At 42.5% G+C, this 543,645-nt stretch overlaps 3 protein-coding genes and 1 long non-coding RNA gene across 11 annotated transcripts; 2 read left to right on the plus strand and 2 right to left on the minus strand.

Moving 5' to 3' along the window:
• Positions 1-1,827: 1,827 nt before the first annotated feature.
• Positions 1,828-72,605, minus strand: LOC134337359 (uncharacterized). Its single transcript, XR_010015973.1, has 3 exons — positions 72,591-72,605; positions 41,845-41,907; positions 1,828-1,912 (listed from the first exon to the last, which is right to left on the minus strand). It is a non-coding gene; the product is annotated as an uncharacterized LOC134337359 (long non-coding RNA).
• Positions 52,800-87,537, plus strand: LOC134337357 (cortexin-1-like). Of its 6 annotated transcripts, none has more exons than XM_063032284.1 (3): positions 52,800-53,411; positions 55,944-56,052; positions 80,166-87,537. In XM_063032284.1, the coding sequence occupies exon 3, from the start codon at positions 80,279-80,281 to the stop codon at positions 80,558-80,560; it is 282 nt and encodes a 93-aa protein (XP_062888354.1). In that variant the 5' UTR covers positions 52,800-53,411; positions 55,944-56,052; positions 80,166-80,278; the 3' UTR covers positions 80,561-87,537. The 6 variants fall into 6 exon arrangements, with proteins under 6 accessions (XP_062888354.1, XP_062888355.1, XP_062888356.1 ...); XM_063032285.1 differs by lacking the exon at positions 52,800-53,411 and adding an exon at positions 53,625-53,814; XM_063032286.1 differs by lacking the exon at positions 52,800-53,411 and adding an exon at positions 53,851-53,950.
• Positions 87,538-109,286: 21,749 nt separating this feature from the next.
• Positions 109,287-190,016, plus strand: LOC134337186 (solute carrier family 12 member 2-like). Its single transcript, XM_063032016.1, has 26 exons — positions 109,287-109,604; positions 121,754-121,879; positions 127,310-127,385; positions 129,403-129,498; positions 134,997-135,136; positions 136,382-136,492; positions 137,370-137,481; positions 146,168-146,295; positions 147,693-147,777; positions 150,039-150,193; positions 156,437-156,544; positions 157,146-157,269; positions 157,895-157,996; positions 159,474-159,629; positions 168,469-168,568; positions 170,310-170,421; positions 170,536-170,676; positions 171,493-171,599; positions 172,277-172,356; positions 173,917-173,976; positions 175,155-175,271; positions 176,367-176,478; positions 187,244-187,330; positions 187,825-187,954; positions 188,046-188,113; positions 189,720-190,016. Exons 1-26 carry the CDS (start codon positions 109,287-109,289, stop codon positions 189,853-189,855), a joined length of 3,087 nt encoding a protein of 1,028 aa, XP_062888086.1. The 3' UTR covers positions 189,856-190,016.
• Positions 190,017-194,392: 4,376 nt separating this feature from the next.
• On the minus strand, positions 194,393-482,288 carry fbn2b (fibrillin 2b). 3 transcript variants are annotated; one of them, XM_063032677.1, is made up of 66 exons: positions 482,165-482,288; positions 481,782-482,013; positions 446,559-446,641; positions 444,534-444,632; positions 429,829-429,924; positions 428,481-428,576; positions 365,667-365,864; positions 364,432-364,557; positions 342,530-342,655; positions 318,224-318,376; positions 301,216-301,464; positions 289,864-290,007; positions 283,172-283,291; positions 276,681-276,806; positions 274,195-274,317; positions 271,410-271,532; positions 269,192-269,344; positions 266,978-267,031; positions 266,405-266,530; positions 265,349-265,474; positions 264,347-264,466; positions 263,602-263,739; positions 261,185-261,235; positions 260,208-260,333; positions 256,627-256,854; positions 255,848-255,973; positions 255,392-255,520; positions 253,145-253,270; positions 252,628-252,753; positions 251,463-251,585; positions 250,765-250,890; positions 249,659-249,784; positions 246,117-246,239; positions 245,202-245,324; positions 241,605-241,730; positions 240,988-241,110; positions 238,868-238,990; positions 237,589-237,750; positions 235,795-235,863; positions 235,583-235,708; positions 233,729-233,854; positions 230,439-230,588; positions 229,996-230,067; positions 228,499-228,624; positions 228,280-228,405; positions 226,427-226,552; positions 226,112-226,228; positions 224,978-225,106; positions 223,616-223,735; positions 222,710-222,835; positions 221,222-221,374; positions 220,324-220,389; positions 218,896-219,021; positions 215,276-215,395; positions 215,014-215,136; positions 213,223-213,354; positions 210,779-210,904; positions 209,397-209,603; positions 206,780-206,905; positions 204,936-205,058; positions 203,640-203,756; positions 202,308-202,436; positions 201,047-201,166; positions 199,800-200,031; positions 198,839-199,010; positions 194,393-197,994 (listed from the first exon to the last, which is right to left on the minus strand). In XM_063032677.1, the coding sequence occupies exons 2-66, from the start codon at positions 481,955-481,957 to the stop codon at positions 197,620-197,622; spliced, it is 8,682 nt and encodes a 2,893-aa protein (XP_062888747.1). In that variant the 5' UTR covers positions 481,958-482,013; positions 482,165-482,288; the 3' UTR covers positions 194,393-197,619. The 3 variants fall into 3 exon arrangements, with proteins under 3 accessions (XP_062888747.1, XP_062888748.1, XP_062888749.1); XM_063032678.1 differs by lacking the exon at positions 482,165-482,288 and having other exon boundaries at positions 481,782-482,075; XM_063032679.1 differs by lacking the exons at positions 428,481-428,576; positions 429,829-429,924; positions 444,534-444,632; ... (1 more) ...; positions 481,782-482,013; positions 482,165-482,288 and adding an exon at positions 411,525-411,607.
• Positions 482,289-543,645: the final 61,357 nt, after the last annotated feature.

A 543,645-nucleotide genomic window follows, 5' to 3' on the forward strand; every position in this document is an offset into this window, starting at 1 on the left:
AGCATGTTTTACAAACAGTAGATGAGAGGTTTAATGTCAAGCCCCTGTGGACTGGGAGCATGCAGCAAAGAGTTTGCAATGCTTGCAGAAAGGACAGCATATCTTTGGCTAAATTCAGGGGTGCATCCAGAAGATGGGCAGAGAGCAGGGGAAATGTGCCCGGACTGCATTCAGAAGGTATGCGCAGTTTGATAACAGCAGGGGCAGAACGATGGCAGTGTGGGAGAGAGGGAAGCTTAGAGATTTCAGGTCCGTAATCACTGGAGTTTAGAAGAATGAGCAATAATTCTGTTGAAACATAAGATTGCTCAGGGGTCTGCCAAAGAGGATTTTTCCACCCATTTGAAGGGTGTAGAGCTGGAGGCCACAGTCTCACTATCAGGAGGCACCTGTTAAAGACGGAGACGAGGGAGAACTAGTTCATTCTAATGGCTTGTGAGTCTTTGGAATTCTTTGTCCCAGAAAACTGTGGAGACTGAATCTGTGACATCTGTCAGGAAATCCAGGGTGGTGGCGGAAGAGAATGAGGAAAGCTGGATCTGCTATGCTTTATTAAACGGTGGGGCAGCTTCAGGGCTTCTCCCCCTAATTCTTACCGTCCTATGACCAGAGCATGTGGTCAGATCAGAGGCCAGACTGGGACAGCACATGGACCGAGTGCATTCCAAGCACAGACAGAGGGTGGGCGGTGTGTTCGCTGTGTGCAGTGAGGGGTGAGTGCATTCAGAGCACAAGCGTGTGCGTTTAGCCTACTGGTGCATTGCTCACCATTACAGCTGGCTCTAGGACAGCTGAAAGACTTATCTGACTACCTGGTTGGTTCTGTGCTGCTGTCTGGTCTACGAAGGGGAAGCAAACTGAAGTACCGAATAACTATTTTCCGGTTTATTTCTGCTCGTCAGTTTAATTTTTAATTCGATTCAATTAACCCAATCTGATATTCGATTGCATATTAATCAGCAATTATTCGTCTCTTTCAATTATTAATAAATGACTCATTAAGGTATTGCAACATTCAACGGGAGGACACTTAACACGTCATACAATCCTCCAGATTGTCCAAGCTTCTGTGACTGTAGTGGTTAATTCCGTCTTGTCAGTGTCTGTCCTATTGTTTGTTTGTTTTCAGTATATTCGAGGGAACTGTGCATTCACTCTCTGTGCTGTCTTCGCATTGATAAGGGGGAGCTGTTGCTCAGTCTGTGTCTGTGACCGGCAGGGCTGGGTCTTCCCATTCAGTAACAAGGTCTGGCTGCGAGCTGTTTGTGTTAAATAGCCAGGGTCGAAACTGACACTGCAGCAGATTGCAAGCAACTTTAGCATTTCAATATTTGGAATTTGAATTCTGTCCCACTTCCTGCCCTGCAGGAGCTCTGTGTTGCTAGGATACAGAAGTATTTATTTGCATCTTTAATTAAGTACACTAAAATGATAACGTACTTAGGAACTTAGTGAAGAAGTGTAGCAATAGTTTCAGGGTGGACAGATTACAAACATATTTTAATTAGCATTCTCTGATTTAATTAACATAATATGTTTCATGATGCATAAATCAATGCAAGGACTGAGACCATTAAATGAATATTGGCAATGATTTAATGTTTAAAAGAAAGGACATTAAGTTTTTGCACCTGGGATTCAGTTCACAAACCTCTAAACCAATTAATAGAGAAAATAAGATTTGGATCACTTTCCCAAAATGCACCATTAAATATAAATTGTAGACAGAAGCTAATGTTTGAGTTAACTCAATGAGCTGCTGTTCAAGAGTTTTTTTTCATGCTGTTTTTCTCCATAACTGTGTTGAAGATGAGTTAATACTGGTTTGTTTATAGCAGCTGGAGGAGATTTAGTTTCCAGGGTTGTTCCATTCAGGTATTTCTCTCAGGCCCTGTGCATTCTGCTGCTTGACCTTGGTGGGATGGGAGATAATCAGGATTAGTAGACGTGTGGGTTAATAGAGTCATGGAGTTGCGCAGTACAGAAATGAGCCCTTCGGACTCTTGTGAAGAGTTCAAAGTTCAAAGTACATATGCCACCATATACAACCCCGAGATACATTTTCTTTTGGGCATACTCAATGACTCCATAATAAAATCACTAGCACAATAGAATCAGTGAAAGACGGCACTGACTGAGTGTGCAAAGGACAGCAATCTGTGCAAATACAAAAATAAATAATAATTATTATTATTAAATAAGTAATAAATATTGAAACCATGAGATGAAGAGTCTTTGAAAGTGAGTCGCTAGGTTGTGGGAATTTTTCAGTGATGGGGTGAGAAAAGTTCTGTGAAGTTATCCCCTTAGGTTCAAGAGCCTGATGGCTGGGGGTAATAGCTGTTCCTGAACTTGGTACTGTGAGTCCTGAGGTTTCTGTAGCCTCTTCCTGATGGCAGCAGCGAGAAGAGAGCCTGGCTTGAGTGGTGGGGGTCTCTGATGATGGATGCTGCTTTCCTGTGACAACACTCCATGTAGATGTGCTCAATGGTGGGGAGACCTTTACCCCTGATGGACTGGACCATGTCCACTACTTTTTGTAGGATGTTCTGTTAAGGGTATTGGTGTTTCCATATCAGGTTGTGATGCAGCCAGTCAATATACTCTCCACTACACATCTATAGAAATTTGTCAAAGTTTTAGACGTCATGCCAAATCTTTGCAAATCTTCTAAGGAAGTAGAGGTGCTGCCATGCTTTCTTTATCATTGCACTTACATGCTGAGCACAGGACAGACCCTCTGAAATGATAACACTGAGGAATTTAAAGTTGTTGATCCTCTCCACCTCTGTTTCCCCCGTGAGGATGGGCTCATTGTCCTCTGGTTTATTCCTCCTGAAGTCAATAATCAGCTCCTTGGTCTTGCTGACATTGAGTAGGAGGTTGTTGTTGTGGCACAACCCAGCCAGATTAACCGGACTTGCACTTGTTCCTCAATCACACTTTCTATTCTTGTGCACAAAGACAGCAGCCTGGGCCCTGTCGCCAAACTGTTCTGAATGTGCTGAAGCTTGAACAAAGAAATGCCATTTTTGCGCAGAGATCGACTTCATGGATACAAATATTGATCCAATAGAAATCTGTGCACTTCTGAGTTCCATAATTTCAATCATAATATATATTTCAAGTATTAATAACCAATTAAATCTATATGTTAAAGGCCAATAATACTTGAGAGTCAGCAAAAACAACAGTCCGATAGTACTGTTGCTCCAGAATTCTTGTTTGCAGCTTCATGTTGCCTTGGTGTGCCTGAACAGAAAGGCTGTACAAAGGGGAACTGGATTTCCAGGGGCCATGATCAGATAGATGGCTGCACTATTTCTGAACACTGACTCTGTCGACTTCTCATCTTGACCCTTGTTTTTACTGAACTTCCACGCATGGTAAAGACTATACAAAATGTCCGCACTCCGTTCTATCAGCGCACCATTTGAGCTCTTGCCTTGCTGCAGCTTCCACACCTTCTCATTCACAATGGCCACTTTGTCCGCTTACACTAATCTCATTTGTCTACGACAGGACTATATCCCCCAGTGCAGTGTTTATTGAAGCATCTGAACAAATGCCTCTTAAACGTGATTTGTATCTGAGTTCATCACCTCCTCTGGTTCCAAATATCAACTTGAGCCCTCAGATCCTCTTTAAAAGCCCAGCCCCTTCAACATGAAACATTGACCATTCGTTTCCCTCCGGTGATGTCCTCTGATCTGCTGTGTTCCTCCAGACCTTGCTTCTTGCTCCAGAGTCTGCCACCTGCGGTCTTTGTGTCTCCATTTAAAATTTCTTCCTTTTTTTTTGATAGCCATGACGTTGTGAACAGATTTGGACTATCTACCCCGTTGTGCCTCTCATAATCTTATCTATCTCCATCAGGTATGTTCTCCTGCTGTGTGATCCTCAAAGCTTCCTCGCTGATAGCACAGTGGAATGGGGTGAGTCAGATGAAAGTTTTCCCTGCAGTGAATCGGGGAAGATCAGGCACGGCTCCTGCGGCCAAAAGGTAACCGTGTCGACTGGCTTGTGGGTGGCAGAGTGGTGTGATTAGTAACCCGGCTTCAGTCATCAACTCCGGTGCTGAGTCTGTGAAGTTCCCTCCCACATCCCAAAGGTGTGTGGGCTGGTTGATTAACTTTTCCACTGTAAATTGCCCCTAATGTGTTGGTGAGTGGGCAGAATCTGGGGAAGTTGATGAGAATTTGAAAAATGGAGTCATTGTAGGATTAATGTAATTGGGTGTGGACTCTGGGCTGAAAGGGCCTGTTTTTTGTGCTCTATGCACATTGGCAAGAACTATTGAACACAACAGTGAATCTCCTCGTGGTCAAGTGCCATGACAAGACACTATGGTCTTGAAATTCAATCACAATGTTGTGATGGCTCTGATGCTGTTTGCAAGGATTTACCTGTGGCCAATTCTGGCAAAGATTCTTATGTTTGAATAGTACCAAATGTGTTCTTCCCTGCCTTGCCCTTACTTCAGGCCAAGTGCAAATAGTTCCTGGAGTCAGGTGTGACAGTGCGACAGCCAAACAGTGTGAATTCACGTTGACCCTGTGCCTTGGGAAGTGACTTACCGTACCCAGTGCTGGAAGCCATTGTATGTCTGGTGAGGGTTGGGACGCTGGTTTGGGAAACCCCAGCGGTTTCAGATGCTGAACCAATGGGAGAAGGTAAACTTGTGGAGTGTTGCCTCCAGGACTTGGAAACTTCTGGGACCTTTGCTGAGGAAATGTGGAGGAGGCTGGACTCAAAAGCAGAGCAGGGGAGGTGATATAGCAGTACGTCAACAGTTCAAAGGTTCATTTCATTATCAAAATATGTATGCAGAATACAACTCTGAGATCTGTCTTCTCCAGATAGCCATGAAATGCAGAAAATCAAAGTAGCTGAAAGACACCAATACCTCCCCCCGCATGAGAAAGAAAAGAAATAAAAACTTGCAACCCACAAATTGCCCCCCAACCCCTCCCTCGCACAAAAACTAACAGATCACCCAAACCACCAGCCCGCCAATCAGCAACAAGAAAGATTGCGTGAGAGCACAAAATAAGCATAAAAATGAAAGAGGCTGATACAAACTGCAGTCCAATCATAAATCTCAGAAATTTGATAGCATCTCCAAGAGCATTGGGACTCCAACGGCAGCGACACGAAATAGTGACCCCTCTGAGGACAGCGACGTGAACCAGCGGCCCTCTGAGGGAAGCTACACAAACCAGTGGCTCCTCTGAGGACAGTGACATGAACCAGTCGCCTCTCCGAGAAACAGTCGCTCTCCTCTGCATTTGCCTAAAATGTTTCAATCTTCCTTGATGCTTTACTCGGCGAGAAGTGTAATCGATCACGGCTCCTCATTTCGTCTCAGGGCTTCTCCTTGGTATCTCGTGCTCGCATTTCTCTTCTGGAGTTTTCTCAGGTCAGCAGAGCGCTAACTCACTTGATCAAACTACAGAGTGTAACTCATAGGCTCCAACAGTTTCAAAAACAAAATTAAGATAAAAAGAATAAGTAGAAGACATAGAAAAACTGAAATGATTGACTAACTTGTTCGCTGGCACCATCTTGAATGATATTTTACAAATAGACTATAAAATAACAAGCCACAAGGGACCACAGAGCAAGAGAGAACAGATACTTAACACGACAAGGCAACGAGGTAACTGAGGGCTAGGAGCAACTGGTTGAGGCTGGCTGGTTCGATGGGGGAGCAAAGGACAGTCGATGAGAGCTGGGTTTAAATAGGCTGCAGGTGATCAGTTGGAAACAAGTGGCAGGAGCCTCTTATTGGCTGGGTAGAGACTGGGAGGTGCCGGCGTGTGCAGGCCTGACATCCTTATACATGTGGACAAAATTAGTGATCTTTTCAACAAGACAATCTGCTAAGGCCTGACAGCTGCAGGCAGGCTCAGCCATCACTCACTGAGACCATCCTTTTTTAAACAGCGCATTAGCTTTGGATGGTCATGTGCTCGTCACCATAGTTACATGTTCATACGCTTGTTATGCACCTCTCCAGCGGTTCAATATGATGGCACCTATAACCCTCCCTTTCCCTGGCAGGAGAGGCTGACACCGCTGCCCCTTCGGTGGGCGGGAGGAGCCCAGAGTGTGGATTGTCGCTGGTGGAAGCTCCAAAGCAAGCTTCGCTCCAGAGAAAGAGATAAATTCTCACCCCTTGAGTAGCCTCCTTCAATTTTTGCGCTTGCAGGTCTGAGCTGCGACCTAGGCGGCTTTTCTGTTGCCGGAATAATCTGGATTTCAGGATGAAAGTCACCTCTTCCAGCAGAGTGACCAAGGCTGAGGTGCCAGGCTGGACAAGAAGCCACAGCTTCTGGATCAATTGCTTTGCACAGGGTGCCTCGGGAACTACGTCACTGGCAGGGTTTTGATGGTAAGGTCATCCCCACTAGAACTCTTTCATTCCCCCTCCTTAGACCTTTAATCTCTTTCGTTGTTACCCAGCAGCCGAGATGGTTTACTGCTAAAGGCTGCCGTTTGCTTTTATTTATACAAGAGCAGGGATGTGACACTGAGGCTTGATAAGACACTGGTGAGGCCTCACCTTGAGTATTGTGAACAGTTTTGGGCTCCTCACCTTAGAAAAGATGTGCTGGCATTGGAGAGGGTCCAGAGGAGGTTCACAAGGATGATTCTGGGAATGAAAGGGTTATCATACGAAGAATGGGGGGGGATCTCATTGAAACCTTTCAAATGTTGAAAGGCCTAGACAAAGTAGATGTGGAAAGGATGTTTCCCACGGTGAGGGAGTCTAGGACTCAGGCACAGCCTCAGGATAGATGGGCGTCCATTTGAAACAGAGATGCGGAGGGTGGATGATTGAGGAATTTGTTACCTCAGGCAGCTGTGGAGGCCAGGTCGTTGGGTGTATTTAAGGCAGAGATTGACATAGCATCAAAGGTTATGAGGAGGAGTGGGGCTGAGGAGGGGAAAAAAGGATCAGCCATGATTGAGTGGTGGAGCAGACTCGATGGGCCAAATGGCCTAATTTTGCTCCTCGGTCCTATGGTTTTATGGAAATAGATTTCAAAAATACTCAAGGGGCAAAAACTGAGCTCTCATCCAACTGTCTCTCCAATATATTTGTAAGTAATTGATGGTCGCTTTAAATAGCTCAGGTGCAGAGCTCTGCCTGCTGTTCACATTTGATCTCTTGTGTGTGCTGCACGCTGTGGTAATTGCATATGAAAGAATCAGTCTGACAGGAGAGGCTTCAAATGCGCATTGCATGACGATCAGTATCACCTCTGCTCTGGGGTTGTACGGCAGGCTCGGCCAAATCTTCCAGCGTGCCTAAAATGTGAGAATCACATCTGAGGGCCACAGGGTGTGGTCAAGCTTCCTTGAAATTATACCCCAGGAGTAAGGGAGCAAATATTGAAGGGTAATCAGTCTACATAGAAGGTGAAGAGAGGAACAAGGAGAGGGAATAGAGACAATGGGGAGTAGTAACAGAGATCAGGGATCAGGAATTGTGAAGGTGGGTGGGGATGGGGGGTGATCTATTGTAGAGTGGTGGTGTAAGGAGAGTTAATCTGAGTTGGGGAGGTTTCAGAGGAAGAGAGTGTGAGGAGCAGTTTGTAAAGAGGGGCGTACTGTGTGATTGAGAGGGTGTGGGAGTGAGGGGGATGGATGTGGAAGTGAGGAATTGGCTGTGTGATTGAGGGGAATGGATGAGGGAGTGAGGGATGGCTGTGGGAGTAAGGGATTGGGCATGGGAGTGAGAGGGATATATGTGGGAGTGAGGGAACGGTGTGAGACTGAGGGATTGGGTGAGGGTGTGAGGGATTGTGTGGGTGTGTGTGAGGGTGTGAGGGATTGTGTGGGTGTGTGAGGGTGTGAGGGATTGTATGGGTGTGTGTGAGGGTTTGGATGTGGGAGTAAGGGAGGGTTTGGGGTTTGGAGTGAGGGAACTTGGTATGGGAATGAGGGATTGTCAAGAATTGAATGGGAGTGATGGGATTGGGAGTGGGAGTGAGGGATTGGGTGTGGGAGTGAGTGATTGGGTGTGGGAGTGAGGGGACGGTAGCAGGAGTGAGGTATTAGGTGTGGGAGTGAAGGTTTGTGTGTGCTAGTGAGGGTTTGAGTTTGGGAGTGGGTGATTGGGTGTGGGAGTGAAGGTTTGTGTGTGCTAGTGAGGGTTTGAGTTTGGGAGTGAGGGATTGGGTGTGGGTTTGAGGGTTTGGGTGTGGGAGTGTGGGATTGGGTGTGGGAGTGATGGATTGGGTATGGGTGTGAGTGATTGGGTGTGGGAGTGTGGGTGTGGTTTTGAGAGTCAGGGTTTGGGTGTGGGCTGAGGGAGATGAGTGTGGGAGTGAGGGATTGGTTGTGGGCATGAGGGAGATGTGTGTGCGAGTGAGGGATTGGGTGTGGGAGAGAAGGATTTTGTGTGGGTGTGAAGGATTGAGTGTTGGGGTGAGGCGGTTGGGTATGGGAGTGAGGGGTTGGGTGTGGGAGAGAAGGATTTTGTGTGGGTGTGAAGGATTGAGTGTTGAGGTGAGGCAGTTGAGTATGGGAATGAGGGGTTGGGTCTTGGGTGAGGTTTGGGATTGGGTGTGGGAGCTGATCTGACCCTGACTTCCCTTCACTGGTGTGGGCTTGCAGAGGTTGGATCCAGCCAGACTGATGTTGGTGGTGCTCTGGGGTTATGTGATTCTGGACTTTGACAGACTTCTTCAGATATTCACCTGCTGAAAATAAAATAAACCTTGAGGCTGAGCAGCAGGTTTGCTCCTTTTTAATTGGTTCGGTCTGCTTCACTCCCCAGAAGACTGTCAGCCTGGTTCCTGTTGTGGAGTCTGTTGTATCCTATGTGACAGCGACAGATGGTGACCCTCTGCCTTAAACTTATTGCTCCCAGCAAGGATACCCCTTCTTAATCAGCACCGGCATGCTGTTGGAACGTAAAAAAATTCTCTGACACCATCTGGTCAGAAGGAAAACATGTTTTCCCAGCAGAAGTCCACTTTGACAATGCGTGCTTGTGTAGAGATGCCGTGAGTGCTAATCTCTACTGTTGGCCTCCTGCTGTTGAGGGAACAAGGTCCTGCAGCACATAGTGCAAGGTTACACATTTCAACTCTGTCAGCTCCTAACAGTGCTTACTGGCTCTTTCCAACGAGTTATTTGAGGCTCTTCTCTCTCTCCCCATTAGGACAATCATGTCCCCCTCTCCTCAGCCAGTCCTTTGTGGACAGTGTTTTGAGGTTTCCTGTCTGGTTTCTGTTACCTCCAGGCTGTCTTCCATGGAGTGGCTGACTTCTGGTAAATGGATACTTGGAGGACAGAGCAGGAATCTGTGCCCCTCAGAGCGTAAGGGTAGAGAGCTATGACGAGGCAGAAAGCTGAGAATATGAGTTATTATGTAGTCACCAGGAGTATGGAATTGAGATTGGTATGTGTCATAGTGGTCAGTGTGTGTCACAGTGGTCAGTGTGTGTCACAGTGGTTAGTGTGTGTCACAGTGATCAGTGTGTGTCACAGTGGTCAGTGTGTGTCACAGTGATCAGTGTGTGACATAGTGGTCAGTGTGTGTCACAGTGGTCAGTGTGTGACATAGTGGTCAGTGTGTGTCACAGTGGTTAGTGTGTGTCACAGTGATTAGTGTGTGACATAGTGGTCAGTGTGTGTCACAGTGGTCAGTGTGTGACATAGTGGTCAGTGTGTGTCACAGTGGTCAGTGTGTGACATAGTGGTCAGTGTGTGACATAGTGGTCACTATGTGTGTCACAGTGGTCAGTGCGTGTCATAGTGGTCAGTGTGTGTCACAGTGGTCAGTGTGTGACATAGTGGTCAGTGTGTGTCACAGTGGTCAGTGTGTGACATAGTGGTCAGTGTGTGACATAGTGGTCACTATGTGTGTCACAGTGGTCAGTGCGTGTCATAGTGGTCAGTGTGTGTCACAGTGGTCAGTGTGTGACATAGTGGTCAGTGTGTGTCACAGTGGTCAGTGTGTGACATAGTGGTCAGTGTGTGACATAGTGGTCACTATGTGTGTCACAGTGGTCAGTGCGTGTCATAGTGGTCAGTGTGTGTCACAGTGGTTAGTGTGTGACATAGTGGTCACTATGTGTGTCATAGTGGTCAGTGTGTGTCACAGTGGTCACTGTGTGTCACAGTGGTCAGTGCGTGTCATAGTGGTCAGTGTGTGTCATCATCATCATCAGGTGCCGTGCCCAGTTTGAGCTTTGAATGCCATGGCCCACACACTCGGGTCAAGTGGATCAATTCATTGGTATTCATTTCCAGTTCTCTGGCTGCTGTCTCCATCATCATTTGTCTTTGTCTTCCTCTTGCTTTCTTCCCTTCAATCTTTCCCATAATTACCGTGCATTCTAACTCCTCTTTCCTAATCACATGTCCAAAGAAGTTACGTTGCCTTTTCATTATTTCTCTTTTTGTGTTTGCTCTGTTCATGACATCCTCGTTAGATATTCATTTCATCCATGATATTCTTTGCAACCTCCTCAAAAACCACATCTCTGCTGCTTCAATTCGTTTCCTCATATTCCTAGATATTGTCTAACATCCTGAGCCATATAACGTAACTGGATAAAGTAACATTTCAATACTCTGAGGCGGGTTGTCATGCCTAGTTTAGTATTGGTCAGTATACTCTTCATTCTCGTAAAGGTGTCTTTTGCCATCCCTAGTCTTCTTTTGATGTCCAAGTCGCACCTGCCATCTGATGTCACCCAGCTTCCTAAGTAGCAAAAGTTCTGTACTTGTTTTATGTCTTCCCCATTTATTCTCAGCCTGCAGATAGGATTCTCCTTCTTTTCGGATATCACCATACATTCTGTCTTTTTGCAATTGAAAGATAGACCCATTTTTGCACTTTCTTCAACAATTATATCAATTAAGTTTTATAGTTCTTCCTCTGTACTTGCAATTAACACAGTGTCATCTTCATATCTGAAATTATTGATGTTTTCACCGCCAACTTTGATTCCCAAGATGCCTCTTATTTTTTGTAATATTGTTTCACATTAAATAAATTAGGGGAGAAAACACACCCTTGTCTAACGCCTCTCATGATTTTCATAAACTGACTCCCTTCTTCATCTATTCTTACAGCGGCAGTTCATTCTCAGTACAGATTTCTGATTAGGTGGAGGTCTTTCGAATCTAGATCTAGAGTTTTTTGTAATATTTCAAATAACTTATTGCGCTTCACTTTATCAAATGCTTTTGTGTAGTCAATAAAACAAACAAATGTTTTTGCACTTGAATAGCTCATTCTGATAGTATCCTTAACATCAATATTGCATTTCTTGTACCTTTGTCTTTCACAAAACCACATTGTTCTTTACCTATTTCAGCTTGTATCTCACTTTTAGCTCTTGTCATCAAAATTCTTAGAAGTACCTTGGTGATATGACTCATTAAGCTTATGGTCCTATGTAATTCACATTCTATTGCTCCAGGTTTCTTAGGAAGAGTGATAAATACTGATTTCTTTCATCTCTTCTGGTATTATTCCAGTCTCATAAATGTCATTGATTAAATCAGTAAGTTTTTCAATTCCATAATCTTCAAGGGTGATAATTTGTTCTATTACTAATTCATCAGGACCTGCTGCCTTTCCTTTCTTCATCTTATTTATTGCATGATGAACTTCAGATTTTAAAATACTTGGACCTTCAATGTTTTTCTTAATTTCTGGTTTTTCACCTCGATCATCTTCAAACAATTCCTGACTATACTCAGTCCAGTTATTCATAATCTCATCTTTTTCCATGATAATGGTACTGTCCTTTGCTTTCAAACATCCACTCCACCTGAAGAACAGAGGAGCTTTTTACCAGTGATATTCTTGATTTGTTGATGTAACCTTTTTGGATCAGTAATAGGGATTCTTTCTATTTGCTCACAATCCTGGTTTAACCATTCTTCTTTGGCTCTTTGACATAAGCTTTTAACTTTTTTATCTAAGGACTTATATTCTATAGGATTTGCTTTCTTCCATTTCCTTTCTTCCATTAGATTTTTGATTTCATCTGTCATCCATTTATTCTTTGTGCTTTTTCTTTTTTAAGAATCACTGACTTTGCTGTTTCTACCAAGGCATCCTTTAGAGAGTTAAATTTCATTTCTACATGATTGCTATCATCTTCAACAGATTCTATTTCTAGACTTTGAAATCTATTCCTTACTTCAATTGTAAATTTTTGTATTAAGTTTTCTTCTTTAGTTTTTTAAGTTTTACTTTTACATGACATACCACTGGGTTATGGTCACTATTACAGTCTGCACCTGGATATGTTTTGCATTGAGTCACTGAGTTTCTAAATCTTTGGTTTATAGTAATAAAGTCAATTTGATTTCTAGTGTTATCACCTGGACTTTTCCAGGTCCACAAGCATCTTGGATGGTTTTTAAAGTAGGTATTCATAATGACCTGATTATTCACCTTGCACCATTCTACCCATTTCTCACCTCTTTCATTTCTTTCCCCTGGTCCCAATTTTCCTACGATATTTCCACCAGCACCTTGTCCTACTTTAGCATTTAGATCTCTCATGACAATAACAATATCTTGAGATTCGCATCCATTCTTTGCTTGTTCAAGCTCTTCATAGAATTTATCTATATCCTCATTTGTTCCATCTGTTGTTGGTGCATATACCTGTATAATTGCTAAATCAAATGGTTGTCCTCTGAATCTAACAAGGAGCATTCTTTCTGATATTGCCCAATGTCCTAAAACACTTTTTGCCATGTTTTCATCCATAAGAATTCCTACTCCATTAGTATGGGATGTTCCACAAAAATAAATTAGTATTTTATTTCTATTCTGACATGTTCCAGCACCTATCCAACGAACTTTGCTAATTCCCATGATGTTAATCTTTAGTCGTTCCATTTCATTTATCACATTATATCAAGCAGGAAGATTAGATAGAGTTCTCACATTGCAAGTGGCAATAATTTTCTTTTGTGCTACTTGAAGTTTATGAGCAGTAGCTTGATGACGGTCAGGGATTTCCTGCTGACCAGATCAACCCTACCCAGCGAAGTGTCTTCAGAATTGTTTTGAAGATCCTCTTGACGCTGTTGTTGTGTGATACATTTTGTGAGTTTGACCATGGTTTTCTTAGCAAATAGCAATGGTGGTTTGCTATTGCCTACCGTTGGGCGAACTAAAGAAATCGCCATTTCTCTTCCCAAATGCTCATCCACCTATACTATAGCCGTTGACATTTGAGGTTGTAGCTCATCCGCCTTCTCCGTCATAAGTTCAGTTACTGAAGCTGCCGGATCTGCCGTTGGCCTTCGCTCGTATCCTGAGCAGGAACCCTTGCAGGTGCTACCGTTCCAGGTTAGGGTGGCCCTAGGAGCAATGAATGACTAAGGGGTAACTCCACTTTCCCCAAAGCTCTGAAATTCCCCAATCAGTGTGTGTCATAGTGATCAGTGTGTGTCACAGTGGTCAGTGTGTGACATAGTGGTCGGTGTGTGATATAGTGGTCAGCTTGTGACAGTGGTCAGTGTGTGATAGTGGTCAGCTTGTGACAGTGGTCAGTGTGTGATAGTGGTCAGTGTGTGTCACAGTGATCAGTGTGTGACATAGTGGTCAGTGTGTGTCACAGTGATCAGTGTGTGACATAGTGGTCAGTTTGTGACATAGTGGTCAGTGTGTGTCACAGTGGTCAGTGTGTGATAGTGGTCAGTGTGTGTCACAGTAATCAGTTTGTGACATAGTGGTCAGTTTGTGACATAGTGGTCAGTGTGTGTCATAGTGATCAGTTTGTGACATAGTGGTCAGTGTGTGACGTAGTGGTCAGTGTGTGTCATAGTGATCAGTTTGTGATAGTGGTCAGTGTGTGACGTAGTGATCAGTTTGTGACATAGTGGTCAGTGTGTGACATAGTGGTTAGAGTGTGTCATAGTGGTCAGTTTGTGATGTAGTGGTCAGTGTGTGACATAGTGGTCAGTGTGTGACATAGAGGTTAGTGTGTGTCATAGTGATCAGTTTGTGACGTAGTGGTCAGTGTGTGACATAGTGGTCAGTGTGTGACATAGAGGTTAGTGTGTGTCATAGTGGTCAGTTTGTGACATAGTGGTCAGTGTGTGACGTAGTGATCAGTGTGTGACATAGTGGTCAGTGTGTGACATAGTGGTCAGTGTGTGTCATAGTGGTCAGTGTGTGACGTAGTGGTCAGTGTGTGACATAGTGGTCAGTGTGTGACATAGTGGTCAGTGTGTGACGTAGTGGTTAGTGTGTGTCATAGTGGTCAGTTTGTGACATAGTGGTCAGTGTGTGACGTAGTGGTCAGTTTGTGACGTAGTGGTCAGTGTGTGACGTAGTGATCAGTGTGTGTCATAGTGGTCAGTGTGTGTCATAGTGGTCAGTGTGTGACATAGTGATCAGTGTGTGTCATAGTGGTCAGTGTGTGACATAGTGATCAGTGTGTGTCATAGTGGTCAGTGTGTGACGTAGTGGTTAGTGTGTGTCATAGTGGTCAGTTTGTGACGTAGTAGTCAGTGTGTGACATAGTGGTCAGTGTGTGACATAGTGATCAGTGTGTGTCATAGTGGTCAGTGTGTGACATAGTGATCAGTGTGTGTCATAGTGGTCAGTGTGTGACGTAATGGTCAGTGTGTGTCATAGTGGTCAGTTTGTGACGTAGTGGTCAGTGTGTGACATAGTGGTCAGTGTGTGTCATAGTGGTCAGTGTGTGACATAGTGGTCAGTGTGTGACGTAGTGGTTAGTGTGTGACATAGTGGTCAGTGTGTGTCATAGTGGTCAGTGTGTGACGTAGTGGTTAGTGTGTGTCATAGTGGTCAGTTTGTGACGTAGTGGTCAGTGTGTGACGTAGTGGTTAGTGTGTGTCATAGTGGTCAGTGTGTGTCATAGTGGTCAGTGTGTGTCATAGTGGTCAGTGTGTGACGTAGTGGTTAGTGTGTGTCATAGTGGTCAGTTTGTGACGTAGTGGTCAGTGTGTGACGTAGTGGTTAGTGTGTGTCATAGTGGTCAGTGTGTGTCATAGTGGTCAGTGTGTGACGTAGTGGTCAGTGTGTGTCATAGTGGTCAGTTTGTGACGTAGTGGTCAGTGTGTGACGTAGTGGTCAGTGTGTGACGTAGTGGTTAGTGTGTGTCATAGTGGTCAGTGTGTGACGTAGTGGTCAGTGTGTGTCATAGTGGTCAGTTTGTGACGTAGTGGTCAGTGTGTGACGTAGTGGTTAGTGTGTGTCATAGTGGTCAGTTTGTGACGTAGTGGTCAGTGTGTGACATAGTGGTTAGTGTGTGTCATAGTGGTCAGTTTGTGACGTAGTGGTCAGTGTGTGACATAGTGGTCAGTGTGTGACGTAGTGGTCAGTGTGTGTCGTAGTGGTCAGTTTGTGACGTAGTGGTCAGTGTGTGACGTAGTGGTTAGTGTGTGACGTAGTGGTCAGTTTGTGACGTAGTGGTCAGTGTGTGAAATGGGGATCACAGGGGTCTCCCTACCGTCCATTGGGGACATTTATCAGGAGTGCTGCATACGCAGGGCCCTTAGTGTTATCCAGTATCCTCAGATTTTCTCTCATCAGGAAGATGGCTCCGATGCATAAAAACAAGAACAGTCAGGATGAGAAAGCAAGCTTCTTCCCTCAGGCCATTAGGCTTCTGAACTCCCAGCCGCATCACATTCAAAGTGTAACCCGATAATTTGAACAGTACCCTACAATATTTAATTTATGCACTTTAATTTTATTTATCTCTGTGGTAATTCATTTGTAGATTTAATTCTTACTTTCCTAAGTTATTGTGTGTTATGTGTACTGCTGTGCTCTAGTTGGAGAAATGTCAAACTTGGCAGTATACATGTACATAGTTAAATGGCAATGAACTTAACTTGACTAGTGATCAGTGTGTGACGTAGTGATTGGTGGGTGATGTCGTGATCAGTCTAACGCTCTGAATCAGAAACTTACACCACAGATGGATGTGACTTGGCTCATCAAGTGTGCACCAGCAAAAACCTATCCAGCCAGAAATAGTTTTCCTTCTCCTGCTTTCTGTCTTTGCTGCTTCCAGCCCTCCAGACTCACATCTAAATGCTTATTAACTGGCAGAAATGTTTTTGTCTGAGCTTTCAGACAGAGTTCCAGCCTCTCGCTAGCCTCTGGGAGAAAACGTTTCTCCTTATTCCCCATTAATCATTCTACTAATTATTTTAAATTTATGTCTCTAGTCATTGAACCCTTTGCCAAGGAAAATAGCTTCTTCTAATCCACTCTATCTATTCCCTTTATAATGCACACCAAATTTACAGTCCTACTCCATCTACTGTCTCCTCATTGATACGTTTCCCGAGCAGTGACAGCACCTTCTGAAATCTCCCATGTGCTCTTTATTAGTCACATCACATCCTATCTGTTGTGTGGGGACCAGAATGATACACAGTTTTAGCTGTGGCCTGACCATATACTTTGCAGGGTTCTTAGAGAGCCCGTTGAGCCTGTGCCCACAATCTAACACCTGCTCGACATTAATCCTATCAATCCCACTTTTTATTCTATGAATATCATATAACAGCTTCTCCTCACCCTTACCTGCACATTAAATGACAATTTACGGCGATCAATTAACGTAACGACCTGCATGTCTGTGGGATGTAGGAAGAGACCGGAGCTTCCAGAGGAAAGATCCACAAGGCCATAGGGCCAAACTCCGCATGGACATCACCCAAGGTCAGGACCTCTTGTTCTGTGAGGCAGCAGCAACACCAGCTGCAACTCTTGACCTTGTCCAAAAAAAAAAGGCAACTAATTCAAAAGTCTTCTGGTTCATTTTACCTATTTGTGCTGCACCCTTAAGGCTTCTGGGAATAGATGGTGCAAATCAACCATGATAAAATGGTGGAGCAGACTCAATGGGCCAAGTGGCCTAATTCTGCTCCTATATCTTATGATCTTGTGATCTAACCCTTTGTTCTATGCTTGTTAGATTTGCTGTGTATTCCCTTGCCTTTTATCCCACCCCACACTTTTCCACTAATCCCACGAATTTCTGGATTGAAACCCATTTGGCCACTTTTCTGCCCACCTCACCTATCTGTTGATGTGCTCGTAGGGTCTGCAGCTTTCTTCCTCACGATCAACCATACCACCTCAGATACCTTATCCTTGACCTCTACAGATAAGCCACAAGGATGGTCCATGTAGGTTTTCCATTTCTTGGTTTACTACGTTAGACTTCAGATTTACGTTCCTTTAATATCAGGGAACGCAACGTGAAACTCGTACTCTTCACAGACATCCACAAAACGAGAGACCCCATGGAATGAATGATAGAACATTGAAGCCCTGAAACCTCACTTCCCACCCTTCACATAAGCATCAGCCCCCTCCCGACCCGTGATAGTAAAAGCACTGACATGTGCCCCCCCCGCCCACCATGCAAGCAACAGCAAAACCCCTCAAAGAGACCTTGATCCAAAACCCATCAAAACCACAGCCCATGTCCAAGCACTTCGGTATCTCCACCGAGGGCGAAAGAGAGAGCGCTCTTGCAATAACGAGAGCGGACATCAGCAGCTCCCTGTCCCGATGTTACAATCCTTCGTGTCACTTCTCTTAAGTCTGTCATGAAAGGTCCCATTTTATCCTGTTATTCCCACAGCTTTTGTAATAAAAAACTTTAGTGTTATCTGTTGTGAATTCTGCCTCATCCCCCCCCCCTTAGACTTCTGACCTGATCCTTCATGCCTTTGTAATTCTTTCCACCTTTCTCGATGTTTGAAATCCTTCGTTTGATTTTGTATTACCCACCACTCCTGGTGTTGATAAAAGCTGCATCATTGCCAACGTCTGGTTGCAGAGACATGGAGAGCATTCTCTCAGGATAAGGGATTGAGGATTCGGGTCAGAACTGAGGAGAAATTTCTTGACGCACGAGCTGTGAATCATTAAGGTTATTACCTTAAGGGGGGGTCAGGACGATCAGCTGCAAGAACACGATGCAGGAGGAATTCAGCGGGTCTTACAGATGCTGCCTGGCCTACTGAGTTCCTGTCAGTTCCAGGTCACGTCTATTGACTCTTCTGTCTCCAGGGTGACCAGCTATTGAATATGTTTTTGGCCAAGCGATTTGGGGATTAAATGGGAAATTGATGCAGGATTGGCCATGACCTTATTAAATGGCACGGCAGGCTTGAGGAACAATTTAAAAGCATTAGGTGCTTGAAATACTCAGTAGGTCAGGCAGCACCTGTGGAAAGAGAAACAGTTAATGTTTCAGGTCCAACATGGAGAAAACAGGTTGGTTTTAGGTTGCAGAGAGGGTGGGGGAGGAATAGACAGAACAAGGAAAATTCACCTACCATTCCCCCACAGTCTCGGCATGTTGCCCCCATTTTAATCATTCTACAACTGGCAGATACTGAATGTTTTCAGTTAAAAAGTTCCTAAGCTCTTGAACTCCTACTGTGATTCTTTATATACATCTTTCTCCTCTTTGAGGATGCTCTTTGAAGCCTCCCACTTTATCCAGACTTTTGCATATCTGGCTGAATTTCCCCACATGTGGCTCAGTAGCATGTTCTGTCTGATATTGATCTTTAAAGCATTATGGGATATTTTTATTTTGTTAAATCTTCAGTGTGTCATTGGGAGTTGTATTTATTTTTATTGAGATGGTGATGCATGCATAAAATAGTGAATATTTCGTAACACAACTAGTATTTCTAAAAGTTTTGGATAACTTACTGAAGCCTCTCCTTAAATCTGTCCTACAGTGGTGAGAACACAGGACTGAGCAGATGATTTGATTCATGTACTGTACTGCAGATGAGGTGCGCATGTGTGAGTGAGTGAATGATTGAACATGAGTGTAAGTGATGGCAAGTGTGCGTGTGTGTGAGAGAGAGAGGTTGCACTAATATCTGTGTGTATAAGGCATGAGTCACACCTGTTAGTGAGCAACATGAGTATCTGTGTGTGTGAGGTACTTTGTTTGTGTGTGAGATCCATCTGTGTATGAGGTCTTGTGCCTTGTGTGTGAAGTGTGTGTAAAGTATATCTGTGTGAGTGTGTGTGTGAAGTTCTGTGTCTGTGCGAGGTGTGTATGAATGTGTGTCAGGTGTCTATGTGTGTTTGTATGTGAGGTGTGAACTTTTGTGTGTATGTATGATGCAGTATGTATCTGCGTATTAGAGTTTGCCTGAAATGCTCTTTGTACAGTGTGTCTCTGCGAGAGTGTGGTGAGGTAATGCGTGTGTGTGTGTGTATGTGTGTTGTGGCCATCTGTAAGTAGGAGCAGTGCGTGTGGGGGAAACAATGTGGAGATGCAATTTAGAAATGAGTGAACAGTGAAAAAAGAAGAAAATAGGAACTGCATCTGAAGCAAGGGGAGACTGAAGTATCTGGGTTGCGAAGTGGGAGTCTGAGGCTGAGAAGTCAGAATTCCAGGGCCAGTGAGCAGAGAGGGAGGCAGAAGATTGTGGTACAAAGGGAGCTTAAACTGAGAAAATACAATCTTGTTTGTTTTCCATGTTGTCCTTTCTCTTGCTATGCAGACTGCATTGAATAAGGATAGCTTGTTATCGGTCTTCTGGTGGGAGGAACAGAGAGCACAGGGGCCCTTTCATCTCCAAGCCTCTGGTACCTGCTGCTGAGCCAAAACTGCAGCTGTTTCAAGCCTTACTGAGTTTTAAGATCCACTAACTTTATGGAATAGCAACCACAATAGCTTGCAATTATATAGTACCTGTGCTGTGGTTACACCTCCCTGGGAGATTTTCGGGAGTAAAAATTAATGCTATCCAAGGGCGATATGAAGTATTCCACAGTCATCTGCTTGGCATGCTGACTATAATCAGGAGCTACTCCAATAAGACCATAAGACAGTGGAGTAGAATTAGGTCATTTGGCCTATCAAGTCTGCTCCACCGTTTGATCATGGCTGTTCCATTTCCCTCTCAAACACATTCTCCCGCCTTCTCCCACTAAGCTTTCACGCACTGACTTATCAAGAATCCATCGTCCTCTGCTTTAAACATACTCAATAACTTGGCTTCCACAGCTGCTTGTGGCAACAAATTCCATAGATTCACCACCCTCTGGCCATAGAAATTCCTCCTCCTCTCTGTACTAAATGGACGTCCCTCTATTCTCAGGTTGTGTCCTCTGGTCTAGACTCCCCCGCTATAGGAAACATCCTCTCCACTTCCACTCTGTCAAGGCCTTTCAACTTTCGATAGAATTCAGTGAGATCCCTCCTCATTCTTCTAAATTCCAGCGAGTGCAGGCCCAGAGCCATCAAACGCTCCTCATAAGCCTTTCGATCCCAGAATCATTGTAGTGAACCTCCTTTTCAACCCTCTCCAATATCAGCACACCTTTCTTAGAATAGGGGCCCAAAGGGGAGGGAACGTCGACTCAGACCATGAGAGGCCTGTGTTGGGTATTTTATGCCTTACAAGGCGCAGATTGGAAGTCTGTGTGGGGTGCCACTCCTCGCACAGACTAGAGCAATGTGTGGTTAAGTGCCTTGCTGAAGGACACAAACACGCTACCACAGCTGAGGCTCGAACTAGCGACCTTCAGATCGCTAGACGAACATCTTAACCACTTGGCCACGTGCCCAACTGCTCACAATACTCCAATTGAAACCTCGCCAGTGCCTTATAAGGCCTCAGCATTACGTCCTTGTTTTCATATCCTAGTCATCTCAAAATGAATACAAACATTGCATTTGCCTTCCTCATTGCCGACTCAACCTAACAATAATTGTAACTAAAGTTCACTCTAGTTTACTGTAAACGGTTACCGCACACTGAGATTTACTCCAGTTAACTGTAACTGCGGTTCAGTCCAGCTAACTGTGAGTGAAATCCAGTCCTGTATATTGTAACCAGCATTCACTGCAGATAATTGTGGAATTTAGTACCACAGGCACTGTGGAGGCCAGGTCATTGGGTGTACTTAAGGCAGAGATTGATAGGCTCTTGATTGGACATGGCATCAAAGCTTCTGGGGAGAAGGCTGGAGGATGGTGTTGAGGAGGGGATAAAAGGATCAGCCATGATTGAATGGCAGAGCAGACTCGATGGACCAAATGGCCTAATTCTGCTCCTACGTCTGATGGTCTTATAATGTGACTGGGGCAATGCACAGTACACTGGATAGTCAGTTGACATTTCCAGTTGAGACCCTTCATCTGGATTGAAAGATAGAGAGAAGATAGGCAGTGTATAAAGCTAGAGGGAAGGGATGGAGCTAGAGCTGGGAGGAGACGTATGGAGCACATGATCAAGGAGGAGCAGGGCAGCAGAGAACACCAAAGTGGAGTAATGAGAGAGGGTTTCTCAGAAATCCCATTGAAGAGAGGAGAAAACCTTCTTCAAAGACAGCAGACTCTGAAGAGACGTCACAGTGGAGCAACCAACTGGCGACTGCAAATGTTGAAACCTGGGTCCATTAGACTATGAGTGACTGGCTGGAATAGGGTGGAGGTTATTTCCTCATCAGCAACTCACTGAAACAACTCACCCCAGCTTTGAGTACTTGGTTCTTTATTTCAGTCTATTGGCCCTGAGTCCCTTGGGTCTGAACTTAACTCGCCTGCCGAGAGCTCCTACCTGTGGCTGTACATTGGAAATGCTGGACGCTACATCCTGAAGGAGCCCAAATTTGGGAAAAGATGCCTCAACAATAGGACCTGCTCTTCGTTGTTCCTTTCTCGACTGTCTTTTCACGCCTGCTTTCCTTTGAAAGCTTCTCAAGCCCTGAGTGTGAGGAGTTTGACCAGAAATGCGATTAATGTAAGTTTAGAATAAGTGGTTGAAGGCTGGATGGACTGAAGGAGCTCTCTCTGTGCCTATCACCCAAAACTTCCGCCCATTTCCAGTCTCATAAACACCAGCAGGTTCCAGGTACTTAGGTGATAGTACAAAGCAGGCGAGGTTGAATAAGGGACTTGTTATCCATCTCTCTCAAAGCAGCCTTCAGGAGAGATAGATAACAGAGAGGTCTACTATGCATTCAGATTTTTTCTGATCAGAGTTGATAAACTGAGCTCAAACAGGAGAAAATCTGCAGATGCTGGAATCCCCGAAGGATCTGGGCCCGAAACATCGACTGTACTCTTTTCCATTGATGCTGCCGGGTCTGCTGAGTTGCTCCAGCATTTTGTGTGTTGATGAACTTTAGTCTCTCAAGCAAATATATGGCACAGTCCTTTGAGTTTACTCTGATCACGAGCCACCATTTGCACTAATTCTACGTTAATTCAAGAGATAACCTAGACAGGAAAGACATTTGAATTGAAGAAAATGTACTTCTTTCTCCTCAGTCCTATTGCTTCTTGTAGATTGGTCCTTTCGGGATGGAACACAAGAAGATGTGATGGACGGGGAGGAATACACTGGCTGATTCTTCCATATGCTTTCAGAGATGCATCCAAATAGTCTGAGAACCTCTTGTCACTTTGTTGGCATAGAATCTCCTGTCTGTAACATTTTTAGTGTGCTGGTTAGTATGCTGATCTCAAATGTGCTTCACTTGAGAAACGTTGCTAATCTGCCGAGGTGTTAATGGCATTAGTAAATTGGCATGTCCAGGAACACATTAGCAAATGTGCTTAAAATAGAACAGAGAAAAGGAGGAAACATCACAGACAGCACAACATCAACGAAACAATTAGAAAGTGAAACTGTCCTTCCCTTCTATGTCTGCCCAATGTTTACATATAATAAATACAAAAATTTATATGGTGGGAGAGTCTAAGATCAGGGGACACAGCCTCAGAATCGAGTGGCGTCCTTTTAGAACAGAGAGGAGAAGGAATTTCTTTAGCCAGAGAGTGGTGAATCTGTGGAATTCTCTGAGGAGGCCAAGTCTTCATGTATATTTAAGAGAGGGGTTGATAGATTTTTGATTGTCCAGGGCTTGAAGGGACATGGGGAGAAGCAGGAAATTGGGTCTGGAAGAAAATTTGATCAGCCATGATGAAATGGTGGAGTAGACTCGATGGGCCAATGACCTAATTCTGCTCCTATACCTTATGGTGTTATGGTCTTATAATTCTGGTTCAATTTATAAATATACGTGGTATAGAACATGGAATGCTGCTGAAATGACAGGTCCGTCCTACAAGAAGGGATTGAATAGACCAGGCCTCTGTCTTTTAAGAGTTAAGAAGAATGAAGTGATCTTGTAGAGGCGTGACAGGCGGGTGCGGGGAGAGTGTCTCCCCAGATGTACACGTAGGAGATGTGTGTTGAAATAAGAGTAGACCATCCCAGGACTGGAATGAGCAGACACCTCTTCAGTTAAAGAGTGTGAATCTTTGAAATCCTCTTTTCCAGGGACTAGGACAATGAGCATGTTTGAACGGAGATCTGGATGTTAATCGAGGCCCTTTGTTGGTTGGAGCCGACCATGTATATTGTGTGCCAGCTGTCTACGTGAATGGCAAGCCAGGGAGAGCAAGCTGTTGCCCGTGCAGCAGGCTCCCCATCTCCATTCAGCTGATGAATCCAAAGGAGCGGCAGAGACCAATACAACTTGGCACCAGCGACGTTACAGTAGCTACCAGTCAGCGCTGAACTCAATGTGGGACTGCCTTACGGACTCCAGCTCCGTAGTTTTCCTTAGGGTTTACCCCCGAAGCCTTCCTCATGAGTGGGTAAAGCCGCAAGATAGCAGAGATTTGAGATCAGAGATTTCCTTCTCCTAGATGAGCTGCCAACTGCTATTAATAGATATTATTAGAAGCAGGCATTATGGAGATTGGGCGGGGAAATTTTGCTTGAGGTGCCATGAAATTGCTGAATGAAGCTGCAGCCCCAAGGGGTCAAACAGCCCTCTCCTGCTCCCTACTTCTCCTGGTCGCAATTTCATACTCAGAACTTTACACAGCATGTTGACTATAAATGGCAGGAGTCGAGAGCTTTTAATTGTTTGAGAAATGCTTTCCTGTCTGAGTGATATTCTTTTATTCCTTTGCTCTATTTTAAGCACACTTGTTAACACGTTCTTGTTAACGCATGCAGTTCTTGGAAGTGCTAATCCACTGATGTCAAAGAACAGAGAAGAGGTATGATGACATCAGGTGCAAATAACTTTAATAATAAAACACTACCCTGCAGGAAACTGCTTCATTGTACCTTTGCTGGTTCCCCTGACTTGAATAGGTAACTTAAATTTAGTGAAGGCAAATGGGATTAGTGTAGATGGGCTGAAGGCTGACACTGTCAAAGGGTGTGCTTCTGTGCTCTACGGCAGCAGTGGCTGGAGTTTATGCGAGAAGTGAGGAAGGTGCAAGACAGATATATTCCAAAAAAGAAGAAATTTTCGAATGGAAAGAGGATGCAACCGTGGCTGACAAGAGAAGTCAAAGCCAAAGTTAAAGCAAGGGAGAGGGCATACAAGGAAGCAAAAATTAGTGGGAAGACAGAGGATTGGGAAGTTTTTAAAAGCTTACAAAAAGAAACTAAGAAGGTCATTAAGAGGGAAAAGATGAACTATGAAAGGAAGCTAGCAAATAATATCAAAGAGGATACTAAAAGCTTTTTCAAGTATATAAAGAGTAAAAGACAGATGAGAGTAGATATAGGACCGATAGAAAATGATGCTAGAGAAATTGTAATGGGAGATAAGGAGATAGCGGAGGAACTGAATGAGTATTTGCATCAGTCTTCACTGAGGAAGACATCAGCAGTATACCGGACACTCAAGGGTGGCAGGGAAGAGAAGTGTGCACAGTCACAATTACGACAGAGAAAGTACTCAGGAAGCTGAATAGGCTAAAGGTAGATAAATCTCCTGGACCAGATGAAATGCATCCTCGTGTTCTGAAGGAAGTAGCTGTGGAGATTGCGGAGGCATTAGCAATGATCTTTCAAAAGTCAATAGATTCTGGCATGGTTCCGGAGGACTGGAAGATTGCAAATGTCACTCCGCTATTTAAGAAGGGGACAAGGAAGCAAAAAGGAAATTATAGACCTGTTAGCTTGACATCGGTGGTTGGGAAGTTGTTGGAGTCGATTGTCAAGGATGAGTTTACGGAGTACCTGGAGGCATATGACAAGATAGGCAGAACTCAGCATGGTTTCCTTAAAGGAAAATCCTGCCTGACAAACCTATTGCAATTTTTTGAGGAAATTACAAGTAGGGTAGACAAGGGAGATGCAGTGGATGTTGTGTACTGTATTTGGATTTTCAGAAGGCCTTTGACAAGGTGCCGCACATGATGCTGCTAAACAAGATAAGAACCCATAGAATTACGGGAAAGTTACGTACATGGAAAGAGCATTGGATGATTGGCAGGAAACAGAGAGTAGGAATAAAGGGATCCCATTCTGGTTGGCTGCCGGTTACCAGAAGTGTTCTACAGGGGTCCGTGTTGGGGCCGCTTCTTTTTACGTAGTACATCAATTATTTGGGTTATGAAATAGATGGCTTTGTGGCTAAGTTTGCTGATGATACAAAGATAGGTGGAGGGGCCGTTAGTGCTGAGGAAACAGAGAGTCTGCAGAGAGACTTGGATAGATTGGGAGAATGGGCAAAGAAGTGGCAAATGAAATACAATGTTGGAAAGTGTATGGTTATGCACTTTGGTAGAAGAAATAAACAGGCAGAATATTATTTAAATGGGGAGAAAATTCAAAGTTCTGAGATGCAATGGGACTTGGGAGTCCTCGTGCAGGATAGCCTTAAGGTTAACCTCCAGGTTGAGTTGGTGGTGAAGAAGGCGAATGCAATGTTGGCATTCATTTCTAGAGGAATAGAGTATAGGAGCAGGGATGTGATGTTGAGGCTCTATAAGGCACTGGTAAGATTTCACTTGGAGTACTGTGTGCAGTTTTGGGCTCCTTATTTAAGAAAGGATGTGCTGACATTGGAGAGGGTTTAGAGAATATTCACTAGAATTATTCCGGGAATGAGAGGGTTAACGTATGAGGGAGTTTGACCGCTCTTGGACTGTACTCATTCTTCTAAACTCCAAGGAGTACAGTCCAAGGGGGGACCTCATAGAAACATTTTGAATGTTAAAAGGCATGGACAGAGTGGATGTGGCAAAGTTGTTTCCCATGGTGGGGGAGTCGAGCACGAGAGGCCATGATTTAAGGATTGAAGGGCACCCATTCAGAAAAGAGATGCGAAGAAATTTTTTTAGTCAGAGGGTGGTGAATCGGTGGAATTTGTTGCCACAGGTGGCAGTGGAGGCCAAGTCTTTGGGTGTATTTAAGGCAGAGATTGATAGGTATCTGAGTAGCCAGGGCATCAAAGGTTATGGTGAGAAGGCCGGGGAGTGGGACTAAATGGGAGAATGGATCAGCTCATGATAAAATGGCGGAGCAGACTCGATGGGCTGAATGGCTGACTTCTGCTCCTTTGTCTTATGGTCTTATAGCCCAAGGACTCTAATTCTCCCCCAGTACATTAAAAAAGAAGCAACACACACACCATGCTGGAGGAACTCAGCAGACCAGGCAGCATCTATGGAAAAAATATCGGCCCAAAACATCGACTGTAATTTTCTCCATTGAGGCTGCCTGGCCTGCTGAGTTCCTCCAGCATTTTGTGCATGTTGCTCAGATTTCCGGCATCTGGAGGTTTTCTCTTGTTTGTGGCATTAAAAAACAAACTTGCTTAGATCGTAGTGTCGGGGGCCTGCTGCTGGAATCCTGGGTGTTGGGAAGCTGTCACGCACTTTTGGCCTCTCTGCAGCCCAGCGCGCAGAGGCTGCCCGTGAGGCCTGATGGTGGTTAGGTGGGCAGCCAGTCAGTGCTGCCATGTAAGGCTCGGTGCCATACCCCAGCGGGCATGTTGAATGTGTGTGCCTTTGCTGGGACTCTTCAGATAAGATGGAGTTCATTGTCTCTCGCTCTCCTTGTACAACTACTCCCAGCTCAGAGATTTCCCCGTTGTAATAATCCCAACGGGGGTGCAGCAGGGAAGTCTCTGAGGTAAAGACAACCACACAGCTAAGTACTGAGAAGGGTGGCGATGAGAGAGACCGTAATGTCTGGTGGTATGTCTGGCTGGCAGATTGGCACAGCCGGTAGAGTCGCTGCCTCACTACTCCAACGACCTGGGTTCGATCTTGACCTCCAGTGATGTTGGTGTGGGGTTGGCATGTTCTCTCTGTGGCTGTGGGTGCCCCAGTTTCTGTCCACATCCCAGAGACGTGCTGGCTGGTAGGTGACTTGGTCACAGTGGGTTGCCTCTGGCTTGCAGATGTGTGGTAGGGGTGGAGACAGGAATTGGGTGGGATGGGAGGGGCAGAGGAATAAAATGGGTTAGCGGAGGAATAGTATCAGTGGGTGCTGGATGGTGAGCAGGAACCCAATGGGCCGAAGGGCCCGTGTACATGGAGCCGGTCCTGCCAGTCCCAGCAATGGTACACACACTGACAGTACCACCAGGCTGTAGCCCTGACCTCTGCATCACAGTGCCAAGTCTCAGCCCACGCAACCACAGGCAACCCCCTCCACACCGGCACAGTAGGTGACTCGCTGCATATAATGGTTTATGAGCCAGGAGTCCGTTAGTGCTCCTGTTCTTGGGAGTACGTCCCGTGGGAGGGTTACAAAGTCACTGCTTGCTGTTTAGTGTTTGCTTTGCATTCACAGGAGACTGCAGGTGCTGGGACTTGAAGCAGTAAAGAAGATTCCTGAGGAAAGCAGCAGGTCAGGCAGCATCCGTGGCAGAAGAATGGAGAGTGGATGTTTCGGGTCAGGGCTCCTTGCGTCACCTGCACACTCCTTCTGCTCTTTCCCCTCCCCTCACTGTTTCCACCTCCCTCCCTCACTCGGTTCTGTGCTCCGTCTTCCTATCCGTCATCCGCAGCCCTTTGTAGTTTATCACCTCCCAGCTTCTACTCCATTTCCACTCTCCCTTTCTCCATTGGCCCCTCACCCCTCTGCACCCGTCACATGCCAGCTCTTGCTCCACCTCTTAATCTCATCTCTTCATAGTAGCTGTCTCCCCCGTATCACTCAGCCCGTATGAAGGTTCTCAACCCGAAACATGGGCTGATAGTTTCCCTCCAAAGAAGCTGTCTGACCCACTGGGCCCAAATGGTCAACTGTTTATTCACTTCCATCGATGCTGCCTGACCTGCTGAGTCCCTCCAGCATTTCTGTCTGTGTTTTCTTGTTTGTTGTGAGATTTGCAGAGGCTGGCTGTGAATTGAAGTATCACCCAGACTTTCTTCCCCCCCCCCTTACTCACAGACATCCTTCATCTGGAAACAATCAAGGAATTCAGTAAAGCGAAGCACAATAACAAGCTAGTTAAACTCCAAAGGATGGAGGGGGGCAGAGAAGCGAGGGGTTGGTTCATGAGCTGAATTCACTTGGTTTTACTGCTCCGCTTACAATTAAAATAATGGAAGTAAAATCAACCACGACATCATTAAAGTCAAAACAGAAAATATTGTGACATATGTGTCTGGATGGGAAAGGTCATGGGAGTCTGAGAAAGTTCCAGACCTTATTAGCACTTAATTTATAAAAGGATAAATAATATAACAGATGCAAGATGGAACTCTGCTGAGTGAGGTGATAGGTGGTCAGTGTTTTCGGTTGCTAGGCAGCCTAATAAGAAATCTGCTCTTTGCGTGTCTACCACAGAGGTAGTACAACTGTTGTCAGTCCTTAGAAGCAAGCAAGCCACATGGGACCTGGAGGCTAAAGACAGCCCCGTCTGTTTTTTTTAATGAATAGATTAACAGAGAGAAAAATATTTTCAGAATGCTTTGCACGGTCAGCAGGATAGAGTCATCTTATTGTTAGCCTCCCAAAATATTGCAATGTGAGGGAATCCACTTAAAATATTGCAATGTGAGGGAATCCACTTAATTTATCATCGTATGCAAAGCATTCTGACAGCTGTTTCCCCTTCTGCAATAGAGAATATACTGTAAAAGTTTTAAAATTTCTTCCCATGTACATTATGATATTTTACAGGTACTCTATGTTACTATCATCAAATGTACATTGTAAAATAATGTAATACGCATGTGATAATCTGCATTGATGGGTTTAATCCTATAGATATGTGGCTGTTATTACTGTCATTCTATGTAATATGTATATGTAAAATGTATATGTAATATGTATGTGTAAAATGTATAGGACAGCAGGAGATGACTGTTGCTCTGTGCAGCACGTTTCTTTGTAGTGTTTAAAAGAGAATGTGCAGATAATTGTACTTTTATACAGTACATGCTGTGGGTGACCTGGAGTGGGTCACCTGGTCCCTCAACACCAGCTCCATAGCAAAGAAAGCCCAGCAGGGTCTCTTTACTTTCTGTGAAGGCCGAGAAAAGTCCATCTCCCACCCCCCACCCTCACCACATTCTACAGAGGTTGTATTGAGAGCATCCTGAGCAGCTGCATCACTGCCTGGTTCGGAAATTGCACCATCTCGGATCGCAAGACCCTGCAGTGGATAGTGAGGTCAGCTGAGAAGATCATCGGGGTCTCTCTTCCCGCCATTAGAGATATTTACACCACATGCTGCATCCGCAAAGCAAACAGCATTATGAAGGACCCCACGCACCCCTTATACAAACTCTTCTCCCTCCTGCCATCTGGAAAAAGGCACCGAAGTATTCGGGTTCTCACAATCATACTGTGTAAAGTTTTCTTCCCCCAAGCCGTCAGACTCCTCAATACCCAGAGCCTGGACTGACACCAACCTACTGCCCTCTACTGTGCCTAATGTCTTGTTTATTATTTATTGTAATGCCTGCACTGTTTTGTGCACTTTATGCAGTCCTGGGTAGGTCCGTAGTCTAGTGTAGTTTTTGTGTTGTTTTACGTAGTTCAGTGTAGTTTTTGTATTGTTCATGTAGCACCATGGTCCTGAAAAACATTGTCTCGTTTTTATTGTGTACTCTACCAGAAGTTATGTTCAAAATGACAATAAAAAGTGACTTGACTTGGTTGACTTGCAAAGTTTGGGACTGTATATCATTATGCTCAATGACTGATAGTGGGTGGGAATCCACTAATGCTATTATGCTATCCCTCCCTGTGCCCTGTGGCACACCAGGTGGCAACCTTGCCATTTTGTGAGCACTTTGTCTGCTTTATACGAGACCAAGTCAACCCAGCACAGAAGGAAAGTGTGCAAGGAGCCAGCCGGATTTGAACCCAGGACCATATGTATACACTTGATATCCATGTTTATTTACTAATAATGCTGATCCAAGTGATCGATTTGTTAAAGTATTCTGATACCTCACGTCTCTTACCCCTGTAAAAACATTAACAGCTTCCTTCTTCCCAGTCCCAAAATTAATGTTCTTCCCAGTTCCAGAATTATTGTGCTCTGTCCCATCCTAGCACTAACATTCCAATCTCACCATACTCAGCCTGATAGTTTCCGAACTTAAGGTAAAATTAAACTGACTGTGTTAAGCCATTTTACTTTTCCATCCTTCTTAAAATTTATAATGCAAACAAAGTCAAGCTCAATTGCATGAGACCGAGTACCTGTGGGTTGGAAATGCATAGCAACATTTGGATTAAAGAGTGGTGAGGAGCACCAGCTGGTGTAAACAAATTGATTGTCTCACTGGGTATCTCCCTGTTTAGCTAATCGAAGCAGTGGGACTCACTTTTAATTGGAGTATCGCACACCACAGTAAGCGAGGCACTTGCAGAATGTTACACAATTAGAGCTGTCTGCTGTGAGATGGTAACACTCTCAACTCTGTGTCACGAGTTTGTGCGTTCAGCCTGCACTCCAATGTCTAAACTCAAGACTGACAGCACAGGGAACGCTGCCTTGTTGCTATCTTTCAAAAGGACTTTAAATTATTTGATAATTGGTTTATTGGTGTCCCATGTACTGAGATACAATGAAATGCTTCGTATGCTGTCCAAATAAATCATTCTATACACAAGTACCTTGAGGAAGTACGGAAGGAAAAAACGATACCGAAGTGCAGAATATTCAGTCAGTGGCCACTTTATTCGGCACAGGAGTGGAACCTGGTGGTCTTCTGTTGCCCGTAGCCCATCCACTTCAAGGGCTGAGGTTTTGTGCATTCAGAGATGCTCTTTTGCACACCGCTGTTGTAACAGGTGATTGTTTGAGTTACTGTCGCCTTCCTGTCAGCCAGGCCATTCTCCTCTGACCTCACTCATTAACAAACACACATCAAAGTTGCTGGTGAACGCAGCAGGCCAGGCAGCATCTCTAGGAAGAGGTACAGTTGATGTTTCAGGCTGAGACCCTTTGTCAGGACTAACTGAAGGAAGAGTTATTAAGAGATTTGAAAGTGGGAAGGGGAGGGGGAGATCCAAAATGATAGGAGAAGACAGGAGGGTGAGGGATGGAGCCAAGAGCTGGACAGGTGATTGGCAAAAGGGATATGAAAGGATCATGGGACAGGAGGCCCAGGGAGAAAGACAAGGGGGGGGGAAACCCAGAGGATGGGCAAGGGGTATAGTGGGAGGGACAGAGGGAGAAAAAGGAGAGTGAGAGAAAGAATGTGTGTATAAAAATAAATAACGGATGGGGTACGAGGGGGAGGTGGGGCATTAACGGAAGTTAGAGAAGTCAACATTCGTGCCATCAGGTTGGAGACTACCCAGACGGAATATAAGGTGTTGTTCCTCCAACCTGAGCAGGTACGCTCTGTCCGCCAGAGAAAGCAGGATCTCCCAGTGGCCACACATTTTAATTCCACATCCCATTCCCATTCTGACATGTCTATCCATGGCCTCCTCTACTGTAAAGATGAAGCCACACTCAGGTTGGAGGAACAACACCTTATATTCCGTCTGGGTAGTCTCCAACCTGATGGCATGAACATCGACTTCTCTAACTTCCGCTAATGCCCCACCTCCCCCTCATACCCCATCCGTTATTTATTTTTATACACACATTCTTTCTCTCACTCTCCTTTTTCTCCCTCTGTCCCTCTGACTATACCCCTTGCCCATCCTCTGGTTCCCCCCCTCCCCCTTGTCTTTCTCCCCGGACCTCCTGTCCCATGATCCTCTCATATCGCCTTTGCCAATCACTTGTCCAGCTCTTGGCTCCATCCCTCACCCTCCTGTCTTCTCCTATCATTTTGGATCTCCCCCTCCCCCTCCCACTTTCAAATCTCTTACTAACTCTTCCTTCAGTTCGTCCTGACGAAGGGTCTCAGCCTGAAACGTCGACTGTACCTCTTCCTAGAGATGCTGCCTGGCCTGCTGCGTTCACCAGCAACTTTGATGTGTGTTGCTTGAATTTCCAGCATCTGCAGAATTCCTGTTGTTCACTCATTAATGAGGCGTTGTCACCCACGGAACTGCCGCTCGCCAGATGTTTTCTCGTTTTTCTCACCATTCTCTGTAAATTGTTGCACGAAAATCCCCAGAGACCAGCAGCTTCTGAGATATTTAAACCACTCCATCTTGCACCAACAATCGTTCCATGGTCAAAGTCACTTAGATCACATTTCTTCCCCATTCTGATGTTCGGTCTGAGCAACAGCTGAATCTCTTGACCATGGAGATTTACAAGGATGCTGCTTGGATTGGGGAGCATGCCTTATGAGAATAGGTTGAGTGAACTCGGCCTTTTCTCCTTGGAGCGACGGAGGATGAGAGGTGACCTGATAGAGGTGTATAAGATGATGAGAGGCATTGATCTTGTGGATAGTCAGAGGCTTTTTCCCAGGGCGAAAATGGCTAGCACAAGAGGGCACAGTTTTAAGGTGCTTGGAAGTAGGTACAGAGGAGATATCAGGGGTATGTTTTTTTACACAGAGAGTGGTGAGTACGTGGAATGGGCTGCCGGCGATGGTGGTGGAGGCGGATACGATAGGGTCTTTTAAGAGACTCCTGGATGGATACTTGGAGCTTAGAAAAATAGAGGACTATGGGTAACTCTAGGTAATTTCAAAGGTAAGGACATGTTTGGCACAGCTTTGTGGGACAAAGGGCGTGTACTGTGCTGTAACTTTTCTATGTTTCTATGTCTGCATGCTTTTATGCATTGAGTTGCTGCCACATGATTGGCTGATTAGACACTGTGGTAAACTGTATATATATGTTGTAACTGGGTTACCTGTCTGGACAGGACCCTCTGCTGACTGCTCCTGTAGCTCCTCCCACAGAGCCCTGAATAAAGGCGATTGCGCCATTGCTCCTCCTCTCAGTCCAGGGGCAGACACTCAGCATGGTGGAGGTCATATTTTACTGCTAATAAAAGACTTTCAGTATTTACTCTACTTCCAGTCTTTTGGAGTTATTGATGGTGCATCAATTTTATTAGCAGTAATTTTAAAGCATGGAACACGTCCTGAGACCTGACAAACATAGAAACATAGAAACATAGAAGATAGGTGCAGGAGTAGGCCATTTGGCCCTTCGAACCTGCACTGCCATTCAGTATGATCACGGTTGATCATCCAACTCAGAACCCTGTACCTGCCTTCCCTCCATACCCCCTGATCCCTTTAGCCACAAGGGCCATATCTAACTCCCTCTTAAATATAGCCAATGAACTGGCCTCAACTGTTTCCTGTGGCAGAGAATTCCACAGATTCACCACTCTCTGTGTGAAGAAGTTTTTCCTAATCTCGATCCTAAAAGGCTTCCCCTTTATCCTCAGACTGTGACCCCTCGTTCTGGACTTCCCCAACATCGAGAATAATCTTCCTGCATCTAGCCTGTCCAATCCCTTTAGGATTTTATATGTTTCAATAAGATCCCCCCTCAATCTTCTAAATTCCAACGAGTATAAGCCTAGTCGATCCAGTCTTTCATCATATGAAAGTCCTGCCATCCCAGGAATCAATCTGGTGAACCTTCTTTGTACTCCCTCTATGGCAGGAATGTCTTTCCTCAGATCAGGGGACCAAAACTGCACACAATACTCCAGGTGTGGTCTCATCAAGGCCTTGTACAACTGCAGTAGTACCTCCCTGCTCCTGTACTCGAATCCTCTTGCTATGAATGCCAGCATACCATTCGCCTTTTTCACCGCCTGCTGTACCTGCATGCCCACTTTCAATGACTGGTGTTTAATGACACCCAGGTCTCGTTGCACCTCCTCTTTTCCTAATCTGCCACCATTCAGATAATAATCTGTTTTCCTGTTTTTGCCACCAAAGTGGATAACGTCACATTTATCCACATTAGATTGCATCTACTATGAATTTGCCCACTCACCTAACCTATCCAAGTCACCCTGCATCCTATTAACATCCTCCTCACAGCTAACACTGCCACCCAGCTTCGTGTCATCTGCAAACTTGGAGATGCTGCATTTAATTCCCTCATCTAAGTCATTAATATATATTGTAAACAACTGGGGTCCCAGCACTGAGCCTTGCGGTACCCCACTAGTCACTGCCTGCCATTCTGAAAAGGTCCCCTCCTCACTGATGCTGTTGGATGATCAGCCATGATCATACTGAATGGCGGTGCAGGCTCGAAGGGCCGAATGGTTACTCCTGCACCTATTTTTCTATGTTTCTATGTTTCTATGTCCCATTTATTCCCACTCTTTGCTTCCTGTCTGCCAACCAATTTTCTATCCACATAAATACCTTACCCCCAATACCATGTGCTTTAAGGTTGCACACTAATCTCCTGTGTGGGACCTTGTCAAAAGCCTTTTGAAAATCCAAATATACCACATCTACTGGTTCTCCCCTATCCACTCTACTAGTTACGTCCTCAAAAAATTCTATGAGATTCGTCAGACATGATTTTCCTTTCACAAATCCATGCTGATTTTGTCCGATGATTTCACCGCTTTCCAAATGTGCTGTTATCACATCTTTGATAACTGACTCTAGGATTTTCTCCACCACCGATGTTAGGCTAACCGGTCTATAATTCCCTGGTTTCTCTCTCCCTCCTTTTTTAAAAAGCGGGATTACATTAGCCACACCCCAATCCTCAGGAACTAGTCCAGAATCTAAAGAATTTTGAAAAATTATCACTAATGCATCCACTATTTCTTGGGCTACTTCCTTAAGCACTCCGGGATGCAGACCATTTGGCCCTGGGGATTTATCTGCCTTTAATCCCTTCAATTTACCTAATACCACTTCCCTACTAACATGTATTTCCCTCAGTTCCTCCATCTCACTGGACCGTCTGTCCCCTACTATTTCTGGAAGATTATTTATGTCCTCCTTAGTGAAGACAGAACCAAAGTAGTTATTCAATTGGTATGCCATGTCCTTGTTCCCCATAATCAATTCCCCTGTTTCTGTCTGTAGGGGACCTATATTTGTGTTAACCAATCTTTTTCTGTTCACATATCTATAAAAGGTTTTACAGTTAGTTTTTATGTTCCCTGCCAGTTTTCTCTCATAATCTTTTTTCCCTTTCCTAATTAAGTCCTTTGTCTTCCTCTGCTGGCCTCTGAATTTCTCCCAGTCCTCAGGTGAGCTGCTTTTTCTGGCTAATTTGTATGCTTCTTCTTTGGAATTGATACTATCCCTAATTTCCCTTGTCAGCCACGGGTGCACTACATTCCCTGATTTATTCTTTTGCCAAACTGGGATGAACAATTGTTGTAGTTCATCCATGCGATCTTTAAATGCTTGCCATTGCATATCCACCGTCAACCCTTTAAGTATCATTTGCCAGTCTATCTTAGCTAATTCACTTCTCATACCTTCAAAGTTACCCTTCTTTAAGTTCAGAACCTTTGTTTCTGAATTAACTATGTCACTCTCCATCTTAATGAAGAATTCCACCATATTATGGTCACTCTTACCCAAGGGGCCTCTCACGACAAGATTGCTAATTAACCCTTCCTCATTGCTCAATACCCAGTCTAGAATAGCCTGCTCTCTAGTTGGTTCCTCGACATGTTGGTTCAAAAAACCATCCTGCATACATTCCAAGAAATCATCTTCCTCAGCACCCTTACCAATTTGGTTCACCCAATCTATATGAAGATTGAAGTCACCCATTATAACTGCTGTTCCTTTATTGCACGCATTTCTAATTTCCTGTTTAATGACATCCCCAACCTCACTACTACTATTAGGTGGCCTGTACACAACTCCCAGCAGCGTTTTCTGCCCCTTATTGTTATGCAGCTCTACCCATATTGATTCCACATCCTCCCGGCTAATGTCCTTCCTTTCTATTGCATTAATCTCCTCTCTAACCAGCAATGCTACCCCACCTCCTTTTCTTTCATGTCTATCCCTCCTGAATATTGAATGTTGAGCTCCCATCCTTGGTCACCCTGGAGCCATGTCTCTGTGATCCCAACTATATCATATTCATTAATAACAATCTGCACTTTTAATTCATCCACCTTGTTATGAATGCTCCTTGCATTGACACACAAAACCTTCAGGCTTGCTTTTACAACACTCTTTGCCCTTGTACAATTATGTTGAAAAGTGGCCCTTTTTGATTTTTGCCCTGGATTTGCCGGCCTGCCACTTTTACTTTTCACCTTACTACTTTTTGCTTCTACCCTCATTTTACACCCATTCTGTCTCTCTGCACTGGTTCCCATCCCCCTGTTGTGAACTAACCTCCTCTCTCCTAGTCTCTTTAATTTGATTCCCACCCCCCCCAACCATTCTAGTTTAAAGTCACCTCAGTAGCCCTCGCAAATCTCCCAGCCAGGATATTGGTTCCCCTCGGATTCAAGTGTAACCCGTCCTTTATGTACAGGTCACACCTGTGCCAAAAGGGGTCCCAATGATCCAAAAACTTGAATCCCTGCCCCCTGCTCCAATCCCTCAGCCACACATTTATCCTCCACCTCATTGCATTCCTACTCTCACTGTCGCGTAGCACAGGCAGTAATCCCGAGATTATTACCTTTGCAGTCCTTCTTGTCAACTCCCTTCCTAACTCCCTATATTCTCCTTTCAGGACCTATTCCCTTTTCCTACCTATGTCATTGGTACCTATACGTACCACAACCTCTGGCTCCTCACTCTCCCACTTCAGGATATCTTGGACACGATCAGAAATATCCCAGACCCTGGCACCAGGGAGGCAAACTACCATCCGGGTCTCTGGACTGCGTCCACAGAATCGCCTATCTGACCCCCTTACTATTGAGTCCCCTATTACTACTGCCCTCCTCTTCCTTTCCCCGCCCTTCTGAGCTACAAGTTAGACCTCGACCCGCAAACACCTGAAGCTGGAAACGCTTTCGAACTCTGGCTGGCCGGCTTCGAATCATACCTGGAGGAGATTGAAGTGACCGACTCCACAGCGAAGCACAGAGTTCTCCTTTCCAGGGTCAGTCCACGGGTCTACTTGATGATCAGAGACCAGCCGAGCTACGACGGCGCGATGAGCGCCCTCAAAGGACAATACCTGTGGCCGGTAAACACCGTCTACACGTGACATTGCTTAACGACACAGCACCAGTGGCCCGGGGAGTCGAGCGCTGAGTTTGTCCGGGCACTACAGACACTCGTGCGGACCTGCGCCTGCCGAGAACTGACGGCAGGACAGCATGCGGAACTCCTTGTGAGACACGCCTTCGTCATGAGGACCAGGTCAGTGTATGTGCGCCAGTGGCTGCTGGAACAAGCTGATCTTACCTTACGTTCGGCGATCGAGCTGGCCGACATGCTGGAGGCCACTCTGCACAACTCCAAGGCTCTCCAGGCATGCGATCCCCCGATGGCCTCGTGGGCGCCACAGACCCCGCAACCCGCTGGCAAATTGACCGCAGCTGCTGCCAGTCGCGAGTCCACGAAGTGCTATTTCTGCGGACTCGAGAAGCACCCCCCGAAACGCTGCGCGGCCCGACAAGCTACCTGTTCCAGCTGCGGAAGGAAGGGCCACTTTGCCAAGGTCTGTGAGTCCAAACCGCGAGTGGGATCGAGGAGCGCCGCGTGTGAGACATGGGGGTCGCCATCCTGCCTGCCACCATCTTCCCTGCACGCCGCCACCACGTGCGAGACATGGGGGCGGTCATCTTGGTCGGCGCCACCTCCCACCGCCTACGACCAACGGGTGCTCACGGGGCACCCCACCGCGCCGGACCAGGACAGTGACTCAACCCTGGCCTCCGTGACTCTTGACCAAAGCGCTCCCCACCAGCTCGCAAGGTCAATGATGGACATCCTGGTGGAGGGGTGCAGGACAAGCTGCCTGTTTGACACAGGCAGCATGGAGAGTTTTATCCACCCGGACACGGTGCAGCATTGCGGACTCGCGATACGGCCGGTAAGCCAGAGGGTCGCCATGGCTTCTGGGTCGCATACAACAGACATCCGGGGGGGTTGTGTAGCGACACTAGTGGTGCAGGGCACAGAATATCGGGACTTTACGTTACTGGTCTTGCCTCAACTGTGTGCCCCTGTGCTATTGGGGCTCGACTTCCAGAGCCACATGAAAAGTGTGACAATGGAGTATGGTGGGCCCCTCCCACCAATCACTGTCGGAAATCCTCAATTTTGTAGGAATACGTCACATACCCCGCTACTGACCACCCCCACACACACCGACCCGCACATCCCACCTAACACCATGCCAATAGCTGCACTACTGACACCACTTGCGGCCTCTCCACCCTCAAGATCCCTCCCCAACCGCTGTTCGCCAACCTGACCCCCGACTGTAAACCTGTGGCAACTAAAAGCAGGAGGTACAGCGCGGGGGACAGAGCCTTCATTAAGTCGGAGGTGCAGCGGCTGCTCAGGGAGGGGGTCATTGAGGTAAGCACAAGTCCTTGGAGGGCGCAGGTGGTCGTTGTTCGGAACGGGGAGAAGAATAGGATGGTCGTGGACTATAGCCAGGCCATCAATAGGTTCACGCAGCTCAACGCGTACCCTCTACCCCGCATCGCGGATATAGTCAATCAGATAGCACAGTACAAGGTGTACTCGACCATAGACCTAAAATCGGCTTACCATCAGCTCCCCATCCGCCGGGAGGACCGCCCTTACTCCGCCTTCGAGGCGGACGGCAGGCTTTATCACTTCCTGCGCGTCCCCTTTGGTGTCACGAATAGTGTATCTGTCTTCCAGAGGGCAATGGACCGGATGGTGGACCAGTGCCAACTGAAGGCCACGTTCCCATATCTGGATAACATCACCATCTGTGGTCATGACCGGCAGGATCACGACAACAACCTCCAAAAATTTCTCCAAGCAGCCAAAGCTTTCAATCTCACCTATAGCAAGGACAAGAGTGTGTTCGGAACCACCCGACTTGCTATCCTTGGGTGTGTCGTGGAGAACGGAGTCATTGGCCCTGACCCGACCGTATGCGCCCCCTGTTGGAACTCCCTCTTCCCAATACCCTCAGAGCCCTCAAGAGGTGCCTGGGCTTCTTTTCATATTACGCCCAATGGGTCTCTAACTACGCAGACAAAGCCCGCCCCCTGGTCAAGTCCACCACATTCCCCCTCTCTGCCGAGGCCTGCGCGGCCTTCACCCGCATAAAAGGGAACATTGCCAAAGCAGCAATGCATGCGGTGGACGAGGCCATTCCCTTCCAAGTAGAGAGTGACACCTCTGACTTCACACTGGCTGCTACCCTCAACCAGGCAGGAAGACCGGTGGCGTTCTTCTCCCGTACCCTTCAAGGCCCTGAAATTCAGCACTCTGCGGTAGAGAAAGAGGCCCAGGCCATAGTGGAAGCTATTAAGCACTGGAGGCACTATCTCACCGGCAAAAAGTTCACCCTGCTGACTGACCAGCGCTCAGTCGCATTCATGTTTAATAATCAGCAGCGGGGCAAAATCAAAAAATGATAAAATTCTGAGGTGGAGAATCAAACTCTCCACCTTCAACTATGACATCATATACAGGCCTGGGAAGCTCAATGAGCCCTCCGATGCCCTATCCCGGGGAACGTTGTAGATCTTTGCCACCCGGGGGTCACCCGGCTTTTCTACTTCGTGAAAGCCCGGAACCTGCCTTACTCCCTTGAGGAGATCAGGACGATGACCAGGGACTGCCAAGTCTGCGCAGAGTGCAAACCTCACTTCTACTGACCCGGAAAGGCTCAACTCATCAAGGCCACCCGCCCCTTTGAGCGACTGAGTGTTGACTTTAAGGGCCCCCTTCCCTCCACCGACTGCAATGTGTACTTTCTTAACGTTATCGATGAGTACTCGCGGTTCCCCTTCGCCATCCCCTGCCCCGACACCACTACCATGTCAATTATAAAAGCCCTGCACAAGCTCTTCACTCTGTTCGGCTACCCATGCTATATCCACAGTGTCAGAGGGTCCTCGTTTATGAGTGATGAGCTGTGCCAATATCTACTGGCTAGGAGAATTGCAACCAATAGGACCACGAGCTATAATCCCCGGGGGAATGGACAGCTGGAGAAGGAGAATGCCACGGTGTGGAAAGCCACACTCTTAGCCCTCAGGTCAAAGGGACTGCTGGTCTCCCGCTGGCAGGAGGTCCTTCCCGAGGCACTCCACTCCATCCGCTCCCTGTAATGCACGTCCACCAATGCCGCCCCTCATGAGCGACTCTTTTCTTTTCCCAGAAAGTTGACCACTGGAACCACCCTACCAACTTGGCTGATGTCCCTGGGGCCAGGGCTGCTCTGGAAACATGCGAGGAGCAATAAATACTCCCCGATAGTCGAGAAGGTTCACTTACTTCATGCGAACCCCCAGTATGCCTATGTGGTTTTACCTGATAGGTGGGAGGACACAGTCTCCATCCGCGACCTGGCGCTCGCAGGAGCACCGGGCCCCTACCCTGAACACTCCGTGGTGACTATTGACCCCGTATCCACCGATATGTTTACCCACGAGACACCACACACTCCAAGCCCTACACAGACACCACACAACACTCCCATACTGGGCGTGACGCACACGCACGAGGGATTACCAACGCCTAACGTGCTGACACCTCAAGTCAGGCCGGAGCCAGCACAACCGCCATCGCCGGTGCAATCACCGCCGGTGCTACGTAGATCATAGCGACGGACTCGACCGCCTGATAGACTTGACCTGTAAATATACTTCTTGTAAATATTGTCAGTCACTTCACCCCGCGGGACTCTTTTTAAAAAAAGGAGGGGTGAATGTGGTAAACCGTGTATATATGTTGTAACTGGGTTAACTGTCTGGACACACACCTCTGCTGACTGCCCCTGTGGCTCCTCCCACAGAACCCTGAATAAAGGCGATTGTGCCATTGCTCCTCCTCTCAGTCCAGGGGTAGACACTCAGCATGGTGGAGGTCATATTTTACTGCTAATAAAAGCCTTTCAGTATTTACTCTACTTCCAGTCTTTTGGAGTTATTGATGGTGCATCAGACACATGCATTAACAAGCAGGTGTTCAGGTGTATCAAATAAAGTGGCCACGGACTGCAATGTTATGGTTACTGGTAGCGTGATGCTATTACAGCTTGACGCATCAGACTTTGGAGTTCAATTCTGATGTCATCCTGTAAGGAGTTTGTACGTTCCTCCCTGTGAACTGCGGGGGTTTCCCCCGGGTGCGCCAGTTTCCTCCCACTGTCCAAAAACGTACCAGTTAGTAGGTTAATTGGTCATTGTAGATTGTCCTGTGATTAGGATAGGGTTGAATAAGTGGGTTGCTGGCAGGCAGGTTGGGCCGCAAGGCCACACTGTATCTCGAAGTAAATAAGTCAGTGAGGTGCAGGCAGGGAAATAAAATGCTAGAGCCGTGGTGGGGTAGACCGAAAGATCACAAGTTCACCTCTTAGGAAGCCGTGCTGACTTTGGTCTATTTTTTCATGCTTCCACCTACCCCGAAATCTCATCCTTATTAATGGACTTTAAAACCTTGCCAACTACTGGAGTCAGGCCTACAATTTCCTGTCTCTTTTTCCTTTTAAAGAGTGGAGTGACATTTGCTTAAAGAATGGAGACCATGGCCTTGAGGGGCATCAGAGTTGAGCATGGTCATGACGTTACTTGCATAAACTTACTGATTGCAGTCTGTCGGTCAGGAAGTCAACAATCCTCTTGCAGCTGGAGGTGCTGGGGTAAGCCTGTTAGTGTAAATTGACAAGACATTATTTCAAAGCAAGAAAAAGACCCCCTTGCATTTTGGACAATATTTATTCCTCACCTCACAGCACTAAACAGTTATCAGGATGTGGGGAAGTTGACAGAAGGATTGGTTTCGTGGTCATTAAAATAAATCTTCAGAAAGTCATCAGATTCTTCCTGTGTTGTTTGTGGGAGCTTACTCTGATCATTTTGTGTTTGTGAAAAATAGTATTTAAAAAATTCTTATCTTCTCCACTATCTGTCAGCTTCTGGCTGCAATCTGCTCAAATGTACTTTCACTTTCTATTTTTAGCTGATGATGATTTCCACTGTATTTCCGAAAGCAAGGCCCGTGCTTGTGAACAGGGCAAATATTTGCTTGGTGGAGTGTGCATGAAATTCTTCTGGTGGCTGTTTGAGTCTAACAGTCCAGTTCGACAACTGATGGGATTCAGCAGAACAGTAAATTTATCCCACACAACCCACGATAAATACTGGAGGAACTCAGCAGGCCAGGCAGCATCTATGGAAATGAATAAACAGTCTACATTTCGGGCCAAGACCCTTCTCCGTACCGGAAGGGAAGGGGGAAGGTGTTCCTCATTCCTCATTTGTCACAGGTTTGTTGAGTATCCAAACCAGGGAACTGACTGCCTATAACAGAAGTAGTTTTGGCTTAGTGATAGGGTGAATGAAGGTGAGTTAAATCACAGTCAATTTTTCTTGGCAGCTATTGAATTTGTGTTCGAGCTAATGAAGGTTTTCAGCCCACTATCAAGCTGCATCTGGATCTGCCTTCTACCATTTTATTTACTCCAGTCCTTCTAACGGGGAGTTAACCAACCTGGGGCGGGTTGATGACATCAACTAAAGGAATGTAGGAATTCATAAATGCTACTCATTTCTTTAGATATCTTCAAATTAGACATTTCATTAACCCTTTGATATCAAACTTTCCTGAGATGCCTGAGAAAAATGTTCTGGACTTGTTTCTTTGTATCAATCCATTGGGTAAAGGTTTAATATCTGCTATTCGGGATAAGTTAGTGATTTTGAGGTGTGCACCTTTCGATAAAATTAGAACTGTCTGGGAACAAGACCTAAATATCTCCTTATCTGATGCAGTTTGGGATTTAATTCTTAAGTCAGTCAACTCAATCTCTCTATGTGCTCATCACTGCCTTTTGCAGTTTAAGGTTATACACAGGACTCACATGTCCAAAACTAAATTATCACGGCTTTATCCTGACATTAGCCCTGTCTGTGATAAGTGTAAAGGGGCTGAGGCTACCCTTATTCATATGTACTGGGCCTGTCCTAGTCTAGAGAAATTCTGGAGAGAAGTTTCTTCAGCCCTTTCTCATGTTCTTAATTGCAGTTTAGAACCTAACTCTCTGGTTGCTCTTTTTGGCACCTTGGGTGAAGTAAATATGCACTTGAGTCTGACTAAATGTCGGACATTATCTTTTGCCTCTCTCTTGGCTAGACGGTTGGTTCTTCTTAAATGGAAAGATGCTGCCCCACCCACTCATGCTGAATGGCTTAGTGATATCATGGCCTGTTTAGACCTTGAAAATTATTCATTTCTTAATTTGGACATAAAGTTTCATAAGGTGTGGGGACCTTTTCTTGAATATTTTCATAATTCTTCTTTAGGGTAAGTTTATCCTTTTTTTTGTATGCTACAATCCCCTACTTTCAGCTTTTTTTTGTAAGTTATATGGTTTTTTGTTGTGAACTACATTATACTTTTGGTAGTCGGCATTATACTTGCTTTACTCCTATATATATTTACAGTTCTCTGGGGTTGAATGCTCCGATTGATTTTTTTTCTTTTATAGAAACATAGAAACATAGAAAATAGGTGCAGGAGTAGGCCATTCGGCCCTTCGAGCCTGCACCGCCATTTATTATGATCATGACTGATCATCCAACTCAGAACCCCGCCCCAGCCTTCCCTCCATACCCCCTGACCCCCGTAGCCACAAGGGCCATATCTAACTCCCTCTTAAATATAGCCAATGAACTGGCCTCAACTGTTTCCTGTGGCAGAGAATTCCACAGATTCACCACTCTCTGTGTGAAGAAGTTTTTCCTAATCTCGGTCCTAAAAGGCTTCCCCTCTAACCTCAAACTGTGACCCCTCGTTCTGGACTTCCCCAACATCGGGAACAATCTTCCTGCATCCAGCCTGTCCAATCCCTTTAGGATCTTATACGTTTCAATCAGTTCCCCCTCAATCTTCTAAATTCCAACGAGTACAAGCCCAATTCATCCAGTCTTTCTTCATATGAAAGTCCTGCCATCCCAGGAATCAATCTGGTGAACCTTCTTTGTACTCCCTCTATGGCAAAGATGTCTTTCCTCAGATTAGGGGACCAAAACTGCACACAATACTCCAGGTGTGGTCTCACCAAGGCCTTGTACAACTGCAGTAGTACCTCCCTGCTCCTGTACTCGAATCCTCTCGCTATAAATGCCAGCATACCATTCGCCTTTTTCACCGCCTGCTGTACCTGCATGCCCACTTTCAATGACTGGTGTATAATGACACCCAGGTCTCGTTGCACCTCCCCTTTTCCTAATCGGCCACCATTCAGATAATAATCTGTTTTCCTATTTTTGCCACCAAAGTGGATAACTTCACATTTATCCACATTAAATTGTATCTGCCATGAATTTGCCCACTCACCCAACCTATCCAAGTCACCCTGCATCCTCTTAGCATCCTCCTCACTGCTAACACTGCCACCCAGCTTTGTGTCATCCGCAAACTTGGAGATGCTGCATTTAATTCCCTCATCCAAGTCATTAATATATATTGTAAACAACTGGAGTCCCAGCACTGAGCCTTGCGGTACCCCACTAGTCACCGCCTGCCATTCTGAAAAGGTCCCGTTTATTCCCACACTTTGCTTCCTGTCTGCTAACCAATTCTCCACCCACACCAATACCTTACCCCCAATACCGTGTGCTTTAAGTTTGCACACTAATCTCCTGTGTGGGACCTTGTCAAAAGCCTTTTGAAAATCCAAATATACCACATCCACTGGTTCTCCCCTATCCACTCTACTAGTTACATCCTCAAAAAATTCTATGTGATTCGTCAGACATGATTTTCTATGCAGAAATTTTCTATGCAGATTTTATATGCAGAAATGGTTGGCCTGGGTTTTTCTTTTTCAGTGGGGTGGATACTAATTTTACATAATTCTCTTTTGGGTGCTTTTTCATATTGTTATGAATTACATATTGGGTTTGTTTTTTTCACACTGTATAAATCTCCATTTTGTTGTTGGGTTTTCTCCCTGTAGTTTCACTGTAGAAATGCATTAAAAAATTAATTAAAAAATAAAATAAAATAAATACTTCAGGTAGTTGAAGACCGGTGCACTGTCTAGTGGTGGAGCTGGCTCCTCATGCTGGGCTAGAGGTGTGGGAGGACAAATCTTATTCTAGTGGCCCAGTTTTATAAAAGCATCCTTAGAAATTACTCAGTTGTGAGGAGCTTACCAAGCTTAATTTCAGCACTAGGCATTCGAGATTCAAGTACATTTATTATCGAAGAAATTATACAACCTTGAGACTTGCTTGCTCACATGTAGCCACAAAGCAAGAAACTTGAAAGAACCCAATTAAAGAAAAAAAAAAGAATAGAAATAAAAATAAAAGACCAACACTTGATGTGCAGGAGAAAGAAAAAAATACAAGTCATGCAGTCAATGAAGTGAATGACAGCATTCCGAATCAAAGATGAGTTCTCAGATCTGAACCCTGGAGCAGATTCATCATATTATTAGACATGAAGCACAGCAGCCGGGGCAGTCTTCAGAGCCTCAGGCCCATGGAGATGACCATCGCGGAGAATGAGCAAAATCAGCTCTCATCCTGAACCTGTCTTTTCAGTCTATCTGTTTGGGAGAAAACTCTCTGTTTCCACGAGCAGAGAGTTGCGAACAAAGGGGTATGGCTACAAAATAAGGGGCTGGTCATCTAAAAGTGAGGCGAGTGAAAATTTCTTCACCCAGAGGATGATGGATCTCTCGAATTCTCAGCCTCTGGGTTGGGTGGAAGCCAGGCCGTTTGACATATTTTGAAAGATCAAGGAACTAAGGGCCATGGGGAACCAGCACTGAAGAGAGTGGAGGCCAGCACCGATCACATTGAATGATGGGGCAGGCTTGAGAGACCTGGAGGCCTTCTCCACTCCTATTTTCTGTGTTCTTGTGATTCCCCCTCCCTTTTAACCCTGCTCATGTAGCTACCTGATAAAGGCTCTGTGTAAATGCAGCAAGGATTTATTGTGAATCATTATTTACATTTTGTGAGGTTCTTTTATTGTCTTGCTTATGCTTATTGTGTTTTTTAATGTTGCATCAGATCCAGAGTAAACAATCATTTTGTTCTCCATAACACTCGTGTACTGATGAATAACAATAAATAATCTTGAAACTTGAAGTTGCATGTTCAATTCAGCAAATCTTGGTACAAAAGTCACAGAGTCTAACAGTCTGATGAGGGATATATAGGCCAACTCCAACTAGCTCAGATTATTGCTGAGCTGGGGACAGCCTTCCTGAACCTGATGACCACCAAGAAGAATATAGGGAGTTTGGAAGGAAGCAGAGAAGCAGGACCTCAAGGGTAGTAATCTCAGGGTTGCTGGCTGTGCCAAGAGACAGTGAGGATAGGAATAGAATGAGGTGGCAGGTAAATGCGTGGCTGAAGGATTGGAGCAGGGGGCAGGGATTCAGATTTCTGGATGATTGGGATCTCTTCTGGGGCAGGTGGGACCTGTACCAAAGGGATGGGTGGCACTTGAATCCGAGGGGGACCAATATTCTTGCGCAGATTTACTAGTGCTGTTGGGAGTGGTTTAAACTAATATGGCAGAGGGATGGGAACCAGGATGATAGAGCTGAGGATGAGCCAGTAGGTTTACAAGTAGATGATGGGTGTAACATGAATGTAAGGAAGGACAAGCCAAAGATTGGGTACCAATGCAGACAGAGCAAAGAGTTAAATTGGGACCGCTGCTTTTTGCATTGTTTGTCAGTGGTTTAGACAATGGAATTGGTGGCTTTGTGGGAAAGTTTGCGGATGATACAAAAATAGGCGGAGGGGTAGGTAGTTCTGAGGAAGCAAGGCGATTGCGGCAGGACTTAGACACATTGGAAGAATGGGCAAAAAAGTGGCAGATGGCATACAGTGTTGGGAATTGTATGATAATGCATTTTGGTAAAAGGAATAATAGTCTGGACTATTATCTGAATGGGAGGAAGGTTCAAACATCACTCCCAGAAGATTAATTTACAGGTTGAGTCTGTGGTAAAGAAGACAAATGCAATATTGGCACTTATTTCAAGGGGAATAGAATATAAAAGCAAGGAGAAAATGCTGAACCTTTATAAGACACTAGTCAGGCCGCACTTGGAGTATTGTCAACAGTTTTGGGCCCCCTTTCATGCAGGCCTTTCATGGTCTGAGTCGACATTCCCCTGCCCCCCTCCCCTCCCCTTTGGGCCCCGTATTTCAGAATGGCTGTGTTGTCATTGGAGAGAGTCCAGAGGAGGTTCTCAAGGATGATCTGGGAATGAAGGTTAACAAATGAGGAGCATTTGGTAGCTTTGGGTCTACACTCACTGGAATTTAGAAGAATGCATGGGGATCTCATTGAAACCTACCGAATGTGGAAAGGACCAGATAGGTGGATGTGGAGAGGATGTTTCCTATGGTGGTAGTGTCCAGAACTAGAGGGCACAACCTCAAAATTGAGGAGCAACTCTTTAGAACAGGGGTAAGGAGGAATTTTTTTTAGCCAGTGAGTGGTGAATTTTTAGAATGCTGTTCCACAGACTGCAGTGGAGGCCACGTCTGTGTGAATATTTAAGGCAGAAGTTGATGGTTCCGGAGTGGTCAGGGCATCAAAGGATATGGCGAGAAGGCAGGTGTATGGGGTTGAGTCAGGTCTGGGATCAGCCATGATGGAATGGCGGAGCAGACTCAATGGGCTGAATGGCCTAATTCTGCTCCTATGTGTTATGGTCTTAACATGAAATAATCCATATTTACTCTTTAGAGCATATTTGTAGGATTACTTCAGACACAGTTGTGATGATGACTTTCCAGTGAATTAACACTCCAAATGTCTTTTACACCTGGCGTGATTATTGCATCACAGCTCAATGTCAGAGTGGTTCTTTGTTCTCAGTTCCCCATCCAGCAAAGAGTATCTGAGGAGCCTGTTGCATTAAATTCAGGAATTGTACTTGCATTCAAAATGATACCCAAAGCCGAAGAGATAAGGTTTGGGTCTGTTTGGAATGTTTCAGATATCAGACTGCCTGTGCTTTCATATAAATGTCAACCTTTGTTAAGAGGGAAGGTATTCTTGATAAATAAGACTCTGAATAGTGTCTACTAAATGAAAAAATATAGCAGCCAGAGCAGGTAATTTGACACTGCTTCAAAGATAGGTGACTTCTATCAAATCAAAGTTTAGTCGAGTTTATTGTCATATGCACAAGTAGATAGTTGCAGCACCTAGCATCATTCACAAGAAAAACATAAACATAGCTACGTACAAATTTTTACAAGAAAAATTACACTTAGAAAAAAAGTCATTTTTAGTGTTAATTAGTAATCTAATACTACTGATCTATTGGAGAAATAAAGATGGAATGTGCTGAGGTGACTAGTGCACATCTGATTAGAATGGGGTGTCCTTGTTTGTGAACGATGCTTATTCAATCCCTGGTGGACTATGAGATATATCAGAGGAGAATATATAACTATATTACCTGCTGGGTGCTCATTCAATCCACTAAACAAAAGCTTGCATATCACAGGCATCTTCATCCGAAGAAAGAGGAAGTAGGTAGAACAGGCAAAACCAGGCAACCCCCCACTAACCAAATCATGAAAGAGTTGGACGTCCTGATGGAGAGGCTGTGGAGGATTTTCTTTGGATGAGGAGAGATGTGTTGCTAAGCCTCCATCAACCATGTTCACCTTGTCGCTGTTGCCTGATTTGTGTGGCATGTTTGGTAGATTAATCCAGGAACACAGATCTGAATCCTCTGCCAATCTTACAATCCACCAGTCATTCAGCTCAAAGATAAAGATCTCATGTAATGTATGAAAAACACACAGAACAGTGAAATTGTTCAAAATAAGCTGATAACTGCAACCAGTGCTAAATATCTGTCACCCACCTCAAAAAATATATGCTGTCTATATATTTCAGGTATTATAAAATGCACCATCTTATCACAACCCTCAGGTACATGGCAAAACACATTTCTTACAATGCATCAGTGAAGCACAGAAATAGATGACTAGGTATTGGAGAGGGCTCAGAAAAGATTAACTAGACTGGCTCTAGGAGGACAGAGTTATGATAATGTGGACAGGTTACAGCAGCTGGAGTTAAGGTTAAAAAGTGGTAAATGATAAGAGGAGGTTTTGTAGTACCTCTCACAATTACAAAGGGCTTAGCTGGAGTAAAATAAAAAGAAACTTCTTCCAGTGGCTGATGATTTGAATAATCAGAGGGCACAGGATGAAAATGACTGAAAACAGAACCAAAATGACATGAGGGAAAACCTCCTTATGCAAGAAGCAGGTAAGACTCCAAGGGCACTAGTTAATTGGCTGGGAGTTATTGATTCAATTGTATTCTTCATTGAAGAACTGTATAATTGTATGATGGTTAAAAGTAGTATAGGGAGATGTGAAAAGAACAGAAGCAGTGGGATCCACAAGATTAACCATTGAAAGCATCATTGTAGAATTAATAGGACAAATGGCTTCTTTTTGTGGTAAATATTTATTTAACTCTCCAACTGATGTTATCTAGCCAAATGTATCTTTTTAAACCTATAACAGTCCAATGTCTCCTACACACCTTGCACTATTCATCTTGTTTTGGTTACCTAAACTAATAAAAGTTTGGCAGTATTTGATTGAAAATGTTCCTGTGAAGCATTTCGCAGCATTTTATCATTTTAAAGTTTCTGCACAACTAAAGCTTATTTTTGTTCCTGTCAAGCATCCCGTTTCCAGAGGGTTTGTGCTAATATTGTGTGAAAGTAAAAGTCAGAGAGCAGGAAATCCCTGCAGAAATTGAATACTGCTTCTATTTATACTGTTATATGCCACTTTGAGCGTCACCAGTCATATAATATTGTCAAGATCTATTGTCTGATCTTGACTTATTTTTAATAATGTGCATTCATGTTGCCTTGCATTGTGCAATATTCAATCAGTCCAAAAGATTGTGATCTGATGAGTACCGTACAATAAGTCTGGCCCATAATTCAATCTTTCTCTATTGATTTGGGTCAGGAATGTTGTATTTTCCAAGCAGGTACAGACCTTACATTTATAATTTAGGATTAAGAGAACAGGATGATGGTTGGGTTCAAAAATGACTGATTACATATCTACCTGGGCTGATCTACTTGTATTTAACCTAGGTTACACTCCAGTGTGGTGCTGTGGGAATGTTGCACTGTCTGAAATGTTTCTTCCAACTAACTGACACCCTGTTTGCTCTGTCTGACAATGTGGCACCTTAAAGTGTAGGTATTATGGCCAATATTTATCCTTTAGTCAGTACGACTAAAATCAATCACTTAGCTATTATTAACTTACTGTGCATGGACACTTGCTATGTCCCAGTTGGCTGCTGATTTTCCTGCATTACCACAGTGGCTTATTACAATGTTGCCTCCACTCTAGAATTGAGGTCACCCAGTCTTAATACTTGAACTTCAGAATGCAGAGTACACTTGCATAAGAGCACATTAGTGGTGGAGATCCAAGATACTGTTTGTTTGATGAGCCTCATTGGACATCCACAAAACAGAAGTCATTTCCCAAGCTGCCTCCTATGTACAACTCCATCCAATCAAAATCCATGAGTAGACCCTGGAGAACATGGACCGCACTGAAGGGCTGCTTCTCAGTCAAGGTAGAGATTGACGTCGAAATGCACTACCACCAGCAATGCACATGCAGAGTCTGTGGAAAAAGGATCTTTGAAGATCTCAAATGCAGGATAAAGCTTGTGGTCTAGTGAGCAGTAGTGATCTCTTCCGCCCTATACACTTCTGAGACATTGACTACCTATGGAAGGCACCTCAAACATTGCTGAGATTCCACTGATGCTATCTCGACAACATCCTTCAGATTCACAGGCAGGATACATAAGCTATGATCAGCGTCCTCTCCCAGACCAATATCCTTAGCTCTGAGGCTCTATTGACACTCCTTCAACTCTGACGGGCAAACCACATTGCTTGCATTCCCAGCACCAGACTCCGGAAACACAGATTTGGAAAAAAGACGCCTTTGATGCAAAGGGGCTGCTGATGAAAAAGAAGAAGGCAATTGTGACTACGCTTCAAAAGTTCTTCCTGGTCTCTCTAAAAATTTTGGAATGTATTGATAGGTAGTTGAAAGCTGCTACAGGAATGTGTGCATTTCTGTTGTTGATCCGTTGCAACATTATGAGCCCCATTTCCCCAATGTATCACAATGCTTAAGATAAGATGACAGTTGTTTCTCAAGCAAGAACTGCACTGGGAAAAATGCCAGACTCTGCATAGAAGAACGTGGGCTTTGGCAATCACCATGGATACACCGGGGACTACTGATGCTGGAATCGGGAGAAGTAAAATGGACCCAGTGCAACATTTCAACACAAAACATCATTGATCTATGGAAAGGGTGGAGCAGTATTCTGGGTACACAAATTACTGTTGAGCTCATCAGTAGCATCAATGAATCTAGAGCAATGTTGAGGAAATGGTATTGATCAAACATGATTCACTTGAGTGGCTCAAGAAGCTGATTAATTCTTCAGTTTCTTTGAGGTGCAGGAAGGTAAGACACAGTGATGCCTCCACCTCCCAAATCTGGTGAAAATCGAAGAGCTGCTGGGAAGCCCCTGCCACCTTTCTGTAAACTGTGGGCAGCCGGCTGATGTAATGGCTGGTGGTATGAAGTGGCAGTATTATCACGTTGTAAATGTTAACCATCCATCCCTGTTAGTGTGCAGGTCAGATCTGAAGAAATCTCAAGGCACAAAACTTGAGATTGTACTTGGTTTCCATTCACGAATGTCATTCACACATTTCTCTAAAACATCAGAGAAAAGATGAACATTATCAAAGATTCCACCCATCCATCCAGCAGGCTTTTTGACTTTGTGCCATCAGGCTGGAGACTCGGATGCATAAAGACAAGAACGGTCAGGGTGGGGAACAGTGTCTTTCCCCAGGCTACCAGGCTTCTGAACTCCCTGCCGCATCACATTCGAAGTGTCACTGGTTAACCTGTTCCGTACCTTACAGTGTTTAATTTATGCACTTCAGTTTGTTACTTATGTGTGATTCATCTGTAGATTTTATTCTTACCTTCATAAGTTGTCGTGTGTTATGAGCACTACTGTGTTCGGAGAAACGTTATCTCGTTTCTATATACTTTTCTATATGGTTATATACGTTATATACATGTGCATAGTTAAATGACAGTAAACTTGACTTGATGAAACATTATGGATGTGAAGTTTGAACATTACTTTTCCTCTACAGCTGCTGACTGACCTGCTGACTATTTTAAAGCGAGAGTAACTAACAGATTGTGGATAGTGTTTGCTGGTCAGATAATTGCTTAATAATCAATGACTTTCAATGCATTTTAGCACTTTACCTAACTGTGTGGCGAAAAGAAACTGATGTAATCCTTCAATGAGTAATAAACTATTCACAAATAATCCTTCGAACGCTATTTTTTTTTCGATAAATAACTTCACTGTTCTTAGCTATCCGTCGTGTGAAAATGTAACCGAAGGGTGCAAGTGAATTTTCTGTTTTTCGATCCACAGCATCGAGACATTTGTGATGTAAAAACTGACATGTTGGTCGGCTCGCCAGCCATCGCTCAGTGCTCCCTCTTTCGCTGTCATGGTCCGCCCGCTTTCCAGGCACGGTGGTCGAATTTGGTCCGAATAGAGTGGAACCGGGACGTGGTCTGAAAGGCACAAAGAGGCCGGCGCGGGCTGACTGTGACTAGAAGCAGAGCCGGACACAGAACCTGTAGAGTTTGCTTGGATGTGCGGGCGCTGCTGCTCCGGCTGCCGGGGCTGCCAACGCTTTGCGGATCTCCGTGTGTGAAAGCACAGAGTCTGAGCCGGAGCCGCGGGAATCAACAGTTCCCAGCATGGAACTACCAGGAAAAAGCCGCCGGAATCCCATGCAATGACTGGGTTAAAACCAACAGCCTCGGGATCCGGCGGGACTGGAGCGTGGATGTAATCGCCTGTTTTTTTCATATATATATATATATATATATATATATATATATATCTAGAACTGGCTGGAGCTGTATTCGCTCAGGCTGTTGGTAGGCGGTGTCTTCTCCCCACACTGTTGCCATCTGGCGATTCCTGGATTTCTCTTCTCATCAAACTTAGTGGCGAAGTATAAAGACGATTAAGGTGAGATTTTCATATCTAACTTCCTTTATGCGGATTATTTTCCAGTTCAGGAAAAAACAGTCCACGTTATCTTATACTTTAAACCTTTGCGAGAACGGTGACAGTCTCCAATCACCTTGCCTTTGTACAACATCACTGTGGGGTTGGGTTCAGATGGGAACTGAGTAGGTTTTCTAATAGTAACCTGCTTCCCTACCAGGGAACTGCCACAGATCTTTGCTGGGGCTGGTAGCTGAGTGAATACAGTTATTAAACTAATAGACCAGAGGATGCCGGGGGGAGAATGGGGAATGTCACTCAGGGATATAATTGGTATCATAAGTGGTCAGTCTGAAGTCTGAGTGGGTGATCATTGTGGTCTGATGCCCAGGATTACTGCTTTCTCATCACTGTCGGGTGTCTGGTGAGTGTGTGTGTGTGTTTTTTTAACACTACGCCTGAATTTATCAGACCTTTTTACCCATACTGTGTGCCACAGTACTGACTGGGCAAGACTTTGCTCACTGCCACTGAAGGAATAACGGCTGCGTTAAAACCAGGTGGGTTTAGGGAATAATACTCCCCGGTCTATTATCATGTTATCTTTCTTCATTGGCTTTAAGTGTAGAAAGCTTCAACCTGGATACTTCCAGTTCATAGGTTTTTATAATTTTAATTTGGGCGTGCAATTTCCTAATTTTCTGAAGTGCTTTTACGTGAAAAGTGTGGGGGAAATTTAACCCTAATATCGTTCTGAATGAATCCGGGGAAATAAGTGGCGTCAGAATGATGTTTGGTGATTAAAAATACTTCTGTGAACGGAATGTGTGCTTGCTTTGTGACCAGGAACTCAGGCAGTATCAGCTTGGCTCAAGATCTCAGGTGCGTTGATTTGCGGTCAACGAATGCTAACCTCTTAGCTGTTTCATGCTCATTTTAAATCTGAAACAAAGTCCTGTGTTGTTAGCTAGAACCCATTAACTCATTGCGTTGAATCTGCCTTTGTAACTGGAATTAACCTCTTTATCAATAAGCAGAAAATGTCTAAAGACAGTGGCAGGCGATGTGGGCCAGCGAGGCTGGTCACAGGGTGGGAGTAAACATCTACAAATTTAGAAGAGACCGATGTCTAGGTTGGCAATTGGTATTTTTGTAAGTATATTTCCTCCCACATCGAGAAGCCATTTGGTTGCCGTGATGCGTTGCTATAACACACATTTCTGCATGGCCAGCTATTGTTCCTTTCCTCCATGAGTGGATGGTCTGATTGGAATAGTGTTGTTTAACCCTTGACCTCGCTGTTACAGCTTGAATTTGAACTTGGTTGATATAAGCAAGTGGGCTGAGGAGTTGAGCATCATGGTGGGATTTTGTACATGAAAAGCCAGGTCGCTTGGGTCTAACTCACGGATTCTCCAAACTCAAACCTGTCGAATGACAGCTTTGTCAGGGGTACCCTTTGATGGGGACTAAGTCTACCCCCAGTAGATCTTGAGTTAGCTAATTCCTAGCAGAGCACTCGGGAATGACTTGATGGAAGGATTCTTGCTTCTGATTTCTATCCACCGGTGTGTTTCTGTGGAGCTCAACTGAGAAAGTGGTGGCTCTTCATGGCCAAATAATTATAATAATTAACCTAAAAAGTACCCCCCAAAAAATGAAAACAAACTTGCAGATGCTGGAAATCTGAAATAAAATTATTTAGAGCTGGAAGATTTTCTGTGGAATGAGAAACTCTCTCAGACCTGAAATGTTAACTCTGTTTCTCTTTCCAGAGATGCTGCCAAGCCTGCTGAGTGTTTTCCACGTTTCCTTTTTTTTTATTAAACAGTAAAAATGTTGAGTAATAGCATTTTGGGTTTCTTAAAAACATGGAATGTTGACAAACTGAATCTGAAAGATACTTGGCTTGTGGACCAGAATATCATGATGTCCCTTACATTATTAATACTTAGTGAAATGATTTGTTCCCCTTCCTTTGACTTCAGATGGTAGTTGTAGAGCTTATTCATCATATGGGAAAATGCCGATATTTAATATCATTTTAAAGCTGACGGGTCTGTTGAGATCAGCACAGCACATACTGTCCCTAGGACTGCTGGCTGAGGTTATCCTGCTACTTGGTGCTCTGAGATTTAAACATCTTGGAGTGATTGAAGATCCTGGACTTCCATTGCAGTGGGAGTGGACAGTGACGCTTAAATACATGGCTTGGTCCAGTAAAACCAATTACAAAAGCCAGCCTTCAAATGCCATCTGTTGCATCAACACATTGAGCAGTGATTTAATCTCCAGGTTTGGTGCATGGGATTGTTAACTCTAATGTCAGTTGAGATAAGTGGAGAAGAAAGTATTTGCCTTTGTGCTAACTCTGCTTGCAATTAGAAATACTGCGTAATACAAAATACTTCTATCAATTAGGCAGCATGGAATGAATATTGCAATATGTTTTCAAATCCTTTATCAGGGTTAGAATCAATTGAGTGCTTTGTAGGATTAGACCAGTTTTGAACTCATTCCCCTCTCTCTGTTATTTATACCATCTTCCACAAGGCTTCATTTTCCTGTCAAGTCCTGCTTGTGGTGTTGCAGCCAGAAGCTCGTGGAGCTGGGGAGCGTGCGGTCTATCTCAGCAAGTTGTGGTGGTACCTACACTCCGCAGGCAAGTACCCAAATCTTGTACAGACCGAAACGTGAGATAAGTGGGTAGATTTGCAACCAATTACAAGTGAGTAACGTACATACGCCGCTGTTCCAAACAAAATCTAGCACTTTCTGTTTTGGAGAGCATGAAGATTTTCTTTTTGTTTTGCTAGTTGCCTCTTGTCTCCAATTATGCAGTATTTGGTGAGAGGGTTGGCACTTCACCAAAGCTGCCTTGCAGTTGGCAAAGCAAAGTCATTATACAGTCTAAAAGACCAGTCTGATTTTAATGGGAAACACGGCGCAACTTCATTCGGCAGATGAGGGTTTCGAACCAGTGCTCTTGTTCGGAAGCCAGCTGCTGACTGAGTGCGCACGTAAAACTTCCAGGTGCAAGGTATATGACCATATTAATAGCGAAATGTTTGCAATGCAGAACACAGAGGATAAGATTAAAAAGTAATTGGAAAGATATGAAAAGTCACATGGGTGGGGATCTTCGATGCTTTGATTTTGGCTAACTGATGCGTATATGCTGGTGAGTTAAGATATGAGGGAACAGCATTGAAATTTACTTCCAATTCCAAAATGGGTGAAACTTCGTGATAAATGTTACTTTAAAATAGACTGAGGAGGCATTGATGGGCCAGCAAGTGACAGGTACAATTGTGATGTACTGGAATGAAATGACATAGTGTGCAAAAGTAGCCGTAATCGGAGACACAAGAGATTCTGCTGCTGGTCCTTATTTACTGTAGCGTCCTCCAACCTGACAGGCCTTTGAGATATCCTCGCTCCTCAAATTTTGGCATCTTGTGCATTGCAGATTTTAATTGCGCCATCAGTTTTGCTGTATTTTCAGCGGCCCTGACTCTCTGCATTTTTTCCTGAACTTTTCTGCTCCTTTACTTTTCCTTCCGAATTGATAAAGCTTTGGTTACCACTCCCGATATCACCTTCTGTGGCTTGGTGTCAAATTCCGATCGATGAAACTCTTTAGGAATGGGCAGTTCTGCTATGGTAATGATGCCTTATAAGTACAATTTGTTTTCATATGGGTTAATGGTGATGACTTAGGGATTAGAAGAAGGTTAATGAAATTTACTGGCCACTCCAAATTGAGGAGTTCAGCAGTTTTCAGAGGATTAAGAGGAAAACAAAAATAATAGGGGCTGCATAGTGATGTAGCGGTGAAGCTGCTGCCTCATAGCTCCAGTGCTCAAGTGACCTGTGTTCGATCCTCCAACGCTGTCCGTGTGTGTGTGGAGTTTGCATATTCTCCCTGTGGCCGTGTAGATTGTCCTTAGAACTCCAATTTCCTCTTAAATCCCAGAAGGAATGCAAATCGGTGGACTCTTAGCCTCTGTAAATTAGCCCCAGTATTCAGGTGTGAATCTAGAGGCAGATGGGAGCGTGTGGAAAATAAAGTGTGATTAGCGTAGGATCAGTGAAAATGGGCGTGATGGTTGCCATGGTTACGCTCAGCCAGAGAACCTGTTCGAGTGCTGAATTACTCTAAAGCTTGGTAAATGAAAAGATTTTAAAATGGAGTAAAGGAGCACTGGGCTCGTGTTCTCTAGATTCAGTGGCAATTAGGGGGAATCATCCCAAGGAGATGGGGCCGTTAAAGGCAAGTTAAAAACTTGGTTTCAAGAAGGTAAATTGGAATTCCACTTGTGAATGTGGCAAAGTATTTGAGGAGCTTACAGTAACAAAACTTAAGAAATGGTCAGCATCAAAGGAACTGGATGAAAATTGTATGGTCATTTATTTCGATGGATAGATGCTTTATTGATTCCAAAGGAAATCACTGTCACAGTAGCATTGCAAGTGCACAGATATACAACTATTAGACGAGAAGTAAAAAAGAATAAAAATAAGTTACCTTAAAAATAAGGTGTACAAAAATTACAAGTCAAAGATTACAAGATCACTTCCCCGGCAGTAGGTTGACTCATTATAGAGCCTGATGGCTGTGGGTAAGAATGACCTCATACAGCCCTCTTTACAGCAGCGCAGATGTCTTAGTCTATTACTGAAAGTGCTCCTCTGTTCAGCCAAGGTGGCATGTAGAGGGTGAGAAACATTGTCCAGAACTGCCAGGATTTTCCAGAGCATCCTTTGATTGATTTATTTAGCAACTTGCCTTCAGTTTATATACATACGAGTGAAATCCATCCACTGGAAAACAAAACCAAACCTATTTTAAAACTGAAACAGAAGTATTCTCTACTTAGACCAAAATGGGACAGGCCCATTTCCCAAACTCTCAAATTGCAGCCATTTGAGTTGTGCTTTCCTCATAGCTAGCTCCTTTTAATGCTGGCCATCACAATAATTTATGAATTTAAATGCGTTGGTCTGAAAATAATTATTCTAGCCTCCAAATTACTTTGTGGCTTTTTTTAAAGATTAGCTTTGTTTGTCACATGTATATTGAAACATCAAAACATATAGTGAAATGTGTCAATTAGGTGAAATCAAATCAACAATGACTGTGCTGGGCAGCCTGCAAGGATCACGAGACTTCTGGCACCAAACATAGCACGCCCACAACTCACTAACCCTAACCGTATGTCTTTGGAATGTGGGAGGAAACCGGAGCACCTGGTGGAAACCCACGCGGTCACGGGGAGAAGGTATATGCTCCTTATAGATAGTGGCGGGAATCGAACCCCGATCGGTAATTACAGGCTCTGCAAAGCAATTGCTGATCTGCTACGCTGCCATGTTGCCCTCAGCATTTGCCTTTCTGCATGAGGAAGAATATTTAACTTCAAAGGCATCTTCTTTTTAGGCAGACCCTTGGGACTGAGCTTGACCTGTTTCCACGGCAGTGCGTGTGAATACTTTCAATATGAGCCCTCCAGCTCTCCATCTACCTCACAGAGACATCACACTGAACACGATGGCATATCACCTCATTCACATATACTTTCTGCAGGGAGTGACCAGCAGCTAAGCTAAGATGTTGAGGATAATTATCAACTAAGCTCACCAAACTTAACACAAACTCCACCCTGAGCCAGACCTTCCACATCTTGTTCACAGTTCTGGGGCACCACTCTGCAAAACTCTTTTCTGCATTCCAAACTAAGGCATTCTCCCTCCTCCATTTCCTTAACTCTGATTTCAGCGACTCCTCATTTTCAAATGACTAGTATTCTTAAGCCCTTCTCCAAGGATTTGATCACAGTCTAGTTTCCATTCAATTTTGTCCTTGAGAGGAGCTCTTCAATGTTCAAGGATATCACTGGGCGTTTGAATCTCTGATAAGATCATCGCATGAAAGCATTCATAGAAGTGATCATCACACAGTCTTGTGGAGAACAAAGTCCTGTGTTCATATCTAAGACATGCTCCATTATGCAGCATGTCACCAGGAGCTAGGTGTCAAGGTCAAAGTCAAAGTAAATTTGTAATCAATCTACCTATAAGTTACTATGGACTGCTTAGAGATTCATTTGCTTGCAGGCATTTACTGGAAAATAAAGAAATGCAATGGAATTTATGAAAACTATGCACAAATAAAGACTGACAAACAACCAATGTGCAAAAGAACTCTGGCAGCTCGTAACAGAGATACTGTAGAACGTCAGCCGAAATGTACATCAGTGCAAACTGTAAGGTCATGGTCAGGCATACAGATAGAACCATAGAACACAACAGCACAGAAAACAGGCCATTCAGCCCTTCTAGTCTGTGCTGAAACATTATTCCACTAGTCCCATTGACCCGCACCCAGTCCATAACCCTCCAGACCTCTCCTATCCATGTATCTATCCAATTTGTTCTTAAAACTTAAGAGTGAGCCCACATTTATCACGTCAGATGGCAGCTCATTCCACACTCCCACCACTCTCTGAGTGAAGAAGTTCCCCCTAAATCTTTTCCTTTTCACCCTAAAGCCATGTCCTCTCGTGTTTATCTCTCCTAATCTAAGTAGAAAGAGTCTACTTGCATTTACTCTGTCTATATATACCCCTCATAATTTTGTAAACCTCTATCAGATCTCACTGTAACATTTCTGTCAAGCTAGGGAATCAACCTGGTTCAACGAGGAGTGCCTAAGGACTTGCCAGCCATACTCAGCAAACGCTGTTGGACTACAGGATTACATCATGCTAAACAGCATGTATTAGTCAGAGTTAAGTAACACAACTAATACATCAGGTCAAATCTCTGCAGTCCTGCTGCATCTTGTCGTGAAGGAGTATGAAACAGGTTCCAAGAACATTCCCGTCCTCAAAGGTGGGTGTGCCCAGCACGTGAGTCCCTCAATGTTCACAACTATGTTTAGTCAGAAGTCTGAAGCTGATGCAGCACCTCAGCTTCCTCCTGGGAACTCCACTATCGTACCATCTTTGGACAGTTTGGTCCATGTTATATCAAAACAACTGATGAAAGCTGTGCATGAAACAAGACAGCAAGTGAGCCCGTGTTCCAGAATTTACTGTTACAGAGATGAGCTTTTTCAGTATAACTATTTTATTTTTTTTCTCTTTTAAATCTTTTGATTAATTATTATTGAAAATCAGCAACAAAAAATAATACATTGAAGTAATAAAGTCAACATATCAATATGTACAATAAGAGATAAACTATCAACCAAGTTAAACAATATATCAATAATAATAATAAAAAACAAAATGTTAAAGCTATTTTTTTTGGAAAAAAGAAAGAAGGAAAAAGAATCCCTACTAACTAAAACAAAAAAAAACCCTAACAAAAAAAAACGAAAAAAAAAACACAACATTTGGAGCACAAACCTGGAGCTATACACCATACAAGCTTCCATAAAAGAAAGACGTCAATCCGCCAACCAAATCCATTTACCCCAAGGATCAGAAGGGGACCATCTTAATTAACTCAGATCAAATGATAGTAGCAGGCAAAAGAGCCCCACCTTTTCTCAAAGTCAAATCAAGGATCAAAAGTTCGACTTCTGATTTTCTCCAAACTAAGACATAACGTCACCTGGGAAAACCATTATATCAAAGTGGGAGCAGAAACATCTTTCCATTTTAATAAAATAATTATTTAATATAATTATAACACTGGCATTCACCCAGCACTGTGGAAAAATGCCCAGGTATTCACTGAAAAAATTCTCAAGTGATAGAAGGTGAAAAAGGATCTAGAAGATGAATGGTTGCCTCCCGTTCCTGGACATTCTAATACGACGGAAATGGGACGGTAGTCTTGTGCATGGTATCCGTCAGAACCCCACTCACACTGACTTGTACCTCAACAATAGCAGCCACCATCACGCCTCCCAACACAGAGCATTTCTGTCTACTTTGATATACCGCCAAAAACCATCTTGGATCCAAAGAGTCTCCATGAGAAAATAAAATGATTATGCTGCGACATTCCTACAGAATGGCTACAAGGTGAGGGAACTCAATCGGGCCCTTTAAAGGGCTGATGGAAAAACCAGTAAATCTAATAATGAGGAGGAATTGTGGCTGCTGTCTGACTTCCCTATATTTCCATGGTTTTGTGTAGCAGTGTATATTGGGCTGTTGCTTATGTTGTTTTCTTGTGACTACCTGTGCCACTTCTGATGTTGGTGATATTGTTGGTTTTGTATTTGGTGCTGGTGTTGATGTGGATGCAGTTGGTATTAGTGTTGGCACTGCTGCTCGTTTGTGTGTTAGCATTGGTGTTGGGGCTTTTGTTGGTGCAGAAGCTGGTATCTTTGTTGGCACTGGCAATGATTTCATTAGCCTCCCTAGTTACTTGCTGAACCTGCATGCTAATATTCTGTATTCATGTACCTAGACCTCCAAATCCCTTTGTACCATAACATTTTGTACTTGCTTTAAATAATAATTTTCTCTTTCATTTGTTCTTTCTCAGAGAATAATCACAGATTGTTCCCCATTATATTCTATTTGCCAACTTATTGACTGCTCTTTTGGTGATGGTGCTGGCACTGGTGAAGGTGTTGTTACTGATGAAGGTGTTAGTGCTTGTGAGGGTATGTGGCTGGTACAGGTATTGTTTCTGGTGAAGATGCTGGCACTAGTGCAAGTGTTAATATTGGTAAAGCTGCTGTTTTCTTTCTAGTTACAAGCACTCCTTCTGTTACAGGTTGCCATCCCAGAAATAACCCTTTCATCTGACTCTGTTTTCTGTTAACCAACACTCCACTATTCTTGCTAATATGACATACCCAATATCATGCACTCTTAGTTTATGTAGAAAGCTTTAATGTGATTCCTTATCAAATGCCTTCTAGAAATTAATATATATTGGACCCACCTGTTCCCCATTATCAACAGGGACAGGTAGCTCCCAGATATTATTGTGCAGGTATAGGTGTTGGTGGAGATGTTAATGCATCCTTTTAGATCTGTGCTGGACTGGTTAAATACAACTTTCCCCGCGTTTTTGATCTTGAGCTGAGTTGGTGCTGACATTAATGGTTGTTCTGGGGTTGATGTTGGTGATGGGTTGATGCTGTTGATTATGTTGGCATTGCTCATGGTGTGGAGGCTGATACATTGCCGTTTCTGCTGGTGTTAATCTGGTTTTTGTATGTGTTGGCATTGGAGTTGGTGTTGGTGTTTTTGTGGGTGCTGGTATTGAAATTGGTGCAGGTGATTTTGCAAGTGTTGTGAATGCCATTGTTTTGGTGCTGGTTTTGGTACAAGTGTAGGTGTTGCCGTTGGTTTAAAAGCAAAATGCAGCAAAGACTCAGCATGTCAAGCTGCATCTGTATGGGAGGAACAGAGTCAATGTTAAACACTAGAAATTCTACAGATGCTGGAAATCCAAAGTGACACGCACAAAATGCTGGAGAAACACAGCGGGTTAAGCAGCATCCATGGAAATGAATGAACAGTTGACGTTTCGGGCTGAGACTGTGCGGAAGATGCCAGAATAAAATGGTGCAGGGAGGGGAAGAAGGACAGGTGGAAGGTGATAGGAAAAGCCAGGTGTGTGGGAAAGGTAAAGGGCTGGAGGTGAAGGAATCTGATAGGAGAGGAGAGTGGACCACAGGAGAAAGGGAAGGAGGAGGGGCACTAGGGGGAGGTGATAGGCAGGTGAGAAGAAGTAAGAGGCCAGAGTGGGGAATAGAACAAGAGGGGAAAGGGAGGGAAATCCTTTTTTACCGGAAGGAAAAATCGATATTCATGCTATCAGGTTGGAAGCTACCGAGACGGAGTATACGGTGTTGTTTCTCCCCTCTGAGGGTGGCCTCATCATGGCACAAGAGGAGGCTGTGGACTGGGAATGGGAATTAAAATGTTGGCCAACCAGGTAGTTCCGCTTTTGGTGGATGGAGCAGAGGTGCGCAATGAATCGGTTTCCCAATTTATGACGGGTCTCACAGAGTCAATATTGCCAGTCCGAGACCCTTCATCAGAACTGAGAAAGAGAAAACACAAGTTAGTTGTTTCAGCCACACCCTAGTCCACTAGCTACTAAAAACTAACTTTCTTCATCTCTTTGCTCGTTCCAATGCAGTATCTCAGACCGGAAGTGTTAATTGTTTGTCTTTCTGCATTTGCTGCCTGACTTGCTGAGTGTTTCCGCATTTTTCTTTTGTTTCTATTTCAGATTTCCAATATCTGCAGTGTATTTTTATTTTCATCTTGTGTTGCTGCTGTGCTGAGTAAACTGATAATGATGAAAATTTGCTGCCTGAATTTGTCATATCTTTTTTTTAGTTACAGATACACCTGCTGTGCGGAGCCTGCATTTGCATAAATTGCTTTATGTGAAAAGAGACATTCTAAGTTCCTGAGACAGAAACGTTTTTGTTCAGGGTTGCTGGAAATCCCACGCCCATTCTGTTAACCGCAATGAGGAGATAAATATGCACTTCCTTTACCGGCAATGTTGTTGTCAGAACCCCAACTCCAGTCACCCTGTGAGCTTAAGGCTCCATCAATAGTGTTTGACACAGGCACGCAGTCTGCGGAGCTTTGGTGTGATTGCTGAAGCAGTATTAGCTCTCCACAGGATAATAATTCTCCTCTTGACATCAGTGTCTCAGTTGCACAGCATCACCACACCATGAGAATGTATTTGACAGCTTGGTGTGGTTCTTGGCAAACAGCTGAAGGACAGACAGGCGTTCCTTGACCTCTTCCAAATGATGAAATCCCCTGGCTGGATTGTGATCTTGGACCCTTATCTCAACTTTCCATTTCATTTCTGTAATGATTCAATTACTTCTCGTATCTGTAATGGAATTAAAGTGTTCTCTTCCCCAGGTGCACATCAGCCACGGCGGGCCTTGGAAAGTCATATGTAATATTGATTGCTAAATGGCAGCACTTACCCTGTGCCCAGTACCCTTGCTGCCAGTGCAGAAACAGTCTGAGTGGGGGAACTGAGTCGAAAGGAATTAAGGACAAAAGACTGGTGCCTCAGGGCTAAGCCGGCATTCGGTATGGCCATTTTTGATCTTCAATCTTGGGGTCACCTTCCTACCCTAACCTTTGATTCCTTAAAATCTGTTCAACTTCTCGAATGTTACAGGATGTCCAGCTGGTAAAATTAAGAATGGGAATCTGTCACCGATGTGGCAATAATGTCCCTGGTCCTGTAGCACTGTCTGGCCAGAAGGAAGAGTGCAAAGAACAAGGAAGATGTTGATTGCGATCAGTAGCACAGGACAGCACTGTGGGAAGACCGGCTGAAGAGGAAGAGGCTCATAATGGTGCAGTTAAATGATGCCTAATTTTACTCACGTCTTGTTCACAGGCAAAGCACGTACAGTTTATCCAGTGCCAGCCTTTCAAAGGGTTATGCATTTATAATACAAATTTCTTCTCTCAGGGTGGAATTCTCTGTCCCAGAGGGCTGTGGTAGCTAAATAAATTCAAGTCAGTTACAGACTTTGTTTTAGCCTTAACAGCACTGAAAGATTATAGGGATGAGTTACTGTAGCTCACGATGCTGAAGCCTAGATCAACAGCAATTGTATTGATCGGCAGAGTAAGAGTAGTTCAAAGTTCAAAGTAAATTTTATTATCAAAGTACAAATATATGACCATATACAACCCTGAGATTCATTTTCCTGTGGGCATACTCAGCAAATATATAGAACAGTAACAATAATAGGATCAATGAAAGATCAACCAGAGTGCAGAAGACAACAAACTGTGCAAATGTAAAAATGAATAAATAGCAATAAATAACAAGAACATGAGATAATGAGATAAAAATACTTAAAGTGCAATCATTGCTTGTGGGAACATCTCAATGATGGGGGCAAGTGAATGTAATTATCCCCTTTTATTCAAGAGTCTGGTGGTTGAGGGGTAGTGACTGTTCTTGTTCCTAGTGGCGTGAGCCCTGAGGCTCTTGTACCTTCCTCCTGATAGCAGTCACGAGAAGAGAGTATGACCTAGGTGATGGGGATCTCTGATGATGAAGATAAGATAAGATAAAACTTTATTTAGCCCAAAGGAAATTATTGTTGCAAGGTTGTTCAGTCGGAAATATACACTTTAAAATACAAAACGTAAGCATTGAGATATGAAACAAAATACAAAATATGCATTAAAAAGTAATAGAGCAAAATACAGGCGTGCAATGAAACCATATACTTATATAGTTAAGGAGGAGGAGCTGTAGATCTTATAGCCACAGGGAGAAAGGATCTCCTGTGGCGTTCAATGGTACACCTCAGAGGAATCATTCTGTTACTTTATTTATCCAGGGGGTGAGAGGGATTGTCCATAATGCTCCGTAGTTTCTGCAGTGTCCTCCCCTCAGACACAACCACTAAGGAATCCGGTTCCACCCCCAGAACAGAACCAGCTTTCCTAACAAGCTTATCAGTCTTCTTGGCATCAGCTGCTCGCACCCTGAATGCTGCTTTCCTGCGACAACGTTTCATGTAGATGTGCTCAATGGTGGGGAGGGCTTTACCCGTGATGGACTGGGCCGTAACCACTACCTTTTGTAGGATTTTTCCGTTCAAGGGCATTGGTGTTTCCATACCACGCCATGATGTAGCCAGTCAGTACACTCTTCACCACACATCTGTAGAAGTCTGTCGAAGTTCTAGATGTCCTGCTGAATCTCCGCAGACTACTGAGGAAGTGAAGGCACTGCCATGCTTTCTTCACGATTGTACTTAGGTGCTGGACCCAGGACAGACCCTCTGAAATAGTAACGCTGAGGAATTTAGAGTTACTGACTGTCTCCACCTCTGATCCTCCGATGATTACTGGCTCATGGACCTCTGGTTTCCCTCTCCTGAAGTCTACAATCGGTTCTTTGGTCTTGCTGACATTGAGGGAGAGGTTGTTATTATGACACCACTCAGCCAAATTTTCAATATCTCTCCTGTACGCTGACTGATCGCCACCTTCGATTCTGCCCACGATGGTGGTGTCATCAGCAAACTTGATTATGGTGTTGGAGCTGTGCTTAGCCACACAGTCGTAGGTGTGTCACACTTCCACTGCTTTATCCTGCGATCTATATTCTCCCGTCTGCTGTCAGTCATAAGGATGGTTGTCACCACTGCTCGTTCCCCAATAGCTGACTGACACCCAGTTTGGGCTTTGCCAGGACCGCTCCGTTTCAGAGCTCATTGCAGCCTTGCTCCAAATATAAACATTGTGCTGTATTCTAGGGGTGGTCTTTGAAATCAAGTCAATATTTCACCCGGCAAACCTGAATTTGTGGAAATTGGGAGAAATTTCGCCACTGACAGGTGGTACACCGAACAGATTTGTGCGGAGGGCAGGCATCATGGACCCATGCCATTGCAATGGCAAGAGGCAGATCATTTGGAAATCTGGACAGAGAAATAGCAGGTGGAGTTTAATCTGGACAAATGTGAGGTGTTGCATTTTGAGAGCTCAAACGTAAGAGGGAAGTATAAAATAAATGACAGGAACCTTCCAAAATTGATATATAGAGGGACCCTGGGTCGCAAGTTCATAGCTCCCAAAAGCAGGCTACACAAATATGTGACATAAATGCCAAAATCAGCTGGAGCAACAAATATAAAATATCGCAGCAGATTCCAACATCTGCAGTCTCTTGTATCTTTTAGTCAAAATTTGGTTAGGCCATGTTCAGAACATCGCATGCATTTCTGGTCAATACAAGGTTGTAGAGGCTGTGGGGATGCTGTAGAAAAGGTTCAGCAAGGATATTGCTTGGATCAGACGGTATTAGTTATAAGGAGAGATTGGACAAACCTGGATTGTTTCGTCTGGAGTGCGCAGAGCCGGATGGGCAACCTGATGGAAGTATATTAAATTATCAGAGGCAGAGATAGTGTAGATTGTCAGTCTTTTTCCAAGGGTGGGCATATCAAATGCTGCAGGGCATAACTTTAAGGTGAAAGGGAGAATATTTAAAGGAGGTCTGTGAGGCTGTTTTTTTTTAAACACAGAGAGTGATAAGTGCCTGGAATGTGATGCCAAGGGAGGTGGCAGATCCTGATGTGACAACAACATTTAAGAGGCATTTAATAGCCTGTGAGCAGATAGGAGATGGAGGATATGGACCATGTGTAGGCAAATAAGATTAGTTTAGATCAGGGCTGGCACAGCCACTGAAGGCTGAATGTCCTTTCCCTGTGCTGTTCTGTTTCCTGTGTCACTTATGGAGCACAATGTGTAAGCCTGTCATTGGAGCTGCTGATTATTTATGGAATGATCAGACTCACTGATGCACCTTTCTTTTCCCAATACCCATTCATTGCAGTTGTCTGAACTTTATGTTAGGCGGTGATCTTGGCTTCCATGCAACATCTCCCTGTGGGTGCAGCCGCAGTGACCTTGGCTGAGGGTTTCACTTTACTTCAGCGCACTGACTCAGAGAAGACAATAATGTGCCACTTCACAAAACAAGCTAACTCTGGCACTTCATCATCTGTAAATCAGTCAGTTTTAAACACAAATGCATCTTTACTTTTATTACGTCTTTTTTCTTCTCCATTTCTGATAGCGAAACAGCTGCGCGATTAAAAGTGATTTCCTAATTGACAATAATAAACAAAATCTACTTTTATGTTGTCTCAATAAGGTAGTAAAGAGCTGTCTCAAACTCGTGCCACTAGAGTAGGAAATGGGTTTGGGATGTATTTTTCTTTTAAGATCATTTTGTTAACTTGATTAACTTATTAACTTGTGGTAGGAAGTAACTGCAAATAACCTCATTCACGTCAATCATGGAAAACCATGGCGTGGCCTATACAATATAATCAAGAGGAACTGATGGATTGAAACTCTCTGAGTTTGGATTGCTTACTGACAGGTTGTTGAATGCTGCCTGCTACAGTGTTTGAGAATGAATACAGCAAATTTTAAGTTTACCAATGACTAAATGTCAGAAGTGGAACTGGAAGATTTGTAAAAGGGTTTAGGGTTTGCTCTTAACAACTTTATTGCTCAGTCAACTCTCTGTAATGTATAAACCAAAAATAAAACATCACAGATCCTGGAAATCTGGAATAAAATGGCAGGATGGAAATCTGTAGTGGGTTAGACAGCATCTGCTCAAAGAGAAACAGGGCTATAATGTTTTTAGATCAGTGACTTTTCATTAAAATGGTTGAACATAGATAATTAAAGTATGAGTGTGGTTAAGCATGATAATTAAGAGGATGTGTGTTACCTGAAGTTGGAAAATTCACAGTTTATATTATTGCATTGTAAGCTATCCAAGCAGAACATGAGATATTGTTCTTCCAATTTGTGTTTGGCCTCGCCATGGCAACGGAATTTCAGTGCACTCCTCCCCCGCACCCAACCTGTCACCTAGCTTTCTTCTTCCTTTGTTCATTCCTCCCATCCCCTCCGCATCTGACCCCACCTATCACCTCCCTACCTCTCCAGCCTCTGTATCACCAACTCACACCCCCCCCCCCACCCAAAGACATTCATCTCCTCCCTTTTCCCTTTCCAAGCTCCTCCAATACATTGTCATTTACAGTCTGGCAGCTCTCCTGATTTGAAAGGGTTTTACTCCTTGCTCCAACCTGAAACATGGAAGTTAGGAACAGCAGAGGGCTACTTGGCTCCTTGCATCTGCCCTGCCCTGCCCTTCAGCAAGACCAAGATTAATCTTCTACTTCTGCAACACTTTCCTGTACCTGACCCATATCCCTTGATCTTCTTAATGTCAAAAAATGTAAAGTTATCACTGACCAAAACAGCAATCGCATCCACTGTAATGTGACCCTGCTAAGCTATTCCTCCTACCCCTCTCAATCAATCTTCAACCTTCGATGCACCCAAAGTTCCTTTTCCATCACCTAGCTGTGTCAGTCTGCCTTCGCCGAATTCAATTCCATCACTCATAGCCAATCAATCATTCGACATATTTTCTCATTCTGTTTGTGTACGTCTCCTACTGGAATTTCCTCATTCTTCCCCTCTTATGCTAGTTCCTTATGTTATCTGGACACCTATCTAGTCTCATCCAGCATCTCTCCTCAAACCTTCCATCTCGTATTCCACCTACAACCCAATGGCACGAACATCGAAGTCTCTAATTTCAGATAACCTGCACCCCCTCTGTCCCTTTCTCTCTCCTCCTGGTCTACTCAGTTCCTTTAATACACACACCATTGGCATCCGGCCGCCATCTTTATTTCCCCTCTTCCACCTACTCCATCAGCCCCACATACATACCCCGCCCACTGGGTCTCCTCCCCCACCCACCCAGTGTAGCTATCTGCCCACTCCATGCCCCAGTCTTTGTTATTAGAATAATTTGCTGCCCTTTGTTGCTTCTACCTATCTCCTGTCCCTTTCCCCTCATCTAATTATAATGGTTATCTCCCCTCCTCTCCTCCAGTCAAGATGAAGGATCTCACCTGGAACATTTCCCTCCGCGGATGCTGCCTGATCTGCTGAATTCCTTAAGCATTTTGCTTCTCTTTTGTTCTTTCCAGTGCATTATGTTGCTTTTCCAACATCCAGAACTGAATGAAAAGAACTTTCACCCAACGACGTAATTGTCCTTGGCCAGCAGCATCACCTCCATTGTCCATCTGCTGACTTCATCGCTCTTCCTGCCCACCGTCCATAGTTGAAACAGACCACTCACAGTTTCATCCCATCCTATTTAGCCATGAACTAAGGTGATAGGGAATCAATGCAGTCAAAGAGAGTGGAAATATGCCCTTTAGCCTACAGAATCCAGGTCAACCATTAAGCCCCCATTTATCTATTCATGAGTAGCCATGAACCAATTAACCAATTACCATTATGGACCCCCATCGCTCAGGACATGCTCTTTTCCTATTACTAGCATCAGGGCGGAGGTATGGGAGCTTGAAGACACACACTCAAGGTTTTAGGAGCATTTCCTTCCTCTCTGCCATCAGACTTCTCAATGGACAATGAACCAACCCATGAACACAATCTCACTATTCAATCAATACACAGACAATGCTGGAGGAACTCAGCAGGTCAGGCAGCATCTATGGAAAAGAATAAACAGTCAACACTTCAGGCCAAGAATTGAATTGACTTTATTACTTACATCCTTCATATAAATGAGGAGTAAAAATCTTTAAGTTACGTCTCTGTCTAAATTCGTAATGTGCAATTTATAGTAATTTATAATAAATAGTATGTACAACAGAACAGTCAATATACCACAGAAATACAGTTGTGTCATCATGATTTAATCAGTCTGATGCCTGGTGGAAGAAGCTGTCCCGGAGCCTGCTGGTCCTGGCTTTTATGCTGCGGTACCGTTTCCCAGATGGTAGCAGCTGGAACAGATTGTGGTCGGGGTGACTTGGGTCGCCAATGATCCTTTGGTCCCTTTTTTATATACTTGTCTTTGTAGATGTCCTGAGTAGTGGGAAGTTCACATCTACAGATGCACTGGGCTGTCTGCACCACTCTCTGCAAAGTCCTGCGATTGAGGGAAGTACGGTTCCCATACCAGGCAGTGATGCAGCCAGTCAGGATGCTCTCAATTGTGCCACTGTTGTGCCTTTTTCACCACACAGCCTGTATGTACAGACCACGTGAGGTCCTCGATGATGTGTATGCTGAGGAACTTAAAGCTGTTCATCTTCTCAACCCTGGATCCATTGACATCAATAGGGGTTATCCTGTCTCCATTCCTTCTGTAGTCCACAACCAGCTCCTTTGCTTTTGCGACATTGAGAGAGAGGTTGTTTTCTTGACACCACTGTGTCAAGACGCTTCATTCATGAGTCCTGATGAAAGCTCTTGGCCCGAAACAGCAACTGTTTACTTGTTTCCATAGATGCTGCCTGGCCTGCTGAGTTCCTCCAGCATTTTGTGCGTCTTGCTTGGACTTCCAGCACCTGCAGACTTTCTCTTGTTTGTACTACCTCACTATTTCTGCACTACTCATTTAATTTAATTTTTGATATTTCTTTTTGTAATGTAAAGCACTTTTTATGTACTGCACTGTGCTCTGCCACAAAACGACAAATCTCACGACCTATGTCAGTGAGAATCAACCCAGTTCTGATTCTGATCTATTCCCACGCTAATTTCGGTTTATTCTCCCTACATTCTAACCAACTTCCCCCAGATTCTAGCAGTTAGCTACACACTCGTGGTAATTTACAGCTGCCAATTAACTCATCTACTATGTTTCAGGTCCTATATTTGCTGTTATCAAAGCTAATATTTCCAGTTCTGCTCTGCTCCCTGACTCCTGGTCATAGAGTACAGTAACAGTCTCTTCATCCATGCTGACCGAGGTGCCATTTGCCTGAATTTGGCCCACTTCACTCTGAACCTTTCCTTTCCATGAACCTTTACACTCAGTAATTGTAACTGTCTCTACCTCTTCCTTTAGCAGCTCGTTCTACTTACCCACCACTCTTTGTGTGAAAAACATCCTCCCCCCACCTTCCCCTTAAAACCTATGCCCTCTAATTTTGGACTCCCCTACCCTGAGAAAAAGACTGACCATCTGCCTTCTATATGCTGCTGTTATAAACCTCAGTAGGGCCACCCCCCCTCTCTGCTTACCTCATCTGATGACACACTGTGGATTCATCTCTACCAAAGTAGCTGTAAGGCACTCCTTCCCTCCGCTAACCTGCAGGTCACCCTTGGGCAAGGTGTAGCTCCCCCTGATCAGGGTCACAGGGAACCCATGGGAGCAGGTGGTGGATGGGCGTATGAGCAGCTGGTGCATAACACAAGTTTGGTTATGTGAATGCTGACGCCAGGCAGACAATCTCGGAAGATTATTGATAATGGATGGGGTCACCTGTCTTGTAAAGACTCTGCCCAGAAGAAGGCCACTTCTGTAGAAAATTTTGCCAAGATCATGGAAAGGCCATGATCGCTATGTATGACACGGCACATAGCGAATGAGGGAATGATGACACCCTCATCCATATAATTCCTGTAGTCATTGTTCAGTTTCCAGTATTCCACACTTCATACATTGGAATTTACACTACACTTTGCTTTTCCAATACTAATGATGTTCACTTACAATCCTTGTGCTCACTGGTCAATGTCAATTGCCACTCACTTTGCCTCCTTCCAGCCAGTCAGGAATGTGATGGAAGGAATTGTTGCCAGTGCTAAGAGGTACCATTACCAGTAATGTACTCACCGATGGCCATTTTGGGATCTGCCAGCACCATTTTCTTCCAGTCTTCCTCCAAACATTGGTGAAAGGACAAAGTTCTGTAGATGAGGCTGACAATTAGATAACCTGTAAATCTCTATTTTTTAATATACTGATCGTTATGTTCAAGTCATCCAGAGCTTAAAATATCCAAACTCTTCCTAAATGATCTCCCAAGTCTTAATCAATTCTTTTGGGTTATCATTTGCTTTATCAAAGAGTTTGAAAAGCTTCTCATTAAATCTCTCTGCTATATATCCCCTTTAAAATGTCCCTCTTCAGCTATGTTTTGGCACATGTCTCTTTTTCTTTTTATGTGACGGGATGTCAGATTCTGCTTGATAATATTCCTGTGAACATCTTGGTTTGTTATATTAAAAGTGCTACTGTGACAACAGAAAGTTGGCTACAATACGCTTTGGGAGATTTTAAGTTTCTAAAACGTCATGTAAATTAAACTCTTTTAAAAAAAAAGATAATTAGATGCCTTGCTGCTTTGCTTTATTTATATTCAAGTGCTAAAAATATCCCTTTAAATAAAAGGGGGTTGCAACAGCTAGAATAGAAAATTGCCTGACAAATAGAACTCAGAGTGTAGTGGTGAAGGTTATTGGAAGTGTACAGTGGAGTTCTCCAGGGGCTGATACTCGAACAATTGCTTTTCCTGATGTATATTAATGATCTGAACTTTGCTGTAGAGAACATAGTTTCAAAATTTGAACTTAATACAGAGCCTGGAGTCATAGTGAACTATGAAAGGGATAGTAACAGTCCTCAGGCAGATAAAGACAGGCTGGTGGGACCAGTGGATATACAGTACGGGAGATGAAGTTCAATAGTGAGTGATGTGAAAATACAAGAAGAGGCAATTTATACCAGAGAACAGAATTCTAAGAGGAGTACAGAAATAGAGATATCTTGAGGTAAATGTCACTAAAACGATCAAAATAAGTTGTGAAAGTTGCTAAAATACATTGAGAATCTTGGGCTTCATAAATAGAGTACAATAGAGTACAAAATCAAGGAAGTTATAATGAACACAAGAAATCTGCAGATGCTGGAAATCCAGAGTAACACACACAAAATGCTGGAGGAACTAGCAGCAGGAAATGGAAGTTATTGATGAATCTATCTAAATCACTGGTTCAACATGCACCTTGTGCCCAGCTCTCGATATCACCCATTAAGAAAGATGTGAAGACTTTGGAGAGGGTGCCACTAGGTAGATATACGGGAGAAAATGGAGCTGTTCTTGGCACCGAGAAGTTTGCAGGGGGATCTGATAGAGACATGTATAATCATGAAAGATGTAGTATCTGTTGAGGTGAGACTGTTCTCATTGGAGGGATGATCAGGATCAATGGGAAAGAGAATGGAGGTGATCAGCAAAAGAAACAATTCCATTATGAGATTTTTTTTTGCACAGCAAATGCGAGAGTCTGAATTGCACAGCTGGGTGCAGTATTGGGCGATTCAGTAGGAGTGATGGAAAGATGCTGATAAGTGTCTGGAAGGAGTGAGTGTGTAGCTGGTGGGGGAAAGAAATAGATGGATGACTTTACATAGGGCTACCATGGACCTGATGGGCCAAATAGACTTCTGCCAAGCAGGACCCACTCTGTGCTCCTTCAGTTCAGGTCCATACTGTTTTCCTTTCAGGATACAGCAGTTTACCAGTTTTTACAAGTAATTTCCAAAATATCCAGTTCAGTTCGGTAAAGGCAATATCCACAGCTTAGCAGTTCCTGCCATAGCCATTTCCCCACCTGTTCTGTGTGCTTGGCGTGAGATAACAGGAAGATCCCGGTGAAGGGGGGCAGCTAACATTCCCAATCAGGCCTCATTAGTGGCCCGCCTGCTGGGTCCCGGACGGACTGTGTCACGGAGAGTGCGTTTTCAGTCCCGGCTCCTCCAGGTGATCCCGTTTATCTCATCCATCCAAGTTTGATCCTGAAATCCCTGCCCCTGTCTCTCTTTATTCCTTCCTCTGGGAAACCAAGTGTATTACTTTGACAAAGGTCAGTTAATACAGGCAGGCAGGCAATTAATGCACTGTTTAATGTATCGGTCTAGGTTCAGTTAATTGCTTTCCCCAAAGATTCCTTAGGAGGATTGGCAAGCTACACGATGTCCTCTCGTTCTTGGTGACAGTTGCCTTTGAGGGTGCTTTCCTGGCACATGACCAATAAAGAAGCAACAGTGTGAATACAGATGCAGTATATGGAGCATACAACAGTGTCACACCACACAGGTCCTGCAGCCTACAATGTTGTGCTGACCTTTTACCCTGCTCCAAAATTAACCTAACCCTTTAATCCCCACCGCATAGCCATCCATTTTTCTTTCATGTGCCTAAGAGTCTCTTAAATGTCCCTAATGTATCTTGCCTCTACCACCACAGTGCATACCATGCATCCACTAATCTATGTGTAAAAAAAACCCTGCTCTGACATCCCTACAATAACTTTTCTCCAATCACCTTAAATTAAATGTAATTAGTGAACCTTGACGACACATTTTTTTCCTTACACCTACCTGTTCCTGGCAAAGCTGAGGCCCACTACTGGTCGGGGTCAGCCACGAATGCTGCATCCCAGCTGTCTATGTGATACGCAAGCCAGGGCAGTACGATACGGAGGGCAAGCTGTTGCCTGTGCAGCAGGCTCCCCTCTCCACGCAGCTGATGAATCCAAAGGAACGGCAAAGACCAACACAGTTTGCGCACCAGCGGTGTCGCAAGAGTTCCTAGTCTGTGTTGAACTCAATGCATGACTGCTTTAGGGACTCCAGCTCTGGATTTTTCCTTGGGTTTGCTCCCAAAGCCCTCTCCATGAGTGGGTATAGCCGCAAGGCAGTGGAAGTTCGAGATCAGAGTTTTCCTTCTCAGAGTTTGCAGGGCAGATTCAATGGGCCGAATGGCCTACCTCCACTCCTATAACTTATATCTTATAGATGATCTGCCAACCATGGCTGACGAACTCCATCTGCCTGAAGCAACTGGTCTTAAGGCGCCAGTAACCCACCTTTCACCCTCCTCCTGTCAGTAGAACCAATTCCACCAGGCTTAATGGCTAAGGCACGTGACGGCCAGGAGCTGGACTTGGTTGTCAGATGCTATTTGAAAAACATACCTTTGGGAGTAGGTAATAGGTAGTGGGAGCTTGTCCCCAATACCTCCCCTGGCTTTAATAATCTTAAAGGAACCTGAAGTAACACTTTGACCACTTCAACCATGGTAGACTTTGTTTCATTCAAATTGTATTCTTTCTTGTTTAATTTTGTATAATTTTATGTTTATTTTATGTAATTCTTCTGAAAGCTGTGTATCAGAAGTGGTGTTGCTGTAAGTAAGTTTTTCATTGCATACACGTACCTGTGCAGGTGACAATAAGCATGACTTTGCCTACCAACTCCACACGATACAGGGGCACAGCTGGAGTTCAATCCTGATTTCTGGTGCTCTATGTGTGGAGAATGCATGGGATTCTAGGTTGCTCCTACATCCCAAAGAAGTGTGGATGGGTGGATTAGTTGCCCCTGTGTGTGTAGGTGAGTGTTAGAACATGCAGGAGTTAATGAAGCTGTGGGAAGAATAAAAATGGGATTAATATAGGATTGGTGTAAATGAGTAATTGATGGCTGATATGAGCTAAGGAATCTGTTTCTATCTCTCTCTCTATGACTTGACGTAAGCTTTGTTCTTTATGGAAGATGGCCCATGAACTGTGCATGCTGCTGGGTGGATGGTGAGGACAAAGAGAGCTGCATCCTTGCTCTAGACGTGACAAAATGTTACTGTTAAATTAAAGGTTTAGATTGGGTCAATCTGCAGCAACAGTTGGGTAGCTTGAGTTAATCCAATGGACGAGACGTTGTAAGGGCGCTGTTGTGTGCTTGGTGTGAAGTAGGTTTTCAGAATATTGGAGACTCAGTGCAGTTGGTCGGTGATTGGATTATTGATGTGCTTTATAAGCTATTAATAGGTTTATGGAGTCTTAACAAGGTGAATGACAGAAAACTGAGGTTTCATTGAGGAGATGGTCTGTGATGTCGGATGTTGACGGAACAAATACTAACAGTGCTGTGATGTATAATGTGGACTAGAGAATTCTGAGCAGGTATATGTGTTTTCCACCGTGCAATAAAAGTCACGCAATAATTTGAGTTTCGTGGTGAACACAATGTAATATTGTGTTCCCAACAACATTGTACCCCTGTTGATGGCTGGCTTTGTTTCCATAAAATTCTTTGCTCCCAAAAAAGTCAGCCTGGTCACATATTGGTGTAGTATTTTTATGGTGCGGGAATGTTAACATTAACTGCATTGTGGAAGCCCTGAAACAGAGAGAGAGGATTGAGGGATGATAGAATAGTACAGTTGAGCCTAGGAGTTGTTAGTATCCAGAGCTTGGGAGGAACTGCCTGATATTAGGTAAGGATGAAGTGGTGGTGCTGGTAAGGGATATTGAGAGTTGGCTAGAAGGGTAATAAAAGAATTCACACTGTATTCATGTTTCAGCATGTGCAAATACCACGAATCCTTGAGAGGCTGGGACCATCTTGCAGTACCTACACCCATCTGCCATTCTACTGAGTTTTGTTTAGACAACTGAACCAGACCAATTCAAGAATGGCTTGGAAGACTATATGGTGAGGATTGGAATTACCTTCATGTGAAGTGGCAGGTTGGAATATGATGAGTAAAGGATGAAGAAGTAGACCAGCAATGGAGATAAGTAGGGGGATGATGGTTCCCATGTGTTGAAGGGCCAATACAGAGCATGCTGTTGGTTGTGACAGGTTAGAGTGCTGGATGGGATTGAGTCTGAGGGTTTGACATAACAGGAGCAAAAATTTATCTTGGAGGTTTGTACAAAGTGGACAGTTTCAGAGTGTTTGCCCATAAACTCAAATCCTAGCATTTACTTCCATTATAACCTAATTTATTCATTTCTTTATTTAGAGATACAGTGTGGAGTAAGCCCATCAGTCTCTGCCACCCAGCAGCACCCAACAACCACAATTTATCCCCAACCTAATCATGGGACAATCTACAATGATCAATTAACTTACCTGGTATGTCTTTGGACTGTGGGAGGAAATTGGAGACAACCCATGCCCTCCCCGGGGAGGGTGTACAGAAACTCCTTACAGAGGGCACTGGGATTGTACTCCAAACTCCGATGCCCCTAGCTGCAATAGTGTTCCAATAACCACTATACCACCTTGGTGCTTATAATGAATATTGGATGGTATATACAGTAAATGTAGCTGCAATACAAACTAGCCTATCCAGTCCATTGTGTTAGAAAGACAAAAGTTTGTCAGATGACATTGACCGGAATTTTTTAAAAAAGTAATTTAAAAAATGGGATCAAAGTATCTTAGCTAGCCATTTGCAAACAGGATGAGCTGGGCTAAACTCCAGCTGTGAATCATGAATCAGGAAAATTTCCTTGACCCTTAATGCAAACTATACCCTTATGTTAGATTAAACAACATCCTGAGCATGTTTTTTTTAACAAAAGTGACACCACATTCTTAAAATTTATTTACATTATTGACATTTATTAACTTTCCTACTAAGCAGTAAGAGTATTAATTTAAATTCTTTCTTACTTGGCTCCCTTAAAGACAACTAATATTTAAAGGCTTTCATGTACTGTTTGCACTGAGCAGCTGTCTCACTCTCGGAAGAGTGATCATATCTTGATGAAAATAAAAATAAAACAAAGAAGGCTTCTACATATTTCCTTACAATCAGTGGCTGGAATCCTTCACTCTATTGCAAGACAAGTACATCACTGTAAGATATTGATCTTGTGATCATTTGCTTGATCAGAGAAATAGGGGGTGATCATTCAATTGCTGTTCCCTTTAATCATGGCTAATTTGAGCACACGGTCTCACTACTGTTAGTGCTTTAGAAAAGTGCAAGTGTGCAAATTTCCGCTCTGGACTGGCCAGGATTAAATGTGATGGTGCCTGCATTTGAAACTTGCTTGGTATTGTCTGAGTTCTTGCGATGGATTCTTGACGGTGCTGTTGACATGGTTTTCAGCATCAGTATGTTGGCACCACAAAAGTACAAAAGAATGAAAGTTGATAGAATGAGTGTAAGCCTACAGATAATTAAGAAGCAAGGCCTTGTGCCAGAACTTAAAATTGATGGCTTTTGATAGGCCTCTTGCATAGTGCTTAACATTATAGGGTGAAGGTGTGTGTAAGTAGCAAGAAGCTGCTTGTGCTGACTTTGGAGGGAGTTCAAAGGAAACTGATTCAGGGATTGAAAGTCTTGTCATAAGAGGAGCGTTTGATGGCTCTGGTACTCAACTTACTGGAAGTCAGAAGAATGAGCGGAGACCTGATTAAAACCGATCGAATGTTGAAAGGCTTCGACAGAGTGGTGTGCAGAGGATTGGAGAGGATGTTTCCTATGGTGGGGGAGTCTAACACCAGAGGACGCAGCCTCAGAAAAGAGGGGCATCCTTTTAGAACAGAGATGAGGAGGAATTTCTTTAGCCAGAGAGTGGTGAATCTGTGGAATTCTTTGCCACAGGCAGCCGTGGAGGCCACGTCATTGGGTTTATTTAAGGCAGGGGTTAGTAGATTCCTGATTAGTCAGGGCATGAAGGCATGCAGAGAGAAGGCAGGAAACTGGTACTGAGAGGAAAAATGGATCAGCCATGATTAAATGGCAGAGCAGACACGTTGGGCCAAATGGCCTAATTCAGCAACTATATCAAAATTCAAAGTTCAAAGTAAAATTTATTACTAGAGTACGTACGTACCACCACACCCAACCCTGAGATTCTTTTTCCTACGGGCATACTGAGCAGATCTATAGAACAGTAACTATAAACAGGATCAATGAAAGAGCAAGTAGAGCATAAAAGACAACAATCTGATATAAATAAATAGCAATAAATAACAAGAGCATGAAATAGCAAGCTAAAGAGTCCTTAAAGTGAGACCATTGGTTGTGGGAACATCTCAATAGATGAGTGTAGTTATCCCCTTTTGTTCAAGAGCTTGAGGTGTATCTTATGGTCTTGTGGTATATGCTTCTGTTTGCCCCATCATGTACACATTGACCTTAAACTTGGTAACAGAATTTCATTTCATTTGACTGTGCTGATTCTTTCCTTTACCGGGAAGGGGAGGGAACGTCGACTCCGACCATGACAGGCCTGCGCCGGGCATTTTCATGCCTTACAAGGCGCAGATTGGAAGTCTGTGTGGGGCGCCACTCCTCTCACAGACACTAGGGCAATGTGTGATTAAGTGCCTTGCTCAAGGACACAAACACGCTGCCACAGCTGAGGCTCGAACTGGCGACCTTGAGGTAACTAGACGAACACCTTGACCACTTGGCCACGTGCCCAACAAACAGGAAGACTCATGGTTATAAGTGACAGTTTTTTCGCAGTGCTCCATAATCTGATAACTTAGTGTCCGACTGTAAGCTGCAAATTAATTTGGAGACTTCATATAAGGCACCTTGTCACAGGCACCGCAGCAATCCTCAAAGAGTTAACTGTTTTGTTTGTTGTTTTGCAGAGGGTGTAACAGCTTGATCGTTGTCGCGACCTTGGCAGTGTGATGAAAAGAACAGGATCTCCTCTTAACATTTTGAAGAGCTAATTAGTAATCCGGCACAAAAAGACCAGGCGATGAATAATGCTGCCACAATGAATGACATGTCTACAGTAGATGATGAGCTGCTGGCTTCAACGTCCATGTATCTCAGTGGGGACTCCACTTACTCAGTTCCAATGGGGGCTGAACAAAAAACCGTGTTTGCATTTGTAATTTTCTTATTGGTTTTCCTGATAATCCTGGTGGTCCGATGTTTTCGGATATTATTGGACCCCTATAGCAGGATGCCTGCTTCGTCGTGGTCTGATGGTAAAGATGGGCTGGAGAGGGGACAGTTTGACTATGCCTTGGTGTGAAGTCAAATGCCGCAAACCTTGCTCTGCTCTGCTGCTGATCTTCTCTTGTGTTTTATTTTAACGAATAATTTTCCTCTTTGTAATTTTAAGGGGTAACCTTCTAGGACGTACAGTCTCTGAGCTTGCTAACGGTGTCTCAGGACACTGTAGATGTGCTGCCTGCTACTCAGTGAGTTACATTGTTATATCAGCTTGTGACTTAACAGCGGAGTCACTGTCTCCCAGTTCCTGGATGTGGAGCTGTCGGGGCTGCCTGGCAGACCGACGCCCGTGACCCCCTTAATTAGCTGTAGTCCAAAATCCTGTCGTTGTTCCCATAGCTCACATCAGTCTCAATCGACTCTCCTGATCACAAGGGAGAATTGCGTTGACAAGGAGCAGGGCACAGTTTGTGGCAACTGAAAAGCCGGGATGGTGTTTCTGATTGTCAAACGAGAGGGACCGAGAGGTACACTGGAAAGTGAGAGTGTGCAAGGGAGAGAGTGGGACCCAGACAGCGGCTTCATTTCGGTTCTGAGCTCCAAGATCTGGACAGTTATGGCAAGTTCCTTAAACACATGGGTGGTCTAAAAGGTTTACAAGACCTCCACTGGATTTCACAGTTAATGCAATTAGTGTTACTTGAGCAGGCTGTTGCTTTTCCACCTTTTAAAAGCTCTTTTCATTTCTCTGTTGTGGCATATATTGGTTCCTCTATGTGCTACAAAACATGAACAGACAATCCTAGAATTTCCAGGCAGGGGGATCGAATTTCTATGATTACCCAACCTTCCTGAGAAAAACTTGGTCGTTAATTGGGGACATTTCTAGTTAAAATGGAAAAAACTAGGATTAATATATGTACATACAACTAATCTTCCTAAATTACACCCTTATGATTCTCAGTACTGACTTGAAGTATATTGTCCTTGTGTGAGTTGGTATGAATCACAAAGGCTTGTATAGGTCACCCGTTATAATAAAGCCTCAGAGACAAAAAGCAAACTACATTATGAGTGTATGCAACCTCTTTCAAAAAATAACTTGAATTTCATCAGATATTTTATTTACATCCTGAGCTTTAAAGAACAGAAATCAAATAAATTTTAAAAATTCACCAAGGCCATAACAAGGATCAATCACTCAGGCAAACTATGGCTTCCCTCAGATAGCCTTGAAGGGAACGTTTAAATGAACAAAATGAGTACTTGTGGCTGGAGTGATTGTTCCTTACATGCTATTTGCAGTATGTTGGGTTCTCATTGATCCCAACATGACCTCCAACGTGTGGACAAAGGTTTGTGGTCTAAGAAACACCAAATGGGTCCAATTTATCACAAAAGGCAGCATATAAATACATTTCTTTTGGTTGGCTGAGACTAAGTCTATAATTACAACACAAAATCCTCCACAACTCAATCTTTCTGAAGAATAGTTAGTCCCAATTCCAGATGTGAGACTAACCCCTTGCTAAAGAGTAGGGTTTCTGTTCTTGACGCTGGGATACAATCATTTAGTTATATAGCAAGGGAACAGGCCCTCAACCTAACTTGTCCTTGCTGACTAAGGTGCCTTCCTGAGCTAGTCTCATTTGCCTGCATTTGGTCCTTATTCCTTGAAACTTTTCTTATCTATGTACCTGTCCACCTCTACTACTTCCTCCAGCAGTTTCTGGATCCCGATATCGGTTAGAATGCAGTGTTGATTTGCAGGTTCCTTCTTAAACTGGAGTACAGCAACACTCTGATACTCCAGCACCCCGGGACTTCGGTAGTGCCAGACCACTAGATTTCATATTAATACCCAAACACACTTTTATTTCTCTTTTTTTTTCCAGAGGTTACGTGTAGTATAGTATAATAAATTTCCCAGTGAACCTTGGGAGAGGGGGGTATACGAACACTTAGGATATAGCTCCCTACCTTCCCACCCCTTGGTGTTCTAGACATTAGCCCTAGATCAGGCCCACATACCCAACTCCGGGCTCTCACCTCATACCCTGCTTGTACCCTGGACTCCCCGACTTACGTACCAGCTGAAAAACTGACTCAGATGCGGGGCTGTCGGGAATTCCGGACAATTGAACGCCATAAAATATAACTGGAGAAGTGTTCAGTAGCAAGAATGTGCTATGTGTAGTGTCAATCTATGGACAATAATTGTTGCTTTAATACTGTTAGGCCTTTAAGGACAGTATGGTGTAACTGACTGTTTTTTGGTGTTGCTACAGTGTTAGTATAGAAAGTTTTAGCAGCAGTCTGTTTCAAAGAAGGCCAACTGGCAATATATACATGCTGTCTAGCAATGATCGCTCCTTTGTTAATAAGGTACCTTCTTTGATATTCTAAATTGTTAACTGTTTGCATTATCTTAGGGACTGAATAAGGGAGACACTGAGACATGGTACCGGAAGGGCCGGTTGGTAGAATTATGAAATTTATATGCGTGTTCAAATCGGAATATTGGATGAGCAGAATGTGCATATATTGACCCCCTCCCAATTGAGATAGTGTTGGCACATTCTGAAAGACAAGGTTGTATCACTAAATAGAGCTCTCTGAACCTCTGGATGAACAAGGCATGTAATTTGTCTCAACGATGATCTATTGAATTGGCTGCAGTAAATAAACCAGGACTGACAAGAGCTGTTGTTGTTGTTACTCAATGGTCTTGTGCGGAGAAAATTGCACTGTATCGTAAAGTCCGCAAATAAGATTCAGAAGAATGCATTAGGAATGCTACAAGCACAGTGCAAATTGCCTAGAAATGAAACTGTTGACTGTTACGAGATTTTGCCTCCAGGAGCAGCTTTGGCATTTTCAACACGGAGGAAAGATAAATAGCAGATCGTTTGCTATTTTGCAGATTGGAAAGGCTCACTCACAAGAGATAAGATTATTTATGGAATCCAGGATTAATCCTTGAGGGAACAGTTGTTATGTGTGATAGAGTTCATTTCGGAAAATTATATGCAGATATCCAAAAGGAAGGCTAGAAATGATGTTTGGGCAACAGCAGGGCATATACGCAATTAATGGAGAGATGAAATCTGGAGGTCACCGTTGACTCAAGCTAAAAGCCTTGATATTGAGGTGCAGGTTAAAGAAACTAAACTTGAAAAGGCAAAAATTGAGTTCTTTTACTTAATGGATTATTTGACCACCAGAGATGGTCTGAGGTTAGATCCAGCAAAAAGACAAGTGAAGGAGATGCTGAGCCCAACATTATGGCTTTCTGAACAGGTTATCCCTGAGCAGATGTTAGAACTAAAAGCAACCATCTTTTAATCAGAGATTCAATCTAAATTCTGGGGAAAAGTGAAGGACGTCAGAGGATATAGCATAATACAGATCAGTTGGAAACTTGGGTGGAGAAAAAGCAGATGCAGTTAAATCCATTCAAGTGTAGATGATGCATCTGAGGAGGGAAAATGCAAGAGGAAAATATACGGTAAATGGCAGCACCGTTAGAAGCATTGATGTACAGATGAATCTCGGGGTGCAAGTCCATAACTCCCTGAAAAGGCATCATAGGGGTACGGGCATGCTTGCTTTCAACAGTTGGGGCATTGAGTATAAAAGTTGGGAAACCATATTACAGCCCTATAAAACTTTAGTTAGGCCGCATTTGGAGTGTTGTGTGCTAATCTGGTTGTCGCATATAGAATGTGGAGGGTTTTGAGAGCGTGCCCAAGAAGTTTACTGGAGTGTTGCCTGGATTAGAGAGTATTAATGATAAGCAGAGGTTAGCAAACTTGCATTGCTTTTTCTGGAGCATCGGAGGTTGAGGGGGTGACCTGATTGATGGAGGCATATAAAATTATGAGAAGCATAGATAGGAAAAGTAGTCAGTATTCCCCCCCCCCATATAAAATACTAAAGATGAGAGGGAGAAAGTTTAAAAGAGATGTTTGGACAATTTTATTTTACACAGAGAATGTTGGGTACCTGGAACACACTGGCAGGGGAGGTGGTGAAAGCCAATACTACAGCAATGTTTAAGACAAGTTTAGACAGATGCACGAACCAGCAGGAATAGAGGGATACAGATCATGTGACGGCAGCTGAGATTAGTTAGACTGGCATTGTGACCGGCACAGACGTGGCGGATCAAAAAGCCCGTTCTTGTGTTGTTCTGTTCTACGATGCCCACATCAGACCAACTACAGATACAGCAGAAAGCACGAGTGACTTGACACAAACTGACTTGACACCTGGATCAGATTACATCATAAGGAGTTACCAAGTCTCCTATTGGGGAACAGGTGCCATCTTAAAGAGACCATGGAAGAGGTTTGTTGGACTAAAGCAGATAGAGAGACACAAGGATGCACTACTGGTGCTCATAGTGAGAACAGTACCACAATCAGTTCGGACAAAAGTGGGTAGGATGCAGAAAACTTACGTACCGTGCTAAGGTCAGTTAGATGTTTTGATTCCTTTCCCTTTCTGTTGTTAAAGGAAGGGTGTAAAATATGTGAAATATGTGTAGTATGGTGCATGGAGTAAAAATGTAGCTTTAATGCTGTTACCCTTTTAAGGATTATATCATGTGACCTGTTGCTCTGATGGTCCAGTAGTGTTCGGTGTAGAAAGTTCCAGAGGTAGTATGTTAGATCATGTTGGATTTTCGTTTATGAAGTACCTCTGTTCATGTTTTAAATGACCATTTTCCAGTATCTGAGAGACCAAGGAAAAAACAGAAGCAAGAGAAGCTCCACCAGTCCTGACCCAGCCATCATCAACCACTTGCAGTTTGCTGTAATTCTGCAAACATTGGCTGCTTCCTGGAGTAGGTAAAGTTGTCAGTGTCTGCAGGACATGCTGATCAGTGAGGTAAAGTTCTTTGCCAGCTCTGTGGGTACAGACAGACAGTCCCACTGGAGATGGCATGGCTGGGAGAATGAGGAGAGCAGGGCAAATAGCTGGGAAAGGCTGAAGGAACCTCCATTTCCCAGGGTGTTCTGGAAACAGTCCCAATAACCAATCCTCAATGAGGATTAGCGTGCAAGATATCTTCACTGAAACTTCCCCTGTTCCAGTTACAATTCCAGTCTCAAAACCGGGCGAGGACTGTGGCTAGTACATTGACTATAGCCATTATGTTTGCAGGCTGGAACTGGAGCCATAAGACTTAGGAGCAGACTTAGACCATTTGGCCATCGAGTCTGCTCTGGCATTCCATCATGGCTGATTTGTTATCCCTCAACTCCATTCTCCTGCCTTCTCCCCTTAACGTTTGACACCCTAATTAATCAAGAATCTTTGCCTCAAGTATACCTAATATCTTGGCCATCTGTGGCAATGAATTCTACAAATTTACCACCATCTGGCTAACGAAATTTTCCTCATCACTGTTCTAAATGGACATCCCCGTATTCTGAAGCTGTGCCCTCTGGTCCTAGATTTACCCACCATAGGAAACATCCTCTCCACAGCCACTCTATCTAGGTCCTTCAACATTCGATAAGTTTCAATGAGATCTCCCCCCCCCCAATTCTTCTATACTCCAGCGAATACATCAAATACCTCTCATACATTACCCCTTTCATTCCCAGAATCATTCTTGTGAACCTCCTCTGGTCTCTCCAATGCCAGCACATCCTTTCTTAGATAAAGGGCCCAAAACTGCTCACAATACTCCAAGTGCGATCTGACCAATGCCTAATAAAAGCCTTAGCATTACATCCTTGCTTTTGTATTCTAGTCCTCTTGAAATGAGTGCTAACATGGCCTTCCTAAGTGGCCTTCCTTACCACTGACTCAACCTGCAAGTTGATCTTTAGGGAACCCTGCATGAGGCACAGACCAGGTCTCACAGTTTGCTGTTTTCTGTCTCACAGGAAGGTCACTTATGCTCATTAGAGAAACATTCTGCTTCCTTTCCAGTGACCTGATACCTGTGTAGATTGTGGGTTTCCCAGGTGCAGAAAGCATGGAAGTTGGTTAGCAAGGCCATCTGGCTGGTGTTTGACCACAGGAATGAGTCTTGGATGCCATTGCCCATCATTGCCTTCACATCCAACACTGGCCACTAAACGACCTCCAACAGCTACCTTTTTTTCTTCTTTAATATGACTTTCTTAATCCCGTGTTCTTTAATTTCATCATCAAGTTTCCTGCGGGGTAGACAGATGGACTGAAAATCTCCTCTGCTTCTGGGAGTGATGTTTTGTGGATCAGAGACAGGTTCCTCACTCCAGATCAATGTGGTCTATTGATTAAAACACACAGCTGCATGGAAAAAAATGACAGCAAGAACCTAATGATCTCTTCGGAATATCCCACATATCTGAGATCCCTTGAACGTATCCTCCCTTCCAACTTGGAGTCATTGGGGAAGAGAATAGTTGGAAAAACAACTAAGGTCATTTTGGGGGAATATATCAGACATTTTGCTCATTGAGAAAGGATCGAGTGCTTTCCTGGCATATATGATGATTAAACTCTTCTCGGGCTTCTAGCCGAGTACAGGTATAACTGATGTTTCGATGACAAACTCTGCCATTTTCATCAGGGATGATGCCTGGGCATGTCTAGTCTGGTGGTATATTTACCCCTGTATTCTGTCCCACTTGATTGGTTGATCCTCATCCAATCAGGTTTCTGTTGTCCCACCTTGTTTTAAAATCAAATTCCAGTTCTTACTTAGAGTGAGATCTTCATCTTTGCTAAAATCCTTTCTCCCTAGTTTCATTTTAATGGCTGCCTTTACGGTCCCAAAAGTCATTGGCATGGCACAACAGTTTTGTTCTATCAAAGTCAATCATATGGCCATTGCAAATGTAATGTTCTGCTACCGCCAATTTCTCCGGGTAACCCAAATGGATACATCTTGATGCGGGTTTCCATTGTGCACCCCGTCTGGCCGATATATACGCTGCTCCATATTCACAGGCAATCCTGTAAACACCAGCCATCCTGAGTCCCAGGTCATCTTTGAATTTTAACCAAGATGAAGGTCTCACTCTAAGTAAGAACTGAAATTCGATTGTAAACAAGGGGGGAGAGTGGAACCCTGGTTGGATGAGGACTAACCAATCAGGAGGGACGGAATACAGGGGTATAAATACCACTGGACTAGACATGCACAGGAATAATCCCTGATGAAGATGGCAGAGTTTGTCATTGAAAGTTGGTAAAAATCGATACCTGTACCTGGCTGGAAGCCCTAGAATAGCTTATTTGTCATTAGGCTATTAAAAATGAGACCACAAAACACAGGTCTAGAATTAGGCTATTCAGCTCATGGAATGCTCTGCCATTCCATCATAGCTGATTTATTATACCTCTCAACCCCATTCTCCTGCCTTCTCCCCGTAGCCTTTGACACCCGGACTAATCAAGAATCTATCAGCTTCCACTTTAAATGTACCCAACTTACTTGACCTCCACAGCAGTTCTGGCAATGAAGTCCACAGATTCACCACCCTCTGACTAAAGAAATTCCTCCTCATCTCTTTAGTAAAGGGACAGCTTTCTATTCTGGCCTTCCAGTCCAAGACTCCCCCACTGTAGGAAACATCCTATCCTTATCCATATCCACTAGCTGATAATCGCAGTGCTACTTTCTGTAAAGCTAAGATTCCAATAATCTCTAGGCTGGACTTGAGGATTGAGAACAATATTAACATAATGCACAATGTTGAATTGCTTCAGTCTACACTGGAACATGCCTTGTAGCCATTAGTCTAGTCAAGTCAAGTCAAGTCATTTTTTATTGTCATTTCGCCCATAACTGCTGGTACAGTACACAGTAAAAACGAGACAACGTTTTTCATTAGTAAATGATTGAGCTTTCAAATTCATTTCTGGATTGAGCAGACTTATTAAAATACTGCTTGGGATCTGTTCTAGGCTGTTACTGTGCATTAATGTCTGTTTCTGGGCAATTGGATTCCTTGATTTGAATTTATTGATTTCATTTTGTACCGAAGCAATTGAGATGCATGAGATCAATAAGCATTAGATGCTTCTGAAAAGGGAAATTGTTCATGTAGTTAAACTAATTGAGAGCAGAAAGGAGAGTATCCAGCCTCTCTTCCCTGCAGGAAAGTCCATTCTGCAGGTGTGGTCAGGTGTGGTCAGGTGTGGTGGCAAAGATGGGATTGTCAACGAGGTTCAGGGATACTTTCTGATAATTGAGTCTAAGATTGACATGGGTCCCAGCTGAGAAATGACAGGATTCTTGTCAAATGTGTAATTTTCTCAAATCCCCTTTGCCTCATTAACATTGCTTGCAAACTACCCTTTAAAGATTTATGGGCTACTTTGGGCAAAATGGGTGCCACACTAAACCTGTTTCAGGGCCTGGATCCAGCTCACAGCTTTGGTCCTCACTGCTGATTTTTGTGATCTGAAAGTTGGAAGGGTTCATTGGATGCAAGTTTTGAAGAGCGGTGTGCATGGGCTCCCGTTCCATGCAATGTGCTGTATGTAGTGTGCACATGGTGCAAGATGGCACAGGAAGAGCATACGTGTCCTTAGGCAGGGCAGTGGACGAGGCCCAGAAGAGGGGGACACTGGGGACTCTCTCCTCCTCCTCCTCTTGTCCATCTCTCTTGGAGCAGTTGCTGTTGATCTGTATGTCCTCATGTGCTTCATGGAGGAACTCAAGATGCTGATGATCTAGCATGCCCATTTCACCCAGTGACCAATGAGATGATGCAACACAGAGCTTTCTGTTTTAGGTGAGTTCTCAGAGAACTTACAGAATATTGCTTCAAGTATTGACGAGATGGCCAAGAAGGTCACCCAATGTGTTTCATCTTCCCCTTCTGAACTTGTGAAGGTGAAATGAGGAACATTAGGTCAATGATTTGGTTCCAAAACACTGTGTGGCCTTCTTAATGAATATTTGCAGACAATTTGAATGAGTCCCTTAGTGAGCCTTTGGGTGGCTCTTCCTTGTACAATGTTCAATTGATTTCCCTTCTTGGGGTCTTGGGTTAAGTGTGGGATAAGCCAATTTGATGAGTTGTTGATGTTCAGGCAAGCTTTTGTTGCCTGAGCACACTGCCAAGTTGTCTGCTTGATGTACGTTGCTGGAACAGTCTGTTAATCGTAAACACGGATCGTTCAGGAAATAAATAATGTCATGGTAGTGCATGATGCTTGGTAAGAATAAAAGGTTATCAGTCAGTGACAATGTTAATTTGGTATTTAGCTGATGTAATAAATTTCTTCATCTTTAAAAGCCTGTGATTTGAAAGTGAACTTTCTTCTGTAATACCCCATACATAATACAACACCAATTCTAATTCCTGCAACAGCCTAAGCTTTAGTCATAACCAAACTGTATGCTTGATCTCATGCCTAGCCGCAATGAAAACCTCATTAATAATCCCAACAACACACACACACACACACACACACACACACACACACACACACACACACATAATTTTGTTGCTTGGATTTCCAGCATCTACAGATTTTCTCATTTCCTGATAATCCCAATCCTGTTTCCAGTCTAACCTTATCTGTAGTTCAGCTCATATTCTCACTCACCCTTTTACCTTGCCTCAGCCTGAGTGCAAACTTGATCTACATTTTTAACCTAAGTCCCAGGACCAAGACCAACTCTAAGTTTAACTCTTCTGGGCCTAATCCTGGCACTTACTCTTATCCTAATTCACCTGTTCATCAATATGCTTTGGTCAGCTGAACATGTTTTGGCTTAAGCAAGTGCTAGGTCATGTTCTAAATGAGATGTTGGGGCATCTATAGATACGCATTTGGATATTCTATGTTACAGTGTTGACTAGTTATATTGAAGGATGCATGTTTAAAATGAGTATGCTTGGCTCATGGTGGGAGATGATAAGACAATTTGAGATTTTTGCAGGTTAGAAAGAAGACATGTTGGGTTTCTTCACCTGGCAAACTCCACATTCCTCTTCTTATCCTTCTTACCCAACGATCCACCAGTTTGAACTCTCTAAGCCTACCAGAACAATTCTCTCTCACTCACTGGCACCTGGACTTTCATCTTTGATTTTTTTTTTGGTGCCTTCATGTGTTAGGGAGTGCTGACCATGATAATGTGAAACATCTGGGTCCTAGGAACAGTATGGCCTAGAAATGGCTTGTTAAACTCTAATTGTGTGTTTGGATTGAGCTGTTCCTGTATGTAGCATCCATTATGATCTTGGAATTCCAAGTACCATGTAGTCCACTCTGACTGGCTTCTTCATTTTACAGATACTGATACTGCAGCATAACATATCATCTTGCCTCTAATAGTGCCTAAGGGATATGCTTATCTGACATGATGCAGACTTTGCCAGATTCTATAATACACGTGAATTCTAGTAACAGACTTTGACAAGTGGTATAGCTGCAGAAGGCAAGCTGCACCCAATGTTTTCTTTGTCTGCCGTGTGTGTTAGAGTAGGAAAGACAACACTGTATATTCCTCACATAGAGAACAAAATACATGTTTAAAATGAGCAGAGTATTGAATCGCATTTCCACCATTGGGTTAGATGTGTTAATGGAAAGTCCAACCTATCAGATATCTGAACCTGCCCAGGTGGAACAGAAAAATGGGCTCGAGCAGGCCAGCGGCTGATTTTGATCTGTCTCAATTATTTGGTGGGTCAGAGGATGACCATCAAGCCTACTACAACTGCGCTCCTTTATTCTGACAGGAGAAACTGAAGTGTGTATGAAATATTCCACATATTATTCCCAAATGGATAACCAGGAAAGAATATAAATGCACAATGGTTTGATCTCCAGCCTTGATATCATATTGGAGAGAATGGGTCAATACTTCCACAAAACTGAAAGAGAAATGTCACATTGTTAAATTTAAGGCCAACGCACAATTGTACTATCTGTACAGTTCTGATTTTAAAAATCTGTGGCAAATGTAAACTGAGTGAAATTTAAGCTGAATGAATTCAACTGGAGATCACAGTTTCATGTTATGAATACCAGACTCAGAAGAAAGAGTCTTATATGAATTTAGTTTAATAAATATTGGACTCGTTGTGGAACGTGTATAAGGTTTGCATGTATAACTTGGTAGTTTAGACAGTATTTAGCATTATATTCAGGTATTTAATAGCGAAGAGCTTCACAAGTTCTGCACATCATATTAGGGAGAAAAGTTATTTTTGACTCTCCTCAAAATCAGGTAAAGCTTACTTTAAAATAAGCTGTAGGAATGGGTTTTCCCAAAAATTGACAAAGTTTCATTTTGAATTTAATGAATCTCCAGTTTGTATTTGATGTTCTGGGAGCTGCTTTTTAAGGTTCCTGTGATGGTGCTGCATGTGATATTTAATCATTTAGAGTGTCCCATTAAAAGTTCTTAAAATTTCCTTATATCTTTCTAAATATTAGTTAGGGCAGTTCAACAGGGTATCCCTTGGTATTTCAACAATAATATTTTTACAGAAGTGGCTGATTATAGGAAAGGTACATTATTTTTCTATTGTAAATGTTATTGAACTGATGGAATAAAATTTCTTTATATTAACCAGATGTGGCCCAAGCCAGGGACTTTGCTTGGCTTGAAAGAACTGTGAGCCCTGTTGTTACAGTGATTTCAATTTAAAATAAAAACAGAACATCCTTGAAAAACCCAGCATCTGTAGCGCTCTTGCTGTCTGATGTGCTGAGTTTTTCCAACATTTTCTGTTTTCATTTCAGGTATCCAACATCTGCAGTTTTATTGATTTTCAATGACCAATTTTACACACCCATCTTCAAGCCATGTTGGAAAGAACTTGTTGCACATCACAGTGTGACAGGGAGACTGTGAGCCACTCAATGCAATCTCAAACAGTAGAAGTCATCATCTCCTTCAGTCTTGGCTTCGTCCCACCAGTAACAACGCTCAGCACCATCTAATTTCCACCTTTTGATTTGATGTGTCCTCTCTGCAAGTTCCTCCCGTCGATCACAACATTATCAGATTAAAATGGCAAATAATGCACATTTGCTAATTACATTTGAAAGTCTGAAGAGGGTCATTCAGGATAAGGAGCAGAATCAGGACAAGACGTATGCATCCGGTGATCAGCCTCAGCTAGATGTAGTAGGTACACACAGAGATTTATCTCATCTCAGACGCAAAGCACCCAAGGTCATTTTCAGCCCATACACATTACACACGGAAACCAGCTGGAGACCAGATACATCCCCAGTGACCTGCATGCATCCAGTCTTAAATGAGCTGAATTATTCTGTCAATTTATTTCAAGTGGTGATGCCATCTCACATGTGGCAACGAGCAGCTTGGTTAAGTTACTGTTGGTGATGCTATTTGTGATTTAATTCACTGAATAAATAACATCAGCTGATCATAAATGACACTTATTGCAGTGTCTGTGTTGGGATCACAGCATGAGAAGTAGTCAGAATCCCAGAAATACCAGAGCGTTAATTTTTCCACACATGCAGCATCAGCAACGGGCTGTTGTTATTTTTACAGGGAAAGGAGGTGCAGTTCGAGAAGTGTTCACATGGCAACCAATGCAGAAATAATTGAGAGTGTGGGTGGTTTGAAGTGGGCACGCATATAAGGAGATGATGTGTCTTAATGAACAATGAAATGAAAAGGTTCTCAGTCCCATGTAGTCACCCCTGTGAAATCTCGGTAAAGTGGAGGATTCATTACATATTGCTTTCTGATTCAAAGCCTCAGCAGTGTAACGCTGCGTTCTTTGCAAAGTTTCTGATATTGTGACATCAGAAGGTCATTGATCTTTAGCACTGGATGATCTTGTGATAGTTATATGGTTAATAACCAATATGGTGAAAGTGCAAATGTGGATGTAAGTGTTGTATAGATTTAAGTGTTTCTTACCTGGTTGATGTATGTGTGCACATGGGAAATGGTTGCTGTGTTGTATTTCTTAACCAAACCTTAAATAAAGTTGAATATATTTAAATAAATATGTAGCTGTTCATTAATAACATTTTTACATGATTAATTAAATAAAATTGTCATAGTCCATTATGATAGGTTTTAGTCTGATATAATTAATATAAAAGAAAGGAGAAATGCTGGCAAGTTATTCCTGATCACACGGTTGATATTTATTCTTTAATCAGTATCATTAAAACAAATTATCTGGTCATTATCATAACACAAAATACTGGAGGAACTCAGCAGGCCAGGCAGCATCTATTGAAAAAAGTACAGTTGACATTTTGGGCCGAAACTCTTCGGCAGGACTGGAGAGAAAATGCTGAAGAGTAGATTTAAAAGGTATCTACTCCTCAGCTTTTTTTTCTCCAGTCCTGCCAAAGGGATTCAGCCCAAAACGTCGACTGTACTTTCTTCCATAGATGCTGCCTGGCCTGCTGAGTTCCTCCAGCATTTTGTGTGTGTTGCTCAGATTTCCAGCATCTGCAGATTTTCTCTTGTTGGTCATTGTCATTTTGCTTTTTGTAGAGTTTTGCCTGTTAAGTTTTCTACATCACAGCAGTTTCAAAAATGCTAAGCTTCAAAGTGTTTTGTTATGTCTCAAGGTCGTAGAGTCAGAGAAAAGTACAGCACAGAAACAGGCCCTTTGGCCCATCTAGTCCATGCCAAAACCATTTAAACTGCCTACACCCATTGACCTGTACCGGGACCGTAGCCATCTATACCCCTACCATCCAGGTATCTATCCAAACTTCTCTTAAATGTTGATATTGAGCAAGCATGCATCAGTTGTGCTGGCGGCTCATTTCACAGATGAAAGGCTTTTCTGGGAGAGCCCTTCCTAAACCCGGACCTCATCCTGTGGATGGAAACACCAGGACTTACTGGCCACCAGCTTCCCTTCCCGATCACAAAATACTCACATGAAAATATATTGCTTGTCTTTTTTGCTGCCAGGTCCAAATCCTGGCACTCTTTGTCCAACGGTACATGGAAGTACTTTCACCTGAAGGATTGCTGAGGCTCACCACCTTTTTCCGAGGGCGATTAGGGAAGGAAGATAAATGCTGGCTTTGCCAGCAGTGTCCACCTCCTGAAATAAAATGACTAAAAAGAGTTTGCTTCAATGCTGATGTGTTATTGCGGCAGTACCTGGAGATGCGAAACTTAATTGGGGATTGGAAAACAAATCTATGGTAACACTGAAAATATCAAAATTTGTGCTGCAAGGAGCAGCAGGAGGGTGCTGAGTGAAGCAACGCAAAATACTCATTCCCACCTAAAGCACTTTTGAAATGTGATCTCTTATAATAAAAAATATATGAAATGGGAGCTAGAGTATTTTCTGCCTTTCAACAAGATCATGACCAAGGCACCAAACACAAATATGCAATTTGCAGTCAGCAATTCCCCCTACAAACAACTGTGATATGAAGATCAGTTGATTTGGTGGTTTGAGCTTATGAATTTGAAGATATTTTCAATCACACTTTTAAATTAGAATTCTTTGCATGTTTACCTCAGGAAGGAAGACAGGCAGAAGGACAGTGAGGAGGAGGTGAGACAGAAGACCAAAGACTGAACGAGAGAGACAGACAGCCTTAATCTCCACTACTGTAGCTGTAGAGGCCTCTTATATCCCAGTTGATGGGATAATCAATGCATTTGCAATGTATAGTGTTGCACACTCCGCCACTCCCTCCAGGTAATGGCATCTCCTGTGCTTCCAAAGCCTACTACTGACAAACCCGGGTATCTCCCCTGGTTTACCACTGTAAAATAAATTATCCTCCAATTGATGTCAGGTTTGCCAGACATTTGAAAATTTCAGTTTAGGGCCACTAGGTGGCAGAAAGAACCAACATTTTGTGCAATTGTGCTTAAACCACTGAAATCCGAAAACACCATGAGAAAGCAATCAACAGAAGATCCTCATGTAAGGGAGTTTACGGGAGAGTGATTTACAACAAAATGGGAAATTTCTGGCCTGGTAGGTGTGTCAGGTGTGCTACACTTCTCCATTCCACGGAAGCATCAGCTCTGCTAGCGAGCAGTCTCATCCCATCTTCCTATTAAACAGACTGGATTACTGCAATGCACTTTTTCTGGCCTTACAAAGAAATCTAATATCAAACTTTAGCTCATTTAGAGCCCTGATGCTAGAGCCAGAAGCATGATGAGAGAACATATCACCCTTGTCCTAGCTACTCAGCTCTGGCTTCCTATCTTTTAGAATTGATTTTAAAATCAAAGTATTGAGTATAAGAGCTGGAATGTTATGATGAGGTTGTATAAGGTATTGGTGAGGCCAAATCTGGTGTTCAGTTTTGGTCACCAAATTACAGGAAGGATATTAATAAGGTTGAAAGAGTGCAGAGAAGGTTTACAAGGATGTTGCCGGGACTTGAGAAACTCAGTTACAGAGTAAGGTTGAATAGGTTAGGACTTTATTCCCCGGAGCGTAGAAGAATGAGGGGAGATTTGATCGAGGTATACAAAATTATGATGGGTATTGATAGAGTGAATGCAAGCAGGCTTTTTCCACTGAGGCAAGGGGAGAAAAAAACCAGAGGACATGGATTAAGGGTGAGGGGGGAAAAGTTTAAAGGGAACATTAGGGGGGGCTTCTTCACACAGAGAGTGGTGGGAGTATGGAATGAGTTGCCAGACGAGGTGGTAAATGCGAGTTCTTTTTTAATATTTAAGAATAAATTGGACAGATACATGGATGGGAGGTGTATGGAGGGATATGGTCCGTGTGCTGGTCAGTGGGACGAGGCAGAAAATGGTTCGGCACAGCCAAGAAGGGCCAAAAGCCCTGTTTCTGTGCTGTAGTTTTTCTATGGTTTCCATGGTTCTAAAGTTCTCTTACTTGTTTTTAAAGCTCTTAATGGTCTGGGACAGGAGTACATCATAGGATCATTTTCTTTTTATAATCCTGCCCAGGCTCTCAGGTCTTCTTCCCCAGTCTCTCAAATTTAAAAAATATCCCTGAAAAGATAATTGACAGATCAACTTTTTTTGAACTACGCTCCTAAACTGTAGTATTCAATACCTAAAGCTATAAGGAACACAGATTCAGTTGACACTTAAACACCAGCTCAAAATCTATTTATTTAACCTTGTTTTTAACTTGAATCATTTTGTCTTTTATTTTCATGTTTTTTAAATTTTATTTTCATGTTTGTACTATCATTCCATTGTAAAGCACTTTGGGGTGTGTGGGGTGTCAGGCAGGGGTAGCACCTCTGGTGGGGGGACATGTCGCGTTAGTCCACCTTTGGTCCCCACCCGGCACTCAGCTCTCACCTGTGGCTCCACGTAACTGTTTGCATGTGACATCGGCCACACCCTGGGCAAGGGCTTCGACAAGCCAGCTAAACCAGGTGAGAGTAGCTGACAGGTCTCAAACCCTTGGTGAGATAGGGAGTTGTCTATCCCAGCATGTGAGGACAGACTCGGGCGGATTGAGCGGACGAGACCAATGGAAGGTCCAACGGTCAAGAAGGCGGTCTCTGCAAGCGTCGTGGAACGTGTAGAGCAGGACAAGACACAAAAGGCGTCCTGGTCATCCACTGCGCCTAGTCCCATCTCCAGCCGTCTCGATCCTGTCTTGCCACTGGATCCAGATGGGAATTGGGAAGAGAAAGTGAGGCTGATGCTGTGAAACTCTCCCTCACTTAAATCCAAATCACGTGCTAGTCTCGACACCATCATAATGGTGTTGAGGTCCTCATCGACGTCAACAATGGACGAACTCAAAGCACTTTGAACGACATTATCTGTATGAAAAGTGCTTTATAAATAAAGTTATTATTATTATCCCATACTCCAAAACCTCAGCACCACCATTCCCCTCACAATCTCACCATCCACTTCCTTCCTTCCAGCCTACCGACTATAAAATGGTTGTACCTCAGAAAGAGGCCACTCAGTCCATGAGGCATAGGAGCAGAATTGGGTCATTCTGCCTATCATGTCCAATCTGTCTGTCTCCCAGAACAATTCTTCTTCTCCACCCACTGGCCTTTTCTCTGAAGCCTTGTTAATTCTTTTCCACTGATCATCCCTTTGAAGCCTTCAGTGGAACTTGCCTTGTGTGCAGGCAAAGTACTGCTGATTCCAACAGTGCTGCAGAAAAAATTCCTCAGGTCACTTACTTTTTCCTTCATACCTATAATCTCTTGCCCTCATCTCCAACAGCAACCCCATCACATTATGCATTCTGTCCAGAGCCATCTTCATTTCCTATCAAATCTCCCCTTAGCCTTCTATGGAAAGAAGACATTCTCGATCTTCCTGATCTTCTCCTGTATCTGTAATCCCTCATCTCATGAACTATTTTCATATATTCTTTCTGGACCTTGTCCAATGCCTTCACACCCTTCCAAAGTTCAAAGTAAATTTATTATCAAAGTACATATAAGATTCATTTTCTTGCAGACATCCACAGTAAAAGCAAAGAAACACAATAGAATCAGTGAAAAACTCCACCCAACGAAAACAAGCAAACAGCCGATGTGCAAAAGACAACTAATTGTGCAAATACAGAAAGGAAATAAAAAATACAAAATCATAATCTGGACAGCATGGTAGCGCTTACAGCACCAGCGGACAGCATTCAATTCCCATTGCTGTCCAGAAGGAGTTTACGTGTTCTTCCTGTGACCACTTGGGTTTCCTTCAGGTGATCTGGTTTCCTCCCAAATTTGAAAGACGTATGAGTTAGTAGGTTAGTTGGTCACATGGTACAATTGGGCAGTGCAGGCTCGTTTGGCTGGAGAGGCCTGTTACCGTGCTGTACCTCTATAAAATAAACAATAAATAAGTAAGTAATAAATGCTGAGAACATGAGTTGTAGAGTTCTTGAAAGTGAGTCCACAGGTGAACCTGATGGTGTGGGACACGAGGCTCCTGCATCTCTTTCCCGATGATACGCCTGGATGGTGGTGGTCCTTGATAATGGATGCTGCTTTCCTGTGACAGCATGACTTGTGATGGTGTGGACGGCTTTACCTGTCATGGACTGGCTGAATCTACTACGTTTTATATGAGTTTTCATTCAAGGGCATTGGTGTTTCCGTACTAGGCCATGATGCAAGCAGATAGTGTTGCATCACCACATGTCTATAGACACTTGTCAAAGTTTCCTATAAGATGGCAAGCAGAATTGAACATAATACATCAATTTAGCTGGGGGAGGTGTTTTATGATGGGTAAGCATGAGTTTCCTTTTATTCTTAGTCCCCCTATTGATTAAGCCCAAAATTGTGTATATATTATAACATATTATTAACAGCTTTCACAACTTGTCCCACCACTTTCAATGATTTGCCCCTCTGCTCCTGTGCTCCTGTGCTCTTTTTAAAACAGTATCCTTCTCTCTATTCTTCCTACTAGAATGCATCACCTCATATATTTCTGCATTAACCTTCATTTGCCGCTCACCTGCCCATTCCACCAGCCAGTTTATATGCTGCTGCAAACTATCAATATCTGCTTCACAGTTTCATAATACTTTCATTTACAAAGAAACTGTGGCTTGCATCATTACTGGAGGTTATTAAAGTAAGTCAAAAAGGCAATGGCCCTAACTCCAGTTCTGGGCGATGTCACTATCATTTTCTTCCAGTCTGAAAAACAACCCTGACTTTCAGATTTCTGTTATTTAGCCAACTTGCCTTTTCTTACATTAATTTTCATTTTGCCTCTGGTTCACTTGTGATCGGTTGGTTCCCGTTGATATTTACAAGGTGACTCTTGACATATGCAGTTTAATCTTTTGGTTTACTTTCCCCAGTATAACTTTACATCATCCATGTACACTTAAAACACATTCCAATCTGCAGTATTTGTTTATTCTTCCTTTCTCCCTTATGGGAACGTGCTCAAACTGTACCTGAACCATTCTCTTCTTTAAAGACAACTCATTTCATTTTAATTCTACCTGAGCCAGATCTACTCTCATTTCATTGAAATTGCCCATCATTCAATTCATTGTTTCTGCAGAAGATTTCTCCCGCTCCTTTTCTACAACTAACCTACATATTATGATTTGATCACTATTTCCTAGATGCTCCCCTAACTGAAACAATGCCTTTAATCAACCTAATTCCCCAGAACCAGACTAGAAATATATTGCTATAGAAATTTTAAACCATAAGACCATAACATTTAGGAGCAGAATTAGGCCATTTGGCCCATCGAATCTGCTCTGCCATTTTATCATGGCTGATCCATTTTTCCTCTCAGCCCCAATCTCTTCTCTTCTACCCATATCCCTTCATGCCCTGACTAATCAAGAGTCTATCAACCTCTTCCTTAAATATATGTAAAGATGGCCTCCGCAGCCACCTATGGCAATGAATTCCACAGATTCACCAGTCTCCGGATAAAGAAATGCCTTCTTATCTCCGTTATAAAAGGATACTCCTTTATTCTGAGGCCATGTCCTTTGGTTCTAGACTGTCCCACCATAGGAAACACGTATACTTGATATACAGTATATTAGAAGTTTTTCACCTTCTCTGTGCTTAATAATATTACTATCCTTCCAAATAACTACTCCACAGTTTTTAATATATTTTGCTCCAATCTTTCTCCATTTTTGATGCTTTATATTCTCCCATTCAATGGCTACATATAAAACACACCCAGTAGTAAAACGTACACTTTACTGTTTCTTAGTTTAAAATGAATTGATTCTTTGACTGCCACCCCGCTATTCAATCATGTAATATTCATTTCTATCAATACTGCTACCCTTCCTCTTTTCTTTCTTTCCTGAACATTTTTTTATCCAGGAATATTTAGTATGTATTTGGTCTGAGTTGACGTTCCCTTCCCTCCCCCTCACATCAAATTCCTGACAGTGCTCACTGTTCACCAACTTTTTCCCACACTCTGCGCATTCACGTAGGCGGACAGTAAAATACATTCAGTTATTTTATTTCCGTGTTCACTAATCTCAGTAAAGATTAAAGATTAGCATGATTTGTTGCAGATACATCAAAATGTACAGTGAAATGCATCGTTTTTTGCCGACGACCAACACAGTCTGGAGATTTGCAGGGGCAGTCCACACGTGTTGCCAGTTTAGCATGCTCACAACCTACTACCCCTAACCTGTACGTCTTTGGGATGTGGGAGGAAACCAGAGCACCCGGAGGAAACCCACGTGGTCACAGGGAGAACAAGCAAACTCCTTATAGACAGGGGCGGGAATTGAACCTCCACCGATTTTCCAGTTGGTGCTGTAAAGTGTTGTGCTACCAGCTATGCTACAGTGTCGCCAGCAAAGTCCTTCTGCTGAGCTGAACAACGGTGAACTGTTCATTCTTTCTGGTTTGCTGTTAATTTTACATTTTTATTTTTCCCACTCTGACTTTACTTGCTGGTGCACTCTTAATTCTGCGTGTGCCGTGGCACGCTGGCTATCTTTACCCCCGTCGTCCCCTTTCTCCTTCCTTTTCCCCTTCCTAAATACTTTAACCCTCTACTTTCAGTTTGGCTTTCTTCCTTCCAATTTTACCTTCAGGGTTCACCCTCTGCCCCACCTTGACTAACTCCTCCCTAACAGCAGTATTGCACCCTCTTGTCACAATGCTGGTCACCTTCCTGTTGAGGTGTGGTCCACTTTGCCTTCTCCCCCCAGAAACGGCTGGACCTGCTCATCTGACTACAACCCCACATCCTACACCATCCAACAGGAATTCTGCAGATGCTGGAAATTCAAGCAACATACATCAAAGTTGCTGGTGAACGCAGCAGGCCAAGCAGCATCTATAGGAAGAGGTGCAGTCGACGTTTCAGGCCGAGACCCTTCGTCAGGACTAACTGAAGGAAGAGTGAGTAAGAGATTTGAAAGTTGGAGGGGGAGGGGGAGATCCAAAATGATAGGAGAAGACAGGAGGGGGAGGGATAGAGCCGAGAGCTGGACAGGTGATTGGCAAAAGGGGATACGAGAGGATCATGGGACAGGAGGTCCGGGAAGAAAGACAAGGGGGGGGGTGACCTAGAGGATGGGCAAGAGGTATATTCAGAGGGACAGAGGGAGAAAAAGGAGAGTGAGAGAAAGAATGTGTGCATAAAAATGAGTAACAGATGGGGTACGAGGGGGAGGTGGGGCCTTAGCAGAAGTTAGAGAAGTCGATGTTCATGCCATCAGGTTGGAGGCTACCCAGATGGAATATAAGGTGTTGTTCCTCCAACCTGAGTGTGGCTTCATCTTTACAGTAGAGGAGGCCGTGGATAGACATGTCAGAATGGGAATGGGATGTGGAATTAAAATGTGTGGCCACTGGGAGATCCTGCTTTCTCTGGCGGACAGAGCGTAGATGTTCAGCAAAGCGGTCTCCCAGTCTGTGTCAGGTCTCGCCAATATATAAAAGGCCACATCGGGAGCACCGGACGCAGTATATCACCCCAGTCGACTCACAGGTGAAGTGATGCCTCACCTGGAAGGACTGTTTGGGGCCCTTTTATATAATGCCTCTTTAATTGGGAGAACTGACTTGTGTTGTATTCTTGAAGTTAGGTCTAAGTCCTTTAAGTGCACTGCTGTGGATTTAGTATCACGGAAACTCATCCACGAAAACCATCATGTAGCAATCTACACTAATGCCATTTGCTGGTACTTGGACTGTACAAGGTTCAAAGTTTAAAATAACTTTTATTATTAAAGTACATATGCAGCACGTCACCATATACAATACAGAGATTCATTTTCTCGTGGGCATACTCAGCAAATCTATAGAGTAGTAACAATCCTGGCAATTTTCTACAATGCTTCTCACCCTCTGCATGCGAGCTTGGCTGAACAGAGGAACACTTTTAGTAATAGACCAAGACAACGGCACTGCTCCAACGAAGCCATTCTTACCCTCGGCCACGAGGCTCTAAAATGTGTCAGCCTGTAGCCATGGAGGTGATGACTCCTCCCAGTAGCCTGTTTGAGATAACTTTTTTTTATTCTTTCTTACCACTCTTCCAATATTTGTAAATTCGTATATCTGTGCACCTGTAATGCTACTGAGCCACTGCAATTTCCTTTGGGATTGATAAAGTATCTATCTATAACGGGATCAATAAAAGATGAACTAGAGTGCAGAAGACAACAAACTGTGCAAATGCAAATATAAATAAATAGCAATAAATAAAGGGAACATGAGATAACAAGATAAAGAATCCTTAATGAAGCAGGAATATAGGGAGGTAGGAAAGAAGATAAAAAGCTGGACCTTAAGGGCAGTAATCTCGGGATTGCTGCCTGTGCCACGAGACAGAGAGGGTAGGAACAGGAAGCTATGCTGAAGAGTTGGTGCAAGGGGCAGGGGTTCAGATTTCTGGATCATTGGGATCTCTCCTGGGAAGGTCTGACCTGTACGAAAAGGACGGGCTGCACCTGAACTGGAAAGGGACCAATATCCTGGCAGGCGGGTTTGCAAGAGCTGTTGGGGAGGGTTTAAACTAGTTTGGCAGGGGGGTGGGAATCAGAATGTGAGTGCAGAGATTAGGGTAAAAGGACAAGGGCATGATGCTACGTGTTCTGAGTTGGTGAGGAAGGACAGGCAGGGGACAAAACATAAATGTAGCCAGTTAGAGGGGTTGAAATGTGTCTATTTCAATGCTAGGAGTATTAGGAATAAAGGGGATGAACTTAGAGCATGGATCAGTACGTGGAACTACGATGTTGTGGCCGTTACTGAAACTTGGCTGGAGGAAGGGCAGGATTGGCTGATGCAGGTACCGGGGTTTAGGTGTTTTAAAAGGAATAGGATGGGAGGTAGAGAAGGTGGGGGGGAGTAGCATTACTGGTCAGGGATAGTATCACGGCTATAGAAAGGGAGAACACTGCAGAGGGAATGTCCACTGGGTCAGTGTGGGTGGAAGTCAGAAATAGGAAGGGATCGATCACCATGTTGGGAGTAGTCTATAGGCCCATAAATAGCCTTCGGGACACCGAGGAGCAGATAAGCAGGCAGATTTTAGAATGGTGCAGGAAATACAGGGTTGTAGTTATGGGTGATTTCAACTTCTGTCATATTGACTGGCACCTCCTGACTTCAAGGGGCTGAATTTGTCAGGTGTGTTCAAGAAGGTTTCCTGACACAGTATGTGGACCGGCCGACGAGAAGAGAGGCCATACTGGATCTAGTTCTGGGTAATGAACCTGGTCAGGTGGCAGACCTCTTGACGGGGGAGCATTTTGGTGAGAATGACCACAACTCCCTTAGCTTCAGCATAGCTATGGAAAAGGATAAAAACAGACACAATGGGAAAGTGCTTAACTGGGGAAGGGCTAATTATGAAGGGATGAGGCAGGAACTAGCGAGAGATGCTCAAGGGTGAAAGCACAGAAGTAATGTGGAGGAAGTTTAGGGACCACTTGTGGTGGGTTCAGAATAGGTTTGTCCCACTGAGACAAGGAAAAAATGGTAGGAAAAGGGAACCGTGGCTGACGTAACACGTGAGGCAACTCGTCAAGAGGAAGAAGGAAACATATGTTAGATATAAGAAGCAGGAAGCAGGTGGGGCTCATAAGAAATATAGGGTAGCCAGGAAGGAGCTTAAGAAAGGACTTAGGAGAGCTCAAAGAGGCATGAGAAGGCCTTGGCATGTAGGATTAAGGAGAACCCCAAGATGTTCTATGCGCATGTGAAGAATGTGATGATGTGATGACAAGAATGAAGGTGGGGCCACTAAAGGATAAAGAAGGCAACATGTGCTTGGAGGTGGAGGAGTGAAAAGGACTTTGATCAGGGTGAGGTCGAAATAGAACAAGCCTGTGTGCTGGACAATGTGGAGATTAAGGAAGAAGAAGTGTTGGATCTTCTTAAAAACATCAAAATTGATAAGTCCCCAGGGCCGGACGTGATATACCCCAGGTTGCTGTGGGAAATGAGAGAAGAGATCGCTGGAGCAGTAGCTATGATCTTTGAATCCTCTTTGGCTGCGGGGGAGGTGCCAGAGGATTGGAGAATGGCAAATGTAGTTCCCTTGTTTAAAAAAGGTAATAGGGAGAATACTTGGAACTATAGACCGGTGAGTCTTACATCAGTGGTCTGCAAACTATTGGAAAAGATTCTTAAGGATAGGATCTACAAGCATTTGGAGAAGTACAGTCTACTCAAGGATAGTCAACATGGCTTTGTGAAGGGAAGGTCATGCCTCACAAGCCTAATTCAGCTTTTTGAAGAGGTAACAAAAGAAATTGATGAGGGTAGGGTGGTAGATGTGGTCTACATGGATTTTAGCAAGGCATTTGACAAGGTCCCCCACGAGAGACTCATCCAGAAAGTCATGAGGCATGAGATCAGTGGAACCTTGGCTGTTTGGATAAAAAAGTTGGCTTACAGGAAGAAAGCAGAGGGTAGTAGTGGAAGGAAAGTATTCTGCCTGGAGGTCGGTGACTAGTGGAGTAACCATAGAAACCATAGATAACTACAGCACAGAAACAGGCCTTTTGGCCATTCTTGGCTGTGCCGAACCATTTTCTGCCTAGTCCCATTGACCTGCACACGGACCATATCCCTCCATACATCTCCCATCCATGTATCTGTCCAATTTATTCTTAAATGTTAAAAAAGAACCCGCATTTACCACCTCATCTGGCAGCTCATTCCATACTCCCATCACTCTCTGTGTGAAGAAGCCCTTCCTAATGTTCCCTTTAAACTTTTCCCCCCTCACCCTTAACCCATGTCCTCTGGTTTCTTTCTCCCCTTGCCTCAGTGGAAAAAGCCTGCTTGCATTCACTCTATCTATACCCATCATAATTTTATATACCTCTATCAAATCTCCCCTCATTCTTCTACGCTCCAGGGAATAAAGTCCTAACCTATTCAACCTTTCTCTGTAACTGAGTTTCTCAAGTCCCGGCAACATCCTTGTAAACCTTCTCTGCACTCTTTCAACCTTATTTATATCCTTCCTGTAATTTGGTGACCAAAACTGAACACAATACTCCAGATTCAGCCTCACCAATGCCTTATACAATCTCATAATAACATTCCAGCTCTTATACTCAATACTTTGATTAATAAAGGCCAATGTACCAAAAGCTCTCTTTACGACCCTATCTACCTGTGACGCCACTTTTAGGGAATTTTGTATCTGCATTCCCAACTCCCTCTGTTCTACTGCACTCCTCAGTGCCTTACCATTAACCCTGTATGTTCTACCTTGGTTTGTCCTTCCAACGTGCAATACCTCACACTTGTCTGTATTAAACTCCATCTGCCATTTTTCAGCCCATTTTTCCAGCCGGTCCAAGTCCCTCTGCTGGCTCTGAAAACCTTCCTCACTGTCTACTACACCTCCAATCTTTGTATCATCAGCAAATTTGCTGATCCAATTTACCACATTATCATCCAGATCATTGATATAGATGACAAATAACAATGGACCCAGCACTGATCCCTGTGGGACACCACTAGTCACAGACCTCCACTCGGAGAAGCAATTCTATACTACCACTCTTTGGCTTCTTCCATTGAGCCAATGTCGAATCCAATTTACCACCTCTCCATTTATACCTAGCGACTGAATTTTCCTAACTAACCTCCCATGCAGGACCTTGTCAAAGGCCTTACTGAAGTCCATGTAGATAATATCCACTGCCTTCCCTTCATCCACTTTCCTGGTAACCTCCTCGAAAAACTCCAATAGATTGGTCAAACATGACCTACCACGCACAAAGCCATGTTGACTCTCCCTAATAAGTCCCTGTCTATCCAAATGCTTGTAGATTCTGTCTCTTAGTACTCTCTCCAATAACTTACCTACTACCGACGTTAAATTTACTGGCCTATAATTTCCCGGATTACTTTTCAATCCTTTTTTAAACAACGGAAGAACATGAGCTACTCTCCAATCCGCCGGCACCTCACCCGTAGACAGCGACATTTTAAATATTTCTGCCAGGGCCCCCGCAATTTCAACACTAGTCTCCTTCAAGGTCCTAGGGAACACCCTGTCAGGTCCCGGGGATTTATCCACTTTAATTTTCCTCAAGACAGCAAGCACCTCCTCCTTTTCAATCTGTACAGTTTCCATGATCTCACTACTTGATTCCCTCAATTCCATAGACTTCATGCCAGTTTCCTTAGTAAATACAGACGCAAAAAACCTATTTAAGATCTCCCCCACTTCCTTTGGTTCCGCACATAGCCGACCACTCTGACCTTCAAGACCAATTTTATCCCTTACAATCCTTTTGCTCTTAATATACCTGTAAAAAGCTCTTCGGATTATCCTTCACTTTGACTGCCAAGGCAACCTCATGTCTTCTTTTAGCCCTCCTGATTACTTTCTTAAGTATTTTCTTGCACTTCTTATACTCCTCAAGCACCTGATTTACTCCCTGTTTCCTATACATTTCATACAACTCCCTCTTCTTCTTTATCAGAGTTGCAATATCCCTTGAGAACCAAGGTTCCTTATTCCTATTCACTTTGCCTTTAATCCTGACAGGAACATACAAACTCTGAATTCTCAAAATTTCTCCTTTGAAGGTTTCCCACCTACTGATCACATCTTTGCCAGAGAACAACCTGTCCCAATCCACGCTTTTTAGATCCTTTTTCATTTCTTCAAATTTGTCCTTCTTCCAGTTCAGAACCTCAACCCCAGGACCAGATCTATCCTTGTCCATGATCAAATTGAAACTAATGGTGTTATGATCACTGGAACCAAAGTGCTCCCCTACATAGACTTCCGTCACTTGTCCTAACTCGTTTCCTAACAGGAGATCCAATATTGCATCCCCTCTAGTTGGTCCCTCTATATATTGATTTAGAAAACTTTCCTGATCACATTTTACAAACTCTAAACCATCTAGACCCTTAACAGTATGGGAGTCCCAATCAATATATGGAAAATTAAAATCCCCTACCACCACAACTTTATGTTTCCTGCAGTTGCCACAAGGATCTGTCCTGGGACCCCTGCTCTTTGAGATTTTTATAAATGACCTGGATGAAGAGGCGGAAGGATGGGTGAGTAAGTTTGCAGACGACATGCAGATTGGAGGAGTTGTGGCTGGAGCTGTAGGTTGTCGAAGGTTACAAGAGGATATAGATGGGATGGAGAGTTGGGCAGAAAAGTGGCAGATGGAGTTCAATCCGGATAAGTGTGAGGTTATGCATTTTGGAAGGACAAACCAGAAGGCTGAGTACAGGGTTAATGGTCGGTTACTTAAGAGTGTGGATGAACAGAGGGACCTTGGGTTTCAAATTCATACATCCCTCAAGGTCGCTGCACAGGTTGATAGGATAGTTAAGAAGGCCTATGGGATGCTAGGCTTCATTAATAGGGGGATTGAGTTCAAGAATAGAGAGGTCATGTTGTAACTCTACAAATCTCTGGTGAGACCACACTTAGAGTATTGTGTTCAGTTCTGGGTCACCTCATTATAGGAAGGATGTGGAAGCTATGGAGAGGGTGCAGAGGAGATTTACCAGGATGTTGCCTGGATTGGAAAACAAGTCTTATGAGGCAAGGTTAGCAGAGCTGGGACTTTTCTCTTTGGAGCGTAGAAGGATGAGAGGGGACAAGATTATGAGAGGCATAGATAGGGTGGATAGACAGTACCTGTTTCCCAGGGCACGAATAGCAAACACCAGAGGGCATATGTACAAAGTTAAGGGAGGAAAGTTCAGGAGAGACATCAGGGGTAAATTTTTTTACACAGAGGGTTGTGGGTGCCTGGAATGACTTGCCAGGGATGGTGGTGGAGGCTAAAACATTAGGGGTATTTAAGAGCCTCATGGACAGGCACATGGATGAAAGAAAAATAGAGGGTTACGGGGTAGTGTGGGTTTAGTACGTTTTTTTAAAGGAATATATGGGTCGGCACAACATCGAGGGCTGAAGGGCCTGTACTGTGCTGTAGTATTCTAGTGTCTAGTGTCTAAAGTCAGATAATTGGTTGTGGGAACATCTCAATGGATGAGCAAGAGAGTGTAGTTACCCCCTTTGCTCAGGAGCCTAATGGCTGTGGGGTAGTAGCTGTTCTTGAGCCTGGTGGTGCCTAGTCTACCTTGGTAATTCAAATGCTCAGCTAATTACCTACTAAATGTTGGGAGAGTACAACTTTCACCACCTTCCCAGGCAGCATATTATACATTGCTACTGCTCTCTTAGTGAGAAATATAATTTCTCAGATCCCCTTTAACCTTCTCACCTTAAATCTATGCCTTCGGGCTTTAGACATCTCGTGTGTGGGAAAATTTTTTCTCATCACCCACCCTATCTATGAACCTCATAATTTTGAATACTTTTGTCAGATCACCCTCAGCCTCTCTGCTTCAAGCTGTTAAATAAACAGTTATGCACATGCTGGGCTGGAATTTCAATTAAGCAACGTTGTCATTGGCATATCACAGCAATATCTGCCCTGTGGGAGATTAGGGGCTGGTCATCTCCCAAGTTTGATGCAATCTCTTTATCCAATAAGATCAGGTGTGGAGGATTTGACCTACAATTAGCTACGTAACCTGTCACTTAATACCAACCAACCAACAAGAATTTGGTTTGAGATTTATCCACTCCCTTTACAACTAATTGAACCCATCTGGCATTTAAGAATAGAAGAGATGGAGAGAGGAATTGTGTTAATGGTTTGTTTGAAATGCCATTCAGCAGGGAGCTTTGAAACCCTGCTGGTGCAGCTTGACATTAGTTACTGTGTGAGGGTTCATATCCAAGGCAGAGGCAGCAGGGAGGCTGGACAGCTGAAACTCTGTGAGATGGAAACTGATCCCTTTGCTGGGGGCTTCGAGCGGTGATGCAGCGTGAGAGACTGGCTGATGTGTAAGCTGGAGCAGAGATCAGTGGAATAATGCTGAGCAGGTTCCAGGTAGACATGGTGAAGGAAACCGCTGTTTCCCAGGACTATCCTAACGCCTTCCCGAATGTGGGATCTAAGGATAGGTTTGGTGCAAATTTCCTGAGTTCTAGTGACCAGAGTCAGGATGGCATCTGGCCAAATGGAGACACCTTGCACAGTGATGGGAGTTCAGGGCACCTCAATACCCATTCCAGCACCAGCTACAGCAGGACCTTTGGCCACAACACTATCGACGTGGTGCCAAGGATAGACTTCTACTGCAATACGGTTACTGGCGTCGGCGAGAAGCTGCTTAGACCCAGCTTGGCCCAACTGCACGATGAACTGGAGAAGGTAAGCAGTGTATCTTAGATTCATGGAAGAGATTTAGCACAGAAACAGGCCCTCAGAACCTCTGGCTCTGCACCAATTACCAACAACCCCTCTGAACTAATCCCATGCTCATCCCATGTTTCATTCTCCCATATTCTCATCAACATTTCCAAATTCTTCCACTCACCTGCATGCCAAGGTTAATTTATGGTAGCCAATTGATCTACCAGTCTGTATGCCTTTGGGATGTGGGAGGAAATTGCAGCACCTGGATGACACACATGCAGCTACAGGAAGAATGTACAGACCTCACCCAGACAGCCCCTGAGCTCAGGATTGAACCTGGGTCTCTGGCACCGTGAGCAGGAAACCAGTGCAGAGCAAGATCCCATGGACTGGGGCTTAGGGACTCGGCCTTCCACAGCCTTTTGGATTGGAGTCAGTCTTCCTTCGTTAAATTGTCCAGCCCCAGCTCCTCATAGTCACCACTTGGGGAGCAACCAGCGCGAACTTTTCTTCTGGGGACAAATCACTGTACAGTTTCATACGAGCATGGTGTTCCGTGTTTGCTGAACAGAAGCGAGCAGCTTAGTCTGTCTGAATGGAGGTGTCCAGATGTACAATCGTACGAAACAGGAGGAGGGGGAGGCCAATTGTAAACCACGTCTGGGGAGGGCAGAGGGAGGGAAAACGGCATGGAGTCATACAGCACGGAAACGGGCCCTTTGGACTAACTGGTCCATGCCAACCAAGATGCCCATCCAAGCTAATCCAATTTGCCTGCATCTGGCCCATAACCTTCTGGACCTTTCAAACCCATGAACATGTTGACTGTCTTTTGGAACTTGTTATTATACTTGCCTCAACCAGTTCTTCTGGCAGCTCATTTCCACAGATACCCCATTTGTGTTTTTAAAAAGAAGTTGTCCCTTGACTAAAACATTCCCCTCTCACCTGATGGAAAGAGGGTTACCATTGAACCACACAGGAATCTAATCCCTGGTTTCATCATTGACCTTAATTTGGTGATCTTGGCTAGAACACTTTAACTAATTTAATTTCTACTGGCTGGGAATAGGATGTTTTCACTTCTGGTCTCTTTGCAAGGATTCCTTGTGGGAAGTGTTTTGGTCTGGACAGGAGAAGCTTAAGGGTGGGATCCTGCTGGCCCTCTCCAGCCCCTTTCCACTGTCAACCCCAGTCTGAAACAAGTTGCATCTCACTGCCTCTGCTCATCTGTCAGGGGCAAGGGTGGTGAGGCCAGGCAGGCACCTCGTCTGCATCATGCCCTATCCCGGTGAAAGTCAACATCTGTACAAGAAGAAAAAGTGTATTGGAATGGGGAGCTAGTCCTGCAAGGAAAGGTTAAATAGGCTGGGATCTAGGAGCTTAGAAGAATGAAGTAATCTCATTGAAACAGTTGTTATTGTCGTTGGCATCCATCTGTCTCGAAGGATCATCATCACAAGCCTGGTCGGAAGGTATGGAGATCCTGAGATGCTCAGTCGTCAAGATCTCCCTCTCTTCCTCACCAGTGTAGTCCAAAGGAAAGCTTATGAAGCAATACGTTTGGCACCAGCTTGGCTGCAGGAGCTGCCGGAAGGATGTTCAATGACGTCCAGCCGCCTTAGAGCCTTCACTCCGGATTTGCTGTCTGTGTTTACTCCCGTCGCCTTCGTCTCTCCCGAGGCTGCCCACAAGGCAGGTGGGCTAGTTACCCATAGCTGGGGACCTGGTTCATGAGCACCAGGGCCTGTCCACACGCTGGTAGGCCTGCGTGCTACGTGTGCAGGGGCCAGACCTCCTCCCCATCCTCTGTAGTTCAGCCTGAGTCCGAGAGGAGTTCAGTTGCCATGTGTTGCCAGCGACGAGGCACTACCTGAGGCTGCTGTTGGAGAGGCTACCCACTGGCAGAAAGAGACTTGCACATTCAGCTCTCCCTTTCGTAAGACTGCTAGGTAACGGTGGAAGCTGAAAGTGAGAATGACAAGCGCTACCGCACTGAACGTGTCACAACCACCATTTTGAGACCATTGAAACAGTATATGTTCCCAGATTGTATGACTATGGAATTCTTGGTGGTTATCTTTTATCAATGGCCCACGAATGGACACACTAAATCCCTACAGAATTTACAAACTCTTTTGGGTCTCCTTCCCTCATTGTGAGAATTGGCCAACCAAGAACCAGGTCACAGATGTGGAGTGGAGGAGAGATTTGAGGAAAATAATTTTTACCTGGGGGCATTGAATCCTCTGTAGAAAGGATGGAAATAGAATCAATCAGCACCTTGAAAGGGGAAGTAGATGAGCACCCTCTTTCCTGAAGATATTTCAGCCAAATGTGGGCAAATGGGACGAGCTTGGTGAGCGACAGGGGTAACTTGGCCCGGTTCAGAATCAGGTTTATGATCACTGACGTATGTTGTGAAATTTGTCGTTTTGTGGCAGCAGTGTGGTGCAAGACATCTGAAATCACAATAAGTTACAATTAACAAGTGAGCAAATTAGTGCAAAAGAGAAATAGCGAGGGAGTGTTGGTGGACCGTTCAGAAATCTGATGCTAGTGGGGAATAAGCTGTTCCTTAATCATTGAGTGTGGGTCTTCAGGCTCCAGTACCTCCTCCCTGGTGGATTAGTGACAATAGGGATGGTGATGAACCTTCATAATGGATGCTCCCTTCTTGAGGCACTGCCCAATGAAGATGTTGTCAATGGTTGGGAGGGTTGTGCCCGTGATGGAACTAGCTAAAGAGCCCCGGCAGCCTCTTTCAATCTGCTGTATTAGTCTGACCTGGCAGGGTAGACGCGGGAATATGTTTTATCTGGCTGGGGTATTTGGAACCACAAAGCACAATTTAAAGTTAAGTCTTTGCCTATTCTGGACAGAATGAGGAGGGCTTTTCACCCTACAGGCAATGAATGTGTGGAGTTTTAGGCCTGAGGGGGCTGTGAAGACCCAATTGGCCCTATATTCAAGACAGATATTGGCAGAATTTTGGTTAAGCTGAATAGTCTAGCCCTTCTTAATGTTTTAAGAGCACTGGTCTACAATCTGAATACTCCATATTCCTTTCAATACAGTTTAGAGATCTTTGAGTTTTTTTTATGTTCAAACTTTATCTATTGCAATGGGAAATCTGCCTGTTGCTAGGTTACGGCGCGATAAATACCACAATGTTTTAAGGCCTTTCTTAAAAGGCTATGGGGTTGGGTAAGTGTTGCTGCTAAATTATGACATTCCCTTTAGACTCTGCTAGGCTGCAACACTGTAAGAGGGAAAGACTAATTTCCTGCTAATTGGCCTACATCCTAGAGAATATGTCATACAGAAGATTTTTTTCTTGTTTGTGGGGCTTAACGTCACTGGCAAAGCCAGCATCTGTTGCCTATCCCTTGAGAAAGGGGGAGAGCTTTCTTAAACTGTTGCATTATTTCTCGTGAAGATGCTCCCACAGTGCTGTTGAGTGTGAAACTTCAGGATTTACATCCACAGATGTTGAAAGAACACCACTCTGAACATTTACCCTCTCCACCTCCAGCAGCTACAATGTGAACCAACCACAAAACCTACTGCAGCTACTGTATTCACCTGGGCCATTCTGACAGTACATCCCAAGCTCACAACCTCGCACATCAGGAACGATGAGGAATCTGACTATGGGAATGTAGCCACCTTTGGCCTCCCTCTATGCTGCCTACTATCTTGCAAACATGTCCCTGTCCCTCCATGTCTAAGTTGTGGAACTCCTTTCTCAATAGCATCACGGCAGTACTCTCAGCTGGATTCAAGAAAGCCAAAGTCATGTCAAATTTATTGTCATATGTACAAGCAGTTGCCTGCACAGACACAATGTAAAATATACCTGCAGCAGTATCACAGACAGGGATGTAGCATCAAACACATAATATTCACAACAAAACAACTACGTACAATTTTTACAAGAAAGAACATGATATGAACGGAATATAAATAAAGTCCATTGTAGTTCACAGTGGTCATAGAGTTGCTGTACTGAGATAGTGATTAGAGTTGTGAAAGTTGGTTTTAGAATCGAATAGCTGAAGCGAAGTAATTGTTCTTGAACCCAGTGTAGATGGTGGCCAGGGAAGGACATGGTATTTACTGTATGTCAGTGATAATCTGATGGATATTGTTGGCAGAAACCTTGACAGTGGTAATGCTGAGATCCCTTTGGACACCAAGGCATGAGGTCAGATTCCCTCTCACTGGAGATAATAGATGCTTGGCATATTTGATCTAAGGATGTTTCTGCAATGTTGAACCCGTGCTTCCCATGTTTAATGTAGCTGTACGCAGGCAAAGGCTGCTTCATTATCTAAAGATCTGCAAATGGAGTTACATTGTGCATCTGTCAGTGAATGCCCCCATTTCTGATATTCTGATCGACGACTATTCATAAAATCATGGAAGTGTTCGGACCTCAGACACTGTCCTGAGGAACTTCTATAAATATATCCTGGGATTGAGATGATTGCCCTCCAATAACCATAAAGTATTCCTTTGTGTGAGGTATAACTCAACTGCAGAACCCGCTCCTTAATTCCTGTTGAAGTTAGTTTTGCCAGGGCTCCTGGAAATCTCACTCCATCAAATTCTGCCTTGATACAAAAGAAGTCATTTTCACCTTACCTCTGGAATTCTACTCCTTTGTCCACATTTGGACCAAGAATGAGATGAAGTCTGGAGCTGAGTGGCCGTAACGAAACTCGAATTGTGACACCAGTGCAGTTTGATATTATTGATGCTGATGATGAAGATGATGATGATGATGCCTTCCATCATTTTGCTGATAAATAAGGTTAGAGTGAGATGAGTGGTAATAGACCATAAAGGATGCATTCCTGCTTTATGTGACCAGGACATGCACGGACAATTTTTCTTCTTTGTCAGTTAGATCCCACTGTTGTACCGTACAAGAGCTGTTTGCCAGAGCTTTGGCTGAAGGTGAAGAACATATCAATTGGAAGCACCGCAGCCGGGATGTAGCTGGGTCCTGCAGACTTTGCTACACCTATTTCTTGTTTTGATATATTGCAGGGTGAATCAAGGTAATTGAATCCAGGTCTCTATGATGGCGAGTAACTTAATAGCTGAACGAGATTGATGACTGATTTGTCATAAATGGGGAATAGTTACAAGTGGTTCATCTTATTCTTTAGCACTCAAAGTTCTGCTCAACACTAACCCTGAGGAATGGGCTTGTTGTTAGTGCAGCATCTTCCTCTTTGATTATTCACAGTTGAATGTAAAGGATTGCAGAGCTTTGATCTAATCGATTGGTTGTGGGCTAAAAAGAACATAAAAGATAGAAGTAGTTCTTTTGGCTCTCAAGCTTGCTCCACTATACAGTGAGATAATTGGTCTCAAATCCACTTTTTTCATGGTTCTCATGACCTTTGATCCCTTCTCCCTCTGAACTGAATTTGTCTACTTTAGCCTTGAACCTATGCAATGGCTTGCCCCACACAGTTTTCAAGCTTCCATTATGATGTTCTCAATATCCTGCTGGTTCCCCTTGGGAGCTTTGGATGATCATAAGCAATGCATCCATTATCCACACAACCACTTCTTTCAAGATCTTAGAAAGCTGGCCTTTACTCCCATTAGTTTGCCTTGCACTGTTTAGATTCTTCAATTCTTCCTCTCCCCCCGGTTAGGATGCTCTTTGTGTTTTCTACCATGAAGGCAAATACAGAGTACTTGTTCAGACCTCTTCCATTTCCCATTATTACTTCCCCCATTCCCATTCTCCCAGAGCAGGGGTTTCTACCCTGGGGTCCATGGACCCTTTGCTGAATGATATTTGTCCACGGCATAAAAAAGGTTGGGAACCCCTGCCCTAGAGGCTATTGCTTGTTTTGGTTTCACTTTTTCTATCTACTTGCTGAAGCTTCTAGGATCTGACTTGTACTTGTTGCTTGTTTCTATTGCCACAGTCTATCTTCCCTTTTTATGTTCCTTTTTGTTGCCCATGTTTTAAATCTTCAGGAAATGTAGATGATAAAACAATAAGAGATTCTGAAACTGTGGATGATAAAGGATAAAACAGGAGGAGGTTAATGAGAGTACAAATGGCGTGGATGTTATGGATCAATGGTTTAATCAGATGAGGAGTAAAACAGAAGGGGTCAGGAGGGTCTGATAGCATTGGGGAGAGGTGATGGAAATAATGATGTGGTGGGGGGGGGCTATAGAAAGTTTTAGCCCCAGACGCTTCAAGACATTGTTATGCTTGTGAATAACATTACACTCCTTGCCACTTGATCAGAAGTTGGAATGTGTAGTGCGAAAGGAACTGTGGACGAGGAATCGAAGAGCTGACATAAATAAGAAATAAAAGATCAGAATGTGAGACTATGGGTGCTGGGGCCTTTAATGTTAACACAAACGTGTGAATGTGGCAAGATGTGAAAGAGAAGGACAGTGAAGGCGGAGATGGTGGGGGCTGTTTGGAATCTCTCTGGATCTTCAGAGGGCTGTAAATCTTTAGGTTTTACTCTCATATCGGTATCAGGCTTACTATGACTGACATATGTCATGGAATTTGTTGTTTTAGAGTCATAGAGACCTGCAACTGAAAAGGCTATTTAGTCCATTTAGTCCGTGCTAAACCACTCTCCCACTTAGTCTCATTGATCTGCACCTGGACCATAGCCTTCCCTGCCCCTGCCATCCAGGTTTGCCAAGCATCCCTCATCATGCACCCAGCACTTCTGCTGGCATCTCACTCCACACTCATGCCACCCTCTGAGTGAAGAAGTTCTCCCTCAGCTTCCTCTGAACCCTTAACTTATAACCTCTAGTTTTAGCTTAACTCAACTTCAGCGGGAAAAGCCTGCTTGCATTTAGCCCATCTATATCCCTCATAATTTTGTATCCCTCCATCAAAACTCCCCTCATTTTTCTACACTCCAGGGAATGAAGTCCTAACCTACTCAACTTCTCTCAGTAGCTCAGTCCTCAAGTCCCAGCAATATCCTTGTAAATTTTCTCTGTGCTCTTTCAATCTTATTGATATCCTTCCTGCACGTGAGTGACCAGAAATGCACACAGTACTCCACATTTGATCTCACCAACACAGAACATAGAATAGTACAGCGCAGTACAGGCCCTTCGGCCCACAATGTTGTGCCAACCCTTAACCCTGCCTTCCATATAACACCCCCATCTTATACGTTCAACATATCATTCCAACTCCTGTATTCAATACTTTCATTTATGAAGGCCAATGTACCAAAAGCTCTCTTGACAACCCTATCTACCTGTGATGCTACCTTCATGAAATTATGGATCAGTATTCCCAGATTCCTCTGATCTACCACACTCCTCAGTGCCCAATGTTCACTGTGTATGTCTTACCCTAGTTTGTCCTCCCAAAGTGCAACACCTCACACTTGTCTGCACTAAATTTTGTCTGCTAATTTCAGCCCATCTTTCCAGCAAGTCCAGGTCGTGTTGCAAGCTTTGATAGCCTTCCAGCAGTGTAATGCAATGAATAAAAAGCACTATAAATTACGATTAAATATACGCAAAAGACAGTGCTAAAGAGAGAGGAAAAAGTGAGGTAGTGTTCATGGACTGTTCAGAAATTGATGGCAGAGGGAAAGAAGCCATTCTTAAAATGCTGTATGTGTGTCTTCGGGCTCCTAAACTCCTCCATCCTGATCAAAAAGGCGCAGCAGAGCCTTTATTTCCTGTGGAGCATCAAGAAAGCTCACTTCTGTCCCAGGATATTGACGGACTTTTACTGCTGTACCATTGAGAGCATACTCACCAACTGCATCTCAGTGTGGTATGGCAATTGTCCCGTATCGGACCGCAAAGCACTCCAGAGTGTGGTGAAAACTGCCCAGCGGATTATCAGCCCACCATTGAGAACACCTATTATAAATGCTGCCTGGGCAGGGCGAAAAGCATTATCAGGGATGCATCTCACCCTAACCATGGACTTTTTACTCTCTTCCCATCCGGTAGGCACTACAGGCGCTGCTCCCGCACCAGCAGGCACAGGAAGAGCTTCTTCCCTAAGGCTGTGACCCTGCTGAACCTCACATCACAGTGCTAAGCAGTATTGCATCCGTATTGTACTGTCTCAGTACTTTTATATTTGTGTGCTGTAGCACTTGTTTTATTCGCAGTTCTTTTGTAAATAACACTATTCTTTGCATTTCTGGTCAGATGCTAAATGCATTTCATTGGCTTTGTATCTGTACTCGGCACAATGACAATGAAGTTGAATCTAATCTAAAATCTAATCTAAAATCTAATCTAATCTTACCTCCTCCCTGATGGTAGTAATGAGAAGAGGGCATGTCCTGAGTGGTGGGGTCCTAAATAATGCCCTCACTGCTGGGGAGGCTAGTGTCCATGATGGAGATGGTTCAGTTTACAACCCTGTAGCTTTTTCCGAACTCGTGCAGATGGTGATGCAACCAGTTAGAATGCTCTCCACGGTACATCTGGAGAAATTTGCAAGAGACTTTGGTGACATACCAAACCTCCTCAAACTCCTTATGAAATATAGCCACTGGCGTGCCTCCTTCATAATTGCATCAGCATGTTGGGCCTGGGATAGATCTTCTGAGATGTTGACACCCAGGAAGCTGGAACTGCTCACCGTTTCTGCTGCCAACCCCCTGCTGAGGACTGGTGTGTGTTCCCTTGACTTCCCCCTTCCTGAAATCCACAATCAATTCCTTAGTCTTACTGGCATTGAGTGCAAGGTTGCTGTTTGGTATCACACTCCATTGAGATCATTCATGGACTGTTCTTCTCCAGTTCCAGTAGTAATCTGATCATCAATGTCCAGACCGTGTCTTAACCTTGTCACTCCTTGGTGATGAAGTTGGTAAGGAAAGTTGGTAAGGATTAAATTCACATAGTAATTCTGGCTCTAACTAAAACTAATTTCTTTCTCATAAAATTGTTCAGCAAAACCCTGATGTATTGCACAATGCAGGAAGAATGATCTGGTCACTTTCATGAATTCCTTCCTGTTTCCAGCCCATTACTAACGCTGATCTCCACAAAGAGCTGGAAGCCAGTTTAAGTGGAAGTTGTTGATGTGATTACCTTCTCTCTTGAGGTTTGTTCACGTTGTGAGCTGCAAATTGTCCCATTCCCTCCCCCAACCCTCCTCATAGTCTGTGCAGTCTCCAAGGCTGGTTTAATTCAGATGGATGGTTCCCTTGTTTCTCACTAATTAGCACGAAGCAGGATAAGTGCTGCATAAATGGAGAGCCTGCATGTAATTAGATGCACTGGCACCACCAGCTGCTTTGGTCTAAATGTCTTAAGAAGGAAAATACATATGAATATTCGGACTGTCAAACACCAGGGCCCAGTGCCACTCACTACTACCAAGAATGTGGTGCCAGTGAATGGGGATCTTCAATCTAAATTCAGAATCTTAAAAGCATTTTGGAGAATTCTGATGACTTCATATTTACTGTGCTAAGAGGGAGAAGGAAACGAACCCTTATGAAGCATTTTGAAAATGAGGGGACTGTGTTTCAGGCAGATGGAGAATTATCCATTCTAGGACTGGCACGGTGAGTCAGGCACTTGCGTTTGCAGGGGAATGTGCAGTGGGAGTGAGGAGCAGGAGGTATACTGGCTTGCTTAATAAGCATTAAACATGTATGTGTATAAAGTGCTTAATATGTCCCTTCCAACAGTCAAGGTTTATTTCCTGTGCACACCTCTTAAATAAGGTTCAAAAGGTTCAATTATTATCAAAGTATGTATGCAGTATACAACTCTGAGATCTGTCTTCTCCAGATAGCCACGAAACAAAGAAAACCATCAAAGTTCAAAGAAAAGGATCAACCCCCCCCATGCACAAAGAAGCACTTACAAATCAGCCCAATTGATGTCATGCAACAAGAGCATCAACCACCCCCACCCCCCGCCATTCAGAAAAACAAATTGGGTGAACTGCGAGACACCATATTCCAACCCAAACCGTGCCAAATTTTTAATTAATTTTTTTATGAGTTTCTACAATGCAACAATAAAAGAAGGTTTAAAAAAAGAGGCTTACACAGTGCAAAACAAATATATCAAATGTACACTTCATAATAGTTAAGGAAAAGCATCCATAGTTGAATTGTATGAAGTTAGTTACCACCCCACTCTCCCACTACCCAACTCCAAGCCAACCTTAGGATATATAGAAAAGTTAATCAGAACTTTTATCAACACAGAGCTGTATTTATAAAAAGAAGGTATATTGCCTACCACCTGAGCTATAATATGTTTACACATCAAAAAAAACTGTAAGTCTTAACTGAAAGAAGCTGGAATTTAAATGCAGAAGAAAAAAAAGGAGGGATAAACCCTTAATCTAAACGGGAATTATGAAAATATTCAAGAAAAGGTCCCCACACCTTTTGGAACTTTATGTCCGACTTAAGAAGTGAATAATGAATCTTTTCAAGGTCTAAGCAGGACATAATATCTCTGAGCCATTGAGCATGAGTGGGTGGGGCAACATCTCTCCACCTAAGAAGGACTGCATGTCTGGCCAAAAGAGAGGCAAAAGACAATGTACAGCGTTTAGCCGGACTCAGATGCGTGTCAACTTCTCCCGCAGTGCCGAAAAGAGCAATCAGAGGGTTAGGTTCCAAATAGCAATTAAGTACATGGGATAAAGTTAAAAAGACATCTCTCCAGAATTTCTCCAAGCTAGGACAAGCCCAGTACATATGAATAAGGGAAGCCTCACCCCCTTTACACTTGTCGCAATAGGGACTAATATCAGGATAGAACGGCGATAATTTAGTTTTAGACATGCGAGCTCTGTGTACAACCTTGAACTGTAAAAGGCAGTGACGAGCACATTAAGAAGTTGAATTAATTGACTTGAGAATTGAATCCCAAACCTCATCGGACAGAGGAAAATTTAAATCATGCTCCCAGGTAGTTTTAATTTTGTCAGAGGGGGCTCGCCTCAAAATCGCTAATATATCTCGAATAGTGGATATTAAACCTTTACCCAGTGGGTTTATACGAAGAAACAAGTCCACAACATTTTTATAGGGGACCGCAGGAAAGTTTGGTATTAAAGGGTTGATAAAATTCTAATTTGGAGATATCTGAAGAAATGGATGTTGGGTAGGTTGAACTTTACAGACGGTTGTTCAAAAGTTGCAAAGCTATTGTCTATGAAAAGATCTTCAAAGCACCTAATGCCCTTTCTGTGCCAGTCTTGAAATGTGAAATCCTGCATAGAAGGCTGAAAAAGATGATTATGTAGAATAGGACTAGAGAGAGAGAAACCGTGAAGAACATCATATTTTCTGAACTGAGCCCATATTCTCAGAGTGTGTCTGATGACAGGATTAACAATTGATTTAGGCAGATGGCAAGGAAGTGCGGGAATGGAGAGATTCTTATAAAAGTTCAACTCCATTGCCACCCATATTGGGCAGTTAGACTGATTATAAAAGTAAGACCAAAAGATAAGACAACGTATGTTGGCTGCCCTTTTAGGTTTTTGAAGGTGAGGTTTATTTAGTCTGGAACGTTTGCCCTTCCATAGATAGGATGAAATAATAGAATCTAACGAGGCAAAAAAAGCTTTAGAAATAAAAATCGGTAAAGATTGAAATAAGTATAAAAATTTAGGAAGGATATACATTTTAACAAAATTAATTTGACCTATCAGAGACATAGACAGGGGTGACCACTGTACTAGACTCTGTTTTGTATGGTTTAAAAGATTAGTGAAATTTTCTCCAAAAAGATGCTTATAATTCCTTGTTACTGTAATGCCAAGGTAAATAAATTGATTATTTATTACTTTAAAAGGGAGGTTACAAAATTCCAATATTTGTGCTTCTCTTTATTGGAAAAAGTTTGCTCTTATGTAAATTAGGTTTATATCTAGAAAGCTGTGCCAAATTTAAATCTGCCCCTATACTTCCCTTTAATTTGGTCTGTGGGAGGGGTGGTTGGCAAAACCTAATAAACGTTTCGATGTCTGAGTTCAAACATTAAAAATGACTCGTAAAACCCCAGTTCAGCTCCAGGACGTTAAAACTGACTTGTGAAACTATAGATCATCACCAGGTTCACGTGGAATTCAATGATTTTTAAAATCAACACATGTATGTACAAAATGATGCTTTTCTTGTGGTTCACAGGAACTGTTCAATGAAGGGTCTGCCAACAGAGGAGAAGGAGAAGGAAGTCCACCCACAGGGGAGCCGATTATTCCAGCAGCAGACGGCAGTGGGGCAGTGAAGTTTGACTGGATAAAGGGAGTCCTGGTAGGTAGCATTATAGAGTGTCTTCTGATAGCAGGGCCCGAACACAATGCTGTGTAACTGAGGGAGAAACATATGGGTAGTGGTGTTCTCCATATACTGAAAAAATATCTTTGTAATGTTGAATCAGGTTCATGCGTCCAGCAAGTGAGGCAGGAAATGCACTGACTTCGAAAAGGTATATTAATCATTTATTTACAAACAGTAAAAATTTGACCAAACATTCATGTTCCCTGAGGTACAGACACTACAAAGCTGAATATTCAACAAATATATGTACATTCAACAAACGTACTTAGTTAAAAGTGTGTACAGAGCATACCTTCCCAGTGGCTATGTGCACCCTTGCCTTAAACAAAGGAAGAGAGACAGAGGCTCCCACATGTGTTTCCTATATACCCAGGATGTTTGAAACTGGACATCAGGCAGCTCTCCAATGGAAAAAGCAGCTGCAGTTTCTAAACTAACCAATCACAACGGAAACGACTTCCTACAATCAGAATAAGACACGCCTCCCACAGGACAATCTTGCTGTTAGGTTTTCTTTGCTACTTTGCCCTCATAATTAATTTTCTCCTTTTTAATATATTCTTTGCTGGATTCTGAGATTGTCCCAATATTTGGGTCCACCACTAAGTTTAGCTACCTATGTATGTGTCACTTTCAGCATAATGCCCTCTTTAAGCTCCTTGGATCAATATGATTGGTTCCATGCATTCCCACCTCTCCACAGAGTCTGTCTTCCTTATTGGAGTATGTTTTCACTGGGAGTTATGAATTATCTCCCTAAGTGTTAGTCACTACTGGTCTATTATCTTAATCACCAATCTATTTGCCAAGCCAAAGTTGTTGCAGATCCAAAGATTTTATTTTCATGTTGAATGATAAATTCTGCAATACTGTGACCTCTTCTGCTGAAGGCCTAGTTTTTCTCTGAGTTGGCACAACTCTAGGAAATCAAATTGAATTAGTTGTTGTGTCCCCATTCCCACTCTGGTTTATAGAAGTATTAATGTCACACATAACAAATGACTTGCTCCCCTTACATGAACCAGTGATGGCATGGAGCTGAGATGCCCAACTTCCAACAACAACGGCATGTTATTGTGCTAATAATGATTTCAGCCAATGGGGAATTTTCTCCTTCATCGTATGTCCCACCTACACTGTAGAGACCACCTGATTCACCAAATCAGACTCTCCAAGCTCCTCAGAGCCCACAAAACTAGAGTAGAAGCAGGATATCCACGGCATAAGGGAGATCCTGTGAAGAAAAACCATCCGCAGCATTGATGCTGTGGCAGGCACTGAATGCAGAAGGTAGGTCAGAGTCTCCTTGCTCACCTGCTGGAACTTGCTGTCAAATGAAAATTAATCTGGATCAAGAAAAACACCATTCAGTACATACAGTAATTGCCGCTCCTTCTCAGGGTTGCCCAGCAGTCAACCTTCTCCCACAGGCTGCGTGCTCTCAAACTCTCCTTGCGCAATCCAGGCAGTGGCCAATTAACTGTTCACCACAACCCATCCCTTCAACTCCCGATTTAATCTCTTCCCCAGGCAATGCACATTCCAATCCTTTTGGTTAAATTCCTCCACATTACTTGTGGTCCCTAACCCACCCATTTAACTTCTTTCCACAGCCCATGCACATTTTGATTTTTCCTTTAATTTGCTAATCAAGAATGAGATTAGAATGGAAACAGGAGAACTGTTTCCATTTCAGAGGCTCCCTATTGAACATGCCTGATGCAGAGATAATGCTCATTTGTACAAACAGCTTAAATGGGGTGCATATAAAGGTGGAAGGTGTGCACTGAATTCGAGTGAATAGATATGGGAGGACAATGCCCAAATGGGTATAGGCAGTACCTGATGAAACAGAATGTAAGTGTTGGGTTGGGTGTATGATCAGATGAGAGCTTGGCTTGCTACTATATTCAAGCCACTATGATTTTCTAAGTATTACTGTTTGTATTTTCTGTTCTTGAACAATGTTTGGTGTTTGTTATGCCAATAAAAAAGCCGAGATACCCAAAAGGTGAGAGAGAACCAGCAAGTTAAACCCAAGCTGGGTCCACAGAAAGCAAGTCACCACTAAACTCGGTGATAGGGTGGAGTGATACTAATCTTTAGTAAACACTGTCAATTTAACCCATGCAATCCCAGGCATATAGATGCCAGGTAATGAGGTTTCTAATATCATTACCCTCAGAACTGCATGCCTCCCATTATTTTGGTCTATGGGATAAACACAAGCCGGTGATCAATCCTGGCTGGGTCGCCTTGGAGAGGGTGTCTAATGATTAAAGGCCTGAAAGGTTGCATTACTGATGGTGTGTCCCAGTGCACACCCAGTTCATTAAGCCAAGTGGTGTTGGATCATGATAATGAAAGGCATGGGCCAGATTAAAGTGCCTTCATTACGCTACCATATGCGCCATAGCACCTCATACCTCACCACACAACCATATCTCTCCCAGGCCCACATATACAGTCCTACCATCAAACCTAATCCTAAGGTCCAAGGGGACACTCACCCCCATTAACTCGAGGCACACCCCGATTTACCCTAGGCACATCCTCACAAACCTGCAGCCACTACTCTAACCTATCCAGCAGAGCCCCACAAACCTCACCACACAAAACTCTACAACCTTAACTCTCCCAACCCCACATGTACATCCACCGGCCCTACCCTCAATCCTAAGGTCCAAGGGGACACAGCCCCCTACTAACCCTAGGTATACCCCATTTAACCTGATGACTTGGGTAAGGATGAGCAAGATCTAATAAAGGCAAGTGTTGGACCTGGTTACTGAAGGCGTGGGCCAGATCAAAGTGGTAGGGTTGTGTGACGCTGAATCTCAAGCGACAAGACCAATAGGCACAAGAGGGTTGATTCGCCCACTGACCGGAATCGCTTAGCACTTCAGCGCAAGGGTGTTTATTAGATGCCTCAAAAATCAAACCTACAAAATTCAGCAAAAATAATGCAAAGCAAACTGCCAATATTGACACTCAGTGCAATGACAGCAGTTTGCGTGTGCGAGTAAGGAGTTGCGTCTTTGAGTGCTCTCTGTCACAATGTTCTATCCTCGAAAGATCGATTGCAGGTTAATCATTGGCTTACTCTAATGGGTATGGAAGATATTGTTAGTGCTGGGCTGAGGTTTGTGTTGGGCCTAGCTGGGTTCAAATCTGGTTATGTATTGAAGCAGGAGCAAGCTCGGGGGCCTATGTCCATTTTTTCCCACATCATCTCTTTCTTTATCTCATGTGCAATGTGTCTTCTGTTCATTCAAAGCAATCCATTGGTCTGAGGACTATTCTACATTTATTCTCATTAATTTTCAAATAAAATTGTATAAAAAAGTAATTAATTGCTCTATTTCATTCTGCATACACCCACTTCCATCTCAATTTCGCCAAGACAGTAACCAGCATTCCCAGAGCCACAGGGTGGTGAGAGACCATAAGACCATAAGACCGAGGAGCAGAATTAGGCCATTTGGCCCATTGAGTCTGTGCTGCCATTCAATTATGGCTGATCCTTTTTCCCCCTCCTCAGACCCACTGCCCGGCTTTCTCCTCATAACCTTTGATGTCATGTCCAATCAAGAACCTGCCAATCTCTGCCTTAAATACACCCAATGACTTGGCCCCCACATCTGCCTGAGGTAACAAATTCCTCAAATTCACCACCTTTTGGCTGAAGAAATTTCTCCGCAACTCTGTTTTAAATGGACGCCCTTCTATCCTGAAGCTCTGCCCTCTTGTCCTAGACTACCCCACCACAGGAAACATCCTCTCCACATCTACTCTATCTAGGCTGTTCAAAATTTGAAAGGTTTCAATGAGATTCCCCCTCATCTTTCTAAATTCTAGCATATAGAGACACAGAGCCATCAAACGTTCCTCGTATGATAACCCTTTCATTCCTTGAATCATCCTTGTGAACCGCCTCCAGACTCTCTCCAATGCCAGCACATCTTTTCTTAGATGAGGAGCCCAAAACTGTTCACAATACTCAAGGTGAGGCCTCACCAGTGCCTTACAAAGCCTCAGCATCACGTCCCTGCTCTTGTATTCAAGACCTCTTGAAATGAATGCTAACATTGCATTTGCCTTCCTCACCACTGACTCAACCTGCAAGTTAACCTTCAGGGTGTTCTGCACAAGGACTCCCAAGTACCTTTGCATCTCAGAATTTTGGATTTTCTTCCCCCTTAGAAAATCGTCTGCACATTTATTTCTACTACCAAAGTGCATAGCCACGTATTTTCCAACATTGTATTTCATTTGCCACTTTCTTTCCCGTTCTTCTAATCTGTCTAAGTCCTTCTGCAGCCTGCTGGTTTCCTCAATACTACCTTCCTCTCCACCAATCTTTGTATCATCTGCAAACTTGGCATCATCTATATCATTGATATACAGCATAAAAAGAAGCAGTCCCAACACTGACCCATGCAGAACATCACTGGTCATTGGCAGCCAATCAGAGAAAGATTCTTTTATTCCCACTCGTTGCCTCCTACCAATCAGCCAATGTTCTAACCATGTTAAAAACTTTCCTGCAATACCATGGGCTCTTAAGTTCGTAAGTAGCCTCATGTGTGGTACCTTGTCAAATGCCTTCTGAAAGTCCAGATATACACCATCTACTACATCCCCTTTATCTATCCTACTTATAATCTCCTCAAAGAATTCCAACAGGTTTGTCAAGCAAGATTTTCCCTTAAGGAAACCATGCTGACTTTGTCTTATCTTATCCTGTGTCACCAAGTACTCTGTAACCTCATCCTTAACAATTGACTCCAATATCTTCCCAACCACAGAGGTCAGGCTAACTGGTCTATAATTTCCTTTCTGCTACCTCCCCCCTTTCTTAAAGAGTGGAGTAACATTTGCACGATAAAAATGAGAGCATGATGAAAAGCCATTTGGGCCTTTGAGTTCATACTATCCCCCTGTAAGAGCAATCCATCTTGAATCATTTCCTTGTTCTATTCCCATCAACCAAGTTTTTTTTTTCCCTTTCAGATGCTATAAGCTCCCTTCTGAACACAATTGAACCTGCCTTGACAACAATTAGCATTGAGTTCTAGACTGCATGAAAGAGTTCTACTCATTGTACTTTTGATTATTTTGCCAATTGGGACCTTGAATCTATGACCCCAATTCTTAACTGTTTTCCCAGTGGGAGTAGTTTCTCTCAGGACACTCTTGATAAAATTCATAATCTTAAATACCTTCATATCCCATTGAAACCTTTACCAAAACATTCGATTAAATATAAAGTGGTAATTAATTATTTTAGGCTTCTCAATATGCAGAATAAAATAACATTCTCTCAAAAGTCATTCAGGAAAATACATACATTAATAAATGGTCTTGTTGAAAACAGTACAGCCTATTCTTTGTTTTCCACAGGTCCGATGTCTCCTCAACATCTGGGGTGTGATGCTGTTCATGAGAATTACCTGGATAGTTGGACAAGCTGGCATAGGTGATGCTTCCCGGGACCGCGGGGGTTCTGGACTGGCCTATGTGTGGATCATCTCAATGAGGGAGGGCTGCATCATGCGGTGGGATGTTAGTGACAGGGATTTACAGTGATCCGCAGGGTGTTGCTATTAGGAGGTATCGTGGCTGATGTGTTGTAGAAGACAGTGGGCTTGTGATGTCCAATGCATGAAAAGAGAGATCTTGAAACTGGGGTTGGTGGAAAGTGGGGGAGTCCACACAAAACAAGGAGAACTGCCACTACTGAGTCGACACACTGTGAACCGCACACGTTTGCAGTGCTGTGTGTGCCCTGCACACTGATCATCATCGCAAGTGAGCCTGCTCCTCTCCGTTCATGTAGGGTGGGGATCCTGGACTGGTTTTGTTCCCTTCCTGTCAGAAAACTCATCTACCACATGGACTGAGATCTTCTGACTCAGGCTGTGCACATTCCTTTCTCTTGGTTAAATCCTCCCCAATACATGTGGTCCCTAACCCCACATGTTTAACTTCTTTCCACAACCTATGAACAGTTTGATTTTTCATTTAACTTGCTAATTAAAGGATGGGATTAGAATAGAGGACAGGAGGACTGTTCTATTGCGAGGAAGCTTTCCTGATTATGGTTCCCATTTGAACATGCTGAATTATTACGCATGCTTACTCTGTACATGCATTTGTGTACGAAGGTGTGTCTGTGTGCTGGTTGTGCTTCCCTGTGTGGGCAGACAAATTCTCATCAGTAAATAATGCTTATTGATCATGAGCCAGATTGTCAGTTAAACAGCATTGGTGCTATTTCTTACCAACCTACTCAGAAATTCTAAGTTAAGATATTGAGAAGGAGAATGTGTTTATTGATCTGACCATGCAGAAAATAGATTAATGAAGATTAAGAACAGTGTGCCTGATAGTGGGATGGAGATATTTTTGAGGATTAGATGTAAGTTTCTGTTGTAGCTGTGTGTATGAATCTTGCGTCAAAGCTGGATGGAAAACCCGACCTGGATTCTCACAATTTTGGAGGAGGATTTGATTGCCTGTGGTGTTTCCATAATTAAATACTTGCCAAGAAGTGGGCCGCTGAACGGATCAGCACACACCCTAAGTCTACAGTAAAGGAAAGGGAGAGCGGTTGGCGGGGGGGCGGGGGGTGGGGGAAGAAAATGCAAAGAGGGGATTAAAGAAGAGCAAGCATTTTAAGTTCCTGGGTGTCAAAATCTCTGAGAATCTAACCTGGTCCCAACATATCAATGCAGTTGTAAAGAAGGTAAGACAGTGACTATACTTCAATAGGAGTTTGAAGGGATTTGGTATGATAACAAAAACACTCAAAACTTCTATAGATGTACTGTGGAGAGCATTCTGACAGGCTGCATCACTGTCTGGTATGGGGGGGGGGGGTGGCTACTGCACAGGACCGAAAGGAGCTGCAGAGGGTTGTAAATTTAGTTGGCTCCATCTTGGGTACTAGCCTACAAAGTACTCAGGACACCTTCAAGGAGTGGTGTCTCAAAAAGGCGGCGTCCAATATTAAGGACCCCCAGCACCCAGGGCATGCCCTTTTCTCACTGTTACCATCAGGTAGGAGGTACAGAAGCCTGAAGGCACACACTCAGCAATTCAGGAACAGCTTCTTCCCCTCTGCCATCCGATTCCTAAATGGACATTGAAACCTTGAACACTACCTCATGTTTTTAATATATATTATTTCTGCTTTTTGCATGATTTTTAATCTATTCAATATATATATACTGTAATTGATTGATAAATTTCTTTTTTCTATATTATGTATTGCTGCTGCTAAGTTAACAAGTTTCACGACACATGCTGGTGTCATGAAACCTGATTCTGATTCTGATTCTGACAATAAACTGTTCCCATGTATTCTGGAAACAAGGTTGTATTGAAACTGAGGACGTTTGGTGGCCCCATAGCTTCAGGATGGCCCTCACCACATGGGACATGGGAGTGGTTCGTCCCTATTTTAATGTGTGTGCTTCTGTGCATTTTCCCAGGCCTGACCACACTAATTATCCTCATGGCCACTGTGGTGACCTTTGTTACTGCGTTATCCACATCTGCCATAGCAACCAATGGATTTGTGCGAGGAGGTAAGCAAGATACAATTCAACGAGAATAATGTTTTTGAATCCTCTCCATGTTAGAACCGCCGTGCATAACACTGTTCTGCTCTGCATACACCCATCATGTTTTTAAACATCTTTATCAGAACGTCTGATAATCTCCTCTGTTCCATAGCGAACAGCCCTAGTCTATTCAAACTATCCACTTAGCAAAAGCTCATCATCCCTGGAATCATTTTACTAAACTTCCCTTTATTACATCCCTAAAATGTGACACTCTGATCTGGACATAATGACCCAATAGTGACAAAATCAGCGATTAACACTCAGTGGCCACTTTATTAGGTACACTGAGTGTATGGTCCTGTTCTTCTGCAGTACTTTAAGGTTTGTTGTGCTGTAATGCATGATTATTTGAATTACTGTCATCTTCCTGACAGGTTGAACCAGTCTGCCATTAACAAGGCATTTTCACTCACAGAACTGCCACCCACTTGATTTTTTTTATCACACCACTCTTTGTAAACTCTCGAGACTGTTGTGCTTAAAGATTCCAGGAGAGCAGCAGTTTCTGAGATACCCAAATCACACCATCTGACACCAACAATTGTTCCATATTCAGGCCATTTAAATCATATTTCATTGCCATTCTGATGTTTAGTCTGAACAGCAACCGAACCACTTGACCATGTCTGCATGCTTTTATGCATTGAGTTACTGCCACATGATTGAATGATTAAACATCTAAGGGATAAGTGCTGGAAATGGGATTAAATGCCATTATGAAAAAAATCACTGGAGCGCATCTACTTCCTCAAGAGTTTGCGAAGATTTGGCATGACATCTAAAACTTTGAAAACTTCTACTGATGTGTGGTGGAGAGTATCTTGACTGGTTGCATCATGGCCTGGCATGGAAACTTTAGTGTCCTTGAAAGAAAGATCATACAAAAACTTGTGGATATGGCCCAGTCCATCACATATAAAATCCTCCCCACCATTGAACACATCTACATGAAGCATTATTGTGGGAAAGTTGTATCCATTATTAAGAAGCCTCACCGCCCAGGCCATGCTCTCTTCTCGCTGCTGCTATCAGGAAGAAGGTACAGGAGCCTTAGGACCCACACCACCAGGTTCAGGAACCCTTCAAACATCAGGCTGTTGAACCAAAGGGAATAACTTTACTCACCCCATCACTGAATAGTTCCCACAATCTATGGACTTACTTTGAAGGACTCTTCACCTTATATTCTCAATAATTATTGCTCATTTATTTATCTGTTCATTTTTGTGCTTGCATAGTTTGTTTCTTTTGCACATTGGTTGTTTGTCCTTCCTGCTGGATGCAGTCTTTTATTGATTCTACTGTGTTCTTGCATTTACTGTGTTTGCCCGCAAGAAAATGAACCTCAGGGTTGTATATGGTGATATATATGTACTTTGATGAAATGTTTACTTTGAACTTTTGAACGTTGTTTAGATATTTGCATTCATGAGCATGTGTGCAGGTTTAGCTAATAAAGTGGCCACTGAGTGTATGAAGATTTGTTGTGACTTATTCCTCTTGTATACAATGATCCCATTATAAAACAATCTAGCCACTTTCTTAACCTCTTGCACAACTTTCAATGAACTCTGCACTTATCCATGTAGCCCTCTCTACTTTTATACCTCACCTAGTTTAGAATGCCTCTTCTCGGTCTTTCCTACCCTAGTGTGCCATGGAATCATACAGCATGGAAACAGGTCATTTGGCCTATCATACCTACAGTGAGCAGTGGGCACCCATCTCGATAAATCCCATATTCCAGAACTTATCCCATAGCTTTCCAAGCTTTGGCTGACACTTGTTAAAAGCTGTCAGTGAACCTGCCTCCAGCATACTCTCCGGCCTTGTATTCCAGGTACTCGCAAATCTCTGGGTGAAAAAGATTCCTTATCAGAGGTATTTTATCTGTCTCTGATGTGGGGAGAGGTTTCCTCCAGTCTATCCATTTGTACTCCTTGCATGCCTCAATCAGGACCCTTTGCAACTTCTTGTGCTGCAGAGAGTACAGTCCTGGCCTCTACAGTAACTCATAACTGAAACACTTCATCCAGGCGGCATCCCGGTCAATCTTTTCTGCATCCTGTCCAGCACGATTACAGCATTCCTACAGTGTGGTGACCAGCTGACCTCTGACCAATGTTTTATGAAATTGAAGTATAACCTCCCTGCTCTTGTATTCAATGCCCTACCTAATGAAGGGTGGTCTCTCATTTGCCTTCCTAGCCATATTAGATTAGATTGGATTAGATTAGATTATGAGGACACGCAATCCTCTTTTATTGTCATTTAGTAATGAATGCATTAAGAAATGATACAATGTTTTTCCAGAATGATATCACAGAAACACATGACAAACCGACTTAAAAACTGACAAAAACCACATAATTATAACATATAGTTACTACAGTGCAAAACAATACTGTAATTTGATAAGAACAGACCATGGCACGGTAAAAGTCTCAAAGTCTCTCGAAAGTCCCATCATCTCACGCAGACGGTAAATCTCCAGTGCCACCAACCTACTGATGCAGCATCCTGGAAGCATCCGACCACAGTCCGACTCCGAGTCCGTCCGAAAACTTCGAGCCTCTGATCAGCCCTCCGACACCAAGCACCATCTCTGCCGAGTGCTTTGACCCCGGCCCCAGCAACAGGCAATAGGCTAAGCCAAGGATTTGGGGCCTTCCCCTCCGGAGATTCTCGATCGCACAGTAGCAGCGGTAGCGAAGCAGGCATTTCAGAAGTTTCTCCAGGTGTTCCTCCGTGCTTCTCACGGCTGTCTCCATCAAATCCGGATTGTGGATGGCCCCCTAGTTAACACATACGATATTATTCGGAACGGCCGCGCCGCAATCTTCTCCTCCCTCCTCCTTAATATTATTGATGTATTCTGCCATTATCAAGGATCTTTCGACCTGTTCACCAAAGGTACCTCTGTTCCTCAAGAATACCTTGAAACCTACTTTTTGTTGTTTATATCCTATTCTCAGTGAGTGAGTGAGGGTCTCTGTCAGTCAGAGTTGACCATAGATATTGCACCCTAGCTGTCTAGAAACACAAGCCTGGGCAGTACGATATGGAGAGCAAGCTGTTGCCCATGTAGCAAGCCCCCTCTCTCCATTCCTCTGATGAACCCAAAGGAACGACAGAAACCAATACAGTTTGGTACCAGCAGCATCGCAGGAGTTGCCAGTCAGCGTTGAACCTAATGTACGACTGCCTTAGGGGCTTCAGCTCTGGAATTTGCCCTCGGGATTTACTCCCAAAGCCTTCCTCATGAGTGGGCATAGCCGCAAGGCAGCGGAGGTTTGAGATCAGAGTTTTTCTTCTCCGAGATGAGCTGCCAACTACGGCTGAAGAGCCCCGTCTACCTGAAGCAACTGGTGTTAAGGTGCCAGTAACCCACCTTTGCCCTTCCTCTTGTTTGTAGAAACGGTTCCACCAGGCTTAGTTGCTAAGCCACACGTGAAGGCCAGGAGCTGGACTTGGATGTCATAGGGTATTTGAGTCACACGCCATTGGGAGCATTTAATAGGTGGTGGAAGCTTGGCCTCATTACCAGCCCAGGCTTTAACAACCTTAAGGAACTGGTAATTCTCAGTAGTATTCACAAAATCCATCACCTCACATTTATAGGATTAAACCATCTCTCCTCTTCGTTTCACCGCCTCTGATGGTCCTGAATTACCTAATAATCTAAGTCTCCGCTCCACACCTAGCATGATGTTTTAGCAGCTTGGGGTATCAGAGTTCAGAGTTTGATGCCTGTAAGGTGTTTGTACGTTCTCCCTGTGACTGTGTGGGTTTCCTCCGGGTGCTCCGGTTTCCTCCCACAGTCCAAAAGTACTGGTTCGTAGGTTAACTGGCCAGTGTAAATTGTCCTGTGATTAGGCCAGGGTTAAATAGCTGGGTTGCTGCACTGAGCAGCTCGTTGGGCTGGAAGGGCCTGTTCCTCACTGTATCTCTAAATAAATAGATAATCAATTCCATCAATTTATGTATCATCTGACCATTCCTCATATAGCCACACCCAAGTCATTCACATATATTACAAAGAACAAGGCTCCCAGCACCAATCCTTGTGGAACATCACTAATCACAGGCATCAAATCACAAAAACAGTTCCCTATCTTCACCCTCTTTCTCTTACTGCCAAGCCAGTTCTGGATCCAGTTTATAAACTTGCTCTGAGTCTTATTTTTTTGGACCAGTCTCCCACATGAAATCTTGTCTAAGACCTTACTGAAGTCTTAGTAGACCACATTTACTGCTTGGACCTCATCAATAGACCTTGCTACATCTTCAAAAAGGATCTGGTGTTGTCAAATCATTTAATGATCTCTGATTAGTCCTTGCCTATCCAAGTAGTCATTATTACTGTCACTCAGAATATTTTCCAATTGATGTTAGGCTCACAGGTTTGTAATTACCAGACTTTTCCCTCCTGCTCCCTGCTCCTTTTAACCACATAATACTTCACCTGCCCCCTATGTCCCAGTTCTGTAAGCCTCTGTGAGATGTATTGCCATTCTCCCCACACTCTGAGGAGGAGAAGATGGCGGCACAATGCAGCGCGCACGGCCACTCCGGTGATGATATCTGTCAAGTAGGATGCCATGCATAATTCTGATTTGATGGAGGCAGACGTGAGAGCACGGAGGAACATCTGGTGAAACTTCTGAAATGCCTTTTTCGCTGCCGCTGCTACTGTGTGATCCGAAATCTCCGGAGGGGAAGGCCCCGAATTCTCGGCTTTGCTTGTTGCTCAGCAGCCGGGGTGGGGTCGAAGCGCTCGGTAGAGATGGTGCTTGGTGTCGGAGGGCTGGTCGGAGGCTCGAAACTTTCGGACGGACTCAGAGTCGGACTGTGGTTGGGTGCTTCCAGGATGCTGCATCGGCAAGTTTGCGGCGCTGGAAGCTCATGGCAGGGAGAGTTTCTCCCTTCTACCATCTGCGTGAGATGTTGGGGCTATTGGGACTTCGAGACTTTTTTTTACTGTGCCCATGGTCTGCTCTTATCAAATTATGGTATTGCTTTGCACTGTTGTAACTATATGTTATAATTATATGGTTTTTGTCAGTTTTAGTCTTGGTCTGTTCTGTGTTTCTGTGATATCATACTGGAGGAACATTGTATCATTTTTTAATGCATGCATTTCTAAATGACAATAAACGAGGACTGAGTGTCCTCATAATCTAATCTAATCTAATCTAACCATGCCTCCAAATTTTGTGTCATCTGTAGATATGGAAGTTATGGCTTGTACATCCAAGACAAATTCATAGCAAGCAAAGAAATGGTCATGGACTGATCCTAGGAGAATTTTACTCTTTACCTCTTACTTGCCTGCTCTTTCCAACTTCAAATATTCATATTTAATTATGGTCTATCTATTTTATTGTGAGTTGCAAATGATTTTGTATTTGGTATCTGAAATCTCCGTGTGTTTTCACTCTCTCTCACTTGTCCTGTAGGTGGTGCTTACTACTTGATCTCTCGCAGTTTAGGACCAGAGTTTGGTGGCTCCATTGGCCTCATCTTTGCATTTGCCAATGCAGTGGCAGTGGCAATGTATGTGGTGGGCTTTGCTGAAACTCTTGAAGATCTGCTGTCGGTGAGTTCCAGCTTGTCATCTCCCTTTCTCCAATAGTAATGAACACCTACTGATCTCTTCAGTTGCTTTTATACATTGTGTTTACAGAATGCTGGGTGGGTTCTGTCGTCTGCCTGGTCACTTGCAGGTGGGAATGGAAGCATAAGCCAAAGACTTTCTTCTCCTAGCCCCTTTCTAAGCTGTATGTGAGTGCAGCTCAAGGTATCATCAACTGTTGAAATGAAACCATCGCTGGCAGAAAGACCTGCTAGTACACACTTGGGTAGATTTGCATTTGATTATTTGTGGAACCTAGATATTAATTAATTGAAGACCATAAGGCATAGGAGCAGAATTAGGCCATTTGGCCCATCAAATCTGATCCACCATTCAATGATGGCTGATCCTTTTTCCCCTCCTCAGCCCCACTCCCTGGCCTTCTCCCCATAACCTTTGATGCCATGTCCAATCAAGAATCTATCAAGCTCTGCCTTAGATACACCCAATGGTCTGGCCTCCACAGCTGCCTGTGGTAACAAATTCCACAAATTTACCCTTTGGCTAAAGAAATTTCTCCACAACTCTGTTTTAAATGGATCCCTTTCTATTCTGAGGCTGCGCCCTCTTGTCCTAGACTTCTCCCACCATGGGAAACATCCTTTCCACATCTACTCTGTTTAGGCCGTTCAACATTCGAAAGGTTTCAATAAGATCCCCCCGATCCTTCAAAATTCCAGTGAGTACAGACCCAGAGCCATCAAAAGTTCCTCTTCTGATTCCTACAGATGGCAGTGGCTGTCTGCGTACTGAGGTTTGGCAAAGCTCCCAGTAAAGGGCAAAGAGGTTGGTGGTGAATTCTCATTGGAATTTCCTATTTGCTAATATGATAGATGTTCAGAGGGGTATTGGGGATGGGATGTAGACAGTTGGCAACAAACATAATAATTTAAGAAATATGAAAGGTTTGGTGAAGAAAAATTACATTTATTGGCATAAAGATTGATAACCAAATGATAAAGATTCAGATAGTTGCTAAGTATTCTAATTTGATAGGGGAGAATTATTTTTATGCACCTATGCACTGATTGAAGGAACAGAGTGAGAAGGAATCATCTGTATATTTGTAAGGATTAGATACTTGGGGTTATGGGGACAGAGCAGAGGAGATGGGACAGCCCTTTTAGGACCAGTGAACAGAATGGTCTCCCTGAATGTGGTTGATTCTATGACTTAATGTGTTCCTTCTGATTTGATCACTTCTGAAAGGAGCATGGAATAATCATGGTCGATAAAATTAACAATGTTCGCATTATTGGCACCATTACCGTGACCCTTCTCCTGGGGATCTCGGCAGCTGGGATGGAATGGGAGGCAAAGGTAAGTTTTTCAAAGGCAGCACTGCTTAATGGTAATGATCTGGTTCCCTTCCTGCTTCTCCTCATTCTTCAACACCTGGAGGGAGCTTGTTTATATTTAAACACCAACTTTTCTCTATGATATATCCTATTATGGTGATCAGTTCCACAAAGTTAAAGCAGCATATTCAGGTTTTTAAGCCAAGTTATAATTTTAAATATTATCAGATAATTCATTAGGAAACTGCTGGCAAGTTTTTGACCTGAACAAGAGCTTATGATAGGATCCAGTGTCAGAGTTTAGAGTCTCTATTGGAAGGCATTTGATATTCCAGTGGTGTGGATGTAATCATTTATTCAATGGACTGTCTGCGATCAATAGATGGTTACTGATATTCTCCTCACCAGTTCCTATCCTTTGGGTCAATGTTGAGCTGTTTGTTGGGGACACAGTCGTATACAAACCCTTCTATGAGACCTCACTGCTAAATATTGGTGGGTCAGTGGTGTAGATGCAGCTTTCAGGAGTTTGTTTATTAATGTCAAGGTTGCATTAGGTTGAGGGTTTTGTGTCTGTGCAGGTTTTTACACAAATGTATGCCTTTATTTGGTCTGTTTGAGGTCACCACAGACCTAAGAGATGCAATGAACCACATTCAAGTTTCAGCAGCTGCTAAGCACTGAGTCACTGATGCCCCCCTAACCTCCTTGTGCTCTTTGCTTCCACAAATTCCCTTCCATCATCAATCTCCTTATTCTCAGTAGACTGTGCTTCGTCCTTTCTTTTAGACTTTTCTCTTCTGTTACCCTGTGATTATTGAAGAGTTGAATCCAAGCCTCAGACTGCTGTTTAAAACCATGAAAATGTATGTAATCTGTTGCTTGCCTTCTGAATTTAGACCCAGGTTGTTCTTCTTGCAATCTTACTCGTTGCTATTGGCAACTTCGTCATTGGTACTTTCCTGCCAAGTGACCAGGAGAAAAACTCCAAAGGATTCTTTAATTACCGAGGTTGGTATATGTTGTAATTATCTTTATTTGTTAGATATGCAGCTGTAGGCAAGGTGGAAGGGAGTTCACATCATGGAACTTGATTGTATTTTGATGCTGTGTAAATACCCTTCCCTAAAACAAGCTCTGGGAGCTGTATAGCCACTAAAATACAATAATCCAAATCATTCCTGCATTGCATTCCCATGCCTGGAGCTGGTGTAAAAACACAACATGTAAAGATACCCAATATTCATTCAATATGCAGGACAGTCCTAAAATGTTTTGGGAGTACATTAGGAGCAAACTTATGCTCTGAGGTCTTTTAGTAGAGTAGAATTAGAATATTTTGCAATTCACAGTTAGGCTAGCTGACTCTAGTTGGATTTATTCCTGGAGGTTTCATTTATGAACAGATGTCCTGGCTTGCAGTCTTCCTACTGATGTCCATTGTTACCATGCTGTGCTTTCATACACCAACTGGGAGATGATTAGGTTCCTTCATTGCCCAGTCAGATGATTATGCACTGTTGAACATCTTTATATAATCTTTTCTTTATAACCAATTACTTCATTAGAAAAGGTAGCCAATTGCTCCTCAATCCTTTCCCCCCGAATTACTTTTGGGAGATCAAACTCAAAGCTACAGAAATACAAGAAAATATAAGGTCCACACAAAATATAATCAACCTCACAAAAGCACTATTGAATTTATAAATACACTAAAACAAAAGGTTGGTGCATACAAATCCAGACTAAATAGATACATGAAATGTGCAAGAAAACAGAATTATCGGTTCAGGAACAATGAAAAGGCTTTATACAGGACATTGAAACTATGTTTGACACACTGAAATATCACCAACCCTAGCACAGAATTACCAACAAACACAGGGATAATGAACTTCTAGTTTAATATCTGGTCAAACGCACAACCAAGAAGCAAGCTGGATTAGGGAGGCAAATGAATGCACTCTCACAATTGAAGATTTGCAAACACCTGAAGTTACAACGGATATAATAAAAGCAGTAATTTAAAAAAATACTCACAACTGGAAAAATACCAGCAGTGGTAATATTCCAGAGCAACTCTCCAAGCTCACTTTGGTTTTGTCTAGCTTTAAACCCACTCTCTACTGAATCGGTTGAAAATAGGGCATCAAACCAGAAACAACCAAATGAATTATACCTTGACACACCTTCTATACATGGACAATTTGAAATTATATGCTCTTTCATCAGTAAAGCTAAAGCAATTAATTTAAATAGCAGAACTATTTTCTAAAGATATAAGCATGAACTAGATAAGTGCAGAACATTAAACATAAAGAAAGGTGCAATAGAGCTAGTAGAATATAAAACAGAGCAGCAGGATACAATACAACCAATGTATTCTTTTGACATAATATCTTGGTCTGAAACCAATTTGGAAAATTTACAAAGAAAAATAAGAACTGAGATGACAAATTTTATAAAAACATTATGTACACTCGAACACACTCAGATTAACACCATCTAGTAGGCAGCTGTTGGTCCCAGGGGATCATGGGTTTGTGCCTCTGGTGGACTGTGTCCTCTCCAGGGTGCAAGCCTGGGCGGGAAGATTTGAAGAACCGGCTGCCGCCCATGCAGCAGGTTCCTCCTCTGCACGTCACTGATGTAGTCCAAGGAAAGGGCAAGTGCTGATACAGCTTGGCACCAGTGCTATCGCAGAGGTTGCCAGAATGAAGTTGTAAATGACATTAAACTTCCTCAGGGACCCCGGCTCCGGATTTCTTCCTCGTGGTTTACTCCCGAAGCCTTTCCCATAGTTGGGTATGGCTGTAAAGCAGCGCAGGTTTAAAATCAGAGTTTTCCTTCTCCTAGGCAGGCGGCAGCTGACGAAGCTGACGAGCCCCACCTGGCTGAAGCAACTGGTTTTGAGGTGCCAGTTGCCCGCCTTTGCCTCTCCTCTTGACAGTAGAAATAGTCTGCCAGGCCTAGTAGCTAAGCCACACGTGAAGGCCAAGAGTTGGACTTGGTTGTCAGAGTCTGTTAGAGACGCACACCATTAGGAGCACTTTATAGGTAGTGGGAGCTTATCCCCACTACCTCCACTGGCTATGACAACCTTAGGAACCAAACAATCTAGGACAGAAGAAAGAAGAGGAATAACAGAAAAAAAAATTACACAAGAGCCAGATAGAACTTTTTTTTTGTAATTTATTTTTTATTGAATTTCATCATCAAACATACATTTCCATAAGATGTATTTCAGATACTATACATATACATCATATAATCATATTTGTCACAAATCTCCACATAATATTTATCTGAGGAATACACTTATAGAAAGGACAATCAAAAGAAGAAAACTATGTACATAGTAGGGAGTGATTTTTTTTTACAACATATTCATTGACTTGTGAGAATAAAATCAGGCCTATGAGGTGTTATGTAGTTAAACCATTTTTCCCAGTATGAATAAAATTGTTCCAATTTAGGATTAACAGATGCTGTTATCTTCTCCGGTTTGTAAATGTCCATTGTAATTTCCATCCATACATTTAAAATTGGGCTCTCCTGAGATAACCATTTCCTAATAAGGGTCTTTTTACCAGCCACCAGCAGTACATTCATTAAATACTTATCTCTTTTCAACCATTCTTGAGGTATATACCCAAAATATATGGTCTTACTCTCGAAGGGTGTTTCACATTTAAAGATGTCTTGTAGGGAATTATGTATCCCACTCCAATAGTCTTTGATAACGGGCATTCCTAGAAAATATGATAATGGTTTGCATTCTGATTTCCACAATTTCTCCAGCAAGCAGTGGGGGTTACTATCATAACGGGATTTCTGAGAGGGTGTAATAAAATATCTTATTAAGTTTTTCCACCCGAACTCCCTCCATTTCTGTGAGCTGGTATACTTCCATTGATACCTCCATATTATTGTCCAGTCTTCCTCAGATATTATTATCCCTCCTTCCTTCTCCCATTTGGTTTTAATGTATGAAGTCGAATGTGTTTTAAGATTTGACAAACCCTTATAAGCGCTTGAAATTATTCTACTACCATTGTCTGAGTTATATGCTTTTCTAAATAGCTCTATCAGACATGTACTTGCCTTGGTTACATTTTTAACCATCCTATTAACATACTGTCACATCTGTAAATGCCGGTAAAAGTCTTGTTTTTCTAATAAGTGTTTCTCTTTGAGCTTTTCAAAACTGAACAGTGTTCCTTCTTTCATTATATAGCAAATAGCTGTTATTCCTTTAGCTGTCCAGTCCTTTAAACTGGATGCTAGATTTTTCGACGTAAAATCCGAGTCGTATGCACACCATTTAAGAATTGCAATGTCTCTCTCTAGTTTATATTCTTTTATAGTTGTTTTCCATATTTTAAGAGTCCGTTTCACCCAAGGGTTGTCAATATTATTTATATAACTTTGTAGGTTGTTATCAGCCAAAATTGCCTGTATGGGGATGGAAAGTATCCTCTCCTCAATGTTTTTTCATTGAGCGCCATATGATGGGTTGCACCAGCATATCATGGTTCTCAACTGTGCTGAAAAATAAAAATCTCTAAGAGAAGGTAGGCCCCATCCCCCCTTTTTCTTGGCTAATTGCAAAGTTTTGAGACAAACCCTAGGCCTTTTACCTTACCATATATATCTTGATAGCATCTTGTTCATTCATTGAATTGATTTTGGTTAATCTCTATTGGTAGGGTCTGAAAGAGATATAGTAGTCTGGGCAATATATTCATTTTAATAGATTCAATACTTGAACTGAGACCAAGAAAAGGAATTAGGTTCCATCTTGTTATATCTTCCTTAATTTTCTTATATATAGGCTGATAATAGCATTCTGATAACTTTGCCAAATCTTTTGGCATAATGATGCCCAAATATTTGACGGACTCTGTTTGCCATGCCCAAGGGTATGTACTTTCAATTTCTCTTGGTGGGCTATAGTTATATGAAAGTAGTTGGGTTTTATCTATGTTGATCTTGTATCCTGATAATTGGCCATATTGTTCAAAGGATTGCATCAATTTAGGTAAAGAGTATGTTGGTTGCCCTAGATAGATCAAAATGTCATCCGCGTAACAGGCCAATTTATGCTCTGTTCCTTTAATAGTAATTCCCCTGATACCTTCATTTTGTCTGATGTATTGAGCTAATGGTTCCAGATATAATGCGAAGAGTAGCAGTGACCATGCACAACCCTGTCTCCTGCCCCTTTCTAGGTTAAAACTATAACACGTATTTCTCGAGATAGGTATGTCACTGTCTATTTTTGCGTCCGTTTAGTTTTTCAGCACTTTTAAAGTTAGCCAAACCTTATGGCTCTTCTGGAGGAGGTGAGGGCTGCCCTCGGAGAACTGACAGTCTCTTCCTAATATCCTTCTCTCGTCCTGTTCCCGTCTCCTGCTTTCTAGGTTCTCTTACTACTTCCCAAGCAGTTCGGGATAACTGCTCAGCCAGACTTTCCCTCAGTTTGACCACGCTAATGGACAGTCCTCTGTTGTTCATGTCTGTAGTCGCCTCTTCCACCGTCTGGTATAGTCATATCTCTTCTTGGTAAAATACCCTGAGTTTAGCAGGGTATGGGGTTTGGAATTTAATCTTTTCTTGCTTTAATATTTGTTTTGCTTTGGAATATTCCTTCCACTTCTGTAGGACTGTCGGGGGGGGGGGGGGTGGCAGTAATCATGATCGAAATATATTAACCTCCAGTTCCAAAAAACCCTCTTCTTACCCCAGGCCCTTCGTAGAATCTCCGCCTTGCTCTTGAATCGAAAGAATTTAAGTACTATTGACAGACATCCCACCTCTCCTGGAAGTTCCGGGAGTCTCCCGCAAATTAATAGCAGCTCCCTGATGCCCGCAAATTATATACAATACCCTGGAAATGGATTTTTTTGAGAGCAAGCGAGAGAGAGAGTGAGAGAGCGAGCACAAGAGCAAGAAAGCAAGCGCGTGAGCGAGACAGCGAGAAAGAAAACGCGAGAGCGAGCGCGAGTGAGAGCGACCACGAGAGCGCGCGCCCAAGAGAGCAAGAGTACGAGCAAGAAAGCAAGCGCGAGCGCGACCACGAGAGACAGAGCGCGTGAGAGTGACCATGAGCGAGAGAGAAAGAGCAAGAGCGAGAGAGTTCCAAAAAAAGTCAGAGTGGCAGAGTGTTCCGAAGAAAATATAAAATGTACGTCACCCCAGACTACACTAAAGTGTACCCCTGCCTAATAGGGGTCAACATAATGACAGTGTTGCTCGCTGCACTGTTTGCAACAGTGACTTTTCTATTGCCCATGGTGGGTTAAGACTGTAAAGACGTGTTGAGGTGAGTTTAACAGGTGTCATTCGTTCATTAGCATAGCTAACATTATTTAAACTCGCTGGCTAGCTGCTAAGGAGCTACTCTATTGCAGACATCCCACCTCTCCCAGAAGTCTCCTGCAAATTGATGGTGCTACCTCCCTGAAATGGGTTTTTGCAGGGTGGGATGCCTGTATTGAGCGCAGTTTATTTTGTCTGTCTCCGGGAGGCAGCTGGACGAGCGAACGATGCGCCCTCTCAATTTCAATCTCCATAGTCTGGGGACTTTCCAGCGCTTCCCACAGCAATTTGTCTACAAAGTCCATCGTCGATAATCCCTCGCTCCTTCGGGAACATTATAAATCCTGATATTTTTCCGTCGCGATCTTCCCTCCTGGTCAAGCAATTTACTTTCCTGTTGATTTAATATTTTTATCTTCTTACTTAGTATTTGTTCCACGTTTTGCACGCGATCTTCCACCTTCTCAATTCGAGTCTCTGCCACCGCTATTTTCTGATTGATGTTGGCGAGCTCTGACTTTATATCATTGAGTTGCGGCTTTCTATCTTTTTGGACTTCCCTAATCTCTTCCAGAATCTTCATGGTATTTGCCGCTTCGCCCGCACGAGGCCCCACGTCAGCCTCGCCGCCCCGCGCACGTGTAGGAGAGCCGTGCGCCACACCTCTCTCTTCCATAGGCTCCGCAGTGGTGCTTTATTTATCTCCATTCTTTTTCCCCATTCTTGCCCCCCTTATCAATTCAGATATTTTCGAAAGATCTTGTATTTGATGGATTAACGGGGCAAAATATGCGTTTCCGGAGGAGCTGTTGATTTAAGCTGCCATTCTGAACGATGACATCACCAGAACCCAGAGAGAACTTCTAAGGATATATTTACATCAAGGAAAATAGGACTCTGTACTCCATACAAGCATGTGCAATTCTAATAAAGAATGCACACCATAAAACTTAATGAAAGCACAACCCAGAAAAATGAAGAAATTATCACTACAGAAGGAGAAGTTAACCAATGGAGGAGCATGACCCTCCACAGAAGACAACCCCACTATCTGAGCAGACTAGATGTTGACAAGGATGCATCAAACTCCTGGCTCAGAGTTGCCAACCCCTTCCCAGAAATGTGCTGAATTAAATGAGGAAATTGAAACACTATGCTGTCACGAGATGGCAGCCAGCCAGGTTGCTCTCTGTTTTTACAGGTTTTCTGAGCAACCTTGCAAAAATAATTTCCTTCGGGATAAATATTTATCTTATCTTATGAACAGGGCATGCATCATCCTGATAGTAATATCTACAACTGGTACCTTCCCAAAGTCACTACGGAATAGCATTAAACAGTTAGGCCTACACAGCAATATTTATGTAAATCTCCAGAAAGGCACAATACTAAACACCAGAACAGTCCGAAAGTTCCTAGCAACTGACAAATGAGCGTGCTTGTTTATGCTTATACCTCAGGATTTACCAGCTTGAGATGAGAAAAAAAATAAAAGTAATAAATAAATAAATGAATTAATTAACTAATATTGAGATCATGAGTTCAGTTGTGGAGTCCTTGAAAGGTGGTCAGTCCATAGGCTGTGTGCAGTGCTGTGCTGAGGGAAGTTGTCCACGCTGGTTCAGGAATCGGATGGTTGTAGGGTAATAATTGTTCCTCAACCTGGTGGTATAGGATCTAAGTCTCCTGTGTCTCCTACATGGAGGTAGTAGTGAGAAGAGAGCATGGCCTGGATGGCGAGGTTCCTTGCAATCTGGTTGCATCACAGACTGGTATGGAAACACCAATGTCCTAAAATGGACAATCCTACAAAAAGTAGTGGATATGGCCCAGTCCATAACAGGTAAAGCCCTCCCGACTATTGGGCACATCTACATGGAGTGCTGTTGTAGGAAAGCAGCATCCATCCTCAAGGACCCCCCACACCTTGGCCTTGCTGCCTTCTCACTACTGCCATCAGGAAGGTGGTACAGGAACCTCAGGAGCCACACCACCAGGTTCAGGAACAGTTATTACCCCTCAACCATCAGGCTCTCGAACCAGAGGGGATAACTTCACACGTCTCATCATTGAACTGTTCCCACAACCTATGGACACACTTTCAAGGACTTTACAACTTATCTTCTCTGTATTTATTTCTTTTTTTTTATTATAATGATTGTATTTTTCCTGTTTTGTATTGGTGCAGTTTGTTGTCTTTTATGCACTGGTTGTCCATCCTGTGGGGGACACAGTCTGTCACTGAATCCATCATGCTTCTTGGATTTATTGTGAATGCCCACAGGAAAATGAATCTCAGGGCTGTGTATGGTGACGTATACTGTATGTACTTTAGTAATAAATTTACTTTGAACTTGGATGATGACTGCTGCTTTCTCATGGCAGCGCTCTTTGTAGATGTGCTCAGTGGCAGGGGGAGCCTGTGATGAACCGGGCCGCACCCACCAGTTTTCGTCGGATTTTCCAGTCTTGGGCATTGGTGTTTCCATACCAGACCATGATGCAACCAGTCAGGATACCCTCCACTGTGCAACTATAGAAGTTTGTCAAAGTTTTAGATGGCATGCCGAATCTGTACAAACTTTTAAGAAAGCAAAGGAGCTGCTGAGCTTTTTTTGAAGTGGACTTGCGTGCTGGTCCCAGGACAGATCCTCTGATATGATAATGCAAAGGAATTTAAAATCACTAACTCTCTCCACCTCTGATCCCCTAATGAGGCCGCCAATGTGTAGCCCAGTTTCAGGTCCTCCTTAGGGTACAGTGAGCATTACCATCTCATTTTGAAAAAAAAAAATTACAATTTCAAAAAGACTTCATATTGAATGGGTGTAACACCATGTCAGACCCTGAACCTAAAGTCTAAGAAAGCCCCTGTTTCCACCTCTGGTGTTTGCTGAATTGGCAGATCACTACAATTAGTTTTGATGTTACTGAACTGGAGCGGAAGATCGGTCTGTGATGACATATCATCTCCAGAATAAACTGACATTAGATTGGATTTGTTTATTGTTAAATGCACCAGAGTGTAGTAAAATTCATTCTTTGCATCAAGACCACAGTATACTGTACATGGTATTAATAAATACAATAAATATATAACAACAGGTACAAAGGTTGTAGTACAATTTGAGTATTGCAAAAAGGCCAAAGGGACGATGGAATAACCAAGAGAATTAGGGTGACATCTTCACTGGGAAGGAGCTATGAAAGAGCCAATTGGTTAAACTAACTGCAAATAAGCTACTGCCCAGAGTCATGAAGGGAGGGGAAGAAGAGCAGCTAGGTTATTATGATATTCAGTGACTCTTGAACTAGTATTTGTTGCTTGTTCATTCCACTTCTGTGTCACTAAAACTTCTCCATTGTTTTCATATAGCTGAGATTTTTCTGGAGAACCTTCGACCCAGTTTCCAGGCTGAGGAGAATTTCTTCTCCATTTTTTCCATCTTCTTCCCTGCAGCGACTGGTATCCTTGCAGGAGTCAACATTTCTGGAGATTTACAAGTAGGCATCTAATGAATGGAATGAGCTGGAATAATTGGGATTTGTAAATGCAGGGAACAGTGAGATGGAACTCCTGCTCAGTGCACTGGCTCATCAACAGAGCCAACAGCCAGGAAGCTAGGAGAACAATTGATATATCTCTGGGGTCAGGAATCGTATCCAGCCTACACTGAAATGTTAAAGGTTTCCACGCTGTTGACTTTCCTTTCCTGTCTGACTGGCAGGTGGTAGGGTGGATGGCCTGAGTCAAATCAGTCTTACCACTGTGGTAGGCGGGTTCCTCTTTGGGGGAAATTACTTATCCCTAAACTCTGGTTGGGACGTGTATCGAGAGGCTTCCCCTGCACTTGTAGCTCTTCGCTGCCTGGGCACTGTATACATGGGCAGAGAGTTCTGACCAGAAATGGGTAAAACACTAGTGAGGCCACAGCCGGACCACTGCCTACAGTTTTGATCACCACGTTACAGGGGGGAGACGAAGGCATCGGGGTTGAGGGTGGGGTGTAGAGGAGATTTACTAGGATGTTACCCAGGACTGGAGAATATTGATTGTGATGACACATTGGTAGGGATTTTAATCAATACGTATAAAATTATGAGAAGCTAAGGGTGAAACTGAAAGGTTTATTTCCTTTACCAACCAGCGAGATCTGTAAGTTATGGAAGAAGAGGCTAAGTGAAGAAGAAAGTTTTTATTTCACTCAGAATAATGAGCAGAGTACACCACACTGGGTATTGATGTGTAGATTTCCTGTCTCTGTGCACACCACACTGGGTATTGATGTGTAGATTTCCTGTCTCTGTACACACCACACTGGGTATTTATGTAGATTTCCTGTCTCTGTGCACACCACACTGGGTATTGATGTGTAGATTTCCTGTCTCTGTACACACCACACTAGGTATTTATGTAGATTTCCTGTCTCTGTGCACACCACACTGGGTATTGATGTGTAGATTTCCTGTCTCTGTACAAACCACACTGGGTATTTATGTAGATTTCCTGTCTCTGTGCACACCATACTGGGTATTGATGTGTACAGTTTGCTCCCCCTATCTGAAGTGAGGGGACTTTTATTACAGTGTCAGTGTTGATCCCAGTTATGTTTTAAAAAGTTGCTGAAATGCAGCATGATTGAACTGTCAACTGACAATAGCAGTCCCATGGGAGTACCGCAGTTTCTTACAGACTGGAGGGGAAGCCAAGACTGCTGGTGTCGGAATTTCCACAGCCAGTCACGGTGAACCCTTGGTCTGTCCTGATGCCAGGTGATACTGCTGCAAAACGATGCATTATTGCCACAGAGTTCCAACAGGAATAGGCGTCCAATTATCCATAAGCAGTGCTCTGTACTGGCTTTCATCCCATTTTCTTTCCTACGGCTCTTTGCTTCCAGGATCCACAAGCTGCTATTCCGAAGGGGACGATCCTGGCAATTCTGATTACATCTTCTACTTACCTGGGAGTGGCCATTTCTGCAGGTGTGTTTTCTGTGTCCAACTCGCTTGCTCATTTCACATCGCCAACCCCTCCCGTAATGACCTTCCCTGTGACTGTATCTCGCACCCTGTTCTTTACCGAGCATCACACACAATGCCGGAGGAACTCAGCAGACCAGGGAACATCTATGGATAAGAGTAAACAGTTGATATTTCAGGCTGAGACCCTTCATCAGGACTGGGGGAGAAAAAACAAGAGAAGTCAGTGCAAGAAGGTGGGGGGAGGGGAAGAAGAAGAATAAGGTGGTAGGTGATAGGTGATTCCGGCAGAGGGGGAAGGGTGAAGAGCTGGGAATGGATTGGTGAAAGAGATAAAGGGCTGGAGAAGGTGGGAGAAGGCAGAAGACCATGAAAGAAAGGGAGGAGGGAGGTGATGGGAGGGAGGTGATGGTGGGTGGGGAGAAAAGGCGAGAGAGGGAAACAGGAATGGGGAATGGTGAAGTGGTGGGCCATCACCAGAAGTTTGAGAAATCGATGTTCATGCCACCAGGTTGTGGCTACCCAGACGGAATATAAGGAGTTGCTCCTCCTGAGCCATGTGGCCCATCAGGCCAGTGCTTTTGCCGGTTTCTGTGGCATGAAGCAACTGAGAGTACAAGACTACCCCCCTGAGAGGACACCAGTCTATCGTGAGGTTAACCTCCAGCATTTTTGTGGTACCTATTCTCAGCTGGGTAGACTGGAGCATTGTGTGGTTAAGTGCCTTGCTCAAGGACACACATGCTGCCCCGGCCGAGGCTCGAACCCACGACCTTCAGATCGCTAGTCCAACACCCTAACCACTTGGCCACGCGCCACACACCTCCAACCTGAGTGTTGGCTCATCACAGCAGTAGAGGAGGCCATGGACTGACATGTTGGAATAGGAAATGGAATTAACATGGGTGGCCACTGGGAGATCCTGCATTTTATGGTGGACGGAATGTAGGTGCTTGGTGAAGCGGTCTCCCGATCTATGTTGGGTATCACTGATATACAGGAGGCCACACTGGCATCACCGGATACAGACCCTAACCCTAGTCAACAGACCCACAGATGAAATGTCGTTTCACCTGGAAGGACTGTTTGGGGCCCTGAATGGCAGTGAAAGAGGAGGTGTAGGGGCAGATGTGGCTCTTATTCCGTTTGCAAGGATAAGTACCAAGAGGGAGATTAGGGACGAATGGATAAGGGAGTCGTGTAGGGAGCGATCCCTGTGGAAAGCAGAAAAGTAGTGGCCCCGCCCCCTCACTATTCCCCCATTTCTCTCACCTTATCTCCTTTCCTCCCGTCACCTCCCTGTGCTGCACCTCCCTGTCTCTTTCTTCCATGGCCTTCTACTCTCTCTTATCAGATTTCCCCTTCTCCAGCCCTTTATCTCATTCACCAATCGACTTCACAGTTCTTTACTTCACCCCTCCCCCGCCAGTTTCAGCTATCACCTACCACCCTATACTTCTTCCTCCCCTCCCCCCACCTTCTCTAACTTCTCATCTTTTTTTCCCAGTCCTGATGAAGGGTCTCGGGCCAAAACGTCGACTGGGTACTCTTTTCCATAGATGCTGAGTTCCTCCAGCATTTTGTGTGTGTTGCTTTGGATTTCCAGCATCTTCAGTTTTCCCCATCTCTGTTCTTTACCTAACTGAGTGGAATCTCAGATGACAGAATTCACAAGAACCTTTGGTGGTGCCAGACCTGACGAACACAAGGACCTGGGGGTTTGCAGTGACTGGAGGACAAAACTCACCATCATTGACTTTCGAGTTAGTTGTAACTTTCCTTGGAACAAGAAGCTGAACTATTGGAATCTTTTTCTACAAAGTTGAGTAAAATCAGCCTCCAAGAAGCTTTCCTCACCACGTCTCTCTCACTCTTGCACAGTAGACAAAGAATATGTTGGCCTTTATTGGAAGAGGATTTCAATATTAGAGCAGAGACGCATTGTTCCAATTAAATAGGGTCTTGATAGAATGTTAAATATCAGCCATTCAGAATGAATTGGGGAAAAACAGAAGGTAGAGGATCTCTGGAATTTTCTACTCAAGGAAAATGGAGGCCCAGTATTCAAAACAAAGATCAAAACTGTTTGGTTCATAGAGGATCCAGGAATATGGGATTACTGGAGGGAAGTGGCTGTGAAGTGAAGGATTGACCACAGCCTCACTGAAATAGGAGATGATGGGCAGCTCCTGCTTCTAATTCATTTGCTATATTTATTTATTATTTATTCTTCTCTTTCACAATTTGTTTTTTTTTTAAACCAGCTTCCTGCATTGTACGCTTTGCTACAGGGAACATGACTGACATGTTGACTCCTGGTGCAGTGACTAACTGTTCTACCACAGCCTGTACCCTGGGGTTTAACTTTTCTTCCTGCACAGAGAGCAGGTGTGAATATGGCCTGATGAACAACTTTCAGGTGAGGAACCAAATAGACATTGCATCCTTTAAAAGGTTAGAGGTGCCTGTGTGTTTATATATCTGCACAAGGACCTGGGATTTTGCAGTGACTATTGGACACAACTCGCCACCATTGACTTTTAAGTTAGTTGAAACTTTTCTTGGAACAAGAATCTGAACCGCTGGACTCTTTTTCTACAAAGTTGTGTCTGTTTCCTAATTAATCCATGTGCCTCCCAAGCATTATAGACCATCTCTGTGCAACAAACAAGCTAACTAATTGACGAGAAGGGGAAGGAAATAAGAACAACAAAAGCAAAAATTGTCAAGACAACCCGCTGTATTCATACTCACCATCAATGAGCCTATCTACACTCAGAGGCTCCTTTGTGGGGTACCTCCTGTTTTTAATATCGTGGACACTGGGTGTATGTTTGAGGTCTTCTTCTGTGGTAGCTCACCTACTTCTAGGCTTGATATCTTGCGCATTCAAAGATGTTCTTCTGCATGCATACCACTGCTGTAACACATGGTTATTTGAGCTACTGTCGCCTTCCTGTCATGTCATTCTCCTCTGACCTCTCACTAACAAGGCGTTTTCCCCCACAGAACTGCTGCACCATTCTCTGTAAACTCTAGAGACTGCTGTGCTTGAAAATCCCAGGAGATCCACAGCTTCTGTGATAATTAAATCACACTGTCTGGCACCAACAATCATTCCACAGTCAAAGTCACTAAGATCACATTACTTCCCCATTCTGATGAACAACAATTAATCCTCTTGACCATGTCTGCATGCTTTTACGCACTGAGTTGCTGCTGCATGATTGGCTGATTAAATATTTGCATTAACAAGCAGGTGTACCTAATAAAGTGGCCACTGAGTGTATATTAATCCCATTTCCCAGCTCTTGGTCTGTAGCCTTTGTGCATTATCTATTCAAGTGTGTATCTAACTACTGCTTAAATGTTGTAGGTATACTTGACCCCCCCTCCCCCCCCAAGTCATTCAGGCAGTGCTCCTGATTCCAGTCACCCTCTCGATGGAAATTCATTTCACCTAACTTCATCCGAGCTTCATGTGCCTTACCTTGTACCTAGACCCTCTATATTAGGGTACCTCTGCTATAGGTGAAAGTTTCCAACCCATCTACACAATCTATGCCCCTCATAAAATTGTACGGCTATCGCTTTACCCCCTGTCATCCTCCTGTGTTCCCAGGAATATAAATCCTTGTAATGGAAATGCTCCATCCCAAGCAACATCCTGGAAAATCTCCACTGTGAACTCTTCAGTGCTTTCATAACCTTTCTGTAGTGTGAGAACCAGAATTGTACGGAGAATTCTTGCTGTGTCCTAATCAATGTTCATATAGTTTAGTATGACTTCTCTAGTTTTTATATACTAAATGCTCTTTTTCACCAGCTTTATCTACTTGTACAGTCGCCCTCAGGGATCATTGGGCTTGCATTCTAAGGCCCCTCTGTTCCCCACCACTCCTTGGTGACCTACCATTCGTTGCGTTTACCCCACCCTTATTGGTCCTCCAATAGTGTATCACCTCAAACTCATCAGGGTTAAAGTTCATCTGTTGTTGCCCTGCCTATCTTACCAACTGATCAATATCATCCAACAGCCTATTGTTATCCTTCTCACTATCAGTAACAAAACCAAATGTTCTGTCTTTGGTAAACTTACTAATCATAGTCCCACCATTCATGTCCAAATTAGTCATGTGTACAACATACAGCAATGGTCCAATTTTGCTCCCTGTGGTATCACTGGTCACAGGCTTCCAATCTCAAAACAACTCTGCACCTTTACCCTCTGTCTTCTATTACCAAGACATTTTTAGACCCAGTGCGCCAACTTGTTTTGGATCCCACTGGCCCTAACCCTTCAGATCAATTTCCCATGAGGAATCTTTTTAAAAGTCTTAATGAAGTCTCTGTAGATTAGATTAACCACACTTCCCTCAGTAATGCATTTTTGTTCTTTTGAAAAGTTCATTCAAATCATTCACCTAATTAAGTCACGTTGATTATCTTTGATTAGTTCCTGTCTTTCCAAGTGTGATTAATCCTATCTCAGAATTTTATTCCATTAACATCCCTACCACCAATATCATACTCGCAGGATTGTGACTGGTTTATTCCTGCTGCCCTTGAATAAAGTGACTGTATTTGCTGTCCTTTAGTAATCTGGTACTTTCCCTGTGCCCAGTGAGATTTTAAAATCTGTCGGGACCTCGATAATCCTATTCCTTATCTTTCATAGGAGCTTGAGAAATATCTCATCAATCAGCTTTAACTTTTATCAAACTTCCAAAGTTCAAAGTATATTTATTATCAAGCTATGTATATGTCAGCAAACACTTCCCTGAGATTCAATTCCTTGCAGGCATTCAGAATAGAATAAAGGAGTACAATAGGATCAATGAAAAACTACACACAAAAAGACTGTCAGACTGTGCAAATAGAAAAAGAAGCAAGCAAAAACAATAACACCATACTTGACTATAAGTACAAGCGTGATCTCATTTTAGAGTCCAAGTCCTACAAATTATATTATGACTGATCTATTATTACAGGTAGGACAATCCATAACAACCATCCAAATATAATATTACAGGATAAACAAGTAAGAAAAACTTGTTTCCTAGATATAGCCATTCCAAACACACATAGCACAGAAATCAATAAGTGAAAACCACCAGTAATATGCTGAATTAAATGAGGAAATTGATAAACTATGGAACATGAACAGGTTATATATTGTTCCTGTAGTAATAACTACAGACTGGTATCATCCCAAAATCACTACTCAAAAGCATTAAACAATTAGGCCTACACAACAGTATTTATATAAATCTCCAGAAAGGCACAATACTAAACACCATTAGAATAGCCTGAAAGTTCCTAGCAAATGAGAAGTGACTGTGCTTGGCTATGCCCATACCTCAGGTTTTACCAGCTTGAGCTGTGAAAAAATAAAAATAAAACAATAATAATAATAATAATAATAATAATGAACATGTAAATAAATAAAACTGAGAACTTGAGTCCTTGAAAATGAGTCCAAAGATTGTGTTCAATGATTAGTTTGGTGTTGTGGTGAGTGAAGATGTCCATGCTGGTTAAGGAACCTGATGGTTGAAGGGTAATAACTGTTCCTGAACCTGCTGATATGGGACCTAAGGCTCCTGATGCTGGCAATGAGAAGAGCACCTGAATGGTGGGGGTCCTTGATGGATGTTGGTTGCTTGTGGCAGAGCTCTTTGTATATGTGATGAAGTGGGCATATCCACCATTAGTTTTGGACTTTTCCATTCTTGGGTGTTAGCTTTTCCATACCACACCGTAATGATAACAGTCAGGATACTTTTCATTGTGCATCTATAGAAGATTGCCAGAGTTTTAGATGATATGCTAATCAGCAGGAACTTCTATGAGGGGCACTGGCGTGCTTTCTTTGAAGTGGCACTTACGTGATGATCCCACGGCAGATCCTCCGACATGATAATGCCCAATAATTTAAAATTACTGACGCTCTCTGCTCCCGATCCCATAACGAGCACTAGCACGTGGACCCCCAAATTCTTTGTCTTGTGGTCAATAATCAGCTCTTTGGTTTTCCTGACATTGAGCGAGAGCTTGTTGTTGTGGGCACCACTCAATCAGATTTTAAATCTTCCTCCCGTTTGCCAATTCGTCACCACCTTTGATTCAGCCAACAGCAGTGGGTCATCAGTGAACTTGAACATGGTATTGAATTCGCAGTCTTAAGTATAAAGCGAGTAAAGCAGGGGGCTAAGCACATAGCTTTGTGGTGCTCCTGTGCTGATGATGACTGTGGATGAGCTGTTGTTGCCAATCTGAACTGAGTGAGGTCTGCAAGTGAGGAAATAAAGGATTCAGTTGCACAAGGAGGTATTGAGGCCTAGGTCTTGGAGCTTGTTGATTAGTTTTGTGGGGACGATGATGTTGAATACTGAGCTGTAGTCAGCGAAGAGCACTCTGATGTGTGTACGTTGGCTGTCCAGATGTTCCAGGGTTGAGTGAAGAGCCAATGAAATGGCATCTGCTGTTGACCTTTTGTGACAGTAGACAAATTGGAGTGGATCCAAGTTGCTCCTCAAGCGGGAGTCAATATGTTTCATCACCAACCTCTCAAAGCACTTCATGGAGACTTCCGGTAGCGCTCATGGAGTGAAGTCGCGTTCTTGACTCGCTCCATTACCTCTGAGTTTTTTCTCTCTATGGTCAGCTATACTTTAATTAACTATTAAGGCATCAATTTTTACAATACTTTGAATTAAACTGAATTCTCTGACAATTGGATGATACTGAGATCGGCTATGTCTAAGAACGGGAAAGACGGCAAGGATGGTAAACCTCCGGTTAAACCGAAAGCTACGGATCTCCCTCCGACTGAATCACCGGTGACTTTGAAAGCGATATCGGAGTTAATTCAGAGGGAAATTTCAACCTCTGTTAGGGAGATGATTCGTACAGAAATTGTGGGCTTTGTTAAAGACCTGATTCATACGGAAATCTCAACTAAGTTCCAGAAAATTGCCGATTTAATTGATAAGATGCAAACATGTATTGCGGAACATCAGTCGGCTATATCTGATCTTCAAAAATCCGCGCAACAAAGTGAGCTTAAGATGGGGAAAATCAAAGCACTTCATCATAGTGGATGTAAGTGCTACTGGACGATAATCATTGAGACAGGTTACCATGTTCTGGGCACCAATATGATTGAAGCTTGAAGCAAGTGGTACATCAGATTGCTGAAGAGAAAGGTTAAACATGTCAGTGAACACTCCAGCCAGTTCATCAGCACAGGTATTTAGTACTTGTCTGGGTCAGTTACTTTTTGTGCGTTCACCCTACTGAAGGACGGTCTCGTGTCGGCCTCAGAGACTGAAATCACAGAGTCATTGGGGACTGTGCAAGTCCGTGAAGGTACCTCCATGTTTTGTGGCTCAAAGTGAGCATAAAAGGCATTGAGTTTATCTGGGAAGGAAATCTTATGGTCATTTGCACCACTCGGTTTTGCTTTGTAGAAGGTTATGGCATTCAAATCCCACAGCTGCCGAGCGTTGTTCTGAGTTTCAAGTTTGCATGTGAGATGGTTTATCTGGAGATCATACCTGGAACTCTTGTACTTTCCTGGGTCACCAGATTTGGATGACAATGTACAAGCCCCCAGCAGATTGAAGATCTCTTGGTTCATTCAAGAGCTTCTGGTTGGGGAAGACTCTGGATGATTTTGTGGGTTCACAACTCATCAATAAATGCTTCTATGAAGTCCGTGACAACCGTGAAGATGTTCCCAGACATCTAGTACCTCCTTTCTACCAAGCACATGCTCTAGAACTTCATGGAACCCTTGCCCAAGTTCTCCAATTACAATTCACTTAAGACCTTTTTACATTCTTTAGCTCCATGCTAAATCTTTCTTTACCTCCACCCTCCTCCCTCCTTGGTTACTTATAAAAAGCACTTATAAAATGCTTTAGGGATATGCCAAATAAATGTTTTAATCTTCTGATTTCTAATAATGTGGTCAGGAAACCTCCATGCTGATTCTCCCCAGGTTGAAGGAACGAAGTTAAACGATTCATGTATTCCTTACCTTGATCTTCTAGATCGAGGATGACTTATTGCATCATATATTGAGTGTACTGCAGGGGTATTGGATGGTGAAATGAATTGTGTGGTGACAGGCCATTTAGAAACAACTTCAAATTCAGGTCTGCCTGGAAGACCGAGTACAGTTCCAATGATATGGATCTACTGATGCAGAAGGGCTGCTGTGGGAAATCACAGCCAATGTTCTGATTACGGAGGGATGTCCTGGTCTAAGTTTAGAACCAAGGTACACTGGGTAGAGAAGAGACAGATTTACACTGTAGCTTTCCCATGCTACGTCTAATCTGGGACAATGTAAAAGGAGCTTTACTCTGCAACTATTGTATTTTATTTGATGTAGTATGTTTGACGTGAATATTCTGTAGTACACGTAGCTTTCACCCGAGTGAGCATCAAATTCAGCAACAAAAAAAAGATTGAAATCCCTCAGTTAAGTTGCTGCTGTGTTGTATCCTGAAGTTTGTGCATGCATTTAATTAATATGTCAAATGTTGCTGTGGTTTGTGTTTGAGTTTTGACACAATCTCAGTGAACGGTGACAACTTCAGACGCTGACATGTCACTTACTCCAATTTGTTTTCTCCGCTTTGTTTCACTTGAGGTTATGACCATGTTTTCAGCGTTTGGGCCCCTCATTACTGCAGGGATTTTCTCAGCCACCCTTTCATCGGCACTGGCTTCTCTTGTTAGTGCACCAAAGATTTTTCAGGTGAGCAAAATAGATGCTGGCTGATGGCTTTTTGCCAAATGTGCAGTGACAACACATAATACATTCTTATAACCGACGATGTGCTCAGATTGAAGGAGATGGTCACAATGAATGCCAAGATGTAAAAAATGTAGATATTTGTATGAAGAAATATGTAATTTGATCTTTTTTTTCAAACTATAGAAAGTAAACTATTCTTTTCAATTTACACTGCACTAAATCATTTAGTATCCATTGGGTTTGCACTCATGCGTAGCCTTTGTTGTCTTTCATCAATCAAAATTCAGAGAATACAGCCCTTCTCTCTGAAATTTCAGAAGGATTGGTTGACAGTAGAAATTCACAAATGATTGTGGCCACTGAACCATTGAGTGATCTGATATACGGCTATTGAAACGGAGAACCCAAGTAGATTTTGGGAATGAAGACATTCATTAGGAAGCAAATCACTTTCCTCCACTGATTAAGACTCTTTAATGCAAGAAACTATCTAACAGGGTAAGGAGCAGGTTGTAGGTTGGTTGGTTCAGAAGGGAGCACACTAGTAAATGTTTCTGAAAGTTTGAAGGGCATTGTTTAAACTAGTACCTTCTTCTCCTAGGCGCTGTGTAAGGACAAGATTTACCCTGGATTCCATTTCTTTTCAGTTGGTTACGGGAAGAATAAGGAGCCTTTGAGAGGCTACATTCTAACATACTTTATTGCATTGGCATTCATCCTGATTGGTTAGTCGGCCTACATTTTTTATATTAATTGGATTTTACTGCTGTGGACACAAGGAGTTACCATGAATGTTAAATGGGTGTTGCTACTAGAAGTGATGTTACCTCTAATCCCATTCCTGCACTAATTATTGATAACAAACTATTTTGGGACAAGCTTCAGATTGATAATTTAGAGATGAGTCTATTAAAAGAAGGAGCAACATTAAGCTTCAGATCCATTTCTGGTTGACTCGATTTGCCAAAATATCTGATCAGGACCCTGGTGCCACAGGATTGTGATGATTAGATGACAATAAATTTGGTTAGCCTAGAGATAATCCATGCCTACCAAAGTAACAAGAGGTGAATTCTACATTTCAAGGTCTGGGTGTATGGGGATCAAGTGATATGGAACAGATTTGGAAAGAGAAGGAAAATGCATGTTGCATCATTTCCTGAAGCAAATTATAATCTACCTATAGTTTGGATTGCATGAAGAGAATTAATTAGTACAACAGGCTTGGATTGCTCATTAACTGATTATTCATTAACCTTTATCCGGTTTTTAATTACCTCTGTGTCCTGTAGGAGATTTGATGCTGCTTACTGACAAAAGGTGCTAACCATTTCTTTCCTTTGTTTTCAGCTGAACTGAACACAATTGCTCCCATAATTTCCAACTTTTTCCTGGCATCTTATGCTCTGATTAACTTCTCTTGTTTTCACGAGTCATTGGCTAAATCTCCAGGTATGGAATAATGGATAAACTTGTAGTGATTACTGTTTCTGCAGGTTGTCTATTTCTTGTGGATTCTATAATAATGTATGATCATTGTAAAAAGTTCTTGACAGACTTTAGATACTTGTCCAGACTTATCCATGCTTGGGACAAGAGGGGGCAGGTCACTCCCAATCTATATGTAAGGAGCGTATTGTGCTGTGGATGTGATCTACATGGATTTTAGTAAGGCATTTGACAAGGTTCCACACGGTAGGCTTATTCAGAAAGTCAGAAGGCATGAGATTTAGGGAAGTTTGGCCAGGTGGATTCAGAATTGGCTTGCCTGCAGAAAGCAGAGGGTCATGGCGAAGGGAGTACATTTGGATTGGAGGTTTGTGACTAGTGGTGTCCCACAAGGATCAGTTCTGCGACCTCTGCTTCTCGTGATTTTTATTAACGACCTGGATGTGGGGGTAGAAGGGTGGGTTGGCAAGTTTGCAGATGACACAAAAGTTGGTGGTGTTGTGGATAGTGTAGGGGATTATCGCAGATTGCAGAGAGACATTGATAAGATGCAGAAGTGAGTTGAGATGTGGCAGATGGAGTTCAACCCGGAGAAGTGTGAGGTGGTACACTTTGGAAGGACAAACTCCAAGGCGGAGTACAAAGTAAATGGCAGAATACTTGGTAGTGTGGAGGAGCAGAGGGATCTGGGGGTACATGTCCACAGATCCCTGAAAGTTGCCTCAGAGGTAGATAGGGTAGTTAAGAAAGCATATGGGGTGTTCGCTTTCATAAGTCGAGGGATAGAGTTTAAGAGTCGCGCTGTAATGATGCAGCTCTATAAAACTCTGGTTAGGCCACACTTGGAGTACTGTGTCCATTTCTGGTCACCTCACTATAGGAAGGATGTGGAAGCATTGGAAAGGGTACAGAGGAGATTTACCAGGATGCTGCCTGGTTTAGAGAGTAAGCATTATGATCAGAGATTGAGGGAGCTAGGGCTTTACTCTCTGGAGGAGAGAAGGAGAATGAGAGGAGACCTGACAGAGGTATACAAGATATTAACAGGAATAGATAGACTGGACAGCCAGCGCCTCTTCCCCAGGGCACCACTGCTCAGTACAAGAGGACAGGGCTTTAAGGTAAGGGGTGGGAAGTTCAAGGGGATATTAGAGGAAGGTTTTTTACTCAGAAAGTGGTTGGTGCATGAAATGCACTGCCTGAGTCAGTGGTGGAGGCAGATACACTAGTGAAGTTTAAGAGACTACTATTCAGGTATCTGGAGGAATTTAAGGTGGGGGGTTATATGGGAGGCAGGGTTTGAGGGTCAGCACAACATTGTGGGCCAGAGGGCCTGTACTGTGCTGTACTGTTCTGTGTTCTATGTTCTACACATTAGTACATGCTCCATTAAAGAAACTGGTGCCCAGACCTATGGAACTTTACCAAAGCTGTTCACTATAATTAGGTGGTTATTTTGTCTCTTCGCTCTATTGTACAGGCTGGCGCCCTGCGTTTAAATATTACAATCCGTGGGTATCCCTCTTTGGAGCAGGGCTGTGCTGTGGAGTGATGTTCCTCATTAACTGGCAGGCTGCACTGCTCACCTGTGCCCTCATCCTGAGCCTTTACATTTACGTTACCTACAAGAAGCCAGGTAAGAGGCTGCAAGGCAAGGTACACCAGAGGCATAGTATGTCCGGTATTTCTAAAGCTCTCCATTTGCTCAAAGGAGAGCCGCAGAAATACCACCTAAATAGAATCATAAATAGCATCCTCCTGGTTAAAGAGGAGAGCCCGATGAGTTGAATAACTTGGCTATAGTGTGGAACGGTCTCAGTAAATTATTTTACGGTGATTGTCTCATTCCCTGTGTTTTCCTATTTCTCAGATGTTTAGAATCCATGTTTGATTAATCTAATGAACTATCTATAGCTGATGCATTGTGTGCATAAGGCTTAACAATCTGTCTGTCACTGTTGAATGAACTTTTTCCTCAGTTGCATTATGGCAACCCTGAGACTGGTATCAGATCAACAGAATAACGGGGGTCAGTTGAGTCACCTCTCCACATCTTACTGCATTCCCACCAGTGTCCTAACTCTCCCACTGAAGGGGTTGTCACACTCTGGGTCCCTTCTGGACTGCAAACTTATCCCAAATATATATTGCCCTGTCATTTAAATGAGCCAGTTCACTGGATTCTTAGCTGTGATAACATTTCCCATGTGATCTGTCTGAATGTATACTGTTACAATATGGATTCAGAGTGCAGAGTAGGTGAGAAAAATATTTCAGGTAAAGGAGGCTTGGGACCGTGAGAAGAATACCAGAGCTGGGAGGAATTACAAGTAGCAAGATTTCAGAGCAGTCATTGAAAATTGATGTACGGGCAAACATCAGCAGACAAACCTGTTCTCAATAAACCTGGTCACTGCATTTTTTAAAAATGTTGTTCATTTAGCATGCTACCCTTTGGAATAATTCTGAAAGCAGTGAGAAGGAGCCGGAGATGTGACACTACTCAAGTTCTCCAAGAGAGTGTGCATTAATTTTGATTAGCTTTCTGTTAGTTTATTATTGTCACATATACCAAGATACAGTGGAACATTTGCCTTGCATACTGTCTATACAAATCAAATCATTACACGGTGCTTTGAGCTAGAATAATGTAAAACAATAACAATATAGAATAATGTGTCAAAGCCACTGCAAAAGTGCAGTGCAGGTAAATGAGAAAGTGCAGGATCATAACGAGGTAGATTGAGGCTCAGAGTCCCTCTTATTGTACAGGAGGTTCACTCAGGTGTGATAGAAGCTATTCTTGAGCCTGCTGGTATAGGCTTTCAGGCTTTTCGTATCTCCTGCCCGATGGGAGAGGGCAGAAGAGAGAATGTCTGGGGTGGGTGGGGTCTTTCAGTAAAGCAGCTAGCGTAATCAGAGTCCAGGGAGGGGAGGTTGGTCCCTGTGATGTGCTGAGCTGATCCCACAACTCTCTGCAGTTTCTTGTGGTCCCGTGCAGAGCGGTTGTTATACCGAGCCGTGATGCATCGATTAAAATCAGTACGAGTGGACGGGGAAATGCCCAATGTCTTTAGTTTTCTGAGGAAGCTGAGGGTTTGTGGGCTTTCTTGGCTCTGACTAGTTGGACTGGGAAAGGCTGTAGATGACGTTCACTCCTAGGAACTTGAGACTCTCAACCTCAACACCTTTGATGTAGACAGGAGCACGCCCGCCACCCTTCACCTTTCTGAAGTTGATGACCAGCTCTTTCAATGACATTAAGCTCTCTCTCTCCTTCCTGCACTCTGGCTCATCGTTATTTGAGATACAGTCCTCTACACTGGTATCATCTGCAAACTTTTAGGTGGAATTAGAGCAGAATCTGGCCATGCGGTCATGAGTAGGGGGCTGAGGGCACAACCCTGTGGCGCACCATGGTGGAGGTGTTGCTGTCTATTCTTATTGAGTGCAGGCTGTGGGTCAGATGCTCAAGGATCCAGTTGTGGAGCGAGGCATTAACTCCCGGGGTCTGGAATTGGTGATGAGTTTGCTTGGAATAGTAACATTGAAGGCAGAACTATAGTCAATAAACAATACTGCTGTATGATGTAAGTGTCTTTACTGTCCAAATGCTCCAGAGATGAGTAAGGCCAGGAAGATAGCGCCTGCCATAGTTCTGTTTCAGTGGTAGACAAGTAGCAGGGGTTGAGATTGTTTGGAAAGCTGGAGCTGATGGGGGGGTGGGATGGAAGAAACCACAGCCTGAAGCAGGTAGATGTTAAAAATAGGGCATAAGATATACGAGGGGTGATGGATAAGTTTGTGGCCAAAGGTAGAAGGAGTCAATTTTAGGAAACCTAGCACATCTATTTTTCAACATAGTCCCCTCCTACATGTACACACTCAGTCCAGCGGTCGTGGAGCTTACGGATCCCTCCTTTGTAGAAGTGATCCACAGCAGGGGTGATTGATAAGTTCGTGGCCGAAGGCAGAAGGATTTGAGGTATATAGCTCTTGTTACATGCTCATGCAGTTCAACTCTGAGTGAAAATGCAGAAAGTTTGAAGTTAATGACTCATTTCCTTCTACCTTAGGCCATAAACTTATCAATCACCCCTGCTGTGGAGCACTCCTGGGGGTCCAAGACGCCGACTTCTACAAAGAAGGGATCTTTATGCTCCACGGCTGTTGGACTGAGTGTGTACATGTAGGAAAAACAAATGTGCTAGGTTTTCTAAAATTGACTCCTCCTACCTTTGGCCACGAACTTATCAATCACCTCGTAGGAGCAGAATTAGACCAGTCAGCCCATTGAGTCTGTTCCACCATTCCATCATAACTTTTTAATTTTCCCTCTCAATCCAGTTCTTATACCTTCTCCCATAAACTTTGACACCCTCACCAAACAAGTTTGGTGCCCTTGCTGATCAAAAATGTCTGCAAATAGCCCCAGCAGCTGATCGGCACATGACCAGGGACACCATCTGGGTCCAATGCTTTCCAAAGGTTCACACTCCAAAAGACTGATCTCACGTCCACAACAATAACTGTAGATTCTGGTGCACCTGGGATTGCCCAGGTGGGTAGTGACATACCCGTCCCCCTGTCTTCAAACGTGCATAGAATGTGTTAAGCTCCTCAGGAAGGGACGTGCTGTTGTGGGTGATACTGCCTGATGCAGTTTTGTAACCCTCTGTGGTATGTAAGCCCTGCCACAGCTGTCGTCTGGACGTCTTGTTAAAACATATTGACTCCACACGTTCTCAGTCAGGTGCATGTACCCTCACACACTAATTTCATAGACATGCTGCACTGTATTGGCACAGCTATTAGAGCTGCTGTCTTGCAATGCCAGCGTCCCTGGTTCAGTCCTATCCTCCAGTACGCTCTCCCCGTTGCTGCTGAATTTACCCCGGGTTCTTGGTTTTCCTCCCAGATCCCAAAGACATGTAGGTTGGTAGTTTAGTTGGCTACTGTAAATTGCTCTTGTTGTGTGGGGGTGGGGGTTGGGGGAGAGGTGGAAGAATCTGGACGGTCTAGATGGGACTGTCTGGAGAATATAAAACAAAAGTGGGATTTGTATAAATGGTTGGTGCTGACTGCGTGTCTCCAGATGATCTCTCTCTATGACCTGTACTCTGTCAGTCCAGCTACGTTTTCTTGCTGTCAGTTGAGTACATCCTACACACCTGTCATAAGGGGGCATTGGTGGGAATGGGCCCAAATGCAAGACACAGACACTGAAGTACCAGGAACAGGACAGCACTAGACACTAGAGTTAGGGATGTGACTGGATGCAGACTAGGAGCTGGGTCAAGAACACATACTTGGGCTAGGACATTGGCTAGGCAAGCAGGACCAGGTGTAGGAACTAGGAACTGGGAACTTGGACAAGGACTCGGAGCCAGAGACTGGACAAGGACCCGAAACCTGGGTCTTGACTAGGGCTCGGACCCTGGATCTAGGCGAGGACATGATGTGGCTACCAGACTGGATGTGGCTTGGGTTCCTCCAGGTGAGGACTGCGTTCCTCAAGGTGAGGACTGCATTCGGACTCCGAGCCAGAGACTGGACAAGGAGCCAGAACCTGGGTCTTGACTCGGGCTCGGACTCTGGAACTAGGCGAAGATGTGACGTGGTCTTGGGAGACAGGAACTGCGGAACCTTGGATGAGGTCTGGATGCTAGGAGCCTTAGACGAGGATGACAGGAACACAGAACAGAGAGCCTTGGTCTTGGGAGATACAGGAACACAGGGACATGGAACACATAGCCAGGACCCCTCCTTGGGAACAGGACTTGGGGCCAGGGTTCTACACAGAACACTCAGACAGTTCTCCACTCAAGGCAGTGGCAAACAGCTGGACCTACCTAGTGAAGGCATGGACACAGACGATTCTCAACACAAGGGTGTGGCAAACGGCCGGACCTACCTAGCGAAGGCATGGACACAGAGATGGTGCCCAACACTAGGTAGCGGCAAATATCCAGACCTACCTAGTGAAGGTGTGGACACAGAGACAGTTCAAAACAACAATAGATACTTCCTTATCTTGCTCTGGTGGTTGAACTTGACAGTGGTGCAGACGAAGTTTGCAGGCGAGGCTCCAGGCAAGGCAAGGCTCCAGGCACTGATTGCAGGGCAAGACTTCAGGAGGAAGGGGCAGAGAAGGGATTCAGACAGAGGGTTTGGACAGGAACAATCCAGCAACTGAAGCTGAACCAAGGAGCTATTTATGTAGCCAGCCCAAAATGTGAATTAGCTGCCTCAATTAGAGCACCCAACAGAAAAAGGGAAAACCAGAAAACCTGGAATAAGGAACAATGGACTGGACCGTGAACTGGAATCCGGACTTCATGGACAGAACCATGACAGTAACCCCCCTCTATGGGAGCCTCCTGGCAAACCAAAAGGCTTCCCGGACTATGGACAACACGGGTGGGTTGGGGGGGGGGGCATTCAACTGGAGAGAACCCAGGATAGCGAGAGTTAAATGTCGCTGGGTCCATGTCTGGCTGGACTGTTCTGTCATAAGGGGACATTGGCGGGAACGGACCTAACTGCAAGACACAGACACTGAAGTACTAAGAACAGGACAGGACTAGAGAATAGAGTCAGGGACGTGACTGGATGCAGACTAGGAGCTGGGTCAAGAACACATACTTGGGCTAGGACATTGGCTAGGCAAGCAGGACCAGGACTTGGAACTAGGAACTTGGAACCTGGACAAGGACTCTGAGCCAGAGACAAGGACCCGAAACCTGGATCTTGACTTGGGCTCGGACCCTGGATCTAGGCGAGGACATGACGTAGCTACAAGACATGACGAGGCTTGGGTTCCTCTCGAGGCGGGGACATGACAAGGCTTGGGTTCCCCTTGAGGCGGGGACATGACGAGGCTTGGGTTCCTCTCGAGGCGGGGACATGACGAGGCTTGGGTTTGGACTCAGGCTCTGGAACTAGGTGAAGACATGACATGATCTTGGGAGACAGGAACCTCAGAGCCTTGGTCTTGGGAGCGACAGGGACATGGAGCCTTGGTCTTGGGAGAGACAGGACTCCTCCTTGGGAACAGGACTTGGGGCCATGGCTCTACACAGAGTCAGGACCCCTCCTAGGGAGCAGGACATAGGGCAGGGACTCATACACAGAACACTGCAACAGTTCTCCACTCAAGGTAATGGCAAATGGCCAGACCTACCTAGCGAAGGCATGGACACAGAGACGGATCCCAACACTAGGTAGCGGCAAACAGCCAGACCAACCTAGTGAAGGCATGGACACATAGACAGTTCAAAACAATGATAGACACTTCCTTATCATGCTCCAGCAGTTGAACTTGACAGCGGTGCAGAGGAAGGTTGCAGGCAAGGCGATGGCAAGGCAAGGCTTCAGACACTGGTTGCAGGGCAAGACTTCAGGAGGAAGGGGCAGGGAAGAGATTCAGACAGAGGGTTTGGACAGGAACAATCCAGCAACTGAAGCTTCTTCTTCTTCTTTTTTGAGTTTTTATGGCAGTTGGCATCCACACTGTTGCATTACTGCCATCTTCAGGATTTATTGTCCTTCATTGCCCCTTCACTTTAAAGCCGTCTTTCCAGTCCTGTCGCCCTTAAAAAAACTAAACAACCATTTCCTCCCCTGATCACTCTCCCCACATTCCAATAAACCTTTAACTCTGTTCTCTACCAGTCCTATTTTGCGTAATTGTAACATTTGTTGTCTTTCCTGTGCAAATTGCCGGCATGAAATAAGGATATGCTCTACTGTTTCGGTCTCCTGACATAGATAGCAAAAACCTGTTGGATGCTTATTTATGATGGCCAGAGTGCCACTAAGGTTGCTGTGCCCAATTCTCAGTCTACTTATAATTACTTGATCCTTCTGCTTTACTCCCCTACTTCTTCCCATATCTACTCTGTTCTGAATTGTGCAAACTTAAAGCACACGGTATTGGGGGTAAGGTATTGATGTGGATAGAGAACTGGTTTGCAGACAGGAAGCAAAGAGTGGGAATAAATGGGACCTTTTCAGAATGGCAGGCAGTGACTAGTGGGGTACCGCAAGGCTCAGTGCTGGGACCGCAGTTGTTCACAATATATATTAATGACTTAGATGAGGGAATTAAATGCAGCATCTCCAAGTTTGCGGATGACACGAAGCTGGGCGGCAGTGTTAGCTGTGAGGAGGATGCTAAGAGGATGCAGGGTGACTTGGATGGGTTAGGTGAGTGGGCAAATTCATGGCAGATGCAATTTAATGTGGATAAATGTAAGGTTATCCACTTTGGTGGCAAAAACAGGAAAACAGATTATCTGAATGGTTACGGATTAGGAAAAGGGGAGGTGCAACGAGACCTGGGTGTCATTATACACCAGTCATTGAAAGTGGGCATGCAGGTACAGCAGGCAGTGAAAAAGGCGAATGGTATGCTGGCATTTATAGCAAGAGGATTCGAGTACAGGAGCAGGGAGGTACTACTGCAGTTGTACAAGGCCTTGGTGAGACCACACCTGGAGTATTGTGTGCAGTTTTGGTCCCCTAATCTGAGGAAAGACATTCTTGCCATAGAGGGAGTACAAAGAAGGTTCACCAGATTGATTCCTGGGATGGCAGACTTTCATATGATGAAAGACTGGATCAACTAGGCTTTTACTTGTTGGAATTTAGAAGATTGAGGGGGGATCTTATTGAAATGTATAAAATCCTAAAGGGATTGGACAGGCTAGATGCAGGAAGATTGTTCCCAATATTGGGGAAGTCCAGAACGAGGGGTCACAGTTTGAGGATAAAGGGGAAGCCTTTTAGGACCGAGATTAGGAAAAACTTCTTCACACAGAGAGTGGCGAATCTGTGGAATTCTCTGCCACAGGAAACAGTTGAGGCCAGTTCATTGGCTATATTTAAGAGGGAGTTAGATATAGCCCTTGTGGCTAAAGGGATTGGGGGTATGGAGAGAAGGCAGGTACAGGGTTCTCAGTTGGATGATCAGCCATGATCATACTGAATGGTGGTGCAGGCTCAAAGGGCCGAATGGCCTGATCCTGCACCTATTTTCTAGGTTTCTATGTTTCTATGAATGTAAATGTCTTCCTTTTATTGCTCTATCCTGATGCTGCTGCCACTGTTGATTTATCCTTCTCCACACTGTGCTCTTCTCCTCTGATTTTGATAGTTTAATATTGACTTCTATAGATCCTTTTTTGACTGCTGCTTTTGCCAGCCTATCTGCTGTCCCAATTCCCATAATACCCAAATGTGCTGGAACCCAAATGAATACGATATTTTTGCCTTGTCTAGCCAGTCTTGAATTTGCAAACAGGATTTCATAAAGCAGATCCTGGTGACCTCTAGCTGTACCTGCCTTAATGCTTGCAAAGGCCGATACAGAATCGCTACATATCACAATATTATTAGAATCAACCTGCTCACTCTATTCTAGTGCTAACAATATGGCAAACATTTCAACTGCATATACACTCAAGCAATCAGGTGTTCTCTTGCTAATTTCCACTCGATAACTTGGTACAACAATTGCAGACCCTGTTGCAGCTGCTTGATCCATCCGTAAAAATCTGTATGCCTTTATACTTACATTCCCTATAACTATGATATTCACTGAGTATATCAGCCATCTTATTACTGTGCTTAATCTTAAGCAATTCCAAATCTATGGAGGTATTTTCTAATACCCAGAAAGGTCTGACAGGCCACACCACACTTGGACAAAACTCTTCATCGTATACACCCATATCTTTTGCTGTTTGCTCTCCTGTCCAGCCAAAACTTCTTTTTGTGTCCTCTCCTTCTCCCAGCATGTCTGCAACACCCTTTTTGTAGGATGGCTATCATCATGCCCCCTTGAATTAATCCAGTAATTGGCCTCCAGCTGTTTACGCCGCAGCCCCAATGGCATTTCATTTGCTTCAACTTGGAGTGCACACACTGGGGAAGTTCTAACCGCTCCCAAGCACACCCTTAGAACCCGAGTTTGCACGATATCCAGTTCTGCCAGCACAGATTTTGCTGCTGACCTGTATACAATACTTCCATAGTCTAATCTTGATCTTATTAATGCTACATAAATATACTTCAGTGATGCAAAATCAGCACCCCATTCCAATCCAGCAAGACACCTCATGACATTTATCAGCAACTGAACCTGAACCTGAACCAAGGAGCTATCTATGTAGCCAGCCCAAAATGAGAATCAGCTGCCTCAATTAGAGCACCCAACAGAAAAAGGAAAAACCAGAAAACCTGGAACAAGGAGTAATGGACTGGATCGTGAACCGAAATACGGACTTCACGGAGTGGACCATGACAACACCCCACTTCTGATATGAGAGCTCTAACTGGTTGTGGGTCAGCAGGAGGTGGGTTGAAATGTTGGAATGAGCGTTTCCGCAGTCAGTTTCCCTGAAGATTTGAATTTTGTTCAGTTCTGACACTCTGAGAAGGAGGAGCTCATTCTGACTCTCTGATCTACACAGATGTGAACTGGGGCTCATCCACACAGGCCATGACTTACCTGAAGGCCTTGCAGCACTCCCTGTCCCTGTATGGAGTCGAAGACCACATAAAGAACTTCAGGTAAACACATCTATTAAGGGAGCATCTGAAGGAATGAGCTTGCTCACATCTCTCAGGTATATCTTGTTACTGTGTTAATCAAAGTGCAGAATTACCAGGGCTGGTGAACTTGGCCCCTCCTGCTTCCACTCTGCTTTAAAGTTGGTTTTAGTTCATCCCTGAAATCACACAACTTTATGTTGTACAGCCAGTGGAGCCGCTGCCTCACATCTCCATTGACCCAGGTTCATCGGGACCTCAAGTGATGCCTGTGTGAGTTTAGTCATTTTTACCTGTAATGTGGGTTTTCCTGTGGTGCTCGTTTCCTCTCATATCCCAAAGATATGGTGCTGGGTCAGTTAATTTGATGCTGTAACTTACCGCTGGTGAGTATGTGAGTGGTAGTATCTGTAAGGTGTTATGGGGTTTGTGTAAGACCAATGTACATGGGCTCGTGATGCTCAGCACAGACTCAGTGGGCTGAAGGGCCGATTTTCATGCTGTTTAAAATAGAATAGCATCATTGGATATAATGTTAAGCAGAACTGCAAGATCTTACAGCCATGTTGTCTGTCAACTTTTACTGAGCTCTGCTTTCTTCCTGCAGATTTTGTACCTTTTTTCTTCCGGTTCTTTCCAGCTTTCCTTTGGTCTTGGCCTCATTCACCACATGGAAGCACTTTCCTTCCTCCAGTGCCCTGTATTTGCCAGAGGCCATTTCTCCTTCTCGCAGTGAACCCCTACCACTGACTGCCCACCCAGAGAAAGTTGTGCTTACTCTTCATCAAAAAGTCTATCACATATTTTTCTTTTTTTGGTCCAGTGGGAATGGCATCTGCAGCTCAAGTTTCTCTTTTCAAATGCAGTTTCCAACGCAGACATTATTCTGGTGAATCTCCACTGGACACTCACTGGATTGGAGCTCGTTTCTAAAACGGGGCTTGAAATTGCAGACTAATTGCTGCAACTTCACTTTAACATTCCATTCTCCTGTTCACAGAAGCAAACTTATTCACATTCTGTGGCTTCATCTACCTTCCCTTTACGTTCATGGGATATACTTGAACCTTTGGGTCTCTGTTCATTGACATCTTTCGTAATGCCTAATAATGCAATTACTAAAATAATTGTCTGCATATGAAATGACCATGTAACCAACATATTTTACTTTTATGCAAAATACCTCTTTTTATTGAATTAATCCTTATCAATTTGAATTCGATTCTTTTCACCCACAAAATCCATTGCTCCATGTTGATAAGGTGCAGGCTGGTGAGTCACGGAGGCCATTCACCTCTCTGCAGGATTTCCTCTCTGCTTCTCTCCCCATAGATGCTGTCTGACCTGCTGAGGATTTAAAAACAAAATCCCCTTTCTTTTTAAAAACAATGCTTTCCACTCTTGAAGTGCTGTATTGTGGAGAATTTTGGTTTTCTTTGCTAAGAAAGAATATATTTACTAGAGATGGGAATCAGCAAGGACACTGCAGACTGATTCCTGGGATTGTGAAACTTGGAAGTTTGAGAGGGGTGTCTAATTGAAGCTCATAAAGTTCTGACTGTGCTCAACAAACTAGAAGACGTTGACTTTGAGTAGATAAGGTACAGTGAGGTTAAAAAAGAAGTTGATGAGTCTGTGATGCAGGAGTGCTTCTTGGATGCTGTTTTCTGCCCCCACCTGGTTTCAGAGTACAGTAGACGTAGAATCTAAAGTTAAGTGAATTGCTCTGAGATGGACATCTCCATGCCTTTTGCCAACCCAGGCCACAGTGTCTTGTCCTGACTGGACCACCATCATCACGCCCAGCCCTGGTGGACATCACACATGCTTTCACACGAAATGTTGGCCTCATGATCTGTGGACATGTTCATATGGTATGTGTAAACTTTCCTACCCCTCATTTACCACAACACCCATTTAGTACCATATATATTGAAAAACTATGGCGTGCTGAAGCAAGGATTTGATACAGTTCTTTCACCCAGTAGGAATCCCAGAGGCAGGCACTGAAGGAAATACCTGGGAATCAGGTGAAATACCAGAGGTGGTTGGCACAATACAAGAAGAAGGGATTTTATTCTGCAGTGTATGCTGGAGACCTTCGGCAGGGTGCACTGTGTCTGCTCCAGGTAACCAAACTCTCCAACTCTTCAAAAATAAAAGCAGAAAATGCTGGGGACTTCCAAAAGCTCAAGAAGTATCTGACAAGGGGTCTTTGATCTGAAACTCCAATTTTGCATCTGCCTGCCCTTTTAAATATTTCAAGCATTTTCTTTTTTATTTCCGATTACTTGTATTTAAAGTATTTTTGATTTTTGCACTTCCACTTTTCCATGTTAATATCCTCAGATGCTTTAGCTCCTTATTATGACTCTTACATCCTGCTTAAACCTTTCTATTCCCACCCTGAGCCATATTGCATACCTTTGTACACTAACTCAACACCTAGCTTAACACACAATACCATCTCAAATTCTCCACTCTCCGCTCCTCACTATAGATTTCCTACTTTGAAGAGTAGGTTTCCCGAGTGCTTACTGAACTTGGGCACTTCAGCTTTGTATGTGCCCTGAGAATAGGCACTGATAAGATGTACAACAGTAAAAGATGTTACAGTAAGCCTGCTTCTGTCTTTCAGCACTCTCGTATGTCCCAGGGACACTTTCCAATAGCAGTCACTGGAAATCTGTATGGTTTCCTGATACAAAAGTACAGATGCTAATCACTAAAGTCCTTCCATAGTTTTGCTGTATCAGGAATGGACCAAACATGCTTTCTGGCTTAGCACTGGACTGTGTGGAATCATTTATCTGTAGAAGGTTGGAGCGCCCATGATGATTGCGTCTTCTACAGTTGGCAGTTGCAAAGATTATGGGGAGTGGAAGACAGGGACAAAATGACCTATGATTGTATCATTGGAGCTGGATCTATTCTCTGTTCCACAGGCCGTGGGCCTTGGCAGGATGAGACCTAATACTCTGGTCCTAGGCTTCAAGACAAATTGGACCTTGACCAGCATTAAAGAAGTGGACTGTTACATCAACATTATCCAGTGAGTACTGTCAGTCGCTGAGATTAATCTCAAATATTTGTCTCCTGTAACCCTTCCCGACAGAGAGACCCTAACAGAATATCAAACAGCTGCCCGTTCGGTGAGTCTGATGACTGAATGCGAGTCAGTCAGTGAAACCGATGGATCACAATGATGGGAAAATGCAAGAGGAGCAAATGAGAATGACTTGTGTACAGTGAGAAACCAATCAATGTTGGCAAACAGGCCTTCCTGGAGAGCGGGTTCATGAGCCACAGAGAGTAAATGCTCACCAATTCCTGCTTTGAATTCTGAGTCATGCGGATTTTATAAACACAAGGAGATGGAGATCTGCACCCGGTTTATCAGCCAACTGCCCACACTGCACACATGCATTTAATGCACTACACTGCCTTCTCACTTTTTAAAAAAAGAATAATTTACAACTAGACACTATTTTCAGATTTAACTATTCACAAGTTTTGAGTCACTTCCATCTTCTCAGAACTTCTGTCATTGATGTTGTGAGCAGCCCTTGGCCTGAAGGTGATTAAAATCAATGCCTCAGTTCGAAAGAATCTTGTGTTGCTCCTGTGAATAAATTTTATGATAACATTATTTCATTGAAATAAAGAAAGTGCTTTTATTTACCACGTGGTACTGCTTGTAGTTTTAAGTGACATTATTCTCTTCCTCAGTGACGCCTTTGACTTTCAGTATGGAGTAGTGATTTTTAGGCTTCCAGGAGGACTGGATATCTCTCAGTCTCTGGAGCAAGGTAACAACAGAATACTGGATGCCTTGGGTGAACAATGTAGTCTTTGGGGTAACTGCAAGTCTGTGTCTTTGCTATTGCTTTGCTCACACTTGAGTGCTGGTAGCAGGTGCACTTTATTTTTGCCGGTGGGTGGCGGGGGATTGTTGCTCGCTGTCGTTCACACGTGGGAGGGAGGGGGAGCTGGGGAGGGGGCGCTTTGGGTTCTAATATTTAACTGTCATTCATTCTTTGGGGCACTCCTCTGTTTCTCGTGGATGGTTGCGAAGATAAAACATTTCAGGATGTATATTGTATACATTTCTCTGACATTAAATTATACCTTTGAAGGTGGTGGTTCTTGGGAGCCAGACCAACAGGCACCCAAGGGCTAAAGGTCATACTGAAAATCTAGGAGAATAGAAAACCAGATGAGTAAGAAAGAGCGACAAAATGCAGGCAGAGGTAATTGCAGGATGTAACAGGATCTGTGACTGTTGTGCCAGGGTATTCGTGCCTGAGGCGTGTGTGTCATTGTAGGGAGGTACTTGCCGAGGAGTATTGATGGCTCTCATTGTATGGGGGTATTTATGGGTGATGACTAGCATCCCTCATTATATAGGGATATTTGTGGGGGGTGCACTTATTCCTCTCATTCTTGGGCTGGAGTGTGATATTTGTGGGGGTGTGGAGGTGAAGTGTTCTCTGTTGAGAGATGTATTGATGGAAATGGACTCTGCTCCTTTACTAAGTTTATCTCTATGTCGGATATAAGCAATAGTTGGAACCCCCTATAAAACATTATCAGTGACGTGATGAGTAAATTCAGTTTAAAACTGGAAGCTTCTTAAAGTATCAATGGATTTGAAATGAAGTAACCTTAGCAACACACATACAATGCCAGAGGAACTCAGCAGGCCAGGCAGCATTAATGGAAAGAGCAAGCAGTCGACACTTCAGTCTGAGACCCTTCACCAGGACTGGAGAGGAGGGGGAAATGCTCCTTTCCAGTCCTGACGAAGGGGCTTGACCCAGAAGTGTTGACTGTTTACTTTTTCTCGTAGATGCTGCCTGGCCTGCTGAGTTCCTCCAGCATTTTGTGTGCATTGCTTTGGATTTCCAGCATCTGCAGATTTTCTCATGTTTGTGAAGCAACCTTAAGTTCTTTGTCTTTGGAGACATTTGTGTCTTTTAAGAAGTTGTTAATAAAATTAAACTTGGGTTTATTAAAAGAACCTCTAATTCCTCTATACCACATGTGAGAATTGGGTTTCAGATCTCCCTGTGTGGTAAAGGGAATTTCATGGTAGATCTGAATTTTTTTTCTCTTTCCATAGATGCTGTGTTTTTTTTCATTCTCATACTCCCAGTCTGCCGCTCTGGAAGATGGGGTTGGGGTGAAAGGAGGAATACTATTAATTAAAGAGGACACACTTTAAGTCCACAATTGCAATTCCAACACTAATCTTTCAATTACAGTGAATGAAATTGCAATACCTTACCATTTATTTTATGCTTGCAAGTGGGTTGTAAACTGTTAACATGAACTTTGCTACACATTATCGTTCTGTTTTTCATTCTTAGAAAATCAGAAGGAAGCGGAATCTATGAGTAGACCTCAGGCACAGCCACTCTTCAGCCCAGGTACCAAAGATCAAAAAATGTTTTCCTGAAGTCATGTTGATATTCTCAAATACTCTCAAAGTATGTGAGTTAAGAGAAAATATAAGTAGTTTCAAAAGTTTATAAACCTAATTAGCGATGAGAAAACACTTCACTTTCTAGTCGGAAAGGATTACTGTTGGCTTTAACTGTCTCTTCCTGCTTCCTCTGCTGGGTATCATCACCATCCCTTTCTCATTCTCTTTAAGCACTGTACCCAGCAGATATTGTGCTGTGTGTGCAGATATTGTGTGGTACAAGCTGTATCTGGGAAATCCTCACTGTAAGTAGTGGCTGGTGTTTGGAGAAAGGATAGAGGTAATCCACCATTGAGCCTGTACATGCCTTTATGAAGATAATTATTAGTCCAGCATCTCCTCAACAGTTCCAAGATTAGAAATGGACCAGGGAATGAGCGAGCTCATGGTGATTTAACTTGGACTTTATTTCATCTGGGGCTTGTTGATGGGGTAAATCAACTTCTATTGAACCGTGGTTTCACTTGCATGAGGAAAATCTGCAGATGCTGGAAATCCAAAGCAACACACACACAATGCTGGAGGAACTCAGCAGGCTGGGCAGCATCCATGGAAAAGGGTAAACAATTGACATTCAGGCCAAGACCCTTCATCGGGACTGATGATTGATCTTGTCTGAAAAATCGACTGTTTACTCTTTTCCATAAATGCTGCCTGGCCTGCTGTGTTCCTCCAGCATTTTGTGTGTGTTGTCTAGGTTTCACTTGACCTGGGGAAACTTCCACTGGCTCTGATAATAGCAGTTCTCCCAAACAGCACTAAGGTGATTTCATCCAATTTAATTTTTCATTCTGTTTCAATCATTTTCAAAGCCAGATTTGAAAAAAAAAGAGATCAATGGTGTTTTAAATCAAATGTTTTTGTGTATTTAACTTTCACACTCTCAGCTCATTGGGATTGCTGTGGGATAGATTTTTATATTAGATCAAACTCCAGGTTGTCTGTACACATCTGTTAGATTATGCCGAGTGTCCCCAGTGTCAAACTGGCAGCAAGTAGGGAACGCACTGCAGGAAGCCGAGGGTTTGTTTGACTGCCTTTAGCTTAGCCTGTGTATGTCAGTGTGAGTTGACAGGACATTGGAAGTATGATGTAATCCCTCCCTTTACCTTCTCATGACAGAAACTGAACTTCAGTACTTCAAAAGTCACCCTCAAACTTTACCAAGGATTGAATCAGTATTTCAAAAGAAACAGGGCAAAGGAATCATTGACGTTTGGTGGCTTTTTGATGACGGAGGTAAGATTTAATGTACACGTGATATCTTTTGATAAGTCCCTCCTAAATTCAATTTTTTTTGCATGAATTTAGAAGGTTGTCACTTGTACATCGAAACATACAGTGAAATGCATTGTTTTGCGTCAGTGACCAATGCAGTCCAAAGATTGGGCTGGGTGGAGGCCACACTTTCAGCTCCAATGTAGTATGCCCTTGACTCACTAACCCTGACCGTACGTCTTTGGAATGTGGGAGAAAACCAGAGAACCCGCAGGAAGCCCATGCAGTCATGGGGAGAATATACAAACTCCTTACAGACAGCAGTGGAATCGAACCCCAGTCAGAGATGCTGTAAATTGATTGCACTAAGCACTAGTCTACTGTGCCACGGTGCTGTGGTTTGGAGCTGACTGAAGCTCCTGGTACAAAAAAGCCAAAATGGAAGGCACCGTTTAAGGGACTAAAACATAACGTGCTGGAGGAACTCAACACGTCAAGCAGCAGCAGTTGGAGAGGAATGGACAGTCAACTTTTCGGGTGGAGACCAGTGTGGTTTGAGTTTAAAGAAAGGAGATGAACTTGGAGGATGGATACAGAGGTAATCCAGCACTAAACCTGTTGGCACCAGTCCAGGCGAAGGGTCTTGATGAAAACAACGACTGTCTACTTACTTCCACAGATGCTGCCCGACTTGCAGATCTCCTCCAGTATCTTGTATGTTATTCCAGATTCTGCACTGTCTTGCTATATGGGACTGACGGGGAGTTTTTTTTTTATCTAGGTGAGAAGGGAAAAAAGAACACTTAATAGTTATTCCACTTAGTTTATTCATGTTAAAATGCCTTCACCACTGTCGCTATTCCCATTCACACTTCAGAACTTTCCACACAATGGTCAAAATGAAATGTTGTTTCCATCTCTACTGAAATGTGACACAGTCTCTGACTACTGGGTCTCCAGTTGGTCCTCTCAGTGGTATAGTACCTTCACTCTCAGAATATCAGGTCCTTCTCTACTTGAGAGTCTGGGCAATTTGACCTTGGATGTACTGGGGAAATGTTCATGTGTACACTGAGGCATTGGTTCTTTTGTTAATATTGTTATCTTTATCATTAGGTCTGACTCTGCTTATCCCATACCTCATGAACATGAAAAAGCAGTGGAACGACTGCAGAATCAGGGTACTTACAGCTGGCAATATCCACACCATTGATGATGACAAGAGAAGGTTAGAATATGTGTGCAGTGCCTTTGCATTGTTCATTGGCTTCCCTCGTAAACTGACTTTTTTACAATTGACACCAATGTGTCAAATGGATGTAGCATGGAACTTTCAGCCAAAAGACGTAGAAGCAGAATTAGGCCATTTGGCCCATCAGATCGGCTGCATTGTGGCTGACTTATTTTCCCTCTCAACCCCATACTCCTGCCTTTTCCCTGTAACCTTTGACACCCTTATTGATCAAGAAGCTATCAACCTCCACTTTAAATATACCCCATGGCTTGGCTTCCATGACTGTCTGTGGCAATAAATTCCACAAATTCACCACCCTCTGGTTAAAGAAATTCCTCCTCATTTCTATTCTAAAGGGTTGTCCTATTCTGAGGCTGTGTCCTTTGATTCTAGACTCCCCCATCATCGGAAACATCCTTTCCATGTCCACTCTGTCTGGGCCTTTCAATGTTCAATAGGTTTCAATGATATGCATCCTCATTCTTCTAAACTCCAGCGAGTACGTTTAGAAAGTTATCTGAGTCTTTATTCCTTCAATGAAAGTGCATGACCATACACTTCCCTACACCATATTCCAGCTGCCACTTCCTTGCCCATTCTCCTAATCTGTCTAAGTCCTTCTGTACACTCATCGCTTCCTCAACACTACCTGCACCTCCACCTGTAATTGCAGCATTCACAGACTTAGCCAAAAGGTCTTCAATTATGTCATCCGGATCCTTAACATAGAACATGAAAATTAGTGGCCCCAACACTGACCCCGCAAACACCACTAGCTACTGGCAGCCAATGCCAAAAGCCCCCTTTATTCCCACTCTTTGCCTTCTGGCAGTCAGCTAATCTTCTGTTCATGCTAACACACACAAAATGCTGGAGGAACTTAACAACTCAGGCAGCATCTATGGACAGGAATAAACAGTTGACATTTCAGACCAAGACCCTTCATCAGGACTCGGCTCAAAATTTGTATCTTTCTTGGAATACCATGGACTCGTATCTTGTTCAATATCCTCAAGTGTGGCATCTTGTCGAGAACCTTCAGAAATTCCAGGTAAACAACATTCACTGACACTCCTTTGTCTAGCCTGCTTGCTGCTTCCTCAAAGAATTCCCACAGATTTGCCAGGCAAGATTTCCCCTTAAGGAGACCATGCTGACTTTAGCCTATTTTATCACGTGCCACCAAGTACCCTGAGACCTCATCTTTAATAATGGGACTCTAACATCTTGCCAACCACTGAAGTTAAACTAACTGGCCTATAATTTCCTGTCTTTTGCTTCTTAAAGAGTGGAGAAACATTCACAATTTTCTACTCCTCCGGAACTATTCCAGAATCTAATAATTCTTGAAAGGTCACTACCAATGCTTCCACAACTCTTTAGCTACCTCCGTCAGACCCTGTTATGTGGTCTCTGGGCCAGGTGAGTTATCTACCTTCAGTCCTTTCAGCTTTCCAAGCACCCTCTCCTTAGCAATAGCAACTGAACACATTGCTGCCCCCTGATACTCTTGAATTTCTGGCCTGCTGCTGGTGTCTTTCACACTGAGGACTGAGGCAAGACACTTCATTAATCTATTTGCTGCCATTGCTCTCGCTCCAGTGTCATTTTGGTAGGAAGGATTGCATTCTGAGAACCAACAGCAAAAGAAAGGTAAAGTAACCCCCGCTGGATTGGAGTGAGATGTTCAATCATTACATCTTACACAGATGTACAAAGAGTTAACATATGAGGGCCATTTAATGATTCTGGACCTGACTTTGCTGGAGTTTAGAAGAATGGGGTGTGGGGGTGGGGAATCTCACTGAGACCTATCAAATATCGAAAGGCCCAGTGGGTGTCTCCTATAGTGGGTGAGTCTCAGACCAGAGGTCACAGCCTCAGAATAGAGGGATGTCCATTTAGAGCAGAGATGAAGAAGAGTTTTTTTAAAGACAGAGGATGGTGAGTCTGTGGAATTCAATGCCCTCGACTGCCGTGAAGTTCAAGTCATTGAGTATATTTAAAGTGGAGCTTGAATAGTTCTAGGTTACTCAGACGTCAAAGGTTATGGGGAGAAGGCAGGAGAATGGGGTTGAGAGGGATAATAAATGAGACCCGATGGGCCGAGTAGCCTAATTAAACATAAAACGTAAAGTAGTATAGCACAGGAACAGGCCATTCGGTCCACAACTTTGTGTCGAACCAGCTAAAAAGAAAATCAAAAACACCCAAACACTAATCCCTCCCACCTACACCATGTCCATATCCCTCCATCTTCCTTGCATCCCTGTGCCTATCCAAACATCTCTTAAAAGCCTCCAATGTATTTGTCATTGCCACCATACCGGGCAGTGCATTCCAGGCATGCACGACTCTCTGAGTAAAAAACTTGCCCCTCACATCCCACTTGAACCTACCCCCTCTCACCTTCAATGCATGACCTCTGGTACTAGATATTTCAACCCCGAGAAACAGATACTCCCTGTCTGTTCTATCTATGCCTCTCATGATCTAATAAACCTCTATTAGGTCTCCCCTCAGCTCCCGGCACTCCAGAGAAATCCACTCAAGTTTATCTAGCCTGTCATGATAGCACATGCCCTCTAAACCAGGCAGCATCCTGGTGAACCTCTTCTGCACCCTGTCTCAAGCCTCAACACCCTTGCTATAATGGGTGACCAGAACTGTATGCAATAATCCAGATGTGACCTAACCAGAGTTTTATAAAGTTGTAACATAATCTCCTGACTTTTGAACTCAATGCCTCGACTAATAAAAACATTCCATAAGCCTTCTTAATCACTTTATCAATGTGTGTAGCCTCTTTCTGCGCCTATGTCTTAGGGCCCTATCATTCCTTCAGATTTACCAGTCTGTGCCCCACCCAGGCAATGTTGGTCAAGGTTCAGTTATTATCAAAGTTTGTATATGATATACAACCTTGAGATCAGTTGCCATAGAACAAAGAAACCCAATTAGAACCCATTAATAAAGAAAACTGTCTAACACCCAATTTGCAGATAAAAACCCGAGTTGTGCAAACAATAAAAGTAAGCAAATAACATTCAGAACTTTTGCTTTACCAACTTGGTTGAGTTTTTTGACTAGGTGACGAGAGGGATTGATGAGGGTAGGGCAGTGGATGTTGTCTACATGGATTTTAGTAAGATGCTTGACAAAGTTCCTCATGGGAGGCTAATCCAGAAGATTAAGACACATGGAATCTGTGGAGAATTGGCTATTTGGATCCAGAACTGGCTTGTGCATAGAAGACAGGGGGCAGTGGTTGAAGGGACATATTCATGCCAGAGGTGTGTAATTAGTGGAGTTCCACAGGGATATGTATTGGGACCTCTAAATTTGTGGATGATACCAAGATTGATGGAGTTGTGGATGGTGTAGAAGACTGGCAAAGAATACAGCATGATATAAATCAGTTGCAGCTATGACCATTAGAGATGGGAGCAGAATTAGGCCATCTGGCCCATCAAGTCTACTCTGCCACTTCATCATGGCTGATCCATTTTTCCTCTCAGCCCCAGTCTCCTGCCTTCTCCCTGTATCCTTTCATGCCTTGACCAATCAAGAATCTATCAACCTCTGCCTTCAGTATATGTAAAGACTTGGCCTCCATAGCTGCCTGTGGCAATAAATTCCACAGATCTAGCAAAAGAAATTCCTCCTCATCTCCATTCTAAAAGGACACCCCTCTATTCTGAGGCTGTGTCCTCTGATCTTAGACTCTCCCACCATAGGAAACATCCTCTCCACATCCACTCTGTCAAGACCTTTCACCATTTGATAGGTTTCAATAAGGTCACCCCTCATTTTTGTGACCTCCTTTGAACCCTCTTTAGTTTCAACACATCCTTTCTAAGGGGCCCAAAACTACTCACAATACTCCAGGTGAGGTCTCTCCAGTGCTTTATAAAGTCTCAACATTACATCCTTGCTTTTATATTCTAGTCTTCTTGAAATGAATGCTAACACTACATTTGGCTTCCTCACCACAGACTCAACCTGCAAATTAACCTTTAGGGAATCCTGCACAAGGACTCCCATGTCCCTTTGCCCCTCAGTTTTTTTTTTGCATTTTTTCCCAATTTCAAAAATAATCAACCTGTTCATTTCTTCTACTAAAGTGCATGACCATACACTTCCCAACACTGTATTCCATCTGCCACCTCTTTGCCCATTTTCCTAATCTGTCTAAGTCCTTCTGTAGCTTCTCTAGTTCCTGGCAGGGAGATTAGTGGGGGCTACTGAGGTGACTTTAAACTAGAATGGTTGGGGGGTGGGAATCAAATTAAAGAGGCTAGGCGTGAGGAGGTTAGTTCACAACAGAGGGATGGGAACCAGTGCAGAGAGACAGAGGGGTGTAAAGTGAGGGTAGAAGCAAAAAGTACAAAGGAGAAAAGTAAAAGTGGCAGGCCGACAAATCCAGGGCAAGCATTAAAAAGGGCCACTTTTCAACATAATTGTATAAGGGCAAAGAGAGTTGTAAAAGAGCGCCTGAAGGCTTTATGTGTCAATGCAAGGAGCATTCGTAATAAGGTGGATGAATTGAAAGTGCAGATGGCTATTAATGATTATGATATAGTTGGGATCACAGAGACATGGCTCCAGGGTGACCAGGGATGGGAGCTCAACGTTCAGGGATATTCAATATTCAGGAGGGATAGACATGAAGGAAGGGGAGGTGGGGTGGCGTTGCTGGTTAAAGAAGAGATTAACGCAATAGAAAGGAAGGACATAAGCCGGGAAGATGTGGAATCGATATGGGTAGAGCTGCGTAACACCAAGGGGCAGAAGACGCTGGTGGGAGTTGTGTACAGGCCACCTAACAGTAGTAGTGAGGTCGGACATGGTATTAAACAAGAAATTAGAAATGTGTGCAATAAAGGAACAGCAGTTATAATGGGTGACTTCAATCTACATGTAGACTGGGTGAACCAAATTGGTAAAGGTGCAGAGGAAGAGGATTTCTTGGAATGTATGCGGGATGGTTTTTTGAACCAACATGTCGAGGAACCGACTAGAGAGCAGGCTATTCTGGACTGGGTTTTGAGCAATGAGGGTTAATTAGCGATCTTGTCGTGAGAGGCCCCTTGGGTAAGAGTGACCATAATATGGTGGAATTCTTCATTAAGATGGAGAGTGACATAGTTAATTCAGAAACAAAGGTTCTGAACTTAAAGAGGGGTGACTTTGAAGGTATGAGACGTGAATTAGCTAAGATAGACTGGCAAATGACACTTAAAGGATTGACGGTGGATATGCAATGGCAAGCATTTAAAGGTTGCATGGATGAACTACAACAATTGTTCATTCCAGTTTGGCAAAAGAATAAATCAAGGAAGGTAGTGCACCCGTGGCTGACAAGAGAAATTAGGGATAGTATCAATTCCAAAGAAGAAGCATACAAATTAGCCAGAAAAAGTGGCTCACCTGAGGACTGGGAGAAATTCAGAGTTCAGCAGAGGAGGACAAAGGGCTTAATTAGGAAGGGGAAAAAAGATTATGAGAGAAAACTGGCAGGGAACATAAAAACGGACTGTAAAAGCTTTTATAGATATGTAAAAAGGAAAAGACTGGTAAAGACAAATGTAGGTCCCCTGCAGACAGAAACAGGCGAATTGATTATGGGGAGCAAGGACATGGCAGACCAATTGAATAATTACTTTGGTTCTGTCTTCACTAAGGAGGACATAAATAATCTTCCAGAAATAGTAAGGGACAGAGGGTCCAGTGAGATGGAGGAACTGAGCGAAATACATGTTAGTAGGGAAGTGGTGTTAGGTAAATTGAAGGGATTGAAGGCAGATAAATCCCCAGGGCCAGATGGTCTGCATCCTAGAGTGCTTAAAGAAGTAGCCCAAGAAATAGTGGATGCATTAGTGATAATTTTTCAAAACTCGTTAGATTCTGGACTAGTTCCTGAGGATTGGAGGGTGGCTAATGTAACCCCACTTTTTAAAAAAGGAGGGAGAGAGAAACCGGGGAATTATAGACCGGTTAGCCTAACGTCGGTGGTGGGGAAACTGCTGGAGTCAGTTATCAAGGATGTGATAACAGCACATTTGGAAAGCGGTGAAATGATCGGACAAAGTCAGCATGGATTTGTGAAAGGAAAATCATGTCTGACGAATCTCATAGAATTTTTTGAGGATGTAACTAGTAGAGTGGATAGGGGAGAACCAGTGGATGTGGTATATTTGGATTTTCAAAAGGCTTTTGACAAGGTCCCACACAGGAGATTAGTGTGCAAACTTAAAGCACACGGTATTGGGGGTAAGGTATTGGTGTGGGTGGAGAATTGGTTAGCAGACAGGAAGCAAAGAGTGGGAATAAACGGGACCTTTTCAGAATGGCAGGCGGTGACTAGTGGGGTACCGCAAGGCTCAGTGCTGGGACCCCAGTTGTTTACAATATATATTAATGACTTGGATGAGGGAATTAAATGCAACATCTCCAAGTTTGCGGATGACACGAAGCTGGGTGGCAGTGTTAGCAGTGAGGAGGATGCTAAGAGGATGCAGGGTGACTTGGATAGGTTGGGTGAGTGGGCAAATTCATGGCAGATGCAATTTAATGTGGATAAATGTGAAGTTATCCACTTTGGTGGCAAAAACAGGAAAACAGATTATTATCTGAATGGTGGCCGATTAGGAAAAGGGGAGGAGCAACGAGACCTGGGTGTCATTATACACCAGTCATTGAAAGTGGGCATGCAGGTACAGCAGGCAGTGAAAAAGGCGAATGGTATGCTGGCATTTATAGCGAGAGGATTCGAGTACAGGAGCAGGGAGGTACTACTGCAGTTGTACAAAGCCTTGGTGAGACCACACCTGGAGTATTGTGTGCAGTTTTGGTCCCCTAATCTGAGGAAAGACATTCTTGCCATAGAGGGAGTACAAAGAAGGTTCACCAGATTGATTCCTGGGATAGCAGGTCTTTCATATGAAGAAAGACTGGATGAATTGGGCTTGTACTCGTTGGAATTTAGAAGATTGAGGGGGGATCTGATTGAAACGTATAAGATCCTAAAGGGATTGGACAGGCTAGATGCAGGAAGATTGTTCCCGATGTTGGGGAAGTCCAGAACGAGGGGTCACAGTTTGAGGATAGAGGGGAAGCCTTTTAGGACCGAGATTACGAAAAACTTCTTCACACAGAGAGTGGTGAATCTGTGGAACTCTCTGCCACAGGAAACTGTTGAGGCCAGTTCATTGGCTATATTTAAGAGGGAGTTAGATATGGCCCTTGTGGCTACGGGGGTCAGGGGGTATGGAGGGAAGGCTGGGGCGGGGTTCTGAGTTGGATGATCAGCCATGATCATAATAAATGGTGGTGCAGGCTCGAAGGGCTGAATGGCCTACTCCTGCACCTATTTTCTATGTTTCTATGTAAAACTACCTGCCCTTCAACCTATTTTGTATCTTCTGCAAAATTTGCAACAAAGCCATCAATTCCATCATCCAAATCATTAACATATAATATAATCAATCCCAACATAGACCCTTGTACAACAACACTAGTCACCAGCAGCCAACCAGAAAGGGCTCCCTTATTCTCATTCTTTGCCTCCTGCCAGTCAACCACTGCTTTATCCATGCTAGAATCTTCCCTATAATACCATAGGCTCATATCTTTTTAAACAACCTCATGTGGGGCACCTTGTCAAAGGCCTTCTGAGAGTACAAATACACAACATCAACAGATTCTCTTTTGTCTATCCTGCTTGTTATTTCTTCAAAGAATTCCAACAGATTTGTCAGGCAAGATTTTCCCCTCGAAGAAACCATGTTGACTATGGCCTATTTTATCATGGGTCTCCAAGAACCCCAAAACTATATCCTCATCAATCGACTCTATCATCTTCCCAACCACTGAGGTTAGACTAACTGGCCTATAATTTCCTTTCTTCTGCATCTCTCCCTTCTTAAAGAGTGGAGTGACACTCCATCTGTGATCTTCCAGTCTTGCAGAACCATTCCAGAATCTAGTGAATCTTGAAAAATCATTAATAATGCCTCCACAATCTCTTCAGCCACCTCTTTCAGAACCCTGGGGGGTGGGGGGGGGCAGGTGAGTACACCATCTGGTCCAGGTGACTTATCTACCTTCAGACCTTTCAGTTTCCAAGAACCTTTTCCTAGTAATAGTAACTTCACACACTTCATGACCCCTGACACCTGGAGCTTCCACAGTGAAGAATGGATGAAAAATACTTATTCAGTTCATCCACCATTTCCTTGTGCCCCATTAATACTTCTCCAGCATCGTTTTCCAGTGGTCCGATATCCACTCTCCCCTCTCTTTTGCACTTTATGTATCTGAAGAAACTTCTGGTATCTTCTTTGATATTATTGGCTAGCTTACTTTCATATTTCAACTTTACCTTCTCAATGACTTTTTTAGTTGCCTTCTGCTGGTTTTTGAAAGCTTTCCAATCCGATAACTTCCCACTAATTTTTGCTCTATTATATGCCCTCCCTTTGGCTTTGACTTCTTTTCTTAGCCACAGTTGTGTCATCTTCCCTTTCGAATACTTCTTCCTCTTTGGAGTGTATATATCCTTTGCCTTCTGAATTGCTTTCAGAAATTCCAGCCATTGCTGTTCTATCATCATCCTTGCCAATGTTGTTTTCCAATCGATTCTGGCCAACTCCTCTCTCATGCCCTGTCATTCCCTTTACTCCACTGATACATCTGACTTCAGCCTCTCCTTCTCTAAATTCAGGGTGAATTCAATCGTACTATGATCACTTTCCCCTAAGGGTTATTTTACCTTAAGTTCTCTAATCATTCTGGTTCATTTTCCAACACCCAATCCAGAATAGCTGACCCTAAGTAAGCTCAGCCACTAGCTGGTCTCAAAAGCCATCTCATAGGCATTCTAGAAATTCCCCCTCTTGGCATCCAGCACCAACTTGATTTTCCCCCAATGTACTTGCATATTGAAAGCCCCCATGACTATTCTAACATTGCCCTTTTGGCATGCATTTTCTATCTCCCATTGTAACTTATAAACCACATCCTTACTACTGGTCGGGGGCCTGAAGATCCCTTCAGGATCTTTTTACCCTTGCAGTTCCTTAGCTCTATCCACAATGATTCAACACCTTCTGCCCCTATGTCACCTCTTTCTAATGATTTGATTTCATATCATATGGACAGAGGAATGGCAGATGACGTTCAACCCCCAGATAAATGTGAGGTGTTATACCTCGGTAGGGCAAATGCAAAGGCAAGGTCCTTAACAGTGTTACTGAGCAGAGAGATCTTGGGATCAAAGTTCATGGCTCCTTGAAAATGGCTACACAGGTCGATAAGGTGGTTAAGAAGGCTTATGGAATGCTTGCTTTTATTAGTTGAGGTGTTGAATTCAAAAGTCAAGAGGTTATGCTGCAACTTTATAAAATACCTGGAGTGTTGCATACAATTCAGGTTGCTACACTATTGAAAGGATGTTAAGGCTTTGGAGAGGGTGTAGAAGAGGTTTGTCAGGATGCTGCCTGGATTAGAGGACATGTGCTATCACGAAAGGCTCGATAAACTTGTTTTTTCTCTCTCTGGAGCGTCAGAGGCTGAAAGGAGGTCTGATAGAAGTTTACAAGATTATGAGAGGCATGGTTCGGACAGGGAGTATCTGCTTCCCAGGGTTGAAATGACTAGTACCAGAGGGCATGCATTGAAGGAGAGAAGGGGTAGGTTCAAGTGGGATATGAGGGGTACATTTTTTACTTAGAGTTGTGGATGCCTGGAACGCGTTGCCTCATCTGATGGCAGTGGCAAATACACTAGAGGCGTTTAAGAGACGTCTGGATAGGCACATAGATGTAAGGAAGATGGAGGGAGATGGACAATGGTGTAGGTAGGAGGGATTAGTGTTTGGGTGTTTTTGATTTTCTTTTTAGCTGGTTCGACACAAAGTTGTGGGCAGAATGGCCTGTTCCTGTGCTGTACTCTTCTATGTTCACAAAAGTGAGTCCACAGCTACGAAGCCAGCCATCACTGCAGCCGATCCAGGAGCCCGTTAGTTGCAGGCCACAGCCGTGAGGTCAAGTAGTAAAGATAGAGGACAGCCTCAACTATTTCAATTGCTTCATTTTGAAAGAGCTAATGCTTTTTTAAAAAGTGGGCATGTTTCTTTGATAATCCCACTTAGAGCTTGGACAATACATAATGTTTCAACATTCCTTGACGGTTTGGTCATCTTTTGCATTTTGGGATTCCGTGGGCTTGGAATGATCTGCCCTTAGTGTGGTAACCACATCCCGAAATTCAAACTCCCAAATCAGGATAGCTTCAGATACATGAAGAATCAGGAAACTGGGAATGGAACTGTTTCCCCTGGGATGCAATGTTCTGATTATGTAACATAAACACGTACATGTGTTGCACTCTCTGCTCCTCACATGCAATTCTATATTTTTCCCAGCGTAGAATAGTAGGTATATATTACTCTCTCGTTTGTGATCTTTTGGGGAATTTCTAACTCTTTGGTTTTACATGGAGTCAAAAAGCCACAATGGTGCCACTGACCTACAGAAACACTCAACTTGGAGGCAAGATCATTGACAAGGTCACCGCACCATTGAAACTCCTTACTGGTTGTGGGTTGATCTCTCTAAATACCATTGCAAGCAGAATTGGATTTTATACGTAACCCATAATAACACGTTACAGTGGCACGGTCTGTGTCTTTTTGTCAATGCCTGGAGATATGTGAGAGATGTGCCTTGAGCTACTTCTGATCAGCACTTTGTCACAGGATGGCAACGTTACTCAACAAATTCCGCATTGGCTTTTCGGACATTGTGATTGTTGCGAACATAAACAGTAAACCTGGCGCCAGGAGGTAAGTGGGCTGTGTGGTCTGGGGAGGGGCAGTGAGAGGGTAAGGGTTTGGGATAAAGGTCTGTGGAGGGAGGAAAAGGAGTGGTGCAGTGAGAGGGAATTGGGCAGTGCGAAGGTAATGGGGGGGCAATGGAAGGGTGAGTTATAAGTACTGCTGAAAAGGGGGATCAGGAAAGGGCAGTGGAGGGAGGCAAATGTGTGTGAGGGAGTGAGAGAGGGGGAGGGAAGTGTGTGGTGCAATGTGGGTGGAGAATGGGGTGGTGCAGTCAGAAAGGAGCAGATTGCATGGAGTAAAGAATGCTGGTGGGGTTAGAGGGGATGCATTTGTGTTAGGAAGGTGGGTGGTACAATGTGACTGGAGGGCAATGCGTGGAGGATGGTAATTCATGAGGAGGTGGGGTTAAGATGCAGGATGAGGACAGGGTGCCATGGGTGTGGGGTGGGACTCTTATCTTCTCTGGCTTCTCTTTTGTTGGCCACTGCTTCCTTTCTCAGTCTCAAAGCCTTTGATGAGCTGATCAAGCCATACAGGCTCCGTAATGAAGACTTGAAAGGGGAGACAGCAAGAAAAACGGGTGCGGCATGGAAAATATTGGACCAGGACCTAGAAATGTTCACGGAGAAGGTCTGAGCTCTGATTGTCATGTGATGATTTATGATTTTCAAATGCTTCCTTTCTCCCAATCACGACCCCACTGCTGATTTTTGAATTCCAGACGCAGCGTCAGATACGACTGAATGAGCTGCTGCAGGAACATTCCAGCTCTGCCAACCTCATAGTGATGTAAGTCCTGAGACCTCAGCTCCCTCACTCCTCTGACAAAATAGGAGAAATGTGCTCTCTTTGAGAGGTTTGAGGGGCCAGGTGCAACTGAGATGCAATTCATGCACAATTCATTTTCCTTCCCCAGTTCTGTGCAGTTGAGATTTTGTTCTTTGTACAAATTTTGTACCTGAGATGAAATGACTGAATGAGTGGGGCAAATCATCAGCTTGAGTGGTTAAAGGCAGGAACAAGCTGGAGATTGGTTAGTCCAACGTCAGTGGTGGGGAATATGCCACCAGCTATTATCCAACGTGTGATAACAGGATACTCAGAGAAAATGGGATTAGATTAACATGGATTTCTAGAAGGAAATCATTTAGACAAGAACTACTTGATCTTCTTGCAACATGCACAACATGCTGGAAGAACTCATCAGGTTAGGCAATATCTATGGTGAGGAATAAAAAATCAATGTTCTAGGGTGATGAACGGACTCGGGCCGAAGCATTGACACTTTACTTCTTTCCATAGACGTCTGCCTGACCTGCTGAGTTCCTCCAGCATTTTGTGTCTGTAACTCTGTGTTTCCAGCATCTGCAGATTCTCGTGTGTCCTTGACTTTCTTGCAGGTGTAACTAGTGGAATAGATTAGGGAGCATCAGTAAATGCAGTTTACTTAAATTTTTGCCAAGCATGTGATAAATTCCCACTTATAAGGTTAGTTTAAAAATGAAAATGAATGGTGTTGGCATGGATTGAAATCAAACAGGTGGCAGGTGGTGACTGATGGTTGGGCCTCGGGTATTTGTAACATACATTGATGATTTGGATGTAATATTTTGAAGTTTACCAATAACAATATAATGGATGATTTTATGAGGAGGATGAAAACAGACTTGACTGATGCAGACTGAGAGAATGTGTAAAAACATGCCATATGCAGGATAACATAGATAGATGACAAGTTATCTTTTTGGTAGGAGAAAGCTGCTTGCTATTTAAATGGTGTTAGGCGGGGAAGTATTGATGTAGAAATAGACTTAAAACAAACCTGCAGATGCGAAATACAGTAAAAGTTACGTTGGCTGTCAAGCTAAGATTTGAATACACAATCTCAGCCCAAAGGTACAGGGTTCTGATGACACTACACGTAGAACATTGTGTGTAGTATTTTTCTTTGCTTATGAAAGTATACACTTGCTATAGAACAAGTGTGTTTTCCATATGAGGAGAGATTAAGACAATTAGGTTTAATATTCACTTCAGTTTAGAAAAATGAGGAGGAATCTAATTGAAACAGGGATATGTGGAAGATGATTTTCTCTGGTTGGGGTGTCTAGAGTAAGCTGTCAGAGTTTCATGCTTCTTAAATTTGGGCCTGAGGTGAGGAGAAATGTCTTCACTCAAACAGCTGCAATCCTATGGAACTTATCCCAAAGGCCAGTAAGATGATGTTTCTGAATGGTAAAGGTACCAAGGGGGTTGAGGAAACCATGGGAGTAATAGATGGCAGCTACCATTATAGGCCTGCTCTTGATCCTAATGTCTATGTCTCCTGCTTGTTATTAAAGTATGTACTTCATTAGGTTCAATACCACCCTGAACACCTTTCTCTTTTCCTCAGGAGCTTGCCCATTGCACGTAAAGGGTCGGTGTCCAATGCGCTCTACATGGCCTGGCTCGAAATCCTTTCTCGGAATTTGCCCCCAGTGCTTCTCATCCGTGGTAACCACCAAAGTGTCCTCACCTTCTACTCCTAACGTGGTCTTGGCAGGGCCTTTATAGAGAGCCTGAATATGTTATAGATAGCTCTGGCACAAGGCAATGTGATAGGAAAACCTCATGTAATAAAGGAGAATCAAATTACTATAGGAGGTTTGTAATCTAGCATGTCAGTGCTGGGGTAGTGGAAATTTGCTGTGCTTGGTTCTGTTTGATGTTGTAGATTTATATTGATTCTTGCCTAGAGTGTGAGAACCTATGCTATCATTGTGAGAATGGATGATGAGACCCTGTTCTGATACTACTAAGGATGATGGAAGACTGAGGCACAACTACACTCATCAGAATAAGCCCAGCCTTCACACATTAGTATTTCACTATTAACTGTTTCTAGTTACTCTTCAAAAGTACTACCTGTGTGTTGAGGAGTATTCCACACACTCCGTAGAAGGGCCAGTGTGACCTCTGAGTGACTTTTTGTTAGGTTGATGATAACTGTAATGGTCTTGTGAAGTGTTGTAACTGTCATTTAGAAAAGAACAGGTTAATCAAAGCATATCAGCGTGGATTTATAAGAGAAGTTGTGTCTGAAATTTTTGAGGAGATAACAAGGAAGCTCAATGGAGGTACCCATTGGGTGTAATCTACATGGATCGCAGCAAAGCATTCAACAAAGTTCCTCATGGAAGGTAGGTCAGAAAGGTAAAAGCCCAAGGGATCCAACTGAGAATGACAAGTTGGAGTTAAAATTGATTCATTGGCAGAAAGCGAAGGGTAATTGTTGATGGTTGCTTTGGTGATTGGCAGCCACCAATCGAATTGTGTCCCAGTTTCACCTACATGACCCAATACTCAGTCACCATCAAGTTGACTAGCCAACTGATCCAGTGCTATGTATCTTGTTTTGGGAGTCTTACATTTAATTATAGTCAGCCCTCCGTATCTGCGGGGGATTGGTTCCGGGAGCCCCCGCAGATACCAAAATTCGCGGATGCTCAAGTTCCTTATATAAAGGCCTAAGAGAGCTCATAAGGATGTTACAAAAACTGAAAATAGCATTCAGCGTTTGTTCTGCAGCGAGCCAGTATAGAGGCAGCGTGCACCTCGAGCAGCGAGAGTGCTTTATCTCGATTTATTTTGTGCATCAGTTAGCAAGATGTGTCCTAAGGTATCAGAAAAGCCTAAGACGGCTCGTAAGGGTGTTATGCTTAGCGTAAAACTGGACATAATTAAGTGCTTCGATAGTGGTGAACGAAATAAAGACATTGTACATGCGTTGAACTTGCCTGCGTCCACCATTCATACTATTTACATGCAGAGAAAGAATCTTGAAAGCTGCCCATGTTACTATTGGTTCTGCTAGTAGCATATCATTCCTGCTTTTACTATATGTTAGTGTTAGTTTAGGTTTTATGTGTTATTTGGTATGATTTGGTGGGTTATTTTTTGGGTTCGGCTTACGAAAGGTTTCATAAGAATGCTGTACTTTCGGATAGCGGGGGATACTTGTACAGTATTTTCGATCCATGGTTGGTTGAATCCGCGGATACGGAGGGCCGACTGTATATATTAGACTTCACTGAATAGCCAAGTTTTGATAATACAGAAATGACTGTATGCTTAACAGTGATGAAGATAAATAGACTGCAGGGAGATGACAACAAACTGGCCTGTTGGGAAGGAGAGTGGAAAATACAATTCAATCTAGGTTGCATTAGTATATTTAAATAAATGGTAGATATTAGAAACAAAGGAAACTGAGTTCATGGTTGTAGGTTCATGGAGATATCTGAATAGATGAAGGTAGATATAATATATAAGGAATCACGTCATGCCTGTTCCCTATAAAGCACTAGTTAGGCTCGAGCTGAAGTTCTATATACAGTTCAGGCCGCCATATGACAGAAGGATATGAAAGTACTAGAGTGGGTATAGGTGAGATTTACAAGTTGAAAGACTTGAGTCAAGAAGAATGATTTGTTCAGTTGGGATTGCTTTCTTTGGAATGGAAGAAGTTGCAGAAAGATAAATTTTACCATTTTGTAATTGGTCTGAACAAGGTAAGCTCAAAGCACCTGTTTCTTTTAGCAGAGAAGTCAGTAACAAAGGGATATGGATTTAAATTATTGATCCAAAGGGTTAGAGGAATATTATCATTAAATGAATGGTGGGGACCTGGAACTCTCTGCCTGGAAGAGCCAAAATCTCTGGAAAAAGCACCAAGAGTGAGTGAACTTTTGACTGGAATGCTCACAAGAAGCAAAATATCCTCCATTGTGCCTTAAATTTTCTGATTCTGTGATAAAATTAGAGGTGATTCCTGTTATAAAACTATTTGCACCTTAAGTATGGAATGATTTTGTAAGTCTGACTGAATGGGAAAAAGTTATGCATAAACTCTCATCAGTTTAAGAAAAACACTTGAATGAATGAGTCTCGATGAATACAGGGATCTAGATCAAAAACTTTGTCTTGTGCTTGCACAAGAAATCACTACTTCAGCTGCCATGGACCTGCCGTGTCAGTAACCTCTGCACTTTAATTGGCTTGAGTGCTTTGCAAAATCAGGCTAATCCAACATGTCTTTTGTTACATCCACAAGCTGCGAGCTACATGTAACTTTCAGGACCTGGATGAGTTAATTTTTCATTTTAATGGACGGACTGAGTGGTTGTTGCTTCTCTTCAAGTTGTTCCCTAATTTCTAGCTTCAGTTCAATGGTTCTTGGTCCGTGGCTATTTTGCAAGGAGATGAATAAACAATTAAGAAGACCTCCTCCTTACTTAGGAGAAAGTGGCCATTAGGGTCAGGTATGATGTTTTGGGAGTGATTACTCCACTCTCCTTCCCATTGCTGCGAACACACTCGGGGATTCCTATATGGGAAGCCTAGGTGCCCACTTGAGGCCTTCTGTGACTAAGTTCAGATTGGATTGGTATGATGTGCAAAATAACACATTGACTTATCCCACAAATAATTAGGATTATTGTTGGTGAACTGTTAGAATTTTCATCGGTAAGTTGTATTCCACAACCCAACCTCCAAAGTTAAGCTGGAGAAACGAATCATTTTTAAATTCTGTCCATTCTCTGTGCTTTTATTTTAATTGAATATCTGACTCCGCAGAAAAGAACCTTAAATTGAATCCAGAGGTGTTTGTGTCTTGCACACCTCCTGCAGCTGATGTGCTCCATTGTCTTCAGATTTTGTTCATTTGCAGATGATTTAAGGCAAACTTGCCGACAGATGGCTCCTAATTTTTGAAAGTCAATGCTGACTGCAATTAATTCCTGTCAGCAATAATGGGAAATGTTTAACATGAGGCACTTCCTATTTTAACCAGGATGCACTAAATCTTTTAAAGACAAAATTAGTGTTGGGTTTGTGGTACCGTGGATCATGTTTGCTGTAGCATTGAGTATTTTATTGTCTATAATTTGCATTATGCCCTAATTTTCACTAGATGAGCTAGATGACGAACCAGTAAGCTCATGTTATCATTTCTGATACCGGCTTTTAATTCCAATAAAAAGTCCTGGAGCTGAAGGAAAGATGTACCAGATGTTGATTCTTCTTCTAGTTGTGTTTCTTGTTGTATATTTATTCTATGACTTTACAAGCATAGTGAAGATGTTGACTTCAATAGAGAATAAAAGTTGTATTCGATGATGTTTGGCTGCTTATTTTCTGAATGAGAGAGGGGTCTGGTGGAAGCTAAGTAAAATGCTGAAGTAGTTTGTAGTTTACCATACAATCTCGATGTGCTTCATTCACTCCTCAGCCCATAAGAAGCTTGGTGTCAATAGCATTCTGGTAATGGCATTAAAATTAGCTCAATGCTTCCAGCCCAGTCTGAGCTATCATTTTGATCATTATCCAATGATCCCCATGGATTATGACTACTGAGTGAGGAAACAATCAGACTTAACTATCGTGGCCAAAAATTTGAGAGTGCTGTACAGGTTCAAAGAATATCATGCACTTGTGGAATAAAAAGTCATCAGCTTCCATGAGGAAGGTAGAAAACTTTTAAGCTTTTTGCAAAATCCTTCACTAGAAGTTGCAACACCACGTGTTACAGTTACACAAATTATTTAAGTTGGCTGACTTTGTGCAATGTCAGGTTAAACCTTTTAGCAGAATGGTGAAATAATTTAACCATCTTTTAAATATAACGGCAAGGTCATATAAACCCTGTATTTAGATCTTTTGGTTTTTAAGATGTGGACCTGCTGTTATTTAATGCTCATCCATGAATTACCTGCCAACTGAGAGGTTTTCCAAGCTATTTGAAGTGCAGTTACTCAATGGTAGTCAGCTGGGAAGGGTCTGATCCTGAGGAACCCATCACTAAAGGATAATCAGCTCCAGCTTCCTTATACAAACTACCAATTTTCAATTCTGAATAGTATCTTTACATGTCTTAGATCTGGGGCAAATCACAGTAGAGGCAGAAAATGTAACCTAAAATAATCCATTTTATTGTTGAGCATGTTTCTTGATACAAATCTAATACCCCAGGTAGATTTGTTCTGCTCTGCTTGCTCCACAACCCTCCCTCCACCACTCCCCCAACCCCCCAAAACACCCCTGTGCACCAAATGATGACACCAGAACACATTGAGGCTGACTTGGGCCTGTAGTGTAACAGTACTTCATTATTTGGCAGTCCAAGCTTCACATCGTTAATACAAAGTTCAGAATGGTCAACAGATGGCGAGGGTCCAGTGTTTAGGCAGAATTACTATATTCATAACCCTCTTTGCAGTAGAAAAATCTGTATACAGTATTACAAGTTTACAATAAAAATGTTGTTTTTCAAGTTTGTCACTAGATGATTACAGTATAAACACGTCCTCTATTTTACATGAAGTGGCTGTTTACAAAAAAAAAGCTACAAGATATGAGCTCACAAAAAAATATTTTGACAAACAGTACAAAATGTCGGTTATACATAAATATAAAATGGGATGGATAGTGCAGGAACCCTGAATTTCGATACTAGCACCATTGTAAGGTCAATTGCACTACTGAACAACAGGACTTCAGGTAGTCTGAGGTTGAATGTGTAATTCCTTAACATTAGCACCTTAATGAAACAGTAACTTGCCTGCACCGTGCCATTTCCAAGTGGAGTCATTTAAAGAGTTTAAGATTAATTTGACTATTTAATCTCTATGAATGAGAAAGTGAAACATTGTGGGGGGGGGGGGAAGGATGAGTGGGTGATTTTTTTTGTCCACCATGTCAAAATGCTGCAAGAGGATATCCTATACTTTAACAGAAATACGTTCAAAATTACAAGTCATTTTCAAATCAGCGACCAGAAGAGTTACTCCGTTATAATCTAGCTGAACTCAAAATGAGAAGTGGAAGTTCAAGAAGCATAGTCCTTGTTGTGATTGCTGAATGACAGAGCTGGCTCAGACGCAGTGAGCTGGGGGACCAGCATCTGTGCTGTTAGATTATAGTAAAGCTGCCATATTTCAAACACAAAAGAACTATGTTACCAGTTACCTGAAATACCATTGAGACATTTAGGTAGTGTCAATTTGAGTCACTGAAATGATACTACCTAGGAGTTTGTGTAAAGCACCCTACATAAACAAGCAGCCATGAAACAAGGCTGCAAGGACAATATCCACTGAGATTTGTATAGGCTTCTATGAAGAAGAACTTTGAATATCCAGTACTCAATATTTTTGGTTTTGCTTATTGCTGTTTAGAAGCACAGGTGATTAAGATAGATTGTCTTGGACCCTGAATCTCTGCAGTGGAATGCTGGCTGTTGGTGAATTCCCCTTAGAAAGAACAAATCTGGAGTTGATGGATCATTTTCTCTGTGCACAGAAAGGTTGCATGATGCCATGATAAAATTCTAATAGCTCCCATTACAAAATTCCACAATCTCAGCCTTGCACTGTTCTATGTGAGAACTGACACACATTTTGTTCTCCTTCTGCTCTATGGCCAGGACAAGATTCCAAAGATGACAAGGCTAGGCTAGTACTTTTGGGGAGTAGGCCAAGGCCACATCCATCACTGCTGGGAGGTAAAATAAGAGACTAAACTTCCCATTGTAGGGCAATAGGAGAAGGAGGATACAAGAAGTCAAAGCATGAGTAGACACAATGCCTCACATATCAGCTCTGGGATTTGAATAAGGTTATGACTGATCCTATGCCTCATTTGCTTTGCTGCACGTCTCCCACATCAGCCAGTCCTCTCTCCATTGGGCAATGAGATTAAGGGCCGATCCCTCAGGTGACAGGGGTTCAGCCTGATCGTGGTGGGGCGGAGAGAGGGTGCTCGTTTGGTAGTCAGTCCTGCTAAGCTTCTTATAAATCAATATCACACACATAATTTTAAATACAGTATATATAGGAACCTCTTTCTCTCATGAATCCTCTAGAGTTGTTGGATTCAGCCAAAGTCTACACATCTACAAAGAAGGAAGGTAAAATGGGAGCACTATACACTGGAATAAAAGGCCTTCTATTAGGGTCATGTCCAAGATATTGCTGTAATGAGGACACTTCAACAGGGCAGGTAGAATGTCTGACACCTGCTAGGCACACCAACCAAAGTTTCAAAATGTATGTGGATCAAAGTACTGAGTAATTCTCAGCTTTCTGACTTTTGGAATAATCACAGACACACCAGAAGATAAAGTCATTGAGACGTGGTAATCCTGAATCCATTGGATGTTAAGAAAATTAATTTTCTTTTTAATACTGATGCTGCGGTTGGTGGGATATGGTGCCATGCTTACTCAACAATGCTTCTGTGTTACAGGCATTCGGACGAACTCCTGTGACAATGCACACAACTCAATGCACTCTTAACATGTGAATTTTAGTTAATTCCATCTCTATGAAGCGTAATAAACACCTTTCACCCCAGTGGCCTTTACAAGGGGCCTGCAATTAATGAGCACATAACTTCAGAGAATAATAAACTTAAAGAAGATGATGCCTTTCATCGTGTTTTGTTTCAGATGGAAATATTTCACCTCTTTCTGGTTCTCTGACTTCACTGGCTTGTTGTGCTCTGTAACTAATGGACTGATGGTTTATTCAAAAATCTTCATGATGAACTGACAGCCTCTCCTCTGCTTCCTGTGGTCAACATTTTTGTAAATAACTTGCTATGGTCAGAGCTTTCTGGGTTAGATGTACAACGCCCAAAATTTGTTTGCCAAATTACATGAAATGGATTTGTCTGCAGTTCTCATACTAAAACAGAGGCAGGGAGTTCCTGAGAGTAGAACAGGCCAGAGGCTGGAGTAGAAAATACCTAGATTCCCTCTTTAGAAAATTATTGTTTCAAGTCAATCATAATGACATTAAATTGTATTACATTTTAGTTACAAATTTATTGATCCCTAACTCTGACTCAATAGCACCTATTCTCCCAAATTTCATGATGTCTGATCTTACTAACACTCCAATTGTCTTGCGTTTATTTTACTTCAATATAGTTGAATCCATCATTAAATACTCTCTAATTTAGATCACTATATTTCAAAAGAAAAACTGGCTGAGCACAGGGATACTCCCAACCTTAACCTTAAATATTTATTGCCCTTTTTGAAGAGTCTCATAATCCGTGGCATGTATGAAATTGCGACAGTGCAGTTGTTGTTGAGGCCTGGTATGTTGCCTATATGAAGTATATTGCGTAGACTTTGTTGAGCTGACACAGCCCACTATCCCATCATAAAGTATCATGTTGACAGATTGGTGCTGAGGTGCTATTTAAAATGGGTTATTACCCCCACCTAGAGAGACAAAATAAGAACATCAAAGAAGATGAATTTGAAGCTTCATTCGAAGGGCCTCACCAATATCACCCACGAGGTAGTCAATGTCATTCTCATCTTCTAGCTTCAGGAGTTCTTTCTTCCTGTAGAGAGGCATACTGGACACCTCCAATGTATACTTTCCTCGGATGGCCTTTTTGCGGCTTAGGTGGAGGTAACTGAGACCATTTTTCTGGTGGATTCGGAAGAAGCTGGCTTCGTTCCCTCCAGTAATGATGTAACGCACGTGGTTTTCCAGGGGTTCAATGGCAGGCAGGAATTCCATGATATGATCATGGACTCCCATTTCTGAGATATTCACATTCAATGGGATTGGCGCATCGATGTCCAAGCTTGCCAGACTGATCTTGTGCTTCTGTTTTTTTAAAAAGAAACAAAATTAACCTGCTTTTACTGGATAGCTTTTGGAATTTACAGCAAATAATTAAGTAGGCACAAGCAGTCAGGCCAGTGCAGCCTCTGACATTGTAACATGTTACGTTCCGTAACAGCACCAACCATCCACCAATTTTACCACTTGCTCTACAGGTTTTATCATCAAAAGGATAGCTGAGCATTTGTTGTTCCTACAGTATTGATTGATAAAGTATTGATCTAGTCTTCTGTATGTTTATTCCATTGCCCAATGACTATTTAAAATGCCTTGATTATTCTTACTCCATATTGTCTTGTTTAAAATTTGGAATCCCAGGAACTTTAACTTTTCATGGCAGTCAGTAATACCGTAAATTATTTATCATTTAGAAAATTTTCATTAAAGCATCTGGACATTTCCTCCTCAAATAAGAATGACTTCCTGTGTCCTTATTCTAATTCTAGTCTCTGATTTCCAAAATAATTGTGTCAATCAGCAGTAGTTTATGGATTCAGAAGACTCTCCATTTGGGAGTTTACACTATATTGAATGGGCCCACAAATCCACCAGGATGCAAGTTAACATAAGGTCCAGTCTGCAAATTCATCCCACTGGCTCCGTTGAAGTAAAGTAGTTCTGCAGCCCAACCTACATTCCTTCTTCAAACCATGCCACCACAAACCTCATTCATGAGCCATTCACTTCTTCTGCCTTATGATCTACAATGCACAAAATGGCTCATATGTCTGTAGCTGTCATTCACTGATGTACTGCAGAAGTACTTCTGGGATAAAGTACATAAACAACCACTACCATTCTCATGCTGTATATTTCCACAAATTACCTCAGGGGATCCAGTGCTGTTCGTGCTCCTCCGGTGCCTGCCTCTTTTGGGATAGCCATTGATCTTGCACTCATAACAGGTCTCAGGGGACAACATGTTCTCTTCTGCTACCTCCTCCTCGTCCACAGGCAGATAGTGACCATTCCCGAATCCCATTCCAGATATACAATGTCTGAACATGCAATTCAAAGGCAGCACACAAATAAAACACTGTAAGTACACATTCTCAACATACTAATTACAATGAAGTGTATTTTAAACATCGCTCCTAGAAATACTGATCGGGGTACAGTTCTTTACAAAGATCACCTCTCATACATCAACCCTTACACTAAAACTCATTTCACTGTAAGTGAGCATACACTCACATCCTCACATTGAAACAGCTTCCTCCTGTACTGGGAATCTAACACTGAGGCCCATCCCTCTATTTCTATTGAAGGTCATGTCTGCAGTGCACACTGTCTACCATGATAAAATCAGGAGTTTAAATTTACACCCTCTGAATCTGTTTGAGATATTCTAGATTTTTCATCCATAAAGTCACAGTGGGAAACTCACTAATGACTGAATAAAGAATTTCACAATATTTTGAGGTCATGTTATAAGCCAGATGGGTTCCTATGACAGGAGGTTGTATGCAAAGGAAGCTTGCCTCGTTCCCCAATAATACCCAGCTCTTTGTGGCTCTGTGGTGAACCTACATTGCAAATATCCCTTTGGTATCTCCTATTACTAATACAATGGATGCTTCTGTGCGAGGAAGTGTTAGGTATATGCAAGAATGTGAAAGGCTGCTTCTGTAGCAAGTGTTAACTGTCCAAGATATCCAACAGCAGTGGTTAATTTATTTTCAGTTTTTGAAAATCTTATTTGCCTCTCTAATCTCACCCACCCTCCACAAATTTCTTCACCTACTCAAGCTTCAGGTTCAGAGGAAAATCACTGGCTTGCTACTTACCCTTGGCCCACCCTGAAGTAGCCCCCTGGGCAACCACAGAGGTAGCCACCTTCTGTGTTGGAGCAGCCATAAGAGCAAGGGTTTCCTGAAGATGAGCATTCGTTCACATCCTGACATCCCCCAACGTACTGGTCAAAATCAAACCCAGAAGGGCAGAGGCATTTGTAGCTGCCCAGTGTGTTGTAACAGGAGGCTGCACCACAGGCACTAGGATTATTGCATTCATTCTCATCTGAAAAATGAAGAGAGATCACTGAGAAGCATCCACTTTGCTCCTCTCTGACACATGATGGGGTAGTCCCACGAGTACCAAAACTAGAGGGGACGGACACAAGAGGAGAGAGGTTTAAGACACAGACAGCTGAGAGGTAACTTTACACGGAGGGTAGTGAGTACCTGGAATGAGCTGCCAAAGGAAGAAGTTGAGGTGGGTAGAATTACAACATTTAATAGGCACTTGTATAGGTACCTGGATAGGAGGGGTTTGGAGAGTCATGGGCCAAATTTGGGCAACTACAACTAGAAGGGAGGACATTGTGGTTAGCATAGACTGGCTGGGCTGAAAAGACCATTTTCCTGCTGTATTACTCTACAGACAACAGCTGGGAGTAGCCCTGTCATCCAGTCTTTAATAATGCCCTAATTTAGCTCGGAGACTATGACTCAAAATCAATTGTACAATGTCTACTTATATGAATTGTCAAGTAAGGGTTTTTTCAGACAGGAGAGAGCAGGAGTCATAGCAGGACCAACTGCTCTCTGGAGCAGAAGTGGAGGTCACTTGCAGTGCCTCTGTAGCTGCCTCAGCTAAGGCCAGAGACAAGGGATTGATCAGAACTAGAAGTGCAATTGGTCTTTGCAGAAGCTAGAGACATCATCCTAGTCCTAGTTCAAAGGGTGAAAAATTGGACTTATTTCTAAATGATTTTGTTTTCGAATTACTTGCCTTCCCACCCCTCTTCTGACTCTGCCGTACAGCCCTCTGAGACTGAAGAGGTAAGAACATTTTTATTTCTGCTTACTGTTTCTCATCTTGACCGATGACTCACTGTCTAGACATCAGTGGAAATTAATCACAAAGTATCACTGTTTCTCAGTGCTGTTTATCAATTGACACTTGGATTAAATCTACCTGTGCCAGATTTCCCTAGTTTATACTAATTGCAGGTTAAGATGAAGGGTCCCACTTCCCCAGTTTCAATAGCAATTGAATCTTGAACACCAACCCAGAGAGTTTCAATACTTACCCACACACTGGTTCCACTGGTAGTGCTGCATGTAGCCTTGAGGGCAGCTGCATCTGTACCCACCCAACATGTTCTGACAGCCATGCTGGCAGCGGTGGTTTCCATCACATTCATCAACATCTGTGGGTTGGAGAGGAAGGAGTTTGTGAGATATCATGGGAGAATGAAGCAGATCTAATCCGAATTGATTGGAAGGGGGTGACCAAAAATACAATCTGAAAACTATTAGAGGCTTAAATACAGGAGGACTTTAATCACCAATTCAACAAGGACCTCCCATCCACATTCATTGTGTCATTTGGACACTAACAAAGGACATAATTTTGTGAAAACCTGTAATTGTCATTGTTTTAATAATAAACGATAGTATTTGAACATTTTGAAGTTCGGAACATTTTGCCACTAGAAAACTACAAGCAACTTTTGGGCTTTTTTTTTGCAATGACAAATGAGGGAGGAATTTGGAGGGGAAGCTTTTAATCACCAGGTTTCCACCTCCTACATGTGGTGAGTGGAAGAGTGGTGAGGCAGGCCTGCCTGGTGGGACGACACAGAAACAGGAATAGACTTCGGATGAGGATCGATGGATGGGAGTCCATGCAGAGGGTGCAATTCCAGAATTTCCAAGCGAATAAACAAAGGGTGAAGGCATAAGATCAGAAAAGATGCATCTTGGGAAATTCTCTATAAGTATTTTAGTTACTTTAACCAACAAAAATGTTAGAAATATTCTACTCAAGCAAAGCAGAGGTAGTTATGAAAAATGAAAACGTTTGACGTCCAAAGGGGACTGTTAACTGCATGGGCAATAATAATTCACTCCATTTACATATGGTTTTCATGGCTGAAATCAAGACCATCAGGAAAATGGCCTGGGACTATTGTGTGAGATTCATCTTAGCCGAGTAACATTTACGCAGTGTCAGCCACTTGTCTATTGATGTCACGAGTTGCCCAGAACACACTTCCTCCTCTGCCAGCAGATACCTTTGCCTCACCTCCATGACACTCTTCTCCTTTGCTGCCACAGGGCGAGTTTTTAAGTGTTGATTTATTTCCCGGTAGTCAAGTGTGACAATGGCTTCAGACGGGAAATACACTGGTCCTGACCTGGCCCTGACAATCTGCGCCACCTATCGCAAAGCATCTTTAACCAATTTTTGCCCATCTACGTGAACTTCTTCAGAGAGATCTGAACAGGAACCAGTTCTGTAAGCAGCAAGTGGTTAGCCCACCAGAACAAAATTACACACATCCATACCTTCACAGTTTAAACCAGTTTCGTCCAGTAAGAATCCTTTCTGGCAATCACAGCTGAAACTTCCGGGTGTATTCTGGCAAGTGCCCTTGGAACCACAGACCGGGGACTGGGACATGCATTCATTATTGTCTGACAACAAGAAAACAAGTTAATTGCCAGAATGTCTTGCTAGTTAACTAGTACATCCTACATGGTGGGGGTGAGGGTGGGGAATTGTGAGGTTTAAAGCCATAACTCATTCTGTCTGAACCATTGTTCAAACATACATTTGCATAACCTGTAACACTCAGTAAAGTGTGATATCGAGAAGACAGCGGTGAGGCTGATTGTAGCCTTTCACTATCTCCAGTTTGGACCAATTAATTCAGTAGCGTTCCTGATCTAGGTCTGCCTGTACCCCACTGGTCAGCACAACGCCACCCAAACCACACTGAATGGGTATTCAACCCAACCCTCACAGCTGGCAGGACATTTACCCATCTAATCCACACTGTACAGAGCATTTGTCCACTTAACATTCACAGGTGGCAGAGAAAGTATCACCTGCCAAATGAAGCTTCACTCTATTTATGAGATAGTTTATATTCCATATTGGAATTCCTCTGGATTAGAGAACATGTCTTATGAAGAAAGATTGCTCAGGCCAGGGCTTTCCATTTTGGAGCGAAGGAGGATGAGACTTGATAAAGGTATATAAAGATTACAAGTGGCATAGATAGAGTGGACAGCCTGTTTCACAGGGTGGCAATGGCCAATACCAAAGGATATTCTTTTAAGGTGAGTGGAAGAACGTTTAGGGGAGATGTCAGAAATAAGCTTCTTTTTTTTTTACACAGGGAGTGGTGGAATGCACTGCCAGGGGTAGTGGTAGAAGCTAATCCAATAGGTACATTTAAGAAACTCTTAGATAGATCATAACCCTTTATTTTTCTGCCTATGTAAGAGGGAAGGGCAAGATTGATCATAGAGTAGATTTATATACTGTAAGTCAGTCTAACATCATGGGCTGAATGCTGTATATCTTTATGCTCTGTCATGTCATTTGCTAATTGGCACCAGTTTCCCATGCATAATTAAGACCTGATCCATCCTAGCTAGTTCAAACATGGATTGATCCAGATTGGGAAGTAATTCAGGAAATCCGACTGAAACCGTCAACACGAGAAAATCTGCAGATGCTGGAAATCCAAAGCAACACACACAAAATGCTGGAGGAACTCAGCAGGCCAGGCAGCATCTATAGGAAAGCGTAAACAGTCCATGCTTCGGGCCGAGACCCTTCACCAGTCCTTTTGTGTGTGCGTTGCTTTGAAACTGCCGAGTTTTACTCACCAATGCATGAAGTGTGGTGTTGTGTGAAACCCGGTGGACACTTGCATGTGAAGGATCCAATTGTGTTAACACACAGGAACTGACAATTGTGCTGCTTGGTGGAACATTCATCAAGGTCTATGGAGGAAACACAGGAAATAAATTTGGAATAATTCCAAGAGATATTAACTAGAATGTGCAGTGGGACCGAGGAGTACATGAGGCTAGGGCATATTTTCTCATATTCTTTTATGTAGGAAACGATTCCATCCATTAAATCCAGGCTGACTCTGACATTCCCCCACTTGTCTTATGGTCATATGGTCTTGTTTCCCTGTAACTTATTCTCTCTCACGTGCCTATCAACTCTCTGCTCTTATCCTATGATCCATCAACATTAGGGTTAATTTATAGTTGCCAACTACCAACCAGCTTACTTGCCTTGACCTCATTTTATAAAGGAAAAAGCTTGAGGGTCTGTATCTCAATAAAAAATGAAATAAAAACAAGTGCCATGCCACTGAATTTCTAGGCCCGGGCCTCAGGATGGAGTAGGAATAGGATAGGATTCAGGGTTTGAGATAAAATCAAGTCCATGGCTTGGAATGGAGGAGGACCCAGTTCTCGGCATAACTTGGGATGCAGTAGGATCTGGAATTGAGGAGGCAGAAGAGTCTAAAGCTTGGGTGCTAACTTGGGTAGTAAGCACCATTGTAATTTAGGAGACACGGCAATCAATTGACGAACATTGAAGTCTACCATGGTAATTTGTGTTGGGCACATGGTCAAGTGGTTAAGGTGTTCGTCTAGCGATCTGAAGGTCGCTAGTTCGAGCCTCAGCTGTGGCAGCGTGTTTGTGTCCTTGAGCAAGGCACTTAACCACACATTGTTCTTGTGTTTGTGCGAGGAGTGGCGCCCCACACAGACTTCCAATCTGTGCCTTGTAAGGCATGAAAATGCCCGGCGCAGGCCTCTCATGGTCTGAGTCGACGTTCCCTCCCCATGGTAATTTGATACTGAGTCTGGGTTGAGGAGTAAACACTAGCTAGGATATCAAGGAGAGATCCCCCACTCCTCTTTGAAATAGTTTCATGGACCAGTTACATCCATTCCAGAGCAATCAGGAAATTAGCTTTACATGATAATACCTCTCTTGGTGTAGTACTCCCTCTGCACTGCTGGAATGTCAGCACGGATTCAGCGTTCAAGTGTCCGGCTGGGTCTTGAGCCCATAACAGTCTGATTCTGAAGTGCTGTCCAGGCAGCCGTGACTATATTTGCTGCTGTTGCAGTGGGTGCAGTGCCTCTGTCTCTTACCTCTACATGTCTTTCCATTTTCTTGCAGGATGTAGCCTCTTGGGCAGGAGCATCGGTAGCTGCCCTCTGTGTTCTTGCAGATGAAGTTGCATGGTTTGGGTGACTGCGCGCACTCATCATGATCTGAAGGCAACATTGAGAAAGAAGGCATTCAGTTTTGAAATACACCTGGAGCTCCCATGTACCTGGGATTGCGGAGTCAGCATGGACATAGGGCACTAACCCAGCCCATCATTGTGAGCCCTGTTGAACAGGTTCAATGCCAGTTTAGAAGAAATAAGAGTTCAGGGAACACTGATGAGATGAATGAAATGACTTTTCATTCATGATTTTTTTCCATTGAAAATATCAAAGAGGACATGTGTTACATTGATGGTACAACACTGAAACAGTGAGTGATGGCCGGCAGTTTAACTTTGTGGGCAATAGAGCTGAGCTTGATCCTGCCTTATGATGCCCAGGTGGGAAAGTCACTGCAGAACTATCCTCCTCTCCCCTCCACATGGGATACCAAGGCCAACTCCTATAGTAAGCATCTATTCATACAGAATAGGTTGGCATGGTCCCAGGATCTTGTTACTAATGTCTGTTACATGCCAGGCAGTGCCCTTACCCACTGAACAGGCACATAGTGCTGAAGTTACGCTGCAGGATCACCAACTTACCTACTGAACATTGAAAGGCTTGGAATACAGTGAATGTGGAGAGGAAGTTTCGAATAATGGGAGTCTAGGATCAGAGAGCACAGACTCAGAATAAAAAGACGTCTGTTTAGAATAGAGATGAGGAGGGATTTCTTTAGTCAGAGGCTGGTAAATCTGTGAAATTCACTGCCACAGATTGTTGCTGAGGCCAAGTCATTGGGTATATTTTAAGCAAAGGTTGATCAGTTCTTGATTAGTAAGGTTACGGGGAGAAGGCAGGAGAATATGATTAAGAAGGAAAAATGAATAAGCTATAATCAAATGGGGGAGCAAACTCCTTGGGTTGAATGTCCTAATTTTGCTCCTATGTATTATGGTCTAACTTGAAGAGCTCTCACATCCAATCACAGCAACCTATTCTAACACAAAAATAGAAAATAATGACTGGAGATGTCGGTCTCAGCCTGGCCAGTATGCTCCATATGATCAACTAGTTTAATTTTAGGGTACAGCAATTTCAGTATTTGTTTCTTTTTTTGGGAACATTGCTGTTTTGATTTCTACAGCTCCCTGTGTCTCTGTCTGCTGACACTTTAACAAACAAATCCCTGCTCATCTCCTGAATGCTTCTTTCACTGGATGCCATTAACACCACATGCTAGCTCTATAAGATTTAGGCTTGAGTGCTTCCTTATTCAAAGATGCTATGATTTTCTGCAGCAATTTTTAATCCTCAGTGGAAACCATCTCTCAGACATGGAAAATCTTCCAAAATCTTCAAAGTACAGAAGAAAAACTTTCTCATAAAATGGGAGGCTTCATTAACATCTTTCTTTTTATCAGTTCTTCTCTAGTCAGTGTTTCTCAGAACTTCCACCTTTCAATTCTAAACTTTATCCCAATGCTCTCTTTCTCCTCAATATATCCTTGTTCTGTGGAAATCAACACGTAAACGTCAATCTATTCTATCCTAGCACTTGAAAGTTTTCGGTATTCCCTCCCCCCCCCCGCCCCCATCTGGGCCGCCTGATCCCTGTTTCCTGACAAAACCTTGATGGTCATACCATATTTCCAGGGTTTCAATCCTTGCCTCTTCACCTGATACATACTTTCCTCTAAACAGTAATATTCAGATATCCAGAGTGTAAGGCTGCTGAGCATCACTTGTTCTCTTAAAGGGATGATTTAAAAGTTTCTTACCAATGCAGGAGGTGGATGTTAAATCAGTGGTGTATCCCTTAGTACAGAAACAGCGGAAGGAACCCATAGTATTTATGCACTGTCCATTTTTACACAAGTTTGGCATCACTCTGCATTCATCGATATCTGTAAAATATATCAGAAAGGTTGGTTTTGTATTCGCAGGACGTGGGTGTCACTGGCAAGACCATTATGTACTGCCAGTTCCAATTGCCATGGTACTGGGTGGCATTTTGGGACATTTCAGAGTGCAGTTCAGAACCAACTAATGACAGATCTAAAAATAATAGTGAATTAAATGAGATCTTATGATAATCCGGCAGCTTTATCGTCATCATGGCTAACGAACTATTTTGCCCTCTTCTACTTCTGATATTCAGTTCCACTTAAATGGCAGAACAGCATCATTACATCCGCTAGTGTGTTAAAGAGTCATTGAATTTCTACCACCATCCTGAAGCAGGATCTTTACCCAAAGTATCGACAATCCCATTCCATCCTCCACAGATGCAGCTTGATCCACTGGCTTTCTCCAGCAGTTTTTTTTGCTCCAGTATTCAGCATCTGCAGTTGCATGCATCTTTGAATTTATACCCCAGTGGAATTCCTGATAAGATGTTCCAGAGCACTTCATTATTACTAGTCAGACGAGGGTTCAACTAATACAAAATGTTGTTCATTTTTTGACCGTACATCTGATCAATTGGAGGGCAGGAGCTAAAGATGGTGCCAGAGGTTTCTGTGGATCTGGGAGACTTCTTCCAGTTCATCTGCAGAACAGTTTAATATCTTCTTTACTCGGGTCTCTGTTTTCCTTTACAAGGTGGCTGGGATCCTGTTGGAATCTGTGATCTACAATTGCACTCAAACTACGGTTCTTTGTGGGTGGTAGGTTCTTATCTTGGAACTGGCTGAGCAGGCTGGCATTTCAATATCTCCAGGTGTGGCCTGGATGATGTGGACAACACGGTTCCTCGCCAATGTTGTTGACTGAAACGTAGCGGGAGGTTGAAAAATAGACACCAGCGTACTCTGCTGTTGAAAGAAGGCCCCTGCACTTGAGCGATCTCTCCTCGATGGTGAGAGTCTGCTGGTCCTCAAGTCAGGGGGAACCCCAATAAGCAATACCGCAGATTGCAATGTCGAAACAGTGAGCTGTTGGTCTCTCCTCTTGTTTGTTATGGGAGTGATATCTCTCTCTCCCTTGCTAGTGAGAGAGAGAGCCTGTCTAAGAAGTCGTAGTGTGGGGATGGACAGTAGGTTTTGATAGACTCTGGTCTCTGGGGGCTTTGCTATTGCTTGCATGGTGGGTGGTGGGCTTGATGCTTTTGCTGGAGCAAGTGAGGGGAGGTGAGGGGGAGGGTGAGGGAGAGGGTTGATGCTTTTGCTGGAGCAAGTGGGGGGGTGAGGGGTAGGGTTGATGCTTTTGCTAGAGCAAGTGAGGGGGGTGAGGGGGAGGGTTGATGCTTTTGCTGGAGCAAGTGAGGGGGGTGAGGGGTAGGGTTGATGCTTTTGCTGGAGCAAGTGAGGGGGTGAGGGGGAGGGTGAGGGGGAGAGTTGATGCTTTTGCTGGAGCAAGTGAGGGGGTGAGGGGGTGTGAGGGGGAGGGTTGATGCTTTTGCTGGAGCAAGTGAGGGGGTGAGGGGAGGGTGAGGGGGAGGGTTGATGCTTTTGATGGAGCAAGTGAGGGGGTGAGGGGAGGGTGAGGGGGTGTGAGGGGGAGGGTTGATGCTTTTGCTGGAGCAAGTGAGGGGGTGAGGGGAGGGTGAGGGGGAGGGTTGATGCTTTTGCTGGAGCAAGTGAGGGGGTGAGGGGAGGGTGAGGGGGTGTGAGGGGGAGGGTTGATGCTTTTGCTGGAGCAAGTGAGGGGGTGAGGGGAGGGTGAGGGGGTGTGAGGGGGAGGGTTGATGCTTTTGCTGGAGCAAGTGAGGGGGTGAGGGGAGGGTGAGGGGGTGTGAGGGGGAGGGTTGATGCTTTTGCTGGAGCAAGTGAGGGGGTGAGGGGAGGGTGAGGGGGAGGGTTGATGCTTTTGCTGGAGCAAGTGAGGGGGTGAGGGGAGGGTGAGGGGGAGGGTTGATGCTTTTGCTGGAGCAAGTGAGGGGGTGAGGGGAGGGTGAGGGGGAGGGTTGATGCTTTTGCTGGAGCAAGTGAGGGGGTGAGGGGAGGGTGAGGGGGTGAGGGGAGGGTGAGGGGGAGGGTTGATGCTTTTGCTGGAGCAAGTGAGGGGGTGAGGGGAGGGTGAGGGCGAGGGTTGATGCTTTTGCTGCTGCTTGTGCATGTCACCATTGAAACACCAAAAATCTATCTTGGAAATTCTGCCATTAAATGGAATTTAATCACCTTACATTTTGCAATTCCCAGTGGACCAGTCTTACTTGTTCGATTGACACAAGAGGTGCTGCGATGCCAGAAATCTGGTGGAATACAGATAATGTGCTGGAGGAGCTCAGCAGGTCAGCCCTGATGAAGGGTCTCGGCCCAAAATGTCGATGGTTTGTTCCCATCCATAGATGCTGCCTGACCTGCCGAGCTCGTCCAGCACATTGTGTGTATTACTTGGTGGGTAAATACCCCTGGGGAACCCAGTTATGACTAAATGAATGGATGTTTGTCATACCTGTACCATCGGTAGCGTAGCCAGGTCCATGTGGGCACATTTTCTTATACTGGGTTGTGCCTGGCAGCGGGCACAGTTCACACTGATTCCCCCAGCCCCTGCCTCCATTACAGCAGCATTCAGACTTGGTGACCAGGTTACGGTTGGTAGATGACATCTGGCACATTGTCTGTAAAACTTCGGTGAAACAGAAGCCCTGGCGATTATCTGAGATGAGAAGGATATGGTATAGAGTTGGAATGGCTGTCCAGCAAGCATTAACAGGACACATCAGTTCAGGGGCAAAGCAAGAAATGATTCGTAATTGCAGAAACTAAGAGAAATGTGTTGTCAAAAGATCCTTCCATTATCATTTATTTCATTTACCTGTTGGTTTATTTATTTCTTTCATTAGCTGTTAAGTGCTTTGGGATGTCCTAGTCTTAGAGACACACTGTATAAAAATAATCCTTTCTTTCTCTCTTCATCTTTCACTTAGATTTTAATTTGTGCTCGGATTAGGATGTAAACACACAGTTTAGTGTGGGACTCAGAGAGAGAGATAGAGAGAGAAAGAGATAGAGATAGAGATAGAGATAGAGAGAGAGAGATAGAGATAGGTAGACAGAGAGAGAGAGAGAGAGAGAGAGAGAGAGAGAGAGAGGGAATGGTCAATTTGGGACTGAGTTACAGAATGAAGAATGCACTGAATTATACTAAAAGTATAAACTGCCTGAATTGGGACTGTGTTGTGCAACGGTATAATCTTTTTCCAAAAAGTTATAAAGAGGGCTGTCTGTACTGCGTGGTGTAGGATTAAACCATCATCGTGGGACCAGGATATCTCCAGGCCACTTTATATATCTACAGTAAACCAGTAAATTAAAGGCCTGTGATACATAGAATCAATGGTCTCATTCACTGAGATGGGACAGGCACCTTCCAACCAACTGTTAGTACAATGGAAGGAATCGGTGTCCTTGGTGTCCTTGGGTTCCATGGGCTGATGAAACCTGCTCAGTTCAGCACTGACCTCTGACTCAGTATTTAACTTAGCTGGGTAATATAATCGTGGTCTAAAGCATTTGACAGAGGATTAAGAATCAGGTGAGTCAACCCCTGTACATTGTTGTCCTATTTGGAAAGCTTCACCCTTACATTGAATGCTGGAATTGAACAGCATCAGACTGCAGAATAATCCACATTACACCGAGTTTCTCTAGGTACTGATTGTGGAACCTCTGCTAACTCTGGCAGCCAGAATGCTCATCATGTAATAACTAATTTTACTGTTTTTCTCACTATTATCAGTGCTGCCCTGTAATTCAAGACCTCCTGATATCACATTGAATGTCGTAAGTATTTCAGCAGATCCTATGGACATGCTTAAATTTTCTACTCACCAAGGCACTCTGTTGCTGACGGATTTTCCAAGAACCCTTCATTACAGTCACACTGGTAGCTGCCCACTGTGTTGATACATCGTCCATTCTTACATATTCCTGGTTTAGTGCGGCATTCATTTTCATCTGGAAACATTCCAGTAGAAGATTAACTTGCATGTCAAAATAAAGTCTTGGATTTCTAAACAATGCTTTATCCTATCTCTCATTATTGCTTTACTTAAAGGTGAAAAAATTTCAATTTGTAGTTGGGTTATTTTCTACTCAACAGACAAGAACTGTCTAAATCTGTTCTAAGACAAACTGTTAGCAATATTGTGCTCCATTTCAATGAGATTGAAGAGTCAGACTAGATTAAATGCTCAACCTGGGGGCAAAGGTTGAGTCACGATGCTTCTACTCATACAGGAGAACTGGAATTGAGTAAAACTGACATCCAAAATTGTAAATATTATGCTTGTAACATTGCTCCATGATGAATTTAAGTGAAATAAACATCGGCAATTACTCTTTCAAACATTTCACTCAAAACTGCACTGGATCAAGTTTTTGGAAAAGTAAGTGGATACCAGAACTTGCTTTGTAAAAGGTACTGATAACCCCAGGTTCACTGTTTTGTGAATGTCAAGGAATTTCAGAACCAAACACTAACTTTGTTGATCAGTATCTCTTAATAAAGCTTATTACATCAGGGATAGACTCAATATTTATGATGCAATGGATATTCACTGTCCAGGGCCCACAGGGTCTTCTTGCCAAGCTCAGCTTTCTAACACAGCAGCTGACTCTTTCAGGGGCCAAAGAGTTGTTTTTGAGTAATTTAAACTCCCAACCATTATTCCTTGTTCGGCTTCTTGTTATAAACAAGAACCAGTCCTCAGTTCCTCATGTAAATTGCATTCAATAATCAATCTGAAATTAAAAGGACAGCTCTGCAAACCAGCAGCACCATCTATAAAGCACAGACTGCTCACCCACACCACAAGGTGCTTGAGAGATGTATTATAAGACAATGGTGTTATCTTAATTGGCCCTGCATCAAACCATACAACACTGGCTAAGTTATTTAGTTTAAGGAAGCATGCAGACCAGACTGATACTATCACTTAGCACATCAAGTAGCTGATCTACTAATTGTTGGGACATTTTTGTACTCAAGAGGGTCAGCCCTCACAGCTTTAATTTTGGGTGTTTGGGATCTCCGTTCCCAGAAGCTGTTAAGACTGTCTGTGGGAATTTCTAAGCAAAGGTATCTGAAAAAAATATCACATCGTGTGAAGTCGCCAAGTAGCAAAAAAACGTATAAATGTAAGAGATCAGGCAGGTTTGTTGAGAATAGTCATGGAAAGACAAGAAGAAAGATAGAGTGACTAGAATCCATTCCTCTGCCTTCACTTTCTGTGATGGAAACCTGTTCATCTGCAACTTGTTGGTATGGCTTTTTAACTTATCAGAATTGAACATGTGTTTTGGAAATCCTTTGTGTTTTAGACATTACTTGTAATTTGGAAACTTTTTAAGATAGAAATCCTCTGAGTCTTAAATATGTTTTAAGAATTGTATCTAAACATAAACATGTATCACTAAAAATAAATGAACTGTATTTAAACTTTGCTGGGGAGGGGGGACGCACTGCTCAAATAGTAGGTACTGGCAGCTAAACGTGCCATGGAGGATAAAGAGAAAAAATGATCTAGCCTTTGAAGAGTAGTGGCTACAGTATAATCTTCCTTACTGACCAAACCTGTAGCTATCTGTGTTGGATAAAGCTTAAGATCATCATCTGAGTTCAGAACTTTGTGGACAGCAAACCCAATACCATCACAATCAATTGGAATGCATGCTAGATCACATATATAAAATAATCAAATTCCCAATCCTTCGCCTGAATTCATCTACATTAAATCATCATAAAATAGAAGACACAACATGAACACATCCTTAGCCAATAGTGCTACTGTGCTTCTGATGCCAGATAAATTACAGAGGGGAGATAAGATTGCACAGGACACCAGAGGGGATGTAAAACTGCACGGGACACCTGTTACCATTCCTGCTGACAGGGATAACCTCCCAAATCTAGAGATACAAGAAGAGGGGTAGCGATGGTCCTTTGGATATTGAACAAGAGCCCTGTAGTTTGTTATTTGGGGGGTGGACAGTGACTCCCTTCTTCTGTTTTAATCTGTGGAGGACATGGAGGCAAATCAATAAAAATACAGAGATTTTATGCCGCATTTTCAACTCCAACTCCATCTTCTGGTAGCGCTCTGTGTTTCCTCATCAGCACTGATGGGCTCAAACCCTGGAGGAGACCCCAGCTTGATCATCCTCCTGAAGGAGGAGCAACATCGCTGACTAAGATGTGATTATAAACTTCTTGAGCCCACATGGACTGACCACTGAAGGCATCGCCAGAGAGACAAGCAAACAGACAGACGTACCCATGCAGCCCTCTCCATCTGGTCTTCGCATCATTCCCGGCGGGCAGATGCACATGAAGGTGCCAATCAGGTTCTTGCACATCATCCCTTGAGACTCACAGTCATGTAATCCTTCCAAGCATTCATCCGAGTCTGCAATCAGGGATAAGCACTGGTCAGCAACACAGAGACAGTGCACTGCTACCTACCTCTCTTCAGACCACTTACCCACTGACTGTAGTGCATACCACCGTGCATCTTTCTGGCACTTTATCAAAAATACAGGGGCAAACCTTGCTCTAAATATTAGAAATTCTCGTGTAGTCCCGTGTGTGAAGTTAAGAACATAAGAAATAGGAGCAGGAGTAGGCCATCCGGCCCATTGGTCCTGCCCCGCCATTCAATAAGATCATGACTGATCTGGCCATAAACTCAGCTCCATCTACCTCTCTTTTCCCCATAACCCTTAATTCCCCTACTATGTAAAAATCTATCCAACTGTATCTTAACTATTTTTAGTGAAGAAGCCTCAACTGCTCCCCTGGGCAGAGAATTCCACAGATTCACCTCTCTCTGGGAAAAACATCTCCGGCCTAAATCTTCTCCCCTGAATCTTGAGGCAATGTCCCCTAGTTCTAGTCTCACCTACCAATGGAAACAACTTTCCTACTTCTATCTTATCTATCCCTTTCAAAATTTTGTATGTTTCTATAAGATCCCCTCTCATTCTTCTGAATTCCAGAGAGTATAGTCCCAGGTGACTCAATCCCTCCCCATAGGTTAACCCCTTCATCCCTGGAATTAAGGATAAAGGTTCAGTCATTGATGTAACATCTACATGCTAACAGGTATAAATTGACCTTTCCTTTCATTCTGGCTCTCCACGTTTTACTTTATTTGATAACATTCCAATGAAATATCTTGATATGTTTCTGAAGCTTATAAAATACTTCATAAATTGAGGTTCCTGTTATTAGGAGAACCCCATTATCCAGCTGTCACTTCTTTCACCTGGGTGTGTGATGCATTGTCAGGACTTAGACCAGCTTGTGGAATAGCTGATTTTTCTCTTTGGTTATTTGCAGCTGAATATGGATATGCTGCAGCAAATTCTGGTCATACTGCAGTTGTACTGTGTTCATTACATAGTAGGATCTGGTTACATTATAAATTGACCATATAGTCAGTCATTCACAAGATGAAATTCATAACCTCACATATGGAATTGGTAAAGCAGCCATAGTTGGTAGCCTCCCAACCACTAACTGTTGCTTTGCATCTGAAACGTGAATTATTATTTGGTTCTGACATTAGTAATCACTAAAGGTGACTTAACTGACTTTGCTGACACCGCATCTAGTTTGGGCATTTCCTCCTGTTTTCTTGGTTAATAATAATGCAATAGCTGAGAGGGGCATTTTGATTTAGTTGATACAATACGCTATCTATTAAGTCCCATCTATTAAAATAACCGTCCATGTTTAAATGCAAGTTTTAATTATTGATTTTCTGGTGAATCTGCTAAAATGATAATATTATACTCTCATCATATATTTTTAATCAAATTATAAAGGCAATTCACAGAAAGTATCTGATTGGTTCTGCAAACACGAGGAAATCTGCAGATGCTGGAAATTCAAGCAACACACACAAAATACTGGGGGAATGCAGCATCCATAGGAAGAAGCACAGTTGACGTTTTGGGCCGAGACCCTTCGTCAGGATGCTATGGATGCTGCATGGCCTGCTGTGTTCCACCAGCATTTTGACTGGTTCTGTGTCTCAGTGTAAATACTGCCATTCGTTCATTACCTCTACACATCTTCCGGTCGTCCCTCAGTGTATAACCTCCAGGACAGGTGCATTCGTAGGAACCATAGGTGTTGATGCAGCGGAATGCACACAGCAGAGGATTGAGAGAACATTCGTTAATATCTATAAAAAAATAAACAAAATGCTTGTTAGAAGCTTTCAATGACAGTTGATTAAACATTATTGTTGCTCACTCCAAGATACCCACTGGCAATCTTATCATCACAGCTGTCCTGTTAAATTTGTAAAGTAGTTACCCTACCTTCACAAGTTGCCATTGGTCCAGGTTCAAATCCATCATCACATTCGCACTCAAACGCCCCAATGACATTAATGCAAGTACCATTACCACAGGGGTTACCGATGCTGCATTCGACAATATCTGGGCACAAGCACAAACACCAGAATTAGTCCTAAGTAATATAGAGTAGCCAGCAGAGTGAGAAGTCTTGGAGGGAGATGAGAGCACGGGATCATTGGAGTAGCAATAAAATGAGAAAGAAGGGAAAGATCAATAGAATGGGGAATCTGGGAGCTGTCTGTAGCATGGGGGCATGAGGGGAATCTTGAATGAACCAGTCTCCAAGAAGGGCAATAAGGAAGAAGGGAGAGACCCAATTATCCACAGGAGAAAGTAAATGGCACCAATGTTCCCAACATCCCTGCTGCTATTCAAAATGGTGGAAGATTACACTATGCTTAAGGTACCAATAACCTGGCACCTTCAGGGCTATGGTGGCACCACACTAGCAGATTTTTTGGTCTATTGGACCTTACTCCAATTCCCCAATACACTTTTACTTCAATTTTTTAAAAACATGTTACACTGTATGATAATGCATTTCCTAGTGAACCTATTAAATTTGAAGAGTGTGGTAAATAAAATGTTGAGTTTTAGCTTGTCAAAAGAAGTTGAAGCCTATAAACTCTGAGGATGCAAACACCCATATTCCTGATTCTGGTTGTACACCTGGTTCCTTCTCCTGACTAATGAGTAAGCCTAATGCTGAACCAGTATTCCTGAACAATCGGACACTGGACTGTTGGAGTTTACTGTATGTTGATCTTCCACACAGAATGTTTGGCAAAGACGTTTTGCCCCATCTCCTCTTCTTTCCAAGGGAAAAATGAGTCTCAATGGGTTTTGAGTTCCTAGGCCCTTTTCGTCAACTGTCTCACTCTCTCAAACTTTCTAGTCACTGCATACAGATCACAAGCACATATCCAATGGTCTTTCCCTACTTAACCCAGGGCCCTAAAGTCAACTGAAGCATTGCATCTACTTCTCTAAATGTGATTAGTGAGTTGGAGCAATGTATGTAGAGCAATAGCTGGTCTGTCGTACCCTTAAGCGACTGGAAACCGAAATGGTGTGTTTGAAATTAATACTGACTTTAAATAAAAGTTTCATTTTCTGCTTTTCCCTGGGAGGATGCCTCCTCTGTTAATTTCCACAAGAAACCAAGACTGCAGACTCAACGTGACAGGTGATATTATCTGAGAGATTTCATTACCCCACACACCAGACTGTTACTTAGCAACCTCCTCAGGAGCTGATGGATAATAGACTCAAAGCATTAGACGACCAGCTGTAATGGGCAGGCTGGGGATATTTTTGACACCCCTTGTGACCAGATGCTTCCAACAATTTCACTGCTGTTCAAGGCAGCGCGGTGTGTCATTATCTAAGGATCCTGACATTATTATTTATCACAGCATCATGCCAATTTCAGCACAGCAGAAGCCCATTATATCTGTGCCAAAGTTAGCTCCACATCAGAGATATCTACTTCCAGCCTATTTCATTGCTGCTTTCTCATAGCCTTTAATATTTTCCTTCTTCAAGTGATTTTTCTCTTAAATTGTATGATTGTCTTGGCTTCAGCAAGACGCTGTGGTAAGATTTTGTAATCTAATGATCTGTTCAATGAAAAAAATTCTTTCAATATCACCCAAGATTCGAACTTGTGCTTCAAATCTCAACTCATGCTCCCTACTGAAAAGGGATAGGATCACAGCAATACTCAGAGGGCTTATCCATAGAGGACATTTGGATGGAGAAAACCATTGAGATGTAGAGGGGTAGATATATGGGCAAATTACGGAAAGATGCAGAAACAACAGGGCTGTCATAGTCAGGGATTTTAACCTCCCACAGTATTGATTAGAACTTCCTTAATACGAGAGGTATAGGTGGTGTGGGATTTCTTTGTACATCCAAGAGGGGTTGCTGAAACAGTATGTAGAGAGACTTAATAGCGAAGAAAACATAATGGGCCCAGTTTAGGGAAACGAACCAGGCTAGGTGACAGACCTGATAATGGGTGAACATGTTGGGAATAATGACCGCAGCTCATTATGTTTCAAGGTTAGAAGATGAGCTTTATTTGTCACATGTACAGACATCCCACCCTGCAAAAACCCATTTCAGGAACGTAGCACCATCAATTTGCGGGACCCTCCCGGGAGAGGTGGGATGTCTGCAATAGAGTAGCTCCTTAGCAGCTGGCCAGCGAGTTTAAATAACGTTAGCCATGCTAATGAACGAATGTCACCTGTTAAACTCACCTCAACATGTCTTTTATAGTCTTAACCCACCATGGGCAATAGAAAAGTCACTGTTGCAAACAGTGCAGCGAGCAACACTGTCATTATTTTGACCCCTATTAGGCAGCGGTACACTTTACTGTAGTCTGGGGTGACGTACGTTTTATATATTTTTTTGGAACACTCTGTAATGGCGCGCTCTTGCTCGCGCTCTCTCTCTCTCGTGGTCGCTCGCGTGCTCTCAAGCGCTCTTGCTTGCTTTCTCTCTCGCTCGTTCTCTCTCCCTCTCTTGCTTTCGCTCTCGCTCGCTCTCTCTCACATGCACGCTCTCTCTCGTGGTCGCTCTCGCGCTCTCTCTTGCTTTCTCTCGCTCGCTCTCAAAAAAATTGATTTCCGTGATATTGTATATAATTTGCGGGCATCAAGGAGCCACTGTTAATATGCGGGAGATTCCCGGAACTTCCAGGAGAGGTGGGATGTCTGCATGTATATCAAAACACACAGTGAAATTTATCATATGCATCAAATCAAATCAGTGAGAATTGTACGGGGCAGCCCACAAGTGTTGCCATGCTTCCAGGGCCAACACAGCATGCCAATTCTCACTAACTCTAACTGTATGCCTTTGGAAGCACTGAAAGTGGCTACGCAAGTGGGTGAGGTGGCAAAGAAGGTGTATGTCATGTCTGCCTCCATTGGTAGGGGTGTTGAGTAGAAGAGTTAGAAAGTTATAAAATATAACTGCAGATATAAAATCTTTAATTGTACCGCACTTGGATATTGTGTGCAGTGCTGGTTGCCCCTTTATAGGGAAGGTGTGATGACAGTGGAGAGGGTGCAGGAAAGGTTTGCCGGGAAGCTGCCTGGATTAGAAGGTATGAGCTATAAAGATTGACAAACCTGAGTTGGAGGTAGAGAGGAGGCCGGATAGAGGATTCTTTAAAATTATGAGAGGCATAGGTAGGGTACACAGTCAGAATCTTTTCCCCAGGGTAGAAATGTCAAACACCAGAGGACATGCTTTTATGGTTTGAGGGGTGGGGGGAAGTTTAAAGGTGATGGGAAGTTTAATGCAGAGAGTGGTAGGTGTCTGGAATATGCTACCAGGAGTGGGAGTGGAAGCATACAGATTGGTGGAGTTTAAGAGGCTTTTAGATAGATGTATGGATATGAATGGAAGGGAGGGATATGGATGATACACAGAAGGAAGATAATTAGTATAACTTGGTATCAAGGTCAGCACAGTGTGGGCCAAACAATCTGACCAGTGTTGTACTGTACCATGTCCTTATCCAACTTTTATTCAAATAAAGCACTTCAAATCAAGTAACTTACCAACACAGTTTACTCCTGTGAAATCCAGGTTATATCCTAGGGGACACTCACATCGGAAGGAACCATCGGTGTTTATACAATGTCCATTCACGCAGATACCAGGATTCTCTACACACTCATTCACGTCTTAAAGAGATGATGAAAATGATTAGGCAGAACCCATGATAAAATAGTCTGTGAGATACTGCATTCATTTCAGAGTGCCTAAAGAAATACATTCCGGCTTTGGGAATTAACAATTCTAAGGATCAATGTAAACTAGATCACTGCAATTAATCTCTCCTTGCAAATACAGATGGGAGAACTAGGACAACTGGAACCATGTGGGGCTGTGGTGGTATCAACGGAAGAGGTTTACAATCTCAAGAAAAATCTGACAAGCACTGTGAAAGGTTATTACAATAATGTGAAGGGCAGGAGATGACCACTTATCCAGTTAGTCTAATTTTCCAACCCCTATCTCATGTGTTTCCTTATTCTGGGCCAAAATGCCCTGAAGTAGATTATCTAAGAGTTCTTGTTTTGGTTTACAAAAAAAGCCTTTAGTCTGTGAGGAGAGAGTTGGAGGAAATTGGCAGTGACACCCGGAAAGCAATTAACACTGAAATGTTGAAGATGCAGCCTGTGATTACCTGCTCCTCCAAAGGGTATTAAAAAATCAATTTATAGAAAGTTCAGCCACAGAGTTTACAAACAATTTTAACTATGAAAATCCTGAAACCCTACAATTTGCTACTTAAAGTATACGATTTTTTAAAGGATTACTGTTTAACCACTCTGACTCTGAAAATTTTAAATGTATGAAGGGTCAATCTTTAATTATTTCAAAATTCTATACATTTTAATTCATTTGCTACAAGTTTATTTAAAGTATTTCTTCTTCTACAATCTCATGCTTTTGTCCTTTTTTACCCTGGAGGAGTGTTAGTGCTTTTAACTTCCTAGTTTGCTGTCTGTGAACATTCTTTAATATGACTGGCTCCTTAGCCCGTTACTTTGAACTTTGCTTGCCAATTTCACTGCCGCTGGATAAGGGAGATACTCGGAAGCTGATGCCACAGGGATCAAGATCAGGACAGATAACATCTTAAGCTGCAGAGATGATTCAATTTTTGGGTTTACTGTTCTCTGAGACCAGCGACATGCACTGGTGACACTGAAATCCAAACATGACAGACTCCAATCAATTACCAATTTCCATGTATTGAACTTGGAAAAAATCAAAGACTAACTCAATTTTTTTTAATATACTAAAAATAGCAGAAAGAAAAATAAGATTCAATTTCAATTATTGATGCAATCTAATCTGTATGAGACAGTTTTTGTAGAATTTACATTAAAGCAGAAGATGTCTTTGTTTTAACAAATCCACTTTGAGTCTTTTTACTGTTCTATAATTTTGCACTAAGTTACTGAACATAGCCCAACCTTCGCGGGTATCCCCGATGCCTGGGATGGCACCATGACCGTATGGGCACAGCTCCTGAAAAGCAACTGGAATAGAAAAGAAAAATTATTAAAAGCAGCAGACAGCAGCCTATCCTTACATTAACAGTAACAACATTAATCTGTTCAAAATGAGTCATAAGGCATATCAAAATGTACTGGACCCACAAAGTACAGTTGTCTGGTTAGCAAGTTCTACAATCACTAAATGTGAATGGAAGAACAAGCAGGTCACTCTGTGGAATATTGAATCTCCATTATCCTCTTGATGTGTCTCTACTGAAGACTGATTCCTGCACATTAATGCAAATAGGCCTCTCTCCTCCAATTAATTAATCAAAAATTCTTGAATCTCTCTGTCAACAATGAACTGAAAATTATATAGACTGTGTTTTCTTCCCCTGTCTTTTCTCCTTTCTTTTGTTTTAATTGTTATCCTGTGGCACTTCTGTTCAAAGGATACAGACTGGCATGCCTTCCTGATGTTTAGATTGTGGGTCGCAGAACTTCCTAGTTACACTCACTGAACTGGATTTCTGTGGTGAGCCTGCAAGGCCAGAGCATCTTTGAGGAAATTCCTAGTTTGGGTTTTGGTTTTAGACATAGTCATACTTTATTGATCCCGGGTGAAATTGGTTTTCGTTACAGTTGCACCATAAATAATTAAATAGTAATAAAACCATAAATAGTTAAATAGTAATATGTAAATTATGCCAGGAAATAAGATTTGAGATTCAATATAATTCTTTCTATATATTAAGAATTATATACATTGAGATTCAATATATATTCTTTCAATAAAATTAAGGCTTGCTTTGCCTTTATTTACCAAACCTCAAATGTCACTAACAATGTAATGAACGGAACAATGGTGACCCACCTTCTTCTTCCTGAGGACAAAGTTCACATGGGTCACCCCAGCCCTCTCCTGGCATCTTACTGCAGCAGCAGCGGGCTTTGGTCGTGTTGAATGCCTTGGGCACCGAACACTTGCCGTTATCAAACCTGGTGAAGCAGAAGCTCTGCCTGGTATCTAGAAAGTATCAATAAGTTCAAAGTTCAACAAGGTGTATCTGCTCACACGTTCCACTGAATGTAATACATTGTTGGGAACCGGACTGATTTTTACCTTCATTCAGCTCCTTAGCAAAGGTAATGCTGATGAAACTAGATGCATTTTCACATCACAGGGGAAAAGGAATATAGCTCAAAGAATCTCTGCAAATGGTTATTAAAATTAACTATAGCTTTTAACACTTCCAGCCATCTACAACTGAGGAAAATAACTTCATAGCATAGAGTTTCTTTATGTTTCCATCGAATTGGTTCAGTGGAGAAGGATAAAGGAAATAAATAGATCTAAAAAAAACTGCAACGTCTGAGAAGGTACATTTTGTGTCACTGTTTCAGTTCCCCGTGAGGTCAAGCAATCTGTGCAGTGGGATAGGCCTTGTATGTGAACCTGAAACAAAGGCATTTCATCCACAGCCTACCAGCATCTTGGACACTGGAAATTGTGGAATGTGATCAGGTACAGAAGAATGGGAGAAAATTTTATACATGGAGTGGGTCAAAGAAATACAGTATAAAGAGGTAAGCACAAGAAAATCTGCAGATGCTGGAAATAAAGAGGTAAGAGCTGATTGTGTGGAGGGAAGGTAAGGAGGAGGGATCACATTGAAGAGAAAGAGGATAAGAGGATAATTAATGGTGAAAGAGGAAGAGACAGGAGATTGACTGGAGAGGATGGTGGAGAAAGGAGTTTGGAGAAAGAAGATAGGGAAAGACAGGAGAATGGAGGGGGAGGATAGTGGAGAGAGGACTGGGGAAGACAGGAGAGTGGAGGGAGGTGATTAAGGGAGATAGGGGGAAGATTAGGATCAGAGAAGAGTGCGGACAGTGAGGATCAGGTTGGAGAGAGAGTATGGAGGAAGATTATTTGGGAGAAAGGAGTATTCATGGAGAGGACTGAGGGAGAAGGAGCATCAGAGTAAAGCCTGACTTCCTAACCCCAGACTGTTGGCGCCCATCCACATCTATTAGGTTCAGGAGGGGTCTGGTGAAAAATTCAGCTTTGGGTCAGGTAAAGAAAACACTATACGTTCTCAGATGCAGGTTAGGTTCAGCTCGGCTGTGTCATCTTAGGTTTTACTTTTACACTGAGTAGACTGCTACATCAGAGGTACTCTTGCAAATAAGGCATATGTTCCCTGACAGCATTCAAAAATAATCTGATGGAATAACCTATGTTCTAATGCATACACAATACGAGGAAACACGGAGCTCATGAGTGCTCTCTCCATCTGAGCTGCATTCTGTCTGAAGAGGTACAATGAAGTATGGAGCTTCAGGTCTCCTGCACACTTACCAAAGCACCTCCTTCCATTCTCGGAGAGGACAAATCCATTTGCACAGTTGCACTGGAAGCTTCCAGGTGTATTGGTGCAAAAACCAAACAGGCAGATGTTGGGGTCCTCCTCACACTCGTTAATATCTGTGAATGAGTAGTCAGAGGTCAGAAAGGGTCCATCGACACACCTTAGAGCTTTTCATAGCTTATATTCTGAGTGAGAACTGCATCAGAGGACCTGATATAATGAAGCAGCCTAACAATTAACTCAGTGTGTCCTCATGGACACACAAAACATGCAATGTTCGGATCACAGGACAACAGTGAAGCTAATCAATTAATGTCACTTCTTGTAAACAGTTCCTTTAGTAACTCTGCCATAAATCAGCACTATTCCAGAGAGGCCCCATGAAAATCCATTTTGCAGAGAGGGTGAGTTTTTCACCGAGGGATCAGCCCATGAACCCCATTTCACAGTGGACCCTACATCAGAGAAAGGATGGCTCTCAGTGAATGTGGTTCAGTGAAAGTCAGCACCCAGTCAACTGGGCTGTCAAAATTCAGGTGAGAAATAGTACATAGGAACTGAAAAATCTTTAAAGTAAAATAATCTATTTTAATCTTTATTCATGAAGGTGGCTGGCTAATTTAAATATCACCATCTGTTTGTCAGATATCTTCCACTACAACCCACTGGGGATGAATGTGAAAAGTTTGCATTGAATAGCTTTGTCTTCTTCAATAAGAAGCTAGCTTAATATTTCTGAATGAACTGCATCACCAGCTCTCAAAGGAAGTAACAAGAGGAGAATGGCTTTAGGATCTGCTGCTTTTTAAACTTAGTTTTCCATATTTGTCCAGTTTACAATGAGCTGGACAGTGCTATAACTGCATGCCAATGGACTTCAATTTCATTCCATTTACCGATGCAGTGGTCATTCTGCACTTCATATCCAGGTGGGCAGATACACCGGAAGGAACCATCTAAATTCTGGCAGGTCCCAGGAGCACAGGTGCCGGGGTAACTGATGCATTCATTGATATCTAAGTGAGATAAGACAAGAGTTAAAGAAACTAAATGTGCAGCATTTCTGACTTTTGTCACATAAAATCAATGCAAAATAATTAAATTGCTTCATTGCCTATGATAATATTGGACTTCCTTTGCCGTACAAATAACATGTTTCCATTAATTTCCCATCTTCGCTATTTTATTTTGAATAATATTTTATACATTTATAACTGATGTTGCAATGCCTTAGCAGGACCAAGAATCAGGGCCATTAAACAAGAACTTGATACAGCCCAGTTCTAAATTACCAAGGCTGAATATAAACTGTGCAATTGCATTGGAATATTAGATAAACTCACAAAAAGGCCACTCAGCCTTCAAAGACCACTTCACCCATAACTACACCATTAATCAAGCTTAATCCATCTTTTCCCCCACACCTTTCATTAAATTTAATGTGTCTGCCACCTACAATGTTTCTCCGGCTTAACAGCCCACAAATGACACCACCAAAATTAATCACATTACAGTCAGAGCCTTCATCTACTGTGTTTCGAAACAGGAGTTATCAGGTTTCATTCTTCTATTACTGACAATCTTTGTTAAAATTTATCCCGTAGGTACCCCAATTTTTATTGAAATATATATTCAGTTGGTAGCCTCCCAGGGGAGTAAGAGCAGTGTCAGAGGGCAGCAGCGGCAGGGACTGAGAGTTGGAACACACAGAAGGGCGTAAGTGTACAAGGTGCATCCATTTACAGTGCTTTCTGAAGCCATCATATCTGAATTCCTTTCTACACCCTTGTTGCTTCCGCTATACTGTTTAACCAGCACCTTATTACATTGAATACTTTAAGCTGATTAGTTTCACCATCACTCGTCAGTTAAACATATTTTTAGAGGGGCAAATATTAAAATATACAAATGATCAAAAGTAACGAGCGACCAAGTGTTAGTTTACATGGCACCCGGACAAGGAAATCCAGCCTGAAGCAGGAATGATCAGGGGCAACTGCCCCTGAACTGAGACCTCAGGCTGTGGTCACCATTGGCCACATTAGACTTGCCCCCGAGCTGCTCTGAGTGACCCAGCTATTGAATGGCTGCAGCAGCTCACAGTAAATTGTGCCTACCCTTCCTTTGGGCCCTTCCCGCATCTCCCTCACAGCCCACACTGTCACCCCACTTTGCATTGTCAGTTGAGTGCCACATGCATATCTGCCAAATATAAACCTTGACTAAGGGTAAGGGTAAATTAAACCTTACTCACTCACCAACGCAATTCTTCCCATCGGGTGGCAGGTCATAGCCATCCTGACACAAGCACTGGAACGATCCAATGCTGTTTATGCATTGTCCGTTTCTGCAGACCTGGCCAATCAGAGTTGAGCACTCATCGATATCTAAACAGAGGAAATGCACTGTTATTAAAAGAACTGAACGGAGAATATGATTAAAATGACATTTGAAAATGACTATATTTCACACACTTTTTGGTACTGAAGCCCTTCTTCCTGGCTCTCACTCTTGCTGGCAACCTGAGATCCTGTAGGTGGGACTAGGCCTTTCAGAGTGTCACCGGGTGTCACAACGTGAGCGAGTTGCATAGCAAACAGAGGCAGGCAGATATTTATAACTTGCATCTGCTTCAAGTGCTTCCTCAAAGTGATTGCATTCAACCTCACATTTTATGTAAGGAATATCAAGTTCAAATATAACCTGCAGGTGATTAAGCAGGAATGGCTGGATGTATATTTAACTGTTCAGAAGGAATTCACTAATCTGCCATTCAAGAGGTTGATGTACAAGATTAGCACTTATAAGACTGAGTCACTGCACTGAATATATAGACTAGAAGCCGTGAAATCTGTGCCAGTGTTTATGCTCCATACATACTCTCTTTGTCTGAATAACCCTCTATTCCTTTCTTCTTGCTTTCACTTATTAACTCCTTGTGTATCATGGCTATTCACATCAACCGCTCTTGAAGCAGGTTTATCTGGAACTCCTTATAGGATTTATTTGTAAATATCATATATTTATAACCACCAAATTTAGCATCCTCCATAAACGTACTCTCATGTCTAGGGAGTGAGAGGGTATGAAAAACACAGGAAATTCTGGATCCATTAATTATAGTGGAGAGTGCAGAGGTTTGATTGAAATGGCACTAATTATACTAAAGAGTCTGGCAGTAATTATAGAGTGCGGGATTCCTGATCTGAACCGAGAAGATTTGCTGTGTGAAGTTTTGCTTTATTGTTCCTCGATTGTTGAATTTACAGCCCACAGCTAATTTCAACGTATGGTTATTTATGTTTTTATATTAATTTTAAACTAAATAGCAAATTCACAGTACAAGGCATATTTAATATGTTCAGGCATTGTCTTGATGGTGTTTTCCTTACCCATACAGTCATTGTTGTGAGTGAGGTCAAATCCAGGGAAACAGAGGCAGTTGTAGGATCCAACTGTGTTCTTGCAGGTTCCATTTCCACAGGGCTGCCGATCACACTCATCGATATCTATGACACAACACAACACATAATTAGATCAGGCTTGTCAATATTTGCAACATACTCACAATACATACAATTAACAGAGTCAGCCTCGATCTTTACGATACTTAGAATGTACAAAGTAAGTTACTTGGTATTTTGCACTCGGTCAATGTATCCATATGGTTCCATTAGAGAGTGGTGGAGTGTTGGGAGATTCCTTACCCATGCACATTGTCTGGTCAGCTGTTGCTTTGAAACCATTGTGGCAAAGACACCGATAACTTCCTTCAGTATCGATGCATTCTCCATGGCTGCAGACATTTGGGATCTCCTGGCATTCATTACGATCTGTTGGTAAAAGATCATGGCAATGAAACTTGCAGTCCTATCCATGGGATACTGAATCACATTTGTACCTTCTATAGGGGCTATGACTTTTCTGTAGACCATTGGGAGTCCTGCACCGCCCCTACCATGAGACGGGCTTATGTTCACACCACCCGTAGGAAAGGGGCTCCTGCACACAGTCCCCAAGGGAGGAAGGTCCTACATACACTACTCTCATAGAACAGAGGGCTCTGCATGTGTTACCCATTGCACAGGAGGGTGCTTAATCCCCATGTGACAGGGGTTCTGCATAGAGCACCCAGTGGATGTGGTCCTACATATACCACCTACTAAATAGGCAGGGAATTCTGACCACTGACACACCACATAAGATATCCTGTAGAGCATGAACCGTGGGTGATGTACTAATATGAAATCTTTTCAAAGTACAACATAAAAATTAACATTTCTGTTTTTGTCTGTGTCTCACCAATATATCAGAGGTCAAATTTATAACCATAAATCCTCCAAAGTCTTGTTCTGTCTCAGTAAGATTCCATGAGGAATGTTTCAGAATTTTGATTGCATTTCATCATCTCTTATAGCATATAAATAGCATACATGGCTATTTATATGATCGATTAACAGAAATTTAAGTTTGGTCTGATTTAGTTTCTCAGTTACCAACATCTCCAATCTGTAAACACTGATGCCCTATTGTCAGCAGTAACCATGGAGATATATTTAAAACTAAATAATATATGAATAAGTGTGCAACCTATTTCGATGTGTTTTTGTCTGCTGAAAAATCTACTTGTTAAGCTCGAAATTTGGTGACATTCTGTATAAGAAACAAGTTTAGGGTTATGAAATAGGGGTTTCAGACTGGGAGAGGAATCATCCTGAAGAGATCCCACCAAATTTCAATGTGACATTTAATTCGGTTTATTATTCGAGGCACTAACTTGCGTTCAGAAATTCATTACAAAGTGATTTAGTTTGAAGATGATTCAATCAAAAGAGGGGTGGAATCATTATCAGTAGCACAAATACAGAATTAATTAGATAAAATATCTGGATAGAACACACATGATTTAATATGGAAATAGAAAGCCACAGGGTTAAATTATTAGATTAGTTTTCTTTAAACAGAGAAGGTTAGAGGACAATGTAACTGAGGTGTTTAAAAATAATTAATGGATTTGTTGGAGTAGTTCCTCAACAGTTGTAGTAATCCAGAATATGTAAGTAAAATCTTCAGATTAGTACTAGACAGCCCAGGAGTGATATTGGAAGGCACTTCTTCACACAAACACTTTGGAAACATGGAATTTCCAAGCTCAGAATAGCTGGTGATCAATTACATAGGTAGATTGATGAATTTTTGCTGGCAGGAGTCTAAAGGTAATTGAGGTGAACAGCCGAGGACTGGTAAGGTCTTGCTGAGTGATGGAAAAAGTCAGAGGGATGAGAAGTGTCCTTGCTGTGTGAATATATCCAAACATAGAGGCAGCCCCAGGTAGAGCACAGTTAACCAAAATCTTGCACCAATTACAAAGTAAATCGTCTGCAGAATTTGCACTGGATAAGTATGATAAAATGTTTTGAATGGTAGTCCATGCTCATGATTACATTGTGGCTTGCAATCAGCTGCTTGCTGTTTCAAAGGTGATGCAATGTTCTTCTTCACTTGCTCTTATAACACACAGCTTCAGACTAAATGAACAACGCATCCCGACTCTACTCACCCACACAGGCTCCACTAAGTGACAACTTAAAGCCCGGGGAGCACTCGCAGCGGTAACTGCCTGGGATGTTGATGCAGTCTGCATTCCTCTGGCATAGGTTATCCCCGTTGGTGCACTCATCGATATCTACCCCAAAACAACAGGCAAAGAGAGGATTTTTATTGTTCATCATGAAAACATCATACCACAGACAAAAGCTGAAGTAAGGTGACTGGTTACCTTCACAGATCAGGAACACATTGTTGTAGCTAAATCCCATTGGGCACTCACAGCGGAAGTTTCCAATCTGGTTAATACAGACACCATTTGCACAAATGCCTGGTATTTCCCGACACTCATCAATATCTGCACATGGAATAGACACAGGGATTACTGTTGAAGTTCATTTCCAGCATTGTTCAGTTCATCTGCAATAACGTTACCCCAAACCCACATAGAGTCATACAGCATGGATACAAATTCTTTGTTTGGCCCATATCCTTTGGAATATTTCCTGTCCAAAAGTCTTCTAGACGTTTTTGTTCTCATTCCACATATTTACCACCTTCTGTAAAATAAAAGTTGCCTCTCAAGTTCCTATTAAATTCACTTTAAACGTAAGCCCTCTAATTCTTGATTTCCCCAATTCTGGGGAAACGTTTGAGTGCATTCACCCTATCTCTGCACCTAATGATTTTATACACCTCGTGGTACAAAAAGCCAGCAGATTGTATGTGGTTCAGTGCGACCTGCATTGCTATTAAAGTTCCTGAAATTCAATCAAAATTAAAACTATTTATTTAAGAAAGAACAGTTTTCCATGATCATTTACCTGTCCAATTTTATGCTTAAACATGGTCTTAACAGTAAATAATTTAAGAGGTTTGCTGAGATCCTTCATGTTTTAAGGAGAACGTGGCAAGGTGATTGAAGTTTATCTTTGCAAACAACAGGAATTCTGAAGTTTATCTTTGCTCAGGTCTATCTCTGATCTAAGATGTCATGCCCAATATTCAGAAAGTTTTTGTTGACTTTACTTGAGTTGGTTGGATGGAGCTTTCAATGTTTTAGGAACAGCTTCTTCCTTTACACCATTAAATTTCTGAATGGTCCATGAATCCATGAATGTTACTTTGTTATTTCTATTTTGCTCCATTTATTTATTTTGTGACTTACAGTAATTTTTGTGTCTTGCACTGTCCTACTGCCACAAAACAACAAATTCCACAACATATGTCAATGATAATATACCTGTTTCTGTATCTGAAGGATAATTTAAAGTTACTTTCAAAGGTAATTTTATCAGTACGGTGAATTAACCTACACACTGAAGACTAAAAGACTCCCAACCAGCTCTAGAAAATAAATCCAGGGCAGAACGGCTTCATAAATATCTAACTAACACTGTCTTTCTGCCACAGACATTGGTACAGGTCCCTAAACTGATGTCTGCATTCTCCTACAGGCACTCTCCCTGCTCTGAAAACTATGCGGTATAACAAGGCAGGGTTGAAATGTCTCCTTACGTGCCAGAATTACAAGAAAGAATAAATGGATTGGTCGTGCTTTAAACTGCTTAGATTGAACTGCACTGACCAGCCAATAGATAAATTCTCTTTAAACTTTTAGCACAGTTCCTTCAAGCTTCAAGATGTGGTGCCAATTTAGGAACAGCTTTACTCTGAAATTTTCATGACCAGCCAGCTGCAGCCATTGCAGAGAGTTGCCAGCACTCACCAACTGGCTTGCCGGTGTGAATGTCAATGATGAAACCTGGAGCCTGATTCCCACAGAGGAGCTGGTATTGAGCTGCAAGAGAAAATCAATCAATTATTTCACCTCAGACGTGTTAACACTCACAGTCACTAATGCGTTGTTGATGCAATCTGCGAACAGTCATAATACTGGCAGAACACTATCACCACCTATACATCGTTCGTTACCACCCACACGCTGACCATCACATTTCACATATGTCCATCACCATCATCCAAGCCACTGACCATGAGTACGAACACCGTTATCCTCACTGTCCTTAGCACTGATCACCTGAATTCACACCACTGCCCAGAAGTATGCTCAGCATTATCCAAACCCCTATTGAAACTTGTTTTTGAGAAGTATGTAATACATGTCCTTCTTTTGCCCTCCCCATGACCCATATCTGACCCCCGACTCACATGTGGCTGGGGTCGGACAGGGTTCACATGGCTTGTTCCAGCCTTTGCCCACATTGTAGGAGCAGCAGCACATCTTCTTGGTCATGTTGAATGACAGCTCGTTCTCACATGTGTCATTGAAGTTGCGGTAGCAGACACTCTTCCTCATATCTGGTACAATTCAGAACAGAAATGTAGTTATACCAGCCCAGGGAAAATGACACCCAGTTCTCAATCTGTAGCTGAGAGCCAAACCCACCTTAGAAATAAACCATGATACATAGCATACCCAGCTTTGTTACTTGGGTACCAGGACTAAGCAGGTGGCTATATTGATTTTCCCATAAAACTTATGGAAGGCCTAAACCTCCTTGCCCCTCCAGCACTGTTCTCTCCTTTAGAATCTGTAAAACAGACCCCAGATCTTTGGCTTGTTGCCAAACTTTGTCTACTGATATACCAGTGATGTGCCTGAAAAACATTTGGCGCTGTTTGTGCTTTAATCGTATTGTTTCCCTCAGTTGTCCGTTCACTTTCTGAGGCCACATTGTGGTGGGAGCAGATCTTGCACTATTTGTTGTCATGGTTTCACTGCGATAGAGAAGCAGGCCTTTCAAGTCCAACAAATGTAACTATCAAAAACCAATTTACACTAATCTTATGCAAATCTTATTTTATTCCCCCCATACACTCCCATCAACACCTTTCAGACGCTACCTCTCACTATACACTCCAGAAGCAACCTACAGTGGCTAATTAGCCAATCAAGCCTCATGGACTTTGGTGTGGGGGGAGAAAGTAGAGCAATAAGAGGAAACTGACAGGGAGAATGTGCAGACTCACATAGATGTACAGGTTAGGATTGAACCAGGGTCAGTGGAACTGTGGGGGGGGGGTGGGTGGGGCAGGTTGGGGGTAGCAGCTGTATCTGATGCACCATGGTGTAGCAAAGTGTAGGTCGGTGCTCAAGTTTTGTTCCATTAAGTGGGGGAAGGAAATTTTATATGTTAAATCTCCTACCCTTACTGGAGTATTATGTACAATTTTAGTCAATGTACTCAAAAAAGTTATACTTGCTGTAAAGGGAGTACAGATCGGTCCTTGGGATGGTGGGTCTACAGTGAAACTGGAGACTTCGTATGGCAGGAATCTATTCTTGACTAGAGAAGAACGGGAGGTGACCTCGTTGAAACACACAAAATCCTTTAGATGTCCTGGCATGGTAAACACCAGGAGGATATTTTTCCCGTTAAGGAGTCTAGAGCTAGGAGTCACAGTTTCAGAATAAGAGTGGGCATTTAGGAGAGAAATAAGGAGAGTGTTGATTCTTTGCAGCTCTCCACTTGTGAAGGTTGTTATAGATTGTGTTGAAAAGGGACTGATGTATTTTTGGATATGAAAGGAATCAAAAGTTCTGGCTAAACGGTGCAGAAAAAATGTATGGAGCAGAAGTCCAGCTATGATCTTATTGAATGGCGGAGGACACTCCAGGGATAGTGTGGACCCTCTCCAATTTCTTATGTACCCTTGTACCATATCATAACAATATTGTTAGCAGAAAATTCTGGCTTAGCCATCCTTGCTTGGGTACAAAGGACGGGGATTAAGGCTTCTGACTTTTTGTGTCAAGGTTATAATGTGTTTCCTTGTTGTGAGTGAGAACCCCTCACCAATACCTCAAAGTTAGCAACAGGTGAATTTCTACTTGATATATTGGCTAAAATCATAAGACCATAAGACATAGGAGCATCGAGTCTGCTCTGCTATTCAATCATGGCTGATACTTTTTTCCACTCCTCAACCCCATTCCCTGGTCTTCTCCCTGTAACCTCTGATGCCATGTCCAATCAAGAACCTATCCATCTCTGCCTTAAATACACCCAACAACCTGGCCTCCATAGCTGCCTGTGGTAATAAATTCCACAAATTCACCACCCTCTGGCTAAAGAAATTTTTCTGCATCTCTGTGTTAAATGGACACCTCTCTATCTCGAAGGTGTGCCCTCTTGACCTAGACTACCCTCACCATGGGAAAAATCCTTCCCACATCCTTTCCACATCTACCCTGTCTAGCCCTTTCAAATCGGCCTACAACTGGTTAAAAAGAAATAAAGTTCTGACTTAGAATGTACTTTTGGCAAAAACTCACTGTGCTATAAGGGGATGCAAACTAAAAAAAAACGTTAATACTGTTTTGACGTGATACTCTAGGTGAATGACAGACTACCATAGAGAAATCCTACTAATTGCTCATATCTTTCAAATGTCCATCAACAGCTGAGTATTCATTTTTTGCTTACCTACACTATAGATAATTTACAGAGGTTAATCAGCTTACTGGCATGTGTTAAGAATGTAGAAAAAAATCAGAGAACCTGCAAGGAACTCCACGGTCATGGGAACTGCATGGGAACTCCACATAGACAGCACTGGAGATCAGGATTAAACCTGGGGCAATGGAGTTCTGAGTTTGCAGCTCTAACTGCTCAGCTACTATGCTTTCTGTTAATATCTGGATTTTAGTGAAGGGTTTAAATGTGTGAGCAAATATTTAGAGCAACCCAACAAATATGAATCGCATCATACCAGTTTGAAGGATTATGTATGCGAATACTATGTTATCACGGCCTCTATAGAGCAGTGGAAGATATATGAGTGAATGCTATCACCAGATTTCTACAATGGCATGCTGTGATGCATTGAAAAGTATGGATGAGTGAAAACTATCATGAAAGTACTCTCTACATAAAATTGAACTGTACAGGAGTGAGTACTACATATAAGTGAACACTACACGCTATAAATAAGTTAGAACAATAATGACAACATCTAGGTGGCAGCTAGATGGGAATTTCAGCTATACACAAGTGGAGGCTATGCAGTAAAGTATTCGTTACTCACAAATTATCTTTACCCAGCAAGTAAAAGTGTTCATCAAACACAAGGCCTTGTCCAGTACAGGTATGTGTTACCTGTGGAAAATTACAGGCTGTCCTTTTTCTATTGATTTTCACTAGGTGCTAATTGTAAATTGTAGACTGATTTCTCTAGGGTAAAGAGAGATGGTCAGCTTATGTTTACAGTCTATAGCTGCTTTCATTGATCTGTTACATTTTAGAGGTTTCTGAAAATATTACATCTCTCATGAATTATGGAGGTATTAATTTCACTATAAAATTTTAGGATGATATTCTTAACTACATTGCTATTTCAAATTAAATTCTTAATAGACCATTAGTCCTGCAAATAAAACTGACTCTGGTTTTGATCAATGCCTGTTTTTGCAAATTTTTCTGAAAATATAGTCTTACCCATACAGTTATTTCCTCCATTGACCTGCATGTACTCTGGAGGGCAGACACAGGTATAGTTGCCCAAGGTATTGTAGCATGTTCCAGGCCCACAGATCCCAATGTGGGTGGTGCACTCATCGATATCTAAATAAAAATAACCCAGTTACAATTAATTAAGTTCTGTTGACAAAGGGTCAAAGAGAGGATTAGAGGGTTGAGGAGGATGAGGGATATATGGATTTTTAAAGAGCATTTGATAGGATGCGACATAACAGAATGATAGTGGCCCAGTTGGATATGAGTTGATAGAGGAGCAGAAAGTTTTGTTGAACAAGTAGATTGCTACGGCTTATATAAAATGACTAGGTATTAGAGGTTGAAGTTCTAGGGATCATTGAGGTATGCTTATTGTAAAATATAAAAGATGGCTGAATATTGCAAATATTTTTATTGAAAAAGATTGTAGAGGACAAGGTAAACTGACAACTTACTCATGAAACAGCAAAGACATATACTTCAGAAAATTTTAGTATCAAAAGAAGATATGTTTGAAATGTTTCAAAATTTTAAATGGAGATCTGGAGGATAGGGTCCTTGATCTGCAGATACACAAGATGATGGGGAGGGGCAAATAGGATGGCCTTGTCAGTGATGCTCAGTTTCCAAAAATTAATAACTATAAAACATAATAAACAGCTAAAGGCATGATAACTGTAGCCCTCAGAATACAAAATCAAGGTGTTTTGAATGTTGGAGCGTTTGTTAGGATATAGTAGATATTCAAGATTCAGGATTGCTTATTGTCAATCGTCCATACACAAGTGTAAAGGAGAATGAAATGATTGTCACTCCAGATCCAATGCAGCATTAAAAAAAACACACTGAGCATAAAGAACACAATAAATATAAATACCTAAGGTTAACTTCTACATGTAGACTGATTCAATGTCCATAATAAAAACAATGGGAAGAGTGCACTTGTGTTATTGGATTAATTTTCATCAGTATTGAGAAGGTTAAGAGCATTAGAAAGCTCTGTCAAGACCATGAGTGACAGACTATTTCCACTGGTCATGAATACAATTAAGGTAAGCAAAAATATTAAGAGATATTAAACAAATCTTTATACAGAGCATAATTTCTTTACCACAATTATTTTTAAAAATTAGCTATACATTCAAAAAGGAGAAATAAACCTGGCTTTAATTTGACAGGCTAATGAATAAGAACATCTGGGAATATTCAGTAACTTGGGCAGTATCTGTGAACAGGGAAACAAAGTTAAACTTTAGGTTGATTAGGTGACTTATATAGAGCAATAGGACAGACCAAATGGTCTATTCCTGTTATAATTTCTATTGTACTATGAAAAAGAGAACTCCAGAGTTTCAGATTATACTGAAAAAGAAATTAAGATAGAGATAATTGAAAATAAAGTGGATGGGAATGGGAAGAGAGAGTCAGTCTAGAAAGGTAGGGGACAGGAAGGTGCCAGGAATAGGACTCAAAAGAAGTAGGAAATGGGACTGGAATTAAAGTTTTGGGGAAAAGGCAGGTTGATGAAGCTGGGTTCACAGCCAGTTCAGCCACAATCTTAATGAACGGCAGAGTAAGCTTAATGGGTCAATTGTTGCTCCTATTTCTAACGAATTAAGGTGCATAAACTTTAGTCTTTAGTCAAATAGTGTATTTAATATTACATACAAACTGAAAACAAAACAGACCAATCAGTCACAGGAGTTAGAATTGCTGTTACTAATGAATTAAACTTCTAGGCAGTTAGAACTATATTACAAAAAAAGAGAGCAGATTTTTATAATAATGCAGCCTTCTTCCTGATTCACGAATTGTTAAGTAGCAGTCCATTCTCACCTTCACAAATACGGGTATCCTCATTCAGGTAGTAGCCAGCTGGGCACTCACACTGGAAACTTCCAAATGTGTTGACACAATTTCCACCTTGGCACAGGCCTGGTAGTTCCTGACACTCATCAATATCTGTAGAGAAAATCCAGCAATCATACTACAGTCTACATCATGCCAGTTTGTTAATAATGGAATTGCAATTAAAATGGCTGACTTACCCTCTAGGATGACAGTGATGGGGTTTGGTCTGAAACCTTCTCCTCCTGGACAGAGTGTCTTGTATTCAGCTGCAATAGAATATTTGTGATAAATATTTGTCCAAAATAAATATGTTCATTAATAAGTTCAAATTCATGATTAATTATCATTCAGCCAAGCATGAACATAGCCAAACAAAACAGCGTTTCAATCACACATGAATATAGCCAAACCAAAAAGCATTCCTGCAAAACACGTTACAAACAGCACATAGCATGTAGCACAAATAGCACTTATGGTTATGGATTCTGGAAAACATACAGTCACAAAGAAAAAAAAATGTAGCCCAAGCCCCTGAGTGGCAACACTGTAGATTTATTGGAAGTTATCCCGGTCCAGCTTGTTCTTCCACTGTGCGAACACCAGTGGGGTTAGCCCCCAGCCACTGGAGATTCCAGTGCGCCCCACAGAGGCTCCCCCACACTGGCTTGGCGTCTCCCCTCCTGGTTGGCTGCAACAGGTGACCCCATGGCCTTGGCCTAGGCCTCACCACAACATAGCTCCCCTACCTTCGGTCTTGCCAATGAACCAGTGAACTGGACTTGCAGTATTTTACATTCCCCCAATGTCCAACAGGGTCATGCGATCCTGATAAAAATGTTCAAGACAATCACTTGCACCAGTTGCTGGACTGCATCTCTTCTCGGTACAGCGGCATACAACTAGGTGACAACACAACAACGGTACGCAAAAAAGACCAGCTCCATCACTATGGAGCAACTCGCTGATGGGATAATCCTGCAGTATTTGATATTCTGAGTATCCAGCTGTTACTTGCGATCGTAAAACGGATGTACAGAAAGAACAAATACACCTTTAGTTGGACCCGGAGTGGCTGTTGCATCTGAGTGCCCCACCATTTTACTGGAAAACTATTAGGTGGCAGATTCTCCCTCATCTCCAATCCTCAGTTTGCAATTTGTATGTTTATCACATCTCTAACCTTCTACAGTATATTTCTTTCAGCTTTCATGTTCATTCCCCTGTTAATCTTTGATAATTCAATTGCATTGTTCCTTTGATCCTCACTCAGCTTTGAAATAGTGATCACAGTTGTCATTTGATAGCTATAAAATGGGTTCAGTCATTACACCAATGCTTTGTACTGTTTGTGTCAGTAACTCACACTAAAAGAATTGAGGTTCAAGAGGATGATTGCTGCTCACCAGATGAAGCAGCATGTTGGTTACTGGCTGGTGAAGTATTGCAGAGTATATATTCAGCTAAGTCTCTGGGATATTGAGGGTGGTTTTGCTCCACCTTACAGTAATCACTAACTCAGCAAGAGTCAAACATTATCTGACCAGATGGGAGGTTGTTGCTGCTTGATTTAACTCTAAATTTTCTGCAATAACCATGGCTGACTGGAAAACACAAAGGTAGTTAGTTTGTGCAGCATGTGGCAGTCATTACATCCCACTGTTCTTCCATGAAACACAAGACCATAAAACATGGGAGCAGCCTACCTGTTTCCTCAACACTACCTGCCCCTCCATCAGTCTTCGTATCATCTGCAGACTTGGCAACAAAGCCATCTACTCCATCATCTAAATCATTGATATACAGCCTAAAAAGAAGCGGTCACAACACTGATCCCTGCGGAACACCATTAGTCACTGGCAGCCAACCAGACAAGGATCCTTTTATCCCCACATCTAGAAGGAGTCATTTCCTGCACCTTGATATCAACTATCTAACACCTCTGAGCTGGACTCACTAGGATGAAGTATCTGAAAGGTATGGGCTGCACTTACTTGAGTTGACAGGAGGGCAGAATTCGCAGGGGTTTCCCCAAGCTCTTCCCAAGGAGCAGCAACATGAGGCCCGAGTGACGCCAACACCAATCTCTGCACTGCATGAAATGCCACCGTCTCCCCTTGCCAATGTCTCCAGGAAGCAGTTACCAACTCGAGTGTCTGGAATAAAGAAAAGCACAAGCAGTAAATATGGCCTGTGGCCATTACATATACAGAAGAAATGCATGAATCACAGAATATTACTCAGAATGCAGACATACCCAAAAAGAACGAGATTCACCCAATATTTCTTGCAAGGCAACATCTGCAGTGTTTCACACTGTTGTCAGTGTGGTTCTCACTACTCTAAATAATAAATGAAGGAACCCTTCACATTTTAGCCTTCTAACTGCTTGCTTCTGATGAGAGGTCTTTGAGCTGAAATGTAAACTGTTTCCTTCTCCAGGGTTATCAACCTCACAGAAGAAATCGAGCCACCTGTTCCCACACTACCATTTCAATGCAGTGAAGGATTTTTGCTTATTTGAAACACACTCTTTTAAGAGGAGCACTGGGGAATAGAAATCCTCAAACACCACTGTGTGATCTCAAACCTTGGCTGGGGGGAAGAATCTGACGCGTGTGAAACAAAAGCAGCTCTTACATAAAGTGTAGAACGATAAGGCTGGTTGTCACTAAGGCAAAGCTTTGCTCTCGCAGATGGGACAATTACCAATGGACGTGAGGAGGTCAGAAATGAACCATAGTGAAGGAGGGATGAGTGAATAGTAGGATACTTATTCACAAAGGGTTATTTGGTTGTTTTCCCTCAGAAGATTATAACTGGACAGAGATGGTCAGAGGAACAGCACTAAAATGAGTAGGGCTGACTTCATGGTTCAATATTGCACTTGGTGAAGATGAAGTATTGTGCACCCCAGAAGGTAGGGGGTGAGTTCTGAATTGTATCTGGTACCTTTTTATTTTTGAAACAAGTTATAAGATTTAATAATCCCCCCTCATCAAGCAGGAATAATATGTGGAGAAAGTTCATAAGGTGCATAGTCTGAAAAATCAGGTGTGATTCAATTGAGGGACTACCGCTTTGCAGGATATTAACATTCTATTCCTAAGGAAACCCTGTGATATAAATATAGTGGTTGGGTATCCCTAAGGACCCTCCTGAACACGCAGAGCTGCTGATTTCCTTCGGTCCTTGCCAGATTCTATAATTTGTGCCTTTGTTTTCATAGAACCTTTGAATGCTAAAAAACCCAAAAGCTAAAGGGCTACTTACCCACACAACCGACCCCTGTGGGGTTCAGCTCGAAATCTGTGGGGCAGTTACATAAGTAGCCGCCGGGGGTGTTCACGCAAAGGCCATTGATACAGTTGACTGGATCGGCACATTCATTGATATCTGTGAATGTAATCCAAACAAGCTTTAATCAATGATTTATCCAGCTCATTAAATTATTCATAAACAATGATTTTTTTTATCCATCACTGTCTATGTTCTAAAACACAACCCCACCTTTTAATGCATAGCCCTTGTATGATTACTTAATCTATGGATCATAGTACTGATCTGACTGATTTGGCTTTTTTAATATTTACTACAAAGTTCAGAGGACACACAATTAGGTAACTTCATTAAGAAAATATGAGAACACATAAGTTTACAAGAAAGCTCATGAGACAGAACAACTCACCAGTTATTGGTTTAAAATATATAGGATAGGACCAGCATGCTGCTAATATTACATTTACTGAAAGAGATTATTGCTTAGTTCCAGTAATTAAATTTTTGCCAGAACTACAGTTTCAGTCTTACAATTGCTCACTGATTAATTAAAGGTCTGTGTTGCATTTTATTTGTTTACCTGCACTGAACTTTTTCTGCAGCTGCAACACTTTTCTACATTCTTTTTTACTACCCTCATGTGCTTATGCACACCATATTTGCCTGGAAGGCATGCAAACAATGGCTTTTCAGAGTGTCTTGGTATACGTGACAATAGTAAATTCCTGCTCCTAAGCTTCAAGTTCCAGAGTGTCAACATCTTTGGAGATCCATCCTAGGCCCAAGTGATTATACGTCATTAGGAGTTTGAAATTTACTGTCACCAAAGTCTCTAGCAAATTGTACAGGCATATCATGGGGTTGGTATGGAGGTGCACAGGATCGGAAAAGGCTGTAGAGGGTGTAAAATTAGCCAGGTCCATCATGGGCACTAGCCTCCGCACCACCAAGGACATCCTCAATAGGCAATGCCTCAAGAATGCAGCATCCATTATTAAGACCATAAGACCATAAGACAAAGGAGCAGAAGTCGGCCATTCGGCCCATTGAGTCTGCTCCACCATTTTATCATGAGCTGATCCATTCTCCCATTTAGTCCCACTCCCCCGCCTTCTCACCATAACCTTTGATGCCCTGGCTACTCAGATACCTATCAGTCTCTGCCTTAAATACACCCAATGACTTGGCCTCCACTGCTGCCCGTGGCAACAAATTAAAGACCCTCACCATCCAGGACATGCCTTTTTCTTATCCCCTGACACGCTTAATGTTTTAGGAACAGCTTCATTCCCCCTGCCATTAGGTTTCTGAATGCACCATGAACACCACCTCAATTTTTGATCTCTTTTTGCACTACTTACTTATTATTTTATATTTTGTATTCTAACTTCCCTTTTTTATGTATTGCACTGTATTGCTGCTGCAAAACAAAACATTTTAAAGTTCAAAGTACATATATGTCACCATACACGACCCTGAGATTCATTTTCTTGCGGGCATTCACAGGAAATAAAAGAAACACAAGAAAATCAATAAAAACTCCCACCCAACAGGATGGACAACAACCAACGTACAAAAAAAACCACAATTAACTGTGCGAATATAAAAGGAAAGAAAAAAAAAGAAATAAAATTATAGTAAGTGATAAGCAATAAACACAGAAAACATGAGATGAAGAATCCTTGAAAGTGCATCCATGGGTTATGGGAACAGATCAGTGATGGGGTGAGTGAAGTTACCTGCTTTGATTCAATAACCTGATTGTTGTAGGGTAATAACTGTTCCTGAACCTGGTGGTGTGGGTTCTGAGGCTCCTGTACCTTCTTTCTAATGGCAGCAGTGAAAAGAGAGCATGGCCCTGGATGATGGATGCTGCTTTCCTGCGACAGTGCTCCATGTGGGTGAGCTCAGTAGTGGGGAGGGCTTTACCCGCGATGGACTAGGCTGCACCCACTACTTTTTGTGAGCTTTTCCAAACAAGGGCAGTGGTGTATCCACACCAGGCCATGTCACAACAATAAACCAAATTCTGATTCTAATAAACCAACAATAATAACCAATAAACCAATAACAAGGTTGAATGCCACATGTCTCCATTGTAAATATGAACTCACCTGTGCAATTGCCACCACTTCTATCCAGCTCGTAGCCATCATCACAAACACAACGGAACATTCCAGGTAGGTTCTGGCAAGTGCCAAAAACGCAAATGTTCTGAAAGGTGCATTCATCAATATCTGTAAACACATGGTAATATTACTGGAAATGTGAAAGATAAAAATCTGACAGACTCGCAATAGTTTCTGTGCTGTTGCACCAGAGGTTATACAGCAACCTGTGTGTATGTTCAATATTTTTCAACCTACCTGAAAAGCAAATCATTGCCAAAACTAGAATTTTTGGATACATTACATGATCTGATTTTAAGTACCCATGGGCAAAGGATTAATACTATCAGTAGTTCTATGGATCTTTAAGTAGATTGTCCTGATATGATATTGCTATCCATTCAATTTAACTCCTCCAATCAGAGAATGCACAAAAGGAAGCCTATACTCGGGGAGGGAGTGAAGTTGAGGTGGAAGATCCTGGTTATTGGCAGGAAGTGCTTCTCTATATTTATGCATCTATGCCTGTCAGTCAGCAGCTATGCTTTAAATAATATGGCAGAACATTCAATGGAATGTGCCTGCCTTGGGACCTCAAGGTGAATCCTTTCTTCCAGCCTTACCTTGGCAAGCCCTGCTGTCTTCTGTTGGCGTGAATCCCATTTCACATTCACAGCGATATCCCCCAGGAGCATTCAGACATTGACCGTTCTCGCATAGATTCACGTTTTCTGCACACTCATCAACATCTACAGAGAAACATAGTAACAGTGTGTACCATTTACTGGTGCAAAACATACTCTTGGAGATTTGTGTAGATAATGCCCTGATACAAGGATTCCTTGCATATACAGGCTACATTGTGCTTAGGGAAATTAAAAACAATATTCTGGACAATATGCAGCAGATCAGGCAGCACCTAGAGAGAGAGAAACAGCCAACAGTTTAGGTCTGCTACATTTTGTCAGAACTGGGAAAGAGTGGTGAGATTTCCAGCATCTGAGGTTCTTCTGAATTTTTTGTGCATAGAGGAACCATTGCATATATGGGATAATATCCAGAAGTTACATTTAAGTCTCACCTGCCCTGCTTTCTGACAGTAATCTGATACGCAAACTTGTTCGTGCTCCCTAGTATGGTAGGTCTGCAAATTTAGAAGAAATTGTTCAACTTCACATGGTTTATTGGGGAAACAACTACAATTAGTTCCAAGTGTTGAAGGTCCTTCCCAATGATATGGCACGTGTGTAATGGGGAAACATTTATTTATAGTTGAAAATCTTATCCATTTATATGGCAGGGATCCCGGAAATGGGGATTTTCCCTATTTCAAGTGGTAGATGACCCCACTACCTTTATCCCCAGCTGTGAGGGAAACCTTGCCATTTATTGAGTGTATTCCAGTGTTGGAAGATCTTCCCATTTATCCTTCCTGTGCATGACAGTGTCATAAAATCCAACCATTTATATCCTAGTGTTGAGAAATCCACCTCATTTTTACTATAGTATATTTAAGTATAAAAATGCTCTGTGTATTGTATGTTGCTGCTGTAGTGCTCAGTATTGGAGGAAACAGAAAACTATATCTGAGGATATAAATTATTTCATTTTGACTGGACTGGTTAGCTGTATATGAAGAATGGTACAGAAACTTGAGTAAAAGATGTTTAATTGCTTCCTGTAAATAAAGGTTTCCTCATTGTATTTTCCTGAATGACTCATTCCTTTTGGGATTTATGGCTGTGAGAAGCATTAAATGAGAATATTATCTGTTGAAACAATGGTACAGCCTAATTGGGAATGACTTAAATTGTATGAGATTTGTGTCTACAGGCAGCTCTCTCTGAATGTAATGTGGTACTTAACTGCTCTTTGTCAAAGTGACACAAATTTTCAGACTGATTTTGTTGGATAAAAATCTTTGGATACATCTGACGTTTAGAGTGAGACTCTGCTCCTTAGGTAAACTACAAGCTGGGATGTAACCGTTAAGAAATGTTTGAGATATACTCCTTTCCAAATCACTGATTGCACATCAGTAAAGAAGGCCAGCAGTATCTGAGCTTTTTGTGGGATTGAGTTTAAGAGGCGAGAGGTAATGTTGCAGCTATATAGGACCCTGGTCAGACCCCACTTGGAGTACTGTGCTCTATTCTGGTCGCCTCACTACAGGAAGGACATAGAAAGGGTGCAGAGGAGATTTACAAGGATGTTGTCTGGATTGGGGAGTATGCCTTATGAGAATAGGTTGAGTGAACTCAGCCTTTTCTCCTTGGAGAGACGGAGGATGAGAGGTGACCTGATAGAGGTGTACAAGATGATGAGAGGCATTGGTCGTGTGGATAGTCAGAGGCTTTTTCCCCAGGGCTGAAATGGCTAGCACGAGAGGGCATAGTTTTAAGGTGCTTGGAAGTAGGGACAGAGGAAACGTCAGGAGTAAGTTTTTTACGCAGAGAGTAGTGAGTGCGTTGAATGGGCTGCTGGCGGCGGCGGTGGAGGCGGAAACAATAGGGTCTTTTAAGAGGCTCCTGGATAGATACATGGAGCTTAGAAAAATAGAGGGCTATGGGTAAGCCTAGGTAATTTCTAAGGTAAGGACATGTTCAGCACAGCTTTGTGGGCTGAGGGGCCTGTATTGTGCTGTAGGTTTTCAATATTTATATTAATTTATTAATCAAAGTATTGAGTATTTATATTAATTTATTAATCAAAGTATTGAGTATAAGAGCTGGAATGTTATGATGAGGTTGTATAAGGCATTGGTGAGGCCAAATCTTGAGTATTGTGTTCAGTTTTGGTCACCAAATTACAGGAAGGATATAAATAAGGTTGAAAGAGTGCAGAGAAGGTTTACAAGGATGTTGCCAGGACTTGAGAAACTCAGTTACAGAGAAAGGTTGAATAGGTTAGGACTTTATTCCCTGGAGCGTAGAAGAATGAGGGGGAGATTTGATAGAGGTATATAAAATTATGTGGGTATAGATAGAGTGAATGCAAGCAGGCTTTTTCCACTGAGGCAAGGGGAGAAAAAAACCAGAGGACATGGGTTAAGGGTGAGGGGTGAAAAGTTCAAAGGGAACATTAGTGGGGGCTTCTTCACACAGAGAGTAGTAGGAGTATGGAATGAACTGCCAGATGAGGTGGTAAATGCGGGTTCTTTTTTAACATTTAAGAATAAATTGGACAGATACATGGGTGGGAGGTGTATGGAGGGATATGGTCCATGTGCAGGTCAGTGGGACTAGGCAGAAAATGGTTCGGCACAGCCAAGAAGGGCCAAAAGGCTTGTTTCTGTGCTGTAGTTTCTATGATTCTATGGTATGGTTCTTATCAACTACATCCCAGCATGGAACATCAATGTGTTTCAATCCACTTTTTAAGTTAAAATGAAAAAAATTCATCTTGCTACAGAATAGAAAAATCTTGCAGCACATCTCACTATAAGAATGGGGATTTTGAATGTAGTGTTAGGAGGTGGGCATCATGAGAATCTCTTGATTCTGGAGACAGCACAGTATACTGCTGTGAGATTAGGGGGTCACAAGGCTCTCAAAAAAACAGAGACTCATCCCACCAGTCTAGAACTGCTCATATTCTGAGATGATGATACAACAGCTCAATGATCTCTCTTTCTCTCTCTCTCTTTCTAACTACAGTACCGTGCAAAAGACTTACACACATATATCTAGCTAGGGTGCATAAGACGTTTGCACAGTACTGTAGTAATTTTTTATTGCACTGTACTGCTGCTGCAACAACAAAAAACGAACAAATTTAATGACGTATGTGACTGATGATAAACCTGATTCTGATATAGGTCTCTATTGTGAACTGAAGAGTGGGACGGGGCCAGGGAGAGGTTGGGAAAAGGGGAAAAGAGAGGAGAGGGAGCAGGAAGTACCAGAGAGACATTCTGTAATGATTAATAAACCAGATGTTTGGAATCAAGTGACCTTACCTGGTGTCTCAGGACTGGGTGTGCCTGCATCTGCGCCACCCTCCACCCCAGCACTCTTCCTTTGTCACCTGTGCTACACCACCCCCGTGGCTCTCCACTCTTGCCATTTCCAACATTCTTTGCTCCTGCCAGATATACAAACTTGCTCTCCGCTCTACATTGACAAATACAGCACTGTGTGAAAGCCTTAGGCGTCCTAGCTGTAAATATGTACCTAAGACTTTTCTCTCTCTCTCATATTCCCTCACCAGGATCTCATTACCTGAGCAGCTGAAGCCATCCCCACTGAAGCCATCTTTGCAGGCACAGCGGTATGAGCCTGGTGTGTTCATGCAGTTGGCGCTGGGGTTGCATTGGTGCTCTTCGGTCGCACACTCATCCAAATCTGCAACACAACAATCAAAGGTCACCAGAAGTCAAAACTCACAGTAAATCCTTCACTGTGTTAGGCAGGGTTAGAATCTCCTTGATCTTCAGTGCTTGACTGCAGCACAGTCTTAAATAGTGCCCAAGTTTCTGTCATGTCTTTCGATAACCCAACAACACTAAGGTACGGCAACTCAGCAATTTCCAGCTTATATTGTTACTATTTATACCTTGCTGTGAAAGTGTATTGACAGGACACCTCCCTAGCTCAGGGAAAAATTATCCAGCTTGTTAACTTGGCACAGAGATGGATTTTAACTGCAGGATACCAGGCTGCACCTGGTAGCAAGGAGGAATACATGGTGTTAAAATCTCGAGTTGTTAAGTGTTGAAAGTTTCCAAGAGTAACCATGAAAAGCTCATCAGGGATTGGTGGGAGGTGGGTGAGTGAACAGAAAAGTTGTGATGGCTTTATTATCTCATCACCTTAAATAAGCAAATTGTGAAGTCTTGAATGCTCAAATGCTATTCAATAAATACAGCAGTACTGTCAATGAGTCATGAGGCCACAATAGCCAACTCAAATGGAAGACTCAAAGAGTGAATATGCAGAAGAAGCTAACTTTACACTCACCAAAGAGTTGTGATTGCAAAGTCTGAAGCAGTAGTCTCTCTCATTTCAAAGTTTTTGCTGTTTATTTCTGAAGTACTGAGAGAACATTCCCCCGACATGTTTTCTCTTTCTTATTGTAAAGTGGATTTGCTAAATATGATTGAACAGAAACAAAATGCCAATCACTAACGTACTCACCGATGCACTCAAGACCATCTCCGATCCATCCATCACGACATTTGCACTTGAAGCTCCCTGGCACGTTCACACAGGAGGCGTGCATGTCACAGTTGTGAGCTCCAATTTCACATTCGTCAATATCTATGAAAAAGTTAGGAGGGTCATGAGTTGCTCAAGAGCCTCTGATTACACAACATAGCAAATTTAGATTAAAATTAGGACCAAGGAACCAAACTTTGTGACATTTAATTTGATCAAAGATATAATATTCTAGAAATTCACAAGAATGTTGGAAGGGGTTCTGGATTGGTGGTATTAAGACAATACCTGGGTGATATCCTAATTCATTGCCTCTTCTGTTTTAAGTGATGGCTTTATCCAACCATTCCATAACTTCACTGAGCTATTAATGTTATGACAAGTTCTCAATATACTGCAAATTAGTAGAGACAATGGCTGGCTAATGTAGGAGATCTGAAGACAGTCCATAGTCGTGAAGTCCTCTGTTGGTCGGGGTTGACGATGGATGTTGTCTGTGTGATATGCAAGCCAGGACAGTACAATATGGAGAGCAAGCCATTGCACATCTGGCAGCTCCTGCTCTTCATGCAGCTGATGAATCCAAAGGAACAGCACAGACCAATACAGATTGCAACTAGTGGCATTTCAGGAGTTGCCAGTCAGCGTTGAACTCAACATAGGACTGCTTTAGGGACTCCAGCTCTGAATTTTTCTTCAGGGTTTACTCAAAAGCCTTCTCCATGATTGGGTATAGCGCAAGATGGTGCAGGTTAGAGATCAGAGTTTCTTCTCTGAGATGAGCTGCCAACCACAGCTGATGAGCCCGATCTGCCCGAAGCAACTGGTTTTAAGGCACCAGTAACCTGCCTTTGTCCCTTCTTCTTTTCGTAGAAATAGTTCCAATAGGCTTAGTAGCTACGCGACATGTGAAGGCCAGGAGCTGAACTTGGTTGTAAGAGGCTATTTGAGACACACACCATTGGGAGCGTTTAATAGGTAGTGGAAGCTAATCACCCCTGGCTATAACAACCTTAAAGAACCCAGACAGTAGTCCATAGAGGAGTTCAGGTATATTAGTAGTTTAGAACAATAGAATTTTCTTGGCTTCTTGAAGCCCTTAACCACAGCAATCCAATCTTTCTAATGCCGTAGTTCAACTTTATCCCTCTGCTTCTGCAGATCCCTTGATTTCAATTAAACAAGGGATGGTCTCAGACTTAAATAATCCTGGTGCCAAAGTATCATGCTTCTAATACATCCAAAATATGGATATTTTTCTAATTACCTACTTTAACAATTTAAACTTGATAAACCTGTTATTGGAATTAGCAACCAGAGGTAGTAGTAGTATCTTGATAATAGAGCCATAAAACAGGAGAAGAATTGAGCCATTTGGCCCATTGAGTCTGCGCTGCCATTTCATCACAGCTGATCCGTTTTCCTCTCAACCTCATTTGCCTGTCTTCTCTCCATAACCTTTCACGCCCTGACTAATCAAGAACACATCTACCTCCACTTTAAATGCACCCAGTGACCTGGTCTCCACAGACACCTGTGGCAACACAGATTCACCACCCGTTGGCTAAAGAAATTCTTCCTAATTTCTGTTCCAAATGGACGCCCCTCTACATTGAGGCTGTGCCCCCGGTCCTAGATACCTCAAGCTAAGGAAATATCCTCTTCACATTCAGTCTATCTAGGCCTTACAACATTTGATAAGTTTCAATGAGATCCTCCCCTCATTCTTCTAAATTCCAGCGAGTACAGTCCCAGAGCCTTCAATCACTGTTCATATGATAAGCCTTTCAATCCCAGAATCATTCTCGTGAACCTCCTCTGAACCCTCTCCAATATCAGCACACTCTTTCTTAAAAAGCTCAAAACTGCTCACAATATTCTGAGGCCTGTACCAGTGCCTTATACAGCTTGAGCAATACACTCAATCAAAAGTAATAACCTTTTATTATTTTTGAAACCACTGAGTCATAAAGGATGAAGACAGCCCCTTCAGCCAACCGTCAAGCACCCAATTTACACCAAGCCGACACAAATTCTATTATTAATTCTCTCCACACTCCCTTCAACTCCCTCAGATTTTTTCACTCGTCTATAATGATCAATTAACCTATTTGACCGGCACATCTTCGGGATATAGGAGGAAACCGGAAAACTCATAGGAAACTCACAGAGTCACAGGGAGATAGACCCAGTAGCTCAGAACTGTTGGTTTCAAGCTGCAGGCTCATTTTAAGGGATTTACATTGCTTAAACATCACAGGTTTCAAAACTTTTCTATTTTGAGGGATTGGAAGGCAAAGGAAGAGGAAGGGAAGGATTGGTCTTGCAGTTAATACCATAGGATATCCAACAGTTAAAGAGCAACCAAATGTCATCACTGTTGTAATGTAGGAAACATAGGCAGGGTTGGAAAGAGTAAGGCAACAGACTAGGAACAAGCTGACTTATTTGGCCGCTGATACCAGGCTGGCATCTTAAGAACGTTATTGTTTGAGTGATGGCTCGCTCTCTCCCTCGATGCTGTCAGCAGATGGTGCTGGGGCAAGGTTTAATCAATGTGGATTGGAGATCTGGACTCTAATTCAGCTTTATTGTGTGTTCTGGTTGCTCTTTATTGTTACTATTTTTGGGCAATTTTGAATCAGGGCGGCCTGCAGATAATCAACACTGAGCTAAAGTGTACAGAGATGTGCCTTTTGATTTTGTCTTTTATATTCTGTTTCCACGCACTTTTTTTTGTTGCCAGTTGCATGATTTTTTTGTGCTGGGGTGGGGGGAAGGGGTTTGATGTTTGATGTTTGATGTTTGATATTTTTGTTTGATTCCATGGTTCTCATTTGTTTCATGGCTGTCTGCGGGGAAGACAAATTTCAGGGATGTATACCACACACGAACTTTGATAATAAATGTTCTTTGAATCTCCGAAAAATCCAGAGCAACATGTTTGGATGTGGATTTGACTGAATATTCCCCAGGCAGGGCACAGAAGGAACTCAACCCAACCTTTTAAGAGGTTTTGCCATAACTGATGTGGGAAATGGAAAATGTGACATATCATTTTCTGAGCTGGGGACACAGGGGTATTGCCAAGGCAGAAGCGAGTACATGGAAGCATTCATTGAAAGAGTGTGGACTGCAGGAAAAGGGAAGGGAGGAGCATGAAAGAAGGTCCAAGGCTTCTGAGGCTGTGATAAAATGAAGTCAAGTCAGAGATGACAAGATATAAACGTATAAACAGTGAGGGTGCCAGAAGGTGCAAGGCTATGTAAACCAGGACATCAGCAGCTTAAACTCAAAAATAAATTAGAAATACAGTATTTGCAATACTTGTTCAAGTTCTAATTTGATTTCAGTGTAGGCTTTAATTTTTCACTTTAATGGGTCATTTTAGATGAACAAAAAGACACCACTCAAAATGCTGGAGGAACTCAGCAGGTCAGGTAGCATCTATAGGGGGAATAAGCAGTCGACATTTCAGGCCGAGATGCTTCATTAAGACTGGAAACAAGTAGAGCTCTAACCTGTGCATCCTGTGGTTCCTTTCTTCACAAAATATCCCAGCTGGCAATGGCAGATGAAAGAGCCTTTGGTATTCTCACAGTCACCATGGAGACAGATATTTGGATTCAACTCACACTCATTAACATCTGGAAAGGAAGTTCGACATGACAGATTTTTTCCCCCATATCATATAATGGAATTAAACATCACACAAATTGAAGTCACTGGTTCACAGGTTGAGCCAGCACCCTGTTGTACTAAACTGAGGTTCTGCAGCTTAACTTGAAAGACTGTTGTGGAATTCCTTTGGTTGCAGATGAGAATCAGCACTGGCTTACAATCTGTTATGTGATAACAAAAGTCATTGATTCCCCACCCCTCCACACACCATTATAAATCACAAACGACCTTCCACCAACTGCTGGATTTTTCACTCCAGCACATCTTCTCCAACTTAGTCACCACTTGGTTCCTTTCATCCTCCGCACCGCACATACCTCTGGGCCCTTCCTCCCACCAACCCAACCTTCTTCACACAATCCACACACTCTGGACACCTCCTCTCACCCAACCTCAGCTCACCCGCTACCCGTGACCACAGGGTCTTTGTCTCCCTCAACTCATTCACTACTGGGCCCCTTCCCCCTATACCCCACCCACACACTAATAGATTCTTCCTTTCAACCGGACCCCTCCTCCTAATGCCTACTGCCCACTGCGTCCAGCCCTTCCAGTTGCACTCACCATCACCCACCCTCCTCTGAAGGATTATAGTTCATGTCCATCTCTCCAAGAGCAGGTAGGGACACTAAATATCATGAGTCAAAGCATAACTATTGTAACAATATAATATGTGTGAAAAAAATTATCTTTGTTTCCCCTGCCCTCAGGGAAAATGCAGGAAAAATAAAATTTGCTCTCCACACATACTGTGTGACTTATCCAGGACTGGTGACACCAGGGAACTGAGCCTGAATCACAAATCTGATATCCACATTAAACTCAACGAATGGTATTTGAAAAACGGTGAACTAGTTCAGAGTATTCTAGCCCAAGAGTGATGTCATTAATTTACACGTGAAATCTCCTTGCACTACGAATAACATTTACAGGCTTTCGTACTTACCCAGACAAGTCCTCATGTCCATGGAAGCCATGAATCCATCATAGCAGAGGCAGCGATATTCTCCAGGGATGTTGGTACATTGCCCACCTTCACAAATATCAGGATTCTCCTCACATTCATCAATATCTGAATAAATTAAAATCAGAATCACGTTTCATTTCACTCCAATTTCATGCACTAATTTTCTGCAGAATCCTCTGTTGTTGTGTACCCTCCATCCAGTTGGTAAGGGTGAGTGTGCTGGAAGCAACAGATCATATGTGTACTGCAGGACACACTATTAATGGGAGCAACCAAATTCCCACCACAGCTAACTATGATAACTTGGTGATGGCACTTAACACTTTAAACTTCTTCTATCATTAATAAAACCATGGTTAATATGTAGCCTAACTCGTTGCCCATATTCCTGAATAGCTTTAGTTCTCAATAGCTTTAGTTCCCAAAAGTAAGAAGGCTCAGAAAGACCAGTTGAATTCTTCAGAGACAACTGTTAGGTTTCATCCTTCAAACGTAAGGACCAAGTCCATATTGTTTCAATGTGAATCTAAATCCTCAGTATATCAAGTTAATCACGTCAGTCTGACATAAATAAAAATAACACTTTACAGGGGATCATCCCCAAGATGCAACATTGGTTGAAATTAGCCTGATGGTTGATAGGATATGGTCAGTGCTGTATGTGCCATGCTGCTTACCTGCACACGTTCTCTTATCAGGCATCAGAGCGTAACCTTCGCTACAGCTGCACTCATAGCTTCCTTCTGAGTTCGTGCAATGTGTATCACATCCCCCATTCATAATGGTGCATTCATCAATATCTGAAACAGGAAGAAGACATCCGATAGCAGATTCTCACAAACACACCTTCTGGTGACCAGAGGAATCATTTCAAACAAAATGCAGTTCTACCTCAGCACATGAATGTTATCAAACAAGGCTGTAAAAGATCTCAAAAGATTCAATGAAAGACAACCAATTTAATATGCAGCTTGAAGGGGTAATCTTCTGAGGAAAGAATCAGAAAATTGGGACTGGCTTAGTTTGGAAAGGAAAGGATTTTGTTTAGTCTTCTACTGTAAGAAATGGAGTGAGCAAATGTCATAAAGACATATGGCTCAAAGGGAATATCATACAAAAACACAAGAGATTCTGTAGATGCTAGAAATCCAGAACAACACACACAAAATATTGGAGAAACTTGGCAGGTCGGGCTGCATCTATGGAGAGGAATAAACAGTTGATGTTTTAGGCTGAGACATGTTCTTGATCTTGATCTTGATCCTGAAATCCCATGCTTGGCTTAAAATTTCAGCCATTTAATCCTCTCTATTGATGCTGGCTGACCTGCTGAGTTCCTCCAGCATTTTGTGAATATCATACAAAACTTAGAAGAGCAGTTGGGGAAGCTTGCTTCTTCAAAGTACAATTAGATTGTGGTGTAATTTACCATAGTCATCTCTTTGAACAAGTAGTTCATTGGAATAAGGAGACAACTTGAAATGTCCCTAGAGTAAGAATGGAGTGTTGAATAAGCTAAACAGATGGATGTAATGGTCGGTGAGATTGGTAGGAGAGAAGAAGGAACTCAGGGAAATGATGATAAGGAGGGTGTGTGGCTGTAGTAGAGTAGCACTGCACAATTGTAAATCTTCTTTCACCAAGTCTAACCTCAGATGCATTACTGTTCCCGTGTGGCCAAGGCTGCATAGGCATCTGGTCGTTCAAATGGTATTTGTGGAAAATAACACTTTCAAGGTTAGTCCCTGGTTTGCACTTTACTGTATTGACTAAGGTTCGCCCACTCCACAGCTGCAAGGGAGTTTATCCACTGCGAGTCTGACTATACGGAAAGTTTCTTACCCACACAGCCCTGTCTGTCATTGGTGGACTGATAACCTGAGTCACAGGCACATTGGTAGGTCCCAATCATGTTCACACAGCGCCCATTCTTGCACAGGTTGTCACTTAGAGAGCATTCATCGATATCTGTAATGTGGAATAGAATTGTGAGCGTAAGATATTCATAGTACATTCCTCACAGAAAATAACAGTCAGAAAACAGTCAAAACAGCCGGGATTATTTCCGAAGCCTTTGGGATCAACAATTGGTGGGATGGGAGGTGTGGGGATAAGGAGTATTTACATCAAGGGGCAAGCCTGCTGACACTGTCAGGTGGTAACCCTGAAGTTTGCAGGTTAGGAAGAGGGATCAGGTGACAAGACCTCCAACCTGAGTTGCCAATTCTTGGTTCGTCATGCTCCGGTGGTAGGAAGCTAAGCCTTCCTTCCATCGACGTAACTTCTCATAAGCGGCTTCAGGGTTCAAATATAAGCATCCATTAAATGTATTTTCAGGTAGATTTGTGAAGCTGCTCACCCACACAGCCGTCACCCTCGGAGGTCAACTCATGACCTGGGGGGCAGATGCATTCATAGCTGCCATCTGTGTTCACACAAGTTCCGCCCCGACACAGCAAAGGGTCTCTCTCACACTCGTCGATGTCTGTACCAAGAAACAGAAGAGTGGTATCAGCTTTGCAAATGGAAACTATACCCCCCCCCCCAGTTCAACCTTACTGAGGTCATGGAATGACAATATGGTTTTACGATTCTTGACTGAAACGCACACACAGCAGACCCTCAGTGAATTAATTGTTCTTCGTTCTGTAAATACATGGACAGAATTTAATATATTAATATACAAAATAGTGTTTAAGGAAGTGACAAGTTTTCAACTCCTCAATGCTGACAGTGTTTAGGAATAATTATAACGAGGAGGGTCTGTACAGGAGGATCGAGGAGAAGGGTTTGTATTGGAGTGTGAGGAGGAGGGTTTAAACAGGGAATTATGAGGTGGAGAATTTTTTGTGAGCTGGTATCAAGTGGAAGGGTCAGAGAATGGGTAGGGTCATGTTGGTAAAGGTGCAAGTCGGGGAATGTTGGTGCAGACATGCATATAAGTTAAGCAATTGACTTATGAAACTTGCAGGTCTCTGTCCGTATATTTACAGAAAACTTAAGAAGCATCTAGACCAGCATTTGAATCACCAAGGCATAGTTGGCTATGGACTGAGCTGGTATGTGGGATCAATATGGAGAGGAATTTATGGTCAGCAAAGACCTGTTGGGCTGGAGGGTCTGTTCCTATTGCCGTTAGCTCCTTTCCCTTCAGTTTAACAACTTAAAGCATTGTACGGTGTGGACTCAGTGGACCTGGGGCAGTATGTTGTTTCTGTGCAGTGAGACGAACTGAAGCTAGTGGTACATTTCTTCCACACTTCTAATTGTGGATCCAACAACATAGCTTTGGAAATGTACTCTGACTCTCACTGTGTCCACAGCGTGGCATTTATTAAGTGTTCTACAGATTCTCCTAACAGCACAGATTGGCAGGTTCCAGCTCTTTTTTGGCAGCTTCTCTCCCAAACCCATTCACTGTGACATGTGGAAACCATTTAGAGAGGCCACCAAGATGGGTGTCTGTGGCTGGTCCAAGAGCGAGTGCTGGGCTTCAGTGTATTTCCAGTTCTGGCACCAGCTGTGGAAATATAAGGCCAGATGTATATGAAGGAGTCTCAGCAGGGCTGGCATTCCCAGTTTAGTCTGTGTCACGATGTGGTGCCAAGCTTGCTAAGGCATAGCATGTGTCCCATGGGCTTCAAGTTGTTCCAATCATTGGAACACAGGAACCTCTGGACACCACTGGGAACATCGGGAGGCACTTAATGTGTTCTGGGAACTGATAGGATCTAGAAGAGGTAAATTCAGCCAATGGGAGTAATTGAAAACAGTGAAGGAAATAGGAGATGGTGTGAAAGTTAATGGGATCAAAGAGAAGCCATGCAGACTACTGGGGATCATGGGAGATGTTGGGAGAAAATTCAGGGAGGCTGCCTCCACATAAAAAGATAAAAACATAACACAATTAAGAAACTCTTACTTAAGTGACATGGAAAAAATATTACAATTCTTACCACTACATTGCTTGAGAAACTATTTATAACCCATTAAGTTTAAAGGCATCTACAAGAATTTTAATTTGGTACATTAAAAGCCCACATAAGCACTTGCAGACATGTCATTAATAAGATATTGGTATGGGAACGGTGGGAACCATATCCCTGTTCCGTTCTCGCTCCTGTCTCTGCACTCTCCCAACAGGGCCTTGGTTGCTGGAAAATCAAAGATTCACATTAGACCTCAGTGGATGGCCAATGTGAGAATACTGGAAATACAGGTGAGAAAAGGCCATGTGCTCTCTCAGCCTGCACTGCCATTCATTAAGATTATGGTTGTTCCATGGTCTCAGGTTCCTTTTTCAGCTTGAGCTCCATATCATTAGGTTCAAAATTCTCTCGGTCACAACCTTGGATATATTTAATGTTTGAGTACTGCAGCCTTTTAAAGCAGAGCGTTACAAAGCTTTGCAACTCTCCACGTAATGAAATTTGTACTCTTCCCTACAAGGTCAGCCACTTGGCCTCAGTCTATGCCCTTAATTCTACACTCCATAATTGGAACCAATCTCCTGGCCATTCTCTCAATGTTGGACTATTACAATTTACTTTTATTTGCTGTGAAACACAGCTGGCCAAGCAATAATTGGCCGGTGGTTGCCACTTACCCATACAGGTTTTCATCATCATAAAACCACTTTCATATCCATCAAAACACTCGCATTCGAAACTGCCTGGTGTGTTCACACAGGTACCGTGCCCACAGAGATCTGGTGAAATGCGGCATTCGTTGATATCTGCAGATAAAGGAAAGGAGATGATAGGTGAATTAGTGTGAGGGAGAGGGAGCGAGAAAGAAAATTAAAGACAGAAGGAAAGAGATGAACAGGAAAGGAGTAGAAGACTGAGATTCAAAACAGTGAGAGAGTGAGAGAGAGTATGTGATAGAGAGAGAGAGAGAGAGAGAGATTGAGAGAGAGAGAGAAATGAATGAGAGAGAAGAAACAAACAAAGGAAGATAAAACATAACTTAATGCCACAGGGCAGATGAAGAAGGATGGAGTGGAATACATTCTTGTGTCTTAAATATGAACTGTAGTTTGCCTTTCCTAATAATATCCCACCTGTACAATTCCTCTCCTCCATGTTTAGGGCAAAGCCATTCTCACAACGACACTTAAAGCTGCCAATTGTGTTACGACATGTTCCATATGTGCACAGGCTGGAGAATACCTTACATTCATTGATATCTGAAAAACAATAAGACATTTAATGTAGCCAGTGAATAACTTTGGACATCCTGTGAGGGGAGGACAGGTTTCCAGAGGATTTTCAGTCCCAAACAGTTTTTTCCGGAAACATTCCCTGTAATAAAACAGGACAATCAATCTGAGTACAAGTCAAACTGAAAAAGTCAGACTGACCTACTTCCATTCATAGATCTCAAGAGATTAAATACAATTTAAATCACGTCCACACTTTATGGAAGATGGAGAAATTGGCCCTGTGACCATAGCTGGAAAAGCAGATTGACTAGATTTAAACTGCATTTTTACTTTCACAATAATCCCAGGGAACTGCAGTTTAGATTATCGACCTGTCAGAAACTAGCTGGCTGATCCCTAGCACTCCACACCAGGAGGCCAATTACTGGTGCTCACTCTGAAATCTACTCAGAAGCTTGTCTCTGAATTTGAGCCAAATTAAGAGATTGCCTGAAATTGAGCCAAATCTGTATCCTGGAGTTTAATATAAATGTGCCATCCTGGGATTTTCCTTCCTCTTTGCTGACAAAAATCTTCTTCATATCTATGTCCCTCTTTCTTTTCTATTCCCTTAGTCTACTAGCTTGGAATGCAAATGAGTCATAAAAACAACTGAATCAGGTTTATTGAGCGGTTACCTTTATAGAATGGCCTCCCTGTCAAAACATCACCCCTGTTGGCAAAACCTGGTCCCCTAGGGCAAATAGCCTCATATTCCAGTGTGCCAGGCTGTGGGCACTCCTCACAGTCTGCTCCCCACGCATGGCCGATCGAACAGCAGCAAGCATCAATGCGGAAGCGGCCACCCACTGGCTCTGTGCATTCGTCCTCCTCCCACTTCAGGTAGCAATGCTCCAAGCGGACATCTAGCAGAGGAAGACAGCATGAGAGAAATACATTAGCATTGATCAGCCTGGGTAAACACACCATCAGCAAAACCAGTTGACCAACTGCTCCTGACTCAAAATTGAATCCTGCAAGCATAAGACCAGAAGTTTTAGAAGTAGAATTAGGCCATTCAGTCCATCAAATCTGCTCCGCCATTGATCATGGCCAAATTATTTTCCCTCTTAACCCCATTCTCCTGCCTTCTCCCCATAATCAAGAACCTACCAACCTCCCCTTTAAATATACCCAGTGACTTGTCCTCCACAGCTGTCTGTAATAATGAATTCTACAGATTCACCACCTTCTGGCTGAAGAAGTTCTAGGGTTCTCCTTCAATTATGAGTCTGTGCCCTTTGGTCCTAGACTCTCCCAAAGTTTCCATATCCACTCTATCTAGTCTTTACAACTGCAAGCAACTTAATTCTTCTGTCTGTATCAATCATCCATCTGTGATATTGGCTCAGCTCGTCTGTTGTTTTGCTTCTCTGGGAACAGGGGACCTGCTCAGCCTGACCTGCTGGGTTTGTTCTCCACCTCTGCATTTTGTAACTTCTACACCCTCCCTCACCCTCTAACTGTTCCCATTCACTCACTGGCCAGATAACCTTGTTTATAGCTCATCCCCAAGACTACTCTGATTTTACCCTATCAGAGTTATGTGGAAAGACCAAAGTAGTCCAAGAAACCAGCTCATCACCTCCTTCATAAGGGTGAATAAGGTTGGACAAAAATTGGTGGCATTGTGGAAATGTAGAAGGTCACTAAAGGATACAGCTGGATATAAATCAGTGGCAGTGATAGGCAGAGAGATGGCAGATGAAGTTTAGTCAGGCCAAGTGCAAGATGATGCACTTTGGGAGATCAAATATAAAGGAACAGTATACTTTTAATGGCAAGACCCTTAACAATCTTGATGTACAGAGGGATCTAGGTATCCAAGTCCATTCTGCCTGAAAAGGGCTGCACAGGTTGAGAAGTTCGTTGCACAGTTCGTTGTTCATTGATTCCGTTTACAGTTACTGTTCTATAGATTTGCTGAGAATGCCTGAAAGAAAAAGAATCTCAGGGTTGTATGTGGTGACATGCATGTACTCTGATAATAAATTTCACTTTGAACTTTTTTGAACTTTGAGATGGTAAAGAGAGCATACGACATGCTTGCAACACACATCAAAGTTGCTGGTGAACGCAGCAGGCCAGGCAGCATCTCTAGGAAGAGGTACAGTTGACGTTTCGGGCCGAGACCCTTCGTCAGGACGAAGCATCCTTTCCTTTCTTAGTCGAGCCAGAAAGGTACGTTGCAGTTTTTTTTAGAATTGTTTGGTCACATTTGGAGTACTGCATTCAACTCTGGTTGCCCCATTACAGGAAAGATGTGGTTACATAGGAGGTTTGCAAGGATGCTGCCTGGACTGAAGAGTATACACTGCAAGGAGAGGTTGGACAAACTTGGGTAGCTAAGGGAAGACCTGCTAGAACGTCATAAGATTATGAGAGGCATAAAGAGAGAAGTGAACTGGTATCTTTACCCACAGTTAGGATGCCTAATACTAGAGAGCAAGCATTTAAAGTGAGTGGAGCAAGTTCAAAGTAGATGTGCGGGGCAAGTTTATTTTTTGCACATTGTGCTGGGTGTCTGGAATACTCTGCCAGGGGTGGGAGTGGATGCAAATTTGATATAGGTATTTAAGAGACACTTGAGATGGGCACATGAATGTGCACAGAGTGGAGAAATATGGACATTGTGCAGGCAGAAGAGATTAGCTTAGGCATTTAATTAGTTTGGTACGATATTGTGAGCCAAAGGGCTTGTTCCTCTGGTACACTATGCATTATGTTTGACAATAAATACTGCCCTTGCCAGCAACCTCCCCACTCTAGCTGCAGCTTAACAAGCTTCTTTTGTCCCCCCTGCAGTTCTGGTGAAGGGACTTTGACCTGAAACATTAATTCTGCTTTTTCTTCCCACAAATGTATCCTGACTGCTGAGTAGTTGCAGGATTTACTGTTCTCATTATCCCTATAAATAAATTATAGTAACAACCCTGTACATTATATTTTGAAAAGCAGAGAGGTGAAAGATGCTAAAAAAAAGGATACATGTCTGGCTAAAAATGAATTAGCAGCTCACTGGTTTCAAATTCACCCACTTCAGGTTAGCGAACTCCATCCTGAATACCTAGATATTCATGAGAGTTCAAAGCTGTCTGAAAGGACAGTTTCTGTCTTGGTTATTAGATTCTAACTGCAAGATTGAACAATCTCCACTTTAGTAGTTATCAAGTAATTGGAGTTAGCCTGTGTGGAGAGCCTGCTCTCTCCCCCTTCAGTGGGTGTGCTGTATTCTCCATGCAGTATTAAGCTTACTCAGAGCAGATATCCACAGACACCAAAAAGAATGCTGGTAACAACTGGGGATCTTAGAATGATCAACTCTTACAGGACAGAACAGAGACATGCAGACTGTTGGATCGATGCCAGGTCTTGACACAAGCTGTTCAGTTTAATCCTGCACTAAGCCTTCTCCATACTCATCCAATTATCTTCTAGAAGTTTCTATGGAATCTATTTCTGCAGATTTTTCCTGCAGTGTGTTCCAGATCTAATACTCCATGTGAAAAATCTTTTCTTGCTCCCCATCTGGCAATCCGGATAACTATTTTAAACATTGAACTCTCATTACAAATCCTCTTCCCAGTGGAAAGGTTCTCCTTGTGGCTTTGGCAATACACTTCATGATTTTGAATACTTCTATTAGCTCAGCATTGCTTCAGGAAGTATAACCCCAGCCACCTTGACTGTTTAATCATTTACTTAATGGGATTTGACCACTGCTGACAAGACCAGCGTTTATTGCCCATCCCTATTATTCTTTCTGAAATGCTGTGGTGAGCTGTCTTCTTGGACTGCTTTGGTCTCCCAATATAACCAAATTCATCAGTCCTGGTATCATTTTGGTGAACCTTTTCTGTACTCTTTCCAGGGATATTCCTTCCTGAAGTGGATAGAATTCTATCCAACTCTTCTGCAGAAATCTAAGTTGATGTATACAGATTCAGCTTGAGTTTTTTTTTGTGGTTGCTGCTTCACAAAACCAAGTACTCCATTAAGTTCTTTCACTGCCTTATCAATTTGTCCTGCCACCTTCAGGAATTTGTGAATATTTACTCCGATATCAGGATATTCTACTGCTGCTCCATGTTACTTCTCCACAGGTCACACTACTTCACTCTTGTTAGTTACTTTTTCAGTTCCCTTCTGTACCCCTTCAGCGGGGTGGATCCACTAAACTATTTTCTCTTCTTCCTGCTCTTCCGTGACCCGTACTCACCGACACATGTTCTCCCAGTTCCATCTAGAGTCAGTCCTTCGGGACATTCACACTTGAAGGAGCCCTGTGTGTTTACACAACGTCCATTTGTGCAAACGCCAGGGAACACGTCACACTCGTTCACATCTGGTGAGAAAGAAACATGAGAAATTACCCATTTCCTTATTAATTGAAGCAAACAGACCAATGTCATGGATCTGGGGTTATGTGAAACATGAAAGTTCTAGGAGAACTTTAAAATAAGGTCATAATTTTGGTGGAGTAAGGAACCGAATAAGTTTGTCAATCTATCTTTGAATTCACCAAACTGGATGGATTCCATAGCTAGTTTACACTTGGCACCCAGACAATAGTCTGCGAAGAAACATGTGAAATCGCACTAGGTATGTCTTTGTCTGTAACTTGTTTCCTTAAAAAGTTCTGGACAGCAGCCCATTAGATGTGGCAAAAGTATTAGAAGTCACAGTGAAACGTTTCTGCTAATTTGAAAGTCAGCTGATCTAATGACATTTACTTCACTCCATTTTCCTCCCTTGTGCAGGTTTCCCTAAGCCTAGACTATCCTGCTTTAAGTTGATAAAGCCACAAATATGCATGCCTATGGGATGCTTGGTTCCTTAGTCCTTTTATGGACTGGCAACTATATCTCCCATTAGTGGACATAGGGAGATGGTAATATAAAGAACAGCTGGTCTGTTGTCACCCAATTTACACTAAATACCTCCTAATATGAAGAATTTTTTGACAACCACCCTAAATAAATGTTTGAACCAGTCTCCCCTTACTCTTGCCCAAATGTTTAAAGTAATACTTTATGGAGCAGATCAAGACATCAATGGGAATAAAAATGTAAACAATGTAAAACAAGAAAGCTGGCTCACTATCAGTCAAAACCATGTGTGATTATCCTCTGTCTGAGTCTGGCTGGATGATTTAATCTGTGCTATGGCTGGAGTAGTTGAACAGTCTGAACTCACCTTCACAAGTAACACCCTTCACTCTTGCATATCCTCTGGGACATGATGGATCTGCAAAAGAAAAACAGATATCTAGACTTGCCAAAGATTGGTCCTAAAGAACATAATAAAAGACAAGGTAGTCCAGAGGACTTAAGCTTGCCTCACCGTTCCATAAGATCACGGCAGATATGATTTGGCCTCAGCTACACTTGCTGCTTATTCCCGATTACCTGTGATTCCCCCTACAGACCAAAGCTCTCCCTGTCTCATCCTTAAATATTCTCTGGGGTAGAAAATTCCAATGGTTCACTACCTTAGAGTCATGGAAAAGTACAGCACCAAAATGGGCCCTTCAGCCCATCTAGTCCATGCCCAAACCATTTAAACTGCCTACTCTCATTGACCTCTTTAGCTCTCCATACCCCTACCATCCATGTACCTATCTGAACTTCTGCTTAAACATTGAAATCAAGCTCGCATGCACCACTTGTGTTGGCAGCTTGTTCCACACTCTTACAATCCTCTGAGTAAAGAAGTTTCCCCTTATGCTCCCCTTAAACTTATCACCTTTCACCCTAACGCATGACCTATGGTTATAGTCCCACCCAATCTCAGTGGAAAAAGCCTGCTTAATTTAGCCTATCTATACCCCTTTTAATTTTATATACCTCTATCAAATCTCCTCTCAATCTTCTATGTTCTAAAGAATATAGTCCTAACCTATTCGATCTTTCCTTATAATGCAGGTCCTCCAGATCCGTCAACATCCTTGTAAATTTTCTCTGTACTCTTTCTATCTTGTTTACATCTTTCCTGTAGGTAGGTGACCAAAACTGCACACAATTCTCTAAATCAGGCTTCACCAACGTCTTTTACAATTTCAACATAACATCCCATCTCCTGGACTCAGTACTTTGATTTATGAAGGCCAATGTGCTAAAAGCTTTCTTTACGACCTTATCTACCTGTGACGCCACTTTCAATGAATTATGGACCTGTAGTCACAGATCCCTTTGTTCTACCACATTCCCCAGGGCCCTACTATTCATTGTGTAAGAGCTACCCTGGTTGGTCCCACTGAAGTGAAAAACCTCATACTTGTCCGCATTAAGTTCCATTGCCATTTTTTTAGTCCATTTTTCCAGCTGATGCAGATCCCTCTGCATGCCATGATAGCCTTCCTTGCTGTCCTTCAGAGAGAAAAAATTCCTCCTCATTTCTAGCTGTTCCCTTAGTCACAAGACTGTTCATAACAAGGTCATCTTCAAGGCTTTAGTTAAGATGTTATTGACTCTAGTAACTAAGAACTCTGTATTATCTCATTTTAGGCGCTAAATTAAAATTTAAAAAAAAACAAACTACTAGTGTTGCAAATCTGAAATAGGAAATGTTGGAGATTCTTCATAACTCAAGTGGCACCTATAGAGAGAGAAGTATTATCATTTCAGGTCAATGATCTGATGAAAATTCAGTCAGCTATAACATCTACCTCATTTTTCTTTCCAGAGATGCCACCTGCCTTATTTTTAGCATTTTCTGTTCGTTATCCAGAATCAACTAAACATGTTTGGGCTGAAAATGCAAATTTCATTGGGTTATAATACATGAGCAATAATTTACCAAATTCACAATGCATACACCAGCTTCGCCTCCCAAAACTGTACATTGTGAATTGGTGTGCCTACCCTCACCATGTTACACTTGATAAAGCTAGTGGCTCCAGTGCTGTGCTGGCTGCTCCTGTTTTTCACAATATCAGGTTTCCTTTATCCTGCATGGCTTTGCCTGTTGCATTGTGACCATCTCTCAGTCCCTTGTGTATTGGTGGTAAGATGAGGTATGTTAAATTATGAGGCTTCCCCCAGCTCCTTAAACAGGTCCAAAGCCTTTACATTCATTCCACTCGGAGAGAAGGTACCTCTACTTTTCACATCTCAAAAAGCTGAGTCACATACTGATCCATCTTCCTGAACCTGTAAAAATACTGAGTGAATGCTTAACCAGCACCTCATAAAGTTCTTTGTTTAATACAGTGAAGGCCATATTATAAAACAGGGATTTTGATTGAGATGAGTGACCATATATTCGCCTGTCATAAGACTCTTGTACGAACCTCCTCTACGACAAACCCTTGATCGCTCAGTCTTCCTTGTCATAGCCCTTGCACATTATTTGTCTGACTGCCCTTCGTAGCTGCAACATTACATTCTGCATTCTATTACGCTTTTTCCTTTTGCACTACTTCGATGCCATTATGTTTGGAATGATCTGTCTGGATGGCTGTAAAACCACTGTATCCCAGTACACGCGAAGGTAATAAATCAGATAAATAAATGAACTGTTTGAAAGGCAGGCTCAGATAGAGCAGCATCGCGTCCACATCCTCATCACAAGAACTCCCCCCACCGCCCCAGCAGTCCCTCAGGCAGGAGTACCCAGCTCGCAGTGTTCACAGGGGCTTCCCCAGGCAGCTCCCAAGGTGGCACAGCACTCCGACTTCAGCGTGGCTCCGTTGATGTTCACTTCGCAGCGACCACCCTGAATGTTCAGCCAACACGTCCCCTTCATGCTGTCTGTTGGGGGAGAAGCAGAGGAGTTGTCAGGCAGGTCACTGCTCCATCCATCTTACACACACACACACACACACACACCCACCCCCTAACGGGCTGCCTCTCACCCCCCACAGACAGGTGTGAACCCATCCACTCTGATTAGACCACAGTGCGTTTGGGAAGAAAGCAGTTGAGACTGGAGCTGCTCAGGGCATAATGCACCAAACTAAATTCCAGCTCCCTTGAAGACCAGCAGCAGCCCAGAAGAACTGAGAAGGTGCCAGCACAGTGTGGTTGTGCTCTGCACCACCAACCAGTAGCAAGAGGCAGAGCTGGGACTCTGTCAGGCTCCTGGTCTGAGCTGTGTTGGAAAGTGGGGGGGGGGGGCAGTGAGTGAGCTCTCTGCTGTTTTTTGCAGTCAGTTTCAAGGGACAAAGGAGCTAAATGACAGAGAATTACACCAGAGTCAGTGATGAGTAAACCAGAGCTTAGCTTTTTAGCACAAACAAATAGTTCCTTCCTTGTTAGCAGAGAATGGGGTGTTCTCAAGCTGCCTCTTCCTCCCCGAGCCCTGGGAAAACTGACAAGGATGGTTTCCATGGAAATTCTTGGGCTCTATGAGACTCACCAATACAGATGGTTCTGGTTGGGTCCAGTTTGCTGCCAAGTGAACATTCGCAGATGAATGAGCCAGCCATGTTCCTGCAGTAACCGTTCACACATGGGCTGGATTCACATTCGTTCACATCTGGAATACAAAGGCACACTCACTGAAACTGGAGGTACAGATGAAATATTATTCTACCTGGGGTAATGAGCCGCCCGCTGAACTCTCACATCAGTCTGCCAGCTGTGACTGCTCTTGGCTCGACGCGTCCTGAAATCAATGTGGGTCACTTGACTTCGTATCAACCCCAAAGGAAAATCCAAAGGAGACTTCCTATGGTTATGGCATAAGTGATTGCTTTGTGGGGTGTCTACTTCCAGGATGACTAGCAAAACTCCCTTTTTGTTTCTCCAATGGGATTCAGCACAGTATCAAATTACAAACACAAGAAAATCTGCAGATGCTGGAGGTCCAAAGCAATACACGCACACAAAGTGCTGGAGGAACTCAGCAGGTCAGGCAACGTCTATAGAAAAGAGCAAACAGGCGACATTTCAGACCGAGACCCTTCATTGGGATTGGAAAGAAAGATGAAAAATCAGTAAGAAGGTTGGGAGAGGGGTGGAAGAAGTACAACGTGGTAAGTGATACGTGAAACCAGGAGGGATGGAGGGGATGAAGTAAAGAGCTGGGAAGTTGTTTAGTGAAAGAGATTAAGGATTGGATGAAAGGGAATCTGGCAGAAGACCATGGAAGAAAGGGAAGGGGGAGGAGAACCAGAGGGAGGTGATGGGCAAGTAAGGAGATAAGGTGAGAGAGGGAAACAGGAATGGGGAATGGTGAAAGGTGAAATGGGGGGCAATTACTGGAAGTTCGAGAAATTGATGTTCATGCCATCAGGTTGGAGGCTCTCCAGACTGAATATAAGGTGTTGCTCCTCCAACCTGAGTGTGGCCTCATTGCGGCATGGGAATGCGAAGTAGAATTGAAACGGGTGGCCACGATGTGATTCTGGATTCTCACCTTCACAGGTTTCAGTATCAGGTTTAAAGATGTAACCAGTGGGGCAGGTGCACGTGTAACTGCCTGGAGTGTTACGGCACAGTCCATTGTCACACAGCAGCATGTTGACAGAACATTCATCAATGTCTGCAGAAAGGGAAAGATCATTTCAGGCAACATTGACAACTACACGGCTCACATTAATCAAACAATTAACCCAGCCATCATCTGCTCTAAATGACACGTCTTACAGCAATTCCAAGATTCAAAGATTCCAGCATTCCCCCAATCTTCTCTAATTCACCTCATTCACCCTTTGTCCTCACCCTGTGCACACATTCAACCCTGTGTTTTCTTTTCCTTCTCAACTTTCCAGCCTGTTGAGAAATTACATGACGTGATTCTGGCATTGTGTGAAGGAAGAGCTTCCTGGCCCAAAGAGCTATTCAGGGAGCATACAGGAGGTGGATGCTCTGCCAATGTTCATATTTTGATAGGGAGAGGCAGTGTTTAACATGATAGTCACACAGGAGAAAGAATTGAAATGTGCTTGACTTATTTCAGTGTTTTTGTGCTGGACATTTTCCTGAATTCAGCATTATTCTCTTAAGAGTAAAACTCATGAACCTTATGATCCAGAATGCATCCTATTCTACCAAATAATAATGATGCACAATAAATAATAATGAAACACAGGAAATAATAATGATACACAGGAACTGCAAGACTGAACACTTACTCTGCATACCAGAATGTAATATATCCCTATGTCTGATTCTATCTACTTGCACAATCGTACTGAAATATACTCTTTCCTCTAAAACTTCAGGCTTTAAAGCACGTGACTAATTTAACTTGATTTATTTTGTGGAAGGTAAATGAACAGCATAATAAAAGGACGGACATGCATTTCTATACATCACTTGATTCATAAAATAAACTTGCAGCCTTCCTTTCAGAGACCAGCGTTTAACATATGTAAAAAGACATTCGGAGAGGATCCTTGCTCACCCACACCAGAAAGCATTTTTAATCAGACACTGCTTTCAGTCTGTAATTAAATGAATTCACACTCACCAACACAGTTCTTGCCACTGACGTCTGACTGATATCCGATATTGCAAATACAGCGGTAACTGCCGCGTAGGTTCTCACAAATCCCATTGGCACAGATATCAGGATCAAGAGCACACTCATTGATATCTGGGGAAGAAACACAAATAATTCTAACTAATCCTCAACTGGCTTCACTCTTCAATTTGTAAATCAAGAAATATAGATGGCTGACTTACAGAGAGTCAGACAGACAAATTCCTTCCATCAATGGACAGAATTACAGATTATTCTTAGGCTTTAGGCTTTTTTAGCACCAAATCTCTAAATCGGCTGGGTTATATGTAAAAAATGTTTTTGTATATTTGGATCTTTTTTACAGCGTCTGCGGATGGTTAAAGAGATCATTACTTTCAAGTAATACATGCAATTTTCGCACTATTCAAGTTAAATCTAGCTTTCACACATGCCCCACAAATAAAATCTGCTCCTGATGAGATTTTGAGAATGGTAAAATTAAATTTTAACATTTTAATAAGCACACAGAGAAATTTGAGCCTCTAGTTTAGTCAATAACATGTTGGTTGCTTTCCCTACCTCGTCCATCCGCTGTGATCCCAATGCCACTGCTACAGAGAGCCTGGAATTCAGCTGTGAAAACAACAGGAAGAACAAAGCAAATCAGATGTTAGGCACTTTGAACAATTGCCATCCGCCTCAAAAAGTAATAAAAGGGGTTGGCTTGTTCAGCATGGCCAACAAGGAATGCTGCTTGCAGGGAATGCTGGTCAGTGGATTATGATCAGTAATCTCATATTTTTACACCTATTAATTTAAGTGGATATGAAGGACATGGATGTTGGCCCAATGATGTTCCACTTAATGCTACTTGCAAATAATCCATTATAATGCCAATGAAAAAGTTTTTGAAGTGTGGTGAAAGAATTCTGTTGCCAATTTGAACATAAGAACATCTGATAGCCTGGTGGTAACATGTTTTACTGAGTGATCTGGGAAATATTTAGTATCTGGCAAGCTACAGGGCATTAACTACATAGAAGGATTAACAATTCAGGATCTGACTTTGCTTGAAAATTTTAAATGTGCAAGCACTGAAATAATCAAAATACTTGACATACTTAATGTATTATAAGCATTAATTCCAAAATTGCCAAGTGGTTACTGCAAAGAGGTTATTGTACCCTATACTTAAAACTGTAAGATTATTTTCTACTTCGAGAGTATATCAATGTTCCCATTATTTTATATTCAAGTCTTTTAATTGTGTTGTTTAATAAGCTTTGTTGAATGAATTAAGAAATTAAAAAAAAGTTGACCCTAACATCCTTTTTGGGGTGATGCAAGTTCAAGTTTGAGTGTTACTCATCCATACAGGAATATCCATGAATACACCCAAGTGAAACACCATTCCTCCAAGGCCAGGGTGCAAAACATAGCATCAACAGTCATACACGCACAAAGCAAATATAAGATAGCAGTAAACATGCAGTCACAAAAAAATATAATATAGCCTAACTCCCTGAGTGTCCTGTCCTGTATAATGACGGTGCATAGATATTGTTGGCAAGAACAATCCCCCAGCAGTCCGCAAACAAATGCTATGCAGCTTGTCTTCCACCAAGCGAGCACTGAAGGGCAGCACTGACAGACGGGTGAGCGTTCAATCCAGCATGGATGCCATGCCACACTACGTCCAGCGTCTCCTCTCCTGGATGGCTGGTACCACACTGTCCCTGGTATCTCCTCTCCTGGATGGCTGGTACCACACTGTCTCCAGTGTCTCCTTTCCTGGATGGCTGGCACCACACTGCGTCCAGTGTCTCCTTTCCTGGATGGCCGTCACCACACTGCATCCAGTGTCTCCTCTTCTGGAAGGCTGGTACCACACTAGCTACACTGTCCCCGGTGTCTCCTCTCCTGGATGGCTGCAACAGGTGACACTATGGCATGAGGTCTAGACTGTGCTACAACTAAGGTCACACAGCTCCCCACGATCAGTCCCGCCAACAAACTAGTGAACTGGACTTGTGGTATTCTACATTACCAATGTCCAACAGAGTCTTATGATGACAGGAGAAACATCCAAGACCATCGCTTGCTGTTAGACCGCACACTGCCTTTGCTCACCAACTCTGAGGCCTTTCTGCAGAAGGCAGTAACACAGTCTGCACTGTCCAGCTCATCTGCTAACAAACAACTCACTGATGGGGCAGACCTGCAGTAGCTTAAGTTCTTGATGTCCAGCTTCATCTTGTGATTGTAAAAAGGATATTTGAAAAAAGACAATAACACCTTTGGTTGGCCCCGTAGAGGCTGCTATGTCTGAGTGCGCTGCCACCTTAATTAAATGAATCCCAGATTTCACAGCTGTCTACTCAGATATGAAAGCATTACAAAAGATCATCTGGAAACCATTCTTCATACAAGTGGCACAAATCCACAGGGTTTGTCACTCAGTTGAATCACTTTTTCCGCATTGTGGCTGAAGACAGTTTGCATCATCAGCCATCAGGGGGAGCCCACATCCTACACTGCAGCCTCACACTCAGCTGGTTCTGTTTCCAGTCCCAGTGTGAATTACAATCTGCATGGAGAATTTCCTTAAGAAGAAATTTCTCCCTGTTTCAACCTATTGCTTCGATGTAGCAAAGAGTAAAACATTCTTTCAAAGGAAGAAGATAAATAAAGGCGACTGCTGTTTATTTGGAAGATACTGCAGTGTTTGGTCAATTTTCTGTGCTGCTCTTCTGTCACAGTAATTAACGTTTAGTATAAAGCTGATGAACCTACCAGAGGTCCTGGCTGGACAGGGCTGACAAGGCTCTCCAAAACCATGGTCTGGGCTGGCACAACAGCACTCCGATTTGGTAACAGCTCCAGGAAAGGGTCGGGCACAGGTGCCCTTCTTGATGGCTCCATAGCAAGTGCTACGCATGTGAGTATCTGAAATGAATGGACTGGGGTCACTGTTGGCCGTGGAGCAACTTGGAGAAAATCCCGTACTGATAGCACATTATATAACAATAACTATCAGAAAACATCCCAAAGTAAATCATAGAAACAGTGGCTAGTGGATCAAAAGAAAAATGTCCAAAATTCATGTTCAACGAGGTGGTTTTCATTTTATTGATTAGTACTGTATCACACCCTTCTGGCTCAATGAGTCCATGCTGCCCAGTTATATCTATGTAACCACTTAAACTACAAACCCATATGTCCTTGGGAGATGGGGAAACTGGAGCACCCAGAGGAAACCCACACAGTCACAGCGAGAATATACAAACTTCTTACAGACAGCAGCAGAACTGATCCCGGGGTGCTGATGCTTTAAACACTAACTACTATGCCAATTTTTTTTTGTGGGGATTTGGAGAGGAGGGGGCATGGTGGGTCAGTGGTTGGGGAGAACATTGGGGCCGGGGTCAGTAAGCATAACTTCTTGTGCAATGCTCATGGGGGAAACTGCACACAACAGGTCACAATCAGAGCAGCAGTGCTGGTTCAGGTGGTTGTCAGAACTGCAGAACCCTGCAAGGACAGGATAGGCTAAGTTCATGGAAGAATTTATACACAATAACTGATGTTTAACAGCATGCGAAGCAGAAGCAGTAGGAGGCCATATGGCCCCACATTCCTGCTCCATTATTCTGTAATGTCACGGCTATCTTTACCAAACACCAGTCTCCTACACTGTCCTCCTATTCTGATTCCAAAAATCCAAGTCTGTCTTTGACATACTCAATAACTGAACCTCTGCAGCCCTCTTGGGCAAAGAATTCCACCCAATACCTTCTGAAGGTCCAGATACACTCAATCCATTGGTTCCTTTTTAATCTATTCTGCTAGCAACAACCTCAAAGACCTTTATCAGATTTGTCACATTTTCCTTTCTTAAATCCATGTTGACTTTGCCCAATTCTGTTATTATTTTTAAGATTCTTGTTATGACTTCCTTAATAATAGATTGCAGCATTTTCCCAATTAATCTCGGCTGACTGGTCTACTTCTTGTACATTCTATTCACCTTTTAATGCAATAGCCTTGTCTACCACTGTCAAATTACTCTTTATACTTTTGTTGTTTGCATTGTTTAGATTTAACCTACTGGTTTCAAATTCAACTAAATAATTTCCAGTCATTTTAAAGAGCTCATCATATCATGATTACTCTTCCCTAAAGGCCCTTTTGATTTATCCTTCCTCTTTACGGAATACTAGATCTGAAATTCCCATTTTCCCTGTCAGTTCCACAATACAAGATATAGAAAGCCACCACTTTAAACTCTATGAATTTGCTCTCCACAGTTCTTCTGGTGAACTGGTTTGCTCAGCCCATATGTATAGTGCAGTCCCCGTGATATTATACTGCCCTAGTTACATGTGTTTCTAATTTCCTGATTTATGCAATGCCCTGCATTAACACTGCTTTTGGGGATCTATAGGCAACTCCCATCAATGTTTAATGTAAATCCTTTAATATCAAAGAATGCCTGACCCTCACAGAGTCATCATTTCAGTAAAATGAACAAAAGGAGATATGAAGCCAAACATCTGCTTAAAATTTGAAAGGCAGAGTGGGATCTGGAGGGATTCTGATACTTAGGAAGAGTGACAGAAGACAGCTGCCAAACGTGGGGCAAAGTGGAGGTTACACAAAGGTCTAACAGAGAAGCAAAGAATTTCCACAAGAGAGGATTTGTTGCATCAGAAGGGATCACAGAAATGGAGAGGTGTGAGGCCAAATGTCAATAGTAGAATGGTACTTGGAAATTTGATATAGTTATATAACTACTCCAAAATTCTGAGTTGACATGCCATTTGGAGTTATATCTAAAGTATACACTGTGGTTGAATATGGTGAGATGAAGCATTAAAACTGAAAGCGAAGAATAATACAAACCAAGCAAGATACAAAGGCAGTACAGTACCAACAGTCATAGACATTGCTCTAGCAAGGATTTCACTGTCATTACTGAACATTAGCTTAGTTACCGGTTAAATCAACCTACCAACGCACACACGTCCATCCACTCCAATGGCTAAACCTGGAGGACATTCGCACCTGAATGAACCTTCTGAATTAATACAGCGCCCATTCATGCAGATACCAGGTGTCTGACATTCATCAATATCTGGGAATAATAAAGAGAACTATTAGAGTCAGTAAAGTACAGCCAGTGAGACACAGAACACAGAAACCAATTCAGATCTTGTGAAGATTTACAAGTCCTCCTTGCTGATACAGACGCGTTCCAGAAGATCCCATAATTCTCTAGTCTCCATGTCCTTCTTGCAGCTGAATACCAATGAGAGTATTCAAGATGTCGCTTATATTCAAGATCTGGCTCCAGTGATAGGTTGCCCATTTGGCCCTTGAGGGGACCTGTTCCACCCTTAGTTTTCAATAAACTTGAGTATTATAGGGTTCTTCTTAATCCTACTTGACAAGGTGATTTCATTGTTCTTTTTTGCCCATGTAAATTCTTTCTTTAAGTTTTCTATTTTCCCTAACAACCTCAAGAGACTCATCTGATAAATATTTTCTATACCTGACATACACATCCTTTTTAACCCTGATCAAACTTTCACTATACTTTGTTAACTAGGGTTCCCTAAACTTAGCATCTTTACCTCCCCTGCTCCATTTTTCCACGACTGCAAAAATATCACAATCCCATGTGTTGATATATGATTTCAGCTCATCTGGCTTCCTGCAAGGCTCCTTGCTTTAAAGTAAGTGAAGTTAAGCCTGCAGACCCTCTGAAGCTTCCCTTCCTGTCTCTGCTTACTCTTCCTACAGAACTCGCCTGTTCTACTTTCTACAAAGTCAGCCTCTCTACCAGCTGCACTGTCATTTTGAGTCCAATTTTTCTGAAATGACCTGGATCAGCAGAAGGACCCATACAGCCTTAAACTCTAATGGGCTCATGAAAGAGGAAAGAAAAATTCACTCAGAGACCCTGTGCCCAACTGGCGAGTCTATGATAAAGTCCTCGTGGAATGTGTGTGAGGAGAAATCAGGCTTGGTTGTGATAACATCTGTGGTTCAATGTTTGTCCGAGATTCTATATGCACTGCACGCTGTATCTTTTAATCTGCGTAAAGCACACACAACCTATTTTTGTTGTTTCTGTATGTACAATGTATATTTTCGTCTCAGATGAAAATGTGAGCGATACTTTGCCCTGCATCTACAAATGTGCAGCAACACACACAGAAGGCTGGACTCCATTTTGCTGGTTGAAGTGCCCATTAATCGCCGATTAAAACTTCGAGAAAGACTGAGGCATTGAGGCGAATGCAGAAGGTGAGTGAGAGCTCAGCGCCGACTACCTGCCTTTTGTTTGCTGCTGGAGAAGGAATCTGTGAGCGGCCTATCGCTGTGTGGCTCACCTTGGCAGGTGGGTAGTAGGAGTCTGCATTGTGTGGCAACCCTCTCTTTCAATGAGTGTCCGTGATATTGTAGGATGGTATCACGGTTGATTTTGCATTTATGGATTGGACTATTGTGTTTATGGACTTGTGGGCTTTTTCAGACTTACGGTTTTTATATTGTGTTTTTTTTTATTGCCCATCCGTTTTCTATTTTGTTGTGTGAGGGGAGGGTGTTTGGGGTTTAATGTTCTGTTGTGATCTGTTAGTTTTTTTTGGTGTGGCTGAGGGGTTACTTTTTGGGGGTTGATGATCGGGACACTGCTCTTTTTTGTGTGGGGGGTGTGGGGTTTGATGTTCCTCTCTGAACAACTTTCATGTTCTTTCTTGTTTTGTGGCTATCTGGAGTAGACAAATTTCAGAGTTGTATATGGGTGCATGCTTTGATACTAAATGAACTTTTTGAACTCAGAAGGTGATGCATCATCTACGGATGGAAATAAACAGTCGATATTTCGAACTAAGATCTTTCATTTAGACTTGTCATTGATGCACACTCCATCCAGAGTCTAGATGAAGGTTTCAGCCTGAAACATCAACTATTTCTTTCCCTCCATAGATGCTGCCTGACCTGCTGAGTTCCTCTAGTATTTTGTGGATTTCCAGCATCTGCAGAATCTCTCATGTCTTTGTAAATGTGCAATATATTTTGTCTTGTTCACACACACCCAACAGCATTTTACACACATGCAGTTTATTTCATTGTCCTTTGTTTCCACACCTGCAATATATTTTGTCCTACACCTGCACATGTGCAATATATTGCTGTCCTATGTTTGAATAATCGCTGCTTATTTTTGACAACGTTTGTTCACGTGCAGTGGATTATTATAGTGTGACAATGTATGTTTTTGCATTGTAGATGTGAACTGTTGAATTTATACTTCACTGCAAGCAAATCGTAACTTTAACAAACAAATTGGTGGCCGTGTACTAACAAGGGAGAAACAGTACTGAAGCAATTAGGACTTTGTCAGCTGGGACAAATGTGGGCAGGAAGTGGAAAACAGCTAACAACAAATACATCACTTTACACTAATCAGGCTGACTACCTATATTTGTTAAGAGGAACTTACTATCTCTACTATCCAACACCGTTAATTATATATAGTAATATAAACATCCCTTTTGTTATTTGTGTTATCTTTCTAAGTACAGCATTTTCTTACATAAAACTAGCCATTCTCCTTGAAAATAATTCTCAGATACTTCAGGATGTTCTTAAATATGTTTTAAGGTATTTAATCAATACAGAGCTAGTAAATTTATTTGTCCAAGTAAATTAGGAGCAAATGCTTACCTACTGAATAGTACGCATTAAAGAGTCTGCACTAAAGCATTAACTAATTTGAAAGTCCTTACCCACACAGTAACGCCCATTTGGAGCTAAGACAAAGCCATTCTTGCAAATACACTTGAAGCTACCATCTTCGTTGATACACATTCCATTCAGGCACATGTTGGTAGTGGCACATTCATCGTGATCTGGGGATAAATTTGGTTTTTTGTCAGAGTTGAGTTCTAACAGTAAGTGTTACAGAAAAGATGCACAATCCTTGGACATTAGACACTAATATATTACAGAAATCTTCCACTTGCATAGTAAATTCTGCAACTATCTGGCAGACAGACAAGATGAGGAGGTAATTAAAGGATGCAAGGGACACACACCAACTAAGGGACAATTACTTTAACTTCAAAGTGTTGTCGATTGTGAGCTTGTAGTTTCTATTGACTTTTAACCCATGTTGTGAATGGCATTTGACCTTGCAAATAGGGAACTTGAACATACACAAGGTTACCAACCGGTCAACACATAACTGCAAGTCAATTCTGTTTTAAAATGGTATTCCTCTGTTCAGACTTCAGAACAGTGTGGGTTTCAAGGGCCATGCTGTTCTTCTTGTGCACAAGTAGATAAAGTGTGAAACATAGAAAACCTACAGCACAATACAGGTCATTCGGCCCACAATGCTGTGCTGAACATGTACTTACTTAGAAATTACCTAAGGTTACCCATAGCCCCCTATTTTTCTAAGCTCCATGTATCTATCCAGGATTCTCTTAAAAGACCTATCATATCCACCTCCACCACCATCGCTGGCAGCCCATTCCACACACTCACCACTCTCCGCGTAAAAAACTTACCCCTGAGATCTCCTCTGTGCCTACTTCCAAGCACCTTAAAACTGTGCCCTCTCATGTTAGCCACTTCAGCCCTGGGAAAAAGCCTCTGACTATCCACGTGATCAATGCCTCTCATCATCTTATACATCTCTATCAGGTCACCTCCGCCACTGCAAGGAGAAAAGGCTGAGTTCACTCAACCTATTCTCATAGGGCATACTCCCCAATCCAGGCAACATCCTTGTAAATCTCCTCTGCACTCTTTCTATAGTTTCCACATCCTTCCTGCAGTGAGGTGTCCAGCACTGAGCACAGATGTGATTGAGGAAAGAGTGAGACTTTACAGAGTCCAATTTATTGGTGATTACAAAAGCACCCTAAGGATTCCGTTCAATCTCGTTACTCCAGCATTCTCTAAAAGCAGTAATACTTTGGGTTTGGTATCACAATACTGTGGAATGAAAATGGAGATGCTAGAAAGTGCTCCACATGTCCAGCAGCATCTGTTATCACTACAGAAAGATGACGTTTCATCATTTATGATGCTGGATCTTGCACCACAGTCACACAGAGTACAACATGACCCTTAACATTGTTACCCCTTAACGGGATCCCACTAAGGCACCTACATTTTATTTGTAGATTTTCTCATGTTCCCTTGTAGATAATCAACCATACATCTGGTTTCTACTTAATTAATAAGACACAAAAAAGAGGCTATTCAGCCCATTGGGTACATGCCAGCTCCCAGTACAGCAATCCTGATCGCTTTCCCTCATTCCTTATTTCCTTGCAATTTATTCTGCCCCCACACATCCACTAATTCACCTCTGATTCTTTTGCTACCTTACTTCGCATCAGGAATAATTTACAGTGGTCATTTAACACACCAGCACATCTTTGGGATGTGAGAGGACAACAGAGTATCCAGCAGAATCCACATGGCTACAGGGAGGATGTGCAGATTCTACACAGACAACCCCCAAGGTTAGGATTTAACTCAGGTCGCTAGAGCTACACCAGAATCCCGCTCCCTAGGTAATGAATGCAGAAGATTTTGGTATTATTAGTTAAATTGCGTGATTATTACATTCATTCCCTCCTGTTCACTTGGAACTTTCCCTTTACTGTCACGGATGGGACATAGAGCTAACTTGGCTATGTCTTTCTTTCCTTAACTTCACAAACTGTATAGACACTTTAGTATTTCCATCAATCCATACTGACAATGCTTTGGCAAAAAGAATAGTAGGGAAGGTTTGCAAACAGTAACATCAAATCAAAGCAAGATGGTGAAGAGAGATGTAATTAGACACTTCCACCTCTCTAGGGATGTGGAACCTATCAAAGACTAAACCAACACACAAAATGCTAGAAGAACTCAGCAGTTCGGGCAGCACCTAAGGAAGGAAATGGACAATTGACTCTTCAGGTTGAGACCCTTGATCTGGACTGACTGGATAGCACTGGATCTCGAATATCAATTGTCTATTTCCCTCCACAGATGCTGCCTGACCCGTGATTTCCTCCAGAGTCTTGTGTGTTGTTCCAGATTCAAACATCTGCAGTCTGTTGTGTCTCCAAAGACTGGGCTGACGTGTCCTTCTTTCCATCTATAAAGTAGTAAAGTAGATTGTAAAGGCTATGACCTTATTTGCTTGCTTGAGTCTTTATACCTGAAGATATCAGAACCTGTCTCTAGTTGGGTGAATTATACTTACCCATACAGTTCTTTCCATCTTCGGTGAGTTCAAAGCCAGCATTGCAGATACATTGGAAACTTCCATCAGTGTTAACACATCGGGCGTTCCGACACAAAACTCCATTCTGGATACACTCGTCTATATCTAGGAAGCAAAGGAAAAAGTTGGATGACACTCACTTTGACAGTGTGCTTCTGTCACATGATCAGCTGGAGTGCGTGCTGCTGTTGCCCCAATTCTTCGGCACCTCTGACTTTTTATGGCAAAGGAATACAGCAACAAAATATTGCTACAAATACAAACAATAAAACAAAGGTCTTAGATAATGATGCCAGGTGGCAGTTTTCTAGAGAAATCTGATGTGAATTGATTTGAGTTTTCTTTGAAACTGTATTCTGGTTAGGTATAATGTAGAGGGAATTTTGAACTTTGTGCTGAATAAGATATTTGAATAGGTTCATTTAATATCAGAGAATTGTGTGCACTATACATTCTGAAATCAGAATCCAAATCAGGTTTATTATCACTGGCATCTGACATGAAATTTGTTAACTTAGTAGCAGGAGTACAATACATAATATAGAAGAAAAAAAATACAAAATAAAATAATAATAAATAACTAAATCAATTACAGTATACATATATTGAATAGATTAAAAATTGTCCAAAGGCAGAAATACTATGTATTAAAAATGTGGGGTGGTGTCCAAGAGTTCAATGTCCATTTAGGAATCAGATGGCAGACGGGAAGAAGCTGTTCGTGAGTTGCTGAGCGTGTGCCTTCAGGCTTCTGTACCTCCTACCTGATGGCAACAGGGTGCTGAAGGTCCTTAACAATGGACGCTGCCTTTCTGAGACACCGCTCCTTGAAGATGTCCTGGCTACTTTGTAGGCCTGTATCCAGGATGGAGTCGACTAGATTTACAACCTTCTGCAGCTTCTTTCAGTCCTGTGCAGTAGCCCTCCTGCACCCCCATACCAGACAATGATGCAACCTGTCAGAATGCTGTCCATGGTACATCTATAGAAGTTTTTGAGTGTATTTGTTGACATACCAAATCTCTTCAAACTCCTAATAAAGTATAGTCACTGTCTTGCCTTCTTTATAACTGCATCGATATGTTGGGACCAGGTTAGATACTTAGAGATCTTGACACCCAGGAACTTGAAACTGCTCATTCTCTCCACTTCTGATCCTTCTATGAGGATTGGTATGTGTTCCTTTGTCTTACCCTTCCTGAAGTCCACAATCAGCTCTTTCATCTTACTGACTTTGAGTGCCAGGTTGTTGCTGCGACACCATTCCACTAGTTGGCATATCTCACTCCTGTACGCCCTCTCATCACCACCTGAGATTCTACCAACAATGGTTGCATCGTCAGAAAATTTATAGATGGTATTTGAGCTATGCCTAGCCACACAGTCATGGGTATATAGAGAGTAGAGCAGTGGGCTAAGCACACACCCCTGAGGTGCTCCAGTGTTGATAGTCAGCGAGGAGGAGATGTTATCACCAATCCACACAGATTGTGGTCTTCCGGTTAGGAAGTCGAGGATCCAATTGCAGAGAGAGGTACAAAGGCCCAGGTTCTGCAACTTCTCAGTCAGGATTGTGCGAATAATGGTATTAAATGCTGAGCTATAGTTGATGAACAGCATCCTGATGCAGGTGTTTGTGTTGTCCAGGTGGTCTAAAGCCATGTGAGGAGCCATTGAGATTGCACCTGTGGTTTTGGTGATAGGCAATTGCAATGGGTCCAGGCTCTTCACAGACATCCACAAAAACAGAAGAGTGCCCCAAAGAATGAGTGACAATTAAAACATTAGGACTCCAAAGCCCCCCTACTCCGCCCTCCCACACACAAGCAGCAGCAAAGCATTGACCCTCCCCTGCTTCAACCACTGCCACAAGAAAGCACCAATACCCTCCACCCACCAAGCAAGCAATAGCAAAGCTCCCATTAAAGCCCATGACCTGCAGTACAACAAAAACGAATTGTTCACCCAACAATTTGACACGCCATAGGCTTACTCTCTCCCTAATAAAGGGAAAAAGAGCTGGCCCCTTTCACAGCGAGAGGGGAGACATAGCAAAACAACTTGCTGATTTATGGTGTTAAAGATCTGTCGTGCCACCTTTTTCTGAGTTCTCCGCACGGAGAATCGGTAACAATCTTTCCTCCACCCACGAGACAGAGAGAGAGAATGCAACTCAGTGAGTACAGAGCTTCCGACAGCTGATCCGCTGTTCCCGATATTCCATTTTCTCCCACAATGCTTCAGTCAGCATCACTGGCATAGAATCAGATTCTATAATCTGGTCCTTGCCTCAGAAGAAGACACATCGTTCTTCACAAGTGTGCATTGTATCAAACTGTTAGATTTGTGATACCAAGGATCTGAAAGGCTGGGATTAACAGGGTTGTTGTTAAGGTCAAGGAAAGATGGTGAATCTGGCTGGTGTCTTATATATTTAGTGAACTTCTAAGTTTGTGGCCATTTTGTGCCAGTACATAATGTTATTGTGCCAGCTGCCTTACCATGCCCTGTTATGGTGCTGGGCTTCAGTTCTTGCACTCCAATTTCTGCTGGTTAATTCCCGGCTGACATTCACAAGTAATTTGACTTTAGGATGTCTGTGAAAATATCATGGCTGACCGAAGGTTAGCCTGAGGTAAGTTTAAGGTGGACTTTTAAAAAAAAGTGAAATTTTTCAAAAAGTAGAGACTTCTTAACGTTCAGGTGGAATGAGACGGAATGAAGTAACTATTGAGGAGTTGTGTTCATAGAAAACTATCTGTATCAAAATTTTCTGTAACATAAACCCCATTTTCCCATTCAATGGCATGTTAAAAGTGGAGATAAGTTTCTAAGTTTCTCTGAAACTTAGCTTGTTTATCGATGATAACAAGATGATCCAGCACTATTAAATAACAGCTGAAGCTAACTTTAGACTTGCACAATGGACAAAGCTCATGTGAAAGAAACAATAAATTCTGGCAACTTGAATTTTTAGACACTCAATACTGTGGTGCAATAAGATTTGATATGACACCAACACATCAATTAGGTTGGCAGTCACAGCCGAGTCATTCCTTTGCTATTCCTTCTCTAGTCTGAGGACATGCGAAGAGACGTCTCCAAGTGCAATGCTCCTACACACTCATCCGCAAGACTTTTTCTCACACGTGCAATGCTTATAGGTTAGGAACAAGGAAAAGGATAGGATTCGAGGATTCAGGTTCATGGTGGTGTAGAAATAATGGACTAAAACATGGTGTAGTAAAGTTTGAAGTTCAAAGTAGATTTATTATCAATGAATGTATGTGTTATCAAATACTACCTTGAGATTCATTTTCATGCAGGCATTACAGGAAAATAAGGAAATACAATAGAATTTATATAAAATTATAAACAACAAAGATTGACAAACAACCAATTCGCAAAAGAAGACAAATCGTGCAAGAAGTAAATAAAAAAAACTAAATTGTAGTGTCCTTGAAAATTAGTCTTTAAATTGTGGATTACCAAAGGCAAGGTGGCCATGGATACAGCAGCCTGTCCTAAACAGTGTGTCAGAAAAAATGCAGTGACATCATATCCAAATCTTATTGCCCCATAGTACTGAGTAACTAAAAATACAGAGTGACAAAATTTGTTGTTTCTTTTGTATTTTTGTGTTGATTTATTTATATTTTTCTCTCCATCAATTCCATCAGAATTTAATTCTGTATTTCAAATCTTTGAGCAGCGACTTGTGAAGTGTGAACTCCCATTATCTGAACAGCTGTAATGTGGAGGTCACCTGTCCTAGCCTTTCTGGTTTAACAAGAGATGTTGCTTACAGAAATATTTACCCATGATGTTCAGTTTGTATGTCAACATTCATGCTTAAAATAAAATTGCAGACTGGAAAAAGAACACTTTGTTTTCAGGATAAACAGGCTTTGATGACATTATTTTAGGCATGGTGCTGTTATGTTATATATGCTCTTGTTAAATGGTGTCACAGCAGAGGAACATCCCCATGGGAGGACATTGGTAATGATCTTTTGACCCATCTCCAAGGTATACAAGATACTTCTGTTTTCTGAGGGGTGACTAGAATGGACATAAAGATGCAAACGACAAGACTCAGGCTCCTCAAGGAAACTTCAGGGTGGCCTGTTGTGTTTTCACACTAAAACTGTGTGCTATCTGACAGAGTTTTCTACTGCAGCGGTCCCCAACCACCGGGCCACAAAGCATGTGCTACCGGGCCGCGAGGAAACAATATGATTTGGCGATATGAGTCAGCTGCACCTTTCCTCATTCCCTGTCACGCCCACCGTTGAACTTGAACGCACGCGAGGTCATTACCCGTGCATCATCCATGTCAGCGCAGGAAGGAGATCAACTCCTCGAGCTTGCAAATGAGGGTGGGCCGGAAAGTATGTTTGACATAACATCTCTGCAGGCATTCTGGATCAAAGTCAAGGCTAAATATCCTGAGATAGCCACGAAAGCACTGAAAACGTTGCTTCCATTTCCAACATATCTCTGCAATGAATGCAACGAAAACTAAATTGCGGAATAGACTGGACATAAGGAACCCACTTCGAATATCACTGTCTCCCATCACCCCTCGATGCACCGTCTTGTTGCAGGGAAACAAGCCCAGGGCTCCCACTGATTCAGCGATATTGGCGTGTTGCAATGATTTTATATTTTCATACGGGGAAAATATGTGCTGTGTGTTTAATATCCAAATGTTACTTAAAATGTTATGATACTATTGACTTATAAGTGACTTATATAACCATATAGCAATTACAGCACAGAAACAGGCCATCCTGGCCCTTCTAGTCCGTGCCGAACGCTACTCTCATCTAGTCCCACCGACCTGCACTCAGTCTATAACCCTCTATTCCTTTCCTGTTCATATACCTATCCAATTTTTCTTTAAATGATAATACCGAACCTGCCTCTACCACTTCTACTGGAAGTTCGTTCACCACTTACTTCAAGCTCCCTGATAATTGACTTATCACTGTATTCATGCGAGGAAAATATGCGCTGTGTGTTTAATATTAAATTTGTTAGATAAATCCTTTTAGAAACAAAATGGAGAAACTGAGTGTATTAGCCACTTATCACCTATATTCCGGTTGTGATTAACCCCCGCCCTCCCCCCCCAGGACAGAATCGGCAAAAATGATTTGTTGAAAAAAATCGGCACGCACACGCATGCGCACTGGTGCCCGCGCAAGGCTTCATGGTCATGGTAGTCTTTCTCGGGGTAAACTACTCTTGTCCGTTGGCAACCCTACCCGCGCCCCCTCGCCCCTGGGTCGGCTGGTCCGCAAGAATATTGTCAATATTAAACCGGTCCGCAGTGCAAAAAATGTTGGGGACCCCTGTTCTACTGGAGCTGTCGGAGGCAGCATAAAGGACCTATAAAACTTACAATCCAATAGAGCCTTGAAACTAAGACCTGTGCTTCGGCATAATCTGAAGGGAAGCGTGGGCAGCAGCAAAGCTCACCAGTGGTGACTGTGTAACTCACAAAGATCCAGAGTCTCCTATTATGCTAGAATTCTTTAGAAGACTGTCAGTGTGGGTTTAGGCACTAATTTTATTGGCAGCCAAGTTTCCATCTCAATCAAACCATAAAGGGAATAGTGAGGCCCCTGTGGCATATGACACAGTGCAATTATTTTTACTGTGGGGCGTAGGGAGCTCTGTAGGCAACAGTGGAACTTGAATGGGCATCGTGTCAGAGCCTCCCGTTTTGCCTCCAGTCACTGGTAGCCTAGTTCAGACAGATACTACAGACATTGCAGGCCAACCATCTGTTTAGATTTCTAACTAAAATGGAACAGCATTCATGAAATTTATCTTCATGTGGGCAACACACCCTGCAGTGGCAAGAAACTCAATATGGCAAGAATCCTGAGCAAGTTTGCCACAATTAATATTTGATACATTGAATATCCTCTCTGAGCCAATCCAGAGAAGGAGTTTGTTCGATTATTAGGCATCAATACAGGGTAGTTACAGTGTGCCTGTATTTTCTGTGCCTGCATTGTGAGTGTCTGGCCATTCACTCCTGCACTCTGGGATTTCATCCCTAATCCTCTTCTGTCCTTCGTAAGTCATTCCTTTAATGCTAGTTCCTCTGACCAAGCTTATATTCACTGTCCAGATAGCTCCTTGTTTGGCTTGGTGTTAAATTTTCACCTCATAAACACTGCTGTGAAATGGAGAAAGGGGTTCCTGTTATGTAAACATAAGTTGTAAGTGAAATGGGACGCTCATTTTGTATGTGGCAGCAGAGATGTAGCCCAAAAAGTAATTTTAAAATTGTTCTGAGAATTATTATTGCTGAATAGTAAGGTACATTACTTTTCAGTTTAATAGCAAGACAGATAAGGAGTGACTGAGCAACAAGTGCAAACAGAATGCATTACTCGGTGGGTTTACAGAGCAGGCAAAGAGGTTAAGATTCTATCCTCCAGGGATACACTCACCAATGCAGGACTGCTTTGTAGCAGTGCTCTGGAAGCCCTCGTGACACTTGCAGTGGTAGCCACCAGGAGTATTAAAACAGTCACTGTTCACACATGGACTGCTGAAGCATTCATCGACATCTGGGGAGAAGGAAACACAAAATACTCAGATGTTAAAACTATCTGGTTGCCCCAGATGAGGGAACACAACGGAAAGAAAACCCAAGACTCTAATTACTGAGACCAACTACACAATAATTAAGGCAAGTTTCTGTCCAGTGGCGACCCAGTTGATTAGAGGCTGAATAGACAATTCCCTCAGAGCTGGAGCCTCGTGTGGTGAAGACATATATTGCTGTGGTTACAATGCAACTTCTAACCATTGTTTAGCCATTTTATCTAATTAGCTCAGAGATCCCCACTTTCAGATATGTGATCTGCAACATTATTATGCTGATTCCCTATCAACAAGCAGGGCTACTCCAAGTGAAGTTTAGCGGTATAGATCATTTGGTTTAATAGATAGATAGATAGATATACTTTATTGATCCCGAGGGAAATTGGGTTTCGTTACAGCGGCACCAACCAAGAATAGAGCATAAATATAGCAATACAAAAATCACAAACAATCAAACAACAAAATGCAAACTATGCCAGATGGAAATAAATCCAGGACCAGCCTATTGGCTCAGGGTGTCTGACCCTCCACGGGAGGAGCTCCAAAGTTCGATGGCCACAGGCAGGAACAACCTCCCGGTGACACCCAGTGTTGTATCTCGGTGGAATATGGCCGGAGTCCAACAGCAAAAAGTTCAATATCTGGGCTACAAACACGTTCCTCGATCGTAATATGACCCGGATTGCACCATCCGTTGTTAATGCTTTCACAATTCATACTGTTCACCTACCTATTTTCTATTCCCTTAATTTAGGGGTCTTTAAGTTTGTTTGTAATACTGGGATGAGTGATCTCAGTGTTCTGATTAAGTATAAACCTACTCTTGGAAGAAGGAAAGAGGAAAGGGAAATGGGTAATAATCTTATTCTGCATTTTGTCCATATATTGCCTCTCCTACCTTAGATTCCACATCTGACAAATAATCTCTTCCACAGCGTATACAAGATGTCCTTTATCATATTCTCTAGTTTACTGCCTGTTTCTTCCTACTTAATGCACTCTACCCAATTGTGGATTGAAGTTCACCAACTGAATTATGTCCCAGAGATCTTAAGAGCATAAGTAGCAATAACCTATCATCTCCAGGTGAGCTCAATGCTTTTTTTACACTCTTTGATTGGGAGAACTATAACACACATCAAGCACCCATATCTCAGGATGACCCTATAATTTCAGTCTCAAGGCAAACTTCAAGAAGGTGGACACATGAAAAGGGGTCTGATCCAGACAGCATACCTAGTCAAGTGCTAAAGACGCAAACAACAGGAATTCTGCAGATGCTGGAAATTCAAGCAACACACATCAAAGTTGCTGGTGAACTGACGAGTCCTGACGAAGGGTTTCAGCCTGAAATGTCAACTGTACCTCTTCCTAGAGATGCTGCCTGGCCTGCTGCGTTCACCAGCAACTTTGATGTGTGTTGCAAGTGCTAAAGATCTGCGTGGACCAACTGGCTGGAGTATTTACAGATATATTCAACCTCTTACTTCTGCATCTGGGTTTTACACCTGCTACAAAAGAGCACCTATTATAACAGTGCCCAAAGAGAGCATGGTGAACTGCCTCGCTGACTACTGTCTGGTGTACCTATATCGACCATAGCGAAGTACTTCGAGAGATTGGCTGTGGTGTGAATCAAGCTTCAAGACCTGGGCCTCTGTACCTGCCTCTGCAACTGAATCATCAACTTTCTCATTGGCAGACCTCAGCCAGTGAGGGATGTTAACATCATCTCCTTCTTGCTGAGCATCAACACAGGTGCACCTCAAGGCTCTGTGCTTAGTCCCCTGCTCTACTCCTTATAGACACATGACTGTGTGGCTAAGCACAACTCCAAAGCCATTACAATTTCTCCAATGAAGCCACTTTTGGACAAATCACAGGTGAGTAAGCATACAGGAGCGAGATGGGATACCTGGTTGAGTAGCATCTCAACAACAACCACTTGATCAAGTTTAGTAAAACTGAAGAACTGATGGTTGAATTTTAAGAAGGGAAAGGAGGCTGGATCAACATAAAGAGGATCAGTAGTTTTTATTCCTGGATGGTAACATACTGAATGACCTGTTCTGGGCTCAGCGTATTGATACAACCATAAGGAAAGCCTCCAATGTCTTTACTTTCTTAGCAGGTTAAGGAGGTTCAGCTTGTCATCAAGCACTCCAACACACTTCTGCAGATGTACTGTTTGAAGTATCCTGACTGGTTGCATCATGGTCTGCTGGAAATTCAAATGCACAGGAATACAAGAAACTGCAGAGATGTTCATCAGAGGCACGTTGCTCCCGACCAGTGGTAGGAGGCACTACCATCCGTCATCACAGATCCGCACCAGCCTAGCCATGCCTTTTTTTTTACTCTACCGTCAGTAAGGAGATACAGAAGCCTAGAGTCCCATACTACCAGGTACAAGAACAGCTACTTCCCATTCAACAGGATGCTGGTGAGGCTCCACTTTGAGCATTTTGCTCAGTTTTTGGCACCACGCTATAGGAAAGATGTTATAAACTGGACAAAGTGCAGAGAAGATTTACAAGGATGCTGCTAGGACTTGTACAGTTGGACAGACAAAGAGTTTATTCCTTAGAGCATATGAGACTAAGAGGTGATCTTATAGAAGTGTATAAAATCACTGTGAAGGCCACAGATGGGTTAAATGCATTCAGCCTTTTCCCCAGAGGGAATAGGTTTAAAGTGAGAGGGAAAGAATTAAGAAGAACCCAAGGGCAACTGTTACTTTTACACAAAGGGCAATATCTGCTGTATGTCAAATCAGCTGCCAGAAGATGTGGTTGAAGCAGGTGCAATAGCAACTTTTGAAAGGCAGTTGTACAGGTACCTAGATTGGAAAATCTTAGAAGGTTATGGGACAAACAGTGGCAAATGGGACTAATTCAAATGGGACATATTGGTTGCCATGGACCAGTTCGTCTGGCCCTTCTTTGTCCACCATTACTATCTCTCTGGAGTCATTCCATGCTGTATGACTACGACTAGCTATTCAGTTGTTGAACCAACCAGCAAACCCCTAATCACTACAGTTTAACAACACCATGAACACTTTAACCCTTCTGCACTAAAATGGGTTTTCTTTTTTTGTTCTAAGTGTGTTTTTATTGCAAAAATTCTGTATAATTTATATTTAATAATGCTTTCTTGTTAATTCTGCTTATATATTGCTAATGTGCCAGTGATGCTGCTGCAAGTTTTGCAACTGTGAGCATATGTACCCGTGCGTATGACAATAAACTGTTCTTTGACTTAATATGCTTTATGCTAACTCACCCTGGCTTCTAGCCTCATACAGCAAGTATACTCTTCCCTATTACAGACTGTACCTCATCCACTTAGTTTCCTTATGCAATCTACAATCAATCCCAACTACCTAAATGTTTTATTTTCCACCTATGGCTTTTTGTTAAGTGCAGAACTTAGTCTATCACAGATTTCAACATTCTTGCTCCGGTGGAAGGTTTAGAAGGGAGGAAAGTAATCACAGGGAGTAAAAGCAGAGAGAAATTACAGTCACCTGAAAAGTTTACCAGACAAGCTGAATCTCTGGAGAGATAGCTCAACTTAAAGCTTTCTGCCCCTCGAAGGAATTCACACCATTCTCACATTTCTGGCAATCTGATATCTAGATAATATTGCGTTGTTAATGTTTATGAATAGATGTATCTTACTGAAAGTTTAAGGAGGAATTTATGTGTGTTGGTGAAGTTTATAAACAGAGAACAAGGGGGCTTCACAGCTTCCAGCCTCATTATGCATGCAATCCCCCACGCACTACACAGGCATGTGCATGAGCGCACACACATTCTACAGCCCCCACAAACTCTTGGTGCATGTTACAGCCTCACAAACATTGGCGACTATACATGTAATGGAGGCACGCAACCCCAGACTGAACATTACATCACCACACTATCACTCACAGGCACTCCCCGCACAAGCTACACTGCATACCCCAACATGTATAGGGAGAGGACCCAGTGGGAGGAATGGGAGGAATGTGTGGAATCGAATAAGGGAAGTGAGGTGGGCAGATGGGAACAGTAGGAGGAGGGCCCCCTACTGTTTCAACTACCCACCACCTCACCTCCCTTGGCAAAACACACAAAATACTGGAGGAACTCAGCAGGTCAGGCAGCATCTATGGAAATGAATAAACAGTCAACGTTTCGGGCCGAGCCTCTATGCGTTTGTGACCCCATCTCCCTTACTTGGTTCCATGCCCCACCTTCCTTTCCTATCAGATTCCATCATCTACAGTCACTGGTTGCTTTTGCTTATCTCCTGCCAACATCTGCCACTACTTTCACATTTCCCTCCTCAATCTACAAATGACCCCTCCTCACTTGAATTGACCTATTACTTGCAAACTCCTGCTCCACCTTTCCTCTCATTCCTCAATATGAACTGTCTGTCCGAAGTGTTGACTGTCCATTTCCCTCCATAGATGCTGCCTGACCCACTGAGTTCCTCCAGCAGTGTTTCCTTTTTGCTCCAGATTCCAACAACTGCAGTCTTGTCTCCACTTATTTTTGCTATGATGTTTATAAGGGAAATGTAAAAGGACTATTTAATGCAGGTCCTATAGGATTCTTGGCTCACATTTGCACTATGCAAGAGCGGAACTTTTATAGTTTCATTTTTTAATTCACCATGTTTTCTCTATAAACCTTTTTGACTACAATCTGGCATAGCCAGAATAACAATCCACTCAGGATAACAATCAATATAGGGAATGTTTAGCCCATTGTGACATTGCAGGTTCTTTGGCAAACTATTAAATCAACCCCAAGTCCTGCTCTTTTCCAATAAGTCTGCAATTTCATCCTTTTCTGACTTGACCATTATCCTCAAGGGATCCTGCAGCCTAATAACGTAGGTGGCTAGATCATTCTCAATGTTCACATTTGCAAAGTGGGCAGCCAATTATATTAATTATATAGCAATTAAAATCATTGGAAGTCAGATGGAACTTATAAAAATGTTTAAGTAAAAAGAGATCTGAGTTCCTTTTGTTCATTGAAGAGTACAATCTCTATGCCATGCTCTTGACTACAGAACAGGAAATTCCAATCAGGCTGGTTTTGATTACGACTGTTGTCTGAAAGGATGAACAGATTAGCACGTGTTCTGGGGTAGGTAATTTAATATCACCCAGAATATGAACAGGATCAAGCTCGTCAGCAGTATAAACCCTGGGAGATTTCAACATCCTGGCCAGGCTAAGGCTAGCCTCTAAGGAAAGAAAGAATAAACAAAGAGAACGAAGTGAATTGAAACTACAGCCACTTCACAGGTCCTAACAGACAGAGAGCATATCGCTGTGTGTTTGCACAATTGCCAAATGAGGTCATTATACCGCATTTTCTTTGTGGCCTGTATTAGACACCACACTATAGATGGACATGACTAGTCCACAGATAAAGCACAGGCAACTGCACCCCAGTCGAGTCAGCATCAGGTGCACTCCTCACCATCTTAAACCAATACTCGACCCCAAACACAGTCAAGACGGAGGATACTGTACCCTAATATCAGTCAATAGATGGGACACTGTGTGCTAACAGACAGAGACAAGAAAATTTGCAGATGCTGGAAATCCAAGCAACATGCACAAAATGCTGGAGGAACTCAGCAGGCCAGGCAGCATCTATGGAAAAGAGTAAACTGTCGACGTTTCAGGCCGAGACCCTTCAGGACTGTTTACTCAAACAATCAAACATGTCTTATTTTGTGGAAAAGGCAATAGTTTACTCCACCAACTACCACTCCTCTCTTTGCACTTTCCCATGCAACCGCAGGAGATGCAATATTTGTTATTTTACCTCTTCCCTTCTTCTTGATCTCAAACATCGACTGTTATGTAACTTCCACAGATGCTGCCCAGTTCTCTGGCTTCCTCTAGCATCTCGTTTATTGCTCGAGATTCCAGCATCTGCAGTCACTTGTGCTCTCAAACACTTCTTCTAGGTGAACCAGCAACTCACTCTTACTTCCTCCAGTTCAGTATACTGCATTCTGTGCTTACGATGTGACCCCAGTGTTAACTCACTCTCTCTGCAGATGCTACCCGACACTGAGTGTATCTTTTATTTCTGATTTCTAGTACATACATTTTTTTTGTCCTTGGCTCAGGACATTACCTCTCAATTACAATCAATGGTTAAGATACTGAACCCCCAACAATTGTCAGATCCTTGGATGCTGAATTCCAGCCATAGTCAGTTCCTCCAGATACTGACTTCCAGCTTTAGTGACTTGAATACCACATCCAACTCATGGTCTAAACTTCAGGTACTGAACCCCAGCCATAATCAGATTCCCAGATAATGAATCCCAGCCACAGTCCGAACCCTGGATAATGAATTCTTGCCATAGTCAGGGAGCTGTGCAGAATAATTAGAACCAAGTATCTTTATCTCTTCAGGAACATGTGAAAGAAATGGAGATGAAACAAAACACCACACTGCAAAATACCCATCTCTAATATTGTGTCAATTAAGCAAATAGTGTCCAAACTCACCAATGCACTCCCCGCGTACATCCTGCTTGAAACCCATGTTACATTCGCAGCGGTAACTCGATGGAGTTGGGATACAACGTCCGTTCAGGCATAGGTTGGTGTAGTGTTTACAGACATCGGTGGTCTGATTCAAGGTGGCCGTACCTGAAAAGAATAAGAACAGAATTTAAATTTTTGAGAAACACACATCAAAGTTGCTGGTGAACGCAGCAGGCCAGGCAGCATCTCTAGGGAGAGGTGCAGTCAACGTTTCAGGCCAAGACCCTTCATCTTTGTTTGCATATTTCTACAAAATGGCCTTAATGCTCCAATGTCTAGGTAACAATGGAAATATTTAATATTCTCTGACAGTCCAAAAACTTAAACACACATAGCCTTTCCAGGGGCCCAAGACTACCATGTACTATTTGGAGTCTTTATGCTATATACACTGTTCTGGAGACAATGTGATGTGATACATGGACACACACTTCCAAAAATCATTTCAAATTCAAGATTAGTAAAAGCTTAAATAAGAGTTCAGCTATCCTTGACTGTGGTTGAAGAACTATGTCCCATAAACAACTACATGAAAAAAACTCAAACAACAGGAATTCTGCAGATGCTGGAAATTCAAGCAACATACATCAAAGTTGCTGGTGAACGCAGCAGGCCAGGCAGCATCTGTAGGAAGAGGTGCAGTCGACGTTTCAGGCCGGGACCCTTCGTCAGGACTAACTCACTCTTCCTTCAGTTAGTCCTGACGAAGGGTCCCGGCCTGAAACGTCGACTGCACCTCTTCCTACAGATGCTGCCTGGCCTGCTGCGTTCACCAGCAACTTTGATGTATGTTACATGAAAAAAACTGAAGCTTTCATGCCAGTGGAACCTGTCCATTACCATACAGTACAATTAATATTGCCAACTTGGACTGCCTCATCGCTTAACCTCTCATACATGCACTGAGCGACAGGAAAGAAATCCATCAATGATATTTACAAAGGTCATCACTGTGCACAGATTATTTACAAAATTATTTCTACTGGCTGTAAAAGTCATTCTTCAAGTGTTTTCCTTTGTTGTTTAAAGCTGCAAAAGCCGACAGCTTTTGGTATGGTAAAACTGACTATTTCAAGTCCACTGTGTATCATTACTAGTCATTGCCTTCACGGAGAAAATTCAAGATTGTATAATATTTTTCAAGATTCAAGAATGAACAAAGGGGACAGGAACCAGGGCAGCTACAAATAGGAGGGGCAGAGTATGAACTCTCAGAAGAAGGCCTAATCATCCACGATGTTCAGGAAGAAATTCTCCTACTTAACTTAAGCTCTCAACTAGGAACAACAAGTGAGAAGTCAATGATTCAATAAGGATGTCATCACTGAAATCCAAAGCAGGGCAAGAATAACATTACTAGAGGATGGGATTGGAGGTATTTGCAACATGTTAGGGTTCACCATCCTCTGTTACATATAAAGGTCACTAACTCCTACTGTTCAAACAAAACACTGGATTTCATTCTCTCCTGCCAGAGACCAGCGTATGGAATGGTAAAATTTACTTGTTCAAGACATACAATGCCTATGATCGCACACATCTTGCTATGCAGATTGGAATTGCAGATTGTTTTTTCCTAGATATCAAAGGAAGATATTCTCAATGTTCACCTGCAAATAGATGCAGTCAGCCATGAAGGTGAATTCAGGTATCATGGCAGCAGTGAAAATGTCTTCACTTTGTGCCAATCCTCTGTATCGTTTGCAGTGAAGACACCAGGGCAAACCAAAGGCAAGCTTCTGGACAACAAGGTCTATCCACTGATGAAATGGCTCATGATTTTACTGTACATACAATACAGAACAGCACATTGCCAAAACAGGCCCTTTGGCCCATGATGCTGTAACCAAACTAACTAAGCTAATGACACTCAAACCCTTCTGTTTGCACATGTTCCACATTCCTCCATTCTCTGCATATCCATATGCTTATCATAGACTCTCTCTGGTATCTGCCCCCACCAACACCTTGGGAGCATATTCCAGGCATCCAGCACATGTGTCCTGCATGGCTCCTTTGAACTTCCCACCTCTTACCTAGCATGCACTCGACATTTTGATCTGCATATACAAAATACCATTTTGTCTACTCGATTTATGCCTCTTATCTTTTACAAGCTTCTTTCATGTCTCCTCTCACCCCTTGCTGCTCCAGAGAAGACAACCCAAGTTTGTCCAACCTCACCTTATAGAACATGCCCTGTAATCCAGGCAGCATCCCGGTAAACCCCTTCTGTAACCTCTCAAAAGCCTCCACATCCTTCCTGTAATGGGTGATCTGAACTGAAGATAAAACTCTGGATGTGGCCTATCCAGAATTTTATGAAGTCTGGCTTATGTATGACCTATATACATATAGGTAACTTGCACACAATCTAAGACAGGTTATCGCACTTCTACATGCTGGTAGTCTGGTCATTTACACAAGAAGTAATGTTCCCTCTTCCTAGACCACTCCCTAGGAGCCGGATGATACTTAGCACAGAGTCTGCCAAGTTTTAGTGGTAGATTACTCTCCGCTGCATAGCCTCAGCTTTGTGAGGGGTAGTGCTTGTTACCTGCTGAGAAATATGGAGAAGAGAAGGAAGGAGAAAGCAATCTATACAATCCTTTCTAATTCTGGAATATCCATGAAGAACTACCTCAAGTATGATGCAGGTAACAAGTAAGGTCACTGTTATTCATCACAACCCAAAAATTAAAGCAAACAAAATAAGCATTTCTAATAAGTTTGGATTCAATAAAGTAGAGGTTACTTTATTGGACTTGTAGTTCTTTGGCCTGGATTTAATATTCTTGAGTCATACATTCTATTCCACAATCTTGGCTGGGGATTTAAATTATATGATTTGATTAAATTTTAAATTTGAAAAAAATCACTGGTATCAAAATGATTACTCTGAAAGACAGAACTGCAGCAAAAGCCCATCTGGTTAAATACCGTGCAAAAATGTAGGAAATCTGTGATCTTTATCTGATCTGGCCTTCATATAACTGCTATTCAATTGTATGAAATCACCACATAAAAGTTTGAGTGAAACCACACAGACCACATAGGATCAACCTCAAGCAACAAGTGTCATCCAGCCCAAATGATTCTGCAATCTCCTCTTTGCTAAAGTCAGGAAAAGCTGCCAAAAGTAGGAGAGCTGAGCCACAGGCTTATAAATTCAGACCTGTTAGCCAAGACCTAGAAGTCTACTTCATTATCACTTGGTATGACCTTTCCCATAGAACACTCTCAATGAAAGTGTTGTATATTCATGGCTAATTACTCCTAAGAAAGCTCATCATTGGTTATGAAATTTCCTGATCCACCTCTCCAGCTACCTTCCATTTCAAGTGTCATTTCCACTGAGGCTGCTTCAACGTTCGTTGTCAAGAGTGCTGCATGATGACTGAGCTGTGCAAGTCTGAAGGAAAGTGCTACGAGACCGTACCTGTGCCATGTGAAAGAACCAACACAAGGGAAAAAACCTACGACTTCTGCCTCACCATAACATCTGGCGCTGATGCATCTGGCTGTGGTTTAACTGGCTAGAATGACTACTGCACAATCCCTGTGGAATCAAAATCATTTTCTTGCCCTTCCATCATGCGCTTGTTGCTTGAGGTCAATCCTATGTGGTCAGTGTGGTTTCACTCTTAAACTCTGCTAAGTGAAAAATTTCAGAACAGACATGGCGGTTCAAAACTGGACATACATGAGACTTAAGGAGTAGCCACAGAACTGGTTTTCACCTCCTGGCCTGGCATATTCACTATTCTATCATCACCATTAAACCAGAGGACTAACCCTTGGCTAATGAGCTGTGCAAAAGAACATCAACAGACAGTGCCAAGGCTAGCAAAAAATAAAGAAATACCAGTAGATTTGGTGCATGCTTATCTGTGGAAGCTTCTCACATCTCATGGGTTAGATTAAAACACTGCATTCTTGCATAATAGATGGAGGAGACTCCCTCAACGTGCCCATCCTTATTGAATATGAATGAGAAGACTAAAGCATTTGCAATCATCTTCAGCAAGAAATGATGAATAGATTATCCATACTTCCTCTTGAAGTCCCCAAATATTTTTCAATTTAATTCACTCCATGTGTTATCAAGAAACAAATGAGAGCATGATACAGCAAAAGACATAGGAACAGACAGCATCCCAGATGTGGTGCTGAAAACTCTGTCTCCAGAACTTGCAGGAGCTCTGTCCAAGCCATTCCAGTACAGCTACAGCAAAGGCACATACCTGCCAATGCCCATAAGAAGGCATTTCCAGTTGAGTTGATTGCTATATCAGCAAACTACTATCAATCTTCAACAAAGTAATGAAGGGAGTCACTGACATTGCTATTAAAGAATATGTATAACCTGCTCTGTTAAGATTATTTGCCTTCAGAACTAAATACAGTCTTGGTTACTGGTTTACTACCCTTGAACCAGAATGGAATTAAAGAGCCTGAGTAAAATTAAAACTAATGGAATCGCACTCTCCACTGGCTGAAGTCATGCTTGGTCTCAAAATAGTTGTAGTTAGTGGAAACCCGTCACTTTAAATCCAGGTTATTGCTGAGATTCCTCAAACTAATGTCCAGCCCAGTCATAATCAGATTCTTGAGCAATGGCCATCATTCCACCACTATGATAAAATATTCTCAAACTGTGTTGAAAATACTGCCCGAAAATATTGGAGAAACTTTATAGCCTCCAGGATAAGCTGGCACTTTTATGAATGAGCTGGCACTTCTCACTTATCAGTCCTAGGTCTTGCTGCTTGCGGTCACGGTCACCTTCACTTACTGAAGATTTGTGAATGAAAGTGAAATTTGTGCAGGTCACAGCAGACAGTGCTATTTCTATCCTGTAATAAATAGAGGGTCTTTGATGAAATAGCTAAATATAACCGGGTATAAGACGCTATTCTGAGGAACAACTGCAGTCATATCCTGGGGCTAGGGTGACAGATCTTCAACAACCACAGCCATTTCCCCTTGCTTGAGGTATGATTCCAGCCAATGGAGAGTTATCTGATTGTAGTCCATGTTAGCAAACTTGCCAAGGCTTCCTCTGCAGCACCTCCCAAATCATGAATCTCTCTAAAGGACAACACGATAGATTCAATGGAACACCACAATCTTCAAGTTCCCCAAAGATTACACACTGACACTGACTTCACTCTGGAGTTACCTTCACCACCCAATCATCAGTTGGCCTTTCTAGTAATGCTCACTTCCCATGCATTAGAAAAAATGCATGGAAATCATGCTTTAATTCATAAAAAATGTAAATCAATCACTGTTTTACTTCCCTATAACTAATATTTTCCATGTACCTTTGTCTCTCCAGTCCTCCAAATCAGTGCACACCCAGTGTTTGTAGCATGGTTGTTGGAAGACCGTTGACTTTCACAGGAGGTGATGTCAGATTTCCTCAGAGGTCATCTCCACTGCTCTGGATTAAAGGCTGCAAGGTGCACAACCTCAGTATTAGAAGCAGAACTTTGTGATGGTTGGCTGAAAAGTGGGATCACACATGCAGTGACCTGAGGAAAAAGAAGTTTCTTACATCCTGGATCCACGGCCTCTCCACGTGCAGTGCTTCAGCACTTTCAGTAATCTAGCAGATGACTGAAGGCTAGACAGCTGTGTCAGCCTCTAAGCCCCTTTGTGCACTAAAATCTGCAGCATGATAGAGCAAGTTGGACTTCACATGCAGTTCACATGCAGCACTGAGCACTGACTGGGTCCACTCATGTACCAATACTGACAGTCGCCGCAGGTTTTCTGCCCGTTTATTTTGTGAGAATGCTCATCAGCTTTTCTTAAAAGGCCTCACTTGAGTCCTCAGGCGAGGAGCCTGAACACCACCTCAGCCTCCACTGATGAGCAGCTACTCTGTCATTGCCCCAGTTGTTGGTTAATCCCTCTCAGTGAGTCATCATGCCAAATGTGGGCAGCCAGGTCCAGCAGAGAGAATGCTGTAGTTGGCATGGGCCAGTTGGGCCAATGGATCTGTTCCAAGCCGTATTACTCTAGGATCATGCGCTGACCACAACTGCTATCCTCTAATTCACATTGTGTTAGCATCCAATCTGGTAGATGCATGTGCAATAATCTGACCACAGGCCTCCTTGTTTTTCCTTCTTTGCCAGAACAGGACCCAGTTTGGACTTCTCTGGTATCAAGAGGATCAGAATCAGATTTATCAGGGTTTGCAGGATTAAAGCAGTGGCAAGGGGACGGGTAGGGAAAGTAAGAGGTGCATGCCTTGCAGCTTGTAATTCGGAAGACCCTGATGCAATGTGGAGAATGTAGAATGTGGAAAAGGCAAGATAGCATTTGACCAAATGTAGCATTAAGGCATCCTGGTACAACTTAAGTTGACATGCATGAATCAGATAACAATTCAGTGGCTGGAATTACACCACAGGCAAGGAAAAATGGTTGTGGCTGTTGATCAATCATCCTAGTCCTAGGATATCTTTGCAGGTGTTCCTCAGAATAATGTCTTTAAGTCCAACAACCTTAAGCTGTTTCATTCACCACGGGAGAGATGTAGGATTAGTTACTGATGATTGCACTATGCTCGATTTTATTCACAAATCCTCAGCAAGTGATTCTATCTGCAAGCAGTAGTACCTAGGCAATATTTAGGCACTGGCTGACAAGTGACAGGCTGCACTCGTGCCATGAGTGACAGGGAATGAGAATCTCCAGTGACAGAGTCCAACTACCTAGCCTTGACATCCACTGCTATTATCATCACCAAGTTCTCCACTATCAACTCCCTAAGGACCATTGACCAGATACTCTATAGGATCAGCCATTCATACTCTGGCTACAAGAGCAGGTCAGAGGCTGTTATCCTACTAATGTACCAAGATCTTTATGCCATCTACAGCTTGCAGGTCAGAGGTATGATAGAATATTCTCCACTTGGCTGGATGAGAGCAGCTCTAACAACCTTCAAGAAGCTGAACACTAATAAGGATGAAGCAGCCCACTTAACTAGTAGCTATTTAGAACATAGACATTTACAGCACATTACAGGCCCTTTGGCCCAAAATGTTGTGCCAACTGTGTGACCTACTCTAGAAAGTGCCCAGAATTTCTGCACCGCGTAGCTCTCTATTTTTCTAAGCTCCATGTACCTATCCAAGAGTATCTTAAAAGACCCTATTGCATCAGCTTCCACCACCGTTGCTGACAGTATATTCCACTGTTACATATCCCGTGAGTATCTCGTGAATATGATGTAATTGTCTTATGCTATTGGAATGATGTAATGGTCTTGTGCCATTCGAATGATGTAATTGTCTTGTAATAGTGGGGTGATGTGATATCACGTGATGGCATGTTCTAATGGGAGACCGCAGTTGTTGCGTAGTTCGTTTTGGTGGGAACTCACCGTTGGTAGTTACGCCATCGGAGAAGAAGAGAGAGTGAGAGTGAAGAATCCGAACGAACCCCAGAGGGATTAGGGTTAACCAGCGGCGTTCGGTGCATTACGGGTGTGACTGACACTTGGAACCATCCATACGTGGCACGCACGTTTTGTTAACCCTTACACAGTTTGGATATTGTGTGACGCCCACTTTCAGCAGAAAGGTCAGTTACTTTGAGAACTCGTATTCTGCGTCATAACTCGGAAAAGGTATTTCTCGGTTGGAACTGGCGTCAGCAATTTCAACTTTTCTTCATCACAAGGTTCGGGAAGTCTCTCCTCCCAGTTATTTCATAAATCATATGGACTTATTAAACTACCACCTTAAGACTGTGCTTAAATGAGATCTGTTAAGAATCTTCTTTAAGTTCGATCGTTTGATAACTAAAGAAGCATAACGCTGTTAACATCCATTTAAGTTAATCGTTCGTTTACTGATCCATGTTTATTTGAGTACAAGTTAATAAATGTCGTTGTTTATTTTATAAAAACTTGACTCAAATTTATCTGTATTGCTGCTGATTCATAACACCACACACCCACCACTCTCTGTGTGAAAAGCTTACCCCTGACATCCCCTCTGTACCGTCTTACAAGCACCTTAAACTATGCCCCCTCGTGTTAGCTATTTCAGCCATGGGAAAAGGCCTCTGGCTATCCACCCAATCAATGCCTGTCATCTTTATCCACCTCTATAACGTCACCTCTCATCCTCCATCGCTCCAAGGAGAAAAGGCCGAGTTCACTCAACCTATTCTCATAAGGCACACTCTCCAATCCAGGCAACATCCTTGTAAATCTCCTCTGCACTCTGTCTTCCTATAGTGAGGTGACCAGAACTGAACGCAGTACTCCAAGTGGGGTCTGACCAAGCTCTTATATAACTGTAATATTACCTCATGGCTCTTGAACTCAATCACATGGTTGATGAATGCCAGCACGCCACATGCCTTCTTGTATTAAATCTAACCCCATCTCTCCTGAAGGCAGTCCTATGTTTTTTTGAAAAAAACCACCCATAGTCAAAAAAAATTTAAAAAGAGATTATCATAAATGGGAAAAAACTGCAGCGATTAGTAAAAAAAAGTTTTTAAAAAAACACAAAATTTAAAGCATAAAACAGAGTATCATCTTACTAATATTTCAAAAAAAAACAAGCACTGATTCATATTGTTAGTTAATTTTCAAACATAAATGATTGAAAATAACACACCGAAAAAATAAGGTCATAGGGGAAGAAGAAAGCCAGATGACATCTTGAAATGTAAAAAATAATCCGAATAATTCCCCATTAAAATTTCAAAGAAAGAGGAATCAAACACCAAATCTTCTACTTAATTACTTTCAAAAACAAAAGATTAGAAGTAAAAAAATCAGAATTACTAAAGGAAAAAGAAAACTTTTATCTAGAAATACGAAAAATACCTACACTACAACCCAAAAGCAAGAACCCTCAAATTTTAAAAGTCCAGAACTGTAAGCTAATTATTAGCTTAAAAAAATAAGAACAGAGATGAAAAAAAGAGTACATTAATTAGTCTGCAGCAGACGAATGCTGATCATCAAGAAATCTTTGAGCTTCGCTTGGAGAATTAAACAAACGACGAGAATTATCGGAGAGAACGATTCTCAGATGCGCTGGGAACAGCAGAGCTGGTTTAACGCCCTTTCGATAGAATTCAGACATCAGTGGTTTAAAAAACATCCGTTCCCTCAGAACTTCAGGACTAAAATCTTCAACGGGCGAAATTTGAAATTTTGAAATTCGATCATGCCTTTCTGCTGGGCAACTCGTATGAAATGATCCTTGATGTGAGCATAATGGAAACGAATTATAACGGGTCTCGGCTTGGATTCTTTGGAAGGCTTGGGTCAGAGAGTACGGTGTGCTCGATCGATCAACGGAAGGTCGTCCAGATCTTCTGAGCCAATCACATCTATTAGAAATTGAGAAAAATATTTCATAGGATCATCCCTCTCGACGTCTTCGGGAAGCCCGATTATCCGCAGATTCTGTCTCCGTGATCGATTTTTGAGGTCGATAACCTTGGATTTATAACGTTCCAACAGTTGAGATGTCGAAGATAGATTTTGTTCCAGGGTTTCAATCCTTCAGTCTCTCTGCTGAGCTGCTTCATCGAGTTCCGAAATTCTTGCTTGTTGTAGTTCAAATTCACGTCTAAGCGATTTAAGATTATCTTCAACCATCATTAAAATTCCTTCAAACGTGGAAAATCTTTGGCTGAGTTTTTCATCTAGAAGCTTCGACATTGTTTCAAAAGTTAATGTAACTTGCTTAGATGATTTAGGGTCACCATCTTTTTTTCCGTGGAGTCTTTCCCGTTTTTAAATTCTCGTGTTCTGGTAAGCATTTCCAGCAAGTTAAAATCAAAGTTCAAAAATATATCTGTGGTATAAACCCTTTAGTGTAGGTGTAAACAAAATAAATAAGGGTGGTTACGGGTAAAAGAAGTAAAGGGAATGGAGCGAAGCCAGAATGTACCTCACGCCATGAGTGCCTCATGGAGAGTCGCTCCACACGCCTTCTTAACCACACTGTCAACCTGCGCAGCAGTTTTGAGTGCCCTATTGACACGGACCCCAAGATCTCTCTGATCCTCCACACTGCCAAGAGTCTTACCATTTATATTATATTCTGCCTATTTACTACCTTAATCATTCACTTCTACCATACCAGTTCCTATGAGGGCCATGTACAAGATGCAGTGTAGTTTCTCACTTACTACTCCTTCAGAACCTCTGACCTCAATCACCAAGGAGGACAAGTGCCTCACATACCAGGAAATAAATCCCTCTGTACGTTCTCTTCCAAGTCACGCATCCTTGTGACCGGTCCTCCTTTGTAAATGGGTCTAAAACTTACAACTCCATCCCCAACAGCACCATTCGGAGGGCTGCAGTTCAAGTATGTGACTCAGGAATGACGATAAATACCAGGCTTGTTGGTGATGCCAACATCCTGAGAAACTGAAAAAAAAATCAGTGTTGCAGCTTAACTCTGAGCAGGACAGGCAGCTTTAACTGGTGCTGGCAAGTTATGATCCTGTGCCCCCTGCTGGGTGTGTAGCCAGTGAAGAGCATTACACAAAGGAATCATTATAGCGAGCAGGCAGCAAGATGTTGCCCGGTTAGCTCACCTCCTGTGGAACCCCCAGCGCACTCAGCCCTCTCATGCTTACATAATTCCCAAGTTTACAAAAACTGCCTAATTACATTTCCTGTTTCACCTTTGCTTTTCATCTCAAACTTGACATCAGCTTTCAGTTCTTCATCTGACTTGTCCCTCCGCCTTGTGACCTGCTGGATTTTGACTCTCATGGCCAAACCTTACCTCAGTTTGAGTGTTACTGAATAACCCATAGGAATTGTGCTTGAGAAGACATTGACCATCAAATCTACCCTTCTGTTAACAAAACATTCAACAGTTAGTATATTTAACTCTTTGGATACCATATGAAAATGGTATGATAAATACAGAACTCCCACACCACTGAATTATAGTCTCACTGTTCAACACAGGCTAAGATGGGCCTGTAATACTACTGTAATAATACTCAAGATGAGAGAGTAGCATTGCAGAATAAATCTCCTCCCTTCTTTGGTAACAACTGTTTCTAAAAGTATTGTTTGTTTTATTTTCTAAACTCTCATTGAAGTACCAGTGCTTGCAGCCTATGAAACTTGAACATTGCTAATTGGTCTATTTCCCCACAAACATGAAACTGTCTCAGAAAAAGGCAAACCGTGCAGTAAATGAGCTCCTGATGTACACTTCCCAATACTGTGATACAAACTTCTCCTCTCTTTGACCTTTGATTCAAACTTACTTTTTCTTTAATTAAGTCGAAACTTACCAATCGCTGGTCCAGTTCCAGGAAGGCCTGAAAAAGCTGGTCCAATTCCAATTGGCCCCATTCCACCTGGCCTGACCACACCAGGTCTAATTCCACCAGGATCGACTCCACCAGGGCCGAATACAGCAGGGCCAATTCCACCAGGCCCGCTCACACCTGGTCCAACTGCAGCAGGAAAACCTGGATATCCTATGCCAGGGTAAGCAGGTCCAAAGGGGAGGCCTTCAATGCAGAGTCTCCGATACTCATCTGAAAAACATTTTGTTAGGTGAAAAGTGACTCATGCTGTGGGAAGCAGAGGAAGTTAACAAAATGTAAGTTATAGAAACATAGAAACATAGAAAATAGGTGCAGGAGTAGGCCATTCGGCCCTTCGAGCCTGCACCGCCATTTATTATGATCATGGCTGATCATCCAACTCAGAACCCAGCCTTCCCTCCATACCCCGTGACCCCTGCAGCCACAAGGGCCATATCTAACTTCCTTTTAAACATAGCTAATGAACTGGCCTCAACAGTTTGCTGTGGCAGAGAATTCCACAGATTCACCACTCTCTGTGTGAAGAAGTTTTTCCTAATCTCGGTCCTAAAAGGCTTCCCCTCTATCCTCAAACTGTGACCCCTCGTTCTAGACCTCCCCAACATCGGGAACAATCTTCCCGCATCTAGCCTGTCCAATCCCTTTAGGATCTTATACGTTTCAATCAGATCCCCCCTCAATCTTCTAAATTCCAACGAGTACAAGCCCAGTTCATCCAGTCTTTCTTCATATGAAAGACCTGCCATCCCAGGAATCAATCTGGTGAACCTTCTTTGTACTCCCTCTATGGCAAGGATGTCTTTCCTCAGATTAGGGGACCAAAACTGCACACAATACTCCAGGTGTGGTCTCACCAAGGCCTTGTACAACTGCAGTAGTACCTCCCTGCTCCTGTACTCGAATCCTCTCGCTATAAATGCCAGCATACCGTTCGCCTTTTTCACCGCCTGCTGTACCTGCATGCCCACTTTCAATGACTGGTGTATAATGACACCCAGGTCTCGTTGCACCTCCCCTTTTCCTAATCGGCCACCATTCAGATAATAATCTGTTTTCCTATTTTTGCCACCAAAGTGGATAACTTCACATTTATCCACATTAAATTGCATCTGCCATGAGTTTGCCCACTCACCCAACCTATCCAAGTCACCCTGCATCCTCTTAGCATCCTCCTCACTGCTAACACTGCCGCCCAGCTTCGTGTCATCCGCAAACTTGGAGATGCTGCATTTAATTCCCTCATCCAAGTCATTAATATATATTGTAAACAACTGGGGTCCCAGCACTGAGCCTTGCGGTACCCCACTAGTCACCGCCTGCCATTCTGAAAAGGTCCCGTTTATTCCCACTCTTTGCTTCCTGTCTGCTAACCAATTCTCCACCCACACCAATACCTTACCCCCAATACCATGTGCTTTAAGTTTGCACACTAATCTCCTGTGTGGGACCTTGTCAAAAGCCTTTTGAAAATCCAAATATACCACATCCACTGATTCTCCCCTATCCACTCTACTAGTTACATCCTCAAAAAATTCTATGAGATTCGTCAGACATGATTTTCCTTTCACAAATCCATGCTGACTTTGTCCGATCATTTCACCGCTTTCCAAATGTGCTGTTATCACATCCTTGATAACTGACTCCAGCAGTTTCCCCACCACCGACATTAGGCTAACCGGCCTATAATTCCCCGGTTTCTCTCTCCCTCCTTTTTTAAAAAGTGGGGTTACATTAGCCACCCTCCAATCCTCAGGAACTAGTCCAGAATCTAACGAGTTTTGAAAAATTATCACTAATGCATCCACTATTTCTTGGGCCACTTCCTTAAGCACTCTGGGATGCAGACCATCTGGCCCTGGGGATTTATCTGCCTTCAATCCCTTCAATTTACCTAACACCACTTCCCTACTAACATGTATTTCGCTCAGTTCCTCCATCTCACTGGACCCTCTGTCCCTTACTATTTCTGGAAGATTATTTATGTCCTCCTTAGTGAAGACAGAACCAAAGTAATTATTCAATTATGACACAAAGCTTTTCATGGGAATCAATTCCTCTGGCCCCAGAACCCCTCCAGTCATTGAATCCCCAATAAGGGCTCCTGTTGCAAAGTTCTATGCGGGGTAGGGTTCTGGAAAACCTTGGCTGTGAAGTGCTCACTGAGATAGCTGGGAATTAATCACATTGATTGTGCTGAATCAGTGATAGTTCTAGAGTAGGCAACGGTGGGCAAGGAAAGCAGATCAGGGCTCAGTGCAGGGAATCTGGTCTTGCTTGTGGATGGGCAGTTTATGTTAAATGAGCTAATACAATGATTGATAATCGCACTCCTCATTTCCCCTCATTAGCATCAGAACAGAGGAAGCCTTTGAGAGAGCTCCAACAACGGCAAATGCCTGAACTGGGAAGTAATGGAAGGTTTGGCTGAACTACCGGATTCTGTAACACGAGAAAATCTGAAAATGCTGGAAATCCAAAGCAACACACACAAAATGCTGGAGGAATTCAGCAGGCCAGGCAGCATCCATGGAAAAGAGTAAACAGTCGACGGTTTGGGCCGTGACCCTTCAGTAGGACTCCTGAAGAAGGGTCTCAGTCCAAAATGTCGACTGTTTACTGCTTCCATTAGATTCTGTGCATTTTACCAAATACTGAGAACCTGATGTCACTAATTATGTAACTAAGTTCAAAGGAGATGTGTGGAGCCAATTTTTTTTTACACAGAGAGCTGGGTGCCTGAATGTGCTAGGAAAATACATCGAAGGTGTTTAAAAGGCTCTTATGTAGGTGCATGACTAGTGTGTTAGCTAAGGGATTAGGTTCGTTAGGTGTTTAATTACTAGATTAATTAAAGCGCCACAACATTTTAGGTCAAAAGGCTTGTTCCAAGCAGTACTGTTCTACATTCTATGTAATTAATAACAATCATATGGCTTTGGGGAAAGCCACAGCAACTAGGTCTCTGGCATTGAGTATAGCTCTGTGGCTGAGAAGGGAGGAGGGAGAAGAGCAGTGGTGATAGGGGATTCAATAGCTCAGCTACATGATAGGGTACGTGGATATGACAGAGACTCCTGCATGGTATGTTGCCTCTCAGATGCCAGGAGCAGAAACGTCCACAGCATTCTAAAGGGGGAGCGTGACCAAACTTCAAAGTGACGTACACATGTGTCACCATATACAGCCCTGAGATTCATTTTCTTGTGGACATACTCAATAAATCCATAATAGAATCAATGAAAGACCGCACCAACTGGGTGTTCAACCAGCATGCAAAAGAGAACAAACTGTGCCAATATAAACAGAAATAAATAATAACAATAAACAAATAAAAAATAAATATCAAGAACATGAGATGAAGAGTCCTTGGAAGTGAGTCCATAGGTTGTGGGAGCATTGCAAAGATGGGGCAAGTGAAGTTGAGTGATGTTATTGCCTTTGATTCTAGAGCCTGATGGTTGAGGGGTAATAATTGTGCCTGAACCTGAGTCCTGAGACTCCGTACCTTCTTCCCGATGGTAGCAGCGAGAAGAGAACATGTCCTGGGTGGTGGGGGTCTCTGATGATGGACGCTGCTTTCCTGCAACAACGCTCTATGTGCTTAATGGTGAGGAGGGCTTTACCTGTGATGGACTGGGCTGCATCCATTAATTTTTGTAGGAGTTTTGGTTCAAGGGTATTGGTATTTCCATAACAAGCTGTGATACAGCCAGACAATATACTCTCCGCTACACATTTTTAGAAGTTTGTCAAAGTTTTAGATGTCATGCCAATCTTTTCAAACTCCTAAGGAAGTAGAGGTGCTATCGTACTTTCTTCATAATTGCCCTTACAAGCTGGATCTCAGGACAGGTCCTCCAAAATAATAACACCAAGGAATTTAAAGTTGCTGACCCTCTCCACCTCTGATCCTCTGATGAGGACTGGCTCATGGACCCCTCCTCCTGCTCCTGAGGTCAATAATCAGTTCCTTGGTCCTGCTGACATTAAGTAAGAGGTTGTTGCTATAGCACCACTCAGCAGGATTTTCAATCTCCGTCCTACATGCTGATTTGTCACCACCTTTGATTCAGCCTATGGCAGTGGTGTTATCATCAAACTTAAATATGGAGTTGGAGCTGTGACAGTCATAAGTGTAAATCGAGTAGAGCAGGGGGCTATACATACAGACTTGTAGTGCACCTGCGCTGATGGAGATTGTGGACACGTTGTTGCCAATCTGAACTGACTGGGGTCTGCAAATGAGGAAACTGAACATCCAATTACACAAGTTGGTATTGAGGCCAAGGTCTTAAGAGTTTATTGAGGGGATGATGGTATTGAATGCTGAGCTGTAGTCGAGAAGGAGCATCCTGACTTAGGTATACATCTTTGCTGTCCAGATGTTCCAGAGTTGAGTGAAGAGCCAGTGAAATGGCATCTGCTGTGGACCTGTTGCTCCCGTAGGCAAACTGGAGCAGATGCAAATTGCTTCTCATACAGGAGTTGATATGTTTCATCAGCAATCTCTCAAAACACTTCATCACTGTGGATGTAAGTGTTACTGGATGGTAAGTCATTGAGACAGGTTACCACATTCTTCTGAGGCACTGGTATAATTGAAGCCTGCCTGAAGCAGGTGGGTACCCCAGATACCTGGACTGCCGAAGCGAGAGGTTAAAGAGAAGATTAGGACCGGCCAGAAATCATGATACAATTTGGTATAAACGGTGTTGATAGGAAAAATGATGAGGTCCTGAAGAGTGAATGTAGGGTGAAAAGTGGGAAACTAAAAAGCAGGACTAGTAATATCTGGGTAGCTGCCTCTGGCTGAGCCATGCGCCAGTAAGGATTAGGGTAGGATATGGCGGTTAAATATGTTGCTGAAGGAATGTTCAGGAGGCAGTGTTTTATATACTGTATCTGTATCACTGGAATCTCTTTTGGGGAAGGTATGACACAGACAAAAGGGTTGGGTAATACCTGAATGTGAGGAGGACTGATATCCACGCAGGCTGCTTTGCTAGAGCTGTTGGAGAGGGTTTAAAATAGGTCAGCAGGGGGTTGGAAACCAGAGAGGTAGATCAGAGGATAGAGCAACTGGTGTACAGGTAGATGCAGCATGTAGAGAGACTGTGAGGAAGGAGTGGACATAATTGCAGTCAGTTGGATGGGTTGACATCTATTTTAAAGCAAGATAAATTAGGAACAAGGGAGATGAACTTAGAGCATGGATCAGTACATGGAACTAATACGTTGTTGTCTTTACAAACTTGGCTGTCACAAGGGCAGGAATGGCTAGTGGATGTTCTGGGGTTTAGATGTTTCAAAAGGGACAGAGTAGGAAGGTAAAAAAGGTGGGGGAGTGCATTGACAGTCAGGGATATTATCGCAGCTGCAGAAAGGGAGGACAGCGTGGAGGGATCGTCTACTAAGCCAGTATGGGTGGAAGTCAGAAACAGGAAGGGAACAGTCACTATTAGGACTATTCTCCAGACCCATCCCCAATTGCAACAGAGACCATGAGGAGCAGATCAGGAGACAGATTTTGGACAGGTTACAGGCCTGTTCTCACGGGTGACTTCAACTTCCTTAATATTGACTGGCACCTCTTTAGTGCAAAATGTTCAGATGGAGTGGAATTTGTTGAGTGTGTCCAGGAAAGTACTAGGCAGTGAACCTGGTCAGGTGTCAGATCTCTCAGAGGATGAACATTTCAGGAGATAATGACCACAACTGTTATTTTACCTCAAAATAAATAAATTAACTCCCTGACCTTTACCATAGCCTTGGACAGGGATGGGAGCAAATGGTATGGAAAAGTATTTAATTAGGGGAGGGTGAATTATTTTCCTATTAAGCAGGAAATTGAAGTGAAAATTGACATATGTACTTGGGGAAATGCACAACAGCAATGTGGAGATTGTTTAGGGTGGACTTACATGTAATTCTGGATAGGTTTGTTCTATGACACAGGTAAAGAAATGTAGGGTGAAGGAACTATGGTTGACAAGAGATGCAAAGAATCTAGTCAAGAGGAAGGAAAAAAGACATACTTAAGGACTGGGAAGCAAGGATCAGACAGGGCTCAATCAGGTAGCCAGGAAGAGGCTTAGAAGGAATTTAGGAGAGCTGGAAGGGGACATGAGAAGACTTTGGTGAGTGGGGTTAAGGAATTCCCAAGGCATTCTACATGTACATAAAGAATAGAATGATGACTAGAGAGAGGGTAGGACTGATAAGGGATAACAGGAAAGCATGTGCCTGGAGTCAGAGGAAGATCTTAATGAATACTTTGCTTCATTCAGTATTCACTAGTGAGAGGACAGCATAGAACAGGGTAATGTGCTGGAACACGTCAATGTTAAAAAAGATGAGCTGGAACCTTTTGAAGAACATTAGGAAAGATAAGTCCCAGCCTGAACGGGATATACCCCAAGTTACTATGGGAAGCAAGGGTAGATTGGCCACAGGAGGTTGCAGGAGGCAGAGGTGCAGCTAGAAATCAATCTCCTACCTCCTTACAGGCAGAGACCATACAGCAAGGTTCCAGAAATAAGGACAATGACGAGGTGGTTATGAGAGGCAGAGGAGCAGCTACTGGGCCATGTTGAAGGACTCGTCTGTGGATCTGATCTGAAAGAATACACCACGGTTGTCACAGACCTTATAAAAAAGTTGTAGATGAGTCTTCCCCAACCAGAAGCCTTGGATGAACCATGAGATCCAAGGTCTGCTGATGGCCAGATCAGTGGCATTAACAGACGTGGTGACCAAGTAAAATACAAGAAGTCCAGGTACAGTCTCCGGAAAGCCATCTCACATGCCAAGTGGCAATTCCGGACCAAACGTGAGTCACTGAAGGATGCCCGACAGTTGTGGCAGGGCTTGAATGCTATCACCTCCTACAAAGTAAAACCAAGTGACATGAGTGACAACAAGGTTTTCACCCAGTTGAGTTCAATGCACTTTTTGCTCACTTTGACTGTTATACATGGAGGCACCTTCACAAACTCCCACAGTCCCAGATAACCCTGTGATTTCAGTCTCTGAGGCCGATTTGAGAGCATCCTTCAGGAAGGTGAGCCCACAGAAAGCATCCAGCCCAGATGGGTTACCTGGCTGAGTACTAAGGACCTGTGCTGATCAACTGGCTGGAGTGTTCACCAATATCTTAACTTCTTGCTTCGGCAGTCTGAGTTACCCACCTACTTCAAGCAGGCTTCAATTATAGCAGTGCCTAAGAAGAACGTAGTAACTTGCCTATGGTCCAGTAGACTTACATCCACTGTGATGAAGTGCTTTGAGAGGTTGGTGATGAAACATATCAACTCCTGTCTCAGAAGTGACTTGGATCCACTTTGATACCGTAATACCAGGTCAACGGCAGATGCCATTTCAGTGTATCTTCAACCCTGGAACATCTGGATAATGAAGATGAATCTTCGTTGATTATGTTCAATACTATCATCCCCTCAAAACTAACCAATAAACTTTAAGACCTAGGCTTCAATACCTCCTTCTACAACTGGATCCTCAATTTCCACACCTTCAAACCCTGGTCAGTTTGGATTGGCAACGACATCTCCTCCACAATCACCATCAACACAGGTGCACCACAAGGCCGTGTGTTTAGCCCCCTGCTCTACTCACTCTGTAATTATGACTATGAGGCTCAGCACAGCTCCAATGTCATATTTAAGTTTACTGATGACACCACTGCCGTTGGCTGAATCAAAGGTGGTGATGAATCGACATATAGGAGTAAGATTTAAAATCTGGCTGAGTAGTGCCACAACAACAACCTCTCACTCAATGTCAGCAAATCCAAAGAGCTGATTATTATAGTCAGTCCTTATCGGGGGGATTTGAGGTGGGAATGGTCAGTAACTTCAAATTCCTTGAGAGAATTTGTCCAGGGTCCAGCACATAAGTGCTATTACCTCTACTTTCTTAGATGTTTGTGAAGATTTGTCATGTCACCTAAAACTTTGACAAACTTCGATAGATGTGTGGTGGAGAGTATATTAACTGGATGCAACATCCATCATCAAGGACCCCCAGCACCCAAGCCATGCTCTCTTCTTGCTGCTGCTATCAGGAAGGTGGTACAGGAGCCTTAGGACCCACACTACCAGGTTCAGGAACAGTTATTACCCCTCAACCATCAGATTCTTGAACCAGAGGAGATAACTTCACTCAACTTCACTCACCCCATTTTGTGAAATGTTCCCACAACCTATGGGTCACTTTTAAGGACTCTTCATCTCATGTTCTTGATATTTATTGCTTGCTTGTTTGTTTATTATTATTCTTTCTTTCTTGTTATATTTGCACAGTTTGTTTACTTTGAACTTTTGAGTTTGCGTAATAAATCCATTCCTGAACACTTTTAATGAGGAAGTTACAGGAAGGATAGAGAAAGAACTGGTTTTGCAACAAAATGACTCTGAGCTGAAGCTGAAGTTCAAAAAATCACATCAAGACTTGGTTGCAGAAAGAAATCTCTGAACGCTATCCTGCACTTTGTAAAAGAGGTCAAGATACCCCTTATTGACTTTCCAACATCTTGTTTATTTGAGCACGGTTTTCATGCAGTTGCCCAACTTTTTTCAAGCAACAAAACAGACTGCAAATGTGGGGATCTGAGTCTCCTTCCTCTGAGCAACATTCAGCTCAGTGTTGAGAAGCCGATATGACTGTACCACGTCCATCTATCTCACTGAAAGGTGTAAAAGCAATTATTTGTCACTGCTTTGAATTCGCAGTTCCCATTTACTTTCACTGTTCATTGTAAATCAAAATTCTTTATAGCTTTTATGCAATGATCAGAAGGTGAGAGGGGTTGCTGGGGATGTGGTCTGGGAGCCAAGCGGGGCAGTAACCCAAAAAGTTCGGGAACGGCTGATCTATCCAATCAAAATTCCATTAACTGCTTATCCCTCTTTTCTATTAAGTTCTCCAGCTGTGCAGTATTTCCAGATATGCACAGTCCCTTAGTTCTTCGCTCCTGAGCCTCATGTAAATAAAACAGATGAGTAACAGAAATTTGCTGAAATGTTAAAAGATGAAGTTGTTGCAAGGACGTGGCTGGGGACGAACCCAAGTGCAGAACACAGATGCTGAGGCAGAGTCGTTAGGCGTAGCACCTCCACAAACGGGGAGCCAATATCCAGGAGACGATACGAAGCTTAGAACTAACAGTTCTCAGGAATAGGAAACAAGGTTTTCTCTCACAAGAGTCGACCAACGAACTGGCGGCTTCTTGCTGTGGTCACGGGGTTTTTATCCTGCCGTTTGATGGGAAGCAGGCGCGTGTAGGTTAGTGGTACTTGGGAATGATTGGAATCTAAATGAGGTGATCGAGGCCCAAATCTTGAGGCAAATGGCAAGTTGGAGGTTTACCAGACGGGACCATGACAGTAGTTCTGAAATCATAATATATAATTTCATCCTTCAGATTTCTTTCAATACCAGCAACCCCAGGCAACTCAGCAGTGATACTGCACACGATGAGAGCAACCTACGTTTGAGGCATACACAAAACAGCTTCCATGGTAGCGTAGTGGTTAGCGAGATGCTATTACAACTCGCAGCGTCAGAGTTTGGAGTTCAATTCTGACATCATCTGTAAGAAGTTTACACATTCTCCCCATGGAATGCATGGGTTTTCTCCGGGTGCTCCGGTCTCCTTCCACAATCCAAAGATGTACCAGTTGGTAGGTTAATTGGTTTTTGTAAATTGTCCCGTGATTAAGCTATGGTTGAATTTTGTGAGGGGGGGGGTGCTGGGACAGCACAGCTCCAAGGGCCAGAAGGGCCTACCTACTCTGTGCTGGATCTCTAAGTAAACACCAATTGCAGGCCAAGGCTTTGGGCATGTTCTTTTCACATCAATAATATGGTGACTGGTACCTCAGCACCGATTTAAAAATGGATGCAACTCCACTGTCTCTCGCAGCAGTGACAGTTAACTATTCATCCACTCACCTCAACCACTCCACATCCACCCCCAGCTGCTTAGTACAGGCAATTAGGCAATTATACACGGGCTATTGAGAGCCTTCAGTAATTATTTTTATCCAATTGCTTGCTCTGTCACTTGATATAATATTGGAGCCAGTCCACATCCTAAACATTCTTCACTAATTGTGATCTGAAATAAGAGGATAGGCAGAACAATATCCAGATGCTTGCACTTCCACAGTGATGTTAACAGCAAGCAATTTTTGCTTTGATGCTACTTGTAAAAAATTCCTTTGCAGATACAAGGACTATGAGTAACATGAACCATTTAACACAGATGGAGGCCTTAACTGGACAGAATAAGCTGTTTCTATGTCAGCTAAAGTTAACTAGACATACCTAGTTGATAATAAGACCATAAGACGTAGGAGCAGAATTAATCAATTTGGCCCATCGAATTTGCTCCACATTGCAATCAAGGCCAATCCTTTTTTTTTCCTTCTCAGCCCCACTCCCCGACCTTCTCCCCATAACCTTTGATGCCATGTCCAATCAAGAACCTATCAACCTCTGCCTTAAATACACCCAACAACCTGGCCTCCTCAGCTGCCTGTGGTAATAAATTCCACAAATGCACCACTCTCTGGCTAAAGCAATTTTTCCACATCCCCGTTTTAAATGGACGCCGCTCTATCCTGAGGCTGTGCCTTCTTGTCCTAGACTCCCCCATCATGGGAAGCATCCTTTCCATATCTACTCAGTCTAGACCTTTCAACATTCGAAAGGTTTCAATGAGATCTCCCTTCATGTTTCTAAATTCCAGTGAGTACAGACCCAGAGCTATCAAACGTTCCTCATACGATAACCCTTTTATTCCCAGACTCATGCGTGCAAACTTCCTCGGAATCCTCTCCAATGCCAGCATATTTTCTAAGATGAGGAGCCCAAAACTGTTCACAATTCTCAAGGTAAAGCCTCGCTAGTGCCTTAAAAAGCCTCAGCATCACATCCCTGCTCTTGAATGCTTGACCTTGCAATGAATGCTAACATTGCATTTGCCTTCCTCACCACCGACTCTATCTACAAGTTAACCTTTAGGTTGTTCTGCACAACAACACTCAAGTTCTTTTGCATCTCAGATTTTTGGATTTTCTCCCTATTTGGAAAATAGTCTGCATATTTATTTCTTCTACCAAAGTGCATGATCGTGCTTTTTCCAACTTTGTATTTCATTTGCTACTTTCTTGCCCATTCTCCCAATCTGTCTAAGTCCTTCTGCAGCCTACCTGATCCCTCAACACTATCTGTCCCCCTACCAATCTTCATATCATCTGCAAACTTGGCAAAAAAGCCATCTATTCCATCATGTATATTATTGATATACAGCATAAAAAGAAGCAGTCCCAACACCGACCCCTGAGGAACACCACTAGTCACTGGCAGCCAACCAGAGAAGGATCATTTTATTCCCACTTGCTGGCTCCTACCAATCAGCCAATGCTCTAACCATGGTAGTAACTTTCTTGTAATACCATGGGCTCTTAACTTGGTAAGCAGCCTCATGTGAGGCACCTTGTCAAAGGCCTTCTGAAAATCCAAATATACAACATCCATTGCATCCCCTTTATCTATCCTACTTGTAATCTCTTCAAATAATTCCAACAAATTTGTCAGGCAGAATTTTCCCTTAAGGAAACCATGCTGACTCTATCATATCTTGTCCTGTGTCACCAAGTACTCCATAACCTCATCCTTACCAATTGACTTCAACATCTTCCCAACCACTGAGGTCTGGCTAACTGGTCTATAATATCCTTTCTGCTTCCTTCCTCCTTTCTTAAAGAGTGGAGTGACATTTGCATGATTCTTTGCATTTGAGTGATTCTTGAACCAGAGGAGATAACTTCACTCAACTTCACTCACCCCATTTTGTGAAATGTTCCCACAACCTATGGGTCACTTTTAAGGACTCTTCATCTCATGTTCTTGATATTTATTGCTTGCTTGTTTGTTTATTATTATTCTTTCTTTCTTGTTATATTTGCACAGTTTGTTTACTTTGAACTTTTGAGTTTGCGTAATAAATCCATTCCTGAACACTTTTAATGAGGAAGTTACAGGAAGGATAGAGAAAGAACTGGTTTTGCAACAAAATGACTCTGAGCTGAAGCTGAAGTTCAAAAAATCACATCAAGACTTGGTTGCAGAAAGAAATCTCTGAACGCTATCCTGCACTTTGTAAAAGAGGTCAAGATACCCCTTATTGACTTTCCAACATCTTGTTTATTTGAGCACGGTTTTCATGCAGTTGCCCAACTTTTTTCAAGCAACAAAACAGACTGCAAATGTGGGGATCTGAGTCTCCTTCCTCTGAGCAACATTCAGCTCAGTGTTGAGAAGCCGATATGACTGTACCACGTCCATCTATCTCACTGAAAGGTGTAAAAGCAATTATTTGTCACTGCTTTGAATTCGCAGTTCCCATTTACTTTCACTGTTCATTGTAAATCAAAATTCTTTATAGCTTTTATGCAATGATCAGAAGGTGAGAGGGGTTGCTGGGGATGTGGTCTGGGAGCCAAGCGGGGCAGTAACCCAAAAAGTTCGGGAACGGCTGATCTATCCAATCAAAATTCCATTAACTGCTTATCCCTCTTTTCTATTAAGTTCTCCAGCTGTGCAGTATTTCCAGATATGCACAGTCCCTTAGTTCTTCGCTCCTGAGCCTCATGTAAATAAAACAGATGAGTAACAGAAATTTGCTGAAATGTTAAAAGATGAAGTTGTTGCAAGGACGTGGCTGGGGACGAACCCAAGTGCAGAACACAGATGCTGAGGCAGAGTCGTTAGGCGTAGCACCTCCACAAACGGGGAGCCAATATCCAGGAGACGATACGAAGCTTAGAACTAACAGTTCTCAGGAATAGGAAACAAGGTTTTCTCTCACAAGAGTCGACCAACGAACTGGCGGCTTCTTGCTGTGGTCACGGGGTTTTTATCCTGCCGTTTGATGGGAAGCAGGCGCGTGTAGGTTAGTGGTACTTGGGAATGATTGGAATCTAAATGAGGTGATCGAGGCCCAAATCTTGAGGCAAATGGCAAGTTGGAGGTTTACCAGACGGGACCATGACAGTAGTTCTGAAATCATAATATATAATTTCATCCTTCAGATTTCTTTCAATACCAGCAACCCCAGGCAACTCAGCAGTGATACTGCACACGATGAGAGCAACCTACGTTTGAGGCATACACAAAACAGCTTCCATGGTAGCGTAGTGGTTAGCGAGATGCTATTACAACTCGCAGCGTCAGAGTTTGGAGTTCAATTCTGACATCATCTGTAAGAAGTTTACACATTCTCCCCATGGAATGCATGGGTTTTCTCCGGGTGCTCCGGTCTCCTTCCACAATCCAAAGATGTACCAGTTGGTAGGTTAATTGGTTTTTGTAAATTGTCCCGTGATTAAGCTATGGTTGAATTTTGTGAGGGGGGGGGTGCTGGGACAGCACAGCTCCAAGGGCCAGAAGGGCCTACCTACTCTGTGCTGGATCTCTAAGTAAACACCAATTGCAGGCCAAGGCTTTGGGCATGTTCTTTTCACATCAATAATATGGTGACTGGTACCTCAGCACCGATTTAAAAATGGATGCAACTCCACTGTCTCTCGCAGCAGTGACAGTTAACTATTCATCCACTCACCTCAACCACTCCACATCCACCCCCAGCTGCTTAGTACAGGCAATTAGGCAATTATACACGGGCTATTGAGAGCCTTCAGTAATTATTTTTATCCAATTGCTTGCTCTGTCACTTGATATAATATTGGAGCCAGTCCACATCCTAAACATTCTTCACTAATTGTGATCTGAAATAAGAGGATAGGCAGAACAATATCCAGATGCTTGCACTTCCACAGTGATGTTAACAGCAAGCAATTTTTGCTTTGATGCTACTTGTAAAAAATTCCTTTGCAGATACAAGGACTATGAGTAACATGAACCATTTAACACAGATGGAGGCCTTAACTGGACAGAATAAGCTGTTTCTATGTCAGCTAAAGTTAACTAGACATACCTAGTTGATAATAAGACCATAAGACGTAGGAGCAGAATTAATCAATTTGGCCCATCGAATTTGCTCCACATTGCAATCAAGGCCAATCCTTTTTTTTTCCTTCTCAGCCCCACTCCCCGACCTTCTCCCCATAACCTTTGATGCCATGTCCAATCAAGAACCTATCAACCTCTGCCTTAAATACACCCAACAACCTGGCCTCCTCAGCTGCCTGTGGTAATAAATTCCACAAATGCACCACTCTCTGGCTAAAGCAATTTTTCCACATCCCCGTTTTAAATGGACGCCGCTCTATCCTGAGGCTGTGCCTTCTTGTCCTAGACTCCCCCATCATGGGAAGCATCCTTTCCATATCTACTCAGTCTAGACCTTTCAACATTCGAAAGGTTTCAATGAGATCTCCCTTCATGTTTCTAAATTCCAGTGAGTACAGACCCAGAGCTATCAAACGTTCCTCATACGATAACCCTTTTATTCCCAGACTCATGCGTGCAAACTTCCTCGGAATCCTCTCCAATGCCAGCATATTTTCTAAGATGAGGAGCCCAAAACTGTTCACAATTCTCAAGGTAAAGCCTCGCTAGTGCCTTAAAAAGCCTCAGCATCACATCCCTGCTCTTGAATGCTTGACCTTGCAATGAATGCTAACATTGCATTTGCCTTCCTCACCACCGACTCTATCTACAAGTTAACCTTTAGGTTGTTCTGCACAACAACACTCAAGTTCTTTTGCATCTCAGATTTTTGGATTTTCTCCCTATTTGGAAAATAGTCTGCATATTTATTTCTTCTACCAAAGTGCATGATCGTGCTTTTTCCAACTTTGTATTTCATTTGCTACTTTCTTGCCCATTCTCCCAATCTGTCTAAGTCCTTCTGCAGCCTACCTGATCCCTCAACACTATCTGTCCCCCTACCAATCTTCATATCATCTGCAAACTTGGCAAAAAAGCCATCTATTCCATCATGTATATTATTGATATACAGCATAAAAAGAAGCAGTCCCAACACCGACCCCTGAGGAACACCACTAGTCACTGGCAGCCAACCAGAGAAGGATCATTTTATTCCCACTTGCTGGCTCCTACCAATCAGCCAATGCTCTAACCATGGTAGTAACTTTCTTGTAATACCATGGGCTCTTAACTTGGTAAGCAGCCTCATGTGAGGCACCTTGTCAAAGGCCTTCTGAAAATCCAAATATACAACATCCATTGCATCCCCTTTATCTATCCTACTTGTAATCTCTTCAAATAATTCCAACAAATTTGTCAGGCAGAATTTTCCCTTAAGGAAACCATGCTGACTCTATCATATCTTGTCCTGTGTCACCAAGTACTCCATAACCTCATCCTTACCAATTGACTTCAACATCTTCCCAACCACTGAGGTCTGGCTAACTGGTCTATAATATCCTTTCTGCTTCCTTCCTCCTTTCTTAAAGAGTGGAGTGACATTTGCAATTTTCCAGACCTCCGGAATAATGCCAGAGTCCAATGATTTCTGAAAGATCATTACAATGGCTCCACAATCTCCCTAGGGTGCAAATTATCTGGTCCGGGTGACTTATGTACCTTTAGGTCTTTTAGCTTTTTGAGCACCTTCTCCCGTGTAATAGCAACTGAACTCACTTCTCTTCCTTCACACTCTTCAACACCTGGCACACTGCTAGTGTCTCCCACAGTGAAGGCTGATGCAAAATAGTCATTTAGTTCATCTGCCATCTCCTTGTCCCCTGCTGTTATTTCTCCGGCCTCATTTTCTGGTGGTCCTATAGCCACTCTCTTTTATTTTTTACATACTATCCACTTTGATATCGTTTGCTAGCTTGTTTTCATACTTCATCGTGTCCCTCCTAATTAGGGTTTTGAGGCATTAATCTACTGTCAGATGGGGCTTCTTCCAGAGGATTGCATACTGTTTTCACCATCCTCATTGCCAATGTTGTTTGGACCTAGAGTGGTATTTCTATCCACTCCCTTTATCACAACCAATTGAGTGCACTTCCATCTACTTCCCACCCTTGATGCCCAGTCACTACACTGACACTCCACAGATCATTCAGACCATGACTAATTTTTAATGACCTTCTGATAACATCTTCAGCACCGCAAACATGAGAAAATCTGTAGTTCCTGGAAATCCAGTTTCTACTCAATGCAGAGTTGCATAGATGGGTTTTATTTAACTGCTTCAATAAATGGTTGTTTCTAAACTTTAGTGAGCTTATTGCTTATAAAATTGTAGAATGATAGAGCACAGTGGGATGCTAGTCAGCCTATCATGGCTGTACCAACATTTTGGAACAGATATTCAATCAGTCCTAGCAACGCACACGAAATGCTGGAGGAACTCAGCAGGCCAGGCAGCATCTATAGAAAAGAGTAAATCCTGATGAAGGGACTAGCTGAAATGTCGACCGTTTACTCTTTTCCATAGATGCTGCCTGGCCTACTGAATTCCTCCAGCATTTTGTGTTTATTGCTTCAAGCACCGCAACCCTGATTCCAGGCAGTCTCCAGTCCAACTGCGCCCCCCTCCCCCACAGGAATTTTAAATGTGATGGAACTGTGGCATATCAGTTTAAGTCACTATTTTAGATACTAAAGGAAATCCAGATCTGCATGTTTTGCTTAGCAACAATTAATTATGATTTGTTTTTTTTTGTATGTGGAAGAGGAGTCTGAGCCAATAATGATGTTATTGATTCCAAAGTTATTTCCAAGCCCTGTGGCCCTATTGTGTTCTCCACAAAAAAAAGACTAAAAACATTGAATGAAAATACTGCATCAACCATCAGATTAGAGCATGCTTATGATCTAATCCAGATATACTTCAAGTCAGTTGACAAATATCTGACATTCAGAAAGGGCAAAATCTGACTCTTGCTTTGGTGCTCTCTGTCATGACTTGAGCATGAGACTGACTGGTTGCCGAGTGTTTACTTACCAGAGCCCCTGACAGGACACATCTCTGGAGTGTGGCCTGCTGCCCAGCATCGCCCTGAGTCACAGCAGCACTGCATCTTGGTATAATGTCCGTGAAGTTCTCCTGCGCATCGACCACCCAGCAGGCTGTTGAAGCAGGTGCCAGATCGCTGGTCTGGAAAAGAATGAGGAGGGTTACAATAGGAGTGTATCTACAAGCTCCTTGTTGATTCAGAGGCTGCATTTTTCTGATGCATTATCATAAAACACCTCAAATTGTTGGAAGATACAGCTCACCAACACATTGCTCTGGATAAAGCACAGCTGTTCCTTGTCATGTCTGCTTAACTTCAATGTCTATCTACAAACCATCACACAGTTCAATCCTTGGAAATGACCCTGCATGTTGGGGTCCTGAGTTCAACTGATCCTGACAAATGACCCATTGTAAACTGTCTGGAAATAATTTACTCCAGATGGGAAAAGAGGAAAATGCATCAATACTTGTGCTGCAATGTTTCACACATTTGATTGCCTCGGCAATATTCCCAAAGCCTGTCAAGCTTTCCTAGTAACCCTAAGAACTTCCAGTAATATTCACAACAATTTATTTCATTCTTTATGGTCCTCTGAGGTCTCACTAGCCTTTTTAATTCATAAATTATTAAAGATGGAATGGTGCCACTTTGAACTGGTGCCACTCCAGTTTGCAAACAAATAAGTGTATACAGTAAGAATTGGCAGGCTATCCATTGCTGCATCATCTCCTCAGCAAAGTGAAACACTCAAGAGCATGAAGCAGACTCAGGTTTCTCAGATTCCTTGAGATCGGATATGTCGATTCTAAAACTTTGGATAAAGGTCTAACTATATACTTGCTATAAAAAGTACTGTGAACTTTGAAACACGTTCAGGTGAAGTGTTGAAGATCCTAAGCGAACAAGAAAAACATTCTGTGGGTCTTGATGGTCATCACTTAGTATTATCAATGGATGCAGCTTACTGGTAGCAAAAACTGGCTCATAAAATGAAAGCTGAGCATGAAAGGTGTGTTCAAGATCATGCTTGTGCATGTCAAGTTTGCCCAATAAGGCCCATGTAAATGTATGATATCTATGCACATGCTGATATGTACAGTGCAGTTAGATAACTAAGTAATCCCTTTTACCTGCATTAGACCTATATCCCCCTATACCTTTGTCCATTTGTGCCTTTCTAAAGGTCTTTTAAACACGATTGTATCTGATTCTACCTCCTTTGGCAGCACATTCCAAACAATTAAACCCTTTGCGTAAAAAAATGTTCCCTTCAGATCCCCTTTAAAATTGCTCCCTCTCACCTTAAGTTTGTGCCCTCTGGATTGTGGTGTCCCTGCCATGGAAAAAGGGTATCACCTACCCGATCAGTGCCTCTCATAATACGCCTCCACTAAGTGATCAGTCAACCTGGAAAGGCAAGTCCAGAATATCCGATGTTTTCCCATAACTAAAATTCTTCCAAAACATTCGGGTGAAATTTTTCTGCACTCTCTCCAACACAATCATTTTTGTTCCCATAGTGAGGCGTAGCACACAATACTCCAAGTTCAGCTACTGTTCTGCAAAGTTGCAATATAACCTCTGAACTTTTATGTTCTGCACCCCAACCTATGAATGCCATTTGCCTTCTTCACCGCCTTATCTACCTATAATGCCACTATCAGGGAATAGGGATTTGAACCCCAAGACCCCACTACTCAATAACATACCACAGTACTCCATTGTTTACCCTACACTGTATATCCTGGCCCTGTCTGACTTCCCAAAATGTGTCACCTCAAATTTATCAATCACGCCTGCATTAAAGTAATGGTATATTGGAGTGCCAAAAAGCTATTCTTTTGAAATGTATTCCAGAAAGTAGAGCGCTGTAACAAATCTTCCAAAGCCAAGAGTATTTTTAAAAAGTTTGCAAAATCTTTTTAATCCTACACAATCAGGGGTTATGGGAGACTACAAATTTAGAATTGGAGGTCAGGAGAGCTTGTTCCCTGTAATTTCCCTTTGAGAGCTGTGCTTTTGAACTGTCTGAACGACCTGGCATTTTAGTGGTATCCTGAAGTATTTGGCAAACTGGACTCTCGAGAATGCAGGTACAGCCATGACCATTGCTGTAGTGGATTGACGCTTTAGACTGGATTTAAGTGGCGACGCCCATGTCTGACAGTGTAAAACAAACCGATTTAAGTGCTGCGACAGATTAAAAAGATTGAGGCATTGAGGGTGAGGGCTCACTACTCTGTGCCTTACTCACCTCAGCACTGAGCTGACTCTGCAGCTGTGATCTGCAGCCATCGGGCTCCCGGACTGGCTGCACTCACCTCAGCGCTGAATTGGCTCGGTGGCTGGGGACTTTATGGTTCACGTTCCGTGTGTTATTTACCTACTTTTTAAATTGTTCGTAAGATTTGTTCTTTTTTTCCCCACACACTGGGTGTTCAAATGTCTTTGTGGTGTGGGTTCTTTTGTGGATTCTATTGTGTTTCTTTGTTTTGTGGCTGCCTACAAGAAGACAAATCTCAAGGTTGTATATAGTATACATACTTTGATAATAAAAGTACTTAGAACTTTGATGACAAGCATGATGTTGGTGGGGCCCATCCTGACTTTTCAACTTTGGTCTGTATACTAAGCACTAGGAAATATTTGTTTGTATTTTAATGAATGAATTTATTCAAAATTGATAAAGCCACAGAATCCCACATTTGAAGGTGGTGCAAAATTGCAATATGTAGAGGTAGACAAAGATAGCTCGAATGCAAAATAACTTCAAACTAAAATGTTTCAAAATCACACTTGGAAAGGTAGGCAGAAACATACAAGGGGACCTACAGAGGCACTTCAGTCATATTGCTTATGTCTGCAGGCAGATGCAAAGCCAATCATCCTATCTCATATGCACTGAAGAACTTGGAGAAGGAATAGATAATTACTGTAGATTAGAGTGGAGTAGAGTTCTGTCTAGTACAGGCAGAGCAGAGTGACTGGGCAGCAACTATATTAGTGGCTGAAGAGAGCAAGATTGTTCGACTTTTGATGTTTACAAGTAGCACTGCTTACAGGATTTGTATGGAGAGTAGGTAGGTGCCATTTTTTAACAATCCAGAACTATCATATCCATATGTTCAAATGAATACAGATAATGCAAATCAGCAATAATCGATGATTAATATGCATAAGGCTTTTTATTTGTACACCAGTCTATTGGTTGCGGTAACACTATAAACAAAGATCTTCCAAGTTACAAGTTACAGATCACTGTCTATGCAGTCAAGACGAAGTACAAAGAGCATAAGTACTGAATAATATCTTTAAATTATTTAAGAAGTGTCAGTGGAATATGAGAACACAAAGAAAAGCTCAAAGGAAGCAAGTGTGTAATGATACAGAGAGAAGCAGTTAATCTTGGTCTGAAAGAAGATGCAAAGGAAATGTAAAACTGTCAAAGAAAACAGTAAATAATGGAGAAAGTCAAGACATAAAAATGTCACTCGAATAAATATTTAAAAATCTTCAAAAGATTAGCCTGAATCAGACAAATATCCAGACAGAGACATGAGATGGAACTATAACTGATGATATGAACTGTTAATTAGGTTATGTTAAATAGGGACACGGGATTTGTTATACTAAATATATTGCAAAGACAAATTTTAGAAGAGCTTTGCACTGAGATTTCTGGTATTTTGAGCATGAGAACAATAGCCAGCAGTTTCATTTTTTTGGCCAGGTTATAAAGATCTTGAAGAGCCAATTGGTAATGTATTATCACACAGGATTGCAGAGTCAAGCCAGCTAAAATACCTTCACAGAGTTGGAAAAATACAACACGATTCTCTCAAAGAATATACACAGAATATGAAAAAGAGATTGAAACAGTTTAGTGCTCATAGTCGTTTGAAATCAATCGAGGTGAAAAATGTTGGGACCAGCAAAGCATACTTTTGAATAATAATGATCCATTTTCTCATATCACTTAATCTCAGATTACTGTCCATATTTTGTACTTAATTTCCATATGATAACTTCATGAAATAAAGTGGTGTGAAAGCAAACACTTATTTTACCATATCTTACAATTTCAAATCGTGCAGCAGAATGATCAGTGAGAATTGACAAAAAAGTATTGAAGAGCCAATTATTATCAGTGGTCATGTTGAGCAACAATACACTGATTAGCAAACTTTTTACTGATGGCACATTCCATAACAGTCTATACACCAGAAGATGCAATTGAAATTAGTTCAGTCGGACTTTGGGTGGAGTTTGGAAGGGAAGTAGTTGAGACTTAGAAAACAGTGAATGACTCATGTTAGAGAAGCAATCCAAAGTTTGCTAGTGAGAGCATACTAATACCACCTAATAAGACTGGCATATGGAAATGCAATGTTGAAGTATGTGTAACAAAGATATGCCTTGTAAAAAAGTAAATAAAATTGCAAATGTATATGCTAGATACATATATGCAATAAAATACCCAAGAGACATGTCATTATATTACAAGATTTGTCCCAAAAGGGATTGTGGAAGACACAGTATAAGATCTCCACATAACTGATTCATGAATTGACACCATCTTCAATCAAGAAATGGATTCGACATGAAAGATGCAAATTCCTTTGGGAAGATCAACGTGACTCAGATATATATCTAATTTACAAAAGCAGAAGAGCAGTGTAATGTATTTAAGTGAATGATATATATGTATATAAACAGGCACACAAGTACAGGGTAACTAGTTGTGGAAATGTGCCCATTCTCGCAGCTCTCCATGTTCCCCATCTACTCTGCACTGTTGAGGTTCAAAGCAAGAAACACATGCACGCACACATACGCAAAGACCAGAAATACATGCGCATTTAGCTACAAGTGCACAAAGTGGGCGTTATAGACACACTCCTGCACGTACAGTACCACTTGGATGACACTTTATTCTGTTGCAGCAGAAGACTGCAGACTGAATTTCTCATGAAGTACAATATTGTGCCCATTCTACCAAGTATGTAAGACCTGTGAGAACATTGAAGCAAGCTTTATTATTAGCTAAAGGACACAAAATGATCGGGCAAACGTGTGACAGTTGGATGTATACCTGTTGCTCTACAGTTCTATCTTCTTTGACTTACCATTGTTAGTTAATGTTTCCTGTCTCCTCCAATGTCTCTACTGTTGTTATTCTGTTGCCACCAAGTTCACCGCTAACCTGTTCTCCAAATATTCACCCTAATCATCTCCCTCACCCTCCATCAGACAGTCTGGCTCCACCCAACACTACTTCCCCCACCCTCCACTGCTTCTTCGTCTTCTTTTTGTAAAGTTTAATGGTGGTTGGCAGACCAACATAAGGTGCATTACCGTCACCTACTGAGTTGGAGTATAGAGCAAAGAGACAGGAAGTATACCCACTAAATTCCCCACCAAAACAAAACTCAAATAAAATTAAAAAGGCTAATGCTTTTCAGAAAGTCAAATACTTATATCCATTAAGATAGCAGTGATATTCTAACAAACTTTCCATGTTAAACTCTGTCTGACCCAAAGACCTCAATTTAGCAATTAGATGTTTCCTTTGCACCTCACAGGAACTGCATTCAAACAATATATACTGCACCATTTCTTGATAAGTGCACTCCCTACAAATGCCCATATCATGCATATTAATTCCAAACAGGAACTTATTCAACCTAGTATGCCCAATATGTAAACATGTAAATATTACTTCTTCTCTCCTTTTATACACATCTACCATGAGTCCCCATCATGCTCTGAATTTTATATAAATGTTGTCCTTTCTTTTCCTTATCCAAACTTTGTTGCCTCAGTGATTGAATATACTTTTTAATTATGGCTTTCATCTGCCCCTTATGGAAAGGCACCACTACATTTACTGTATGTCCTAAATGATTACTTAGCAAGAACGTCTGCTACCTTGTTTCCTTCAACTCTGACACTGGCAGGAACACATATGAAATGTACACACAGGCCTAAACCCAGCAGCCTCAGCAAATGTTGTCCAATCTCATGAAGAATTTCTGGCCTACAATTTGAAGTACTTGTTTTAATAGATGTCAAGACCAGGAACGAATCAGCACAGAAGTACATAATCAAGGCATATTTCTTCGACACATTCCAAGGCTAAAATGATAGCAACCATCTCAGATCTGAATATTGATACCCTGTCTGATAATCTTTTCTTAACAGTCACCTAAAACTTTGGAACACAAACACCTGTATAACCTGTAACTGATTCTTTTGAACCATCTGTGTAGATATGCAAAAATCTCTAATATCTGTTTTACATATATTGCTGAACTTCCTGTGCCACTGATCACTTGTCATCTTGACCTTTGCCTGAAGGCTCAGATCAACCATAAGCAAAGAGAAGAAAACATAGAGGAGTGACAGAAAGGGGCACACTGACACCATAATCCATATTAAACAACCCAAGACTTTGTGCCCATTCATTTCCCATTCACCCAAAGCTGAAGACCTTACAAAAACAGTGCTCCTAACACTCTACTAATATTACCAATATTGGATAACCAACTTTATGTCATCTTACATACACCCAATAAACCATTGATAACTGTAACCTGTGTAGATGTAAAAGTACTTCACCCATTTCTACCAGTAATGCTGAAATTGAGGATGATTTAACAGCACCACAACATAATCTCAGTGCTTGAGCTTGAACTTTATCTAGGGGCTTTAAGACTTATGGTGAGGTTGATATATATGCAACACATCCATAAACAAAGACAGATCTGATTAAAGCAATATACACTTGTTTAAGTGACATCTTACTTGCATCCTAATCAGACACAACTAAGCATTTAGCATATTAAGGGCATTTTTACACTTCTCTACCACTTTATTCACTTGCACCTTCCACGTTAGCCTTGTCCATCCACATACCTAGAAACTTTTCCACTGACTCTAGTTGAAGAGATTTACTGTATACCTGAGATCAATGGTGGGTGTAATGCTCCTTTCAGAAAAAGAAATAATTTGAGTCCTTGCAACTGAAAGCTTAAATCCCCATCAACATCCCTATTCCTCTGCTTCATTAGTAGCTGTCTGCATATTCCTAACTATATAGTTTATATTCCTGCCTCTCTTCTACGCTTCACTATCATCAACATGTAACGATTTGGAAATGCCTGAGTTAACATTTAAGAAAATATCATTTATCATATTATTAAAAAGGAGTGGGTTACACATACTCCCCTGCGGAGTACTATTCTTTACCTCACACTCCTTAAAGAATGTTGTTCCCACTGTAACTTACCTTTCTATCACATAAAAAATCTTGAATCCAATTGAACATTCTACCAGCTATCCACGTCTTTTCCAGTTTAAGCAGCAATCCTTGAGTCCATAACATATCATAAGCTTTCTCTACATCAAAGAAAACTGCTACCATTCATTCTTTATTAACTTGGGCCTTATGAATATCAGATTTCAAACTTAACAGTGAGTCCATGGTCATTCTCCCGTTATAAGATCCAGATTGGTGTACAGCTATGTTTCCACTATTTTCCACAAATAAGATAGTCTTGCTATAACCATTCATTCCATTATGTGAAGTTATTACATGTGAAGTTAGCAAAATAGGCCTATAACTGGAAGGATCTTAGGGATAACAAGTCCTAATTTCCATGAAACAGGAAGTCACCCTTCAACCCATATTGCATTAAAGAATTTCAAAACCAACATCAGACTATCAGGAAAGGTACACTCACAATGCGCTGGAGGAACTCAGCAGGTCAGTCAGCATCAGTTGAAAAGATTAGTCGACGTTTCGAGCCGAAACCCTTCGTCAGGACTGAAGGAAGAACTTTGGAGAGGGTTTGAAGAATGCTGGTAGTTGAAAAAAACAGTAATTTTAAAGACAAAGGGGTGGGGAAGGGGAAGCAGGGAGGTGATTGGCAGGAGAACAATGCGCAGTAGTAGAAGGAGGCAGAACTATGAGGGAGGTGATGTGAAATAGGGATAGAGGAAGAGGGGTGGGGGAGGGAATTACCGGAAGTTGGAGAATTCTATGTTCATACTAAGGGGCTGGAGACTACCTAGACGGTATATGAGGTGTTGCTCCTCCAACCTGAGTTTAGCCTCATCATGGCAGTAGAAGAGGCCAAGTATGGACATATCCAGCCCTCACAGTTCAGGCCCAGCGAGGATCCCAGGTACCTCCGTTTCATTGACTGCTGCTCGCTCCGCTGCTCCCGCAGGATTCTCCGCGCCATGCTCACTGCCATGCGGAGATACCTACGGGCCCTGTCCCTCTCTCTGCCACCACTCCGGGACTCACTCTCCACCGTCTGCCACGGACCTCTCCTACACTTCATTCTCCGCAGGATTCACGCATCCAACCGCCGTTTCTTCTCCTTCCTCGCGTCCAAGAAGGACAACAAGCTCGCCCGCCTGGAGCCCACGACGACGACCAGCTCCAGCCTGGACCGAAACCCCTCGGACGTCGACTTCTCAGGCCTTCAGCAGGCCGGAGACCCATCCGCCTCTGATTCTGACCCTGACTGGAACCACCGCCTCCTGAAAAGGGGAAGCAGCCCCCGGCAAGCCATGAACTCACTCGCTTCTGACTCCGACCTCAGTTCTGGGGCCCTGCAGGCAACAGTCTCCACCACGCCAAGTTTAGGATCCAGCTCCTATGGAGGTCCCGAAACTCTCCAAACCGGAACCGCTCTTACTGCCGCTGGGTCCCACCACCTATCCTATTCCCCCACTACCCTCTTTCCTCCCATCGACTCCCAAACATCCCTCTACCCCTCATTGTCCATCCATTCCTCTGATTCCTCATCCTCCCCTAACCCCGCTCTCCCTGAACATCCCAACCCCTCTCTCCCTCCTGAGACCTCCCACTCTTCACCCTCCTCCAACCCCAGCCCCAACCATTGCCATGTCTTCACCATCCCCTCTGACCTTCCCCTCTCTGAGGCAGAACGTTCTGTCCTTAGCAAGGGCCTCACTTTTGTCCCCCTCCGTCCACACCTCAGTGAGTTCCATGCCCGCCATGACACTGAACTCTTCTTCCGTCGCCTATGTCTCCGAGCCCACTTCTTTGGCAAGGATTCCCCTCCCCCTACTGATGACCCCTTCTCCTGTCTTCAACCCTTCTCCTCCTCCTGGACACCCCGCCCGGGCCTTCTACCTGCACTCGATCTCTTCACTCAAACAGACAGGATCTCCCGGTAGCCACCCACTTCAACTCTGCTTCCCATTCCCATTCAGATATGTCCATAAATGGCCTCCGCTACTGCCATGATGAGGCTAAACTCAGGTTGGAGGAGCAACACCTCATATACCGTCTAGGTAGTCTCCAGCCCCTTGGTATGAACATAGAATTCTCCAACTTCCGGTAATTCCCTCCCCCTCCCCCCTTCCTCTACCCCTATTTCACATCACCTCCCTCATAGTTCCGCCCCCTTCTACTACTTCACATTGTTCTCCTGCCAATCACCTCCCTGCTTCCCCTCCCCCACACCTTTGTCTTTAAAATTACTGTTTTTTTCAACTACCAGCATTCTTCAAACCCTCCCCAAAGTTCTTCCTTCAGTCCTGATGAAGGGTTTCGGCCCGAAACGTCGACGAATCTTTTCAATTGATGCTGACTGACCTGCAGAGTTCCTCCAGTGCATTGTGAGAGTTCCTTTGACAACAGCATCTGCAGATTATTTTGTGATCAGGAAGGGTAGGTTGGCGATAGGACAAAACTGCAACCAGCAGGGTGAGTATCAGTGCATTTGGGTTGCAGAATCGAAGAGGGTAGCAAATACCGTACTCAAAGAGTTATACCTCAACGCATGGAGTATAAGAAATATACACTTGTTACACTTTTACAAATTGTCAGGTATGATGTTGTGGCCATCACTGAATCACGACTGAAGGATGGTTGTAGCTGGGAGCTGAATGTCCAAGGTTACACATTCTATCAGAGGGATAGGAAGGTAGGCAGACAGGGTGGCATGGCGCTGCTGCTAAAGACTGGCATCAAATCCTTAGAAAGAAGTGACATAGGATCTGAAGATATTGAATCCTTGTGGGTCAAGTTAAAAAACTGTTAGCGTAAAAGGACCCTGATGGCAGTTATATACAGGCCTCCAAACAGTATCTGGGATGTGGACTACAGATTACAATGGGAAATGGTAAAGGCATGTCAAAAGGACAATGTTATGATAGACATGGGAGATTTTAACATGCAGGTAGATTGGGAAAATCAGGTTGGTAATGGATCTCAAGAGAGTGAATTTGTTGAATGCCTATGAAATAGCTTTTTTAGAGCAGTTTGTCATTGAGCCTACTAGGGGATCAGCTATACTGGATTGGGTGTTATGCAATGAACCGGAGGTGAATAGGGAGCTTAAGGTAAAGGCACATTTAAGAGACAGTTATCACAATATGATTGAGTTCAACTTGAAAGGGAGAAAGTAAAGTCTGACGTAGCAGTATTTCAGTGGAGTAAAGGAAATTACAGTGGTATGACAGAAAAGATGGCCAAAGTAAATTGGAAAGGGATACTGGCAGGAATGACAGCAGAGCAGCAATGGCTTGTGTTTCTGGGGAAAAATGAGGAAGGTTCAGGATAGATGTATTCCAAAGACAAAGAAATACTCAAATGGCAAAACAGTACAACTGTGGCTGACAAGGGAAGTCAAAGCAAATGTAAAAGCAAAAGAGAGGGCATACAACAAAGCAAAAGTTAGTGAGAAGATTAAGGACTGGGAAGCTTTTTAAAACCTACAGAAAGCAATTAAAAGAATTATTAGGAGGGAAAGGATAAAGTATTAAAGCAAGCTAGCAAACAATATCAAAGTGGATGGTAAAAGCTTTTTCAAGTATATAAAAAAGAGAGTTGAGAATGGATATAGGACTGCTAGAAAATGTCAGAGAAATAATAACGGGGGACAAGGAAATGACCTAAATGACTATTTCGCATCAATCTTCACTGTGGAAGACACCAGCAGTGTGCCAGGTGTTGAAGGGTGTGAAGGAAGAGAAATAAGTGCAATTACTATTACAAGGGTGCTCAAAAAGCTGAAAGACCTAAAGTTACATAAGTCACCCAGACTAGATGATGCACTGTAGGGTTCTGAAAGAGGTAACAGTACAGATTGTGGAGGCATTAGAATGATCTTTCAAGAGCCATTGGACTCTGGCATGGTTCTGGAGGACTGGAAAATTGCAAATGTTACTCCACTCTTTGAGAAAAGAGGGAGACAGCAGAAAGGAAATTATAGGCCAGTCAGGCTGAATTCAGTGGTTGGGAAGATATCAGAGTCAATTGTTAAGAATGAGGTTATGAAGTACTTGGTGACACAGGACAAGGTATGACAAAGTCAGCATGGTTTCCTTAAGCGAAAATCCTGCCTGACAAAATTGTTGGAATTCTTTGAGGAGATTACAAGTAGGATAGATAAAGGGGATGCAGTGGATGCTATATATTGGACTTTCAGAAGGCCTTTGACAAGGTGCCACACATGAGGCTGCTTACCAAATTATGAGCTCATGTTATTACAGGGAAGTTACTGGCATGGGAATAAATAGATCCTTCTCTGGTTGGCTACCAGTGACTAGTGGTGTTCCACAGTGGTTGGTGTTGGAACCGCTTCTTTTTAACTGTATATCAATGATTTACATGATGGAATAGATGGTTTTGTTGTCAAGTTTGTTGATGATACTGTTACGTACCCCGTAACTGGGTTGCCAAACCAGCAGAAATGGATCACTCAGTTGGAGTCTGGAGTACTAGAACTAAGAAAGTTTTATTAAAGAAACAAGCAACACAGTAATCGAAAGGATAATAAATGCAACAATTCAACAATGATAACCACACATGTGCACAGAATTAAGATAACAGCATCAATCAAGCTCTATCGTTGTCTAGGGGTAAATGACCAATTTCAAAATGACTCAAAGTTCAGTTCGCAGTAATCGTTGCCATGGCGATGGACAAGGTGGGGGAAGAGAGACAGGGAGAACAACTCATCATTCAGCACAGCTTCACTCACAGACCAGCGGGATGGCTCACAACCAGCTTTTGGGCAGGTCCTTGGTGATGTCACCTGAGGTCACCGACTGTGACCCCTCCTCCAGATGCGGTCGATCCTCTGCAGTGAACCCGGCACCCAGGCAAGGGCGGACACACACCGGGTTCCCGCTGATCGTACCTTTCCACCCTTGTCGTTGTCTGGGACTTCTCACCCACTCGTGAGAAGCGCACCGCTTCCAGGGTCTCGTTACCTCGGGTGGCGTGTGTGTCTGTCTTAGCGAACCTGTCCCTTTTTATCCCCCTGCTGGGGTATCGCCTGTCCATCACTTCAAACAGTTCAGGGTTCAAAGGGGGGAGCCGCTCCAGACAGCTCTCCCTCCCACATCCCTTCATTACACATCTCCAGACGCTGCTCCATTGTTCCTTATCTCTCCTTCCCCTGAGGGCAGGTGGCAGACCAACTGCTGATGCCACTGATGCTAGCCCAGGCCAGCAAACATCTTAATTTTATGTGTATTCTCGTAACAATACCAAGATTGGAGATGGGGAAGGTAGTGTTGAGAAAACAGGAAGGCTGCAGAAGGACTTAGACTGGGAGAATAGACAACAAAGTGGCAAGTGAAATACAAAGTTCGAAAATGCATGGTCATGCTCTTTGGTAGTAGAAATAAATGTACAAACTATTTTCTAAACAGGGAGAAAATCCAAAAATCTGAGATGCATAGGGACTTGGGGGACCTTGTGCAGAACAACCTAAAGGTTAACTTGCAGGTAGAGTTGGTGGTGAGAAAGGCAAATGCAATGTTAGCATTCATTTCAAGAGGTCTAGAGTATAAGAGCAGGGACGTGACGCTGAGGCTTTATAAGGCACTGGTGAGGCCTCAGGTTGAGTACTGTGAACAGTTTTGGGCTCCTTATCTAAGAAAAGATGTGCTGGCACTGGAGAGGGTTCAGAGGAAGTTCGCAAGGATGATTCCGGGAATGACAGAGTTATCATATGAGGAACATTTGATGGCTCTGGGCCTGTACTTGCAGGAATTTAGAAGGATGAATGGAGATCTCAATGAAACCTTTCGAATGTTGAAAGAAAGGCCTAGACAGAGTAGATGTGGAAAGGATGCTTCCCAGGGTGGGGGAGTCTAGGACAAGAGGGCACGGCCTCAGGATAGAAGGGCGGCCATTTAAAACAGAGAAAAAGTGGAGAAATTTCTTTAGCCAGCGGGTGGTGAATTTGTGGAATTTGTTACCACAGGCAGCTGTGGAGGCCAGGTCGTTGGGTGTATTTAAGGCGGCGATTGATAGGTTCTTGATTGGCCACACCACCAAAAGTTATGGGGAGCAGGCCAGGGAGTGGAGCTGAGGAGGGGGAGAAAGAAGGATCAGCCATGATTGAATGGTGGAACAGACTCAATGGGATAAGTAGCTTAATTCTGCTCCTATGTCTTATAAGTTTTGACTACGAAAACCAGGTAAACAAAATATAACTAATATCATCTTTCCCAGGTGATGAATAACCAGGACTAACGATAGCCCTTTTAAGTTCAAACAATGTAAATTTGACATCCAAGCAGGAACTGGAACATTTTTTCTCAGCAATCTGAGGATTGCTTGCCAAAACTGTTTCTCTGTAAGACCTCTTTTTACTTAAATTGGCCGAACAATGTGCTTTGACATATGTTTTTGCTAATAACTCTGCTTTTTCAGAGTCAGTAACTGCAGCCTTCTCCCTATCATAAAAAACAGATAATGCATCAAGTTTTCTAACTCCCCCATCCCCCTGTTTTCTGTATCACATCCCAAACTTCCCCTACCTGGATCTCTTTCCCAAAGCTATCACAATACGTTCTCCAATATATTTTCTTTGCCCTTCTCACTACTTTTCAAACTATAGCTGGAGCTCTTTTCTATTGTATGAAAGACGAATAGGAGTAACACTGCCTAACTTTCCTAAAGCTTTATTCACTCCTTCACAGCTCTTTTACATTCATCTGCCCACCAGGAAACAGCTTTCCTTTTATTATCTTCCAACGATCTGGGAATTGATCCCTGAGCTGTTAAGTAAGTACAGAGCACAAGGTATTATTACACAACTCGATATCTTCCAGAACCATATGATCGGGAAATCTACTTTCACATAAATCATCAAATATATCCCAATTTGCTGTTTTAAAATTCCATCTGGGGATATGAGATCTTTTCCTTTGATACATATCTATTCCTATTGTACAGATAATGGGGAAATGATCACTCCCCACTGTTGTATCATACACTTCCCAGTTACACACACTTGCTATATCCTCAGATACCAGCTTAAGATCTATCATAGTAATAGTGTTGCTAGCTAGATTTATCCTTGTACTCCTATCATCATTCAACCACACCAAACACCTTTCTTCCACAAAGTTGTCTACCACTAACCCATTCACATTTGTGTCACTGCAACCTCACATTATACTATGAGCATTAAAATACAAACACCATACTGTATAACCTTACTTTCCCCATTCCAAAATATCATAAGACTATAAGATATAGGAGTAGAAGTAGGCCATTTGGCCCATCAAGACTGCTCTGCCATTCAATAATGGGCTGATCCAATTCTTCCAGTCATCCCCACTCCCCTGCTTTCACCCCATACCCTTTGATGCCCTGGCTAATCAAGAACCTATCTCTCTCTGCCTTAAATACACCCAATGACTTGGCCTCCACAGCCATTCATGGCAACAAATTCCACAGATTTACCACCCTCTGACTAAAGTGATTTCTCCGCATCTCAGTTCTAAAAGGACGTCCTTTAATCCTGAAGTGGTGCCCTCTTGTCCTAGAATCCCCTACCATGGGAAATAACTTTGCCATATCTAATCTGTTCAGGCCTTTCAACATTCCGAATGTTTCTATGAGATCCCCCTTCATTCTCCTGAACTCCAGGGAATACAGCCCAAGGGCTGCCAGATGTTCCTTATACGGTAACCCTTTCATTCCTGAAATCATTCTTGTGAATCTTCTCTGAACCCTCTCCAATGTCAGTATATCCCTTCTAAAACAAGGAGCCCAAAAGTGCACACAGTACTCCAAGTGTGGTCTCATGAATGCCTTATAGAGCCTCAACATCACATCCCTGCTCTTATATTCTATATCTTTAGAAATGAATGCCAACATTGCATTTGCCTTCTTCACAACTGACTCAACCTGGAGGTTAACCTTTAGGGTATCTTGCACAAGAACTTCCAAGTGCCTTTGCATCTCTGCATTTTGAATTCTCTCCCCATCGAAATAATAGTCTGCTCATTTATTTCTTCCACCAAAGTGCATCACAATACACTTTCCAACATTGTATTCCATTTGCCACTTCTTTGCCCATTCCCCTAAACTATCTAAGTCTCTCCACAGTCTCTCTGTTTCCTCAACACTACCCGCTCCTCCACCTATCGTTGTATCCTTGGCAAATTTAGTCACAAATCTATTAATACCGTAGTCCAAATCATTGACATACATCGTAAAAAGTAACGGTCTTAACACCGCTGTGGAACTCCACTGGTAACTGGCAGCCAGCCAGAATAGGATCCCTTTATTCCCATTCTCTGTTTTCTGCCGACCAGCCAATGCTCCACACATGCTAGTAACTCACCTGTAATTCCATGGGCTCTAATCTTGCTAAGCAGCCTCCTGCTTGTCAAAGGCCTTCTGCAAATCCAAGTACACCATGTCTACTGCATCTCCTTTGATTACCCTGCTTTTAATTTCCTCAAATAATTGCAATAGGTTTGTCAGACAGGATTTTCCTTTCAGGAAACCATGCTAGCTTTGGCCTGTGCCGCCAGGTACTCCATAATCTTATCCCTAACAATCCATTCCAACAACTTCCTAACCACTGATGTCAGGCTAACAGATCTTTAGTTTCCTTTCTGCTGCCTCCCACCCTTCTTAAATAGCAGAGTAACATTTGGAATTTTCCAGTCATCCGGTACAATGCCAAAATCTATCGATTCTTGAAAGATCACTGTTAAAGCCTCCACAAACTCTCCAGCTACTTCCTTCAGAACCTGAGGGTGCATTCCATCAGGTCCAGGAGATTTACCCACCCTTAGACCATTAAGCTTCCTGAGCACTTTCTCAACCATAATTTTCACTGCACAAACTTCACTTCCCTGACGCACTTGAATGTCCGGTATACTACAGACATCTTCCACTAGTGCTAACCTTTCATAAGGGTTATAAAATTATTATCTGTACTTCACTATTCTTTCTCCAAATTTCAATATATTTGACTCATAAACAACCCCAAACTCCAAAACTCTGTGTGCTATCCCATTTTTGTCAAAAGTAACCATTCTTTTTCCATTTTCCAATTGTGTCTTATATGAATATAATTTTGTATCTTAAAACTTAACTCAGGTTTCCTGTACACGTGTAACATCAGGTTTATTTGGTAAATCTTCAATAAATTTCTTAAACTCCTGACCATTAGCATTCCATTGTAAGATAAGAAAAACCATTAACGACCCTCCTTTGAAGTCTGAAGGTTATTTACTTCTCCTTGTAAGGCATCACTAGAAACTTCCTGAGTTAAGTCTTTTATCTCTAGATGTTCTTCTGCAGCTTTTAATATAATTTTATTTTCTTCTGTCCTGCTTTTAGTTTGTGCTGTTCAATTTAACACATCTGCCATGAAAGTGACAAACTTTAGTTTATCTACAATCAGAGAATCATTTGTTATACAATCATGCACTTTACACATTGTACTTAAACTGCCTGTATTGCGGATATAAATAGATGTCATTGACACTGTATCCTGTACTTTCTGCAGAGCCTCTGCATATGTCCATTTTCACCCAAATATGCTGCACTTCCACAGCTTTCTCATGCACAAGATACACTGCATAAGCAGAGCTATGTTCTCCTCCACAGTTGCTACAATTTAGTCTTATACCTTCACTACAATGATGATGAGGTTATATAAGGCATTGGTGAGGCCGAATCTTGAGTATTGTGTTCAGTTATGGTCACCAAATTACAGGAAGGATACAAATAAGGTTGAAAGAGTGCAGAGAAGGTTTACAAGGATGTTGCCGGGACTTGAGAAACTCAGTTACAGAGAAAGGTTGAATAGGTTAGGACTTTATTCCCTGGAGCGTATAAGAATGAGGGGAGATTTGATAGAGGTATATAAAATTATGATGAGTATAGATAGAGTGAATGCAAGCAGGCTTTTTCCACTGAGGCAAGGGGAGAAAAAAACCAGAGGACATGGGTTAAGGGTGAAGGGGGAAAAGTTTAAAGGGAACATTGGGGGGGCTTCTTCACACGGAGAGTGGTGGGAGTATGGAATGAGCTGCCAGACGAGGTGGTAAATGCGGGTTCTTTTTTAACATTTAAGAATAAATTGGACAGATACATGGATGGGAGGTGTATGGAGGGATATGGTCCGTGTGCAGGTCAGTGGGACTAGGCAGAAAATGGTTCGGCACAGCCAAGAAGGGCCAAAAGGCCTGTTTCTGTGCTGTAGTTTCTATGGTTTCTATGGTTTCTAATTGCCATAACCATATTCTCTGCCACATCAACCATACCGTTTTTTACCCTTACACGGCTGCTGCATGACCATACTTCTGGTATTGAAAACATATCAGAGGTTGTGGCACACAGACTCAAACCATGTAACTTATGTAATCTAAAGTTATACTTTCCAGCAACTTTTTGCCATCAAATTTAATAAACACTGATAAGCTATCTGTTCTAACTCCACCATAAAGCCCTCTTAAACGCTTAGTGTCACACAACTTTTCCCCCGACTAATTTATTTTTAACTAGGTCCATGGATACATCTAAAGTAGGGGTTCCCAACCTTCTTTATGCTATGGGCCTCTACCATTAACTGAGGGGTCCACGAACCCAAAGTTGGGAGTCACTGACCTAGAGGCACTCCAGAGATTACTCCCCAAAGCCACTGTCATTCAATATATTTCTTGGTGTTACTTTCATTCCTTCCACAGCTTTTAACCCCAAAGCTTTCTCATATTGCTAACTATCTTTACAAAATACTAGGAATTCCCCATCTCTTAAGGGTTTTGCACCCAAAATGTCTTCTAATGATTTTTTCAAATCCTTAGTTAGTCTAATTGGATTGATATTAGAAACAGGACCTCATTCAAAACTCAACAAAACCTTAAACTCTTCCTTCCTTCTTTTATTTATACCCTGTCTACTGCTTTCATCACTGGACATTAAGGTACTACAATCCTCAATTGGCCACTTATAGTTGAATTTCCTGGAAACCTCCCACTTGCCTTCCTCCATACAACTCCTATCACCCAATACCACCTCATATTCACTAACACCGTCTTCTCCATTTCTTCCTGCCACCTCTAACCCCCTTCTTCCCTGACAGAAAAATCCCAATGGCATGCTCAGTCCTTTGCTCTAACCCCAATCAGTTTTGAGGAGGCGAGATAGGACTTGGGAATTGTGTGTGTATTTCCATCCCACTTCACAGCTCATATCCGCCCAAGCTTATGAGGATAAATTAACTACAACTGATCATTTTCTCTGACCTTCTCAATTTTCCTAACCACTGGCTTTGTGTGTGGTGCAATTCCTGATTCTCCTTGTCATGCATGCAAAAGAATCAGTGGCTAAGCTAAGAATCTCAAGGGGCTAACTTGATGAGGTATTTTTAGCATTTATATTGTAGATGAACACACCTATATGAGAACATTTTTTGCAATGCTTGGGTGGAGGTTGTGGCAAAGCAAGGGTTAAGAGAATGCCCAGGCAAAAATAGTGTAGGATAGTGTGCAGTCAACACAGGCAAGAAAGATCCTTGAGAGCATAGCTTGCCTTTGCACAGCATGGGGCCGGAGCCATTTAGCATACCAAGACAAGATAAGGCCAAACAAAGAATTCTAGAGTAACATTTACTATTGGACAGTTACTTTACCAATTCTGAGGAGTTATTGTCCCTTAACACTCAACTCCTATTGGTTATTAACACCTATATTATCATAGTCTGTCTGGTGATTGCTTATTCAGATAAGGAATTGGAACACACACAAGATAATCAGTTGGGCAATGATGACATCCAGCTCATGCATTTCTGTATAAAAATGTTGTTTATCTGTACTTTTGTTCAAACTTTAGAACAGTTTGATGATGGGGCCAGGTTGCTCTGCTTGAGCACAAGTAAATACAGTGTGATTGAAGAATGAGTGCAAGTTTTCAGAGTCCAGTTAATCAGCCACGACACCTGCACAGATGGACGTTGCTGGGTATATACTTGCGAATGTATGTTTGCCACAGCTCGGTTTCTTATTAAGACTCATTACTGTGATTTACAGCATTAATTTTCAAACTACAGGTTCAGTAAGTACAAATAATTTGCATGACTTTAGCAATATAGATTCCTATTTATTCTGTCAGCAAAATGACAGTGCTGTATACATCTCCCTCAAATAAAAGAAATGTTGGGTTTACAGCCCCTGTGGTACTTTGCTTCTAAATAAAGATCTCATATTTGTAATGTATATGTGGCTATTTACTTGCCTATACACATATTTATACCTGGGAGTGCACATTTCGTACAACATGGTCTGAGAACATATCCTTCACAGTCAAGAGCGCTCTCCAAGGCCTCTACTTTCTGAGGAGACTAAAGAAACCATAAGATGTAGGAGCAGAATTAAGCCATTTGGCCCACTGAGTCTGCTCTGCCAATTCATCATGGCTGATCCATTATTTTTCACAGCTCCAATCTCCTGCTTTCTCACCATATCCTTTCATGCCAATCAAGAAACTATCAACCTCTGCCTAAATATACATAAAGACTTGGCCTCCACAGCAGCCTGTGGCAACGAATTCCACAGATTCACCACCCTCTAGCTAATTTCTCCATATCTTCATTCTATAAGGATGCCACTCTAGTCTAAAGCTGTGTCCTCTGGTCCTAGACTACCCCACCATAGAAAACATCCTCGCCACATCCACTCTATCAAGGCCTTTCACTATTCGATTGGTCTCAATTAGGTCACCCCCCCCCCCCCACATTCTTCTGAATTCTAGTGAGTACAGGCCCAGAGCCATCAAACTCTCGTCATATGACAAGCCATTCAATCCCGGAATCATTTTTGTGAACCTCCTTTGAACCCTCTCCAGAGTCAGCACAACTTTTCAAAGATAAGGGGCCCAAAACTGCTCACAAAACTACAAGTGAAGCCTCACCAGTGCTTTATAAAGCCTCAACATTGCATCCTTACTATTATATTCTAGTCCTCTTGAAATGAATGCTAACATTGCATTTGCCTTCCTCACCGCAGACACAACCTGTAAATTAACCATTAGGGAACACTGCACAAAGACTTCAAAGTCCTGTTGCACCTTATATTTTTGAATTTTCTCTCCATTTAGTAGTCTACCCTTTTATTTCTTCTACAAAAGCATACAAGCATACTTTTTCCCAACACTGTATTCCACCTGCCACTTCTTTGCCCATTCTCCTAATCCAGAGGTCCCCAACCACCAGGCCGCGGACCAGTACCGGGCTGCAGAGCATGCGCTACTGGGCCGTGAGGAAACGATATGATTTGGCGATATGAGCCAGCTGCACCTTTCCTCATTCCCTGTCACACCCACTGTTGAGCCATTACGCGCGCGTCATCCATGTTAGCGCGGGAAGGAGATCAACTCCTCGAGCTTGCAAATGACGGCGGGCTGAAAAGTCTGTTTGACATAACATCTCTGCCAGCATTCTGGATCAAAGTCAAGGCTCAATATCCTGAGATAGCCACGGAAGCACCGAAAATGTTGCTTCCATTTCCAACATATCTCTGCGATGAATGTAACAAAAACTAAATTGCGGATTAGACTGGACATAAGGAACCCCCTTCGAGTATCACTGTCTCCCATCACCCCTCGATAGGACCATCTTGTTGCAGGAAAACAAGCCCAGGGCTCCCACTGATTCAGCGATATTGGTGCGTTGCAATGATTTTCTATGTTCATACAGGGAGAATAGGCACTGTGTTTAATATCCAAACGTTACTTAAAATGTTATGATGCTATTGACTTATAACCATATAGCAATTACAGCACGGAAACAGGCCATCTCCACCCTTCTAGTCCGTGCTGAACGCTACTCTCACCTAGTCCCACCGAGCTGCACTCAGCCCATAACCCTCCATTACTTTCCTGTCCATATACCTATCCAATTTAACTTTAAATGATAATATCGAACCTGCTTCTGACACTTCTACTGGAAGTTTATTCAACACTTACTTCAAGCTCCCCTGTCCTCCCCTGATATTTGACTTATCGCTATATTCATGCGAGGAAAATATGTGCTGTGTGTTTAATATTAAATTTGTTAGATAAAGCCTTTTAGAAACGAAATTGAGTGTATTAGCCACTTATCACAGATATTCCAGTCGTGATTAACACCTCCCACCGCCCCCCGAACAGAATCGCCAAAAACGATTTGTAGAAAAATAATCGGCAGGTGCACGCATGCGCAAATCATGCATGCGCACTGGTGCCTGCGCAAGGCTTCATGGTAATTGTAGTCTTTCTCTGGGTAAACGCAATGTATTTGACTGCTACTCTTGTCCGTTGGCAGCCATCCCACTCCCCCCCCCCCCCCCGGGGTCGGCCGGTCCGCAAGAATTTTGTCAACATGAAACCGGTCCGCAGTGCAAAAAAGGTTGGGGACCCCTGTCCTAATCAGTCTAAGCCCTTCTGTAGCTTCTCTACTTCCTCAAACTTACCTGCCTGTCCGCCTATCTTCATATTGTCTGTAAACTTTGCAACAAAGCCATCAATTCTATCATCCAAGTCATTGATATATAATGTAAAAGGAAGTAGTCCCAACTCAGACCCCTGTAGTCACCAGCAGCCAGTCAGGAAAAGTTCCCTTTATTCCCACTCTTTACTTCCTGCCAATCAGCCACTGCTTTATTCTTTCTAATACCTTTTCTGTGATACCATGGGCTGTTAACTTGTTAAGCAGCCGCATGCGTGGCACCTTGTCAAAACCCAAGTACCTGGTAAACACTCACTATCTTCTATAGATGCACAGTGGAGAGCACCCAAGCATGCAGCTACAAGATCAGGTCGGACTCTGAGTTCTCTGTGATGAACTTGCAACCCAAAGACAACAAGGCAAAGGCAGGAACACTTCATTTACCTGAATAATCCCACTTCCAATGACGCTCAATTAGTTTAACTTTTCCAGAGAATACCAGCCACCCTATATCTATCCATCATCTTGAACAATCGTTCCCTTTATCACTGGTGCGCCGTTGCTTTGGTAAGCGTTTTATATAAAATGCATTCGTTTACTGGCTGGGGTACCCCTCCAGTTTCTTCCAAAGCTACAATCTCCACATTAACCAGAACAAGAGCAGCAGGTGTAGGGAGGGCCACCATCAGTGAGTTAACATCCAAGTCACACATCATCCTGACTTGGAAGTTCTGTATACCACCGTTCCTTCACTTCTCAAGGCTAATTAGGCATGGCATATAAACACTGATCCAACAAGCCAAAAATAAGGAAGATCTCTACCACCGAAAATGAAAAAAAATTGCTCCAGCAAATTGTGACTGAAGTCCATAGCATTTTTAAACCTGCCCATTCTTAACACGTTGTTATGCTTGGGAAGATGGGCCTTCAGTAGTGAATGTTATGCTTTGTATGTTAACTAAGCTTTTGGTAAAGAGTTTATGAAAGGTAACAAACAGTGCTTGCGTGTGGTGGGAAGAGAAATGGATCGCTGGAGTCCCCAGCCACTTACATCACTTGTCCTTTACTGCCAAGATGTTTGTGGAAGCCAGGCTCAGCTCCAAACTTCCATTCCAATACTGGGAAAATATTTGGAATAAGAACTTTGCAGCATTATCCAAACTCAAACCTGCAAAGCATTTGATTTTTGGCTAAGTTAGCATAAATGATGTTGGAAAGTTTCAAAACTTTCAATGGGCCAGTGTGGTTCTTCAGTGATGTTAGCAGCCACAGGCTGAATTACCTAGAGCGGACTGAGAACACACTTTGGTCCCTGCAGCCTATGGGGGTTAGAAGGTACTTACACCTGTTGAACTGAACCTCATATTTAAGCTAGTGTAGATTGTAAACAAATGGCACAGTGGGAAGATTGACAATTTCTCTGTGGTGATGGTCTCTTCACAGGTGGTGGGTTCCTTTTAGTGGTGCTCCTCATAGTTTCAAGCTCTGCACGTGGAACAGCTGACTTGCAAAGACAAACTTTGATCTTCCGGTCAAGATGGTGTTGAGCTGCAACATCTGTTGATGTTGTGGCTCAGTTATTTTTATTTAGGTTCATAGGGATGGTTTTGGGGTAGCATGTGGAGTTAGCGATAAGGTTCGGGATTAGGGACGGGGAGGAGAGAGTGTTAGAGGTCAGGGGCAGGAGCCAGTGTCCAGAGTCCAGGTTAGAGCACTCCGCCAGGGATCCTGGAGGTCGGGAGTTCAGGCACCTAAGAGACCATCAATCCCCAGGTCAGTGAGTCCCAGGTCGAAGGTCCACATGGGCAAGAGGCACAAAGACTAATGATCATCTAGGTCGGTGATTCCTGGGGTCAGAGATCATGAGGGCCAGTGATCCCGCCAGGTCATCTAGGTCAAAGATCCGCACAAATCCAGAAGTCATACCCATGATTGACAAGTCCTGGGTTTGAAGCCAGAAGGTCAAATCTGAGATTGGTGAGACCTGGGGTACATACCCAGAGGTCAGTGAAGTTCTGAGGTCAAAGTCCAGAGTTCAGCAAATCCAAAGGTCAAAAACCGAAGTTGATGAGTAGACACCTGAAAGTTAGAAGCCCAATGTCTGAGAGTTTGAGCTCAATGACTGGTGGCTTGTCCTGGGCTTGCAGGTGTGTGTGTAGGTGGGAAAGGGGTTTGATTTGCTGTTGTACTTCTGCTTGAGTTGCTCTGTTGAACACTGTGGGCATGCCATGTTGGCGCCGTAAAGGGCGGCAATATTAGTGGTCTGGCCTCAGCACATCCTAGAGTGTGTTGGTTGTTAACACAAATTATGCATTTCACTATATGTTTCTAAGTACGTGCAATAAATAAATCATCTGAAAACTGGTGAAAGGCTTTTATGGAGACAGTCTTTCTACAGGGGACAGTATCCAAACAGTGCAAGTTGCCCTAAACACAATGGCTCTTTACGCTGACAATCTTCCAATAGATGACAGGTTCCTTACAGTTTCTATCTACCTACAGGTGACTAGATCCTCACAGCAACTGTCTCCATTTTAAAGAACGATCTGTCAGACTTACCAATACACCTGGAGCCATCCAGGCTTGTGACAAAGCCACGTGGACAGTTACAGACATAGCTCCCGACGGTATTTGAGCATTCACCACCATCACACACTCCAGAAATTGTGCTGCATTCATCAATATCTAGAAAGAGAAAGAAATATATATTTTTCAACAAAAATATAAAAATTCATTAGTTGAGGCCAATGTTGGGAAACATACATTAAGGACCATAAGACCTTAATATATAGGAGCAGAAGTAGGCCATTTGGCCCATTGAGTCTGCTCCACACTGTTGAACACTACTATGGAATTGCTTGTTGGTGTTTGGTTAAAATAAAATAAAGTCCAGAGCAAATGCTAAATTTCTGGGTATTGATGGATTACAGGTAAAAAGAGGAGAGCTGAAATCTGGCATTCACACCAACAGAAATCAGAAACTAAGTATCGCTGTGGTATAGCTAATAGAACTGCTGTCTCACACAGCCAGTGAGCCAGAATTAATCTTGGGCGCTGATATTGTTTCTGTGTAGCTTACGCAACCATGTGGGCATTCCTGTATGCTCCTGTTACTTCCTAATCACATAAACGCATTGGTTGGTAGGATAATTTGCCACCTTACGTTACACCTAGTGTGCACTTGAATGGTAGAGTCTGAAGGCAGGTTGATGGGAATGGGGGAGAATAGGTTACATGAAAAATTGAGAGTGGATTTGATCAGTCAAACTTGATGGACAGAATGGCTTCCTTCCACGCTGTAAAAAATACAGAAAAGCCTGTCATTAGGGTGTGATAAGGTAAGGTGGAGAATTCTCCATTGGGATAGCAAGACCATGGACCAGCTTCTGTGCTTCAGAGTTGCATGCCACAAAGTAACAGTAGCATAAGTCCCTGAAGAGATGCTGTTTTGGCAAACTATTCTCCAATGATAGGAAATGGTGGAAATAGAAAACAAAGGTAATTTAAACTTTAAACAGGCAAACTCTTTATAAGCTCTCAGGACAGCATGACAGCGTCGTGTTTAATGAAAGACCTTTATCACAGAGTAACTCTTGAAGTTCAGATCACTTTTGTTGCTTGCAGGAATCATACTATCGCACCCACTCCTAGAGCATTCACACTCAGTGCTCACCCTCACACTTACTCTAACGTGCTTCCTCTCATTCAAACACTCAAATATATCGCTCTCAGTTTGACTCTGCCAGCACACATTCACTCACTTGCCCACATCACCCTCATAAATACTACATGAAAGCCATTCCTGCAAAAAGGAATTTTTAAGACAACAAGGCTATATTGTACAGTTGAGGGGATAATATCTTTGTGCAGGATATTTAAACTTAATGTGAATGATCCTAATCATGTGTTGTGGTTTGCAAGGTCATTCATCAGTCGTCAACAGAAAATCAATAGTAAATGAATGCCAAAAGCTGAATTGCAGATTGATTTCTCTTTTAAAAAAAGTCCATAAAAACAAAACATCATCTAAAGCCAAAACAACACACACAAAATACTGGAAGAACTCAATATCTATGAAAAAGAGTAAACAGTTATCAATTTGGGCCAAGACCCTTCTTCAGGACTCCCTCTGCAACCTAGTTGATCGATGTTAGACATTTGTGGATTTATAGAAAATTTCGCCAGTTCAACAGACTGCTAGAAAGTATGCATACTATAGCTGATATGTTTGTAATTTGCTAGAACTATCTCAATCCGCAAGAAATGTTAACCCACTTCTGGACACCTTATCCAGCTGGTACTAAAAACTTAAGCTCGAATGGGGACGCTGAAGAGACCAGAACCAGAATCACAGTCAGATTTATTATAAGACCATAAGACCATAAGATACAGGAGCAGAAGTAGGCCATTCGGCCCATCAAGTCTGCTCCGCCATTCAATCATGGGTTGATCCAATTCTTCCAGTCATCCCCACCCCCCTGCCATCACCTCATACCCTTTGATGCCCTGGCTAATTAAGACCTAGCTATCTCTGCCTTAAATACACCCAATGACTTGGCCTCCACAGCCATTCGTGGCAACAAATTCCACAGATTTACCACCCTCTGACTAAAGTAATTTCTCCGTATCTCTGTTCTAAATGGATGTCCTTCAATCCTGAAGTTGTGCCCTCTTGTCCTAGAATCCCCTAACATGGGAAGTAACTTTGCCATGTCTAATCTGTTTAGGCCTTTTAATATTAAGAATGTTTCTATGAGATCTCCCCCCACCCCATCCCCATTCGCCTGAACTCCAGGGAATACAGACCAAGGGCTGCCAGACGTTCCTCATACAGTAACCCTTCCATTCCTGGAATCATTCTTGTGAATCTTCTCTGAACCCTCTCCAATGTCAATATATCCTTTCTCAAATAAGGAGCCCAAAACTGCACATAATACTCCGTGTGGTCTCACGAGTGCCTTATAGAGCCTCAACATCACATCCCTGCTCTTATATTCAATACCTTTAGAAATGAATGCCAACATTGCAAATGCCTTCTTCACAACGGACTCAATCTGGAGGTTAATCTTTAGGGTATCCTGCACAAGGACTCCCAAGTCCCTTTGCATCTCTGCATTTTGAATTCTCTCCCCATCTAAATAATAGTCCGCTGGTTTATTTCTTCCACCAAAGTGCATCACCATACACTTTCCAACATTGTATTTCATTTGCCACTTCTTTGCCCATTCCCCTAAACTGTCTAAGTCTCTCTGCAGGCTCTCTGTTTCCTCAAAACTACCTGCTCCTCCACCTATCTTTGTATCATTGGCAAATTTAGCCACAAATCCATTAATACTGTAGTACAAATCATTGACATACATCGTAAAAAGCAGCAGTCCCAACACCGACCCCTGTGGAACTCCACTGGTAACTGGCAGCCAGCCAGAATATGATCCCTTTATTCCCACAACACATATCAAAGTTGCTGGTGAACGCAGCAGGCCAGGCAGCATCTCTAGGAAGAGGTACAGTCGACGTTTCAGGCCGAGACCCTTCGTCAGGACTAACCTCTTCCTAGAGATGCTGCCTGGCCTGCTGCGTTCCTCTTCCTAGAGATGCTGCCTGGCCTGCTGCATTCACCAGCAACTTTGATGTGTGTTGCTTGAATTTCCAGCATCTGCAGAATTCCCTGTGTTTGCACCTTTATTCCCACTCTCTGTTTTTTGCCAACCAGCCAATGCTACGCCCATGTTAGTAACCTTCCTGTAATTCCATGGGCTCTTATCTTGCTAAGCAGCCTCATGTGTGGCACCTTGTCAAAGGCCTTCTGAAAATCCAAGAACACCACCTCTACTGCATCTCGTTTGTCTACCCTGCTTATAATTTCCTCAAGGAATTGCAGTAGGTTTGTCAGGCAGGATTTTCCTTTCAGGAAACCATGCTGGCTTTGGCCTATCTTGTCATGTGCCTCCAGGTACTACGTAATCTCATCCCAAACCATCAATTCCAACAACTTCCCAACCACTGATGTCAGGCTAACCGGTCTATAGTTTCCTTTCTGCTGCCTCCCACCCTCCTTAAATAGCGGAGTAACATTTGCAATTTTCCAGTCATCTGGTACAATGCCAGAATCTATCGATTCTTGATAGATCATCGTTAAAGCCTCCGCAATCTCTCCAGCTATTTCCTTCAGAACCTGAGGGTGCATTCCATCTGGTCCAGGAGATTTATCCACCGTCAGACCATTAAGTTTCCTGAGCACCTTCTCAGTCGTAATTTTCACTGCACAAACTTCACTTCCCTGACACTCTTGAATGTCCAGTATACTGCAGATGTCTTCCACTGTGAAAACTATGCAAAATATGCATTCAGTTCCTCTGCCATCTCTGCATCTCTCATTACAATATCTCCAGCGTCATTTTGTATTAGTCCTGTATCTATCCTCCACTCTCTTTTACCCTTTGTATACTTAAAAAAAGGCTTTTAGTATCTTCTTTGATTTTGGTCATCAGCTTCCTTCATAATTCATCTTTTCTTTCCTAATAACCTTCTTAGTTTCTTTTTGCAAGTTTTTAAAAGCTTCCCAATCTTCTATCTTCCCACTAGCTCTGGCTTCCTTGTATGTCCCTTAACCTTACGCTCTCTTATCACCTCTGGATCATTGCACAACACCCAATCCAGCACAGCTGATCCCCTAGTGGGCTCAACAACAAGCTGTTCTAAAAAGCCATCCTTAGACATTCTACAAATTTTCTCTCTTGAGGTCCAGTACTGACCTGGTTTTCCCAATTCACTTTCATGTTAAAATTCCCAACTATTATCATGACATTGTCTTTCTGACACGCTTTTTCTATCTTCCGCTGTAATTTGTAATCCACATCCCGGCTGCTGTTTGGAGGCCTGTATACAACTGCCATTAGGGTCCTTTCACCCTTGCCATTTCTTAACTCAACCCATAGAAACTTTACACCTTGCAATCCAATGTCATCTCTTTCCAATGATTTAATATTATTTATTATACACAGAGCCACACCACCCCCTCTGTCTACTAACCTATCTTTCCGATACACTGTACATCCTTGGATGTTCAGCTCCCAATGGCAGCCATCCTTTAGCCAAGTTTCAGAGATGGCCACAACGTCATATTTGCCAATCTGTAGCTGAATTTCAAGATCCTCCATTTTATTCCTTATGCTGCATGCATTCAAATATAACACTTTCAGTCTAGTATTTGTTGCATTCTGTTTTAACTGCATCACGCCTCTATTGCCCTGTAACTCATCCCACTGGCTGTGATTAAGCCTCATCTCCTGCCTGTTCTTTCTATAATCTCTGTTGCATGCTATCTTTGATTTATTTCTGTTTTCCCCTTCCTCAATCTCTCTGGTTCTCATTCCCCTGCCAAATTAGTTTAAACCCTCCCTAACAGCTCTATTAAATGTGCCTGCTAGGATATTGGACCCCCTGGGTTCAGGTGTAACCCGTCCTTTTTGTACAGGTCGTACCTCCGCCAGAAGAGGCCCCAGTGATCCAGGAATCTGAAGCCCTACCCCTACACCGGTCTCTCAGCTACACATTAATACGCCTGATCATGCTATTCTTGCACTCGCTAGCACGTGGCACAGGCAGCAATCCTGAGGTTACTACCCTAGTGGTCCTGCTTTTCAGCTTCCTACCTCACTCACTGAATTCTCTCTTCAGGACCTGACATATATTGCAAAATTTATCACTGACATACATTGCAAAATTCATTGTTTTGCAGCAGTAGTACAGTGCAAGCTGTAAAAATTACTGTAAGTTACAAAATAAAGTAATAGTGCAAAACACGAGTAACAAGTAGTGTTCATGGGTTCACAGACTATTCAGAAATCTGATGACAGAGGGAAAGAAGCGGTCTCTGAAACATTGGGTTTGGGTATACATTTCCCTGATGGTAATAATGTGAAGATGGACTGCTTTAATGAATTGGTCCCAGGTTAGACCCTGAGATGTTGACACGCAGGAACTTGAAGCTGCTCACCCTTTCCACCCTGACCCTTCAATGAGTACTGGTGTGTTTTCCCAATTTATTCTCCCCAAAGTCCACAATCAATTCCTTGGTCTTGCTGTTGTTGAGTGTGAGGTTATTGTTGTGACACCACTCAACCAATTGTTCTCTCTCTCTCCAGTACACCTCCTCATTGGTATTTTGCCAACAGTAGTGGTGTCATCATCAGTGAATTTGTAGCTGGTATTTGAGCTGTGCCTACCTTCAGTCACGAGTGCAGAGTCTGGACCTTTGGCATTTGGTATGTCATCTAAAACTTTGATAAACTTCTACAGAAGCACAGTGGAGAGTATCCTGACTGACTGTACCACGCGTGACCTGGTAAAGAAGCACCACAGCCAAAGAAAAGAAAAGCCTATAAAAAGTGGTGGGTGCAGCCAAGTTCATCACAGGAAAAGCCCTCCCCACCATTGAGCATATCTACAAAGAGCACTGTCACAAGAAAAAGCAGCATCGATCATCAAGAATCCCCACCATCCAGACCATGCTCTTTTCTTACTGCTACCATCAGGAATGAGGTAGATCCCACACTACTGGGTTCAGGAATAGTTATTACCCTTTAACCATCAGCCTCCTGAACCAGCATGAGCATCTTCATTCACCATGACACTGAAAAAAATCATTGAACACAAGCTATGGACTCACTTTCAAAGACTCTACATCCCATGTTCTCAATATTATTTATGTATATCTGTAATTATTCTTTTTTGTATTTGCAGTTTGTCTTCTTTTGCAAATCGGCAGCTGTCAGTCTGTGAGTACAGCTTGCTTTTCAGTGATTCTATTGTACTTCTGTGTTTTACTGGGAATGCCTGCAAGAAACTGAATCCCAGGGTAGTATTTGGTGACATGTATGAACATAGGTAATATACTTTGAACTTTAACCCATATCATCATGATAGATTTCATGGTAGTCTCTCTGACAGGTTGGTGCTCCAACTTTCAGATAACATTGGTTTGAAAGGAGGTAGCTCTTGATGTCCATGATGAGATAGCAAGACAGAAAGCCTCATGAATGTTAACAATTCCAGTATTTTGAGGAAGATACTGGGTCAGTCTTGAGGTCAGAGCCAAGAATGAAGGGAGAGAAATGGGAAATGGTGGTGTTTATAGTTAAATTACTTCCTGTAATCTTTAGAGCTCAGTTCTCCCCGACACAATTGGTACAGGTACTGGTTACCTCAGAGCAAACCAGGGATGTAACAAGGATCAAAAGCTGTTATCAAGTCCTGCTAATATCAACTTCAGTCTTAACTTATAATGGACTTAGCAGAGGCTCCTTGAGCTCATTCCCATATCGAGCAAGGTTATTTGATCCTATACAGCATCCACATTGTGTTCCCTATATCACCTAAATCACCACACTCCTTTGATCTCAGTTTGGAATACATCTAATGACTGAGCACTCAGTGCATTCTAAGGTAGAGAGTTCCAAAGATATTCGTCCTTTGTGTAATTTATCTTTCCCTCATTCGTAAGTAGAAAACATTTTATCTTGAGACTATCCAAGATTCACACCTCAAGGAGCAGCCTTCTCAATACTTCCCTGATAATCTCTCTCAGAATCTTGTGTGTCTCGATGAGATTGCCTCTCACTCTACTAAACCTCGGGTGCTTTAGCTGATCTATTTGATCTTTGCTCACACTACACTCTCGTTCCAGGAATCTGCATTGCACACTAATGGAAGATGCAGCATTTGCTCTTTGCCAAGATAACAATCAGCATGATTCACAGTAGATGTATGTGTTTGTGCATTGGATACCTGCGACTAATGGATGGTACTGTTGTTAATTATTTGCCCTGGGTACAAGTTCCAATGCTATAAAAATGACTTTTTTTGCTGGCAGATTGGCAAAATTAATGGATTCAGTGCTTGAGGCATAATTCCTAAACTCATCTTTGTACCAACAGACCTGGTGAGCCTGCACCCAGAACATTAGGTACAGGGCTGGTCTCCCTACTAAAATAGAAACATTTAGGATGGAGAAAGTACTTTGAAACTTTATCAGGTTAACTCCCAGGAGGCTGAGATGGGTAATGATCTTGTTGGAAGAATGTGAACAAAGCTGCAATGTTCTTTTCACATACTCTGAAGTCTGAGAAGAGATCAGATTTAAGCATAATAAGTTCTTATGGGGCCTGTCTGGATAAATACTGTACAAGAATGATATCTCCATGGATGGGATGATTTCAAGTGGGCCCAATCAAATCGAGAAAGGAGGCTATACACAGGCTGGGGCGAGCAATTTAAAAAGGAGCGTTCACAGGCCTTCAGATTTTTCCAGCAGCCCAATCATGATTAAGGTAGGGACAAGTAAAGTGGCTACTGTTGGACTTGCCATTGTGTGAGTGGGCCAGTGTTATAGTGGGGAGGCTTTGGCTAAAGAGGCTTGGGCAAGGTAAGTTTCTGGTAAGTTTCTTCTTCTGCATTCTTCATCAGTTAGTGCAGTGAGAACGGTGCCAGGGACTGTGTCGTGTTCCTTGTGTGAGATGTGGGGATCCAGCCTTCCGGATGTACTGAACTGCAGCTCCTCAGCTCAACACCAGCTCCAGAGCAAAGAAAGCCCAGTAACCTCTCTACTTTCTGCGAAGGCTGAGAAAAGTCCAACTCCCACCCCCCATCCTCACCACATTCTACAGAGGTTGTATTGAGAGCATCCTGAGCAGCTGCATCACTGTCTGGTTCGGAAATTGCACCATCTCGGATCGCAAGACCCTGCAGTGGATAGTGAGGTCAGCTGAGAAGATCATCGGGGTCTCTCTTCCCACCATTACAGACATTTACACCACACGCTGCATCGATAAAGCAAACAGCATTATGAAGGACCCCACGCACCCCTCATACAAACTTTTCTCCCTCCTGCCATCTGGCAAAAGGCACCGACGCATTCAGGCTCTCATGACCAGACTATGTAACAGTTTCTTCCCCCAAGCCATCAGACTCCTCAATACCCAGAGCCTGGACTGACACCAACCTACTGCCCTCTACTGTGCCTAACGTCTTGTACATTATTTATTGTACTGTTTTCTGCACTTTATGCAGTCCTGGGTAGGTCTGTAGTATAGTGTAGTTTTTGTGTTGTTTCACGTAGTTCAGTGTAGACTTTGTATTGTTTCATGTAGCACCATGGTCCTGAAAAACGTGTCTCGTTTTTTCTGTGTACTGTACCAGCAGTTATGGTCGAAATGACAATAAAAAGTGACTTGACTTGACTTGACCTGACCAGATTAAGAAACTGGAGCTGCAGCTTGATGATGCTTGGCTCAGACAGGAAACTGAGGAGATTATAGGTAGGAGCTACAGGGAGCCAGTCACCCTTAAGTTGCAGGAGGCAGGTACCTGGGTGATTGTCAGGAGAGGGAAAGGAAATGGCAGCCAGGACTGAGTACCTCTGTGGCCTTTCCTCTCAACAATAAGTATATCGCTCTGGATACTGTTGAGGGGGACAATCTACCCCGGGGAGCCAAAGCAACCAGATGTCTGGCACTATGGCTTAGAAGGGAAGTGGGCTGAAGAGGACTGCAGTAGTGATAGGGCATTCCATAGTTAGGAGTAGACACAAGACTCTGTGGATGTGAAAGAGACACCTGGATGGTATGTTGCCTCCTAGGTGCCAGGGTAAAGGACGTTTTGGATTCTAAAGGGTGGGGGGGGTGTGAACAGTCAGAAGTCTTCGTACGTATTGGCACCAATGGCATTGGTAGAAAAGGGGAGGAGGTCCTGAAGAGAGAATATAGGGAGCTAGTTAGAAAGTTGAAAAGCAGGACCTCCAGGGTAATAATCTTTGGATTGCTGCCTATGCCACATGTCAGAGAGAGTAAGAATAGGACTATTTGACAGATAAATGTGTGGCTGAGGAACTGGTGCAGGGAGCAGGGCTTTAGATTTGCTGTAATTTGAGCTTCCTTATGGGTTTGTGAATGGTATTAATCTAGTATTTCTTCAGGATCTTAGCGACCCTTCCAGAAACTGTGGAAATATGCCATCCATAAACCTATAAGAAAGTTCAAATCACAGCTTATGCGGGTCAAAGATGACCTGGGATTCAGGACGGCTGGTGTTTACAGGATTCCTTGTGAATGAGTAGCAGCCTATATATCAGCCAGATAGGATGCAGAGTGGAAACCAGCATCAAAGAGCACAGGAGGTTACCCAGAGAAACCAGCAGTAGTGCAAAGGCCATAGGAATGACTTTGATGACACAAAAATACTGTGCCATGCCATTGGCTTTTGGGACCACCTGGTGAGGGAGGTCATTGAACTAAAACTAGAGAAAAAGAATTTTAACAAAGACAAAGGTCTCACTCTATGTAAGAACTGGAATTCAATTGTCAACAAGGTGAGAGAGTGGAAACCTGACTGGATGAGGACTAACCAATCAGGAGGGACGGACAACAGGGGCAAAAATACCACCGGACTAGACATGCCCAGGGATCATCCCTGATGAAGATGGTAGAGTTTGTCATCAAAACATCAGTTAAAATCGATACCTATACCCGGCTAGACACCCGAGAGGAGTTTATCTGCATTGACAATGATCTTTCAAGAATCACTATGTTGTGGCATGGTTCTGGAGGACTGGAAAATTGCAAATATCACTCCATTCTTCAAGAAGGAAGGAAGGCAGAAGAAAGGAAATTACAGGCCAGTTAGCCTGACTTCAGAGGTTGGGAAGATGTTGCAGATGATTGTTAAGGATGAGGTCTCAGGGTACTTGGAGGCACATGAAAAAATAGACCAAAGTCAGCATAGTTTCCTTAAGGGAAAATCTTGCCTGACAAATCTGTTGGAATTCTTTGAGGAAAATACAAGCAGGATAGACAAAGGGGAATTGGTGGATGTTGTGTACTTGGATTTTCAGAAGGCCTTTGACAACATGCCCTACAGGAGGCTGCTTAACAAGCCATGAGCCCATGGTACTACAGGAAATATACAGTACTAACATAGATAATTGAATGGCTGATTGGCAAGTGGCAAAGTGTGGGAGTAAAGGCAGCCTTTTCTGGTTGGCTGCCGGTGACTAGGGCTGTTCTACAGTTGTCGATGTTGGCACCAATTCTTTTTATGTTATATGTCTGGAGTGGGAGGAACTAAAAATGGCGCCAGATGTCCTTGTGGAGCTGAGTGACTTCTTCCAGTTCATCCATGAAACAGTTAAATTTCTTGTCTTTTAATGCCTAATTTGTCTTTTCAAGATGGTTGGAGTTCTTTCAGAGTCAGTGATCTACAACTGCATTCAAACTGTGGTTCTTCATGGCGCTGGGTTTTTGCTCTTGGAACTCACCAAGCGGTCTATATTTCAGGATCTCCTGGTGTGGCTTGGAAGACGTGTGGCTTCGTGGTGTAGCCCTGTCAACATCCCTATTCCTCGCCAGTGTTACCGACTGTAGCATCATGGGAGATTGTAACATTGAGACAGCAGTGTACGTGGCTATCGAAAGAAGGCAGTCAAGGCGGGGGAACTCGAATAAGTGATGTTGCATATTGTAGTACTGAAAGTGAGCTGTTGGGCTCCTTCTCATTTGTTGCAAGAGCAACAACTCTCTCTCCCTCTTAGTGGGAGAGAGAACCTTTTTGATCTTCAACCAAGAGTTATAGTTCAGTATAAATTTCAGCCATAAAGGACTAAACAGAGGAGAAGTCATTTACTCATTAGCCAACTAAAACTTCCTTTCACCTTTCATCCATGTTTCCCTTGGCTATTTTGTGGCTGCTCCCTGCTCAGTGCTGCCATTGCACATCACGTTATCATGGTTTTCTCCAGGACTGCTGAATGCTGGGCACCATTTCACTTGTGTGCCTAATTCTCACTTGACTATCTCTTGCCCTTGCCCAAACATCAAGTCCATTTAATACTTACACCTCCTACTCTCTGGTGCCAATTCCTCTCAAATATAGTACTAACTTCCTCTCTCTATCAACTTCCACTTTCTAGTCACACGTTATACTTCATTTATCATTCCACCCACTCTTAATCAAAGAGTGAAACAGCCTCAGTATTTAACACTTCTTAACCTGCTGGAGAAAACAACACAAGGGAAAGTGTTTTTTTTTCGTTGTAATTCCTAATAAGACGATATCTTTATTCCAGTCTTATTTTTTGTCTTTTCGAGAGTTGTTTCAATTGATTGCGGAATTGCAAAGGATGGCAACCAACTCTGACTGCTTAAGAGAAGCCTCAACCTGTATCACTGACAGAGGTCCTTGGATTGCCAAATGATCAGTGCATGACAAGTAGGGGAGGGTAAGTAAACTTGAGGTATACTTTTGTTAATAAACTAGTTGGGTCAACAGAATTAAAATACACGATGCCTGACTGATCATGACATTACATTTAGTTGGAGATCCTACTTTCAATGTGTGAATGATGATTACCAGTTTTTGAGGCACTGTTGCATCCATGAAGTAGTTTCAAAGACTCCTTTTGTCAGGGCACAATCTGAATGTATGTAAAAAAAAATTAAATCCACCCTATCATGCTTCCCAAGACTGAAAACTCAAGATTCACATCAACTTGCAAGGCAACAGGCTGAACAGCACTTCCGGCAATTGGGTAAAGAGAGGGTTAGGAGTTTTTCCTTTAGTATATCTCACTGGAACTTCTACATCCTCTTGAAAATACAATAAACCAGGGGTTCCCAACCTGGGGTCCACAGACCCCTTGGTTAATGGTAGGGGTCCATGGAATAAAAATGGTTGAGAACCCCTGCCTTAAACCCTTCCCCAGTGAAAGTAAAAAGGGACATATTCAACATATTAAAGAGGATAGAAATAAAAGTTAGTTATTTTCCCTCATGATCCTGTTCCATTTCTAGATCCTGGCTAGTGCATATCACATGTACATTTACCCTCCCTTTACTCCTCAAGCCAAGCCTCATTACTGAAATATCTATTCATCTCAGGTTTAAAGATTTTTATTTGATCAAGAATCTGCAGCTTTTTGGGGATATAGTTCTTGGTTTGCACTGCTTTGGGAGGAAAAGGTCCTTCTTAAATTGACTACTAACTGGCATGACTTTGAAATGAATATTGTTCTCCCTTGTACACTATTCCCCAGTGGAGGAAATTGGTCCTCCATATCTGCTCCATTAAATGCTTTTATAATTTTAAACAAGTCGATTAGATCATCTCTCAACCATCTAAACTTCAGGGAACACAAGGTAGAATCAGAATCAGATTTGATACCACTGGCATATGTCATGAAATTTATTGTTTTGCAGCAGTAGCAGTACATTGCAATACATACAAACATACACTATAAGTTACAATAATTACAGTATATAGGAAAAAAATAAAATAAGTAGTGCAAAAAAAAGAGGGAAAAATACTGAGGAAGTCTTCATGGGTACATTGTCCATTCGTAGCATCTGATGGCAGAGGGGAAGAAGCTGTTCCTGAAACATTGAGTGTGTGTCTTCAGGCTCCTGTCCCTCCTCCTTGATGGAAGCAATGGGAAGAGGGCATGTCCTAGGAGACTGGGCTCCTTAATGACGGATGCCTTTTTGAGGTATCACCTTTTGAAAGTGCCCTGGATGCTGGGGAGGCTAGTGTCCATGATGGAGCCAGTTAAGTTTACAACTTTCTGCAGCTTCAGTGATTCAGGAACAGCTTCTTACCCCCGCCATCCAATTCCTAAGTGGACGTTGAACCCTTGGACATTACCTCACTTTTGTAATATATATTATTTCTGTTTTTTGCAAGATTTTTAATCTATTCAATATAGGTATACTGTAATTGATTTACTTACGTATTATTTTTTCTCTTCTATATTATGTATTGCATTGAACTGCTGCTGCTAAGTTAACAAATTTCACGTCACATGCCGGTGATAATAAACCTGATTCTGATTCCGAATTTTTTCCACCCTGTGCAGTGGCTCCTCCGTACCAGATGGTGATGAAACCCATTAGAATGCTCTCCACGGTACATGCATAAAAATTTGTGAGTGTCTTTGGTGACAGATCAATTTTCCTCCAACTCCGAATGAAATATAGCCACTGTTGTGCTTTTTTTGTAATTGCATCAATATGTTGGGCACAGGATAAATCCTCAGAGATGTTGGCACCCAGGAACTTGAAAATGCTCACCCTTCCAATTCTGATTCCTTGATAAGGAATGTGTGTGTTCCCTCAACTTACCCTTCCTGAAGTCCACAATCAATTCTTTGGCCTTACTGATGTTGTTGGTGTGACACCACTCAACCAGCTGATCTAGCTCACTCCTGTATGCCTCCTTGTCACCATCTGAAATTCTGCCAACTATAGTTATGTAGTCAGCAAATTTATAGATGGTGTTTGAACTGTGCCTAGCCACATAGTCGTGGGTGTAGAGGAGGTAGAGCAGTGGGCTAAGCACGCATCCTAGAGGTATGCCAGTGTTGATTGTCAGCGAAGAGGAGATGCTGTCGGCACAGACTGTGGTCTCCCACTGAGGAGGTCAAGGATTCAGTTGTAGAGGGAGGTATAGAGGTGCAGGTTTTGCAGCTTTTTGCTTAGAACTGAGAGTTGAAAGATGAGTTGGAGTCAATAAACAGTAACCTGACATAAGTATTGCCATTGTCCAGGTGATCCAAGGCTGAGTGGAGAGCCAGTGAGTCTGCATCCGCAGTAGACCTACTGTGGAGATAGGCAAATTGCAGTAGGTCCAAGTCCTTGCTTAGGCAGGAGTTGATCTTGGGCACGACCAACTTCTCAAAGCACGTCAGCACAGAAAAAGTGAATGCCACAGGATGATAGTCATTGAGGCAGCTCACCCTGCTCTTCTTGGCCACTGGCATGATTGTCACCCTTGTGAAGCAGATGGGAAGCTCCAACTGTAGCAGTGAGAGTTTAAAGATGTCCGTGAACTATCCCACCAACTGGTTGACACAAGTTTTCGAAGTCATACCAGCTACACTATCAGATCCTGACGCCTTCCAAGGGTTCACCCTCTTGAGAGATGTTCTGATGTTGGTCTCCAAGGCAGAGATCACAGAGTCACCGGATTCTGCATGGATTCACGTAGATGTAGTTTTATTTTCCATTTCAAAGGCATTGAGCTCATCTGGGAGTGAAGCATCACTGTTGTTCATGACATTAGGCTTCACTTTGTAGGAAGTAACAAGTGAAAACTTGTCATCAGAATTTAACCTTTCAAACCCTGGAATCATGCCGACTGGTCTGTTCAGTACCTCTTCCATGGCCAATATATCCTTTCAGATGTTTGGCATTAGGACTGATTACAACACACCAAATAGGTCTGACCACAACTCTGAACTATTTCTACAATTCTATTAATTTTAACATTCAGTTTTCCCGTGAAAACATTTTACTCTTCAAGCCTTTGTCACAAAGACTTGAGGTGAACATGTAATGATGCAACAACTGTCCCAGAATTGCTCCTATGTGCTTTAAGTGTTTGTGCATTTGAACATATTTTGAATATTGCTTTAATCTTGGGAAAGAGCAGTTGTGATCATCCAAATCCAACTCTAAATGGTGAACACTAGATATAATTTGTAAAATTATACATATTTATTCCTCACAGTAATTGTGTTTTAATCAAGCATTTGCAGTACAAACATTTTTAATCAGGGCTTTAAAAATATTTTGTTTCTCACAGTATCGCATGCCTGATTCATCTGTTCTTGGTTTTGACGTAATTCTTGATCAAATGCCAAAAGTGCACAATTATTTTCCCTGATCATTTAGCTACATTGGAACTGATTTCAATTATCTCTTTGCTTGCTTGCCAGAACCTGGTCTATACAGATATCATCACTAATCACAGCCAACACAAACATTATCACATTCCATCTATTGTCCCCTAACAGAATTTACTTAATGTGAAACCCCCATCCTCTTCCATCCCCCACTCAACCAACATTATCCCTTACATTTTAAAAGTTGTTAGAAATTCTCAGCACTTTGGCTCCAGTCTACCAACTTTTGTCGATGCTATTTCTCACCCAGATTCATTTTTCTGCTATTAATAATGTTCACAAATAGCCCCAATTAATAGCTTGCTTTGTTTATTCTCACACTATCATGCCGAACTGAGCTGGGTTTCCCACATGCTGCTACTTGAAGTGACCTTGAGAAATATTCAAAGGACAGATTCATTTTGATCTATATTTTCAGAAACTTCAGAAGCAATCTGGTAAACTTCTCTGCTCTTGTCTAGCTTATGTCCTACCAACAACCAGTTGATAAATCACAACTGCTGTCTTGACAATGGAAACCAAATGAGAGAAATATATCATGCCTCAAAGCATTTCATACGTAATAAATTATTATTGATGTGTTGGCAACATTACCTGAAGAAATGTGTCAGAACCAATCTGTGCACATCAAGGCATCTCGAACTTTAATGAGATGAATGACCACATCAATGTAGCATCAAGGAGGGGGTTTGGCCATGGCATGGTCTGGATTATGTGCTCGGCTCAGACAGGTGTTAAACCTAGTGTTCTGCAGAGATGTTACCAACTGAGCCATTCTCACATGTAACGGTGAAAGTTAGGATGTGTGAATCATTATCGTGTAAAAAACTGTCCTGAAAACAACTGTTGCCACAATAAAGAAGTTGGCCATTGTCTTGGCCAGGTGATTACATCATTTCTCCTAGCATCTTGGCACTGCGGTGATATTCACCAGAAAGTTAGTTACACACTTTCCTTTCTAATGGAGCATGCTGGTACAAACAGAAAGAGAAACAGAACTCATATGCTGCATCAGATTTGTCAATAGTACACATTCACAAAGCTTCATGTGCAATTAATCACTTTGAAACACACAGCAATGTATCACAGATGGACCATAGTGATAAGTATAACAATAAACACACTGAAGCTATGTTAACTACCTTCTCAGTCTAGTTAGGGAACTAGATCTCCTCGAAGCTTAAGCCGAAACTGGATGGAACTAGATGATTTTCTCGATTATTAATAACTAATAATAATAGTTTAGGGCTCAGCCAAGAACTAAAACCACATTAAAATAGCATTAATATTCCCCTTAATGTTTGATCATTCTCCAGTAATGTCAAACCCTTCTACCAAGTATCAAGTGGAGCAAGAGCAGCTGAGCTGTCAGTGTTAGTAAGTAATACAATATTTGCCCTGGTCATTATTTTAGACACAAACAAAAGTGATACCTCTCTCCCATGCTCATTCACATTGTCTGTATCCTTACTGCACACATACAGGTAAAATCTCTGCACCTACAGCCTACAGAGAGTTTAACACCCTGACAAGTGGTGCCAAGAATACAACCTCTCCCTCAATGTCCAAAAACCAAAAGAACTGATTGTGGATTACAGGAGGAGTGGAGACAAGCTCACCCCAATCAACGTCAATGGGACTGCAGTGAGAGGGTGAGTAGTTTCAAGTTCCTCTGTATACACATCACTGAAGATCTCATCTGGGCTGTACACACCGACTTCGTGGCAAAAAAAGCACAACAGCATCTCTTCCACCTTAGGCGACTGAAGAAGTTCGGTATGAGTCCCTAAATCCACAAGACCTTCTACAGGGGCACCTGACTGGCTGTATCACTGCCTGGTAACCGTAGTTAATCTCTAAGGCAAGGACCGGTTCGGCACAGCTTCGTGGGCCGAAGGGTCTGTATTGTGCTGTAGATTTTCTATGTTTCTATGACTCTAACTGCACCAACCTTTATCGCTGGGCACTGCAGAGAGTGGTACGGACAGCCCAGCGCATCTGTGGATGTGAACTTCCCTCCAATGAAGACATTTACAGCAACAGGTGCGTAAAGAAGGCCTGGAAGATCATCAGGGACACCAGTCATCCCAACCATAAACTGTTTCAGCTGCTTCCATCTGGCAAAACCAATGATTTGGCCTCCATGATCATCTGTGGCAATGAATTCCACAGATTCACCACATTCTGGCTACAGAAATTACACCTCATCTTCGTCTAAACGGGGCATCCTTGTACTCTGAAGCTGTGCCCTCTGGTCTTAAATTCCCCCATTATAGGAAACATCCTCTCCACGACAACATTATCTAGGACTTTCAGTATTCAATAGGTTTCAAAGCAATCCCCCCTCATTCTTCTAAACTCAGCCCCAAAGCCATCAAACGGTCCTCATACATTAACCCTTCCATTCTCACGAACTTCCTCTGGACCCTCTCCAATGTCAGCACATCCTTTCCTAGATAGGGGTCCAAAATTGCTCACAATTCTCCGTGCAGCCTGACCAATGCCTTATCGAGCCCCAGCATTACATCCTTGCTTTTATATTCTTGTCCTCTCAAAATGAATGCTCACACTTGAATTTGCCTTCTTTACCGTATGCAATGATCTGTCTGAGGAAGGTGAACTGTATGGGATCGATTGTGAGAATGCAGCAAGTGCGCATGTGGCCTTGTGTTGGTGATGGTGGGGGGGGTAGAATTACTACAGAATTATGGGACATTGTTATGTATAACAAGATGCAGCCACCCAGTAAGCTCAGTTCACGTTAGCGATTTGTGAGTGGCTGAAAGTTGGGTGAAGGGTCGGCAGGCCGACTGACCTCTAGTGGCCTCTTCACTTGAGTGAAAAGCTGCTCTCCCTGCCCTCCGGTTGTCCATGAGGACACGTCGGCCAGTTGACAGGGTCAAAACATTTCATCGTTGTTCTCAGTTTACCTCACCTATTCCTTTCCCTTCCTCTTCCCTTGTGTAGGGGGGGGGGGAGGGATGAACCGTATCAGAGTGATGGCAAGAATGAGGTATGTGGCTGTTTGATAGTGCGGTGAATCGACTGGGCCTCCTATGCCCATGTGGCACTCTCTGGCTGAGTGGATTTCAGAGTGTGTATTTTTTTTTGTCTCAGGTGGGTCCGGTTTGACACTCCTGCACTGCAAGTTGCTCAGTGTAATTAACACGACTTGCTGAAGATGTTTAATCATACTAGTCCACTGTCATTCTTGTTCTGCACATATGTCACAAAAGCTAGAGGCAGGTTCAATTACAATGTTTAAAAGATGCTAGGAGAGGGACATGGGCCAAATGGTACTAGCTTAGATGAGCACTGTAGTCAGCATAAACCAGTTGGGCTGAGAGGCCTATTTCTAACCAGTGCGGCTCTCTTGCTCTGTACTATGATCAAAATTCTTTCATTACTATTTTTTATGCTGCCTTTTAAGTCCTTTGCCAAAAACCAATATCTTAAGGGAATTACTTTTTAAAAGATGGTATTCTTGCTGTTTCTCCTTTCTCCCCCCATTTCTGAGACACATACAATTTTGTATTCTTAACATGTGGTCCATAATTATCGTTATCTCCAGGAATTTTCCCTTATTCTATTTAGCTTTCAGTATCCTATACTGAGTGTCCAATACGATGCTTTTTTTTTTGGGTTGTTCTCTCCTCCCCAACTGGTGGCCTCCCTTTCCCCAAATCCAAATTTCCTGGCAGCCCACCATGCCCTTGAAGTTCCTCAAATTTCTCCCTGGGTCTTAGATTTCCCACCCATCCCTCTTTGAAAATGAATGCCAGTGAACGTGTGCGGGGTCAGACACTGGCAGTAAAGGTCTGAAATAGCAATGGGAGCCTAGCAATAGGGTAACAATGATGGTGGGCTTGTGAAGGATGAGTCAGCTTCAATAAGGGGTTTAAAAGGGCAAGTAAACATCTACCTTTGCATGCTCTCACAGTGAAGGAGCTCAATGATATCAAATATACACCTTTAATTTCTGTAAAAAAAAAACAGGTCAAGGGCACCAACATTATGTTTGGTATGAGTATTAATGTGGCTGGGATGCAAGCTGTGCATAAAATGCCTCCTACCTCTTCCAGCTAGATAGCAATTAGTGTCTAGTGTCTATCAGAATCTATTAATATTCCATGGTTAAAATGGAGACCAATTGTTGTTTATCCTCTCCGTGCCTTGTGGCGTATGAGCAGCCTTGCTGTTTCTTTAGCATTTTGTCTGTTTTTTTATAAGCACAATGCTCAGCTCCGCACGGATGGAAAGCATGCAAGGCGCTGGCTGGATTCAGACCCTTGAAGTCCAGAGCTGATCCACTACGCCTCTGGCCAGCACAATATTGGAGACCAAATAAAGAACATTACGTTCCTCATGATGAAGAGGAGCCAACGAGCCTCTGCCTCAGACCACTTTATTTATATTAATTGGGGATTCCTTGCCTTTGTAAAACTAACTAGACAAGACTATATGTAAAATAAATCAACAATTCTTAAGCTTGATAAAAACATTGTTTTTCTAGCGACTTAAAAAATGCTGGGCCAGTAGCTGTAAGCCAGTTGTCGGCTGAGCAGTTTGGAATTCAAACGCGAATTCAAAGCATTTTTTGTTACTGCAACCAAATTAAACTAGTTAAAAAGGGGGGGGAATACAAGTGTGTTTCTCAATCATAAGCAGATGATAGACTATTTGTTCTGTTGTTCATTCCCCAAAGAAAGGATTTAATTTCAGTTCAATAATGCAAGCAATTTGAATAAATGGCTGTTGGCAGATTTTAGCCAGCTGTCAAGATTCCAGTCCATGTAATTATCAATTTAAATTATAAAGAGATACTAGATAATGATTGCTATCTAGCTGGAAGTAGTAGGAAGACAAATTAATATGTAAGGAGGGTATAACTTTAATCAACTGTCATTATGTCAGAACTTTGGTTAAATAACATTTTAAAGGCAATAATAATCAACATGGACCATGGATCCTGCATTGAATGACCAGGTCTGGAATCCCAAATTGACTGGAGGAATCCCAAATTGACTGGACTAATAATTCTAATTGTAATAAAGCCACTATAAAAAAGCCAATAATTATACACTTTATGAATCCCTTTGCAAATAGGCCAATAAATTCTTCATTACATGACTAGATTCTTGTTTAGTTAGCACATCAAATGGAATAGTTCAGACATTGCATATGCACACAGCATACGTGAATACATTTTTCCCTTGGTAAATGATCCTGAGAGGCATTTTCCCTTTATTATAAAGTAGGAGGGTGTGGGTGTTTCAATCAGGAACAGCAGCTTGAACCAAGATCCAACTGAGTCAGGAGAATGCTCACTTATGTTTCGAAATCCAATTGATGAGATATCCAAATGGCTATCCACAAACAAACTACAAGTGGGGTGGGAGGGAGGTGGGTAGCGGGTGGGGAAAAGCCTCATTGAAAGCTGTCCCGTTTATATAATTTAGCCAATTTCCATTCTCACTTCTGTCTTAATCTGACCCCGAAGGAATAAGAATTATCTTGCTGACATCTTTGATTAGGTGAATAACACATTTTCATTGTTGCATCACAAGATCAAAGAAGAGGCCAGAGGTGGGGATGAAGTCATTGACCAGACTGAGGGTGTAGATCAGTGAAGTGGGGCTGGAGAAGATTTGGTGACAAGATCAGGGTCAAGTTATCCAAAAGGTGTGTGAAGACTGGGACCCACACCCCCACCCCCCACCATCATAGGCCTTGGCTGATTGAAGAATAGGGGTGGTAGGGTTTGAGAGCTTTGGCTGATAAGGGTTCAGGAAGATTCAAGTGTCATGCAGAGGGAGATGAGAGTTCTGGGGTGAAGTAGCAAATACAATCTATTTCTATGAGGAATAAAGGGAAAATATGGGACTTAGTTTTAGAGGGTCCCAATGCAGCTTTGTGCTCAGAAGACAAACTGTCTTGGGCTTGCTCGGTAACAGTTGCTCCCTAGATGCTGGGGCAAAGATGGTCTCCCCTGCATAATTAATAAAGGAATTGTTCCACTGCACACAGGGGAATGACGATTGGAGTCAAATTTCTGTAGTGGACCAAGTCACCATGGAAATAGTCAAAAATCACATTCTACTCTGGAAATAATCAAAAATAAAATCTGAGTCTTGTAGAAGATAAAAGCTTCTGTTACAAGCTGGTGCCCTTAAAGTGGTGTATCACACACCTTTCACATGCAGATAAGAAATGAAAAATATTCTAAACCATAAATAAGCAGTGAAGAACCAAAATCTCAGGCACACATTTACAACACACACTGTAAATGGTTATCACATCTGCCAAAGAAAACAGTTCAGCTTCATGTCATTGTTCAAGCAGAAGAATGTCTGGGCTTCCCTTGCTGAACAAAAGCTGGAGAATTTCTAAATGTCAGTCATCTTTTCTCCACACTGATTTATAATTAATCTGTGTATACTGGCACTGTAATCATACCGCCTCTGATTGCAAATTTGTTCACACTTCTGAATGGAACTTCAATCCAAATACTCTTGTATTCAAAACGGCTTTGTAACTTGACCAAGCCTGCATTAAGACTGGAGTATAAATGAATGGATAACACAAAAAAAATGTCTGATATAATGTGGTAGGGATTGAGAGCACCAAACAGATGTATGTCTTAACCACGTGCATCAGGGACAGGAATAACATCTGCATGGTGCTACTACAGACTGAAACGGCAGAAAGAACAAGCCTGTTACAACATGTTTACCTTCACATTTCTGGTTGTTCTCATTCTGTTTGTGTCCAGCAGGACATTTGCATTCATAGGATCCCACCGTGTTGATGCAGTTTCCTCCCTGGCACAGACCTGGGATTGCCTGACATTCATCCACATCTGTCAAAGAAAACATCAGTTTCATACCATTGCTCAACCAGAAGAACGCCTTGCTGAATACAACCCGCAGACTCTCTGGATGACAGTCATTTTTCCCCACTTACTCTCATACACTGGCTTTGTATTCACTCTGCTTGTGGGTCAAGCAGTAGAAAAGTTTTTGCCGGCATTAATTACATCAGCTAATTGGCCTGATACCAGGCACTTAACCAAGGGAGACAGGGATGACACTGAAGAGGATAAGTGAGTTCACGCAAAGGTGGGATTGATGATAGATTTGGGAGTTGGAAATTAATTGTCACTGAGAATAGACTGATGGATCATCAATGGATATAGATAATAGGTTTGAGTAGGAGGTTACTGAAAAGTCTAGGAACTGAAGGGAGAATGGGATCTGGCTGAAAAGAATTATAACTAAACTGTGGAACTCCATGGGAAATGAGAAACCAACATATATAACAACCTTTAAGGACATTATCATCTGCTCTGAGACCACTAAGGATGAGGTAAGGGTCAAAATGACAGGACAGGGTGATCAGGACAGTCCTATACCCACTGCTGCCTCCCAATGCTATTTCAATAGGGAGGCAGGCAGCCAGTGGAGGAGTCAGTAGTGGATTAGTGCGGGGACAGTAAAGAGACAGTCAGTGGGGGCAGAGGTTATAGGATCCATCATTTGCCCTGCTTCATCCTAAATACACTAACCCTCTTCAGTATGATCCCCATTTTCCTTGAGTATATCTGTGCTACAGCAGAAGCTTTCCATTTGCCCAACACCAACGTCTGGTCCCTGGCCATTTTGTATATTGGAGATCTGTTCGCACCTAGCCAGCTTTAAACATCCTCCCCAAAATGGTTTGAGAAAGGGACATTGTATTTGCAGAAGTAAAGTAGGAATTACTAGAACTTATGTGTGGCACCACCTCAGTCCTTCACAGCAAGAATCTCTGTGTTGACAAGGCCTCTGCATCATGAAACTATGGCCAAAACATGCTTTCTTCACAAAAAAATGACATGTATGTGTGGCATCTTTTCATTTTGAAAGGTGGTCTTCCTAGATCTTCTTAAGAACTGTATTGGTAATTTCAATAACTATTGTAACCACTCACCTTGACAGGCACCACTTCGAATATTGGGGATGAAACCACGGCGACAGGGATGAGGCTGTGCAGGGCACATCTCACAAGGATGGCCCCAAGCTCGACCAATGGTGGCACAGCAGAGAGTCTTGGTGCAGACAATGCCACTTAGCTGTCCTTGGCACATTTGGTTATTGACCTGTGTGAAGCATGGTCCAGTTCGGTAATCTGCGGAGAAGAACAAAACCAATGGAAATGCTGCCAAGTTTCAAACATGGGACACTGAGCAGTGAGACAAGGCACTGCAGATCACCAATGCTACTGACTCAGTCAGTCACGGGTCCCCACCAGGTTTATAACTCTCCTGTATAAAATACTGTGGCACCCATCTTCTAGGTTGTTGTTAACCTTAACTTTAACATCCTCCACATCCATCAGGAAGTCATAAGTGTCCATTATGGACTTGCCTATTACAATGGCATGTCATGATTTCCTGACATGCACAACTAGAGATGAAGCACTCAGTAGAAATGTTAAGCCCTGATGAAGGGTCTCTGCCCTAAATGTCTCCATTGATGCTGCCTGACTTGCTGAGTTATGCCAGCAATTTGTGTGTGCTGCAATATAAGCTCAATAGGCTCTTCAAACTGCATCTTTCAAATATTCTGTATTGAGTGAGGCTTCTTTAATCAAGCTCTGTACTGGTAACGAGAATGAAGCACTTCTCCCCATGCCAGCTGAGAAGTAAGAGGACGGGTGGAGCCAATACTTACATGGATTGTTAATGTGTTACAGAGACCCATAAGTATGCCCTAATAACAGGACATCTCATGACAGAGAAATTTACAGACATTAAAAAACAAAATGCACTGCCCTGTGGTGGCCATCTGTATCTCTTCCCCTTGTATTGGAATGTTAGGATTAGGATAGTTTCAGCACTAACCACAAGCTGTCAGAGGAAGGATACAAACCCTCAAATTGGAGTTACCAGATGTAGATGGTCTCTGTGGCTTCTTCAAACTGAGAGTAATATCAGAATGCTGAGGCAAAAAGAAAGTTGCTTGTTCTACAAGAGCCAGAATCAGTTGATGATACAAGGACATACTTTATGACTTTCTCAAGAAGCTTATACCCTGTAGAATAGCCTAAATAGACAGTTTTGTGATACCAGCAGCTGAATGTTTGGCACATTTCCAGTGTATTAATCTGTGTTAAAATATTAACTTGACAGATATGATCAGTGTAACATTGGACAGTCACTTTTGGGTTCTAGCTCTGTTAATACCAAAAATATATTGGCACACCGACAGGGAAAATTGAATAAATGTTACGAAGTGGTCTTGTTCGCTTTCTGATTGCTTCACAGACTCCATACCTGGAGAAGATTTATCATGAAGGTTAGGTTCTAAATTATTAATGTACCTCAATGGAAATTTTATATATGAATGCGATATAGCAAACTCATTTACTTCGGGTGAGCTCGATAACCCAGACAGATTCACAATCAATTAACTGAACAAAACATTTCTTTAAATATTCCCAGATATTCCCCTATACTTCATTGAAAGGAAATAACTGGGGGACAAACCCTTGAACATGTCAATAAAAAGCAAACAGAGGCATACTCGGCATGCACACTCGGAGACGCGTGGACCACCTTACTTTCTCACACCAGCACATTTTCACATACACTAAAAAATGTTACACATGCACACATATGAATGTTGCAAACACATAATTGCATATACACATGTTTTGCACACACATGCTCACAGATACACAAACTTTGAAATCAGCATTGCTTTCATTCAAGAATATAATTAACAGCAGGATGCCTGGACTTTCTTGTTTAATGGCCTGCTTTATAAAGCATTATCACCTCGTAAATATAACAGAATCTCCACTTGCTGGATCTTGTTCTGCCTTTAGACAGGAGGATTATTTTCCTCAGTAAATACTCGAATCCTGTTTATACCCAGCTGACTTCACAGCCTCTGTACCAATTGACAGATGTCTGCACCTGAGCTGTAGTTTGACAGCCACAAATCTGTACTTCAGCTTCTGATTTAAAAAAAATGCAAACTTAGATTTTAGATTGACTAATGAAATCTACACTGCAGACTGCCAGAGAACAAAACTATCAGATACTGGTCAGGCTGCTGGAGCTGTGTTTGCATAGAACCCCCTCCAGCCACCTAGTGAATGTGAATCAGGGCTATGTATCTCAGGCACTTGTGGAGCTGGACCCAACACACTTGGAACAGGGCTTGGGCAGGTGTCGGTGCCAGACAACGGATTGATGCTCTTGGGTTTGAGAAAGCAAGATCAAAAACAGCAGCCAGCTGATTCAACAGTGTCACCACAGGCGAGCTGCTTATGTTGGAATTAGAAGTAGGTGAAGATGCAGCAACAAAGCTGGAGCACAGGAGGTGAGCGAGGTAGGATAGAGTGGTCAGCCACTTCAAGAAGGTGTGGAATATAAACCCTAACTGTGATCAGAGTTGAGGATCTAATGGGTATGAACACACTATGTATGAAAGATGAGAATGCCAAATTGAAGAGCATAGGGAGGCAGGTTACTAGCGGATGTAAATCCTGGAAGGAGGATCCAAAGTCATAGGGGATGAGGACACAACTGTGTTGGGATGAGGCCAAAGGTGGAGTTGAAATCTATCCTGCATTAACAAGATCACTTTCACTCCGTAATGATAGGGAACTGGGGAACTCTTTTGTACACCAACTTCCCCTCCCCACTTATGGTGAAATTCACACTTAGGAACCAAGCAGGAGAAAAGCCATATTAACACCTGTCAACAATTGCAAACTCCTTATTTGGAAAATTTTGGTCCTGGAATGCAATTCCCTGAAGTCTTGCTGCGCCTCTGTGTGGGATGTGGGACATCTGGAATGCATCAATAGTCTGGAATCCTAGAAGTTTGCTCCCCAGAGCTAGGGGCTACAAAACACACAGATGTCTTACTCTTTCTCAGGAACAGCCACCTTGGACTGCAGATATTTATTTATTCTGCTTAAAGGGATCCTGACTCAAATTCCTACAGTGATTGAAAGAATTGGGCCACCAAATTTTATTAAAGCACATATGGGTTCTCTGCTTATCAAATGTCTTAGAACAACACAAATGTAGTGATCATTGCTGATATGCTGACAGATTCTATTTCTGTGCTACCATTCACTTGTAGTTAAAAATGGCAAAATAAAGCAACAGTAACATCATCCGTATCTTTTTTGAGAATGGAGAATAGTTTTCCTAGTATCCATCACATTTGTGTACCTTTCCCACTCACATATAACTTTATACATAAATTCTTATCTCAATTTTCAATGTACAACATCCAAGCTCTCAAATTCTTTCCCTATTTCTCCTCCTTAAGTTACTCCTTGAAACCTATCTGTTAGACAGATCTATTTGCCACCTTTACCAATATCTCATGAGACACAGACACTATATAAATAAATTAAACTTGTTTTTGCTATGCTGTTGTGTAATTATAATTCCATGCCTCAAAGCTGATGTGACATTTAGCAGATTAGAACTAGCTGTTTTTGGTTAAGGATTCAAAGCGGTTTTGATGCTATAATTCAGTTTCCACCCGTACAGAGCAGAGTGATAGTGATGCATGATGAACAGTGCTGGTTTTGCTCAGGCTTGTCGGATGACAAGTCACATCATAAGCTCGAAGAAGTGTCAGTGCCCGAATGGAGACTCCGCTTTATTAAACCTATAACATTGGATAGATCCTGACAAAGAGATCACAATGCAATCACAACATGAACACACTATTCGGCCTCTCATAAAGCAACACATAAATTGTCAGTTTCAAATGAATCCATCCCACCCATACTCCTCCCTCTCCAAGCACTTACGCCTCTGCCTTCACCACCTCAATTCCTTTCTCTTCTATCAGATTCCATCATTTTCAGTGTTATCATCTCGAGTTCTCACCTCCCAGTGGGAATGACATTATTCCCACTCTCTCCTCACCCCGTCAATTAAACTGCCATTGTTGGCATGGCGTACTTGACAACTCCAAAAAACACTCTGTTACTTTCATCTTCCAAAGTACTTCCAGAACAAACCATAGTAAAAACCCTGATCTTTCACTGACAGGAATAAGAGCATAAGACATAGGAGAAGAATTAGGCAATTTGGCCCATTGAGTCTGCTCCTTCATTCCATCATGGCTGATTTATTATTCTCCTGCCATCTCTCCATAAACTTTGACATCCTCACTAATTAAGAACCCATCAACCTCTGTTTTAAATATATCCAATGACTTGGCCTCCACAGTCCTCTGTGGCAATGAATTCCACAGATTCACCACCCTTTGGCTAAAGAAATTCCTCCTCATCTCTGTCCTAAAAGGATATCTTTCTATTCTGAGGTTGTGCTCTCTGGCCCTAAACTCCTCAAATATGGAAACATTCTCTCCACGTCCACTCTATCTAGGCCTTTCAATATTCAATAATCTCCCTCATTCTTCCAAACTCCAGCGACTGTGCCTGTGCCTTTATTTCTTCCAGCAAAGAGTATGATTATACATTTCCCTACGCTATATTCCAGCTGACACTTTGCCCATCCTTCTAGAGTACTGTGCAAAAGTCTTAGGCGCATATATATAGCTAGGGCACTGAAGGCTTTTGCACAGTACTGCATCTCAACGTGGAGCAGAGAGGAAGTTTGTAAATCTGGATTTTAGCAAAGGATGTCAGGAATGGCAAGGGTGGAGCACCAGGGGGAGGGGTGTGGAACAAGTGGCAGAGGAGCAGACAAACCCAGCCCTGAGACAGCAGGAACGGCCATTTGATTCCAAACAATTTGTTTATTGACCATTACAGAATGTCTCTCTGGTGCTTCCACTCCCTCACTCTGCCTTCCCTTTCTCCCAGCCATAACTCCCCTCTCCCTGCCCCTTTCTCACTCTTAGTCCGCAATAGAGACCCATATCAGAATCAGGTTTATCCTCACTCATGTATGTCATGAAATTTGTGTTTTACTTTGTTGTGGCAGCAGTACTGAGCCATACATAGAATGACTACAGTACTGTACAAAAACCTTAGGCACCCTAGCTATCTATATGTCTATCTATCTGTGTGTGTGTGTGTGTGTGTGTGTGTGTGTGTGTGTGTGTGTGTGTGTCTAAGACCTTTGCACTGTAATTGAAGTCCTTCTGCAAACTTCCTGCTTTCTCAACACCATCTGCCCCTCCACCTATCTTTGTATCATCTGCAAACTTGGCTGCAAAGCTATCAATTCCCTCATCCAAATCATTGACATATAAAATGAAAAGAAATGGTCCCAACACTGCCCTCTGCGTAACTAGTCACTGGCAGCCAACCAGAAAAGCCCTCCTTTATTCTCACTCTTTGTCTCCTGCCAATCAGCTTCTATCCATGCTTTCCTGTAATATCATGGACTCATGTGTGGCACCTTGTCAAAGACTTTCAGAAAACCCAAGTGAACAACATCCACTGACTCTATTTATCTACCCCACCTGTTACTTTCTCAAAGAATTCCAACAGATTTGTCAGGCAAGATTTCCTCTTAAGGAAACTATACTATCTTTGGCCTATTTTATCATGTGCCTCTAAGTACTCCAAACCACATCCTTAATAATAGACTCCAACATCTTCCCCACTACTGAAATCAGATGAACTGGTCTATAATTTCCTGTCTTTTTCCTCTTGCCCTTCTTAAAGAATGGAGTGTCATTTGCAATTTGCCAGTACTCCAGAACCATTTCAGAACCTCGTGTCTTGAATGATCACTACCAATGCTTCCACAATCTCTTCAGCTATCTCTTTCAGAACCATGGGATATAGCTCATCTGGTCTCAGTGACTTAACTACCTTTAGACCTTTCAACTTCCCAAGCACCTTCTCCTTAGTAATAGCAACTACGTTCACTTCTGCCCCCGACACTCTTGATTTTCTGGCATACTGCTAGCGTCTTCCACAGTGAAGGCCAACGCAAAATATTAAGCAACATACATCAAAGTTGCTGGTGAACGCAGCAGGCCAAGCAGCATCTATAGGAAGAGGCGCAGTCGACGTTTCAGGCCGAGACCCTTCGTCAGGACTAACTGAAGGAAGCGTGAGTAAGGGATTTGAAAGCTGGTGGGGGAGGGGGAGATGCAAAATGATAGGAGAAGACAGGAGGGGGAGGGATAGAGCCGAGAGCTGGACAGGTGATAGGCAAAAGGGGATACGAGAGGATCATGGGACAGGAGGTCCGGGAAGAAAGACAAGTTGGGGGGGGGTGACCCAGAGGATGGGCAAGAGGTATATTCAGAGGGACAGAGGGAGAAAAAGGAGAGTGAGAGAAAGAATGTGTGCATAAAAATGAGTAACAGATGGGGTACGAGGGGGAGGTGGGGCCTTAGCGGAAGATAGAGAAGTCGATGTTCATGCCATCAGGTTGGAGGCTACCCAGACGGAATATAAGGTGTTGTTCCTCCAACCTGAGTGTGGCTTCATCTTTACAGTAGAGGAGGCCGTGGATAGACATGTCAGAATGGGAATGGGATGTGGAATTAAAATGTGTGGCCACTGGGAGATCCTGCTTTCTCTGGCGGACAGAGCGTAGATGTTCAGCAAAGCGGTCTCCCAGTCTGCGTCGGGTCTCGCCAATATATAAAAGGCCACATCGGGAGCACCGGACGCAGACTGGGAGACCGCTTTGCTGAACATCTACGCTCTGTCCGCCAGAGAAAGCAGGACCAGTCGACTCACAGGTGAAGTGATGCCTCACCTGGAAGGACTGTTTGGGGCCCTGAATGGTGGTAAGGGAGGAAGTGTAAGGGCATGTGTAGCACTTGTTCCGCTTACACGGATAAGTGCCAGGAGGGAGATCAGTGGGGAGGGATGGGGGGGACGAATGGACAAGGGAGTTGTGTAGGGAGCGATCCCTGCGGAATGCAGAGGGGGGGGGAGGGAAAGATGTGCTTAGTGGTGGGATCCGCAAAATATTAAGATTGTCCGTCATTTCATTGTTCTCCAATTACTACCACTCCAGCATCATTTTCCAGTGATCCAATCTCCATTCTTGCCTGGCTTTTACTCTTCATATATCTGGAAAAACTTTTATTATCCTTTTTTATATAATTGGCTAGCTTACCTTCACATTTCATCTTTGCTCTCCTTAATGCTTTTCCAGTTTTCTTCTCTTGATTTTTATAAGTTTTTCAATCCTCTAGCTTCTTACTAATGTTGCTATCCGGTGCGCCCTTTCTTTTGCTTTTATTGAAGATGTGGTAGCTATTGCCCTTTAGTTGATTTTAACATTATTTAATTCCGACCTGATACTCATATGCAGGTATTTTGTCATAGGTAATCTTTAGATTAGGACTTGGAAACTTTGTCAGATCAGAGAGGATCAACAGTGAGTCAAACACATTTAACTTTGTGATGCAAATCGGCACCAGTTTTAAGTACTTATTTCAAACCCCAGCACTCACATTCACTTCAAGATTCTTTCTAGCACATTGTAAATTGCAAAAGGCTCAGTTTAATTACACACAATTTTTCAACAATCTGTAATGTATTTTTCATTAGTCTGAATTAACATCAGGACAGAGAGTTTGGAGTTTTGTAGATCAAAGATAATTTGACAATATTTGTAATAAGCTGCAGTGTATCTGTCACCAGTTTCTACTCAATGCAGAGTTGCGTAGATGGCTTTTATTTAACTGCTTCAATAAATGGCTATTTCTAAACTTTAGTGAGCTTTTTGCTTATGAAATCATAGAATGGTATATAGCACAGTGGGATGCTAGTAGCCTACCATGGCTGTACCAACAATTTGGAACAGATATTCAATCAGTCCTAGCAACACACACAAAATTCTGGAGGAACTCCAGGCAGCATCTATGGAAAAGAGTACAGCCAATGTTTTGTGCCGAAACCCTTCAGCAGGTCTAGAGATAAAAGGATATGGAGTAGGTTTAAAAGGTGGGGGCAGAAGAGGGAGAACTCAAGGTGATAGGTGAAACCAGGAGGGGAGTGGCGAAGTAAAGAGCTGGGAAGTTGATTGGAGAAAGAGATACAGAGCTGGAGAAGGGGGAATCTAACAGGAGAGGACAGAAGGCCACGGAAAAAGAAAAGGGGGAGGAGCACCAGAGGGAGGCAATGGACAGGCAAGGAGATAAGGTGAGAGAGGGAAAAGGGGATGGGGAATGGTGAAGGTGGGGAGGTGGGGGAAGTATTACCAGAAGTTTGAGAAATCTATGTTCATGCCATTAGGTTGGAGGCTACCCAGACAGAATATAAAGAGTTGTTCCTCCAAACCGAGTATAGCCTCATCACGACAGTACAAGAGACCATGGATAGACATATCAGAATGGGAATGAGAGTGGAACCAAAATGGGTCCTATTTCCCTTCCTTCTCCACACATACTTACAAAATTTCCCTTCATGCTTTTATGTCATGAAAGTTACTCTTGAATTGACCTTCCCCAACCTTTCAAGAAATATTTTTAAAAACAGGACAGCCTGAGAAAAAATGCATTTTGCCATTGTCATATGGTCCGATTGCCGATCACCTTAAACCTGAGTCCTCTGGTTATTGAACCTTCTGCCACTGATTCTCCTCTGTTGATAAGAACACTTCAGGACATCAAATCTCCTTTGAACCTTATCCGCACTAAGGAAAATCCTGGTTTTTCTAGTCTTTCCATCTGACTGGGGAACTGCATCCTGAGACCCATTTCAATCAATCTCTCCTGCATTGGCTGCAAGCCCTTGGTATCCTGTCAGAAATGTACACTGCTCTCCAACTGGAACCTAACAAATGATTCATAAAAGTCCACCACAGTTTGTTTGCTTTTGTCTCTGATGATCCGAAAGCAAATTTGGAGACGACTATTTGGTGAACACAAAAATATCCCTCAGATGTGTCTGCTGATGGCTCTTTGCCAATTATAATACTAATCTAAGAGACAGATACAAGGTTGTTGGTTTCCTATTGGCGCTATTTTCCTGAGATATACATTTAATCTGATCTGACAATAAATAATTACCCATTTTTGTTTATGGTTAACAAAATATTGACTCAATAATAGCCAACACCATTGACAGCCTGCTTTAATATCCTATAACTTATCTATTCTAACACTAACATTTACTTAATTGTAGAAACGTTCATTTGTACCCTGTTTGATCTCTTGTTATGTTAGATATTGGTTGGCTTAGTCTACTGACCTACTGTTACCTTGTTCATTGACCAATGGCCTAGTCTATTAATCTATGTTTGTATTTGTCTTACTTGGAACAGTCGTTCTGTTGCAGTGACCCATAATTACAGTTGCACATTGACCTTTGGTTATCTCTTTTTAAACTTATTTTACCAATGATTACTGACCCGTGGTATATTCAGTAATTATCTATTAATAACCACTTTATAAATCACTCACTCATTTGACAAGGTTAGTCTCTCGGAGTGAACTACGAAAACATATTCTAATACCTCACTCTGTAGTTCAGTTGTTTCATAAATGAATGAAAAGCAGTCATTAAAATATTACAGTAAGAAAAATCAGTCTTGCCATCTCCATATAAATGAAAAAGCAGGCTAAAATTGTTCCATAATATCATTTGATTTAGCATACAAAATGAGGAATAAAAACAAACAAAAAAATTTGAAATTGCTGATGTGAAGAGAGAAACAAGAGTTAATATTTCAAGTCAATGGTCTCATTGGAATTGTGAAGGAAGATTCTGTTCAGATTAATGGTTAAGAGATGGATAAATGAGGCACAAAATCCATTAAGAAAAATTGGATCCAACATTTGTTTTGATGTTATGAAATATCCTTCTGTGATTCCCCATTTATTGCTGATTTTATCCTAACCTAATTGAAGAATCTAGGATTGTTCTGTATCACACCTCCCTGTCAGGCATCTATTTTGTGCAAAGGAACAGCAGTTTCAGAAAAGCTGAGACTTAATGTATGGCTTCTTTGTAACTGTAAACATCAACAACCATCAAATGCTAGGAAACAAGTAGTAACCAAGCTATTAACAAAGAAGGACAACCTGCAGTATCCAAGATGAAGAGAATAAACAGTATTAGATGAAAATGGACAGTGTGCCAAGCAGGCATTAGAAATTGCTAACACGAGGAAATCTGCAGATGCTGGAAATTCAAGGAACACACACAAAATGCTGGTGGAACACAGCAGGCTAGGCAGCATCCACAGGAAGAAGCACAGTCAACATTTCAGGCTGAGACCCTTTGTCAGGACTAACTGAAAGAAGAAATAGTAAGAGATTTGACAGTAGGAGGGGGAGGGGGAGATCTGAAATGATAGGAGAAGACAGGAGGGGGAGGGAGGGAGCTAAGAGCTGGAAAGTTGATTGGCAAAAGGGATACAAGGCTGGAGAAGAGAGATGATCATGGGACTTTTTTTTCTCTCTCTGTCCATCTCACAATTACTCCTTGCCTGCTCTTCATCTTCCTCTGGCGTTCCCCTTCCCCCTTTCTTTCTCCCTAGGCCTCCCATCCCATGATCTATCCCTCCCTCTCCTGTCTTCTCCTATCATTTTGGATCTCCCCCTCCCCCTTTCAAATCTCTTACTATTTCTTCTTTCAGTTAGTCCTGACGAAGGGTCTCGGCCTGAAACGTCGACTGTGCTTCTTCCTACGGATGCTGCCTGACCTGCTGCGTTCCACCAGCATTTTGTGTGTGTTATTAGAACTTGCTAACTAATTTCTGATTCACAGATTTAGAGTGTTATTATAAATGTCATTCACTTGATCCATGCACAGTTTAACTTTTCTTTAGAGAGCAAAAGTTTCAGATTGATAACCTGGCATCAAAACCTTTCATCCTCACTCCGATGACAGGACAAGGAAATGTCTAACCTGCTGAGTATTTGCAACATACGCTGTTTTCATTTCAGATTTTCAGCTTTTGTATTTTTTCACTTTTTCTAGAAGAGAAGTGGAGTAGTAGATAAGTATTTTTGATATTTGTGCAGTTTACTCTCCTGACTATTTTGAAAAGTTGTAAGTAACTCAAGTGAAAGTGTCAGATGTTGAACCATAAAAACACATACAATATTCAGTGGAGTTACAAGGAATTGCAAATGCTGGAATCTGGAACAACCATCAACCTGTTGGAGGAACTCAGCAGGTCAAGCATGATCTGTGGGAGGAAAAGAGCTGTCAACACTTTGATTCAAATCCCTGTATTCTGTGAAAACAGGAGTTGCCATTCCGATCAATCAAACTAAATGAGTGACAATATTGATCCAGTAGTTCAAAGCAAACCCAGTGAATAACAAGGAGCTCCAAAACTTCGATGAACCACAAAGTTGGAAAACAACAGAGCATGACTTGAAGACCCCATACAGTAGTCACTTGAAGACATACTGGTAATAGTTGGTCATCAATGACCAAGAATCTGGGCTGAGAGTTACGTCTACAAATTTACCCCAGATTTCGAAATTGTGGTCCAAAGATTCATGCGGAATATACTTATTAATTGAATAAGAAATGTAAGGCACATTTACCTGCATTTTGGGTGGATTTTGATTAAATGAGCATATATGGTGAACTATATCACTGTCAATACTTTCTTGACTAAGCACCAATTACTTTTAGCCAAGGGTCTCCTAGTTAGATAGAGACATATTGTAGTACAATAGCATTTCAATGTTTCATTGTTATGTGGTAAAAACATACTGTGGTAAATTACAAAGTAGGGATGTACTATATATGCAATGTATATATCTCACACTGTGCTGTAAGGAGCTTTCTATTATCGATGGATATACAAGCTGCCCAGTGTAATCAATGTTCAGTGGAAAATATAAGAGGCTCCAAGTGGACAATTCTGCTTTATACTATTATTATATCATCAAAATAAATTACATATATACTCAATGGCCATGTTATTAGGTACACCTGCACACCTGCTCATTATTGCAAGAATCTGTTCAGCCAATCATGTGGCTGAACTCAATGCATAAAAGCATATAGACATGGTCAAGAAATTGCAGTTGTTGTTCAGACCAAACATCATAATGGGAAGAAATATGATCTGAGTGACTTTGACTGTGGAATGATTGTTGGTGCCAGAAGGGGTGGTTTGAGTATCTGAGAATCTGCTGATCTCCTGGGATTTTCATGTACAACAATCTCCAGAATTTACAGAGAATGTTGTGAAAAACCAAAAAATATCCAGTGAGTGGCAGTTCTGTGGGCAAAAGTTAATGAGAGAGGTCAGAGGAGAAAGGCCAGACTGGTTCAAGCTGACAGGAAGGCAACAGTAACTCAGATAACACAACGGTGGTGTGTAGAAGAGAATCTCTGAATGCACAACATATTGAACCTTGAAGTGGATGGGCTACAGCAGCAGAAGACCATGAACATATGCTCAGTGGCCTCTTTATTAGACACGGTTGGTCACTGAGTGTAATTACCTGTGAATTCAAAATGTGGCCATTTTCTGGTTATTTGCCACAGAACTGTCTTCTTATGATAGATCTTAAACCGATTGTTCTATGTGTGTGTGTAATACTGTCATTAGCAGCGTCTGGTTTGAGCTATAATAATACTTGCTTATTGTGCGACATCTGTTAGGAAACACCTGCCAATTCTTCATTTGTGCTACCGAGATGAACCTGCATAGACCAAGTTAAAGCTGCATTGTAATCGATTGGGATTCAGGCTCTGAGAAGTATTTCATGAACTGGGTAGCTCAGACTTGCCAAATGTCTGCACAGCCTGTTGACATCTTTCAGCTGTTTCTCATTAGATAATTTGTACATAGTTCAGCAAAGTATTAAATATCACATTTACACATCTTTTACTTCAGCAATGTGAAACAATTCACTTTTCTGTTTTTTTTGTTGTTGGGAGGAGGCAAATAGTGCTGGAAAAGTACTTATCTGCTCCATCCTGACTTTCTTAGCACCATGCAGCTGAAGGAGTTTCCAAGCTTTGGGAAATACAATCCAGAGGCACTAAATCTAACTTCTGGTAATATTTTAGGCAAGCATTCCTTTAAAGTATCTAAAATATTCATGGACCTGTTTTATTAGCAAGCCAAATATTTGTCTGAAGTTGGAGGAATGTTTGGGTTGGGCTATGATTTTAGAAACTAACCAGCCTCAGCTCCCTCGTGTTCTCCCACCTATTCTGGTAGTAAAATTGTCGTGACAGATTGAACAATCTTTTAACTTTTTAACGTGACATAAAAATCTATTCAGAAAAACATAGTTCAGAGACAGTCACAGTAACGCTTTTAAAAGCAAATTAGGGTAAAGTGTGAGTAAGCATAGAAGATTCACAGACATCTTTGTGGCACCAGCGACATATGGCACATGTGTCAAGGTATACAAACCATAACCCATTACATGTCTATCCTGCGTGTAAACAACAGTGACACCTCCCTTCCTGATTGGCATGAATGATGTGACATTGAGGAAAGCTCCCTCTCTTCTTGAGGACTAGGCACCTTGTCTGGTCACAGTCGATGTGAGGAGGACCCTAGCCAGGGTAAACTTGTGCAAAACTGCAGGACTAGACAATGTACTTGTTCAGGTGCCAAGAGACTCTGGGGCCCAGCTAACAGAGGTCTTAACAGATACCTTTAAGGCACTAGGGTAGATCGGAGTTCAATTACGGTACGGTTCTATAAGGAGTCTCTCTATGTCCTCCCCATGGAACGCATGGACTTTCTTCGGGTCCTACAGTTTCCTCCCACAGTCCAAAGACATAGGTTAATTGGTTAACTGGTCATTGTAAGTTGTCCCGTGATTATGTTAGGAATTAATCGAGTGTTGTTGATCCACTGCCCCTTCAGGCTTCAAGGCAGCCATCATTCTGGTGCCCATGAGAGCAGTGGTAACTGGCCTAAATGATTACCGCCCAGCGGTACTGACTTCAACAGTCATGAAGTGCTTTGAGTGGCTGGTAATGGACCGTATAAGATTCCACTTTCCAGCTACAATAGACCCTTTCCAGCTCGCCTGTCGCTTAATCAGGTCCACTGATGATGCCATACCCTTGGCCCTCTACTCCGTCCTTTCCCAATTAGAAAATAATGCCTCGTACATCAGGATGTTGCTCATCGATTTCATTCTGGCATTTAACACGATCATCCCTCAGAGGCTGGTGAGTAAACTGTCCTCACTGGGACTCAGCACCCCTCCCTGTAAGTGGATCTTGACGGAATGACCCCAGTCAGTTCAAGTTGGTAGCAACATTTCAAGCTCGATCACACTGAGCACTGGTGCCCCCTCTCCCAAGGTTGTCTGCTCAGTCCGCTGCTATTCACGCTGCACCGCCAGAGTCAGCTCAAACCACATCCTCATCAGCAACAACGATGAGTCAGCATAGTCAGGTAGAGAGTCTCAACATGGACACGACAAGAGAGAAAAGTATGGACTTCAGGAAGGCACAGGTTGACCACTCTCCATTGTACATCAATGGCTCTGCTGTAGAGAGAGTGAAGAGCACAGAGTTCCTTGGTGTGCACATTACAGACCATCTAACCTAGACCCTCACGCCTCCTCACTAGTCAAGAAGGCACAGTAGTGTGACTAAAAAAAATATGGAAACATAGAACACCTACAGCACAATACAGGCCCTTAGGCCCTCAGGGCTGTGCCGAACATGTCCTTACCTTAGTGATTACCTAGGGTTACCCATAGCCCCCTATACTTTCTGAGGAGATTGAGGTGAGCATGGCTCCCCACCCCATTCCAACAACTTTCTACAGAAGTACCATCGAGAGTGTCCTGTTTCGTTGAGTAAAAACTGCTGAGAGGATCACTGGGTCTCCCTCTGGGTGACACTTACCCGGGGCATTGCAGATCAAAGGCACAAAGCATTGTTGAGGATCCCTACCACCCATCCCAAAACCTCTTTGGAGGCACAGAAGCATCAGGACTAGGACTGCCAGACTGGGTAACAGCTTCTTCCCTCAGGCTATGAGACTAATGAATACCCTGCCACCACCGAGGTCTCATCAGTAGAACAGAGAGCTGTTTACTGTTTATTATTTACCTGTGCTGCACTTTACTACATGCATCTTGAATTATATGTTATTAACTTATTTATAGTATAATAGTTTATGTGCTGTATGTGATATATGTTGCATGAGTGCAATGTGGTCTGGAGGTGGTTTTGTTTGTCTGTGTATATGATCAGTCAGATGGCAATAAACTTGAACTTAAAAACTTGATATTACAAAAGAAATATCATATCAGCTACACCTGAAAATCTGGTAAAAACATGGAGATGCTTCTTAAGAAAGCCTACTTGTATAGAAGTAGGGATTGAGAATTAAGGTGTGATTAGTCTGCTAGGAGATTTTATCAAATGGCAAAATTGAGCTGTAAGATTGGGGAATTATGGAGCATTTTACATTTGGATGCATTTCTCACATCTGAAATTCTAAAGCCTCTAAGATACATAATTACCTTGGCTTCAGATTCTACGTGCACTTCCCAAATAATTTTGTACCACCTTCATTTTCTGCATTAATTCCTAATAAAGTCAGCAAAGGCTCACTGAAGGTCCCTATATGTCTCATCTATTCCATTTCCTCCATCCATCCTATCTATTATCACTTCAAAAAGCTCCGTCAGTATCATAAAACATTAATTCCCTTTGTGAATCATGCTACACATTGTGGAGTGACATATTTATTGCTATCAGAAGATTTGGTGAAGTCAATAATAATATCCAAACAAATTGAATTAAGTAAGTGAAGAAAAACAAAACTCATGTTGGGGACTGAAATCTGATGTAGAGTCACCCTCTAAGATAGAAAAACATTCAGACTAGGTTAGTTCACGATCCAGAAATCTAACCAGATTGTGAGTTACAATACAGACCTCAAAACTTGATTCCTGGCTACTCTGCTGTGGAATCTGCTGGAATTTAATAGTGATGCTTAATGCTTACAAATTAATTCTTTTTTCATTTTCCATTTCATCTTTCTTTTTCATTTGCATTGCAGGTTATGGTGAGACAACTGGATTTTAGAAGTTTGTAAAAATTCAGCATATCATCTAAAACTTTAACAAACTTGTACAGATATGCAGTGGCGAGTATATTGATTGGTTGCATCATGGCCTGGTATGGAAATACAGATACACCCTTAAATGGAAAAATCCTATAAAAAGTAATAGATATAACCTATTGTAATGTGAACAGTCACTGGAAAGACTCTGAAGCTAATGGATAAAGAAGTATTTTATTCAGCAAAAAATAACCAGCAGGCATCATATTGAGACACTCTTGTAAGAAGAGGCTCCCAATCTTAATATCATATGACAAATTTATATGCTAAACATCAAAGGTAACAGCAGGACAATTCCATAGTTACAATGTATCTACAATGCTTCCTTTGAATTACATACTATAGTTTTTACACATCTCCTTCGTAACTACACTCCAGAAACCCAAAATTAATGTTAATGTCCACTGATTCTAGGCTGCATTAATACATATGCAGGCTCCTGAGGTCTCATTGTTCTGAGCTGCATTTTAGATTCAATTTGCAATCAACATTCAAATCTGAAGATTGGTTACTGGTGAAATTAACATTTGCTATATAACCTAACTCCAGAATACACCCTAACATTAGCCCAGTCAATCATGGGTAAAGACCTCCCCTCATTGAACATATCTATACAGAGCATTGTCACAGTAAAGCAGCATCCATCATCAGGGATTCCACCACTCAGGCCATGCTCCCTTCTCATTGCTACCATTAGGAAGAGGGTACAGGAGCCTCAGGACTCACACCACCAGTTTCAGGAACAGTTATTACCCCTCAGCCATTTGGCTTTTGAACCAGAGGAGATCATTTCACTCAACTTCACCCACCCCATCACTGAACTGTTCCCCCACCCTATGGAATCACTCTCAATCATCTCATATTCTCAATATTTATTGCTTATTTATTTATTTTTCTTTTCATATTTGTACAGTTTGTTTTCCTTTGCACATTGGTTTCTTGTATTACCATGAATGCCCACAAAAAATGAATCTCAGGGTTATATATGGTGACATATATGTATTTTGATAATAAATTTACTTTGAACTTTCAACCTTTAAATTAGGTAATGCACACAATCTTCAATGATCAAATCCTATTGAGATTGTCCAGAAAGACTGCCAAACTTTATCATGCTAGCTGCCAAAGCCATTAAGTCTTTTCCCAGTCATTATTTGTTAATATGAAAATTGTGTGGGAAAATAGAAAAATAATTTTCTTTTTGCACTGTAAGACGCCTGTATGTGAAGTCACTGGTAATTGAACAGCTGGGAAAATCCTGGAGGAGACTTATTGTTCCCATGTCAATGATTTCAGCAAATATTTTTGTTTTTCAAGGAGTGATTTTCCAGGTTGGGGTTAATGGGTTTGTTATAATGGATCAGCATTCCTGTCAGTCAGCACCACTCATGATCAAATGCAATAATTACCTGAGAAAATATTGGAACCCTTATGGATTAAAAGCCCAGAAGTTAGCAACTCTGTAAAGGAGTTGAGGTTTGAGCGGTTGGGTGCATTGACCTACCTTATTAGGTGTTGAGGAGATTTAGTATATCCCAAAGAGACTCTTACAAATTTCTATAGATATATTGCAGAAAACAATCTTATTGGTTGCATCATAGAATTGCAGGAGGTTACAGAGCATTGTAGATTCAGCCAGCTCTATCACAGGCACAAACCTGCCCATCATCAAAAAAGTTAGAAAGAAAGTACATTTTATTATCAGACCACATATATTTCATCCTGAGATTCTTTTTCCTGTAGGCATACTCAGCAAATTTATAGAATTGTAACTGTAAACAGGATCAAGTAGAGCACAGAAGACAATAAACTGTACAAATGCAAATACTGTATAAATGAACAACAATAAATAACGAGAGCATGTAATAACAAGATAAAGTGTCCTCAAAGTGAGATCATTTGTTGTCGGAACGTCTCAATAGATGAGGGGTAGTAGCTGTTTTTTAACCGGGTGGTGCAAGTCCTGAGGCTCTTGTACTTTCTACCTGATGGCAGCAGTGAGGAAAGAGCATGCCCTGGGTGGTGAGAATCTTCAATGATTTTTTTAAAAATTTCTGTACAGTCCATGAACACTACCTCATTATTCCTTTGTTTTGCACTATTTATTTTGTAATTTATATTAACTGGCATCTGTTAACTTGCAAGGTATGGAAACACAAATACCTTTGAACGGAATATCCTACAAAAAGTAGTGGATATAGCACAATCCCTCACAGGTAATGCCCTCCCCAAAATAGTGAACATTTATAGGGAGTACTGTTGCAGGAAAGCAGCATCCATCATCCAGAAACTCCACCATCCAGGCCATGCTCTCTTCCCGCTGCTGCCATCAGGAAGTAGGCACAGCAACGTTGGGTCCTACACTACCAGGTTCAAGATAACTTCACTTACCCCAACACTGAACTGATTCCATAACCTATGATCTCACTTTCAAGGACTCTAAAACTCATGTTCTCAATGCTTATTATCTATTTATTTATTCTTATTTTGTTTTTTTTATATTTGTACAACTTGTTGTCTTTTGCACATTGGTGTTTGTCCGTCTTTGTTGTGTGCAGTTTTTATTGATTCTGTTGTGCTTCTTTGTATTTACTGTGAATGGTCACAAGAAAATGAATTCTCAGGGTAGTATATGGTGATATATATATATGTACTTTGATAATAAATTTATTTTGAACTTTTACGCATTTGCACTGTACTGATGACACAAAACAACACATTTCACTTATAAGACAGAGATAATAAACCTGATTTTGATTCTAATTTGGGAAACCTAATATGTCCAACAGAATTTAACTGCTGTTTTCCTGAATTTTGTCAGGTGATCCTGCCCAGAGGATACTATGTAGGAATGGGAACCTGTCAGTGGGCAGAAATCTACTGGGGACTGGATTAGTCTGTAGTTTATCGACTGTAGAAAGGACTTTTGTTCCTCATGATCCACAAACACCACTATAAAGTCTTTGCCCCATGGAACTGACCCATTTTGCTTCCTGCACAAAAATTGTGCTAATTCTTGAAATAAAGTTTCAAATAAAAGCAGATTAAATGCCCAGTCTAATTTGTATGAAGTGATTCATCGCTTCTCCACTATTTAACTGGGAAGTGAGCACGTTTGAGTTGGTTTTACTGTCAGTGGTAGTCTTTTTGCATTTGAACCTCTGATAGTCCCCAACCGCCTGAAGTTTGGGAAGTTCAGATCTCCAAGTAGACATTTATGTGCTTTTGGACGTTTTCACAAGGGAAGTAAAGTTACACTTCCTATTCAGATAGGGCTGTGCTTTGCTTTGGCTGTCGCTCTTTTAGGGAAAAAAAGCTGCTCTTGTGGTTACTTGAGTATGCTTAAAAGTCAAGTGAACGAACGTCAACTATTGAACATATTTTCTCAGACCAAAAGGGGGAGTGTGAGTGTAAGAGAATTGGAAAATAGGCAGTTATGTGGTGAATCTGAGGTGCCTATAAGGCACTTATTTTCATCTGGGGTCTCTAATAATAATCACATACAATACTACAATTCTAAATAATATATAGTTTGTGATTGCTACAGCAACTTCCAAGTAATTTTAATTGCTGTTAATTAATAACTTTAGGGGTCAGTAATTACATACAATATACACAAAATGCTGGAGGAACTCAGCAGGTCAGACAGCATCTGTGGAAAAGAACAAACAGTTGATACCTCAGGCTGAGACCCTTCTTCAGGAAATTAATTATATATTATTTCTCAGTCCAATGCATCACACAGGTTGTCAAGTCACTTGGAAATCACTTAAACCCTAAATAAAAAACCTATTTGCCCACCATCTCTCCCTGCATCTCAGATCTCGTACAGTTGCAAAAATAAATGGTATTAAAGTTTCTGAGAGCTCAAACTTCAAATCCGCAATCGCCAGACTTTGGTGAATTTGCTTGCTAGCAAGCATACTAAATGATAGGCAAGCGGAACAGAAGAGTTATGTGTCACCAAGAGTGCTTCTGCGGTATTTTTTCTTGCACCTTCATCTACTATGTTCTTGCATTACAATTGCATTCAAGTATTGTTATTTCAGGGAGAGAAGAATTGTTGGATAAACAGAAGGTTCTGTCATCCAGAGTCAATACTCCATCTAGCTTGTGTTCTGTTTGGATATCAGCTCTGACACTGAAACACTACCTACGTAGCTTCTTTCTCAAAAAGACAAACAAGTGTATGTGTCCACTGTGCGAATGACCACTGCATTCATGAAAGCTACACGTCTTGATGGTGTGAGCCTTCCTTCATTTATTCTAAACAGACAGTATCAGAAAGAAAAAAATCATTAATTGATAAGGGATAATTCTGTTTGATGTCATGATGCAGATTAGTATGCTTGGCTCTCATTCCTCATCGTTCAGCAAAAACACACTCTCTTACAGAAAAAAAACATTTGAGGGAGTCTAACCAAGCTACACTGGGACCGTTTGATCAGGATGGGGTTAAGAAACTCACTGTGTGTGCAAAAAATAATTCTAACATATTTTTGCACAGTGTGTAGAAATTCATGCCCAGTAGCCTGGAAAGTTTGGCCACATTTTGAAACAATTACTTCTGATTACCAGCCCTCAGTTTAAACCACATCTGCATCATTCTTCACTTAGTTTACTGGTTTAAATGCAGCTACACATCAACGTTTTTTCAGCGAAGTTGGAAATGTGAGGTGAGCTCCTGTACCTTGAAGGCATTCAATGTACTTTCAACGTCTTTCCACTTCCTGCAGTACTGCTCAAGTACATACAGGGAAACGCAGAAGTACTTCAATCCTACATCGCATTCCCTGACTTCTACACAAAAGATTTCTTTCTTTAAGAGTTCTACAATTAAGGTTGGAAAATGGCTAAGATGTCCACCCTTATCAACGCCTCACTTCGGTATGAGTTAGTGCTTTTGTGCTTGGTTCCCACCCTTTGAATTAACAGATACCAGCCAGGACCATTCCTTAAATTTGAGGAGAGAAAAGGGAATGAGTTTCAATGACAATTATTCAGTAACTCTGAGTGGAACTTGCTGTGGTGATGGTACAGCAATAATTCTCCTGGAAATTAAATCCCCTGCCCCTCATTTACTATTCAGATCATACAATGAATCGCTGCTCTGTCCAGCCAATGCTGTCTAGATAGTTAAAGCTCAGAAAGAGACCATGCCTAAAAGAAGTTGTATCCAAAAGTTTTACCTCGGCAAACGCACTATTAAAATAGTATGTGCTGTGAGAATTACACCTCCATGTGGGCCAACACCAAGATATCTGTCCCAACACGAGTAATGGGTAGAGACCTGTTTCCACTCTTCAAGAAGGGAGAGAGTCAGAAGAAAGAAAACTAAAGGCCAGTTGGAGTTGGTTATTAAGGGTGAGGTCTCAGGATGAGGCAAATGATAAAACAGGATGCAGTCAGCAAGGTTTCCTCAAGGGAAAATCTTGCCTGACAAACCTGTTGGAATTCTTTGAAGAAGTAACAAGCAGAATAGACAAAGGAGAATCAGTTGATGTTGCTTACTTTGATTTTCAGAAGGCCTTTGACAAGGTGCCATACATGAGGCTGCTTAACAAGCTATGAGCCCATGGTATTACAGGAAAGATTCTAGCATGGATAAAGCAGTGGCTGATAAGCAGGAGGCAAACAGGAGGAATAACGGGAACCTTTTCTGACTAGCTGTGAGTGATGAGTGGTGTTCCACAGGAATCTGTGTTGGGATTGATTTTTTTGCATTATATGTCAATGATTTGGATGATGGAATTGATGGCTTTGTTGCAAAGTTTGCAGGCGATATGAAGATAGGTGAAGAGGTAGATAATTTTGAGGAAGTAGAGAGTCTACAGAAGGACTTAGACAGATTAGGAGAATGGGTAAAGAAATGGCAGTGTGGGGAAGTGTATGGTCATGCACTGTGGTAGAAGAAATGAAAGAGTTGACTATTTTCTAAATGGAGAGAAAATACTAAAAACTGAGACTAGAAAATACTAAAAAGAGGACTAAAATATTAAACCAGGGATGGAATGTTGAAACTTTTTAAAGCACTGATGACCTCACTTGCAGTATTGTGAGCAGGTTTGGGCTCCTTCAAAAGGATATGCTGAAACTGGAGATGGTTCAAAGGAGGGTCACGAAAATGATTCCAGGATTGAGTGGCTTGTCATATGAACTGGCAAGAATTCAGAAGAATGAAGGGTGACCTCACTGAAACCTATCGAATGGTGAAAGACTTTGATAGAATGGGTATGGAGAGAATGTTTCCTATGCTGGAGAGACCAAGACCAAAGGACATGGCCTCAGATTAGAGGTGTATCCTTCTAGATTGGAGATGAGGAGGAACTTCTTTAGCCAGAGGGTGGTGAATCTGTGGAATTCTTTCCCACAGCCAGCGATGGAGGCCAAGTTTTTATGTGTATTTAAGACAGAGGTTGATAGATTCTTGATTGGCCAGAGTATGATGAGTTATGAGGAAAAGGAAGGAGATTGGGGCTGAGAGGAAAATTGAATCAGCCATGATGAAATGGTGGAGCAGGCTCGATAGGCCAAATGGCTTAATTCTGATTATCTTATGGTCTTGTTTCTCACTTAGATGTACTACCTCAGTAAGGATATACTTAATGATGTTTGATGCCTAGCGAACAGTACCCTGGAGCATACAAGCCTAGCCAACAGTATTCAAGTAAGAGTTGATGCAGTGAGCTTCAGCACCTAAAGCACAGTACCTGGACAGTGAAGGTCAACACATGGACTGCAACACCAAATAAGGGTCAGTAGATGGGAGGAGTAATACTCCAGTGAGGGTCAGTGCATGGGTCAGCATTTACCTCAGTGAGGTTCAGTACATAGGGAGCAGCACTCCAGTGATCAGTAACATCTTGGAGACATTCAGCACCCAGAATGTGTGAAAATAACATTTTTAGGAGAGTAGGGAAGAGCAAATCTTAAGAAGTACAATGATAAATTAAATGAAATTTCAGGGAGTTACTTCTGTCAATAGCACCTAATTGAATAAGAACATTTGCTAAGCTCCAACTAAACCTCAGTTATTGCCCTGATGGTCAAATATAGCAGAAGCCCACAGTGAAGTTGTCATTTTTTGAATATTTTCCATATTATTACATTCTAATCATTATCAAAGTAATCATAGAGAAGTTACAGCACAACAGATGACCACTCAGCCCTTTATGTTTGAGTCAGATAAATTAAGCTACCCACCTTTATCCTTAATTTGAGCGCTAGATCTGTAGCTCTACAGTTCACAAATCCATGAGATGAGGGTTGCTGTTTACAGACATTGAGTTCCAAACTCCTATTCTGGTTCCCTTCTAATCTTGCTAACAATTATCTTAAATTTATGTCCTTTGTTTTCAGCTCCTCTGCAAAGGGGAATAGTTTCTTCTTACCTATTTTGGTTCTTCATTACTTTACACAATTTAACTTATCCTGTCTTTTTACAGAGCTTATAAACAGATCCCCCCCCCCGGATGTTTTCATGTTTTATTGTTTTACAACATTGAATCACAGTGGATTTACTTTGGCTTTTTTTACACTGATCAACAGAAAAATACTCTATCATGTCAAAGTGAAAACAGATCCCCACAAAGTGATCTAAATTAATTACAAATATAACACACAAAATAATTGATTGCAAAAGTATTCACCTTCCTCCAAGTCAGTATTTAGTAGATGCATCTTTGGCAGCAATTACAGCATTGTCTATGTGTAGGTCTCTATCAGCTTTGCACATTTGGACACTGCAATTTTTCCCCATTTTTCTTTACAAAACTGCTCAAGCTCTGTCAGATTGCATGGGGATCATGAGTGAACGGCCCTTTTCAATTCCAGCTATATATTCTCAATTGGATTGAGGTCTAGATTCTGACTTGGCCACTCCTGGACATTAACCGTTGCTTTTATGCTATTCCTGTGTAGCTTTGGCTTAAGCTTCCGGTCATTATCTTGCTGGAAAAGAAATCTTCTTCCAATTCACAGTTCTCTTGCAGACTGCATCAGGTTTTCCTCCAGGATTTCCCTGTATTTTGCTGCATTCATTTTACCCTCTACCTTCACAAGCCTTCCAGGGCCTGCTGCAGTGAAGCATCCCCACAGCATGATGCAGCCACCACCATGCTTCATGGTAGGGATGGTGTGTTTTTGACGATGTGCAGCGTTTGGCTTACGCCAAACATAATTTTTATTCCGATAGCCAAAAAGCTCAGTTTTCGTTTCATCAGACCACAAAAACTTCTTCCAGCATCTGAGTCTCCCACAAGTCTGGCAAATTCCAGCCAAGATTTCATGCGAGTTTTTTTCAACAGTGGTTTTCTCTTTGCCATTCTCCCATAAAACTGTGACTAGTAAAGCACCAGAGCAACAGTTGTTGTATGCGCAGTCGCTCCCATCTCAGGTATTGAAGTTTGTAACTCCTCCAGAGTTGTCATAGGATAGGTCTCTTGGTGGCCTCCCTTACTAGTCTACTACTTGCACGGTAACTCAGTTTTTTGAGGACCGCCTGTGCTTGGTAGCTTTAGAGTTGTGCCATATTCTTTCCAGTTCTTGACAATTAACTTAACTGTACTCCAAACGATATTCACTGACTTGGAAATTTCCTTGCATCCATCTCCTGACTTGTGCTTTTCAACCTTTTGCGGAGGTGCTAGAGTGTCCTTTTGTCTTCATGGTGTAGTTTTTGCCAGGATACTGACCCACCAGCAGTTGGACCTTCCAGATACAGGTGTATTGTTACTACATTCAATTGAAACACCGTGACTGCACACGGTGACCTCCATTTAACTAATTATGTGACTTCTAAAACCTATTGGCTGCATCAGTGGTGATTTGGTGTGTCATATTAAAGAGGGTGAATGCTTATGTAATTAATTATTTCGTGTTTTATATTTGTAATTAATTTAGATCACTTTGTAGAGATCTGTTTTCACTTTGACATAAAAGTATCTTTTTTCTGTTGATTAGTGTCAAAAAAGCCATATTAAATCCACTGTGTTTCAATGTCATAAAACAACAAATCATGAAAACTTCCAGGAGGGTGAATAATTTTTATAGGCACTTTTTATGCTATAACTTTCCATTCTTGGCATCATCCCTGCAAATCTCCTTTCCGCTCTCTCCAGTGAAAATGTTTCTTTCCTATAATATAGTGACTAAAATATATACAGTTCTCCAGCTGTGGATCCATCAAAAGCTGTGGAAGGAATTGCATGCCCAATAGGCTTCTTCCTCCAAGTATCCGGACAAATTCCAGTAAAATAAACTGGGATATTGAAAGGCAAACCTTCAGAAACTATTTATGATACAGTAGGCAATGGGTTATTTAAGTACACATACATACTATATGCATGTACACAAATGTACACAAAGTTCAGTATTTTATTTAGTATGCATTTTACTCTGATTTTAAAACGGTTAGATAATTTAATACTCTTCGATAAGGTTTTATTCTTGCAGTTACACCAATTCAACAGGCTTAACAGAAAGTTACTTTTTACTAGGTGTTAGAACAAAATGAACCACGGATACAGCCCCACTTACTGTGTTCTTCCTCAACAAGGCCTCTGGATCTACAGTTTCAATCTATAATGAATTATTATTTAAAGTAAGAGTTTGTTTTACCATTGTGTTAATCTATGTCGATTGAGTAATGCAATTTTCAAATTACTTAAAATGAATTTTGGAAAATATATACACACACCTGCTCTTTGCACTGAACATCTAATTTCTTGGGGTATTATAATAATAAATTACGTTCAAAAATTTAAAGAAGGAAAATTAGCAGCAATTTTTAATATGTATTAATTTGATCTGTGGCCATAAAGGTAAGGAAAATGGCGCCGGTAACTGGCAACTTTGCGCGTGCTCTCCCGAGCAAACTGCCCTCTCCACTATGCTATACCCGAGAAACCCTTCTAAACCTCCAATCTAGCAAGATCAAGATCAACAACACCCTGGCAAAGCTATTGACCCAGCTGGAGACCACCGCGCCAGAATTGCTTCTTAAACTCCAGACCATACCTGGACCCGACCAGCAAGGCCCACCACGTTCCCGGAGACCCGCGGTCTGCTACCGTGCCGGAGAGCTTGGAGACATGGCCCATTCCGACCAGCACCTCTCCCGAGCAGACGACCACACAGAAGTGACGGCGGAGACCTCAAGTTGCCCCAGACACTTCCCCGGAGCGACCACTGTAAAGCCCCGTTGGTGACCATCCACAGCTGCTGGAAGTGAGGCCTCCGCTGTTGACCTCGGAAATCCAGCCCGAGGCTCAGCTGGAGCGGAGGCCTCCGCAACCGTGACTTGGCTTACGGACTTATTTCAGCCAGAAGCCCGGCCATCCGGGAATAAGTGTCGGCTTTGGGGCCCAACCCAATCGACAGCCCAGGCCCCCGGCAGCTGGAAGTGGCAGCGGAGCCTCCCTCGTTACTCGGCCCGACCCGGAGCGTCCGACAACGCAACCAGCCGATCGATCCCCGCTGGACGCATCCACCAACCTCAAAGAGCTGCCAACAACACACTGCATCAATAGAAACCTAGAAAGGTGCACTATTTACCGAGGAAGCGTGGGAAAAGAGCTGGGCTGCTGGTCAGATTGAAGCTGAGGGGCTTCAGGGTCCCTGTGCCCACCATCCTACTAGCTAATGTGCAAGCCATAGAGAACAAGGTGGATGATCTTAAAGGGAGACTCACCTACTGCAGGGAGATGCAGAACTGCTGTGTATTCGGTTTCACCGAGACCTGGCTCTCCCCTGCCACCCCCAACTATGACATCCAATCGGAGGGATTTTCGATCCATTGGATGGACCGCACGGCGTCTTCGGGCAGACGAGGGGAGGTGGTGTCTGCTGACTGATCAACACTGCGTGGTGCTCGGACACAGTGGAACTGACAAGCTCCTGCAGCCCGGACCTGGAACACCTGTCGGTGAAGTCACACTCACAACACGGTGGAGGAACTCAGCAGGTCAGGCAGCATCAGTGGAAAAGATCGGTCGACGTTTTGGGCCGGAACCCTTCGTCAGGACCGTCGGTGAAGTGTCGTCCCTACTATCTGCCACGGGAATTCACCTCAGTCATACTGACAGCGGTCTACATTCCCCCCCCCAGGCGGATGTGGAGTGTGCTCTGAACATACTGTATGCCAACATCAGTGAACTTGAGACCAGGTATCCGGAGCCTTTGCTCATTACAGCCGGGGACTTCAACCAGGCCAACCTCAGAAAGGCACTGCCAAAGTTATACCAACATGTCTCCTGTCCCACTAGAGGCCCGAGTATACTTGACCACTGCTACACAGCAGTCAAGGACGCCCAGCATTCGGTCCCACGACCTCACTTTGGAAAATTGGACCATCAGGCCGTACTCCTCCTCCCAGCTTACAAACAGAAACTGAAGCGGGAGGTCACGGTGTCAAAAGTAGTGTCGCATTGGATGGAGGAAACGGATGAGGTCCTCCGTGACTGTTTTGACTCGGTGGACTGGTTAGTATTCAAGGACTCGGCAGCTAACCTCGATGAGTATGCCTCAGCTGTCACGGACTTTATTTGGAAATGCACGGAGGGGTGCGACTTCCGGGTCATCAAGGGAATGGCGGCGTAAGGAAAAGGTCTCTCGACAAAAAAGAAGGTAAACTGCCCCAAAATCGAATTTAGACAAATACTTAATATTGCATAACTATATTAATAAAAGGGGCAAGGATGATGTCTAAGAACAAGATTAAAAAGTCCGCTCTGAAGGCTGATAAACATAAAGAGACGCAGCAAGGCGACGGGCCTAGCTCCCCCACGGCAAGCCAGGACGGAGATAATGAGGGGGAATCGGTGACTCCGTCTTTGATTCTCGGAGAGATTCGCGAGTTCCGACAAGATAACAGCAAACAGCTGGAAGATATTAAAGAAGAAATAGTAAAAACTAACTCGCGGATAGATGAAGCCGAAGCAAGGATTGTTGGAATTGAAGAGAAGCTACAAAACGCAGAGGAGGTGATAGCAGAAATGCTGAAGCTACAAGACCAGCTCCAGTGGAAACTAATAGATCAAGAAGGCCGCTCGAAAAGGGAAAATGTGAGGATCTATGGAGTTCCTGAAGGAACTGAAGGTAAACCCGGATTGATGATTCCTTTCGTGGAGAAGCTACTTAGAGAGAACCTTGATATACCGGCCGCAAAAGACCTACAGATAGAAAGGGCTCACCGCGCGTTGGCACCACAGCCTCCGGCAGGCGCCCAGCCCAGATCGATTCTGGTCAGATTTCTCAGTTACAGAACGAAGGAAGAGGTGCTTAAAAGGGCATGGCAAAAGAAAGGTTTCATGTAGAACAACTGTAAAATCAGTTTAGACCACGACTACGCACCGGGGATTCTTGCCAGACGGAAGGAATATACGGAAACACGGAGAGTCCTGAAGGAAAACAACATCAGATTCCAGACCCTGTATCCAGCTCGGCTGAGAGTCTTTTACGACGAAGGGACAAAAACTTACGCTACGGTGGAGGAGGCAACGTCGGACCTGGCGTACCGGGGACTACCTATTAAAGTTATCACCCAACCGGAGTCGCTACTGGAGAAGATTTGGCAGAAGTCGTGGCAGTTAGTGGGGCGAGGACGCTCCACACGAACCAGAGTGTCAAACTACAAGGAAAAGCTGCAAATATTCAGATGCGAATGTACAGAGAACACAGATTAATTAAGAGAAATGACTGAAAAGAGTAAATCGGACTTAAAGGTAAAATGAAAACTGGTAACTGAAAATAAACTAGGCGGAATAACTTGAATGATAGCAATTTGGTCGAGACATAAATAGGAGAAAATTCTCTATGATTATTCAAACTGCTGAGGGCCCTCTAACACAGGGTGAAGATAGAGGTTATCCCTTTGAACTGAGGCGGGTCGGTGCTCAGGCCTCACTGTAGGAAGTCGGGAAAAATTTTCAAATGTTACACGTTCAAAAATGTCTAGGGTGTGGTTATATGTCTTGGTTTACTGTTGAGAAGGGATTGCTTACTGTTTGGTTAGAAAAGGAGAGTGTCTTTTTTCTACTAGAGAAAAATGCAAACTGAATTGGTAAAAATAATTTCCTATAATGTTAATGGGGTTTTGAATCCAATTAAAAGAAATAAGATTATGTCTAAATTGCAAAAAGAGAGGGCACAAATAGCTTTCCTCCAGGAGCCAATCTGAACATGGAAAATTAAAAAGAATGGGCTTTAAGCATGTATTTTATTCATCATATAAATTGAGTCACAAAAGAGAGGTAGCTACTTTAATATCACGTACTCTTAATTATGAACATATTTCAGAGACTAAAGACAAAGAAGGACGGTTCGTAAAAATCACAGCAAGAATAGAAGGTACAGAAATAACATTGCTGGATGTTTATGCTCCTCCAGGTTGTGAATGGTCATTTTATAGACACATTTTTGACCTAATGGTCAGTTCTCAAGGGGTAGTAATTTGTGGAGGGGATTTTAATATTAGATTAAATCCTATATTAGATTCTTCAAGAATAGTTACTCAGAATAAACCTCTGACTCGGAAAGTGAATTCATTGATGGAGGAGTTGGGAATTATAGATGTCTGGAAGGAATTACACCCTACTAGTAAAGATTATACATATTACTCTTTCCCTCATTCAGCCTATTCAAGGATAGACTATTTCTTTATCTTTAATACAGATAGACTCAGGATAAAAAACTGTAATATTGCAACAATTCATCTGTCGGATCATAGCCCAGTCTCTATGTCTCTAATCCTGGAAAGGAAAATGAGGAAAACACTATGGAGGCTAAACTCACATATACTCAATAACCCGAAAGTAATGGAGAGATTAAGGGGAGAAATCAAAGAATATCTAGACCTTAATGACACGGGAGAAACATCACCAGTGATCTTATGGGATACATTGAAAGCTGTACTGAGAGGGAAAATTATTTCCATTACCACTCACATGAAAAAAATCAATGCACAAAAATTAGTAGCCCTTCAAGGAAAATTAAAACAACTTCAAGTTGTAGATAGCAACAAAAGTAATTCAAATCGAAAACAGGAAATTAGGAAAATTGCAAAGTGAAATTGACCATATTTATACGTTGGAAACTCAAAGAAATTTTCTTTACCTGAGACAAAAGAATTATGAAGTAGGAGGTAAATCAGCTAGATTATTAGCATATAAATTACGAAAACAACAAGCAGACAATACAATTCATAAAATAAAGAATCCAAAGACAAAGCTTGTGGAGAGTACAATAGGGAAAATTCAAGAGAGTTTTGAAACATATTATCGAGAGCTGTACTCCCAACCCCGGGCCCCCAATGAGCCCTATATAGACAGTGTATTGAATTTTTTAGATCTACCTAAACTTACAGATTTACAAAATGAAAGTTTATTAGAACCAGTAACTGTCAAAGAACTGAACGTGGCCATCTCTAGGTTAAAGGCTGGAAAGTCCCCGGGTTCTGATGGGTTTACCTCAGAGTGGTACAAATCCCTGAAGAAACAGTTAGCCCCATTACTACTTAACACCTTTAATTGGATCTTGCAGAGAGGAGAAACTCCACCTTCCTGGAGAGAAGCAATTATTTCAGTTATTCCTAAAGAGAGTAAAGATAAACTAGAATGTGGCAATTATCGGCCAATTAGTGTTCTTAATTTAGATTACAAACTATTTACATCTATATTAGCGCGCAGATTGGAAAAGCTTTTACCTGGCCTAATCCACTTAGACCAGACTGGATTTATTCAACAAAGGCAAACACAGGACAACATAAGGAGAACTCGGCACATATTAGAACAGATTAATAAGAACGAGACAGAGACAATGGTAGTAGGATTGGACGCTGAGAAAGCTTTTGATTCGGTTAGTTGGGCATTCCTATACAGAGTGTTAGGAAGATTCGGCTTTCAAGAAAAGCTTGTTAAAGTAATTCAGACTCTATATGACAGCCCTACAGCCCGAATTAAGATAAATGGGGACCTCTCTGACTCCTTCATCTTAGAGAGAGGCACTAGACAGGGATGCCCAATTTCTCCTCTCCTTTTTGCGCTATATATTGAACCGCTTGCCCAAATAATAAGACAGAGCGAAATCGTAAAAGGTATCAAGGTGACAGGGATTGAACAGAAAGTGGCGTTATTCGCAGATGATGTTTTGGTCTATCTGAGTGAACCAGAAAAATCATTTATAGGATTGTTTATTCTGTTGGATGACTTTGGGAAAATATCAGGTTATAAAATAAATGTAAAGAAAATGCAGGTTATGTCCCTAAATTATACACCATCCAAAAAATTGCAGGATACATACAATCTTAAGTGGGAAGCTAAATCATTAAAATATTTAGGAATAACCCTGCCGAAGGATCTTTCAACACTGTCACAGGTAAATTATGGGCCATTAATCTCAGAGATAAAAGCAGATATGCATAGATGGAATCTTATCCCCTTTTTAAGTTTAAATTCAAGGATAAATACTATAAAAATGAATATTCTTCCTCGGTTATTGTATCTTTTCCGTACTTTACCGGTGGAGGTGGATGATAATCAATTCAGGGAATGGGACAAATGGATTTCCCGCTTCATTTGGCAAGGAAAGAAATCTAGAATTCGATATAACACCTTACAGTTAGGGAAGGAAGGAGGAGGTATGGTTCTTCCTTGCCTGAGAAATTATTTTTATGCCTCACAGATAATCCCTCTGTTATATTGGTGTAATAGGGAATATAAGGCTAGAGGGAAGGAAATAGAATTTGGATTAGTTGACAGTTTTCCTCTACAGGCCTCAATATCTGACAAAGGATTGACGGCCCAGTTGGAAAAATTTAAAAACAGTTGGATAAATCTTACATTAAAAGTATGGCAGAAGGTGGTTAATTCATGTGGAATTAATAACATGTTAAAACTTTTTAGATGGTGTGCATATGATACTGAATTCCTTCCCAACAGAGGAGATAAAAGATTTGAGCTATGGATAAAGAAAGGTCTTACAACCTACCTCTCATTTATAGATAAAAGAGTATTACAAAGTTTCCAAATCCTGCAGGACAAACATGGCCTAGAACATAATGACTTTTTTAGGTACCTTCAAGTACGAAACTATGTTAACCAGAGTTGTAGATATACAGACCTATCAACAGTAGAATTAGAATTTTTCAAGATTCTGAATTCGGCTTGCAGTTCAATACCTAGTAAATCAGTTTCTCAATTATATAATGCACTCTCCCATGCTAAAAATGTAAATACACTGTATATTAAAGAGAAGTGGGAGAAAGAAGCGGGGTTGGCACTTTCAGAGGAGGCTTGGGGGAAAATCTGCAGCTTTCAATGGTCCTCGACTAATTCTTTGACTTGGAGAGAACATTGTTGGAAAAACATTATAAGATACTTCAAGACCCCATATCAGGAAAAATATAAAGATACAAATGTGATGTGTTGGAGAAGGTGCGGCTCCAAGGAGGCAAATCATTTTCATATTTTCTGGGATTGCCCTAAATTAAGTCTATATTGGGAAGGTATTCATAGAACATTAGTTAAGGTACTTAGGACCCAGATACCTCTGAACTATGAGACGCTCTATTTAGGGCATGTATTGTTTCTTGAACAGAAGGAAGATATAAAGTTGCTGCAGGCCCTCTTAGCGGCAAGTAAGAAATCAATCACTAGAAAATGGCTAAATCCAATACCACCTACATTAGAAGATTGGCACGAAATTATCTTGGAAATATTTAAAATGGAAAAGTTGACTTACTCCCTGAGAATTCAAAAAGAAAAATTTTATCAAATCTGGAATAAATGGATTGAATATATAACCCCAATGCGAGCAGACTTTAGATGACTCTCCTAATGATTTATACTGCTCTTCTCATCAACACAGTAATATTGCTAACGTAAGCACCCCTAGTCTAAATGTCTTTTTTTTTTGTTTTCTTTTGGAAAGTAGAGAATTAACACAAGTAAAGGGAAAGATTTGGGAAAGGGATAAAAAAATGAAAAAATTAAGTAAATAAGTACATAGGGATTGGATAATTATGTCTGCGGGCAGGAGCAAGCATGAACAAATTAGGATGTAAACACCTACAATGGTTGTTACATAGGCTTATATACAACATTTTGGACCAGTGGAAATGGTCCAGAAGGGTTATATGGAAACTATTATTACCATTTTTCTTAACAACTAATACCATTACTTAGCCTAATAAGAGATTTACCACAGTACATAATTATCTATTTAAGTGTTTATTTTCCTTTTATATCATCTCAATGTGTACTTAAGAATGTATAAATAATTGTAGTTTTATACATATAAAAAAATGGAAAAGGTTATATGTGTGAAAAAAGTACATGATATTTGTGAATTCCTTATCCAAATAAAAAAAATTAAAAATTAAAAAAAAAAGGAAATGCACGGAGGACTGTGTGTCTCACAAGACAATCCGGGTATTCCCTAACCGGAAACCTTGGATGAATTATGAGGTCAAGTCCCTTTTAAAGGCTAGAGCTGCGGCTTTTAGGTCCGGGGATACCAGTCGCTACACGGAATCCAGGCATGAACTCCGGAAAGCCATCAAGGGCGCCAAGAGGCAATATCTAGCCAAGTTGGAAGCCCAGACTAACCAGAGGGATGCCAGTAGACTATGGCAGGGTCTAAATGAGATCACTGGGCACAAAGAAAAGGCTGGGAATACCAATAACTGTGGCGCTTCTCTTCCTGATGAACTTAACGTATTCTGTGCAAGATTCGAACAGAAAAGGAGTGTCCTGCTCCCTCCGGATGAACCGGACCTGGTGGCATCGAGACTCATCGTCACCGAGGAGGACGTTAGAAGGGCTTTCCTGAAGATAAATTCAAGGAAGGTGATGGGCCCAGATGGCGTCCCAGGACAGGTTCTCCGGGCCTGTGCAAGCGAGCTAGCTGGAGTGTTTGCTGACATCTTCAACTGCTACTTGCTTCAGTCTAAGATCCCCTCGTGTTCTAAGAAGGCAATGATAATCCCAGTGCCGGAGAAGAGCAAGGTGGCATGCCTGAATGACTATCGATCTGTGGCTCTGACATCAATTGCTATGAAGTGCTTCGAGAGATTGGTTATGGTGCACCTCAACCACAGCCTACCGGTCAACCTCGATGCTTTGCAATTCACCTACCAGAGCAACAGGTCAACAGCAGATGCCATCTCTCTGGCCCTACATTCCTCCTTAGAACACCTGGAGAATAAAGACGCATACGTAAGGCTCCTTTTCATTAACTACAGCTCTGCCTTTAATACCATCACTCCAAATAAACTGATTCCTAAGCTCTGGAACCTGGGCCTTAGCACTCAGATCTGCAGCTGGATCTTCAATTTTCTTACAGACCCAGGCTGTAAAAATAGGGGACAAGCTCTCTTCTACAATCACTCTGAGCATCGGTGCCCCACAAGGCTGTGTACTCAGCCCCCTGCTGTACTCACTGTACACCCATGATTGTGTAGCCAAGTTTCCATCAAACTCAATATATAAGTTTGCTGATGACACAACAATTGTAGGCCATATCTCAGGTGATGATGAGTTTGAGTACAGCGAGGAAATTAAGAACCCGGTGGCATGGTGCGAAGACAATAACCTATCCCTCAACGTCAGCAAGACGAAGGAATTAGTTGTTGACTTCAGAAAGAGTAGCGGACCGCACGACCCAATTTACATCGGTGGTGCGCAAGTGGAACAGGTCAAAAGCTTTAAGTTCCTCGGGGTCAATATCACAAATGACCTGACTTGGTGTAACCAAGCAGAGTTCACTGCCAAGAAGGCCCACCAGCACCTTTACTTCCTAAGAAAACTAAAGAAATTTGGCCTGTCCCCTACAACTCTCACTAATTTTTATAGATGCACCGTAGAAAGCATTCTTCTAGGGTGCATCACAACCTGGTATGGAAGTTGTCCTGTCCAAGACCGAAAGAACTGCAGAAGATCGTGACAAAGGCGCAGCACATCACACAAACCAATCTTCCATCGGGTCTCGGCCTGAAACGTCAATTGTACCTCTTCCTAGAGATGCTGCCTGGCCTGCTGAGTTCACCAGCAACTTTGAGGTGTGTTGCTTCCGACCTTGGACTCACTTTACACCACACGCTGTCGGAGCAGTGCTGCCAGGATAATCAAGGACATGACCCACCCTGCCAACAGACTTTTCGTCCCTCTTCCCTCCGGGAGAAGGCTCAGGAGCTTGAAGACTCGTACGGCCGGATTTGGGAACAGCTTCTTTCCAACTGTGATAAGACTGCTGAACGGATCCTGCAAACATGAGGAAATCTGCAGATGCTGGAAATTCAAGCAACACACATCAAAGTTGCTGGTGAACGCAGCAGGCCAGGCCGCATCTATAGGAAGAGGTACAGTCGACATTTCGGGCCGAGATGGTCTCAGCCCGAAACGTCGACTGTACCTCTTGCTATTGATGCTGCCTGGCCTGCTGCGTTCACCAGCAACTTTGATGAACAGATCCTCACCCGGATCTGGGCCATACCCTCCAAATATCCGGACCTGCCTCTTGGTTTCTTTGCACTACCTTAATTTCCATTTTTCTATTTAAGATTTATGATTTAAATTTTTAATATTTACTAATTTTTACTATTTTTAATATTGAATATTTGTAATCCAGGGAGTGGGAAGTGCAGAATCAAATATCACTGTGATGATTGTACGTTCTAGTGTCAATTGTTTGGTGACAATAAAGTATAAAGTACCAAGTATAAAGGGCATAAAGGGTTGTGGGGGGGGGGGGCTGACTTCCAGAATAATAGGTTTTAAGGCTGGTACAAAGCAAAACTACAGAAACTTGATCTATAGTGAACATAATCAATGCTTAAACTCAGGCAGCTTTTTGTTGCCATTACCTCAATTTAAGATAAGGAGTTGAAGGAAACCAGTACAACCTAGTGGAAATTCAACCCTGCTGTTGTTTCTGACATCACATAGAAATAGCTTAAAGTCTAATTAGATAAGCTGTACTCAGAAGGCCAGCTAACAGACAACAGGGTCTCTCTCTGACGGTCTCCAACAAGGGGATATTTCTGTGTTTCTTGGCATAAAGCATCACAGTGAACACAATTATCTTGTGTTTTGTCTGTCCCATGTAGAGATTAGTCAAAGAACAACACAATGGTAAAATGGAAAAATCTTTTTCCGAAATGTTTGAAAAGTGTGCATGATGATTTTTAATAAACAGCTTTATTGGACACTTAAAGGGTCAAAACTATCCTGCAATACAAATTTTCCATGATTCATCTTCCAGCTGGTTAATACTGTAGTACTCACGAGAACTGTTGCAACTTCAGTATAACTTACATTTTAATACATTTGATCCAGGATATATATATTCCAACAGCTAAGGGCAGCAATTGCTGTGTGATTATAATTATTTCAATGGTTTTCATTAAATTCTTTTTTCAATGACCTCAATAAATGTGATTTGATGTGTCTTATATTGTATCCTATTTATTTACCAATTCTTGTTTGCTAAATGGCATACATTTAATAATTATTAAATAACTTTTAATAAACTGCTCTATTTCAATAATCTTTATTAAGTCACATGTAATAAATAAGGATGGACAATAAATGCTGGTCTCAGCAGCAATGCCCACAACCTGAAAAACTAATTTCAAATTGTTCATCAATTCCATAAATAGATTCACTGTGGTAAGCAATAAACTAACTTCATTAAATGGCATCTGCCTCTGTCTCTTTTATTCCATGAGTTCAGATAAGATGCTAAGTTTGTTTTGTGCCACTTTATCGAGTTTGAACCTTGGCTTCGAGTTGCTCTCAAACCGCACTCCCACTGGACCTCTCTGTAGCTGATCTCTTAAACTCCACTATATGACTCTTTTCTCTCTCCAATGGTGCCAGACCTGATGAGAACTTCTGGCACGTTTTGTCTTTATTTCTGATTTTGAACATCTTCCATCGTGTTTTTTTCAATTTCAGCAAGTCCATATTGCCTCTTGTCAATTTTTATTGACGCTCCATAGAAAGCATTCTGTCTGGATACATAATGGCTTGGTATGGCAACCGCTCCGCGTATGACCACAAGAAACTGGATAGAGTTGTGTACACAGCTCAGCACATCAAAGGAACCAGCCTCCCCACTATGGACTCTGTCTGTACTTCTTGCTGCCTCAGTAAAGCAGCCAGCATAATCATCAAAGCCCCATCAAGCGAAGATACAAAAGCCTGAAAGCACATATCACCAGGTTGAGGGACAGCTTCTAACCAACTGTTATCAGACTCTGATCTCTTGTACAATGAGCTTTTACACTTTATTCTGCATTGTTATTGTTTTACATTATTCTAGCTCAACATGCCACGTAATGATTTGATCTGAATAGACAGTATGCAAAACAAGTTTTTCAATGTATCTTGGTATATGTGACAATAGTAAACTAAACCAATTACTTGTTGTCACTGACGCTTCTCTTCTATGAATGCTCACTTTGACAAAACTCTGCACCTCTCCATAATGGATTTCCATTTGACACTTTTACCCCAAGAGGCTTCACTTTTTACTTTTGCATATGCAAAACACTACCTACAAAATCCTCTTTGTTTCTCTCTGCTACCACATCCAAAAACTTAATCAAGTTAGTCAAACATGATTTTTGCACAATCTTTGCTAATTATTCCATATTTGTCTAATTGACTGCTAATCTTATCACTGATCATGTTTTTTTCAGCTTCCTGCTCTTTGTGGTTTATGAGTTTATCTTTCCAATCATTTTTTGATGAAGTGTTGAATCTACTAACACCACAGCAGAATACTGGAAGTACATAGCCGGTGCCAATTAATAAATGTCTACAAAAGTGTTGCATTAAGGAGATTTCTGGGGAAACTGAACTGGTGCTGGGGAAATTGAACTGAAGAATTATCGGAACAGTTCAGGTCTCGCATCAACAACCTTAGGCCAAATATCATCACAAGGAAGTCTGAAGGTACTGCTGGGGTGAGCTTGGATCAACTTGACGGGCAAATGGGAGCCTGAGCTTACAGTCAGAAGGGAGTGGGGCAAAGATGGAAATGAAAGGTAGTAGATTAGCAAACATGTTGGAAAGTAGAGGAAACAAAAAAGTTGGCAAACAGATGAGAAAGGAGCTTGGGAGTACTTAATGGTATTTGCTTAAATGCAAGGAACACAGTGAATAAGACAGATGAGCTGAGGAAATAGTTGGACTGGAAAAGATATGATTTGCTAGCAATTAATAACAGGGCTTAACAGAGGACAGGAATGCCAGCTCAACGTTACTGATTTCAGACCTTTCAGACAGGACAGAGAGCAAAATATAAAAGGTTGAGGAGGTAGGAGGGGGGATTTGTAACACTGGTTAAAGAAACTATTATAGAAGAAAATTTTTAGTTGAAAAGGGATAATATGATATCTAGACCATTGAAATAAGCCAAGTGGGGTAGGGTCAAACACATTAAAAACAGAAGCAGGTTGCTGGGAGCCAATGACAGATCACCAAATAATTAGAGTGAAATAAATGTGTTATCCAATCTCTGAAAAGCTCAAAAGCAGTACTGTAGTAATAGTAGGGATGTCAATGTTCCTAATCTCATCAGGGATAAGTATAAAAGGAATAGATGGCACAGTATTCTTAACTGCATTTTTCAACCAGTTTGTAGCAAGCCTAAGAAAAGAGGTGGCTGCTCCAGACTTCGCTTTTGTGAATGAAGGTGGGCAGAGGGAAGGTGTATCAGTGGGAGAGCTTTTTGATAGCAATGATTTTTCAACCTCTTTATCATATAAGAGATCCATTCATGGGACAGATAACAGCAGCACAGAAGCTGTCCTTGTGCACAGTGATACATGATTTCAGGTTTTTGTATCCTCTGCCTGATGGAAGGTTGGAGAAGAGAGAATGTTCGGTGTAGGTGGGCTGTTTGATTATGTTGGCTGCTTTCCCAAGACAAAGCAAAACGTAGACAGAATCAATGAAGGGGTGGCTGTTTTTCATTATGGACTGAGTTTTGTCCATAACTCTTTGCAATTTATTGCAGTCTTGAGCAGAGCAGTTGCCATACCAAGCTGTGGTGCATCTGGAATGGGTGCTTTCTATGGGTTTCAGAAAGCGGAGTAATGAAATTAAAAAGGAAATTAGGAAGGGTAAGTTTAAAAAATGAAAATTCATTGCCTAGTAAAATCAAGGAAAACTTAAATATATTTTATAAATACATAAAGAGAAGTATATTGGAGACCATAAAGGTAATTTCTACGTGAACGACAAGACATAAGAATGCTTCTAAGTAAATAGTTTGCACCTGACATTACGGAAGAGTGGAATGATGCAAACTTTGTAGTTAAGGAGGAAGTGTATGAATTCTTGAATGTCCTAAAATTAGGAAGACAAAAAATATGAGGAGTTTTAGGATTTCTTAAAATTACTAAAGTCACCACTTCTGGTTGAAATACAGCCCCAGTTAGGGAAACAAGGTCGGATATATTGGGAAGCTTGGACTTTAATTTTCCATTGCTTAGTCCATCGGATTATGGTGGAAATATTCAGCTGGTCAGACAACATCTTTGCAGAAAGATAATACTTCAGATCGAGAACTATTCGAAGCTCTCCTGATAAGATGGCGGCATGCTGGACGCAGCAGCTTACATGGAGTTTACCGGAGGTGTTATTATCTTTTTAAAACATACTTCTTATCATTACAAGACCCTTCTGGACATGAAGCACTTAAAGTAGTGCAGGTCTATCCAATCAGCAAGTTGCTTGTTGGTGGAGAAACTGAAGGAGCTGGACTTGGTCTGTGACAGAGAGGAATAGGAGTGCTAAGGAGGTGTGCAGTGTAACAGTGAGTGATTGTCTTAATCGTCTTCCTTGTGATCACAAGATGTTGTTGGAGATTGGTGGTGTGGAATGTTGCAAGCCTAGTTCTTTGGTTTATTGGCGAATGGTGTGGGAGCTGCATAGACTTGATTGTACCAAGGGTTAGGCCTCAAGCCATGGTCTCATCTGCTTGCAGCTGCCCAGGGAGAGGCGTTGGTATCAGGCGCTCAACTGGAGTGCCAGAAGCAGTGTGGTGTGGCATCTATGCTGGAGTCGGTACTGCTCCCCAAGTGTTCACTTGGCAGAAGACAGGCTGTATTGTGTTCGACTGCAGACAGCTGCAACACTCATGAACTCAGGGACTTGAATTACATATAATTTTTGTATGATTGTACTTTACTGCTATCTTATATATGCTATATGTGCCTTGTGCTATGTATGACTGTTGATACTGTCTTTTGCACCTTGGCCTGTAATCATGGTTTCACTTGGCTATAATCATGGTTATTCATGTAGGGATGAATGGCAATTAAACTGGAACTTGAACTTTGGCCTGACCTGCTGAGAATTTCCAGCAATTTGTTTTTAAGATTTATAACATCTACTGTGTTCTGCTTTTGTATTGCTTGCTGATCCTTTTTTTACTGTTGCCATGGTATCAGAGAAATGGAAGAACTCTAATTTGGTATTGCTATTTAAAAAAAGGGGGATAAAGGTATGATTACATATGTCACACATTAAAAACAAGCACAATCAGTATTGGTTCGTTAATCCAATTAACTTGACAAAATGTTTTGATGAGTAAGAAGGAGGGTTGATGCGACAGTGTATTCCATGAACTTTAACAAGGCTTTTGATGAAGTCATATTAATCAGAAATATAAAAGAACTTGGGGTCCAAGTGAAAGTAGCAAGTTGAATTCAAAATCGGGACTGTTGCAGAAAACTAGGAGGGATAATTGATAACTGCTTTGGTGATTGATCCATTTACTGAAGGACTCCTTATAGCTTAGTTCTGTTTCTTGTACGTTAAGAATTGAGACTTACATATATGGTGTACAATTAAGTATGATTGCAGGTGATGGAAAAGTTGGCAGTGTGATTAATGCCAAGGAAGAAAGCAGTAGATATCATAAAGTTAGCAATAGCCTTGGGCCAACATACAGAAAAAGGGAAAATGAATTCTATCCAGAGACGTGTGAGGTTATACGTTTGAGAAATGGGGATGAGCAGAATGATCATGTCCACTGATCCCTGTTCAGGCAGGTAATGCAGTTAACATGCAGACAAATGTAGTGAGAGCAAGAATAAATCACTCTGCCCCTCAAGCCTACTCCACCACTGAATAATATGACTGATCTCAGTGTAATTTTAACTTCACATTCCAATATGCCCTCCCCTCCTGCCCCCACTCATCAGTAATTGACCTATCTCTACCTTAAAATGTTGCTTCCACTAATTTTGGCAGAAGAGATTTCCAAAGATGAAAAAAGTGTCACCTCATGAACATTTTAAATGGGTAAACTCTTAATTTTAAAGAGTGATCCTCAGTTCCAGCTTTTCCCACAACACGAAACATCATATAACCATGTTCATTTGATTTAAGTAATGAACATTAAAGATAACATTAAATTATGTTCAATACATTCTCATTCACGAAATAATATCTACTGAATGGGGTTCATTATTCAAACTTTATTTAAATCTGATCATTAGATAACTTCTGATAAATTATCTGCAGTTAATAATATTTATTTGATGGCATTATTAATATCTTTCAATAGATGGCAATTTAATAGATTTTATTATGTAGCTTTCTCTCATTAAATTCAGATCATTAAATGACCTTTGATAAAGCGTGCATTAAGATGTTAAGTGGCTTAAATTCTATTCACCAAATTCTAATAATTTTATAGGCATTATTGGATTTTATTAATCAATATAAATGTCATTTGTTAGATACGGCTCACTAAATTGCATTTATTACGTCAGTTCATGATCTTCTTTACGTCATGTTCATGAAATGATAATCATGAATAATGTTTGTTACAGCACTAATAATATCACATTAAATTGCATGTACAGTTGCATTTATCAAGAGCTATTCAATAATAGATACATGTTAGAAATTATTATAAAATGAAGAAGATTGATTTGAATCATTCATAGACAAATTTCTTTAAAGTAATCCAATCAGTACTGTTTCTGAAGTGTTGTTGCTGTCAATTTGCAAACAGAATGCCTCAGAAGACAAGTGAGAGCTATGTACAACATTTAATGTGCTTTGGATTTTTTTAACAATAATGTTAATTGAAAGACAAATATTAGCTCCTCTACGTAAACCATTGTAAAGTGATAGAAGACAACATCAACGGCGCCATCAGGCATTAATTACGCAGTAGTAATATGCTCACTGATGTCCAGTTTGATTTCACTAGGATCACTTGGTTCCAAACCTCATTCTATGCTCAGTCCAAAAATGGACCTAAGAGTTGAATTCCAGGGTGGGGAAGAGCACGGCAGTATTTGATTGAGTATGATATCAAGGAGCGTGGGGCCAAACTTACCACCAAGCTGCAGGACCAGGCCTCTGTACCTTCCTTTGCAACTGGATTATCAACTTCCTCATCGGCAGACCTCAGTTAGTGAGGATTGGTCAAGATCTCCTCCTCTCTAACCATCGTCACAGGTGCCCTCAAGGCTGTGTGCTTAGCCCCTGGTTCTACTCCCTGTACACACATGACTGCGTGGCTAAGCACAGCTCCAATGCCATATGCAAATTTGCTAACAACACCACTGTTGTTGGACAAATTACAGGTGATGATGAGTTAGCACACAGGAGCAAGATGGGACACCTGGCTGATTGGTGCCAGAACAACAATCACTCACTCATTCATCATCACTAAAACTAAAGAACTGATTCTTAATGGCAGGAAGGGACGAAGGCAAACATGCAAAAGTCTACACTGGTGGTTCAGCTGTGAAGAGGGTCAATAGGTTTAAATTCTTGAGCGCTAACATATCAGATGACCTTTCACATAAATGCAATCACAAGGAAGGCACAACAGTAGCTTTACTTTCTTAGAAGAATAAGAAGCTTTCGCTTGTCACTAAACGTTCTAACAAACTTCTACAGATGTAATGCTGAAGAAATCCTAATCAGAATCAGGTTTAATATCACTAGCATATGCCCTGAAATTGCTTATCTTTGCAGCAGCAGTACAATGCAATACATGATAAATATAGGGAAAAAATGAATTATAGTAAGTATATAAATGTATATAAGTAAGTATATCATTGAAAATTAATAAGATTAAAAAAGAAAGTAGGTATACAAATGGATATTAAATAGTTAAATTAAGATAAGTATTGCAAAAACAAGAAATTTAAAGAAAAGTAGTGGGATAGTGCTCATGGGTTCAATCAACACACACAAGATGCTGGACGAACTCAGCAGGCAGGTGAGGCTGCATCTATGGAAAAAATTACAGTCGATGTTTTGGGCTGAGACCTTTCATGGATTTAATGTCCATTCAGAAATCGGATGGCAGAGGGGAAGAAGCTGTTCATGAATCATTGAATGTATGTTTTCAGGCTTCTGTACCTCCTTCCTGATGGTAACAATGAGAAGAGGGCATGTCCTCAGTGGTGGGAGTCCTTGATGACGGAAGCCGCTTTTCTGAGGCACCACTCCTTGAAGCTGTCTTGGATACTACGGAGGCTAGTACCAATGAGCAAAAGTATCAGCATGAGGCACTGCCTCAGGAAGGCAACATCAAAGATCCCCACCATCTGGGTAATGCCATTTTCTAGTTGCTACCATCAGGCAGGCGGTTCAGACTACCAGAGCCACCCTAATAACTACCTCAGTACAGCAACACCATGACAGCTTTGCATTACAATGAACTGGGTTTTCTTTTTCATTATAATTGTGCTCTTTCTTGTACAATTTAGTATATGTTTTTCCTTTGAATGTTGTGTTTCTAATTCTATGTGTCTATGATGCTGCTGCAAGTACATTTTTCATTGCACCTGTGCATACATCCACTTGAATTTGAAAACTAAAGGTAAAACATTCCAATAATTGATTCATACATACCTCACACAATTGAAGATGGGTAAATTATGTTAGAAGTCAATCATCCAGGCCTGGCAATATCATTGCAGGCATATCCCAGGCCTTCATCAGCAGCTTTGTCAATGACCTGCCTTCCATCAGAGGTAAGTGATGGTTGCTCAGTGTTCAAATCAATTCCATTTGCAGTTCCTTAGCAAATGAACTAGTCTATGTCTGTATCCAGCAGGGTCTAGGCAACATTCAGACAAGAGGCAAATAACATCTGCACCGCAGAAGTGCCGGGCTATGTCTGTGTCCACTAGAAGTGATTCTAACCACCAAATCTTGACATCCAATGTCATTGCTATCATTGAAGTTCCCACTTTCAATTCCCTAGGGGTCACCATTAACCGTATACTGATTTGGACCATCCATATAAAAACTAGGACTATGAGACCATGACAGCAGGTATCCTGCGGAGAATAACTCATCTTATGACACCCCAAAATTTTTCCACCATTTTCAAAGCATAGTAAATGGAATCTTTTCAGTTTCCTGACTGACTGCAAGTCCAAGACGTTTGACAGCATCTAGATTAAAGCAGCCCACTTCTCTGTCAACCCTTTGACCACACAGTCATATTTTAAACCAATCATCTTCTGTAAATTACCATTTGCAAAACATGCTGCAATTACTTACTTGTGCTACCCTGAGAGCATCTCCCCATCTCATTTCATCAAGAAGCACAAGGCCAGCAGGCGCAGTGGAACACTAAAACTTCCAAGTCACAATCCATTCTGATTTGGAATTATATTGTTGATCCTTCATCATCATTGGATCTTAATCCTGGAACACTCTGTTCAATATCACTGCCATTAGAAGGACTGAAATGGTTCACAGTGGCAGCTCACCACCACATTTTCAAAGCTATTAGGTGTCAGGCAACAAATGCTGGTGTTACTATAAACATTCTGGCCCCAGGAAATGAGTAAATAACTCAGAACAAACTTATATGAACTCCTCCTTCTCAATCAGAAAATGGAGTCCTGCAATTTTTATAACTACCTGAGAGGGGCAGGTAAATCCTCAGCTATGAGAAAGTTCTGCTAATAGTGAAATGTTATCAGCTAGCAAAAGTTCAGGTGTCAGAAGGGAGTCATTAACCCATGTTCTCATACTCAGATACAAGAATTATCAATTTTTAGCAATAAACTAAATTTAAGCATCAAATCCTAACCAACAACAGCATAAAGACAGATGGTTTTTTATACGGCACTTTTTCACATCTAAGGAATGTTCCAAAGAATTTCACGTCCAAGGAGCTGTGGTATATGGGTTCTTGTTTTATGAGTGGTCAAAGATATTAGCAATGCTCCAACTGTGATGGCTATGATTCAGAGCCTGTAGATGTTCTGAAAACTGTTCTATGTAAAGTCCGTAAGTTTCATGGCCTCATACCAAAGATCCCTTGTAGCTCTGAGCAGGATCTCTATTTCTGCAGCATTAGCTCCTGTAGACACAGATGGTGCCCACTGCTTTTTGCATCTATTCAGTTCAGGGAATTTACTAGGAGTTTTACACAAAATCTTATGCATATAGCGTGAAGTTTTCTAACTCCAGAAACACTTTGAATGTAAAAAAAATGGTAGGTTTGAATTTCTTATGTTAATTTTAAAAAACGAAAATCTGCTTTTGTGTGGAAAGGGATGCCAATGTCCCTGTACCTTTACAAATCCTTTTGCTGACATCTCAACCAGCATCACAAAATTTAGACTATTTGCAGTTCTGAATTGCTGTTTCTCACATGCAGAACTCTTAACAGTACTGCTGTTAACTGATAAAGAACAATATCCAGTCAGGTGAAAACTTTTGTTAAACAATAGCTGGAGAAATGCCACATGAAAAACCTCAAACATGAACAGAAATTGAAGAGCTCTCTCGTGTATGAATGTGACCACCCAGAACAAACCTTGGAACTTATATTACCTATCTCTGAAGATGGTGAGGCCAAACATATCAACCGTAAGTGTAACACGTTGTAAGGTTTCACTGCTAATGTAATGGCTTCTCTGTAATGTTCACTGCTGAGGTAATGGTTTCTCTGTAGCACCAATGTTTGGGTTATGACTAGAGATAACGGGGCATGCTAGCCAATGAGTGGGATGTTGTTTTTTCTTGTGTGTCTGGGAGCCGGGAATTCACGGTCTTTTGCTGGGGAGAGATGAGGAGAGAAGACACGAATGGAGAGAGTTGGTAGACCTTGGACGGAGTGGACTTGGAGCGAGGGTCCAAAGGTCAGCGACAATCGGAGGAGGTCGATGGTGGACGAGGGGCCTTATCAGTGAGCTCCAACATTGCGCATTAGGCTGTTTCATGAGAATGGGTCTTTTTTTCTTTTTTTGTTTTCTTTACTAACCATATAGTCAAATTAAGAATTATAAAGCTCAATCACTTAATCACATATTGTGTACTGTTTGTTATTTCATAGTACTGATTTGTAACAGGGGACATATTGTGCAACATACACCCGAACAAGATTTCTTAAGTTTGGCCAGGCCGGGGGGCTATCATCCCCTATATTAACCTAGACGAAGCAAGAGTTACATAAGAAAAGGCAGAAGTATTCACAAAGATATTCAGTCAAGAATGCTGAATAAATGATCTCCACATCATAGAAGCAAGTCTCCGGCCAATTCATTTCATCCTATGTACTGTATAATCAAAAAACAGCTGAGAACACAGGATGAAGCAAAGCCTATGAGACCAGACAATATTTGGTAATACTACTTGTCACGTACCACGTGACGGGTTGAAGATCCAGCAGAAATGGAAAACACTTTGGAGTCCGGTATTGCTATTAACTAATGGTATTTATTAGTAACTACGCAATACAGTAATATAAATGCAGATAAATCAAACAGGTTAGCAATGATTATATATAAATAAGTGTGGAAATATATGAAAACCAAGCTTCTTCAAGTCTAGGGGTAAATAGATAGTCTTACGATGATGAGTAAAGTTCAGTTCAGTTCATGGTAGTGAGTTGAGTAGTGATGGAGAGAGAGAGAGGGAGAGATTTGAGTCTTCAGGTGAGCTGACGCCGTCGATCTTCCCGTTGTCCTCCGAAATCCTTTAGAAGTCACCGACTGTGACCACAACAAAGGGGGCTGTTCTGTGGTGGAATTATCAACCCAGGTGAGTGTTGGACACACACATAACTCCCCACCGGTGACACCCTTTTCACACTGCCAGAGCTACTGATCGATCCTCCAAAACCCACCTTTTCTGTGGGCACAACGAAGCTCTTTCAGTGTCCAAAACCATGTGTCTGTAAGTCTAACAGCTGACCTTCTATTTCTCTCACCGTGCTGAATACTAGCTGTCCATCAAGCAGCTCCTCCCTTCTCTCTCTGTAAGAACTTGGAAGCTGCCAGTGCCCTTGCAAAAGTGTAAACAAACTGTGAGCAGTCTTCGCCTCTCTCTCTATTTCTTTCTCTCTCTTTTTAACAAGGTGTCTATGTTGAACAACTCTCTCTTTTTCCACGGCAACCCAAAAGCTGACAGCAGTAGTCAATGTCCTTGTAAAAGCGTAAACATAAGCTGAAAGGCAGACTCTGCCCCTCTCTCTCTCAGTAGACATCCAAAAGTTAGTTTCAGTTCTTTCTTGTGTCTTAAAATGACAGTCCACAGCAAAAAGGAACCCCAGGGCTACATAACATACTACACACCCATGCTTAAAAACTAGTTGTGCTTCTAGCCAAGCCATCTACACTACACTGTGGAAAACTTTCAAGGTATATCCTGTTCACAAAAAGCAGGACCAATCAAACCAGCTAATTACTGTCCAAACTGTCTTCATTCAGTAGAGTGTTGGAAGATGGAATGATGTTCACAACTTTCATCCAGTACCATCAATACCATCCAGGACCAAGCAGCCCACTAGATAGGAACCCTATAATAGCCATTTGTTCACTCCACCACTAGCACATTACACTGTGTGCCATCTGCAATATGCCATTCAATTGATTACCTACACTAATACAACAGAACCCTTCAACAATTCAGGAACGGCTTCTTCCCATTTGCCATCAAATTGCTGAACAGTCCATGAAGCCCATGAATAATAACTCTTTATTCATTTTTTGCACAATCATCTTTGTAACTTTCATAACATACAAGTCAGTGGTAATAAATCTGATTCTGAAATCCACAAGATCTACTACCAAAGCAACACAACAATAGTCAATTCAAAGAAGTGCCACCTTTTCCGGTTCCTTGCCAAATCACACACCATCCTAATATGGAAATATATCACCCACTCTTCACCAATTCAGGATCTAAATCTTGGAATTCTCTATGTAACAGGACTGTAAATGTGCTTTCATCAGAAGAACTCAGCAATTCAAGGAGATGGCTCACTACCACCTTGTCGAGGGCAAATAGGGATAGAATATTAACGCTGAGCTTGTCAGTGATGCTCACATCATGAAGAATTGATAAATAATACACAAATACAAAGAAGGCATCAAAATGATACAGTCCACAATCCAAAGGCAACTATCTGATTTAGCAACCACACTATGATTACAGGAATCTGAGTGCAGAATTATAATAGTCGCTCAAATTAGCCTTTGCAACAACCCGAGGCCATAAATCACAATCGATATAATCAGATCTCAAGCAGCATAAAGGAACACATTTTCTGTCCTATCTTTAGCATCCAGCTTTCAATCTGATTTCAGCAACAGTACAGGTTGTTCTTTACAGCCAACTGGGGGCACGTGAACTCTGTCAGTTGGCTTGACATGAGATTAGATAGAGCGTGGTTCTATCACACTGACTGGCAGACTGCCAGAGATTGTGCTGCAAGCTCTCAGCCTGAAGCTGCAAGAGCTCTTTATTTGGCCAGACTCCACATTCCCAGCATTTTTTTGGCATTACGAGTTAATCCTATTCTTTTGCTATCAGCATCTTCACTTCTGGATAACAGCCAATTGTTCAGGTACAATGAATGAAACCCTGTAGCCCTGATTTATGAACACCTCGATAGTGTCACAGAATCAGACAGCACCGAGACAGGCCTTTCAGCCCAACTGGTCCATGCTGACCAAGGTTCTTATCTAAGCTTGTACCATTTACCCGCATGTGGCCCACAGCATTCTGAACTTTTCCTATCCATACACGTAACCAAATATCTTTCAAATTTTGTTAACGTACCTGCCTCAAACACTTTCTTAGGCAGCTCAGTCCATATACTGACCATTTTCTGGATGTAAAAAATTACCTCTCAGGCTCCTATTAAATCTTTTACCTCTTACCTTTAACCTACATCCTCTAATTCTTGATCCTCAACGCTGGGAAACAGACTATGCATATTCACCCAAGGTTCCTAAATACTTTATGCACTTTTATAAATTCAGCCCTCATTCTTCTACTCCCTAATGAAAATATCCCCACCTGCTCAAACTTTCTTCATTACTCAGTCCCTTGAGTCCCAGCAACATCAATGTAAGTCTCATCTGCACTCTTTCTGGCATAATGGCATATCTCCCATAGCAAGGTAACTAAAACTAACACAATATTCCAAATGCAGCCTCACCAATGTCTTAAACAACTACAACATAACATCCCGACTTCTCTGCTCAGTGTCCTGACTGATGAAAGCCAGCATGCCAAAAGCTTTCTTCACCACCAACATCACTTTCATGGAACCATACATTTGTACACCTAGGTGTCTCTTTTCTACAGCACTCTCAAAGGCCCTACCATTCACTGTAAATGCCCTACCCTGATTTTAGGATATCATCTGCAAAGCTACTTATCATGACTTGTACATTCTCATCCAAATTATTGATTTAGATGACAAACAGCAATTGGGCTGGTAGAGAGTCCTGGAGAACAGCACTAGTCACAGACTTCCAGTCTGAAAAGCAACCTTCCATGAACACTCTCTGCTTCCTACCATCAAGCCGATTCTGATCCAGTTAGCTTGCTCCCTCTGGATCCCATGCAATCTACCTTTCCATACCAGGCTACCATCCAGCACCTTATCAAAGACCTTACTGAAGTCCGTATAAAGGATATCTACTGCTCTTTCTTCATTGACTTCCAGGTTACTTCCTCAAAAAATTCAATCAAACTCATGAAGCACATAAACTTTATTCCAAATCTGTAGTTTAAAGTTAAGAATGCAATAATGTGATATTCTGGCGAATGGAGGCTGAGATCTAGCTCATTACAACACTGATGACTACAAGCAAACAACTACGCTAACTCCTCAGTAAACTTTGCTCCAACACATGTCCAGGCATTCTAACATACAAAGTATACCATTATGTACCTTCTGTGCAGATCCGGAAACTCTTCTGCTGTTGGCTAAAACTTACATTCTTGGTGCAATAAAGTGAGTAATGGCACTTCTCTGAAATTATTTTTGCATCATGCTTCATTTAATGTAGATCAATTGACTGGGTCAGTTCCAGAAAATTAATTACATTGATATCCTGATTTCTTCAGTCCCTAAAGTAAAGGTCCCTGTATTAAGCCAAACCGTAGACATAACAATTGAAATGAACTGCACAGGAGTGAAGTGGACAGAACCTGGAGTGAAGCCCAGTGTATTACCTGGACCTAGATCCTGAAGGGAAATGTAGGGAGATAAACCCTTTGAGACCCAGACCCTAGAAAGAGACCAGGCTGACAGATCCTGGCGTGAAACATGTGATGCTGATTGTAAGATCCTGGAGTGAGGCTCAGCATACTAGACTCAGGAATGAGCTCCAGATTAGTGAACACTGGAGTGGAAATAAACATTAGGTTAATAGATCCTGGAGTCAGAGTGAGATTAATAGATCTCTAGTGAATCCTAGGGTAACAGATGGAGAGAGAATGAAAGTAACTGTCCAATCGTCCTTGAATACTAAGACTCTGGATTGTGCCTCGCTAACTACTGTACCACAAATTTACCCCAGTGGAAAAGATTGAGAGAAATAAACCAGTGGTCCCCAACCACCGGGCCGTGGACCGGTGCCGGGCCGCAAAGCATGTGCTACCGGGCCACGAGGAAATGATATGATTTGGCGATATGAGTCAGCTGCACCTTTCCTCATTCCCTGTCACCCACTGTTGAGCTTGAATGCACGCGAGATCATTACACACGCGTCATCCATGTCAGCGCGGGAAGGAGATCAACTCCTCAAGCTTGCAAATGATGGCGGGCTGAAAAGTATGTTTGACATAACATCTCTGCTGGCATTCTGGATCAAAGTCAAGGCTAAATATCCTGAGATAGCCATGAAAGCACTGAAAACGTTGCTTCCATTTCCAACAAATCTCTGCAATGAATGCAACGAAAACTAAATTGAGGAATAGATTGGACATAAGGAACCCCCTTCGAGTATCGCTGTCTCCCATCATCCCTCAATAGGACCGTCTTGTTGCAGGGAAACAAGCCCAGCGCTCCCACTGATTCAGCGATATTGGTGTGTTGCAATGATTTTATATATTCATACGGGGAAAATATGCGCTGGGTGTTTAATATTCAAACGTTACTTAAAATGTTATGATGCTATTGACTTACTTATATAACCATAAAACAATTACAGCACAGAAACAGGTCATCTCGGCCCTTCTAGTCCGTGCTGAACGCTACTCTCACCTAGTCCCACCGACTTGCACTCAGCCCATAACTCTCCATTCCTTTCCTGTCCATATACCTACCCAATTTTTCTTCAAATGATAATATCGAACCTGCTTCTGCCACTTCTACTGGAAGTTCGTTCCACACTTACTTCAAGCTCCCCTGATAATTGACTTATCACTATATTCATGCGAGGAAAATATGCGCTGTGTGTTTAATATTAAATTCGTTAGATAAACCCTTTTAGAAACGAAATTGAGTGTATTAGCCACTTATCACCTATATTCCGGTCATGATTAACACTCTCCGCCCCCCCCCCACCGAACAGAATCGCCAAAAAGGATTTACAGGAAAAATATTCGGCAGGTTACCACGCGTATGCGCACTGGTGCCTGCGCAAGGCTTCATGGTCATTGTAGTCTTTTCTTTGGGTAAACAAAACGTATTTGACTGCTACCCACCTCCCTCCCCCCCCCCGGGTTGGCCAGTCCGCAAGAATATTGTCAATATCAAACAGGTCCGTAGTGCAAAAAAGTTTGGGGATCCCTGAAATAAACAATGAAATGAGATGCAGAATACTACAGTAAAGCTTTGATAATCCACCATCACTCTATTCCGAAACCCCAATGCTTTGGTATCTACTTCATGAGTGAGGATTCTCACCACCCCTTCCCCAAAACCAGCTAAATCTTAGTTAGTGTACACAATTTGAACTTACTGGGTTCACTGCAAAAATTTATTAAAATAATGTGTAACATCTAAAAGGAAGTGCATATAAAGTGTGTTGGGAAATCAATGGAGATAATATTCAATTGTGCTGAAAATCTATTCATCTGGAATCACTAAAGTACTGAGCATAACAGATTATCAGAATTTTACTGCATATGGAATGGACAAAAGCAAGCGTTAACAAAATGAAGGTTAAAAAAAAGTCCCAGCATCTTGTTATTCTTTCTCATTAGTGACGTAACCCTCCAATACTTTAAACCATTGGGCGGTTCAGCCATAACTGAACATGGGATTTCTGTGTGGGGTGAAATGCTGAAGACTCCCCCCACCAGCACATTGTGTTTCCAACCAATAATTTAGCTATCAGGCAGCTAATTCATTAAATAAAGATGAAATCAGCAGCCAATTACTCCAATGAATTTCCTTGAAGACTGTTAAATAGTAGTGGGAATTAAATTAAATGTTCTGAAACATAGTAACTAAATAACAGGAGTGAATTAATGTTAAGTCTCACCAGAATAATAATGGAAGAGTTGGTCTGAAGGGACAACATAAACAAGAACAATTTAAACAATTGCATCATTGCATTGTGCAGCTGTATTACTTGATGGTAGAAGACATTACACACAACTGGACTGCAGACACATACAAATGTAATAAAATATATGAAACTATTAAAATAATTATGCAGTAGACAAGAGTGGGCCATTTTATAATAACTGAAAAGGCAGGCAGAATGACTGAGTTAACAGAAATATTTTTTAACTATACATTCTGCAGATGCCTAAGGGGGTGGGAAGTGAGTATTTTTTTACTTTTTGAATATTGCAAGCTGCAGCAGGAACAGAGATGTTTGTAAAATGTTTTCTTTATTCAAAGCAACATAGGGCAAAAGGGCACAAATTATTTGGGGATTATGCCCCGGGAGAGGAAATGAGATGGGAGAGAGCTTGACCAGAAACAAAGGAGTGGGGTTGAGCTGAATGTCCAAGAGAGGGGCTCGGCTGGTAAGCAGAGTCCAAGGAAAGAGTTACAGGAGAAGTTACTGCATAAGAGAATTTAGGATATGGCATCCAGCAAAAAACTACAACAACTAAAGCAAAACTCTGCTCCAAACTCTTCTGTCTCTGCAGTCATTGCGTATCTAATATTTCAGTGATATTTGAGTAATATTGTAAATATATTGTTTGATTAAGCATTTTTTGTTGTTTTCATAATTCATTACAGGCTATTTGTAAAAGAATGTAAATGGCATATATCATTACCTCACTGTGTTATAAGTGTGCGCCTCACATGCGTTATCCCTGAGCTCCTGCGTTTTTCTTCCCGCGTTTTTGGAGTTAGTTTTCAAATGAACCCGAGACAACTAACTACCTGTTGAAGTGCAGTGAGGTGTTTGAGTTTAAAAAATGTGCATAACATTTTCTTCGCAAGAGGAGAGTAACAGCTGAGTAAAAAAAAAGTGCAGCATGTGGTTTCTTTGGAAAAGGAGAGAGACGGACGAGTTTAAAAAAAGGCAAAAAATGGACTAAATTCACAGGTTCATGAACAGTGAGTACCAGGAGGTAATAATCATAAGTTTTTAAAAAGCAGAAATGGTTGACTACATCAGAAAGATAGACATATTTGATTACACAAGAGATAACTGGATATAGTAAACTGAATGAATTGAGCAGTATTTTGAAGCAACTGAAATGGCCAGTGCAAAGTGAGTGTCGATGTTACTGAGTGTAATAGCTGGAAGGGCATACAGTTTGCTTAGAAGTTTGACTGCTCCAACCAATCCAGCCAAAATGAGCTACACTGGGATTGTGAAAGTAATGCAGGAACGTTTAGAACCATTGTTGAATGCAGAACACTTTAGGTATCATAAGCAGAATCAAAAGGAAGGGGAGCCCATTTCGGTGTTTGTGACTGAATTGAAAAGATTGTCTGAGCATTGTCAGTCCGGTAATGGGTTTAATGATGCACTCATCTTGTGCTATCATACAAGAAAGCATTCAAAAACAGCTAACTGAAGCACAACTCATATTTAAAACAGCAGTTGAAATCACTGTATCAATAGAAACAGCAGACGGAGACATATTTGAGTTGCAGTCAGGAACAAAAGTGAACGTGAACAAAATTGCAACATTTAAACGGAAACCAGACTGGCTGAACAAATTGTGTTGCTATTGTGGCAGGAGTTCATATATACCAGACCAATGCAGCTTTAAAGGTGAAACTTGAAGAAAATGCAACGAAGTTGGACACATACCAAGAGCATGTCAGGCAGAGAAAAATAAATGGACATCTGGGAAGAGGAAAGATAGAAAATCAAGTTGCAGTTTCAGAAAGAGCACTAATCTGAATTGTTGATGAAAAATCTGATAATGACTAGAGTGACACAGGTCTGGATAGCCTTGAGATTTTCCATGTGAAAACTAACAGGACACAAGCAATATGGCTTACACCAGAAGTGAGCAGCAAATTAATTAAAATGGAACCAAATACTGGGTCAGCTGTTTCATCCATTCCACAAAATGAGTTTGAATGGCATTTCAAAGATACTGAACTGAAGCCAGCAAGTATCCAAATAAGAAACTATACTGTAGAAAAGATAACTCCTGTGGGAATGACATTTGTAACAGTGAAATACAACATCTAACAAGCCAAACTGGGCTTGTATGTAGTAAAAACAGGAGGGCCAGCAATGTAGTGATGTGACTGGCTGAGACAACTACAACTTGATTGGAGATCCATCCACTATTTGCATGCCACATCCCTGCAATAGAGTCAACTGAATGTGAATTAAGAAAGGTGCTGGATGATGACATAGCAGTGTTCAAGGATGGCACTGGAAAAACTCAAACATATCAAAGGTAAAATAGTGTTAAATGAAAATGCCACACCCACATTTTACAAAGCCTGTCTAGTTCATTATACCACCCATGATAAAGTAGTTAGTGAGCTAGATGGCATGGAGGCTGAAGGAATTTTTCCCAAGGTTGATGGAACCCATGGCCAATGCCTGTGATCCCAGTAGCCAAAAAGGATGAGTCTGTCAGGACCTGTGGTGATTTTAAAGTCACCATCAACCCAGCACTGAAAGTAGATCAATACCCTCTGCCCACGATAGGCAATAGCTTTTCAAATATTTCTAGAAGGAAAACACTTCAGAAAATGGGACTAGGCTGAGGCTTACCTACAGATGGTGGTGGATGAGCCCAAAGTGTTTCTCACCATAAACACTCACAAAGGGCTTTATTGCTATTATAGGTTTATTTATGGAATAGCATCTGCACCTGCACTCTGGCAGAAAGTTATTGACCAGGCACTCAGTGTTACCTGGATGACATTATTGTAAGGATGACAAGGAACGTCTTCAAAATCTCAGGACATTTTTAAAAAGATTAGAAGATTATGGGCCAAGAGCACAATGCAAGAAGTGTAAATTCTTTAAACTAAGCATCACTTACTGTGGTCACAACATTGATGCACAAGATTTACACAAGTGTATTGAGGAAATTCAAGCAGTGGTAGATGCTCCAAGGTCAAAGGACAGGTCACAGTTTCAGTCCTTTTCAGGATTTGTCAATTACTACAACAGGTTCCTGCCAAACCTGGCGACTGTGCTCCACCCATTACACTCATTACATATTATAGATCAGGAAGAAATGGCAATATACAAAAAGCAGTGTGAGGTGACTTTCCAAAAGACAAAGGAAATGAAGACGTCAGACACTGTACTCACACATTCTGATCCATACCATCCAATGGAGCTTGCCTGTGATGTCGTGCCTTATAGTATAGGTGTGCAGTCATGTCACATATTATGAGTAATGGAAGTGAACACCTCATAGCCTTTCCATAACGTTCCCTTACCGCTGCAGAGAAAAATTTCGCACAGATTGACAGAGAGGCCTTGAGTCTAGTTTGGGGTCTAAAACGTTTCAACCAGTACTTGTATGGGAGGGAGTTCACCCTCATTACTGATCATCAACCACTGGTGTCCATTTTCAATCCACAGAAGGGTGTTCCATTAGCAGCAGCAACACAAAAGCAGAGATGGGCTCTACTTCTTGAAAGACACAATTACAGGAATGAATTCAATAGGATAGTTAATGATGGAAATACTGATAGATGGTTCCATTTGCCCTTGGAAATAGAAATACCTGAAAAATTTACAAAAGAGGACACTTCTCTTGACGTATTCTCCCTAATGCAAATCAAAATTCTCCCTATTATGGCAGAGATGATCCAAAGGGAAACCAGAAAAGACCCCACAATGTCTCAGGTCTACATGGCCACATGAAATGGCTGGAATGCGCAGCAGAAATTCCAGTTTCCCCATTTTACTAGCTCCAGGATCACCGCCCTTTACAGATGTTGGCTTATGTGAAGATTGAGAGCTGTTGTACCATCCAAGCTGAGAGCTAAGAGTTGGAGGAGCTACATGCCAGTCATCTGGGCATGGTCAAAATGAAAGCATTAACTTTAAGCTTTGTCTGGTGGCCTGGGATAGATCAGTATATTAAACAGCTTTCCATGCACTGTTTGGAATACCAACACGCTGAGAAGAAAGGTTGTCCAGAGCTTCCAAAACCATTTCCTGCAGTCCCAGAGTCAACTCCTACAATCACCACAGAGGACGCCCCAGAATCTGAGATTGTTTCACATTGACAGTCTCTTCTGCTAAGCATAGTGACCCCCCCCCCCACCTCACCTGGGGAAAGATATTATTCCATGAGCATAATAATTTAATTGCTCCACAGCAATTAAATCTTTAGGCCTGAATGTGACAATTCAAAAGTTACTATGCTGTGGAAATTTATTTATATATAAAAGTTGAGACGCATTTTATATTGGGTCGGAGTTTATTGCTAAGCAGTGAGGAATGCTGTGTATTTAATATTTCAGTAATATTGTAAATATATTGTTTGATTAAGCATTCTTTGATTACAGGTTATTTGAAAAAATACGTGAATGGCATACGTCATCACACCACATCATAAGTTCACGCCTCAGTAAAAGTGAAGCAAAGTACACACACGTTCTCCGCGGGCACACGTTTTTTTTCATTCAGTTTTCAGAGTTACAAAACATATCAAAACTAATCAGTTGTAACATAATGTTCTCTTCACCCTTCACTTGAGCTTCTTGTCTATATGATCTATGCAAAGATGGTTTAATTTTGCTGCTTAAACTTTCAACCATGTCTCTGATCTTACACTGGACTATTATATCACTTTCTTCATCCTGGTCAATGGGAATAAATCAGGACTGGATCAGCCACTTATTTTGTACCCTATTCAATTTTACTTTAATCTCATACTGAAGGCTTTTCACTACAATTCCCATTCTACACTTCGCTCTGTCCTTCTAAATTCCACCTTAACTTACAAATTAATTCATTCATTTATTGAGACACAGCGCAGAAAAGGCCCTTCGGGCCCTTCAAGCCACACCCACCCAGTAATCCCCCAATTTAATCCTAGCCTAATCACAGGACAATTTCCAGTGACCAATTAACCTACCAACCAGTATGTTTTCGGACTGTGGGGGGGGGGGAACCGCGCACCCCGAAGAAACCCATGCGGTCACAGGGAGAACTTAGAGACAGCAGCGGGAATTGAACCCGGGTAGCTGGTACTGCAAAATGGTGTGCTAACCACTACACTACCATACCATCCCAGCATGGTAGTATAGTATCTTATTTAGCACTTTGCTTTATTCATATGATAATATCCAGTATCATTCAACTCTCAACACATCCATTCTGCTTGACAATGATCTCTCGATTTCTCCAGTTTAAAATTCTATTTCATCCATTAGATTTCTCCATACCCTCAGTGCTCCTTCAGTGCTACAAGCCTCAAATCCTTCTGATCCTGGCCTCTGATGCATTTCCTCAGCACTTCAACCCTCGAATGCTGGGTTTGCCTTCAATAGTGATGCTGTAGAAGTTAACCCATCTGCTCCTCCACCTCTCAGTTACGCTCTCTTGCCTAGCAATTAGAGGCATTTGCACAGAATGGGTGCAGCAACAAACACTTCTAGTCACTGGACACCTATCAGAAGATCAGCATAGGTACTTCCATGTGGTACGGCTTAGCCTGGTATTTGCCCAGCATCGATAGTTTAGATGATAATGTCATAGGACATGTAATGCATGCTTCCTGCACTGCATCAGAAATTGGAGACTTTGAAGGAACACCTTGCTCTGCATCTGCAAAAACTAGGAGCATCTACAGGTTTCAGAGGTGAACTGAGAATTAATATCACATTGCTTTGTTGATATTTTGCACGGAGCACGTCTCAGCTTCAGTTTCCAATGGTCAGTGCAATGGAGAATTAACTAGTGAGACTCCTTTCATTAACTAGCGCTCATGTTAAAACATTAACTGTGAGATGCGTGATGGCACGGAAATATGACTTCACAGTAACTTGAGCCTGGTACCAGGTACATGGTACCCAAATACAAAGGAGATCCTCTTTACCATTTTGCATCTGGATGCATTTTCTCTCATCTCCATGGCAGTCTTTTGTACCACCAGGAAAAACTCTATCAGCTTGACCCTCTTCCTGTCAGCTTGGCATGCAGCTTTTAATGGGAACCACAAAAGTTCTGTTTTCGCCCATGATTCTGTGTGCTAAATGCTGTATCACTGTTCTTAATATGCTTATGCCAGAGTGTGCAGGAGATCCAGCAAGATGTTAAGACCATAAGATTATTGCATCAAAAGAAGTGACTGGAACCAACTATTTGACCCCAGTCACTCATCCTACCATAATGTTCTTTGACCTGTAACCCAATAAAGGAAAGCAATAATTGTCTATACAATTCCTAATGATGCCAGTTGCAGAGTACAGTGCGACATTTGAACATAAAGGCACTGCAGTTGTTATCTGCTTCACCTTCCATCTTCCCAAATAATACAGATATTGAGTTTTTTATAATACAGAAACTCAAACACTGCGCACTGTCAAGTGCAGCAACTGCTTCTTGTCAAGAAACTGTATGTATTTTGATTGTCACTAATACTGCTCCTGGCATAAACAAACTTTAGCAAACTTTCCCCGATAATAATGTGTGTCACTGACTCCATGATACTGACCCAGCTCCTTCACAGGACTGGCATCAGTCACTCATATAAGCCACAGCCCTTGTAATCAATTACCTGTTGTTCATAACCCAGCCACTCTGGTATTTTAAAATTAATGTACTGCTCCCCAGTCTTGGCTACTGTTAATGCAACTCTATCACAATGTTGATCTCAGTAATCCTTTCTTGCCAGCATTGAATTATTGACTTGATCTGAGCTGATACTCCTGAGCTCAGTAACTTCTCTGGATTGGTGCCTAGACTACATACGAACTCATACTACCAACACACACAAAAGGATGGAGGAATTCAGCAGGCAGCATCTACGGAGGGAAATGAACAGTCGATGTTTTGGGCTGAGTTCACTTCAGTAATTATGGCAGTCACTGGGTTTGTAAGGCAAATGTGGGAACTGTGGGATCAACTCATACTAATTGTGGTATAGACCAAAGATACTTTTGCCAAATTGTAAAGCAGCATTCACACCAACTTTTATGAAAAGAGATTTATTTCTTTTCCCAATTCTGTGAAAAAAAATGGCACTGGTATTATCAGTTGACAAATGTCTGGCTTTCCCTACTTCAAAGAGCCCCTGACCAATTTAGCCAGCATAAGTGACAAAGCAATGCCATAATGGCTACACCTAAAGGCTTGTTTACATTGAGGTCACACCTTCCAATTTGTTGCAATTTAACAGTAAACTCCCAGAAAGCAATCAAAGTCTTAGTTGCAAAGGGAGTTACTGTGTTTACAGAAGCTGAAAACAGCCCCTCTGGAACTGCAGCTGGTCTATGCTATAAATCAAAAGATTCCCATTTAGCCAACATGTGCAATGGATGATGAATGTGAAAAAAATCACATCGCTGTCATTGAAGTGCTTAAATGATTTAAATAAACCTAAGCCAGCGAGAAACCAATGGAACAGAGCCCAAGCTTCAACATTCAGAGGGAGAGGGGGGTACTGTCTGAGCTTCAATACACTGAACAAGGCTGGAGAACAGAGTCCAGACTTTAACATACAGAGAGAGCCTGAGGAACAAGGTGTAGGTTGCAACACGTGGCCTGGGGAACAGAGGCTAGGTTTCAACATTTAGAATGAGCCTGCAGAACAATATGTAGAACTCAACATACAGCCAGAACCTGAGGAACACTTCGAGCTTTGAACCACTGAACTAGCCTGAGGAACAGATTCCGAGCACCACACACAGGGTGAGAATGGGGGACAGTTTGTACTTCAGCACACAGAGGGAGGTTAGAGAACAGAGGCTGTGTTTCAACACAAAAAGACTGTCTGGGAGCAGAGGCTGGTCTCAACCCTAGTCTGGAAAACAGAGTTTGGACTTCAAAACCACAGCAGGAGGGCACAGGCAACAGTTCTGGGTTTGAACATACAGAGAAGGCTAGGCCAAGTGCCTGGAAAAGGGTTTCAACAGAGGGAGAAAACTGAGGAAACAGAACCCCAGAGTCTAAACTTAAATATTCAGAGCCTGGATTACAGATTAAGATTGCAACACTGAGACAAAGTTCAAAGTTAATGTATTATCAAAGTATTTATGTTACCGTAGACTACCTTGAGATTCATTTCCTTGCAGCAATTTACAGGAAAAAGAAAATACAACAGAATTTACCAAAAAAAACTGCACATAAACAGACAAACACAATCAACCAATGGACAAAAGAAGGCAAACTGCAAATAAAAAACAACACTGAGAAGATGAGTTGTAAAGAGTCCTTGAAAATGAATCAGTAGGTCATAGAATCCATTCAGAGTAGTGGTGATTGAAGTTATCCACAAAGATATTGGAGATTAGCTCCAACACAGGGGGGTGGGGAGTCAAACTGGGAAACAAGATCCCAGGAGAGAGGCTGAGCTATTTAAACACAATCAGAAGAAAGGAGTCAAGCTGGTTGATAGAATCAAGGAAAGTTTAGTGGGGAGGCAGGGATACAGAGACAGCAATACTGAGACCGGATATCCACACATCGTAATAATAAGGAAACCACATGGTCTATTCTTCAATGTAGTTTCCAATTGTGGTTGGACAGCTGGAGATGTTTTATACTTTATGTCAATAGGATTACTTTTGCTTTCATTCTGTTTTCTTTTGCCTTATTACAGTGATGACCACACTTCCAAATTGGTTATCCAGAGCCTCAATACTGGAAATGCTTGCGAGGACACTGACATTGGTTGGTTTGTCTTTCCAGTGAATTTGGAGGATATTATGAAGACAATATTGTAGTATATTTCCTGTGTCTTTAGGTGGCGAGTCTCATAAGCATGTAAGAGGGCAAGAATGCAGCCTGGTAGACCATGAGTTTTGAGCCAATTATGAGGTCTTGATCTTCGGATACTGTTTCCATTAATCATCCAAAGGCTGCATTAAAGGTGATGGTGAATTTTATCATTAATACAAGAGATTCTGTTGATACTGGAAATCCAGAGTAACACACACAAAATGCTGGAGCAACTCAGCAGGTCAGGTAGCATCTATGGAGAAGAATAAAGAGTACACACTTCAGGCCAAGACCCTTCATCAGAACATAACTACTGCCTATCTTGCTGAGTTCCTCCGACATTTTGTGTGTTTCAACAGCAATGTTTGCCTTTAGTGCCCCTGCTACATAGAGCATGCCTGTGGTTAGCTGCACGGTACCAGACTGCTGAACGACCCTCTGTTCTGAGCTTTGTTATGGAAAAATTGCAGGTAGATAGAGAAAAAGATTCAAGAATGTGCTCAAAACTTCCCTGAGCAAATGTAACTGATTCCTAGGAAATTGATTGGTTAAAGAGGAAAATATTCTGAGTGGCACTGGGATGCCATGCGTCAGTACACTGAGGCTCTGTGTAAGTGTGAAAGGAATGCAACACCTCACAAACTATCTTCCTGTCCACTCATAAGCTATCTTCCAATCCATCTGTTCCCACATCAGCCTCAACAGCAACTTAACCCACGAAGCCAGAGTGGAAGTAAGTCACCCTCAGGCACAAAGTACTTAATTGCCTTCATACGCTTTGGGTAGTCTTGCAATTATTCTGTAAATGCACATTCACCCTTTTTCTGCTTGCTTTACTTACATAATGTCAATCATGTTCACATTCTTACAACTTACACATCTGTGCATCACATTCATGCCATTGGCAGTAGATCTGTGCTCTGTCTCGTGAAGTCACCAGATGGACAGAAGAAAAAGGTTTCAGATGTGCTTAACGCTTCTTTGAAGAAATGTAACATCCCCACTGACTCTGTGAACCTCTGTCTCAGGTCTGCTCCAAATGGAGAAGGCGTATTCGGGATGGTACTAAGAAGCTTGGGTCCATTTATCGCGAGCAAGTAAAAGTCCTGCTTAAGTGGTCGAAGAAGTACACTACCTCACTTAATTAAATCTGGGCATTAACTTCACACCCAAGGGATAGCACTGATTTCTGGAAAAGAAAATTGCCATAAGAACTCAACAGTCCCTCAAAAGCACGAAGAGGCATGCCTACCTCGTTCACACTGTGGTCCAGTGAACCCATACACACACGCACAGCGACTTGGTCCAATGCAACGTCCTCCATTCTGGCAGCCATTTTTGCACACAGCTAATAGAGAAACGGGATACATCCGTTAACAATATATTGTTTGAACAAAGCTGCCAAGCATGTGTGTTTCTTGCACCCATTTCAAAAACATTAAGTAAGTTTTAGGTAAGTTTTAGTGGAATTAATCATAGATTTCTACAGTTTGTAGAAGCACCAATCAACGTGAAGTTGTCTGAAACTTCATGCAGTGCAAACTGGCTTCATGTGCAGATCATTACTTCCTGGAAACCACAGGTGAGCTTTCCAGCTGTTCTTTGAAGGATATGCCAACTGTGATGGATGTTGGTTGTCGAAAAGTATCTTCATCAGAAATATATTGTTAAGTAATTGCTTAATGGTTAGATTAATGCAAAGTGTAAAAGGTCTGTCATGAAGCATACTATTGTTACTATGTAAATGTTCCACTTAGGCCTTTATTTTATCTTCATGCCCTATTTTACGCTTGAAATTACCAGTGAGTTCTGTGCACATTTCCTGCTGCAGTGAGACTGCCCCAGTGTCTTAGTTCTCCTACTGGATCCTGGACAGCTAGAGATGATCTTCAGGTGCAGCAATGGGCAAGGATAGGCTTGACAACTTTCACTTCACACTATGTCTGCATTTGAGAGGGACTCCCCGCCAATAAGTCTTGGCCACATTTGTGTTTGAGCAGAATCCTTTGCCAGTATGATTTGGCTACTATCTTGTGTATGAATAAATGCTTCTTGCCACTAAAATTCTACTGTTTGCTTTATAGGTTGAGTTGATTCAGCTGCTTGGCACCCAGGATGTATTTAATATCCAATACCAGTGAGCACAAATGGTAATCCTATAACTACAACGTTTGTACATTTTTGCAGAAAGTTTACTCAATTTTTAGCTGATGGCAATTTTTTCTAATGCAGTTAGTGTGCCTGCTAAACATTAAAACAAATATTAAGTTTTAATATTAACGTTTTCTTTGATACAAAGGCAAATGTACTCCATCACTATCACTATGCCAGTAGGACAGTGGGACAAAGCACGTACTTGATGTAGTTAGTGTACTGTAACTGCAGTCAGCCTCATTATTTTTTAATGATGAGGTTGACTGCAGGTTAGTTCTCATCCCATGATGTGGTGCAGATAACTTCTATCTTCTATCCAGATTACTAATAAATAAAATTGAAATGACTTGCAGCTCTGCAGTTTCCATTTGCCCAGAAATTGATCTTCACTTCCCTCTGCCCTATGCATTTGGATCTCTTTACTGAAGTGTACTGTTGATACTCACGCTGCCCACAGTGCGTTCCAGTATACCCTTTCTGGCAAACACAGCTGTCGTCTGAGCAGGACCCACCATTCATGCACCTGACATTGCATTGCTGAACTGCAAAGAGAACAGAAGGAGTCAGATGTCTCCACACCTGCAGAATGATAAAAATCAACTTGGGTTTCTTCACATGTGGAATTTGTTAGTCGCGTTCAAATATAACTCAATGGCTACAGCATTAATGAATTCAGTAAGGGTGAAAATTGCATTCACTTTATTGCTGGCTTTTCCAATTCAGGAAACGGGATTAACCAGCAGCTCAGCTCTCACATCTGCTGTTACATTTCTATTATGTCACTGGACTCTGACTGTGTCTATCCAGACAATCTCATTATTCCTAATTGTTTCATTGTTTCTGACTTGCCTACTTATGCCCAACATCCTGACTGACTGTCTGGCTTGCTTCTAAACATTTCATTACTCGTCTCACTTGTGAGAGACTGTGACAGACTATTTCATTTAAGTTTGACATCATGATATTTCACAATGTCTCCACTTGTGTTCCTCTAAGTGATTGTCTTCTTCGTTTATTCTTCACTGTCTTCCTGCAGGACACTGCGGCTGTCTGTTTCCCAACATCCTGCTTGTGCCTGACTTTGTCAGAACTCTCAACTTGTCCTGAGCATATCAATTGTTGTCTTCTTCACATCTGCCTGACAGTGCAGCTGTCTCATAACTCTGTTCCTTGTATGTGATGTTGTGTCTGACTTTTTGCCTAATTCCCTCACATCTGTCTGTCTTTATGTCTCACCCTTTCACCCACGTCTGACTATGTGTCTGGTTTTTTTGCTTGTGTCTATGCGCCTCGCTCTTTCACTAAAGCATGCTTCTCTCATTGCACCTGATTCTTCTTGTGTCAGACTAGCTTGCTTATGTCCGGTTGCACTCTCTTGCACCTGAACAAAATATCAAGGAAAAAGCTGCATTTGTTGAAAATCTGGAATAAAAACAGGAAATGCTATAAGTAGAGGTACAGTCAACGTTTCAGGCCGAGACCTTACAAAGGGTCTCGGCCCGAAACGTCAACTGTACCTCTTCCTAGAGATGCTGCCTGGCCTGCTGCATTCACCAGCAACTTTTATGTGTGTTGCTTGAAATTCCAGCGTCTGCAGATTTCCTCATGTATGCGTTTTTAAATGCTATAAGTGTTATGTTTTGTAATTTCAAAATATTGAACTAATTCAAAGGAAAACATGAGAATCTAGGAATACACTTCTAGTTTGTCTTTACTTTAAGCAAGGTCCGTACGTATCGCATGGTAGCGTGATGATGTATACAATTAAGGTATTTTTACATATAACCCATAATGAATTATTTAAACGGACAAGAACACTTAATCAAACAATATATATAAAAGATTACTCAAATGTAAGAACATAAGAAATAGGAGCAGGAGTAGCCCATCTAGCCTGTCAAGCCTGCTCCGCCATTCAATTAGGATGGCAATGAACCCATCTCCACCTACCTGCCTTTTCCCCATAACCCTCAACTCCCCTACTATGCAAAAATCTATCCAACCTTGTCTTAAATATATTTACTGAGGTTGCCTCTACTGCTTCATTGGGCAGAGAATTCAACAGATTCAGAGTCCTCTGGGAAAAGCAGTTCCTCCTCATCTCCGTCTTAAATCTACTGCCCCGAATGTTGAGGCTGTGTCCCCTAGTTCTAGCCTCCCCTATCAGTGGAAACAACTTTACTGCCTCTATCTTAGCAGATCCCTTTCATAGTTTTATATGTTTCTATAAGATCTCCTCTCATTCTTTTAAAATAACTGTAATATTTAATACACAACAAGAACTCAGTAAGTCAGGCAGTATCTGTGGAAATTAATAAATAAACTTTGACTTTGAATCCGATTTTCTCATTTGTAGGAGATTAAAACTTGTGCCTAGTTCTCTCAGTATTCCTCATAGCATAAATGCATTCCTTAAGATTTCACTGTTTTCCCAAATCTGATGTGGTGTTGCTGTCGAGTGCAATGTAATTTAGTAAGGACAGAGATGGCGTCTAACACCGACACCTATGCTTATATCTTCGGAAACAGCTCTATTTCTATCTTTGATACCTCTTTTTTTTCGCCTTTCAAGGTTCTTTTGAAGACCCTGACCTGGAGTTAAACGCTGACTTTGGTTCTTTGCGGAAATGGGACCCGCTCTAAGGGCCTCACGACCAGCCATGATATGGCTTTTTGATATGCCAAGGATACAACCTGGAAGACTAGTGCACCTAAAGGGTGCCAGATTTTTGTGGCTCTGCAGACGGGTTGATTCAAGGTCGGTGCTGCCGCCTGATCTGTCATGGCAGTACACAGAAGACTGAAAGCAGCGAGCTGGCTGCTGGCTGTGTACCCAGAGACACGAGTTCTTTGAGTTCTCTCACTGTGAGACAGGGACACCTCTTTTTCCCTTATTAGGGAGAGACAGAGTCTGTGGTATGTCGAATTACTGGGTGAACGAGTAGTCTTTGAGGTACTGCAAGTCTGTGTCTTTATTGATGCTTTGCTGCACACTTGAGTGCTCAGTGAGGGGTGTAGATGCTTTTTTGCTGGTGAGGAAGGCGGGGAGTTGTTGCTTTGTTGCTGCTTATGCGTGGGGAGGCTTTGGGGTTCTCACAGTTAATTATCATTCATTCTTTGGGGCACCTCTGTTTTTGTGGATGTTTGCAAAGAAAAAGAATTTCAGAATGTATATTGTATATATTTCTCTTACATTAAATGTACTTATTGAATAAATATGATTTAATACATATTTGCTGTTGGTCAAAATGTTGTATACATTGATATTAACTTCTTATAAACATTGTATGTGCTGATATTAAGACTGCTTGAGAATGTCAATGTGCCATTTTCAGTGACTCTGAACTACACTTTCCACTCGGCACTCTCTTCCATGTTTATTCAACTTCTGGGTGGGACTGCATGTCAGTGACCAGAGAGGCTGATTCTTCCCTCTGTTCCTTGTGAGTGAACAAGATCAGAGAGACCATCCAGTTATAACACCATTTTTATTGCTGCTGAACCAACCGTAAGGTTTCTGGATCAGCTTAACTCTTGACATCATTTGTCCTCCAGATTAGAAAGCAGTGGAATAAACTTGCAATTTTACTGCCTGGAAAGAGTGCAGAGCAGAATGGGGAGCTTGGGGTAAGATTCTCCATCGCCATTTGAACAAGACTCATTTCTCTCAGTGGAATGAATACAAGGAAGGTTCCACAAGGGTTGTGCAATCTATATTACTTTGCTGTCTGTCTAACTGTCTGTTGATTGATTGTGATACAACGTGGAACAGGCCCTTCGAGCCACGCTGCCTTGCTATCACAGACAAGAAAGAATCTGCAGATGCTGGAGATTCGAGCAACACACACAAAATGCTGGAGGAGCTCTGCAGACCAGGCAGCATCTATGGGAGAAAACGTGAGTCAACAGGGTCTCGGCCCGAAACCCAGGTACAACATGCCTAGCAATCCCCAGATTTCAGCCTAACCTAATCACACGGCAATTTACAATGACCTACCGACCATTACGTCTATGGGCTGTGGAAGGAAACCCAAGTGGTCACAGGAAGAACATACAAACTCCTTACAGGCAGCAGCAGGAATTGAATCCAGGTCATTGGTACTATAAAGCATTGTGCTAAGTACTACGCTACTGTGCCAGATTTCAACCATTGGAGGCTTAGTGTACATGCACAAAGAGAGATGCTCCCACTAATGTGTCCTCCAATACATGATGGGCCATTGAAAGAAGGGAATGGTGCCATGTAGAGTTGATGGCTTTGATTTGTATGTTTATGTGAAGTGACCATTTGATGGCAGTCACTAGTTTCTGTCCCGGTCACATTTTTGCATTTTATCCAGCTTGATAAATTGTGATTATTTAAACTAAAGATTAAACTGGAGTTGTGAATGCCAGTGGCTTAGATGGGTGGGGAGCTGGAGGCCAGCAGATCAGGGAAACACTTAAATGCTTATGAAAACAGAGTAGTTGACAGCTGTTATAACACAGGATCAACTCCAGTAATTGACTTGCATACAACAAAGGAATGAGGCAGTCCCCACCCATTCACATACAACAGAGAAGAGATTCAGCCTCTGATCACACATACATTATACAGAGGAAAGCAGTCAATGACCGCTCACACACAACAGATGAAACAGCATGTGCATACTCACATGAAACAGAATGTTGAGCTGCCACTAGTCGCTCAAATATAACAAAGGTGAAGAGCAACCCATCATTACACACATACATCTGGGGAGAGAGGCTGTCTCTTGGCTGAGTCAGGCTATACACAAGAAGAAACAGGCAGCCTTATTCACTCAGAGAGCTGAAGCATCTGATTTCATGCATACAATTTGGGACAAAACATGTCCCTTAAATATGACAATGGTAATAAGCAATCCAGAGATCCTCACAAAGGCAAGAAGCTAATCCTGGTCAACTATGTACACCAAAGACAAAAACAGGTACAAGCAAGAGAGGAGAGACTGCCCCATTTCATACACAGGCCACACAAGAGGGAGGCAAAATGGACACTGACATACAATATGGAAGAGAACACTTTGGTCACCAAGATAAAATAAAGAGAAACAGCTCCACATCATCAATATATAATAGGAAAGAAATAGCATTTGTGTGCACATATACAACAGAGGACGAAACTTCCCCTCATTTCTAATGTTGAGTAGAGCAGAGAAGGACCCGTGCAAGCATGCGCGCACGCGCAAACACACACACAGAGTCAAGTAGCCTGCCCTTACTTAGATACAACATTAAAAGCTGTCCCTAACACGAGAAATTCTGCAGATGCTGGAAATTCAAGTAACACACATCAAAGTTGCTGGTGAACGCAGCAGGCCAGGCAGCATCTATAGGAAGAGATACAGTCGACGTCTCGGGCCGAGACCCTTCGTCAGGACTAACTGAAGGAAGAGCTAGTGAGAGATTTGAAAGTGGGAGGGGGAGGGGGAGATCCAAAATGATAGGAGAAGACAGGAGGGGGAGGGATGGAGCCAAGAGCTGGACAGTTGATTGGCAAAAGGGATATGAGAGAATCATGGAACAGGAGGCCCAGGGAGAAGGAAAAGGGAGGGGGGGGAAACCCAGAGGACGGGCAAGGGGTATAGTCAGAGGGACAGAGGGAGAAGAAGGAGAGAGAGAGAAAGAATGCATGTATATAAATAAATAACAGATGGGGTGGGGGGGGTAGGTGGGGCATTAGCGGAAGTTTGAGAAGTCAATGTTCATGCCATCAGGTTGGAGGCTACCCAGACGGAATATAAGGTGTTGTTCCTCCAACCTGAGTGTGGCTTCATCTTTACAGTAGACATATCAGAATGAGAATGGGATGTCGAATTAAAATGTATGGCCACTGGGAGATCCTGCTTTCTCAGGCGGACAGAGCGTAGGTGTTCAGCGAAACGATCTCCCAGTCTGCGTCGGGTCTCGCCAATCTATAGAAGGCCACATCGGGAGCACCGGACACAGTATATCACCCCAGCCGACTCACAGGTGAAATGTCGCCTCACCTGGAAGGACTGTCTGGGGCCCTGAATGGTGGTAAGGGAGGAAGTGTAAGGGCATGTGTAGCACTTGTTCCACTTACAAGGATAAGTGCCAGGAGAAAGATCAGTGGGGAGGGAGGGGGGGGGAAAACGAATGAACAAGGAAGTCGCGTAGGGAGCGATCCCTGCGGAAAGCAGGGGCTGGGAGGGAAAGATGTGCTTAGTGGTGGGATCCCGTTGGAGGTGGAGGAAGTTACGGAGAATAATATGTTGGACCCGGAGGCTGGTGGGGTGGTAGGTGAGGACCAGGGGAACCCTATTCCTAGTGGGGTGGCGGGAGGATGGAGTGAGAGCAGATGTGCGTGAAATGGGGGAGATGCGTTTGAGAGCAGAGTTGATGGTGGAGGAAGGGAAGCCCCTTTCTTTAAAAAAGGAGGACATCTCCCTCGTCCTGGAATGAAAAGCTTCATCCTTTATATGGCTTACCTTTTTTGTATACTTACTCAATAAAAAGATTTAAAAAGAAAAAAAAAGAAAAAAAAAAGAAAGAAAGAAAGAAAGAAAAGCTTCATCCTGAGAGCAGATGCGGCGGAGACGGAGGAATTGCGAGAAGGGGATGGCATTTTTGCAAGGGACAGGGTGAGAAGAGGAATAGTCCAGATAGCTGTGAGAGTCAGTAGGCTTATAGTAGACATCAGTAGATAAGCTGTCTCCAGAGATAGAGACAGAAAGATCTAGAAAGGGGAGGAAGGTGTCCGAAATGGACCAGGTAAACTTGAGGGCAGGGTGAAAGTTGGAGGCAAAGTTAATAAAGTCAACGAGCTCAGCATGCATCCTTAGTTACTCACATACACATAAAAGTGAAATAACAAAAGATACAGAAAAAAAAATGCCCTTACACACTTCAGGAACAGAGAAAGTATGTGTTAGATTCAGAGTAATGCTCCTGAATTTTACCCCATCATGCATTCTCAGATAAAAAAGAAATAAAAAGCATGCTAGATACTGAATAAAGTTCACTCAGCACTTTCCTGTCAAACATTTCCAGGGCAGGGACAGCATGCATCCTGAATGCTGAGAACAATATTTGAAGTTTTAGAGTTTAGGGATTTAATAAAGTTATTTTTTAAAAAAAGACGTGTTGGATACAGAGCAAAGCTCTCACCACACTGCCTCATCAAGCATTCCCAAGCCAGGATCAGCATTCCAACAACAGTAGTGTGTATCTTGGACCAGTCAACATTTTAATTGAATTATTTTGTTTTAATCAAATAGAAAAGTGGGCTATGTACCCCCACCATCCCTTAGTCATTCACAACCAAGAAAGGGGAGAAATAGCCCCTGGTCCCACACATGTCCCACACATATAACAGAGGCAAGTCACTTAGACACCATGAGGGTGAGAATCAGCCTATGTTCACATGCGTAACAAAATAGAAAAACTTTTCCCTGCAACACACACAAAATGCTGGAGGATCTCAGCAGGCCAGGCAGCATCTATGAAAAGAAAGTACATAGATGCTGCCTGGCCTGCTGAGTTCACTTTGTGTCAGTTGCTCAGATTTCCCGCATCTGCAGACTTTCTCTTGTTTAAGACTTTTCCCTGTTCACCTACATTGAACAAAGGCATGAAGTGGTTACTAATCTCTGAAATACGAAGCAAAAGTGAGGTAACCCCTTGTCACTCCTATTCAGTCAGGAGAGAGTCAGACAAACACACATGTAAAATATGAGGGTTGCAGCTCCAGATCATTTGCTCACAGTTGAAGGTGGAAGGAAGCAACCCATGGCAACACACATAAAGGGCCAAAGGAGATCCCAGTCACTCTCTGATACTAATGGATGGCCATTGCTGGTCACCTAGATATACCTTAGGGGAACTGCTCGTTCACTCATATAAAGTGGTGACAAACATCCAGAGGTAGCTCACATAAAATGGAACAAAAGCTACCCATTGTTACATACATACAATAGAAAAGCCGCCTCTGTTTATTCACATTACTGAGCAGACTGGCAGCTGCAATAATGTTTGCATATCAAAATCAGTAATATTGACATTGCACATGGCTATTGAGACTGGTACTGTTCCATTCTCTCTTCTTAGTAACAGTAAGCTCTCATGGGGTTACTCTTCTCTCACTCCATTGAAACCTGAAGAGCGGTTGAGGAAACCCAACTCGAGTTTGCTTCTTTAAATAAAAGGACTCAATATCTGTCAGCTATCCTCACTAACCAAAATAGAACCATCTGGGGGTATTTCTCAATAGCAGTGTAGTTTCTAAATAGAGCTACAGTTGAAAATATCAGGAAATTATATAAATTGCTTGTGATTTCTCTATAGTTTTCCCCAATTTTCTTTGGTAATTTAAGCTGAAATTCTGCCCCACAATATCTTATTTCCATATGCCTGTTTTAATAATACCTTTAAAAGTTTGCATAGTTGATTTCAGAAATAATCACAAGTGATTGTATCTTAGTGACAAATGGTTATATCTTATTGATCATCAAGAGCTGGCTATGCAACTCAGTAGTGAGCTTTCAAATCACTGACTCCTCAGCCAGGTCAATGTATCTTAACCATGTCTTATTGCAGTCTCCACATTCACTGAGATTATCCTACTGGAGGCTGGTTACAGTCGCACATACTCATGAAACAATCAGAGCCTGTACCTGACTAGTGATTTGATGTAGGGCGTATCCTACATTTCCAGGAGGATCAGTTGTTAGCTGTGGCTCAGTGGGCAGCAGTCCCAAGAAAGCTCGTGATACTCTTTGGAACACAAGAGATTCTGCAGATACTAGAAATCTTGAGCAATACACCCAAAATGCTGGAGGAATTCAGCAAGCCAAGCAGCATCTATGGAGGGGAATACAGTCCATGTTTCGGACAGAGGCCTTTCAAAAGTGTTATGTTTTGTAACTCCAAAAATTAATTGAAAGAAAAACACGGAGCCAGGGATAAACGTATTTACTTTGTTTTACTTTCGTCAGTACTACACTTATGACATGGTGTAATGACATATGCCATTCACTTACTTTTACATATAACCTGTAATGAATTATTTTTTAAAAAATGCTTAATCAAACAATATATTTATAATATTACTCAAAGATTAAAGACACAACACTCCTCCCTGCTCAGCTATAAACTTCAATTCAATATAGAATGCACCTCAACTACACATACAGTATACTATATAGACATCCATAGCATAGTAGGTTTTAAATTATCCCATTCAGGCCTAAAGATTTAATGGCTGTGAAGAATTTCTTAGTCTTATGGGATAATGTCTTTCCTATCAAGGGAGGTCACTCTGCTTTGCAGGTGAGACTTGTGACTGTGAAACAGTCTCAGGTTTTGGGACCTTCTCCGTGGTGGCTGTAAGAGTTGACTCTGGGACTGCAGGAAGTGGTTCTGACAGCTCTGGGCATCTTTCTTCACTAACAATTGACTCTGCTCTCCTCTACTGATCAAGGTGTCATCTCCAGATGATATCAGATGCAATCTCCACTGTGTAGGAGAGTTCTCCATTTCCGCCCTTAATCTTTCCAAGTACCCACTTTTGATCACTTCTGTAGACACTCGCCAAGACTGCTTGTCCAAGAGTGAAACATTGAACCTCCTTGTTTAAGGAACCCTCAATCTGTCTCACCTGTTTGTACTGCATACTCCTTCTGACATTGGGTTTGAGGAGATCCAAGCGTGAGCACAAAAGGACAACTCAAGAACAGCAAAGCTTTTGAGTTGTTGGTTGTGAAGTGTGCTACATTGTGAAATGCAAGGAGGAAATTGGCGAGCTTCTGGTTCAGTGGCAGTGTACTGTGTTCGGCTGAATTGAACACAGTGTGTTCTTTAAACTCTGGACAAACCTTTCCACCAAGCCACTTGTAGTTAGGTGGTAGAGTACAGATGTAATATGTCTTATTCCATTCTTTTTCAGGAATGACTGAAACTGTTATACAACAAGCTATGGTCCATTGTCACTGACTAAATGTTCTAGAACACGTCCTTAAGAAGAGGCTTCTCAACACATCAGCAGTGTGCGAGGCTGTAGTGGAGGTTATTAGGAACACTTCTGGCCATTTTGTAGCTGCATCCACTACTACCAAGAAATTTGTGCCCATGAATGGCCTGGCAAAATCCACATGAATCCTCTGCCAGGACAATGCAGGCCACTCCCAGGTAAGGCGAGGCGCTGCTCTTGGCATCTCCTGGATGTGTTGGCATCTTGAACAGTGCATGGCAAGCTGCTTGATCTGCTGACCTATCCAAGGCCACCAGACAAAACTTTGAGCCAACACTTTCATTGTGATCATGCCTAGATAACTAGCATGTAGCTCTTCCAACACTTTAGAGTTAACTCTCTCCCATAAAAGTATGATGTGGATAAATGTGTGAATACAGTATCTAACATTACCATTTCCTTCACCTTTTGGAAAACCATCTCACACTGCTTTGTCTATTGCCTCTTCTTCCTGCTCTGAAGTAATGAGTTCAATGGGTGGAGCACAGTAGCCAGGATTGGCAGCAACCTGTAATAGTAATTGACAAATCCTAAAAAGGACTGCAACTGTGACACACCCTTTAGCCTTGAGGCATCCACCACTGCTTGAATTTTCTCAGCACACTTGTGTAATCCTTGTACATCAATGGTGTGGCCACAGTTAGTGATGCTTGGTTTTAAAGAATTCACAATTGTTGCATCTGGCTCTACACCCAAGATCTTTTAATCTTTGTAACATTGTCTTGAAATTTTGAAGATGTTCCTTGTCTTCCTTACCGGTAACAATGATGTCATCCAGGTAACACCAAGTGCCTGGCTGCCCTTGCAGCACCCGGTCCATAACTTTCAGCCAGAGTATAGGTACAGATGCTACTCCATAAATAAGTCTATTATAGCTGTAAGGGGTTTCTTCCTTTATGTTACTGCGAAGGCTAACAAAATGGCTTCTTTGTTATGTTATAATTAAAATGGCTTTTCTGTAATAATAACTGCGATGTAAGGAGTTCTCTCTTTCTCTGCTTGTTTGGGTTATATTATTGATGAGAGAGAGAACAAACCAATTGGGATAGATTATATTCTTTCTTGTGTGTCTGTAAGCTATTGCTTTCGCGGGTGTTGGGGGAGAAGGCGCGAGGGGGACAGCGAGAGGAGATGTGATGCTGTAAGCTGGCCGACAGGACGGACCTCGAGCGGGAGTCCGAGGCCAAGGGTCTTTGGCGAGGAGAGGAGATGAAGACAGACTTGTGTGGAGTGTCTGGTTGACCGCCGTGGTTGGTCCCAGGCGGTGGGTCGAGGTGGTCAGAGGGGATCGAATGGTGGAAAGAAGATTCTGTTAATTGAGCTCCAACTGTTGTGCACGAAGTGGTTGAACTTTGATAAGACTGGCGCCTTTTACTTTCCTTTTATATTTTTTCTCTATTAATTACATAGTTCCAGTCAGATCTATAAAGTGTTATTATTTAATCGCATATGGCGTACTGTCTGTTATTTGGCAGGGTGGAGTACATCACACAGCATCCACACAAACTTGATTACCCAGTTTGGAGGGGTCGAAGACTGCTCCCCCCTAGACGGAAGCGAGTTGAGCGAGCCTGAGGCTTACCAGGGGGCTACATAGTTCAAAAGTCTTTCATGAGTGATCATGGTGAGAAACATTTTAGACTCTTCATCCATCTCCATCTATAGGTAGGTTTCAACTGTCCGTTTTGGTTTCCCTCCAGAAAGAGTTGCAAAGATATCCCCTATCCTGGGCAGAGGATATTGATCTACTTTCAGTACTGGGTTGATAGTGATCTTAAAATCATCACAGATCCTGACAGACCTATCCATCTTGGCTACTCGGACAACTACTGGCTTTGCCAATGGGCTCCACCAAACCTTGGAAAGAATTCTTTCAACCTCCATGTAATCTAGCTCACAGGCTACTTTGTCACAGATAGCATAAGAACCCAAACGTGCTTTTTAAAACATGGGTGTGGCAATTTCATTTAACACTATATTACTTTTGATATGGTTAAGTTTTCTAATTTCATTGAAGACAGTTGTGGCATTATTTAATTCCTTTCTTAATTCACTTTCAGTTGTTTTTATTGCAAGGGATGTGGCATGCAACTGGTGGATGGAACTCCAATCAAAATTTAGTTTTCTGTCACTCACGACCACCCCTCTCCCTAATGCTGGCCCTCCCCAGTTTTTAACCACATGCAAGTCCAATGTGGCTTGTTGGTTGTTGTATTTCACTATTATGTATGTCATTCCCATAGAAGTTATATTTTCTCCAGTATAAGTGCTTAGTTGGATATCTGCAGGCTTTAGTTCAGTATCTTTGAAATGCCATTCACATTCATTTTGTGGAATGACTGAAACAGTCGAGCCAGTATCCAATTCCATTTTAATTAATTTGCCGTTCACTTCTGGTGTAAGCTATATTGCTTGTCTATTGTTAGTATTCACACTTTAAATCTCAGGGTTACCCAGTCCTGTGTCACTCTCATCATTATCTGTCTTTTCATTAAAAGCACACTGATTAGTGCTCTTGCTGAAACTGCAGCTTGACTTTTTCTTTTTTTCTCTTCCCTAAACAGTCCATCTATTTTTGCCTGTTCGACATGCTCTTTGTCTGTGTCCTACATTGTTGCATCTTCAGCAAGATTTGCCTTTGGTCTGCATTGGTCTGGAGTATGTGAGCCCCTGCCACAACAGTGAAACAATTTGTTTGGCCAGGACAATTTTTGCTCAGACGTTGCAATCTTGTTTACGCTCATTTTCATTCCTGACTGCAACTCAATTGCGCCTCTGTCTGCTGTTTCCATTGTTCTTTTAAATGTAAGCTGTGTTTCAGTTAGGAGCTGTTTTTGAATGTTTTCTTGTAAGATTCCACAAATGAAATGATCTCTCAGGGCATAATTAAGCCCATTATTGAACTGGCAATGCTTAAATTAGTGAAGAGTTGCCATTTCTTCAATTTAGTGATGTACACTGAAATTGACTTCCCTTCTTTTTAAATCTGCTTATGAAACCTAAAACATTCTGCAAACAACAATAGTTTCAGTTCTAAATGTTTCTTCATTACTTTCATGATAACAGCAAAGCTTATTTTGGCTGGTTTGGGTAGAGCAGTTAAACTTCTAAACAACCTGTATGCCTTTTCACCCAATGCACTTAGCAAAAATGGCACATGCTTTTCATTGCTATTTCATTTGCTTTAAAATATTGCTCAATTTGCTCAGTACACAATATTCAGTTATATCTTGTGCAAATGAATGTTCATATCTTTCTGATGTAGCCAGCTATTTCTGCTTTTTTTATGACTATTATTACCTGATACTCTTTGTTTATGAACCTGTGAATTTCTTCCATTTGCCGCCTTTTTTTTTAAACTTGAACGTCTTGCTGTGCTTCCAAAGGAAAAAATGTTCTGTGCTTTTTTCTAACTCAAATCTCTCCCTCTCTCTCTCTTCCCCCCCACCCCACCCCCCAATTTGCTGAGACAAAATGTGTGGTTCTTCAACAGATAGTTCTTCATCTCGGGTTCGTTTAAAAACTTACGTGTTACTTTTATGATTTGTAACTACAAAAACTAAGCAAAAGTGAAACATGGATCCGGGGATAAACGTTTCCACTTTGGTTTTACTTAAGTGAGTTGCGCACTTATGTGGTGTAATGATGTATGCCATTCACATACTTTTACATAAAACCCATAATGAATTAATTAAACAAAGAATGGTTAACCAAACCATGTATTTTTTTCAAATATTACCGAAATATTAAATACGCAACAATCAGGACCAGAAAGGAAGGGGGCGGAAGCCAGAATAAGGAAGTGGGGGGAGGAGAAGTAGTACAAGCTGATAGGTGATAGGTGAGACCAGATGAGGGGGAAGGTAGGTGATCAGGGAGGGTGATGACTTAAAGAGCTGGGAGGGGATACCCTGAAGAGGTAAAGGGCTGAAGAAGGAGGAATCTGATAGGAGAGAATAGTGGAATATGGAAGAAAGGGACTGTTCTCTCCTATTAGATTCCTCCTTCTTCACTCTTGATGAAGGATCTTGGCCCAAAATGTTGACTGTTTATTGCCCTCAATTGATGCTGCCTAACTTGCTGATTTCCTCCAGCACTTTGTGTGTGTTGCCTAATACACATTGTAGACTTGAATACAAAGTTCTAGACTAACATTCACCAATGCACTGAGTGCACGCCTACACTTACTCTGAAAATTGAATTTCTAGTGAAACTCAAGGATTACCAAACTTGCATGCATGAGTACTTTTTTCCAGAGGATAACCAACAAACAGTACTAACTTTATTCATCATTGCCCTGTAGGTGAAATTTTTAAATGCAGAGAAGGGCTAAACTTAACTTCAGAATAAAAATTATAAATGGTTTCTCAATATGATTCTTAGGTATCTTCCAGTGAGAACAAATGACTACTAAACAAAAAATCAGTGACCTCAAGGCTCTAGCAGCCAGTGATACGATAATGTCTTGCATAATTCTCTTGAGTACAGTTAGAATTTGATCTAGTTCCTGAGAGGATGAAACTGGAATTTTCGATGCGTTATAGCTATTGGATAATTGATGCGTGTGTAAGTCTCCCAGCTATTCATGTCCATATATATTCTTCACGAACACTACCCACAATTTCGCATCCAGGAAAAGCTAATTATAACACCAGAGGCAGCATGGCACTCCGATGACTGTAGTATCTCAAGAGGCTGATAATTAGAGCTCAAACAAAGAGTGACAGAGTCTATTGTCAGCTGCATGCCTAAAATCAGTGTGCCTAGACTATTTTTCATCTTCCTTATTAGTCCATGTTTTAGGTATGGTGATTAGACATTAATCACTAGATTTCAACTGAGCTCAGTATTGAAGGATGTGTTTCCCCTATCTGATGGATGCAGTGACCCAATGCAGTGAATTTCAAGTCGGTGTAAGTGAGCTTTACTCTGCATCTATTCCTGTTGTACTCAAGTAGGGAAAGCCCAATGTGACAATATAGTGAGTTCTTCTCCCTTAAAATAATTTGTACTGCATCTGATTGATGTGACTGTGCAGAGTAAAATCTTTTTATAGATCAGGGCATTAATTTGATTGAATGAAGGGTGCTGGTGTCTGTACATTATCACATTCTCTGTAGCAAAGGCAATGTCACTTACCAGAGCCAGATCCACACCCTGGAGAGAGCTGCCCATTGGAGCAAGTGCACATATTTGGTCTGGAGCAGAAACCATCACCACAAGTGTTGCGACAAATGGCTGGACAAAACCAAAAGGATAAACACTTCAGAAAGTAGCAGTATGGTGCAAAGCAATCAAAGAAATAATTAACTGTTCTTTGGCTGTTTTTAACTCAGCTAAAGCCATTTTTTTTTCCAATTTATGGTAATTCTCACACTTAGTGATGTTACATCTATCGAGAAAGAATAGTTAAGTTGACCCTGAGGTTAGATTTACACTGACATTATGGCATTATAAATTATACCAAGCAGTCACATGATGATTGACACATTTTTTAAAAATTTTTATTTTTATTGAAGGAATGACACAATACAGAATATATAATGGATTACATTTTCCTCCATTTTGCTTTTATATTGTACCCCCAAGCAAACTTCCCCCCACCCGCCCTCCCCGAACATATCATGGCAGCTAATATATTTACAACACAACAATCCACAAATACAAGTACGGACATTTCACAACCATACCCCCACACTACTTCAAGACGACCGCTCACACACATCTGTAGCTTGTCAGATGATCCAAAATACACTCATATTTACAATTCATCAACCACCCTGTGAGGTAAATTATAAGCGTGTTAAATGGGAGGCAACTTCCCAAGTACAGTCAAATGCCCTCAACTAGTAGGCAATTGCTTAAGACTCCCAAAATATGATAAGAAAGGTCCCTATTTCGAATAGAACTTTTTCACAGACCCCCTCAAAGTGAATTTAATCTTTTCTAATTTCAGAAAAAACATTACATCTTCTAACCAAGCAGCAGCAGTTAGGTGGGGGAGTGGCAGATTTCCAAACCAGCAAAATTCTCCTACGGGCCAATAGCGATGTAAATGCAATCATATGCGACTGGCTTGCGTTTAAACCCAAATCATCATCTGCCGCACCAAATAGCTATAAGCGGGCAAGGTCTCAGTGTCACCCCCAAAACCTCACTGATAATTTTAAAAACCAGTGCCCAATAGTCATCAAGCCAAGGGCAGACACATTTTATTTTTAACACAATTTTTCTGTTATCAAAGAGTGGCTTGCTGTGTGTGGCCCTGCTGCACGGTGGTTATCCGCCTTTGATCTTTTCACTGGCTGGTAATGCTCATAGTTTTCTTGGACTGTTTTGGCTAATTAAAGTTGTGGCTTCAATGAACGGGAGGAAGAGGAGATTCAGTCGGTTGGATAGGCAAGAGAACAAATTTAAATGGTGGAATGAAAGAACAGAGCTAGAGGGAAGAAAAAAACATTTAAAATCCCTAAATTTGAGTAGTTAAAAACAGGAATATTTACAATCTGTGAAACTCGAGCAAAAATTATATTTGAAACATAGTGGCCTTTGGAGTTTTTGGATCTGGAGCCAATGGGGTTGCCCTCACAGCTGTGGGACATTGTATCACAGTGTCAAAGGTAATGTTAGAGGTTGGCAACTCTGACAGACTAGTCTAAGCGCTGTTGTGTGCACACATGCAAACTTAATACAATCTGGAAATTGTTAGGCTATCTTCAGAACTGGGTGGCGGGGTGGAGATATGTCTCTACCAAATGAGGTATAGGGCGCTCCCTCCCTCCATTAGCCTGCAGGTTACCCTGGGCAAGGGGTAGCACCTGCTAAGCCCCCTGATCAGGGTCACATGAAGCCGTGGGAGCAGGTGGTGGATGGTCCTATGAGCAACTGGTGCATATCACAAATCCTGGTTATGCAACGACTGATGGCAGGCAGACAATCACTGAAGAGTATTGATATTGACTGGGCTCATCCATCTTGTACAGACACTGCCCAGAAGAAGGCAAACCACTTCTGTTAAGTTTGCCAAGAACAATCATTCTGATGGAGACCATGATTGCCCACGTCATATGACAGGGCACATAATGATAATAATGGACTATGAAGATGATCTTCAGAACATAAAATAAAGAGGCTCACTATTTCCACTAAGTTGGCAGTACTTACGCACAATACATTGGTTACCACCAGGTAATGTTTTCCATCCAGGACAGCAATAGGAGTGAAATCGAGATCCGCATACATTAGGTCTGAAAGAAAAGTAAATACAAAGATTAAATGGACTTCTCTGATACCGTAACACTTTTGTTCATAACTGCTTGTTATGGTAGGGTGGAGGTTGGGACAGAGCTACATCTTAACTCCTTCCTGTCACTGCCTGTGCCATATTTGTATAGGGAAGGGATAGGTTTACCTGTGTAGCTTCCAATACAGCTTTATTTTGCACATCCTTCTTAAAAGTTCAATCTTTGTTTTGTTTTAAAAATGTAATATTGCTTGTCATAAGCAACTACAGGAAATGTTAAAAGTGTGCAAAGAAACAATCTTCTCTAAGTTTGCTTTTGCAGCAAATAAAACAACCCCATAAACAAGGTAACTTTACTTTTCATCCCTAAGAATGCATGCAGCCCACTTCCAAAACATACAGTCATAATTACATTGAATTCAGTCCCATTCCTTGACTTGTACATTAGGATGTGCCCTGAGCAACTCATCAGCATTCAACTCTCCTTCCAATACTTTAGTGTTTGCATACAAGGTAACCTAACTACTTGGCATTATATTGAAAGGGAGGAATTGTTCTCGATGTTAATAGGTGCATTACTGTTCCCTCGCCTGGTGGCACTTAAACGCATCTGTCGACATTAAAATAGAATTCTCTGGCTCTCACCTATCAGAATTCCCTTCTCAGGCAGAAGGTAAAATTTAAATGTTTCCTTATTGGGGGCTTGATCACATTAGCACTGTGGTCATGTGAGAATGCAAGGAACATAGCCGTCTCACCTCCCCCCACCCCCTAGTTCACCTCCTGCTGGTAGAAGAATGGAGAACATTCCTATAATGTCAGCAATTCCAGGCAATTTGATGGGTCATAAGGATTCCCAGGTTCAGTGAGCATTAGGGTGCACAGCTGAATCAGCCTTTTATTTGACAAAGCCCAGCTGTCCATACTACTTACCTGGCTTGAGTAAGCAAAATAAATGCTGAATTATTACAACTCATTTCAACCAAGTATCAACATCACATAATTTATTACAATAAAACGTTATGGTAGCACTTAATGATGTTGGAATGACCCAGGTGATTTACTGAAGGAATAGCAGAAAGTTAATCTGACTGCATGGAAAATGAAAGACATATATTTATACACTGATGTTCAGGGAAATCTGGCATGCATTTCTCTCCAGCAAGGAACTGGCAAGTATTCGTCTTCTAGGAAATGCTAGATAATTAGTTTAAAATATTTGTTGTATTAATTGGGAGCAATACCTAGAGGAAATATTCAAATATCAAAAATAAATTTGTCATTCAAAGTACATATATGTTAACAAATACTACCCTGAAATTCATTTTCTTGCAGACATTTACAGGAAAATAAAGAAATACAATAGGATTTCTGAAAAACTATACATAAAGGCTGACAAACAACCAAATGTACAAAAGAAGATAAATTGAGAAAGTGAAAAAAAAAATTAATACAGACAGCATGAGTTGTAAAGAAAACTTAAAAGCCCGTCTTTAGGTTGTGAAATCAGAGATGTGGTGAGTGAAGTTATCCACGCCGGTTCAGGAGCCTGATGGTTGTAGGATAACTGTTTCTAAACCTGGTGGTGTGGGACCTAAGGCTTCTGTACCTCCTGCCTGACGTTAGTAGTGAGAATAGAGCACAGCCTGGATGGTAACATTCTTAGATAATGCATACTTCTTACTTGTGGCAATGCTCCATGCAAATATGCTCAATGGTGGGGAGGGTTTTACCTGTAATGGACCAGGCGGTATCTGTAATTTGCAGAAGGTACCTAGCTGCAAATAATCCAAAGATTCAGGAAGGCCTGAGTTAGAATATATGTTAGGCATGATTCCAGCAGTTAGAGGAACAATTGTTCCACTGTAACATCACAGCTGTGCTTTGAACTGGTAAAATATATTATTTTGGTAAATCCTGAAAGATTATGGCCTTGTAACATGAGTTTGCTAAGGTGCCAATTGTTTTTACGTCTGTGGTTCTGGAATTCTTTTTGTTTTCCTATACCTCACCACTGGTGACCTTAAAGCCCAAAAATTTATCCAAGGTTTAGGTCTTCTTTCCTAGAATCTTCCCATGCAGCTTGGCATTACTGCTATGATACTGTTTGAAACATTTTGCCAGATGCTATGGAAATTATTGCAGCTTCAAATTTTCCATTTCCAGCTTACATCAAATATGTAACTAGTCAACTCAAGAGGAATAGGTAATTGATTGCTTATTGTTGTATGATAGTTTTCCAAGCAGAATTCTTAATTACAAGTTTTAGATCTAAACATACTATGTTCTTTTTTTTTAATTGTAATCATTAGTAGAAGTCTCTTGCTTTAAATCCACACATCTAGACATCAGGACATGACTGTATCAAACAATCTTATAACTTTCTAGTTATACTTAATTTGAATTACTATATGGATGTCTTACATTATATGAAATCAATGCATGATCAATAATCTGCTAACAACAAGAGCAAGAATTAAAGGACAGCTTCCATCTTACATCAAGGATGGAATGATAGGATGAAGTAAACCATTCTGTATTGATTCAAGTTTGGGGTTTAATAGTGTCTTTTATTGCAGAAGAAAAATATAAAAACAACAACATTGAGATAGTTGGTGTAAGATATTTGGAATAGAAGGTAATTTGAATTTTGAACTCAAAAATTTGAAACTACAGCAAAGCTAAGAAGCAGTATCTTGCAGTACTATAAGTAAAAATGCATGAAGAACATAAGCAATGGTTTAGCAGATCTCTCAGTGTATCATAAAATCAGCTTGTATAATCATTGGTTCACTCACAGAAAATTAAAGTAGGGTCAGGAAAGACAGCAGAAACTGGTGTCCTGTATTTGTTATTTCAAAAGTGATTCTAAATTAGATTTATGACCTATGCCTCATATAAAATAAGCTATTTTAGCAAGAGCTCATAAATATTGGCAATCAAGTAGAACTGTTAAGCAAAAAATAAACTGCTGGAAAACTCAGCAGGTCAAGAACTGAGTGTTTGATGGCTCCGGGCTGTACTCAGTGGAGTTTAGAAGAATGAGGGAGGGAGGGACCTTATTGAATATTGAATTGCCTTGGTAAAGTGGATGCTGAGAGAATGTTTCCAATAGCAGGGGAGACTAGGATCAGAGGGCACAGTCTCAGAATACAAGGACATCCCTTTGGAACGGAGATGAGGAGAAATTTCTTTAGCCAGAGGCTGCTGAACCTGTGGAATTCAAAGCCACAGATGGCTGTGGAAGCCATTGGGTATATTTAAAGGGGAGGATGGTAAATTCTTGATAAGTAAGGGCATCAAAGGTTACGGGGAGAAGACGAGAGAATTAAGTTGAGAGGGATAATATATCAGCCATGATGGAATGGCCAAGCAGACTAGATAGGCTAAATGACCTAATTCTGTTCCTACATCTTATGGTCAGTCTTATGGTCCTAAGGACCATATGAGGAGACAAAGGGACCAATATACTTGACACACTGAGCGCTTTCAGCAGTTTTATATTTTTGCTCCAGATTCCAGCATTTGTGGTTTCTTACAGAACCATTGTCAAACCAAGTTTCTCTTAGCCTGGATTCAGTTCCAACATTGTTAAAATATTTTAAATGTTGACATATATTGGCTTTCTCTCTAAGGTAAACTCAGTGCTAATTTTCATCTCAATGTTTTCACTAGTAGCATATTATATTGATTTATTGCAATGGGCTTTGTTTTGCAGGAACTCTTGTGAGTAGTTCTGATGTTTTATTGATCCATTGTAAGGTATGGATTGACCCCATCGTAACTCAGACTTTGAGTCTTTGGAGGACTTGAAATCTGAGGAACAGAAACGTAAACACAAGAGATTCTGCAGATGCCAGAAATCCAGAGCAACACACAGAATGCTGGAGGAACTCAGCAAATCAGGCAGCATCTATGGAAATGAATAAACAGTCAATGTTTTGGGCCGAGACCTTTAATCAGCACTGAAAAGTAAGGAGGAAGATGCCAGAATAAAAAACTGGGGGAAAGGGAAGAGGACAAGCCAGATGGCTAGAAACATAAATAGAGCATCATTGAAATGCAAATACCTGAGAATTTTATATCAGCTGAGTGTTGGTGATTACAATTAGCCTCAGAGCTATGAATTAGGGAGGGCATTCATTGAACTAATGAATCATTGTACCTGATCACTATCTAGTAATTCTGCTTGAAAGTGCATGCATTGGGATCAGGATCAGACTCAATGACATAATCTTCAGCATGGAAGAACATATTAAGGATCTGAATACCCGATTCTTTGCCAGAAAGGGAGTGTGTACATGGTAGCAACTACTATTTCTATAAAAAGCATTTAACAGGAAAACCATGCCAGGGAATAGATGGCTGAGACACCTCGCCATTTCCCCAAGGTTGTGTACCTCCATAATAACAGCAAAGCAGCTTTCTACCATTTGCATTTAAAATTCAAAAGCATAGTTGCACTATACAATAGAATCTCTAGCTCACACTTTTGTCAAGACAAATGATATAGTCTGGGCTAATGTGAATTTCAAAACAATAGACACTAGACAATAGGTGCAGGAGTAGGCCATTCGGCCCTTCTAGCCAGCACCACCATTCACTGCGATCATGGCTGATCATCCACAGTCAGTAGCCCGTTACTGCCTTCTCCCCATATCCCTTGACTCCACTATCTTTAAGAGCTCTATCTAACTCTTTCTTGAAATCATCCAGAGACTTGGCCTCCACTGCCTTCTGAGGCACAGCATTCCACAGATCCACAACTCTCTAGGTGAAAAAGTTTTTCCTCAACTCCATCCTAAATGGCCTACTCCTTATTCTTAAACTGTGGCCTCTGGTTCTGGACTCCCCTAACATCGGGAGCATGTTTCCTGCCTCTAGCGTGTCCAATCCCTTAATAATCTTATATATTTCAATCAGATCCCCTCACATCCTTCTAAATTCCAGTGTATACAAGCCCAGTCACTCCAATCTTTCAACATGTGACAGTCCCGCCATCCCAGGAATTAACCTCGTGAACCTACGCTGCACTCCCTCCATAGGAAGAATGTCCTTCCTCAAATTTAGAGACCAAAACTGAACACAATACTCCAGGTGTGGTCTCACCAGGACCCTGTACAACTGCAGAAGGACCTCTTTGCTCCTATACTCAACTTCCTTTGTTATGAAGGCCAACATGCCATTAGCTTTCTTCACTGCCTGCTGTACCTGCATGCTTACTTTCACTGACTGATGAACAAGGACACCTAGATCTCGTTGTACTTCCCCTTTTCCTAACTTGACACCATTCAGATAGTAATCTGCCTTCCTGTTCTTGCCACCAAAGTGGATAACCTCACATTTATCCACATTAAACTGCATCTGCCATGCATCTGCCCACTCACCCAACCTGTCCAAGTCACCCTGCATTCTCATAACATCCTCCTCACATTTCACCCTGCCACCCAGCTCTGTGTCATCTGTAAATTTGCTAATGTTACTTTTAATCCCGTCATCTAAATCATTAATGTATATTGTAAATAACTGCGGTCCCAGCACCAAGCTTTGCGGTACCCCACTAGTCACTGCCTGCCATTCTGAAAGGGACCCGTTAATCCCTACTCTGTTTCCTGTCGGCCAACCAATTTTCTATCCATGTCAGTACCCTACCCCCAATACCATGTGCTCCAATTTTGCCCACTAATCTCCTATGTGGGATCTTATCAAAGGCTTTCTGAAAGTCCAGGTACACTATATCCACTGGCTCTCCCTTGTCCATTTTCATAGTTACATCCTCAAAAAATTCCAGAAGATTAGTCAAGCATGATTTCCCCTTCGTAAATCCATGCTGACTCGGACCGATCCTACTGCTATCCAAGTGTGCCGCTATATAAAAACCTTTGTATTTATAAACTGCAGCTCTCCAAGAGCTTCAGGTGACTGTGTTAGCAGTACTGTTAGGAAGCGTGGGGAAGGTTTACTGGACTAATAACTACAAAGGTTGGGTCACCTTTAAAGAAAAGATATTGGATCAGCTTTGGCTTTTATGTGCTGGAGTTTGGAAAAGTGAGAGGTAACATAGAAGATCCTGAGGGGTCTTGATAGGATACATGTGACGAGGATATTTCTTGTCAAGAATCTAGTAGTCATCATTTAAAAAGGAGGGATAGCCCATTTAAAACAAAGGTGTAAGAAAATTGTTCTTTTGTGGTTCTGAGTATATTATCATGTATATTTTGACCCTTAAGTTACTGTTAAAACTTCCCTGTGTTACATACTGAGCGTAATGTGAGAGAGCATTCTGTATAGATGACTTACAAGCGAACTAAATAACTGCATGTTTGTTCCTCACTTCTCCGTCTCTTGTGTGTGTTATTAATGGTCATCCAGTGTCCCAGTACCACAAACATAACAAATGGCGACAAGGTGACAAGTCCTCATGTGATATTTACTGTTTTGCTCCATTCATCAAGAAAAGTCCATGTGCAACACTGGCAGTGTACCACTGCATAATGTGTGTGTGCAAAAGAAGGCATAGCATGCCACAAGAAAACAGCGGCAGGAAGTGTGGTGAGTGAAGAACCCGAGCAGAGAGAATGAGAACAGGATGATTCAATTAAACAAATAAGAGAGAGAGAGAGAGAGAGAGAGAGAGAGAGTGATAAGGCTAGTTAACTTTTCTGGAACGTTATTGTGTTTGAAAATGGTGACAATGTATGGAAGTACGGGGCTGTATGATGTAACAACAGAGCAATGGAGTTGATATACTGAAATATTTGAGTAGTTTGCACTGGAAAATCAAATTTCAGATGATATTTGTTTTCTAACTTTTCTGACTGTGATGAAAGGTTTAATTTATTACACAGTCTAGTACAACCTGCTAAGCCTGACGATAAGCTTCATGAGATCATAGCTAGTGTTAAAGGACCACTATTCACCTAAACCTTTGATTACTGTTGAAAAGGTTAGATTTCATAAAAGGAATCACGAGGAAGGTGAGTCTATCTCACAGACTGTGGCGGTGCTGTAGCAACAATCTGAACACTGTGATTTTGGGCAGCCACTGAATGACATGCTACATGATAAACTTAGATGAGGTCTGCATAGTGAGGCAATTCAAAAACGTTTACTTACATAAGACTGACTAACATTACAGAAGGCAATTGAGATTCGTATATCTATGGAGATGGCAGCTAAAGAAGCACATCTTCCCAAGTTCATAAATTTTCTACTGACTTTAAGAATAAGACACCTACTGGCAATCAATGTTACTGTTCTGGCAAAAATAGTTACTTAGCAAAAGAATGCTGGAATAAGGATTTAGATTGCTGAAGTTGTGGCAAAAAGGAACCTATTGAGTGCACACACCCGTAAAAATAAAAGACACTGCCAAACAAAAACACTGTAATAAAGAAAAATTACTTTTGGAAAAATGAAAAGAAATGTGAACAAAATGGAACATACTGAGGACAGAGTGAATGTCTCCCTCTCTGTGGTTGAAGCAGCTTTACGTGTTTTATCTGTTTCAGGACACAAAGGTGGCTATTGGGTGACCCATGGATGGATGGGATCACAGTGAGGATGAAGGTGTACACTGGTGCTGGTGTCAAAGATAGTTTACAAGGAGAAATTGCAGCATCTCACCCCAGAAGGGGCAAGGTTTACTTCAAAGACTTACACTGGTGAGGTTGTTCCAGTGAGGGGAGTAGTACATGTTACAGTGGGGATTAATGAACTGAGAAAGAAACTTCCACTGTACACTGTTAAAGGTAAATCTCCAGCACTTCTGGGCCGCTCGTGGTTGGAGCAGCTCAAATTCAACTGGCACAAAGTGTACTTCATTGGTGGGAGCACTGGTCTACCAGAAGTGGTGAAGAAACATGCAGAAGTATTCAATGGAGAATTGGGCAGAATGAAAGGAATCACTGTTAAACTGGCTGTTAAGCCAGACACAACACCCAGTGAAGGCAAGAACTGTTTAATACATCCTCGAGCCAAAGCTAGAGGGCGAACTGGAAAAACTGATCCAGAGTAAGGTATTGGAACCAGTGTGTGTGAGTAAATGGGCAATTCTAGTGGTTCTGTCCTAAAAAAGGATGGGTCTTTAAGACTTCGTGGAGACTTCAAGGTAACAATTAATCCGGTTCTTATGGCTGAGCAATACCCTCCTCCCCTCATTGATGACCTTTTTGCAGGGTTGGCTGGAGGACAGGCTTGTGTCAGCTGTACTTGCAGATGCATTTGGAGTCAGAGTCTCAGGAACTGTCGAACATAGTGACTCAAAAAGAGTGTTCAGGTACTGAAGACTTCCATTTGGCATCACATCAGCTCCTGCCCTTTTTTGGCTAGCAATGGACCAGTTCCTGAGTGGGTTGACGGGAGCGCATTGCTATTTGGATGACTTACTCGTTACTGGGAAAAATTAGCGTGAGCACCTACAAAATTTGGAAGCTACACGACAAAGACTCAAGGAATAGGGACTAAGGATCTGGAAGGACAAGTGTGAATTCTTTTGACCTTTGATTGAATGTTTGAGCCATGTGATAGACAAATCCAGGGCTTCACAAGGCACCAAAGTTGAAGACAATCATTGAGGCTCCATCGCCACTGAATGTAAGACAATTAAGATCTTTCTTAGGACTACAAACATACTACGCAAAGTTTGTTCCTAAACTAGCTAGCATGCTGAAACCAGTTCATGAGCTTTTAAGTAAATTAACACACTGGCAGTGGACAATTCACTGTGAGGAGACTTTTAAAAAGGCCAAAACAGATTTGGTTACAATCTGAAGTATTCACGCACTTCAACTTGTCATTGCCCATACAGTTGACCTGTGACACATCACACTAAGGTGTGGGGTCAATTATCTCACACATCATGCTATCAGATGAAAAGAGTCAAACTGTTTTCGCATCAAGGGCATAAAGCAAGGTAGAAACCCAGAATGCTCAGTTTGAGTGGGAAGCACACGCAATTGTCTTTGGAGTTAAGAAATTTCACCATTTCCTCTTAGGTCGACAATTTACAGCACTGACAGATCATCATCCCTTGATGTCAGTTTTTGGTACACATGCTGGCATTAGGGTCCTTCTCTGGCTGCTAGTCAAATACAATGTTTGGCTCTGTTACCATCTGCATGCTAGTATGATATAAAGTACAGGAAATCCAAGCAGCATCCGAATGCTGATGGACTATCCAGACTTTTGTTAGTTGTCACAACTCCAGAGCTATCCCCAAAAGAGATCTTTTATTTCAAGGAAGTACCTACAGCTCTGATAACTGCGGAGAAGGTCTGGAAGCACACACGTACTGACCCTGTTCTATCTAAAGTGGTGGACATGGTAACTCATGAATGGAAAGGAGAACCAACCGTAGAATTGAAACCTTACCGGGCTCCATGGAAGGAGCTCACAGTCCAAGCAGGATGGTTACTATGGGCTACTATGTAAAAAAGCAAGTGCTTGAAAAGCTACATGCAGTACACTTCAACATAGTGCATATTAAAGACACTCCACGCAGTTACTTCTGGTAGCCAGGATTGGATATAACCGTTGAAGAGAAGGTCAAAACATGCTCACATTGTCAGTGAGTAAGAAATGTTCCTCAACTTGCTCCTTTGCATCTATGGGATTGGCCTGAAGAACCATGTCAGAGGATCCACACAGATTCTGCAGGACCTGCAGAAGGCCACATGCTCTTGGTTGTAGAGAATGCACACAGCAAATGGCCTGAGGTTGCCATCACAAAGAACACTACATCTGAAAATTGCATTGAGGAGTACATTCCATCTTTAGCTGTTCTGGGCTTACTCAACAGTTTGTAAGTGACAATGGCCCACAACTCCTCTCTGAAGATTTTAAGGCATTTATTGAAGGAAATGGTATTCACCACATCATGTCAGCACCGTATCATCCAGCCACTAATAGCTTACTGAATAATTCGTGCAAACAATGAAGTAACAATGAAGACTTCAGTGGGAACCAGATCCCTCAACTAGCATCTTAGCAGTTCTTGCTGACATACCATATCACAGCTCTCACCACCACCAAAATGGCTCCAGCCATTGCACTGATGAAAACATAGCTTCATACCCATTATGACCTGCTTAGACCGCCAAACACTAAACAGATTATGCTAAGTGAACAAAAAACCCAAGCAGAGAGATGTGCCAAAGCAAAGTACTGAAGTTTCACAGCAGGAGAGAGAGTACTTGCCTAGAATTACATCTCTGGAACAAAGTGGATACTTGTGACAGTAGTGACACAATTTGGTCCTGTGTCATCCAGTGTGGAAACTAGTAACCACATCTGGAGAAGGCATGTTGATCAACGGTTGCCCACTTCTGAGGCTACTGAAAACCAACACAAACTGACCAATGAGATCCAGTTGTAGAAATGGGACAGGATTCTGAGACAACTACAGAACCTCCGTTAAGGTAAAATGACACAGCTAGTGCTCTCCCATCAGTGCTTTCTAAGGTGCCCCCTACTGACAATGTAATCCCCAAGCCAAGATCTATACATACAGTACATCACCAAGAGATAGAATGATGTTGGCGTCAACCCCAGATCATCGGTACCCTCACAGGAACAGACGGCCTGTGGACAGATTGAATCTCTGGTTTAGTGACTAACCCTCAACACCTGGGGCAGAATAATCCCCAGGGTTATGTCTGGGAACAGAGACAGTCTACCCTTTTTCCCTAGTTTAGAAAAAATGTTTTTGTTACTGGTTGAACTTGATGATTATTCCATTGAATGTTAATAGTTCAGTAGCAGGTCTGTATGTGGGAGGGGAAGAAACCTTTAAAATAAGGGGAGAGGGATATGTTAGATATTCATGTATATTTTGACCCTTATGGGTTGCTGTCGAGCTTCCCTGTGTGTTACATACTGAACGGAATGTGAGAACGCATTCTGGGTAGATGATTTACAAGCAAAATAAACCGCAGCATGTTCGTATCTCACCTCTTTGACTGTTGTGTGTGGTATTCATGGCCACCTGGCTTCCCTGTACCACAGACACAATGAGTATTTTGAATCACCTAGAGATGCGCCTGGCCTGCTGTGTTCACCAGCAACTTTGATGTGTGTAACGAGTATTTTGAATCAGTGCCTTTTCATATGCAGAGGAATCCAGTTAATTGGCCATCGGTCAATAGGGGCAGCCATTTATTTGGGACAACTCTTAAAGAGCAAAAGCTAATCAGGAAAATAAATGGGATTCCTTCAATTATTTGGAACACTATACCACTTAATTGGGACAGGAGACTGTTGCCAAACAGTTTCCAGCTAGTATCAGTGATGTGTATTTGCATGATTTTAGACACTACACCATGAACAGTTTTTAAGTAGTGTCAGTTGTGTGTGGTTGTGTTCAAAAAGCAGTGATTTTTGCCATTGATAATTGGTGAAAAATAAGCAGCAATACCAAATAAATATATGTAAACAACAGGAATTCTGCAGATGCTGGAAATTCAAGCAACACACATAAAACTTCCGCTAATGCCCCACCTCCCCCTCGTACCCCATCTGTTACTTATTTTTATATACACATTCTTTCTCTCACTCTCCTTTTTTTCCCTCTGTCCCTCTGAATATACCCCTTGCCCATCCTCTGTCTCCCCCCCTCCTTGTCTTTCTTCCCGGACCTCCTGTCCCATGATCCTCTCGTATCCCTTTTGCCTATCACCTGTCCAGCTCTTGGCTCCATCCCTCCCCCTCCTGTCTTCTCCTATCATTTTGGATCTCCCCCCCCCACCCACTTTCAAATCTCTTACTAACTCTTCCTTCAGTTAGTCCTGACGAAGGGTCTTGGCCTGAAACGTCGACTGCACCTCTTCCTAGAGATGCTGCCTGGCCTGCTGCGTTCACCAGCAACTTTTATGTGTGTTAAATAAATATATGTACTGTTTTGCTCACTGTGGGTTTAAGCATTCAGGTTTGGAGATACCAGAAGCAGCTGGGAGTGAAAATGAAACAATTTCACTACTTCAAGTAGCTGGCATTTTCTAGAGCAGGTTACATGGTCAGCACAACATTGTCGGCCGAAGTGCCTGTATGTGCGGGAGATTTCTATGTTCTATGTTCAACAAGTTATAAACTACGAATAATTTGAAGGTATTGACAATCATCTGGAGTGTTAAAATGAAAATGAAAATTTGGAGGATGCAACCATCAAAAGTATTGTTAGAAGGCAACTCATTGGAGTCTGTGCTGTTTTGTTCACTGACAGTCAATCAAAAAACACGGCAGCGTACACTGGATTAATTTCTTTGTCGATAACTATTAGGAACAGTTTTATAATACAGTAGTAGTGTCGGTAATGCTCTAATTTGTTCTGTATTTGACTCAGTTAAATTTGTTACTCAGTTAAACAGTAGTTTGTCTTTTTTATACCTTATTAACTATCTCCATGAAACATCAGCTAATTGGGGCAGTTGCCTAATTAGGCCAAAATGCGCTGGTCTCAATGTGTCCCAATTAACTGGAATCCACTGTATTTAGGCAGATAAATTCCAGATAAGCATGTGTGTGAAAGATAACCAGGTTTAGATAGGAATTTAAAATTGAGGTTACAATCAGATCAGATACGATTTTATTAAATAAAGTGCTGGCTTCAGGGAAATAACCTATCCATGCTTCTAGTTCATACTTATGTTAGTATGTATATAAGTATCCTAGGAAATTGATTCCAGGAGGTGGACAGTGCATCATGGAAACTTTAGATCACTAAGACCAGGTAAAACTTCTGGCTGAGCTACTACTCCACAAGGAATGGATCTTGCAGAACTACAGTGTCCCAGATGAAGGCCAGGCTGGGCTGAATGCCCCAGATGAAGACTCTATTTGGCTGAAGTTCTGCAAGAGAGGGTCAGGCTGGACCGCAAAGTCCCAGATGAGGACTCTGGCTGGTCCAAGAGACCGAAGTGGGGGTACTTTCTGATCAGTAGTTCCATGGAGGTGGCATTAGATATTTTTGAATCCACCCACCCTTAACCCCAGCCCTACCGGCCTGGTATCTTTCAGATACAAACTTGGAAAATAGGTTTTAATATGAAGAACTCAACTGCAAGCAAGGCTTTCATAACTAGGCACAAACAGCCTCTGATCCACAAAGATCCACATTAATCAGCAGATATCTTCTGGACTGGGAACCCTGTTTGACTTGTCATTCATAATCCACGCTCAGTTTAACTTCTCACCCACTTCTGCCTCCTCAGTTACAGTCAGATCAGGAACTTTGGACCCCATCTGACCCAGATAAATCCACAAACAGCTTAATTGCTTTTACATATTACAGAACGTTTGCAACACAGACTAGCTATTTGGCCTTTTTTGGAAATATTGGCTTGTTGCACTTTAAGACTATTTGGGCGATCACACCCAAACCATTTCTACATACTTTTTGGCCCATCGAATCTATACTGGCTTTATGTAAGAATATTCTGGCTGCTCCCATCCCTCCTCCTGCTCCTCACTCCCTGCAAATCCTTTCTTTTCAGATACTTACACAGTTGCTTCTTATTATAATTGAATCTACCTCCACAACTAGCCTGGCAGTACATTCCAGACTCTAGTTACTCACTGCTTAAAAAAAAAGTTTCTCTTCAAGTTACCTTTGGTTTTTGTATGTCATAAAATGTTCTAAGGCAGGCCTTTCAGTCCCTCAAACATACTCTGAATTCAGTAAAGTCATGTCAGATATTCTATCTCACTAGCACATTCTTGCTCTCTCTACAAATCTCCAATTTTGTGCCTCGAAATCCATCTGGCTTCTTCTTAAATATATTCAACTGCCCAGCCTCCACCATCTCCCGTGGGAGATAAATCCACAAATTCATTATTGCAGTCCTAAATGTTTTATATTGTATCCTGAGCATGAGACCACCAGTTCTCGTCCCACCGCCCCTCCCCACTAGGCCCAAACCACATCTAGGATAAACAGACTGCCATCAGAATTGTGAACTTTTCTAAACTCAAGTAAATGAAGGCTTAGTTCAGCTAAACCTTCCTTGTAAGAAAAATTCTACCATTCCAGTAATAATGGAGATAAAGGAGATGCTGGAATCTGGAGCAGAGAAGCAAACATCCTGCTGGAGAAATTCCGCTGATTGAATCTGCTTGGGGAGGGGGGGGGGATGTGGAAGAAAATGTCAATGTTTTAGCTTGAGACTCAAGTTATTTTCCCTCTTCAATTGCAGTCCTGATGCAGGATTTTGTCAATAACCTCTTCTGGTCCAAAGAGCACAAACCCGGCTTCTCCAATCTACCCATCTCATTTCAGTCCCACTTCTTGCAATAATTCCGTAGTGTCATGGAATGGAAACGGGCCCTTTTAACCACTGAATTCATACTAATCAGTCGTTTACAACTGAGTACCTACCAACGATAGAGGAAGCATGACGCAGGTTTAAGGATCACGTTGAAGGAAGGCAGATCCTCTCTTCTGACCTACAAATCCCTGTACATTTAACAGTTCTGAAACATTGACATGCAACAAAACTAGACACAATGTTGAGACTACAGTACATAACCAATTAGATCCACAGGAAGAGAATGTTCAAATTGAAGGACGACTGTGCACCCTCTCACATCTTGCCCGCATTCAGGATTTGACCTTTGCTACGTTGGAGGTAGTTTGCCCCCAGGACACGATCTTTGTACTTGGTGGTATCTCGGGCAGGAGCTTAATGAGGAGAAGAGCAGCCTGGAAATTTCTAAAAGACAACTGGGAAGAACAATACAATTGCTATCAAGGAAGCTTTTTAATATCATGACTAATCAAGCTAACAGTGGAAGCTGGTGTTAAGAGCTTCTTCGAGGCACTAATTTTATTTTTCTGCTTGGGTTAGAGGGCATGTGCTAAAGCGAGAGATTGAACAAACTTGGGTTGTTTTCTCCAGAGCTGTGAAGGCTGAGCGGAGACCTGACTGAGGCTTATAAGATTATGAGAGGGATAGATACAGTCAACAGACAGTATCTTTTCCCAAAGGGTGAAATATCTAATAACAGAGGGCATGCATTTAAGGTGAGAGGAGGTAATTTCAAAGGGGATGTGAGGGACAAATTTTTTTACAAAGAGAGCGGTGGGTTTCTGGAGTACGCTGCCTGGCGTGGTGGTAGAGGCAGATATATCAGGGCCTTTTAAGAGACATTTAGATAGTCACACGAGTGCAGGGAAAATGGAACGATATGGACATTGTGTAGGCAATAGAGATTAATTTAGCTGGCCATTTGATTTCTAATTTAATTGGTTCAGCACAGCATTATGGGCCGAAGGGCCTGTTTCTGTGCTGTACTCTTCTATGTTCTGTGTTCTTCAGTAATCCTCCACAAATCCTATTTTATTCTCAAAAGTATTTCAAAGTTGAAAGTAAATTTATTATCAAAGTACATATATGTCACCATGTACAATCCTAAGATCCATTTTCTTTTGGGCATACTCAACATATCCAAAGTAGAATATTAGCCATGATAGAATCATAGAATCATCCACCCACAATCTACCACTCATCCACACACTAAGGACAATTTACAGTTACCAATTAACCTATCAATGGACACATCTTTCACGTGGGAGGAACTGGAGCACCCAGACAAAACACATGCATTCACAAGGAAACAGCACAAACTCTGCAGCACAAGAAATCACTGCACTGTTCTTCTCATTAACCCTTATTGTTACTTTTCAAAAGCTTGTTCTTCTTTTTTAATGTAAAGGCACCCAGATTCAGACACAACATTCCACATGGCCACATCAGCATTCTATAAAGGTTCACTGTAACTTCCTTGCTCCTGTACTTTCCACTTATCAAATCCAGGTTACTGTGTCCTTCTTTAATCACTTTCAAACTGCATAGTAACTTTCAATGCACATGTTATTACATATCTCCCTGCTCTTACACCCATTTTAGAATTGTGCCTATAGCTTATATTGCCTCTTCGCATTTAAATGTGACACATGGCATTTCTCAGCATTAAGTTGCACCTACTACCTATTCACCCACTGCAGCAGACAATTCCTACCACCTGCAGTACAATGCAGTTTTGTGTCACCTGTAAATTTGGAACTTGTGCCTTGCACATTCAAATCTATATTAAGAAAGGCATGGTCACTGTACCCACCTTGAGGAAATACACTCTGCAATTCCCTCCAGTCCCCCAAACAACTATTACCCCCTTTCTTATTACTTACTCAATCTTCTATCCGTGCTGCAGAACTGTAACTTCCAATCCTGATAAGTGGACAAAGCAGAACTTCATCAAACACGTTTTGAACATCAATATACACAAGTCAATTGCATATCCTTCATCAATCCTCTCTGTTACCTTATCAAAAAGTTAATTGGACATGGATTGTTTATAACAAATCCTTGCTGACTTTTTCCAAGTAATGCACACATCCAAGTGGCTGCTACATCTATCACTGATTATTGTTTATTGAACTTCCTTATTACCGAGATGAAACTGACAGGTCTATGGTTGTTGCAATTTTCCTGACAACTTTCTGAACATGAGGTGTTACAATCTTTCTGTCCCAAATCCATATGAGTTTGGAAGATTTTAGCCAGTGCCTCTGCAATTTCCTCCTCTACTTTCCTCAGCATATTAGGATGCTTCTCATCGAACATGATTAACCTCATGATTAATTTTTAACCAAGCCAAAACCTCAACATCTTGATCTGCTGGGATTCTATCCCATTCTTGTTGGGTGAGACTGATATGAAGAACTTGTTTAGTGCCTCAGCCATCCCCTCTGCCTCCATGAATAAATTTCATTTTCGATTTTCCAACTCTTTCAATTCTTTTCCTGTTCACACACTCAAGCTGTACATCTTTTCTCACAGGTCTTTTTGCCTGGATCATTTTTCACTGCCCCTTTAAATAATGAGCCATCAGCCTGGCTCCTGCTTACAACCTGGCATCTGTTATATGCTTCCCCCACCAACCCCCCCCACCCCAATCTGTTTTACTTTCTACCCATTTTGTCAGCCACAGAGCTCCACCTTTAATTTCTCTACCAGCTGCCCTTGTAAGAAAGTATTCAGTCTGAAGCTGAAACACATCCGCCTTAGAGTTTCACATTGTTCATTATGATTTTGCCTGCCAAACTCTTGAATCCTTTTAACCTGAACCAGGGATGGTCTCATCATTGGGGAACTTCCTCATCTCCCATTAACCACTTTTATCTTGAATCTATGATTTTTATCAACTTTTTCATAGTTTGATTGCTGTTTCCTAAATGCTCCTACTGCATTTTTTCACTCAGAAGGTGGTGAGTGTGTGGAACAAGTTGTCAGCGCAAGTGATGTATGTGAGCTCAGTTTCAAAGCCTGAGAAAAGTTTGGTTAGGTACATGGATGATAGGGGTATGGTCCGGGGAGGGTCGATGGGAGTAGGCAGTTTAAATGGTTTGGCGTGGACTAGATGGGCCAAAGGGCCTGTTTCTGTGCTGTACTTGTCTATGACTCTATTTAACCTGGCTCCATTTCCCAGAACTATGTCCAGCAACGCTGCCTTTCTCCTTCGACTGGAAACATACCAAATAGCAAACAGCTCTCATGAACATTTCAGAAACTCCTCTAGCTTGATATGGTATTGTTATCAAAGTTCCAATTAACTCTCCTCTGTGACTTCTGTGCAAATTTATTCGTTCCATGTGTTTGTGGCCTGTAGAATAATCCAAGTGGTGGAAATATAACTGTATTGTTTCTTAATTCCATACAGATAGTTTCCTTCCTCAATCTGTCGGGAGATCTTTCTCCGGAACTGTAACATTCTTCCTAATTAGTATTCCTGCTTCCCTCCTTTCTTCCATTCAGAACCTTTCCTGAAACACCACACATTCTGTAATATTTATAGCCCTGTCCTTTTTTATAGCCAGGGATCAGTCACTGCCACACTGTAATCTGATGAGGTTAATAGCATCCGCAGTTCAGCAACCTTGCTGCATACACTTCATGCATTCATGTGCATACAGGCCTTAGATCTTTTTATCCTCCCTTCCTACTTTAAAAATATCAATTTTGTAGTGTAGTGTTATTTACCTGTCCCAATCCTTTTTTGTATCATTATTTTCCTTTTCAATGGAACCTTTCTTCTGCAAGAAACTTTAGTGTAGCAACAAGTTAAATACGATTGGTGTTGAGGATTCATGATCAGAAACACTTCCAGCTGCACAAAAATATTTTATGGAGTTAATTATAGTTTAAAATACCCATGCTTAATTTTGTTTCTTTCCACAGAATTCAGTAGAAAATCAGAACTGATACACAAAACAATGACAATGTATTTCCTCAAAACGAGCGGCAAAATTTCAGGTGCAGATGGTGAACACCAGCAGCATCTGCTGTAAATGTACCTGGCATTTTAAAGATGGAGTTACTGCTTCAACTACACAGAATGATGGCAATAACTGTGCTACAAATCAAACAGTATGTACCCAGGGCACATTCAACACTTCAGCCTAACATATGTGAGCATCATGTTATATATCCAAAGAGGTAATGGGCTATAAATGCTGGCCTCCCAATAACCCAAATTCTGCCCAATTCCAGATGGTTAAAATTTTAATTAAGACAAGAAATTAAAACGGTTTGAATTTATTTTAGTTTAAACTGAGCAAACCTAGACATAATTCTACCCCAACAGATTAAACCTGTTGCTTATCCAGCCTTTGAATCATCATGGAGATCAGACTAGCATTTAATCAGCCTCATTTCATTGGTGTTGGTGGCTGCCACTTTATCTGAGCATTGTGATCCAATGATGCTGAACAGCTGAGTGGAGATAGAGAAAGAGAAAATTTTTCCTCATAGTTCTAAGTGATAACATTGGCTTTGGACAGAAGTCCCAATGGAGGAATTGAAAGCAAAGTCCACGGAAGAGTAAATTGCAGAAGGATTGCATAGGGAGTGGATCACTGGGTTGACTTTGAACTTACTTTGAAACATTGAATTTTGAATGTCTTTTGTACATACAGGTATCTATCTTCCTTCTATTATGGTAATTATACATGCAACATAAACTAACAATATTTGTTTTTGCATTTGATTCTTGCATTCTGTTTATTGATTACAGTTGTGTTCATCTCCATCATAACAACAGTATTAATCAACAATCTCCAAAACCTGAGTCTTTGTACCTCCCTCTGCTACTGGATCCTGGACTTCCTCATTGGGAGACCACAATCAGTGAGAATTGAAAATAACATCTCCTTCTTTCTGACAATCAACACTAGCACACCTCAAGAAAGTAGCCCACTACTCTACTTTCTCTACACCAGAGGGTTCACAACCTTTTTTATGCCATGGACCCCTACCAAGAGCTGAGGGGTCTATGGACTCCAGGTTGGGAACCCCTGCTCTACATCCTAACTGTGTGACCAGACACAGCTCAAATGCCATCTATAAATTTGCTGATGACACAACTATTGTTGGCAGATTTTCCAATCATGATGAAGAGGCATATAGGAGTGAGACAGCTCAGCTGACAGATCAGTTGTGTCACAACAACAACCTTGCACTCAACATCTGTAAGATCAAGGAATTGATTGTGGGCTTCAGGAAAGGGAAGTCGAGGGGACACATACCAGTCCTCCTCGAGGGATCAGCAGTGGAAAGAGTGAGCAGTTTCAAGTTCCAGGGTGTCAACATCTCTAAAGATTTATCCTGGGCCTAACATATTGATGCAACAATGAAGAAGGCACTACAGCAGCTATAATTCATTAGGAGATTTGGTATATCACTAAAAATTCTAGTAAATGCACAGATGTACCATGGAGAGCATTCAAACTGGTTGCATCCCCATCTAGTTTGGAGGAGCCACTGCATAGGATCAGGCAAGGCTGTAGAAAGCTGCAGATGCAGACTCACCCAGTTCCATCATGGGCAGTAGCCTCCCCAGTATCAAGGACATCTTCAAAAGGCGATGCTTCAAGATGGTGACATCCATCATTAAGGACTTTCATCATCCATGACATGCCCGCTTCTCATTGCTACCAGCAACGAGGAGACAAAGAAGCGTGAAGACCCACACTGAGCATTTTAAGAACAGTTCCTTCCCTTCCGACATCAGATTTCTGAATGGACAATGAACCCATGTACACAATCTCAGTAATTGTTTCCCTCTCTTTTTGCACTACTTCACTAATTTGGATTCCGATTAATAGGACACATTGGGACCAGTATACTTTGGCCCAATTAGCCTAAGTTTCATGGAAATAATTAAAAGGTGTAAAAAAGACAAACTACCATTTAACTGAGTAACGCTTTTTGTGTTGAAATGAAATGGAGAACAAATTAGAAAACAACCAATAACTCTACAGTATTATGAAACTGTGTATTAATTCCTAAGAGTTATCAATAGGAATTCATTTACCATGTTCTTTGGATTGACTGTAAATGAACAACATAAGTGCAGGCACTGAGTGCAAATAATGGACTGCCTTCATGCAATGCTTTTGGTGATTTCATCCTTCTAATCTTCATTTTTATTGTAACACTTAAGATGAATGTCAATACCTTAGAAATGGTTCGTAATTCCTAACTTACTAAAATAGTGAAATCACTCCGGGCTATTTCTAGCATCTCTGAGCCTGAATGCATAGAACCACAGTGGACAAAACAGTTCTGAATTGTCTAACTGTAATTTATTGATTCTGCTATTATGTACTGCACTGTACTGTTGCTGCAAAACAACAAATTTCATGACATACGTCAGTGATATTAAACCTGATTCTGATTCTGAAGAAAAATTCAACAATATAGCTTTCTCATACGGCTGTTTATTATCAAAGTTTCCACTTCTCTCAAACCATAGCTCTTGAACTACCTACATTCTTGAGTGTTAAAAATATTTGACTGTGACACATTACAGTTAGTCTTAACCATGACTACTAGTAGCTGGTTTACACACATGCACACAAAGTAGACCCCAATCTACACCAGGTCGCACTGGGAGCTCTGGATACAATAGATGACCCTGCCTGCCTTGTCCCTCCCTACTCATCTCCCTCTGAGCACTTTTCCCTGGAAGCATGACACGTGCTCTACCTGCCCCTACAACTCATCCCTTGCCACCATTTAGGGCCCCAAACAGTCCTTCCAGCTGAGGCGACACTTCATCTGCAAGTTTGTCAGGGCCACCTATTGTATCTGTGCTCCAAGTGCAGCCTCCTCTACACTGGTGAGACCTGACGTAGTTTGGAAGAACATGTTGTCAAGCAATTTTGCTCTGCCTGCCACAAAAGGCAGGATTTTCCGTTGGCCACCAATTTCAATTTGACTTTCTATTCCCATTCAGAGATGTTAGCCCATGGCCTCCTCTACTGCAGAGATGAGGTCATTCTCAGATTGGAGGAACAACACCTCACATTCTATCTGGGTAGTTTCCAACCTGATAGCTTGAACATCAATTTTGAACTTTCAGTAATTTGTCCACTCTCCCTCTTCCCTATTTTTCCATTACCCATTCTGGTTCCACTCTCATCTCTTCTCCTCTCCTGCCCATCACCTCCCTCTGGTGCCCCTCTTCCCTTTCTTCCATTGTCCACCTTTCGGGTTGGAGGAGGCGAGGCAAGTGAAGCTAATTACTGAAATTATCAGCTAATATAAGCAAGGCTCGCTCTAGGGGAGCGGCCTGTCGAGGGAAGTGCCTTGTGAGATAAGTGCGAGTCTTTGGCTCAGGAGTCTTCGGCGAGGAGGCTGAGGGAAGAGACTACACCACAGTCGGAGAGGGTGAGAAGTGGAGAAGAGATGACCGCTGGGCTGATTCAGTGTGCTGCGTGCATGATGTGGGAGGTCAGGGATACTGATGGTGCCTCTGGATCCTACACCTGCGGAAAATGTGTCCAGATTCAGCTTCTGAAGGACTGTGTTGCAGCACTGGAGAGGCAACTGGATGACGTTAGGTTAATCCGGGAGAACGAGAGTTTTCTGGACAGGACCTACATTGAGATCGTTACACCCAGGATACAGGAAGAGAGGAGGACGACAATGAGGAAGGAAAGGATGCTTGAAGTACAGGAGACCCCAGGAGATGTGCCTCTCGTAAACAGGTTCTCTCTCTTGGAAGCTGTCGGGACAGAAGACAGTGCCAGTCTGAGGGGCGGAAGGGTCTGCGAGTCAGCAATTGGCGCTGAGGCAAACCCGAGGAGACAGACGTCAGGCAGAGCTGTGGTAGTAGGGGACTCCATAGTGAGAGGTACAGAAAGGGGTTTCTGCGGCAACAGGTGGGATTTAAGGATGGTGTGTTGCCTCCCTGGTCCAGGACGTCACGGACCGATTACAAGGAATCCTCAAGGGTGAAGGAGAACATCCGGAAGTGGTGGTGCATGTCGGCGCAAATGACGTGGGGAAGAAGAGGAAAGACATTCTACAGTGCGACTTCAGAGAACTCGGAAGAAGGCTGAAAAGCAGGACTTCCAGGGTGGTTATCTCCGGTTTGCTTCCAGTTCCCCGTGCTGGAGTGGTCAAGAACAGGGAGATAATGGATCTGAATGTGTGGCTGAGGAACTGGTGCAGGAATCAAGGATTTACATTCTTGGACCACTGGGATATGTTTCGGGGTAAGGATGAATTGTACAAAAGGGACGGGTTGCATCTTAATAAGCGGGGCACCAGCATTCTGGCAGGCAGGTTTCCCTCTGCAACACGGGTGTGTTTAAACTAAGTAGTGGGGGGGGAGGGAACAAACTGGAAACATAAGGATGGAGATAAAGGGAAAGTGAGAATAAGAAAAGTTAAGAATGACAGCAGAATCAACAGAGCAGAAAGCTCAAGAAGGGATCATACAGTATGGCCAAGTGATATAGGAACTGATATGGGAGGTGAGGGGAGTAATGAATTAAAAGTATTATATATGAACACACGGGGAAATAAAGTGGATGAGCTTGAGGCTCAGTTGGAAATTGGTAAGTATGATGTTGTGGGAATAACAGAGACGTGGCTTCAAGTGGACAGGGCCTGGGAAATGAATATTCAAAGGTATACGTCCTATCGAAAGGACACACTGATGGGCAGAGGGGGTGGGGTGGCTCTGTTGGTGAGGAATGATATTCAGTCCCTTGCGAGGGGGGACATAGAATCAGGAGACGTGGAGTCAGTATGGATAGAACTGAGAAATTCTAAGGGTAGAAAGACCCTAATGGGAGTTATCTACAGGCCCCCAAACAGTAGACTGGATGTAGGGTGTAAGTTGAATCAAGAGTTAAAATTGGCATGTTGCAAAGGTAATGCTACAGTTGTTATGGGGGACTTCAACATGCAGGTAGACTGGAGGAATCAGGTTGGTGCTGGACCCCAAGAAAGGGAGTTTGTGGAGTCCCTCCGAAATGGATTCTTAGAACAGCTTGTACTGGAGCCTACCAGAGAGAACGTAATTCTAGATTTAGTGTTGTGCAATGAACCGGATTTGATCAGGGACCTTGAGGTAAAGGAGCCATTAGGCGGTAGTGACCATAATATGATAAGTTTTAATCTACAATTTGAGAGGGAGAAGGGAAACTCGGAAGTGTCAGTATCACAGTTGAACAAAGGGAACTATGGTGCTATGAGGGAGGAGCTGGCCAAAGTTCAATGGAACAATACCCTAGCAGGGGTGACAGTGGAACAGCAATGGCAAGTGTTTCTGGGAATAATGCAGAAGGTGCAGGATCATTTTGTTACAAAGAGGAAGAAAGATCCTAAGGGGAGGAAGGGGAGGCCGTGGCTGACAAAGGAAGTAATGGACAGCATAAAAATAAAAGAGAAGAAGTATAACATAGCAAAGATGAGTGGGAAGCCAGAGGATTGGGAATCTTTTAAAGAGCAACAGAAGGTAACTAAAAAGGCAATACATGGAGAAAAAATGAGGTACGAAGGTAAACTAGCCAAGAATATAAAGGAGGATAGTAAAAGCTTCTTTAGGTATGTGAAAAGGAAAAAAATAGTTAAGACCAAAATTGGGCCCTTGAAGACAGAAGCAGGTGAATTTATTATGGGGAACAAGGAAATGGCAGACAAGTTGAACAGGTACTTTGGATCTGTCTTCACTAGGGAAGACACAAACAATCTCCCAGATGTAATAGTGGCCAAAAGACCTAGGGTAATGGATGAATTGAAGGAAATTTATATTAGGCAGGAATTGGTGTTGGATAGGCTGTTGGGTCTGAAGGCTGATAAGTCCCCGGGACCTGATGGTCTGCATCCCAGGGTACCTAAGGAGGTGGCTTTAGAAATCGTGGACACATTGGTAATCATTTTCCAATTTTCTATAGAATCAGGATCAGTTCCTGTGGATTGCAGGGTGGCTAATGTTGTCCCTCTCTTCAAGAAGGGAGGAAGAGAGAAAACAAGGAATTACAGACCAGTTAGCCTGACGTCAGTGGTGGGAAAGATGCTGGAGTCAATTATAAAAGATGAAATTACGACACATCTGGATAGTAGTAACAGGATTGGTCCAAGTCAGCATGGAATTACGAAGGGGAAATCGTGCTTGACTAATCTTCTGGAATTTTTTGAGGATGTAACTATGAAAATGGACAAGGGAGAGCCAGTGGATGTAATGTACCTGGACTTTCAGAAAGCCTTTGATAAAGTCCCACATAGGAAACTAGCGGGCAAAATTAGGGCATATGGTATTGGGGGCAGAGTACTGACATGGATTGAAAATTGGCTGGCTGACAGAAAACAAAGAGTAGTGATTAACGGGTCCCTTTCGGAATGGCAGGCAGTGACCAGTGGGGTACCGCAGGGTTCAGTGCTGGGACCGCAGCTGTTTACGATATATATTAATGATTTAGATGAGGGAATTAAAAGTAACATTCACAAATTTGCCAATGACACAAAGCTGGGAGACAGTGTGAAATGTGAGGAGAATGTTATGAGAATGCAGGGTGACATGGACAGGCTGGGTGAGTGGGCAGATGCAGTTTAATGTGGATAAATGTGAGGTTATCCACTTTGGTGGTAAGAACAGGAAGGCAGATTATTATCTAAATGGAGTCAGGTTAGGAAAAGGGGAAGCACAACGAGATCTAGGTGTTCTTGTACATCAGTCACTGAAAGCAAGCATGCAAGTACAGCAGGCAGTGAAAAGAGCTAATGGCATGCTGGCCTTCATAACAAGGGGAATTGAGTATAAGAGCAAAGAGGTCCTTCTGCAGCTGTACAGGGCCCTGGTGAGACCCACCTGGAATACTGTGTGCAGTTTTGGTCTCCAAATTTGAGGAAGGACATTCTTGCTATTGAGGGAGTGCAGTGTAGGTTCACAAGGTTAATTCCCGGATGGCTGGACTGTCATATGTCAAAAGATTGGAGCGACTGGGCTTGTACACTCCGGAATTTAGAAGGCTGAGAGGGGATCTTATTGAAACATATAAGATTATTAAGGGATTGAACACGCTGCAGGCAGGAAGCACGTTCCCGCTGATGGATGAGTCCAGAACCAGAGGCCACAGTTTAAGAATTAGGGGTAGGCCATTTAGAACGGAGTTGAGGAAAAACTTTTTCACCCAGAGAGTGGTGGATATATCGAATGCTCTGCCCCAGAAGGCTGTGGAGCCCAAGTCTCTGGATGCTTTCAAGAAAGAGATGGATAGAGCTCTTAAAGATAGCGGAATCAAAGGTTATGGGGATAAGGCAGGAACTGGATACTGATAGTGGATGATCAGCCATGATCACAGTGAATGGCGGTGCTGGCTCGAAGGGCACCTATTGTCTATTGTCACTCTCCTCCCCTATCAGATTCCTTCTTCTTTAACTCTTTATCTCTTCCACCTATCATCACCACTCAGCTTCTTACTTCATTCCTCTCCCCTACCCCAACCACACACCTGGTTTCACCAATCACCTGCCAGCTTTTACTCCTTCCCCTCCCCCCACCTTCCTATTCCGGCTTCTGCCCCCTTTCTTTCCAGTCCTGATGAAGGGTCTCGGCCCAAAATCTCAACTGTTTAATTCCCTCCATAGATACTGCCTGACTTGCCGAACTCCTCCAGCCTTTTGCGCATGTTGAATAATAGTGAACATTTTGCTTCCTTGTTTCACTTTTCAAGCACGACCAACACTCACAGGCAAAATAACTGAGCTAACTCCTGGTGATGCTTTTGGAGCTCTGAGTAAATGCTGAGGAAGAGTAGTTGTGGGAGTGGTAACATTGGTGTATCTCTGCAGGTCAGCATTTTACCCATTCCAAAAATTTCCTAACTCAGAGAAAATCTACCCTAAACAAATTGAACGAGGAAAAGACCATAAAACCATAAGACGTAGGAGCAGAGGTCATCTGGCCCATCAAGTCTGCTCCGCCATTCAATCATGGCTGATCCCTTTTTTATTTTCCTCCTCAACCCCAGTTCCCGGCCTTCTCCCCGTAACCTTTGATGCCATGTCCAATCAAGAACGTATCAATCTCTGCCTTAAACACACCCAACAACCTGGCCTCCACAGCTGCATGTGGCAACAAATTCCACAAATTCACCACCCTTTGGCAAAAGAAATTTCTCCTCATCTGTTTTGAAAGGGCGCCCCTCTATTATGAGGCTGTGCCTTCTTGTCCTAGACTCTCCCACCATGGGAAACATCCTTTCCACATCTACTCTGTCTAGGCCTTTCAACATCCGAAAGGATTCAATGAGATCCCCCCCCCCCCCCCGATCCTTCTGAATTCCAGTGAGCAACAGAAAATAGGATACGGATCTTTCTTCTCATGACAGGAAGGATTCAGATTCCTGGGACCAGTTCTGGGGAAGATGCCAATAGGACAAATTGCACCTATCTATTTTACCTATAGAATAATTTAATCCTTTGACTAGGTCCCGCATTAGAGGTTGGGCAAGAAGATTCATTAGCTTACCATTCAGTGTGAGGTAGTAAATTGGATTAGACACTGGCTTCGCAAGAGAAGATGGGTGACTGTCTGATTGGAGACCTGTGTGCAGCAGGGATCAGGGCTGTGCCCGCCTTTGTTTGCCATCTATATCAATGATCTGGATGATAATGTGGTAAACTGGATCAGCAAATTTGCAGATGACACCAAGATTGGGGATGCAGTAAACAGCGAGGAAGGCTATCTAGGCTTGCAGCAGAATCTGGACCAGCTGGAAAAATGGGCTGAAAAATGGCAGATGAATTTAATGTAGACAAAGGTGAGATGTTACACTTTGGGAGGGTAGAACTTACATAGTAAGCTGTAGTATGGCACAGCCAAGTGCAGTTAGAACAGAGGGATCTGGGAATACAGATCCATAATTACTTGAAAGTGGTGTCACAGGTATTTGTGATGTCACACCAATGTTCCCTCTAAGGTGTGCACATGCACACATCTTTTCCTACTGATCACCCTCTACCTCACTGGCATGTTAAGTATTATTTCAAGATTGTACACAATCACATTTCCTTTTTTGGTTTCTGATGCGGACGGTCTTGATAACATGGAGTTTGTGATGATTTGTCAGCAGATTTTAGAATTGGCTTATTTATACTCTTCTTATTGAAGAAGTTATTCAGTGCACCCAAGTTGTTGTCACTGAGCAAAAAAATTGCAGAGCACGAGATTTTTGTGCACACTGGTCATTACAAATTAGAGGGAACATTGCACCACACCAGGGTTGTAAAAAGAGCTGTAGGCACTTTGACATTCATAAATCAAAATACTGAGTACAGGAGTTGGGAGTTGAAGTTGCATAAGACATTGGTGAGGCCTATTTTGGAGTATTGTGTGCAGTTCTAGTCACCTACCTACACGAGAGATGTAAATAAGAGTGAAAAGGCACAGAGAAAATTTACAAGGATGTTGCCAGTACTTGAGGACCTGAGTAATATTGAAAGGTTGAACTTTATTTCCTAGGGGAGATTTGAAAGAGGGATACAAAATTATGAGGGGTAAAGTTAGGGTAAATGCAAGCAGGCTTTTTCCACTGAGATTGAATGGGACTAAAACTAAGGCCAAGGGTTAAGGGTGAAGGCGAAGTACAGTATAACTAAGGGGAACCTGAGGTGGAAGTTCTTCACCGAGAGCATGGGGCAAGTGTGCAATGAGCTACCAATTCAACTGGCCGATGCAGGTTGGATGACAACATTTAAGAGAAATTTGGATTCATACATAGATAGGAGGGGTATAGAGGGCTATGGTCTGAGTGCAGGTCAATGGGACTAGGCAGAATAATAGTTCAGCATGGACTAGATGGGCCAAAGGGCCTGCTTCTGTGAAGTCATGTCCTATGATTCTATAACTCTACATTTGGGAATGACTGGTATTAAGTTCCCTGAAGAGATATGTAATATAGCAACCTGGAGGGATTTAAACTCCCAGGTTAGCAGAGGTTGGAACTTCAGTGGGGAAACAGAGATGGGCAAAAGGAGGAGAGAAATGGATGACAGAAAAGGAAGAATCAAAAATAGAAGGCGGAGGAAATAAGAGGCAACTTGAGCCATCGTGCAGAAGTTAAGCTAAAGGAGCTAGTTATGCTAAAAGAGACAATACGAAAGTCATTGTCCTCATTATGCAGAACATTTAGCAATGAGGTACAAGAATTAACACACAGCAGATAAAAGTTATACTATTGCCCTCACCAAGACATGGCCATAGGATAACCAAATATTAAGATTGAACATCCAGAAGGTATTCAATATTTAACAGGAAAAACAGAAAGAGGTCAAATGAGGGGTTATGTTAAAGGAGGAAATCAATGCGATGTTTAAATTGGGCATTTGCCTGGGAAGGTTTTTATTCTTTTATTTTATAGATACAGCTTGGTAACAGGCCCTTATGGCACAACGAGTCTGCACGACCCAATTATACCCATGTAACCAATTAACCTATTAACCCATATATCTTTGGAAAGTGGGTAGAAACCAGAGCACCCAGAAGAAACCCATGCATCATGGAGAGAAGTGGCAGAATTGAACTTGGATCACTGGCATTCTAATAGTGTCGCACTAACTGCTACACTACCATGCTGCCCCAAGTAATGAAGCAGAATCTGAATTGATGGATCTGAGAAACACCAATGGCAAAAAATATTGGTGGGCCTTCTCTATTGTCCTCCCCCGCTCCACCTCCACCCAAACAGCAGTAGTGATATAGGGGATGGATTTAAATATGAATTAAAAACACATGCAAGCAGAATATGACTGCAATCATGAGTAACTTAACATACATATTGTAGAAACCAAATTAGCAAAACATCAATTTTTAGAGCAAAATGTTGAGGAACCGACAGATGACCAGATACCTCATGATGAAAAAGGAATGGGTAATAACCTTCCTGTGTTTGGTCCGTTAGGAAAGCACAACTCTACCATGAAAGAGAAGTCACAGAATCAGAAGAAAAGAAATTAGGTGAGGTGAACTGATAAGGAAAGATCAGGGACTTCTATAAATAGATTGACTGTAGAGGAGCTGTGGTAATAACTAAAGGCATAAATGATTATTTATTTTTACTCATTATTCATTCCCATCAAACATAAAAATAAATCAAGGAAGAGGTTCAATCCTGGTTTTAAATGAAAGTAGGAATAGAAACAGTCGCAGAGTTGTATAGCACAGAAATGGGCCCTTCGGCCCAACTCATCCATGCCAATGCGATGCCTATTTATACTGATCCCTTTTACCCAGGGTAGGGCCATCTCCCTCTACTCTTTTCCTGTGCATGTACCTGTCCAAATTCCTCTTAGATATTGCAACTGTATCTGTCTGTACCACTTCCCCTGAATCTGAAGAGGTGGCATTATTAAATTAACAGCAAAGGCAGCTGGCCTGAAGATTAGAAGCCATTTAGAATTTAGAATTTAGAAAAGAACAAAAAGATTGAAGTGAGTTCGATAGAGCACGAGAGCAAAATTCCTGTGAAAGCTTCAATACTGTGAAAAAAAAGCTTAGAGAAAAAATGCATCTTCCATGCAAGTCAAAAATTATGACCAGAAATAAAGAATTGGCAGAAGAATTAAACATATACTTTGGGTCTGTCTTTACAAAGAAGACAAAGCACTTCTCACATATGTTGGGACGCCACAGTTTTAGAGAGTGGGAGGAACGAAATGAGATCAGTAATAGTAAAGAAATAGTGCTAGAAAAAATAATGGGGCTAAAGGCAGACAAGTCCTCTGGGCATGATAATGTAAGGAAATGGCTCTGGAAACAGTAAATGCATTGGTGGTCAACTTCCAAAATTCTTTAGTCTTTGGTACACTTCCCACAGCTTGAAGGCTGGCAAATGTAATTCCACTGTTCAAAAAAGGAGGAAGGAAAACAGTGGGAAATTACAAATCAGTATGCTTAATGTCAGCAGTAGGAAAACTGCTAGAATCTATTATACTGTAATAGATGACAGAATCATTTGGAATGAATTAAAGGAATTGGACAGAGTTAACATCGGTTAATAAAAGGATTATGCAAATTAATTTACTGAAGTTTTGTGAATGTAATTCAAAGTGAGAACCAATGGATATGTGATTGATATACTTCAACTTTCAAAGGCTTTTGATGTAAATCCCATCTGAAAGATTAGTATGCGAAGTTAAAGCAAGGAGATTGAGAATTGGTTAATAAACATGAAACAAGGCTAGGGTCTTTTTTGGGTGGCAGGCAATGACTAGTAAATTGCTGCATGGATCTCAGCTTCTACTCCAGCAAGTCGCCATATGTTCGTGAATGATTTAGATGAGGGAACTGAATTCAACAACTATTAAGCCTATACATGACACAAAGGTAGAGTTGAGCTTACTAGACTTTATTCCTGAAATGAAAAGGCCAATATTTACTGGAGTACCAGAAGAATGAAAGAGGATCTCATTGAAACCTATAAAGTTCTTATATGACTGGGAAGATTAGATACAAGAAGGGTGTTCACTGGGGATGGAGAGTCCAGAACCAAACGCCAGAGCCTCAGAATATGAAGAATAGAAATTAAAATCAAGACAAGAGAAATTTCTTCACCCAGAGGGTGGTGAACATGTGAAATCCTCTACCACCGATGGGAGTGGGGCCAAGTTATTAAATATGATAAAGGATGATGTACGTTTCTTAATGCCAAAGGGATCAAGGGATGCAGAGAGACTTCAGGAACATAGTTCTTCTGAATTTGGGTGATCAGTCTGATCACGAAAAATGGTGGAGCAGGGCCAAGGAACAGAATGATATAACCCTACTCTTATGTTTTATGTTTTGATGTTTCTATCTTCCCCATCCATATTGTGCACTAAAATAAGCCTACTCATTCAAAGGATTATTCTCCATAATGTCGACAGTTCCAATGCAACAGCATCAACAGACGTGCTTTTCTCATTCACTTTAAGCATTTCGAAGAAACCAATGCCTCATGCATCTCCACCATCTCTCCTTCTCACAGCATCTTCCCATGCAGCTAGAGGAGTTGAAACACCTATGCTTTATCATCTGTCCTCCCATCACCTAGAGGCCCAAACACATTTTCTACATCAAGCTGTGATTTACTTCTGCTTTCTTGTATTTAATATATGGTTTTGCAGCCCAAAATATGGTTGCTTGTACATCACAAAGACCAAATACAGTCTGGGGAGTGCATTGCAGAACACCACCATCCAGTCCACAAGTAAGCCAAGTATCTCTGCCCCCCTCTTTCTTTAATTTCTTACACTGTTCCAAAGGAACTCAATGTAAACTTAAAGTCGATCAGTCATCTTCTCATTTGGCACACTAGAGTCTTCTGCATTCAACAATGAGTTCAACTATTTCAGGTAATCAGCATTCTTGGCATTTGAATTTTAGATTTCCATTATTTATACCATATTCCCTCTGGTGACTTCAAATAATTATTCTGTATTTACATTTCATACTCTATCCTTCACCTTGAAGCATCGCACTTTCGTCATTCAATTTCTTCTACCTTCCACTTTCTACAGAAATATCCTTTTGTTTTCTCCTCCCCTCCCTTGTCTTTCTGTGCATCTTAAACTTGTTCTAGTTCTACCTATTCTCAGCTCTTAAAAGGTCATCAATTGAAAATGTTAATTCTGTTTTTCTCTCTACCAGTGTTGTCTGAGTATTGTTAGCATTTTTTTTGGTTTGTTTTGGATTTCCATCATCCCCAATATTTCACTTTGCCTGAACAGAAAGCTTAAAGCATTGAAATTCTTCTCATTTATCAAACTCCATCTTTACTAACTCCCATTATCAATGGTTATCTAAATCTGTGATGAATCATAACTTTGTGAAGTACTGAACTCTGTAGTATTAGCAAGAAATATAGTTATAAGAAACAAGTTTCTTCCAGATATATTTTTGCTCATACCTTTAAACCATGAAGTAAGTACCTTTAAACTCCAACTACGTGTTTTCATTGCAATTACTACAATACAAGTTTGGAAACAGATTCAGTCCCAAATTGAGCAGAAACAATATTTGACATCTCTAAGCATGATGGTTTCTCACCCTTTATGTTCAGAATCAGAATCAGAATCCTTTATTATCGCCATATATTCTATGCACTTATGTTTGTAAGTGCATAGAATATAGTGCCATTGTACCTTAGACCAGATTTTAAGTCTGCCTGAGTGGGGTCAGATGGAGACAATTTCCACTTAAGTATGTAAACTTTGACTGCATAAAGGTCTCTCCAGTGTGGGAAATTTGGATATGAATTGGATAGTAATCAGTTGAGACAAATGAGGTTCAAAAGATATTTTGTTCTGGATTTAATTCGTATATAAAGTACCACTCAAAACATAAAATAATTTAGCACTTTGAAAGCTGATTAAAAGAATCATAGTATACTATCAGAAAAACTCAAGTTGCTTTGCTTGGGTTAATTGATGATTCAAGACGAGGCTAACTTTTAAACACATTCACTACTGTAATATTACAATAATGCATTCACACAGGGAATGACTGAACTGCAACAGCTCATTTCATGCCACACCTTAATTACTAAATCCAAAGAAAGTTTTCATTGGAAGAAACACTGGAAGAAATATTCAAAGAAAGCAATTCAAGTGACGGCTGAGAATTGTCGATCAAACAATAGATCTTCATAAGGTTTTCCTTTACAGATTAAATATAACTAGCACTTTCACTATTCCCATGGACTAATATCAATTATCCATTTAAAGTGCTGAATTTTTAAAAAATATTTAGTAATTTTACAATAGCTATGCTTTAAATATTACAACTGAGACAGTTTCCCCCAGTGTCTGAAGGTTTCATATCAACCCATTTGTTACATTGTACAGACTTGCAAAGCGAAGAAAAGTTAGTTAACATACTAAATATATATATAAAATTAATGGTTATTGCATTATCTCAAGAGAAATCAGATAAAAATGCTTAAAATCTACATGCCAATCCCACTCTCACAGTGACTACTGAGTGTTAAAAAAAACTGACAAACTGCTACAGAAACACAGCATGGTCTCCAGGCTTCATCAAATATGTGACAATAATTGTGAGCTAGTTGTGAATGCACAGTAAGTTACTGTTTTTAAAAAATCATAAAACATTCCAAACTTTTGAAACTCAGTGAAAAATTACGATTCCCCTGTATGCACTTTTGGTAGACTCTCACTTCTTTTACAATGGAACAGCTTTACTCTTGCATCAGACTGTAAATTACTCTGCACGTGTAGCATTCAAAAGAACCCTGGGTTCGACTATTAAGCAGAAGAATGAATGGAGCTTTAATCTGAATTAAAGGTCTCAGTGACATATGCATTTCAACTCAACCGACACTTAAGGTTCATTGTAACCGAATTACAAAATGTTCATGGAAAATCAACTTGAAAAGCCACAGCAGGCTGGCCACCAGCAAAACACCATGCTAATTGTTCCGTCACAGTCTAGTTTTGCAGCCTCTCCAGTCTGCCAATGATAGCTAAAAACATAATGTCTCCATCCTTTAAGGTGAAAGACTTAAGCAGCCAAATTAAATCCGGGTCTCTGTGAAACCTGCACGTTAATTCAAGTTATACATATTTTCTGAGTAATTATGAAATTTGAGACTGACTTAAAATTCATAATAACGAATAAGAAACCTTGGCTCAATTTAAATCGACTATTTATTTAGCAATAAACGCAATAAAAAAATAACATTACCAATAGTATCTAATCACTTTCACTGTCTTGGCCCTACTCAGACCCCGTTTAACCCCGTTTGTAGTCAGCTAGTTTTATAGCGTTTCTCCCGGTTAAAACCCCACGTATTTGCAGTGGTCGCGCAGAACGTTCCATTAATTAGACCTGTGTTTTGACAAACCACAGCAGTGGTTTTCATGGTAAAAATGATTAAACCACAGAAAGTGATCCAAAAACAATGGTTAAAATCCTGAAGTGCCATGTAGTATAAAATGGAATTTGACTTATTCAGTTACAATTAACCATCCGCCCCTCCCCCTTCTCCTTGGATTTCCAGAGGGGCGTTCTGGCTACATTTCATGTGCTGTCTTACTATTTGAGTATCTGAGTTCAGAGAGGCTGTTAAGTACACGGACGCAAATTCACACATATACTATGAAGTTCAAATCCATGTTCTTTTAAATACAGATGCTACAAGTGGGTCCAAAATCCCTTCAAAAGCTTGAGAGTTTTCCTAAACCATACTCTAAAATCACCTCAAACCCCCACCCCCCACTCCCCAAGTCACATTCCAACCAAGACAAAAGAAGTGGACATCCTCCAAGTGTAAGCCCATAAACTCAGCCCGGCACGAATTCAAATCCTCCCCGAATTTAAATTTGTGGTTACGTCGCCCTCCCGTTAAAACACTCGGCGTCCCCTTGCCCCATCCATCCGTTCGCTGCAAGCCAACCGCTGGTTCCCACTTTCGACTGCATTCGCTACACAAAAGCACAAAGTTTGAAGCAAACGGGAGCGAGTGGGGGTCGAGTTTGGGTGGAACTGATTGTGGATAGAGGCCAAACAGTGGAGAGGATCACAAATTACACAATGAATCCTTCCAAATTTCTCTTTATTAGACGGGGTCATTTCAAAGAGAGATCAAACTCCAGATGCCAAGCAAAGTTGCTGAGTAGCATTTGTTTTATGCAAATAAAAATACATATATATTTATACTAAATATAATGATTTGGGAACGCTGATTCACTGTTGTGATGGGGGGGGGTCATATTTAGTACAAAATGAGTTGTGGACCCCATATCGATTAGATATTTGACTGTAATTTGTTCGGATATTTGTAATTGACTGAACTTTACCCTCTTAGGTTGTCTTGACCTCGTCTCCTGACCCGCGATTGTGAGTCTCTGTCCCCGGCTCCAGCGAATCTTGCCGCTCTAAAGTCGCCGCTTCGTTGGATCCGCGCCTCTTCAATGGAGAGAGATATGAGAACCGTACATCCCAGCACAAACTTGGCTATCCACCGTACCCTCATCCTACACAATCTCCTGGAGAAAGCTTCAAACTGCTGCAGACTCTCAGCCCCCCGAGCTGGAGCAGAGAGAGAGAGAGAGAGAGAATTAGTGTTGTCTCAAACTCCCACTCCCCCTCACATGAATTCTGACACAGCAGCAGGCGACTCTCAGCAAAGAAGGGGTAAGCTCTGAGCACACAAGAGTTTTAAACAAAGCCAAAAGTTTACCATCAATGGGAGCGCACAGCGTAGCAGCGGGGAAACATCTGCTTTTAATCAATACCCAGCGAATTCCTTCAGGGTCGGGAGATTCTGATCAGCCTAGAGCTCTTTGTTTGGTGGGGGATCTGGGCCAGGGAGGGGATAAAATCCTAACCTGAGCAGGGCATGGAGGGGGGGGGGGCAAAAAGGAAGGGGTGGGGGGAGGTGGGATTGACAGCTGTAGCCAAACTGGGCAAGGAGGCGGTCCTTGGCCGACAGCAACGAGAGGCTAATGGACAAACCAGCACATTCCTGAGACGGACCTTCCTCAACCTTTGCGGCTCTGAAATGAACAGGATCGATTGCACATTTTCAGTTATAAGATCTTTTTCCAAGGAACCCGCTTCAGACTCTCCCAACAAGATCAGAGTTCTCAAGAAATCGGTCCCGGATACATATTCTTAAAGGAGAAATCTGTTAACTTTAGCGGACAACAGAAATGAGGAGAGTAAATGGAATTCACCTCAGAATCACGCCAATTTACCTGGAGCGTAAACCCATTGATTTACACCGGCGCTCGAAACCATATTCAGATTTAATTTACCACCGCTAATAAAGCTCCTGACGGAAAGCGATAAATAACTAAATTTGTATGCTGCTCTTGCCTCTTATACATAGCATAACAAATAATCCATTGCCCCATGGTTGAAAAGCCAAACTCTAGTTTTGACTTTTTTGGAAAACTATGTTTCTAAATGAATTCTTCTGACTGGCTTTGTAATTAGTGATTAGAAAACCTGTCAAAGATTGGCGAGTAACAAATTTCGGGTGAATCCTTGGGAAGTTCACTCTCCCAAAGATACTCACACTTGTAATATTAGCAGTCTCCTGCCTCAGGCATATCCAAACAGATGTGCCACACAATACAGCTATCTTCATTTATTTAAAAAAAAACAGCCTGGCTCTGTTCTCTGTTCTTTTCATTACATCTTCATCATCTCGACTATCTTCCCACCAACAGCCCCAACTTCACTCACGGAGATGCAGCAAGAAGACACGTGTCCATGTTCATAAGCTGAACTGTGGCATCCTTGCTTCTGAGAAGACGGCTTCAAGTTGACATCCTTCTGCCAACCCGCTCCAGATGTACAACATCACCCTCCAACAATAAAGGACCACAAGGCCTTGGATCGGAATGGCAACATCAGCAACTATCAGGATGGAAATAATCAGCCCGACTGTCTGCTTTCTCCTGTCTGCCCGACAGAAGAAAACAGTACCTTTTGTTTTACATGCATCAGATCAGAAATACTGAGAATTAATAATGAGAATTCAGAGATTCAGAATGAGAAGCCAAATCAAAGAGAACATATTTGCATGAAGGATAATCCCAGGATATAAGAATATTCAAGTGGCCAAGATGAGATAAACTTGAGGTAACTTGAGGTAAACTTTTGAGCAAAGAACGAATTGAATGCTATGGTGAGAAGTTGGTCAGTGGATTTAGGGGTATATTCATCAAGAGGTGTGATTTCCATTTCCAGAGTTAAGGGTGAAAATGAAATCCCAGGACTTCACTTGTGGTTAACTTTCTCTGTTCCAACTTTAATGTGACCAGCTAAATGTTTTAGGCTAACGTACGCAAAATGCTGGGACACCTCAGCAGGTCAGGCAGCATCAATGGAGTGTAATAAAGAATTGTGTTTTAGGCTGAGACCCTTCATCAGGACTCATCAGTTGTTTTGGGACGGCTGGAGGAATAAATGTTGCAGTACAGAAGAGCGGAGTTAAGTCATCCATCAGCCCCTCCAGCAGAATTCCCTAAGAATCAAACCAGCGTCCACCCACCTCAGTCATTATCAGCCAGAATCATTTCTGGTTTCCCTATCAACATACCATTCCACTGATTTTTCTACTCATAAAACCATACAGACCTTTTCACCCCATTCCCACAATTCCTTCCTAGTATTATTGATTGTAATACAGTATATCCATAAAATCCCAACTACTGGGAGTCACTGGTATGTCCCCATGACACTACTAATGGGAGAGCTCTGAGTAATATGAATTCCATGTGACAACCAAGTACTGGAGAATACATCACAGAAATAGACCCTTCAGCCCATCAAGTCCACTTTGACCTACAACCATGCATTTTACGCTAATCCTAAATTAAACTCATATTCTCTCTACTTGCTCCCAGGTTCTCCCACTTGTTTACACACTATAGTGGCAATTTAGAGTGGCCAATCAACCAGTGGATCTTTGGATTTGGAAGGAAACTTGAGTAATCAGAGGGGAAGCAAGCAAACTCCACACGGACATCAGCTGAGGTCAGCATTGAACACTGCTCACTGGTGCTGTGAATCAGTGGCTTTACTAGCTACATCAGAGTGCTGCCCCAATTAACATATTTATATCTTTCAGTCAGATTATTTACAAAGTTCAAATTAAAACATTACCATTGTTATCCAGTCTGAGATGCCCACCGGTCACGGAAGGGCTTCAGAGAGCCAGCTGATACTGCATACTCCACTTCCAGAGACACCTTGGCCCAGACACATCCTCAGAAGAGATGGGCAGTCCACTCTGATGGCCCACTGCCAAGCCAAGAGCAGCCCAACAATGCTGTCCCTGACTAACTTTCCTCTTCAATTCCAGGTGTCCAAACATCAGAAGAGACATGCTGATGCATAACTAGAACTTGATAAGCAGTCTCTTCAAATACTGAAAGAGGAGCTGCAACCACTCACATTCCGTATATGTCACAATGGCGGGGGCATTGGGAGCAAGGGTGGACCCAAATGCAAGACACATCTTGTGAGGTTACTTCGATTTAGTTTATTGTTCGATACCAGGAGAGCAAAGCAGGAGCAGGAATAGCGAACCGGACAAGGACTCAGGACTACAACTAGGCTGGGACCAAGGGTCTGGGCTTGGACTCGGAATTGGCTCCCAGAACTAGAGGAGACATGAAGAGATTAGGGTATGGACTCCGAGCCCGAGACTGGGCAAGGACCCAGTACCTAGGTCTTGCCTCGGGCTCAGACCCCAGAACCAGGCATGAACATGGAAAACAGAGCCTCGGTCTCGAGAGAGCAGATACATGGAACCATGGACACATACACAGAACACAGAGTCGGGACTTCTCCTTGGGTACAGGACATAGGGCTGGGACACATACACAGAACACAGTCGGGACTCCACCTTGGGTACAGGACATAGAGACGGGGCTCATGAACCCCCACGGGGCAACGGCAAAACGACCTGACTTACCCACGGAGGCAAGGACAGGACGAGACAAGACATCACTCTCCACGGGGCAACGGCAAGACAGCCAGACTTTCCCCACAGAGGCGAGGACAAGACAAGACGTGACCCCCCCGCGGGGCAACCGTAAGATGGCCAGACTTACCCCACGGAAGCAAGGACAGGACAAGACCAACACGAAAGCACACCAGACAGTACCTATCTAGCGCCTGTGATGGAACTAGACCAAAGTGCAGGCGAGGGCTGCAGACAAGGGCTAAAGGCGAGAGGGGCAGAGAAAGGATTCAGACGGGGGGGTAACACAGGAATCACAGACTGCCAGGGCTAGGACTTGACTCAGAACTGGGAAGCTGCTAGGGCCAGGACTTGACTTGGACATGGTACTTGGATGCCGCCGGAGCCAGGACGTGGTACTTGGAACCTCCGGGTAGTGGTGAGCTCTGGACTTGGCCCAGGAGCAGTAGACAGCGGCTCCTGATTCTCTCCGGCGGGCTAACTGACGGACCCACCTTGATGAGGAAACTTTGCAGGCTCGCTTTGGCGAGGTAACTGGACAGGGTTGCTCTGGTGAGGAAGGGCACATTACCGGCACTCGCTTCGGCAGAGACTAGGCTTGCTCCGGCCAGATGACATTGGCATGCCGTACCTTTGGTGACTTTGCAGATGCTCTCGTGCCGAACGGCTGAAAGCCGAATGGAGAAAGCCGGTTCAGCCGAGCGTTAATTGCCCCTAATCACCAAAGCCGAGGCACCAGGAAAACAGGGAATCAACCGTCCGGATCGTAACATAAACAAGGTAAATTTAAAGGGACCCCGATCTGGACCATGACAGTATATTCATGGAACATAGAAATGGCGGGTAGGCCCCGGAATTCATGAACAGCGTAAGAATCTGTTATGTATAACGTTCTCCAACCCTAGTCTTTGATGTGAAGGGGAAGGACTTCTGCATAGAGGGACCTCCTTCACTGTCTCCTGCAGCCCCATTACAAAGGGTTTTGAGAGGGCTGACCTACACTCAGTCTGAACTGCTCACCAGACCACAATCTGAAACCTTTGTGGTCTGGTGCCACAGAACACTAGCTGTCCTCGTCCAGAAGGCAGGAGAGGATTGGGAAGTGAAGGGTGTGCAAGAGCCACCCACACAGGAAGCACCACTGCGTGGCATGGAGCAGCAGAGACAGCATTTCCAAGAGATGTTGTGTAGGACTGGATCTTCAGGGTGTTGGGGCCTGGGTCTGACAAGTGATTCAGACCTAGTAGAGGGCAGCCTAGTCAGGACTGGGATGGAATTTCTGGCTTTGGCCATGAACCCAGTTAGTGTGAAGTTTATCACTGTCTTTGTTCTGGCAGCCTGAGCATCTCCCTCAGCTAACTAGGGAGCAGTCTGGTTGATTGCAACACAGTCTGGTATGGCAACACCAATGCCCTTGCATGGAAAATCCTACAAAAAGTAATGGATACGGCCCAGACCATTGTGGGTAAAAGCCCTCCCCACCATTGAGCACATCTACATGAAATTTTGCTGCGCAGAAGGCAGCATCCATCATCAAGGACCCTCATCACCCAGCATGACCTGTTCTTGCTGCTGCCATCAGGAGGGCAGTACAAGATCATCAGGCCTCACACCACCAAGTTCAGGAACAGTTATACCCCTCAATCATCAGGCTCTTGAACCAAAGGGGATAATTTTACTCAACTTCACTTGCCCCACCACTGAAATGTTCCCACAACCTATGGACTCACTTTGAAGAACTCTTCATCTCATATTCTCGATATTCATTGGTTATTTATTTATTATTATTTCTTTTTTTTGTATTTGCAGTTTGTTGTCTTTTGCACACCGGCTGAATGCTAAGTTGTGGAGGTCTTTCATTGATTCTATTATGGTTATTATTCTATTATACATTCTTTGAGTATGCCACCAGAAATGAATCTCAGAGTTGCATATGGTGACATATAGGTACTTTGATAACAACTGTGCTTTGAACTTTGACTGACGACACTCCAGACTCTGAAAGTATCCCAATAAAAGTGAGGGAATTTCCACAAAGCAACATGGCTGATGCTTGCCACTTGAAGACAGTGTTCCAGGTGGAAGAATTTTGCCAGCTACACAGGCTATCTGACAAGATGCTCCATGTGAATGTCCTTATTTTGTTCTGTTACATATTACCAAATGGCATTTCCAAGTGGGTGCAACTTTAGAAACTGTTTCTTGATAAAACGACTACAATGTTGTTAATGTCGCATGATACCCTGGTCAGATTCAGTTACTGCTTATCAGGTTATATAGATCAGACTGATCTGCAGCACAGATAGCAAACTCTCTACTTCTCTCTGGTTTTCTCCATTTCTTCCCAGTCCAACTATTTCCTTTAAACCTGTTTAAATAGAACTTCTCATTCTTTTTTGTCTCATTCTATTCTTCTTCCCCTCTGCCAATGTCACTTTCTCCATTTCATATTCATCCTTGCTCTGCTTTCACATACTGTCCCCACTTACAATCAACCCATTTTCTATCAATATTTCTCTACTTAGTTCTCTCCACATGCTTCTGTTCTTCCTTCACTTCCTTTTCTTTCTCTTCACCGTCTTTATTGTTTCTCTATGCATTTGCCGTATCTTGAATCTCCCGTGCTAGATGTAAAATAAGTAATATAAACCAGAATCTCGTAGGATATCTGTACCAACTTATACAGTGATTTGGCACCACAAGGATATTTTTTAGCCCTTTTCTTCGGCTCAGACACAAAGAATGCAGCTGCTTCTCTGGAGTTACCTTGTGTAATTTTTCACAGATTGGAACTGCATTCCTACAAGTCACTAGACTAAAGAGGAAGTGAGCGCAGACCCACGGAGAAGGTGCAATTCTTACTGAGCTGTCAGCAAATGTTAAGTCGATGATCCCAGGCTGTTCCTGGAATCTCACAGAACTAACAGATGATGTATTGCACTCTCACTTTCTGTTACACTCCTACAGCAGCAACGATGACTGTGCAACCTTGACTTCTGTCGCTCCTGAGTTCTCGGAGTGCGGCTCCGGCACCAAACAGCTGAGCGGCAGGTCTGTGGGGCCACACGACCCTTCTGCAGTTCCAGACCTAGAATATGCTGCTGCATTTCGAATTAAAACACAGAATTTGAAGCGTTGGGCGGCCCGGTGATCAAACGCCCTGTAAATAACCAGTTAAACAATCGCACTAACTCTCATGCGGTTCTTGGGTTACAGCGCGTACTGACTCATAGCCAGCGAGAGTGAGCGCGCGTACCCACGAGCACCCGCCAGCACGTGCTTCCTCCCCGCCCGCTCCCGTCGGTCACGTGACCGGTTCTCAACCGGACCCTCGCGCTCGTCCGTCAGTTGAAAGGACCGCGCGCTCCCTTACCGGCGCCAGTCACGTGCTCTGTACTTGGGCCGAATCACGTGCTGAGTGTTTCGCCGGTGTCCGTCGCTCAGCCATCTCACCTCCGTTCACACGCTGGTCAGTCTTCAGCCTGGTGCTATGTTCGCAGTCATGTACGGTGGAGAGCAGTCTAACGTTGCATCACGTCTGGTATGGAGGGGCCATTGAACTAGGTTGGGAAAAAGCTGCAGAGAGTTGTAAACTCGGCCAGCTCCATCCAGGGCACTAGCATCCCCATTATCTAGGACATCTTCAGAAGACGATGCCTCAAAAAGGCAGCAGTCATCATTAGGGATCCTCACAACCCAGGGCTACCATCAGAGAGGAGGAAGATAAGCTGGAAGACTCTCCGCTTCATCCCTTCTGCCTTCAGATTTCTGAACAGAAAACAAACTGATGAATACTACCTTAATCTTTTTGTCACAAATGAGAAAATCTACAGATGCTGGACATCCGAGCAATACACATAAAATGCTGGAGGAGCTCAGCAGGCCAGGCAGCATCTGTGGAAAAAAGTACAGTCAACGTCTTGGGCCAAAACCCTTCGGCAGGACTGCTCTTCTTGTGCTTTTTGCACTACTAATTTAGTTTATATATATATTTCTTATTATAAATTATAGTATATTTTACGTATTGCATTGCACTGCTGCCACAAAACCACAAAATGCCCGATGTATGTCAGTGATGATAAACCTGATTCTGATTCTTATTCAGTCCAATTCTCAGTCTTCTTCCTCGTTCAGACAGTATATAGGGTCTCAACCCAAAACATCAACTTCCATCTTTTGCCTCCTCACACGCTAACTGTTCTGCTAAGTTCTTTTGCTTTTGCGCACTAGCTCTTGGCCACTTTCTCCCAACTCTTTCACTACAGATGAAGAGTCGTAACCCAAAACGCCGACTGTCCATTTCCCTCTGAAGGTCTGCTCGACCACTGAGGTTGACAAGATTCCACCATCTGCAGTCTCTTGTATTGTTCACCATTCTCCTGTTTTTTAACCATACAGCATACTTTCTCTATTTAAGCAGACACCTGTTCCTCCTTCCTTGGCCTATACAACTGGTAGGACATTTGCAGTATATTTCTGGATATTTCGTCATACATTTCTTAACATAAAGTGCCTTTTCTTGCTTGGTCTTGTAAAAGTTAAAGAGCATGGCTTTTAAAAACACAAACACGAGGAAATCTGCAGATGCTGGAATTCCAAGTTAGGTCCTGACGAAGGGTCTCAGCCCAAAACGTCGACTGTACCTCTTCCTAGAGATGCTGCTTGGCCTGCTGTGTTCACCAGCAACTTTTATGTCTGGAGCATGGCTTTTAGATGTGTTTGCTTTTGCAAGCAATATTCATATAAAAATGTGCATGGGGAAAGGGGAAAATGGAAGTTTAAAGAACAGAAAGGAATAAGATCCCAGAACCCAAGACAGCCAAACCACATTCAGCCCAAACACAGGGAACCCAACCACACTCCCCTCCAACACACAGACAGAACAACCACAATGAGCCCCACCTCTACAAATCCAAACAATAAGAATGCAGTCACTACAAGCCCAAACAGTACACGTCCAGTCACTGCAAGTCCAACTGCTGTGAGCTCAATGACCGGGAGCCCTGCCCCTGGATCCCAAACACCAGAAGGAAAACCAGAACTGCTAAACCTTGTTCTACTAAATTACATGCTATTTTCTCCTTGGGATAGTCATGATCATTTCAGAAGCATTTTCACTGAGTCATTTTTGAGCTCGTCGTTTGGTTTATGCCAGTGAAAGGTGGAAAATGCAAACCTCTACCTTGTGCTCTGCCTCCACACTACTTAACCTCAGATAAACTGGTAAATTGTTAAGTTGAATTATTATTGTCTCAAATGCCAAGGTACAGTGAAAAACATGTACTGCATATTGTTCATACAATTCAGAACAATAGTTAATAAAAATAAAAATAAAACATAGTACACTGAGGTATTGCAAGGTCAGCAATAACCAAATGCAGAAATTGTTACAGTTACAGAAAAAGTTCAGCGCAGGTAGATAATTCCCGTTTAAGATGGCGATTGCTTCCTGACAGCAAACAAAACAAAGAATACAACTAAGTACTTTACTAGTGACACTTTTTCTTGTAAAATTGATGATAAATGATCACCATAAACATTGGAGAGGGTCAAAGCGTGCAGGTGCGAGGCGAAGTCAAGACAAATTCAAGGCGAGGTTGAGACATGTTTGAGGCAGAGTCAGAGCAGAGGAGATGCAGGTTCAAGGCCTGTCCACCTAAACTGAGAGTGAGGCTTGATCGCTCTAAAGGCCAATTTATACTTGTGCGCCAAATAACTGTATACCCTACACCGTACCCTACGCCGTAGCCTGACGCGCATCTCCCCAAAAATGTAACTACGCATCGGGGCGATGCAGACCACAACAACCGTGATTGGTTTGCTTGGTAGCATCGCATTTCCTCCTACGCTGCAATAGCTTCCCATTGGGCGACTGAAGGGTAGGGAAGCAACTCTGGCTGCAATGCTTTCCATAAAGCTTTACAGACCTCCAAAATTATGGAGGACCCTGTGCTTGACGCCAGTTTGTAGCTAGCTGCTACAGCCTGTTGACTTCCACCTGAAGCTAAAACTCGAATGGTGATTGCCAGTCTTTGAGTATACAGTGCGTACACTGATGCGAAATAAACGGTTGGAGACGATGAACCAAATCGTCAAATCTACTTGCTGACATGCAAAAATATTTGAAATACATTTCCTCGTCCATGTCTCTCAGTGTCTGGACAAGCACAGAAAATTCACCCTCCTTCAGTTTCAGTCGCCATTGTTTGAAGTTTGAGTTTCTTCGTGTTGAAACTCAACACAGTGGCATAGAAACCCCACCGCCAACTAGCGTTTTGGCGGTGAATTGCAGAGTGACGCACACACACCAATGCGCAAGTATAAATGCTCACAACGGTGTAGCCCACTTGTGTAGGCTACGGCGTAAGCTAGTACACACAAGTATAAATCAGACTTAAGCGCTAAGCCGACTTGGAAAGGTCAGGCGAGTGCTGGAGTATCTGAGACTAGAATCCAGATACGATCTGAGATGGAAACAAAGACAGGGTTCTAAACTAGGTTCTAGACAAGAATCCAAAGATGAGCTGAAAATTGAGCACAGTTCAGGTACTCTTTACATATTAAAATCCTGGTGCCAAAACATGGCCACAAATCAGTGAGGTGGGCGTGAATCTTTAAAGGAACAGCGCCAGCTATCCATCTTCCGGAGAGTTAGAATATCTAAACCCCGGAGGCTGGAGTGGTTGTTTGCTTATTGTAACAGAGCCCCTCCCCTACAGCCAACTCGTGACGGCCCTGGCTGCTCGGAGAGATGATGATAGTTGTCATGGATGAGAGCCGGATCCACAATGCCTCTTTCAGGAACCCAGCACCGTTCCTCAGGTCAAATCTTTTCCAGTCCACAAGGAACTGCCAAATACCCTGAACAGTTCACAAATCCAGTATTCTTTTTATGATGAAGACCTGCTCCCCATTGACACACCTGGGTAGTGGGACTAAGGGACTGTTTACAGGTTTTAATTTGGAAATGTGGGAAGAGGGATTGATCTTGAGAGACTCGGGGAGCTGCAAGGTGTAAGCCACCAGGTTTACTTCCTTAAGAACCTTGAAGGGTCCAATGAACTTGGGCACCAACTTCCTAGACTCCACCTGGAGAGGCTAATCCTGAACAGACAGCTGGAGAGGCTAATCCTGAGGGGACATCCCATGCCCAGAATGCTGTAAAGTGTTGTGGGCATCTCTGCCCACATCAAATGATCACACCACTCATCTGGATTTTCTGAGGCCAGGCATCTTAGGGTTCATTCCATATCCTGATTCACCCGCTCTGTCTGGTTGTTAGACTGTGGGGATGATACCCAGATGAAAGACTCACTGTTGCCCCAATCAGCGTAAAAAATGCCTCCCAAAAATGAGAGGACAGCTGCAATTTGAGGACAGTGATCTGACACAATGTTCACTGGAAATCCATGGATCCTGAAGACCTGGTGAAGGACAATTCTGGCTGTCTTCACTACAGCTAGTAGTTTGTCCAAGGCAATGAATTTGCAGGCCTTCAAAAAATGGTTGACAATTACCCTGATGACAATCTTCTCCTTGGAATGCAGAAGACCCATGACAAAGCCCATGGAGATGTTCGCCCATGGTCTGTCCGGAACAGGCAGAGGGTGAACGAGACCTTGAGGTTGGGTGTGGGGCTCCTTGTTCCAGATGCACACATCGCATGCCTGCACATATTGTCAGACCTCTCTCTCCATTCCAGGCCACCAGTATCTTCTCTTGATGAACACAAGGGTCCTGGCCATCCCTGGGCAAGCGGTCATTCTTCATGTGTGTCCCTGTTGAAGTACCTGAGACCTGATGGAACTTGGAGCGAACAGATGACTGAAGAAACATTCTTGGGATCTCCCCTTGCTTCTGACCCTTGCAATCGAGTGTATCAATTGCCCAGTGAATTGGCGCTATCACCTTAGCTTGGGGCAAAATGATAGTAGGCCTTTCCTCTTTTTCAAATTCAGTCTTTTGGCCTCCTGAACATAAGTCAGGTTCTTGTGGTCAGTCCATATAATAAAAGAGTTCTTGGCCCCCTCAAGCCAGTGACACCATTCCTCCAAAGCCAACTTGACCACAAGCAGCTCTCCATTTCTGATGTCGTAGTTCATCTTTGCCGGGGATAGCCGCCTGGAGAAGAACATTCACAGGTTCAGCTTATTGTCCAAAGGTATCTTCCATTGAGTCAACACAGCACCCACTCAGACGTCTGAGACGTCCACCTCCATGAAGAAGGGAAAGTCCAGGTTGGGCGAAACCAAATTGGGAGCCATTATGAGCCAATGTCTAAGCTCTGTGAAAGCAGCCTCTACTTCAGTAGTCCAAACAAAAGGGCCCGTGGATCTCTTAGTGTTGTCTGCCACTGAGCTGAAATTTGTGATGAACTTTCTGTAAAAGTTGGAAAATCTCAGGAATCGTTGGACCTGTTTCATATTGTTTGATTGTGGCCAAACTCTGACTGCCTGTGTCTTAGTAGGGTCCATCTTGAGATTGCCAATTAGCGATGATAAAACCCAAAAATGAAATGGTGGTTTCGTGAAATTTGGATTCCTCCAGCTTGACATAGGTAAAGTCCATGATCTAGAAGCCTTTTCAAGATATCTCTGACATGAGCAATGTGATCCTCCATGAACTTTGAGAAGATTAGGATATCATTCAAGTAGACAAAGGCACATTTATAGAGAGCAAACTGGAGCATGTTGTTTATAAAGGCCTGGAAAATTGCTGAAGCATTCACAAGGCTGAAAGGCATGACCAGGTACTCATAGGGCCCTGTTGGTGTGTTGAATGCAGTCTTCCACTCGTCATCTTCCTTTATGTGGACCAGATCGTATGCACGTTGCAGGTCTAGCTTTGAGAATACTCTTACGCCTTGGAGAATCTCAAAGGCAGCGTTCATGAGTGGGAAGGGGTAATGATTTTTGGTGGTTATGCAGTACAGTCCTCCATAATCAATGCATGGCTGCAGGCTCCCGTTCTTTTTCGGTATGAAGAAAAAGCCTGTGCCAGCTGGTGAGGTGGAGGGCCAAATGAATCGCATGGCAAGGGCCTCCTTTATGAACCACTCCATATTGCTTCTCCCCAGGCTTGAGAGCATGTATAATCGGCTCCACAGAGGACAAGTACCAAGCAGTAGATCTATAGACAGTTGGAGGGTTGGTGTGATGGAAAAGTTGAGGCCTTTTCCTTCGCTGAAGTCCTCTTCCAAATCCTTGTAGATGGAAAGGATTTCAACTGGTTTGTGTGTTGCAACTACCCCCGAACCTCCCTCTGAGAATGACTGCTGAGACTCCTTAGGTAGCGGGGGTGATACGGCAGACCTCAAAGTCTTCTCCATAGGTTTAATAGAGTCTTTTAGTTGAAACAAAGACCAAATCAGAGTTCAATTCCTCATCCATATCCTCAGACAATGGCATTGAGGTGCTACAAATGGTCTTTGTGCTCTTAGGACCAGGCTCCAAGGGTCTATGTTTAGGAGCCTTTCCCTTAGATGGGACATGGCTAGGCACCTCCTTGGCTTGCTCCTGAACTAGAGATCCTCTCTCTCTAGTTCCAGCACACCCCCGACTAGACATAGTTGGGTCTTGCATGGTCCTGCTGGCTGGAGCTGGCTTGTTTGCCTTTGGAGATAGGACTGGGTCTCCCAAAGGCTCCGGGTTGCCCTAAACAGAAGTTTGCCTCCTCATCAGCCATTGGTCTCTGGAATGTCTGGGGGTCAGAGCACCAAGATGAAAACATACTCTCTTGCAATGACTGGACCATGCAATAATCCTCTCCTCCTTCCAGTTCACAGATGGGTTATGCTGGGACAGCCAGGGTGCCCAGGCATTGGGGTACGTGGGGAGAATCAATGACACAGAAACAAATGTCCTCTGTAAAATCTCATCTGCAAAACTGATGTCTGCTGCAAGAGGACAACTGTCCAGGGCTGGCTCAACTCCTGCAGAGTTATGTTGAGCCAATGGATGGTCTCCAAGTCCAGGAAATTACCGGCTGCCCCAGAGTCCACAAAGGCATTCAACTCTCGTCAGTTCTTACCCCAGGCGGTTTCCACCCTCAGCATGACACCACGATCAGTAGGGTTGGGAGTAGTAGGCTGCTACCGTCACTATGCTCCCGACACTGGACGGTCTTAGCATTGGCAGCTGTAGCTTTGCACATGTGGCCCGCAGGTGGCCTGCTTCCCCGCAGCAATAGCAGCAACATCGGCTCTGACGGCGGGACCACTTCTCAATGAAGAATCTTGAGCATGGGCTCAACAGGATCCTGAGCGAGAGATAAGCTAGACACTGTCTGAGGTCGGGAAGTGGAACTCCGATGTGCTGAGGCCGGGCTCGGGCTAGTCCTCTTCGTGGTCTTGAGGTGGTCCCACTTTCACTCTGAGGCAGATGGAATGATTGATTAGACCCTATCAGTCCTCTAATAGCTCTCCCAAGGCAAGGGCATCCTTTAGTTCACCTCTGAGTCCAGGATGGCCAAGGCTTCCCTGATCCAGTCAGAAACTCAATAGCGTAGTTGATTACTGACCGGCTACCCTGATGCACCTTCATCAGATGGTCTGAAGCTTGGTTTGCTCTTGTGGGATGATGGAACACCCACCTTGCAGCGGCCATGAATTCCGTCAAATCCAAGCAAATCTCCTTCGCCCCCAATGCGTGATGGCGCAGGGCAGGGTTCTCTCGATCAGAAGGGACCACAAAGGCCACCATTCTGCACTCTGTAGGGAACTGGGATGGCTTGAATTCAAACACCAAAGAACACTGGGTGAGTGAGCTGCAACAAGCGCTGGGGTCACCGCCGAATATCTCTGGGGTCAGAAGATGGACTGACTCTGCAGAGTGGCTGACAGCCCAACCTGAGCGACTCTAGCTTCCTCCTTGCGATAGTTTTAGACCATAGACCATAAGATAGTTGGCGCATGGCGAACTAGAGGTTGTGTATTTTCAGGCTCTGTCTAGAAGTGTTCTTGACTAGAGGCTCTGATACCATGCTGGGTCCAATCGTACTGTGACGAAAGACCTTGGTAGAGATGGTTAGGACCCAAGTGCTGGAGTATCTGAGACTAGAATCGAGACACGATACAAAACTGAAACAAAGTCATAACAGTCAGGTACAGGCTGAAACTTGGCTACGGGGTCCAGGCCCAAGGCATACGATGCAATAGGGCCCAGAGTTCAAGGAATGACCCGATGTTTAGAAATTTTAAACATCGGACCGGATGGATTGAAAAGGCAGGGTGTCGGGACAAGAGGTGAAGGTCTGGCTAGTTCTATTCACTGCACTGCAACATTTACTCAGCTCTGTGCTGCACTGAAAACAAAGCTGTGGCCTGCTCCGACTGCTTCAGGCTTCGTGCCTGTGGGCTCACTTTTGTTCTGAATGTTACTTGCTTACATTGTTTGCACAATTTGTTTTTTTTTTCTGCACATTGAGTGCCTGAAAGCCTTTTTTTCATGGGTTCTTTTGGGTTTCTTTGTTTTGTGGCTGCCTGTAAGGAGGCGAATCTCAAGGATGTATAATGTATACATACTTTGGTAATAAATGTACTTTGAACTTTGACCTTAGTAAAGTACAAGGTTATAATAAGGTAGATCATTAAGTCAAGAGTCCTTCATATTGTACTAGGGAACTATTCAATAGTGTTATAACAGTGGGATATATCCCAAAATTCCTGTGCAAGAACTGAGAGCTACAGCAGTTTGAAGAAGGAAACTTTCTTTCCACAAAGGAAAACTGTGGCCTTTGTTTGATTCTGTGGCTGTCACAGAAAGGAGAGACTTGGATAGTGAGCAGAGTAGTTTGTGTAAAATTAGAGTAATTAGTCATGTTTGTCCTGGAGCCTCCAGAGTCGACCTGTACTCGCTGGAATGTTAGAGCTGGGGCCGGCTGGTGACATCATGGTGATGCCAGAGGCAGTAACCCGAACATGCAAGGATCCAGATGCACTAATGTTACTGGGAAATGCGATGTCTGACTTCAGCATAGCAAACCTATCATCTGGTTAGAATTTAACTTGTATTTTACTGCAAGTAACCTCCAGAGCACATGAAACAATAACTATGGAGAGGAAATGCTTTGAAAGAGATCCTCTGTCTGTTTACATTGTTGAAGGGTTTGAGGGGCACGTTTCGTGCATTTTGAGATGGAGGGGGGCTGGGCGATCAAACGCAGAACACTTACTCTCCTTACCCAACAGGGTTCCCAGCTAATTGGTACGCATCTGAATCTTCTGACAACCCATGGGATTGGTACGCTGAAGTCAGACATTGCATTTCACAATAATATAGTGCATCCTGGATCCTTGCTCATTATCTCAACCCCAAATTTTGTTGACTCCTTGCTCCAAATCCTACTGCTAAACTTTCCATCTACTATCATGGACCAAATTGTCCAGTCAACAGGTAAGATTGTGGATATGGACATCTCCAGCAGAATTGGGTAGAGACCAGAATGACCAGTGTGTCTGAATTAAACCAGCAGCCTTGCGTTTGTATGGCTGGCTATGAATGGGTCCTCCCCTAGCATCAGCAAAGAAATAATGCACTACAGGTATCCACAGTGATCCAGGGACAGGCAACGCTACAAGTCACCCGGTTTCTGAACAATCCCAACCCTGCCTTTGCCTCCCCGACCCAACTGTTGTTGTGTGAATGAAGTCACCAGAGAAAAGTACTGGTAGATATGAAGCAGCCTCTTTATTGGACAAAACAAGATACAGCAGGTATCATATGCAGACCCATTGTAGAAAGGTCTGCTTGGCCCAACCCTAAATAGCATTTTATAAGCTAAGTATCAAAGAAAAAATCAGGTCAATTCAAACAAATCCATATTTACAATTCTTCCTTTGAACTGCATATCCCTTTCACACCTCCCTCCTTCGCACCCACACCACAGACACCCTAATACACACAAATAACAAATTTAAATCAGCAAACAAGAGAAAATCCACAGATGCTGGAAATCCAAGCAACGCCGACAACATGCTGGAAGAACTGGCTGAGTGCAGGTCGGTGGGAATAGGATAGGGTAAGAGTCCGGCACGGACTAGAAGGGCCGAGATGGCCTGTTTCCATGTTGTAATTGTTATATGGTTATATGGTTATAACTCAGCAAGCCAGGTAGCATCTATAGAAAAGAGTATAATCGACGTTTTGGGCCAAGACCCTTCAGCAGGACCGGAGAGAAAAAAGGTGATGAGTCAGAGTTAGAAAGTGAGGAAAGGGGAGGAAGAAACACAAGAAGATAGGTGAAACGTGGGGGGCTGGGGATGGAAGGAGTGAAGTAAAGAGCTGGAAAGTTCATTGGTGAAAGAGATACAGGGCTGGAGAAGGAGGAATCTGATAGGAGAGGACAAAAGGCCATGGAAGAAAGAAAAGGGGGAGGAGCACCAGAGGAGGTGATGGGCAGGCAAGGTGAGAGAGGGAAAAGGGAATGGGGAATGGTGAAGGAGCAGGGGTAGCACTGCCAGAAGTTCAAGAAATTGATCTTCATGCTACCTGAGTGTGGCCTCATCACGATGGTAGAGGAGTCCATGGACTGATATGTTGGAAAAAGAATGGGAAGTGGAATTAAAATGGGTGGCCACAGGGAGATCCTGCTTCTCCTGGTGGAGGGAATGTAGGTGCTCGGCGAAGCAGTCTCCCAATCTACATTGGGTCTCACTGATATACAGGAAGCCTCGGGGGGGCACCACATAAAGAGGATGACTCCAACAGACTCACAGATGAAGTGTCGCCTCACCAGGAATGACTGTTTGGGGCCTTGAATGGTAGTGAGGGAGGAGGTATACCAGCTGTTCTGTTTGCAAGGATAAGAGCCAGGAGAGAAATCAGTAGGAAGGGACAAATGGACAAGGGAGTGTCATAGGGAGCGATCCCAGCAGAAAGCAGAAAGTGGGAGGGGGATGATGTGCTTGGTGGTGAGATCCCATTGTAGATGACGGAAATAATGGTGAATTATGTGTTGAAGGGGTAGGTTGGTGGAGTGGCTTGTGTGGACAAGAGGAACCCTATCCCTGGTGGGGTGACAGGAGGATGGGGTGAAGGCAGACGTGTACGAAATGGAAGAGATATGGTTGATGGCAGCGCTGATGGTCAGCGTTGTCTACCCATTGTTTAGAGTTGCATTTTAGATTCAACCTTCAATGCATATTTAAGTTTGGTCACTGAAGTCAATATTCGCTTTATGTCCTAACCCCAAAAACGCCCTTACTCCAACCTCCGACCCCACGTTTCCAACAGAAGCAGCTCAGTGATAAACAGAGAAAGTGGACAACTGGTGAGCTCAACTAATCATCATGTCCTCATACAGAAAGGTGAAGCTGGGTGCAACCTTTCAGAGCAGCTGCCACACCTTTGGATCCTTCCCTTTCTCCAGTTTTCATTTGGGTTGATGCATATTAACGTAAGTCAATAAACAAGGTCCAGCTGTTTATGAAAAGCTGACGTCACATTCAGGCAGCGCTGCTTAGTCTGTGATGCTTGGGCTCTTGCAGGACCACTGTTGACTGATGTTCTCAGGCCCATAATTAGAGAACAAAAAATCCAAATGAGTCCCATGACTGCTGGGTGGTGTAAGCAAAGGGAAGGTGTAATACAAAGTCAGCAGCAAAGTGCTGAGGAGGCAGCAGGCTAAAGAGTAGTTCTGTAGCTTGTCTGACCCTGAGGCCGGTTAGCAAATGTGCTTTTTAATTTAACGTTGTGGGGGAGATTAAGTGAATTACAGGACTATTCACTATGATGGCTCACTCATGAAAACGGGTACTGTGCATCACAGATCAGAATCTAAAACATCTGTTTTGTGCCCTCAGGATCATCTGAAGAAAAGATAAATAATCTAAGTGTGCATTAAACTTTCAAATCTGGCTAATAAATCAATAACCTTAAATTATGATGGCACGATCACTTTTATTGGTTAAGGCAAATTACTTAAACGGCACTGACAGTTTAAAAAAATAATCCTCCCAATACTGAGATCAAGTTCCAATGAATCAATGTTTAAAACTTATCTTTCAATTGTAACTTCCTTTGTTATAGCTCAGTTGCTTCAAATGTTTTGAAAATATTGACAGTTTGGAATTTAATAACTTCTCAGTGTGACATTATTTCATTACACACATAAGATGAATATCAGAAGTAGAAAAGTATCAGTCAGCTCAGTCTTCAAGCCAGTACAGCAGAACACAATGATTCCAGCAATCGTCAGACAAGGCCTCATCTGTCTATGTCACAGGGCACTTCAAGTCCAAAGGTGTTTGTCATAAAGGGCTGTATCCTGGCTTTGATACTCTCTTAAGGAATACTCAGAGGGTTTGATGATTTCCCAGAGGCTCTGACCTAAGTATGATGTGGTTCCTCACAAGAATATTTTGGTTATGAGCTTTTAAATAAATAGTCTTAGTAGTCTACCAAAATTGGTTCGGAAAACCTCAGCTAAACTGAATAGGACTAATGTGAAGTACGTGGAATAAATGACTGTACCAGACTGCAGCCATTCCCTAGCCGTTTCACGTCACAGCAGGTAGCTTATTGTGGGTGAGAAGAAACTGTCTCCATAATCACGTACCAGGAAACCTAATAAGAGGTAACTTCACCCAGCTCACTGCCAGCACTGGCTGGAAAAACATTCCAGAGAACAAGCTGTGGGGACCGAGAGCCACTAATACTCTAACCCTCTGTAACTCACTTGTAGAACCATGTTTGGAATAGTGTGTACAATTATAGGCATCCTGCCGTGTACAGAATTGGATGAAGTACAAAGGCAAATGATGTAGGTTTAAGGTTCTTGCCTTGAAATTACCCTGTGGTACATTAGCACAGGAATGCTTGCTACATTCTGTTCAAATTTCCTCTATGCACTATTTTAATGGAAGGCATAACCAGCTTAATCTCATTTGTTAATGCCTGTAAAAAGTAACCAGTGAATTGGATGCAAATGTACCAAGTGTTCTTCAGATAAAAATTCCACAGTGCAATTTCAAGGATTCCAGTTCAAACAGAGCAACTTGCAGATGTGAAGATGTTTTAATATGAAAGCATGTGTTTCAGGGTTTTAAAGTCACGAGAAGAATCCATGAGACAGATTGGAGGAGATTATTTAACCATAACTGTGAACGTGGAAAGTAAGGACTCAAGGGGAAATTCAGATCTGAACTAGTGATTGGAAAATAATATTTCACCATTCTGCACCCTTGATTTTATTTCCTTCTTTTCTGGTGACTTTGCCTTCAGCTAACTTGATTTAGCCTCTGGATTTTCCAGCTGGAGCCTCTAATCCTCCATTTTAAGCTGTTCTTTAATGTGTCTCTTTGACCATCCTTTTTGATCAGCTACCCAAACGGCTCTTAGGTGGCTTAATGTCATACTTGGTTTGTTGGTGCAAACTTGAAGAGACTTGAGAGACATTTCACTAGATTTAAGCTGGGTCCTGATTGGTGGGATTTAATTTAGCATTATTAGTCACTTTAAAACAGAACTTGATAGAAATTGGTTAAACCAGGACATTAAGTTCAAAGGATCAGGACAAACATAATTAAGCCCTGTTCCGAAGAGTTGCTTTAACCACAAACTGGATCAGACATTCGTTTTGCATGGAAACTAACCAGCCAGAGGCCAGGAACTACTTTGATAACAGATTGGCGGGGGGGGAACGGAAGGTGGGGGTGGTGACCACAAGATTAGAAACTTTACGGGGGGGGGGGAAGCACAGGCAAAATGCTGGAGGAACTCAGCAGGGAGGGGGAGCAGTACAGGAACAAGGTGACGGAGGGGGTGACAAACAAAGACATAAAGAAAAGGAAAACTCAAATATTTGAAATGATGAATGAGACTGATCTGAATGGCTGTTAGTGTCTAATTTTAAGTGAAATTACAAACAGATGTTTATTGCTAGTTTCGCAAAAAGTGATTATGTATATTTTAGGATGTAAGGACTTCCAACCATTTGAAGATTCCCATTCAAGCTGCTCTTCGAAAGTTTTTTCTTCAGCCCCCTGCTGCACACTCTCACATCTAACTCTGCAGCACAGAGGAGACCTTGGCCCCTACCCTAGCATGAGATGTGCAGCACAGCAGAATCGAGCCCAATACCAATCGAATGACTCATCTGAAAGTTCAGAAACCATCTGATTCCAGTTAATTTTTATACCCTGAAACTATTGACTGGCGAAAGTATACATGACATTTTCCTTCAAATTATTGCCTAGTCAAAATCCTGGATCTCATTTTGTTTCTTCATAGCCCAATCTTATTTCATCTTTATTGCTTTCCTCCATCCATTCCCCAACTCCCAAAACACTTTACCCTGAAATACCTCTTGCTGGGATTCAGCCCCAGAGGTACCTGCTGCCCCAGTGTCAAAACTGTGTTAAACATGACATTCTTGTTAATAAAAGTCAGAAAGTTATTAGATATGGCATGCATCATAGACAGGCCGAGCTGCCGTCATTCAGACGCATGCACACATCTTCTGTCAGGGACAATTATATGCTGATATGGCAATAGCCTACATTCAGCACAATATGACTCACTATTCCCACCCCTGTCTCCACCTCCCCAGCCCATGAAGCCAAATGTAATATCCTTATTAGTGCCCCAGTCAAACTCAACTAAGTCAGCTGAGAGTAATGAAAGAGGCTTGGTGTTTTCTGATCTGTGTTGCTGAATAAATCAATGTTTGAGGTAGGGAGAGCCAGGAGATTGAGAGAGAGGAAAAGGAACAGGTAAAACAAAACAGGAAAATAAAACAAGATGGCTAAACAAGATTGGAAGGCCGCTTCGCCGAGCACCTATGCTCTGTCTGCCAGAAATAGTGGGTTCTCCAAGAGGCCACCCATCTTAATTCCACTTCCCATTCCCATTCCGATATGTCTATCCATGGCCTCAAACCACTGCCATGATGAAGCCACACTTAGGTTGGACCCTTATATTCTGTTTGGGTAGCCTCCAACCTGATGCATGAACACCGATTTCTCGAACTTCCAGTAATGTCCCCCAACCCCCCTCTCCTTCACCATTCCCCATCCCCTTTTCCCTCTCTCACTTTATCTCCTTACCCACCCATTGCTTCCCTCTGGTGCTCATTCCCCCTTTTTGTTTCTTCCATGGCCTTCTGTCTCTTTCACCAATCAACTTCCCAGCTCTTTATTTCATCCCTCCCCATCCAGATTTCACCTGTCACCTTGTGTTTCTCTTTCCCCTCCACCCCCCCACATTTTAAATCTACTCCTCAGCATTTTTTCTCCTGTGCTGCCAAAGGGTTTTGGCTCAAAACATTGACTGTACTCTTTTCCATAGATGCTGCCTGGCCTGCTGAGTTCCTCCAGCATTTTGTGTGTATTGCTTGGATTTCCAGCATCTGCAGATTTTCTCTTGTTTGTGATTGGCTAAGCAATTGATGATGGAAGAATGAGTAAAAAAGAGCTAGTGGAAAAAAAACAAAGGAAGGCAGTGAAGAGCAGGGTAAAGATAAGTTACTGTTACCCTCAAGAATTTCCTCTGTACCTCAGCACATTCTCTTTTCCTTCCTACACCTCTTACCCTTGCTGCGTTCTCGAAGGTCACTATAGGACCACCACAAGCACAAATCCACCTCAGTGAGGAATCCATGGATGACTCATGGTAACTAGGTGCACAGTTATCACATTAACAAAAACAAAAAAAAAACCCGTTTCCTTACATCTTGCTTTTGCTCTCTCAACCTCCAAAGGAAGGTCACTATTTAGCTTTGACTGTATTCTCTCAAGTATTTCCTTAATCCCTGCTCTCTGTATTCTTCTGTAGAGCACTTCTAACAGGCCACATTGACACAATGAGTTGAGGGCCTCCCAAGCATAATAGAATTTACCAGACTAAGAAAGAACAATGAGCAACAGAATATTCTTAGTCCATGCTCTTCAGAGTTCCTCAGCTTTCTTCTTGCCTTACTGCTCTCACACTCTCGGGACAGGAGAAGAAGGAGCAGAGAATTGAGATAGTTGGTGATTTAATTGTTGCAGAGGAAGAAAGAATAAACCAAGTAAGTAAAGGCCAGATGGTTTAGTGCTAGATATTGCTTAATTGGTTAGGCAATCTCAGATTCTGATTATGGAACAAATGTTCTGTAATTACTTCTGGAGCTGTTGGTCAAGTAGTTAGACAATCTCAGATTCTGCAGCTCCAGAAGTAGTTACAGAACATTTGTTTCTGATTGGAAGGTGACCAGATATGTGGAGAGACTTGCTGATTGCCAGCTTTTCCACCTTCTGACCTCCCTTTTGCTGGTGAGGCTAGCAGGTGGAATCTTCTAGCTTTTGCAACAGCAGGTGTCCGCTACTCATCTCAGTGGAGGCATCGAGAGACTTCCAGCTGACTGAGACTTTGGCCCATCCCAAGGTCTCTGCTTCAGTCTGCAACTCCTGAGCTAAGGCAGGGCTGAAAGCAGTCTAAGGAAAGAAAAACAAGAAAACAATATTAGAAATGTGAAGTACAAAACACTGGAGAAGCAAACCACTGCAGGCAATGGAAATCTGAAATAGAAACAAAGAAAGCCAGCAATCGTCAGCAGGTACGCATTCACCGGGTCCTCTTAGATACCGTAGATGTACAATTACCAAGCCTTCACACAACCTGCACCACCACCACCTGTGTCATGTAGTTTCTCTTGTTACTCAGTCTGATTGAAATAAAGATTTTGCTTCCCTCAGCACAGATGCTGACTTGCTGAGCATTTTCTCTTTTTGCTTTGCACAGGATGCTTCGGCAGCTCACAGAACATAAGAGAAGAGGGGATACGCTCGAATTGTATGCAATGCTGGTCAGACCACAGCCTGAGCAAAGCGCACAGCTCTGGTCACCACATTACCGGAAAGTGTTATTGCATTGGACAGGAGGTAGAGGAGATTTATGAGGATATTACTAGGACTGAAAAATTTCAGCTATGATAAGATGTTAGAAAAACAAGGATTATTTCCTTAGAAACTGGAAAAAAACAGTTATATAAAGTTATAAAGCCCTTAGTTAAATAAGGACCTGTTTCCCTCAGCGGATTATTTATTTATTTATTTAGAGATACAGTGCGGAATAGGTCCATCTGGACCAGTAGTCTGCCAAATTTAACACTAACCTAATCACAGGACAATTTACACAATGACCAATTAAATTACTAATTGGCACATCTTTGGATTGTGGGAGGAAACCAGTGCAGCGATGGAAACCCATGGGATCATGTACAGAACGTACAAATTCCTGCAGATGGTGCTGGAATTGAACTTCAAATTCCAACGCCCTGAGTTGTAATAACCGCTACTGCTGCTGTGACACCCCCACTGATGGGTAGAAAACCAAGGGGCATAGATTTAAAGGAACTGGTAGATGGATTAAAGAGTAGATGAGGAAGAGGGTGGTAGGGCCCTGCCAGAAAGAGTGGTGAAGCTGGACACCCAACCCACAAACCACACTTAGAAGATGCCTGGCTCTGAGCCATGGCCTGCAGCCCCATGGACCAAGAGTAGTGAGGGAGGATTAGGTTGTGTAGCACAGACATAATGGGCTGAATGGCCTTGTGTGCTGTAAATTTTCAATTATTTTCTCTCATTCAATCAAAAAAATCGTGTACTGACATGTTCCCACCCTAGACTGTGGATTCCGGTTAACTGGGACACATTCAGACCTGTACATTCTGGCCCAGTTAAGCAGCCTCCCCAGTTAGCTAAAGTTTCATGGAAATTATTAAAAAGATATGAAAAAGACAAACTACTGTTTAACTGAGTAACATATTATCACTCCAGTCTTTAAGAAAGGATGAAGGCAGCAGAAGGGAAATGGTGGACCGGTTGGCCTGGCCTCGGTGGTTGAGAAGAAGTTGGAGTCAATTGTTGAAGGTGGGGTTATGGAGTGCTTGGTGACACAGGACAGGATGGCACAAGGTTGGCCTGGCGTCCTTAGGGGAGGGTTTTGCTTGGAGACTCAGTTGGAGTTCTTTGGGGAGATTGCAAGTAGGGTGGATGGATGGATGGATGGGTGGATGTGGGGGGTGTTGTGTGTTTGGACTTTCGGAGGGCCTTTGGTGGGATGCCACACCTGAGGCTGCTCACCGGTTTGGGAGCACATGGTGTTTCAGGAAGGTTACGGGCATGGTTAGAGCATTGGCTGATTGGTAGGGGGCAGCGAGTGGGAATGGGGGGGAATCCTTTTCTGGTTGGCTGCTGGTGACTGGTGGTGTTCCACAGGGGTCGGTTTTGGGACCGCTTCTTTTTACACTGTTTATCAGTGATTTAGGTGATGGAGTGGATGGCTTTGTAGCCAAGTTTGTGGATGGTGCGCTGCTTGGTGGAGGGGCAGGTGGTGTTGAGAGGCCACAGGTAGGCTGCAGAGGGATATAGGCAGATTGGGAGAGTAGGCAGGAAAGTAGCAGATGGGATGGAATGTTGGAGAGTGCATGGTCATGCTCTTTGGTAGAAGAAATAAATGTACAGACTGGTTTCTAAATGGGAGGGGATCCAGGAATCTGGGTTGCAAGGGGACTTGGGAGTCCTTGTGCAGAACACCCTGGAGGTTGACTTGCAAGTTGAGTCAGTGGTGAGGAAGGCAAATGCAGTGTTAGCATTCATTTCAAGAGTTCTAGGGTGCAGGAGCAGGGATGTGATGCTGGGGCTTTGAGGGGCACTGGTGAGGCCTCACCTTGAGTATTGTGAATGGTTTTGGGCTCCTTAACTAAGAAAAGTTGTGCTGGCATCGGAGAGGGTTCAGAGGAGGTTCACAAGGATGATTCCGTGAATGAAAGGGTTATCATACGAGGAACGTTTGATGGCTCTGGGTCTGTACTCGCTGGAATTTAGAAGGATTAGGTGGGATCTCATTGAAAGCTTTCTAATATTGAAAGGCCTAGGAAGAGTAGATGTGGAAAGGATATTTCCCATGGTGGGGGAGTCTAGGACAAGAGGGCACAGCCTCAGGATAGAGGAGTGTCCATTTAAAACAGAGATGCAGAAAAATTTCTTCAGCCAGAGGGTGGTGAATTTGTGGAATTGATTACCACAGGCAGCTGTGGAGACCAGTTTGTTGGGTGCATTTAAGGCAGAGCTTGATGGACATCAAAGATTACAGGGAGAAGGGGAAAAAAAACAATCAGCTATGATTGAATAGCGGAGCAGATACGATGGGCCAGATGGGCTAATTCTGGTCCTATGTCTTATGGTCTTGTATTATGTATGTAATGAAATGCAGAACAAATTAGGATACTACAAATGCTACAGGTGGCTGTCTGTTGTATCCAACGATGACAGGAAACCAGTGTGGGAGAACTTTTCTAGTGGAAAAGCCATTACACTAGGCAGTTCCATTCTCTCAACTTCAGAAGTCTGCGTCCAGTTGGATGAGTTGGTGTCACAACTGGAGTCTTCACTTGTTGCAGTGGATGACCGTAACTTCTTCTGTGCCTTGTCATGCTCTCCACATAAGTGTTGCAGAACCGCCTTCCTGGCTGTTGGCTCTCAGTGTAGATGTCATCTGCCCAATCCACCAGAGCTGGCTTTGCATGCTAGGACAGGTATGTCTCCATCTCACCGGGGTATGAGTCCTGCAGGCTACCCTCACCTGGTTTAGTCCACCCGTTGAAGCGATGTAACAGGATGTGGCCCCTGTCTCATGTGCACAGCTACCTGAAGCCACAGGTGACAGCTGAGTGTCCGGAGGAGACCAAAGGTAACACTCAAGATAATTGTTGACTCCTTTGTATTCTTTGTAGTTCCCAATTTGTTGATGTCGTGAAGTTGTTTCATTTTCATTCCTGGTTGTTTGTGGGAATTCCAAGTCTGAATGAAACTGCAGTAAGCAAAACAGTTCTGAATTGTCTTACTGCTTATTTCTCACCAACCATCGGTGATGAAAATCTCTGTTGTTTGAAAGCAGATGCACACAACTGATGCTATTTAAAAAACTGTTTAACTCGAAGCATGGTGATGTGTCTAACAGCTACACAAATACACATGACTGACACTAATTAGAAACTGTTGGGCAGCAAGCTCCTTTCCCCAATTAAGCATCATAGTGTCCAAAATAAACAAAGGGAATTCTGGCTATTTTCTGGATCAGTTTTTGTTCTTTAAGAGTTGTCCCAAAGAAGTGACTTCCCCAATTAACTGATGGTCCAATGAACCAGACTCCATTGTATTATCTAACACTAACTGCACAACCTTGAATACAGCCAGTCAAAGTTGGCAACCATAGCTTAGAGCAGTAAAGACATGTGGCAGCCTCATAGCCTCATAGACTATTGTGTCTTATAATGTTGGCAGAAAATATTTGGCATCTTTGACTGGTTAAATTGGGCAAGCAGGGCAGCCTCATTGCAAAGCCAAAACCTTCCACCTAATTCTTTCTTTAAACAAACAGCTATGATGATCTGTAAGGCCAACAATCTGCTATAAATGTTTTACCAGACAGCCAAGCTTACAAGCTGTTCCACAGGGAGAGCTGTCTGCTCAGCAGAACATGCCATTAATTTAAGTTTTTAGTGTTTTGGAAAAGGCTGGTACTGGAAAGTAGACGAACATTCCTAGGAAGTGCTGTAACATCTACTTCCAGAGCCAGCACATTGATAAATACAGCTTTGGAGAAGGGAGGTTAAACTTTCTGCTAGAATGTCTGTATTAATATGTTCAAGTTTCCCAGATCACGTACACACCTGGCCACTCACAGTGAATCCTAAAGAGAAACAAACTACGATTCCCATCAGATCAAATAATGAAGCTGATTTTGTGGAGCTGGACTCAAAACTATTCATCACATACCTTACACACAACAATTGCACTCACCGTGCTTCCGACAGGGCAAATGGACATCTTTAGGATGCAACACTAAACCAAGATCTTTTCCTCTCTTAAATGGATGTAAAGATCACAAGGCATAATTTTTAAGAAGAGTGAGGGAGTCGTCTTCAGTGTTTATCCATCAATCAACATACTTCAATAAAATAGCTATCTAGTAATCATCACATTACTATTTTGTGGATTCTACAGGCTGTTGGGTTTCCCATGTTAGGACAGTGATATTAAAATGCTTCACACTCAGTGACCACTTTCTTAGGTACCTCCTATATCTAATAAAGTAGCCACTGAGTGTATGTCCATAGTTTTCTGCCTTCTTCACCACCTTGTTTACCTATGCTGCATTTTGAGGAAATTATGAACTTGTACCCATAAGTATCTGTTCTATAATACTCCCCGGGTCCCCATAATTTATTGTGTAAAACTGCCCCGGTTTAATCTCACACAATGTATCACTTCACATACCTGAGACAAATTCAATCAATTATCCTACTCTTCATTTGGCCCTGATCTTGTCCACCACACCATCAATTTCTGTGTCATCCACAAACTTACCATTCAAGTCACCGACATTCTCAATTAAGTTGTATATATATTACAGCCGCTAACCCACCAATCACTGTGGCACTGCAATGAATGAGGGGACATGTTATACACCATACATTCACCGAGAGTCTGTGGCTCACTGTAAACAATCACACAGTCTCCATGGTTATGTATGGTAGAATACACTTCATGCAATCACAAAGCCTGTATGATTCCAGTAAAACACTCAAAGTCCATTCTGCAGTAATGGGTGTGCAATGATGTACACAGTGCAATGTGCTAACAACAATGTGCGTAGAAATGCGTGGACAGCAATCTACAGACTTTAGTGCACCAAAGTGCCTGAGGTAATTATGTTTACATCCTTGCTTATCAACAATTTGCATATAGTTTTGCATATATAAAATGCCTTACGCAATAAGTTTACAGAATTGGGTGAAGGTAAGTGTGTGCACAGCATAATGGAGATGATAACTTTAAAAGAATCTACAAGTTCAACCTTCTTTGGCTGATTTTGAACTCCTTGCACAAGCTGAAATTTTAATGGGCATCTCTTTGCTAAAATCATCTGAAGTGTTACCTAAAAACTTAAACATGCATGTGGATATCTTTCAAGGATGAAAACTTAGAATGTGTGAGTTAAAGAAAAATTTATGATCTGTATGAATAGATTATGCATCAGGTGTTAAAAATTCATATTGTACTGAACCTAAAGTGGACAAAAGGCAGGAAAGAATCAGAAATGAAACAGATGTCTGTGTTGCAGAGGAAGAAGTGTTATGAACAGAAAATATGACCTTGGTTAACTTAAACGCATAAAAAAAAGAAAAATGAGTAGAAGGAAAAGCTTACGAAAGGAATAAATTAATCACAAGAGGCTGAATAGATGGAGAAATAGTGGTGTGAAAAGTTGGCGAAATGCCTGACAATTATAATGTGATCTCATTAATATATTCCACTTGTTAGGCCAAGAGAATAGTTAAGAATTATTATTGAGAACTATTTCAATTTGTTATTTAATATTCTACACATTAATAATCACAGTCATTCACTAGATAGGATGCAAATGCCTGTTTAAAAACCAAAAGCAAAAGAGAGTCTTGTTTTTATACAGCTCTATTCACATCCCATTTGGAACTTCTCAGAACACTTTACGACCCATGTAGTTCTGTGGGCAATACAGATGGCATGTGGTGTGGGCAATGAAAGGGATTTAAAAACACCAGAGCATACCATTCTCATAGTGAGCAACCACTTGAATACTAAATACTGAAGTCAATCTTTTATTTTATTGACTGGGGACTTGTTTGAAATTCTTCTGTGCATTACCTCCCCACTATTCTTGCTTCAAATGCTCTGCATTAATAATAACAAATGTCCAATATTTCTAATAGTTTGGATACTTCCTACTGTGGAAGGAGAGTAGAACAAAACCGGCAGGGATCAGAACTTTCATCCATCTACATATTCGAGTGGAATTTGCTGACTTTAGCATTCATATTCTCTAAAGTGAAGACATTGGACAGAATCTGGAAAAATGTGTAAGCTTCAGGAAGTCAACACTAAGTAGACTAATAGGCTGGGTCTGTGTTCACTTGAGAGGAGGAGATTAAGTAATGATCCATTTGAAGTGTTTAAGAATGAAGTTGACAGGGGAGATAGACAAAATTTATTTCCTCTGGTGACTGACTGACTGAGTGACAATTGGACAGAACTTTACAAATACAAACCTGCAGATGGCTGCACTGTGGAAGGATTACAGAATTCAATCCATCAGGTTCATAGGCTGTGCAAGAGCAATCCATCTCATGCCAGAACAGGAGACATTGCCTTAAAATAAGATTAGCTTTATTTGTCACATGCACTTCCGTAGTGAAATATGTAGTTTGCATCAAATCAAATCAGCACACCACACTGCCAGAGCCAATATAACATGCCCACAGCTCACTAACCATAACCGTATGTCTTTGGAATGTGGGAGGAAATTGGAACACCCAGAGGAAACCCATGCAGTTACGGGGAGAATGTACAGACAGCAGCGGGAATCGAACTCCCATCTTGCAGCTAGCGCTGGAAAGAGATGTGCTAACCGCTACGTTCTTGTGCCTGATAAAAGAGCTCAATGGTGAGGTTAGGAAACACTTTGTTCTCACAAACTGCCATGCAAAGTTGGAAAATTTTGAGGCTAGATCAGTGTCATAATCTGAAAAAATATATTTTACTGATGCCAGCGTAAAAGAGAGTAACAGAGACAATGTAACGATATGGAGTAAGCAGAGAGAACAGCCTTGAGCTGGTATAGGACAGAATGGCCTATAGGTGTTGAATGATTTTTCATCCTCAATGATAGCATGCGGAGTCTGAAACGGGACGATCAGAAACCTGTCTAAATATCCTTTAACAAACTTACAAAGTGCATAGGTGGGCAAACTCTAATATAATCGGTCACTATGCCTTTCACCTCTTCCCCACTTGTGTTGAATCACGAGCAAAATTCAGAGACGCCATTCTTCCCTTAAGAGGTTCCCATAGACTTAAAACACCACAGAAGCTCAACGTCAAGCATAAGACCAGAGTAAAAATATTAAAGTCAGGTTCAAGCAATGCAATCTTTTAGTCACTGAGCTACCATAGAAGTACAACTTAAAGTTGAGTTTTTAAAGCGTTTTGTTTTGATTGTACAGGAAAGGGATTGGTGGAGTTCCCCTGAGGTCAGCATGAGAGCTACTGCTTTTCTAAGCAGATATTAATTACTCAGTCTTAGGTGGACAAAACACTTTGCTGATGGCAGGCAACTTGAAGGGGTAGTGAAATGAAAGGAAGCTGGTAAGAGGCTTTAAGGAGATATAACCACAAAAGCTTTTGCAGATGCTGGAAACACAGAAAATGAAAGAGGAACTCAGCAGGTCAGGCAGCATCTATGGAGAGGAATCAATAGTTGACATTTTGGGCCAAGACTGTTCATCAGGACTGTAAAGTGAGGGGGAGGAAGCCAGGATAAGAAGGTGGATGAGAGGAAGGAGTGCAAGCTGGTGAAACCAGGTGAGGATGAAGGTAGGTGGGTGGGGGAGGGGGGATGAAGTGAGAAGCTGGAAGATAAAAGGTGGAAAAGGTAAAAAACTGAAGAAGAAGGAATCTGACAGGAGAAGAGAGTGGACCATGGGAGACAGGGAAAGAGGAGGAGCACCAGAGTCCATGAAGGGAAGGCTGGCTTTCATGATACTGTATGCTGAATTGTATCTACAATTCTCTTTTCAGTTTGTCCTGTGCTCTTTCTTTCCTAACTAAAGGCAATTTCTTTCAGGGAAAATGCTGGAATCCATTATTTAGGAAACGATAACAGAGGATTTATAAAATAATGGGGCTGAGCAGACTCAGCATGGATCTATGGAAAGGAAATCATATTTGACAAATCTGTAGGGGTTTCTTTCAGCTCTTCAGTGATGCTAGAACTTTTGTTCTCCATTTTCCAGGATGTTTTTTGTGACTTCTTCCAAAAAACAGACGTACAATTAAAAAAAAATTCTCTGCCATTTCTTTATTCCCAATATAATTTCTCCCGTCTCAGTCTGCCAGTGATTAGTCTTAGCTAATTTTTTTCCTCTACAAATCTAAAGAAGCCCTTGCCGTCTGTTTTTGTGATTCTCACCAAATTACTCTTGTGTTCTGTTTTCCCCTTCTTTTTCACTCTTGGTCATTCTTGCAGCGATAGAAGAAATTGCTGAGGCAGCACTTGGAGTACCTTGTGCGGGTTTGGTCACAAATTTAAAGGAAAGATGTTATCAAATTAGAAAAACTGCAGAAAGGACTTCTCAGGAAATTGCCTGGGTTTGGCGGCCTGAGTTACAAGGAACGATTATATAGACTAGGACCATCAACCCTGGAATGTAGGAAATTGAGAAGTGATCTAACAGAGGTAGATAATATTGAGGGGTATAGACAGGGTGAAAGTACATCGTCATTTTCACAGGAGGGGGGCATAGATTTAAGATTAGAAGTGAGAGATCTTAGAGGGACATCAAGAACAGCTTCCTCACACAAAGAATGGTGCCCATTTATTTACTTATTGAGATACAGCTTGGAATAGGCTCTTCCAGTCCTTTGAGCCGTGCCACCCACCAGTCTTCCAATTTAATTCTTGCCTAATCACAGGAAAATCTACAATGACCAATTAACTTAGCAACCAGGACGTCCTTGGGAGGAAACCGGAGCGCCTGGAGGAAACTCTTGAGGAGAACGTACAAACTCTTTACAGGCAGTGGCAGGAATTGAACCTGGGTCACCTGCACTGTAAAGCGTTGTGCTAACCACTACGCTACCGTGCCGCCCCAAATTACAATGAGCTGGTGGAAATAATGGTTGAAGTGGGCACACTGGCAACATCTAAAAGCCATCTCGCTAAGTACATGGATGGGAGTGGTTTAGAGGGGTATCAGTCAGATGTGGGCAGATGGGACAAGCTTGCTGGGCAACACAACTGGTGTGTACAAGTTGGACCAAAGGGCCTGTGTCCATGCTGTATGACTTTATGACCAAAACTTTCTCAGTTTCCAAGTTTACTGCCTTTTGTCAATATTATAAGCATTTCATTGCTATTACGGATACTATCTTTGACCTCGTGTGAGATGTGGTTGAACTACTTTTCCTATTGGGTTTTATGCATTAAACTATTTATAATACATATTACACTTGTATATGCAAACATAATGTGTTCATGATTTAATCATTAGCCATTGCTTATCTACAGCCATATCTTTTAATTTGGTTTTCCCATTTACCATGACCAATTCATGTCTAATACTCTAGGGTTTTGCTTTGTATAAAACCCTGGTATCAGATTGAATTAAATTATCTTTAACCTTTATGTAAAATTCTATCATAATTATTCTTCTCTGTAGGCCCTTTTGCTAGAAGGTTGTTTATTAACCCTTTCATATAGTACAAAACTCGATTCAGATAATTTGTTCCCCGGTTGGCACCTTTCTATCCTGATTTAGAGAACCATCTGATATGGGGGAGGGGGAGGGAAATCTCATTGAAACCAACGGGATCCTGTAAAGCCTGGATGGAGTGAGCATGGAGGGAACATTTCCATTAGTAGGAGAGTCTATGATCTGATGGCAGAATCTCAGAATAAAAAAAATTTCTTTAAGACGGAGATGAGGAGGAATTTCTTCAGCTAGAGCATGGAGAATCTGTGGAAGGGCTGTATAGGCCAAGTCATTGGTGTATTTAAGGTAGAGATTGTTTGATTGGGAAGACGGTTAAGGGTTATGGGGAAAAGGCAGAAAGACAGGGTTGAAAACAAAATCAGCCATAATTGAATTGCAGGACAAACCCAAAGGGCCGAATCGCTTTCATGCATTCCTATATCTTAGAGAGACCTCAGACAGTTTGTGACTACGCTTGTGATTGAATGGTATCAGGGATAGTCTGCAATGGATTGATCGGAATGTACATTTTCTCTGCACTCTTTTGAACACCAGTTTATTTGGGGAAAAGAAATTCTTTGAAAACCAATGCTGGAGATAAACTTCCTGTCATTTCTCACAATCAAGTTAGACCCCATTCCAGTAATATAGACAGTACCAGGGGCAGCACCAACAAGAACAATTTGGAACATGGAAACTGGTCAGTTCTTGGAGGGGCAGGTGTTGCTAAAATCCACTTCTGATTCGGTAAGCTTTTGTAAGCAGCATGAGAGAGGAGAGGACATTTGTTTTATTCCTACTCCCCACTACATTTATTGAAAACATGCCCTTACATTAATCCCATTGGCTCCTTGATGTCAGGGCCTTTCTAAATAAAGATCATTGAGTTTTTATCAATCCCTTGGGCCTTCTCCTGTGATCTTAAAAATTTCACATTCATTTACAATGATTAATAACATCATTGTTTAGATTCCAGTACACTTTTCTTTCCATTTATATCAATCAGTGTCCAAAATGTGCAATGCATTACATTAAATATGCCTGATTCAAATGTTCCATCCAGCTTTCCTTCCTATCCTCGGAACCTTTTTCAGCTTAAAAGTTCCAGAAACCCATGGGCTATTGCAGTGTGGTTGTGAACAATCGCTGTTACTTTTTTGTTGTCACCCCTGTACGGACTGTGTTATGTGAATAACTTCTCTTTGGATCGTCATGTTTTGTAAAAAGTTCCAGAGACACAACCTTGAACAAACCACTCTGTTGCTCATGTTCATGAGTGTAATTATGCTTATTCACAAATATATTTCGTTAGAGGGCTGAAATCCACTATTTTCAATGTCTGATTCCTTGGATCCTCACTTTCATTGCCAATATAAGGCTGAGTTCCTGAATGTCAACTCTGGGACAGGGTGTACAGATTAATATGTACAAAATGTGAAGAGCTCAAATAGGAAGTATATAAATTACTTTTGGTTTCTTCAAAGGTTATTCTGGACCTTTCTACAAACTTTGCCAAAGCCCAGGTAGTAGTTACTCACGTAGCACAAGTCCAAAGGAAAAATAGATTTAAAGCAACAATTATCTGTTCATAACCAGGGACCTTACTTACTTTAAGCCTAGTCAATCCTTTCTTTTCAATTTACACCCCATGCATTATTTCTGCTTTGAATCCTTTTACTGAGATTTTAACAGCATCCTCTCTCTTGGCAGAATCCAAACAAAAGTATTTATTTCAACTCCTTGGTCTCAGTGGTGTGCAGGCAACACTGGTCTTCGTTTCCATCTTTTGCTAATACTCCTACCTGTAAGAGATTTTAAAATTTCACCTTAAGGTCCAATGTCTTCTCATATTTGCTCGTTGTTTCTCTTATTTGTCCTTTTCACATCTGCTGTCACTTTATAATATTTAGTGGGGTTCTGGCTTGAACTGACCTGATGTGTGGTATACTCCCTGTTTCTTCAGTTTCCTCTGAATTATCCAGGGTTCCTGGCTTGGGCTCTCCTCTTCTCCTCCCAGTAGTAAAGGATCAAGCCTGGACCTAATGATGCGGAGATACATTCTAGGATGCACTGGGACACATCAGCAGTGATGTAACCTGGGGTCACTGGGTGTTTCAGGTCTTTCAACATCAGGCACCCTCACCCAGATGACCCAGCCAGGGGCTGATCAGGCCCTGGCTTGTGCCCCAGCAGCACTGGTCCATGGATCATACCTCTTGATCCATACCATCTGGAGGCTTGCTTGGCAGCCTCTGTGACAGTCCTGATGGCTCTTTTCTTTGCAGCCCTTTCCCATCTTTGAAGGTTATCACAAATGAACTCCCAAACTGTGGTTCCATTTCATCCTGGAGATTAGCCTCTCCTCCACTCCCTAAGCATCTGCTGATGGCATCTTGCCTTTCTCCATTGCTAATTTAAACTTTATGTTGCAATGATTGCTGTTCTCCAATTGTTCTCCCAACACACACTTTTTACGCTTACTCCACCTCATACTTCAAAACCAGATCCAGCAATGGTTCCTATCCCATTGGGCACATTACATAAATTCTTCCCTCTTTGCCTTAACAACATTATCCGAAACAATGTTAGGATTACTGGGATTCTCCCAAATCACCCCTCTTCATTTATTGTAATTCTACTGTGTTGCGTGTTTAATATTTCAGTAGTATTTGAGTAATATTGTAAATACAGTATATTGTTTGATTAAGCATCCTTGTTTGTTTCAACAATTCATTACGTGTTATATGTAAAAATAAGTGAGTTGCAAATATCAGAACGATATCGCGTCAGATATGTGTGCCTTGCTTAAAATAAACACCATGTTCATTTCAGACTTCCATCTTTTCCTTTCAGTCAGTTTTAATGTTTTAGAGTGACAAACCATAACATATGACAGTTTTGCTCTTCTCTCTGGTACCTGTCACAGGAGCCTGGTGCTCTCGCAGGCGGGCAGCAGAAGGAAGACAGCAATCACGCACGTGAAGGTGCACGCATCCCAGCCAATTAGGATTTCTTTGTAATTGTGGTTAACTCCCTTCCTTTTGTCTCACTGTTGTCAAACCTTGGTTGAAGGAGAACAACGACAATGCTCCCTGCTTACTTTAATCCACATTCCAGGATGAGTGATTTAGATAGACGCTGTTAAATGAGCAGTTTTAGTTCTAGGTTACTGCTTTTGAGCCGCAGTGACTGCATTCGTTTTTAGTTACTTTCAGAGTTTTTAATAAGTGTCCCTGCTAGCCTAGCTTTTATTATTTTCCTTTGTTCTATGCAGTTCTTATCAAACTTTCACGAACTGTTCATTCTATGCCTGTGTCTCTCCCTCTGCACCTGGGCCTTCACTGAACTCCTGTTAGTACATGCAGAATCGTTTCTCTTGCTCCGTAATCTAAACAAATGCAGTCTATCTTTGACCTCTGCAGAATATTTCTCTCCAATAGCATGATCAGGACTGTCACTTCATGCCCCTTTTCTGGCTTTGATGCCTTTACTGAGAAAATTATACACAGCAATATTAAATCAGGGTTTTGGCCTGAAACATCGACTGTACGCTTTTCCATAGATGCTATCTGACCTGCTGAGTTCCTCCAGCATTGTGTGTGTGTGTGTTGCTTCCCATTTCTGATCTGTTTTCAGTTATCAGCATGCCAGTTAGTACTTGGACAAAATCATTATCTTTCCTGAATTGCTCTCACATTTGCTCTTTTCTTGATTGCAACTCCAAACTGCTCAAATTCTACAGTATCTTAGTTTTTTTATTGGTTTAAATATGGAAAATGATAGCACGATGGTAACCCTCTCCCTAATCACTACTCAACCAACATCAAGCACAAAGACAGATTGATGATGAGCAGTCTGTAATCAAATACTGAAGTGGATCCGTTTACTCCCACATTTCTTGTACAATATCAGGTGCTGCAGTAAGTTTTCACAAATAAAACAATGGAGGTGTTTTATATTTAAGAAAAACCATAACAACTCATTTATTGTACTCCAAACACTGAACACAAAAAGGTGCGGTAACCGTCCTTTATGTATGTACGTCATCACGTCAGACCACCCCCTCAAAGTGAAACCCCAACTCAATGTTGGTGGTTGTGAATTACGTACATTTCCACCAATAACGTTATGCTACACCACAAACGAACCTCAGATCCAAGCTACACTCCTAACATATGTCTATGTTAATGTTGGAGTCCATGTTTTGAGGGGAAATTATACTCCAGTAAAATATGTACTTCTATTCATTGATGAAACGTGGTGGTCTCTGGCAAGGCTATTCAGCCCTTTATGGTCAATCTTACTTCCCAACTCTTTGTTTATTTCCCTGCATGTTTGGACTCATCAGCAGCTTATCCACGCACTTAAAAGTGTTTGTGGTTTCTGACCCTACCACCCTTAAAGCCAGCAGCTTTCTAACTTCCCCCACTTTTGAGTGTTTTTTTCTCTTAATTCCCTTGTAATCCTTTAAAGAATTCACAAATTTATGCCTGTTAACTACTAACCTCTCAGGTAAAGGAAATGGGTTCTCTCTATTCCAATTTTAATTATTTTTATTTACTTTTAATTTATTTAGAGATACAACACAGTAGAAGGCCCAACAAGCCCTCACTGCCAAGGTACAGCCATGTTAACCTACTAAGCCGTATGTCTTTGGAATGTGGGAGGAAACCGGAGCACACGGAGGAGATCCATACAGTTGTGGGGAGAACATACAAACTCCTTACTGATAGCACTGGGAATTGAATCTGGGTTGCTGGCACAGTTAATCGTTATATTAACTGCCATGCCACTGCGCCACACAGATCAAGACTTAGCAACTTGATTTCATAATTTTATATTCTCTTTTTAAAAAAATCTTGCTATAGTCTCCTTTGTTCCAAAGGGAACAACTCAGGCCCATGCAGTCCCTCCTTATAACCATGTTTCACCGGCCCAGGCAAAATGATCAAAAATCCCTACTCTGTCTAACACCAACACATCCTCCCTCTTGTACATTGTCCAGGGCTGTAGGTGACATTCTAATTATGGCCTAACTAATGTTTTGCATAGGGCTAGTATGACATCCAAAGCCTTATTCAGTAACGGCAAGTGCCCCTTAAGCCTTTTTAATCATTTTACCTATCTACTCTATGAGTATCAGGGATTAGAGGACATGCACTACAGGATCCCTTGGTGACAAATCCCAGATGTATTTCCTACTATATAATGGCATTCCATTCCCTTGTTTTCCTCTGGAGTCCAATAATAACTGGGGCGTCGGTCAGTGTGATGAACAAATGGTAAACTGGAAGACAATTGGCTTGGAGGGGAGAGTCTGAGGACAAAGAGAACTTAAAGAAGACACCTACCTGGAATCAATGGGATACCATGAATTCCCTGGTAGATTCATGCCCCTTAGTTAGCAGGAAAACCAGCCTCAGTTGTCTGGTTAAGACCAGCCTCAGTTTTGGGTGTTGGGTTCATTTCTGCACCACACTCTTGGGAAGGTTCAAAGTTCAAAGTAGATCTATTACCGAAGTATATATATGTCACCATATACACCCCGAGATATATTTTCTTGCAGTGTTTACAGAAAAATAAAGAAATACAATAAAGCATATGAAAAACTATATATAACCAAGACTGACAAACATACAATTTGCAAATGAGGGACCTAAGGCTCCTATCATTCCCACCTGACGGTAGTAGTGAAAAGAGACCATGGCCTGGTTGATGGGCATCATTGACGACAGATGCTGTTTTCTTGTGGCAGTGCTCCTTGTACGTATATATGATCAATGATGGAAGGGCTGTGCCTGTGATGGACTGGGCCGCATCCATCACTTTCTGTTAGATCCCTGGGCATTGGTGTTTCCATACCAGGCAACGGTGCAACCAGTCAGGATACTCTCCACCATGCCTCTATAGAAGTTTGTCAAAGGTGACGTCAAGGCAAATGTTACAAGAGTGTCGCCCTCACTCTCATGTGTCATGTATGTATTGTAGAACCGCACAAAGTGTGCATAGAATAACACCTTTCTCACTGTTGCACTGTGTGTTTGAACTTTTCAGCCTAGTTTTCAGCCTTAGAAAACTAAAGAAAAGGTTTGGAGAGAAGACATAGAAAGGGTCCTGCCGAAGGGTCTCGGATGGAAACATTGACTGTACTTTTTCCCTAGATGCTGCCTGGCCTGCTGAGTTCCTCCAGTACTGTGTGTGTGTTGCTTGGATTTCCAGCATCTGCAGATTTACTCTTGTTTGTGACAGGGGGGAAAGGCTCCCATTGGACAGCTGTCTGACTGATCAGCAGCAGAAGTAAAGAAGGCTGAGTAAGGCAATCCTTGACAGGGCTCATCTGATATAATCGGAGCGGCAGCAACTGCAGGAAACTTGTTAAACTGCACTCACTGTTTGCTGCACGCTCAGCCAAGATAACGGAGAGTAGACGGAGACAAATTGTGCCCTCCAATATCAGCTCTCATCCGTATTACAGCCAGCATTCCTGCTCACTTGAAAGTACACCACACTTATCATGCTACAGTCCTGTTTCTTCAGTCCTCAACTTTAGTTTCAGCTTAACACGTCAATATTTCCAATTTGAAACAGTTCAAATATCTTTAAAGTTATCTTTTTTTTTAGCATGGCTTGTTTGATTAGTGCCTCTGGAATGTGGAAGCCTTAAGACACTGTCTAGGACCTGGACTTCTAACGTTCTGAAGTAATTTCTCAGGGCAGGAGAGATAGAGATAGAAATAGAAATAGAGGTAGAGAGAGAGAGGGGGAGAGGGGAGGAGAGGGGAGAGGGGAGGGGGAAGAGGTGGGGGAGAGGGGGAGAGGGGGAGAGGGGCAGGGGAGGGGGAAGAAACACATGGTCAGCAGTGTGGTGATTTTCATCTGGAATACCATTTCTAATCACTTCCCATTAGCCCATTCAGTCAGGTGTTCCTCCCAGCCATTTAGACAATATTTATCTCCACCAGCTTCAGTGTAATTGCTTGCATGTGTTTGTATTGGGATCTTGCCGTGTGCAGTGTAGTCGCTGCTACATTCAACAACACAACAACAATGACTTCAGCTGCAAGTAATTCAACCGGGGTGAAATCGGAAAGCATCAGCTGCCATAGTGGTCGACACCCTGGTGTAGGGATGAGTCATATTTGTCACAAACAACTTGGCAAAGCCAAAATGACTCATGCTCTGCTTCAGAGTGAGATTACTGTGGGGGATGGAGTTCCTGATGGTCCTCTGTGGGGATGGCCCTTTCTATGGCGTTGCCCTCATCCTCCTCCTCCTCCTCCTCCTCCCTGCTCTGTGCTGCCCTTCGTTGCAGGTTTCTTCTGTCCTTGAAGGCAGCCCTTGCTGGTCCACCCACATCTACAGCAAAATTGTATCTGCATTTGCCAAAAGAGCTGTGTGTCACCAGCAAAGTATTTGTCTGTTTGCAGAGTGGTCTTTCCAATTAGATACATAAGTCTCACCATTAAACACTCCAGAAATCAATCTTCACTCAACGACCACGCTGCAACTCCTGCGTGATCCTGTTAACTAACAACGGAAAATGGGTCATCCCGGTACTTAATATCAGTTCAGCACATTGAAGTTAAACGTTCTATAAACGCACAAACCTATCGCCAACATCCGTCTCATAGTCACAAGAGGTTTTACAGATACTGGAAATCTCTGTAATGCACAAAGTGCTGGAGGAACCTGACTTGAGATATAGGGAAAATTTGAATAGGTTAGGATTTTATTCCCTGTTATATAGAAGAATGAGAGGAGATTTAATAAAGGTATTATGAGGGGTATAGTTGGGGTAAATGCAAGCAGGCTTTTTCCTCTGAGATTGGGTGAGACTACATCAAGAGGTGAGGGGTTAAGGGTGAGAGGTGAAACATTTAAGAGGAACATCTTCACTCAGAGGGTGGTGAGAGTGTGGAAGAAGCTGCCAGCACAAGTGATGGATGCGGGGTCAGTTTCAACATTTAAGAGAAATTTAGATAGGTACATGGATGGGAGGGGCATGGAGGGCTATGGTCTGGGTGCTGGGCGACAGGACTAGGCAGGTTAAGGGTTCAGCACAGACTAGATGGGCTAAAGGGCCTGTTTCAGTGCTGTCATGTTCTATGACTCTTTAACTCAGCAAGCCAGCAGCATCTATGGAGGGGAATAAACGGTCGATTTTTCGAGCTGAGACCAGGGGTGGACTTTTTATTCCCTCCATAAATGTTGCCTAACTTGCTGATTTCCTCCAGCATTTTGTATTTTATTCCCTCCATAAATGTTGCCTATTTTGCTGATTTCCTCCAGCATTTTGTGTGAGGTGGGCAACATCTTTTTCATGTTCATGACCTTAGGAAGTTAGTTAACTTCCAATAAATAGTCTGTGGCTCAGTAGATGGCTGTTGTTCCACAATGTTTAACACTTTATACTTTATACTTCATTGTCGCCAAACAATTGGTACTAGAATGTACAATCATCACAGCGATATTTGATTCTGCGCTTCACACTCCCTGGATTACAAATATTAAAAATATTAAAAAATAGTTAAAATTAGTAAATATTGAAAATTAAATTATAAATCATAAATAGAAAATAGAAAAATGGTCAGTAAGGTAGTGCAATTCCCTACTGGGTCATGCGATCATTGTCAGATGACATCACTTTTCTGCTCACCAGTGACTGAGGGTGTATCTTCTCAAAGGCAAACCGCCATGGCAGCCAGACACAGGGAAAGGTCTGCCGGACTGCCGTGAAGAAGAGTGAGGCTGAGGGGCAGAGATAAGGAGTGCCACAATTCCTGCAACCTGCTGTAGACGCAGGAGATAAAGGTCAGGGGAATCAGGGAGAAGAGGGAGTGGATGGGACGGGTAACACAGGGGAATGGATTAGTGACAGGAAATCCACAAGTGCCATTAGAAAAACTGGCAGGAGACTCACTGAGATAATGTCACCCGGGCGTGAAAATCCCCAGGGTATGGAGCAATGATGAAAAAAGATATGATCTTATTGGATATGTCAAGGTGAGCTTTAGACCAACACATGCATGCATGTGCACACGTAAGGTAGCAAAAAGATGAGTCAAATTGAGAAGATTGTGTTACTGTCTCACTGCCTCTTAGCTCCAGTAATCCTGGCACTGTCTTTGTGGAGCTGGCATGTTCTCCCTGTTAATCACCAACCAACGACCTCATGATATCTGTGCTGCAGCATTACCATTAAATCATTTTGGTTGTAGTCCACTGGCGTAATTATTTTCTGATTTGTCTTTGCAAGATCTCCTGTTTCTGGTCCCTAGATGAGGAGAACACATCTGGCAGGATGTGTGAGAGAGGTGGGAGCAGCAAGAGGGGACTCGAGGTGAAAGAAACACAAAGCTGATGAAAATGCTGAAAAGCGGAAAGCATTATTGCACTTGAAACGCTAAGGATTGCATCACTGTAAGCCACAAAGAAAAATAAAAAGGAGAATAAAGTATTCAAGTTCAGACCTGAATGTTACCATTTTATATTTTTTGTGTAATTTGACTTTTGTCGTATTACACCTGACTATATGCAAGCATGAGCATTATTCAAAAGACTCCACAATTAGGGAAAGTTATATCATTCATTGTACAAAGTTCAGTGACACTAGTTTGGCAACTTCTGCCATGACTGCAGAACCTGCCTTACCCCAACTAGAATGGCTGTTCATGGAGTGCTGATGGCAAAGCCACTCAGAGGCACCTCTGAATGAGTACATCAACTGGTGAAAACTAAAAAGAGCACCCATGTTGGCTTTTTGGATACTTTGTGAATTTTGGAAATACATTGGTGGCAGAATGGAGCTGCAGTTGTATAGCTCGAGTGACTGGGGTTTGACCCCAACCTACATAGCTGTCAATGTGGGATTTGCTCATTCTCCCTGCGCATTCTGCCGGTGAGAAATAAAGCTGTTTATTATTGTCACGTGTACTGAAGTAGAGTGAAAAACTTTGATCTGCATGCCATCCATTAAGATCATTTCACCATATCAGCACTATTAAGTAGTACAAGGGAAAAAGCAATAACAGAATGCAGAACAAAGATTTACAGCTACAGGGAAAGTGCAGTGCACATAGATAACAAGGTGTAAGGCCACGATGGGGCAGATTATGCCTGACCAGGAGATAATTTATTGTAATGTGGCCCAATCAGGCCTCTGAATGTCAGCAGGGCATTCATTCAGATAATGATCAAACTAACATGATCTACACCTGGTTGCATGGAGACTATTTTGTGATTTGTTGTGACCTTTGAACACCAGCTTATGACAGAAGGAATGGATGCCATGTGTTATTGGGCCATCCAGCTGAAGAATACAGCACTTTGGGCTTCATATATAATTTAAGACACTTATCCCATTAATCTGGATGACTGTCTATCATAGCTCAGAGTTCCCATTCATCTAACAATCAAAAGGGTGTTCCACAGAAATTGATTGATGGTTGAAACAAAGTCATAAATACAAGCAGCTCTGATAGGAGCTGGGCTCCACCAAACAAATAGAGATCTGTGACCTTCCAACTTTGGCCTACCATTCCCTCCTGAACAGTCACCAAGCAGGGAAGGACTGTTCAATTGAATAGTCTTTTTAGTTGACTGTCTTTCAATTGAACAGACTGTTTAATTAACGGTTCCTGCTGAATATTGTAAGAAATTCAATGCACTTTTGTTAAATTACACTTTATTAATCTATCTCCAGAGACATTGTCTATTCTATTCATTTCCATGGTAACCAATTGTATATTTTATATTCCTTATTCTTTAAAAATTATGGCATTCATTATAACAAGAGAACTATGTACGGTGGTGAACCCAAGTGCAGAGTAAGGTCTAGAATTAAGTCAGACTCAAAAATAAACAGGACAACTCAAACAGTCATACTAGAAATGAAACTCCTATGATTGAGCACTGAGTGCTCAGCACAAGGCCTTTAAGTACGGATTTTCCATGAAGGAATGTGGCAGGCAATAATGGGCAGCCTGAGTCTTAAAGGGACAGCAGCAGCTAACCATAGTCCAGGAATTGGAGTGCCAAAACTTGGACGCTTGCCACTGTTCAGTGGGGACCATGACAGAACCCACCCCCCCCCCCACTCTGCCTATGCCTGGACCCTGACGGCCCAGGGCAATCAGGATTGTGCTGGGGAAGTCCTCTATCAAATAGGATCCAGGATGTCCTGTGAAGGAATGCAGCTTCTTTCTTCTGAGCCTTGTCCCTCCCTATTCACGAAGTCCTGCTTCTTAACACGAACAATGTGGCTGCCCTCAAGATACTGGACTGTGTGAGTGGGTTGTCCCTCAACAATTCCAGCAGGTGGAGGAGGTTGGGAACTGGAGCGAAGGGGCTGGCACTCAAGGGCTTGAGGTGGGATGTGTGAATTGTGGGGTGAATCCGCATGGTGCTCAGGAGTTGGAGATGATAGGTCACTGGGTTGACTCATCACAGGAATTTGAACAGTCCAATTTTCTGAGATTCAGCCAGCATGGGGAGATCTCCAGCTGAGAGCCAGATCCGCTGACTGGGAAGAAGTGCTGGTCCCTGTCTTCTCTGGCGGTTGACCTGGTCTTGTAGCTGCTGCAATTTGACCAACAACGTCTCTCTTGCCTTAACCCCTTTCTGGTGTCATCACTGGACCAGATGGTCTGCTGAGAGAACCCCCACCTCTGCTTCTTGTTCCAGGAGGATGGTACCAAAATTGGCTTTCGGAAGGGGACATCCGACATATTAATGCTGAAGTGTGTTGTGCACAAACTCCGTCCAGATCAGGTGGTCACTCCAAGTAGTAGGGTTCCCCGAGGCTGGCATCTGAGTGTTCTCGCTAGGTCCTGGTTGACCCTCTCCATTTGCCCATTGGTCTGCGGATGGAACACGGACAACAGACATGCAGAGGCCCCAGTGAGCTCACAAGAGGCCTTCCAAACCCAAGGGGCAAACTGGAGGCTGTGACCGGAGACGATGCCTTGAGGGACACTGTGAATCTTGAAGACATGCTGTAACCTGAGCTTGGCAGTCTCTGAAGCCATTGGTAGTTTGGGAAGGGCTATGAAGCAGCAGGCATTGGAGAATCGGTCTACAACCACCATGATTATTGTATTATCCTGGGATGCCAGAAGACCAACAACGAAGTCCATAACAATGTGGGACCAGGGAGAGTAGGAATGGGGAGAGGTTGAAACAGACCTCAGTGTTTTTTATTTCATGCACAGACATCACATACTATGACATATTCCTGGATATCTTTAGTCATGCCTAGCCACCAGTAACGTACCTTGAGTCATCTCTGAATGCCCAGCCAGGTTCAAAGCATGTCCCCAGTTGAGCACCTCCAAATGAACAAGTTTGGGAACAAAGACACATCTGGGGGGGGGGGGAAGGAGGGGAACCTTTACCTGCATCTGCCCATATTGTTCTTGGGCTCGGCGCACTCTCTATGTTCCAGTGAATGGGTGCCACCACTCCAGAGCTGGGATAACTGTTGAAGGGTTCTCTTCTTCATTATGTGCTTCGAACTGTTTTTGATCCTGGGTGGTAAGTAATAAGGAAGTTGAACCCATTAAAGAGTAGGGACCAATATGCCTGCCTGGAATTCAGGCTCTTCATATCCTGGATGTAGGCTCAGCTTTTTATGTTAGGTCAATACCACAAACCAATATTTGGACCCCGCCAACTAGTATCTCCACTCTTCCAGCGTCAGTTTAACAGCTACAATTCTCAATGTCATAGTTTTCCCCTGTGAGAGAAAGACATCTTGATGAGAAGGCACAGGGATGCAGATTGTGGTCCGAGGCAGTTTTTTGGGACAAGATGGCCCCTACTCCCATGTCTGATGCATCAACCAAAAGTTAAGTCTGTGTCTGGTGGAACTAGGATAAGTGTGTATGCGAACCTTTGCTTTAACTCTGCAAAAGCCGCCTCACCCTCTGGGGACCAGTGGAAAGGCCCAGATGATTTCTTGGTCAGGTTGGTGAGTGGTGCTGTCACTGAACTGATGAACTGCCTGTAAAAGTTGGCAAAACCTAGAAACTGCTGGAGTTGTTTCACTGAGGTGGGTTGCAGCCAATTCCTGCATGGCTTGGGTCTTATTGGCGTCCATTTGTAGCTTGCCATTAGATGGCACAAACCCAAGGAAGGAGACTGTAGATATAGAATTTGCTATTCCAGCTTGATGAATAGCCGATTCTTGAGAAGGCTTTGTAGAACCTGTCAGATGTGCTGGATGTGTTGTTGAGTGGACCAGGAGAAAAAGAGTGTATTGTCTAGGCAGACAAACATGAAGTGGTGTAGCATCTCTCAGGTCATGTCATTGATGAAGGCTTGGAATACCGCTGGAGCATTTGCCAACCTGAAAGGCATGACCCGTTATTCATAGTTGTCTGTAGGTGTGTTGAATGCTGCTTTCCTTTCATAGATTATGGAGGTCCAAGCTGGTAAATGTTGTATCACCCTGGAGAATCTCAACGGCAGTGTTCATGAGTGGGAGGTGGTACAGGGTTTTAAACAGTGATCTTATTTAGCGCCCTATGGTCTATGAAGTGCCTTAGTCCACCAGCCTTTTTGGTGAAGAAAAACCCAGCCTCAGTGGGAGATGTGGTTCGTTGAATAAACCCAGAAGCCAGAGCATCTTGGATGTAATCCTCCATGGCTTTTCTCTCTGGAGCTGTAAGAGAGTAGCACTGTTTCAGAGGAGGACATGTACCTGGTAGCAGATTGATGGCACAATTGTAGTCTGGTGATATGGTGGCCTTTTTCTGGCTGAAGATCTCAGCAGGTCTGCACATCCTGGAGGTACTCTAGACAAAATCAGATGCACTGAGGTTAGAGGTGGAAGGTTCAAACAGGTAGTTTAGGAGGCATGTCAAAAGTTGTCTTAGGCCTCTTTTGGTGGCATTTCCTTTTGCACTGGTTTGACCATCCCAGAACAATGCCAATGGTTGGGCTGACCCAGAATGAGTGGTATGTCTGGGGAGCGAATGAGATGGAGCTGGATGGATTCCACATGCTGGCCAATTTTGAGCTTGAGTGGGGGTGTTTGGTGATTGATCTTCCCCAGCACCAAAGGTCTCTGATCCAGGGCTGTAGCAATGAGCAACTGGTTGAGATGCAAAAAGGGGATTTTCAATCTTCTGCCTGGTCGGAGGGCCAAATACTTCCCCACTGCACTGGAGTCAATAAAGTCATCGAGGGAATGTTTATGGTCTCCCCATGAAAGTGACACAGGAAGCACCATTCTAGAGGGAGCTGAACCAGGAGGAAGGTTAGCAACATTTGCAACCCTCCCTACACTGGATGGTCCTGGGAGTGTCATAACAGTTTGGACCAAGAGGTCCAATAACGTCCAGTCTCTCCACTGTCAATGCAGCACCTCTCCTACCTCCTTCGCCCTTTCAGATCAAGAGAGCCTGGTCTGGTGTATTTGCATAGGCTCCTCAGAGGCTGGGATTGGCCACGGTTGAGGAAGAGTCCTAACCCAGGGTATAGGAGAGGACAGAGGATAGTCAGGTGCAAGAGTCTCTTCAGAATAATCCCCTTCATCTATCCCTTCTCCTACCCGGAACCCAGAAGCTGTGCAAAATCATAAACTGTGGTACTGGTAATGAATCTCTTATGATTGTGTACCAAGTGCCCAGCACAAGGCCTTTAAGTACAAACTTTCCATGAAGGAATGTGGCAGGCAATAATTGGCAGTCTGAACTTTAAAGGGACATCAGCAGCTAAACATACTCCTGAGAATTTGAGTGCCAAAACTTGGATGTCTGCCGCAGATCAAGTCATGACCATGACGTTCAAACATGCTTTGAAAAGTGGTTTCCAAAAGCAGGCTCCCAGGTTTTCAAATAATACACATTGCACAGAATCAGGAAGGTCACAGGTTATTATTTTGCTGAAAAATGAATTTAAAAATCTTGCTCAAGTAAAGAAGTATTCTACAGGATGAAGGAAAAGTCAATGAGATCTCGTCTCCTTACACGAGGAGTGATCTCCCTGATGCTGCAGTGAGTAGACTGAGATTGGATAGAGAGCAGCCGCTGCCTGCATTGATGTTGAGACAAGGAATTTGAGAGATTGTGAGCTTGACACTATAGACAAAACAGTCAAGGCACCCAACCAGGGCTATATTTGAGGTTGCATAATGTCACAGATCAAAGAGTGAGAATGAGTGTTGGCCTTAGCAGCAGCTTGTATTCAAGGAAACTGCTTGTATTTTGAGAACATTTTCCTGACCTGCAAGTTTGAAATCCTGCTGGCGAAGAAATGTGTCTGTTTTTCTATTGTTGATATTACTTAGAGGATCTTCACACTCGAAGACTGGAGAGAGGCCAAAGTTGTCCCTATATTTCAGAAGGGAACAAGGTCAAGCTGGGGAGCTGGGGAGCTGCAGAGCTTTACATTAATGGTGGGGAAGTTACGAAAGAGGATTCTGAGAGGTGGAGCTACCCCATTTGGAAGGGCAAAGACTGATTAGGGATATTCAGCATGGCTCTGTGTGAGGGAAATCATGTCTACCAAACATGATTTTAACACAGAGCTGAACAAGGGGACTTATGAGGACAGGGTGGTAGATGTCCTCTGCACGGACTTTAGCAAGGACTTTGAAAGGTCCCTATGATAGGCTGATCCAGCAGGCGAGGTCACATAGTGATCTGGAAAATCAAGGTCATCTGGAAAATTGAATACATCATGGGCTTGATAGAAAGAGTCAGAAGGTTGGTTTTTGGATTGGAGTCTATGACCTGGGGTCTGGTCTGTTTTTGTCATGTACTGTAAATTAATGATTTGGATGAGAATGTGGGTAACACAGTTAATAACTCTTCAGATGAAGCCAAAATTGGGATGGAAGATGGAACTTAACTCAGACAAGTGTGAAATGTTGCAGCTTAGGAAGTTAAACCACAGCGGGATTGACACAGTAAATGGCAGGACCTTGGGGAGTGTTGTAGAACAGAGAGTCCTAAGATTACAAGTATAGGTATCGACTGCAGGAGGAAGAAGCCAGAGGTCAGTGAGCCAATTCTCATTAGGGGAACGGAGGTGGAGAATGCCAGTATCCTTAAATTCATCTGTATTAACATATCAGAGGATCTGTCCTGGAACCAGTACACAAATAGCATTACAAGGAAGGCATAACAGCTACTTTCTTAGAAGTTTAAGTAGACTTGGCATGCCATCAAAAGCTTCTATAGAAGGAGAGCATCCAAACTTTGACAATAAATTTACTTTGAAGTTAGTTCCCTAAAAGTGGCAACGCTGGCAGATAGGGTGGTGAAGAAGATACTTGGCATGTTTGCTTTCATCAGTCAGGGCAGTGAGTACAAGAGCTGGAATGCCATGTTCAAACTGTACAAGATGTTACTGTAAGCAGCTCTGCTTGGACAGCTACAGAAACAATACTATTCAGCTGGAAAAGGTGCAGAAAGGATTCAGAAGAATGCTGTGGGACGAGGGGGCTTTGAGCTATAAGGAGAAACTGGAGAGGCTGAGATTGCTTCCTTGAAGCGAAGGAGGCTGAGAGGTGACCTTATAAAGATTTATAAAATCATGAGGGCAAAGGTAAGGTGAATGGTCACTGACTTATTCTGTATAGAAGAATCTAAAACTTGAGAGCATAGATTTAAAGTGAGAGGGGAAAGATTTAAAGGGAACTGAGGAATAAGTTTTTCACACAAATAGAAGCAGATATACAGACCAAGGGGAAGTATTGGAGGCAGATAAAATTGCTCCACTTAAAAGACTTTGGATAAGTACGTGGATAGGGGTGTTTGTTGGGATATGGACCAGACCTAGGCAAATGGGACTAGCTCAAGAAGGCACCTTAGTCAGCATGTATGAATTGAGCTGAAGAGCTTTTTTTTCAGGCTTTAATCTCTGTGGCTCCATAACTCCCCTAAATAAAGCCAGAGCAAAGACGAGTACGCCTCTGTGTCCCTGACCACAGTTTACATAGCACCAAAGGCCGATGTTAAGCAGGCACTAAATGTACTGAGCGCTGCCAACAACAGACAAGAAAAAGCCTACCCCGAAGCCTTTCAAATCATTGTTGGGGACTTCAATCGGGCTTGTCTGAAGAAACCTCTGCCCAATTATCATCAGCATATCAGCTGTAGCACTTGAGGTCCCATGACACTTTAGCACTGCTGCACTGCTATTGGGAATGCTTACCAATCTATGCCTAGACTACCTTTTGGGAATTCTGATCACTTAGTTATCCTCCTCCTACCTGCATACAAGCAGAGGCTAAAGAACCAAGCTTCAGGGACAAGGGCAACAAAGAGGTGGTCATGGGAGGCGGAAGAGCGGCCACGGAATTTCTCAGGAATCTGAACCGATACATGAAGGTTGTTACGGAATTTACAAATAAAGTTGTAGACAAGTGTGTCCCCACAATACGATCCAGTGTCTTCTCCAACCTGGATGAGCCATGAGATCTGAGATCTGTTGAGTGGCATTCAGGTGTGGTGACCGAGTAAAATACAAGAAGGTCAGGTACAATCTCTGGAAAGCCATCTAATGTGCGGAGGAGCAATTCTGGACCAAACTTGAATCACTGAAGGATGCTCGTCAGCTGTGACAGGGCTCGAATGCTGTCACTTCCTACAAAGTGAAACCAAGCGATATAGGTGACAAGGCTTGCTCCCAGATGAGCTCAATGCCTTCAATATTGGCTTTGACCATCAAAACAAGGTACCTTCATGAGCTCCCACAGCCCCTGATGATGCAGTGGTCTCAGTCTGTGAGGCCGACATGAAAGTATCCTTCATGAGGGTGAACCTACAGAAAGCATCCAGAACAGACAGGGTAGCTGGCTGAGTACTGAGAACCTGTGCTATCTACTGACCGGAGTATTTACTGATATCTTCTTCTGCCACCTGTTTCAAGCAGACTTCAATTACACCAGTGCCTAAGAAGAATGTGGTAACCTACCTCAATGGTTGTCATCCACTAGCACTTACATCCTTTGTGATGAAGTGCTTTCAGAGGTTAGTGATAAGACACAGGAGCAGAACTAGGCCATTCAGCCCATTGAGTCTGCTCCTCCATTCCATCATGGTTGATCCTGTATCCCACTCAACCCCATACACCTACTTTCTCACCATATCCTTTGATGCCCTGACTGATCAGGAAACTATCAACTTCCACTTTAAATATACCCACGGACTTAGCCTCCACCGCAGTCTGTGGAAAAGCATTCCACAGACTCACTACTCTCTGGCAAAAAAAAATTCCGTCTTACCTCTGTTCTAAAAGGTCACCCCTCAATTGCCTTTTGTTGGATCTTAAAAGCTTCCCAATCATCCAACTTCCCACTCACTTTTGCTACCTTACATGCTCTTTCCTTGGCTTTTATGCAGTCCAAAACTTCTCACCTCAGCCACTTGGGAATTTCTTCTTCTGTAGGACATATCTATACTGCTGATAAAACATATCAACTTCTGCCTGAGAAGTGACTTGGATCTACTCCAATTTGACTACTGTCACAACAGGTCCACAGCAGGTGCCATTTCGTTGGCTCTTCACTCAACCCAGGAACATCTGGACAGCTAAGGTGCAGACATCAGGATGCTCTTCATTGACTACAGCTTGGTCTTCAACACTATCATCCCCTCAGAGCTAATCAATAAGCTTCAAGACCTTGGTCTCAATACCTCCTTTTGCAACTAGATCCCTGATTTCCTCACTTGCAAACCCCAGTCATTTTGATAGGCAACACCATCTCCACAATTTCCATCAACACTGGTGCCCCGTAAGGCTGTGTGCTTCGCCCCTGCTCTACTCGTTTTATAGTTATGTCTGTGAGGCTAAGCACAGTTCTAATGCCATATTTAAGTTTGCTAATGACTCCACTATCATTGTTTGAATTAAAGGTGGTGACGAATCAGCATATAGGAGAAAGATTAAAAACCTGGCTGACTGGTGCCACAACAACATCTCACTCAATGCAGCAAAACCTAGGAGCTGATTATTGACTTTAGGGGGAGGAAACCAGAGGTCCATGAGCCAGTTCTCATTGGGGGATCAGAGGTGGAGAGGGCCAACATTTTTAATTTCCCAGTGTTATCATTTCAGAGATTCTGCCCTAGGTCCAGCAAGTAAATGCACAGGAGTGCCTCTACTTTCTTAGAAGTTTGCGAAGATTCGGTATATCATCTAGAACTTTGACAAACTTCTACAGATGTGTGGTGGAGAGTATATTGATTGGCTGCATCACAACTTGGTATGGAAACACCAATGCCCTTTACCTGAAAATCCTATAAAAAGTAGTGGTTACAGCCAAGTCCATCTGGGGTAAAGCCCTCCCCACCATTGAGTACATCTATATGAATTGCTGTCATAGGAAAACAACATCCATTATCAAAGATTCCCAGCATCCAGGCCATGCTGTAATCTTCACTACTGCCAACAGGAAGAAGATAAAGGAGTCTCAGGACCCACACCACCAGGTTCAGGAACAGTAATTGAACCAGAGGGGATAACTTCACTCAACTTCACTCACCCCATCACTGAACTGTTCCCACAACCTATGGGTTCACTTTCAAGGACTCTTCATCTTATATTCTTGATATTTATTGCTTATTTATTATTATTTTTCTGTTTTTGTATTTGCAGTTTGTTGTCTTTGGCACATTATTGTTTGTCTGTCCTGTTGAGGGCTGTCTTTCATTGAGTCCATTGTGTTTCTTGTATTTACTGTGATTGCCTACAAGAGGACAAACCTTCAGGTTGTATATGGTGACATACATGTACTTTGATAATAAATTTACTTAGAACTTTGAATAGAATTCTTGCTGAAGGCTCTGGAGCTCAGACACCCAAAATATGCCCAAAATTTGTCTGATCATGATTAAACTAATTTTAAACTTTCTAACACCATTTTATGGAAGGCGTCAAAGAACTTCTCAAATGGAGTTAAAAGTTCACTTAATGATTGAATGAAACATTGAGGTTTCCAACAAGCTGGTTGAATCTGAATGAAAACATCTGCACAAGGCCCAAAAAACATCACATGCCTGGACCCTAGTGATCCTAATGCCTAGAGTTTCTGAAGCCCAGCGTTCTCTTAGCCAGTACTCCTAACCAGGGGTGCAGTGCTGCCAGAACCCACAGGAGCACCACTCCGGCACCTCTGTAAAAAAAGTCAAAATAAACAAGCGGGGAATTTAACAGCGGCCGCATATTAAATAGAGGGAATTTTATGGAAGCAGGAGTTGGGGAGAGGGGGTGGTGGCTGGTGGGGAAAATACCACCAATACTATTAGGATATTTGATCATTTTTGGTGAAATCCTGGAGCTGTGACTGTTTTTTATTTCGGTATTTGTGAAACTCCTCCTCGCTCGACCCATTGTCCCAGCAGACCCTGTTGCAGCCTCCCGCCATTTCACAGCTCCTCAGTCTCTCTCCAGCACTCACTGTTTGAGCATTGTTGGCCGAGAAAATAAAAATCTTAGATCTTTTGAAAAGTGGCATGACACTTGCCGAAGTGGGCTGTAAAGTCAGGAAGAACGAATCGAGCATTCGCACAATAAAGCCGAAAGAAGCTGAAATTCGTGGAAGTGTTAGTGCTACGCCTACAATGGCAAAAATGGTCTCTCTGGTTCGTGATAAAGTGCTTGCAAAGACTGAGAAAGCATTAAGCGTGTGGCTAGAGGGCATGTCACGGAAGCATATCCTTGTTGGTGGCAAAATTATGCGTGAAAGAGCACTTAGCCTCTATGAGCACTACTGTGAGGGGGCTGAGGAGAGTGAGAGGAAGGAGTTTAAGGCTAGTAGGGGATGGCTGGCTAGCTATTTAAAGCGCTACAGCCTCAAGAACTTAAAGATCACGGGGGATCGGCATCGGCTAATTAGTGAGTGCAACTTTGTCATATTATTAAATTAAGTATTATATGTTTTATTGTACCAGTTATACACTGAAATATATAATCTTGTTAATGTCTTAACTATCACTATATTTCTGTGGAGCTCTGGAATTCATGTATTTCTTTCATCTTGGTTTAGTGCTTGACATTATAAGAAGCCCTATTCATATACATATGTCACACCCAATTTGTGTACCTGCTCATTACATGAATGGGGCAGGGAAGTTGCCCAGTACATGAAATGAGCAGGTACACAAATTGGGTGTGACATATATATAGAGAGGATATAGGAAATGGCAAGCATTTTGACAGCTCCGGCACCTAAAAAATTAGCACTGCACCCCTGCTCCTAACACACATAACACTAACCCCATCATTTCCAAGTTTAATCCTCCTCTGCCTCCCATCTTACCTCTATACTTGCCCTTCCACTACCTTTGGTACTCAGCTTACCTGATTTTCATAAGACGCTAAAACCGTAAGACATACCGTACGAGCAGAATTAGGCCATTCAGTCCATCAAGGGTGTTGGCTCCACAGAAGGAAAGGCCTATCTTTGCAGACTACACGAGACCTGTTCTATTGCACACAACACCCTGGATCTACTGTTCAATATCAAGTCAGTGTCAAATGCACTTTGTTGAACACTACAACTCCAACAGAACAAGAGTGATGCTTTCCCAAGTGAGGATGGAATGTGAATTGTAGGCATTGGTGGCCTTTCTTGTTCTTCCAGATGGTAGAGGTTTAGACACCTTAATTCCATTCTCACTTGGGAAAATATCACCCTTGTTCTATCAGAGTTCCAGTGTTGAACAAAGCAAATTTGACACTGGATTGATATTGAACAGTGTGCCTTTCCTTCTGTGGAGGTAATATCCTCGATGGGCCAAATGGCTTAATTCTGCTGAGAATGGAATGCCAATTGTAGGGATTGGTAGCCTTTCTTGTTCTTCCAGATGGTAGAGGTTTAGATACCTTAATGGGTGCAAAAGAGGTCACACTACAGCCAAGGAGCAACAGAGGTGGAAGACTCCAGGAAGATAATTTCAGAGTGGTTGTTGCTCCTAGTGACAGGGTGCTGAGACCGAGCTTCACTTTAGCAGAGTTGGTCAATATATTGGCAGATTTCTTCTCAGCAATGATGTCCAAGACGATTCAAGGAGCTATGAAAAGTAATAGCGACAGCCATACTATTTGAGGATGGGATCGAGGCTGGATTTTAACCAGGAGAATCTAAAAATGGATTGAGATGCAAGGGATGGAGAGAGATTAAAAGAGGGAATTCCAGAACCCTGGAGATGTACCTCTGCAGAGTAGTGTTGGGGGACATGGAGTGTGGTGTTTCTGCAGGGAGAAGAGTTTAGAGGGAGACATGTAGGAAAAGGGGCAGAACAATACTTTGCAGGAAGGAGTATGAAGCTGGAGGGGACTGCAGAGTGCTTGAGGTGCAAGAACACATACCGTGCAGAAAAATTACATTTAACTCTTTCACCAAGGGCACGGCGTGATTTAATTCAATGACATATGGGCTGGAGGTCAGGGTTTAGACCCAGTGAAGGGAGACATCATGATTTCTATGTGGGAGGTCCTTATAAGGTTTGTTAATTGTGATCTAAACTGCTTTTGGATTAAATCTAAGTACAAGAGATTTATTGCAGGCCCAGTTTCCAATGGGCCCATCCCCAAATTGCCTGCTATATCCCATGTTCCCTGGTCTCCAGACAACACCCTCTCTCTTCTGCATCCCTCCTCAGCATGTCATGGTTCAGATTCTCAGATCAGCCACAGGTTCTCCTTCCTCCTACCCTGACTCCTGAACAACAACAAATAAATTCTCCTTCCCATTCCCATGGTAACCCAACCACTCTGCACATCTCCAGTTTCCTGTCTCTGGCAAGCAGAAGGTTGTTTGAGGAAAAAATGTTGGTCATTTGCCAACATTTCATTCCTAGGTATCAGACTCAGTGCAGAGCAGGTGCCTGCACCCAATCTCCACTTACAAGTCTTTTCTGAAATCTATCTGAGGAAGCAATGCTACCTCTCTCATCTTACACCCAACTGTGCCAAGTAGATTTACACCAGTAGACCACCACAGTATATCTGCATTAAACAGTGATAGCCTAAAAGAATTCTTTTTTCAATCACAAACCTTTGCTAAGATTCCTTTGTAAATGATAAATGGTGACACTACAGTATGAAACAAATGTTCTTGGTGTTTATCTCTGCACATAAACCCGAATAGCATGCTGTTCATATCTAGTAATTTGAGATGGTCAGTGGTTTATATCTAGAAATGTGAGAGGCAGGATGTTTATATACAGTAATGGGAGAGGTCAGGATGTTTGTATCCAGTTGGGGAGAGAACTGGGTATTTATAATTCACTAACGGGACGGGTGGTGGATTTAGAGCCAGTGGTGGGAGGGACAGGAGTTTAGATTCTTGTGGGATGGACAGAGGTTTAAACACTGGTGGGAGGGTCATGAATTCAGATCCTTATGGGAGGGGCAGGTCTTTAGTGGAGGGAGTTGGGTGTTTATAATTCGGTGGTGTGAGTGCAGGGGGCTTAGATTCCACAGTGCGAGGGTGAGGCTACTCCCCAGTGTGAAGATGGTGCCAATTAAACAGTTCCAGATTGTTTGCCATTTCATATCCGTCTGTAAGCACACCAGCAGTTTATTCTTCCTGGGATCACAGACACATGTTTCTCCTGTGTTTCTTAAATAGCATGCATACGCTCCTCAGATTATCACTCTAATGCTGACCATCTGCAGAGGCCAATCTATCATCAGTCTGCAGATGAACTTTGCGCTTGCATCACTTAGGGGAAGGTGGAATGAGAGGGCCAGCGCAGTGCTCTTTCTGCCTTCCAGCGCCAGTGACCCAGGTTCAGCCCTGATCTCTGCTGCTGTCTACGTGGAGGGTGCACGTCCTTCCTGCTTCCTGCAGCTGAACATAATAGCCCAAGGAAATCGGAGAGCAGGAGTAGGAGTATGCCCCTTGGATCCTCAATCCTGACCTGAGGTTCAATCCATTCATGGCTGATCTTTCCCAGGGATCAATTCTTCCTCTATGCTAGTTCCTCTTTGCATCTAATTCCCTGATCTTTCAGCAATGTGTCGACCTCCGTTTCAAATACTCCCAGTGATCGATCTGTCACAACCTTCTGGGGTAGAGAATTCCAGAGACTCATACCATGTGCTCCATTTTCCTCCCACATCCCAAAGACATCAGGGTCAGTTGGTTAGTTGGCCACTCCAAGTTGTGCAGGAGAGTGTCAGAATCTGCTGAGGGAGAGGAGCTAAGGGAGTATAGAGGAGAATAAAATGGGATTAGTGTGAGGATGAGTATACTGGGTACAGATGGATGGCATGGATTCAGTGGGAGGAAGTGCTTGGTGTATGACTAAGTTACTCACATGGAAAGAAACAATCTGGCTGTTGCAGTAAAGACCAACACAAAGGATATGTAATGTCTCACATCTTGGACCAAACATAATGGGATTGTGTGTGAAAGCATTGCTGAGTACAGACCACTGGGAAATCAGCCCGCCCACTGTATTTCTGTGTACTAATAAACTTCTTTGCAATTTTTCTGGTTTGAAGCCGACCTGTTCCATTCAGCCCAGATTGAATTCTTCCAGCAGAACGGTGAGAAGAAATTTATGAGAGGTGGAAATGTCTCAGTTTAACTCCTCTGTTTCTCCCAGACCCCTTTTCATCCCACCAAACTCGTATCTGTGAACTGAGAGATTGCTCAAACCCTTCTGTACTCTTGAGTGAATGAAGCTTGCAGAAAGCTTCCCCAGATCTGAAATCCTCGGCCTCTGCTGCATTTTGTAACATCCCCACTACGACCTCAGAAGCAACACAGCTGGCAAATCAGCCAAAGGCCGTTATCAAACATACCAAAAGGTTGTGACCCGCTAACCAACAGAGGAAACAGAAAGCTGTGGTTTTCCAACAATATTATGTGGTTTTGTTGCCAATATCTCACACAAAGAATTGGTTTCTTCTTTGAAAGATCAATGGACACTAATTCAGTCCTTCTTGGGAGGCCGGAGTCAGTAATGCTGAGCCCTCCTGCTGTGCACCACTGCTACAGCGACTCAGCAGGAGATCGTGTGATGGAAACTACACTGTTTGAATAATTCACTTTTGCTCTAATCTGATTTCGGGTTCGCAGTAATGGCTTGTTTTCTTCTGAGTGTACAACAATTGGTCATTAGAGGATTGCCAGTGCCTTTAAAGAAGACCACAATAAGCAAGCCTCGATCTCCTTGTTCCAACAGTGTGTCAAAAGGGTTCTTCACTTAGAGTTTAAATTTTAGACACTGAGACCATAAGACATAGGAGCAGAATTAGACCCATCAGCCCATCAACTCTGCTCCACCAGTTCATCATGGTTGATCCATTTCCCTCAACCCCATTCTCCTGCCTTCTCCCAGTAACCTTCTATGTCCTGACTTATCAAGAACCTATCACCTTCAGTCTTAAATACACCCAATGACTTGGCCTCCACAGCCACCTGTGGCGATGAATTCTACACATTCACCACCCTCTGGCTAAATACATTCCTCTTCACCTCCATTCTAAATGAATGTCTTTCTATTCTCAAGTCCTAGAACCACCCCCCCTCCCCACCTCCACCATAGGAAACATCCTCTCCACATCCACTCTATCTAGGCCTTTCAACATTTGATATGTTTCAAGGAGATACCCTCCCCCCCATTCTTCTAAATTCTAATGATTAAAGGCACATAGTCATTAATTGTTTCTCATTCAATTAGCCTATCATTCCTGGAATCATTCTTGTGAACCTCCTCTGAACCCTCTCCAATGTCAGCACATCCTTCTTTAAATGAATGACCCAAAACTGCTCGCAATACTCCAAGTGAAGCCTCACCAGTGCTTTATGAAGCCTCAGCATTACATCCTTGCTTTTATATTTTAGTCCTCTCGAAATGAATGCTAACATTGCATTTGCCTTCCTCACCACGGACTTAACCTGCAAATTAACCTTTAAGGAACCCTGAGTGAGGAGTCCACAGTCTCTTTGCACCTCGTATTTTTGAATCTTCTCCCCATTTAGAAAAGAGCCTATGCTTTTACTCCTTCTACCAAAGTGCATGACCACACACTTCCTGACACTGTATTCCATCTGCCACTTCCTTGTCCATTCTATTAATCTATGTCCTTCTGTAGCCTCTCTGCTTCCTCAACAATACCTGCCCTTCTACCTTTCTTCATATCATCCACAAATTTGGCCACAAAGCCATCAATTCTGTCATCCAAACCTTTGACATGTAACATAAAAAGAAACAATCCCAACACTGACCCCTGCAAAACACCATTAGCTACCGGCAGTCAATCAGAAAAGGCTCCCTTCATTCCCACTCTTTGCCTCCTGCCAATCAGCCAATGTTCTACGTATGCTACTATCTTTCCTGAAATACTATGGTCTCTTACCTTGTTAAGCAGCTTCATGTCAAAGACCTTTTGAAAATCCATGTACATCCATCGATTCTCCTTTGACTATCCTGCTCATTATTTCTTCAAAGAATTCCAATAGATTGTCAGGTAAGATTTTTCCTTAAGGAAATCATGCTGACTTTAGCCTATTTTATCATGTACGACCAAGTACCCCGAAACCACATCCTTGACAAGTGACTCCAATTTCTTCCCAACTGGCCTACCATTGCCTTTCTACTGCCTCCCTCTCTTCTTGAAAAGTGGAGTGACATTTGCATTTTAAAAGTCCTCCGGACCATATCAGAATCTATTGATTCTTGAAAGCTCATTACTAATGCCACCACAATCTATTCAGCTATCATTTTCTGAACCTTGAGATATAATCCATCTGGTCTAGATGACTTATCTACCTTCAGACCTTTTAGTTTTCCAAACACTTCTCACTAGTATAGGGAAATGCACTCAATTCTGCCCCCTGATCCTCTTGAACTTCTGACAGACTGCTAGTGTCTTCCATAGCGAAGACTGATGCAAAATACTTATTCAGTTCATCTGTCATTTTCTTATCCCCCATTACTACATCTCCAGTATCATTTTCCAGCAGTCCAATAACCACTCTTGCCTCTTTTTTGCTCTTTATATATCTGAGAAACATTTAGTATCCCCTTTGATTTTGTTGGCTAGCTTACCTTCATATTTTATCTTTTCCCACCTTCCCACTAATTTTTACACTATTATGTGCCCTCTTTTTCACTACTCTGCCATCATCCCTACCAGTGTCCTCTTCCAATCAACTGGCCAGCTTCTCTTTCATGTCTCCGTAATTCCCTTTACTCCACTGTAATACTAATACATCCGACTTTAGATTCTATCTCTCAAATTGCAGGGTGAATTTTATCGTATTATGATCACTGTCTCCTAAGGGTTCTCTCACCTTAAGCTCCCTAATGAAATTCAGTTCATTACACAACACCTAATCCAGAATAGCTGATACTCTAGTGAGTTTAACCACAAGCTGCTCTAAAAAGGGGTCTTGTAGACATTCTACAAATTCTCTCTCTTTGGATCCAACACCTTCATGATTTTCACAATCTACCCACATGTTGAAATCCCCCATGACTTTTGTAGCATTGCCCTTTTGACAGGCCTTTTCTCTCTCCCATTGTAAATTGTAGCCCATGTCCTGGCTGTTGTTTGGAGGCCTGCATGCAGCTCATCAGGGTCTTTCGTACCCTCTACTCATGAGGATTCGACATCTTCTGATGCTATGTCACTTCTCTCTAAGGATTTGACTTCATTTGTTACCAGCAGCCTTACAGCTTCACAAAAATACTTCAGGTGAGCAAGATGTCTGTGAGGGAATACTGCCAACTGCAGCATTCCAAGCTGCAGGAATATGTGCTAGCGATGCACTGATGCCCAGTATGACAAATGTAAAAGCTTTGCAGAAAGAACCACAGTTCCTCTGCGACCGGACGCTGCGGAGATGAGTTTGGTGGGCAAGCTTCTCAAACAATGAAAGGGAGGCTACATGAAAGGCAATGATGCTGTGTAAAAAGACCTATTAACGTTACTGAATGGTATTGACCAAGTGACACGAAGAACGTAAAGAGTGTTGCACTATTTTTCCTTTTGTTATGGATAAAGTTTATTTTTGAAATACAAAAGTACCTCAGACCAGGGCAATGCCTATTCTTCATCTGCCCTTGGTATTGAAGATGACTTGCTTCCGTTACAGTTTTGTGAGCTCTGAGGTGGCTGATGTGGTCGATGCAGGGAGAGTGGAGAAGCCACGAGGTGTTTCATGGTCTGGGTAGCTTGTAGGGTAATGCATTGCTTCAACAGGGCTTCTGTGTGCTCCTGAATCATGGACTCAAAGTTCTCCCTGCTCATCCACTTTGAGCTGGTCATTGACCAGAAGTTTCAGGAGTCAGTGGGATGCTCTGCTTCTTCAAGGAAGCTTTTAGCACATCCTTGCATCTTTATCTCTGCCCAGTAGCTTCCTCCTATAATACAGTGTCTACTTCAGGAGTCTGGCTACAGCAATGAGAGCAACATGATCTGGCTAACATATATAAAACTAAGAAATAAGAGCAGAAGTGGACCTTCCTGGATTTTCAGCCTGCTCTCCAGCTCCAACTGCTAATCTTTGACCTCAGCACCATGTCTAGCACTATTTTAATTTGCCTTTGTTGTTTTCATAGGTGTTGTTGGAGCAAAGCCCATTCGCACTCTGCCAAGAAACAGAAGAATAGTTGTTATAAAGAGGAGTTGTGGGGTGGAGTGCTTGTTGTGGCCATATTAGGTCGACCAGCTGAATTCCTCCAGCAGTTTGTTACCTCATCTGGAAAGAACAACTTCCTATCTAGAAATTGCTTCAAACATTGTAATAAATTGTTTTTCCTAAAAGTTGCCAGTGAGAAGGGAATGCCTCTCAGATGGATGACTCTCAGCCCCTAGTATCTGGAAATGTGAAACCAAGGAAAATAACTGGCTATGGAAAGTAATTCCAATTGTATCAAACATCTGTGGCTAAACTAAGAGTCGTTGCCAACAAATGCATACATCAATATGATAGGAAACTGTACTGGACAGGAATTGGCTTTGCTATTTTGCGTTTGCGG

Source organism: Mobula hypostoma, chromosome 24 (assembly GCF_963921235.1).
Source record: "Mobula hypostoma chromosome 24, sMobHyp1.1, whole genome shotgun sequence".
Taxonomy (NCBI): Eukaryota; Metazoa; Chordata; class Chondrichthyes; order Myliobatiformes; family Myliobatidae; genus Mobula; species Mobula hypostoma.

Excerpts from the sequence above, each read along its gene's own strand:
- LOC134337357 (XM_063032284.1), top strand. The coding sequence starts at position 80,279 with ATGAATAATGCTGCCACAATGAATGACATGTCTACAGTAGATGATGAG.
- fbn2b (XM_063032677.1), bottom strand. The coding sequence starts at position 481,957 with ATGAGGGTACGGTGGATAGCCAAGTTTGTGCTGGGATGTACGGTTCTC. Across the intron at positions 283,292-289,863 it reads TGTACGCGGGGAGTGCATTG|ATGTCGATGAATGCTTCAGC; the intron begins GTGAGTTTGGAC and ends CCTTCTCCCCAG. Across the intron at positions 246,240-249,658 it reads AGGAACCACAGGATGCACAG|ATATTGACGAATGTGAAATT; the intron begins GTTAGAGCTCTA and ends ACTTTTTCATAG.
- LOC134337186 (XM_063032016.1), top strand. The coding sequence starts at position 109,287 with ATGGTGAAGGAAACCGCTGTTTCCCAGGACTATCCTAACGCCTTCCCG. Across the intron at positions 109,605-121,753 it reads TGCACGATGAACTGGAGAAG|GAACTGTTCAATGAAGGGTC; the intron begins GTAAGCAGTGTA and ends TGTGGTTCACAG. Across the intron at positions 150,194-156,436 it reads GCCTGATGAACAACTTTCAG|GTTATGACCATGTTTTCAGC; the intron begins GTGAGGAACCAA and ends GTTTCACTTGAG.